At 29.9% G+C, this 487587-nt stretch overlaps 56 protein-coding genes and 5 long non-coding RNA genes across 88 annotated transcripts; 38 read left to right on the forward strand and 23 right to left on the reverse strand.

Annotated features, from left to right (window-relative positions):
* Window positions 1-15645: 15645 nt before the first annotated feature.
* On the reverse strand, window positions 15646-19754 carry LOC130671792 (abl interactor 2). Its single transcript, XM_057475873.1, has 4 exons — window positions 19616-19754; window positions 17522-18480; window positions 16613-16864; window positions 15646-16492 (listed from the first exon to the last, which is right to left on the reverse strand). Exons 2-4 carry the CDS (start codon window positions 18453-18455, stop codon window positions 16329-16331), a joined length of 1350 nt encoding a protein of 449 aa, XP_057331856.1. The 5' UTR covers window positions 18456-18480; window positions 19616-19754; the 3' UTR covers window positions 15646-16328.
* A 1755-nt stretch (window positions 19755-21509) lies between these two features.
* On the forward strand, window positions 21510-23592 carry LOC130673906 (uncharacterized). The gene is made up of 3 exons (XM_057479122.1): window positions 21510-21648; window positions 21715-21831; window positions 22938-23592. Exons 1-3 carry the CDS (start codon window positions 21603-21605, stop codon window positions 23087-23089), a joined length of 315 nt encoding a protein of 104 aa, XP_057335105.1. The 5' UTR covers window positions 21510-21602; the 3' UTR covers window positions 23090-23592.
* LOC130673896 (PRELI domain-containing protein 1, mitochondrial) lies at window positions 23588-26666 on the reverse strand. Its single transcript, XM_057479114.1, has 4 exons — window positions 26477-26666; window positions 25864-26024; window positions 24745-24958; window positions 23588-24328 (listed from the first exon to the last, which is right to left on the reverse strand). The coding sequence occupies exons 2-4, from the start codon at window positions 25953-25955 to the stop codon at window positions 23930-23932; spliced, it is 705 nt and encodes a 234-aa protein (XP_057335097.1). The 5' UTR covers window positions 25956-26024; window positions 26477-26666; the 3' UTR covers window positions 23588-23929.
* Window positions 26667-29447: 2781 nt separating this feature from the next.
* On the forward strand, window positions 29448-32333 carry LOC130670465 (protein disulfide-isomerase A4). Its single transcript, XM_057473875.1, has 6 exons — window positions 29448-29665; window positions 29742-29927; window positions 30812-30950; window positions 31028-31189; window positions 31268-31393; window positions 32061-32333. Exons 1-6 carry the CDS (start codon window positions 29470-29472, stop codon window positions 32212-32214), a joined length of 963 nt encoding a protein of 320 aa, XP_057329858.1. The 5' UTR covers window positions 29448-29469; the 3' UTR covers window positions 32215-32333.
* A 64-nt stretch (window positions 32334-32397) lies between these two features.
* LOC130670475 (ELMO domain-containing protein 2) lies at window positions 32398-35248 on the reverse strand. Its single transcript, XM_057473883.1, has 2 exons — window positions 34448-35248; window positions 32398-33808 (listed from the first exon to the last, which is right to left on the reverse strand). Exons 1-2 carry the CDS (start codon window positions 34961-34963, stop codon window positions 33386-33388), a joined length of 939 nt encoding a protein of 312 aa, XP_057329866.1. The 5' UTR covers window positions 34964-35248; the 3' UTR covers window positions 32398-33385.
* A 3423-nt stretch (window positions 35249-38671) lies between these two features.
* LOC130678517 (neurexin-4) lies at window positions 38672-50482 on the forward strand. Of its 3 annotated transcripts, none has more exons than XM_057485786.1 (10): window positions 38672-39022; window positions 40634-40729; window positions 43807-44003; window positions 44212-44353; window positions 44669-45039; window positions 45106-45453; window positions 46057-46531; window positions 46849-47178; window positions 47250-47555; window positions 48007-50482. In XM_057485786.1, exons 1-10 carry the CDS (start codon window positions 38971-38973, stop codon window positions 49482-49484), a joined length of 3795 nt encoding a protein of 1264 aa, XP_057341769.1. In that variant the 5' UTR covers window positions 38672-38970; the 3' UTR covers window positions 49485-50482. The 3 variants fall into 3 exon arrangements, with proteins under 3 accessions (XP_057341769.1, XP_057341760.1, XP_057341776.1); XM_057485777.1 differs by lacking the exon at window positions 43807-44003 and adding an exon at window positions 42736-42932 and having other exon boundaries at window positions 38673-39022; XM_057485793.1 differs by lacking the exons at window positions 38672-39022; window positions 40634-40729 and adding an exon at window positions 42794-42932.
* Window positions 50483-54136: 3654 nt separating this feature from the next.
* On the forward strand, window positions 54137-59690 carry LOC130678532 (uncharacterized). Its single transcript, XM_057485803.1, has 4 exons — window positions 54137-54334; window positions 54417-54942; window positions 57511-59368; window positions 59429-59690. The coding sequence occupies exons 1-3, from the start codon at window positions 54209-54211 to the stop codon at window positions 58848-58850; spliced, it is 1992 nt and encodes a 663-aa protein (XP_057341786.1). The 5' UTR covers window positions 54137-54208; the 3' UTR covers window positions 58851-59368; window positions 59429-59690.
* Window positions 59691-62360: 2670 nt separating this feature from the next.
* LOC130678540 (uncharacterized) lies at window positions 62361-64318 on the forward strand. Of its 2 annotated transcripts, none has more exons than XR_008991840.1 (3): window positions 62361-62539; window positions 63376-63498; window positions 64061-64318. It is a non-coding gene; the product is annotated as an uncharacterized LOC130678540 (long non-coding RNA). The 2 variants fall into 2 exon arrangements; XR_008991839.1 differs by having other exon boundaries at window positions 62362-62556.
* Window positions 64319-64924: 606 nt separating this feature from the next.
* On the forward strand, window positions 64925-67527 carry LOC130667804 (uncharacterized). Of its 4 annotated transcripts, none has more exons than XR_008989894.1 (4): window positions 64925-65711; window positions 65898-65990; window positions 66227-66350; window positions 67289-67527. It is a non-coding gene; the product is annotated as an uncharacterized LOC130667804 (long non-coding RNA). The 4 variants fall into 4 exon arrangements; XR_008989898.1 differs by having other exon boundaries at window positions 65021-65038; XR_008989897.1 differs by having other exon boundaries at window positions 65341-65359.
* A 6298-nt stretch (window positions 67528-73825) lies between these two features.
* On the reverse strand, window positions 73826-80383 carry LOC130664881 (CTP synthase). The gene is made up of 4 exons (XM_057465062.1): window positions 80233-80383; window positions 79997-80169; window positions 76086-76256; window positions 73826-75559 (listed from the first exon to the last, which is right to left on the reverse strand). Exons 2-4 carry the CDS (start codon window positions 80160-80162, stop codon window positions 74124-74126), a joined length of 1773 nt encoding a protein of 590 aa, XP_057321045.1. The 5' UTR covers window positions 80163-80169; window positions 80233-80383; the 3' UTR covers window positions 73826-74123.
* A 337-nt stretch (window positions 80384-80720) lies between these two features.
* LOC130664899 (ribulose-phosphate 3-epimerase) lies at window positions 80721-82501 on the forward strand. The gene is made up of 5 exons (XM_057465083.1): window positions 80721-80901; window positions 81010-81333; window positions 81446-81553; window positions 82032-82253; window positions 82334-82501. The coding sequence occupies exons 2-5, from the start codon at window positions 81097-81099 to the stop codon at window positions 82439-82441; spliced, it is 675 nt and encodes a 224-aa protein (XP_057321066.1). The 5' UTR covers window positions 80721-80901; window positions 81010-81096; the 3' UTR covers window positions 82442-82501.
* A 1000-nt stretch (window positions 82502-83501) lies between these two features.
* LOC130664889 (putative methyltransferase C9orf114 homolog) lies at window positions 83502-84924 on the reverse strand. The gene has a single exon (XM_057465071.1). It carries the CDS (start codon window positions 84838-84840, stop codon window positions 83737-83739), a length of 1104 nt encoding a protein of 367 aa, XP_057321054.1. The 5' UTR covers window positions 84841-84924; the 3' UTR covers window positions 83502-83736.
* Window positions 84925-88501: 3577 nt separating this feature from the next.
* Window positions 88502-93284, forward strand: LOC130666057 (odorant receptor 22c-like). Its single transcript, XM_057466713.1, has 8 exons — window positions 88502-88912; window positions 88976-89175; window positions 91680-91899; window positions 91959-92065; window positions 92256-92355; window positions 92423-92533; window positions 92852-93007; window positions 93086-93284. The coding sequence occupies exons 1-8, from the start codon at window positions 88613-88615 to the stop codon at window positions 93134-93136; spliced, it is 1245 nt and encodes a 414-aa protein (XP_057322696.1). The 5' UTR covers window positions 88502-88612; the 3' UTR covers window positions 93137-93284.
* A 3256-nt stretch (window positions 93285-96540) lies between these two features.
* Window positions 96541-104404, forward strand: LOC130666078 (uncharacterized). Of its 2 annotated transcripts, XM_057466736.1 has the most exons (8): window positions 96541-96994; window positions 97749-97948; window positions 98027-98249; window positions 99161-99270; window positions 101396-101495; window positions 101588-101701; window positions 101866-102021; window positions 103704-104404. In XM_057466736.1, the coding sequence occupies exons 1-8, from the start codon at window positions 96710-96712 to the stop codon at window positions 103752-103754; spliced, it is 1239 nt and encodes a 412-aa protein (XP_057322719.1). In that variant the 5' UTR covers window positions 96541-96709; the 3' UTR covers window positions 103755-104404. The 2 variants fall into 2 exon arrangements, with proteins under 2 accessions (XP_057322719.1, XP_057322729.1); XM_057466746.1 differs by lacking the exon at window positions 103704-104404 and having other exon boundaries at window positions 101588-101717; window positions 101866-102015.
* An 871-nt stretch (window positions 104405-105275) lies between these two features.
* Window positions 105276-110008, forward strand: LOC130665923 (putative odorant receptor 98b). Its single transcript, XM_057466554.1, has 8 exons — window positions 105276-105768; window positions 105829-106028; window positions 107255-107474; window positions 108246-108352; window positions 108560-108659; window positions 108727-108837; window positions 108919-109074; window positions 109867-110008. Exons 1-8 carry the CDS (start codon window positions 105478-105480, stop codon window positions 109915-109917), a joined length of 1236 nt encoding a protein of 411 aa, XP_057322537.1. The 5' UTR covers window positions 105276-105477; the 3' UTR covers window positions 109918-110008.
* A 5900-nt stretch (window positions 110009-115908) lies between these two features.
* On the forward strand, window positions 115909-119719 carry LOC130668834 (uncharacterized). Its single transcript, XM_057471326.1, has 8 exons — window positions 115909-116330; window positions 116402-116601; window positions 118184-118403; window positions 118462-118568; window positions 118771-118870; window positions 118939-119049; window positions 119117-119272; window positions 119607-119719. Exons 1-8 carry the CDS (start codon window positions 116043-116045, stop codon window positions 119655-119657), a joined length of 1233 nt encoding a protein of 410 aa, XP_057327309.1. The 5' UTR covers window positions 115909-116042; the 3' UTR covers window positions 119658-119719.
* Window positions 119720-122269: 2550 nt separating this feature from the next.
* Window positions 122270-127036, forward strand: LOC130666121 (odorant receptor 47a-like). The gene is made up of 8 exons (XM_057466837.1): window positions 122270-122708; window positions 124129-124325; window positions 124404-124620; window positions 124684-124793; window positions 125983-126082; window positions 126140-126250; window positions 126676-126831; window positions 126896-127036. The coding sequence occupies exons 1-8, from the start codon at window positions 122412-122414 to the stop codon at window positions 126944-126946; spliced, it is 1239 nt and encodes a 412-aa protein (XP_057322820.1). The 5' UTR covers window positions 122270-122411; the 3' UTR covers window positions 126947-127036.
* Window positions 127037-128815: 1779 nt separating this feature from the next.
* On the forward strand, window positions 128816-129491 carry LOC130664855 (trafficking protein particle complex subunit 1). Its single transcript, XM_057465000.1, has 2 exons — window positions 128816-129003; window positions 129114-129491. Exons 1-2 carry the CDS (start codon window positions 128905-128907, stop codon window positions 129450-129452), a joined length of 438 nt encoding a protein of 145 aa, XP_057320983.1. The 5' UTR covers window positions 128816-128904; the 3' UTR covers window positions 129453-129491.
* A 2053-nt stretch (window positions 129492-131544) lies between these two features.
* Window positions 131545-144797, reverse strand: LOC130664603 (E3 ubiquitin-protein ligase RNF19B-like). Its single transcript, XM_057464594.1, has 12 exons — window positions 144414-144797; window positions 143631-143896; window positions 143440-143570; window positions 142831-143020; window positions 141867-142178; window positions 141649-141793; window positions 141404-141540; window positions 139801-139898; window positions 134648-134846; window positions 134184-134545; window positions 133263-133657; window positions 131545-132708 (listed from the first exon to the last, which is right to left on the reverse strand). The coding sequence occupies exons 2-12, from the start codon at window positions 143800-143802 to the stop codon at window positions 132396-132398; spliced, it is 2454 nt and encodes an 817-aa protein (XP_057320577.1). The 5' UTR covers window positions 143803-143896; window positions 144414-144797; the 3' UTR covers window positions 131545-132395.
* LOC130664610 (uncharacterized) lies at window positions 136112-139762 on the forward strand. The gene is made up of 2 exons (XM_057464606.1): window positions 136112-137111; window positions 137725-139762. The coding sequence occupies exons 1-2, from the start codon at window positions 136749-136751 to the stop codon at window positions 138652-138654; spliced, it is 1293 nt and encodes a 430-aa protein (XP_057320589.1). The 5' UTR covers window positions 136112-136748; the 3' UTR covers window positions 138655-139762.
* A 1347-nt stretch (window positions 144798-146144) lies between the features above and the next one.
* Window positions 146145-151454, forward strand: LOC130663352 (odorant receptor 2a-like). 3 transcript variants are annotated; one of them, XM_057462534.1, is made up of 6 exons: window positions 146153-146518; window positions 146672-146859; window positions 146919-147311; window positions 147365-147569; window positions 151092-151247; window positions 151315-151454. In XM_057462534.1, exons 1-6 carry the CDS (start codon window positions 146513-146515, stop codon window positions 151354-151356), a joined length of 990 nt encoding a protein of 329 aa, XP_057318517.1. In that variant the 5' UTR covers window positions 146153-146512; the 3' UTR covers window positions 151357-151454. The 3 variants fall into 3 exon arrangements, with proteins under 3 accessions (XP_057318525.1, XP_057318509.1, XP_057318517.1); XM_057462526.1 differs by having other exon boundaries at window positions 146150-146859; XM_057462542.1 differs by lacking the exon at window positions 151315-151454 and having other exon boundaries at window positions 146145-146859; window positions 151099-151236.
* A 2257-nt stretch (window positions 151455-153711) lies between these two features.
* Window positions 153712-156268, forward strand: LOC130663318 (odorant receptor 2a-like). The gene is made up of 5 exons (XM_057462469.1): window positions 153712-154152; window positions 154229-154621; window positions 154680-154884; window positions 155803-155958; window positions 156029-156268. The coding sequence occupies exons 1-5, from the start codon at window positions 153794-153796 to the stop codon at window positions 156068-156070; spliced, it is 1155 nt and encodes a 384-aa protein (XP_057318452.1). The 5' UTR covers window positions 153712-153793; the 3' UTR covers window positions 156071-156268.
* Window positions 156269-158330: 2062 nt separating this feature from the next.
* On the forward strand, window positions 158331-161224 carry LOC130663332 (odorant receptor 2a-like). Its single transcript, XM_057462506.1, has 5 exons — window positions 158331-158935; window positions 159000-159392; window positions 159450-159654; window positions 160925-161080; window positions 161151-161224. Exons 1-5 carry the CDS (start codon window positions 158577-158579, stop codon window positions 161190-161192), a joined length of 1155 nt encoding a protein of 384 aa, XP_057318489.1. The 5' UTR covers window positions 158331-158576; the 3' UTR covers window positions 161193-161224.
* A 1827-nt stretch (window positions 161225-163051) lies between these two features.
* LOC130663307 (odorant receptor 94b-like) lies at window positions 163052-168362 on the forward strand. Of its 2 annotated transcripts, none has more exons than XR_008989172.1 (5): window positions 163052-163470; window positions 163540-163932; window positions 165019-165223; window positions 168024-168172; window positions 168240-168362. XR_008989172.1 is itself a non-coding variant. In XM_057462453.1 (5 exons), the coding sequence occupies exons 1-5, from the start codon at window positions 163109-163111 to the stop codon at window positions 168279-168281; spliced, it is 1158 nt and encodes a 385-aa protein (XP_057318436.1). In that variant the 5' UTR covers window positions 163052-163108; the 3' UTR covers window positions 168282-168362. The 2 variants fall into 2 exon arrangements, 1 of the variants encoding a protein (XP_057318436.1); XM_057462453.1 differs by having other exon boundaries at window positions 168017-168172.
* Window positions 168363-170399: 2037 nt separating this feature from the next.
* Window positions 170400-173434, forward strand: LOC130663326 (odorant receptor 2a-like). 2 transcript variants are annotated; one of them, XM_057462494.1, is made up of 6 exons: window positions 170400-170838; window positions 170913-171305; window positions 171360-171564; window positions 172576-172731; window positions 172812-172871; window positions 172944-173434. In XM_057462494.1, the coding sequence occupies exons 1-5, from the start codon at window positions 170480-170482 to the stop codon at window positions 172851-172853; spliced, it is 1155 nt and encodes a 384-aa protein (XP_057318477.1). In that variant the 5' UTR covers window positions 170400-170479; the 3' UTR covers window positions 172854-172871; window positions 172944-173434. The 2 variants fall into 2 exon arrangements, with proteins under 2 accessions (XP_057318477.1, XP_057318466.1); XM_057462483.1 differs by lacking the exon at window positions 172944-173434 and having other exon boundaries at window positions 172812-172928.
* Window positions 173435-175489: 2055 nt separating this feature from the next.
* LOC130663286 (odorant receptor 94a-like) lies at window positions 175490-188369 on the forward strand. Its single transcript, XM_057462421.1, has 5 exons — window positions 175490-176413; window positions 176479-176859; window positions 181973-182177; window positions 187764-187919; window positions 187985-188369. The coding sequence occupies exons 1-5, from the start codon at window positions 175911-175913 to the stop codon at window positions 188024-188026; spliced, it is 1287 nt and encodes a 428-aa protein (XP_057318404.1). The 5' UTR covers window positions 175490-175910; the 3' UTR covers window positions 188027-188369.
* Window positions 188370-189376: 1007 nt separating this feature from the next.
* LOC130663292 (odorant receptor 67c-like) lies at window positions 189377-193651 on the forward strand. 2 transcript variants are annotated; one of them, XM_057462443.1, is made up of 5 exons: window positions 189378-190094; window positions 190166-190558; window positions 190623-190830; window positions 193312-193467; window positions 193537-193651. In XM_057462443.1, exons 1-5 carry the CDS (start codon window positions 189736-189738, stop codon window positions 193576-193578), a joined length of 1158 nt encoding a protein of 385 aa, XP_057318426.1. In that variant the 5' UTR covers window positions 189378-189735; the 3' UTR covers window positions 193579-193651. The 2 variants fall into 2 exon arrangements, with proteins under 2 accessions (XP_057318419.1, XP_057318426.1); XM_057462436.1 differs by having other exon boundaries at window positions 189377-190094; window positions 193312-193598.
* A 1578-nt stretch (window positions 193652-195229) lies between these two features.
* LOC130663342 (odorant receptor 2a-like) lies at window positions 195230-198379 on the forward strand. Its single transcript, XM_057462515.1, has 5 exons — window positions 195230-195688; window positions 196252-196638; window positions 196980-197184; window positions 197567-197722; window positions 197787-198379. Exons 1-5 carry the CDS (start codon window positions 195330-195332, stop codon window positions 197826-197828), a joined length of 1149 nt encoding a protein of 382 aa, XP_057318498.1. The 5' UTR covers window positions 195230-195329; the 3' UTR covers window positions 197829-198379.
* A 1675-nt stretch (window positions 198380-200054) lies between these two features.
* On the forward strand, window positions 200055-204553 carry LOC130663389 (magnesium-dependent phosphatase 1-like). Of its 3 annotated transcripts, XR_008989187.1 has the most exons (6): window positions 200115-200866; window positions 201917-201974; window positions 202062-202227; window positions 202316-202409; window positions 202497-202641; window positions 204249-204542. XR_008989187.1 is itself a non-coding variant. In XM_057462578.1 (5 exons), exons 3-5 carry the CDS (start codon window positions 202289-202291, stop codon window positions 204466-204468), a joined length of 486 nt encoding a protein of 161 aa, XP_057318561.1. In that variant the 5' UTR covers window positions 200055-200866; window positions 201917-201974; window positions 202062-202288; the 3' UTR covers window positions 204469-204553. The 3 variants fall into 3 exon arrangements, 1 of the variants encoding a protein (XP_057318561.1); XM_057462578.1 differs by having other exon boundaries at window positions 200055-200866; window positions 202062-202409; window positions 204249-204553; XR_008989186.1 differs by having other exon boundaries at window positions 200122-200866; window positions 202316-202641; window positions 204249-204538.
* A 162-nt stretch (window positions 204554-204715) lies between these two features.
* Window positions 204716-207168, forward strand: LOC130663371 (uncharacterized). Its single transcript, XM_057462555.1, has 5 exons — window positions 204716-205060; window positions 205807-205965; window positions 206056-206201; window positions 206269-206426; window positions 206803-207168. The coding sequence occupies exons 1-5, from the start codon at window positions 204832-204834 to the stop codon at window positions 206939-206941; spliced, it is 831 nt and encodes a 276-aa protein (XP_057318538.1). The 5' UTR covers window positions 204716-204831; the 3' UTR covers window positions 206942-207168.
* A 424-nt stretch (window positions 207169-207592) lies between these two features.
* On the forward strand, window positions 207593-215503 carry LOC130663381 (uncharacterized). The gene is made up of 6 exons (XM_057462566.1): window positions 207593-207925; window positions 210245-210948; window positions 211465-211740; window positions 212760-212948; window positions 214254-214389; window positions 215181-215503. The coding sequence occupies exons 3-6, from the start codon at window positions 211518-211520 to the stop codon at window positions 215317-215319; spliced, it is 687 nt and encodes a 228-aa protein (XP_057318549.1). The 5' UTR covers window positions 207593-207925; window positions 210245-210948; window positions 211465-211517; the 3' UTR covers window positions 215320-215503.
* A 2051-nt stretch (window positions 215504-217554) lies between these two features.
* LOC130678319 (nuclear pore complex protein DDB_G0274915-like) lies at window positions 217555-220472 on the forward strand. Its single transcript, XM_057485496.1, has 5 exons — window positions 217555-217771; window positions 217843-217885; window positions 218481-219445; window positions 219539-219646; window positions 219732-220472. The coding sequence occupies exons 1-5, from the start codon at window positions 217693-217695 to the stop codon at window positions 220157-220159; spliced, it is 1623 nt and encodes a 540-aa protein (XP_057341479.1). The 5' UTR covers window positions 217555-217692; the 3' UTR covers window positions 220160-220472.
* A 157-nt stretch (window positions 220473-220629) lies between these two features.
* Window positions 220630-223247, forward strand: LOC130678321 (stabilizer of axonemal microtubules 2-like). Its single transcript, XM_057485498.1, has 4 exons — window positions 220630-221112; window positions 221403-221655; window positions 221726-221997; window positions 222781-223247. The coding sequence occupies exons 1-4, from the start codon at window positions 220826-220828 to the stop codon at window positions 223025-223027; spliced, it is 1059 nt and encodes a 352-aa protein (XP_057341481.1). The 5' UTR covers window positions 220630-220825; the 3' UTR covers window positions 223028-223247.
* Window positions 223248-223629: 382 nt separating this feature from the next.
* LOC130678318 (signal transducer and activator of transcription 5B) lies at window positions 223630-232686 on the reverse strand. The gene is made up of 5 exons (XM_057485494.1): window positions 232350-232686; window positions 227861-229812; window positions 227046-227201; window positions 226747-226969; window positions 223630-225496 (listed from the first exon to the last, which is right to left on the reverse strand). Exons 2-5 carry the CDS (start codon window positions 229779-229781, stop codon window positions 225325-225327), a joined length of 2472 nt encoding a protein of 823 aa, XP_057341477.1. The 5' UTR covers window positions 229782-229812; window positions 232350-232686; the 3' UTR covers window positions 223630-225324.
* A 193-nt stretch (window positions 232687-232879) lies between these two features.
* On the forward strand, window positions 232880-257363 carry LOC130678324 (uncharacterized). 2 transcript variants are annotated; one of them, XR_008991786.1, is made up of 3 exons: window positions 232880-233015; window positions 236767-236908; window positions 257236-257363. It is a non-coding gene; the product is annotated as an uncharacterized LOC130678324 (long non-coding RNA). The 2 variants fall into 2 exon arrangements; XR_008991787.1 differs by lacking the exon at window positions 257236-257363 and adding an exon at window positions 238900-240236.
* On the forward strand, window positions 248061-249469 carry LOC130678323 (uncharacterized). The gene is made up of 4 exons (XM_057485500.1): window positions 248061-248166; window positions 248231-248480; window positions 248825-249053; window positions 249137-249469. Exons 2-4 carry the CDS (start codon window positions 248263-248265, stop codon window positions 249281-249283), a joined length of 594 nt encoding a protein of 197 aa, XP_057341483.1. The 5' UTR covers window positions 248061-248166; window positions 248231-248262; the 3' UTR covers window positions 249284-249469.
* LOC130678322 (uncharacterized) lies at window positions 254382-255855 on the forward strand. Its single transcript, XM_057485499.1, has 4 exons — window positions 254382-254503; window positions 254568-254871; window positions 255216-255444; window positions 255529-255855. Exons 2-4 carry the CDS (start codon window positions 254600-254602, stop codon window positions 255670-255672), a joined length of 645 nt encoding a protein of 214 aa, XP_057341482.1. The 5' UTR covers window positions 254382-254503; window positions 254568-254599; the 3' UTR covers window positions 255673-255855.
* On the reverse strand, window positions 257115-260601 carry LOC130678320 (major facilitator superfamily domain-containing protein 10). Its single transcript, XM_057485497.1, has 7 exons — window positions 259967-260601; window positions 258825-259087; window positions 258462-258747; window positions 257897-258117; window positions 257743-257833; window positions 257526-257663; window positions 257115-257321 (listed from the first exon to the last, which is right to left on the reverse strand). The coding sequence occupies exons 1-7, from the start codon at window positions 260247-260249 to the stop codon at window positions 257230-257232; spliced, it is 1374 nt and encodes a 457-aa protein (XP_057341480.1). The 5' UTR covers window positions 260250-260601; the 3' UTR covers window positions 257115-257229.
* Window positions 260602-261021: 420 nt separating this feature from the next.
* On the forward strand, window positions 261022-267458 carry LOC130667183 (STAM-binding protein-like). The gene is made up of 7 exons (XM_057468694.1): window positions 261022-261363; window positions 261431-261529; window positions 263710-263931; window positions 263995-264292; window positions 266639-266751; window positions 266873-266972; window positions 267247-267458. The coding sequence occupies exons 1-7, from the start codon at window positions 261257-261259 to the stop codon at window positions 267310-267312; spliced, it is 1005 nt and encodes a 334-aa protein (XP_057324677.1). The 5' UTR covers window positions 261022-261256; the 3' UTR covers window positions 267313-267458.
* On the reverse strand, window positions 264788-266142 carry LOC130667331 (uncharacterized). 2 transcript variants are annotated; one of them, XM_057468944.1, is made up of 5 exons: window positions 265990-266142; window positions 265800-265890; window positions 265281-265366; window positions 265085-265211; window positions 264788-265011 (listed from the first exon to the last, which is right to left on the reverse strand). In XM_057468944.1, the coding sequence occupies exons 1-5, from the start codon at window positions 266035-266037 to the stop codon at window positions 264935-264937; spliced, it is 429 nt and encodes a 142-aa protein (XP_057324927.1). In that variant the 5' UTR covers window positions 266038-266142; the 3' UTR covers window positions 264788-264934. The 2 variants fall into 2 exon arrangements, with proteins under 2 accessions (XP_057324927.1, XP_057324849.1); XM_057468866.1 differs by having other exon boundaries at window positions 265800-265896; window positions 265990-266106.
* Window position 267459: 1 nt separating the features above from the next.
* Window positions 267460-271395, reverse strand: LOC130667261 (congested-like trachea protein). Its single transcript, XM_057468770.1, has 6 exons — window positions 271280-271395; window positions 269081-269357; window positions 268902-269010; window positions 268522-268836; window positions 267896-268069; window positions 267460-267825 (listed from the first exon to the last, which is right to left on the reverse strand). Exons 2-6 carry the CDS (start codon window positions 269174-269176, stop codon window positions 267641-267643), a joined length of 879 nt encoding a protein of 292 aa, XP_057324753.1. The 5' UTR covers window positions 269177-269357; window positions 271280-271395; the 3' UTR covers window positions 267460-267640.
* Window positions 271396-271409: 14 nt separating this feature from the next.
* Window positions 271410-274384, forward strand: LOC130667053 (hydroxysteroid dehydrogenase-like protein 2). Its single transcript, XM_057468486.1, has 6 exons — window positions 271410-271550; window positions 271672-271835; window positions 272456-272875; window positions 273086-273283; window positions 273361-273564; window positions 274019-274384. The coding sequence occupies exons 1-6, from the start codon at window positions 271534-271536 to the stop codon at window positions 274258-274260; spliced, it is 1245 nt and encodes a 414-aa protein (XP_057324469.1). The 5' UTR covers window positions 271410-271533; the 3' UTR covers window positions 274261-274384.
* Window positions 274385-274819: 435 nt separating this feature from the next.
* Window positions 274820-285376, forward strand: LOC130667114 (uncharacterized). Its single transcript, XM_057468621.1, has 5 exons — window positions 274820-275060; window positions 276836-277307; window positions 277870-278149; window positions 278883-279274; window positions 283179-285376. Exons 2-5 carry the CDS (start codon window positions 276911-276913, stop codon window positions 283256-283258), a joined length of 1149 nt encoding a protein of 382 aa, XP_057324604.1. The 5' UTR covers window positions 274820-275060; window positions 276836-276910; the 3' UTR covers window positions 283259-285376.
* An 840-nt stretch (window positions 285377-286216) lies between these two features.
* LOC130666977 (facilitated trehalose transporter Tret1-like) lies at window positions 286217-288332 on the reverse strand. Its single transcript, XM_057468365.1, has 3 exons — window positions 288202-288332; window positions 288043-288113; window positions 286217-287624 (listed from the first exon to the last, which is right to left on the reverse strand). The coding sequence occupies exons 2-3, from the start codon at window positions 288092-288094 to the stop codon at window positions 286255-286257; spliced, it is 1422 nt and encodes a 473-aa protein (XP_057324348.1). The 5' UTR covers window positions 288095-288113; window positions 288202-288332; the 3' UTR covers window positions 286217-286254.
* Window positions 288333-302146: 13814 nt separating this feature from the next.
* Window positions 302147-310258, reverse strand: LOC130670641 (tetraspanin-13). Of its 2 annotated transcripts, XM_057474096.1 has the most exons (7): window positions 309903-310258; window positions 309054-309221; window positions 308800-308898; window positions 308598-308726; window positions 305584-305721; window positions 305341-305468; window positions 302147-304291 (listed from the first exon to the last, which is right to left on the reverse strand). In XM_057474096.1, exons 1-6 carry the CDS (start codon window positions 309960-309962, stop codon window positions 305394-305396), a joined length of 669 nt encoding a protein of 222 aa, XP_057330079.1. In that variant the 5' UTR covers window positions 309963-310258; the 3' UTR covers window positions 302147-304291; window positions 305341-305393. The 2 variants fall into 2 exon arrangements, with proteins under 2 accessions (XP_057330079.1, XP_057330072.1); XM_057474089.1 differs by lacking the exon at window positions 305341-305468.
* Window positions 310259-311958: 1700 nt separating this feature from the next.
* LOC130678284 (peripheral plasma membrane protein CASK) lies at window positions 311959-345382 on the reverse strand. Of its 8 annotated transcripts, none has more exons than XM_057485421.1 (23): window positions 345270-345382; window positions 345057-345133; window positions 340172-340284; window positions 340003-340108; window positions 339860-339937; window positions 338871-339043; window positions 338610-338681; window positions 336862-337037; window positions 335890-336012; window positions 335624-335804; window positions 335435-335556; window positions 334316-334495; window positions 325090-325281; window positions 324501-324665; window positions 324357-324425; window positions 322002-322031; window positions 318451-318688; window positions 317387-317446; window positions 315979-316098; window positions 315792-315908; window positions 315342-315449; window positions 315099-315274; window positions 311959-314791 (listed from the first exon to the last, which is right to left on the reverse strand). In XM_057485421.1, the coding sequence occupies exons 2-23, from the start codon at window positions 345113-345115 to the stop codon at window positions 314612-314614; spliced, it is 2838 nt and encodes a 945-aa protein (XP_057341404.1). In that variant the 5' UTR covers window positions 345116-345133; window positions 345270-345382; the 3' UTR covers window positions 311959-314611. The 8 variants fall into 8 exon arrangements, with proteins under 8 accessions (XP_057341404.1, XP_057341403.1, XP_057341407.1 ...); XM_057485420.1 differs by having other exon boundaries at window positions 345209-345357; XM_057485424.1 differs by lacking the exon at window positions 338610-338681 and having other exon boundaries at window positions 345057-345331.
* LOC130678285 (uncharacterized) lies at window positions 340602-343616 on the forward strand. Its single transcript, XM_057485428.1, has 3 exons — window positions 340602-340981; window positions 341051-341212; window positions 342461-343616. The coding sequence occupies exons 1-3, from the start codon at window positions 340918-340920 to the stop codon at window positions 343486-343488; spliced, it is 1254 nt and encodes a 417-aa protein (XP_057341411.1). The 5' UTR covers window positions 340602-340917; the 3' UTR covers window positions 343489-343616.
* Window positions 345383-347766: 2384 nt separating the features above from the next.
* Window positions 347767-386306, reverse strand: LOC130670098 (uncharacterized). Its single transcript, XM_057473301.1, has 8 exons — window positions 385718-386306; window positions 384836-385662; window positions 349935-350141; window positions 349535-349865; window positions 349121-349312; window positions 348703-349033; window positions 348350-348622; window positions 347767-348275 (listed from the first exon to the last, which is right to left on the reverse strand). The coding sequence occupies exons 4-8, from the start codon at window positions 349829-349831 to the stop codon at window positions 347860-347862; spliced, it is 1509 nt and encodes a 502-aa protein (XP_057329284.1). The 5' UTR covers window positions 349832-349865; window positions 349935-350141; window positions 384836-385662; window positions 385718-386306; the 3' UTR covers window positions 347767-347859.
* LOC130670083 (uncharacterized) lies at window positions 350503-353635 on the forward strand. 3 transcript variants are annotated; one of them, XM_057473265.1, is made up of 8 exons: window positions 350503-350730; window positions 350808-350950; window positions 351091-351294; window positions 351773-352118; window positions 352199-352396; window positions 352659-352992; window positions 353060-353330; window positions 353411-353635. In XM_057473265.1, the coding sequence occupies exons 1-8, from the start codon at window positions 350722-350724 to the stop codon at window positions 353457-353459; spliced, it is 1554 nt and encodes a 517-aa protein (XP_057329248.1). In that variant the 5' UTR covers window positions 350503-350721; the 3' UTR covers window positions 353460-353635. The 3 variants fall into 3 exon arrangements, with proteins under 3 accessions (XP_057329248.1, XP_057329252.1, XP_057329243.1); XM_057473269.1 differs by having other exon boundaries at window positions 353060-353334; window positions 353411-353471; XM_057473260.1 differs by having other exon boundaries at window positions 350504-350730; window positions 353060-353326.
* On the forward strand, window positions 359189-363294 carry LOC130670105 (uncharacterized). Its single transcript, XR_008990310.1, has 2 exons — window positions 359189-359223; window positions 363167-363294. It is a non-coding gene; the product is annotated as an uncharacterized LOC130670105 (long non-coding RNA).
* On the reverse strand, window positions 367396-368148 carry LOC130663267 (putative ankyrin repeat protein RF_0381). The gene is made up of 2 exons (XM_057462398.1): window positions 367956-368148; window positions 367396-367772 (listed from the first exon to the last, which is right to left on the reverse strand). Exons 1-2 carry the CDS (start codon window positions 368146-368148, stop codon window positions 367396-367398), a joined length of 570 nt encoding a protein of 189 aa, XP_057318381.1.
* Window positions 369066-373804, reverse strand: LOC130663277 (uncharacterized). The gene is made up of 3 exons (XM_057462410.1): window positions 373796-373804; window positions 369759-370042; window positions 369066-369670 (listed from the first exon to the last, which is right to left on the reverse strand). Exons 1-3 carry the CDS (start codon window positions 373802-373804, stop codon window positions 369187-369189), a joined length of 777 nt encoding a protein of 258 aa, XP_057318393.1. The 3' UTR covers window positions 369066-369186.
* On the forward strand, window positions 378200-379864 carry LOC130670097 (inosine-5'-monophosphate dehydrogenase-like). The gene is made up of 2 exons (XM_057473285.1): window positions 378200-378529; window positions 378620-379864. The coding sequence occupies exons 1-2, from the start codon at window positions 378200-378202 to the stop codon at window positions 379862-379864; spliced, it is 1575 nt and encodes a 524-aa protein (XP_057329268.1).
* Window positions 386307-392215: 5909 nt separating the features above from the next.
* On the reverse strand, window positions 392216-399139 carry LOC130675393 (uncharacterized). The gene is made up of 3 exons (XR_008991281.1): window positions 399023-399139; window positions 395574-396250; window positions 392216-395413 (listed from the first exon to the last, which is right to left on the reverse strand). It is a non-coding gene; the product is annotated as an uncharacterized LOC130675393 (long non-coding RNA).
* Window positions 399140-400909: 1770 nt separating this feature from the next.
* Window positions 400910-402717, forward strand: LOC130673770 (non-structural maintenance of chromosomes element 3 homolog). Its single transcript, XM_057478963.1, has 4 exons — window positions 400910-401424; window positions 401488-401582; window positions 401655-401780; window positions 402578-402717. Exons 1-4 carry the CDS (start codon window positions 401031-401033, stop codon window positions 402656-402658), a joined length of 696 nt encoding a protein of 231 aa, XP_057334946.1. The 5' UTR covers window positions 400910-401030; the 3' UTR covers window positions 402659-402717.
* On the reverse strand, window positions 402647-404040 carry LOC130673772 (apolipoprotein D). The gene is made up of 4 exons (XM_057478977.1): window positions 403818-404040; window positions 403491-403725; window positions 402938-403109; window positions 402647-402872 (listed from the first exon to the last, which is right to left on the reverse strand). Exons 1-4 carry the CDS (start codon window positions 403956-403958, stop codon window positions 402743-402745), a joined length of 678 nt encoding a protein of 225 aa, XP_057334960.1. The 5' UTR covers window positions 403959-404040; the 3' UTR covers window positions 402647-402742.
* A 188-nt stretch (window positions 404041-404228) lies between these two features.
* LOC130671264 (synaptonemal complex protein 1) lies at window positions 404229-408883 on the reverse strand. The gene is made up of 8 exons (XM_057475047.1): window positions 407853-408883; window positions 407671-407779; window positions 406671-407363; window positions 405890-406116; window positions 405616-405818; window positions 405277-405545; window positions 404475-404663; window positions 404229-404401 (listed from the first exon to the last, which is right to left on the reverse strand). Exons 1-8 carry the CDS (start codon window positions 408740-408742, stop codon window positions 404324-404326), a joined length of 2658 nt encoding a protein of 885 aa, XP_057331030.1. The 5' UTR covers window positions 408743-408883; the 3' UTR covers window positions 404229-404323.
* Window positions 408884-412942: 4059 nt separating this feature from the next.
* Window positions 412943-415397, reverse strand: LOC130671271 (zinc finger protein 260-like). Its single transcript, XM_057475058.1, has 2 exons — window positions 415105-415397; window positions 412943-415034 (listed from the first exon to the last, which is right to left on the reverse strand). Exons 1-2 carry the CDS (start codon window positions 415334-415336, stop codon window positions 413332-413334), a joined length of 1935 nt encoding a protein of 644 aa, XP_057331041.1. The 5' UTR covers window positions 415337-415397; the 3' UTR covers window positions 412943-413331.
* A 653-nt stretch (window positions 415398-416050) lies between these two features.
* On the reverse strand, window positions 416051-417214 carry LOC130669149 (zinc finger protein 782-like). The gene is made up of 3 exons (XM_057471893.1): window positions 416965-417214; window positions 416787-416889; window positions 416051-416718 (listed from the first exon to the last, which is right to left on the reverse strand). Exons 1-3 carry the CDS (start codon window positions 417127-417129, stop codon window positions 416153-416155), a joined length of 834 nt encoding a protein of 277 aa, XP_057327876.1. The 5' UTR covers window positions 417130-417214; the 3' UTR covers window positions 416051-416152.
* A 2530-nt stretch (window positions 417215-419744) lies between these two features.
* LOC130665933 (oocyte zinc finger protein XlCOF6-like) lies at window positions 419745-424691 on the reverse strand. Its single transcript, XM_057466564.1, has 3 exons — window positions 424495-424691; window positions 424270-424419; window positions 419745-422016 (listed from the first exon to the last, which is right to left on the reverse strand). Exons 2-3 carry the CDS (start codon window positions 424355-424357, stop codon window positions 420359-420361), a joined length of 1746 nt encoding a protein of 581 aa, XP_057322547.1. The 5' UTR covers window positions 424358-424419; window positions 424495-424691; the 3' UTR covers window positions 419745-420358.
* Window positions 424692-429258: 4567 nt separating this feature from the next.
* On the reverse strand, window positions 429259-486881 carry LOC130674144 (lachesin-like). Of its 2 annotated transcripts, none has more exons than XM_057479419.1 (8): window positions 486799-486881; window positions 459908-460005; window positions 443125-443332; window positions 438416-438574; window positions 435057-435173; window positions 434344-434481; window positions 433087-433236; window positions 429259-430071 (listed from the first exon to the last, which is right to left on the reverse strand). In XM_057479419.1, the coding sequence occupies exons 1-8, from the start codon at window positions 486863-486865 to the stop codon at window positions 429797-429799; spliced, it is 1212 nt and encodes a 403-aa protein (XP_057335402.1). In that variant the 5' UTR covers window positions 486866-486881; the 3' UTR covers window positions 429259-429796. The 2 variants fall into 2 exon arrangements, with proteins under 2 accessions (XP_057335402.1, XP_057335398.1); XM_057479415.1 differs by having other exon boundaries at window positions 435057-435185.
* Between the last annotated feature and the right edge of the window lie 706 nt (window positions 486882-487587).

The raw sequence follows: 487587 nt of genomic DNA on the forward strand, positions 1-487587 counted from the left end.
AGTTTTACATATATTCGATAGTGATGCGGAAATTTATAAAATTGGTGGTGATAAAATTTTTATGTGAGATTCTCCATAAAAAATAAGATTTGAATAACTTTGTATACAAGCTCAGTTGACAAATAATTTAAATTCTAATAAATTTTGAAATAATTCATTGTTGCAATTGTTATTATTTGCAAAATAAATTTAAAGAATTTTTGGTGGACAAGAATGTTTCATTTACTTTTTTTTATGTAAGTATAAATATATAAATGTACAAATATATAAACGTGATGGTATTTATTGTACAAATAACGTAAGCTTACAAGAGTACAAGCAAGTAAAGTGTATTGTTGGTATTTCCGTTAGAGTGGTTAGTTTGATAATCTGGTTGCTCGGTACTTCTACTCGCAAATATTCTCCATTCTGCATTGCATTGACATAATTTTCCTTTATATATAAATATATACGTATACCTAGCAAGAACGATTTTTCTTACCAGCATGAAATGACAATTTTGGCAAAGTTTACTTATCCTACGGCTACTCTATATATATATATATATATATATATATATATATATATATATATATATATATATATGTATATATATTTAGTTTTATTTATTTATTGTAATATGGAGATTTTTTCTAAATCAATTTTTTTAAATTTCATATTGGTGAGACAACAAACCCCTCGGCACACGAAGGATTCACTCAAAACTTTGCCTAAAAAATTTTTTATGGCAAAATTGTGATAAATTTGTCCAAGATTGATATAAAAAATTGGTAATAATACAGAAGTAAAATTTAATCCACCGTGTAACAGAACATGTGGAAGAAGTTAAATTATAGGTGTTTACAATGTGAGCTTTGGAACTTTGAAAAATAAGTGGAACCCCTCCCCTAGACCTTTACCAAAAAATTTTTAGTCGATGCTCAAAAATCACAAAAAATAATTGACGGCTTAGAGTGACCGTCATGCCCCAGTCTCCCATATCTGTATATATGTATGGTCAGATATGATAAAAATTCATATATATATATATATATATATATACATTAAAATGAATCTACGAAAAGAGACACACGCGCGTTTGTGCGCGAAACATGAATTCGAGTTTTTTATGTACCTGAAGATCGACTTTACATCGAGATGCTCAGGACATGTTTCTGTGTAGAATCTAAAACTCAAAAAATTATTTTCCCTCTACTTCCTTATAATAAAAAAGAGATGGATGATATGTGAATCCCTTTTTTCGAACACCTAATCGGCTAAAGGCAGGATAGAAATGCATACAATTTACACAACAATATACATTAAAATAAATATATATGAAGAGCGGTATGCGAGTGAAACATGAGTTCTAATATTGTATATACAAGGCTTTGAAATGATCAAGTAAAATAACCTTTTGTACCGCGTCTTTGAGAATCCATCGGAATGTGATCAAAGTTCAATAGACATCTAGCATCAGTGCTTTCGCTTTTAGAAAATTATTTTTTTTTTATTTTTGGTTTTTTTACTGAGACTTCTATGTTTGAAACCTTTGTTGTTACTCGATCGCAGTTCATTCGGTAACTTCAAAGTCTTTACTTTATTTAAACTCCCATAGCATTCAAAATTTTAATAAGTTAATTACCAAATAATTAAAAAAAAACTATTAACTTGAAATGAAATTTTTCCCTTGGCCGTAAACTCAGTCCTGTTTTTTTCTATCATGTATATGCTTAGAAATTTTATCTCAAAATTTTTTTTGTCCATTAAACAAAATCCTCAATAATATTCAAAGTATGTAGAATGTATAGGAACTTTGTTCAAACTAAAACTAAAAATATCTATTAGCCCAACGGGTGAACAAGTATACTACAAGTTTTAAGTACAAATAACCACACAAAACACTTAGTACTTTACAGTTTAAAAGTTACTTTTATTTTATTTTATAATCCTCACCAACTAATCAACTTTTTACTCACAATATTTTTCATCACGCTCATTCTTATTATTCTAATCACCTCCAACTTTAATTTAAAAATTCAAAAATTATTTTCTGTTAATGAACATTAAATTTAAAAAATTAAATTATATCAAAAATATTTAAATTCAAAAATAATCATTCATACCTTTTTTTGGACATTTGATTCTCTACAAATTTGTTATCTTTCATTTTTATCATATCTTTGATGTATCAATTTAAATTCCAACTTATTAGTTCATTAAATCCCATATATTTTGAATTTTAATGTCTGTTTCTAAAAAATTAAAGTTCCGCCTAAAATATCAAAATTATTAAAAAAGTCACTTTCATTATTTTTGAAGAAAATTTAATTCTCTACAAAATTTTTCTTATCAAGTTTTCCATACAGTCGACTCTGTCTAAAGGTTCCACGTCGGGACAGGACCGTTCCCTCCCCACCATCAGCACTTCCCCTACAATATATTCCCTCCGCTAAAACGAACACATTGCGCCGTAAACATAACCTCAAAAAAACGTGCATTTAAAGTTAGCGCTCGAAAACTGAATTGTGATTCGTCACTCGAGAAAGCGGGTGGAGGAATATCCGGGAACCTTTAAGACGCGTTTTCATTTGTTTCTCTATTCGCACTCAAGTGGATGAACGGTACTATCTTTGTTGCACTTGTACAGTAAATGGAAACTTTGTCCAAGCTTTTCTCGTAAACAAATGGAAGTTGTCAAAAAATTGAAGTGCACTTCGCTAGTTCATAGAGTAAAGCATCGGGTCTGTGTCTTTATTTAGCGTTTAGGGTTTTTATCTCAGAGAAAAGCTTGGACAAAATTATCTGAATACGGTTCTGGAACCAATGTATCCTGGAACCTGGACAGCGGGAACCTTTAGGCAGAGAACCTTTAGACAGAGTCGACTGTTTTTTTATTAGTTTACCCGTAAATAAAATTTTAAGATCAATGGATAAAAAATTGCGGAAGTTTAATTAAAATTAAAAGTCTTTTTATTATTATAAATTAATTAATATAATAATTATAATTATAATGAAGTGATTGAATCGATTATTAACTCGGCTTAAATTAACAGCCCTGAGTTCACTAAAATATTATTATCTTTATTAAAGTGCTGTTTGTTTGTCACACACTCTGCATTCATGTCCACGACCACGCAAATAATTAACAATCCGGGGCTACCAAATCATGTAATATTGGTTTGTATTTATTAATAAACCTGTGATTAAATATATATATACATATATATAGATAATATAAAGCAACGTCAAACTGTCAGAAGCTTTACAAGAGCTTTCAAACACACGCGGTAACTAAAGTTTATAATTAAAATCAGTTGGTCAATTTTAGTTTTTAATTTTAATTGACATTTTATTTATAATAATAATAAATAATTTTTAATAATAAATACTTAAATAAGATAAGAGTTAAAAGTGATTAGATTGATATTAAAATACGGGAGATTAATGTTGTTATAGAGGCTGCTATTTGAACTTTATCTTCGTCAAAGTAAAGCTTGAGAGCTTATTGCGAAGCTCTCTAGGATTTATTGCGACTTTTTTTTTAACTTTTTTTTTTCATTACATTTAGCATGTAATTAAAGTTTTTGAGGTGAAATTTTTGTAATTATGATAAGTAATATCATAAATGTTATTATTGTTGTTGTTAAGTGGGTAAAATGATCATGATAAGAAAATTTTAGGGGTGGGGAAAAATAGTTGTAGTAAAAATAAAAAAAGGTTATTTGGTATCCAAAATAAAAGTAGATTTCTTATGATTACGTTATTTAAATCGTTTATTTGAGAAACCCCATAAGTCATATTTTTTACGAAATTGGGTTTTTTTCATTTTTGGGTTCTTTGGATGTCCCTCCATAGAAATCAATCAAAATATGCATCAAATCAGCGTTTAAAAAAAAATTAACGGGTTGACAGCAATTTCATTTAATTGAGAAACCCCATAAGTCAATGACTCAAATAAACATATGCAGTTTTAGTTTTACAGAAATCATTTTTTTTTTTTTTATTTAAAATTCGCGCTTTTTTGGGAAATTAATTTCAAATGTTATTTTATCGTTGACTGTTAGGGTAGGGAGGGGCAAAAGGGGGTACTTAAGGAAATACCAAGTTTTCGAGGACTCAAATACGCTAAATCTTTTTTTTTTTTTAATGATATGCAAAGTAAATGTAAGAAATTTTCAGTTACCGTTGAAAAAAAAAATTTTTCATTTCTGCGGGCAAAGTGGGGTACCCCCTAAAAAAGGTAAAAAAAAAAAATTTATGGATTTTAAACGAATTTGATTATGTTGAATTTTTTTTTAAGTAATTTACATGAAGAAAAATTATATTTTACATGTTTATTGGATACAAAAGAAGAAAAAAAATTTTTAATAATTTTTATCATAAAACACACGTCATTAGTATTTTTCAACTGACAATTGATTTTTGAAAAAGTTTACCAAAAAAAATTCAAGGTAACGCTTAATTATATTTACAGAAGTGATTTTGGAATGTTTAAAAACCATTATAAATATAAAATTTTTTTTTATAAAATTTTGGGGGTACCCCGTTTTGCATACCCTACCCCTTCCCCCCCCCCCCCCTCTTCCCCTATATGACTAATTAAAATGTTTAAATTTATTATAATTTTTTGTAATACTGATTGAATAAATGGTATACTTGGGACTGTTTATGCAGTGAATATTTACTGATTTGCAGCACTTTTCACTGATTCATTTTAAGAGAGCACACGGTAAGAAATGCATGGCGTTCAACACCATGCTGGTATAGTTTCAAGACAGATACTAAAACAAATACTGTATAGTACTGGAACTATTGTATTGCTCACTCGTATGCATAGCAGGCACGGCGAAACAGCATGGGCCTGAGACCCATACTACAATGCCGAGGGTACAATGCAACTAGTTTTTCCCGCCATAATTTCTGGCGTGTCAATCAATGTATACTTCCGTATTACCGCCAAAACTATAGATGTAGTTAGACTGCACTGAGACAAGGTTACTAGAATAAGGAGTCCTATCCTAGTAACCTTGCACTGAGAGACAAATTTATTCACCAGGAACAAAAACGCGTACTAGAATTTTTCCCAAAACACCACTACATATTAATAGTATATTTGGATAAATTGGTCATATTTGAAAAATTTAATTATAGTGAAGTAAAATAGTCATCGATAAAAAATATTAATAGTAAGGTAAATTGGTCATGTATTAAATAATAATTAAAATGGGATTAAAATAAAAAAACATGAATATTAATTAGTACTTTATCCCACAAATATCAAACATATGACTATATATATACATATAAATTAACAGTGGTCAAGTAAATAAATTTATAGGACATATTTTTTGTTTAGTAAATGTTCTAGCACGAACAACGAGCACACCAGGACAAAATTTTCGATGGCCTCGTTGGCCCCTATCCTATTTAAACACACCCACATTCACACAAATACAAAACCCCGATCAAGTACAATCGTAAATTTCAATTTATTTGTACGCAAACAAAATAGATGCTTCTGCAAAAGCTAAAACCCCAACGCCCCTATGCAAACACACTTAAACACTCGACTATTAAACGTTAAAAAAAATCTATTTACTTTTTAAATCCTCTCATTTTATTTATTTATTTATTTATTTATTTATTTATTTATTTATTTATTTATTTATTTATTTACTTATTTATTTTTTATTTATTTATTTATCTCTGTTTCGAATCCGTCGAAATTTTTTCGAAATTTTTATTCTAACAAAAAATGATAGATGATAAATATTAAACATAAATGCCTATAAATTATTTAATTGAAGATGTTAAAGATGAATTATTGTAGTGATATATATAAATATATTTATGTAGAAGAAGAATGGCCAAAAAATGGAGAAAATAATTGGCTATAGTGTTGTAGAATTCCACTGCCAGTGACATAAATTTATGACGTATGACTGTGACATATGGGCGTGAGATTTTTACATAAAGCTTATACATATAAATGTATATATATTTATATCTATATATTGGCGATTTTTATTCAATTATAATTAATTGGTTTTTTATATGCGGACTCAAGTTATTAAAATTTATTGAGCCTTTGTAAATTTTAGATGAGACCCGAAAAATGTATGGCCATTTTAAAGTATACAAGAAAGACGGGGCAAAATAGGGCAAGTAAACATTTTTTTTAAATAATAAAGTTGATAAATATTTATCGAGGCTTTGTTAGTTACTTTAGGATTCTATAGAATTTTCGAACAAAATTTAACTGTGAGGTAAAATGAGACGACTTATAAATTTAAAAAATTTTTTTTGGGAATATTTGAAGGAAATGAAAATTTGGGGGTGAAATGGAACAGCTAAAAAATTTGTCAAAAAAAAAAATCTGGACCGGTTGCACAGTAAAAAATATTGTGTAAAATCAACACAGTTTGTGTGTTAAAAACGGTTGACACAAAATTTGTGTTGAAATTTCGACACAAACTTTGTGTAACCCCTTTTTAACACAAAGATTATGTTAAAATATCGCCACAAGAGGGCGCAAAGAATCCACAGTAACACACAAAATGTGTTAATAAAGAGTGTATAACACATTTTTTATGTTACAAAAAGTGACACAAACTTTGTGTTAGTTTAACACAAACCGTTTTCGACACAAATACACAATATTTTTTACTGTGTGACTCTGCGGACCAGTCCCGAAACTTTCCGCTGTTTTCGAGCTCAAGGAGTAATAACTTCCCAAATTTTTGAAATTTTCAATTTTATTAGCGGGAAGTTAAAAATTTTTGAATTTAATTTGAATGTTTTTGTGAATCTTATGAGTAAATTAAAATTTTTGGGGAAAAATGGGAAAGCAAAAAATTTCGTTAACGCAAAAAAAAAAAAGTTTGAATCAATAATTTTTGATTTATCTTAAATTGTTTTAATTTTTTTTTAGCAAAATAAAGAATGCAGGTAAAATAAGACATCGATAAAATTAAATGAAACGTTTTTTTTTTGTTAACGCTCCTATTTTTATAATAAAGTTAAAAAACAATATTTTGCCAAAAATAAAATACCAGAAAATTTTGTAATTGTACTCATACTGAAAAAAATTATTTAAGTCCATAAAATAACTCTAAAATATTTAAATAACAAATTAAAAATTTTAAAAATCATCCTTCAACTTTAAGAGACTCGAAAGTTTTTATTTTAATTTTAAAAACATATCAAGACCTCAAATTATTTTTGTACTCAAAAAAAAAAAAATCAGCCCTTATAACAATATTCAATCTCCAAAAAATAATTAAAATACTTAAAAAAAATGTATCCAATTATTGACAATAGCTTTCAATCATCGGCGTTGATGTTAAAAAAAAATATACGAGGACGTTAAATTTTCGTCAAACGCAATTGGGGTCGCCGGTGATCCGTGAAAAATGTATCTCGCTCCCTTCTTCAATCATATCAACGTGATATTGCTCTCTATACCACTCTCTACTCTTTACTCTTCACTCTCAACTCTATACTCTGCAATATTCAAACTACCCGATGAATTTATATCACACAAGGGGACAATATGATGCTCTGCTGATCGCACTGCAGTATCAACCCACCGTGACGCCTTTTCCTCCCTTTCACTCTGACCCTCTACTTCCAGCCCCCACTCCCGCCCCCGCCAGCAAAAAAAAATAATAACATTCATTTAGTGAGCAGCGTAATTGATTAATTCTGCGTGTAAGTGATATGTAAATTTAAATGTTTTTTTTAAATTTATTTTAATTAAACAAAATTTTTTTTTTTTTTTTATGAGAAATAAAAAAATGTTTGATTTGCTGGAAGTTTATTTTTATATTTATTCAACTCTGACTTTTTAAATTTTACATTTAAAGCTGAATTTTTATTATTTTTTTGTTATTTTTCTACGCATATATAAACAAGAACCATTTATCGTCAGCTGGCGTACGCCCCAACGATTCAACGGCTTTTATCGCGTTCGCGCGTTGAATCACACTCTTTCAACCTCACCCACCCCTGGCCCCAAACCCACAGTTTTCACAAGCCTTTTCTCTATTTTTCTTTGTCCTATTCTCACTTGTGAAACCAAAAAAATAAAATAAAAATTTCTTTTGTCTCTAAATCCATTGGATTTTATTAAGTTTTTTATTTCTCTTCAGATAAAAACGGTGGATAAGTTGAGTTGGTCGTGATAAGAAATAAAATAATATCTTTTGGTTAAATCTGTGAAAAATTTCATGAAAAATGAGTACCCACATCGATACTTATGAATGATTAATATAAATTTCGAAACTTTGATATATATGGCAAAAAGGATTTTTTTTAATTTTAAATGTATGTTGTAGGTACTCATTTGAAAGGGCACTTAAATGTCTACAACTACACAGTATTCATTTTATTTTAAAATTAAAAAAAAATTTTTTTTTTACTCTAGAAATCAAAATTGAAAATTTTGATTGTCATAGCAAAAGTAATAGTGTCATTTTATAGTACTCTCTTAATTTGAATCAGTGGAATTCCACTGGTTTGCCGGCGAAACCTCACTGGTTTACTAGTAAAACTCACTGATCCGAGCAGTGGTCTTGGCGGCCATTTAATCCCACTGGTTACTCAGTGAACTTCACTGGTTACTCAGTGAACTTCACTGGTTACTCAGTGAACTTCACTGGTAAACTCAGTGAATTTGAATGGTGGACGTAGTCACTGATTTAACAGTGAGAATTCCCACTGATTCACCAGTGAGTTTCACTGATTCAACAGTGAGCTGATATAATTTTCATCATAACCCAACTTATACATATAGGGCATGATTATTTACCCAAAATAAATAAATTAAAAACATATTTACGCGAATTCACTTCATTCAACTTCTACTACATCAACTGTATTAAAATTATTCAAAGTAATGTAGAAGAAGGAAACTGCACTTCGAGCTTCCTTCGAAATTTTACAAATATAACGGTCGATCAAATTATAAAAATTATCGAGGCTTGGAGGATAGCTTAAATTAAAAACATAATATAATTTATGTAAAATAGAAAATGCAATAATAGGGTCACAATTTGGCTTAAAATCTATTAATTAATTCAATTGTCATTAACAAACAAACATCAGGTTATGAATAACTTGGTATAACCGGTATAACTAATCATAGGTCGCTGTTGACGACGGACACTCGAGGTACTTAAATTTCGCACTCGATTGAATCAGTGAACCCAATACTTACTGGTTTACCAGTGCACAACTTTGAATCTCACTGATTTTTTTACTCACTGAATGAACCAGTGGATTTTTCACTGATTCAAATTTAGAGAGTACGCGAAATTTCTTGTAAAATAAGTATCAAGACGACCATATCTGTGCAAAATTCATTACATCGTCTGCAAAATGACGAAAACAATTTTCGAAAAACTAAAATTTTAAAACGTAATTTTAGTTCTGAAAAAATGAGTCAAATTTTTCTATTAATAATTTAATAAAACTTTTAAAAGTAACTGATAATAGTTGTATGGGGACAAATATGAAAATCCTGACATTATATTAGAGATCTTTAAAAAAAATTCTCAAGATTTAAATCTTAAAAGAAGAAATTTCCGGATGCAAAAATCTTAGCAGCCATAAACTCACTTCGTATCGTGCTTTTACACCCTCCGGTTTCCTGAATTCCCTTTTTTTTCTTTCTCTCTTCTTTATTCTCTTGCTTGAACTTTAGCCCGTTTAGTTCCTCAAACAGCTGAGTCGATTGATTGGAACATGTCGGAAACGTTTGGCTGCGCACCAGCCGAGCATTCTGATTTATCATCTTCATGATCTGGCTATTAATCCTCCTTCAGAGAGAATTGCACTATTTCCTTTTCAGTCCCCTTCTCTGATAAAGGATCCACGTTAAAAAGGAAAAAAAAGAGTGATCTATTCTACAAATCCTCCAGCTTACGATTACGAAAGATCTTCAAGATTATTTCCGTCTTTTTAATTCAATTAGAGTATTTGACACTTTTTTACATAAAAGTAAGTGTGATGATTAGAAAAAACTGACAGAATCCTTTGTCTTTTTTTTTTTTTTTTTTTTTTTTTTATCTACAAAAGCGATTTTATAACTTTCGGAGTTTATTAAACGCGTGATGGAGAGTGTATTTTATGTCATGAAAAATAATGGATTTTTAAGATTTATAGGTGAGTAAACTATTAATAATGTCTGTGAGTATGTAGCGTGACATGACTAATTATTAAGAAAAAAGAAAAAAAATGGCTATCAAGTGTCCAAGGTTTTGTTTTTTATTTTGGGGATGAGGATTGTCAAAAGTGGAAATAAAAGTGACGGACTGGGAGTTAAAAGTAAAACGTGTAATGGTAACTCTGAGGACTAATGATCGAGATTTCATGAAAAATTTCTTTGTTCGATGACTGTAAGTCGGTTTTCTGACATAAAACTAGTGGCGCGAAGGACCAAAAGTTATTGAAGGAAACTAGGAAATTTATTTAAAGTTAAAAGCAGTGAATGTCACGTATGTAAAATTGACGGATGTAAAATATTCCAACTCTATTTTGTAAAATGATGAAGATTTAGTTTTTGATTGCTTGACAGGAGTTGTAAAAGTGACAGGGTAGGGGGGGGGGTTAAAGTAGGGCATTGAATTATGACTCTGAGGACTGATGATCTAGATTTGATAAATAATTTTTTTTTGTATGATGCACGAGTCGGTTTTCTGGCATAACTCGAGTGGTTCGAAGGTCCAAAAGTTATTGAAACAAACTGGGAGATTTATTTAAAGTTAACGAAAGTGGGCGTAACAAATGTAAAATTAACAGGCTGTAAAATATTCCAATGCTACAATAATGGAAAAAATTAAAGGATCGAAAAAAAACAAAGAGCCGAAACAATCCAACCAGCCGTTTTTTTGTTTCGCTCGATCAAATTTTTGAAAAAATTGAAGGATCACATTTTTTGCTCTGAAAAGCTCATAATCTTTAACAACATAGAAAAAAAATTTTTTCGGAGCTTCGTCTACAATTTTATTGCAGACAGTGCTTAAATTTCCAAAAAAGAAAAAAGTTTTTTTTCAAAACAAAAATTTCAAGAAAAAAAAATTTTTTTTGAAGTTAATGACCGAGAGATCAGTACAATCACGGAATGCAGCGACGTAAACGTGTTAGAAATGATTGGGTGTTGGATTTGTAAATTTCCTTAAGTTATTCCAAAAAAAAATTTTTTCGAAAAATTTTTTTTTTTGAGCGAAACAAAAAAACGGCTGGTTGGATTGATCTGGCTCTTTGTAAGGTTTTTGTGGACATATTGAACTGTAAAATTCACAGTTAACATTATCGATTTCCACAATATTTTCGTTTCAGCGCTTGATTTTCCAAAAAACCACAAAAAGACCTTTTTTTGTTGCATTTTTAAATTCATGTGACGATAGGAAAAATTTTTTTTTCGAAAAAGCAATGGCTAATCGTTGAAGGGAATTTATTAAAGTTTTAAAAACCCACCATTGACTTTCTGTGCAATCATTGGTTTCTGAGATATCGATAATCAAAGACAAAAGGATCCTTTTCCATTTGAAGACCGACATCTCGGCGAGAAGTGGACGTATCAAGGTCCATAAAAAAAGAAATTAAAGGTGTATAATGAAGGTATCCGATCCTTATAGTGGTTAAGCAAAAAAATTTTTTTTCACGCCCGGAGACCAAAAAAAAAATTTGAAAAATTTGAAAATTTTTTTGTCGCTGGTTTTTCTAAGGTTACTCCAAAACCGCTGACGCTAAAAAATTTTGAAGTTCTAATCCAAAAAGTAGGCACTTGAAGCTACAATTTCCTTTTTTTTTATTTCTTGTACGACCATTTTTCTCAAAGTTAGGGCTTGTTGAAAATCGCCCAAAAATTTGGATTTTTTTTTCGATCCTTTAATTTTTTCCATTAGTGTATTATGTAAAATGAAGAGTATTTCGTTTTTAATTTTTTGACAGGGGTTATGAAAGTGACAGGGTATGGGAGGAGGGGGTCAATTATTTGGGCGTGGAATTATGACTTTGAGGATTGATAATCTAAATTTGATAAATAATTTTGTTTGTTTGATGATCGCGTTGGTTTTCTGACAACTCTAGTGGCTCGAAGGGCCAAACATTACTGAAAGAGACTCGTAAATCTATTCAAAGTGAAGGAAGTAAATAAATTTTTTTTTCTCTGTATCTGTATATTTATAAAATTTATCATCAAGCTCTTCTATTACCATTACCATTAAATTCATCACTTGATACCCGAAGCATCAATTGATTCGAATGTCTTCCCGTTACTTGTTTAACGCTTTTAGTTGACGTGTAAAAATAGGGGAAAAAAATAAATATACAATAAAAATAAGTACAATGTGGATTTAGGAATTGAAACACCTTTCCAATGATTCCTTGTCTGTGTTCATTCACTTTGTACGTGATCCTGGCTATACAGTTTAATAGAATACTACTATACATTCTGTCAATGTATATGTATATATGTATGGATATATAGAATCTTATTTTCAGTAGAGTATAGTCTGTAAAGTGTAGAACGTATTGAAGCTCCTCAAAAGCTCTAGCTGATGTCTACGTGCTTGCTTTTGTTTTCCTTGTATACCAGCTCGTACTTTATACTACTGGCTATAGTGTGCAATACAAGATAGATAAAGACAATGTGTGTGCGTGGGTAAAAGTGTAGGTAAGTGTATTTGTGTTTGTTGTGAGAAGCGTAAGAAGCTTCGCTACTTGAAAGCCAACGAAGGAAATTCAATATCGTTTGCTGTGTGAAGCTCAAAATTGAAGATGATGAAAATTGAAATAGTCGTGCTTTTTATGGATTTTATTAGTTATTAAATAACAATTTTAACAATGGGGTCAAAGCAATCATCTGAAAAAATGATTTTTTAAAAACTTTTTCATGAAATTCTTTTGATAAAGACAACATATTAAGAGAATAGTGAAAAGAAATTTTGTTAATTTTGAGTTTGAATTTTTTACTCGGGGCAGGATGGACAGGGTGAATTTTCTATATGACTGCTCTGTAGAATTTTGAATTCTCTTTTGAATGAATACCTACAAGCCTATATTTCAACAATTATCAACCCTTCTTTTGGTATATTTTTTCATAAATGTGATATATGTGCTTCTATATAAATATGTCATGTGGGTACTCATTTCTCATAAAATTTCTTCTACAATCCAAAAAAAAACCGATATGCACTTTTCATCAACCCAATTCCCGAAATCACAAATAATCCAGCTACCAAACATCCAATGGGTCGCGGATTCGAACCTCAACCACTACGATTTATAAAAAAAAAAAAAGTACTCACCTAGTGTTTTTTTTCCTTTGAAACTCCAGCTCTCCTGTTCTCTCTTCTCCTCACCTCCCCAAACATCTTCCGACCTAATAACAATAAAAATTAATTTTATCGACACTGTTGTGGTCTCTAACGGCCGGAGTTATCTCAACACCGCGGACCCGAAAATGTCCATTTTATACCCATATCAAGCTTTTAATTTCCGTTATACAACTGGGGCTTATATACCGGATTAAAGCCGACAGATTACAATCTCACATAAAAAATAAATAAACTTTTTTATATTTATTTTCACAATAGAGATTTTTTGAATCGAAAAGGGTTCAGATTTTTATTTCATAAATAAAATGATGAATTGATTTTTTTTCGAATGAAGAATAAATATCTATATACATACATATATATTATATATATTATATTTATTATTGGAAAGGCAATATTTCTCAATTTGAATATAGTAACACGCCCCTCAATTTAGAGTGCTTTATATACATCCGGGTATCAAGTAAATATCCCTCTACATATATGTATTTAATATATATAGAATGTTATATAGTATAGATTCTAAAGGGGCAGTACATGCTCGGCGTAACATAAATTCATGTCAGCAGGCATCCTGTCAAATTAGGATAACGTTTACATTAAACCAACCTGTACATGTGTTTAATACCCACTATACACGATATATATGTATACATGTATATTATATATGATTATATATGTAGATTAGTCAGAAGAGATCAATATAGATAATGGGATATTGTTTAATGGATGACGTACTTAAATGTAAAGGAACTGATTTTATAATTAAGACTCGGATTTTGGGGATAGAGGAGATTTGGGCGCTAGGGGGTAAGGGGAGATTAATTGACAGTATTTTTGAATTCTGAATGGAATTTCCGGTGGAATGAATAGTCGCATGACTATATTTGAAAGAGGTTGTATATATGTGTCATTCCATCTCAATTCGACGACAATGCGACGGTGACCCTTTTCGATTTTTTTGATTTTTTAATATGTTTTCATACATGTAGAAAGAAGTCTTGAGCTAAATTTTTTGCTCTTTATCTCCACCCCTTCCAGAGTTATCATTTTTGCTTAAAAGGGATATAACTTTGATTATAGTTATGATAATCTCACGTCATGGGGGGTCGTTTTGCTGGATTTTTAACGCTCTTTCCGAAAAAAAATTCAAAATCAGAAACAAAAAATTTTGTAACGCTTTTTCAGCCATTTTTAGTCAAAAAATTATTTTTTCGTTCAATGGGACACATTTAATTTTTTTCAAAAAAATTCCCAATATTCTATGTTGAAAAACAAAATTTTTGAGCCATAACCGAAGATGGGAATCGTATAACTTCTAGTAACAAAAATTAAAAAACATTTTTTTTTAATGTTATTTTGATTTCTTTTTCTTCTAAGATCACATAATATTTTCAGATAGTCTCACAATACATAACAATACTTTTTCTGAGTATTCTCATTGGGAAATATAATATTTGACACGAAAATGTATGAGTAAAGTACTTTTTTGCGATTTATTGCATCTTTTTAAATTAAAATTTAAATGTATCAACTGTACATCGAATTATTCGGATTTATTACTCTAAAATCTACTTTGATATTATCGGAAGTATTTCTCTGATATTACTTTGAAATAATATTTTGAGACTATTTGGAGAAATCACATGATTTTAGATTTTAGAAAATAAATTAAAATCACAGAATAAAAATTGCTACTAATTTTTTTTACTAGACGTTATTCGATGCCCATCTTCGGTTATGGTTCAAAAATTTTGTTTTTCAACATAGAATTTTGGGAATTTTTTTGAAAAAAATTAAAAGTGTCCCATTGAATGAAATATACTATTTCAACATTCATAATCCTTAAAATGCTCAATGGATAAGATCTAAAAAAGTTTTTTAAAAATATCTTCGTAAATACACATTCTATAAAAAAATGAACTCGACCTTTTTTGTCAAGAATTTAATTTCCTACAAAATTGTTCCTATAAGTTTTTCCTTAAATCTGCATATTTCATGAGATATTTAAAAAAAAACGCGATTGTATAAAAAATGAACTTTGATCGTCTTGAGGCACGTGTTCTTTTTACTTAAAAAGAAAAAACCGAATTCCCCATGTATTTCTTCACTAAAAAAAAGCTTTTTATAGGGCGTCTGAGAAAATTTAATTTTTAACGACCACTCTCATGTATACACAAATGTATGAAAATAATGTATAATATACATTTGAAACAGAGGACTGTGACTCCACGTACGAAAGCTAATTTCCAAACCTATCATCCCACAAATAAAAAAATATCAATAAAACATTTATCTTAAATAATTAAAAAAACTCAAATTTCAATTATTCCAACTTTATTAAATAATTACAAAAAGTTGAATTAAATATTTTCAAATATTTTATAAATACTTCCACTAAAAAAGGTACAAATATTAAATATTAATAATTACAATTTTTTTTACTTCAGCTTATAATTATTTAAAAAAAAAATAGTAAAATTACACAGACGCACTAACTTTTTAAAATATTTTTTAGCAAAGTCTACAAGCTCATAATTTGTTATCTCAATTATTAATTTTTTTTTATTACAATGATATACATATATATCAAAATTGCGTACTTAGCAAAAAAAAAAAAATTTACCATTAGCTGAATTATTTGCAACATCAGCATCTTTGATATTTTTGTATAATAAATTTGATGAGATTCCATCGATATTAAATTATGAGACTGAAGTCAGCCGAGACTGAAGTTAGCCGACTGAAGTTAGCCGACATCTAATAATTTTCAGATTTTTTTTTAAACGATAAATTGTAAAAAAAAAATATTTGAAATAATTTCACCTGTAGTTTTTAAAATTTTCTCAATGTGCATATTTTTTTTTTATTTCTTTGTAATTGATCTGTTAAAAAAAAAATCAAAAAATTATTAATAGTCTGCTAACTTCAGGATCATATTAAATTTATATAAATCGACAAGAAAAAAGTAAATTTTTTTTTTTTTATTTATTATTTTTATTCTTAAACACAAGGTTCAACATAATTGCCTGGAAATAGTCCAGTAATACCATCCATGACACCTTCCCACCATCCATCATCATTTTTCTTCAATACATAAATAACGCAACTTTCTTGAAAGCTTAATTCATCTTCTTTATCGGCGTAATAATCATAAATTGCTACCACTGTGATAATTTTTAAAAAATAAAAAAAGTTTAATTAGAGTGATAAATAAATTTTTTTTTTAGGGTAACTGAGTTAGAGGAAGGGGGTGAGTGGGGGAGGGGTTGATGAGTGATAAGTACCTTTCTCGATGTAATTTTTGGGAACCCAGCCAGGAAGATCATCTTCGTCGGGTACGATTGGCATTATGGCGCTAGATTGGGGCGGACGTCCAAACTGCGGGTGCTCCTCTTGTTCTGGTGGTGGTGGTGGTGGCAAGGGAGGACTACTGGCACCGCTACCACGGCTTAATTGGTGTGAGAGACGGTGTGGTAATGTGTGGTGACCTGTAAATTCGCCTAGGTCTCCGCCAACGACCAGTGGTGACGGTGGTGCTAAATTTATGATAATGCCGAGGGTTATTTTTTTTTGTGGTGATAAAGTCGTTTTTTTTTTGGTTTGAGATACGGGACAGTGGAGAGTAGAGAATTTGCTGGAGAATGAGTACCCACAACGATAGTTTTGGATAATTAGATTTTTTTTTTACTTTCAGAGGATTATTTGAAAATAAAAAATTTTGACACGAAAAAAAATTAGACTGCTAATTTTCGTGTGAAGAATAATTTGATTCTAGACGTTAATTTTAACTAAAAAATTCAAAATTTTTTTTTTACAATCATGGGATTTTGAAAAATTTTTTCAAAATTTAAATATAGGCTTGTAGGTACTCAATTCAAAAGAAAATTTATTGGCTATACACTTACGGTATCAAAATTAAAAAATTTTGAGTTTCCAAAAATTAAATAAAATTAAATTTTCAAAAAAATTAATTTCCAACAACTCTATTTAGTAGAATTTAAAAATTCCTCTTGAATGAGTACAAACATCACTAGCTTAAAAAAAAAAAATTTCCAAAATATATTTTTCCAAATTTCCAAATTTTTTTTTCCAACTCCAAACCCCGTGTTGTGGGTACTCATTCCACCGGAAATAACATCCTCTACCCACTCTCAAACTCAAAACCAAAAAAATTATTCCCCTCTTAAACTTACGTGGCATATGAACCTCCTGTATATAAGACCCAGTGACACTAGGCGGTGCAGGAGGTGGTATCTGCGGATGGCTCTGCAACGGATGTACCGTACCGACTTGTGGAGGCGCAGAGTGTACACTATTAACGCTATTATTGAGATTAGAATTATTGTGAGCCAGCGTAGTGGTGTGAGCATGAAGAGGCAGAGTACTGTAACCAGGGCCTCGTTCCCGTCTCGGGTGTCCCAGAGGATAATTGGGCGCATAATGACTTGGTACTTGTGGCGGAGCAACTGCTGGCGGAGTTCTATATTCTCTTGATCCCTTGCTCAGCGTTCCAGTTCTCGCGACTTGCGGCGGAGTCGGAGGTTTTGTTGTCGGAGCTGGACCAACCATCGCTGCAGTGATTCCTGAATTTGTTGAAGTACCACCCAAACTTTGAACACTTCCCTGACTACTACCTCGCTGTTTACTTCTCGGAGTACCTCCGCTTCTCACTCCATGACCAATTTCATCCAAAGTTGTATAGTCGATGCTTTTACGTACATATTTTATTGGTTTTTCCGGATTTGCGGGTGCAATTATTTTGTATTGTCTTGTTGTCATTTTATTTGCAGTAAGAACTCCGATCTCACGACGAGCAACTTTCTCTTTATGTATCATCACCGTCTGGGCGATATGGTTCATCTGACTTTCCATTTCGTTGAGTTGGGAAGTCTGAAGATCCAGCAGCTGGAGAAAATTGTACGCGAGAGTATTGATCTGGTACGCAACGCTGGCAAGTGATTGAGTAGTAAAATTTTTAGTTTCTTCTAATGCTATTCGCTTGTTTTCAGCTTGAAAATAATTTGCTTCGCAGTACTCGGCGACTCGCTCGAGATTTGTGTGACTGTCGGCTAAATTGCTACGACCCTCCGGTATATCTTGACGGAGTAATGCCGCTAATTCAGCCATTTTTATTTACTTTTTATTTTTAGCCCTGTAAGAATTAATAATTCATTAAAAATTTGAATTATGAGCTAGAGCTGTGGTGATTTTTGAGCTTCGGTGATATGAGATGAGGTGTGAGGAAAATTATTACTGGGGTTGAGTTCGGGTAATGATTTGCTGGAGTTTGAGTACCCACATCATAGGGTTTGGAAAAATCAAAAAATTGGAAATTTTTGAAAATTCAAAAAAGATGAAAAATTTTTTTTTTAATAATGAAGACGTTGATAGGGTAGACAGTTTGGCGACGAGTAAAATGAGTACCCACATCAATATGTTTGCGTAAAAAATATAAGATATAAAATATGAGTATATAAATGATTAATTAACGAACTTTAATATGTAATAATATATTTTTTTAAATATATTGATGTGGGTATTCGTTTGAAAGAGAATTTCATCAGTAATTCGAAAAGAGTATTCATTTTTTATAAAATTCATAGAGAGTATTAATTAAAAATTTTAATGACTAAATGGAAATTTGATTTTAAAATATCGATGTGAGTACTCATTTTACTCGTAATTGGATATAGTAGATAAATATCAAATTAATTACAAAATTGAAATTCAACTTCAAAAAGTTGTAAAATTAACAATAAAAAAAAAAATAAAACTCGATCAACCAATGACTGGAATGTATATGAAATTGGACCATATCGATGCGCGCACTCATTTTACTCGTAATTTTATCAAGCTCTCGAATATCAAATTTTTTTTTACAGAAATGTAATAGGTTAAAAAATTTAATTAACGAATAAATGGAATGTGCACACATAAAATCGTACTATATCGATGTGAGTACTCGTTTTACTCGGAATTCTATCAAAAATTCAAATGTAATGATCTTTTTTTTTTTTTTTTCAATTTTATTTTACTCCAAAAGAAACTTTTTTTTGGAGTAAAAAAATATGTACCCGCTCTATATGAGTAAATATTTATAAAACTAGTTATTAAATATTTTTACAATTTATTTATTATAAATACGGGCGTCAAAAAATTAGACAAGATGGAGTCTGATTGTTGATAAAAAAAATTATTTCTAATTTAATGTTCGTAAGCTAAAGTATTATTTAAATGTCATAATTTAGGAATGAAAAATGTAAGATAAATATATATTTATTACTTACGTATTGTATTTGTGAATATATGTAATAAATTATAATTATAGTTGAAACATTGTCACACCTACTCTACTCTTGTATCACTTAAAACACCACTGAGTATATATATATATATGTTATATATAGATATATCGAACAGTATACTATATTATAGAAGTTTTTATGTATATATTGTACATTTACTGTAGAGTTCATTCGATTTCGAGATAAAGCAATTCGAGGATTCGTCGATAGATTCAAAGTTTAAATTTTATGAAATGCGCGGCAGCACTTGACGATTTTTGAATTTCGCGGGGAAAATTCTATACTGTCAACAAATTCAAAATTTTATTATTATTATTTAATAATAATAATAATAATAATAATCGATAATCAATGATAATCCTGAAGTTAGCAGACAATTAACATGAGTGTGAATATAGCAGACATCAGATAAATTTAAAATTATTAATCAATAGAGTAAATAATTGATAAAATAAAATTTTTTAAAAATGCGCATCTAAAAAGTTTTGAAATTAATAAGTACATTTTTTAAAAATATTATTTTGAATTATTCACTCTATTTATTTTTAATTTTACATTTGTCTGATGTCTGCTACATTCATGCCCATCAGTTAACAATTTTTGAATTTTTTTTTTCAACAATTTAATTACAAAAAAAATTGAAAATATACACATGTAGAAAATTAAAAAAACTATAGGTGCAATTTTTTGAAATAATTTTTTTTTTTTAAATGAATGATTCTAAAGTTAGCCGACGTTGAATAATTTTTTCATTCTTTTCAAAACGATAAATTATGAAAAAAAAAAAAAAGTAAAGAAATTGCACCTATAGATTTTTCAATTTCCTACATGTGCATTTTTTTAGTTTTTTTTTTTTGTAGTTGATTTTTTGAAAGAAAATTCAAACATTTTTAATTGTCTGCTAACTTCAGGATCATTCAAATTGAACGTTATTTAAAAAAAAAAATCGAAAATGTAATTAGACGTCGGCTAATTTCAGTATGATAATCTTTGCAAGATTCGTTTAAAATTAAATTTATTAAAATTTAATAAAAAAATATGAATATCTTGTCGTAGAAATTTGAATTTGCTATAAATAGTACAAAAATCATTTTTAAAATATATGTGATAAATAAGCCAGAATTTTTATTTGCAGAAGAAAAATTTTCGATATAATAAACTTACGTGTAAAAATTATGAGTATGAATGTAGCAGACATCTGAAAAATTTAAAATTACTAATAAATAGAGTAAATAATTGGTAAAATAAAATTAAAAAAAAAGCGTATTTAAAAATTAACAAGTGCATTTTTTATAAATATTTTTTTAAAATTATTTACTCAATTTATTTATAATTTTACATTTGTCTGATGGCTGGTACATTCACGCTTATATAAAAATTAAATATATACTATTTTGAATAAAAATTTTGGACCAAATATTGAATTTAAAAAATAACAAGTTGATGAATGTTTTTTTACAAAAGATAAAATTTTGCTAGAATATTAATCTCAAAATTACTTTTGCCATATATTTTATAATACGCCCAAAATACTAATTCGAAGAATCCTAAATTGAAATCATATTTACAGCTTAAGTATCAAATATACGCTAATGGTGTATAGGAAAAAATTTGTTCATAATTAAATTTTCTTTAAAAAACATTTTCATATATTTTACCATAAAATCAATATTTGAAAAGTTGCGCGACCTCAAAGTAAAATTAAAGTTCAATTTATAAAAAACTTTCATTTTTTAAATAAAATCTATTAAAAGATTCAATTAAAAAATAATTGAGTAAATTAAATTGAACTGAATAATGACTAAGATAAAAAAATAAGTTAATTTTTATTACTGACTAGAAATAATAAATGTTATTGATAAGAATGTTTGTTTATTATTGAGCTGAGTGTGTACCAGGTGAAGAGATTAGAAAGTAAAGTACATGAGCTGGTTATATAAGCTTATAAATATTAAAAAACTAGAAAATTATGCTTGGTATATATTTATTTATATACTTATTGAGTATCTCAGACGGTAAAATATATATATTTTGTTTTTATACATATCTATTTTCAAAATTAATACAATAAATTTTTTCAGGTGAAGCCACTGAGTGTCCTAAAGAGTGTCCGGATGAATATAATCCAATTTGTGTACGAGGAATTTCATATGCAAATAAATGTGTATTGTTACAGGCGATTTGTAAAAATAAATTAGGTAATAAACGATTATTGTGGGAGCTGATTATATTTTTTATGAAAATAAATAGTGTAGAGTCATAGATAATTTAATTTCGCGTTGTTTGAGTATAAACATCAATATGTTTGGTCTAGTAGTTTTACTGATAATCAAAATTTTCAAAATCATGATAAAATGAGTCATGATACACCATCATGCGTTATCATACATCAACATTAATATAAGCCAACTCATTTTTTTAAATACGGGTTTTCTGGAGTTATCATGCATGATAATGAGTTATCATGCATGACAATGAGTTATCATGCATGACAATGGATAACCGTGCATGGGAATGTTATCATGCACGAATTACCGTGCATGGTAGTGAGGTATCATGCATTATAATGAGTGATCATGCACAATAATGAGTTATCGTGCATGATAATTAATTACCGCGCATGGTGGTGAGGTATCATGCTGAATAATGAGTGATCATGCACGATAATGAGTTATCGTGCATGATAATGAATTACCGCGCATGGTGGTGAGGTATCATGCTGAATAATGAGTGATCATGCACGATAATGAGTTATCTTACATGATACTGAATAACCGTGCATAGTAATGTTATCATGCATGATAACGAATTACCGTGCATGGTAGTGAGGTATCGTGCATTATGAGAGATTATGCACGATAAAGAGTTATTGTGCATGATACCTCATTATCATGCATGATAATGAGTTATCATGCGTTATCATGACAACTATAAGTTACCATGAAATAGTCCATGATTAATAATAAAAATAATTAGTAATAAAAATATCAATATGCATGATAACCATGAATTATTATGATCTATCATGCATGATAAATCACAATTCTTCATGCATGGTACACGATCACCATTTAAAATGGTTGATGATCATCAGCCTTGATTACTATTATCAATAATTATCATTCATTATGAAACCTGATAGTTAAACTATCACGAATTATATGCTATCATGACATGATAATTATTGATGACCATGAAATTTATCAGAATATATTAATGTGGGTATTCATTTGAAAGGGGTTTTGAAGAGAAACAAAATCCAAACTTCAAAAAAATAAAAAAATAATTTTTTTTTGTTTTGCAGATGAACAAATTCTTTCTGAAATTGAAAAATGTCCCTCGTATGACAGACAAGCAGAAGCCAAAGATAAATCCGTAGAAGCAATTGACAAAAATGGCGTAATTTTTAGATCATTTTTTAAAGATCAAAGTAATAGCGAAGGAGCCGAGGAATAAAAATTAAAAAATTTTATTTGCTATTGCAGTTTTATTTATTTACATAATAATCATTACATGATACAATGACTGCTTTTTTAAAATTATAAGTACCGCCAATCTATAGTAAAATATTTGATTTTTTTTTATTTTATCATTCTAATTAATTATTAATAAGTAGCAGCAATTTTAAATTGTTATAATTATTAAGCCTACATTAATAAACTATGGTAACAATAACTTTACAAAAATGCACTTACTAAATATTTAAATCTAGTCAAAGAAAAATTCTGCTTAATACAGGAATGATTATTTTAGTTTTATTTTTTTCTTTATTTTAAGCATCTGCAGAACACATGTCAATATAATTTTTGGTTCAACCATGTACTACATAAATTTTTAATGTAAATAATTTACAGAATTTTATAGAGCTCAAAATTCTCCGTCGAATGAGTACCAACAACGATGGATTCCGATAAAAAAATTTTTCAAAAATTAAATTCACAATTTCCCAAAAAAAAAACCATGACAATTAAATTGAAGCTTGTGGGTATTCATTTAAAAGGAAATTTTATTCCAAACATGATTTGAAAGTCAAAAGTCAAAATTATAAAATTTTGAATTTTTAAAATTTTTTAATTTTAAGTATTGACTTGTGGGTACTCAAACAAAAGGAAATTTATCGAGCAACAAAATCCTCGAAACGAAAAATAAAAATAATCGATTTATACCAACGAAATATAGACATTTTATCTCCAATAGTAATAAAAAAAATCACGAGTTAAAATTAAATAGAACCCTAGTAATTATAACCTTATAGATCACTTACTTAACTTACGATGAATAAATAGAGCCTTTAATTTATGATTGATTTGGCTGGCAAGCAGCATATACAGGCGCAGCCTTTTTCTTCGCCAAGTCTGTGGCCTTCTTGGCGGCATCTTTCATCTTTTCAGCTTTGTCTTGGAACGAGTGCTGCAAGTCTTCTGCGGCGTGGCTCAATTTTATCATCGATTCATCAAGACTTAATTGCGCGAAATTTTGATTTATGTGAGCAGCAGTCGTGGGAAACATATTTGCCAATACAAAATTAAATCCACCAGTCATCTGATAGCAATTTTTTTTAAACCTATCCAACCCGAAGGCTTGAATCGCTCGACTAAATCCAAATACCGAACTGTCGATCCATGCCGATCTGTGAGCTACCGTCCACTCGGGATTTTCATCAGACACTTTATAAGTTACCTTTTCAATTACACTCTAAAAAAAAAATTAATCTTGTTATTAAATCTTTTTTTTTCTCTTTTCAAAATTATTTTTTAAAATTATCGTCAGCACAATTTAAATGTTTAGAAAATTCTGCGTTGTTTGAATACCCACATGACTATATTTAAATTTCAGAAAAATTTTTGAAAAATGAAAAAAAAAATTTCAAATTTTTTATCAACTCAAAATATATCATTGTGGGTACTCATTTCAAAGAGCATTTACTCATCTGTCAGACTGAAAAGTCAAAACAGAAAAAATTTTTTTTGAAATTTAAACATAGTGATGTGGGTACTCGTTCGAAAGCCCATCGAACGCAGATAAAAATCAAGTAGATCAAGAGAATTTTTAATCAAATTTTTAGCAAATACTTGAACTTTTGTCAGGGTTAAATAATTTTAAATACTCACCATAACTTTAGTGTATCCTAAATTACGTGTGTAAGAAGTAAGTGTTTTTTCTTTCGGGTCAACGACAGTTTCTTCAACTATTTTAACAACATTTTTGCTGATAAATCTTTCTCCCCATTTGGGCACGCGATTTGTTTTAGTCAACAGACGCTTTGAATACAATTTACCGTCTTTTATCTCTCTTGCCACGGTATCTTCAGACAACACATGTGAACTATAATAATAATAAAGTTATAAATAATTAATATTATAATTACAATCACAACTAATTATCAAAAAATAATGATCATCTGAATAATTTTTATATCCTCAGTACTTCCAATTGATGTAACAGCTCAACTATTGCATTTACAAAAAAAATCGTTGATTACTTTTTTATGGAAAATTTAATTTCCTACAATTTGATTTCAGTGCATATTTGTCGTAACTTCAATAATTCATGTGTAATTTAAATTCAAAATAAAAAAAATATCTAATTTCAATAATCATCTTAAAATTCTTAAAATTCATACTCCGATTGATTAAAATAAAAATTCCTGACAAACTGTCAAAAAAATCAACAAATGACAAGAATACTTTTTTGTTGTAAATTTAATTCCCTACAATTTTATTTTAGTGCATATTTACCGTAACTTCAATAATTCGTGTGTAATTTAAATTCAAAATAAAAAAAATATCTAATTTCAATAATCATCTAAAAATTCATACTCCGATTGATTAAAATAAAAATTCCTGACAAACTGTCAAAAAAATCAACAAATGACAAGAATACTTTTTTGTTGTAAATTTAATCCCCTACAATTTTATTCTAGTGCATATTTACCGTAACTTCAATAATTCGTGTGTTATTTAAATTCAAAAAAAAAAATATCTAATTTCAGTAATCATCTAAAAATTCATACTCCGATTGATTAAAATAAAAATTCCCGCCAAATTGTCAAAAAAATCAATATATGACAAGAATACTTTTTTGTTGTAAATTTAATTCTCTACAAAATAATTTCTATCACTTTTTATCGTATCTTCAAAACTAAAGCCATAATTTCTACTTTAAGATCTTAAAGTGAAAAAAAAATTGATTAAATTAATTTATAATTAAAAATAATAATTATAAATTACCTGTGAGGATTTGGATAACGTTTCCAAAATCCTTGAGCGACTTGACTCCAATTAAATTGAAAGATAGTACTCGTCTCATAATACTTAACCATTTTAAATTATTTACTTATTAAACTAATTGATTAATTTTTTATTTCAATTCAATTGGAAAAAATTCAGACCTAAAATTAAATAATTAATAATTAATAATAAAAAAAAGTAAGTGCATTAAAAATTAATTAATAACAAAGAATTAATAATTAACAAACATTTGAAACTCGTCAAATAATTGAATAATTAATGACATAAAATTACCAAATTATTAAATAACAATAATGATAATAAAAATCGAAATATGTTATTAATTATTAACGACAATTAATTACTGATAAAAATCAACTATTAAATAGTCTTGACCTAGTTCAACAATAAATTGCAACAATTTAATTACATAATTGCCGCTCTCATTAAATTAAATAATCAAATGAATAAATATATATTTAATGTTACTTAATTTTTTTCAATAGACAAGTAATTACTAATAATAATAATAATTATTATTATTATTATTATTATTATAATAGAAGTAATGGTCGTAGTAATAAATATTAACCATGAGAAAAGTAAAACTTACCTTTTAAAAAGATCACTCTGTAAAATAGTTCACATAACCTCACAAAGAAAAAAAAAATTCAAAATGAAATTCGAAATTCGGTGTTTTCTGAGGATATTTATGTATAATTTTTAAACATATATGATGATAAGTTTGTAGTGGGTACAGAAATTTCGAGACCGATGGTTAGTTTTCATGGAGTTATTTTTTTTGTTATTGTTATTATTATTTTTAAGAGAGTGGACTTTACACCGAATGTAAATCATGGAAGATAAAAGCTGCGAGCTCTGGTGATTTAATTGTTAACTAGAGTAAGTCGGCTTATAAATTAAATTTATGATTGACATATTTCTTGAGGGTTTTGTAAAGAAATTATGGTAATTAAGGGTATTCTTAGACAGGCTCCCCTCCACACTTTTTAAAAATATGCAATGATTTCCCACTGTCATAACCGTATTAAAATTTAATTAATTAATTAATTAAGAAAAAACCTTAAAAAGTTATTGAAGGAAAGACAGCGTAGTTGCGATTTCCTCGAGATACAAATTTGAAAAAAAATTGCATATATTTGTTATCAATTTGAAGTTAAATGAAATTTAGTAAATAAATTTCAGTAGAATGATCATGTCAATATTATAATTCGAAATGTCAAATGTTGCAAGCTAAAATTTATTTATTAAATCTTGTTTAACTTTAATTGATAACAACTGTAATTAATTTTTTTTTTCAAATTTACATCGGCAATATCGTATCTTCGTTTTATTTTTTTTTAATCAATGCTTTAGGTTTTTTTATTTAATCAATTAATAAAATTTTAATACCGTTGTGAGTTATGACAGTTCAAGGTCATTGAATATTTTCAAAATGTGGAGGGCACTATTTTAGAATACCCTTAAAAATGTTACACACCACGGAGGAATTCTGCGTGTTTGTCACTCTCGCCTTCGGCTACTAGTTTTGCAATGTTTGTTATCTGTAATATTAACTTGGAAATAACTAGGGAATTCAAAAGGAAGTAAATAATCACCTAGGTAGGAATCGCCATGGCCTTGCAAGGCTGACTATAGGCCGAGCCTTGGCCCTATTGTCACTTGCCAAGCTTCGGCAGCTGACCATTGGCCCAAGTCTCGGCCGAGGCTGGGCCCGATAGTTTAATTTTTGTCAAGCCGAGCCTTGGCAGCTAACCATTGGCCAATGCCTTAGCCTAGGTTAAATTTTTATTTAATATTAAAATTAGCAACTTTACATGTATTTATATATATGTATATTAGGGTGATTCATTTCCGCAAAAGTTTTTTTTTTTAAGTCCTCAAGCAAAATCTCAATCTACATCGAAAAAAAAAAAATTCTCACCAAATGTGAGCTCTTAATTCCAATGCTAAGTACTTGCCATATGATTTCAAAGATTTCCCATTTAAAAATACACGTAAATTAAATTACTTTTTTTTTAACTTTCTAATACTCAGCTGCGTTTCATGATATCAAGGCGGTTTTGGTAGCAAATTGTAGGGTATTTGGTGTTCTTCAAAAGTGCCCATAGTTACTTAACTGTAATTCCAGCTGTTTCACTTGTGTCCGTTGCGGAACTCATTTTTCCTATGAAATTGACCTTTATTGGCTTGCAGAATATAAACCAATGAAAGTACATCAAAAATGTTAATAGAAATTTTATAGGAAATTTTATTTCCTTCAAAAAAAGTCCTATGAATCAAGTCGCTAAAGTCCATAGTTTCCGAGTTATAGTAATTTTAATAATTTGAAAAATATAATTTTAAAAAAAATTATAATTGACATTTTATTATTAAAATTATTAAAATGATTATAACTCGGAAACTATAGACTTCAACGACTTGACTCATAGGACTTTTTTTGAAGGGAATAAAATTTCCTATAAAATTCCTATTAACATTTTTGATGTACTTTCATTGGTTTATGTTCTGCAAGCCAATAAAGGTCAATTTCATAGGAAAAATGAGTTCCGCAACGGACACAAGTGAAACAGCTGGAATTACAGCTAAGTAACTATGGGCACTTTTGAAGAACACCAAATACCCTACAATTTGCTACCAAACCCGCCTTGATATCATGAAACGCAGCTGAGTATTAGAAAGTTAAAAAAAAGTAATTTAATTTACGTGTATTTTTAAATGGGAAATCTTTGAAATTAAATGGCAAGTACGTAGCATTGGAATTAAGAGCTCATATTTGGTGAGAAATTTTTTTTTTCAATGTAGATTGAGATTTTGCTTGAGGACTTAAAAAAAAAAAAACTTTTGCGGAAATGAATCACCCTAATGTATATCTAGAGAAGACCAGGGCATGACCGTCCACCGAGTATACGATTAATATCAAAAGTTGAAATTTTTTAAAAAGTAAAATTATTTGATATACAATAATTTTCATTTAATTAGTTATTGCTATGTACAAAACTTAGATTTTTTGCTTCCCGAGGTTTGGCCGAGGCTTGATATTTTGTTTTCCAAGGCTTGAACCATGGCTCGCCCAATGGTCAGCCAAGGCTCGACCCAAGCCTTGCGCTAAGCCGAGGAGCATTGGCTGACGACGGGCCAAGGCTTGGGCCAAGCTTTGGCCAATGGTTCCTTCCAACCAGGGTGGTGAGTATATTATTTTCATTAGACTTGATGCGCCTAAAAGCTTAAATTTTTGTCTTTGTTTGTAGAAATAACGGTGCATAGGATAATTTTTATCATTTATTTTGTCATAAGAAAACAGTACGACTTTTTTCCCGCAAAAAAAAAACAAGAATTTAAACTTTTGGTGCAGGTTTGGTGAAAAGTATTCTTCATCCAATTATTAGATTATCGGTCATCTATTTATTGTATGTTCAAATTACCCTCAGTGACAGAGATCCTCTCGTGCCACGATATAGAAATTTAACTAGGCGCCTCGCAAGTTTTGTGCCGCGGATTAAAACTAAGAATAGCGACCAATTAAATTCTTGGGTAGATAAAAATCTATAAAAATTTAATTTTTGCGGTTTTTATTTTTATTAAATGTACACAATACGTGTCCGCCGGCAAAATAAAGTAAATTGTAATTTAGATGAAATTAAAATGTTGCCGATATTTTTAATTATTTTATTGTCATTTTTTAATAAAAATTGTTACGCCGCGGAACAATCTCTTGCATTTTTTACTGATGAAGAATTAATTCAACATATTACTACTGATCCTGTTATTGTATTATTCAGTAGGTATCTTCAACTTTTTAAAAAAATTCATCAACAACCATATGTTTGTAATTTTTTTCTTTTTTTTTTTTTTAGCCAAAGATGATTGCGAGGAATGTCAAAAATGGGAAGAAGAATTAATCGGTTTGCGCGATGAACTAGTCGACTCATTATCAGCATGGGTTGTTAAAGTATCTGGGAGCTACTTACGTAAATTGTACACACCACACAAAGAGCCGGCGTTGGTATTTTTCAGAAACAGTGTTCCGCTGCTTTACGATGGTAATCATAATTATTCATTTATTAATATATTTACTAATATTTTCATTAAATTCTGCTCAAAATTCCGCGTAAAATGAGTACCCACATCCATATATTCGGAGTCGGATACATATATGTTATATATATAGTCAACGTAGAAATGTATGACAGGTAGATTTGACTGTTTTTTGAATATAAGGTTGTGAGTACTCGTTTGAAAGGAAATTTGCAGAACTATAAGATAGTCAATTCATAAATTTGACAACTGGTCATTTTACCCACATATTAATTTATAACGATCTTATTTTTCATTAATATACAAACGAAATACATGATGAATAAAAATGGATGCTTTTTTCATAACCTACGTAAAATTCTTTTCAAAATGAATACCCACATCAATATATTTAGAGTTAGATATATATATGTCATACATACAGTCAACGTAGAAATGTATGACAGGTAGATTTTATTGTTTTTTGACGATAAGGTTGTGGGTACTCGTTTGAGAGGAAATTAGCAGAACTATAAGATAGTCAATTCATAAATTTGACAACTGATCATTTTACCCACATATTAATTTATAATAACGTTATTTCCCATTAATATACATACTACATGCATGATAAATAAAAATGGATACTTTTGTCATGACCTACATAAAATTATCTTCAAAATGAATACCCACATCAATATTTTTGCAAGTAGTTCATGAATATCTTATATATAACAAATATATATAAACCACATGTTTTAATAATCTGAACATATTCATGTGGGTATTCATTTGAAAGGACATCAAAAACTCTACTGATCTATCAAATCAGAATTTCAAACCCTGTTCATTTACCCCCCCCCCCCCCTCCCTATGAGCATTTTATCTCTACTGACTTTTGATTAACCAGGTCCTCTGGATGACAAGGAAATTTACGACACATTTGTTCATAATAAAGAGCCTATCGTTAAAGAGCTAACTGATGAAACATTCGAGCATTTAACACAAGCCAGCAGTGGTGCGACTACCGGGGACTGGTTCGTTATGTTGTAAGTATTTTTATTAAAATATCACTAAACATTTAAATATCACTTTTTTAAACATATTTATTCATTTTTTTAAATAGCTACACTGACAGTTGCGTCGAATGTCAGAGATTAGGGGCAAGATGGGAAGCAGTCGGCGCTAAAATAAAACGTCGGATTAATACAGCGCGAGTTAATAAGCATACTACTGGTGCAGCAACTGCAAGACGATTTAGTGTCTTTGAAGTTCCGCAATTAATACTGTAATTAAAAAAAAAATTGTTTTTACATTTTAATTAATTTTTTTCTAATTTTCTCGCTGGAAAATTTTTATTTGACAGATTCCGTCAGGGAAAAATGTACAGATACCAGGTCCCGAAATATGATGTCAATGCGATGGTCTCTTTTGCTGAGAATTGGTACAAAAATGCCCAAGGAGAAAAAGTACCGGTACCTCAGAGTCCATTGTAAGTTTTTTTATTTTTAAAAATTTTGTATTTGAGTTTGAGAGTACAGAGGAATGATACTGAAGTTAGCCGACGTCTAATAATTTTTGGTTTTTTTTTTAAGCGAGAAATTATGAAAAATTGCACACATAGTCTTGTAAATTTTCTACATGTGCATATTTTTAGTTTTTTTTTTTCTTCAAATTTAATTGTTCAAAAAAAATTCAAAAAATTTTTAATTGTCTGCTAACTTCAGGATCGTTACAGAAGAGACTTTTGAAGGGAGCTTGTAACTTAGAAAGTATTAATCTGAGAGATTTTTACAACGAATGCTTTGTTATAGCTTGGAAAATTTCCTATCCATCCATGCCTTATGACATTTATTAATCTTTAATACTTCAATAATTACAACAGTTGAAAATTAATAAGTAATGAATTCTTCAGAAAAATATAAATTTTTGTAATTAATTTTGTTTGAAAGCTCATAACTCAAAAACTATTAATCTGAGGCATTTTGACGCTAGTAATTTTTTGTAGCCCGGAAAATTTCCTATCCAAAACTGACCCATGATGCTTATTTATCTCGAATACTTTCTCAGTTACAACCATTCAAAAATTTAATTCTTACATGAGTATACCGATTAGTTATAAAAATACATAAATAATTAATAATTATATTTATTTCTAGCGATGATTTAACTTTAATGATCGCCGATACACTGAGAGAAAACCCATGGATTATGAAATTAGGCAGTATGATAATTTGCATAATCGTTATTGTCTCAGTAGCCTTAAAATTGCGAAATAAAAATGAAGCTGCCGCCAAAAAAAAGGATAAATAATTTTTTTTAATTAAAAAAAGTGATTTCTTTGATCTTCCATTATAATAATGAGTCAGTCAAAGAACCGAATTATTAAATAACTTTTTTTTTTGTAAAAATAAAAAATTATTATTTTTTTTTTTAAATAATAATAATTTTAAGTTTTCATTTTCATTTATTTTATTTTTTTACATTTTATTTATATAAATATTATAAGTTAATGGAATGGCGTTAAAGTGAAATTTTTTTTTAGAAAAACAATAAATAAATAAAAAAATTAGAATAGAATCCAATCCATAGACTAATTAAACTAACCGTCTGATAGACTAAACTTTCAAGAAACTTAGAAAAAATCTATTTCTTTACAAATTTATCTTTAATAAAAACTTCCAAGCATAATTACTTTACGCTTATTTTATAAAATTACCTAGAGCTCCCATTCATACATAGTACAATAACAAAATAAAAGTATTTAGAGAGCTTACAATTCATAAGATACTTAAAAATTGATTTTTTGGGAAATGTAAAAATTTAGAAAATAAATTTATTCTTCTGTGAGCTGAGTAGACAGTGGGTCAAAATAAATATTATTAGTGTACAGTAGAGCTGATTTCCTATGAAATGAGTACCCACATCGATATATTTGAACTAGATTGTATATATATTACATATATATAAGAGTAAAAATATATGAAAAGCAAATATTTAGAATATGTGATTGTGGGTATTCATTTAAAAGGGAATTTGAAACTCTACAAAATAGTCGAGTTAAAAATTTTTTAACCGGCCATTTTACCCCACTTATTAATATCAATTAATGATATTGTCGAAATATATATTTTTATCGTAACGTACACAAAATTTCCTTTAAAATGAGTCCCCACATCGATATTTTTGAACAAAATTTCATTTATCATATTTATATATATATAAAATTATAAATATATAATAACTGTACTTTAAAATTTTTCTAACCCAGGCTTGTTGGTACTCATTTTAAAGGTAATCCAAAAGTCTATAGACCGATCACATAAAAAATTAAATCCATGTCTATTTTACCCCAAAAAATTAACTTTTAACGAACATTATAAATCGCAAGCTTGATTTTTGCGCCACATTCACCATTTAAAAAAATAAATTAAAAAAAGTCTTAATAAATAATAATTAATTTAACTAAATCAGTAATTGTACGTTAAATATTATCAACACTAGGATTAATTCTAAAAACAGTGGCAGGATTTGCAAGAGCACAGCGAATAGTTGTTTCGAATTTTTCCGAAATAGAAGAAAACTCCATCATATTACTGGGCTTTGACTCAATCCAGAACTCGTCGAATTCATAAAACAGGTAACTATAAAATTGATGAAAGGCACGAACACCTGGTAGAGTTTTCGACGAATTGTAGACGTGAGTTTTGGCGCTACCATCTCTGAGCAATCTTAAGGCCATACTTGTTATATTAATACCAACAATTGCGAATGCGTAGCCATAGCGTGGATGCATTGAGTGCAATAACGCGTGTCGAGCTGCAGTTGGATACTCATTAGCGAAAAAAACCAAATTTTCAAGTCCCAAAATTCCCATGCCACGAAAATCCGTCTTTGGATCATCGCCCTAGAAATTTTAACTCAATTTAATTCGATAGGCCTCAAATTTCAGTTTTCTACTTTAGTATTTTACATTCATAAGGCAAAAATCGAGATTTCATAGAAAAAAACCAAAAAACTTCAGAATTTACTAAACCCGCAGATTAGAAAAACGGCCTATTTTGCCCCAAATTCAAAACAAACCCTCCCACTACTTTATTATTCTCTAAAAAAAACTTGTTCCCTAGAAACTTCAAAAAAATTTTAATTTCCTAAAATTAGGCGGCATAAAACCGGCCCATTTTTACCCCAAATTAAAAAAAAAACCCTCCCGCTACTTTATTATTCTCTAAAAAAAAATCTGGTTCCCTAGAAACTTCGAAAAAATTTCAGAAATTTGCTAAGATTAGGCGGCATAAAACCAGCCCATTTTGCCCCAAATTCAAAACAAACCCTCCCACTACTTTATTATTCTCTAAAAAAAAACTCGTTCCCTAGAAACTTCCAAAAAATTTCAAAATTTTCTAAAATTAGGCGCCATAAAACCGGCCCATTTTACCCCAAATTCAAAACAAATTTTCCCGCGATTTCATTTTTCCCTTTCGAAAACTCTTCTACTAAAAAATCTCGACTTTTACCTCTCGAATGGCAAAAAAAAAAAATTTACCTGAAATCCAATGTCCTGCCACTGCTTGGTAACGCGGGCTTCAAGCTGCTCTTCCGGTTTCAAAAGATTCCACAATTTCAACAAAAGCAACTCATGCTCAGGATTATCAGAATCGTACCCGGTTTTCCTGAGCTCCTCGATCCCGGAGATGAGCTGCCTGTACCCCCAGATCAGTTCCACGCATTTACCGAAGGACCGGGCGAAATCGGGATGCGCGGTCGGGTTTATTTTCTTAGCCAAGAGGACGGTTCTGATCGCGTCTTCAAGAATCTTCCTCTCGGACTTGTTATTGATACCGCGTTGCTCGGCCACGGAGTTGAGATTACCGATCATGGTCTTGAGCTCGGGGTTTCGGGACTGGTTGAGAGACCGTTCGACCGCGAGAGTTCGCGCTGCCCCGGATGGTTCCCCATAGCAAATGCGTTGCAACTCGCACATAGAAGTCGTTTGTCTCAGAAACCACTTAATTATTGGCCTGAGGTACCAACAGACTATCGACCAGACATACCGATACATTTTTATTTAAATTGTATAACTTTTGAGTTTCAGAGGATCGGGATCGAGCGACCGGTTTATCTGGGGGTGAGACAAGACACTTTTTTAATGGAGGTCAGGAAGCAAAATTTGGACCCAAGTTACAAAGACACATTTTATAACGAGACTTGTTTTCAGAACAATTTGTTCGGGCGCGAGCAACGTTTGTTTTGATTTGTTTACGTTGGAGATCTTGGAGGTTATTGATTTATTTTTTTTTTCCAAGATAGAGTTGGAGGTTAGGGATGCGCGTGCGTAGATTACAGATTAAGATTGAGATTGGCTTTTGTTTATAAGGTGGAAAAGTCGGTAGGGAGAAAAATGTGAATGAACGAGTCCTGATGATAGGTGGCGATGAAGGTAAATTCTGAGGGAGAGTTTTAAGATTTTTTTATCACCGTGATCGGTGAAAAGTATCGATAACTAAGATGTAGTGATAGCTAGAACTATCCAACTGATTGAAAACTCTGATTGAATCCGATAGAATCTAACTAAATCGGATTTCTATCAGATTTAATCGGAAACAAAAATTCAATCAGAATTGCTCGGGAGCGTTCCAAGTATCCGATTAAATTTCAATTTAATCGGAAAAAAATATTTATCATTTTCCGTTAAAATCCGATTCAAATTTTTTAATCAGATTGAATTGGAAAATAATAAATTTATTTTTCCATTGAATCCGACAGAAATACTTTGATCGAATATTATCGAACAATTACAATTTTTATCAATTATTTTTTGATTGAATCCGATTAATCTCTTAAAATGAATCGGTAAAAAGTACTCCAATCAGTGAATATACTTGGGACTGATTTGCAGTGAATATTCACTAGTTTCGCAGCACTTTTCACTGATTTATTTTAAAAGAGTATAGATTCAATCGGAAAATAATCTTTTTTTTTTATTAACTTTCAATCGGATTCATACGGAAATTTCCGATTAAATCCGGTTAAAACTGATTGGGTCAATCGGAAATTTCCTACTAAATCCGATTAGAATTTTTCAATCTGATTCAAGCGGAGTTTGAACCAGAGAACATAAACGTTTTTTGTAGCTCTGGATGTACTTTACAAGAGAAAATTTATTAGAATACTGAGGGATTTTTCTCATGAAAGAATAAAATGTATCAAGCCTATGACACTAGTGGATAAGAATAGAATCACCAGAACTTTAAAAACTCCCATCTTATCCCCTGTTATTACTAGACCTAAATAGCATAATCGTTTTTCGTATAGCTCTACTCTCTTAAATTTGAAATAGTGAAAATAGTGACTATTCACTGTTTACTAGTGAAAAGTATATCACTAATTCAAATAGTGGTATTCTTTTCACTGGCAATAAGTGACTATTCACTGCCAAATAGTTATTGTCACGTGATTTTCACTAATTCGATTTTAGAGAGTACGTGTGTTCTACAACGAAAAATTCATCAAAATACTAAACTACTTTTTTTCCCACTAGAAAAGATTTTAAATTCCGTAGTCATTATGAACTTATAAACCATTTGTTCATTATTTTGTGTTTTAACTTCTGAAAAAATCATCAGATCTCATTTTCAGTTCAATTTCCCAAATCAGATTTTTGGCTAATCTCTAAAGCTGGTCGTTAAACAGTCTCAGACCATTTGCTGCTGATCTACGAATATTTAAACTCTAGCTCTTTATTTATAGGTATCATCTAATAACTATAATTTTCAAAATTCACGAAACATAAATTTAGAAAAAATCTAATTCCATTTAGAAGTACTTATTCTAAGTACATTAATATTCAATCAAGCTAAAAAAATTGTCAGACTTACCAGCTCCGGCAACCGCAATCTCCAGCGTCAAATTCACGAATTGTCGGAAATTTTTTTCAGTTTTCTTTTTTCTGCAAAAAAAAAATCATCATTAAAATAATTACTTTATTATTAATAACCAATAAATAAGTAAATCAATTAATTATTGCTTTTTTTTTTAACTCACTTATTTTTTTTCCTTCCGAAAACTGAAAACAAAATGGCGTCTTCTTCTTACTCGCACTTTTTTCAAGAAGTTCAATTAAATTTTTGTTAATTATCACAATTATTCATATGTTTATCATTAATTTCACTTCACTACACTCACTCACACTTAGACACTTATTAATAAATCACTAAATTAATGAAAATTTAATTTTAAAAAAACAAAGAGAAATTTTTAAATGAAAAACGAACTAAAAATTTTTTAATGAGACTGAAGTTAGCCGACATCTAATAATTTTTGAATTTTTTTTTAAATGATAAATTATAAAAAAAAAATATTTGAAAAAATTGTACCGATAGTTTTTAAAATTTTCTACATGTGCATTTTTTTAGTTTTCTTTTTCTTAAAATTAAACTTGAAAAAAAAATCCAAAAATTGTTAACTGTCTGCTAACTTCAGAATCATAATTTTTACACTCCCGATCCGAAAAATTTAATTCACAATTAAAAGCATAAAAATCAAGTTTCTATTATTTATTATTATATCACGATACTTTTAATCACTTATTCTAATTATTTAGTAATTAATTTCCGCTTCAAAACAATTACTGACACTTTTAAAATGAATTTAATAAAGAGAAAACTTAGACGCGCACGATATAGAATTGGCTGCTGACGCCATTTTGATTTAACAGCGCGCGCTTTTATTTGAACTCGAGTGATGGCGCTGCAAACGTGGAAAACTAAAATTCAAATTACATTGTATAGATATATACATACTTTCAATAACAAATAAATATATGAAGATTTGTATACTTAAACAATTACATGTGATTTTTATATACATTAATTTCAATAGAGATTGTTTATTTATAGACATTTTGTTATAAAATAATTAAATATTGACAATTAATTCTTTTTCAATATTTAAATCATACAAAGATTAATGTCGGTGATACTGTAGATAATGATTTATACACAATTAAGTGGGTATAAATTTCTTTTGCAGTTTTTAGAAGAACTAACAATTTTTATTTCAAATTCAAATCCATTTTATTTAAAAATCCAAATTTTAAATATTTAATCGCCAAATGAGTGCTTATATTTATGAGTATGAATTTAGCTGACAAATGTCAATTTATAAAATTTGGAAATATGTGAATTAAATATGAGTGTATATGTAGCAGACATAAGACTATTTTCAAATTACATATAAAAAATTTTAAGAATTAAATTGATAAAATAAAAAAAAATGCATGTACTGATTGTAGATTTTTCTGAAAGTCCATTTTTTAATTTTTTTGTTTAAACAATTTCATTTTATTATTTAAAAATTTTAAAAATTGTCAGATGTCCGCCAACTTTACTGTCATGAGTTAAATGTAAATCGAAAAAATTAAGAAAAATACACATTTATATAATTTAAAAATCATTATGTGCATTTTTTTAATTTTTATATTTTGAATTTCTTAACTCGTTTAGTTATAATTTAAAATTTGTCTCATATTTGCTACATTCACAATTATCTCATATATTTCTAACAATTTATATTCGAAATAAAACAAAATTTAATTTTATGTCAAACAAATAAAACTTAATTTTTAATTTATATCTCAATAAAATTCAAAAATTTCAATTTTCCCGCCATTTCTCCTACGCCTCCTAGCGTAAATAAATTCACCTAAATTTCAAATCCCAGCACTTGGAACACGCCTTAATTTTCTCTCTCTCCCTTTCTCTCTTTACTTCTCATGAGTCTGAGTCATTTTAAACAACCGCGTCTACAAAATCCTGAGTTTACAAGCCAGTAACCTCTGCCCTGTCAGCCCTGTCTACTTTTGTGTCACATTGTAACGACTCCTGGTAAAAAAAAACTATAGTTAAATAAAATCCATTTTCTTTATTATTCTTTTTTCGTACGCGTCCCCCAGCCCCAGTATATACTCAGCAGTTCGTGTACAGTACGTAGCTAGTGTACTTCATAAAACAAGTATTCAATTCTAGACAACAAATTTTAAAAAAACACTTTTTTTAAAAATATGTCACAATGAATTTATTATACGTAATTTTATTAACGGCTTTAGCCGTTACCACTGCCTGTAAGTATTTTTTTATAATTAGTTTTATATTATTCATTAATTATAATATAATAGTAAGAAAATTTATGATGATTAGTTTACTCGATCGACATCATCGATATTAATTGAGTAATTTAAATGTATGTGATTGTACACATTTTTTAACCGTGACTCCTTCATGACCAAGCCCATCATGGCGTTTTTAAATTTTTAATTTAATGTCATTACATTACTATAATAATAATAATTATTATTATTATTATTATTGTTTGTATTTTTTATTATTTGATACTAAAGATAGCAATCGATTAAGAATTCTAAAATTTGTATAAATAAAATAAAATTATTTTTACTAATAATTTGAAAATAAAAGAAAATTTTTTTAAATGAGTTCGAATGTAGCAGATAGACAAATTTAAAATTATAAATAAATAGAATGAATAATTTAAAAAATAATATTCATAAAAAATGCACTTATTAATTTTTTTGAATTTTCAAATGCGCGTTTTTTAAAAATTTTATTTTATTAATTATTTACTCTATTTATTAATGATTTTAAATTTGTCTGATGTCATATTCATACTCAGTTTTTAAAAAATATTTTTTATGCATTCAAAATTTTTTTTTTGATAAAAAATAACAAAAAATGTACCATTGTCTGCAATTTCTACTATTGTACTTTTTATTTATTAATTATTATTATTATATTTTTTAAAGTATTTTAAACATAAATTAATGTGTGGAATTTAATTACATGAAAAATTAAGAGTAATTTTATTCGTTTATTGATTTTCTTTCATAAGCTTCAATTTTCTTTTTTTTTCTTAACAATGGCTATGGATCAAACAAAAATTATTATTCTAGCAACCATGCCCCAGATAAAGTTTATAAATACACTTCATCAATTTATCATTATATGTTGCATATTTATTTTCTAATTTTCATAAATTGATTTAATTATTCGAAATTTGAAATTTGAAATATTGTTAATTTTTAATCTTTCATTTATTAAGTTGATTGTAACTCTTTGGGAAGTAGAAATTGGAGGAAAATGCATTGAACTGAATTTGTAGAACATTTAATTCTGGACAAGAAAGGTCTCTTTGGTTTTTTATGTAAAACCAATAGTTCAATTAGAATTTTGATTTAAAAAATGAAAAACCAAAAAAAAATTATTAAACTCGATATGAAATTTTGCTTTACTATCCTTTAAATAGAAATTCTGGATGAACTATTGAAAATAATACAAATATGATCAGGGACGTTTTTGTAGGAAATTTAATTCTCTCCAAAAAAGTTCTCTTTAGTTTTTTTTGTAAAACTAATAGTTCAATTAGAATTTTAATTTAAAACATAAAAAAAAATAATTATTGAATTCCATATGAAATTTTATTTTTACGATCTTTGAAATAGAAATTCTGAGTGAACTATTGAAAATAACACAAATATCATCAGGAACATTTTTGTAGGAAATTTGATTCTCTTCAAAAAAGGTCTCATTCATTTTCTACGTGAATTTAATAGTTCATCTACAATATTGATTTAAACAAGGCTCTAAAAATTTGATTAAAGATTTCAGATAAAAATGATTCATTATTTATAATAATTAATATTTTTACTATTATTTTTCAGATGATTACGAATGTAATACACCATTATTAGATCGAGCTCAACTCCATGCAACTTCTTATATGAAAGATCGTGAACCTCAACAAGCACGACTTTACAGTACGTTTTTTTTTTTTTTTATATACTAAAATAATTATTCCACTACATCCAATTGTAATTTTTTTATTATTATTCTTTGTCATCGTTATTAATTAGTAATTTGAATTTAATTTTCATTTAGTTTAATTTTTTTTATATGTACGAATGATTTATTTGCATCCGTGTTTTTTTGTATTTATTTTTTTACTCTCTAAAAGTGGTTGAATTCTAGAAAAAATAAAGAATTACCAAACACGGAAACCCACTGATTTAAATAATAAATACTACAGTCGTAAAATATAAAAAAATATATAAAAAGCTCATGATTTTGTGATCTCACTTAATTTTTATAAATTATAAAGACGTGTGTAGTATTCAGCGGTAAATTCCCGTTAGTTTGAGTACCCACATGCCGGGTTCATAAATTCAAAAAAAAGTTTCAAAAATAAAATTTCGATTTTTTCACTAAAACTAAAACTCATAATGTGACTACTCAAACAACGCGGAAACAAACGCTCTACTCAGTCCCTCTACTCACTAGCTTCTCTAAAAATTTTCCCAAGAATAACTTGAAAAAAACACGAGAATAAGTCACGATATTTTCTTTAGGTTAAACCGACGTAATTTCTACCTAAAAAAAAAAAAAAAAACATAAAATCACAAATTTATAAAATGTCAACAAGTATTCGATGGTCGTTTAATTGGTCAAACTGGAGCCCTTCGCCTCAGCAATTTCGTCAAGCGATTTCCTTCATCCAACCAGAAGAGAAACAACGTCTTGGACGTTTCGTTTTCCGTAAAGACGTACGCGCCTCCTTGGCCGGCCGGCTGCTAATTAGAAAATTCATTAATGACCACACGGAAATTCCTTACCGCGATATTCGAATTTCACGTGACGAAAACAACAAACCGTGTCTCGAAAATACTGTAAAGACCCCCCTTCTCTTCAACGTTTCCCACCAGGGCTCTTACACTGTCCTTGCCGGGGAAATTAATCTCCCGTCAAAAACTGCCGGTGACTTGAAACTCGGTGTCGATGTTATGAAACTAGAGTACTCTGGTGGTAAAAAATTGTCTGAATTTTTCCGTATAATGGATCGCAATTTTTCGAAACGGGAGTGGGAAGAAATTCGTTACAAAAAATTTAACAAAGAAACGGGAGTGGGGGAAAAAGAGAGGGAACGATTTCAAATCGAAATGTTTTGCCGGCACTGGGCATTGAAGGAAAGTTATGTAAAGGCAATAGGGATTGGGATTGTCGTAGATTTAAGGAGTTTAGATTTTTGTACGAAATCAAAATTAATTGAAAATGAGGTAATTCGAGACACGGTTCTTTTTATTGATGGCAATGAGGCCGATTGGGTTTTTGAAGAGACTATTTTTGATGGCCACTGTGTCGCTGTAGCGATGCCTAAGACACTAAGGGAGGGAACGGGTCTAGTGAGTGGGGGTAAACAATTCCAAGAGCTCAGTTATGAAGATTTGGTCCGTCGAGCCGGAGCTCTATCTGAGGAAGATGATAAATATTGTGACGATTATTTTTTAAAATGTGAAAAACCTTAATCTAAGAGATTTGTAATCAGTGGGTTTCAATAAAGAATTTAAATAAATAAAATTGTAGGTCTTATTTTTCGAATTTTTGAATTTGTGGATTGGGATCAAATTTTTTTGGATTTTTGTCTTGAGTGATGACTAGAGTACTTGATTTCCTGTAGAATGAGTACCCACATGCCCTAGTTTTGGTTTCAAAAAAAAAAAAAAATTTTGAAATTTTGACCAATGCGGAATTGGGGCTTGTGGGTATTCGTTTAACGCAGAATATAAAGCTCTGAGAGATAAGAAGTAAATTGTTGTGAAAATTTGTGGGACGAGAAAATCCACAAATTTATATCTTAGATATGTAACTGCTAGCTTATTGTATTTATTTTAGTTTTTGAGCAGATAAAAAATAAGATAATAAATTTAGTAAGTAATGATTTTGTGAAAAAAAAAAAAAATATGTAGTAGCATGATATTGATTATATTAGGCGAGAAATCATGGACGGCAAGCAGCTCAGATGCCAAGCAGTATTTTATGATCGATCTCGGCCAGGTGATGAATGTGTCATCCATCGTAACGAAGGGTAGAGAAAACCATGGCGAGTATGTCATGGAATACTCAATCAGTTACGGTTTCAATAATCTCGATTACATCCCTTACAAAGATGAGAATGGCAATAACAAGGTAAATCCCTTAGGTCTCCTGAAAAAATAAAAAAAAAACTAACAACTAATATCTGCTCAAAAATAATCTGTATTTTTTAAAGCTTTTGCTTCTGCATGTGGTAATGGTTTAGCTTTGTTTGCACAAATGCACTCGATTAATATAATTTATTATTCTAACGCTTATTTTTAAGGTAACAGTATCCAATAGTGACCGAATACTATACACATTTTAAAATATTCAAATTAAAAACTGTTTTTTTGAGTTATTTCTCGTACTACCTTAATGTGAGGTCAAAAAAAATATGAGGAAGTTGTAGAATATTCAGTTTCCTTTTTATTGAGTACCCACATCACTAAATTTTGAACAAAATTTTTTTTCTTTTAATTTTGAAATTCTTAAATTTTCAAGTTTTTTGAAATAGTATGATATGGGTACTCGTTGAACACGGAATTCAAAGATCTTCTTTGTACTTATGTTCATTTCCTTTGTTTCTAAAGTTGTGATAAAAATAAAATCAAAAATGGTTATTACGAAATACATTTTTTTGTATTTTTGAAATTCAGTTTAATTAAATAGAAAAAATAATTTCTATAACTTTGAGAACTTTTAATTTCCTGTAGAATGAGTACCCACATCAATATGATCTGAAAAAAAAATTTATTTTCAAAAATTATTATCAAAAATTTTGAATTTTCGAACCTCACGAAGTTCAAGCATGTGGGTACTTATTCAACGCAGAATTTCAAGCTCTACAATACTCATTTACTCAATTTTTCTTACCGATTACTTGCATTGAATAAAAAGGTCTTAATTGCGATACTGTTATCGCAACCGCTTGACTAATATTTAATAAATGGTTATGGGGCAAAAAAAATAATAAGGGTATTCACAGGCAAGAGTGCGTGGACACCGAGTGATAATTCGTACAATCAACACTTAACACTGGATTTGGGTGATAGATTTGAGATAAGAAGTATCCAAACTCGTGGGCGTGCTAACACTAGAGAATTTGTTACCGAATTTATTGTTGAGTACTCAGACGACGGTCAAGCTTGGACTAGTTACGAAAGTCAAGATGGTGTTGAAGAGGTAAAAAAAAGTTAATGAATAAATAAAATTTTTTTTATTTATTTTTCAGGACAAAAAAATTTTTTTTTTTATTGCTAACAAACATCACAAACTAAAAACTTGCACATGCACATTAATATGCACGTAACACGGGGAAATATAATTAACATTTTTTTTTTTTTTTTTTATCTGAAACAATTTTTTTTAATTGACATGACTTTTAATCTAGATGTTCAAAGGTAACGTAAATGCTGAGTCTATTAAATTAAATAGATTTGAAGTACCTATAATTGCTCAATGGATTCGTATTAATCCAACAAGATGGCAAGATCGTATTTCCATGCGCCTGGAATTGTTCGGATGCGAGTATGGTAATTATTTCATATTTCTTAATAAGACTACTAATAAGAAATTTAAAAGTATATGGACATTTTAGTACGTCAAATTTCCGTTAGTTTGAGTACCCACAACCCTATTTTATTTTCTACTAAAAATTGACCATTTTCTAAAAATCAAAATTCGAATTTTTTTTACCAAAACCAAAACCCATCATGTTGGTACTCAAACGACGTGAAATTTCACTCTCTACAAAATCCTCACAGTCTCAATTAAAAAAAAAAAATTACCTGCTGCCCATTAACAAAAAAACCCAAAACTATCTTAAAACAAATGATGAATTATTACAGTTTCCGACGTAATGCACTTCAATGGAACCTCATTAATCCGACAGGACTTGGTCCGCGAGCCTATAGAAACCGATCGTCATGCGATGCGGTTCCGGTTTAAGACGAATCATGCCGACGGTGTCCTCGTCTACTCGCGGGGTACACAGGGAGATTTTATTGCCGTCCAACTCCGTGACAATAAGATGTTACTTAACATAGATCTGGGTTCTGGAATAACGACCAGTCTTTCTGTTGGGAGCCTTCTTGACGACAATATGTGGCATGACGTACAAATTTTTCGAAACCGTCGCGACATTTCATTTTCCGTTGATCGTGTTCTAGTCAAAGGAAGAATTAAAGGCGATTTTCATCGTTTAGATTTAAATAGAGCGGTAAGTTTGACACTTAAAAATAAATATTTTATGAAAAAAAATTTTGAAATTTTTTTTTACTTTTAGTTTTATATTGGAGGAGTTCCAAATAAACAAGAAGGTCTAATAGTAACCCAAAATTTCACTGGCTGCATTGAGAATTTTTTGTTGAATAAAACCAATGTGATGCGTGACCTCAAAGAAACTGAAGCCATAGAAGGAATTGGACCAAATACACGTTTCCTAAAAATTCATACGACGTACTCGTGTCCCGAACCTCAAATCGTGCCTGTTACTTTCGTAAAACCGGATAGTTTTGCTAAATTAGGAGGATATGAAGGTTCTACGACACTAAACGTGTCCCTGGCATTCCGGTCTTATGAAGAAAAAGGCCTGATAATGTTTCACAAGTTTATAACAGATGGATTTGTTAAGGTGAGGACTTAATTTTTACTTGATAAGAGCTGAGTCAATTTTTAGACTAAATCATTATAAGGAGGGCGTAGAGTTTTTGATTTGCTGGAGAATGAGTACCCACATCGATAAGTTTTTATTCTAAATTTTTTTTTTGAATCTGATTTAAATTTTGAAATTTTGGTCCAATAGAGAGATAAGACTAGTGGGTACTCATTCGACGCGAGATTTAAAGTAATTTTTACATAACATACTTTTTTTTATTGATAATTATTTTATGATAGATTTTGTAAAATTAAAAAAAAAGGATTTTTACTCATATTTTGAGAGCTGGGTCAATTTTTTTGCGGAATAAGTATGTAGGGAGTGTAGAGTTTGTAATTTACTGTAGAATGAGTACCCACATCAATATTTTTTGGTTAAAAAATTTTTATTTATAAATTTTGAAAATGTAAATTTTAGATTTTTTTAACTAAATTAGAACCCTATCATGTGAGTACTTAAACAACGTATAATTTCAAGCTTTACAATATTCTGATATTTAATTTTTTTTTTATATTTAATTTGCAGCCAGAAATATTTAATTTTGTGATTTTACTAAAAAGTTTTATTTTTATTTTTTAGCTGTTTTTAGAAAATGGGCGTATCAAGACACAAATAAAGACAAAAGGAAACCCAGACGCTGTACTAGATGATTTTGAGGAAAATTTCAATGACGGTAAATGGCATCTAGTCATATTGACCGTTTCAAAAAATAGTGTTGTATTGACCATCGACGGCAGGCCGATGAGAACAAAACGACTGTTAGATATGTCAACTGGACCAACTTATTTAATCGGTGGTGGCCTCCTGGGACAGGGACGTGGTGATGTCGGTTTCGTTGGCTGTATGAGAAGTATTACCATCGACGGTACCACCAGACTCCCGACAAATTGGAAAAAAGAACATTACGATGGTGAGCTAATTTTCGACGCTTGTCAAATGTTGGATCGATGTAATCCAAACCCTTGCAAGCATAACGGTATTTGTACTCAAACTTCCCATGAATTCACTTGCGATTGCGAGCATACTGGTTACATTGGTGCTGTTTGTCACTCACGTAAGTTTATTTAATTTTTACCAAATATACTTTATCTTCACTACTTACTTATTTTAGTCTAAAAACTTATGAAGTGTGTAGATTTTTCGATTTCCTCTTGAAAGAGTACCCACATCACTATGTTTAAAAAAAAAAAATTATTTTCGAAAAAAAATATTTTTAAATCTGAATTTTCAGACTTTCCCAAATATTGTCATGTGGGTACTCATTCAACGCCTCTCCTCTCGCACTCTACAGCCTACGTACCCATTTTTAAAAATAAAATTTCTGTGTAACAAAAAATGCCCAAAAATCCTCACGTACTTGAAATATTTCAGCCAAATATCTACTGTCATGTGAAGCCTACAAAAACTTGAACTCCGGGGTCCAACAAAAAGAGACAAAGATCGACGTAGACGGCAGCGGGCCCTTGGATCCGTTTCCGGTCACCTGTCAATTTTACCCCGACGGTGTAGTCATGACTGTTATAAGACACAGCAATGAATTATCTACACCAGTCGAAGGGTACGAAGAACCCGGAAGTTTTCAGCAAGACATTTCTTACGACGCTGATTTCGATCAAATCGCGGCAGTGATTAATCGATCGCTGTCTTGTCATCAGCATATTAATTATGCTTGCAAACATTCGCGTCTTTTTAATACTCCAGGTAATTATTAATACAAATATAATCAAATAAATAAATAAAATAAAAAATAACAATAATAATTTTTTTTAAAGTAAACTCAAATGATTTATTCCGTCCAAATTCCTGGTGGGTAAGTCGCAACAACCAAAAAATGGATTACTGGGGCGGCGCATTACCTGGCTCACGTAAATGTGAGTGCGGAGTACTGGGAAATTGTATTGATCACACTAAATGGTGCAACTGTGACGCTGGATTTGATAGTTGGAATGAAGACGGAGGTGACATTACGGAAAAAGAACATTTGCCTGTACGACAATTGAGGTTTGGTGACACAGGAACGGCTTTAGATGAAAAAGAGGGCCGGTATACTTTGGGACCACTTATTTGTAGAGATGACGGTAATTTTTTTTTTAATTCTGTCGTTTTTTTACAACCTGGTAATTTTTGAGAGATAAATGAGTCTGTGGATGTTGAAGAGAATAGTAAGACGAGTAATTTGAGTACCCACATCACAGGGTTTTGGGTTGTTCCCAATCTATCGAATTTGAAATTTTTGAAAAAGTTTTTGAATATAGTGAGTACTCAAGTTAACGGAACTCTTCTTTGCTTCAGTGCCTACTTAGTGAAAAAATTCCGCTTCAAATGAGTACCGACACGATATTCTTCCAATTTATAAAAATTCAAAAATTTTTCGAAAAATATTTTCTTATTCAAACATATCGATGTGGGTACTCATTCTCCAGCAAATCCAAAACTCTACCATCCTCACTATATAATTTTGCCATAAAATCCTTCCAGTTTCTAAAAATACAAGATTTTATCATAACGAAATTTAATTTCATCTTTCAGATCTTTTCCAAAATGTCGTGACTTTCCGTAAAGCCGATGCGACTATCGACCTCCCAACTTTCGACATGGGCCACAACGGCGACATCTACTTCGAGTTCAAAACAACAGTAGAAAACGCGGTTATAATCCACAGCATAGGTCCCTCTGACAACATACAAATTTCCATAAATTCCGGCAAACAAATTGTGTTTCAATACAAAGCCGGTGACGGTCCTCTGAGTGTCAGTGTCCAGACCTCCAACCCTCTCAACGACAACAACTGGCACACAGTATCCGTCGAACGTAACCGCAAAGAAGCGAGAATTACCCTTGACGGACTTGCAAATCAGATCCGTGAGCCCGCAGGTCCCGTCCGCGCTCTTCATCTCACCTCTAAATTAGTCGTCGGTGCCACGACCAAATACCGCGACGGTTACGTCGGATGCATCCGCGCTTTGCTGCTCAACGGAAAGCTCCAAGATCTTCGCTCATACGCTAAACGCGGGATTTACGGTATCCACGAGGGCTGCGTCGGTAAATGCGAGAGCAACCCCTGCCTTAATAACGGCACGTGTATCGAACACTACGACAGCTACGACTGTAATTGCCGGTTCTCAGCCTTCAAAGGCCCAATATGTGCTGACGAGATCGGGGTTAACTTATCCCCCAGCTCATTAGTCCGTTACAACTTTACCGGCAGTTGGCGGTCGACTCTGTCGGAAAATATTAGGGTTGGATTCGTTACCGTCGACCCCCGTGGGTTCATCCTGGGCCTGTTTTCAAACACCACCGGTGAATATATGACCATCTCGATCTCCAACAGTGGGAAACTCAGGATAATATTCGACTTCGGGTTTGAACGTCAGGAGTTTATTTACGGAGAGAAAAACTTCCATAGAGGGCAGTATCATGACGTGAGGGTACAGAGGAAGAATTCGGGCGCCACTATGGTAGTGACAGTTGACGGTAACGAGCCGATGGAGCAACACTACAACATAAAAGCTTCAGCAGACGCTCAGTTCAATAACATCGAGTACATGTACATTGGAAGGAATGAGTCGATGAACGAGGGCTTTGTGGGATGCGTGTCCAGGGTACAGTTTGATGACATCTTTCCTCTGAAGCTTTTGTTCCAGCAAAAGGTGCCGGATAACGTTAGATCGATACCTGCGGAAATAACGGAAAACTTCTGTGGAGTTGAGCCGATAACCCATCCTCCGAATATTGTTGAGACGAGACCGCCACCTATTGTAGATCAGGAGAAAGTCAGGGCTGCCTATAATGAGACAGATACGGCTATTTTAGGAAGTATACTGACGGTGATTGTAATTGCGCTTATTATAATGGCGGTGTTGATTGGAAGGTACATGTCGAGGCACAAGGGAGAGTATTTGACGCAAGAGGATAAGGGGGCGGAGCTTGCGTTGGATCCGGACAGCGCGGTCGTTCATTCGGCGACGGGGCATCAGGTGCAGAAGAAGAAGGAGTGGTTCATTTAGGGAGGGGAGGAGTAGAGCTTAAGGCGATTGTGCTTTTATTTTTTGAAAGATGGATGGAATTTTTGGTTTGTTTTTTAGGTGAGAAGAAGACGGTCACGAATTTCGAAGAGCTTTTGTGAAAGCTTTTAAGTCGCAAGCTCAGAGCTTTTGGGTGCATCTAGAGATTGGGGAGGGTTAGAAAAATTTTGATTAAAAGTTGAAGGGGTAAAGTCATTTTTTGAAAGCTCTGAGCTTTTCGTATCGGGTGGAAATTTTCTATAAGCTCAATTATAAAACTGCTGGGTCTAAGTTCATTTCAATTTCGAGTTACGTGGCATAAAATCAGAGCTTGCAGGTTTTGAGTATCATTTTTAAAATCTCAGTTCGCAATAAGCTTGAGCAATTTTGCTGCAAGCTCTAGTTTTTTTTTAAGTCTTGATAAATACTTCACAAAACTATTTACATGCAAGCTCTCTATGAGCTTTTTTTACGACAGCTCCGACCGGAAATCTTTATTTAATAAATATTAGGCTTAAAAACGAAGCTTCGAATAATATTCATCTCATTAAAAGCACGAGCTTGCAACAAACTGATCAAATTTTCTCGCAAGCTCGGGCTTCTTCGTAATCTATTATTGAATTCCCGCCGAAATCAAGGCTTGAAAGCTCCCCTACGAACTTTTTTTGTAAAAAAAAGCTCAGCGAGCTATTTTAAATTGTTTCAAGTCGTACAAATACTCTTTTTTTAAGAGCTCAGAATTTCTATGAGCTTTCAAATCTTGGCCCAATTTTCCACGGCACAGTCCCGAAGATGTAATCTCATATCAAAAAAACTTTCACAAAAGCTCTAACAATATTTCTAGTTTATAATTTAAAAAATAACAAAGGCCTCTTTGTATTTACGTACAAAAAAATTGTTTGAGTTTGATATTATTTTTATTTTTATTTCTTATATTTTTTGTTAACAGTATTAGAAGTAATTTTAACCGTCCAGCGATGATGATTTCGTTTTTATTTCTCTTTCTTTATTTGTTTTTTTTAAATATTTTTTATTTACTTATTTTATGATAATTTTTATATTATTTTTATTTTATAATTTTTATTTCAATTATATATTTAGTGTTGTCTGTAGCATTCCACATTTTTTTAATTCACAGAATCTCGATATTTTATTTAAAAATATTTAAAATTGATTGATTTAATCGATTATATATATTTAAAATGAATTAGATATACCAAACATTTTAGATTTTAAATTAACTAATTGTAATTTTTAATATTGAAAAATAATAAAAATTGTATATAAGCCATTTTTATATTATATACTAAATAAAAAAAAAAAAAAAAAGAAATTGTATCGTTATTTTATACCGATTTTTATTGCTTGAGCCAAATTCCTTACTCATTGTTGCATGCATGATCAAGTATGATCATGCGTGACGATTTTTTCCCGGGATAGTAATTTTATCCGAGTTTTTCTCAGACCCTAAACCTTCAAACGCAAAATTAAGAACGAAACTCGATGCATTACTCTATAACCTAGCTATCTAAAGTTTCCATTTACTGCGCAAGTGCAACAAGAACAGTATCGTTCATCGACTTGAGTGTGACAAAGAAGAAAGTTCAAACCCCTCTTAAAATTATTTATTTTTATGTTAAGGGGCATCCATGACTAATTTACCCTGGTTAATCGGAAAAAGTGCATAAAAATGACAATATCATTTTCCGATTGAATCCAATTAAAAATTTTTTATCGGATTCGATTGGTTTCAATCGGAAAATAATATATTTTTCGGAAATTTTCGATACATTCGTCAATTTCCGATTAAATCTTATTGAAGCGAATCGGATTTCTCAGCCAAGGTATTTAATCCCTCGTGACTTTGAGCCCACCCTGTAAACGGATTTGTTCCATTTGACTGTCACGTTCCCAGAATGAATACATCCTGAAACCAGAGTATACCCACAGTGAATACATAATGAAACCATAGTGTTTCCAGAGTGAAATCAGAGCGCGATTTAGTGGCGAGCACAGAACTACATCCGCTGCTGCTGCCTAGCACAGGTGACTTCCCCTCCTCCATAAATGTAAAACAATTTCTTGGGAGCAAAGATAGATATGGAGGAGGGGAAAATTACCGGTGCTGGGAAGCAGCGGCGGGAGTAGTTCGGTGATCGCCACTAGATCGCGCCCAACTTCTTGTGGTGTCTCTGGTAAGATATGTACTTCAGAATTTTTATATTCCAAACTAACTGACTGAGCTGACACGGACGGGTGCTTCTCCGTCAGATCTTCAATAGTAATATTTACTTTCTTATAAAAATTATGCAGTTTATAAAAATACGATCAAAATAGCACAAAATGATTTTAGGTCGTTATACCATTTTACATATTACAACTATTATTTTCATTTGAAAGCTAAAAATTCAACATAGAATATACTGATTTAAAAATTATAGCTCAAGAATAATTACAAACGCCACTTATAATTCTTAATGCAACTGATTAGTCAGTGAAGTTAACTTGAATCTATGTGATTATACTTATTAATATTATGTGAATTGCATAATTATTTAATATTTGTCTTGTTACTTAATTAGGTAATTACCAACATTAATGCTTGTTAAACAGATAATATTGGTTAGTTAATGATCTTTTTATTTACATTCATTACAAAATGTACAATATGATAAACTAAACGATAATTTAATGCACTCGCAGACAAATGTAGAGCTGTAATTCCTTGAATATCGAAGGTGCTATAGTCACTAAAGTAACATAAGTTCCTTTCTTAAGAAGATATTTCATCATTTTTATTCGATTATATTTAGCTGCTACGTGTAAATAAGGTGTTTAACTATCAGTTCCTCGTTTATTTATGTCAACGCCGCTACGGATGATATGCTTGACAAGAATTGGAGTGACGATTATTTTGTCTTTTCATCTTGATGTCATTATTTATAAGCAATTCAGCGGAATTTTTTCTTTTGTGTCTGAGTGCCAGGCTCAGTAAATTATAACCATTAAAAATCATCAGATTTTTAAATGATTTTCAAATTTTCAGTAGCTGTTTCAATTTTTTTGTATCATCATTGAGAATTGCGGCAGTCAAATTACAATTAATTCCCCTTTTGATATTTTATTTTTTTCAATCACACAATACTCAAGAAATTTAACAAGGTTGTTAGTAATCAAAATTTTAGTTTTCAACACTTTAAATGAAATTTCAGAGCGCTAAGTTGACTGACTTAAACACAATTACACTACTTGCGCTAACTTTAGAACGTTGGAATCAAAAACTCAAAACGCACGTGGACTAAAGTCTTTAAGTTAATTAAACAGAGAATGTGATGCTTACTTGAACAAGAACAAGTTACAAGCGTCTAATGAGTCTTTTTCTGACCCTCACTGACCCTTATCCTCACCACAAATTTACGTCCACTCAGGCCCATTGAAATTTTAAAGATATAATTAGTGGAAATAATGCACGTCTATTTAATGTCTGAGTTAAAATAAATCGACTGTTTTTTTTTTATTTCCCAATAAAATCTCAATACATATCACAGTGAACAGTATATTGTGTGACAACCCGGGTCAAAAATAAAATTTGATTCAGGCTCGCTTCGCCTTATTTTCTTTTGAAGTTATCGATTTGCCGACGATTTTTTGATAAGATCTCGACTTTTTCGACTTAAATTTAATTTTTTTCAACTTTTTTAACTTTTTTCATCTTAGTTTCAACTTATTCGTCTTTATACTTTGAGCACGATAGTCATTCACATTACTTTGGACTTGCTAAACCAAGTCGAAAAAAAGTCATTTATTCGCTTTACTTTCGCCTTAATATATAAAAATTATTTCACCTTAGTTCTGACTTTTTCGACATAATTTAAGTCGAATAAGTCTACATCAAGTCAGTTTCGACTTGATTTAGACTTTTTCGCCTTACATTTTAAATCGAATAAGTCTAAACCAAGTCAATTTCGACTTGATTTCAACTTTTTCGTCTTAAATCATGACTAAGTAAGCCAGTTAAGTCTAAACCAAGGCGAAAACTTAATATATTTCATACCTCCGTAAAAAAAGTCGAGTTTGTCTTGTGAAAAACGGCTCCAAATTTCGACTTGGTAAACCAAGTCTAAATCAAGTTTTATTTTTGACCCGGGAAGATATCTGCGAGGCTGTTAGGAAGGAATCGGTGCTAATATTCCCGTATGATCATCTGAGAAATTGTTAAAATTTAAAATAACATGTATCTTTGTGTGCCAATAAAAATGTGTCGAGTGCTTTCGTGCTATTTGAAGACATAAATATTTTTAATTTAAATTTAAATATCGATTTTGTTGTTATAGTTTCAAACATATATGCATATTTTTTTAATGCATCCTTGACGCTGACCTTGAAAGATGGAATCAGTTGTTAGGAGACTTTAATGGTTAAAAATTGATCGGTACACACATTGCGAACACTCGATTGCCAAAGTGGACAGAACAAATAGTAAAAAGACATAAAGATCCTTTTAGATAACAGCAAATATAAGTATTTTGTCACGATCGATTGTCATAAAAAATGTATTTTTGCAGCAACAACTGTTGTCATAGATACGCTTTGTGTTTTCATATATTTCTAACTATTTGCAAAGCCAGTAGATATTCTGCTAACGCAGTATACTGACGCACTTGGAAAATTTTCCATCAGAACAAGTCTAGAAAAATTATTAATTGAAATTGTATACTGTCAGAATAATGCCGTGTAATAAAATAATAATATTTTATTATTGTTTATTTATTGTTAATGTTACGTGCAGTAAAATCGAAACTTACGCGTCTTCACCAGAAGAAGATTCATCAAAACGTCTTAATAGAAATGCAGTAATTTTTTTCATTAATTTAATTTTGTAGAAATTATTTCTAATTGGCGATTAATTAATATATTATTTATTATTACCAACAGAGAGAAATAGTGGAGAAATGTTTTACAAATAATTCAAATCCAATTATAATAAGTGCTGATTTGATTAATCACGATGACGACGTAAAAAATCTGTCTGATATTACTAATATGAATTCGTCGTTAATTATAATTAACGAGGATTTCAAGCCAACTGACATCAAAGGGCACATTCCTGCTTATCCGACGTATGTCCTTTCGTTTAAATCGTTTCTAAAACTGGCAATGCTTATTGGAGAGTTAAGGAAATCAAAAATCTGGAGTATCAAGTCTCCGTTTTTCGTTCTTGACACTACGAAAGATCCACTTCACATCAATGCTCAAATCGTACTAGAAGTGCTGTTGGAATATAATTTATTATCTGCATATTACTTGTGTTATAACAATGACAGAGATTCGACAATTGTTTACACTTTAAATCCGTTTACAAATTACGCTCCGTCACCGTGGGTCCAGCTTGATACCAGCTACGTATTTATAGATAAAGCTGAAAAAAAATGGACATTCTACAGCCTAGAATATTCGAAAGGTATTTATTTGTTTTCAAAACAATTGTGTTTTATATATTTTTAAATTTATTTAGAGCTATATATTTACATATGTATTTATAACGGGCCTGTGAAGAGTTCGAACTTGCGAATTATTTGAATCGAACTGTTAAATTCGAACTTTGTAAGTTTTCGAATAATGAGAACCTCTTGAATTTATTTGAAAGTTTACGAATAATTGAATAATTTTCATTTCAACGACTAAACATTGTACACGGAAAGAAAAAAATGGGAATTTTTCCAATTTTACATGGGGAAAATTCCTTTGTTGACATTGTAAATTTTACTATGTCAACATGTAAATTGTAACTATGTCACATGGTAAATTTTGCTTTGTTACATAGGAATTATTCCTATATTGAAAATGTAAATTTTCCCATATCAACATTGGAAAAATAACTATGTAATATAGGAACAATTCCAATGTTAACATAGGAAAAATTCCCATGTTGACATGGGAAAAATTCCCATGCTAACATGGGAATTGTTCCTATGTCAACATGGGAAAATTTCCCATGTTGACATGGGAAAAATGCCCATGTCAACATGGGAAAAATTCCCATGTTAACAAAGTAGAAATTTCCATGTATATAAAAGTAAAATATTTGTAAATTGATGTTTTTTTTACGTAAGTTATTAAGTTAATCAAAATTAATTAATTAAATTGATGATTATATAGGGGAAGAGAGGGAGGCAATTTTGCCCCTCCCCCGCCCAAACACTATTCATGTTAATAATTTGGGAGGGGGGGGGATTTTGGCCCCAAATATTTTGAGGCATCCAAAATTTTAGGGGCCCATTTTGCCCCCTCTTCCCCTACTCATTTATATTAATCGAATTTATAAAAACATTTGTTGTTTGGTAGGTGCTACAAAAAAATTTTAATTAAATTACACAAAATTTTTTCGGAAACTTTGAAATTCTATTTTCGTAAATCTTAAAACCTTCATACATCCCTATTTCATCGCTTTAAGGCCTAAATGATAAAAATGACCAAAATATTTGGTATTTTAGTGATTTCAGCTTCTTGCGGACTTTTCCCATGCAACATTGCAATTTTTCCTATGTTGACATGGGAATTTTTCCCATGCCATCATGGATATTTTTACTATGTGAACATAGGAATATTTACCATGTTAACAGAGGAATTTTTTCCTTGTCAACATGGGAAAAATTCCCATGTCAACATAGAAGAAATTACTCCAGTAACATGGGAAAAATTCCTATACTGACATGGTAAAAATACCCATGTCAATAAAGGAATTTCAGCAATGGTAACAAAGCAATTTTACCATTTCTACATGGAAATTTTTCCAATGGCAACATGGAAGATATTCCTATAATATATGGGTAAAATTCCCATAAAATATGGTTATATTCCCATTTTTCCCTAGTAAAATTTCCCATGTTGATAAAGTAAAATTTGCCATGTCAACAAGGGAATTTCTCCTAAGTAAAATTGGAAAAATTCCCATGTTTTTCTTTCCGTGTAATATTTTTTTCAATAATATAAATTTCAGTCCAAGGTAAATAGAGCTCCGACACAAATTTACTAAAAATAATTTTTGCATACGTTGAAAACCAAGCTCTTATTAAATGAAGATTAAATATTTGAAAGCTGATCAGAATTTTTTCGATTCGAATCGAGTAATTTAAACAGTTACGAATCATCCGAAACTTTTAGAATTATTATATTTTATCGAATTATTCGTTTCGAATTCATTATCAAATATTTATATATATATTTAGTTACAGCCCGTACAAAAATGGATTGATCACTCATTGATCACTGACTGATCAATCATCGATCACGGATTGATCAACAACTCATCGTTAATTGATCAATAATTGATCAGTCAGTAATCAACCACAGATCAATAAGGGATCACTTAAAGATCAATAACTGATCACTCTGAGGAGAATTATCTGATAGTGATCAATCAGAGATCAGTTAGAAATCACCCAGTGATCAATCAGCGACAATCTATAGATCACTCGGAGAAATCATAAAAATTGTCCAGTGATGGGATAAAAATTGCTTGATGATTGCTTAAAGATGATCCAGAGATCAATCAGCAATCATCTAGTAAAATTTATTTAAAGTATTCTTGATAATATTTTTTATTACAGCTATTACTTGTATTTATCTATGATATTTATAGTTATATATTCAGTAATGATTCCTTTATAAAGGGCCGATCCTTTCTTGATAATTAAATGGCCACTGTGTGATTTTCATTTAAACACTGGACGATTTTTATGCGATTTCCGAATGATCTATAAGTTGTCGCTGATTGATCACTGGGTGATCTCTAACTGATCTCTGATTGATCACTATCAGATTATTCTCCTCAGAGTGATCAGTTATTGATCTTTAAGTGATCTCTTATTGATCTATGGTTGATTACTGACTGATCAATTATTGATCAATTAACGATGAGTTGTTGATCAATCCGTGATTGATGATTGATCAGTCAGTGATCAATGAGTGATCAATCCATTTTTGTACGGGCTGTAACTAAATATAAATATAATATTTATATATTCAGTTACAGGTAAAAATATATGTCAGGATATAATTTTGAAAAAAACAAAATACTTAGACCGGTATAAAATAAAAACAATATCTATTGGGCGATTTCCAAATATTACTTTAGATAAAAAAGAAAAAATTATGAATAATTATCTGAAAATGATGACGAATAAAAAATCTACATCATTATACACATTAATTCCATACATTAATGCAACATATTCAATCTACTTTTTGGATCAAGAATTTTCCAAAGAAACGATGAATAATGGTTACATAGACGAGTTAGTAAAAAAAAAGTATGATGCCAATGATAAATTGACGCAATTATCGGATACTAACTATCAGCTTATGGATGTTATAACACAGTATACTTTATTTGAATATTCAATACTGACTAGAAAGTCGAATTATTTGACGGCAATCAGCGAAATAACTTTCAATCTACAATTTATTATTCTTACAATAATTTTTCTGTTCTTGATACTAGTGGTGATATTAATTAATAATACCTTCAGGGTTAGTGAGAGTATTATGGACGTGGTGAAAATGTTGGCCAATATGGGAGTTATGTCTCCAATGGACCGTTTGTCTATGAGAATCATTTACTTTTCCGGATTTCTATTTATATTTATAATAATGCCCGAATTTCAGGGTCAAATATCCGCAATGTTGTCAAAACCAATTCGACGTAACGTTGAGTCACTTAAAGATCTTCGTGACAATAAGTATCACGTATATTTCCACGGTCCTTTAGAGAATGATATGATCAATGAAAAATTGTGGGTTACTGATGAGGACAGAAAATATTTGCATTCATCAAATTTTCTAGATCTTGATAAATGCGCCGATGCAGCTCAGGAAAATTCTACTATTGCATGTATTGATACGACTAGGCATCAATTACAACGAGCTTTAAATTTAAAAAATCTATCTGTTTCTAAAGACGTCATATTTAGTAAATATTTCGCATACTGGACAAGGAAGGATTGGCCGCTAAAAGATAGAATCGATAAAATTGCTGCACTATCAGTGGAAACAGGTTTAGCTGACTATTTTTTTGACAAACCGAGCAAAGAATATTCGAAAAAATTGAAGAAGATTAATAAAATTAAAGCAAATGAAAAGTATGAGCAGATTGACTTTGATAATTTGGTGTTCACTTACATGTTCACTGGGGTGATTTTACTGTGGGGTGTATTCATTTTTGCAATCGAACTGCTCTTTCATAAGTATTCAAGACTTTACAGACAAGTTTGGATAAGGCGAGGGTTCGGGAATAAAATGTCATTGAAATCGCAACCGAGAATTGTTTTCTTTCCTGGGCGAATGGTTCTTCTTAATAGCCGTGAGTGATTGTTATCTCGAAACCAAGTATCTAATTAGTAGTAAATTCGTAATTAGTATTCACTGATTGGTTGATGTGGATTATTTTGATAATTGCACTCGTTGAGATTCAAAAAAAGGTGCTATGAGCAAGTTTTGGTGACTAAGTAAATAATAATTTAAACTTTTAAATATCTTAATAAGTATTAATGATACACAAAATTCAACTCCAGATTTTGTCGTGGATTATAATATTATCTAAAAAAAAAAATTGATTCAACTTTTTTCTTAATCAATATTTGAATCTCCAGAAACTCAAAGTTAGATAACGGATTTAAACTTCAAGAAATAAATCCGCTGCTGAAAAGTTGAGTGAAATAAATGTCGTGTTGTTTGTTAATAACAATTATAAATCTGTGATTTTCATGTATTGAGTGGATTGATTAATAAATTAAACCTAATTATAAAGTATTCATTAAAAACAAAACTGATAATTAAAAATTTTTCTTAATTTGGTCGTTCATAGGCAATTAAATAGAAACTTCTCTGTAAGTATTAAAATTATTTTACATCACATATACATATATTAAATTATTATAACATTGCAGGTGATTGAACGCTCTACCCATAGCAAATTTTAGTGCAATTTTTATTTTAAATCAGGAATCTCGAAGCGTTTTAAGATTATCGTCATATATTCATTAAAAAAAATTGAAGCATCTGATTTAGATTCAAAATAATTCGATAAATATTAAAAATTCCCACAAATTGGTGATTTGTTTTTTTGTAAAGCATTTAATTTCCTACACTTAAGTATTCGGACACTTTCTACCTAAAATTGATAATTTGATCTCAAAAACTGTCGAAATAAATTAATTATTATGCCAAAAAAATATTAAAATTTTTACGATTTATTTGCAATTACTATTAATGTACCACTGTAAAGTATTTCATAATTTCAAACTTCTCATCTATAACTCGTTATCAACTTGATTATTTGGACTGCTATATAAATGGAATATGTGACATGTCGTTTTAGAATTAGCATCTTCGATAGTAATCGCAACTACCATCAATTGTTCCTGTTATCATTTTCAATCATAACACTAATTATTACACTGAAAAAAAAAATTTGCTATCATAACAAAAATCAAGACTACGCAGCTATTTGTTATGATAACAAAACTATCTTGGTTAACGCAACGAAGTGACATTTGTTGTGGTAAGTAAAGTGAAGTTGCTGTTGTAATAAATGATATTTGTTGAGGAAAAATTTTTCGAACACCTACAGAATTCTGTGTTTTAATTAGGTGAACAATATCATTAAGAATTTATCACGAGTTTTTTATTTTTGACATAAATTGCGTTTGTAAATTATGGTTAAAATATTAAACGCTATTTATTTTGAAAAATATACCAATATTTCTAAGTATAGCTAAGGGCGCCTTGAAGAAGTGATTTTTTTGACTCAAGAGAATATATCAAGAAGCGATAATATCTTAGGTGAAGTAAAATTTTCCCGAGTTAAGAAATTTTTCTTATCTTAGGAATTTCTTTCTGTTCTAAAACAACTCAGATCTATCTATACCTGGTTCCAGTAAACTTTTTTTTCCATCTATTACATTGCTAAGGTTGATAGTCTGTATTGGACATAGTTGTAAACGTGATGCTTGGCCCAATTTGGACAGACAGTTATTTTCCAGATAACAATTGTGAACAAAGTTTTTTGAGTTTCTTTTTTACTTATTTACTAATTCTTGCAAAATTAGTAATTTTTAATGATATTGTTCACCTAATTACAGCACAAAATTCTATGCATATTCGAAAAATTTTTCCGCAACACATATCATTTGTTACAACAGCAACTTCACTTTACCCTAGTAGAAACGTAATCAAGTATCTGGCCAGTAACTGGCTAGTTTAACTAGACTTAAGCTAGGAACTGGCTAGTATAATATCCAGTAACTGTCTAGTAACTGGCCAGTTTTACTAGATAGCAAATAAAACATGGCGACTCTTGTTGATCTTGAGGTTATTGAGTATTAAATATTGATTTTATTACAATTAAAAAGTATAATAATAATAACAACAACAACAACAATAATAATAATAATAATAATAATAATAATACACGGAAAAGTTATAAAATTTATTTATTAATTTATTATATTATATTTTTAAATATAAAACGAGAAACATTAATAACATAAAAACATAACACAAAATAGGCCAAAAACCCACTGCACTCGATTTAAATAAATTCATTCCATCCATATTAAATTGCAAGTTAATATTGTTTTGACAATGAACAGTTGAGTCAATGGTTTCTGTGAGGTGTTCTTTCATACCAAAGTAAACAAATTCACCTGTCGTAACTTCATCAGCATCTGGCATTTTTTCTATTTCAAATGATACACTGCATTTATTTAGAAATGTTTTTGCACACATTGGCAAATCTGGGATAACTCCTCGTAAAATTTTTAATAATTCGTCTAGATGACAATCTGGAGTATTTGTTTTGATTGCCCACAACCGTAATTCGTTTATTGTGTCGATTTTTTTAACTTCATCCATTTTTTAAAATATATTACCGATTATTTTTATTTTGAAAGACATAATTTTTATTTTTTGTTAATTATTTGTATTGTTTCTTGATGTTTACTAAATATTATTCAACTTACAGGTTAAAGTGAAAAAATAAACATACACATACACTAGTATAAGTAGAACATCAGTGTGACCAATGTTTACGATTCAGTTATAGGTGGCGCAACTTCCAGTTTTTACCTAGTTTCACTAGCCAGTTACTGGATAAGATTGCTGGCCAGTTACTAGATATGAACGCTAGCCAGATACTAGACTTAATCGAGTGAAAAATTGAACATTTCTACTAGGGTACTTACCACAATAAATGTCACTTCGTTGCGTTAACCAAGATAGTTTTGTTATCATAATAAATAGCTGCGTAGTCTTGATTTTTGTTATGATAGCAAATTTTTTTTTTTCAGTGTAATACCACTGAAAAATATTACTACTATTTAAAATACTTGAAATTAAAAATTTAGTATTGTAGATGGTATAATTAAATTCTCTCCGTATAGGTCTTGTTGGTGCTCTTTTTAAAGGTCATCGGATTTTCTATTTACTGATGCACATAAATCAATTTCAGTGTAAAATGGACCGTGTATATAAAAAATTTTTTGAGCTGCCAACTTTTACAAAAATTTATTATATAACCATTTTTACCCTTGTCCACTCTTCTGTGCGTATACTTATATAAAATTTAATTGAAAGTGGCACATTATATGTGATATGACACGGTCATGGCAAAGGCTCTGTAACATCTTTCCTTATAAGGAAATCTTGCAAGACACTGTAGTCCCATTGGCTCCTTTAAATAATAATTTAAAAAACCCCACAACGAAGGATAGGAGTTAAGAAAATGAGAATCTCAGCAGGAGAGTTGAGTCAGTGACACTTAAGCCGACAGAAAACTCGTTTTTATATTTACTGGTAGGGGCATTATATAAAAATTATAGGGTATAGTAATAGTATATGCTAATTAGAGACAAGAGTGAAGAGTGTAGAGACAAGATTAAACTCTACAAATATCAGTTATAGTTGAGCAACTATAGAGTAAAGTGAGAATATTGCTCTTTGGTAGCAAGAACTAATAACGACCAAGTTGATAAATAATTGGAAAGTTATTTTTTAAAATTGTAATTATTTATATGATGTGAGTTGGTTACTGTGATGGCCAGCTGTTAGTAATAAACTCTATTGAGTTTATTAATTATTTAACTATTTGGTGATAAATAATTATTGTGTCCGTTGTAGTTTATTTTCATTATGAGTAATAATCACAATATGGATTTTTAAATTAAAATTTTAACTGGTTTTGACTTATTAGTGATAAAATTTCCTGTTGAATGAGTACTCACATCACCAACTTTCGAAGTGAAACTTACATTTTCGAAATTTTTATTTTTTAAAAATTTTTGTGAATTATTGATAATTATTAAATTTCCTGTGGAACGAGTACCCACAATAGTATATTCAATTAAAATAAAAATTTAACAAATTTCAAATTTTGGAAATTATCAAAATTCGAGTATTTTTAAACCTAGTGATGTGGGTACTCATTGAATGGAGAATTTTACACTGTTTCAAACCTACATTTTTATTTTTTATTTTTTTCGACCTAATTTTTTAAAACAATAAAAATTTCATAAATTCTTATTTTTAAAAATATTTAATTTTGAAAAAATTTCTATAAAAGATAAAAAAATTTTCTGTAACGAGAACCAAAATATTATAGTCAAATAAAATGAAAATTTTGAAAATTTGACGTTTTAAAAACTCTGTCATGTGGATACTTATTTGACGGAAAATTTTAAGCTCTACAAAATCCATATAAATGTTTATATAAGTTTTTCTATTTACACCAAATTTTTAAATATTTAAAGCTCAAGAGTATTTAATTTATTAAAATTTTAATTTACTAAAATATCATTTTTTTTTTCTTTTTCATTTACATGAAACTTGATTAATCTAGGTGAGGATTCAAATTAATTCCTATTGAAAAATGTCGAAAATACTGATTCTATTAATTGCCATTCTGGTTTTCATCTCCATGATGCGAGTCACCGTTGCGCAATGTGCCGAACATGAGGAGCCTGTAAATATTCAAACTCTGCCTTATTGACCTTTCGTTCGTCGTGCTGTGAGGGGATCCTCGCCTTTTTTTGATAATTTTTCGAAAATTAATCATTACTTTCTTAAACCGGTTAAGCAACCAGTGTATCAGTGTCTTATTAATCGATATAAAAAGTTTCTCTAATTTTAGTTGATTTATTTTTTTTATAAATTTATGTTAATACGAAGAAATTGTGAAACCGCGGGAATTCCCTCACTGTACGACTACTCTCGTAAGTAAAATTTGATGTGCAACGTTGCCATATTTTTAAAATACGTTCTCAGCTGATTCAATTAGTTAACAAATATGGAGCCTAGTCATATAAATACTAAATAAATTTTATAGAACATATTTATTTTTAAAAAATGTAAAGAAAAAAAATGAATAATCTGATCTAAATCAGTGAAATCAAAATCGACGTGGCAACATTGCACTAAAATTAACATTGCACTGTGCGACTAACGACGTTCGGCAAACGATACACGACGAACGAAAGGTTATAAATAAATAATTTATGATTTTATAATAATAAAAATAAAATTAGTGCACGCAAGATAGCGACTGCTGTTCAGGAAAATGCGTTTGGATGGAGATAAGACCCATTTCTGGTAACAATGGACGCTACTACGGATGCTCAAGAGTATGGAATTTCTAGTATGCAGTGATTTATACCGCAGTTCATTCATTGATCAGAATTATGATTGATACAAAGCATATTAATTTTTAAAAAGTTTGTTATCTGCACTGACAATATCAAATATTTTGTACTCGATAAAATAATAAAAAATTACAGAACTAATTAATTGACTTGATTTTTCTACCGTGAGTGTTTTTAATAACAAAAAATAAAAATAGCTATTTTCGATACGTAGGATTAAAAAGAGGGTTTGCGGCATGCTTGGATTGGCGACACAAGTCTTGGGTTATGCCGCATTCTCAACGAGAACGAGTACATACATCTTTCTCGCACGAGCGAAGCGAGTGCGAGAGAGATGTAGGTACGAGTTCTCGTTGTGAATGTAACATATCCCTAGACGAGTGTTGACAATACATGCATACCGTATCCCTCTTTTTAATCCTTTGTATCGAACAATATTTTTTATAACGACTGCCTTTAAAGTTTAATCGAGAGGAATTCAATCATTTAAAGAATAAAAAATTATCTTCTAAATATAAACAATTGTACAAGTGTAAATAATAACAATCTATTCATGTTTTATTTTTCAATTGAATTCTATCAATTAGTTTATTAATTTTATTAATTTAAATCTGTGACTGTTTTTAATAATGTGAAAATTTTTATTGAACGATTAATAATATGATAATAATATTATTTTCACAATACAAACACACAAGTTATGATATTCAATAAGAATAAGAAACATATGATCACTATGCAGGTTTCCAATTGTCGTCTTTCTATTTGCGCATGTGCGAATTTCAGGATAAATGCGACAGTAGGAGTATATGGAGAAAAAAGTATCACTATCTTTTTCTAACTCGAGTGAACGACGGTTGCTAGGTAATTTGTATACATTTCCTATAGGCAATTACTTTTCAGCACAGTAAAATCATGCTGAAAAGTCCAACAGCTGATTTTTCGACATCGTTCTATAGTTTCGTCGAGCTATCGAGAGAAAGACCTATTTTACTCGCGCCACACGACGCTCGAATATTGAACTTTAAAGGCAGCAGTTATAAAAAAGTGTTTTTCTTCTAAAAAAATTCAAATCCTTGAACTAATTCATGACAGTTTTTTTTTTTTTTAAACGTTAGTAGTTAAGAAACTAAGTCGAATGTCACCTTTAACGTCAAAATCGGTTCATTATTTCTAAAGATATTGGTGATTAAATATAAAACAAACAACGATTTACTTTATTTCCCGAATAACTCATAATATTATTTATCAAATGTTTCAAAAAAATTTATTTGATGTTAGAGTTCAAAAAACTGCATCAACTGCCTCTTTGAATGTCAAAGTTCATTATTTCTAAAGATATTGCTGATGTAAAATAAAAAAAAAACAACGATTTACTTGAATTTTTTTTTTTTGTTGATTGCTTGAATTTTCGCAATGGAAGGTGCGACATTAGTATTTTCGAGCTTGAAAAGCTCAACAATGTATTAACAATAGTATTTTTGAACTCAAGAGCTCGAAAATAGCGAGAAGTTTTAGGGCTGGCCCGCAGGGTCAGGTGATTTTCAGATTTTTTTAAATATTTCAACGAATTTTTAATTTTTTATCTGTGATATTAATTTAAATTTAAAATTTAACAAAAACAATAGAATAAACATTCAGATAATACAAGGAAAACTTATTTACATAAGAATTCATTGATAATAATAGTTGACCATAAATTTTGTCTGTCTATAATTTCTAGTTGACATTTCAAGTGCACACTCATTATATGTATTTCAATGTATACTGTTTTGTATATATATTATCGCGCAGAAGTCATTATATTTCCTATTGAGTAAGTCTTTCATTTAAATTAAAATGATTATTTTTAAAATTTTTAATATTTTTTCAAAATTTCAAAAATTATTTCCTTAAAAAAAATTATTTTTTGTTTCCTAATCTACTAGATATCCATTTTTTTTGTATATATTTTTTAAAAAATTATTTCTGTGTTCAAAAAAAAAAAAAAAAAAAAAATTTACATGTTTATAAATTTCTAACAAATAAAATATACGATATTTTACTCAACAGATATAAAATTAAATAAGACAATAGCAAAATCATGTCAAAAATAATATTTATAATAATTGGACTACTCGTCGCCATTGAGATGATGGGAGAAATGGTTGCGGCTTGTACCGGAGCTTTAGGCGGGGTAATTATGATTATAATAATAAAAATAAAAAATACATACACTGTAAAAAATTTTCATGTAAAAATAATGGCCCCCGAGAACTTTATACGGCGGTATAGAGTGAAATAACGGTGTAAAAAATCCTCGGTGTAAATTATTCATCTGTGTAATTTTAACACGGTGTAATCTACTGTTTTTACATCACTCTGTGTTACTTGTTATAATTTTGATTAATAAGCAACAACTGATCATCGAAAATCTTCAACTACTTAATCAATAACTATATTAATTTTATTTAGTATTTTAAACATTTCAATATTTTTATGGTAATTTTTCTTCACGTAAAATTATCATAAATTACACTTGACTGTGTCAAAATTTTTTATTTACGCCGCCTAAATTTATCATGATATTTGGTGTAATTTTCACACAAAAATTTTAACACCGAGTCATTTACACTACACCGAGTGTACATACACTGTACAGAATATATGGTGTGAAAATGGTCCCCGAAGACTTTACACAGTCCGCTCGGTGTGAAATTTTGTTGGTGTGAAATATCAAGCGATGTACTTTTAACACGGTGTGAGTGTTTCCTTTTACACCGTTCGGTGTTATTACCTAAAATATTGTCCGATAATAAAATCTTTAGTTAAAAATTATCGAATAACATATAAGTTACAGCATTAGTATATCATTATTTTTATCGATGAAAATTATTTTAAAACAACAATTAAATACCGAGTGTCGAAGTACTCGAGTTTTCAATAAGTAACATACATTTACACCCGTGATGGTGTGAACGTTCTGATCCACACGGTCCAGAATTTGACACCGTGTTTCGTGTAACTTTCACACCGGCAGTGTTGAAAATTTTAACACAAAATCATTACACCACACCACGAACTCAAAATTTTTTACAGTATAAGACATATCATTTTTCTTTTTTTTCTTTTAAGTGTTCGGATCACAAAGAATGTTGTTCAGGATGGTGCTCAACTTGGTCATCAACTTTAAATATTCGTCTATGTGCTTTGAGTGGATAGTTTCAAAATAAATTTATTTGATGTAATGTAAGAGCCTATTATTTACTCACTTTTGGAGTGAGATTAAACCAGTCAATAAAAATTGACAAATGAAGTGAAAAATCTATTTTTTTTTTTTTTTAGTTACCCTGATTAAAAGAAACAATATATTGCTTGTAGTTTGAAATATATATTAAAATAAAATTATAATTTTAAGAATAAAGTCGATCTGAACTTTCTTTCTATTTATTTTTATATATTTATTTATATTTATTTTTTTCTTTTATAAATTTTGGGTTTGGACTTTAAAATAAAAAAATAATAAATACATTTTTTTAAAATACTTATATTATCAATTCAGATTATATGTTATGATTCAAATTAAGAAGAATTTGATAAAATTGAACTGTAAAATCTGTATGAAGATTTCTAGTGTTTCGGGTGCAAGTATGGGCAATCTGCTTCTGAATGCCCAGCACCGCCTGTATAATCACAGTTTCCCAGCTTGCACTCGTGGTTATGAGGGCAATCTTCGTCTGTTGTGCAGCTCTGAAATTAAACAAATATTTACTAACAATATTCCTTTTTTAATCGCTCACTTCTTGGGGGCTAAGTTATTATTTTGTATCTCTGATTATAAAAAGCGTATATTTCTATAGTATGTGTAGAATTCGTAATTCCCCCCGAACAGGTGTGACATCAATATATTTATAAAGAAAAAAACAATTTTGAAAATTTTTAATTTAAAAAAAAATTTTTTTTTTTTATATTTATTTTTATCACTGCTCATTTTTAAATTTCCTCTCGAATGAGTACTCACACAAATATATTTTGATGAAAAAAGATTTCGAAAAATTTTGGCTTTCAAATATTAAAAATTTTGACCATTTGACCGTAAACTTTAAGCTATATGTCCTTTTGGTTTTCAAAACTTTTTTTTGAATTCTCAGCTTAAAATAAGTCCACGAAACAATTTACAATAAAAAAAACTATAAGCCTTTTTGGCTTTAGAGTTTCCTAAAGCCAAAAGGGCGTATAAAAGTATGCTTTTTTTTTGGAATTATAGATATAATTAGTAGAAATTAATATAATTATTAGAAATTATTATGACGAGTCGTTTTAGGTTGATGATTAAAATAAATTAAATAATAAGTTACCGAGACAGCTGATGAGAACAGTAGAACAGCAAAAGTCATGACGAAGAGCAAAAAAATTCCAGACACCTTCATTGCTAGTTTTTTTTATAATCAAGAATTATGAGGATGTGTTTAAAAAACTGATGAGTATGATAGATTTGTGCTGAATTATATACCAGAAGTTCAAGCCAAAAATAAAATGGAGTGGGAGCTAATGACTGTACCGCCTAGTGTATCAATTTTATCAACTCTAAGCACTCGTGACAACAAAAATTTATTTTATTTTTTTACTTTTTTGAAACGAGATTAATAAGTATGTGGGGAGTGTATATTATTGAATTTTATTTTCAATGAGTACCCACATCAATATATTTAATGTAAAAAAAATGTTTTCTTATAGATTATGATTCAGATATTTTGAAATTTTGACATCTTGGAAACTTCATCATGTGGGTACTCCATCGACGCGTTTTTTTACGCTAAAGAAAGTTCATTTATTATTTTTTTTTCAATATTCGCAAGTATTCATTTTGTTTCAAATAAAAAAATAGAAAATATATATAAAAGAATAATTTATCGGTTCTTATATTTTTTTTTATAAGTCATTGAAAGCTATTAATTATTGTTTTTTCTACTGATAAGCTTCAAAGTTACTCAAGTCTAAATTAATCAGAACGTATTAATAGTTGTAATAACATCTGAAAAAGTAATTAAAGTTGTTATTTACAATTTTTTTTACTGCGTAGTTTCACACTTATCATTTTTTTTTTAAATAAACTGATCATTAATTTTTTTTATTTTATGACTTCAAAAATATTTTTAGAATATAAATTTTGGCTAATTTTTTAAAAGTATTATAAATATGAAAATTAATAATTAATTTCATGCTCTATAAAATGAGTACCCACACAACATATTTATTTTCAATGTTTACAAAAATATACAGTCAAAATTTCCCATATTTTTAGTATTTTTCATAGAAAACTAACTTATGGCATCCCGAGTCGAAAGTTAGAGCCTATATAGGCCCCTCTAGCCCGGAATAGATCCGATTTAGAGCCTTGTAGTCCTATAGCTCCGACTTTGAACCCAGAGGTCCGAACATTCACTGAGAGGTCCGATTTTGAACCTTCAAGTCCGACAATATTAGTCCTGAATATTATTATTACAATAAAATAGGGCTCAGAGATCCAAAATCGGACCTAATTTTAATTTTTATCAGGTCCTAGATTGAACCCTCAAGTGCTGAAAACGGAAATTTGTAGCACCTCAGGGACCAAAATCGGACCTAATTTAACATAGAAACAGACTCTATTTTGAGCCTCCAAGTTTGAGCCGAAATAGATCCGACTTTAGAAGGTTCTAAATGGGCTCTAAATTTCGACTCGGGGCAATTTTTCAAAAATTTTAGCGTTTTCTGTCTCAGCTAGTCGAGTAGGTTCCAAAAATACTACAAGTTTAAAAGTCTATATACGACTATATATATTATATATTTGGGTGTGACATAATAAAAATTTTTTTTTTTTTTTTTTAGGTTTCATAATCTCAAAAGTTACTTTGGGACTAACAAAATATAAGCTTAATATATCGAAAGTTTTCTTTTAAGTGCGCTAACGGCAAAATCCAAAATCATTAAATACCAATTTTATCAGAATGTATTTATAATGATTAATTTCTTATCAAATTTAACAAATAGTCGTTTAATTTTTTCTGTAATGCATTTTAAAGAAACTGTCATTATGTTAAAAAAAAAAGGATTTCAAGTTTTGCAACCTCAATATCTCTTAACGCATTTAAATTTTCGGAGTTAAGAATAAAATTATCAATAAATATATACTTTGTTTGAAAATTAAAAGCTTTCTAAAATGAATACCCATTACCCAAAATTATTTTCTCGTACAAATAAATACACAAATAATATATATAGGTACATTTAAAATTTTTTTTTAAATTATAAATTTTCAAATAAAAAAAAAAAAAAAAAAAAAAAAAGAAAACATCAATATTATGAATTGATATTAAATTTTGCTCTAAAATGAGTACCCACATCAGCATACTAATAAAAATAGAAAAAAAAACTTTTTTTGAATCATTTTAAAACATGGTGTTGTGTATATTCATTCGACGCAGAATTCAAAGCTTCGTTACTTCTGTCTATTTATTTTTACATTTTTCGAAAAAATTTTCAATCTTTTTTATATAATTTGAGTTTGGAATTAAAATAAAAAAATTAATTGAGTTATTTCAACATATTTATATCTTTTATTTAAAATATATTATTTATTATCATTCAAGTTATCAGGCTGCAATTGGATATAAAATATATATAAAGATTTTCATCATGCACGCATATGTGGGCATTCTCCAGGCTTAGGCGGATTCACATCCGCCCATCTACACTGACCGCTCGACACGTCACATTCGTGCTTAGGAGGGCATCCTAAAATCTGGCAGTTCTGAAATTTAATAAATTTATTTTAAAAAATTTATATTTTTCTGGCTTACATAATTTTTGGAGACTAGGTTATTATTTTGCATCACTAACTATGTAAAATGTGTGGAATTCATAATTTCCTTTCAAACGAGTATCTACATCAACATATTTATAAACAACAAAAATATTTTGAAAATTAAGATTTAAAAAAAAATTTATCTACATTTCCAATAGATAATCAATTTGCTCTCGAATGAGTACTCACATCAATGAAAAAAGAATTTCAAAAAATTTTGACTTTCAAATTTTTACCATTTCTAAACCTAATCATGTGGGTACTCATTCGACGCGTCATACAGTACCGTACAACACAAGCTAATGAATCTTAATTTTTTTTTATAATTGTAGTAATTATTAGCAATTATTGTAACAGGTCGTTTCAAATCGATGCGAAAAATAAATAAAATAATAACTTACATCGTTTGCTGATGATAACAGCAGGACGGAGAATATCAGTGCAAAGAGCAGAAAAATTCGAGATATCTTCATTTTTAATTTTTTCTTTACGAATCAGGGGTAACTTGAATGTATCCGAAGAAACTGGTGATTATGAAGAATTTGTACCCGGGATTATATACTCGGAATTGAAAGAAAAAAATGTAGTGGGAGGTAATAAATTTGCTGTAAAGTGTCAAAAATTTATCAACGCATAGAACTTACGAAAAAAAAGTTTATTTTTGTATTTTTTGAATCTAGGTTGTTTTTATAAAAAATGAGTACTCAAATCGTACGGATTATTAAATTTCCTTTCGAACGAGTACCCACATCGCTATATTTTAATGAAAACAAATTTTTTAACAATTTGAAAATTTTTTTAATTTTAAAATTTTCATTGTTTTTAAACTTTCTTATGTGGGTACTCATTCGACGCAGAATTTTATGCCTGAAAAAAGTCGGGACTCGATTATTTTTTTTTTGTCAAAACAATTGAAAAATTTGCTTCTAATACAATTGCCTATTTTTTTAACTTCCCGCTAAGAAAATTGCAAATTTTCAAAAAAGGGAAGTTATTGGTTTCGGTCCGATTTTCGAAAATCGAGTTTTCATCAGATGTCGACGTTTTGAGGTCCTAGGAAACTATTCTGACTATTCCCGGGTGGACGTCCGTGTGTGTGTGTGTGTGTGTGTGTGTGTGTGAACTTTTTTTTGTCCGACGATATCTTTGGAACGGATGAACCGATTTGAACGTACTTGGTGGCGATCGAAAGAGCTCACCAAAACTTAGTCTTGATTAGATTTTGGGGTAAATCGGTCATGTAGTTTACAAGTTATAGAAAGAATAAGAATTAAAATTTTTTTTTTATTTTAGTTTTTTATTGATTTCTCAGAAACGACTTATACGATCAACTTCAAAATCTAATCAGCTCTAGAACTCAATAAAACGCGTCGATTGCCGCCTCAACCATCAAAATCGGTTCATTCGTTCGTGAGATATCGTGGGCAAAAGAAATGCCAAAAAACGGTTTTTTGCGAATATCTTTGAAACGACTTAACCAAACAATTTCAAAATTTGATCAGCTCTAGAACTCAATAAAACACGCCGATTGCCGCCTCAACCATTGAAATCAGTCGATTCGTTCGTGAGATATCGTGGGAGAAAGAAATGCTAAAAACGGTTTTTTTCGAAAAGAATGGGATACAATAGTATTTTCGAGCTCGAAGAGCTCGAAAATGTACTCACAACAATGTTTTCGAGCTCAAGGAGCTCGAAAACAGCGGGAAGTTTTGGGGCTGGCCCGCAGGGTCAACCGATAGACAGATTTTTTATATTGGAGCTCTTATCAGTAAATGGATTATAAATAAATTTATTTGTTATTGTCAAATACGCATTTGTCATTACGCAATATCACTCGGTTATTTTTAAAATAAAAATGTGTCTCAATCTTTGGTTGGAAATTCCCACCTATTATTGTTTAATTCCTCCAAAATAAACATAAACACATCGGAACGATACTTTACACTTATAAATTTTTACACTCGTGTTAAAAAGTATCAAATATTTTTTAGATCAATAGAAAACGTCGCGCTTTGACCTTGAAATCCCACTCTATGTTCAGGCGGCTCGCTGTGAAACTGGAGTGAACCCGTAGCACCCGCAGTAGGGGCGTATTAGAAAAAAATTTTTTTTTTTTAATATTCGATGTTAGCGATTCGCTCTCTCACTACTCGAACACACACACAGATGTTTTGAGCTCCCGAAAACTTAAGGGTTAAAATGAGTACCCACAACCCATACTTATTTTCACTTGAAAAAAATAAATAAGCATAACTTGTTGGTACTCATTTTGAAGCTCTTTGAATTTCCAATTAGAATACGGGCATAAAAAATTTATTGGGGTAAAATAGGCCGCAGTATAATAACTTTTTACGAAAAACCGATTTCATTATTTCAATCTTTCTTCCGAATTTTACTACTTATGGCTATTAGGTCTATTTTAAAATAAATATAAAAAACTTTTTTTAATTATTTTAAATTTTATTTATTAACATTCATGAAAATAATTAAAAATTACATTAATAAAAAATAAAAAAATTCCTAGATAGATTTTATTTGCGGAAATATTTCATTAATAGTAAATTGTACAAAATAAAAATTCCTAAGATAAAAGTCTTATTTCAAAAAAATGAGATTTACCTTTTTATCAAAATTTAAACTCAACTCTTATCAAAATTACCAAATTCTTTTCAATCACTCGATTTCCTTTAACACGAGTACCCACAACATGTGGGTATTCAAACAAACGGTGGCACGACCGATGACCCGAAAACAATTGATCCGCCGATAATTGATTCGAAACGCAATTCAGAGGTAATTTATCCTCAGAGTACTTAATTCTGGTGTTAATTGAGTTCACTGGATAATTTGTTCAGTATCATTGTAAGCGTGGGTGTGTTAACATACTATTGTAATTACGCTCACAACCTTTGAAGAAAGAGCACATTACCATTGCACACATTTGTGCTTACATATTTATCTGGTATTTTATTCGGGAATATTAACGTGTGTAACTCATGATATTGTATGCATTATCGTTTGGATCAATTGCCTTTAGACCAACGGTCAGGTAATCACTTAAAAAACCGGAAATCTTCCGCTCTCTTCCTCCCCTCCCTTTACTTTTTTCTTTATCCTCTCTCCTCACTTAACCTGCTTTATTTTACTATTTTTTACGAAATCCTCTTCATCACTCAAATCATTATCACTCAAATTTCGTGGCGAAAGTCTACAGCCCCTCGCCAAATAACTCTTCAACTTTCCAACACTTGCCAAAATAAGTCCCAAAAATGGAGCTGAGGGTTTCATCGGCCTAGACAAATATTCCGGATGATACTGAGTAGCGACATAATAATCATGACCATCCAATTCAATTATCTCCATTCTCTGTCCACTGTCATCTTGACCGACAAATTTCAACCCCGCGGCTTCAAAATCATTTACAAACGCCGGGTTGACCTCGTACCTGTGCCTGTGTCTCTCTTCAACTGCTTCGACATTTCCATAAAGAGCTTTGACCACCGAAGTGCACTCTTTGAATTTAGTTGATCTCTTTCCTAACCTCATGGTCCCTCCCTTCTCACTCCCATTGTACTCTGGCATGTCGATAATAACCTGATGGGTAGTCTCAGGATCAATCTCCGTACTGTTGGCGCCCTCCCATGCCAAAACATTCCTCGCGAATTCAATAACCGCGACTTGTAACCCTAGACAAATTCCTAGCATGGGTTTACCATTAACCCGACACCATTTGCACGCAGATATTTTACCCTCGATCCCGCGCTTACCAAACCCGCCGGGAACTATGACCCCGTCGGACTTGCAAAGCTGCTGCCAGGCCTCGTGATAGAGGACAGGATTCTCTTGTAAGGTCGCGGTTTCAAGATTCGCGGCCTCGATGTATCTAAGATTCAATTTGTAGCCGACCTCGAGGGACGCATGCTGGAGGGCCTTCGTTACGGAGGCATACGCATCCTCGAGCTTCGTGTACTTGCCGACGAGGGCGATGTTAACTGACTTACGGAGGTGGTCGAAGTTGTCTGCTAGGTCTCGCCACTTTCGCATAAAACTGCGGGGACGCTCGGGCCCGATGGGAAGATTCAGTTGGAGACGCGTGATCAGAAATTCTATTACTCCTTGGGACTCCATTAGAAGAGGCACGCGGTAGATGGAACTGAGATCGTGGATGGTGATGACCTGCTCAGGGGCAACGTGACAGAAATTTGAAATTTTGTCTTTTACTGAGGGACCTATTGGCTGCTCGGAACGACAGACTATCAAGTCGGGGGAGAGACCTAGTCCACGAAGCTCGCGGACTGAGGCCTGGGTCGGTTTGGTCTTGGGCTCGCCAGTTGATCGTGGCTGGGGTACTAGTGACACGTGTGCTACGCAAAAGTTTTCTTTTTTTACACGGAACTGGAACTGACGGAAGGCTTCTACGAAAGGCATACCCTCGATGTCACCGATGGTACCGCCTAGTTCGATCACGCAGACCTCGGGAGGATTGTTGTCTTCGGTTACTGGGATCTGGGCGACGCGTTCGACCCATTCTTGGATACAGTCGGTTATGTGAGGCACCACTAGAATCATTCAAAAATTATTAATGAGAATATTGCCTAAGAATTTTTTTAAAAAACGGAAGGAGTGAAAATTCAAAATTTTGTTTGGAAGACTAGTGATGTGGGTACTCGTTTGAGAGAGAATTTTAAACACTTTAAAATGGTGATTTTTATTTTTTAAAATTGAGACATTTTGAATTTTGTAAAATTTTGGTAATTATTTTTTTTTGCGTGGGTACTCAAACAAGAGGAAATTTTCTTTTTTATTCATGCCGTATACTTGTTTTTAGCAAAAATGAAAGTTTATAAATTTTGAAAAATTTTCAATGCTATTTCTTTTTAACATCAAAATATAGTGATGTGGGTACTCAATCAAGAGGAAATTTTATTTGTATTACAGATCACGTCTTCATGTAAGAAAATTTATAAATTGAATATTTAAAAATTTTTTTAATGGAAATATATTGACATGGGCACTTAAATTTGAAGAAATTTAATTTTGTACAGAAGTATAAGACAAATAAATAAAAAAGCTGATAAAAAATACCTTGAACTGTCTTTCCTAAATAATCGCCACGGCGTTCTTTGGTGATAACATGTTGGTAAACTTTTCCAGTCGTTATGTTATTATCGCGGTGTAGTGTGATATCGAGAAAACGTTCATAATTGCCGAGATCTAGGTCAACTTCACCGCCATCGTCCAGTACGAAGACTTCGCCTGCAAAAAATTTATATGATTAATATTAAACTCTACTATTTATTCTATTACTGTCATCAATGTTAGTCTCTTCAGTCTTCAAATCTGTAATTACAATCAATAATTAATAAATAATAACCCAAATTACGTAAATAATTATTATACAAAATTTGAAAATTCATTTTTAAGTAAATTTCCTACTGCCAATTTCTAGTTACGATAACTCGGAACCTATTGGGTTTTCCAAAAAAAATACCAATATGTTTTTTATAGGAAATTGAATTATCTACAAATTTATTTATATGCATTTTTATCATATTTTTAATACTTAGCCAGTAAATTTAATTTTTTGTACTTAATGGATAAAATAAATGAGTCAAAAATTCTGTAAAGATATTTCTTATCTTCGAACTTGAATTCTGCCTAAACTATCAGAGATACGATAAAAATGTTTATCAACAATTTTATAGCTCTTTAAATTCTTCACAGAGAAAGTTCTTATCACTCTTTCTGTAAACTCATTACTTGAGCCGCAACTATAATTTAAAAGGCGGAATTTACAAACTACTAAAAAAATAATGAGTGTGAATGTGGCAGTCATCAGAAAAATTTAAAATTATTAAGAAACAGAGTAAACAATTAATAAAAGAAAATTTGTAGAAAATGCGCATTTTAAAAAATTAATCAGTACATATTTAAAAAATATTATTTTTATTTATTTACTCTATTTATTTATGATTTTATATTTGTCTTATGCCTGCTACATTCACACTCGTAAAAAAAAACTTGAAAGAATGTTCAATGAAACAAAGTTTTAATCAGTATGTTACAAAGTTTATTAAATCTGTTTTGTTTTTCCCGATAAATTGCAAATTTTTGAACTTGAATCAACTCGTCAGTCACATTATTTTTCAGTGATCCGAAATTTTACAGTAATTTTTTCGATAGCACAGTTAAAATTGAATATTTTTTGCAATAAACAATTTACATTTATTTCAATAATGATAATTTTGCGATCAAAGTAAAAAAATCAAATAAATTACTATAAGTTTAACTTTATCCTTGAATAACTTTTAAACCAATAAATTTATAAAAAAATCATAAGAGACCTTTTTTGTTGAGCGTTTAATTTCCTACAAAAATATGTATCTCTCATCTCTTTATATTAACTCGCTTAGGAGAAAAAAAAATTAAATGTAAAACGCGTCATAACCCCATGTTATTTAAATGGGAAATGTATTGACTTTAGGGCACGGTTTAATATAAATATTAAGGGCTTATATGGGTCTGATAATTTTTTTTAGCTCATAAACGAAAAATTTAGGGGGCGTTGCTAAAAAAAAACCAAGTTGGTAAATAACGGACACTCTATTGGACAGTAACACTGAGTAAATGTTACTTTTGTTTCAATTAACATTCTCTTGTGTTAAAAATGGACTGATCGAGCAACAAAAAAATAGTATGTTGAATTAAGAGGGACCTCTAGTATGAAATTTTGAAAAAATCAATTTCTTTTTTCCATATTTCAATCATCAATTATTGTTCTATCAACTTTTTAGACCTATCTGAAAGACTTGATAGTAAGTTGCAGAAAATGGTTAATCATGCTATCAAACTCATCTTTAATATTAAGCAAGACGATCACATCACTCCTTATCGTCGCAAATTAAATTGGCTTACTATGAAATCACACAGACACTATCTTCTGGCATGTTATTTGTTTAAAATATTGGAGACTGATAAACCGAAAATTCTGCGAGATATGTTTAAAGATGAGGATGCCGACATCAGACGGCCTGACAGACATGCAGCCAAAAGCAACAATGTTGCTTTTAAAATACCAAATTTTAGTACTACCACCTTTGAGCATTCGTTTGTTGTGTCTGCAATTCAGTTATGGCAGAAGATACCATCAGATGTATTAAAACACCTATTCTCTTGAAAGTTTTAAAAATAAAGCATTTGAATTCTTTTTAAATCTAGAAATTGATAGTGCTAGCAATAGAAATTTTTAGTAAAAATTCCCTAAAAAGTTTGATACTGTGAGGGCATGTGGTAAATATCTCAATTGTTCCCATGCACATTCTAAAATATACTACTCGATAGCATGTAAATGAAGTGCAATTTCTGCTAACAACGTAGTCAAAATTTAGTTACTGGCTAGATGTCTTTACAGTACCAAATTTTATGGGTAATTTTTACTTAAAAATTCTCTGCGTGTATTAGCTTGTTAAATCCCACTAATATTAATTATATATTCAGTTTATATAGTACTTTACGTGACAATGTATATTAATTTTATATTATTGTCATCTGGCTTCAAGCCTTGGCAAATAAATTCAATGAATAAAATAAATAAAAATAAAAATAGTCTATACCTTCAAAAATAACATAAGAAAATTTAAAGTGCATATCGCGAATAGGTTTTTGAGTTACAGCCATTTGAAAAGCACCTGCTTGTCGGTTCTCGAAAATAAATTTTTTAAAATTACCGCAGTTATAACTCGAAGACAAGTCATCCGATCGATTTGATTCGAATTGCAGTTTCTTTTATATATGTTTATACTATCATGAACCTCCAGTTTTCGGATCGAATAAAAAATGTAATTTTGCCAGGCAAAAAATCATCAAATTTTCGCGGAAAATTTGAAATTTTTTTAAAAAACTCCGTCATTTTGTTGAATTTCATTTTTTTTCTTAGCCCGAGGGTCATGGTACGGAAAATACATTCTAGTTTAATAAATTTTTTAGTTTTTTTTATTTCCGGCACTGTGAAGGTCTGTCACAGCAGTGGGGAAACTTTTTTTTTTTTAGCATTGAGATATTGTGAATAACTCAGTGAGTTTTGAATTTTTTGGTTTGAAAATTTTATCTTGTATTCATTATATATCTACAAATATATCCTTAAATCATTAAAACATTCCATACAGTAGTTTTCTTTAAAAAAATTCCCAAAAATAATCTTTTTTTCAGGTGGTCACCCTGATTAAAAAAAATGATTAAAAATGATTTCACACGTTAAATGTCCATAAGAGACAGGATTAGAAATGATTTGAAGGATTAAAAAGTATTTAAAATGATTAAAAAACAAATCATTTTAAATACTTTTTAATCATTTTTTTTAATCAGGGCACACTAGTGCTTTCTTAACATACAAAAATCTTAAATATCTGACATAAAATTTTTAACACAGACTTTTTCCTTTACACAAATACGATAAATTTTTTACTGTGTTATTAAATTTGCTAAAAAAAGTTCCTTATAAATTTTCTCTTAATTTAATTCCTAGCCCATAATTTTAATTCAACCCAAAGTATCAATGAAATTAAATGGCCGCAAAATCACGTGACTAAAAAAGCGGGACCGCGTGGTCAATTATTTATTGTTGTTGCTGCTATACATTCTTTCTAATAATAAATATAAATATAACATAAACATTTCTACGTCAAAAAATAAACAATTGCCCAAAAAATATATATAAATATGTAACTCATACATATATATTTATATTTATATAATTAAAAATAACCTACTAAAAATAAATATCGATAATCATTGAAACCTTTTTTTTTTTACCGAAACTAAAAAAAAATTTCACACTCGGAAAAAATTCAAAAAACAAAAAATTTCATTTAATTTATTAATTTCAAAAAAAATAATGGGTAATCTGAACAAAATAAAAGAAAATAAATCTACAAATTTTTAATTACAAAAAAAATTCGAGTCAATAATTAAAAAATAATAATAATAAAAATTCTTACCATGTTCATATGGTGAAAATGTACCAGCATCAATATTAATATATGGATCTATTTTAATAGACGTCATAGGTATTCCACATTCTTTCAATATTGTCCCAAATGAACTTGAAATAACTCCTTTCCCAATACCGCTAATTACTCCGCCAGTAACAAGTATGTACTTCATTGTAAATCTTTAAAAAAATAAATGAAAAAAAGAATTTTCAAATTTAAAATTTTAAATAAATGCTTGCTACCTCTATTTGTTTTCACTAATCATTAACTATTTATTATCTATTATTATGTACATTTGCTATTATATTGATTTACAAGCACATGCCAGGCTCGAGAGAGACTGGATGGATTTTTTGCACTGCCGACAGTAAATTTATTAATTCTGTAATTCTTTACGCTCATTGGCTAAAAATTGTCGTTTAATTACTACTTGATACAATAAACTATTTATTTTAACATTTGCGAGTCTTTCGAACGACCCCTGGTGCTGAGAAACTCGATAAATTAAAATGGCGCCATTTTAAAATAAGCGCGGGAAAAATTAAAAATTTGAATTTTTAAATTAAAAAAAAAGTTTTTTTTTCGTTATTATTATTAATAATTATGATAATTAAACAAATTTAATTTCTCGGAATTAAAAATTAAATTATTGTTTAAAGATCGGTGTGAAGAAAAATTTGAAAATTACTCACGCGCGTGCGCGACTTAAAATTTAATGTCAAGTTTATTTTTAAAAATTTTTTATTATTTTTGATGATTTTAAATTTTTATACGTAAATAAAATTTTAAAAAATCTTGAAAATTGTTTTCAGTTTGATTTTGAAATTTTTTTTTCAAATTTTCTTTTTCTTTTGAATCCTAACCTAAAAAATTTATTTTCAAAGTAATTATAAAATTTTTGACTAAAAAGCGTGAGTAGAATTTTAAAAAAATAACAAATTTTACTAAACAAAAAAAAAAATTGTTTTGCCTGAAAAAAATAGAAAAATTTTTAAAAAATTTTCATCTTTATTTTGCAGAGCGGCCACGTGGTCTAGAATAAATTGAAATAATTGCTGGGTCACGCAAACCAAATTTTTAAAAAATAGAAATCGAAAAACGCAAAAATGTCAAAAATTTTGAGCGCTAAAATTGGCCCGTCGATTTTGAACGCCGATTTATCAATTTTGTATGAAGAATCGGTTAAATTGATAGACAATGGTGCTGATTATTTGCATCTTGATGTAATGGATGGTCATTTTGTGCCGAATTTAACTTTTGGTCACCCGGTGGTAAAATGCCTGAGAAAAAAAATAAAAAATGTTTTCTTTGAAACCCATATGATGGTTTCGAAACCCGATCAGGTACGCAAACATTTGATAAATATGACATATATATTTATAAATATATAAATATACTTTCAGCTTCTCAGAAGTTGGAGATAAGGAAAAAAAAAAACTAATGTAATTTTTTTAGTGGATCGAGCCAATGGCTGATGCTGGTGTTGATCAGTACACTTTTCATGTCGAGCCTGTTGAAGATGTTGGGGCTGTTTGTAGGAAAATTAAAGAAGCTGGGATGAAGGTAATGATAAATTAATTAATTGGATTTGACAATTTTTAGAAAAAAAATGGGGGACATTTTGCTATTTGTCTTTAAATGACGATTCTGGGTAAAGTATAAGAGATAGAGTAAAAATGTATGAGAATAAATTTGTAGGGAATTTAATTAAAAATAAAAAAGTAATCAATGATTTTTTCGTAAAATTTGATATTTCATAAGATAATTGAATTTTAAATCCTTGGTTTCGGTAATTGGAGTAGAAATCAAGTATCTGACAAATTTTAATCCTTTGAATGTAAATTCTGGCTAAATTAGTACAGATACGATAAAAATGTACTGGTACAAAGTTGTAGGAAATTTAATTTTCTATAACAAAGGTCTCTGTGACTTTTTTTGTAAATCCAATGGTTTCTTAGTAATTTGAGTTAAAAGTATTGGAGCTGAAGGAAAAAGAGAAAAGATTAATTGTAAGTTTTAATGAATTGAATTTTTTTTCAAGGTTGGTGTGGCATTGAAACCTGGTACGGAAGTGGATGTTGTTACGGAATACATTGAGCTAGCAGATATGGTGTTAATAATGACAGTGGAGCCAGGGTTTGGAGGACAAAAGTTTATGGAGAACCAGATGGTGAAAGTTAAATGGCTGAGAGACAATTATCCTGGTTTGGATATTGAAGTTGATGGTGGAGTAGGTCCTAATACTATTGACATGTGTGCCAAGGTATGGATTAATTAATAATAATAATAATAATAATTGATACTTACTATGAATTTCATTTTTTTTTTTTAATTATCTTTTAGGCCGGAGCAAATATGATCGTTTCCGGTACTGCTGTAATAGGATCTGCAGACCAACGTAAAGTTATGTCGAGTATGAAACAAACAGTAAATGAATACTTAAATAATTGATAACGATAATGGGTATATTTTATATTTTCTGGGAATAAAATTTTATTTTTCAATTTTAAATTCTCTGGTATTTTTTTATAGAATTTTCGGTACTAAGAGTTAGTAGGAAATAAAATTTCCTGAAGAATGAGTACCTACATGATATGGTTTGGGTAAAATGGAAATAGTCGACTTTCGTTTTGGAAAAATTAGAAAATTTTCTTTTAAGGATTGAATACCGTGATATGGGTACTTGATCGACGGGAAATATTAAATTCTATGTTACTAAACTGAATCGTTTATTTGTGAGACCCCATAAGTCAAGAAAACAAAATTTTTCAGGAAACACAAAAAACATTTTTTTGGAAAAACTTGAAATTAAAATAACAAATAAATAATTGAATACAATAATGTTTGCGTCTCTGAAATAGATTCCAACAAGAAAAATTTAATTTTTTCACTGAAACTACTTAAAAAAATTATTTAAAGTTGATTGACTTATGGGGTTTCTTAACCAAACGGAAAAAAAGTTATAAAATCAATGTTTTTTTAAATGTCGCCACTCAAATCATTTATTACACTGATAAAATGAAGTATTCAATATGTATTTGAACTCTGAAACTCAGAAATTACAAAAAATAATAATTAATTTAAACGTTTTAATTAGTCATATAACAGTCAACAATAAAAAAACATTTGAAATTAATTTCTCAAAAAAGCGCGAATTTTAAATAAAAAAAATTATTCCTGTAAAACTAAAACTGCATATGTTTATATGAGTCATTGACTTATGGGGTGTCACAATTAAATGAAATTGCCGTCAACCCGTTGATTTTTTTTTAAACGTTGATTTGATGCATATTTTGATTGATTTCTATGGAGGGACTAATTAAATGACTAATTAAATGGACATCCAAAGAAACCAAAAATGAAAAAAACCTAATTTCGTAAAAAACATGACTTATGGGGTTTCTCAAATAAACGATTCAACTCTAAATACTCGAAAATTTGATTTAAATAACTTAGGTAGACAATTTTACTAAATAATTTTTTTTTTTTTTTATTAATTTTCTTATGAACTTTAGAACAATTTTAATATTAGGGCTGTATAGGGATTGAAATTCTGCGTAAAATGAGTACCAACATCACTAGTGTTAAATCACAAAAACTCAAAATCTAGCTTTGCAAATTTTCAAAAAAAAAAATCACGCAATCAAAATATACTCATGTGGGTACTCATTTTTTGTAGAATTACATTTTCTGCCAAAATAACAACACAAAATTTACAAAATTTCACTTTATTAAAAATAAAAACTTCAATTCTCCTCACTCACAGGGACCATCTTCTTTCTCATCTCCGCCAGACTGATAAAAATTGCCTCCTCAGTCCTAATAGTTCTTGAGCCCTGATTCGGACACGTGTTGACATACTCCCCAAAAAGCAGCCTGGGGTCCTCAATGTCCAGCTTCGGATCTCCCTCGACTGCGGCCTCCAATCCCGCGAGTCCTCCAAACACAATCAGACCTCTCTTGTACTTCAGCGCACCGTCTTGAATCTCATCAACACTTTTCCCCTTATCCGAAGTTCCTACCGTCAGATCGTAGCCTTCCTCATAAGGGCATTTTTCAAAAATTTCCGTAAGACTTCTCGCCAACCTGACTGTGTAGCCCCAGTACAAACCCTCTTCCCTAGGAGTCCTGGGACTCACCACCAAGCCCTTGATCTTCTTGCCCTCCTGCTCTTCCGGAATCCTTACCGTGACCCTCAGGTCAGGGGTCAAAGTTTTGTCAATCTCTACATCCCTCAGCAGGCCACAGTTGACCTGTGACCCTTTCCCCGGCTTCAGAGGCTTGTCCACTACGACTCCCTCCCGGAACTCGCAGTGGTCATTCTGCCTCAGATGATGGGGAGCATCCAGAGGATTCAAAACTCCCGCGTACTGAAGATCTTTATGTAGAGGGAAAAAATATTTCCTCAAATACTGCGGGCACTCTAGATACTGGAGGATCCTGGCCAACTGCAGGCAAGCTCTCCGGTAGGCAAAATTGTCAACACCTTCGACCCTCACCCTTTTCGACTGTCGCTCCTCTTCAGTAATTTCCCCCTGGTCATCAAAGACCACGATTTCGTCGACCTTGTAGACGCAAGCCGCCCTAGCAATTTGCCCTGCCAGGTACGTCCTCAACTCTTGGGACTGGGCGTTGTCTAGGATCGACCCTGGCACGGCAATGGTTAAACTCGGTACTATTTTTTTAACTTTGTTTGAAATTTTCTCTTCTTCCGTAACTTCTTCGACTTTTGGTTCTTTTGTTTGAGATATTTTCTTCATGAGCTTTTCTTCCCGCCATTTTTTTCTATTTTCTTTGTGAATTTTGTTGTGTTCTTTCCAACTTTTTCCCAATGGAACTGCTGCTGCCATTATTGTTTGTTTTTTTGAAAATTTATTGGTTAATTCAGCACGTGGTTCTAAAGTTATCTGACTACTGGGTCTGTGTATGATTTTGTTTGGGCTTCAGTGAATTGGAGTTCGAATTCTAATTTTTAGAGAGCGCCAGTGGGCTGAGAGACATTTTTTTGGAGAGAAAGCGTTTTTATCGGTTATCTCGATGAAAGTGTTGAGTTGAGACACCAGTAGATGGCAGAAGAGGGTTGAAGTAGGAAACGCAAGAAATTTAAATGATGGCGGGACATTTTAATGAGAAGTGACGAGTGGGTGAATAGCATTAGAGATGGAAATCCAATCAAAAAACGATTTTCTGTAAAAAAAATCGCGCCAAGTACACGTTCAACATTGATCACGTATTGCATTAAAAACAATATTTCTACGAAAAAGGCTGAGATCACAAAAACTCCAAGTAACTGGGGTTTTTAGTATTAAAAAAAAAAAATTTGCAAGAACGTAAGGTAAGAGATCCAGCACCCCATCACTGATGTTTTTGTATTTATGTATTTATTTATTTATACTTGATTACAAAAATGAGTACAAATAATAATGACTCTACCCTAATATTAGGGTATATAGCACAGTTTGCTTTAGCAAATTTTTACTTACAAAAGTTTCCTTGAATTTTTCATCAAATTTCCGTCAACTTCGGACTTTTCCGTTTTTGACGACAATTTATATACAATAGGGTGCTTAAAAAAAAAACTTCAATTTTTTTTTTTCGCTCTTACCCCCTAAAACGTTAGTGGTTGCCGAGAAAAAAATCCCCCCAAAAGATGGGCTCTCTAGCTCAACTCTAAGAGGTCGCTATTTTAATTTTAATTTCCCATCTGACTAACATGTAAAAATTTATTTTTCCATTCAAAGTGTAATTACTTGTACGCTGCTCAATATTTTTCAAATTTATACATAGACCTTTAAAACTGAGTCCTCAAGCTTTCCAAAACCCTATGACAAGTCATAATTACCATTATTCAAATGTCAATTGAAGCTATCTGAAAAGTATCGATTTTGTATTTCAAAATGAAATTGTTAATTTTCGATTTTTTTTTGCTAGCTTCAATTGGGGATAATTATGACTTGTCATAGGGTTTTGGAAAGCTTGAGAAATCAACTTTGAAGATTTATGTATAAATTTGAAAAATATTGAGCAGCTTATGAGTAATTACACTTTGAATAAAAAAATAAATTTTTACATGTTAATCATTGGGAAATTGAAATTAAAATAGCGACCTCTTAGAGTTGAGCTAGAGAGCCCATCTTTTGGCAGGATTTTTTTAATTAATTAAAGTTTTTTTTTGACGCACCCTATTATACAACTTGCTATACAATTTGACGTAAATTTACTACCCGAATTAGAATGCAAATTCACTTCAAAAGTTGACTAGAAAAATTTTTTCGTCAATTTCCAGGCAAAGTTTCACATCAATTTATTGTTAATTTGACTTGAAAAATTGTTAAGTATTTTTTTACTCTCAAATTGTAGACATATTCATGTACAAATTTGATTACCTTCTGAAATGGTAAGAATGAACATTACTGACTTCTTTTTTTTTAACTAAAAAGTTACCTTTAAATTAACCGTAAATTTTTCTTTCCAACTTTTGCTGTCAAATTGTCTGCAAATTCGGGCAGCAAATTTCAGGCAATTTCAATGTCAAATTACTTTCTATTTCAAGCTAAAGTGGCTATTAGGGTAGGATTAATCCCGTAAGAACCCGTTTACATGAAAGAAAGATATGCCAGCTGCTCATACAATATATAATTAATAAAATTAATAATTATAGTCCTTATAGACACCTACATTCATAAATTCTGTTACAATTTACTCTCTAAAACGAAATAGTGAAAATCACATGATAATCACTATGTAGCAGTGAATAGTTACTTATTGCCAGTGAAAAGTATGTCACTAATTCAAATAGTGGTACTGTTCACTAGTAAACAGTGAATAGGCACTATTACCACTATTTCAAATTTAAGAGAGTATCCATTTTTTCTAGTCGCATATTAAATATTTATAAAATAGGTTCTTTAAAATACTCAGGCTTTTAGCTGATGTTATTTTTATCGGTACCGAATTCCAGAAGTTAATATACCTGCTACCAGAAACGACTTCCGATAATGATTATTGTGACAAAATGGTACCCATAATGAATTTGTTTTTTGAGGATCTTGTCCCTTATTAAAAGAAACGCTTTAAAACGATTAGAAAAAAAAAAATTTTAAATACTTTTTAATGCTTTTAAATACTTTGAATACTTTTGACTCGCCCTTATTATTAGCATTTAACATTGCAAATCGTTTCTTATAATCAGGGGTCATAATACATTCATATTACTTTTTTAACACAAGACTATTCCCCATAAATCCAGATTGCCCTAAATATAAAGCCTTATAAAATAATGCACTTATTAAATACAGCCTTCTATTTTCTATAGACAACCAGCCTAGCTGTTGTATGTATTTTGATATATGTTCATACTTACTTAGACGCAGTATATATCTAACACAAGCGTTAAAGTTACGCTGTAATTGAGTGCATAACACACTACCCTCGCTCTGGAAACACTTGGTTTTGAATCTGGAAACATTTTGGTTTAGCTCTGGAAAAATTATGGTTTAGCTCTGGAAACATTATGAAAAAAGGGCACAAAACCACCCTGAAAATACTCTGAAACTAGCAAGATTACAAAATGTTTTCCGAATATTTCCAGTGTCTCCAGAATTATTGTAAGGTCGCAAAGGTAGGCATCTCTCTAAAAGCAACAGCACAATAGTCATAAAAAGGAAGTATTAGTTATAACACTAACTGCCTTTTCATTGACACCAAAAAAATTTATCTGTTTAATTGTATATCTATTAAATTTCTACTATTACTATTAAATTCTTTTTTTTAGTATTCTTTGAAAGAAATATGGCGATGTGGGGATAATACTAGTTGTAGAGGAAATTAAAAATGCTTCAGGATCACATTGAAATTCTAAAATTATTTAGTTACACAAGTATTCAGAATTTTGACGAAAATAATTTATTGTTTTCTTATAAATAATTTAAAATTCATTTTAACAATAAGCATTTCTAAAGCTTACCTCTTTTATAACATCTATCAAATAAATAATATTTTATCACCAACACGTAATTTGTTATAAAATATAAACAAGTCAATTAGCAATTTATCAATTATTTATTTTAAAAACAGCAATGATTCCCAGCAGTCAAGAGTGTAACTATAGATAAATAAATAATTGGATTGTTGATTATTTACAGTAGTTTTAGTCGCTTGATAGTAACTTAGCCTGCAACAATCAAAGCTGGTTAAAAAATAACTCAAAAGTCTTTAAACAAGTGAGTGGGGAGCCAGAGAAGAATTAGTTGGTGACTGTACGTCAGTCGGTTCCTTACTGAGCAGCTCCGTCCGCTCGAGCCTCCCCATCGTTGGCTTTCAGTCGGAGTGGGGATGAAGTATCGACCGCTTAACGAAGGGGTTCCGTCACGCAACAACTTTTCCATCATATATTTGTCATTTTTTCCTCGTATTTTATACATTTTCTATTTAATATCGATTAGATAATTTACTTATTATTTATTTCGCAGAAATAATATGTAGAGAAAAAAAATTTACCTCCCTAAAGGTACGACATTTCTTTTTATAACCAGTTATTATCTGTCCCCTCGTCATAGTATCTTTTTATAAAGTAACTTTTATAAATATATATACCAAGAGTTGAATAAAAAAAAAATAAGTATGGAAAATAATATTAGAAATATTGAAGGGGAAGAATTGCCGACATGCGATAAACTATTTAGACTTGAATTATTTGCGTTTAAATTAATCGGGTTGGGTTCACTACAAAGTGCATTTGAAAAAAATAATAAAATTTCCGTAACTTTTTTAGAAATATTTCTATTTTTATGCGGCTTTGGTGTTTTAATTGTTCTCGTATTCAGTGCGTCGTATACTGTGAGTATTTTTTTAAGCATTGACTTGACTCTGGCTTGTGAAATACTGACATTTATATTTTCTACAACAATAACTTTGGGCAAGGTAATTTTTTTTTTTAATTTTCAACTAATTTTTACATAAAAAAATTTTATTTTCATAATTTAGGTATTGAGATTGTGGATCTGTAGGATGGATTTGATCAAAATACTAAGGGAATTTGATAATCTGTGGGAGGAAAGTGCGAGAAAACGACGGGACTTAAAGGAAGAAATTTATAAAATAATCAATGACTCTAAACCAATACGTTATAGTTATTTTATGGTCGCTGGTTTGTTGAGTATGAGTTATGGAATGCGTCCTTACTTGTAAGTTTAAAACGTGGTAAAAAATGAGGATAAACGATAACCCAGACAGCATGAAAGTCAGAATGACTGCTTAACGACGTATTTTTGAAGGAGTCTTCAAGAAGTCTTATAATGACTTCTTAAAGGTGTCATTTTTAAGAACTCTAAATTAAGAGTTCTTGAAGACTTCATAAACAAGACGTCAGTTTTGTGACGTCTAAATGTATTCTTTTTTTAACTTTTTTGAAGTCAAAATGAAGTCAAAATTAGGAACTCCTTAAGACGTCATGGTAAGTTCATTCTGAAGTCTTATTTGCGGAGTCAGAAAAAAGAACTCTTTGAGAACTCTTTGAGAACTTTTAAAGATGTCTTACTGAGTTCGCTAGGTGGCGCATTCGACATCTTGAGAACTTCTTAAAGACTTCTTTAACGTGTTTTTAAGACGTCCAAATCATAAATAGGAACTCATTCAGAACTCATCAAGACGTCATTTTGCTATCTGGGAATATTTTTCTAAACTCCTTAGAGTAACGGTGAGGTGGATAAATTTTAAACGTTTTCAACTTTTGTGTTGTTCATAATAATATAAATAACGAGAAAATCCAATGTTACCGGAAAAAAATCCTGTGCGACTTCACAGATCTGCTCTATTTAATGTTGCTACGGTGAGTCTGCGCTCGCGTATCTCGTTGAGCCGAACTGTGAGAACTTCTGGAGCTCGGGTTGCTTGGCCGAGATGAACGATTAACTTGTGCCGATAAAAAATAGAAAATAATTAGTTATCGCAAAAAAAAAAAAAAATGATATTTACAGTCGACTCTGTCTAAAGGTTCCACGTCGGGACAGGACCATTGCCTAAAGGTTCCCTCCCCACCATCAGCACTTCCCCTACAATATATTCCCCTCGAGCACCGAGGCGCACGCTAAAACGAACATATTGCGCAATAAACATAACCTCAAAAAAACGTGCATTTAAAGTTAGCGCTCGAAAACTGAATTGTGATTCGTCACTCAAGAAAGCGGGTGGGGGAATATCCGGGAACCTTTAAGCAATGTATCCTGGAACCTATAGACAGCGGGAACCTTTAGGCAGAGAACCTTTAGACAGAGTCGACTGTAAAGTTTACATCATTAAAATATCGCATTTTTTCTGAATATTCTCTGATTTGTTTTTTCCGCTAGGATTTTTTCCCTAGGAGTAAAAAATCTACTACTATTCTACAAATTGAGCTATTGAGCGCTGTCAGAGCTTAAAAGAATCATCTTTTTATCTCCAACAAAATATGTGCATAACTGTACACTGGAAGATTAGAACCCGATTGGTTACTGTTCTGCACTCGACTCACCCTTATAGGAAGAAACAATAGGCCCAAGCTTGGCCGAGGCTTGGCGCAAGACTTATGAACTCTGGGGAAAGCTTGAAATCCAAGCTAGGCCCAAATCTGTCTAAGCATCGAAATAACACCGAGCCAAGCTTGAGTGACAGTGTTGTGCCATGACTGCATCTTAGTATTGGCCCAATATCGAGAGCCAGTATTGCGCCAAGACTTTTTCTAAATAAGCACTTATGCTTATTAAACATAATAAAAAAAAAAAAATATTAGTAGACATGTGAGTGATGGTAACATATGGAAATAAATTTGTACACAGAGAAATCAGGTGGATCGATGTAACTAATTTTTTTTTGCCTTTGCTGGGTCTCGAACCTGGTCCTTCATGGCTACTAGGCAAGCGTCTTTGTTCATTAGGCTGTTACTCTATTCACAGAAGCCAGAGGTTTTTAGGTACCATTTGTTATTTAGACTGGTAAACTAAGGCTTGTCACTTGAGTAATGGCTGAACCTTGTCCCAAGACTGGCAAACCAAGGCTTTTCACTTCAGTCTTGGCTGAATCTTGGCCCAAGGCTGGCGAACCGAGGCTCGTCACTTGAACGTGGGTCGGATCTCAGACCAACCTTGGGAGGCCAAGCGTCGGTAGCCCAGTATTGTGCCAAGACCGGCCCCTTCGTCCATATTTTTTTTCCTACAAGGGCAGTACGGTGCTGGAAGAAAATGCTTGATTGTGGTGCATCGCCACACTGATTACTGTTCGAGACCTGACTAAGTCATGTACGCATATCACTCATCTTTCTGTATACGAAAATATTAATATTTGTTATAGATATGGTCAATGGTTTATAAATTTGCGATTTTGACTTCAACAATTTATTATATAATTAAATAATTGTAAGCATTTTGATTTGAAATTTGGTCTGCAGCTGTTGGCTTAAGCGGATGCGGCAAAAGTAGTTTTTTCTTTATAACAAACAGTCGCACAAAGTTTTTTCCGGTAAAATTGGATTTTCTCGATATTTATATTATTCAAACAACTTCACAAAATTTCAAAACGTTTCAAATTTGTCCACCTTAGCATGTATCTGAAATCCTTATTTGACTGGACTACACTATACACTTTACCTCGCTTCTTTATGTGAATTCAATTTTAAAAGAATTCATATTTACATAACGATAATTTATTTCAACAGTCTAATGTTACGTTATTTTCTAAAACAATCTGAAAACAAGACAATGGATCTAACAGAAACGGTTTATCCAATAATTTACCCGATACCATCAGGAACATGGCCAGGTTGGCTCTCATGCGTGACATACGAACAAGGAATAATTTTCTTTGGAATGATATATTGGATTGCTTGTGATACACTATTTATTCTACTTACTTCTCACATTTGCGTCCACTTTATGGTAAAAATTAAAAAAATAAATTTCGTATTAATCTAATTCATTATAAATAAATTCGATAGATCATATCCAACGACTTATACAAGTTACACGATAATTATCATAAAAACAATAACGAAAGCTACAAATTGATAGGAGATCTATCACGACGACATCAGAAAATGTTTGTGTGAGTATTAGAAGCCTTAAGCACCGCGTTGGCCGCACGAGCCTTCGGCTAATGCTGCCAACATTCGCAATATTCCCATTTTAGATGACGCAAACAATTGTTTACATAAATGGTAGACTAGTTATACCTCTAAAGTGGCTATAGACGTATATCGAGAGTGGTCAATAAATAAAATTTTTCATTTTTTCAGATTATGTCAAAAAATCGAAACTCTGTATAGTCCAATCGTCTTACTAACTGTATTATTTAATGGCGTCGATTTATGTTTTTGTATTTTTGCACTGGACAAAGTAATTTATTAACAATAAATATTAAATTGATAATAAATTTGTAATAATTATGTTTATTTATACTAAGGAAATATCTGAAGGTCATTGGGTCAAAGTTGCAAGAAGTATAACACATGCATTGACACTATTTATTCAAATAATTATCTACTGTAATTTTGCGCACATGGCCACTGAACAAGTTGAGAACTTATTTTCCATCGATTTAAGTCTCATTCCGTACGTACGAATGTACGGATTTTCAATATCTCAGAAACTATTCAACCGATTTTTTAAATTTTTGTGGCAATTTTAAAAGCTTCTTGTCTGATAGACTTCAAATTATAGCTAGACAGAGATTTCGATAAATATTATTAATTTTTGTGGGAGTAATCAAAATCCAAGAGCATTTTTCATGATATCGAGGACTCGTACATCCGTACATACTTTAGAAGCAACTCAAATTGTCTGAAATGTTTTTCTTCGGACGATAAGTTTCAATTAATTTTTTTTTTTTTAGACTAAATCAGTAAGCGACGCCATCTATAATTCGTCATGGTTAGATTGCGATACAAAAATGAAGAAAGTAATGGGAATAATTATGATGCGGGCTAACAAGGAGTATAAATTTGCGGCTTATGGTTTATTGATACTCGATCGTGAACAAATGACTCGGGTATAGAAATAACTCATATTTATCGATATTACTAAAAAAAAAAAAAATTTATTAATTTATTTATTGTACGATTATTAGATTGTCAAGACAACGATGAGCTACTTTACACTCCTAAGAAGTTTTTCGTAATAATATCAATTTAACGCAGATCCGATGTGTAGATTTATATTTAAGTATCATTAATAAATAATAATAATGTTAATTAATGTAGTTGTAAGATATTTTTTCTTATGCAAATCAACAAAAGGTATAGCAGTCACTATATGAATTATCTATTTATTTACCTCATTAAATATTATGCGAAATATATATTGTTCATCATACTCACAAAATAAATTATATTGATTACATATATATAATTTTATCAATTAGAAATTTGACAACGGATCGTAGTAGATGATTAAATTCTGCGTAAAAGGAGTACCAACATCGTACACAGTAAAAACTTCTTTGTATTTGTTTACAGAAAAAAGACTGTGTTAAAAATTTTATGTTAGATATTGAACATTTTTGTGTGTTAATTTAAAATAGGGTAGAAGTGCAATTTTTTGCCACTTTAGGGCCAGCTTTGACCACTTATAAGTTTTAAAAAGAGGCAAACAGAATTTTCCGATCGTAAAGCACACTCTAATGCTTCGCATTAAGAGTCGTACAATATAGTATATTACACCCTTAGAGCAGTAAAGTAAGAAATGTCTCTGATCACATGTAATTGTTCACATGTGGTCTGAGGCTTTCTTATTTATTGCCCACTCTCTAATAATGAATCAGTGAAATTCACTGCAAATCAGTGAATATTCACTGGGAACCAGCTGTAAGTATACCACTGGTTGAATTAGTGGTATACTTATAGCTGTATAGAAATAGTGAATATCCACTGATTCGCGAGAATTTCACTAATTCATTTTTAGAGAGCAAGGTGTGTATAGGGGCAAGAAGACGCCCCCCTAAAGGTATTATCAAAAAAAAATTTTTTTTTGTCTTTTCAATGTAAATTTGATATATTTGAGCATTTTTTTCCCTAAGCATGACACCTGGGGCAAAATGGGCCAGCCGAAAAATATGAAAAAATCATTTTTTCATATTTTTATCGTCATATTAAAAAAAAATTTAATTTATTTGGGCTTTTTTAGTCCTACGCATGATACCTGGGGCAAAATGAATCAGCCAAAAATTCTGAAGAAATGTTTTTTTCATATTCTTATCGTCAAACTATAAAAAATTGAATATACTTATCCATTTTTCGGCTGATTCTCTATATGCCTAGGGCAAATGTAGCCACTAAAAATATTCAAAAATAATGAATTTTTTAATTGATAAATTTTTTAAATAAAGCAAAATTATCTATACTCTATCCTGGTCAAAAAATCAAAAACACGTTTTTTGGGTTAAAAATAATGACAAATAAAAATATAGAATTTTTTTTTTATTAAATATCAATTAATACACGGAAAGATTAGAACCTGACTGGTTACTGTTCTGTACGGAGTACCGACTCTGTACGGTGCTGAAAAAAAATGCTCGATTGTGGTGCAGCACCACACTGATTACTGTGCGGGACCTGACTGAGTGATATGCGCACACCACTCAGTCAGGTTCGATCGATCAAATTCGTTTATTTTCTGTCCATTTCGAAAGAATCATTCAAAATTTTGCAAAAAATCGATAAAAATTTTTTTTCTGAGACACGACGGCGCTTCCCCAAAAAATTATTAAAAATTTTTAACTTCCCGCTAAGAAAATTGTAAATTTTCAAAAATTCGGGAAGTTATTGGTTTCGGTCCGATTTACGAAAATCGAATTTCCATCAGATGTCGACGTTTCGAGGTCCTAGGAAGCTATCCTGACTAATTTCACGATGATGTCCGAGTGTATGTATGTGTGTATGTACGTACGTACGTATGTATGTATGTAAATATTCATAACTCTTGAACGGATGAACCGATTTTGATCGTTGAGGTGTCATTCGACGCGGCTTGTTAATGTCTTGAGGCCGTAGAAATTTGAACTTAATCGGTAGGGTGCGTTCAGAGATATTTCAAAAATAAAATTTTTTCAAAAATGTTTTATTTGGATAACTTCCAATTTGCTCGATGGATTGATTCCAAAATCTAATCAGCTCTAAAACTCTATAAGCCGCGTCGAATGCCACCTCAACCATCAAAATCGGTTCATTCGTTCAAGAGAAACCGTTGACGAAAGAATTCAAAAAAAATTTTTTCCTTGGTTTTTTTGAAATTTCTCAAAAACGGCTGAGTAAATCAATTTCAAAATTCGACCAGCTTTAGAACTTGATAAAACGCGTCGATTGCCACCTCAACCATCAAAATCGGTTGATTCGTTCGCGAGATATCGTGGAAGAAAGAAATGCTAAAAAATGGTTTTTTACAAAACAATGGCATACAAAAGTATTTGCGAGCTCGAAAACAGCGGGAAGTTTTGGGGCTGGCCCGCAGGGTCAACTGACAGACCGATTTTTTTTTTTTATTTTCCGATAAGTTATGACCTCTATAATGTTTTTATTATATTTTAGGCCAATATGTGATATGTAGGGCAAAATAGACCACTCGAAAAAAAAATAGTAAAGAAAAAATTTTTTGTATAATTTTTTTTTTCGAGTGGTCCATTGTGCCCTATATATCACATATTGGCCTAAAATATAATAAAAACATTATAGAGGTCATAACTTGACGGAAAATAAAAAAAAATTTTTTTACCTAATTTTTGAGAGGGGCCTTCGTGCCCCAGATTCCCCTACAGGGTTTGAATATTAAAACATTTTTGAAAAAAATTTGGCTATGTGGGTATTTGTTCGATAAAAAATTACAAACTATGTTCAAAATCACGTTAAAATTTGAAAATTATTAAATTACACAAGTGTTTAAAATTTCAACAAAAAAATTTACTATTCATTTAAGAATAATTAAAACTTTATTTATAACAATAAATATTAATAAAGTTCACCTCATTAATAATATCCATCAAATAAATTATATTTTTTTCACCGACACGTAAGTGGTTATAAAATATAAACCTATGAATCAGCAATTTATTAATTATTAATTTTAGAAACAGTAACAATTCCCAGCAGTCAAGAGTCTAATTATAGATAAATAAATGAATGAATTGTCGATGATTTGCGTTAAATGTAGTTAAATGTAGTTAAATGTTTGCTTGATTGTAAGTGAGTCTCCAACAATCAAAGCTGGTTAAAAAAAATTAAGTCTTTCAGTGAATGAGTGGTGAGCCAGAGAAGAATTAGCTGGTGACTGTACGTCAGTCGGTTCCTTACTGAGCAGCTCCGTCCGCTTGAGCCTTCCCATCCCTGGCTTTCAGTCGAAGTGGGGATGAAGTATCGATCACTTAATGACGGGGTTCGTCACGCAACCACTTTTTCATCATACATTTGTCATTTTTCTCGTATTTTATACATTTTTTATTTAATATCGATCAATAAAATATACCGTCTATTGTCTCCAGAGTCGTTTCTCCAACCCTATAATTTAGTTTCTTACCCTTCTGCATTTGTCATATTTTTCTCATACATTATTCATACCCTATTGTGTATCTACTACTTGACTGTCATCCTCGTCCCCTTTTTCTATTACAGTATGTTACAAATTACAATTGACAAAAGTCAACGACATAAGTTATATTCTAACGTTTTATAAATTTCGTTGAAAAATAAATAAGTCCATAATTATGAAAGATAACATTCCATCTTGCATAGAGATATGCGCCATTGAGTCATTCGTTTTTAATTTAGTCGGTTTAAACTCATTAAACACAGCATTTTCACTTGCTAAAGGTCAATTTCTGCCAAAATTAAAATCTTGGGAAAAATTTTTTTTCTACGCTGCTTTTTTTCCCTTCATGTTTTTATTCTTCAGTTTAGTGACTACAATACCCCAGTATATTGGCAAAGATTTTTCATTAACATGTGATAATGTATCGGTACTTTTTACCACTATAATAATAATAACTAAGGTAAGCTATTGTATTTTCAATTTTTCTCTAAACGCTTAATTATGCATTGAGTTAACTGAAAAATTTTTTGGGATTATGGAATTCTGAGGACTGTAATTTGGGTTAAAAGTGTCGTAAAAAATTAAGTGACAGTTTTATTTTAATGTTTACAGCTTGCATTAAAAAACGGTTATTGTAAATTTTTTTTAACATAATTTTTTATAATAAAGTTAAGGAGGTTCAATACCGATTATCTTTCTAGAAGATCTCATGGATTTTCTATTGTATATCTGCAAGATTACAACTCCTACACACCAAAATTTCTTTAATAGAATAAGTTATGAATTGACTTATACTTTTAGGAATTAATACAAATATTTTCATTATAATTGCATTGAATTTAATTGATGATAACACCTGAATCACGATGATCATGCCTGAATCAGTTTGGTCATACCTGAATCATGAATGCTGACTTTTTCCTGAGTACACTAAAGAAAAAAAAAATATTAATACTAATAGAAATCAACTGATTTTCTTACCTCTCACATTTGGTTCCTGAAATTTGACAAAAAAGTAATTTATTAGAAAAATAATTGGAATGACATAAAACTGGACACTCGAAGGTTGAAAATAAAATTTATTTAGTTTCCATCCGTAAATTTTAACTCAAGTTACAGTCATTTTAGCCTAACTAAAAATTTTTGGCGATTTATATTTTATAAGTCTCCCGAATAATTATTATTTGACTAATTACTAAAATATCATTTCATAGTTAATCAGACTGTGGAGTTGTCGACTAGATTTTTTTATAGTATTAAAAAAATTAAACAAACTGTGGGAAGAAAAAATCGTAAATCGTCTTGATCTCAAGTTAGAAATAAATGAAATTGTTAATAATTCAAAGCCCATTCGCTACTGCTACATGATCAGCGGGCTTTCGTTGGGTGCTTGCTATGCGCTGCGTCCACATTTGTAAATAAATTAATGACATAAATGTATATAAATTCCTATTAATTTATGATTAATATATTTTATTTAAATTAAAATTAGACTTTTGCTGAGACATTTTTTGCTGCCCAGTGAAAATTCTTCGATTGATTACTCAGATACCGTATATTCAGCAATAATATATCCAATAAAGCCTCAAACATTGTCTGGTTATTTATTACTATTGACATTGGAACAGGAAATTGCTGGTTTTGGAATATTATATTTTATTATTACTGACATCTTATTTATATTTTTGAGTTCACAGATTTCAGTTAATTTTACGGTTTTTATTTTTTTTAATTAATAATGACAATTCGCTAACTATTGATGTTAGGTAAAAATATATGTCATATACATTTTTTTAGGGAATTTTATCTTCTATACACTGTAAAAAATAACCGGGGTAATTCTAAGCGGTGTAGGTGTTTAAATTTCCGGTGTTAAATTTCAACACCGAAAGCGGTGCGAAAATAACGCCGCCGCCGGTGTAAATATTTTTTACCGGTGTTAAAATATTGTACTTCGGGAATATTTTGACTTACTCGATCACTACAGTTAAACAGTGTGCGTGTGTGTGCATATGTGGTTGAGTGTGTGTGCTTGTGTGTGCATACGCAAGTGTGTTGTGCTGGTATGTTTGAGTATGTGTGTTCGTACGTGTGTGCGCTCGCGTGTTTGAGTCCGTGTGTGTGTGTGAAGATATTTTTTCCGTTTCATAAGCTTCCCAAAGTTAATACTCTAAGCGGACGCAGGTTTACCCCGCTTTTACACCGGTAATTTAATACCGCCGAAGTACGCCTCCTACACCGGTGTTATTTCATTTCAACACCGCGTGAAGTTAAAATGAGTCTATTTTCAAAACCGCTACTTTTTACAGTGTAGAAATGCTCTTTGATGATTACACTCTAAAACCAAGTGTGTAGTCAAAATAAACACACTTGCAAAATAACATTGAAACGCCATAAGCAATCTATAGATTTTTAACACACCGTGAAACGTGTTTTAAGTGACTACAAAAAACTATAGTTTTGTTTATGGTCATTAAACATAGAACACATTTAATGTGTGTTAAAATAATACACATCTTTTATATAATTGAATTTCCTAGAAAAAAGTATCCTATATACATTTGCCGTAAACTCAATAGTTTAGCTGTTATTTTGATTTAAGCTAACATTCATGTGATTTTTGTAGGTATTAGCTAAAGATTTCGAAAATATATATGAAATATCTAAGAATAATAATAGTAATCATCGTACTAAAACATTGGGTAAAACAATACAGCATCATTGTGTGTTATTATCGTGAGTCTATTTAAAAAAAAATCTGGAAAACGGTTGCCTGTAGGCCAATCCCAAAACTTCCCATTGTTTTCGAGCTTTCCGAGCACTACAACGTTATTATTGGTAAACTTTTGAGCTCTTTGAGCTCAAAAAATGCCTGGATCAAAAACATCTACACAGTAAAAAATATTGTGTATTTGTGTCGAAAACGGTTTGTGTTAAAAATTGTAGTGTGTTAAACTGACACAAAGTTTGTGTCACTTTATTTTGTAACATAAAAAATGTGTTATACACTCTTTATTAACACATTTTGTGTGTTACTGTGGAATTCTTTGCGCCCTTTTGTGGCGATATTTTAACATAATCTTTGTATTAAAAAGGGGTTACACAAAGTTTGTGTCGAAATTTCAACACAAATTTCGTGTCAACCGTTTTTAACACACAAACTGTGTTGATTTTACACAATATTTTTACTGTGTACATTTCGCTGAAAAAAGTCATTTTTGTCCGACGATATCTTCGGAACAAATCAACCGATTTGCACGTGTTTTGCGGCAATCAAAAGAGCTCGTTGAGATTTAGATTTGATGAAATTGAGAAACAAATCAATAAAGCGATTCAGGAGTTATGCAACAAAAACCTAAAAAAAAAAATTGTTCAATTTTTACTTTTCATACAACTTGAAAACTATTCGACCAATCGAATTTAAAATCTAATCAGATCTAAGTCTTGATGAGCCCTTTTGATTACCGCCAAGTTTCTTCAAATCGATTGATTCGTTCCAAAGATATCTTCGCACAAAAATATTTACATCCACACGACATACACACACACACACACACACACACACACACACACACACACACACACAGGCACGCACCCGCGGATAGACATCCATCAAAATGATAAGATCTGATAAAAACTCGATTTTCGAAAATCGAGCCGAAACCAATAACTTTACTTTTTTTTGAAAATTTTCAATTTTCATAGTGTGAAGTTAAAAAAAATACGTAAATTTTTCTGCCATTTTCTCAATACAAATTAAATTTTTCTTTATACTACGATAATTTTTTGTTGTTGAATGTGTTAAATATATTTAGATGCATAAAGAATATTAAGGTAGTTTTCGGGTGATGGGCATAGTGTCAGAAAGTTCTAAAATTTTTTATACTTATTAAGGGTATTAAGATACAATTACCATTAAAATTTGAAGTCGATTGACCATCTCTAATTTGAAATATTTATAATCAAAGTTCGTACACGGAAAAATTGAAACCCGACTGGTTCGTGTGCAGCACACGACTGAGTCGTGTGCAAGAAAAAATAAGGGCAAGCACACGACTGGTTCGGGTGCAACACCGTACTCAGTCTGGTGCTGCTCACGACTCATTCTGGTGCAACACCGTAACCACTCGTGTGCTACACTCGAACAGTTACTGTTCGAAATTATAGTGCTGCACACAAACCAGTCGGGTTTCAATTTTTCCGTGTATCATTAACATTGCGAGCAATGAGGAGTGTGCGTTTCAGATCGCGTTCATGATTCTAATAAAAAAACTAACAGTCAGAAACTTTTGAAAAACTAACAGAAAATTAATGAATTTGTCCTGAATTTATTTAAAAAAAAAAAATAAAATATTCACCATCTCATTGTTGAGATATAGCAACACAAAGTTCAATAATAAATGAAAAAATATACATGTCGGTGAATTGAAAAAAAAACAATCTGACAACGCCGTACGCGAGTATACATAGTATTATTTGAGCGGTAAATTTAAACATACACTCAGTACACTATACAGCAACTGGCAGAGCATATGCGACGTTGTCAAATTTTAATTTAAGAAAATGTTCAACAGTATTTGTGCATACGTATATATAAGTAGTGTGTAGGTAAACTTCTCACGGGTACAGTATCAAACAAAAGCAATGTCTCGTTTTAACTACCACCTAACCTACTCTTACCGCGTATATGGCTCATAACTTTTTGACAATATTGTAGCAGGACAACTACCTTAAGATTTGTGAGAATACACTGATAGAAGTATTTCTTATAGCATTTAAAAATATTTTAAATGCTAAGAAATCCTTCTATCAGTGTACTAATTAAAAATATAGATTGATAATAACTTAATTATATTTTTAGATTATGTGAAAAAATCGAATATCTTTTTAGCCCAATCATTTTACTGACCATGTTATTAAATGGAATAGATCTTTGCTGCTGTATATTTTCATTTGAACAAGTTAATAATCATGATTATGCATATATTTATTGATTAGAAAATAAAAAAAAAAAATTTTTTATTTTTAATTTTATTAAATTTATTCACTTCAGGATTTGGCGAGTGGTGATTCCACGGGTTCCATTATTAGAAATGTACCTCATGCAGTTACATTATTTATTCAAATTGTTATTTACTGCAATTATGCCCACATTGCTACTGAGACGGTATTATTTATGCATAGTAATTGTTATGATTATTTTAATTATTATTAAAACTTGAAATAAATAAAACCAAATTATATTACACCGACATCTAAGACAAAAAGGCGGGACATTAAAAAAAAATTTTACAAATATATCACAAAATACATAATTGTTTTTTTTTTCAGACAAAATTATTGAGAGAAGCTATTTATAATTCATCATGGATTAATTATAATAGAGAAATGGTTAAAATAATGATAATAATGATGATTAGAGTGAAAAATGAATACCAATTTACAGCATACGGTATTATTACTCTCGATCGCGAGCAAATGGCTCGAGTAAGTGATTTTGCACGCCTCATAACGCGGAGCGTTTGAAGTAGTGCTCTACTCTCAACACGTCAATGCCAAGCAATTTTCTGGCCTTAAAATTACTCTATTACGTTCATATTCCATCGATAGAATAATATGAGTACGCGTATATCAAGAAAAGACTTAAGAAAACTTATTTTATGTTTTTTAAAGAACATTTGTTCTGCTACTTTAAAGAAAAAACGAGTTTGAAAAAAATTTTACTTGGACGTCCGGATGTCTGTATGTATTAACTCTTTTAGGATGTAGTCCGAATAACTGCCGAAAAAATTATCGTATCGAGAGCGGTTTTTTTTTTATTTTATTCAGAATTTTCTCAAGATGAACCCTTTCAATATTCACTATCGTAGTTTCTATCGTTTTTTAAATATTAAATTAAAAGTGATGACTGATAGCATTTTTGTAGATAAAATCCCGTGTATGTTTTTTTCCTCTGGTGCTACCTCTGACGGATATTTTTGCAAACCTCATATATATAGATATATTCTGTTATGGGTCTTTTACCGGTGCTGCATCCAGACTGCTTTTTTTGCACAGCTCTTTTTTACTTTTCGTTCTATTTTTTTGACGTCAAATGTTGACATAAACAGTAGCGTGATAGTAGCAAAAAATTTTTAACTTCCCGCTAAGAAAATTGTAAATTTTCAAAAATTCGGGAAGTTATTGGTTTCGGTCCGATTTACGAAAATCGAATTTTCACCAGATGTCGATGTTTCGAGGTCCTAGGAAGCTATTCTGACTAATTTCACGATGATGTCCGAGTATATGTATGTATGTATATGTACGTACGTACGTACGTATGTAAATACCTGTATCTTTTGAACGGATGAACCGATTTTGAACTTTAAGGTGTCATTCGACGCGGCTTGTCAATATCTTGAAGCTGTAAGAAAATTGAGCTTGATCGGTAGGGCTTGTTCAGAAATATTCCAAAAATAAAATTTTTTCAAAAATGTTTTTTTTGGATAACTTTTAATGTGCTCGATAGATTGATTCCAAAATGGACTGGGCTCTAGAGCTTTATAAGCCGCGTCGAATGCCACCTCAACCATCAAAATCAGTTCATTCGTTCAAGAGAAACCGTTGTCGAAAGAATTAAAAAAAAAAAATTTTTATTTTTTTTGAAATATCTCAAAAACGACTCGATAAATCGAATTCAAAATTTCATCAGCTCTAGAACATGATAAAATTCGTCGATTACCACCTCAACCGTCTCAATCGGTTTATTCGTTTGAGAGATATCGTTAGAGAAAAAATGGTGAAAAACGTTTTTTTTCGAAAACAACAACATACAAACGTATTTTCGAGCTCGAAAATGTATTCACAATAATTTTTGAGGTTTTTGAGCTCGAAAACAGCGGGAAGTTTTGAGGCTGGCCCGCAGGGTCAACTGACAGACCGATTTTTTTTTGTTTTACTCTATAATTTATAGGAATACAAGTTATTTTGACTTCAAAATTAAAAATATAAAGTTGATGGTAATGATTTAAGATGAGTGGATCGTGATTTTTTGATTTGGTGACAATAGAGCACTACCTCGCGTTCGAGGTGTGCAATAAGCGTTATGAGGCGTGCACTTTTGGATTTTCCAAACTTTTTTAAAAACTGTTTTTATGTTATTAATTAATCATGTTTTTTTTTTTTTACAGATTTTCAACACTACTATTAGTTACTTTACGTTACTGAGAAGTTTTTCGTAACTTGTGAAATTGAAATTATGAAAAAAAAAAAAAATTTATTCAAGTTTTCGTGAATGTGAATATTTTTTACTTAGTTATTGTTTTAGAGTATATATTTATTAATAATATTCATAGTTTAAAAAAAAAAGTTACAAATTATATATTAATTGCACACATTTATGGAATATCATATTTTATGAATAAATAGTTTCAACAATTATTAGCAGAGTAACGAATAAATTGATTTGTGTGTTGACCGGATTGATTGGAAAGGAGGAAGCACAATTTATTAATACCCTGATGGCCACACTTTAAATATAATTGCTCAGCAAGTTCTGCAGTGAAAGATTTCCGGCTACCATAATAACAAGTTTTCAGTAAGCCTCGGCTGGATAATACTTGCGTGCAAGTTGATGCAAATCTACTGCCGTCATCTGAATGTAATTTAACAGAAAAACTTGCCGTCAATTTGAAGTGAAATTTTAAATCAACTTAACGTCATTTTCTGACAGTAACACGTGTAGTCGAATTGAATTCAAGCTACGGACAATTTACTGTCAACTTAAAGGTAACTGTTTGCTCTCCAACACTTTCCTTTTTATTGGCTTCAGAATACGGCAGTAGCTTGAAGTTAACTTGTGGTTAAGGTAGCTATCAGGGTATTTTATAAAATTCAGGTTTAAGAATTTATTAATGATATATATTTTTTTATTAAACTTATGAACATTATTCATTTTAAAAAAAAGAGGAGTGTATAAAAATTAATTCTGCGTAAAATGAGTACCATCATTGCGGAGTTTTAATATTAAAAATTTTTTGAAAAAAAATTTGAAAAAGTTTTTTGTTCAGGATCACATTAAAATTATAAAATTATTTAGTTACACAAGTGTTCAAAATTTTGACGAAAATAATTTATTATTTTCTTATAAATAAGTTAAAATTCATTTATAATAATAACTATTTCTAAAGCTTACCTCGTTTATAAGATCTATCAAATAAATAATATTTTACCACCAACACGTAATTTGTTATAAAATATAAAAAAGTCAATCAGCAATTTATCAATTATTTATTTTAAAAACAGTAACAATTCCCAGCAGTCAAGAGTGTATTTATAGATGAATAAATAATTCGATTGTTGATGATTTACAATTTTAGTCGCTTGATAGTAAGTGAGCCTGCAACAATCAAAGCTGGTTAAAAAATAATCAAAAGTCTTTTAGTGAGTGAGTAGGGAGCCAAAGAAGATTTAGTTGGTGACTGTACGTCAGTCGGTTCCTTACTGAGCAGCTCCGTCCGCTCGAGCCTCCCCATCGTTGGCTTTTAGTCGGAGTGGGGATGAATCGATCACTTAATGATGAGGTTCCGTCACGCAACAACTTTTCCAGCATACATTTGTCATTTTTTCTTCGTATTTTATACATTTTCTATTTAATTTCAATCAATACAATATTCCGTCTATTGTCTCCAGAGCCGTTTTTTTTTCAACCCCATAATTTATTTTCTTACCCTTCTACATTTGTCATATTCTTCTTGAATATTATACATACATATGTATTATCGACTTTATTCTTTTAATAAATACAAAACTTTGCGACAAAGTTGACGTTTTCTTAGTAACTTCTTTTTACCTCTCGACTTTTATCGTCTGTTGAAAAGAATCAATTCCGACAAAAATATATAATATAATTTTTCATCGTTATGAATTTAATGAAAATAATTTTTTAAAATATAATTTATAAAAATGGAAATATCAAGCAATAATGAATTACCACCATGCGAACAATTTTTCAATCCCGAATTATCGTTATTTAAATTAATCGGCTTCGGGATACTTGAAAGAGCGTTTATAAAAAATAACGATAAAATTTATGTTAAAATTTTCGAAATATTTTTGATTTTATCCGGTTTTATGATAATGATTATTTTAGTGTTCAGTGAATTTCGCACGCTAAATAAATATTTTTTCAGTGATTTAACAAAAACGGGTGAAGTTATAGCAATGATATTTGGCTCAACTATAATTTTAACAAAAGTGAGTTTTTATTATCCATCTATTTATTATTTATTGTTGTTAAATAATTATAAAAATTAGTTATTTAGATTTTGGATATCTAGAACAGACTTAATTTTAATATTAAAAGAATTTGATAATTTGTGGGAAATAAATGTCAGAAAACGATTGGATTTGAAAGATAAAGTTATTAAAATAATTGATGCATCTAAACCTATTCGTTATTGTTATTTTATTGCCGGTGGATCGCTAATCACAAGCTACGGAGTGCGTCCTTACTTGTAAGAATAAGTTGTGTGAAGTTAAATTATTCATTAACGATAAAAAAAAATTAATTTTAATTTTTTTACAAAATATGAAATATCTTTATAATTTTTTTTTCTGATGGAAAGTTTATTAGGATATAATTTTTTTTTTATTCAACTCATGCGCGCTATTCACGTTTCATCATGCCTAAAATCCGAACCCTAAATGTAGTAATAAACGTAATTATTTTTCGAGCTCTGTTATTAGCCATTGAGTAGCTAAGATTGTGATGCCGAATGTTTTTAAGGTAGAGTTAAAACTTTGACTTACTGAATTTGAATTTCTGTTCAATTAAATCTACACCACTGTAATTTTGTGATATTCTCAATATTATAATTTTTTTTCACCATGTCGCTAAACAACTATTTAGACTTCGCTTTTTAGGCAATTAATAAAACGTGAATAGTGCACATGAGTTGAATAAAATTATGGGCGCAACATGTAGGTTAAGTCAAAATTATGAATAACTTACTAATTACACGAATAACTATTTTGTGTGTATTTCGATAGACAATTCAATACGCTTTCAGAAGAGTACCAACGCATTGAAACCATTTTGTTTTGAAACTGTTTTAAAGCATATCTGAAATAAATCAAAACAATTTGTGTGCACACGGAGAAAAATGTTGGCTTGAGACCCAGCAATTTTTATTATGCTGTCGACCAAACTTGAAACAGGAAGGGAAGCATCCAAAAAATTATAATGCTCATACGAAAAATTATTATGCTGCATCATAATACTTGCTACGCGCGAGACACTTATCGATAAGATTTAATAATTACTTCCATACATTATAATAATTGTGATGCGGTATAACAATTTTTCATAAGAGCATAATAAACTTTTGGATGTTTCACTTTCTGTTTCAAGTTTGGTCGACAGCATAATAAAAATTGCTAGGGATGAGCCAACATTTTTCTCCGTGCGATTTTTCGACGCCGATTAATGTTCGTCTTTCGTTCGGTATAAGTGATCTGTTATGTCCGATGTGACAACCATACTCAGTCGCCCCTATATCTTTTTACGATTATAATAAACAAGTAAGGCATGTTGGTATTCATTATTAAGAGATTTCAATTTCCTCGCAACTCACGTTTTTAAAAAAACTATATAATCACTAGTTATACATTTAACCCCACCTCTCCATGTAGAGTGACTTAAAAAAAATAATTTTTACGAGATAATAATTTATTTTGACAGCCTAATGTTACGTTATTTTCTAAAACAATCTGAAAATAAGACAATAGATCTAACAGAAACGGTTTATCCAATTATTTACCCGATACCATCAGGGACATGGTCAGGTTGGCTCTCATGCGTGACATACGAACAAGGAATAATTTTTTTTGGTATAATATATTGGATTGCTTGTGACACACTATTTATTCTACTTACTTCTCACATTTGCATTCACTTTATGGTAAAAATTAAAAAAAAAAAATTCCCTTAGTAGAAATAAAATCGAGTTTTTGTCCAGTAATTGGCCAGTTCGATTAGCGATCCAATGAAACATGGCGGCTTTAAAAAAACTCATTTAAAATTTAAGGTTTTGAAGTTTTAAAAATTGTCAGTTGCTCGGAAAAATAAGATTTTTTAAAACAATACTCAGTCAAATTATTGTAACTTTCTCAAAATTACACTAAAAATTCATTTGAAACAGACATATAGACAAATCTAACCCAAAGCTGGCCAGTTACTTCCTGATTAAACAAAACGATTTGTGACGATTAAAAATGTAATCGTCTTTAACAGTCGTAATCTTCATGGTTTTTCACATTTAATCGTCTATAATAGTCCAAAGACGATTTATTATTTTACGATTAAAAACGATTAATGACGATTCAAATTTCAAATCGTCATGAATCGTTTTTAATCCTCATTCAGGACTAGAAATCGCAATATTATTTTACGATTAAAGACGATTCACGACGATTTAAAATTATTAATCGTCTGTAATCGTAAAATAACATATTGCGATTTCTGGTCCTGCATGAAGATTAAAAACGATTTTAAACGATTAAAAATTTAATCATCTTTAATCATCAATCGATGATTCCTGACGATTCAAAACGATTAAAACATTTTTAATCGTCATTAATCGTATTTTCTAATCAGGGCTGGTTTTAAATCGAGTTAAAACTTGATTATTTCTACTAGGTTAATCTAAACTCATTGTAAATAAATTCGATAGATTATATCCAACGATTTAAACAAGTTACACGATAATAACCTTAAAAACAACAACGAGAGCTTTAAATTGATAGGAGACCTATCACGACGACATCAGAAAATGTTTGTGTGAGTATCAGAGCCCTTATATTAAGCACCGCTTGGCCGCACAAGCCTTCGGCTAATGCTGCCAACATTCGCAATTTTCCCATTTTAGATGACGCAAACAATTGTTTATATAAATAGTAGACTAAATATACTCCTATAGAGGCTATAGATGTTATCAAAAGTAGTCAATAAATAAATAGAAATGAATAAAATTTTCTATTTTTTCAGATTATGTCAAAAAATCGAAACTTTGTACAGTCCAATCGTCTTACTAACTGTATTATTCAATGGCGTCGATTTATGTTTTTGTATCTTTACACTAGACAAAGTAATTCATTAAAAATAAATATTTAATTAATAATTAATTTGTAATAAACATTTTTTTCAATATTAAGGAACTATCAGAAGGACATTGGGTGACAGTTGCAAGAAGTGTGACACATGCATTGACATTATTCATTCAAATTCTTATTTACTGTGAATTTTCTCATGTCGCTACACAAGAAGTGATATTTTTAATAAATTGTAGTTTTTTTTTTATTCAACTATCCATCAGATGTTTAACTATTTTTTCTTTTCTTTTAAAGATCAGTAGGGTAGGAGAAGCGATTTATAATTCTTCATGGATCTATTTTGATAAAAAAATCAAGAAAATGTTATTAACAATAATGATGCGTGCTAGTAAAGAGTATAAATTTTCAACATACGGTATATTAATCCTCGATCGTGAACAATTCTCAAACGTGCGTATCATTCAGATTATTAATGATAATCTAAAAATTGAGCCTCGGAGGTTAACCCGTCAGCACTCACGTTATGAGCATTTTGCTCACGCTCGATTTAAAACAATGATAACTTTTTTTTTTCAAGTGGAAAGGGTAGATGAAATTTTTTCTACCTTCGAGTAATTTCATCTATTTTCAAATTATGAACTTTTGAAATGCCTTAATATTATATATGATTTATAAAAGAATATTTTTCTCATGCGCGTCGGAAATTGTGAGCATTCTTCTCATCACGGGATTATAGGTGTAACAAAAAAAAAATTTACTTTCGGTAACAATCGGGCCAGTTCGTGTGCCTTCGTAAGTGAATAGCTGTTCGGCCGCACTCGGTATACTTCGTGACGTTTAAACTTATCCACCGCTACAAGTGCGCCAAAGCGCGCGAGATGTTAGACGCATGCGCATAGAGCGTGAGCAAATCTCTCATCATGAGAGTAAACATTACCGGAAAGTTCACGTGAGTGCTGACGGGTTAAATGAATAATTTATTTGAGCATCAGTGATTTTTTCTACTTAAATGAATCATAGAAATCGATAGAAATTTTTACGCCTCAAACAAGTATCAACAATAAGTCATACTTATTTTTAGTAATTACATTGATATATATAAATACATATGTGTGTTTTCTTTGTTGGACAATCAAAATAAGTATAGAGCTTGTTGGTACTCGTTTGAGATGTTTTTCTAATGACTTAATAACTTAATTGACAAAAAAGTGAATTTTGAAGAAAATAAATTTTTTTTTTCAGATTGTTAAAACAACGATGAGTTATTTTACGATGTTAAGAAGTTTTTCATAATAACGGTTGCTGATACCGAAATAGAAAAAAAAAAGAATTGATATTTTAAATATATATAAAAGTTATTAGTTACTGATTGTCTATAAAAAAATGAAAATTTATTTTAAAAAAACAGTAAATATTTTATTTAACCTCCTTACTTTGACAGAAAAAATGATGTCATTTCAAATAAGTGCCAACAGGTCTGATAACCTCAGCCCATTAATGGCGCTCGACTACCGGCTGATTAATGGCAGCCAGCGATCGGCCAAGCAAGCAAATAAATTTAATTAAGAAAGTATTTTATTATTATTATTCTAGTAACATTCATGATCATTAACGTTTAAACTATTTAAGTGGGGTAAATGATGTGAAAAAAACTGTGTACCTGAAGATCAGAACGTTTTTCACGCAACGAAAATGGAAATAATTTTTATAATTCGAGTCTAAAGGCAACTTAAGGGGTATTTGGGGGTGGCCTGTAATTTCTGGCTGACGTACAAAACATTTCAGAAATCTAGATCCAGTATATTTTTTACCTTTCATTTCGTTTTTTTATTTTCGTTCTGCGAAAAACGTTCCGATCTTCAGGTACAAAAAAAAAACTCGGTGAAAATTCTGCTGGGCTCTGGGCGCGAACTGCCGTCCTTCTGATTGCCGGGTCTGAACGCTGACTGCTTGGCGAACCTACTAATGTTGAGTTGATACTTTTAAATGATCTACACGGAAAGAAATGCATGGCTTTTAACACCATGCTGGTATGGTCTCAAGACAGTAGATACTAAAATAGTATGTGAAATATTCCAAAACAGTATTGTGACGAGTCCCAGAAGTATGGCGTTATTTAGTATACTGTATAGTACTGGAGCTATTGTATTGCTCACACGTATGCATAGCAGGCACGGCGAAACAGCATGGCCCTGAGATTCATATTACAAGGCCGAGGGCACAATGCTACTAGTTTTTCCCGCCATAATTTCTGGCGTGTCAGTCAATGTATACTATCGTAGTACCACCAAAACTATATAGATGTCATTAGACTAGGTTTATCGGCCAGAAGCAATGTGGATACGGCAATGCAGTATGGGCCTGACGGCCATACTGACATTGCAGTGTCTGCGACAACTATTGCCAATGTTACTATTCCCGCAATGGTTGAATCATCTATGCATATAATATTATAACCTATAAAAATCTTCGATACCATACAGTATAGCGTTCACGCCCATACTGGCATATAGTGATATCCGCAAAATATTTCTTACCGTGTACTTATTCATTCTACTACAACCACTGGGTTTTATAAAATATAAAGAGCAATTTAATTAATGTTTTCGATTATTTAGAAAAAAATAATAATTTCGTACTATTTTTATTACAATTACATAATTTTAAAAAATAAAACTTATTAAATTTATTCATCAAGAACCCAGTTAAATTATCTTGCTCTACCACCATTATTAAAAATGACATTTAATATAAAAATTTATGACTTAATAAATTAATTTTTATAAGTAAAGTTATGAAATTGCGGTTATTGATTGCAAATAATAACGAACTATAAAAGATTTTTCTCGCCTCCGGGCGGAAAGTGTCTAACAATTACATGTGATCTGAGACATTTCTTACTTTACTTCTCTAGATGTGTAATATACTATTAATATGTATCCATTTAAATATAGTGGAAACCTAAACATGCAAACCTCTCAATAAGACAATTTATAGATAAATTGAGAAAAATACCCGGGAAAAAATGATTTTGCCTAATTATATATAATTATATATGATTATATATGGTTATATATAGACCTATATATAAGTATATATAGTCTTATATATAATTAGACCTAATTATACCGGGAAAAAAATGATTTCGCCTAATTATATATGATTATATATAGAATATGTATGGTTATATATAGACCTATATATAAGTATATATAGCCTTATATATAATTAGACCTAATTATACCGGGAAAAAAATGATTTTGCCTAATTATATATGATTATATATAAAATATATATGGTTATATATAGACCTATATATAAGTATATATAGCCTTATATATCATTAGATCTAATTATATCCCGGGACAAAATTATTTTGCCTAATTATATATGATTGTATATGGAATATATATAATAGTATATATAATAGTATATACCTATATATAGTTATACATAGGTCTATATATGATTAGATCTGATTAGACCTGACCTATATAGACCCATATATAGTAATTTTTATTATATTTTAGATCTTTAGATCTATATATAATCAAATATAAATTAATTATTTATATATATATTAGGGTGGTCCTTATTTTGGACATTTTTGAATTTTTATGCTCCCAGAGGCTTATGTGGTTCGAAATAAATAAAAAAAAATATCCTCAGAGTTTCAGGTCTCTATCTCAATTTTAACCCGTGCCGCACAGCAATGTAAATTTCCCATTTAAATAACACGGGGTTTTTGGCATTGAACAATTAATTTTTTATTCCGGCTAAAGTACTTGTTCGAAAAATTTAAAACTCTGTAGACTTTATCCTTATATCAGCAGCTGCTCCTCAGAATTTTTATAGATTTTCAGCTACTATAATTTTGGGGGTACAGCATGATCAAAAAAAAGAAAAAAAATATTTTTTATTTCGATCTAAAATTTTTTTTAAATAACATTTCAAATCACTCTGCATGCTTATCAGAAGTTCTTACTTTTTTTCATTCTCGCACCCAATTGGGTGAACAGCATATCTTTGTTGCACTAATACAGTAATCAAGAGCTTTGGACGAGTTTTTCTTATAAACAAACGATTATTTTCAAAAAATTAAAGCGCACTTCGCTAAGTGAGACAATAGTGCGTTAATGTGCAGTAGAGTGTATCTTAAAAGGATTTTTCTAATTTATTACGATCACCTCTCAAAATAGTTTCAATTACAACAGAAAAAATTCCCTTAAAGTTTAAGCTCTTAATTCTAACAGGAAGAGTTACCGCAAAATTATTTTTGTGATTTTTTCAAGAAATATTTTCGTTTATGTTATTTGACTTTGTGTCTTTTTCAAAAATACATAATGCATTCAATTAATATCAGAGATCGGTATATCTATGCCGTATGTCTTAGTTTAACATTTAGTGAATATAATCAATAAATTTCTTTCAATATTTGCTTAAATAAGTTCGTCACCTTTAAGTTTATTATTTGTTTGAAGCATTAAATAATAAACAAAATGTTAGAAGTTTTGTGTATCATAATATCGAAATAATTATTAATTTACAATTTTTTAACTATAATAAATTATTAATAAAATAGATCTCTTTGATAAATAAATATAATAAACTTAAAAAATCACAAAAACAAAATTTGTGGCACGTTGTCCCGTTGGAATTAAGAGCTCAAACTTTAAGGGAATTTTTTTCTGTCGTAATTAAAACCGTTTGTAAGGTGATCGTAATGAATTCAAAAAATCCTTTTAAGAAACACTTTACTGCACACTAATGCAAAGTTCCTGATGACTGTATTAGTGCAACAAAGATATACCGTTCACCCACTTAGGTGCGAGAATGAAAAAAAGTAAGAACATCTGATCAGGATCCAGACTGATTTGATATGCTATTTGAAAAAAATTTTAGCTAAAAATAAAAAAAATAATTTTCTTCTTTTTTTTCATCATGCTGTATCCCCAAAATTATAGTAGCTGAAAATCTGTAAAAATTCTGAGGAGTAGCTGCTGATATAAGGATAAAGTCTACAGAGTTTCAAATTTTTCAAACAATTACTTTAGCCGGAATAAAAAATTAATTGTTCAATGCCAGAAACCCCGTGTTATTTGAATGGGAAACTTACATCGCTGTGCGGCACGGGTTAAAATTGAGATAGAGACCTGAAACTTTGAGGATATTTTTTTTTATTTATTTCGAACCACATAAGCCTCTGGGAGCATTAAAATTCAAAAATGTCCAAAATAAGGACCACCCTAATATATATATATATATATATAAGTTAATATTTTATTTATAGAATATATTTAATTTCTTTAATATATTAGTAAAAATGACTCTAGTAATTTACGTTTGTAAGTACTAATAGTCTAATGACATGATTATATTATCTATCTATAAATACATAATAAAATGTTATATAACAAAAATAAATATATGTAGTAGCACAGTCGTTAATTATACTCTATATTTATATTTTGAGGGAAATATAATTTGTTATGAATAATTGCAAACGTATAATTAAAAAATAAACTTCCCTCTGAATTCTTCAATATTAATCGTACATGAACATACGTAATTGTATATAAATTACACATAATCATATATATGATTAAACCCGCCTAATTTTCGGATCTAATTATATATAAAATATGATATATATATGTATTATACATAATCATATCTAATTATATATGAGTATATATAACTTATATATGATTATATATAATTAGACCTGGCCAATTTTCAGATCTAATTATATATAACGTATTATATATAATCATATATAACCTATATATAATTATATATAAATTATATATAATTAGACCTGGCCAATTTTTAGATCTAATTATATATAAGGTCTTATATATAATTATATATAATTAGGCAAAATCATTTTTTCCCGGGTATAGATAGCCCGAACTGGGAATCGAACCCAGACCAATTCGGTATCGCGCCGAGTGCTCTACCAGTTGAGCTATCCGGCACTATACTATATTCCGTTCAATTTGATCTATAACTTATTGAGCCACACCGTCCATCGTACGGTAATACACCATTTAAATATAGTTTATAATAGTATTTTAGTTGTAAATAACTTTAATTGGAAAATTAAAATGTTTATTAATTAAAAATTAGTTGAATTAAAAAATAAGTAATTATTAATTAAAGAAAACTACAATAATAGGTTATTTGGATAATTAATGACTGATTAGTAGAGTTTTTCGTTTAACAAGAATCAATCGTGGACCACTGATTTATCAACAGTGGCCCAACGTTGAGAACCGATAATCGGCCATTCATAAGTAGCCATTCATTGGCCAGCCATCAGCAGCGTCGTATGACTGATATTTCCTTTACGGGAAGTCATATTCTGATATGAAGCCAGTAATTCCATAACATATACATTCAAAAAATTTAATAAAAACTCACTTCGAATTGACTACGCTATCTTGATAAAAAATTATATGGCTGCTGGTAATTAACCAGGTTTGGGCCATTACTAATTGCCAACACAAAATTTTTGGCCTGCCAAAATTACATTTTTGAGTCGATCGGAAAACTGGAGGTTCATGATACGTAGAAACACTTATAAAAGAAGCTACAATTCAAATCAAATCGATTGGATGACTTGTGTTCGAGTTATAACTGCAGCAATTTCGAAAAATGTATTTTCGAGAACCGATAAGCGGCTGCTCTTCAGATAGCTGTATCTCCAAAAAAACTATTTGAGAAATGCACTTGAAATTTTAGTATGTTAGTTTTGAAGGTATAGACTATCGTAATATGCAAAAAACAAAAAAATTTATTTTTTCAAAATTTCACACTATCGGTCCCAATTAAATATTTTTATGGATAAATAAATGAACGGATTGTCGATGATTTAGAATAATTTTAGTTGCTTGATAGTAAGTGAGCAACAATCAAATCTGGTTAAAAAAAATTAAAACTTTTTTAGTGAGTAAGTGGAAAGCCAGAAAAAATTTAGTTGGTGACTATACGTCGGTCGGTTCCTTACTGAGCAGCTCCGCTGGCTTGAGCCTCCCTATCGCTGTCTTCCAGTCAGAGTGGGGACGAAGTATCGACCACATAATGACAAGGTTCCGTCACGCAACCTTTTTTTCATCATACATTTGTCATTTTTTCATGTATATAATAAATTTTCTATCAAATATTCATCAATAAAATTTATTGTCCATTGTCTCCAGAGTCGCTTTTTTGTACCCTATAATTTAGCTTTTTTACTCTTCTGCATATATCATATTCTTTATATATATTGTAACTATCGCATTCAATATCGACTACTTGACTTAAAATAAATTCAACTCTTATCAGCACGCGTATACGAGTTCTTAAATAAATAGCAAGAATCTCGCTATAAATAATTATTGACTAGAAAAAAATATCTAAAGAGTATCACAATAAATATGCAGAATGAAAAGGAAGAATTGCCATCATGTGAAAAATTATTTAGTCTCGAATTGGTGGCATTAAAATTTGTTGGTTTGAGTTCCCTAAGAAATGGATTTAGAAAAAAGAATATCAATATACCTGTTAAATTTTATGAAATATTTCTATTTATATGTGCTGCTAGTATACTGTCAGGTTTCTTTATAAGTTCTGCATTAACTGTCCATATGTTGTTACAAAGTGACTTAATATTGGCATGTGAAATAGCAACATTTATATTTGCAGGGGCTATAACTGTTAGTAAGGTATGTCATTTATCATTTTGTTTTATACTGCTATTTTATTTTTAATAAATTTAATTATATATAAAAATAAGGTTCTAAGAATATGGAGCTATCGAATCGAATTAATTGAAATTTTGAGAGAATTGAATGAACTATGGGAAGAAATTGTTCAACATCGGTTAAATTTAAAAGAAAAAATTCTTGATATATTAAATGAATCAAGGCCTATTCGATATGGATATTGTTTTATCGCAAGTTCATTGAGTCTGAGTTATGCACTACGTCCTTATTTGTGAGTTTTATTTATTGGATAATAATAATGAACATTTTTTAATTATTTTATTTATATTTTTATAATATGACATAACGCATAACGTTACAAATTACTATTATTAACAGGTGGCAAATGATAAATTTTTTTTTAATATGTAGCTTGATTAAAAATTTCATGCACTTTTGAATGAGTACCTTCAAACCGCATTTATTAACAACATTTTTAACTTCCCGCTAAGAAAATTGTAAATTTTCAAAAATTCGGGAAGTTATTGGTTTCGGTCCGATTTACGAAAATCGAATGTTCATCAGATGTCGACGTTTTGAGATTCTAGGAAGCTATTCTGACTAATTTCACGATTATTTCCGAGTGTATGTATGTATGTATGTACGTACGTATGTACGTATGTAAATACCTGTATCTTTCGAACGGATGAACCGATTTTGAACTTTAAGGTGTCATTCGACGCGGCTTGTCAATATCTTGAAGCTGTAAGAAAATTGAGCTTGATCGGTAGGGCTCGTTCAGAGATATTCCAAAAAAAAAATTTTTTCAAAAGTGTTTTTTTTCGGATAACTTTTAATGTGCTCGATGGATTGATTCCAAAATGGACTGGGCTCTATAAGCCGCGTCGAATGCCACCTCAACCATCAAAATCCGTTCATTCGTTCAAGAGAAACCGTTGTCGAAAGAATTAAAAAAAAAAATTTTTTTTATTTTTCCTGAAATATCTCAAAAACGACTCGATAAATTGAATTCAAAATTTGATCAGCCTTAGAACTTGATAAAACGCGTCGATCGCCGCCTTAATAATTTTAATCGGTTTATTCGTTTGAGAGATATCGTTGGAGAAAAAATGATAAAAAACTATTTTTTTCGAAACGAATGGCATCCAAAAGTATTTTCGAGCTCGAAGAGCTCGAAAATGTATTCACGACAAAGTTTTCGAGCTTAAGGAGCTCGAAAACAGCGAGAAGTTTTAGGGCTGGCCCGCAGGGTCAACCGATAGACAGATTATTTTTATTGAAGCTACTGAAGATCCTTTAAAATTCGATTAAAGTAAGAAAAAAATGATTTTTAAGACCGTGTGGCGCTTGATACATCAAATTGGATATTTATTTTTGAAAGCTGAGACTTTTTCTCCTAATATATCTAATTTTTATGATGAGCATATTATTTGTTTAAACAAAATTTTAAAAAATGTAAACGCTCTATGATTGAAAAATTTAAATTTTGAACTTTTTGAGGATCTTGATACATTTTTAATACAAGCACACCTGGGTCAAAAATTAAACCTGACTCAGACTCGCTTCCTTATATTCTTTTGAAGTTATCGATTTGCCGATAACATCTCGACTTTTTTGACTTAAATTAGATTTTGCCAACTTTTGCAGCTTTTTCCATCTAAGTTTAAACTTATTAGTCTTCACTATACGAGCACAAAAGTAATTCACCTTACTTTTGACTTGCTGAACCAAGTTAAAAGCAAGCAATATTTTTTAATGTGAAATTTGTTTTTCACGTTTCACCTTAGTTTTGAATTTTTCGCCTTAAAATTTAAGTCGAATAAGTCGAAATTGAGAATAATTTATTTTGACAGTCACATGTTATTTTACTTTGTGAAACAATCTGAGAACAAGACAATCGATCTAACAGTAACAACGTATCCATTACTGTACCCCGTAGAAAGAGGAACATGGCTGGGTTACCTCTTATGCGTGACATACGAACAAAGTATCCTTTATTTCGGAGGAATTTATTGGATTGCTTGTGACACACTATTTATTCTACTTACTTCTCACATTTGCGTCCACTTTATGGTAAAAATTTTAAAAAAAGTTCCTATTAATCTAAACTCATCGTAAATAAATTCGATAGATTATATCCAACGATTTCAACAATTTACACGTTAATTACGATAATAATAACAATGAAAGCTTTCAATTGATACAAAACCTATCACGACGACATCAGAAAATGTTTGTGTGAGTATCAGAGGCCTCAAGCACTGTTTGGCCGCACGAGCCTTCGGCTAATGCTGCCAACATGCGCAATATTCCCATTCTAGATAATGCAAACAATTGTTTATATCAATATTAGACTAAATATACTCCTATAGTGGCACTGGATGACACCAAAAGTGGTAAATAAATAAATAGAAACAAATAAAATTTTTTATTTTTTCAGATTATGTCAAAAAATCGAAGCTCTGTACAGTCCAATCATCTTGCTTACGGTAGTATTTAATGGCATCGATTTATGTCTTTGTATTTTCGCGTTGGACAAAGTAATTAAATAATAATTAATATTTAATTAATAATTAATTTGTAATAAATATTTTTTTTTTACATTAAGGATTTATCAGACGGACATTGGGCTAAAGTTGCGTCAAGCGTGACACATGCACTGACATTGTTTGTCCAAATTGTTATTTATTGCGAATTTTCTCATGTTGCTACAGAAGAAGTAACTTGTTAAATTAATTATACATTTTTTTTAAATTATATTTTATCATTTTTTTCTTTATTGTAAGACCAGTAAGGTTGGAGAGGCAATTTATAATTCTTCATGGATCTATTTTGATAAAAGAATGAAGAAAATGTTATTAATAATAATGATGCAAGCTAGTAGAGAGTATAAATTTTCAGTATTCGGTATACTTATTCTCGATCGTGAGCAACTTACACACGTGCGTATTCACTCACTTCATAAATGATAATTTAAAAATTTAACGTTGGAAGTTAATTGAATTATTTATCCAAGCTGTGATTTTTTCGTCATTTAAATGATGTCAATTGAGAAAAAATGTTACGTCTTTTAAAATGACTACCAACAAGCCGTACTTTAATTGTTTGGTCAATTACATTGATAATATGTATATGTCTATAAGTGTTTTTTGTAGGAAAATTAAAATAAGCAGAGCTTGTTGGTACTCGTTTTGGTTTTTTTTTTAATCTTTAGATCATTCTAACAGCAAAAAAATGAATTTTGTAGTAAATAAAAAAAATTTTTTTTTTTTTCAGATTGTTAAAACAACGATGAGTTATTTTACGATGCTAAGAAGTTTTTCATAGATTAAGTTGTCAATAACACAATATTAATATTCTAAAAATGTATAAAAGTAGTTAGTTGATGCTAGTTATTAGAAAAATTGATAATTTATTTAAAAAATACTAAGTAATTATTTTTTCTACCTTCTTACTTTATTAGATAATCAAAGGTCCTTTTAAGTGAGTTCGCTAGGTTATTTTTCCGTAGTGCATTCATTTATATGCATTAAATTTTTAGGACTGTTCTAAAACCGTCGAAAACGTTCTGATAAGTTCTAAAATATTTGAATGTTGAATATCACTTGAAATAAAGTCTTATCGTTCCGACACACAGACGTTCACACATACAATCACATATTGCTAGTTTCAGTGATCTGACAACGTCGCTCTGAGTGTTTATGTATTTTTGTTTATGGTCTCAGTATATACAAATAGTATTGCGCTTTCTTATAATAGTACCTATTATTTAATTAAAAAGATGCCCAAGCAATTACTGCACAAAGGTCAATTTATAAGAAACAAAAATTTATCTAAAAAATTGTCTTTTAATTCTGATATGAAAAAGGCCAAAGAAAAAAAAAGAGTCAACTGAAAAAATATTTATACCGTCATTAAAGTTTTATGTTCTTACTTTATGTTAATTTTTTTATAAAATATATAAGTTTAAAAGAAAAAAAGGATCATATTTATTTATTTATTTAATCGTTTTTTTTTATTTGTATCTAATTTAAATAGTAATTGTAATATTTTAGTTACGCAGCTGAATTTTACTAAAACCGTGAAAGATTTTAATTTCCCGCATTTTATTTTACACTATTTTAGAGAGCGTTGCGCACGGCGTTGCCAGATCACTATAATTTGTAAAGTGAGCAGGTTGGAAATGGATCGAAAATTATTTTTTTAAATTATAATATCTCGATAACAAAACGGTGAGGTGCTACTTATATTTTTTTAACTTATTCTAAAAACATTTTTCAACACTCTCCTACTTTTTTTTCCAATTCTGTCAAGAGAATTTTTTAATATAATAAGAAATAGTTGGAGAGACCGAACATTTTACATACTTTAAATGGGACATGACCCTCGAAATCGCGAACTTTGTCTTCAAATATCTCGCGATCTAAACGGTCAAAAATTATGAAATTTTAGGAATTCATGAATAAAGCTATTCTAAACCTGTGAAAAAAATTTCAGCCGAATCTGTCGAAAAGTGGTTGCATGCTAGAACTACCTTAAAGAAAGTTTTATTGATTTTAAATTTGATTAGCGGTCTATCAGACCGGAGTTACTGTTTAAAGGTTAAATATATTGTAGAATTTTCTAGAATATTTTCACAATTTTTAAAATAATCCAGAGCGTTCTAGACCAATAAAATAATTTTCAACTAATTTAAAACATTTACATATCCATTAGAGTTTTACAGGATGTTATCAAATTTCCGAAACAATCTAGAACATTCTAGAAAAATTAGAATAATTTTTATGTGATTTAAATTAACTAAGTATAATTTGGAGCTTTCCAGATGATTTTCAAAATTTTTGGAGCAATGCAGACCATTCTAGAATGATCGGAATAATTTTTGAATAATTTTGAAAGTTTAAATATACTTTAGAATTTTTAAGATTATTCTCGAAATTTCTAGAACAATCCAGAACATTCTAGACCAATAATAGACACATCGTCGGCGTTAATTTTTTTCAACCCCCATATTTTTTACACCCTTATAGTTGTCAACTTGCAACCACCATAGTGATGGAAGACATTCATTTGTGACATGTAGTTTTGGCTGCAGTGTGACATAGGCACAAACACCTCTTCTCTTTTATATAGATATAAATATTTAGCGGTTGAGAGTATATTGATTATAACAAATTAATAAAACCGGCTGATTGCATTAAAAAATATTTTATTTAACAAATACAACGTAACACAGTAAGAACAATAAGAATAGATCGAGCTAAGGAAATACAGAAACGCGTGTTTTCGTCTCAGTTTCTAACGCTTAACTGTTTTCAATCCTACACGAATAGGATAGAAAATGGAAAATGCAATAGAAATCCGATAATGATCGATCCAGCAACGAACGCTTCCGAATAAATTATCGATCACAGCTCAAATAGCTCAAAAACACTTTTGTCAAAATAACTTTTTGAGCTCGAAGAGCTGTATCTTGTTTGTACTCGTTTGAAAGCATATTGAATTGACTGTCTATCCCTACGTTTAAAAAAAGTTTTTAACCATCACAGCATCTAGAAAGTAAATATGTATAAAAACTATATAATTTACACGAATAACAAACTATAAAATCAATCGACTGCGAAGTTTTTTGTTCTGATTTATCAGCTCTTTCGCGAACTAAAGATGTTTAGAAGTAAACCCAACGACGTCCAGCAGCCAACTGAGCAGCTCCGCTCAATGCCTACTAGTAAGAGAGCCCCCACTCTAGAGCTCTGGCCAGTAGCGTAGCTTCCAGCGTGTCTTTGGCAGCAGTGGGGATAATGACATCCATAAAATATTAACGGAGTATTAACGGCTCTTAAAATATTCATATATTTTCCCCTTGTAAAATATTTTTTCTCTCATATTTAAGATCGATTGTATTATTTATTCATAAATATATGACCGAATAAAAAGTAGATTCTATTTGAAAATTATTTTCAACCCTAACCCTCGTTATCTCTCCCCTAAGTAATTGTCTATAGTTGAAGTCTATAGAAAAAATGACAATTTTATTTTTACTTTAAAATTTCTTTTGAGACAAAGTATAAGTTTGTAAAAATGAATAGTAAAATAGAGACGCATAATAATAATAGGCAGACATGTAAGAGTTTGTGGAATATTGAGCTGATAGTATTGCAATTAATTGGATTAAAATCACTTCGCGAAGCATTTGGTAGAGAAAAATATCATAGCGCTTCATTTGGGGAAAAATTTATGTGCAGCTTAGGGGTAACTGTATTTATTATATATGTTTTTTCTGGGTTCTGGACATTACATTTGGTGGGATATGAAGACATCAGCTACGCGGCTGAGGTAATTACGGTGATACTATCAGCCACTATGTGCATGATAAAGGTAGGAGTGAATAGATTATTTCACGGATGTTGGAATGAGTACAAACATGACGTACACAGAAAAAAAAAAACTAACTTGATAGAAGAAGAATTTACTTGACCCAGGATTATTAGGACGAAAGAAAAAAAAATTTTTTGATAAAGAATATTTTTTTCTTATTATTTATATTCTTGATTAGAAAAAAAAATTCTTCGATTGATAAATTTAAATTCTTGACCCACGTATAATTTTGTTCAATCGAAAAAAAAAAAATTTTGCTCAGAGAAATACAAATTCTTGTTCTAACCGTACTATCGACTTAAAGTAGTAGTGAGTAGTAAGAACTCAGTCTAAAAAAATCAGTCTTTTGGGTTTTAAATACTGCCATTCTACTGTTCAAACCGTTCAAACCATTGATAATAAAGATATCTCTATACCGTTCACAGTATTCATAGTTGAAGTTTTAGGTTCGAATATCTCGGACCTATGCAGCCTAGTGAATAGAAGAAGAAACTCTTAATTCAAAGGAGGCGAGTTCGATCCCGTCTAAGGTTAGTGTTTTTTAAAAATTGAATTGGAACGTCGAAACATTAAGTAACCTTTGAAGTCATATTTTTAATTTTAAAAAAGTACATATGTTAGTTTACTAACAAATATGATAAAGTGCCGCCTTGAATCAAGTCGCTAGTGCCTCAAACCAAGAGAATGAAATACTTGGGACAAGAATATCGCGTTATTGGTTAAAGAATAAAATAATTTCGTTCAAATCATTATAACTTTTGATTATATAATATATTTTCTTCAACTAAGATTGAAATGCTTAAATGAAGAATTTTCTCGTTTTTAATGCAAATGTTTTTTTCGAATTAAAAAAACAGAATGACTCATAACAAGAATTCAATTTTGAAGAAAAACAAATCCTAGATTCAAGTTAAATTTTTTTCTGTGTAGTTATCTATGATAAGCTCCGAGATGTATATATGTAAATTGAAAGTAAAACAATAGTAGTTTATCTACACACGAGCATCTTAGACTCGATTGTACTAGATAAATACATTAGTTTTTGTGACAGATATTTGAAATTTACTACATTTAGTGCCTATAAATGGCAGGTTATAAATCCGCGTTTATTTATTTGGTAAGATTGTTTTGAGTATTTGTTGAAAATTAGAGAGAAGTCGGTAAGTGGACGAATTAAAATGATGATAAATTTTGTCGCAAGATGGCTCGTTAAGTTACTTCGATATTTTTTGGTCGTTTGCTATCGCACATGTAACCAAAAAATATTTTTTGATCCGATGATGACGTCACTATTAGAACGATTAGGTATCTTTTTTACCAGCTGTATCTTATCTAATATTTTTAGCTGCCGGCTATAGGCGCTAAATGTCGTACATTTCAAGTGTCTGTCACAAAAAAATTTTTTAATTAATTTTTAAAGGGTCTAACATTGTCATTTCATCGACGTCAACTATTTGTAATACTTCGAGATTTAAATATATTGTGGAAAGATGCGAGGACACGAAAAAATTTAAGCTTTGAAATAAATGAATTGATTGATAGTTCTAAGCCAGCGCGATATTGCTATATGTTTGCTGCAATTTCAGTTGGCCTCAGCTACGGATTACGTCCGTATTAGTAAGAAATTATTGGCTGTTTTTAAATTATCATTTAATTTATTATTTATTTATTTTAATTGTTTTTTCGGTAAAACAGTTTATTAATGGGTCATTATCTGCATACAAATAACAGTACAATAGATTATTCAGCGACTGTTTATCCCTTACTGTATCCATTTCCTTACCATTCATTCATTTCATACAATTTGTGCCTAATTTATGAGCAATGTGTAAATTATTTTGCCGTTTTCTATTGGATTTCATGTGACACCATTTTTATTCAACTTACCACACATATTTGTATACACCTGCTGGTAATTGGCTCAATAATAATAATAATTTACATAAATAATAATTTAAATATTTATTGGCCCCAGGTGCTGGGTGATGACTTCAATTTTCGGCCGCAAAATGACATAAAAGTTATGAATTACTCAAATAGCGAAAGAGTGATAGCTCTAAGTAAGAAACATCGTCATATTTTAGGGTAAATATTGAAAAAAAAAAAATTCTTCTGGGATTCGATCCCACGACCTTGGGTCCAATAATGAAAATTTAAAAATACGATTTAGTATAAGTTTATAGACGGATTTGAACGTACGAGGGCTCATTTTATTCGGGCTTTCACTCTCCGCCATATGAAAAAGCTATTTTTTAGACAGGGGCGCAATGAGCTGGAAAAATTATGAAAAATTAAAAATTGTTTTTTTTTAAGGAATAAAAATTCAGCATAACGGTTGACCCTGTAATCAACCCCAAAAGCGCCCGCTGTTTTCGAGCTCAGGGAGTGCAAAAATTTTATTATTTGGGAATTTAAATTATGACCCCAAAAAACAGTAATTTCTTCCTTGGGCACCCAACCGCCCCATGCCTCTAGTTGAAAAAAGAAAAAAAAAAATTTGAAAATTTTTTTGTTTCTTCTACAAGAGGACATCATAAATATTAAAAAACGTTTATGTTGTAAGGAGTTACTACCAACAGAAAAAAAGTTAGGGAGTACTCGTTTTAAAAATGCATAGACAGTGTCATCCGCCTCGTGTCGGGGGTTAGAAAAAAATTTTTCCGGACTTTTCGGGATTTTTATACTAGAGGTCATTATATGCGAAGAGCAAAAAACATCTCATCCTTTTATAAGTTTTTTTACATAAGAATTTTTCCTATGTTACATAGGAAAAATTACTATGCAAACATAGGGACAATTTCTATGCTGATGTATGGGAATCATTCCTATGTTGACACAGTAATTTTTACTATACTAACGTAGGAACAATTTCTATGCTGATGTATAGGAATTATTTCTATGTTGACACAGTAATTTTTATTATGTTAACATAGGAACTTTTTTTATAAATTGACGAAAAAGTTCCTATGTATTATAGTATTTTTTCCGATATTTCCATAGGGAATTTCCCTATGCGGCATAGGAAAAATTGCTATGTCCACATGGTAATAGTTACTATGCCTACATAGGAAAAATGACTGTTTTTTTTCTTCGTGTAAAAATAAATACAGTGTCATTCGCCCTAACCGGGCCTATCCAGCTCATGTCAGGGATTCAAAGCAAAAATTATTCTTGGGACTTTTTAGGGTTTTTCCTGTCATAGGACGTCGTAATGAACTTAAAATTTCATAGCAATACGTTACAAACATTTTTTTAATTGAGCTTCTATTTGTAGGATGTGTAAACAAGTAGAAAAACTCTTTAATCCAATTGTTTTCTTTACGATACTGTTCAATGGATTGGATTTGTGCTGCTGTATATTTACACTAGACAAAGTACGAATTTAAAATAAATATTTTCTTTTTTGTAAGAGTCACAAGTCAAATTTTCAGGAATTGTCAGAAGGACATTGGCCAAAGTTCGCCAGAAGCGTCGCCCATGCGATGACGTTATTAATTCAAATAATTATTTATTGCAATTTCGCCCATCGTGCCACTGAATTGGTAACTATAAAGTATAAGTCGCCATGTTTCCTAAACTATCGGTTTAGGATCAAAGTTCATGAGAACTTTTTTTTAGGAAATTTACTCCTCTACATCATCGTTTTTATACAATTTTTACGTATCTTTGATAGTTTAGCCAGAAATCAGCTTCCAAACCTTCGAAACATGATCTCAAAATACTGTAACCCCAAAAAAATTTTTTTAAGTTAATATTAACATTCTAGCTAAACTATCAAAAATATGACAAAATGGTACTGGTAAAATTTTGTAGAAAATTAAATTTACTAAAAACAAGTATTCTGTAACTTTCATCATAAATCTAATAGCTTCTCCGTAATTTCCATTCAAAGTATCAATAACCTCCACTCCGAATTAATTTGTTTTCTTTCTTCATATATTTGATATATTTATTATTTGAAATATAGACAAAAAATATTGCCGACTCAATTTATAATTCCCAATGGATAAATTATGATAAAAAAGTACAGAAACTATTGATGATAACAATGATGCGGGCCAACAAAGAGTACAAATTTATGGCTTACGGTCTTCTGAACCTCGATCGCGAACAAATGACCAGAGTTAGTATATTTTTTTTTTGTAAATAGAAAAAAAATTTTGAAATTAATTTCATTATTATTGCAGATATTCAAGACAACCGGAAGTTACATAGCTCTATTACGAAGTTTTTCATAATCATAATTAAATTTGTAGTTAATAAATAAAAATTTGCCAATAAAAAATTTTATTACTTGTTAATAATTAATAATTATTATATTTGTAATAAATTATTTATAAAAACGGGTTTGTTGATCTTTTACTTAAACGATTGAGGTGTTGACGTAATACTGAGCTAGTAAATTACGAGGGCGTTATATATATGTTTTGTAACGGCTATAGGATAATTACACTCCGAGACAAGGGAACTAAGTGAATAATAAATTACTTACAGCCTTATATTATATTTATAACTACAATTTCCGAGCACGATGTTGTAGAGAATTTTCTCCCCTACAATAAAGGTGTGATTTATTTTTCATGTATACGCTCAGTAATTTATGAGTAATTTCTTATTCTAAATATATTGCACCGAAATTATCACAGAAATTCGTACTAAAAATAAATTTTTCTTTAAATGAAAATTGCGGCAAAACTATTAGAGATATCACAAAATTTATTGAGACCAATTTTATTCTTTACTAAATTTCCTACAAAAAGTTTTTTGTACTTTTTCCTGTAAACCCAATACTTTATGAATAATTACGGTTTAAGGTACTCGGTCTTTAAATTCATATATACAATAATAGATTCTGTGAACAATTTCCGGAGTGAAACAAAAATTCCGGGGAAACTGTCGAAGATACGAAAAAATGGTAATGGTCCAATGAAAATCCAATCCGCCGTATACACAGTAAAAAAGGATCCGTCAAAATCAACACATATCGTGTGTAAAACGACCGTTTTACACTTGTTTATGTGTTATTTTAACATGTTGTGAGTGTTAAAAAAAGTTACATACGCATATGTTAAAAAGTAAAAATTTTCCAAGAATTCTTTTGTGATGGTCGACATTATTCTTAACATATTTTGTGTATTGATTTTACAGTATCCTCTAAAAAGTGTTACTTTCGAATAAAATAACATTTTTGTGTGTTAAAGAATCAATCGATTGCGACAGTTCAAACAAGATAAATACTGTGTGTTTAATTGACACACAAAAGTGTTAAAAATTCAACACACAAAATTTTAACATACGTTTTTTTTACGCTTTGACGATTCGTTTTTTACTGTGTAGCTGAACACGTGGAAAAAGTTTGATTATAGATATTTAAGGTGTAAGCACTTGGAACTTTAAAAAATGTGTGGAGCCCCACTTCTAGACCATAACCGAAAAAATTTATCATAAATGATTTTGTTGCTCATCAAATTTCCTACAAAAAACATCAAGACACTTTTTTTTTAAAACCCATTGATTGGCTCTAAATTTCTATTTCAAAAAACCCGCGATATTTTTTCACCAGCGCGCAAAAAACATCACAAAATTTCATCAAGTTAAAATTAAAATATCTCATAAACTATCAAAGATACCAAAAAATTCATGATCAATACTTTGAATCTTTATTAAATTTCCCACAGAAAACCTAATCACACTTTTCCTCCCAAACCCACTCACCAGCCCCTAATTCAATTAAAAAAAAAAAAAATCATATTTTCCAGCCCTCAATTTTCTTAAAAAATCCACTCAAAACTCTTTCAACCCTAAAAAGACATCCTTACTCCTCAGCAGCCCTCTCTACACTAACTCCCTTGGCAACCCTTCAACAACAATCACTCCACTCCATAAATAGACCTCACAGTTAAAAAAAATCAATCAAATTCCGAGCCACGACAAAATGGCCACTGGCTTCGTCCCATGACATTTCCCACCACAGCCGGTAAAAATAATGTCTTCTATTATTTACCCTTCCTCCGCTTACCTCGATAAGATAAGCTACCAAACTACCTTAAGATTTTCTTTTCCAATTTCTCTCATTCTAATCCTCGTCTATAAATTTTTACCTTCGCGTTTAAATTAAAAAAAACAAAATTCTACTTATTTACTAACAAATGTCAGCTGTCAGAATAAACAGATTCCAATAAGTATTTTAAAAAAAATGACAATACATAATTTATATATTTTCTCTAAAAATGGAGTCTTGTTGTATTACAATGAATGGAACCGATTAAATAAATCGGGAATTACTAAGGAGGAGGTAATTATTTTTTGTATGTTTCTATTTTTTCCCTGATTTAGTTTTGATATTAAATCTTAAATTCTGCGGTTATTAATAATTTTTTTGTTTAATGACTGGTATTTTTACAGGAAGCTAAATTAATGTACGGTATGCTCTTTTCTATAAAATCTTTTGTCAATAAAATATCTCCGCTGGACCCAAAAGAGGGATTTCTTTATTATAAAACAAGCAAATACTCACTCCATTATCTTGAGACTCCATCGGGGCTTAAATTTGTTCTCAATACGGACACAATATCTCAAAATGTGAGGGAACTTCTTCAGCAGCTTTATCGGCAAGTCTATGTTGAGTATGTTGTGAAAAATCCTTTCTGTAAATTAAACGAACCAATCCAAAGTGAGTTATTTAAGACAAAAGTCGATGAGTTAATGAAAAAATCACCTATTTATTTAAATCGATCATTATAATTACTTAGTAAATAAATAAAATCGGAGTTTTAAAAATTTAATTTAAGGTCTTTTTATTTTAATTGATTATGAAAGGATGAGGTTGAATTTATTAATGGCAAAGTTAATTTAATTTAATTTAAGTTTTGATTAATTTGAATTTTCCGCGGATTCGCTGTTTCAAAATTAGTTTGTGGGTTGGTCCTGATTAAGAAATCTAATTTGAAATGATTTGAAAAAACTTATCATTTTATGTTGTATCATTTCACACACGCAAAAAAATAAATAATAAATTTTTTTCCGATTTTCATTCATTTTTATTGTTTGAACAATAAACCCGCATCAAAAAAGGTAATTCATAAATAACACAATATTGAAAGCGAAAATGTATAAAAGTGATTCTCTAAAATATATTGATATGAAAAAAAAAAAAATAGTCACTCATGGTCTTTAAATTTTATTGTTTGAAATGATAAAATACGTCATCTTGCCATGTAGGTATAGTCGCATTAGTGATACTTTGGGTTAATTCTTTCACATACATTGGAACCCCACAAACACAAGTAAAATTTTGTTGTTTCAAACTACTGTTTCTATTACTTGTAACATGATTTGTTTACATATAAACTTAAAATTTCAATATTAAAATTAAAATTATTATAATTTTTTCTATAAAACCACGAAATTACTATTTGAAATGATGTTAAATCGTGACCACATTCTCAATTTTTAGTTATCAATAGGGACAGGATTTTTTGCCTTAACTTCGAAATGAATGGTTCAAATGCTTAATATTACGGTGAAAATATTGGTCTTATAAAAAAACTTTTCGAGCAAAAGTTGTAGGAAATTTATTTTTATAAAAATAATGTCTCTTATGATTTTTTTATACGACCAATATTTTCACCGTAATTTCAAAATTAAGATTTTCATAATTAACAAAAATTTGAATAATTCATTATGAATCTCACTTTTGGAATTACGGTGAAAATACTGGTCGTATAAAAAAATCATAAGAGACATTTTCTCTAGAAAATAAAATTTCCTACAACTTTTATTTGAAAAATTTTTCTATACGGCCAATATTTCCACTGTAATTCCAAAATTTGACACCATGAATTATTAATTGTTATTTTTTTTAAGAAAAAATCCTGGTCCTAGTTATCAATTATTAATTTTTATACTTAATTTTTTGCGTGTAAAATTATAATTTCAAATAATTCAAATTAATAAAAAATTCTCAACTTCGTATTATTATTTTAAATCATACCAGAAATTGCTTATTATTTTCTCATTTAGTTTAATTTTAAATGATTCGAAAGTTAAAATCATTTAAAATGATTTTAAATTGACCAACGAACCAGAAATTCAAATATGATTTTTTCATTCAATCCAATTCAAAATGATTTGACAATTTAAATAATTTTAAATAATTTCAAATCATAAAACAATATTTTGTTACTTTTTAATTAAAAATGATTCCTTTCAAAATTTATGCTCGAAAGTAAAATAGTTTAGACAATTTGAAATAATTCAAAATGGTTAAGAGTTCCGTCATCTCAAATTAGATTTGTTAATCAGAGGGACAAAAGTTTTTTAAAAATATCATTGTGTGTACTTATTTTAGTGGAAATTTTTTCAATTACACGATTCCCATAATCATAAAAAATAAAGAAAAAAAAACTTGTAAAAATTAATAAATTGTAATTTTCTTGAACTTCATTTTTTTACATTTTAAGTAGCACATTTAAGTTTGTGACTTAATTTCCTTTAGTTTAAGTACTCACATCGATATCTTTAATTGAAGTACACTCCCAACGTATTAATTAATCAATAACCACTTACTCGTCGCCGGGCCTTGAGGGTACTCCTTTAACGTGAAATTGCACCATCGACACAAATTAATTCCTCATTTTATAAAAAAAAATTTACAGCAACTAGAAAAACGAAAAACAATCTAATTGAAATAAAAAAAAATTTATTAGATTTTTAATTTCAATCAATTAAAATATATATATATTTTTTTTTTCAATTTATTATCAGTATTATTGATATTACATATTTATTATCATTATTATTTGTAGTCATAGTCATTTTTATTTATTTTTTTTATAAATTATTGTAAATTTTTAATTAATTTTTTTTAAATATTTTGGCATCAAATTTTTGTTTAAAATTATTATCATTAATAATTGATTTTTGTAGTGGACTGACCAATTGCTTATATTTAATTAGTTATAAGCCATTATTATTATTATTATTTTTACATTTTAAGTCGATTATACTTTTTTATTTTTAGTTTATATTAAATATTTCGAAAAGAACTGGGTTTAGGTAAATAGTGACAAGGACTTAATTTAAAGAAAATTTAATTATCTCAAAAAAAGTCTCCTTACATTTTTTTTCAAACTCATTTTTTTAACCGCAATAACCATTCAAACATAAAGTACTCAGATAAAAAAATATAAATTCATTTTCAACAAAATTTTTAATCAAAATAAAAATATCTTCCAAACTATCAAAGATATGAAAAAATTGTAGAGGACTATTTTTATTCCTCATTTAATTTTCCATAGAAAATTTCCTTATGACTTTTTTCTAAGCCCAGTAGTTTACTCACAATTCCTTTTCACCAACGATCACCATTTTTTAAAGTACTCAACACACGCAATAATATATAATTTATATATTTTATTAAACATGTATATATATAAATATATACATCTTTCAAAATTACCCCCTTTTAATAAAAAAAAATTAAAAAAATAATAGTTCTATAAATTCAAAGGACAAAAAAATTTAGAATTTTTTTTTCTAGTCCGGCCTGAAATTTTTTTTCAAAAAATTTTTATTTTCAGTCTTAAATTTATTTTTACTTTCAAAGAAAAAAATTAAAAAAAAATTTATTATCATCATTATTTTCTCCCCTTCCTCTAATCAATAATTCGCTAATTATTGATTAATTTAGGAATTAAAAGTATTAAATTCGTTATCAATGTTCACAACAGTATCACCGAAGTTATCGTTAGATAATAATGGAATTGAATTATTGACATTCGAGATCGATGATGATGATGTTGTTGGTGTTGGTGTTGTTGGTGTGGTTGAATTCGAGGCCGGACTTGGTTCCTCGATAACAGGCAAACGTTTATTTGAATCACTTACGACGGATGTTGTAGATGAGTTATGGAAGAAAATATTACGCAGAGCTGCGACATTTGTTTTATCACGTATTTCGAGTTCTAATGACTCGGCTGACTCGTCATTTGATAAATTTCTGAAAAATTAATTATAACTTTAGATTTTATTTATGGGGGATAAGCTGAGGAATTAATGAGTGATAGAAGGAAATCGGGATATATTTTGATCGAGTCAATTTTTTCGCGGATTTGGAGTGCGACATTTAATTCGTGGATTCGACAAATGTTTTTTTAAAATATAGTTGTGGGTACTTGTTCTGTTGGAAATTTTCTCCGCTACACAAATATCATAATCATTTGAAAAAAAAAAAAAAATAAAGTTTTTTTTAAATTCATAAATTGTAATTTTTTTAAAACGAATAATTTTAATATTTTTGTCAGTACAGATGAGTTTGTGAGCTTATTTCCCCTAGTTTGAATACCCACATCGATATATTTAATCAAAGTTTACTATCAACGTATTGATTAATTAATAAAATCAATTAATAATCACTTACTCGTAATATAGCTTTGTGGGTACTCATTTAACGTGAAATCGTCACGGCTACACGGATCTTATCATCATTTTGTTATAAAAAATTTGTAACGGCAAAAAAAATGATAAATAAGCTAGCTGGGTATTAGAAATTACCTAGATATTTTTTGAGCTTCAATATCATCACAATCTTTATTTCTCTTCTTATTTCTAATTGATCTGTCAGTACGTGTAACAGAGGTGGCTTCATTTTTATCATCAGCTTCAATAAAACTAACATGATCATCAAATCTAACACGTTCAGACCCGCCGTCTTCATTTCCTGTAGCTGCCCCTGTCCCGCTGCTTCCACCGATAGTCCAATTACTAGAATCACTGTGTTGTCTGTCTAATGTAGGTCTTCTACGTGCACGTTTCGCATGACCCGCAGCTATTTCCTCAAGTGAGCTCAGCGAAGCCGCTTGACCAGCAGATTCAATATTAGGTACCGTTGATGAATTTATCGAGTTCGTTGTTTCATTTTCACTATTTTTTATTGACGTTGTGTCCATCTTTAATTACAAATAAAAAACGATTAAAGAAATGACAAAAATAAAAATCGGGAGGTTGACCCTGCGGTCAGTTCCAAGACTTTCCGCTTGGAAAAATAAAAACTTCCCGAATTTTTTGAAAATCTTCAATTTTCTTCGCAGGAAGTAAAAATTTTTCGCTACTTCGAGATTTTATGAACCCGATGATTAATTGGCCGGAATCTCGGGTTCTAATGGTCCAATTTAAATGAAATTTTTTTTGACACTAATTAGAAAGTCACCAGAAGGAACGCAATCATTAATTAAACTTTATTTAATCATTAATGTCCTAAAAAAATCCATTAATTACGTGATTTTATAATTTGCTGATTTTCAAATTTTTGGCGATTAATCGACGATATCTTGAAAACTAAATATTAGTTTTAAATTTTAAGGACGGGAATTTGTTCCCTGGTTCTTTAAGTATCGATTTAAAAAAAATTGTTTAATTTGGATAATTAGGAGCCGAGTTATGGGCAAAAGAAGTCAGAATGCCGTTAATGGTTACCTTGAAATTGAGCACGGAGCCAGCAAGTGCTCGGGTAGAGGCTGCGCCATCATCGGCGGCTATTGAAGCGTTAACTGATTTTTCAGATAAACTTGTTGCTGCGGAGGCCGTTTCGCTGCATAAACTAAACCTTTGAGTCGAAGTAACGTCGGCTTGAACTTCTAGACGCTGACCCCCGGGTAACACACTGGAGGCGATACTTCCAGCTAAGCTGGTACCGGCCAAGGCAACATTACTGGCACTCTCACGGTCATTTTCGCGTCCCAGTTTTTCCAATTGACTGCCGCTACCCAGTGACAATGAGGCTTCGCCAATCGATGGGTTTCCGCCGCGATGACTTGCTACATCTATTGACGCCGCGTCTAATTTAGTTAATTATAAGTTTTATTATTTATGGAATCGAGGTCTCTTATTTATAAGTTTTTTTAAATTCAAGAAAAAATAAATATTTAAATTAAATTTACCTCCAATATTTCTGACACCGAGTGCTCCCATTAATTCATTTTCATCATCGAAATCGAACCGTACACCAGAACCATTTGTTGATACGCCGCAACCCCCACTGCGGCATAATGATACTGGTACAACACCATAAACGTAAAATAATAATATCGGTACTCCGATTCCTACAGCTAAACCGGCTAGAACTGGCGATACTAAAATCTATAAGTAATGAAAATATTTTTTGAATTAATTTTTATAAAATAATAACTTATGAGAGGTCGGTATTTTATGAATCGTGAATGAAATGTTAAATAAAATTCGTGCAATTTTTTATTAAGCTTTAAGATGTCTTAGAAATATTCAAAAATTTTATAAGAAATCTTTTGTAATCTTCCGAAAATTCTAGAAAATTTCAAAATTTTTGCTAACCTTCTAGACGTAATAGAAAAATTTCAAAATTTCCTAAAAGATTTTAATCTCACAGTCCTAGAAAATAAACAATCTTAGGAATTTAATTTTCTAGAAGACGTAGAAAAATTTATTGTCATTTTTTGAACCTCTGAAATGTTTTAGAAAAATTAAAAAATCTCCTAGAATATTTTAACCAAGAAGTCCTAGAAAATAAAAAAAATTGTAGGCATTTTAATTTTCTAGAAGACGTACAAAAATTTCTTGTCGTGTTTTGAACCTCTAAAATATTCTAGAAAAATTTAAAAATCCCCTAGAAGATTCCACCTAAGAAATCTTAGAAACTAAAAAAAATCTTAGGAATTTAATTTTCTAGAAGACCTAGAAAAATTTCTTGTCATTGTTTGAACCTCCGAAATTTCTAGGAAAATTAAAAAATCTTTTAGAATATTTTAACCACGAAGTCTTAGAAAATGAAAAAATCTTAGGAATTTAATCTTCTAGAAGACCTAGAAAAATTTATTGTATTTTTTGAATCTCCGAAATATTCTAGAAAAATTAAAAAATTCCCTAGAAGATTCTACCTAAGAAATCCTAGAAACTAAAAAAAATCTTAGGAATTAAAATTTTCTAGAAGATCTAAAAAAATTTCTTCATTGATTGAACATCCGAAATATTCTAGAAAAATTAAAAAACCTAGAATTTCTTTACTTAGATGTCCCAAAAAATAAAAAATCTTCTAGCGATTGTTTTTTAACTGTCTAGATGTCAAAAAAAAAATTTTACATCTCATAGAAAACGTTTATTCAGCCTTATAGATGTCCTCGAATCTAAACTCGGATCAATATCATCATAATTAAATAACTAATAAAGAAAAGTCATACTCTTGACAGCCACAAGTGCACCTTGATAACTTTATTATCATCTATAACCATTCTCTATCAATATTAATAATAATAATAATAATAATACTACTACTAATAATGATAATGATAATAATAATAATATTAATAATAATAATAATGATAATAATAATAAGGGAGCGGAAAGATATTGATTGAAGGGAGGAGTGCGCGCACACACCTATACCCAGGTTTCCACCCGATTCTCGACTACTACGTCCACCTAAAACTCACTCACTCGTTTGCTCTCTCCCGTGAGTTTCTGGTGCCTGCTCGACCATCTATCATTAAACTATAAAAAAATTTATTTATTTATTTATTCATTCATTCATTCATTCAAATTATTTTTTCAAACTAAACTTACGCTACAGTGAAGATGTCAATAAATAATTTTTAAAAATAAACGAACTGTAGCAATTTATACGGTCACTGGTGTGCCGGATGAGTAATGCGAGGCTGTAAAAAATAAACGGAAGTGAATGTTACCGAGTGACGAGTTTTAGTTGAGTATAAAAACCCAAGATAGGAAATAAATTGAGGGGAAGTAAAAAAGAGGGGAGGGTGGGAGGGGAAAAGGGAGAAAGGAAGAAGAGAGGACTGAGAGAAGAATAGGAAATAATTTAAACGTGGACGCGCCCAGTGTGCTATGATCAGTCAGTGTATTAACACGTTTAATAATAATATTAATAATAATCATAATAATCGTTGATTGAAATTTTCTTTCGAGGTTGAGTTTGAAGTTGGGTTTTAATTTGGATTTGGGTTCGGGTTCGGGTTCGGGTCTGGGTGTTGAAAAGTAAAGAGTTAAAAAATGTCGGACAGCGAAGACACCGATGGCTCGGGAATTGTCGAGTGGCCGGTGACGAAAGAATGGCTGGAGAATGTATTGTCTATTTATCATGATGCCAATGCTGGTAATGATGGCGGAAGGGGGGAAGGGGAGAAGATAACGGGGCCAAAGGTGACGGTCGAGGAGTTCGAGGTGAGCCCTGGATGCACTTTAGGCGAGAGTGTGTTGAGTGACATACTCGCGGTCAGCATGGACTACACGATTAATGGAGATGACAAAGTTAAACTCAGTGTTATTGTTAAATTACTGCCCCAAGATCCTTTCAGTAGGTTTTTCGTCACCGAGGCACAATTTGATTTGAGAGAAATCAAATTTTATACGCAGGTACATAGAGGCAGAAAAAATTTTTTTCTATTTAATTATTTTTGATATCAATCTCATAGATAATTTTCTAGATTATATTTTTTCATGTGATTCTTCTAGAAAATTGTTTAAAATTCATATTTGTTCTAGAATCCTAATAGATAATTTTCTAGATAAATATTCACCAAAAAATATCCTAGATAATTTTCTGTATAATCACAAGAATCTTCTAAATAATTATTCACCATAAAAACCTTCTAGATGATTCTTTAGATGCATGTTTACCAAAAAAATTTGTAAATAATATACTAGATTATTAACCATAAACATCTTCTAGAAAAATTCCTACATGATTACTTGTCTTTAAAATCTTATAGAAAATTCGAAATTAAATTTTTCTTTGAAAAATCTATAATACTTTCCTATATGAAAAATTAACTTAAATTTATTTTCACTATAGATAATTATCTAGAAGATAATTTCTAGAAAATATCTCCTAAAAAAATCTCAATACCTTTTGGACCATCTCCAGATCACTTTTCTCAACTCTCATCCCAAACTACTCGCTCATTCGTCCACAATCTCAAAAAAACATCTCCTAGAAAGTTATAACCAACCTCAATTTAATTTTCAGGTAGTTCCCGACTTGAAAGCCTTCCAACGAAAGCAACTAGCGAACTCTAGCGGCACAGAATTCGAATTACCAATACCCAATTGCATACACGCCCACTATAAATCTGCTGGAGGTACTGAGGACACACCAGAGCCTCCAGAATCATTTTTAATTCTAGAAAATTTACGGACTCGCGGTTACGAAGGAGCTGAATTTTCCCGAGGACTTACTCTAAGACAAGCAGAGGCCGCCCTGAGCGCAATAGCGCGTCTGCACGCCCTCTCACTCAGTCTTAAAGTAAAGGAGGCCAGATCACTCAGCGAAAAATACCAATTTCTATTTCAAACTGCGCGCGCAACTGATTCGTATCAGCAATTGGTAGAGCGGGGACTGCCACAGTTGGCTCGGTTTCTAGAACGCCGCCCGGGGTCTGAGGCCGTTCTAGAAGATCTTCTAGCTTTGCGACCAAAAACAAAAGAAATAATTTCTTCACTTCTCGCTCCTGAAGATCCTCTGGCATTAATAACTCACACTGATTTTTGGTGTAATAATTTATTATTCAAAGATGAAGATGACGAATGCAAGTGCGCCATCTTGGATTGGCAGATGGTAACTTACAGCCGGCCGACCAATGACATCGCCCTACTGCTGGTCAGTTCAGTCCCTACGGAACTCAGGCGACTCCATACTACGGCGCTTCTAGACAAATATTGGCAGACACTCATAGAAACTTGTCTACCTCTAGGAGTTAATATTCTAGATGATTTAAATTATACCAGAGAAGATTTGGATAAAGATTACAGAAGATCGCAACTACTGGCGCTGCTGCTGTGCATTGGATCTGTAGATGTCGCTCTCGGCGATCCGCTTACGGAACAAAGGCTCATAGACCTTCTAGAAGATTTACATAACGACGGGGTGCTCAGTCTAGAAACTGCTAATGTTATGTGATTTTTTTATTAAGATATAAAATATGACTTTGGAATATTTTATAATTTTTTATGGATTTTAATTTTTTGTGAACTTTCTAGAAGTTAATTTTTTTAACTTCTGAATGGAGTTTTTGATATTTTGGAACCGCGATAACAAAAAATTAATTCTTGTGAAGAATACAAAATTTCTGGGAGTTTGAATTTTTTACTTTCTTGATAATTTTAGTTTGTAACTTTCTAAAAGTTTTTCTGTTTTTTTGTAAAATTTTGTATCAAGGTTTTCTATGATGATTTTAAAATAAAATTTTAGTTATTCTGAAAATTAATCTCATAGAAAGTTAAATTCTATAGAATTTTCTACCGTTGTTATTTTTCTTAAACTGAAAAATATTTCTTAAAAAAAAAAATATGAAAATCACAAAAAAATTCTCATAGGAAATTGAATTTTTCAACATTCTAGAACTAATTATCATCTCAATGTCACTAAAATAATAAAAACCAAAATGAACTGCATAAATTAAAAGAAATCTCATAGAAAGCTAAAAAAAATTGTTTTTCTAAAATTATTTTGTAACATCAAATTTTAAAAAATCAAAATAAATTCTGTGTCAAAAATGTATTTAAAAATTTTTCATCTAGACAATTTTCTAGAATTTTTTCAATTTATTTAGAAGAATTATGAAAGTTTGCGATCAAACTCAGAGACCAATAACAAAAAAATTAACAACTTTGAAAACAATTAATGTCTCGAAATCATTAATAGTGAGCCGATGAATTAATAAAAATTAATTAATTACTAATGATTAATTATTAATTATTAACAATAAAAGGCTCTCTAGAGCTTTTTGCGTGCTATGAGCTTCCGAACTTTGAATGAAATAATTAATTGATTAATTAATCAAGTAATAAAGTAAATGAACGATTGTAATGCAAACGCATAAATGCTGCGCTAATAAAAGTAAAAAAAAATTTTAATATTTTTTTTAATAATTAATAAAAGTGTCCAATTAATCATATATTTAAATTTATAATTGTTATTTATATTGTTTATTAATTATAATTTATTATTATTATTATTATTATAATTAATACTATTATTATGACTAATAAATCAATGGATAAATAAATGAATTAATGATTAATGATTAATTTAATAAAAACTTACCGATGCAGTGACGCCACCTAGGATAAATGCGTTTCTTCTGTGTTTATTTGCATTGCAGTAACGAGCGTACAGTTTACGGCCGACCCACACTGGGATTCCTGTTAATTGATTAATATTAAACAGTAGATAAGTATTCGATTTTTTTCGTTTTATAAAAATCAATGTATGAACTTTCAAAATTGTTTTATTATATTGTATGTTTCCTTCAAAATTGGGATTTTCTACCGAGGAGACTAAAAAAAAAATTTTTTTTATTTCTTATGTGTTTAAAATTGGCGCCATATAACAGCTGTCTCTGACAGCGTTGCCAAGGCGTCTATCCTCTATGTCGCCTCAACTTATTAACCACTAAAATAATTTTTTAAACTTCATTTTTCTCATTGTTTTCAACGGTGACGATAACTTTTAAATACATCATTTGACTCTACACTTATTCAATTTTCTTATATCAGTTTTTGAGAGCACAAAGTTGGAAAGGACAGCGGAAAAAATTGATATTACTAGAGATAGTGTTTCTGTCATAAGAGCCCATGTATAAGGATTTTAAAAACACGGTTTTTATTAATCATTTTTTTCTCAATAACTATATGGTAAATCCTCGAATAATTTTAAGAGTAGATGGAACGCAAAGTTGGAATTTTCGATAACCATTAGGAACGCGTGAAGCTCCTTAAAGAAAAACATTGCACCTGTAGTTTTTTAATTTTCTACATGTGCATATTTTCTGTTTTTTTTTTTTATTTATTTATTTTTTTTTTTTTCAATTAAATTGTTAAGAAAAAAATTCGAAAATTGTTAATTGTTTGTTAGCTTGAGGATCATAATTTTGTAGAAATCAATGAATGATAATTTCAAATCGATACAGATTAAAAAATCGATACATCGATCGGATAAAAATCGAATTATAAAATCCTAAAATTGACCGATTGATTCTAAAAATCTATTTCTTAAAATAATAGTATATTGTGTGACAAGGGATGAAACAAGGCGATTTCAGACTAGGGTGAGGTTGGCTAACATCACCCACAGACTGAAATCGTGTTTTATCCTGAGTCACACACTATCTTTTTCATGATTACCTGAATAGGAACTTTAAGATTCAGTGTCAGCAGCCAATAAGAAACAAATTAATTTCAAGCCGATGATCTCTCATTGTTTAGTAATTTTATTTGGTTCATTAAAAGTGTCACTTAAAAAGTGAAATGAGTAAACTGAAGTGACAAGTAAACAAATGAGAGTAATAAGGCTGCAAACGAACATTAAATATAACTGACACCAGGCAGAAACAATTTCTTCCCTTGGGAAGAAACACGCATGTTTCTGCCCGCTGTATGAATGTATTTTTGAATTACAAATTCGCTAGCAGTTGTTGGCAGCATCGGCTTGAAATTAGCTTGTTTCGATGGGCTGTAGAGACACTGAAACTTCAAGTTTCGATGCTGGTATCATGAAAAAAAATTATGATTATCCTCAATAAAAATAATCGATATATCGATGACATAAACGACCAATCGCCTTCAGTATAAAATATAAAATTCCAATCCTCTTTCACTTTCACAATTAATTAAATATATCAATAAACAATAATAATATTTTAAATTACCAATAATCATCGCAGGTACAGCAATACCAGCAACAAGTCCAATACCAACCGGTGCCCCAACAAGTGTCCCCAGCTGCCACAATATTTTTTTTTTCCTCGACCATGGCTTCTTTCCCCAAAATGTGCAACCCGACGGACTAAAATAACATAAAAAAATAAATATAACTTCTTGCCTTTATTTCTATACCCCAAACATTTTTCTCTATCATCAAAATAATCATCATTTCTATATATAAATTAAATACCTTAAATAATGCAAATCGCTTATCTCCTTCATACATAACCAACAAAATTCTGCGCCGCATACTGCGCAGGTCATGTGATTGCAACTCCCGTCCTCCATTTTGACGATCAGAACTTGGCATCGCGGGCACGGTTTTATGTCATCACCTTTTTTATTAATTGATTAATAAATAAATTGTATACTCATTATATATTTTTATAATTAATTTAGTGGACTTACGATGCTGGGAGTCACTTTGACTAAAACTCATTGAGGAGCTGCGGTCATAGTGCTGAGCACGTTGGGCCCGAGCTGCGTCGCAGGTTTGATTTGGGTGCCATCGCGCCTTGCAGTGATAACAAAAGTAATAATCACAACCAGGACGCTCACAGTGTAATTTTGGGCAAGACGCACATCCGCTCGCGATAACCGCAAAACAGCAGTCGGGCGCAGGGCACCACCGCGCGTCCGGTTCGACCGCGAGCACTCGCCGGACCATGAAATCTTCATATTTTTCGAGCTGTACTTGGTCATTTAATATCATTCTTATATCTGTAATTAGTAATTAATTTTTTAAAATTTTTAATTCGCAGAAAATTAAAATAATTTGATTTTTTTTTCCAAATATTTTTTGAGGGGGCAAAAAATAATTATTAATCAAAAAACTGAGTGTAGATTTTTTATTCGGACTCTGGCGTTTTCAAAACACTGGTCAAAATTTGAATTATATCAATTAGTTATTAAATTACAGGTAATGTAAGTTTCAAAAAAAATAGCGGGAAATTTAAATATAAAAATTGGGTTTTTAAGGTTTCAAATTAAAATTTTATGAGTAAAAAAATTTTCTTTATTGAAAATATGTAATTACGTTTATAGAGTAGACTCTGGCGTTTTTAAAACACTCATTAAAGTTCAATTTAACGCAATTAGTTTGCCAGTCATAAGTAATTAAAGTTCAAGTTAAATTCTTGGAAAATAAAAAGAGAAAACGTGAAATTAATTTTAGATTTTTTGTCGGGATACAAAATTTTTTAAAATTACAATTGAAGATAATAAAAAAATAAGACTATGGGGATTTTTTAACACTGGTTTCAAATTCGATAATTAGTTTCGAGTTTTGAAGTTTAGGTGATTGAAGTAAGGTATAGTTAAATTTTTTTTTTTAATTGGAGTAAGAATAGGAGATAAATTTATGATTAAATACCATTAGGATGAAGTGGCTCAGCGCATTCTGGACAAGCAATGTTGACTCGCGATTCCGAAATTTCAACTTTTAAATACTGCTGGAAACAATCGTAGCAACTGCGGTGGTGACATGACTGAATTGATGGAAATACTTCTGCTGGCAATTCTGCCAGACATAATGGACATTCTATTAATCCATTTTCACAGCTCTGTAATTAAAAATAAACTATTCATTAACATACTCTTCGAAATTTAATTAAATATACCGAAATTTCAATATTTAATTTATTTAGAATACTTAAACAGTGATTGCTCGTTATCTATTGAATTTACATGAAAAATTATCAAGATCTTTTATAATTCAAAAATCCATATTTTTACTTTCAGGTCAAAAATGAATTGCTAATTATTTAAATTAACTATAACTCGTTACCTGTTGAATTAACATGAAAAATTATAAGAAACTTTTTTGTAGCCAATTAAATTTCCTAAAAAAAAGGTCCTTATAAATTTTTCTCTAAACTTAATAATTTTCCTGTAATTTTAATTAAAAATTAAAAAAAAAAACGAAAAACTTTAGCACACAGGGAAATTCATCACGAAATTAATCAATTTATTAACTAATTACCTTGCCAGCAGTTGAACTCAATACAGACCCACGACTGGGTGCACGATACAAATCACTGTTTGGTGAAAAATTATTTGAGTTCGTCGTCGATTTACTTTCCCCTCTTTCGACGTCACTCGATCTGTCTTTTCCTTAAAAATTAATTTACAACGTAAGTAATTAATTAAAAATTATAATGAGTTATAAGATACCTTTGCTACGATTATTAGAACTCGATGTCCTGACAATACGGCGGCCTATCAAAGGACTCGAATACAATAAAGTACGAAGTGAAAATCGTGGAAAATATCTCCGTTGTCTTGTTCCATTATTATTATTGTTACTATTATTACAATTGCCAATTGGTTCAATGTCTTTAAGCATTTTTGATCCGTAATTTATCAATTTTACTTCCACTTGATTAATCCAGTGCTTAATTACTTAACAAAATTTATCCACTTCCACTCCAAGTTTTTTTCTGCAAAAAAAAAAAAAGATATAAATTTAAATATCTTGAAGTTTTATGGATTTGAGTAAAAAAGGCTAAAGACTTTTTTTTGAGAAATTTAATCCTCTACAAAAAAGGTATCTTTGACTTTTTACCTAAACCCAATAATAAGCCCGCAATTTTCATTTTAAGTATATGATTCTAATTGTCATGATGAAAATTCCCATGGAAAAAATTTTTTCATCTTAAATTAAAAATTATCAATAAACTACGAAAGATATCAAGAAAATTATCATAAACATTTTTGTTCCTCGTTAAATTATCTACAAAAAAGGTCTTGTCCATTTTAGCCCAACTTTAATATGTAATACTCCAGTCTAGTTTTTATAAAAATTTTTTTTTTTCATTGACAAATAAATTGTGCAACTAAAATAATGACAATCATCAATTATCAGATCATGAAATCATGCAAAATCTAAAAGATTTTTAGAATCATCTTAAAAAAAATTTCAAATTCCGAAAACAAAAATAAAAATAAAATAATTACCAATTGAACCAAAAAACTGACAGCTAAAAAAAATATATATACATGTAGATGACAATAACAATAATTATATATGCATATTTACACAAGAGAAAATTTAAAATTTTTCCACTTGAAAAATTAATAATTATTTACTTAATTTTATAATTTACTATAGTACTAGTAATAATAATAACAATAATAATAATTATTTAGTACGGAAAAAATGATTAAATATAAAAACGTACAGTAAAATAATGTATATAGATAAATATATGTAGTTTAAAAAAATGTAATTTACAAAAAAATACTTTCACAAATTTTAACAATGACGGCTAGCGAAACTGCTCTTACTCATCGTCCGTTTTCATTTTATCGTTTTTTATATTACACATATGTATATATATATTATTTACATAAATTGTAGAAAGTGCTGGAACTATACGTTTCATATAAATTTACTATAGTGCGATCGAGACTCCGTGAATCACAATCAGGAACTGTAGCAAGTTTTAGATCTTCATAATTTATTATCTTTGAGATAATTATTTTAGCTGAAAAGATAATTTTGGGAAGATTAACTATCTGGATGCAGGAAAAATTATCTAGACTGCAAGCGGGTAAGGATGGTAGAGTAATTGTTAACTTGCCTAGTGAGAATTCAAGAAAGTTTTGAATTTTGGTGATAGATGGCGCCGAATGGTCGGTTTTGAACGCTGCCATTGTGGGAAACTTGCAATTTAGGGTGAATCGAATATATGACAATAAAGTTAGCAGACATTTAACAATATTTGGATATTTTTTAACAAAAAAAAAAAATATTTTGAAAAATTGCACGTATAGTTTATTAAATTTTCACAAGTGCATTTTTTTAGAAATATTTTTTTTTTATTATTTTTATTATTTATTTGTTAAAAACAATTATTTAAATTTCAAATGTCTGCGAATATTAATAATCGATAAGAAATTCAAATAAAATAATTTAGACTTCTGAATAATTTTTTAATTTAAAAATCTTCGAATTTAAGTTTAATAATTCGAAAGTAATAATATTACTACATGATAATAATTTTTTCAACAAATCAATTACGAAAAAACAAAAACTAAAAATATGCACATGTAGTAAATTTAAAAAATTTCGGGAGTAATTTTTTCAATTATTTTTTTTTTTATGTTTAAAAAAAAAAGTCTAAAAATTATTAGACGTCGGCTAACTTCAGTATCATCGAAAGCTTTGGGTTCCTTGAAAAAAGGATTAAAATTGAGTTTAATTATTGAAACTAAATAAAAAATTCGGATTTTTTTTTTTTTTTTAAGAAATCATTTATTTCTGATTTATTTAATGTATTTTTATGTAATTATTCATTGAGTAGTCGTAATATCTATTGGAATAATAAATTCAAAAATTTTTGCACAGTGTATTTAAACTGCCTAAGGCTCATCCTAAGATCTCCTCAGTACAAAAATAAAATAAAACATTATCTTGATCCAAAAAATCGGTAACAAATCCAACGGAACCTTTTGGCACAAAATATTTTGGGTTCACTTGTCAATTGGCAATTACTCTTTACCTTGAAGTTGATCCCACAAATTCTCGGTAGATTTTTTGGCCTTCTTCAGATGCATTTCGAGAGCTCTAGAAAATATAACAAACAACAAACAGTAAGTAAATAAATAACACCAACAAAATAACAACGACAGAATAAAAAAAAATTATAAAATGAAATATTTAGTTAATTTTTGCCGATCAATTTCTCGACTTTATACGCGAGTTGTATGTGAGTGTGTATGTCACATCATTTAGACTAACTAACGAGTTGAGAATCGATAGGCTTCATTGTAGTCTTCGTAGAAGTTAACAAGACCCTCGACGACTGAAGACTGAAGACGACGCACTGCGTTCGCGCATCTTACAAATAATCTCATTTATTATTAATCCGAATTGTACAGTACCAGTAACGTCATCCTCTCATTACGCAATTACCCAATTTGCATAGTTATTATAAGTTCCAAGATTATTATAACAATGAAACATTGTATCAACGACAATAACGTCAGCAGACATTCTGGCGTCTCAACCAATTTACTGGAGACTTTAAGCCCTCGGGTGTGTCGTTCGAACAATGCAGGTATTAACATTTAACTTCTTTCTTCTAAGTATCGTGGGCGTATGGAAACCGCAAGGGTGGCGTGGAATAAAAGCAACTATCTATTCCATTTACCAAACTATTATAATAATTCTCAACCACCTTTTCTTGCTGTCTCTTTTGTTGGACATACAGTTCAAAAATATTAAAATCGACAATTTAGCGTTGATTTTTATTCTTCTCATAATCCGGCAAAAAATCGTCTGCATAGTTGGAAATTGTCCTGGCATTAAACATATAATTGTTTCACTAAAAAAGAGTCCCTTCAAACTTGAAGATAGTAAAGAAGAATTTATTTTTTTACGATTTGAAAAAATAGCAAGGTAAGTCCTAAGCACGATTTGAATCCAGTTCACAGAATTTTTAATTTTATTTTTTTCAGAAATATTATTACATACTATCCGATGATATATATAAGTAACCTATCAGTGCAATGTACAGGTTTCATAGCTGCGATGGATCCTCCTTACGCCCTTCCCTACAATGGCTGGTTCCCTTATAATTACACTCGAACATCAAAAACCTACTGGGCGACAGCCGTTTACCAAATGCTTGTAGCATTTACTATGGGAAGCATTAATGCAATATCAGACATGTTGCTGCCATGTATAATGTGTTACATGTGTGGGCACATTCACATTTTGAGATACAGATTTCGAGTTATGACTGAAAAATTGCGAATAATGTCAGATAATAATGAACCGGAAGACGAAATAATTTCCACTGAGCAAAAATTGATAGCCGATTGGGTTAAATTTCACATTGATATTTTAAAGTTCGTATTTTTTTTTCTGAAATAAAAAAAAAATTACAATCAATTTTTTCTAGTTTATTTAAATATACAAATAAAATATTTTCAACCGTAATATTCATGCAATACACTATAAGCTCACTAGTTCTTTGTACGATTGCGTATTTATTGTCGCACATGGAACCAATGACAATGGGATTCGCTGGAAATTTCGGATTTTTGACTGCCATGTTTATACAAATATTGCTGCCTTGTTATTTCGCTGATAAATTAACTTTTGAGGTGAGTATGTGGGGCATTCCACGCCAAATCGACCACTTTTGAGCCTGACCCCTTTAGATTTGGCTGAAAATTTTTTTTCTTTTTCTACCACATCAGAAACGTTTCTCACAATTTTTTAAAATTTTTTCACCCAACCAACAAAAAGTTATAAATTTTTGAAACAAATGGCTTTTTTTATATTAAATGGCTATAACTTTTCAAAATTTGACTGATTCGGTTCGATTTCTGATATCTCTCGAACAAATTAACCGATTAAGATGGTTGAGGTGGCATTCGACGCGGCTTATAAAGTTCTAGAGCTGATTAGATTTTGAAGTCGATCGTTTAAGTCGTTTCTGAGAAATCACTAAAAAACTAAAAAAAAGAATTTTTTGTTTTTTGTAATTCGCCAATATTTGCGAGTCTACTTGATCAAATGATCTAAAATTTTCAGGAAAGTTGAGGGTCAATAAGCTCTTTCGATTGCCACCTCAACCATCCAAATCGATTCATTAGTTAAAAAGTTACAAAGAGTTTACACACACACACACACACACACACACACACACACACACACACACACACACACACACACACACACACACACACACACACACACACACACACACACACACATACACACACACACACACACACACACACACACACACACACATACATACATACAGACACTCGGACATCATTCTGAAAATAGTCAGAATAGCTTCCTAGAACCTCAAAACGTCGACATCTGATGAAAACTCGACTTTCGAAAATCGGGATGAAAACAATAACTTCCCAATTTTTCGAAAATCGTCGATTTTCTTAGCGGGAAGTTAAAAAAAAATAAAAACAATAAATTTAAATGGTAATCATCAAACAAATTTGATTTTTTTTCGAAAAATCAAGTTAAAAAATAGTCGGACGTTTTGAATAATTTTTTTGTATTTTTTTCTGAAAATTGCATTCAAAAACGAAAAAAATTAAAAAAAAAAAGTTTTCGTTCGGTCCATTTTTGAACAAATGCTGGGAATTCTAAAAAAAAAATTCTTTTAACCATAAAACAATGAGTGTAGAAGAATTTTTTTTTGAATGCCCTTCATTTGTCCAAAAATAAACCAAACAAAAACTTGTTGTCTTTATTTTTTTCGTTTTTGAATGCAATTTTCAGAAAAAAATACAAAAAAATTATTCTGAACGTCCGACTATTTTTTAACTTGATTTTTCGAAAAACAAAACAAATTTGGTTGATGATTACCATTTAAATTTATTGTTTTTATTTTTCTTTTTTTTCTAAATTTAAGTTCTCTGAGCACTCAAAAATTTTTAGCATGGTGTTATGAGAAATAAGGCTAGTTGAAAAAAAATTTTTTTTTTTAACTGGAAAAAATAAATATAAATCGAAAAAACATCGCTGTGAAAAAATTTGAGAATTTGAAGAAAATGTCAAAGTTTTATATAATAAAAAAAAATCAAAAATCAAAAGTGGTAAACATCGAAAAATTTTCGATCTTTCCAAAAATCTAACAAAAATCAATGAAGATAGATTGCAACAATTTTTTTGTATTTTTTTTTTGAAAATTACATTTAAAAACCAAAATTTTGAAAAAAAAACCTCCAAATCAGTCGAATTTTGAAAAATTTATAGCCATTTAAAATAAAAAAAGCCATTTGTTTCAAAAATTTATAACTTTTTGTTGGTTGGGTGAAAAAATTTGAAAAAATTATGAGAAACGTTTCTGTTGTGCTAGAAAAAGAAAAAAAATTTTCAGCCAAATCTAAAGGGGTCGGGTTCAAAAGTGGTCGATTTGGCGTGGAATGCCCCATATATATTAGGGTGATCTTAATGAAGGTCACTTTTGAATTGTAATAGTTACGCCCCTTCCCTGACGGACCCAACTTACGGTAAATTACGGGAAATCCACCAAGGGCTCAAACTCATCCAAATAATTAAAAAATTATTCCTGTAAAGTTGTGGCTCGTAACCCTAATCTGTTGAATGTGGGTTGTTTGTATCCAAATATTCTACTGTATAAACAGCCTACATACCTCCGAATTTTGATGAAAATGTTTATTAAAAAGTAACTAAATTAGAAAAGAATAGAATTTTTGTATTCTGTTTCTAATTTGTTATTTAATCATTTTGGCGATGCAGGGATAATCGCAGATATGCGAATGATTGAATTTCTAATCGAGTTAGAATTTTTCCATTTAGAGAAAAAAAAACACTAGTCTTATCAACGACCATACACGCTTCACTGAGACTCGAACCCGGGACCCTACGTACGAAAGACCGACGGTTTAACATTTTTTTTTTTTTTTTTTTAATATAAATATCCTTTATTGCTCAGTACATTTTCGGTGTTTTACAGGTCAAGATAATTATAAAAATTTTTACATGTCATTAATATTTTTATTCAATACTATGTTGAGATCATGGCATTGTGATACGCTTCTCTTCTCTCTTCTGTGCTTTGGATTTGTTGTTGGTTTATTTTTTTTTTTAACGTGTTAATTTTTCTGACTATTTTTGTTTTTATTTTTAATGCTCAGGAAAAATTTGAGTTTTATAAACCCTGGCACGCTGTAAAAAACGAATCGTCAAAGTGTAAAAAAAAACGTGTGTTAAAATTCTGAGTGTTCAATTTTTAACACTTTTGTACGTTTAACGAAGTTTTCATCTTGCTTACACTGTCACAATTGATTGATTTTTTAACACACAAAAATTTTACTTTATTCGAAAGTAACACATTTTATATGTTACTGCCAAATCAACACAAAATATATTAAAAATAATGTCGACCATCACAAAAGAATTCTTGGAAAATTTTTACTTTTAGCTTATACGTGTGTAATTTTTTTTAATACTCACAACATGTTAAAATAACATCTATAAATAAGAGTATAACGTTCGTTTTACACACGATATGTGTTGATTTTGACGAATCTTTTTTTACTGTATTGATAGAGCAAAACTTGCTATGTCAACAAAAAAATTTCCCTTAAGCAAAATTGGGAAAATGCCCGTTTTCTTCTCACCGTATAGATTTTTTTTCTTTCACTTTTTTTTTGAAGTTATTTTACTGAGTTTCCAGTTGTCATAAAAAAAAAGTTTTTTCCCAGGCGGGCAATACGGACCGACCCAAAAAAAGTAGAAAGAATATTTTTTATTTAAAAAAAAATGACTATAATGAAACTGCTTATATTTAATCTCTATCAGTGAAAAAAAGATTTGCAAAACTGTTAGTAAATAAAGATGTCAAAGAAATCAAATTATTTAACATGAATTGTTTGTATAAAATTTAAATATAGCGAAGACGACGTCATATGTATTTTTTATGGTCAACGATACATTGAGTTCACTGAAAATTTCCTAAAATAAAAAATTTTATCAAAATTTTGGAGTGGTCCGTCCCCCCCCCTCCTTTCCCTATGTGTGTATATTAATTTCCGATATACCGTGAGCTAAATTTGAATCCTACACTTGAGGACTAGTGACTACTAATTAAAGACTAATTTTCACTCATATTAATGAACATAAAGTTTTTAGATATATCTACGGGAATTTATGACACAAATTGGTACCACTTAAGTAACAATATTCGTAGATCGATAGTAATCATACTCCGAAAAACTTACCGACCTGTTACGTTGACGAGTGGATTTTTTATAGTTTTATCCCTTGAGTCCTTCACCAAAGTAAGCTTAACATTTATTTAGTTATTTCTATTAATAATATAAATATCACAGATAAATATTTTTCCAGGTCATAAAACTTGCTTATACTATCTACAATGTGCTAGAATGAAATGTTATATATTTATATTTATGAGTATAGTCGAGAAATAAATAAATAAATGAATATAGTTATGGCATTTGTTGAGCAAGTGACGATTAATAAATATGTTGATATAGTCAATTAATTATTGGTCTTAATAATTTTGTTTTTCCAAATCGGTAATTAAAAAGTATCAGTATTCTGTAAAATGGATATAAGGATAAAATAGGCTGGATGTATGCATTTTTAATTGTATAGGTTAGTAGAAGATTAAAAGCGCATTTTAACGAGCCCCAAAAAGACGGAGTTATTTTTTCCGAGTCGCGAAAGGTACAGATATATTTATTTACACATATACATGTATATATTAATAGTATATTGTACAAGTGCAGTAAGTTGTCAATTGCCCATGAGAGCGAAGTTGAGTAATCGACAACACCGCACAAATTGAACATACTTTTTAACTTCCCGTTAAAAAAATCGACGATTTTTGAGAATTTCGGGAAGTTATTGTTTTCACCCCGATTTGCAAAAATCGAGTTTTCATCAGATGTCGACGTTTTGAGGTCCTAGGAAGCTATTCTGACTATTTTCAGAACGATGTCCGTGTGTGTAGCGTGTGCTCAAGGAGCTCGAAAACAGCGGGAAGTTTTGGAGCTGACCCGAAGGGCCAACCGATACCCAGATTATTCTGTAAAAAAAAAAAAAATGATCATCCTCCGAATTTATAGGCTAACTTTTTGTTTCATATTGTTTCGAGTATTTTCAAAAAAATTTTTTCAAAATCGGTACATCTATCGGAATTATGATCTTTGACTATTTTTTCGAGCGCATCGATCCCCTTGTAGGAAAAAAAATATTGACAATGGGGCCGGTCTTGGCACAATACTGGGCTACTCAGGCTCGGCCTCCAAAGGTTGGTCTGAGATCCAACCAACGTTCAAGTGACGAGCCTCGGTTCGCCAGTGTTGGGCCAAGATTCAGCCATTACTCAAGTAATAAGCCTTGGTTGCGAGAGCGGGTGTGTGTGTAAGTGTACGTGTGTGGTTGTGCGTGTGTGTCCGAATATGTGTGTGCATGTGTGTTTGCGTATCAGCTGATAAGTAATGTAATACGCGAGTTTTTACTTCGATTTTATTTAGTGAAGTTATTTTTTATTAGTAATATTTTCAAAACTCCTCTCCTGAGTGAATTTCACTCCGGAGAGATTAAATTAATAAAAAATTATCTACTCCACGAAAACCCCCCTTCGGGGGGAATTTCGCTCCGAGGGGAGTGAATAATTAAAAATTCATTCACTCCGCATTCACTCCACGAATTTTTTACAGTGTATGTTCTTAGCGAGTAATTATTTTTTTTTTATTTCACGTATAAAATAGTAGAAATTTAATAAATATTTTAAAGTTAAATCACATTTTAATATTTGAACCACTAGTAACTAATTATTTTTATTAACATTATGCTATTATATTACATTCAATACCTTAACATTTGAAATTGTTTTTCTATCATAAATTGAAATAGTGTTAACTAGCATTATTTTAAATCACATTCAGCATATTAACGTTTCACATCTCAATGAAATAATGAATTACATTATAAGATTTCTTTTACATTACATTGAATATCACATTCGCCATTTTAACACTTAAGTGCACTACATTGTAATAAATATCATTTGAAAAAATTACGAATAAATATAAAAAAAAGTTATCCATCGCTTACATTACTCATATATATATCATATTTTTCACACAGACAATCCTTGATAACTGAACGCGCAGCACATCACGCGCAAAAATTTCACGTACAAGCATTTGAATTTTAAAATAAGTTTGATGAAAATTAAAATAGCAATATTAAAATTCAATATGTCTTTGAATTTTTAAAACTTGCTTTGAAAATTTGAAAAACAAGTATTAATTTAAAGTACGTTTATTCAAATTCATATTTTTTTTTCTTAACTTTGAAGACCAGCTTGATTACTAAGTTACGTACATTAAATTTTAAGCTCTTTTTATTGGAAATAAAATTCAAATATCTAGTTATGAAAATTCAATCCCTTTTTTATTGTAATTTTCAAATTATTTTTAACAGTGTATGTAAGTGCGTATAAGGCATTCCAGTGACTTAGTGACAAGCGCGAGGATCGATCGACTTTAATGTAGTCTTCGTAGAAGTTTCAAAGACCACCAAAGACTGAGGGCTCCAAGCCGACGCACTTTGACTGCGCAGCTCATAAATAATCTCACTTATTATTAATTCGCTTTCTACAGTACCCGGAAAATTGTCCTCTATTACGCAATTACCCAATTTACATAATTACTATTAGCGGCTATTATTATAATGACGAATGTATTGAATTTGTCTCCACGAAAATTCGAAGTCCTAGACAATGCGCTAGACAATCTGGCGTTTGCAAACGATTAACTGGTGACTCTAGACCTATAGGTTTGTCTTAAGCACAATGGAAGTATTGAAATTTAATTTCTGTCTTCTCAGTATAATGGGGGTTTGGAAACCGCGAGGGTGGCGCGGTATCAAAGCTATTTTCTATTACATTTATCGATCTTTCGTAGTTATTGTTATTCTCAATTCCTTAGTATCCGGCATCTTAGACCTAAGATTGAAAAACGTCGAACTCGACACCTTCGTCGACAATTTATCGTTGACCCTCGCATGGGTCGTCGCCCGGCAGAAAGTCGTCTGTGTGATCGAAAATCGCTGTGGCATCACTCGCATAATTGATTCACTAGAACAAAAACCCTTCAAACTCCGCGACTATCGAGAGGAACTCATTTTCCAGCGATTTAAGAAACTTGCAAGGTAAGTCCTAAGTTCGCAGTTCGAATCCCGTCCAGCTCATTTTTAATTTTTCTTTTTTTTTTCTTTCGTTTTACAGAACTATATTTACTTTTTACCCGTTATTATTTATGAGCGCACTACTGACAGATGCTATAGGCCACATATCTGTCATGAATCCACCCTATGCTCTCCCGTACCCAGGCTGGTATCCCTACAATTACACCCGCACAACTAAAATATACTGGACAACGGCTATCTATCAAGTATACTCAATATTCACCACGGCGACTATTAATTTAATATTAGATTTGTTGCTGCCATGCATAATGTGCTACATGTGCGGGCACATACACATTCTAAGACACAGATTTAAAGTCACAACAGAAAAATTACAAATGATGTTGGAAAACCATGAACCTCAAGACGAAATAATTGCCGCTGAGCGCAAAATGATGGCCGAGTGGGTCGAAAATCACAGTGACATTTTAAAGTTTGTATTTTTTTTTAAATTTTTTTCCAGAACTAAAAAAAAAAGAAATTTTTTTCAGTTTAGTTAAATTCATCAATAACATATTCGAGAGAGTGATATTTGTTCAGTATACTGTGAGCTCACTTCTTCTCTGTACCATCGCATTCTTACTATCGCACACTGAGCCATGGACGCCGAAATTTGCTGGAAATTTAGCATTTTTTGCAACGATGGTTTCTCAAATATTGTTGCCATGTTATTGCGCTGATAAACTGAGTTTTGAAGTAAGTATTTAAAGCAAAAGAGATTTTAGTCATCGAGTATAAAATTACCTCATAAAAATATATTGTTGGAGTAATCAACAATCAATATTTTTTATCGATGAAAAAAAAATGTTTTACGTGTTTATTTTGCCCAATAAAAATAAGAAACTACTCGATTTTATGGAAAATTATAAGTATACACCGTAAAAGTAGCGGTGTTAAAAGTGGACATTTTAACTCCGAGTGGTGTTAAGATACCGGTGTAAATGCGGGGTAAACTGCGTCCGTTCAGAGTATTAACTTTGGGAAGCTTATAAAACGCAAAAAATATCTTCACTCACACACACGGACTCAAATCCGCGAGCACACACGCGCACACTCGCACTCACACACACACACTCAAACACTCGAGCACACCACACACGCACACTGTTTAACTGTAGTGATCGAGTTAGTAAAAATATTCCTTTATAAGTAACATGGGAAAAATTTTTTTTTCGACTTTGATATTTTATAACTCGTTAAGGGATCAGTGAATAGACACGACTATGACATATTTTTTAGAGAATGCTTTATAAGAAATGTCTTATAATTTTTTGATAAATCAGGGCATTCAATTCTCTACAAAAATTTGTTTTGGTCGTTTCAATTTACTGATCCACTAACGAGTTATAAAATTTCAAAATTAAAAAAAAAATTTTTCCCATGTTATGTAAATAGGAAATCTTATTTAGGCAAGAGCAAGCTCTATAATTGAGTGAGAAAGCTTTATTTGTTGGCTAAATTTTTATTTTTTACATACAACACAATTTTCGTATGGAACTGAAAAAGAAAATACCGATTTTATTTAGCACAGCCTAATTTGTATATGCCGTAAACTAGATTCGTACTGTAAGTTTACAAATAAAATTGTAATAATTATGATAACAAATTAATAAGTTTTTAGATATATCTACCACAATATATGACACAAATTGGTATCACTTAAGCAACAATGTCCGCAAATCGGTAGTAATTATTCTCCGACAATCTTATCGACCTGTTATGATAACGAGCAGTTTTTTTATCGTTTTATCCCTTGAATCCTTTACTAAGGTGAGTTCATTATTTATTTAATTATAGTTACTACTATGCATTATATAATGACAAATACATTCTTTAACAGGTTATAAAACTTGCGTACACTATTTACAATGTTCTGCAATGAATTATTAAATGGATTTATATGTACTGTTGGGACCCCGCGAAGAAATAAATATATTTCTGAAAATAGAAATCAAAAATATATAAATTATGTATTTTGAAATATATTAATTCTATATTTCAAAATATAAACATAATAGATCAAAATTTTCCGTTACCAATCTATTTCGTAGATGTAGACAATATATTCGTTATAGTAGAAATGAAATATATCTTCATTATATAGAGATTATAAAAAAATTATAAAAAAAAAAAATGTATTCTATATATGTACTTTAATTTATCGTTTTTTCAGTATACATAAAAACTTAAGCTTTTAAATGACATTTATATTTCAAATTTAAGATAAATGAACTAACCTAATATACAGACCTAATTTAAATATAATTAAAAATTAAATACGAAAGTTTTTCCAAACAATTGTTATTAGAAAGAAAAACATCAATAAAAAAAATCCCCGTGGGCCAGCCCTAAAACTTCACGCTGTTGTCGAGCTCAGGGAGCCTGAAAACAGCGGGAAGTTTTGGGGCTGGCCCGCAGTGCCAACTGTTGCCCAGATTTTTAACTTCCCGCTAAAAGAATCGATGATTTTCGAAAAATTCGGGAAGTTATTGTTTTCACCCCGATTTTCGAAAATCGAGTTTTCATCAGATGTCGACGTTTTGAGGTCTTAGAGGGCTATTCTGACTTTTTTCAGGATGATGCCCGATTCTCTGTATGTGTGTGTGTGTGTGTGTGTGTGCACGGTCTATAACTTTTTAACTAATGAACCGATTTGTATGGTTAAGGCGACAATCCAAAGAGCTTGTTGGCCATTAACTTTCCTGATAATTTCCGATCATTTGATCAAGTAGACTCGAATATAATTGCGAATTACAAAAAAAGAAATTTTTTTTTTTAGTTTTTTATTGGGTTGCGTAACAGTTCAACCAAAGACAAAATAACCACGACAAAATAACCGAATGACAAAATAACCGCCCTTTTATCATGGTTTTTGTGTGTTTTGTCGTCGGTTATTTTGTCTGCGGTTATTTAAGCGTGACACCTTCTATTGATTTCTCAGAAACGAGTCGAACGATCGACTTCAAAATCTAATCAGCTCTAGAACTTTGTGAAACGCGTCGATCGCCGCCTTAATCATCTTAATCGGTTAATTTGTTCGAGAGATATCGTTGGAGAAAGATATGGTGAGAAACGGGTTTTTCCAAATATCTGCGAAACGGCTGAACCGATCGATTTAAAATTTTTATCAGCTCTAGAATTCAAAAAAACGCGCCGATTGCCACCTCAAAACATGTTTTCTTATGAGCTTTCCAAACTCAAACAAATATTGTACATTATAAAATGTTATTTTCTCAACTCTTCGTCGTCGATATCTTTTAAACTAATTGACGAATTTTGATTTTCAATGTATTAATCAGCCCGTTTTATTGAGTTTTCGAGCTAATTAAATTTTTGAAATGATTAGTGCAGTCGTTTTGAAGATATTTGCGCAAAACCTTCTTTTACAATTTTTTCTCCAACGATACTCGGCGAGAAAAATATGGTCAGAATGACTATCCAATGTATCTTCAAATGACGTATCATCAGAATAACAATTCGTACACCTTATTTAAAAATACTCACATGTTAATTTAACCACTCAAACAAGAAAGCAGAAAAATTTTTTTTTCTTATTTAAAAAAAAAAGTCACTATAATAAAATTGCTTATATCTAATCTAAGTGAAAAAAGAGATTTGCAATACTGTTAGTAAATTAAAATGCCCAAAAAACAAATTTATTTGAAATAAATGAATAATTAATAAAAAATTTTATTATAGCGAAGAAGTAACCGTATTTATTTTTGTGGCCAACGATATATTCAGCTCACTGAACAGTTAAATGAAGGATTTGTGAAAAATTTCCATTAAAATCCAACGGTACATTTTGTCACTAAATTTATTTACGTTCACTTGTCAATTGGCAACTACCCTCGGCTTAAAATTGGCCCGGTAAACTTTCGGTAGATTTTTTTTAGCCTTTCTCAGATGCATTTTGAGGGCCCTAGAAAATATCACAAACAACAAACAATAAGACAATAAAGAAAAACAAAATTAAAAAACGTTATGAAAATTCAAATATTTAGAAAACTTTTGACGCAAGTCGTATATAAGTGCGTATAAGGCATCCCAGTGACTTAGTGACTCGAGGATCGATAGACTTCATTGTAGTCTTCGTAGATGTTTCAAAGACCAACAAAGACTGAGGGCTCCAAGCCGACGCACTTTGTCTGCGCAGCTCATAAATAATCTCACTTATTATTAACTCGCTTTCTACAGTACCCGGAAAATTGTCCTCTATTACGCAATTACCCAATTTACATAATTATTATTAGCGGCTATTATTATAATGACGAATGTATTGAATTTGTCTCCACGAAAATTCGAAGTCCTAGACAATGCGCTAGACAATCTGGCGTTTGCAAACGATTAACTGGTGGCTCTAGACCTATAGGTTTGTCTTAAGCACAATGGAAGTATTAAAATTTAATTTCTGTCTTCTCAGTATAATGGGGGTTTGGAAACCGCGAGGGTGGCGCGGTATCAAAGCTATTTTCTATTACATTTATCGATCTTTCGTAGTTATTATTACTCTCAATCTCTTAGTATCCGGTATCTTAGACCTAAAATTGAAAACCGTCAAACTCGACGCTTTCGTCGACAACTTATCGTTGACCCTCGCATGGGTCGTTGTCCGGCAGAAACTCGTCTGTGTGATCGAAAATCGCTGTGGCATCACTCGCATAATTGACTCACTAGAAAAAAATTCCTTCAAACTCCGAGACTATCGAGAGGAACTAATTTTCCAGCGATTTAAGAAACTTGCAAGGTAAGCCCTAAGTTCGCAGTTCGAATCCCGTCCACCTCATTTAAAATTTTTTTTTGTTTCACAGAACTATATTTATTTACTACCCGTTATTATTTATGAGCTCACTACTGGCATATTCTTCAGGCCACATGTCTGTCATGGATCCACCCTATGCTCTCCCTTACCAAGGTTGGTTCCCCTACAATTACACTCGTACAACTCAAATATACTGGGCGACGGCTATCTATCAACTGTACGCAGTATTCACCACGGCGACTATTAATTTAATATTAGATTTGTTGCTGCCATGCATAATGTGCTACATTTGCGGGCACATACACATTCTAAGACACAGATTTGAAGTTATGACAAAAAAATTACATATAATGTCGGAAAATGATGAACCTCAAGACGAAATAATTGCCGCTGAGCGCAAAATGATGGCCGAGTGGGTCGAAAATCACAGTGATATTTTAAAGTTTGTATTTTAAAAAAAATTTTTTTTTCCAGAACAAAAAAAAAAATTTTTTTTTAGTTTAGTTAAATTTATCAATAATATGTTTGAGAGAGTGATATTTGTACAGTATACTGTAAGCTCACTTCTCCTCTGCACCATCGCATTCTTACTGTCGCACACTGAGCCTTGGACGATGAAATTTGCTGGAAATATATCATTTTTGGCAGCGATGTTCTTTCAAATATTGTTGCCGTGTTATTGCGCTGATAAATTGACTCATGAAGTAAGTATTTAAAGTAACGTAGTGTTTAAAGATGCAGAAGAAAACCTGTGTTCGGAATAGCCTACCGTGTGGCACGTTGTCCCTTATTCTATCCCACCTATTTCTGTACACTGTAAACAATTCGCGGAGTGAATGTGGATTAAATCCGGAGTGAATGCGGAGTGAATGAACTTTTAATTATTCACTCCCCTCGGAGTGAAATTCATTCCGGAGGGGAGTTTTAAAAATATTATTAATAAAATGTAACTCCACTATAAGTAAAATCGAAATAAAAATTCGCGTATTACAGTTCTGATCAACCGATACGCACACACACACGCACACACACCCGAACACAGACACGCACATATTCGCACACACCCGAACACACATACGCACATATTCGCACACACGCGCACACCCGAACACACGCACGCACATCCGAACACATGCACGCACATCCGAACACACACACGCACACATTTGCACACTCACACGCACACATTTGCACACTCACACGCGCACTCACGCACGCACACACATCCACAGACACGCGCACACACAGACAGTCGCACTCGCACACACACGCTGTTTAAAAATTTAATATAAATTAATTTAAATGTTAAAACTCCGGAACGGAGTGAATTCGGAGTGAAATAAAATCCGCGTCACTCCGAGATCACTCCGCTAAAAAAAACTCCCAATTCACTCCGCAAGCGGAGTGATTTTTTTTAAAACTCCGGAACTCCGAGTGGCGGAGTGAATCCGGAGTGAATTCGGATTTAATTTCAATCCGGATTCACTCCGGATTTTTTACAGTGTACACTCATCCACGTTGTTAAAGTAAAAGAGATTTGAGTCATCGAGTTCAAAATTACCTCAAAAAAATATATTGTTGAAGTAATCAACAATCAATATTTTTTATCGATGAAAAAAAAATGTTTTACGTGTTTATTTTGCTCAATGAAAATAAGAGACTACGCGATTTTTTCGAAAGTTAAAAATATATTTATCTTGTTTTCTGCATAAACCGATAGAAGATTTAGCCCTTTAAAGTGGCAACCCCCTTGCTACATGCATCTTTATATATTATATATTATATGTGATATAAAAATATAAGATCCATAGGCGCTGGGTGGGAGAAAGAAGGTGCAAATGGAGTAAACCCAAAATTTTATGAAAAAAAAGTGTTTTTAATAATATTTTTTGAACACATATATTTACCGCAAACTAGATTTGTGCTATACGTTTACAAATAAGATTGTAATAATTATGTTAACAACTTAATAAGTTTCTAGATATATCTACAACAATATATGGCACGAATTGGTATCACTTAAGCAACAATGCCCGCAAATCGGTAGTAATTATTCTCCGACAATCTTATCGACCTGTTATAATAACGAGCAGTTTTTTTATCGTTTTATCCCTTGAATCCTTTACTAAAGTGAGTTCATTATTTATTTAATTATAGTTACTACTATGTATTATATAATGACAAATACATTCTTTAACAGGTTATAAAACTTGCGTACACCATTTACAATATTCTACAATGAATTATTTAATGAATCATGTGTACTGTTGAGACTGAAATAAATACATAAGTTTATGATATATGTACTTATATTTAATTATCGGTCTTAATAATTTTATTTTTCAAAGATTATCGGTACTGTTGTTCATTATGAAAGATACATATATTTCTAATATAGCACTGATATAAATATATATTATGAATTATCTAAAACTACTGAAGAACTTTGGTACTCATCTTAAAGGTCATTCGTTATCTTTTGAACTTCCCACTAAGAAAATGAAAGATTTTCGAAAAAGTGAAGTTATTGTTTTCACCCCGAATTGCGAAAATCGAGTTTTTATCAGATGTTGGCGTTTTAAGATCCTATACGGAAAGATTGGAACCCGACTGGTTACTGTTCAGCACCCGACCCACTACGGTGCAGAACAGTAACCAGTCGGGTTCCAATCTTTCCGTGTAGGAAAATATTCTGACTATTTTCAGGATGATGTCCGAGTGTCTGTATGTGTTTATGTGTAAACTCTTTATAACTTTTTAATTAATTATTCGATTTGAATGGCTTTGGTGGCAATCGAAAGAGCTTGCTAGCCATCAACTTTCCTATAAATTTTACGTTAATCAGTTTAATAGACTTAAAGATATATGAAATAAACCAAAAAAAAACAATTTTTTTTTAGTTTTTTCAAAATTTCTGAAAAACGACTCGATCGATCGACTCCAAAATCTAATTAGCTCTAAAACTCGATAAAACGCGTCGAATGCTGAAGAAGCCGTCTCAATCATATGATTCGTTTGAGAGATATCGCGGGAGAAAGAAATGGTAAAAAACAGTTTTTTACACATATCTTTGAAACAACTGAACCAAATAATTCCAAAATCTGATCAGCTCTTGAATTCAATAAAGCGCGTCAATTGCCATGTAACCATGAAAATCGGAGCATTCGTTCAAGAGATATTATCGATTAAAAAATCGACAAAAACGGTTTTTTGCGAATATCTTTAAAACGACAGACTCAATCATTTTTAAAACTTCGTCAGCTTTAGAACCCAATAAAACGCGCTGATCGCCACATTAAACATTAAAAACGCCACGTTAAAATCTTTGTTTTAATCACTCATGTTGATTTCTGCCTCGATACATTTATTTCATTGAACATTATCGAGAATAAAAATTTAAAGAACGCTTATTCATTAAGTATTTTCGATGTCTCGAATTTTTCAAGTTCAATATAAAACATACTGTTTTCAAGCTTGAAAACACCAATGTGTAATTAAAGGTATTGTTAAGTAAAAATATTAGAAGCAATCGACGTTGAATTCAATGACACCTTTTTCACTAAATTTATTTTTGTTCATTTGTCGATTGACAATTATCCTACAGCTAAAAATTGGCCCCGTAAATTTTCGATAGATTTTTTTTAGCCCTCCTCAGATGCATTTCGAAGGCCCTAGAAAATATAGCAAACAACAAACAGTAAATCGATAAATAACATTAAGAAACCACAACACTTATATAAAATAAAATTATAAATACTTGATGTTTAGAAAATTTTTGCCGATCAATCTCTTGATTTTGAACACAAGTTGCATGTAAGCCCATAAGGCATGTCACTGTCTCGGTGACAAGTTCGAGGGTCGACAGATCGAATAGTATCACAGGAGCTCTAAAGACCGTGAAAGACTGAGGACTCCGAGTCGACGTACTTTGTCCGCGCAGCTCATAAATAATCTCATTTATTATTAACTCACCTTGTACAGCACCCGGAAGATTATCTTTTATTATGAAATTACCTAATTTGCATAATTCTTATCAGCTGCAATTATAATAATGACTATAATATTGAAATTTTAGACAAATGCCCCGTAGTCCATCTGACATCGACAAACGATTTACTGGTTATTCTAGACCCTCGCCTCGGGTTTGTATTTTAAACAATGGAAGCATTTAGACTTCACCTCTTTTTCCTCAGTATCCTAGGGGTCTGGAAACCGCAAGGGTGGCATGGTATCAAAGCCTTTTTCTACTCTATTTACGGATCCACTGTAGTAATATTCAACCATATTTTCATATTGTCCGGTATTTTAAACCTCGTCAAGTTCAAACACGTCAGCCTCGACGCTTTCATCGACAACTTTTCAACAATGCTCGCTTTGATTGTCGTCCGTCAGAGGATTATCTGCGTGATCGAGAACCGCAACAGCATCTCGCAAATTATCGAATCAACCGACAAAAGTCCCTTCAAGCTTCGAGATCGCCAAGAAAAACTCATTTTTTCGAAATTCAGCAAACTTGCCAAGTAGGTACCGCGAAATTTCAACTCCTCATTTCGTCCACTGTATTTTTAATTAACTTTTTTTTTTTACAGAAATATATTAATCTATTACCCAATAGTACATATGTGTATAATATTGGTACATACTTTGGGCCACATTTCTGTCATGGATCCGCCTTATGCGCTCCCATTTCAGGGCTGGTTTCCCTACAATTATACCCGGAAAACTAAAATATACTGGGCTACGGCTATCTACCAACTTTACGCGATATTCAGCGAGGGGTCTATTGATTTGATACTAGACCTATTGCTGCCTTGCATATTGTGTTACATGTGCGGGCACATTCACATTCTGAGACACAGATTTCGAGTTATGACTGAAAAATTACAAATAATGTCAGAAAATAATGAACCTCAAGTCAAAATTGATTCAGCGGAGCGGAAATTGATGGCCGAGTGGGTCAAATATCACATTGATATTTTGAGGTTTTTATTTTTATATACACTAATCACAAAAATTAAAGGATATTAAGAAGTCATATTTTAAGACATGATTTCTTAACTATTAAGAAACCATTTCTTAAATAGTAAGAAATATTTGTTAAATAATACAAAGAAATGATTTCTTAAACACTAAAAAATCTTTTTAAATGCTAAGAAATCCTTCTATCAGTGTGATTAACGAAGGACATCGTCGGTAATTTTTCAACCTTAGTGTTCCGAAAAAACCCAGAAAATTTCGAAGTGCTGCGATTTTTAATTTCCCGCTATAAAAATCGACGATTTATTGTTTTTACCCCAATTTTCGAAAATCGAATTTTCACCGGATCTCAACGTTTTGAGGTCTTAGAAAGCTATTCTGACCATTTTCAGAATGATGTCCGAATGAATGTGTGTATGTATGTGTGTGTGCGTGTGTGTAAGCTCTATAACTTTTGAAATAATCATTCGATTCGAATGGTTTCGGGAGCTATTGAAAGTGCTTTCTAGCCATCAACTTTTCTGTAAATTTCACATCAATCGGTCAAATAAACTTGGAAATATATATAAAGTAAACGAAAAAAAAAAATTGTTTTTTAGTTTTTCGAAATTTCTAAAAGTGGACTCGATCGTTTGATTCCAAAATCTAGATAACTCTAAAACTTAATGATACGCGTCGAATGCTACCAGATCCGTCTCAAGTAGATACTTCGTTCAAGAGATATCGCGGGAGAAAGAAATAATAGAAAACGAATTTTTGCGAATATCTTGGAAACTACTATCTGGTCAGCTCTAGAAATCACACAACGCGATCGCGCTTGAGGTGATTAACCAAATGGCTAAATTAAGTCAATTTACATACTCAAAATATCGTATTTTTCTTTTCTGTGGTATTTCATGCGTCGGCGCACAAGCACCCATACGAAAAAAATATATATCCGGATATATCCTTCCCCTAATTTCGGACTTCAGCTCGGGTGTTCAATTCCACCCTCGTCTGAAATGGCCTTGTTTCATTCCTTGTTACGCAATATACTGTTTTTTATTTGTTTTTTTTTTTTAGCATAAAGAAAAAAAAAAATTTTATTTTAGATTAGTTGGATTAGTCAAAAAAATATTTGAGAGAATGATATTTGTGCAATACACTGTAAGTTCACTTCTTCTATGTACGCTTGCGTACTTGCTGTCGCACACGAAATGTACCACGATGACTTTTGCTGCAAATTTTTCATTCTTCATGGCAATGTTTATTCAGATATTGTTGCCGTGTTATTGTGCTGATAAATTGACTTTCGAGGTGAATATTTAATATTTGAGGTAAAAAAAAAAAATATAGATAATTTTTGCACAACTCGAACGCGAATCGGAGGAAATGATCTTATTTTTTGTCACTGCTCTCTTAAATTTGAAACAGTGAAAATATTGACTAATCACTGTTTACTAGTAAACGTATATATCACTAATTCAAATAATGGTATACTTTTCACTATAGCAATAAGTGACTATTCACTGCCAAATAGTGATTGTCATGTAATTTTCACTAATTCGTTTTCAGAGAGTGACTTCGGAATCATGCAGAGATGTATTTCTTTCGAAATTCACTTCTATAGTCCTTTTTGTTTATAATGAATTATAACTAATAAAACCTGCGGTTTTAGATGTAAACAAACACTTTATGCAGCCACTTTTCCTTGACTAGTATTATTGTATTTTACCGAGCAACAGCGCCGGTATAACCACTTTTACTGTACACTGAAATTAGGTCTTATTATTTTCTTTGTTTTATTCATTATTTGAAACTGTTTTTTTTTTCGCTTAAGTAAAAAAGAATTGTCAGTATCGTACTGTCAAGTAATATTTCGTGTTATCTAAACAGATAAAATATTTTTTTAGTATCAAAAGGATTACACTATTCGATAATTTATAGGAGTGCACGCATTTATTGAATATCTTTCAATTTCCTGAATCAACTTTAAAATATTCATAAGAAATGATGTTTGAAAAGTAAAATATGGCAATTTAATTAATAAGGTGTATAGATAATTAATAGATGAGGTATAAAATTACTACACGGAAAGAAATAGATAGTACTAGTCACTGTTCTGCCTCGTAGATCTTATTAATATCCAGAACAGTACTCAGTCCTGTTCTGACGTGAACGGTATTGCTACATTCATATGTGTCTTTACCATTCTTGACACTAGAGACACATATGAATGTAGTAACCGTTCATGTCAGAACAGGACTGAGTAGTATTCTGGATGTTAATAAGATCCACGAGACAAAGTAACTATTTTTATCGCTGTATTGTAAGTGTTCGCATTCTATACCACAACAAGAACAGTGCTGAGGTGTGCATACGATTTTACCATGAACGGCGACTATATTAACAGTAACCAGTCATATGTTTCATGTACTGTGCTACACGAAAAAAAATAGATGGGAATGGTTACACAGTAAAAAATATTGTGTAAAATCAACACAGTTTGTGTGTTAAAAACAGTTGGCACGAAATTTGTGTTGAAATTTCGACACAAACTTTGTGTAACCCCTTTTTAACACAAATATTATGTCAAAATATCGCCACAAGAGGGCGCAAAGAATTCCACAGTAACACACAAAATGTGTTAATAAAGAGTGTATAACACAATTTTTACATGGAAAATAATATGTAGTATCATTTATTACAAGATTGCAGGACCATACTTTCATAAACGAGACCCTTTATTTTAACTTGTAACATTCACACAATCTTTATTTTTGTGTATATGAAAGCTATCCGAGCGAATTTATTGACGATGGAGTCGGATAAGCCACCATTTTGATGTTTACACCCCGCACACACACAACACGTGCTCAAAATTCACTACACCTATTAATTAATTGATAAATTAATTAACAAATTAATCATCAAATTTTGAGCTAACTGTGCTGTTAATTCACCAATAACAATCTTTAATGAATAAATTCGTTAGACTCCGACCAATGTTAGGTTCCATCCCGGATGTGATGGTGGAATCATCAGTGAGGAACCTCCATCACATCCTGCCTCATACCTACCACTGAAGTTACCATAAAATTATAAGTGGGTTAGACCTATTACGCCACCGTCCATCTTACCGTTTTAAATAAAATTAATTATTAAGTAAATTTAATTTTATTGAGTTATTGATAATCGATAAACCAACAACGCCATCTATGTGCACATATTTCCAATAAATCATATCTATTCGCCTCAATTGGCCACTTAGATGTTTAGCGCTCGTTTTTATATGTTACTGTAAGACTTTTTCCGTATTTTATGGAATAATTGGTGAGGTCTCGTATTCAAAAGTATAGTCGATTGCAGTAAATGTTTTGGTAGTTAAAAATATCATATAAATGATAACAGTTACTAAATATGCGTCAAATTTTACCAAGTTAATAAGTTGAATTTACTCATATCTCGCGGTTAATTCTACTGCACACTGCAGTAACAAATACTCCAGGCGAGAGTTAAGAGTACTACAGAAGGAGCAGTTCCCGCTATTTCGCCATTTTTAAGTTAATCTGTTGTGTATACTCGTTTATTACAGCGTCTCATAAATAATCATCTTATTGAAAATTAAATAATTGATTTTCAATATCTCAGTGAAATGGAAGATTTCAATAGCTTTTTTGCCTTTAAAAGTTGGAAAAAAATTGGCTTTCATGTTTTTGGATAAAATTTCTATTTTATCTTTTATGATGTTGTTGATATATATTTTTTTTTTAACACATAAAAAACGAACAATTTAAAAAAAAAATTGATCAATTTGATCCAAAAAAATTTAACATGGCCTCCCTCGCAGATTTAAATCACGGTGGAAACACCGTAAAGTGTAAACACCGTGGATCCACCGTGATTCCACGGTGGCTTTGTGCCATTTTACCACCGTGGTTTCACGGTGTATCCACCGCGTAATCGTCGATTACTGCGAAGAACAGTAACCAGTACTATTTATTTTTTTCCGTGTACAGGGTAATTTTTCTTCAACTAAATCGATTTGTTTATAAGACATCATAAATAGTCAAATTCGAATTCACTTATCATATTAATTAACAATTGAAGTTTTTAGATATATCTACAGGAATATATAACACAAATTGGTACCAGTTGAGCAACAATATCCGAAGATCGGTAGTTGTTATTATACGATATACTTACCAACCTGTTACAATAACAAGTGGATTTTTTATAATTCTATCCCTTGAATCCTTCACCAAAGTAAGCTTATTATTTTATTTATATTCTATTTTTATTTCTAATTATTAATTTAAATGAATTTTTTAAGATCATAAAACTTGCGTACACTATTTACAATTTGCTGGAGTGAAATTACACATATATATGTTTATGAGTATAGACAGGACATAAATAAGTAAATATATTTACTGCAATTGTTGAACCATTGGTGATAAATAAAAATATTGATATACATAATTAATTAATTACTCGTCTCAATAATTTCATTTCTCCAAATTAGCATTCCCGATGAAAAAAGATTTTATACAATTGTATAAAATTATATACAAAAAATGGCCCGATCCAATTGTATCCAATTTATATAGAAATTGTATACAATTCTATACAAATTGTATACAAGTCTATACAAATTGTATACAAGTCTATATAATTATATACACCTTTATACAAATTATATACAATTCTATATAATTGCAATATAGGGGAGGGTGGGGCAGAGCGGCCCCCATGGGGCAGAGCGGCCCCCCTGAAATTTTGACCAAAAAAAAAATTTTTTTTTTTTCGACTAATTACTATAAATCCGATATGTTTGCGCATTTTTACCCCTACGCATGACATTTGGGGCAAAATGGACAAGCCCAAAATTTTGAAAAAGTGATTTTTTCATATTTTTATCGTCAAATTAAAAAAATATGATTATAATTCCACATTTCTAGCCCTACGCATAACACCTGGGGCAATATGGACCAGCCGAAACTTCCGAAAAAATTATTTTTTCATATTTTTCGGCCGTTTCTCTATGTAAGAGGCAAATTTGGTCACTAAAAATTTATAAAAATTAAATTTTTTTTTTAGTTGATAAATTTTTGAAATAAAGTAAAATTATAGAATTGATTTTTTTTTTTATTAAATAACAATTAGTAATTAAGGTAATCGAGAGTGAACGATTTTTTACGCTTTAAAAAATTTTTTTCGAGTAATATAAAACCAAAAATAGTTGTCAAGAGAAAGAAATACATTCTTAATGAAGAAAACAATTTAAAAAAAAAAAAACGAAAAAAAAAAAATTTTTTTATCACTTTTTGGAGGGGGGCCGCTCTGCCCCACAAAAAAAAAAAAAATTTTTTTCAGAATTTTGGCAAAATGTTCATAAATTTGTTCGAAATAGAACAAAAGTAAAGTGATCTTATGGTTGAAAGCCACAAAAAATAATAATTGGCTTAGGGGGGCCGCTCTGCCCCACCCTCCCCTATAGAATTGTATATAATTATATAGAATTGTATACAATTTGTATAGAATTGTATACAAATTGGATACAATTGGATCGGGCCAATTTTTCTATCCAATTATATATAGTCTATATATAATTATATATAGTCCATATATAATTGATATATAATTCTATACAATTGTATAAAATCTTTTTTTATCGGGTTCAAAGATTATCGGTATCGTGCAAAATAGGCATGTGGGAAAAATTGACTGCATGTATGTCCTTGCAATTGTATAAATTTATAGAAAATTGAATGCGCTTTTGAACGAGCACTAACAAGACACGGTTATTTTTTATGAGCCGCGAAATGTACATATATTGTTAGTTGCACGGATATAAATGTATATTTTAAATTATTTGAAACAACTGAAGGGTGTTAGTACTCATCTTAAAAAGCTTTTATTTGTCAATTTTCCTTTTAAATTGGCATGGAATCGAATAGAATCGTTTTTCACTAAATTTATTTGCGTTCACGTGTCAATTGGCAGTTATCCTACAGCTTAAAATTGACTTCGTAAATTCTTGGTGTATTTTTTTTAAACTTTCTCAGATGCATTCCAACAGCCCTAGAAAATATAACAAACAACAAATAGTAAGTTAATAAATAACACCAACAAAATAAAAAAAAATTACTTTTTAGTTAATTTTTGTCGATCAATCTCTCGACTTTGAACGCAAGTCGTATGCAAGTGCATGTAAGACGTCTCAGTGACTCAGTGACAAGCTCGAGGATCGATAGATTGAATTGTAGTCACAGAAGCTTCAAAGACTGCCGAAGACTGAGGACTCCAAGTTGACGGACTTTGCCCGCGCAGCTCATAAATAATCTCATTTATTATTAACTTGCCTTATACAGCACCCGAAAAATTATCCCCTATTAGACAATTACCCAATTTGCATAAGTAGTATCAGCCGCAGTTGTTATAATGTCGAAAGTAATAAATTTGCCTCAACAAGAATTCAATTTTCTAGACAATGTACTAGACAATCTGGCATCCATAAACGATTTACTGGCGACTTTAAACCTGAGAATCCCCAGATTACCCTTTCGAACAATGCAAGTACTGACAATCATCTTCTTTCTTCTCAGTATCACGGGGGTCTGGAAACCACGCGGTTGGCGCGGAATGAAAGCTGTATTTTTTTACATTTACTGTTCCATTGTTATAATTGTCAACTACATTTTTTTAATAACCGGGAGTTTGGACCTCGAGTTCAAGAACATTGATCTCGAAGCTTTCATTGACAACTTTTCGTTGATTCTATCAACGTTCATCGCTCAAAAAAAAATAAACTGCGTGATCGAAAATCGTAAAAAACTAATTCATATCACCGATTCATTCAAAAATAGTTCCTTTAAACTTCGAGATCGTCAAGAAGAGCTCATTTTTTCGCGATTCGAAAAACTTGCACGGTAAGTCCTAAGTTTGCGATTTGAATCCCGTCAACTGCATTTTCAATTAATTTTTATTTTTATTTTGTTTTCAGAAATATATTCATTTACTATTTTTTGATATTTTTTGGGGCACTACTGATATATTCTTCAGATCATCTGTCAGTCATGGATCCACCCTACACTCTACCGTACAACGGCTGGTTCCCCTACAATTACACTCGCTCAAAAAAAATATACTGGGCGACGTGTGTCCAGCAAATATACGCAGTATACAACTCAGCGACTATCGATTTGATACTAGACCTACTGTTGCCTTGCATAATGTGTTACATGTGTGGATACATTCACATTTTGAAACACAGGTTTGGAGTTATGACTGAAAAGTTACAAATAATGTCAGAAAATAATGAATCACAAGAAGAAATTGTTTATGCTGAGCGTAAAATGATGGCCGAGTGGGTTGAATATCACATCGATATTTTACGGTTTGTATTTTTTTTTTTTTTTTTTTTTGAAATAAAAAAAATTTTATTTTTTAGCTTAGTTAGATTTGCCAATGGAATATTTTCACGCGTTATATTTATGCAGTATACTTCAAGCTCGCTACTTCTATGTACAATTGCGTACTTGCTGTCACACACGGACCCGGCATCAATGAGTTTTGCGGGAAATTTGGGATTTTTCTTTGCGATGGTAATTCAAATATTGTTGCCGTGTTATTGCGCAGATAAATTAACTTTCGAGGTAAATATTTGATATATATAGAAAATTTAAAAATATTAGTAAATCAATTTTCATCATACCTGCACCAAACGTTTAAATTCCCGTCCCTCTTAGAAAGAAGAACGTCGTTCTTTTTTATTATCCCGTACGAAAAAAGTATATATCCGGGCAAAATTGAATATATATCTCATGTATGCGACATTATTCAGATTTCCCCGGATATATACTTTTTTTCGTACGGGATAAAAAAACAAATGAAAAAAATTAGTCTATGCACTGTTTTTCCCGCAAACAGAGGCAAAAATGAAAACTTTCAGGTGCAGGTCTGGTGAAAAATCCTATAGATACCAAGGAGGTTTGGAATGTCCTAGTGTCCTCCCTTGGTCCGTAATATACTATTAACAAGGCAATTTGGGCATTGAGTAAAAATTATCATAGCAATATTTATGATGATAATTTGTGGCGAAAAGAAAAATTTGACTTGTCAATTTTCTCCTACTGAAGTACAAAATTAGGGTGGCAGAAAAAATCTAACTTATTTTTATGTTTGAATTTCGCATGGAAATTTTTGAATCCCACTGATTTACAGAATCTTCTAAAAAAATCATATTGCACACCTCAAGCGCGAAAGCGCTGAGGGTGCTTTTATGATCGCTCTAAATTTTTTTTGCTTATTATACATCATTTAATCATTTTAAAAAAAAAAAAATCTTTTTGGCATGTGGTCATTACTAGAAAAAAAAAATTGAAAAATTTTTATCTCGCTATTTAATTTTGATTGAGCGAAAAGAGTTCTCTAAAAAAATTTTCAAATATGTGAAAACTTTATTTTTTATCTCCCTACAATGATTTTCCAAAAAGTAAAATACATAGTTACTTTATAAAAATCACTGAATATTTTTCAATTTTATACTGCTTCAATCCTTTATAAAAATTTTTCAAACAACGTCAACTGGATTAGGTCATAGAATCATGCTCTGTAAAGTTACAGGCAAAATTAAAATGATTGATTACAATAATAAATAAATAAAGTTTTTAGATATATCTACAGGAATATATGACACAAATTGGCACTACTTGAGCAACAATATCCGAAGATCGGTAGTTGTTATCATTCAAAAAACTCACCGCCCTGTTATGATAACAAGCGGCTATTTTGTTATTTTATCCCTTGAATCCTTCATCAAGGTGAGCTCATTATTTATTTAATTATAATTTATGATTATTATTATAGTTAAATAAATAATGACAAATAAATCTTCTAACAGGTCATTAAACTTGCGTACACTATTTACAATGTGCTAGAGTAAATAATTAAATATAAATAGGTATGTCGTTAATATTTTAATAATTTTGTTAAACGAGTGACGATTAATAAATATGTTTATATATTTATTAAGCTATTAGTCTTGAGAACTTTATTCCAAGAAATCACCACTTAAAAACTGAAATATGGAAGAATAGATCCGATGTAAGTTTTTAGTATATTTCATAGAAATCTCCTGACTAGAATTTTTTCCTGATTTGCTTGAAGTACCATGAGGACCTTCTCAGGTTGAAATAAGGTTTGCCTTGATAGGGCATACCTGAGGAGTTCTTTATTAGGACCACATTAGGATATCCTTAATTAAAAAAAAAAGTTATTCGCCATCAGGTAAACCTGACGAGTTCCTTATTATCAGAACTACATTGGAATAGCCTTATTATTACAAGAATCTTATTTATTGTAAGGTAAATCTGACGTGTTCCTTATCAGGACCAGATTAGGATAACCTTATCAATGAAAAAGTTATTCACCATCGGGCTATCTTAATGATTTCCTTATCAAGACTACAGGGTACACGGAAAGATTAAAACCCGAGTGGTTACTGTTCTGTACCCGACTCAGTACGGTGCTGGAAGAAAATGCTCGGTTGTGGTGCAGCACCACACTGATTATTGTGCGAGACCTGACTGAGTCGTGTGCGCATATCACTCGATCAAGTTCCACACAGTAATCAGTGTGGCGCTGCACCACAACCGAGCATTTTCTTCCAGCACCGTACTGAGTCGGGTGCAAAACAGTAATCAGTCGAGTTCCAATCTTTCCGTGATAGCATTCTCGGTTGTTCATCGAGCTAAAAGTTATTTCAAATGTTATTATTAAAATTTCGAAAAAAATTCTTTTTATAACTTGCCCAAAGTACAACGGGGTTATAATTTAATAACCCATTTGACCGTGAAAATTTCCAATCCGTTTTAATATTTTATTTACTTGCTAAAAGTTGATCATGTATAGAACAATAATATATTTATATAAAGAATACGTCAATCATTGCATCATGGATTTTATTAATTCTTCATCAGTTATTATTTGATGTCATAATGAATATACGACTGCCCAATCTCAAAACACAGTAAGTGACGAATTTTTCGAAATCGATTTTTTAGTATTTTCAGCTCCAGTGGAGTCTTGTGAACATGATTCGATACATATTTCAAAAATTTTATTTTTGTCAGTTACTGTGTTTTGAAATTGGGCAGCCGTATACTGTTTACACTTACTTAAAAAAAAAAATCGGTTTATCGGTTGACCCTGCGGGCCAGCCCCAAAACTTCCCGCTGTTTTCGAGCTCCTTGAGCTCGAAAACATCATTGAGGACACATTTTCGAGCTCTTCGAGCTCGAAAATACTTTCGTATGCCATTGTTTTCGAAAAAAACCGTTTTTTAGCATTTCTTTCTCCCACGATATCTCACGAACGAATTAACCGATTTTGATGGTTGAGGCGGTAATCGACGCGTTTTATCAAATTCTAGAGCTGATTCGATTTTGAAGTCGATCGTTCAAGTCGTTTCTGAGAAATCACTAAAAAACTAAAAAAAAAAATTTTTTTTTTTTCGTAATTCGCCAATATTTTCGAGTCTACTTGATCAAATGATCTGAAATTTCCAGGAAAGTTGATGGCCAACAAGCTCTTTCGATTGCCACCTTAATCATCTAAATCGGTTCATTAGTTAAAAAGTTACAAAGAGTTTACACACACACACACACATACATATATACACTTGGACATTATCCTGAAAATAGTCATAAATAGCTTCCTAGGACCTCAAAACGTCGACATCTGATGAAAACTCGACTTTCGAAAATCGGGGTGAAAACGATAACTTCCCGAATTTTTGAAAATTTACAATTTTCTTAGCGGGAAGTTAAAAAAATCGAATTATATGTTTTTTTTTAATAACTCGAAATCTATTTGAGATTAAGAGGTAAAATGTTACCAAATTCATAAAGGTTTTTACTATTCTTGACACTACAGCCACATATGAAGTTAGTAACAGTTCAAGTCAGAACAGGTCTGAGTACTGTTCTGGATGTTAATGAGATCTAGGAGATCTAAGTAACCATGCCTGTCACTAAATAATAAGTTCTCGCATTCTATATAGCAACAAGAGCTGTGCTGAGAGGTTTGTTTATTCTTGAACTATGAACGACGACTATGTTAATGTTACTGGTAACCAGTCATATGTTTCATTATGTACTGTGTAGCCCAGCACTGGTTACTGTTTAAAAAGTGATAGTACGTGTTAAGCAATGACTCATTCCTGTTCTAATATAAATCCGTCATGTCAAAATGTATGTTTTCCTTTATTTTTCGTTGATTACTGCGCAGAACAGTATCCAGTACTATTTATTTTTTCCGTGTATGAAATGTTAGAAAACTTAATTTCAGCAGGACCGGATTTTATTTTCATAAAACTTTATGATATAACTTTATAAAGTATCATAGAATTTTATTAATTTTATGTAGTAAAATGAAATAAAATATTACAAAATTTTATACAATTTCCTTTAACTTTATAAAGTTTTATATAATTTTATAAAAAGATTTTTTCTCGAGTAGTCGAAAATAAATCTCGATTCGAAAATTCTTCATCAAATCAAATAGAGCCTTTACCATGAAATTTATTTGTGATCACTAGTCACTTGCCATAATGACCCAACAGCTTAAAATTATCCCCACAAACTTTCGGTCTATTGTTTTTAGTTTTTCTCAGATGCCATCCGAAGATCCTAGAAAATGTAACGAACAGTAAGTTAATAAATTACACAAATTAATAATAACATAATAAAAAAAATTATAAAAACCAAATCTTGAGAAAATTTTTACCGATCATAATTTCTCGGCTTTGCACGCGAGTAGTATTATGTATGTAAGTGCGTAAAAGGCATCCCAGTTACTCAGTGACAAGCTCGAGAATCGATAGATTGAATTGTACTCTTCGTGGGAGCTTTAAAGACTGAGGGTTCCAAGTCGACGCACTTTGCCTGCGCATCTCATAAATAATTTCATTTATTATTAATTCGCTTTATACATTCGCTTTATGCTCCCGGAAAATTGTCCTCTATTACTCAATTACGCAATTTGCATACATCATCATCATCAACAGACAATTATTGAGATATTCTGGCGTCCCTACTCAATTCATTCTTTACTTTATTCTGTCGTATTTATTTTCACCCCAACAATGGAACAACTAGCATCAAACTTTTTACTCCTAAGTATCGCAGGAATCTGGAAACCCCGCGGCTGGCATGGTGTCAAAGCATTTCTTTACAATATTTACAAATTTAGCATCGTGATTGTTATTCACTTATTTTTAATATCCGGAATTCTTGACCTCGAGTTCCGAAACGTTGAGCTAAACTCGCTAATTGACAACGTATCGTTACTACTGGCCATGGCCGTGGTACGTCAAAAAATAGGCTGCTTTATTCTAAATCGCACCGCAATTAAGGTAATGGTTGACACGTTTGATAAAGTTCCATTCAAACCACGTGATGGCAAAGAAAAAGTCATTTCTATGAGATTCAACAGGTTCGCTAGGTAAGAACAAGTTCACGAATCGAATCCGGTCCACTGCAATTTTTAATTTTATTTTTTTCTTACAGAAAGATATTGGTGTTCCAACCGATGATATTCTCAGGCGCGTTATTATTTTATTCTTCCTCACGTAAGAATATTATTGACCCCCCATACATTTTGCCATACAGAGGGTGGATTCCTTACAGTTACACGTCGCCAGGAGTATACTGGGGAACAACAATATTTCAATTTTATGCAATATACACTGCGACTGCTATTAATATTGCAGTTGACCCGTTGTTGTCAGCAATTATTTGTCAAATGTGCGCGCAAATTAATATTCTGAGACATAGATTTGAGGAAATGGTTAATCAATTAAAAGTTATTGATAATTATGAGTCAGATACCGTATCCGCTGAACGTAAATTGATTGCACAGTGGGTTGAATATCACATTAATGTTTTAAGGTTAGTTTTTATTGAAAAAAAAAAAAAAAATATGTATGCCTATATATTTATATAATATATCTTTAGTAGACTGTTTCAAATAAAGGTAGGGGAGGGTGGGGCAGAGCAGCCCCCATGGGGCAGAGCGGCCCCCCTGAAATTTTGATCAAAAAAAAAATTTTTTTTTTTCGACTAATTACTATAAATCCGATATGTTTGCGCATTTTTGACCCTACGCAAGACATTTGGGGCAAAATGGACAAGCCCAAAATTTTGAAAAAGTGATTTTTTCATATTTTTATCGTCAAATTAAAAAAAAATTATTATAATTCCACATTTCTAGCCCTACGCATAACACCTGGGGCAAAATGGACCAGCCGAAACTTCCGAAAAAATTATTTTTTCATATTTTTCGGCCGTTTCTCTATGTAAGAGGCAAATTTGGTCACTAAAAATTTATAAAAATTAAATTTTTTTTTTTACTTGATAAATTTTTGAAATAAAGTAAAATTATAGAATTGATTTTTTTTTTTATTAAATAACAATTAGTAATTAAGGTAATCGAGAGTGAACGATTTTTTACGCTTTAAAAAATTTTTTTCGAGTAATATAAAACCAAAAATAGTTGTCAAGAGAAAGAAATACATTCTTAATGATGAAATCAATTTAAAAAAAAAAAAAACGAAAAAAAAAATTTTTTTTATCACTTCTTGGAGGGGGGCCGCTCTGCCCCACAAAAAAAAAAATTTTTTTTCAGAATTTTGGCTAAATGTCCATAAATTTGTTCGAAATAGGACAAAAGTAAAGTGATCTTATGGTTGAAAGCCACAAAAAATAATAATTGGCTTAGGGGGGCCGCTCTGCCCCACCCTCCCCTACTATTTTTTTTAAAGAACATTGCCCATAAAACAATTTTTTTCAATTCTTCAGCAAGTCTGCTCTCAAAATCGATAGGTGATAGCGTCTTTTTCTATGTATGTGTCTTGCTGCAAATACTTGTGACCAGATTTAAATTGCAAGCCTAGTGCAAGCCTTACACAAGAAATTCGTTCCAGATTATAAGTCAATTCTGAAGGAAGACTATAGTTGAAAATAGTTACGCATGGCTTGCTCAAGATCTGCTCAAGGCTCAAAATTGACCTTGAACCTTGAGCAAACCTTGATCAAGCCATGCGTAAGTACACGGAGAAAAATGAAGGTGAAAATTCCATGAAATTTTATGTGAAAATCCATAAATTTTTATTATGCTAGCCGACTAAACTTGAAACCGTATGATATTCCAATATTTTATGTTATGCGTGTTGTTACTAATTGTATTGAAGCATAATAAAATATCGTTGCGGCCGACAAAAATTTCTTTCTTGAACATAATACATTTCGTATTGAGCATAATAAAAATTATTAAGTATTTTATAGTTATAATAACTGACACGACAAAAATTGTGTCGCTAGGATGCAATATTCACCGTCTTATGACAATAAAATGTACCACTAGCATAATAAAAATTGTTTTAATTATTTTACTTATACGATCAAAATTATTTAAAAATTAATTGAAAAAAATAATAATTTTCATTTTTGTTTTTTTACTCTTTAAATTAACTTTTATAAAAATTATATTACTAATCTAAAAAATTTATAGAGACTCTTTGTAAAATTTATGACACTAACATAATAAATTTAACGAGACTTTTCTTTACTTTGTAAATTCAATATTGCACGAATCGTGAAATTAATTTTTGAAATATATTGTCAACTAATTACCAATACCAATGCTGCTAAAAAAATATAAAATTAATATAAAATAAAAAATACAGTGTTTTGTGTTGATATTCTCATATGTTTTTATCAATTATCTTTAATAGTCTTATATGTATATACAAAAACGTATAGTATAAATATTAAATGATAGAAACATATATATGAAAATATCAACACAAAACACTGTATTTTTTATTTTATATTAATTTTATATTTTTTTAGCAGCATTGGCATTGGTAGTTAGTTGACAATATATTTCAAAAATTAATTTTACGATTCGTACAATATTGAATTTACAGAGCAAAGAAAAGTCTCGTTAAAATTATTATATTAATATTATAAATTTTACAAAAAGTCTTATAACTACTTATCTAACTTAATGAACATTTATCAGGATATAAAATTAATAAAAATACATCTAATTTTCCATAAAATTAAAATCCATGCGGTTTACATTTATTACACACAATGATACATCAAATAGTTTTTTATTTTATTAAAACAAAAAAAATATAATTTATTGTTATTCGTAAGTGTGTAATTTATTATCAAACGTAAAAATAGTTATGCAAACAAATCTCATTAGCATAATAATATTAAAATCAATAAGAATAAAGATTTTCACAATCACACAACCCCATAAAACTCAACTGAATAATTGACACTTGCTAAATAAAATAGATGCTTCTTGAATTCCCGCGGAGTACTGATCAGAAAAATAACCAAATAAATCCGAACATTCAGAACAAAAGATTATTTTGTTTAAACACCGTTGTAAAAATTACTCAAAGACAAACAAAAATTATTGTCAAAAAATTATAAATAGCTGTATTTCAATGAAATTTTATTAAATGGGTGTAAAGACTGTTATTAATTATTTAAACTTGAATGATTTTCTATAAGTGTTGTTCCTCAACTGAGTAAATATCAGTTTAAATTTAACAAATTTTATTATGCTGGCACGAGAAATTTTGCATTACTGATAAAGTAGAATTTCTACTGATCATATAATGAAACTTATCAACCGACAAAACTAAAAGTTTTAAAATTTTAAGAATTTTTATTATGCTAGCTTTAGAATTTTCAATTGAATCAATGTTCGAGAAATTATACCCAGTAAATAATAACAAAAATTGAAGTAAATATAAATATCATGACAAAATCTGTAAATTTTGTTATTCTATTGTGGCAATTATTATTTTTAGTTCTTATTAATTCTTGTGTGATCAAAAATTATAAAATTTATATAATATAAAACAAAAAAACCATTTTTTCATAGAAAAAATTTTACACAGAAGTTTAGAATGTAACGAATTTATTTCGAATTTAATACTGTTTGAAATAAATATTTTTATGCTGAATATAATTTTTGATACAAAATTATAAAAAATTTACAAATCCATAATTTAAAAACTATAATATATAACACATAAAAATTTTTATTTACATTTTAATTAATAGCATACGTTTATCAAAACTTTACTCTCAATTTATAAAATTTCAAGATTTATTTTGATATTACTTTCAAAGCATAACATATTTTATATTTGTTAGTTATTGAAAATCAAAGACTTCAAAAATCATTATGCTACTCTATAATTTTTTTTGCGTACCTATTACTTTCTACTAATTTTTCATAAAAATTGTCATAATTTATGATTTTCTAAACAGATCTAGTAGAAATCGAGAATCAGACAGTATTTTTTCGTTATTATTGAGCTTCATTTCTCTCCGTGTACCCACTGTGAGTTATACTGTTGCAAGAAATGCGTCAGACATTTTTTCATTGCACCGTGTTCAAGATATCTTTAATATTCTTACGTACGATACCATGAGCAAGACATACACAAATCTCGACATAGGTTTCATGATACATGATCTTGCAAAAGACACACACGTAGAAAAAGACACTAGCAGCTAGGGGTCTTGCTCAAAATAGTTACTCCAGAATCTTGTTCAAACGCGTGTTACTAGGGTTGAAAAATCGAGAAGGTATCTTGAAGCATGGCGCCAGATATAATTTGAGCTCTTAATATTGATATGAAGAAATGGCTGTTTATAATTTTCTATTTTTAATTCAGTAACATGGTGAAAAATTCATAACTTCCAAACAAAGAAAGATACAGAAAATTATATTGGAAGATCTTATAGCACATTTACTGATCTACAAAAAAGGTTTTTTATAATTTTTGCATAAACTGGACCATTCAAAAGATATGCAAGGTCAAAGTTTGCTACAATTCAAAGAACTTATTTTAGCTCATTATTAATTTTGTAATATGTCTACTAATGAAAATACAGAAATTCTCAATATATTTTTCAGTTGAAAATTGAATGATTTAAAAAAAAGGTTTGAGTTAAAATTTTTTCAAATTCCACCATTTCTAAGATATTCACTCCCAAAAATGACACTGTCTGAAAATTATTATATTTCTAAATAATTTTTAATGTCCAATTAAAAGTCAAATAAAAAATAAAATGTTTAGTCCTTTTGAGTTGATAAAAATTAATTTTTGACTATGTTTTTAACAACATGAGTTTCGAAAAATGATAATATGAATTTTATAGCGATAAAAAAATTTTATCATATTAAAAATTATGAATATAATTTTCAGACAGTTTGACTTTTGTGAGCAAATATCTTAGAAATGGTTGAATTCGCAAAAATTTTAACTCAACCCTTTTTTGTCGAGCATTCCCTATACGAAAAAAATATATATCCGGATATATCCCGGACAATCTGCATATAAACGACATATATATAAAAATGTATGTCTCATATATGCAGATTGGCCCGGATATATCCGGATATATATTTTTTTCGTATGGGTCAATTTCCTACAAATAAATGTATTGAGAATTTTTCAATTCTCATTTTGACCTTGAATATCTTTTGAATGGTCCAGTTTATGCAAAAATCATAAAAGACTTTTTTTGTAGATCAGTAAATTTACTATAAAATCTTTCAACATAATTTTTCTGTATCGTTATTTGTTCGGAAGTTATGAACTTTCCACCATGTTACTGGAAATAAATAAAAAATTATAATCAGCCACCTCTTCATGTCAATATTAAGAGCTCAAATTTTAACTGGGGCAATGTTTCAAGATATCTTGTTGATTTTACGTTCTTTAAAAAAAATAATCCCTTTATTTGAAACAGTTTAATCTTTATAAGATTTCTAAGAAATTAAATGCCTTTCAAATGAGTACCTATATGATATACTTATTTTAAGCATACAAATATGCTATAAATATTTATATATACATATAAATTATTTGTAAATTAGAAATAAGTCTGGATTATTGATACTCATTTTGAAGGACACTTAATTTTTTTTTAATTAATAAAAACAATACGTTTAATTTTATAGTTTAGTAAAATATATAAATAAAATATTTTCAAGTGTCATATTTGTACAGTATACAGTAAGTTCACTTGTACTGTGTACATTGTCGTTTTTATTATCTCATACAGAAACAATGACGACAACTTTCGTTGGTTATTTTGGATTTCTAACTGCCATGTATGTTCAAATATTTTTGCCCTGTTATTGCACCCATATGTTGACTACCGAAGTAAGTGTTTATTAGTTATTTACAGCTTTATTTTATCAAAGATACTATAAAAATAGTAGGGGAGGGTGGGGCAGAGCGGCCCCCATGGGGCAGAGCGGCCCCCCTGAAATTTTGACCAAAAAAAAATTTTTTTTTTTTTCGACTAATTACTATAAATCCGATATGTTTACGCATTTTTACCCCTACGCATGACATTTGGGCCAAAATGGACAAGCCCAAAATTTTGAAAAAGTGATTTTTTCATATTTTTATCATCAAATTAAAAAAAAATTGTTATAATTCCACATTTCTAGCCCTACGCATAACACCTGGGGCAAAATGGACCAGCCAAAACTTCCGAAAAAATTATTATTTTCATATTTTTCGGCCGTTTCTCTATGTAAGAGGCAAATTTGGTCACTAAAAATTTATAAAAATTAAATTTTTTTTTTTTAGTTGATAAATTTTTGAAATAAAGTAAAATTATAGAATTGATGTTTTTTTTTATTAAATAACAATTAGTAATTATGGTAATCGAGAGTGAACGATTTTTTACGCTTTAAAAAATTTTTTTCGAGTAATATAAAACCAAATATCGTTGTCAAGAGAAAGAAATACATTCTTAATGATGAAAACAATTTAAAAAAAAAAAAAACGAAAAAAAAAATTTTTTTATCACTTTTTGAAGGGGGGCCGCTCTGCCCCACAAAAAAAAAAAAAAAATTTTCAGAATTTTGGCAAAATGTCCATAAATTTGTTCGAAATAGGACAAAACCCATACGAAAATATTTATAACCGAAAATGTAGTCAAATATGTATCCATGATTATAACTTGGATATATCCTAGATTATATGACATTTTGCCGCAAGATTATAACCGTGAGATATAATTTAGAATCATAATCGAGATTACAATAATCATATTCTAATTTCAAAATTGTAATTTAAATTATAATTTTTCAAATATAATTTTAAATTATAATCCAAATTATAAACCATAGATTATAACTCTAAATTATAATTTAAATTCTAAATTTTCAAATACAATTTTAAAGTCTAATCGAGGTATAAATATATAATTATATATAACTTTATTAAGTTACATATACAATAACAGCCATGAAAAAAATAAAAAAAAAAAATCTCGCCGAGTCATGGGCTCGAACCCAAACTCTTCTGATTCGAAGTCGGATATATTAACAACTGTGCTGAATGAACCACTTGAAAGTAGAAGTTAATTGTATTTATTTGGATACAAATCAACTTTAGAAAATTGAAGACGTCAATAAATGATTGATTTTATTATTTGTATTGTATTCAATTATGTTATTGTTTATAGGGTAAAGAGACCAATAGTGGTATACCCACTAATAGTGGGGCAATAATTCCTTCTTTTGGCAAATTAAAAAAAAAATGAGAAGTTAAAATCTTTTAAACTTCACTAAAACTTTTTTAATTTTATATCTGGGTTTTTTATAACATAATTAATCGTTGGAACTTCAAAATTTTTTAGCTGTCATCCCGCTTTGGGTTTTGTTAGTCTATTTCCAAGAATTAAAAAAAAAGTTTTTCTTTATAACATTTATGAATGCGGTAATAAATCAATAGTATATTACACACCTAGGGAAGTAAAGTAAGAAATGTCTCAAATCACATGTAATTGTTGGCCGAGGCGAAGCCGAGGTCAACAAAAATGTGATCTGAGGCTTTCTTATTTACTTTCCGAGGAGTGTATACTATTTTTCTCCTCGACGGAGGCGGAAAGCGGCAACTTTGTTTTGCACAGCGGGACAAAAGTTGACGCTTTCCGCGCGGAGGCGAGAAAAAAATTTTATAGACTTTGTTTTCTAAATCATTTTGCAGTTTTTATGAATAGGCTTGCGTTGTTTGGTCGTATCTAAATTATTTCACAAAATATTATTATTCAAACACCCGCACAGCTTGATATTCACTCAGAAATTGCGATTCGATAAAATTTTTTAGAACTCAGTTGTATAAAATTTTATATAATTATATAAAATTTTTTCGAGCGAATGTAAAAATATGTATGATTATATTTAAAATAACAGAATTATGTATATTTACATAAAAATATATGATTATATACAGTTATATAAGACTATATATAAATTTGAATAATTATGTATATTTATATATAATTAAAAATAAAAAGTTTAAAATAATAATATATAATCATGTATAATTATACAAAATTATATAATTATATATGATTATATATTATTATATATAATTTTTTCTTCCCGGGAACTTCAAAGATATATTTTAGGTAGTAATTTATTATAATTTTGGTTATAACTTCGGATGTATCTAAGGATATAACTTAAAAGATATATTTTAGGATATAGTTTACTATAATTTCGGTTAGAATTTGCGGATATATCTGGGAATATAACCCTAAAAATATATTTTAAGGTATAATCTATTATAATTCTCGTTATAATTTGCGGATATATGTAAGGATGTAACTCTGAAGATACATTTTGGGGTATAATTTATTATAATTCTCGTTAGAATTTTGGATATATCTAAGGATATAACTCAAAAGATATATTTTGGGATATAGTTTATTATAATTCCAGTTATAATTTGCGGATATATCTGAGAATATAACTCTAGAATTATATTTTTGGATACAGTTTATTATAATTTCGGTTATAATTTCGTATATATCTAAGGGTACACCTTTAAAGATATATTTTAGGGTGTAATTTATTATATTTTTGGTTATAACTTCGGATGTATCTAAGGATATAACTTAGAACATATATTTTAGGATATAGTTGACTATAATTTCGGTTTGAATTTGCGGATATATCTGAGAATATAACTCTAAAAATATATTTTGAGGTATAATCAATTATAATTCTCGTTATAATTTGCGGATATATGTAAGGATGTAACTCTGAAGATACATTTTGGGGTATAATTTATTATAATTCTCGCTAGAATTTTGGATATATCTAAGGATATAACTCAAAAGATATATTTTGGGATATAGTTTATTATAATTCCAGTTATAATTTGCGGATATATCTGAGAATATAACTTTAGAAATATATTTTTGGATATAGTTTATTATAATTTCGGTTATAATTTCGTATATATCTAAGGGTACACCTTTAAAGATATATTTTAGGGTATAATTTATTATAATTCCGGTTATAATTTGCGAATATATTAGCAAATGTAACCTTAAAAATATATTTTGGATTATAATGTATTATAAAGTTGCTTATAAGTTGTGGATATAATTTTGTGGATATATTCCGACAATATATTTCAAATTATAATAATTATAACCGATTATATTTTAGGTTATAAATTTTTTCGTATGGGAAGTAAAGTGATCTTATGGTTGAAAGCCACAAAAAATAATAATTGGCTTAGGGGGGCCGCTCTGCCCCACCCTCCCCTATACATAAAAATAGGTTAAAATTTTCTACATGGTAAAAAACAAGGTACTGACGTCAAACTTCCTAAAAATTTGACAAATTTCCTCCTCAGTAAAACAAACTTTGTTTGAACTAACAAAAAATAGAGGCTGGCCTGCAGAGTCAACCGGTTTCCAGATATTTTCATATGAAAAAACTTATTCAGTTATATCTAAAACAACAGTGTTAGTTCAAACGAATCGATACCTTCACTCAAGAAACTCTCATTTGAAGCAAAGAATATTGTCAAACGTAGGCGGTTGACTCGACCAGATCGCGCATTTGGCTGTATCCAAACGTACGGAGCACTTGAGCCGAACAAATTTGGTTTGACGTCAGGAGTTTTTTTTTGCAGTGTAGGAAATTCAATTTTCTACAAAAAAAATGCTATTGTTAATTTTTTTTTAATAGTAAATAATTTATAAGTTATTAATAAGGTAATGGTCTAGAAGTGGGGCTCCACATATTTTTCAAAGTTCCAAGTGCTTACACCTTAAATGTCTATAATTAAACTTTCTCCACGTGTTCAGCTACACGGCGGATTAAATTTTCTGTATGTGTTTTTTGTCTTTAACACTAGATATCTATCCCAGCCTTGCAATCAGAGTGTACAAAATTGATAAAAATAACATAAAATCATGCAAATTTTCAAAAATAAATTTAATAAATTTTCTAATAAATATAAATAATTAATTTTATTAATACCGTAAGATGGACGGTGGCGATAGAAAGGTCTAACTAAGAGCTACAAAGATTTTTTGAACTCTCGTATAGTGAAAATTGGCATATTTCTGTTATTTCAATACTTTAACGGTGTACAACAGCTCACCTAACATTTTGTTGCAAGTAGTTTGGATGGTATCCGCCTTCCTTTGCTAGTATAGTGTCTGGCTGAAGCCCACAACATAGTTTTACGCCGGCTCGTACTAATAAGAGCTGTAGTCTAAGGCAAGAGTGCGTTGACATAGCCAGGCGGTGATCACTTCTGCCTCCCACCATGCCCAATTTTGTCAGAGTTGGTCGAGTTTAAATAGTGAATTTGACAAAACGAATTTTCCCAAAATTGATTCCGCTAATTTAGTAACCTTGTGGATACCAACAATTAGTATAAATAACTATAAAAACTCTAAAAATTGTAAGACAGCGCTTTTAAGTTGGTATGGAAAAACTGCCCTCGCAGATTTGAATCACGGTGGAAACACCGTGGAAGTGTAAACACCGTGGATCCACCGTGGTTACACGGTGGGTTTGTTCCATTTCACCACCGGGTATACACAGTGTATCCACTGTGATTACGCGGCGTATCCACCGTGATTCCACGGTGGCTTGACCACTGTGTATACACGGTGTTTCCACTGTGATTACGCGGTGTGTCCACCGTGATTCCACGGTGGCTTTGTGCTATTTCACCACCGTGGTTCCACGGTGTATCCACCGCGTAATCACAGTGGAAACACCGTGTATACACAGTGGTCAAGCCACCGTGGAATCACGGTGGATACACCGCGTAATCACAGTGGTAGAATGGAACAAACCCACCGTGTTTCCACCGTGATTCAAATCTGCGAGGGTGAGTCGGCTGACAAAATTGAGTCCCATACAAAAGCATTGAGTGATCACCGCCTGAACATAGCCTTACTGACGAGTCCGTTAACGTACTTAAGACGAAACTACAGAAATTGTGGCAAATAGGCATATACCTTAAATTTTAGTGTTTGACTTAAGAGTCAATACACAGAATGAAATGAAAAATATGTCAAATAATCCAGTGTTGCACGGAACTGAAAATTCATGAATTTAACATCTAAATCAAGCATAATTTATACCATTTGTATACACTTATAACTTATTAAGGCTCAAATAACACCTAAAGGAGCAATTATATCTTCAATCCGCCGACAAATTCTAGAGAATGAAATTGGTTTCAAAGCAATTTGTCTATATTTGGATTTTTGCTTGATATAAACAGGTGGAGCCCCGATTATAGACCATTACCAAAAAATTTTCGTATCATCAATTGAAAACAAAAATTTTCTTAGGGCGAGAAAATTTTAGTTTTCAATTTGTAATGCAAAATATTTATTGCGCTAAAAAAATCTTGACTTTCTGTGTGGTTAAGATTAATTATAATTGAACAATTTATTATATTTTTCAGTGTTTAAATTTGAGTTCTGGAATATTTGAAACAGACTGGTTCAAATTAAGTGCTAATATAAGAAAATCAATCATTATTATTGTAAGCAAATGTTATAAACCAGTTTTGATAACAAGCAGTTTTTTTATTGTTTTATCTCTCGACTCATTCACTAAGGTAAGCTCATTATTTGTATTCATTAATCAAAACTTATCAAAATCAACCAAATTTTTTTTTTTTAGATTATTAAACTTTCATATACTATTTATAACGTACTAGAATAAGTTATAAGATTTGAATGACAAATAAAATTTTAAAAATTATATCCATGACAGACTCAAATTATGATAAATTACAATAATTCGGTAATCCGCCGTAAAAATACCGATTTACTGTAAATCTGCTGTAAAGTCCACCGTAAATCTACGGTAAATCCACCGTAATTTACGGTGGCTCCCACTGAAGTTTTACGGTAGGCTTACCGTAAAATACGGTAAATTAATTGTTTAGATCAATAGAATAATGAAAGCGCTTTAAAAATGAGTACCAATATGATGTACTTATTTTCAATAGTTACAAATATTTATATTTATATATAATATATGTCGTTATAATCGTAGATAATAAGTAAGGGTTGGTGGTACTCATTTTAAAACGTTTTTAGTTTTCTCTCTAAGGTAAGAGACCTAGTACCCGATCAGAGAACTAGTACCCGATCACTCATGTATTTGTATATCTATATTTACTAAATTCTACTAAATATAAATATACAAATACATGAGTACTCACGTGATCGGGTATTAGTTCCCTGATCAGATACTAGGTCTCTTACCTTACTAACACTGAAATTGAAAAAAAAAAATAAATAAATAAAAAATACAGAAAAATTCCATAAATTTTATAAACAAATATATGTAAGTATATTATTTGATATTTATTATATGATTTGATACGATTATTTAATAATTTTTTTACCACACAGAAAAAAATAAACTTTAAAAATCATTGTTTGAAATTATCACCCTGAACCGGGGTGTCAATGTAGAAAATTTTAACATTCCTGACAATAAATTTTATAATGCGTTCCATAAATTTTTAATGTTTAAGTTACGATTTTTAATGTTCGAATATTAATTTTTCCTTCATAGACTATTAATTTGAATATTTATCCTGTAATTATTTACTGATCACTTTATCATTATACTACTTGGCGTTGCTCAATTTATGTATTTCATTATTTTCCGTGCATACCTGCAACGAAAGTTTAAATTTCGCCCTGTTTAGAAGGAAGAAAAAGTCATTCATTTCTTTAATGAGAAAAGCCCTTAGTCGATACAAAAACTAAAACATCTCAACCCGACTCGAGCGTCATCAAATCAAAATGAAACCTTTTTCACAAAATTTAATTGCAATCACTTGTCACTGGGCATAATTACCCTACAGCTTTAAATTGACCCCAAAAACTCTTAGTGAAATATTTTTTAGCCTTTCAAATGCATCCCGAGGACCCTAGAAATTATAATAAAAAACAAACCGGAAATTAATAAATAAGAAAAACAAAATCAAATAAAAATTATAACAATTAAATATTTAGAAAATTTTTGCCGATCAATCTCTCGACTTCGCACGCGAGTCCTGTGTAAATGCGTATAAAGCATCCCTCTAACTTAGTGACAAACCTGAGGATCGATAGATTGAATTGAAATCCTCGTGGAAGCTTCAATGCCCGCGAAATACTGAGGGCTCCAAGTCGACGCACTTTGCCCGCGCATCTCATAAATAATCTCATATATTATTAACCCGCTTTATACAGCTCCCGGAAAATTGTCCTCCATTACTCAATTACGCAATTTGCATAATTATTATCAACCGCAATCATTTTACTGGCAATTCATCCACGGAAATAATATCAGTAGACATATTCGTAGACATTCTGGCGTTTCGGAAAATTAACTGGTGACTCCAGACCCTATCAGGGTTTGTCTTTTAAACAATGCAAGTATTGACATTTAACTTCTTCCTTCTCAGTATCACGGGGGTCTGGAAACCGCGTCAGTGGGGTGGGATAAGAGCTATTTTCTATTACATTTACCAAGCTTTCGTAGTAATTATCAATCTAAATTTCTTACTGTCCAACATTATGGACCTTAAGTTAGAAAACGTCAATCTAGAGGCCTTCGCAGATAACTTGTCATTGATCTTCGCCTTGTCCATCACGCAAAAAAAAATAAACTGCGTAATTGAGAATCGCAATAGCATCATGCACATCATCGACTTGCTCCATAGACGTCCTTTCAAGCTTCGAGATCATCAAGAAGAACTAATTTTCTCCCAATTCGACAAATTTGCCAGGTAAATGCCTCATTCGCGGTTTGAATTCCATCTGGGGAATTTTTTATTTTTGTTTTTTTATTGTTTTACAGATCTGTCTTCACACGCTACGTACTCGCACATACTGGCTTCCTATCGATATATTCCTTAGGCCGTATGACTTTAATGGATCCGCCCCACACTCTTCCTTACAATGGTTGGTTCCCCTACAATTACACTCGCACAACTAAAACCTACTGGGCAACAGCTGTTTTTCAATTCTACGCAGTATTCAGTCTAGGGGTAATCGATTTGCTACTAGACCTGTTACTGCCCTGTTTAATGTGTTACATGTGCGGGCACATTCACATTCTGCGTTACAGGTTTCAAGTTATGATAGAAAAATTGCTAATCATGTCAGAAAATAATGAATCTTATGGTAAAATCGTATCAGCTGAGCGGAAATTGATGGCCGAGTGGGTCAAATATCACATCGATATCATAAAGTTTGTACATGTTTTGTTTTTCAAACAATGAAAAATAAAAAAGAAAAAAAAATCACGTTTTTAGTTTAGTTAAATTTACCAACGAAATATTTGAGGGTGTGATATTTGTGCAGTACACTGTAATTTCACTTCTTCTCTGTACCATTGCGTACTTTCTGTCACATACTAAATCTGGGACGATGATGAGTTTTGCTGGTAGCTTTGCATTTTTGGCTGGAATGGTAATTCAAATATTGTTGCCGTGTTTTTTTGCTGATCAATTGACTGTTGAGGTAAGTGTAATGTATGGGTTGTCGATCAATAGCTCGATGGTTAAGCTATTTTTCATGGATTTTTAAAAAAATAACACAGTCTAACCTCTTTATAAGACTAAGGCCGGTATTCATAGTCAGGATTTACAGCTTAAGATCACCTTACCCATGTTATTTAGCATGGGGAAGATGATCTTAAGCTGTAAGTCCTGACTATAAATATCCGCCTAAGCATATTTTGTTCGATAAAAATATTGACAGGGTGCACGACGAAAAAAATGTCTATCGACCACACTAAATTATGCTCAGTAATCGTTGAAAAAATAGCAAATTTTTATAAATAAAAAAATTCAAATTTATGATCGTTAAAAAACATAAGTACACGGTAAGAAATATTTTGCGGATATCACTATGCCAGTATGGGCGAGAACGCCATACTGTATGGTATCGAAGATTTTTATAGGTTATAAAATTGTATGCATAGATGATTCATCCATTGCGGGAATAGTAACATTGGCGATAGTTTTCGCAGACTCCGCAATGTCAATATGGCCGTCAGGCCCATACTGCTTTGCCGTATCCACATTGCTTCTGGCCGATAAACCTAGTCTAACGAGATCTATATAGTTTTGGTGGTACTACGATAGTATACATTGACTGACACGCCAGAAATTATGGCGGGAAAAACTAGTAGCATTGTGCTCTCGGCATTGTAGTATGGGTCTCAGAGCCATGCTGTTTCGCCGTGCCTGCTATGCATACGTGTCAGCAATACAATAGCTCCAGTACTATACAGCATAGTAAATAACGCCATACTTCTAGGACTCGTTACAATACTGTCTTGGAATATTTCACATACTATTTTAGTATCTGTCTTGAGACCATACCAGCATGGTGTTGTATGCCATGCATTTCTTACTGTGTACAATACCACATTTGAAAAGGTCTAATAAATATTACGTCCCAGTAAACACATTGACGTAAATTTGACATCAGAGTGACGTTACGCTATGTCATCATTTACGTAAGATATAAGTCACGAATGAGTCAGGTGTGACTCATTATTTCCCACTTTTTTACGTAAGATTATGATGTAAAACTAATGACGTATGCATGATGTAAATGTGATGTCTGTGTGACCTTCTATGACGTCAATATGACATATGGGTGATGTCAAAATTATCAATTCGGAAAAAATATTTTGAAAAATAAAAAAATAAAATGAAATACCGAATTTTTGATTTGATTATTACCGCGCGAACGCATTGTGAATTCTGAAACAAGATTAGATAACGTTAAATGATGAAAGAATCCTGGGCGTCTGCTGGGTTCGAACACGGCTCCTCTTGGCTGGTAGTCCTGAACGTTGCTCACTGGTCCACATCACGAGAGTTCAAATCTCGTGCTTAATTGATGTATTTAGAGTAAAATGCCGGAAAAGACAGAGTTAATAAGTTTTCGTGATGGATTTTTACAAAATTTAAAAAACTCCATGAACTTATATGAAATTTTATAGAAGCAATATTTGTCGACCTTGATGATAATTGTATAAAATTTCATTAAGTTTCATCAAATTTTTTAATTTTTTGTTGTGATGTGAAATTTAAAAAATCTTATATAAAATTTTGCGAAACATTAAATAATTTCACAAAATCGTATGAAATTCAATCGATTAAAAAATTGTGATACTAAACTTTAAAATCATAATAGCAAAAGAGTTCAAACTGTCGTTACATTTTCGTTGTCATCCTAAATGATATTTTCGATATATCATTTAAAAAAATAAAGTTAATTTTTTTATGCTCACGCTAATGTTTTAATCTAAAACATCTGAATGATCTATTATCGAGTTTATCGATTACTTTGACCCCAAAAATGTTCGACGTTTAATTGTTATTTTTACACATTTACACATGTTTGAAAATTCATTCTATGATTGTTTTATTTCAATAAATAGATGATAAAAAACTATGACTCGGACATTACATCAGCATTGCGTAAAATACTGACTTGTCACTGATGTAAAGATATGATTTAAGAGTGACATCCACATTACGTATAACCGTGACTTTGCTACTGACATAAATGTATGATTTTAAAATTACGTCATTATGATATACGGATAATGACTTTATTACTACATAACAATGTGATGTAGATTCTATGTCAAACGTACGTAATACATAAGTCATAACTGTGACATCGTACAAGAGTCATGCTTACATCAATATGATGTCACAAGCTTTACATCATATTAAAGTCATGTAGAACGTCAGATTGACATCAAATTTACATCAGATGTCGTGACATTGCTATGACCTACGTATGACGTCAAAATAAGGTCATGTGTTCACTGGGGTATTGTATTGAAAAGAAGTAATGAAGGAAGTTCGACCCCCCCCCCCCCAGTCGCTAATTATTTCTGTGGCTTTTAAGCATCGGGAACAAAAGTTGTTTTGATTTATCTTCAACAAATTCATCATAATTTTGTCATAATTAAAGTTTTTAGATATATCTACGGGAATATATAACACAAAATGGTACAACTTGAGCAACAATATCCGTAGATCGGTAGTAATCATTCTACGAAAATCTTACCAACCTGTCACAATAACGAGCATTTTCTTCATAATTTTATCTCTTGAATCTTTCATGAAGGTGATCATTTTATTTATTTCATTTCTTATATTTATTACCAATAATTATTATCTAAAATAATTTTTTAAGGTCATTAAAGTTGCGTACACTATTTACAATGTGCTGGAATAAAATTAAATATATATGAGTATAGTCAGAAAATAAATAAATAAATTGAGTTACGGCATTTGTTGAACAAATGGTGATAAATAAAAATGTTGATATAAATTGATTAATTATTGGTCTCAATAATCTTATTTCTCCAAACCGGCATTTGAAAATCGAAATAGTGTAAAATGTATATGTGGAGAAAATGGGCCGGGTGTATGCATTTTCAATCGTACAGGCTTATATTTATATTATATAATTATATGCGCTTTTGAACGACACGGGGTTATTTTTTATGGGTCGTGAAATATACTAATATATATATTTTATAAAATATTTGAAGCAGGAGTTGTTGGTGCTCATTTGAAAGGGCTTACAATTCTTAATGAATCTATTGATATAAAAAAAAATTTTCTTTTCATTTTCCAATCATACACACAAGGAAAAAGAGGAAAATCCAAACGTGCATTACTCACTTGCTCATTCAAAAAATAAATAAAAAATATTATGATGATGATAATAATAGTAATAATATTACCATTTTAGACACGCGCATGGTATCGATGAGACACCAGTGCTGCCTTGTCTGCCAGGAGATATTCTGCAAGTTGTTGAGAATGACTGTTGTCGTATTTATTGGAACGTGGCATTCGCAACAACTCGAGAAATTGACCACAACAAACCTGATATTGTGCTCTTCGATAAAACCACTCGTGACATTTATGTCATTGAGTTATCAGCACCGGCTGAGCCTAACATCGCAGTTAAAGAAGAGCACAAACACCAGATATATTACGATCTCCTGTTTGAAATTGGCAAACTCTACTCAGGCTACCGCGTCAAACTTGACGTTCTTGGAGGGATTGAAACAGTCTTTTGTGTCTGCATTAGCTAGAATACCAACTTGTTGGTCGCAAGTTGAGTTTCTAATATCGCGGGTGCAGAAGGCGAATTCGCCTTGGTTTGGACTTACCTGGCTAAATTAGTTACGATTTAAGACGAGCAAATCTAAATCAAGTTTTATTTTTGACCCGGGAATGTTTTTAAATTACTATTCAAATCTTTAAATCAATATTAATGTATGTGCGGCCCTTAGGGGACATAAGTCTCTGGGCCAATAAAATTGTTATAAATAAAAAAATTACCATAAAAACCAACGGAACTTTATTGGCAAAAATTTTATTTGCGTTCACTTGTCGATTGGCAATTACCCCACAGATTAAAATTGGCCCCACAAACTCTTGGTGTATTTTTTTAGCCTTCCTCAAATGGATTCCGTGAGCCCTAGAAAATATAACAACCAACAGACAGTAAATTAAAACAAAATTTTAAAAAATTATACAAACTATATATTTGTAGATAATTTTTGCCAATCAATCTCTTCATTTTGCACGTAAGTTGTATGTAAGCGCGTATGGCACCAGACTGACTCAGTGACAAGCTCGAGAATCGATAGAGTGAATTGTAGTCACAGAAGCTTCAAAGACTGCCGAAGACTGAGGACTCCAAGTTGACGGACTTTGCCCGCGCAGCTCATAAATAATCTCATTTATTATTAATTCGCTTAATACAGCACCCCGGAAAATTTTCTCTCATTAAACAATTACCCAATTTACATAATTATTGTCAGCCGCAATTATTATAATGTCGAATGTTGCGAATTTTCTTCGAAGAAATTTAAATATCCCAGCCAAGGAACTAGACATTTTGGCGTCTCCAAAGAGTTTACTGGCGACTTATACTCTAAGATAATTATTATCAAACTCTTACTGACGATGGAAATACTGACAACTAATTTTTTTGTCTTAAGTTTGGTGGGTCTTTGGAAACCGCGCGGCTGGAGCGGAATCAAAGCAATCCTTTATCATTTTTACTCAGCAATTGTAATATTTGCAAATATTTCATTCTTGATATCTGGAATAATGGATCTTGAATTTACAAATATTGATATTGCTGCATTTATTGATAATATTTCGTTACTGTTGAGTCTGGTGACGATAAGGCAGAAAACAGCATGCGCTATTGGAAATCGCGGGGACATTAAAGAAATAATTGACTCGTTAGGACGGAGTCCTTTCAAGCCACAGGACGAGGAGGAAGTGAACATCGTCAAGCGGTTTGACGACCTTACTGGGTAAGTATTCGTTAAATTGTGCTGGTGAACTTTTGCGATGTGGAACAAAATAGACCGCGGAAACATTTTTTTGCTAACTCACTGTATAGGAAATTAAATGTTCTTTCATATGAGTACCCACACAACATACTTATATTCAATGATTACAAATATTATATATAAATATGTATATATGGTTTTTAAAAATTTCAAATAAGTATATGTTGTTGGTATTCATTCCAAAGGGCATTTAACTTTCTATCATTTGACACTATTAAATGTTTTTGTGTTAATTTCAATATTTTTCAAAAATAGAAACAAAAAAATTTTTTTTACTCAGTCGCATAGAGAATTTTAGACCCTCTCAAAGGAGTACCCACAACCCCTACTTCACGAAAAATTTCCATTCTCATATTCATATATATATACATACATAAATATGTATAAATCAATAAGTATTTATATCTCTGGAACACTGAAAAATAACTGTACCGTGCTCATACTCATTCGAAAGCGCTTCCAATTTCCTACAAATTTGGCTGCTTAAAAAAATTCTATCAGCTCCCTACTCTTCATAATTTCAGATATATTCTCAAGTACTACCCAGTACTATTCACTGTCGCAATAACCTGGTACTCAATGGGGCACATGTTTATAATGGATCCCCCTTATGTTTTGCCATATAGAGGGTGGTTTCCTTATAACTACACAACAACAAGCATCTACTGGCTGACAGCAGTCTATCAACTTTACGCAATTTGCAGTGCGGCATCCATTAATCTAGCCTTCGACCCCTTACTCCCTTGTATTATTTGTCACATGTGCGCTCAGGTTCATATTTTAAGGTACAGATTTGGGGTCATGTTGAAAAAATTAGAAGTCATTTCTGACAATGAGCCGCGGTCTGTTATTGCGTCTGCTGAACGTAAATTGATGGGAGAGTGGGTTGACTACCACATTAGTATTTTAAAGTTTGTATTTTTTTATTCCTAAAAATTAATTTAAAAATTTTTTTTGAGGATGTAAATTTATAGGAAATTTAATGCCCTTTATAATGAGTACCCACACGGTATACTCTCTAAACATGAATTAGTAAATATTCACTTATTTCACTTATTCATGTTTAAAGAGTACTGATTTTTAATAATTACATATGTATATATATTTTTAAAAAATTGAAAATAAGGGTGGATTGTTAGTACTCATTTTAAAAGGCATTCAATTTCCTATCAATATGTACTTAAAAAAATTTTTTTTATCAACTTCATTATTTTGTTCAAAATTTCAAAACTAACAAAATTTTTTTTTCCAGTCTAATTAAATACGTGAATTCAACGTATTCAAAGGTAATATTTGTACAGTACACAGCAAGTTCATTGATTTTATGTACGGTCGCATATGTGCTGTCACATATGGATGCGCTCTCTATGAATTTCGCGGGTAATTTTTTTTATTTCATCGCGATGAATTTCCAAATATTTTTTCAGTGTTTTTGCGCTAATCAAGTAACACTTGAGGTGAGTTTTTATATTTTTTCAAATTTTTCATTTCTTTTGTAAATATAAAATTTGGCGGCCCATTTTACCCCACGGAAATCATGTAATTTTAAAGGTGTCATTGAATAGAGAATCCAAAGAGCTTTCAAACGAGTATCAACATTGTACACATTTCTCAAAAATTAAATATATATATACATATATTTATTTGTATATATATATATTTATAATAAAGAAAAATAGTTATGGCTTGTGGGTACTCATTTTAAAGAGCATAAAATTCTCTTATCAATCGTCATGGTTTAAATTATTTAAAATAAAATACTTCCGGCTAAAAAAGCCAAATCACTAGAACTCAAATCCTGCAAGATCGAATTCTAAACTTCTGAAATAATTGATACAGTTCTTGGACATCACCACCGCTCTCTACGATACAAATTGGTTCAATTTGAGCAACAATGTTCGCAGATCAATGACTATTATTTTATGTGAATCTTTTCGCCCAGTTCTATTTACGAGCAGTTTCTTTATTGTTTTATCTCTCGAATCATTTACTAAGGTAAGTTCTAATAGTAAACAAATATTATCAACAATTATTAATGAATTTATGTGTTTACTTCAAGGTTATAAAATGTGCATACACTGTTTACAACGTTCTGCAATAACTCGTTAGAACTTTGATATTTATTATTATGGCATATAATTTATCGCAGTTAAATTTATGTTATATATATAAATATATTTATTTAATAAAGTAATAACAATAATATATTTCATGGAAACAATCAATTTGGACATAAATAAAATTTGTTTGCTCCAGCAGCCAAAGGCTCTTGCAGCAAACAAATGTTTAAATTTGAATTACAGCTAAACTATCAAAAATATGGAAAAATATACTGTAAGCAGTTTGTTTAATCGTGACAGGAGTGCAGATGATAATACGTGGCACAAAAGTACAAATACAATTCGTCTGTATACTTAACTTTATTGAGTAGAACTTACTTAAACGTAGACAAATAAGTCTACGCTCTTGAATTTCTGTGCCCAATCCTATATGCCAATCTTATGCGCAATAGTTTTATGCCTTGTTGGCCTAATAGGTTTAGTTAATATATTGTAACGAATGTGAAACTGATCTTTGATTTAAGAACATGAGCATATAAGATCGAAAATTATTGAATTGATCACAATGAAAGTTTATAAATTAACAACTAATGATAAATAATAAGATGTAACGATATAATATGTTTAAATATGAAATTTAATAAAATTTTGGAGATAATCGTTTCGTTTTCTTTATTATGTGCAGATAATATTTCCAATTTCATTGGGGAAGGAGAGAAGGCGACTATTCCTAGTCCTTCAAGGAGAAGTTCCTGTTCCCATTCTGAACCAGTTCCCATTCCCATTGAAGATCCATCCAACCAAGAGGAGGTTACACTTTTAATTTTATTTAGGAAAATAGAGCCTCGTACATCAATTAACTTCTTAGCAGAATATTTTTTTATCAATTACACAGGTCCACAAAAAAAAGTGGTGTGTGCTGGGTGTCAGACTATGATTTTCAGGCGTATTTTTTCCCGCTGTACACGAATTTAAAGTCAAACATTCGGCTCAAACTGCAAATATTCGAGAAAAACCCAAAAAACCGATAAAAATCACGATTTAGTAGTTTTTTCTGTATGACAATAGTGTTCTTATAAATTTCATCATTTTCTGGCCCTTTTGTCTTCAAATGACCTTTGCAGTGGATTTCTACTGCGTTTTTTTCCTCTCTTTTGAGTTTCCTGTTGTAGCATCCAACAGTAATCTGCGAACATATTTCACTGTCCCTGAAATCGCCGTTAAAATTTCTTCAGATCTTAGTAAAATCTTTCTCCTTGCTCGTCATTAAAGTCTCCGTTATTCTCCGGAAGTTGGCTGAGATATGAATCATAATAATTATTAGCTCAATTAAATTATAAATATTTTTTAATTTTCTATTATCTTTGCGTTAGCCTACAGGGTTGTTTTTAGGCTATGTGTTTTTTTCCCTGTACGGTAATAAATAGGATGTGTTGGGACCATAGCGGAATCGAACCGAAATTGTAAGTAATTTTAATTTCAATTATGTTCGATTCTTCCAACACAATTTTTATCGGGGCGATAATTTTATTGAGAGGGGGGTAGTGTAACCAATGTAAAACTTATTTTTTTAAATATTTGAATACCTAGAAAACAAATGCCTTCTTCTCTTGTCTTATAGAAACGCGACTAGAGCCATCACGGAAAAATTGGAACCCGACTTGTTACAGTTCTGCAACACACTGAGTCGGGTGCAGAACAGTAACCAGTCGGGTTCCAATTTTTCCGTGTAGTCAGTCACTTAATGACAACTACACAGCATACATCTTGTATTTCAATGAACTATATATCTTTCTTTGCCTTTCTTTTATCTTTGTAATTGTAGTGTTATTATTCCTAATTTAAGTGTGTTGTTATGGTAATATAAGTGATATTAATTTATAAGTTACCAGTTATTACAATATATTTATATTTATCAGATTATAAATTCGTTGGAATAGTATTTTAAACTGAAGATGTTTTCTTATTCTTCTAGGTTGCGAGCTTAATAGTGTCTGGTATCAATATGTTGTCCTATTGCTAAACCCTGCAGCTCTGTGACTATTAATGCAACTCTGATTGTCTTCGTAGATGATTGTAGGTGCGGTCTGCTTTTCTCTCGAGAATTTCAATATCTTTCGAAGCTACGTGCCCTGATAACCAGGGCTTCTCGTACAAAAGTTGGTATTCATTAGTTTGCGACCAACTTGACGACAAGCTGTCGACAACTTTAGCATTTGCAACTTTTGGCTACAAGTTACCACCACTTTCTGAGAAAGTTGACGTCAGTATGGAGCCGCAACTGGAATGCAGGTTTCTTGAGAAAATGCGAGGCAATTTATCATCAACTTATTGAATTTCTAACTTTTGCCACCAACTTTCTCAGAAAGTGTCGATCAACTTTGGAAGTATCAACTTTTGCGGGCAACGTGGTGTCCAGATGCGGCTGTAGTTTCACGTCAGTTTCTCTCCAACTTGGCTATCAGGGTGGTTTCTCTACAAGCTTCACCCAATACGACTATTTCAGCCTCTGTCGATGATACGGAGACGCAATCTTGCTTTTTACAGCCCCAGCTTATTTCGCGACTAAATACCTTGAAAAGGTAACCATTGTTAGATTTCTTGTATTTCCTTAATTCTGCCCAATTGGCATCCGCATATCCTAGTAGCCCCTGATTAAAAGAAATGATTCAAAACGATTCAATTTTACTACTATGTAGATATACATTCCTCCAGCCCAGTACTTCACCTACAAATTCAAATTCAAATTTTTCCCGCCTTTTTTTATCCGCTCCCGATTTTATCAACATGACATCAGATCAGCAAGTATTGAAATAAAACATGGCAACCAGTGTAGCCAGATAGTGAGATATTTTTCCCCCTCCCAGCATTACGCTGTATGCTATTTCAGCACGGGAAGGGGCAAAAATATCCCACGATCTGGCCACACTGCCGAGACGCTGGTTTGGTTTAGTTTGGTTTAGTTGTTTACTAGCGAACGTAACAAACTCATCTATTACAACAAAAAAGTGTCCAAATTGAATGCAAATAAAAAACAGAATGGATCCAAATAGTCCTAAAATAGAGATCTTCGATCTCGGTAATTATTTTTTATTATTCTTATTATCAACCTACGCATACTTGCATACAATATATAACATCTATACTAGACTGATTTTGAAAAATCGACTACTTTTTTTTCAAAAATAATACGGAAAATATTGTTCGAGATTACGAATAAAAAATACTGTCAAAGTTGGACTCATAGTAAATTATAGTATTATTTGACTTTTTCGGCGGAACTATTAGACTTATCTCAAGATGTTATAGGACATTTTTTGTAAATCATTTCATTTCCTACAAACAATCTTTCATCTAGTTTTTGAAATTTTTGACAGTTCTTTAGTTATTTGCGTTTATAAGTAAGTAAATAAAATCGACCAGACAATTTCTTGGAACGAATTAACATTCAAATGCACATAACTAAAGAGCTTTCAGAAATTTATGACAATTTGCGAAAAATAAGTCATAAGAAATGAAGTCATTTACAAAAACGGTTTTATAACATTTCAAGAAATGTCTAATAGTTTCGCCGGAAAAGTTAAATAATACTAAAATTCACTACGAATTGAACTTTGACCTTGAATAACTTTTGAAAAATAAAATTTATCGAAAAATGATAAGAGACATTTTTTGCAGAGCGTTCCCTGATTAAAAAAAATGATTAAAAAGTATTTAAAATGATTTGTTTTTTAATCATTTTAAATACTTCTTAATCCTTCAAATCATTTCTAATCCTGTCTCTTATGGACATTTAACGTGTGAAATCATTTTAAATCATTTTTTTTAATCAGGGTTTAATTTTCAACAAAAATATTTATTGATTTTTTTCGATATACTGATTCCCTGGTGAGTGATAAAATTCCAAACTTTAAAAGAAAATTTTCCCGTGTTATTTAAATGGGAAATCAAAATTGCGATCAGGCGATTGTTAATATTAATATTATGAGCTCATACTTTAATAGTACTTTTTTTTGGCATCTCAAACAACATTTTCCGTATCATTTTTGAAAAAACAAAGTCGATTTTTTTGAATCAGTCTAATATACATATATATTTATATATTATTAATACAAATCAATTTTTTTAGATAACACACTGTGGCCATTTTTGATCGACAGAGACGTGGCTAAACCATTTTCTCAAAAGTTTGTGCCCTTTTTGAAATATTTTCAAATTGATTACTTATTTATTATAATTATTATTATTTAATAAACATGTATATTTATTTATAGCAATAGTGGCTCTATAGTAGACTCAGACGGCAAAGAAATAAAATATTAATAGCAAGTACCGGAAATTTTAGACAATTTGATCAATTTATTGATTAATCTAATATTATAAGAGTTATCGGCCGTGATAGAAAAATCGGTTCATTAAATGAGCCGTAAATCGTAAACGGTAAGTTTTACAAAAAAAGTTCATAGGAAACAAAACATGCGAAATTTTATTCTCTACAATAATGGCCTTGATGACTTTTGCCCTAAAGTGCATAATTTCTGAAATATCGGCCAAAAACGTTTTTTCAAGACGGCACCTGGAGCTCCACTGGAAACTGTCAGCATTTTGTGATTTTATACTCAGTAAGTGATCCTAAACCTTATAAAAAAAAAAAAGTTGGATCGGAAATTAAGTGCGAGGTTGACCAAAAAAAACTCTATTTTTACTAGCCTACAAAGAAGGCTACGAAATTACCATCGCCTCGCGTACTGCCGCAGAATATACAGCAAATCAATTACTTGAATTATTAGAATGGGATAAAAATATTAAGTATAAGCAAATATATGCTGAATGCAAACTTACGCACTTTGTGAGGTAATTATTAATTAAAATTAATTAAAAAATCATAGTTGGAGTTGAATTAGACAAAAAAATAAGCTATTGAATGTAAAAAAAGTGCCTTTTTTGTATAAAATTAAGTCCACTACCAAAAAGTAATCACTTTTTTTTCATAAGCTCAATATTTTGGCTGTAATTTTAAATAAAAAAAAATTAATTCACGAAGCGCACGTATTTAAATTTTAATTTAACTTAAATAGTCCAGCCGAAACTCCGAAATGAGACACTTCTAGAAAGTTGGTGTAAATTTGGTTGAAAGTTTATGATGTCACCCACAAATATCCCAAAAGTAACAAGTCATCACCCCAGGAGATGGTGAAAAAAAATTAAAAACACCCCTAGAAATAGATGTTTCGCAAATATTTCATAAACAAACAATTTGTGCTGCACTGCTTACACTCAAACTGCAGCTAATTCTGCACATCTCTTTCTACTTCAGTATCGTATTTCAAAAATTTGAAAATGTCCAAAATAAGAGCCTCCTTAATAAATATATAAGTTTGTAATATAACCTACCATTGAGGACACGATTGCGCCTACAATTCTTATCGGATCCTAATTGAATTTTCTACACTTATTCGATAGGTCATTCTCTTGATTATGATCGAAGTTGGGTTAAATCGGTCGATTAGTTTGGAAGTTATGGCTGTTTGAAATTTTTACGATTTTTCGAAAAAATCATTTATTACTTACTGCTAAAGTTCATATAACTTCGAAACTAAAACTCTGAGACGATTTCTGTAAAAAGTATCTGAAAGCTTGTTTAATAAGCTTTAATTTTTTACCTTAAACTATATGTTTTGACTATTTTTTACAATAATTTGATAGCCCTGAATGTTTGGACAGAAGACCTTCAACCATATTTACACCTATCTTCGAAAAATGTCTCCTATTTCGGAGTTTCGACTCGAATATGAAATTACGGACCAACCATCGATTTCATGAAAAAAAGTAATGAGTACTTTTTTATTTTTCATTTAATCTCTTCCAAAAAAACTCCGCATCACTTTTCCCCTAAGCCGATAGTTTATTCGTAATTTAAATTCAAAGTGCTACGTCAGATTTTCAATAAAACAGACTGAGCTCTAACTATAACATGACAACGGTGTCAATGATGCCACATTGTAAGCGAGGTACTCTACCCACTTTTAAGTCGGACTTAAAACAATATTCGGTCCTAGACTTTCGACCAATAGACCGGGGACGGTGAATTACAATGAAAGAGAAAAGGTTTTTTAATGTATGAAATAAATATGTTTGTGTTTAAATTATATATTCTGACAATCTTAATATTTAACTATAATGCTTTCAGTTTCCTTTTTTTTTTTTATTATCTAACTTTGTTCACTTTTTTTTTTTATATAATGTCTCGGCGCCGCGAGTTTATGACTCAGAAAGTTTACGGCTTACTAAATGCCCATGTCTATCTCGACAAACAAGAAATCTTTTTGCTCATAAACCCACACATTAAGTTAAAACACAAAAAAAAGAAATCTATATTTTTAAAATTACAAAAATAAATCAGACATAACAGAATTAATAAAAAATAATTTTTTGTTAACAAAGTAATTATGTAATTACAGGATCGAAATACAATCGGGAGTTATTGCTAAAGACATGATTTTGTTTGATGCTGTACCTCTCAATATACGTGAACTAAAGGCACTAGGTGTGCTGTCAATTTTAGTTATAAATGGCCTGAACAAAGATCTTATCAAGTATGGCCTAGAAAAATTTTCATCTCCTCCTGATGATGATGATGATTATTATTATGAAGATGATGATCATGAAGAATTTTGTTGAATTATTCAAATAAAAAATTTATTAATCAATTATTAAAAAAAAGTTTATTTTTTATTGAATAATATTTTCCACTATCATTATTATTATTTTTTGTTAAAAGAATCAACGGCTTTTCTGGTCCTGTTTATAAACTTTTTAGATTAAATTCATCGTATTAATAAATACATGTGGACTAACCTTTGTTAGTACGCACTGTAATAAATACATTTATCGAATAAAATCAAATTATTATTATTATTATTTATTTTATCAGTAAGATAAGGGCCCGCGATAAAATCCGCGGATTCGTGATACAATAATTAAAAATATTTAACACTAAGGAAATAATTATTTTTCTTAATTTAATCAATTAATTAATTAAATATGTTAATGAGACGTGATCATGTTAATTATTTGCAATGGAGTGCATGTGTATCATTAATTTCCGCGATTTTGGGAACAATTTCACTGTCAACTGAAGGTTGGGTCACTGCGTCAGCAAAAGTCGATGGGAGTATCGAAGATGTCCAAGAATCTACAATCAATTACGGATTGTTTACTGGGATATTAATAAGGAGAATATTGGCCAGCCCTAAATCTTATAACATTTATTGTAAGAATTTCAAATCGATTTCTTTTTTTTTTTTTTTTTGTTTTTGTGAATTAATGCGACGACAGTGCTTTGAATTTAAATTATAAGAAAAGTACAGGAAATTTAATGAGGAACGAAAGTGCTTATAATAAATTTTTGACTATCTGCGATAGTTTGAATAATTTTGATTTTGAAGTTAAGGTTTTGCGGTTATTTTATTAGTAGTCTGATTTATTTACAGGTATTTTGAAATTAAATTACTGGTAAAATATTGGATTTACGTAAAAATTTATGTAGACCTTTTGCATAAAAGATTAAATTTTCTATAAATAAGATCCTAATCATTTTTATCATATCTTTAATAAATCGGATTAAATTTGAAAATTAAATATTTACAAATCAATAATTTTGAGCTCCAAATCCCTGTAACACTAAAAATCTAGTACGGAAAATCAAAATAACTCATCAACTATCGATTGTACGAAAAGTTTCTATAAGAAAGTTTTTGCCCTGATTAAAAAAAGCGATTTAAAACGATTTGCAATGTTAAATGCCCATAAGAAGAGGGATTCAAAAGTATTCAAGGTATTCAAAAGCATTAAAAAGTATTTAAAATTTTTTATTTCGAATCGTTTTAAATCGGTTTTTTTAATCAGGGTGTAGCTGATTAAATTTTCTACAACATCATTTCTTATCCTTTTGATTATATCTTCAATACCTCGGACAGAATTTAAATTCAAATAAAAACTCGCCGTAATTTTTTTTAGTAACTTGTATTTTCGACGCCAACATCTGCATCTGGAGCTGCCAGCAGTTTCTTGGGCTCCGTAAACAGGAGGCCATTTTCTTGCTCAAAGGAGATAAACCGCCATTTTCTTGTCCCATATCCACATCCACAAGATCCAGCAATAGTTTTACCTCGAATAGTAATTTTTTTGTTCATTATTTTTACTCAGTCTCAAAATCATTCTTCTCTCGACTACTCCCACTCACTAACTAAATTATTATTATCACAGGTACACAAACTGAATTTTTAAGCGCATCCTTAGCAGCCACTTCAATATTTTTTGTCATACTAACAATTATTATTTTATATTTTTCATTCATATTGATATTAATTAATTGTTTTATGAGCCCAGCAATTACATTTTTTAATATTACGGTAAAAATTTTCATTTAATTATTTATTATAACTATAATTATAATGAGTAATAAATTAAATTTTACAGGGAATTTATTTACTGGCAATATTAGAATTTGTAATAAATTTACTTGCTTTAATTTTTTACGGAAGTTATTACAACAATTGGATAAAAAATAATATCGGAATATTGGATACTCTGGTGGGTGATTATAAATCTGAAGCGAGCCTAGGTTACTCTTACTGGTAAGCAAATGAGGTGTTTGCTGCGGAAGCCAAAGGCTCATGAAGCCAACAGGTTTCTGGAACCGATGGTTAGCGCTGCCAAAAGGTTTCAGAAGCTAAAGACCAACGCGGCAAGTGGGTTTTAGAAGCCAAAAGCTTGTGTGGCCAACGGGTTTAAAAATCCAAAGGCTGGTGCTGCCAACAGGTTTCAGGAACCGAAGGCTCGTGTGGCCAACGGGTCTCAGAAGCCTATTTCTCGTGTGTCCAATGTGATTTCTGGAACCAAAAGCTCATAATGCAGCCAATGGGTTTCAGAAGCCAAAGGCTAGCGCGGCAAATGTAAAGTTATTTCACCCTAGCTATTAGAGAATTGATCGTTTTAATATTTTTTTTTTAGGATTTTTTTTGTGATGTGTCTACTACATCCAGTGGTGGCTGTATTTCTAAAATTAAGGAACAATGTTTTGATAGATAAACGCAAAGAGACAGTAATTGTTGTGGCCAAAGTGAACGATCCGACTACTGTATTGTATTAATATTTTTTATGATACTTAAAATTATAAGTTCAGACAAGCTATTAGAAATACGATAAAATTTTGTGTAATCAATTTTGTTCCTCATTAATTTCCCTACAAAATTCTCGACAAATTTTTACCTAAATCCAATTTCAAACCCTTAACTTCTATAACATACTCAGGTCTCATAAAAAATTCCTAAAAAATTTCCCAATCTAAAAATAAAAATTCCGCCTAAACTATCAAAGTTATGAAAAATTTCGTATCGATAATTTTGTTCTTCATTGCATTTCCCACGAAATTTCTTTGACCGATTTTTACCTATTTAAAATATTTACTGAACTACAGCCCAATCAAATGCAAAACTCAAATTTTCCCTCCACAAAAAATGACCATTCATTATTTCACGTGACACAAAAAAAAATTGTTGGATTTAAGATAACAATTGGTTAGATGATAACAAATTGTCGCTTTAAATTTAATAAAAAATCAACAATTTTTTCTTGTGCCGCTTGGAATATCATATATTCATGTCTTATATATAAAATAATTAGTAGAACACTGCGAAATTATTAAATTCCATAAAGTAGTTCCATCTACTTGCAGACTCAAGAACTAAATTAAAAGCGGCAGGTGATAGTTTTACCTGATTGTCCGCAAACCGAAGGATCCCAAACAGGATTATACATAACGTCCATAGCTCAGTACCTGGTTAGCGTCTCACCCGCACTGACTATGGATATTTTACATAATTACTATTTTTTAATCCCCCTAACACTCAAAACCGACGCTTGCATTTATTTATTTAATTAAAAAAAAAAAAAGTCAAAACCGCGAAACACCGACTCCCCACTCCCATTAAATCTAAACCCAAATTTTGACCCCCACTAAAAAAATTTTTATAAAAAACCTCAGTGTCAAAATATTTTGTCTAGTGTCCAGTGCCCAGTTGAACTAAAACATAATTAACAAGTGCCCGAGGATTTATAAATTAGCAATTGCCAGGTAATTTTTTTTTTTTTTAATTTGAAAATAAAAATTGGTAAAAAAAAATTTGAAATTTATTTTGTCTGGCGATGAATTAAATCGCCGGATAAATAAAAAAACTTGAAACATTTTTTTTTCTTTTTTTTTAATAAGAACCGTTGGAGGAACCGATTTTATGTCCGAGTAAAACGAGGTCGCGATCGTGTAACTGTTTGGATACGATGCATCTGGATATTTATTATTATTTTATCTCATAACAATCTATTACCTCCATTGTCTGATTTATCTAGTTAATTGCAATCCATTAATTTAGTTTTTTAAATTAATTTTTCTACTAAAAAAAATGATACGGTTATCAATACGCTCATAACTTTTAAACAATTGGTCTGAGGTCATTAGCATAAGTAACAAAAAATTTGAAAAATTCAATTACATTTTCAATAATACTCGACAAATATTAATTATCTCAATTCCTTAATAACATATCGGTAGTTAAACTCCAGAAAATAAAATTAATTTTTTGCCTCATTTTTCTATGGCTTGATTAATTAACAATATTCAGGTAATTCGTGAAAATAATTAGATTTCTTATGAGTTGATTGGAAGGAAATTTTATTTCCCAAAATTTTTGTCTGATTAAAAAATCCTCTAGATCCAATAGTTTATTAGGTATATCCGATTTAAATATTGGAAAATTTTTAATTATTGATAATTAGTTTTGTAATTATATTATTGGCCATAACAATTAAACAATTGTTTTTAGATAATTTTTTACAAGGACCAAAGTTATAGAAAATAAAATTATTTTTCCAATGACTCCCATGACGACTGATTATTTTTATTATTTACCAAGAAATTTGCGTTTAAAGTTGAAACCGTCAGAATTGCCGGTTTTTTTAGTATAAAAAAAAAAATTTATTTTTCAAAGTTTTATTAATTATTCATTATTTTAATAGTCAGTTTAATTAATACTGATACAAAACGCGTTGTATAATGAGTGTATTAAAAATATTTAATGAAAACGAATGAAAGTTATGTCATGAGGAAGTGTTACAAGATTTTAAAACCGGTTGTCCGTCTTTAGCTCCGGGACTCTTTTCTATTATTTATTAATCACTAAATAGAATATTATTATCATTATTACTATAATTATTTTTTAAACCCGTCTCAAAAAAAATTCAATAGATTTTTGCCATAATTACAAAATTTTTTTTCACTCCGATCTTACTCCCACTCTTTCAAAGACCCATAACTCGTCAAATATTGAACTTACGTTAAAATTGATAATCATCAATCTAATCGAAAATTAAGTGCCCTACAAAAAAGGATCTCTAGTAAAAATCGATAGAATTGATAGATCAAAAGTTATCATCTCTAGAAAATAAATCGGTTTATAATTTCACATTACGTTATTTTTCATTACTTAAAAATGGCTGTAACTTTTTAAATATCGATTATATTCATTTTTATTAAGAGACTTTTTTTGTAAGGCATACAATTTTCTACATGTTTTATATGGGTCATATTTTGAATGTAAGTGATATTTAAAGAGTTATAAAGAATTTTTATATAAATTTAGTAAAAAAATTTTTTTATTGAGGATAATTATTTTTTTTTTCTTTAATTAATATATATATTTTATATTGTATGCAAATGAAGGCATAGGAAATATTAAATTCATAACTGTAATAAAATATTATATAGTTATATATATTGTAATATATTAAATTACTCAAGTTACTCCAGATATTCAATAGAAAAAAAAAATAAATCGTTCACATAATGCGATTTCATAATTTTTTTTCCATACTATTTATCAATTATGTATAATATACATACTTGAATATATAATAATTTTACATAAATAATTAATTTAATTGAATTAATTAATTATTTCTTTATAATAAATTAAATTCATTTTTACTCCAATTTTTCCTCACACATTAAGTACCGATAACTTGCTCAGTAATAACAATAATTATATATCATAGGAGGTCATTGGAAAGTTTATTCAATTTCCTGCAATTTTGGTCTCAAAAAAAAATTACCTAAAACCAAAAGTTAAATTGTTATCGGTAATTAAAGCAATTATTAATAATTATAGAATTATTCCAATATTTAAATTGGATTTATCTATCAAACTATTAGTTCTAGACGAATTTTTAATGATATGAAATTTGTAGAAAATGAAATTTCCTTTCCAATGACCTCTCATGATGTCTAATTATCTCTTTTAATTATTGAAATATCAATTAAAACAATAAAGTCATGAATAATGAACTTCTATACAAAGCAATTTTTTTGTTTTATAGTTAATTAATTTTTTTTTTCTTTCAGATAATTGCAGATCATTGGTCCAGTAGTACAACAAAAATAATAATAATAAATAAAAAAAAATTTAATTACAAATGTTTAATGCTTATAAAAAATCTCGTTACAAAAATATAAAATAATTAATTGTTTATTAAGTAATTATAAGACTAAGAGTAACTAAAGTGTCTGAAAAAACTAAATTTATAAATAAAAAAATAAAAAATAAAAAACTGGGACTTTACTCCCAGTTAAAACTGAAAAAATCGTGGAAGGGTCAAGAAAATCGATAATAAGCCACTACGGGCTTTATCAAAATTCATACACATGTAGCAACACTTTGGGAAGTATCTACGGCTACCCAACCACCGCGACAACAACAACAACACCAACAACAACTTACTTACCCCCACTACCATATCCGCAACCTCACGCTCAACCCCATCCGGGCGCACATTTGGCCCGGCACCAGCTCCAATTTAACCTCAACGAGGACTACAGACCGATTTATTTTTATGTCGCCCAACCCTACACTATCCCTTACACATTTGCCAAACGCCCTAAGAGTAATAATAATAATAATAACAATACTCTTTCCCTTGGACGGTCAATTAAAAGCCGAGGCCGCGTTAAATTTCCAAAAAAATTAAGCAACGCGGAATTTTCACAAAAAGTTAAACAAGGAGAGTTTTCCAAGAGCCTTAATCAAGTCCAGTTCGTTGACCCTACAGGTAATTAAATTAATAATTCATTTTTTTTATGTGAATAAAAAATTTTTTTTTGAGCCTAAAGAAATTTCTTATACTCGGGTTCTAATTGATGAAATTTAAGAAATTTTCTTTTTACCGATACCCCGGAAGCTGAAACAGAAGATAGCGGAGTCGTATTTTCAAAATGGGTATCATTGGGGGGGGGGGGGGGGGTCAATGGGAAATTTTAGAATTTTTAATGGCGGGAAGTTTTATTTTTTTTGGGAGTGATGGTGATGAGGGGGAGATTACGTGAGGGCTGAAAAGTGTCAGGCAGATTTTTGGGTATTGATAAAAAAAAAAATTATTTAATTTGGATAATTTGAAGCCGAGTAATTAATAAATTGTCCTTGGGTCAGTTTAGAATTTCTCGGAGGTAAAAATATATGTGTAGAGATAAAAAAAAAAAGTTAAAGTGACATTGGCGGGTATCGAACCGCGACCGTCGACTTTCACATGTAACTTGTGACTAATGCTTATTTTATTTATATATTTAAGTCACGAGTTTTCCAAAGACGGAGCTGGTTTGCAGGAAAACTAAAGATCCGAAGATGACGTCTATGTTTAGAAGAGGAACCATCTTTGCGACATTTTTTTTGTCTTTGATTGGTGGTGGGCTCGTTTGCGCGGCCCTCGTCACCCAGCATTGGGTTGAAGCTCGAGCTTGGAGGACTCCGAACCCACAAGAGAGCGCGGGAAAAATTCACTTCGGGCTTTTGAATGGAAAGAAAGAGTTAAATGTCGCCTATGGGTGGCGCACGTATCACATTGCAGGTAATTATTGTATTAAATTAATTGTAATTACTGAGAACAGAGAGGGGGAAGGAGGGGAAAAAATGCTAACGCAGTTTTCGGTTGAGCGCGGATAGCATTATTGTAACATGGTCATTACCCGCGAATAGGTGTACTGTGTTTTTGTAATGTAAAGTAGAAGGTAATTATTTTTTTTTTTTTAAGCAGGTGGTCAGCAATTTTTTTTACTTTTGTATATTTTTATTTAAAATTAAAATTAAGGGTTGAATATGGGGCTTAGACAAAATTCTTCCAGCCTTTTTTTATAGGAAATTCAATTCCCTGTAGACTTGTTTCTGACAAATTTTATAAAATTTTATTTTTAATTTAGTAGGAATTTTGATTTTTAGATCGAAAAATTTTTATGAGATTTCAAACCCAGACTTCAAAAGCAATTTGTAAGTTAAATATTGAATTTAGAAGAAATGTTGTCAAGACCTTTTTTGTAGAAAATTTAATTTCCTACAAAATTATTTAAGTACACATTTTCGAAATTTTCATTACTTTCCTCCGAATTTCCATTTAAAACAAAATTTAACCTTCTGCCACCAATTCATCTCTCCCTCTCTATCATCTCTCCTTCAAATCTCTCAGCACCCAAGCCCTTAATCCAAAAACTGCCCAATACTTTTTTGTTCCTCACTAAATTTTCTACAAAAAGATTCCCTATCACTTTCTCCTCCCGCTCGATACTTTCTCACAATTAAAATAAAATCTAAAAATAATCTGCTGGTTTTAAAATTTTGCAAACAAGTCACGTAAAAAATAAACATATGTACGTTTTCTCCAAGTGACCTTCAGTTAAACTTTCAATTATTCATATCACATAGTCATTGATCATATTGTATATATATAAACATATATTTATAAATAGTGTCCATTAAAATTCTAATCACGACCTCGGAAAAATTTTCTACGGATAAAAAGTAGAGAAATAAATTTTTTTTCTTAGAAATAAATAATTAATTACTCATAATTATAATTTGTAATTATAATTACAGTTGCTCAAATGATTAAATCAGATCAAAATGTAATGGACTGGAGTTTATGGATATCAACTCTAATCACAACCTCACTAGCGTTAATTGCTGCGGCATTATCGGCGCTAATTGCTGTTCTAAATACAGCAACAACACCCAGAATTAAATTATTATCAGTACCTGGTGTCTATATAATCAATACTCTAACATGTAAGTAATATATCAACGCTTATTCAATTTTTTTATCAATTAAAAAAAATTTATTTACTTCCCAGACAAATTCAGTAGCCAATTTTTCTGCTCGCGGACAAAATTCAAACCCTCATAATATTTTAAAAAATACTCGCACAGGAGAAAAAAATTTATTTGAGAGCTTGACCTCTAGAATTTGACCCTGAAGTTAAATATATTTTAGTGGAGACTCATGTGAGTTATCAGCGAAAATTCGGTTAAAAGTCGTTAATTTTTTATTTTTGACATCCCGTGTAAAAAAAATTTGTTCCAAAAAGATTCCAAAAAAGTTCTGCATGTGGAACTTCTAAACATGAGACAGATTAGAACTTCGAATGGAACTTTTTTGGAACGTTAGTCATTTTGATGATAAATAAAAAGTTTTCATGAGTGAATTTAGAGTCAAAAAAGAACGTTCTTAGAAATTTTTGGAATTTTAATGGACATTCCAAAAAAAGTTCCATAATCACCACTTTTGGACTTTTTCGAAAGCTAAAAAAGACGTTCCAAAAACATTCAAAAATGGTTCAAAAATCGTTACTTTACAACTTATTATAGAACTAAAGTAGATGTTCTAAAAACATTCCAAAAAAGTTCCGGAATTACCACTTTTAACTTTTTATGGACTAAAAAAGGCGTTCAAAATCTTTCCAAAATCACTTCTTTTGCATCTTTTGTAGAATAAAGACGTTCCAAAAGCTTCCACAATAGTTCAAAAATCACTACTTTTGTATTTTTAATAGAACTAAAAAAAATTTTCCATAAAAAATTCCAAAAAAGTTCCACGAACGTTCTTTTTTTACTCTGAATTCGCTCATAACAACTTTTTTTTACCATCAAAATTACTAACGTTCCAAAAAAGTTCCATTCGAAGTTCTAATCTGTCTCATGTTTAGAAGTTCCATATGCGGAACTTTTTTGGAATCTTTTTGGAACGAATTTTTTTTACACGGGATATTCTAAAATTTTTTTTGTTATGAAAAAATTTTTTTTATATTTTAGGAAATCAGACGACAACAGATTTAAAAAAAAAATTTTTTTTCTTCATTTTGATCTTTTTTAATTTTTAAAAATTTTGAAAATTTCCGCGGACCGATTTTTTGGTAAAAAGTGACCGATTAATCTAAATAAAAAATTTTTTAGAATCTGAGGATAATCCACAGGGATTAAGCTTTAGAATACATTTTTTTTTCTCTATGATTTTTTTTTTTAAATTATGGATTTGAAATTTTAATACGTGATTTTTTTTTCTTTTTGAATTAATTATTTATTTTTTATTTCTAGTAATTTTCTGTGTAACGAGTGTCAGTACGTGGCTAGCACAATTTTACATTAAGTTATACAACAATGTGTTACCAAAAGAGGATACTGATAACATGTGGACGAGTGAAGGTTCCGCGGAGCTTGGATATTCATTTTGGTATGTTATTTTTTATTTTTTTTATTTGCATTTTTTTGTTACATTGTCTTATAACACTGGCATGTTACGCTCGACGGGTAACAATGAACAAAGGGAAGAGTATAGAAACGAAAAGAAACATTCGTAATTATTAGTGAAAGTTTTGATTTTTTTTTTAAATTTTTTTCGAATAATTAATTTTTTTAAGTTATTTCATGCGTATAGTTTGATAGAGAATTTGACAAGCTTGTACACGAGTACAAACAAGGTACACTTATTTTTTGTAGTTACAAAGATATACATATATTTATAAATATATTAAAAAATATGTATGAATACTTTGAAAAACAACTATGGATTGTGGGTACTCGTTTGAAAGGGCATTCAATTCTTTATCAAAATATTTAGTGCAAAATTAGAAAAAAAAAAATTGTGGGGGTAAAATGGGCTAGTAATTTTTTTAATGTTCTTGAGAGTATAGAAAATTAAATGCCCTTTTAAACGAGTACCAACGAGCCAAGGTTATTTTTAGTATCAAAAACACAAAGACGTTGATATTGATAAATATGAAGTAATGTGTATGAGTGCATTAGTAATTATAAAAAATAAGTATGGCTTGTTGGTACTCGTTTAAAAAGGCATTGAATTCTCTATTGAATCACACTATCGATTAATAAATATTCCAGCTCTGTACAAAAATAACTATGATATTTACGAGCGATGAGCAATAAATGTAAATTAATTTACTGAATTATAGTTTTATAAAATTCTTGGTATTGTTTTAATTATAATAATAATTAATTTGAACTCAGGATGGTAGTGAGTGCCGGGGTTGTTCACCTTATCAGTATCGCTCTGGTTGGCTGGGGATCAGGAAGAGTTAAAGATGACCGCATCGAGCACATACCAGCTCTCGAAGAAAAAACAGCTGCTGCCATAATGCTTTATTAATTATAAATGCTTATAAATATTAAGATATTTAAATGAAAAAAGAATTTAATGTAAAAATATTAAAAAAAAAAAGCCATTTGTTATAAAAAAATTGCTTACAAATTGCCAATTTAAATAAGTATTAAATTAATGTATTTTTTTATAATGTACCTACAAATTTTTTATAAAATAAATAACTTTACAAAATGGACGTCACTCTATTTCTTATTTTTCGCAAAATGGCGAAACTGTTTTTTTCTGACAGCTGACTTGAACTCAAAATTAAAATTATGGCCGAACAATTGAATTAATGTAAGAAATTAATGAACATTTTTTTTTAGAGAATTGAATTTTCTATAAATTTTGTCATTTACATTTTTCCTATAACTTTGATACTTTAGCCATAAATTTAAAATTAAATGTTAGAAAATAATTTTCGTAGAATTTTAATATAAGTTCCAAGGTAATAATAATCAAATTATTAATCGATTTGTAATCAATTTACATGCAATAGATTTTAATTATCTAAAGCAATTTCAAAAGAATTTTTTAAGCCAATCTGAGAGTATTTACCTCATTTAGATCATGAGATAAATAATAATTGATTTGAAAGTTTGAATCTTTCAATTTTCCCGCAGAAATTGAAAATTCAGTGGGTGCATTCTGAAATGCGCTGCGAGCAGCTGTAGCGTAGCGAATTTCAAAATGCACCCTTATTAATAATTCTTATTACTTGCGCGGTAAATTTAAATATTTGAAAAACAAATTATTAGAAATTGGAGAAAACTATAAAATCGTACGTCAAAATGAAATGGCGACAGAATATGATAGAAAAATATTGAAAAAATTAAAAAAAAACACACAAGTGTTTGAAGAAACCTGGGTGGGGAAATAATATGCAGAAGGGTGTTCTAATTGGAGATTTAATTTAAATTTCTCCAAGTGCATTGCAGCTAAAAAAACGTCACTTAACTGCTATTTCCCACCAGACGATGACAGACAATTTCGCTCAGGAACTTGGAAGATATCAGCATCAGCAATTCACAATACTTTACACTAGCACTGAACACTCAGCACTTAACTAAACCATAGACACTTTGCAGAATTTAAATTAAAAAAAGATAAATTCTCCAATCACTGCACAATTTTACACGACTTAACTGCAATGCTGTGTTTTAATTCAAATGTGAAGATGGAACGTTGAATACAGCAACGTGCAGTAGCGCCAATTTGGCGCGAAATTTCAAAATTGAAATTTTATAATTTTATTAATATTTATTTGTGTCAATAATTATATTAATTAGACTACAAAATAAATGTTTATTTTCATTAATAATTTATTAATTATTCTCATCACTTACGCGGTAAATTTTAATATTTGAAAAATAAATTATTGGAAATTGAAGAAAACCAAAAATTGTACGTCAAAATAAAATCGCAACAGAAAATAATTGAAAAATATGAAAAAAATTTAAAAAAAAAAACACGCAAGTGTTTGAACAAACCTTGGTGGGGAAATAATATGCAGAAGGGTTTCCTAATACACTTGGAGATTTAATTAAAATTGCTCCAAGTGCATTGCAGCTAAAAAAAACGTCACTTAACTGCTACTTCCCACCAGACGATGCCGGATGATTTTGCTCAGGAACTTGTAGGTTATCAGCATCAGCAATTCGCAACACTTTACACTAGCACTGAACACTCAACATTTAATGACACCACAGATACTTTGCACAATTTAAATTTTACAAACACTGCACATTTTAATTAAACAATCACTCTGAGTAATAAATTTTATGGATGATTCCGCGAATTAACTGCAATACTGTGTTTCAATTCAAACGTAAAGAAGGATCTCGACTACTACTGTCGTTGTCGATGATACTGACTGCCGCTATTGGACCGCCAGTTGATACAAAGTAATCGATTTTGCGATTCATTCTCCCACCCCCCACTTAAGCAAAAATTTCAACGTTGACTACAGTGACGCGCTGTAGCGCCATCTTGCCGCGAAATTTCAAAATTGAAATTTAATTATTATATTAAAATTTATTTGTGTCAATAATTATAATCATTAGACTAAAAAGTGTACTCGAAATTTTTTATTTTCATCAATAATTTATTAATTATTCTCATTAGTTGCGCAGTGAATTTAGATACATGTATTCAAAAAATAAGTTATTACCCAGTAGCGCCAACTGGCGGCAGTTTTAAATGATGATTTCTTTAGGAAGATGGGAGTGGGGATAGAAGTCAGTGGAAATGGTGGAAATTTATTAGTAAACACAACAGTTGCGCGAAGTTATGTGTAACGTTTGGCACGTGGCCCAATATTATTGAACTGATAATTAATTATTTATGTATTTAATTACATAATTAAACTGAATAATAAAAATGGTTGTATGTAAATATTATCAACAAGGGACTTGTAGATACGGACAAAGTTGTCGATTTGATCATACAAACAATTTTGGTAATTATTATTATCGTTAGTAAAACTGAAATTAAAAAATTTGGTTAACAAATTTTTTTTTTTAATTTTAGGACGTCAAGGAAACGAAAAATATGGTGAAAGTAAGAGTGTTGTGTGAGTAACATCAAAATACTTAATTCACTTTCTAATACTAAGTAGTTTTTTTTAAAGCTGATGTAAAAAAAAATAAAATATGACACTGAGGTTCAATAGGAAATTCAATGCGATTTCAAACGAGTACCAACAAAATGAGGTTATTTTTTAAAAAATATGAAATGTTATATATGTGATATTAAGAATGTAAATTTATGTGTGTTGTTAAAGAAAAATATGTATGGGTTGTGGGTATTCGTTTGAGAGCATCAACTCCTGTTTAAAAGCTACAAGACTTTTTCAAATTTTTTTTGAAGATTGAGAGTAAGAAGATTTTTTTTTGACGAGTTGTTGCATAGATAATTTTAAGAGCTAGCTATCACATTAGTACTAATGCACTGAATTAATTTTCAATATTTATTGAGATATACATATGTTTATATTAATGTATATATATTTGGGCGAATGGAAGATAAGTATGGTTTGTTGGTACTCATTCGAAAGAACTTTGAATTTTCTGTTAACTGTCATTATCTATTTTATCCTAAGCATCAGTAGAGGTGTATGCCTTACGCTTTCAATCTCCATGTTTTACAAATTATTTATTTTTCAATAGACTAGGAGTAGCTGAAGAAGTGTTAACTGCCGAACGAGGTGGACAATGGCCGCTGTCGTGTTTCGGGCCATTCAAAGAGCAACCATCCATCCCAGGGTTCGAAGACGTGTCACCAGAAGAAGTACGCTGGGAAATGTATCAAGCCCAAAAAAACAACACCGTCGAGCAAACAAAGCAGCAGTTCCAACAGTTGTGCCAAGACGCCATTTCCAGGCGCAACGTTCTCAAAAACCCGACTCGCGAAACCGCGGCCATGCTTGAGAAGCTTCAAAAAGGAACGACTGACTCCAACAACAGTTTTTTACGCAGCACTCTTTTTACTCCGCCCGCCAATTCCTCTTCCAGCATCTTCGGCGCTTCCCAATCAAATCCATTTACCACTCGGAATTTTACTCCCACCACAAATTCACTCTTCGCTTCTTCTACCGCGACATCAACGTCATCTATTTTTGGCACAAAACCTTTCGGGATGACCAAGCCCTCGCTTTTTGGCGGCGCTAATACACAGCAGGCGCCATTTGCTGCTCAGTCTGGACAAAATATATTCGGAGCAGCCCCCGCGGGCACCAATACAGCTCCCAGTATTTTTGGTGCAGCAAATACAGCAAATACAGCTAACGCTAATACATTTGGCAATACATTTACGTCAACTGCACCGACAAATTTATTCACAAGCAGCAGCGCCACTCCAGCTCCAGGAATATTTTCAAATACATTAAATACAAGCAGCACATTGGCCAGCAATACATTATTTGGACAGACAAAAAATACAGCAGCATTTGGTGGCGCTCCTGTATTTGGCAGTACCTCGACATTTGGAAATACTGGGTTGTTTAATAAACCTAATACGGGTGTATTCAGTACCAATACAGGTGCTAATACATTTGGTACAAATACAGGCGGAAATACGGCTAATAGTACATTTGGAGGGAATACAGGTGCAAATACATTTGGAACAAATACAGGTAATATTTAGTTTTTTTATTGTTAACTGAGATATTAAATACTAATAATACGTGTAAAAATAATACAAGAAATACATTTCGTAAATGATACAGGTTCTAATACATTTGGAACTAATACAGCCCCTAATGCATTTGGAGCAAATACAGGTTCTAATACATTTGCCAACAATACTGGATCTAATACATTTGCACCGAATACAGGTAATTAATTTCAATGATAATTAATATACAAAATATTGACAATACATATTATTCAATATTAATAATACATTTTAAAATACTACAGGTGCCAATACATTCGGAAATGGACAAAATACATTTTTCAGTAGCTCAGGAAATTCGCCACCAACTACCAATTTCAGTACACCATTTTCACAGCCATTTAATACAGGTTCTAATACATTTGGAATAAATACAAGTGCCGGCGGTGAAGGTGCTGGCGGTAATACGACCACTACTACAGCTAATACAGGAGCTATAAGTAGTAATCCTTTTGCACCGACTGGACAAACTTTTGCTAACAATCCTTTTGGAACTGGAACTGTAGCTGGAACTGGAACTGGAACTGGACCCTTTGGAACATCAGCTAATATTGATACCAGCTGTTATACGCCGATGGACGAACTAACGGAGGAAGAAAAGAATATCTACTCCGCGGATAAATTTTTGTTTAAAAAAGTACCTCTAAGGCCGCCTAGTATTGAAATAAGATAATTATGTATTTCTTTCTTCTTGCAAATGTAAATATTCTGATACTTTTAATGGATATAACTAAGTTTATTTAATAACAATAGGTTCAATTTATTGTGGCTTCAAATTCTCTTCATATTAAATATCTTATATTTATTTTACCACTTAGAATTATTGAAATTAAATTATGTGGGTTGAGTCGTGCGGTAAATTTCTGCTAGTTTGAGTACCCACATCACTATATTAAAAAAAAAATTTTTTTTCAAAAAAAATAAAAAAATTTTGAAAATTTCACATTATCTAAAATGAGTCAAGTGGGTACTCAAACTAGCGGAAATTTACCACTCTGTAATGTACTGCTGTTGATTTTTTTTTACGAAATTAAAGATGTAATAGTAAAATAAAGGAAAGTCATTTTTGAAATAATTTTTTATTACTAATTATTTTCATTAGTCATAAACAAAAAATAAGAAGGGAAACATTAAAATGCTGATGGTATTTGTAGTGTTAGAAACAATCAAAAAAAAAGTTCATGTGAATTCATCGACAAGAGCTGAGTAATTAAAAACAGCGTGAATACAGTAACGATTTAAAGTTTTGAACAAAATGACAGATTAAAATAAATTATTACTTTTATATTTATTTATTATTTCACTAAATTTTAATATTTATTAATATAATAATGAAAAAATGCAAACAAATACGCGAACTTGCACGCGATATTTCAACAGGCCGGTGATTATTGTTCCTTCTGATAATATTCGGTTGTGTAAAAAACCATTAAATGGTACAACAACCACTGGAAGTTCTTATATTTATCATGGAGGTTACAGACCAGTTTGTAATTTTAAACCAAAATCAAATTACGTACGTAGTGAAGCTGTATCGGCTAGTGATACCACACATAAGCTGAGTTACCAGCCATTCCCGATAGAGAGACGAGAAAAATTACCTTGGGCTCAGAAAAAAGTTTACAGGTACTGTAGTTTTTTAGTTATTTGAATTTTGAAAATTTTTTTTGACTCAAAATTATAAGGATGGTGTAGAGAGATAAATTTTCGTTAATTTGAGTACCCACATCGATAGGTTTTAAAAAAATATATTTTATATATATATTTGGAATATAAACATATGAGAATTTGGAGTAATGGAAATGTAGGCTTGTGGGTACTCAAACTAACGGAAATTTGTCGCTTATCATGACAAGCATTTTGATAATAAATTATTTTGATGACCATCAACTGATTTAAGGATTTATTGTTTTCAGACCGCCGGAAACAGGTTTAGAAACATTTACTACTTACTCGCAGAGTTATATTCCGATTGATGGAGTACACAAAGAAAAGCCGATTAAGCCTCTTCAGAATTCAGAATGGCTTGGGAGAAAATATAATTTCAATGGCACGAGTTCTTACAACGAAGCTTTTATTCCGTTACCAATTGAACACGTAGTGCCCCAGATTCCGAGCGGGAATATTGTTTTATCGAATGATCTTATGGAGTCTGAAACGACGAGTAAAGTTACCCGTGTTCCAAACCATCAATAAATCAATTTCCTAATCAAATAGATAATAATTTTTTTTGCGTTAGTTGAGCTATCAAAAATTCAATGTCCAAAAAAGGCTGCCGATAAAACCTCGGGCTAAAAATACTAGATACGAAGGTCCGATGCAAACATTGACGACTAATAGAATTGATTATCAACCCAAAGTGACTTCGAGACCGGAAATTAAAATTCCAAGGGACAATATTCGTAATTCAGATAAACCAATTGAAGGATTAACAACATCAGCAAGTTCTTATTTATATTATGGTCCAATTAATTTAACACAGAGTTTCAAACCGGTTAAAAATTATCAAAAGTAATTATTAAAAAAAAAAAAATCAATTTATCAAAAATTGATAATCGATATATTGAACAAGATGTCGATTTTTTCCATTTAAATTCGCTTTATCAAAAGTTTTAAATCGAAATATTGAGTACAAAATCGAATTATCAAAAGTTGTAAATCGATATATTATATATTTAATCGATATATTGAATACAAAATCGAATCATCAAAAGTTGTAAACCGATATATCGAACATTTAATCAATATCTCGAACATTGAACCGACATACCGAACATTTAATCGATATATCGAATTTGTAATTTATGTATCGAACTTGTAAATGATAAATCTATTTATTGAAAATTTAATCGATAAATCGAACATTAACCGATATATCGAACATTGAATCGACACATCGAACTTGTCATTGATAAATCGATACATATCGAACATTTTAATCGATGCATCGATATATCGAACACTAACCGATATATCGAACGGGTAATTGATAAATCGATATATTGAACATTTAATTGAGAAATCGAACGTTTAACCGAAATATCGAACATTTTATCGATATATCGAATTTATAATTTATTTATCAAATTAGTAATTTATATATCGAACGGGTAATTGATAAGTTGATATATTGAACATTTGATCGATATATTGACTTGTAATTGATATATCAAATTGGTAATTGATAAATTGATGTATTGAACATTCTATCGATATCTCGAACTTAATAATTCGATATATCGAAAGTCAAAAAATATATAATTTTTTTATAATTATTCTTTTTCTTTAAATTAGACCAGTAGGTAAATTTGATGACATTACAATAAATAAGTTATCATACCGACCATGGGATCCAGTAATTAGAGAAAATTATCCATGGGCACAAAAACCAAAGTACAAAAAACCAACGCGACCAATCGACGATAATTCGATCTACAAAATAAGTTTTATTCCTCCTGAATACTATTGTTACCAACAATGTGAGGGTCCTTCATGTCCAAGGCTTCCAACTACTTCACAAAATGTCATGTGTCTAAATTAATAAAACACTCATTTTTTTTTTATTTTCATAAGCATAAAATTTATTTAATTGCACTTCCAAATTGTGCATACAATTTAAACATTAAAAATAAAATTAATAATTAATTATTATTATTATTAAAATATAAATTTATGGCCGTGTCCAAAAAAAGTTATTTGTATATAAAATATTTATCATTTATGCACTGGACATTTATAGTTTTGTTAAACAGGCCGTTTTACCAGAGATCAATATTAAATATATTTTTAAATATATTATAATAATTATAAATTTTGTTATCATTTAACAATAATCTTAATCTAAAAAGAAACATTATCTTATATAGTTTAGACTCTTTTCAAAGGCCAGCAATCTTAAAATAAAAATACATTTAAAAATAGCTAATAATCATAAACTTTAACTTGCACCCTCCTGAAGGCTTATTCATTTTTTGTAAACATGTAAGGGAAAAAATTTATTTTGACCCTGTAGTTCAATAGAGAATTAAAAGCGCTTTCCAATGAGTACCCACAAGCCGAACCTTTTTTCCATAATTACAGATGTATATTTTTATGTTAATATAAAATATATATTTAAATCTGTTAACCCTTCAGCTCTTGAGCTTAAAACCCCACTCCCTGTTTACACGGGTCATTATTAAATTAAATTGAGTCATTCTCAGTCGCAGCAGCAGGATATTAGAAAAAAAAAGGCTTTAATTTTTTATTATTAAAGTTTGCCGCGTAAACAATTCTACGGTACTGGTACTGTATACAAAGTTGAATTAGAATGAGTGGAAAAGAGCACGCAGTGTCACTAATAATCTCACATTGCACGCACACTAATCGAGACTCCCAAACGCTAAAGGGTGAAACTATAAAAAATTAGTAGGACTTGTTGGTACTCTATTGAAAGAGCTTTAAATACTTGACTTTGTTACGCTTAATAATTTTTTTTTAGTTCTTCTTACCACACTTTGATAGAGGATCAAATTCCCTTTCAAACGAGTACCAACAACGTATATTTATTTCCAGCAATTACAAAAACATATATAAGTACATATATATGTATCTTATAAATAAATAAAAATAAATATGGCTTGTTGGTACTCATTTTAAATGGAATTTCATTCTCTAAACAACTACAAGATCAAATTTTAAAAAATGTTTATCCTTACAAACTCTCATGAGTCAAAAAATAATTAATGATATTTTTTTAGTGTTCCAATTTATCACAAATAGTTACGATAGATTTTTTAATAACGAGTTTCTTTTAATCTAAGGCACATGATTGTCAATTAAATCATATTTAAAAAAAAAAAGTTTTTTTTTATGCTAAAAAAAATTACAATACACATTAAATATTAATAGTAATAGATATCATTTATCTACAACTTTGGAACTATAGTAAACATAAAAAAAAAATCCTTCGAAAATTTTCTCTTCCACTCTTTTTTTTTTTTTAGCTATGTCATTATTTTGTAAAATTTGACTAATCAACAATTAGTCAAAATGATAATAAACATATAATTCATTACAGTTCTTTGTTTGAAATCGATAAAAATTTTTATTTTTCTACTTGAAAAGTTATTTTCAAAATTTTTTTATTATTTTTCTTTCGATAAGTTGGTTCCTCAAAATGAGGAATAAAAAATTATTTCAAAAAATATCAATTTAAACGGAAGTTATTGCAATTTTTAAAATGAAAATCTCGAAAAAAAAATTCGATCGTTACCAAATTAAAAATATCGAAAACTATTTTTTTTTTTTTTTTTCCTTCTAAAAAAATTCAAATAAAAATTTAAAAATCAAATTTACAAAAAAGTTATTGGAAAATATTTTTCAGACCCAAAAGAGTTTAAATTAATTTTTGAAAATTTTTTTGCGCAAAAATATTTTTCGAAATTTTTTAACTCAAAATTTTAATTTGCATACTAGTTAAGAGGAAATTAAAAAAAAAACTATTTCAAATGAAAAAAACTTCCACGAAAAATTTCAAGAGTCTCCAATTCAAAAAATGATAATTCTTTCAAAAATTAAAATTTTTTGATACATTTTTTTTTTTTATATAATCTACAAAATCAGCGCAACCTATCGAGATAAAATAAATTTTTAAAAATTTTAATAAACTTCTTTTCCAGCAGGAACTCAATTAATAATTAATTTTTTTTTTCCATATTTTGGTTGTGTAAAATATATACACATATAGTTATATATATATATAGATGTATATATAAATATTAATGGAAAAAAAAATTTAGCAGTAGCCTTATAGTAAAAATAAAGTGTTATAATTAAATAAAAATAATAATAAATAAATTATTGTGGTTTGTACGACTGTATAAATTCATTGAATCCAAATCCATTGAGTTGATCCAGATTAAGATTTTCGTCAATTGATGGCATCTCAGTGTGACCAATTAATTCTGCGTAATCCATGTCACTAGGACGGCCACCAGGATTTGAAGATTGTCCAAGACCCGGAGCGTAACTGTACCAGAAACACAACCCCAATCACTCTGGCAATCCTCTTTACTCATATTTATTATCATTATCATTATTAACCATTTGATTAATTAATTAATTTATTCATTTATTAGTTAATTAACTATTCAATTAATTAATTTTCAAGCCGGAATAGCCGATACAACGACCAAGAAAATAAATTTACCAAAACAACCACAAAATCGCGATCGAGAAAAAAAAAATTATTGAAAAAATTAAAGTTTTTTAAAATCAATAATAAAATTAACGATTGCCAGTTAATTTATAATAGATCGATTGGAGTTGCGTCCTGTTCTATTTTATTTATTTAATTATTTAATTCAAAAAATAAAAAAAAAATAAAATTTGAAAAATTAAATAAAATATGTGGTTGTACCGGCTTGCTCCAGGCCTTTTTTTAAAATACTTATTTGTCAAAATAATTACTATCATTATTTTTAATTTTTTTTTATAAAAAAAAAAAAATTGGACCCGAAGCTTGGATTCTAGTCTAGATTTTTTTTTTTTTAAATAAGTATATCGGCGAGCGATTGAGTTCAATTAAAATATAGAGAGGACTTTTTTTTTAAAAGTTTAACGAGGAATAAAATTGTCAGAGTACAATTTTACGTTATCTTTGATAGTTTAGCTGGAATTTAATATCTAAAGTTTAAAAATTGATAGATTGTGCCTTGATGTCATAATGTACTTGCAATTGTACTTGTTATTGAAATTGCGGCTCAAGTATGCAGTTTACGTTAAAAAGGCTGAGAATATTTTTTATAGAGAATTAAATTTTCTACAAAATTTGTCTTTATAACTTTATCCGTATCTGCAATTCTTAAGCCACAATATAAATTTAAAAATATGCCGCTCTAGACTAGAATTTAAAAAAATTTTATTTTTATTACCCGCTAAAATTATTAATTAATAAAAAAATTATCCTTATATTATAGTTACCGCCTAATAAAAATTTTATCAAAAACCTTGTAAATTTTAGTATAAAAATGACTGTTAATATGATTATTAGAATTACACAGATAGTAAGTTAATTAAAATACTGATTTAATTATTAAAAATACTCAGAATTAAGAGAATACTTTTAGTGAGGAATAAAAAAAACAATTTATCATTCTTATTATTATTGATTTTTTTTTCTTTTTCATTTTTTTTTAAACAAAAAAATATAGAATTTCCGAGTATTTTTAATTAGAGAGTAGAAAATTTTTTTTTTATTTTTACATCCAAGTAACTGACCTGGATGCAACTGACGGAGTGTCACGAACAGAAGGATCAGGACTGTGTGCTTGAAACATATTTGACGGTGTTGCTGGATAACTTCCGTGACCCTGAGTACTACCCATGCCAACGACAGAAGAGTGGGAGGGAGTTTGACCGCCAACGCCTGGTCCACCCCAACCCGGCACGTGGGTCACGAGAAGAGGTTTCACATACCCGTTGTTTGACGTCGGTTGACTCTCTGTAAATTTTATTAGCAATCAATAATTAAAATTCAAATTTAAATTTAATATTTTTCGAGGTCAAAGATTACATACCCGTAAATGGGGTGTAGTAGCGCGCAAATGCTTGATCTTTTGATATGTCGGGGTACAAGTACAGCAAGTGTTGAAGATCTGATACTCTGTCAGCGAGAGAACGGATAGCAAAATCCTTGCTGGTGAATGGTTGCAGCATAAACACTTCGGTTTGATCTGGAAGTTCAAAAGTTTATTTAGAGGCAATAATTTATGATCCTGAAGTTGACAGACAATTAACAATTTATGGATTTTTTTTTTCAATAAATCAATTAGAAAAAAATAAAAAAAAAAGAACTAAAAATATACACACGTAGAAAATTAAAAAAACTATCGGTGCAATTTTTTAAAATAATTTTTTTTTTAATTTGTTGTTTAAAAAAAAATACAAAAATTATTAGACGTCTGTTAACTTCAGTACCATAACAATTTATGATTTTATATTTTGCAAAATTTTTTAGTCACAATTAATATAATAATCGAGTAGTTGATAAAATTCTGCGTAAAAAGAGTACCAACAACCCTATATCTCAATGAGCTGTTGAATTATCATTTTCAAAATGCTAAAATTACTTTTAAAAATTTTTCTTAACACTTTGAAATCATCACGTCCAAACCAAGTGATGTGGGTACTCAAACTAGAGGAAATGACTTCACGAACCCAAATCGAACCCCCAAAATAAAAAAAAATCAATTGCTTGACATGGTTAATCTTATTAATGAGCTGAGTTTAATTTTTTTCAAAATATATCGATGTAGGTACTCAAACTTGATTAAATTTTATTAGAAAATCAGTAACAGAAATTAAAAATCAATAAAAATAATGAAAATCTTACCTCCAACCCAAGCAATAGTGACACCGCCCAACTCGGAATCTGAAAATCTCATCAAGAAAGTCCCACTGGGGCATGTCGCGAGCATTTCTTCTGCCTGCTTCTTCCTCACGAATCCCAAGATGAATCCTTCCGTCCATGGCCCTCTCAAATGCTCTCTTGTGAGCTTCATAACCGCATAAAACCACTCCCAGAATGTAAAGTTTCTCTCAGGCAGCGGCTCTTTGCAGAACTGAGCCCAGCTTAACATCAAATTCGAATAGTCCTGATCCCCTGGGTATCCTCCTCTAAAAGCCTTCTCGGCAAGAAACCTCAAATTGTCCTCCATCAAATGTCTTCCAGTCGCAGACTTAAATTTAACATTCAACGCCTCGGCGACCTGGGACCAGGGGACTTTATCTGGAACCGCAAAGGGAACTCGCCCTGGTTCAGCGAATGCGTTGTCCCAAGTTACCGTCGCCCAAGCATGTGGTTCCTGGTTTCCATGAACGATCACCACCACAGGGAGACTCAGAGTCCATACCTGGAAGACCAGTTCCCCACCTCCAACACTGAACTGAGACTGAAACAACAGCGAGAACTTTTCATCCATCACCGACTCTGTTCCTTTTTTTTCCGCCCGCTTAATTTTCTTGAGCTGCATGTTCCTAAAGCTGACACTCAGCTGCCTGGTGGCCTGATGATACTCCATGGTCCCGGTGTTGTTTAAAATTTCTCCACTGGCTTCGCTTCCCTTGGCCATCTTGTCACTCTTTAGCAGACTATTGGCCTGGGCCTCACTGATGATGCTGACCTTAACCTGGGGTGGGGTCATATGGACGTTCAACTTGCCCCCAACTAGGAGTCGGACGGTGCTAGTGAACCGAGTGTTGGTCTTCATCACCTGGGGCGGCTGCTTCTCGATGATGAACGTGCTGGTGACCAGAGAACTCAGCAGCTGGGTGATGGACGAGTTGAGCTGCGGCAAAATGTCCTGGACACCTGGTGGATCCAGTGCTAGCTTCAACTTCAACCTCTCTGCCTCTTTTATCTGCTGGCGGTTGAGCCAAATTAGTTCTGCTAAACTTTCGCACCATTCCTGGATCGAATCTAGGGTTGAGTTAAAGGGGGCGCCATTTCCCGCGAGCTGCTGGTCGCGTTTCCATCGAATCAGCTCGTCATCGAGGACTTTCGACTGGAGGCTGTTCAATTTGGTGATGGTGTCCTTGAGCTTGTCCGCCAAAGTAAGACGTAGCTGCATTAGATTGGCGACTTTGTGATTGAGAAGCTGTTCCTGTTGCTCCTTTTGCCGACGGATCTTCTTCTCGGCGTCGATACTCTGCTGGTTCTGGGGATGAGTCGCCAACTGCTGGAGATGAGCATTTAATTTCGTGCATTCGTGGTAGCTGATAGCGAAAGCTTCCTGCTCTTGTTCCATCTTACGCAGATCCTCACCGGTCTCTTGAGTTCGCCGTCGAAGAGCCTCAACTTGCTGGGCGATCTCCGTCACCGAGTCCCCAACCATCATGCCAACGCGACCGTGAGCCATACTCATCAATGCGCCGCCTAAATTCTCCACTTGAGCAACCAGCTTCATCTCGGTTCCAAGGCAGTGCCGGATTATACGGAACAGGGTTGTGGGGTTGGTGTTGTACCGCTGCCGGAACATCTTTGCGGCCTCCATGAGCTTGAGTTTGGTGAGAAACAGGTCCTCGGTTTGAAGAGAAGCGGCTTTGGATTCTAGTTCCTGGATCAAGGAACCGATGAGGTTGGAGATGTAGGGCTCATGCTGTGGGTTATCTGGCTCTATATCTGCCCACATTTTTTCTTCGATCCAAGCAGCGAGGAAATGACGAACTTCTATAGGAAAGTGCTCACCATAGACTGAACGAATTTGCTGGAGCGCCTCTTGTGGCAACTGCTGCGCTTTTGCCCACAGCGCCATTTTTTTTAATGTGATTTTCAACGGCTAAAAGCTGAAGAACAAAAAAAATTATAGTGAATTTTTAACAAATTTGAATTTTTGGATCGACCGCTGGTAATTTTTCGATCGGTAAAAAATATTTTATCAACTTCTAGTGACTTTTTAAACAATTTTAGTTTCTAAAAAAATTGCCCTGATAGCCAGAGTTTCTCATCAGAAGTTGGCATTCATTATTTTGCGATCAACTTGACAACTTGGCGACAACTTTACCTTTTGTAACTGTTGGATACAGGTTACCGCCAACTTTCTGAGAAAGTTAACGCCAGCGAGCAGCCGCAAGTTTGAAGGCAGGTTTCTGAGAAAATTGAAGGCAAATTTCCCTCAACTTATGGAATTGCCAACTATTGCCACCAACTTTCTCAAAAAGTCGCTATCAACTTATGGAAATGCCAATTTTTGTGGCCAATTTGGCGACAGGTTGCGGCACTAGTTCGACGCCAGGTTACTGCCAATTTGGCTATCAGGGTAATTATCCATTCCTAGAGAATTTTAATCAAATAAAAAGTTTAAAAAGTTTTTTATCGATTGCTAATAATTTTTCAGTTGGTAAAAATATTCTGTCAATTTCTAATAACTTTCCCATCACTACCCTGATAGCCAAGTTGGCGAGAAATTGGCGGCAAACTAACAGCCGCAACTAATTGCCAAGTTGGCCGCAAAACTTGGTATTTCCAAAGTAGATAGACACTTTCTGAGAAAGTTGGTGGCAAAAGTTGGAAATCCAATAAGTTGACGGAAAGTTGCCTTCAATTATCTCAGAAACCCGCCTTCGAATTACGGCTCTTCACTAGCGCCAACTTTCTTGGAAAGTTGGCGGTAACCAGTAGCCAAAAGTTGCAAAAGCTAGAGTTGTTGAAAACTTGTCGTCAAGTTGGTGGCAAACTAATGAATACCAGCTTTTTGACGAACAACTCGTGCTATCAGGGCTTCTCATCACTACCCAGGAAACCATGGTATCAGCTCAGAAATTGATATGCAACTTTTGGCATCTCGATGACGTAAAGTATAGATAAAAAATTTCAGTTCAACTTTTTAGCTCTCGAATACCGATAACCACCTTAACCGCAAGTTAACTTCAAGCTACGGTAGTATTCTGAAGCCAACTTTACAGCAAAAGTTGGAGAGCAAAAAGTTGCGGTTACCCTGATAGTCATACTTTTAATGTAATTGCTCAACAAGTTCTGCAGTGAAACGTTTTCGGCCAATTAAATGACAAGTTTCTGGCAAGCCTCGGCTGGATAATACTTGCGTGCAAGTTGATGCAAATCAACTGCCGTCATCTGAATGTAATTTGACAGAAAAACTTGCCGTCAATTTGAAGTGAAACTGTCAATCAACTCAACGTCATTATCCGACAGTAACACTTGTATTCAAATTGAATCCAAGTTACAGACAATTTACTGTCAACTTAAAGGTAATTGTTTGCTCTCCAACACTTTCCTTCAAGTTGACTTCAGAATACGACAGTAGCTTGAAGTTAACTTGCGGTTAAGGTGGCTATCAGGGCAAGTTGACCGTAAATCGTCTGTAACTTGAATTCAATTTAAATTCAAATGTTATTGGCAGACAATGACGTTAAGTTGATTGAAAGTTTCACTTCAAATTGATGGCAAGTTTTTACGTCAAATTACATTCAGTTTACAGCTGCAGATTTACATCAACTTGCACGCAAATTTTATCCAGCCAAAGACTTGCCAGAAACTTGTCGTCAAGTTGGCCGAAAATGTTTCACTGCAGAAATTGCTGAGCAAAGATTGGCTATCAGGGTAGTAACTTTGTCAACACTAATTTTTTTTACACTTTTAGTTTTATTTTAAATAATTATCAATACCAAACAAAATTAATTATCAATTTCTAGTAAATTTTAATGAGGCAAAAAATTAAAAAATTAATTTCTAGTGATTTTCCACCTAATAAAACTTTTTTTTCATCAATTCCTCATCCCTCAGTCCTCAAAAATATATATAATCTCCATGTTACACTAAAATACTTGACAATCCTACTGGCAATTACTCTCTGCCAAAGTTGTCTAAGATGGTGGTAAGGGACCAGAGCCCAGATCCAGAACTTAGGACCTAGGACAAAGGTAAGAGAAAGTTCCATCACCAGCCCAAGACCAAGACCTTCAGACGGCCTTGGGTCTCAGTACTTTAAACCTCCTCCATTATTTAAATAACCGATTCCTCGTAAGGAATGTGGATAAAAAAATAAAACGGAAAATTATAGAATCCGACGTGCTCATGACGTATTATAAATAAACGATAACGCATAGCTACATAGATAAGATATTTATATATATCTACATTTACGTACATACATACGTACATACATATACATATATATAACTATATATACATCTATTCATTACTGCATGTCATTTTGCACCAACTATGTAAACATATCTAAATAAATATTAAAAAAAAAAAATATATATATATATATATATTTACATATATATACATACATATATATGTAAATGAATAATACATAAATGAAATAAATATAAATTTAACCTTCATTTTAACTTACCTCAGTATCCCAATGGGGACTCACATTAAACTGGCGGGAGTCTTTTTGTAAATTGTTTTTTTTTAATAATTAATTTCACTTTGCACTCAATTTATTTGTCAGTTTAATTGTTATTTAATAAAATAATTATTAGCTACTTTGTTGGATATATATAGATACATATATATGTATTTATTTAAACAAACGACAAGAAAGGATAGAGATGATAATAATAACTAAGAGCAAGGACAAGGATGGAAGCAACGTAGAGCGTAGCTACGTTTTTTAGTTGCGTCTTGCTCTTGCGTCGCCTAACCCGTTGGTTCTCGGACGAGCTAGCGCGGCGGAGTGCGCGACGATCGAGTAATTCTTAGAATTTTGTACCGTAAGTGTCGTCTTACGGTAGAGGGGAACAAAAGAGAGAGGGTCACGTGGAAATAACGCATACCGGGAACTCTGAAGCGCATGCGCGGTGCCAATGATGGGAGCCAGAGTTATGGAGGGTGAGAAAGATGAGGAAGTGGGGGAGAAGAAAGAGGAAGAGGTACAGTGTGTGGATGACGTATGAATGGATGAATGGCTAGTGTGTACTGGGATTTATTTTATGATTTATTAGTTTTTAAAAGACGACTAATATAACGGGGTTACAAGTTTATGACTCAGGAATTTCGGGTTCAAATTTCGCGGGTAATTTTTTTTTTTAATTATGTATGGAAGTTTAAACTTATGATAAATTTTAATGGATCTTTAAATTTTTATAGATCCATTTTATTATAATATTTTATTTAAGGGTCATTCCACCAAATAAAATTTTTTTTGGAGTGTGACCCCCGCGGATTTTGTTCAAATTTTGTGGAGTGATTCTCTACATCAGAATAAAGATTCCCTGAAGATTTGAACTCTTAATATTAAGTACTTTCGTAGTAATGATTTTTTTTAATTTTAACGATTTTTTCTTTTTTAACTTTTTTATTAATTTTTTTCTATATTAAAAAACATTTTCTATAAAAATACAAGCATTACATTATTTTTGTGAAAAATTCTCAGCTTTTCGATAAAAATATTTATTTTTCATTACAAGTAATGGAAGACCCTCAAAACTTTAATTAAAGTTAAAAAAGTGATTTTTCTGGCCTTGCGACAATTTTTTCTTCAAATTTGATATTTTTTTCTGAAAGATGAGAATTTTTTACAGAAAATATGTCACTTTGGCGATGGGGTTATTTTTTGTTTGAACGTAAAATTTTATTTTCATGAATTAATCTGTAGACGCATCAGTAGATACCGGGTATTTAAAAAGTATACCCTGATAGCCATACATTACTCAGCAAGTTTTGCAGTGAAACATTTTCGGCCAATTGAATGACAAGTTTCTGGCAAGCTTCGGCTGGATAATACTTGCGTGCAAGATGCTGTAAGTCAACTGCCGTCATCTGAATGTAATTTGACAGAAAAACTCGCCGTCAATTTTAACTGAAACTTTCAATCAACTTAACGTCATTGTCTGACAGTAACACTTGTAGTCAAATTGTATTCAAGTTACAGACAATTTACTGTCAACTCAAAGGTAATTGTTTGCTCTCTAACACTTTCCTTTAAGTTGGCTTCAGGATACAGCAGTAGCTTAAAGTTAACTTGCAGTTATGGTGGCTATCTGGGATAACTTACAGTACAACAGCAGCACTCTTTAGATGTACAATCGAGTATTTTATGCGAATTTTTTGGCAATAAATTCAAATGTCAAAACTTGGAAAATGCCTGTGAAAATATTTTAACAGTTAAATACAATCATAAAGTCAATTATTATTATTTTATAATTTATTTATGTTCAAACAAAAAATAAGCCCATCGCCAAAATGACAGATTTTTCGTAAAATATTCTCAGCTTACTGAAAAAAATATCAAATTTGAAATAAAAATTGCCGCAAGTCCAGAAAAATCATTTTTTTTTCACTTTAATTAAACTTTTGAGGGTCTTCCATTATACTTATAATGAAAAATAAATATTTTTATCGAAAAGCTGAGAATTTTTTACAAAACAATGTAATGCTTATATTTTTATAAAAAGTGTTTTTAATATAGAAAAAAATTAATGAAAAAGTTAAAATAGAAAAAATCGTCAAAATTAAAAAAAATCATTGCTACGAAAGTACTTAATATTATGAGCTCAACTCTTTAGGGAATCTTCATTCTGATGTAGAGAATCACTCCATAAAATTTGAACAAAATCCGCGGGATCACACTCCAAAAAAAATTATATTTGGTGGAATAACCCATATATATAATTTATTGTAAATAAATAGTGAAATTCAAAATTGATACATAGAAATTTTTTATACTTTCAATAGAGTAAAAAATTAATTTATTTAATCGAATTTCTATCAAGTATCGAAGTATGAAAATCGATACATCGAATATTAAATTTACAATAAGAAAATCAAAATTTGAATCGATGTATCGAATATTTTAAATGAAATATCGAATTTTTTAGTTAATTAGAAAATTTTTAAATATATAAATCAATACTTTAATCAATAAATTGAAGTTTCAAAACTATTTTCAATTTTCACTCTTCTATACAGAAAATTAATTTCTCTTTAATGAATTAACGTTTAAATAAAAAATTTATTACAAATTTAATTGCCGTGATTTTATAATACGCATAACTTACATATGTATATAGATATTAATTGTAGCAAAAATATAAAAGGTTAATTTTAATTGTCCATATACAAGTAAACTGTACTAAATATTTCTGTACATTTTGTATTTTAAATTCCTGATGAATAGAACAATCAAACAAACAAACGTATATAATATATATATCACAATTAAATTTGTAAAATAAGCAATGAACAAGAACATCCACAGCTTAACAAATTTAAAACTCTTCTACCTGCTGACAAATGGAATTTCCGGGCTCTCTATTGTCTATACTTTTTGTTTACATTTACTTAGACCACCTGTATATATATATATATATATATATATATATATATATATATATATATGCTATATCACATTCTTTATAATTGACAATCTCAGTGACTCTTATCGTGTATAATCTGTACTTACACAACTCAGGTATGATTTCCAGAAATTTAACTACCGATTCTCGGTAAAAAATATTCAAAACTTTATTTTGAAAGGTATAACTTTGCCTACGTCAAATTTCCCCGATGAAAAACTCTGATTGAAATCCAAAATATATACATACATATATATTATTTTCAAATTTTATCTGATAGAAAAATTCCGATCGGATTTAATCAAAAAATAATATTTTATTTATTCTGATTAAATTCGATTGAGTTTTTATCGAATTCAATCAGAATTTTTAATCCGGATCAAGTCTCCTAAGTGGCGCGAAAAAAAAATTGTATAAATTACCAACTGGTTAGTAGATAACTTTAATTGGCAACTTAGATTTAGTAAAAATCGCAAATTTTTTTTGCTGTTCAAGTCAAAAAAAAAATCGGTCTGTCAGTTGACCCTGCGGGCCAGCCCCAAAACTTCCCGCTGTTTTCGAGCTCAAGAACCTCGAAAACATTATTGTGAATACATTTTCGAGCTCGAAAATACGTTTGTATGTTGTTGTTTTCGAAAAAATAACGTTTTTTACCGTTTTTTCTCCAACGATATCTCTCAAACGAATAAACCAATTGAGACGGTTGAGGTGGCAATCGACGCGTTTTATCAAGTTCTAAAGCTGATCAAATTTTGAATTCGATTTATAGTGTCGTTTTTGAGATATTTCAGAAAAAATAAAAAAATTTTTTTTTTTTAATTCTTTCGACAACGGTTTCTTTTGAACGAATGAACCGATTTTGATGGTTGAGGTGGCATTTGACGCGGCTTATAAAGCTCTAGAGCCCAGTCCATTTTGGAATCAATCCATCGAGCACATTAAAAGTTATCCAAAAAAAACATTTTTGAAAAATTTTATTTTTGGAATATCTCTGAACGAGCCCTACCGATCAAGCTCAATTTTCTCACGGCTTCAAGATATTGTCAATCCGCGTCGAATGACACCTTAAAGTTCAAAATCGGTTTATCCGTTCAAAAGATACAGGTATTTACATACGTACGTACGTACATACATACATACATACATACACTCGGACATCATTGTGAAATTAGTCAGAATAGCTTCCTAGGACCTCAAAACGTCGACATCTGATGAAAATTCGATTTTTGCAAATCGGACCGAAACCAATAACTTCCCGAATTTTTGAAAATTTACAATTTTCTTAGCGGGAAGTTAAAAAAATCATATTTATTCTTTTTATTTTGATAAAATATTGAGTGTCATTGCCGTTGTTTATTTTACTTAAACACCAAATAACCTCTTTATAAAAGAAAATTTTAATATTTTTTAGTGGAATAATCAAAAAAGGGCTCAAGTTATGACGTAACATTAATTTATTTACATTTACAGAAAATGGTCTCGCGGTTAAGTTTCAAATGGCGACTAGTAAGAACTGAACTGAGGATCCACTGCTACGAAATAAATTTAGCGCCAGTGTCTGCTTCCTTGAGAATGAAAAAATTGTCGCAGAAATTTGCGGCACCGGGAATCGGTAAGCTAATCAGTGTTCTTATCTCTCCCGCTTGATCACTGAACTTTTATATCACAATCAAGAAATTCAAAATCCATTGATAAAAACCATAAAATATTAAAACGTTTCTACCTACAATAATTAAAAGTAGAAATTAATGATTTTAACAACAGCGAATTATAAAACTTCTTACTTTTTATCTCTCTAATTAAAAATGTGATTTATTAACAAAAAGTAATGTCTACACGGAAAGAAAATTATGGGAAGTTTTGCTATGCATTATGGGAATGGTTCCCATAATGGTATGGGAATGGTACCTATACTACTATAGGGATGGTTCCCATAATAGTATGAGAATAGTTCCCATACCATACTATTATGGGAATGGTTCCCATATTGGTATAAGAATTATTCCTATAATATTATGGGAACTATTCCCATAATGTCATGGGAACCATCCCTATAATATCATAAAATTTTTTTTTTGCACAATAGTGTAGAAATTTCCCAAAATTTGAATTTTCTTGAATGTTTTGTGCTGACGAAAAATTCTTGTTAAAAATTTTAATGTTTTTTAGCCAAATACGATTTTTTTTTCAATGTTTGAATTTTTGTTTTTATGTTTAATAATATTTCTGTGTATTGTAGAAGTGATTACCAAACTTCTTTAAAATAATTTTTTCATGATAATATGGGAACCATTCCCATAATATTATAGGAATGGTTCCTATAATAGTATGGGAATGGTTCCCATAATATTATGGGAATAGTTCCCATACTATTATAGGAACCATTCCCATAATATTATGGGAATGGTTCCTATAATATTATAGAAAGTATTCCTATAAATTAGAGGAACCTTTCCTATAATTATAGGAATCATTCCTATAGTGTTATGGGTATCATTCCCATAATTATAGGAACTATTCTTATAATTATGGGAAACATCCCATAATTATAGGAACCGCTCCCATAATTTATGGTCGTAATTCCTATGATGCTAAAAAATGGAAAAAATTTCACAAAATTATGGGAACCGCTGCCATAATTTTCTTTCCGTGTACCCAGACAACATTCAAGTCGGAATTACTGCTATACGACGTTTTTTTGGAGGCGTCCTTAAGAAGTCATAATGACTTCTTAAAGGTGTCATTTTTAAGAACTCTTAATTAAGAGTTCTTGAAGAGTCTATAAATAAAATGTCAGTTTTCCTGTTTAGGTTCATCCTGTTCAGGATTTTTAATGATTCTTTTAAGTATTCTATTTTAATACTAGTCAAATGTAAAATAGGACTGGACATTTGTGACAATAATTATTATTTTATTGTTTAAGCTTGGAAATTAACGAAAGATTTGTATTTTAGTTTAGTTTTTGAGACTATAGAGTACACTGTAAAAAGAGCGGTGTTAAAAATGGACTCATTTTAACTCCACCCGGTTTTAAAATAAAATTACACCGGTGTAGGAGGAGTAATTAGCCGGTGTTAAAAATACCGGTGTTAAATCGGGTTAACCGGTGTAAAAGCGGGGTAACCGGTGTAAAAGCAGGGTAAACTGCGTCCGCTTGGAGCATTTACTTTAAAGATTATAAAACCCAAAAAATATCAGTTCTTTATGAAAATAAATAAAAAATATCATTTATTAACAAGTATAGTGATCGAGTAAGTAAAAATATTCACAAAGTAAAATATTTTAACACCGGTAACGAATATCTACACCGGTGGCGACGTTATTTTAACACCGATCTAGAATATTTACACCGGTGGCGGTGTTATTTTAACACCGGAGAATTTTTTTTACTACCGACACAAAATATTTACACCGGCGGCGGCGTTATTTTCACACCGCTTTTGGTGTTGAAATTTAACACCGCCAATTTTAACACCTACACCACTTGGACTTACCCCGGTGGTTTTTTACAGTGTATAGTCATTTACGTTTTTTAATTCTCATTTTAAGTATTTTATTTTAAAACTAGTCAAATTTGATGAGTTCTTTTTACAATGTTTTCAGTAATACCAGGGAAAGACGGCCCACCTGGGGCAAGAAGGCCCACCTCAAAAATTAACCACAAATTTTTTTTCTTGTTTTCTTTTGATTATCACAAATTTAGATTATTTACTCATTTTTAGCCCGATACGTGAAACTTGGGGCAAAATGAACCACTCAAAAATTCTAAAAGAAAATGTATTTCATAGTATTATAACCTAGTCATGATTAATTTAATAGAAATATCATTTTTTGGTTAATTATATGGATTTGGATTAAAATAGATTTCAATTCTGTACAAAGTGCTTCTCCAAGTATCTTGCCGAATTCCATTGTACTATAGGGGTGTTAAATAAAATTTTCCGGTGTTAAAATATTTCACTTTGCACGGCGAGAAAAATCTCGTCAAAACAACTGAACATTTTGTTACTACAGCTATACTATCTATAGTCAACTTTTTTTACGATAATCTGTATAGTCATTTTGGCGATCTAAGTATCTTCGCAGCGTAACGTCAAAATGGCAATACTATTGTCATTATCCATGCAGGAGCTGTCAGAGTTGAACGACGGAGCCCTACTTGGCCCAGCACTGGGAAACCCAGCTTGGGCTTACTTATATTGGCCCATGCTTGGGCCATAACTGGGTACTCGAGCTTGGTCATTCTTATGATTAGCCAACTTTAGGCCAGACCTGTCTAATCCAAGTTCGACCATGAGTTATATATGTTATGTGCGTCAATTCATTATGTTTATCAAGAAATATGTACTCTAATCCCAGAGTCTCCAATAATCAACCATTGTTATTTTTAACTGTATCCAAATGTATAAAGTACAATAATAATGAGATACGGCTAGACGCAATATAAAACAGTGCTCTATTTTACTTGGAGTAATTATTTATATTTAAATGCATTGAAAATATTTTGTATTAAAACTATATATCTTGTGTCCTTTAATCAGCTACATGCTACTACCTGATTAAATTAGCAGTATAAATAATAGTCAATAGAAGCGGTAAATTTCCTCCAGGTAATTTTGATAAAATTTGTTTTATCGAAACCTAGTGATGTGAGTAATCAAAATAATGGAAATTTATCTCTTTACTTTACTGTCATACTTTTGAGTCCTTAAAAAATTATCCCAATCTTTTAGAACAAAAAAAATTGTTTATAAATATTAAGTTCATATTGTTTATGTAATGCGATACCAGCATTCGATAAGCTATAACTGTTTTCACCTGAGTTGTCAAAATTCAATCAGCGACTTTAAACAGCTGGGAGGAAGATGTGAAATTAATGGCAAATTTGAACAAGAATTTAAAAATATATTTCATGAAAAAATATGTTATATAAAAAATATATAAACACATTATATAAATAACCAAAATAAATTCGTTTTTTTATCCTGAAAAATATTTATTTAGTCATATTATTATGAAAATTATATGAAATAATATTTTTATCCTGAAAATAAAATTATATTTATTAATTTTGTCAAAATTAACTGATATATTTTTTTTTCTATATATGTAATTATTACTTCTATATATTTTTTAAAAAATATTTTTATATTTTTTTTTTTTTATGAAAGTAAATTACACGATGGCTGATAAATTTTTATGCATATTTTGGATTTCACAACATTTAAATAAATAAAATTTAACTGATTAAATTATCGATGTAAATTTATGAAAATTTCGAAATTTAAGTATAATGGCAACTCTCTGGGATAGTGCTGAGTTCTTTCTGTAAAAGGAAAATTTCAGACAGACCCTGTAAAAAATGAATCATACATGGGCACCCGATAAAAAAAGATTTTGTCTAATCATTTATGATTATATATGTTCATATATATGATCATATATGATTAAAAATAATCATATATGAAGTTATATATAATCATGCATGATTATATACGGGGTCATATAAAATTATATATAATTATATATGACCCCATACATAATTAGATCTGATCATACCTGGCTGTTATAAGCCCATATATAAGTCAACATATGATCGAATCTGATTATATATAATTAGATCTGATCACATCGGATAATATATGAGTCTATATGTATAATTAGACATGATCATACCTGGCTGTTATAACCCTATTTATAATCATACATAAGTCTATATATGATCGGATCTATTTATATATAAGCCTATATATAGTTAGATCTGATCATACCTGGTTGTTATGACCTCATCGATAATCATTAGGGTGCTTCATTTCGGAGCCAGATTTTTTTTTTTCAAGTGCATGTGGAAAAAACCATAGTTCAACACAAAAAAAAAAATTTTCGCTCATTAAAAAGAATTCTATGTCGATTACAGACCTAGCTCATTGAAAAATTCGATTTTCCCATTTAAATAACCGGGGAAAAATTTTTTTTTTAGCTTTAAGTATTTTTAACCTCATTAAGAAATCAATAGATCAAATAGACTAATACATGTTTTTGCAGAAAATTGAACGCTCTACAAAAAAAGTCTCTTATCATTTTTCGATAAATCCATCTGTTTCGAAGTTATTAGAGCTCGAAGTAAAGTTGGAGATCGTTTTACTTTTTCGGTGAAACTATCAGATTTATCACAAAATTTCATAGGGTCTTTTTTTGTTGCCAATTTTATTCTCTACAAATTATTATCAGTAAAGTTTTTTCAAATTCCGCATTGTTTTCTAGTTTTTTTCATTTTAATTTCAAGCTCTGAAAAAAGTGGTTCTGATCGATTTTAAGAGCTCGACATTGAAATAAAAATAACTAGAAAACAATGCGGAATTTGAAAAAACTTTACTGAAAATAATTTGTAGAGTATAAAATTGTCAATAAAAAAGACCTCAACAAAATTTTGTGATAAGTCTGATAGTTTCTCCGGAAAAGTAAAAAGGTCTCCAACTTTACTTCAAGCTCTAATAACTTTCGAATAGATGGATTTATCGAAAAATGATAAGAAACCTTTTTTGTAGAGCGTTCAATTTCCTACAAAAATATGTATAGTCTATTTGATCTATTGATTTGTTAACGAGGTTAAAAATACTTAAAGCTAAAAAAAAATTTTTCCCATGCTATTTAAATGGGAAAATCGAATTTTTCAATGAGCTAGGTCTGTAATCGACATAGAATTTTTTTTCTTGCACAAAACTTTTTTTTTGTGTTGAACTATGGTATTTTCTACATGCACTTGGAAAAAAAACATCTGACTCCGAAATGAAGCACCCTAATAATCATATCCAAGTCTATATATGATCAGATCTGATCATATATGAGTCTATATATAATTAGATATAATCATACCTGGCTGTTATACCCCCAAACATGATCATTTATAAGTCTATACATGATTTGATCTGATCAGACATGATTGATACAAACCCATATATAATTAGAAATAGGCCTATATATAATTAGATCTGATCAGACGTGACTGATATAAACCTATATGTAGTTATATATGTCTATGTATGATTAAATCTGATCAGACTTCATTGATATGAAACCTATAAATATTTAAATATATATATATATATATATATATATATATATATATATATATATATATATATATATATATTAGACTGATTCAAAAAAATCGACTAATTTTTTTTTTTCTCCATTATATCGAAAATATTGTTGGAAATGACGAAAAAAAAATACTGTGAAAGTTTGAGCTCTTAATATTAATATTAACAACTGCCGCAATGCAATTTTCTATTTCCTGTTTAAATAACATGGGAAAATTTATTTTTTAAGCTTTGGAATTTTGTAGCTCACGGTGGGACCAATACTTTTGAATGTTCAAGACATATTCTTATGGGAAATTTGACGCTCTACAAAAAAGGTCTCTTATAATTTTTCGATATTTTTATTTCTTCAAAAGTAATTCGAAGTTAAAATTAGATTGACGATAAATTTTTTGACGCAACCATCAACTTTATCCGAAAATTTTAGAGGACATTTTTTGTAGAGCATTTTATTTCCTACAACTTATCTTAGAGAAAATTTTCGATATTTCTCATAGGTCGTAAGTTATGCGCAATTAAATGAAAATTTAATATAATTAATTTTAATCAACAAAATTTAGATTATTTAAGAAAATTTTCATTTAATTGCAAATAACATACGACTTATGAGAAATATCGAAAATTGTCTCTTAGATAAGTTGTAGGAAATAAAATGCTCTACAAAAAATATCCTCTAAAATTTTCGGATAAAGTTGATGGTTGCGTCAAAAAATTTATCGTCAATCTAATTTTAACTTCGAATTACTTTTGAAGAAATAAAAATATCGAAAAATTATAAGAGACCTTTTTTGTAGAGCGTCAAATTTCCCATGAGACTATGTCTTGAACATTCAAAAGTATTGGTTCCACCGAGAGCTACAAAATTCCAAAGCTTTAAAAATAAATTTTCCCATGTTATTTAAACGGGAAATAGGAAATCGCGATGCGGCAGTTGTTTACATTAATATTAAGAGCTCAAACTTTCACAGTATATTTTTTTCGTCATTTCCAACAATATTTTCAATATAATGAAGAAAAAAAAATTAGTCGATTTTTTTGAATCAGTCTAATATATATATATTAAATAATATGACAATTTTTTAATATCAATTTTATTAAATTTTTATTCTGTCAACTATCAATCGAACTTAAATCTCCAATACTTGAAAAATATTCAAAGGTTTCGGCAACAATTTAAAAGTATAAATCGATATCGATTTATATACGAATATTTATAAGTTTTTAGATAAATAGATTTGATTATATGTATCTAATGAATTCTATTGTATTTTATGTACAAAACCGAATTCATCATTAGGTGCATTATTTACGTAGGATGTATCAATTTGATTATTTGAGTTAAGTAATGCCATAAACGTTTCTTAATTGTAAGTGTATAACAGACTAGAGGATCAGACTACAAACCATCGATAACCAAAGTTAAGCAGCATCGACGTGGGACATTAATTGGACGGATGACCTCGTAATAAAATAATAGTCAATGGTTAATAATTTTTTTTTTTTTTTTTTTTTATTTAATTTTACCGACATTTATATTGATGAAGACAATAAATCCTATACTGTAATAAGAGCGGTGTAAACAATGGACTCCTTTTAACTCCACCCGGTGTAAAAATGAAATTACACCGGTGTAGGAGGAGTAATACACCGTTGTTAAAAATACCGGTGTTAAAGCGGGGTAACCGGTGTAAAATCGGAGTAAAAGCGAGGTAACAGGTGTAAAAGCGGGGTAAATTGCGTCCGCTTGGAGTATTAACTTTGAAGATTATAAAACACAAAAAATGTCAGTTCTTTATGAAAATTAATAAAAAATATCATTTATCAACAAGCATAGTGATCGAGTAAGTAAAAATATTCACAAAGTAAAATATTTTAACACCGGTAAAGAATATCTACACCGGTGGCGGCGTTATTTTCACACCGCTTTCGGGGGTAAATTTAACACCGATAATTTTAACACCTACACCGCTTGGACTTACCCCAGTGATTTTTTACAGTGTAATTAAACTACTTAATTAATAATTTACAGATATTCTAAATGAGATTCTAAAAATGACTATATTCGTTCATGCATGATTATATATAATCAAATATGATCATGTATAAACATATCTGAATATATATAATTAGACCTGGCCAATTTTTGGATCTGATCATATATAGACAATTATGCATGATCATATATGATTAGACAAAATCTTTTTTCATCAAGGCATCCAAACATTTTGAATACAGTCATGCATGGCCATATACAGTTATACAAAACCATGTATGGCCATACATGGCCTTGTATGGTTTATATATGGCCATGCATGACTGTATTAAAAAAGTTTGTATGCCCATGTATGGCCATATATGATCCATGTATGATTCATTTTTCACGGAAAGTAACAACCCGAGTCAAAAAACTAATTCGGATTTAAGTCTCAAAGTTCTCAATGAGGTTTTTGAGAATCAATTTGAATTTCAAGATTGACAACAGTATACAGTATACTATATATAGAAAGTTATCCTAGTTTACTCCTCAAAGTAGTAGTTACAACTAATTTTACCACTTTGAAGACTAAACTGAAATAACGCAATCAAGATTAGAGCCTCAAAATACACGGAAAAAAAAAATATTGCGCTTATCGCTCAACAACGGAGAGCGACAGTTGTATCGTGATTAGCACTAAATTGTTACTTGATTTTCACGATATATATATCGATATGAATGAAACACTAGAAACTTATTCTAATGATCCTACGGATTGTGAATACACTTAAATGTATAGTGATCGTCAGTTAACGTATCCATATCGTACCAAAACGGATCGTGAATATCGCGATCTACTTCTCAAGCACCACCACTCATAACCAAATTGTTTATTTATAAAATTATTAATTATTTAAAGCACATACAATGACGATCAAAAAATACGAATTATATATTTAATGCAAGAATTTCCTTTTTTTGTCGATTAATTTTTTAATTTATCTTTGAAAAAAAATGACTGTAAAATTTACATCAATTAATTACGTATATTCTATTGCTTTACATTTCTTGATATTAAATAATAATTTTTTATTGCACCTATCAGAATTATTAACATGTAATTATTAATTCCAAATAAAAATAAAATTGTAATGAAGTTAAAGTTGAAAACTTATCTATTTTAACTTCAAATTTTTTATGGCTATTTGCGAACAAAACGGATCGTTACTATAGCAAAAAGATCTTATGATTTCGGGATCCGCCTGGATCGCGATAATCACAATCCGATAGACCAAGACTTTCCGTATACAAAGTATAACCAACCGAGGAGAGTGAATATCACAATACCGTTGAGTAGTGAGCGCAATATTTTTTTCTCCGTGTACTCAAAACATACAGGAACAATTTTATCTACATTTGAACCTCAAAAGTCTCATTCGAGGTGCTCTCTCCCCTCCCTTTTCTATCTAAAATTTTTTAAAGTCCGAAATATAACTTTTCATTTGTTAAGGATTTGAAGCAAATTGAAGCTTGAAATCTCTAATTTAAAGATCTTCCAGCAAAATAATTTTTTTAGCCACGGGTTTTGCTTAATCATAAGAAATAGCTCGAGACAAAATTTTTCTAAATTTCTTGGTTTTGTTTTTTGGGTCTACGGGGCCGGGAAAATCCATTGAACCATTTGTCCAGGCCAATTGCTCAAAGTTTTACAAAACAATTAAAGGAGCAAGTTTTGTTCCTTAATTTGTGTAATCATTACAAAAATGAAGAAATTAATTTTTTTCGGATTTTCTTTTATTTTTGCGTTAGTTATTCAGTAAATGTAAGGTAAAGAGAAAAAAAAAATTTTTTTTCCAAAAACGAGAAAAAACAAGAATTTAAAAAATTTTTTTTCTTCGATTTTCGGAAATTTTTTTTTTTTATAAAACTTTGAGCAATCGGCCTGGACAAACGGTTCAATGGATCAATCTGAAAATTTCCAGGGTTTTTTGGGGTACATTAAGCTGTAAAATCACCTGAAAGTACACTGATAGAAAATTTATATTGACTCAAGAAATATTTTCTTGAGCCAAGAATTTATTTCTGAAGAAAACCAGTTGTCTTGCTTCAAGAAATTCTTGTCTTGATTTAGATTTTCTTGGCTCTATAGATTTTGTATCTTCGATGGATAACTCTCGTGTCTTGACCCGAAACTATATTATCTTCAATCGATACTATCGAATTCTTCAAGCAAGACCACTTGTCTTTAACTAAAAATGTCGTATTATTATTTTAAGAACTTTAAATTTTTGGTTCAAGTAATTCCTTGATGGAAGATGTTTTTAAAGTAATGAAAAAAAAATTTTTTTTTTAAATAAATTTCTACTTTAACATATCTGAAGTAAATGAATGTAGTCCTAAAAAATCACTTTAAAACTTTTTATTTTTAAAATAAAAAAAAAAGTTTTTTTTCAAGCTGAGTAAATTGATATCTTGATTTAAAAATCGCGCCATTCTCGAAACGAGTCGGTAATGTCTTAAACCTACATTTTGCCTATCTTAATCCAAGAGCAAGAAATTCTTGAGCGAAATATGTCAGAATTTTGTTTCAAAACAAAAAAGGCTTCATCGAAAAATCAAATTCTCAAACAAAGAATTTTTTTGCTCTATCCGAGAATTTCAATTTTTTGGTTCAAGGACTTATTTCTTGAATTAAAACAATTGAAAATTTTAAAACAAGAACCACATTTTGAAGAAAAAATTTTTCTTGAATCAAGATAGTTTTTCTATCAGTGCAACCTTTTCATCAATATTCGCAAGGTAGCGATGAATTGACTAAAAAACCATAAAATGGCCATTTTTTGTGGGTTTTTCAAATTGATATTAAGGATGGAAAAAAAATTTTTTTTTTTAAATCGAAAATGGAGCTCGTGGGGAATTTATTCAAGTTTCTCAAACTGCCCTTTAAGTTACTGTGCGACCAGTTGCTGGGATATCGATAATCAAAGACAAAAGGATCCTTTTTCATTTGACGGCTGATATCTCAGCAGCAAATTGTCGTACAGAGAAACAAAAAAAAGCAAATTGTAGCTGAATAAATTTTCAAAACGAGTCATAGATGGATTTTTCTGCAAAAAATTTTTCCGGCCCGTCGCTCAAAAAATTATTTTGCTGGAAAATCATTAAACTAGAGATTTCAAGCATCAATTTGCTTTTTTATTTTTCTGATACGATTATTTTTCACGTAAATACAGCCTTCCAAAAATCACTAAAAAATTTATAAAATTTTCTTGCTCGCTTAATTTTTGTGAGGAGTGTAGAATATCAAAAGAATTGAGGGTTTTGAGGCTCAAACTACTTTTTTAATTTTGACTTGGGATAGTTCTCGATTCTCAAATTCTAATATATTTAATGAATGTATTAAAACTTAAAATTTTCCAATATTTGATATTTAAACGAATGAATTTGATCGCTTAAATTATCGACGTGAATTTATAAAAGTTGCGAAATTTAATTAAAAAATTATTCAAATAAATTACTTTGTCTGGTTATAGAATAATTGAGATTTTAAAGTTTATTTGAGTGTCAACGTTTGCGCAAATCACTTCCACATTTGGTTTTTTTTTTTTTTTTTTTTTTTTTTTTTTTTTTTTTTTTATTCGAATTAATTATTAATAATAATTTCTTTTTTTTATTTTTACATCGTCTGGAAGGGGGAATAGGATAATATAACGAGGAGTATAAAAAGCCCGAGTTTTCCTGTTCTGGTATCAATGATTATTCTTCTTTCTTGAATAACTCTGCATTTTATTTGTAAGTACTAATTTAATAAATTTATAATTAATAATAATAATAATTTTAATAATTTGATTGTTAGCTTCCGTATCAGTGTCACGCGACTAAATAAAAATGCAAGCTGGATTTTTATTTGTCCTCTTCGTTGGGGTCCTAGCAAATACTTTGACAGGTACCGATGCCCAAAACCCATCGTCATGTGGCTGCTCTCAAAATAACTATGGTAATAATTGTCAATATTTAACTTCAAATGAAAGAAACAGACTTCTAGATTCATACTTTTTCACTACTGGAAACCGACAAGTAGACTTTGGTACCGTCTGGCTATTGGCGTAAATATTTATTTTTATTTATTTAAACTATATATGTAAAATATCCATTTATCAGCACACTGTCATTATCTTTATAAGTAATCTGTAAAATTAATGTCATACTTTTTTCAAGCAGTATATTTCCGCTAGTTTAAGTACCCACAAGCTCACATTCGCATCCGATTAAAAATAACATATTTTTATATATATAATTTATGATAAATTTTTTTAATCAAAACCTGTTAGAGTGGGTACTCAAATTACCGGAAATTTACCGCTCTACCTCATCCTCATACTTTTTAAACCCTGAAAATTATCCCTAATTCCTCGGAACAAAAAAACTTATTTGTGGTTTTTAAATTAAGATTATACGAGAAGTATCCAGCGTACAAACAACAGTACCAAAGATTTAAGGACATACCAAACTATTGTCTGCTAAATAACAGAGAATTCAGACAAGTATCATCTAATTACACTGCTGCATTCGACGATCTTGTCCGTTCTGTTGTTCTAGGGGATGTTAATAAGGTAGATCTTTGGAGACGTTGGCCATGCCCCCTTGCACCATCAGGATACAGTCAACAGGATAAGAACGTCAGTTTATTAATTTATTAAATAATCACATCAACTTTTTTTTTTTAGTTGAATTAATCGTTAAATCTAAAATAATATTTCAGGTTGTTGAAGACGTTTTCATCTCAGCTGTCAGTTGCAACCAGAACAACTTTGATCAAATTGATGCCAATACCTGGTCCAAAGCCTGGAGACTTATTTGGCGCAATTATGTATCAGGCGCCCGTGAAGCACGAACCATACCACAATAAAATCACGAATAATTTAATCATTTTCTGGAAAAAAAAATTACGTCAGTCGTATATTTAATATTTACATTTTATTTAAAATCCGTCTACAGTAATTAACATATATAAATTACTTCAGTGTACACAGATGTTTTGAATGTAATGTAAGAGTACAGAAAATAAAAATTCAATCCACAATAACTCCAAAAATTCTTTACTTATCATTTACCTGAACTCTTAGTAATCGTAACAAAATGACCGATTTAGACAAAATAATAATATTTAGCTCACACACTGTAAAAAATTTTTGTATTCAGTGTAGTGTAAATATTTCGGTGTAAAAATTTTGGTGTGAAAATTACACCAAATATTGTGTTAAAGTTAGGAGGTGCGAATTAAAAATTTTTACACCGTCAAGTGTGTAATTGTGTAATTTATAATAATTTTGCATGAAAAATAATCATAAAAATATTTAAATGTCAAAATATGGATGGATAATTTAGGGAAGGAGGGGGCAAAGTGGGCCCCTCAAAATTTTCTATACGCCAATAAATTCGGACGGAGAGTAAGCTTATCGAAATTTCTTATATAATGAGGGCTAAAATAAACCACCAAAACTGTTCAATAAATATAATTTATTAAGAAAGTTAAAGATGATAAAATTACGTTTTAAAGTTATATCGCAGCAGATCATTAAAATGATTTTTTATATTATTACACGGAGAAAAAAATATAGTAAATTTTACTGAAAAATAAGAGAATAATCACTGAATTTGGATAGTAATCTTGAAACGCTTATGATTTATATGAAAAATTCATAAACAGATTAGCATATTTTACAAGTCGTTTAGTAAATTTTATTATCCCATTTAGTAAATTTTACTATCCCGTTTAGTAAATTTTACTATATTAGAATGGAAAAAAATTAAATTAAATTTTTAATAGTTTTTCAACTTTTTATTATTATTGATTATTATTATTATTACTGTCATCTGTATTGATGTTGGAGTGCATTTTTGTTTTTTAAAAAATCACTTGATTCGACCGAGATTCGGACTCTCATCTCTCGCGCGCGAGTCCTTTCCAATGTCTGACGGCCCGATGTGTCCTTTGAACAAAAGTTTCAGAACTTGTAATACATCTTTGTATATGCTATCTCCACCAACTTTTAATTTTATCTATATATAGTAGAATTTACTATACAGATAGTAAAAAAATATAATCGTGTTAGCAAAAAATACATTACGTACAGTAATTTTTAATATTCTGTATAGTAACAAATCCTATATTGTATTAGAAAATTTACTTTCTTAAATTTGTATTTATTAACAGTACTTGATAGTAAAATTTACTATACAAATAGTAAAAAAGATAATCGTCTTAGCAAAAAATACATTACGCATAGTAATTTTCAATATCTTATTATGTAATTATTACTAACTAGTAAATTTTACTAAACGATTAGTAATAATTACAATACAGAATGTATTTTTTCATATCTGTTAGTAAATTTTACTATAGTATTGTAATTTTTACTATACTTTTTTCTCCGTGTAGCATACAATTGTTTTATAGTTATTTGCAAATATCACACGTGTGAAGAATAAAAAATATCAAATTCGAAATTTTTTGGAGGGCCCACTTTGCCCCTAATTTTCGATTTTTCAATTTTAATGGACGCAGTATAATGAAGTGAAAATAAGTATCATGGGTCTAAAAAGACGTAAACGCTCCAACGGTCTAAAAAATAAATAGGAATTGCAACATGATGCAGTCTTGGTAAATAAACATGATGAAATCATGTTGCATTCACATGATTTGTCATGTTTCGACTACATGATAATCATGTTGCGGTAACATGAGCAAATCAGGTGGCAGCAACATGATTTGTCATGTTTCGGCTACATGACAATCATGCTACCGCAACATGATTATCATGTAGTCGAAACATGACAAATCATGTGGATGCAACATGATTTCATCATGTTTATTTACCAAGACTGCATCATGTTGCATTTACTATTTATTTTTTTCCGTGTATATATTTATAATTTATAATTTTATTTCAGAGATGAAAATTGGGCTAAGAACGAGTAGTGGCCCTTGCACGTGCGCCGGCAGAATTTAGAAGCATGACCGAAAAAATTATTTTCACCTATTAAATATATCCGTGAAAAATGAATCATACATGGCCATATATGACCAGATATGCCCATACACGGAGAAAAATGTTGACTCAAAACCTAACAATTTTTATTATGCCGTCGACCAAATTTGAAACAGAAAGTGAAGCAACCAAAAATTTATTATGCTCTTATGAAAAATTATTATGCCGCATCACAATTATTATAAAGTATGGGAGTAATTGTTATTAAATCTTATCGATAAATGCCTCACGCGTAGTAAGTATTATGATACTGCATAATAATTTTTCGTATGAGTATAATAATTTTTTGGATGCTTCCCTTCCTGTTTTAAGTTTGGGCGACAGCATAATAAAAATTGGTCGGTTTCGAGCCAATATTTTTCTCCGTGTATATGATCATACATGACCGTGTATGGCCATATATGATCATACATGGCCATGTATGTAAATTGGCCAGGTATGGCCATGTATGACCATACATAGCTCAAGTGGTTCCATTCTTACTTTTGCAATCGATCACAGTCAGTGACTGCTAGTAATAACAATATTAAATCAAAGTGGATACATGTAAGTTCTGGCGTGCCTCCGGGCAGCGTTCTTGGTGTCCATCGCATGAATGACGATATCCAACGTATCGCAAACTGGTCTATATTTAACAAGCTTAAGATAAACAAATCTAAAACTAAGGCAATTATATTCGGTAGTTCAATAAATATATGTAGGCTTAATAACGATAATACTGCCATTCATAACATTCGACTTTAATTTTCGAATGAACTAATTGATATAGTTAATATGTTTAAATACTTAAGTGTTGTTTAAGCGGCTGAGACAGCCGTTCGGCACGCGCGTGGCTCGGGCGATCACCGAAGTTAAGTAGCATCGAGCATGGTTACTATTTGGCTGGGTGACCGCTTAGCCACGCGTTGGGCTCGAACGAAGGTCTCTGATCGTTAGGGGCGGGATGAAGAGCCAGTGATCGGTAAAATGGGAATTTTATCGACCACTGGAGCTTCACCCAAAACCGAAACTGTACTGACTTAGGTTATCTCTGTGGTTTCCCTAGTCACTGCACCCTCTATTACACAAGGGAGGTAGCAGGGCATCACCGTAATGATGCAGTACAGTCATAAGCACAAGTCGGGCCACAGCCCCGCAAAAAATTAAAAAAGAGGCGAGAAAATGGGAGAATTTGAATGTAAAGTCTTGTAAAACACGATGAGTGATACAAGTAAAATTAAAATAATAATAATACTTAAGTGTTGTTTTCGACAGCACACTCTCTTGGAATTGCCAGGTAGCTAGCATTAAAAAACGTTCCGCACATGCCTTGTACAGAATCTGAATGCAGGATAGAAATCTAAGTATTCCGCTAAAACGTAAACTTATAATTGCCCTATAGTCTTACCTATTTTTGATTACTGTGCTTGCGTCTTAACGAACTTAACATCTGAACTTGAAAAATCTCTACGAGTTTCACTAAACAATTGTGTACGATTTGTACTTCGTGTTAAGCGTAGAGAACATATTGGCTGGCTTTTACCGAATCACCGTAGACTCCAACTTGTTGCTTGCGAATTCTATAAGTCTCTATATCTTATGAGACCTGGCCTATTTGGTAGCCAATTAGTACTAAGATCCAATATTGCGTCTCAATGAAATCACACGCAAACAGATACCCTTCAAGATCCGTTTGCGCGCACGACGACTTATCAAAAGTCTTTTATAATTACTGGTTGCAATTTTGGGAATGAACTTCCAATTGGAGTCACATCAGCAACGTTAAATGAGTTCCGTAATATGTAGATGCTTTTAACCATTTGAAATGGCTATCCGAGTCAAAATACAAATTTGGATTTAAGTCTCGAAGTTCTAAATGAGGTTTTTGAGGATCAATTTAGAATTTCAAGATTGACAGCAGTATAGAAAGTCATCCTAGTTTAGTCCTCAAAGTAGTAGTTACGACCAATTTTACCACTTTCAGGACTAAACTGGAATAACACAATCTGGATAAGAGCCTCAAAATACTCAAAACATGAAGGAATAATTGTATCTAAATTTGAACCTCAAAAGTCTCATTCGACGTATTCTCTCCCCTCCCTTTTCTATCTAAAATTTTTCAAAGTCCGAAATATAACTTTTCATCCGTTGAGGATTTTGAGGTCTTAGTTATAATTTAAAATCGATAAATTATTCGCATTTAGATCTCAGAGTTCTCATTGAAGATTTTGAGTGCTAAAGTAGAGTTTCTTTGTGGGCGGCAAATAAAACATCAAAGGAATTGAAGCTTTTGAGGACTAAACTAGAATTTGTTTTTTGACTCGGATAAGGAGGCAATTGACGCGTTTTATTAAGTTCTAGAGCTGATTAGATTTTGAAGTCGATCGTTGAAGTCGTTTCTGAGAAATCAATAAAAAACTAAAAAAAAAAATTTTTTCTCATAATTCGCCAATATTTTTGAGTCTACTTGATCAAATGATCTGAAATTTCCAGGAAAGTTTTTGGCTAACAAGATCTTTAGAATGCCACCTTAACCATCGAAATCGGTTTGTTATAATAACTATAGTTAAAAAGTTACAAAGAGTTAACTTACATACAACTTCCCGAATTTTCTGAAAATCGTCAATTTTCTTAGCGGGAAGTTAAAAAACTTTTACCTCAGAGAATTTTTCTATGGTCAAAGTTAGTTATTTTTGAAAACTTAATTTAATTTTCTTCCGGTTGACTGGTACTTGGACAAGTTTTTTTTTTATTTTTTTATAAATTTTAATAAATGTGACGAAACTCAAAATTTAGCGAAAACATGAGAAACGTTTAATTGTAAATATTTTTAATGAAAACATTTGGAATTTTAAAAAATATGATGCATAACAGTTTATTTAAGTTTGGATGTTTTTACAAATTACGTTCACACTTGAGCTGTTTTTAAAAAAAAATAAGTTATTATGATAATAACTAAATTTTATATTTGTGCAGCATCCAGGGGGGGAACTCAAATTAAAATAATTTGATAACAGGGAGTATAAAAACTTCGAGTTTTCATGTTCTGACATCAATGATCGTTCTTCTTTCTTGAATAATAACTCTGCATTTTATTTGTAAGTACTAATTTAATAAACTTATAATTAATAATAATAATAATTTTGATAATTTGATTGTTAGCTTCCGTATCAGTGTCACGCGACTAAATAAAAATGCACGCTGGATTTTTATTTGTCCTCTTCGTTGGAGTCCTAGCAAGTACTTTGATAAGTACCAATGCTCAAAACTCAGCCCAAAGTGGTAGCTCATCGCAAAGTGGTAGCTCATCGCAAAGTGCAAGCTCATCTCAAAGTGGTAGCAATTCAAATGTCAATAGACCAAATCCATACCGGTTAACTAATGCTGAGAAAGACAGAATTCTAGCTTCAGGATTTTTCCATCAAGGCAGCAAACAAGTAGATCTTGGTACCGTCTTCCTAATTGCGTAAATATTTATTTTTATTTATTTAAAATATATATATAAAATATCCATTTATCAGCACACTGTCATTACCTTTATAAGTAATCTATAAAATTAAAGTCATACTTATTTCAAGCAGTATATTTCCGTTAGTTTGAGTACCTACAAGCCCACATTCGCATCAGATTAAAATTATCATATTTTTATATATATAATTTATGATAAATTTTTTTAATCAAAACCTGTTAGTGTGGGTACTCAAATTAACGGAAATTTACCGCTCTACCTCATCCCCATACTTTTTAGACCCTGAAAATTATCCCTAATTCCTCGGAACAAAAAAACTTATTTATGGTTTTTAAATTAAGATTGTACGAGAACTATCCAGAGTACAAACAACAGTACCTAAGATTCAAGGACATACCAAACTATTGTCTGCTCAATAATAAAGAATTCAGAAAAGTGTCATCTAATTACACTCTTGCATTGAATGATCTTGTCCGCTCTGTTCTTTTGGAGGATATCAGTTCCGTAGATCTCTGGAGAAGATGGCCAGACCCAAATGCAAAATCAGGATACAGTCAACAGGATAGAGACGTACGTTTTTTTATTTACTTAATAATAATATCAACTTTTTCTTTTTTTAATAAATTAATCGTTAAATTTATAATAACATTTCAGGTTGTCCAAGACGTTTTCATCAGTACTCAGAGTTGCAACCAGGACAACTTCAGTCAAGCTGATTTCGATACCTGGAACAAAGCCTGGAACATTATTTGGCGTAATTATGTTGCAGGTGCCCGTCAAGCACAGAATCAGTTATAATAAAATCGCAAATAATTTAATGATTTTCTGGAAAAAAAATATGTCAAGCATATATTTAATATTCATATTCAATTTAACGCATATCTTCAGTAATTGATATGTATCAATCACCGCAAGTTTGTGCAGATGTTCGTATGTAATTAAAGAGTACAGAAAATAAAAATTCAATCTAAACCACAAAAATTTATTAATTCATCATCTACCTCAACTGTTATGAATTTTGAGAGCATTAACATTAAATAATTATAATAAATTTTTTTTCAAATATTAAATGGCCCAAAATCCCCCTATAACTTTATTATATGTTCTCTTTGTTCCGGGTTCAGCCATGCGGATCTTAAATTTCTCATCATTTAAACAATAAAATAAATATAAAATTTTTATTTAAGTTCACATTTGCGTCAGATTAAAACTTTCATATTTTTATAAATTTATTTTATGAAAAAATTTTTTTATCCAGACATAGTGATGTGGGTAATCAAGCTAACAGAAATTGACCTCGTTACAACACCCTTATACTTTTGTGTCCATAAAATTTACTTTTATCAAGTTCTTCATCAAAAATTACCAAAAGTCCATCATACACGGAGAGAAAAAAATAGTTCTGTCCTATACTAGAATGGTAACCATTACTATGTTACATAGTAACGAAGATTGTTGTGAAAATCCCGTGTGAATTTGCTGGAAAAAATTTTGAGAATTGAGGCAAAAATATGAGTGATAGCTCATTCGATGTGGAATTGAATTTTGAGCAAGATATCCCTGATTAGAAAATACGATCCGTGAGGATTGAGAACGATTAAAAATTTAATCCTCATTAATCGTTTTCAATCGTCATAATCCTCATGGTTTTTCACATTTAATCGTCTCTAATCTTCAAATAATGATCAATTATTTTACGATTAAAAACGATTTCTGAGGATTAAAAATTTTTAATCCTCATGAATCGTCTTTGATCGTAAAATAATATACAGCAATTTCTGGTCCTGCATGAAGATTAAAAACGATTAAAAATTTAATCGTTTTTAATCCTCTTTAATCATCGATTGAGGATTCGTGAGGATTCAAAACTATTAAAACAGTTTTAATCCTCACGAATCGTATTTTCTAATCAGGGACATTGCGCCTTGATGGTGGGGATAAAAACCCGAAGCGCAGTCTCGCTAATCCAACTATATGTGGTCCCAGTAAGAGATTAAATCTCGGAAATTGCCCCCAGTATCGAACTATTTATGAACTGCGCATACGCACAGAAAAGTGGGAGAACATTTAGCACATAAAACATCTAGAGTGGGAGTAAAAACCGATGACACCCGAAGTCCAATCTCTTGTTAGGTTGACAACAGCATTCTGGCATAGGAATCAGAACTATTTTTTTCTCTCCGTATCTCCCATAGTTGAATTTTTTCTCCATCAAAATAATTTTAAGTCTTGTTCCTACTTTTATAAATCAAATTTAATAATTTTATTCAAAATATATTTATAATGTACATATAGATATAAATATAAATATAAAAAATATATATAAGAATATTAATCTTATAAATTTCTGTTCTATTACAGAGCTACTCTGTTGACTATCAATGGCGGGAAAATAAGAACAACGGAACCAATCAAATAAGTCGATGTACTGCCGATACTCCAGAATGCTAAAAAAAAAATTAATCATTAAAATTCCTTCGCTAATTAAGACCAAAAATAATTATTTTAATTCCTACACATCAAAATATTTTTTTAATTAATGCTCAGCCGATAAAAAAGTTACTTACCGACTTCTGTTTTACCTTCGATCGGTAAAAAGTTTGTAAATTTTTCAAAACTATGTATTAATTAAAAATAATTAATTAAATTACCTAATGAGGCAATTATTGGACCACAGCTACGCGCTAATGCCCCTAGAGAACGAAAGATACCAGTTATTGTTCCTTTTTGATTTTCTGGTCCTATTTTTGATACCATGGTCATCATACACGTCACAGCCATTGAAGTTGCTAGATATAAATTATAAAATTTAAAACTTGAATCATCAATGATCATAATAATAGTAATTTTAAAAATAAATAAACTAACAAACTGAATAAATAATTATGCCGACATAGAGTGTAATAATACTGGAGGCTATTCCAATAATAATGAATGCGGGTATCACTAGCCAAAGGCCCTAGAAAAAAAAAAAACAAAAATTAAGATAATTAATCAAGTGCCGATAAGATTAATTACTTACAAGTTTGCTGTAGAATTGTGTTTTATCGGCGGGTATCCGTCGTACATACGAGCCCTGAATTACCGCCATTATAATTCCCATTACAAAGAACATGTATCCTTGTTGCATACTCGAGAATCCAAATTGATGGTGAGTTAAAAATGTTATTGTAAATTCTAATCCACTGTAGGTAAATAAATATAAGAAATGACTGTACCCAAGTGTTCGTAAATTATTTAATTCTAAAAAATAAAATTTTTAAATGATTATGTTTTTTTTTTTTCGATGAGGGGGAGGGATAATTTTCTATTTATTTAAAATTAATATATTTATCATAATATTTGAAGCAAAAACTTTTTTTTTAAGTTCGGAAAAAAATCTCGAAAAAAAAAGTTTTTGAAAAATTATAAGAAAAATATTATAAATTATGAATTACAGCAATTTTATAAAAAATAAGTTTTTGGATAAATTTTTGAATAAGGACTCGCTCTTTCGTAATTTTATTATTATTATTTTTTTTTTAATCAAAATTTATAAATTGGAAATAAAAAAAAAATTGATATTAATGAAATTTTAAAAAAATTACCATGAGGTGTAAGACCAGTTACACCATTAAATTGAAACAAATCCAGTGGATTAATATAAATAAATGCGCCGGAAATTCCTCGGGCTAAAGATTTAGCCCGTCTTTTAACTGACAGCGTTTCTTCGAAGCAGTAAATAAAATAAACCAAGTCGACAATTGACAACAAAAATGCAAACAGCGCCGGATAAAAGTACCAGTATCCTGACCCGGTATTTATTCTTGTGAAAGTAACTCCGACTATCGGTCCCAAGATGAATCCTATCGAGAATGCTATTCCCACGAGTGCCTAAAAATCCGGCAATCAGTTAATCAATTAACTAAATGTTCAAATTTATTATTTATGAAAGGTGGCCAGTGTATTACCATGGACTTGCCCCGTGTCTTGGGTGTCGTCACATCGGTAATTATCGCCATCGCTAGACTGATGTTTCCTTTGCTTATACCACCGACAAATCGCGCCAGCACGAAAACCAAAAAATTATTTGAAACTGCCCACAGCAAGTAAGACAATGATATTCCAGACAGGCAAATAATCATCATAGACTTTCTTCCGTAGACATCTGACAGTGCGCCGACAATTGGCATTGAAAGAAACTGCATAAACGAGAACATGGAACCCAAAAAACCTGAAATTTGAAATTTTAATGATTTCAACTAAAACTCATGATTTTGTCTGTCACTACAGTAAAATTATTTCTTCCCATTCCTCTTTTATTCCTTGGATAAAAGAATTTTCCTGCAACTTCAAAATTTGAGAATTTTCTCGTTGTACGAAAATAAAAAATTTTGAATTTTGGTTCCATAAATTTTATTACTTCTCATTGCGGAACAAGAAATTTAAAATGAAAATTAATTTTTTCCTCAAGAATTTTCTCAGCCCGCGAAATACGAAAATTTCATCTCTGAAGTTTCAAAAAAATTTGTTTGGTCTCTTTCATAAATTGTATGCGACCCATCGCGGAACTACAAAATTTCAGTATAAATAAATTCGTTTCTCAAAAATTTTTCAAACCGCGAAGTTCAAAAATTTCGAATTTCGTGCCTAAGGTTTCAAAAAAAATGTTACTCGTTCTTTTTCATAAATTATACTATCCTCCTTTCCAGAACAAATAATTCAAAGAAAAAATAAATTATTTCCTGAAGAATTTTCTCAGCCCGCGAAATTCAAAATTTTTAAATTTCGTCCTTGGAATTTCAAAACAATTTTACTCGTTCTTTTTCAAAAATTTTATTATCCCCCTTTCCAAATATGTAAATAGAAAAAAATATCAATTTTTTCCCCAAAAATTTCTTAAACCGCGAAATTCAAAAAATTCAAATTTCATGCCTAAAGTTTCAAAAAAGTTTTGCTTGTTCTTTTTCATAAATTTTACTATTCCCCTTCTCAGAACAAGTAATTCGAAGAAAAAATACATTTTTTCCTCAAAAAATTTTTTTCAAACTCGCGCCGGGACGTTAACAGCGGAAACCACAAATTATCTCGCGGAAGAAAAAAATATATTTACCGCCAAATAAAACGCTGCTGAATCTATCAGGCGCTTTCAAAATTTCTTGGATGCCCTTGACACTGCTCATGAGCCAAGAATAGAGTCCTTGTTTGTCAGTTTCCTGGTAGTAGTCCATCAGAGCCGGCATTAATGGCAAAATCATCGTGAATGCCAATAAATCGATCACCAACGAGAAGAAAACAATCATCACCGTTTTATTATCATTTTTTTTAACATTTTCACCATCATCACCACCCACTTCATCATCTATTAATTTTTCTATTTTTATATTTCGCTCCATTTTTTATTTTCTCGCCGTGGGCAATTTTTTATTTTATTTTATCACCGAGTTACTGGACGGTAATGATTTACACGCACATTTTTTTTATTTTAAATATTTAAACAATTGTCAGATAAGAGAACAATTACTTAATTAAATCAAGACTATGTTTACATAAAATTTAAATTTAAAAATTCCGCCTTTTTTTTATTTACAAAAAGTTAAAATAATTAACCAACTTAATAAACATGTTAAATAATTATTTTTATTATTTATCTTTAAGAACCAGCCCATCTTCGGTCTGAGGTCCGAGGGAAAGTTAAAAATGTGAGGCAATTTTACCCGTTAGCTGAAGTGAAAGGAATAATCATTTTTTTTTTTTTTTTTCCTGTCATCTTTTCCTGGTATTATTATTATTTTTTTTTTTTTTATGCAACAGCTGATTGAGCGAGTGGTGTATGTAGGAAATGATGATGTGATAAGAATTCTGAGAACAAATAATATATTTTTTTAATTTATCAGCTGGTGGCAACTTCCCAGCGGGAATTTTAGTTAATTTTTTTTACAGGACAATTTTTGAAAAATTGCAGGGCAAAATAAAAATTCATGTAAATATTTTTTTAAAATTAAAAAATCAGTTTTACATAAAAAAAAGTCCAGACACTTATTTTATAATTTAAAATTTTAAACAAACATTTTATTTAATTTTCCCGCCGTAACTTAAAAATTCAAAATGGCTGGCGCCTGCGCGCCATGTGAATAAATGTAACCCAATATTATTTTATAACAACAACTATTGTTGTGTATTTTATATATTTACAAAAGTAATTACATATATATGTAAACAATAAATATGTTTAGTGTATAAAGTGTATATATTTTCATAAATAATATTTAAATTTGTAATTTTAGTTGAAATTTTAAATATAATGTTTTTTTTATAATGAATGATAATTCCTGACGTGTAAATTTATAGTAATTAAATTTTTTATATTTATTTATAATACATATATATAAGTAAACAAATAATGGAGACAATGGGAAAACATTTAATCGGAGATCCTGAAGCCAGGATTAAATATATTGCGGAAAGAGCTGCCACTGTTGAAGTCAAATTTGCCGTACCCCCACTCAAGTAATTATTGTTATTAATTTTTATTTATCATTAATTATCATAAATTAATTAATTAATTTATTTATAGATACTATCGTTCAGGTGTCGAAATGATAAGGATGGCAAATACATATAGAGTTGAAGGCGATTTAGAGGCCGCTTATTTTTTGTACCACAAATTTTTAACGTAAGTCAATTTTTTTATTTGTTTAAATGTCATTAATTTATCAATTAACATACATATAAAAAGTGTAATGATATTTAATAATTTAAGTATTTAAAGAATTTTTTTTTTGTTTTTTTCTATTATTGGAGACGGGATTTGAACTTACGACCGCGCGCGTTGAAGAAAATTTAATTTTTGAATTAAAAAAGTTTTCTTAGATCAATTTTAATAAACGAGGGCTTATTTTAATGAGAATTAATTTTTCTGGACTTGGGAAAAGTATAAAAAAAAAAATTAAGTAGGGTACAATGAGCCGGAGGGTGGTCATCAAAAATTAAATCTTCTTAGACGCCTCATAAAAAAGTTCTTAGTAAAAAATTACGCGGGGAATTTGGTTTTTTCTTTTTAAATAAAAAGAACACGTGCCTCAGGACAATCAAAGTTCATTTTTCGATATAATCGCATTTTTTTTAAAATATCTCATGAAATATGCAGATTATAAGAAAAAATCATAGGAACAGTTTTGTAGGAAATTAATTTCTTGATAAAAAAGGTCATGTTTATTTTTTTTATAAATGTGTATTTACGAAGATATTTTAAAAAAACTTTTTTAGATTTTATCAATTGAGCATTTAAAGTCTGACGAATGTTAAAAATAACGTTTTTTCTTACGTAGTGTCTAAAGATACAGAAAAAAACCGGTGTTCGGAATAGCCTACCGTGTGGCACGTTATTGTGCCGCACGCTTATCCCTTATTCTACCCCACCTATTTATGTACACTTATCCACCTTGTTTTTCTTAAATATAGACAACTTCATAGCTCGTAACATATCAATCATTAATGCTTGTTATAGTTTCTATACACTTAGAAAAATGTATTTTTTCAACATTTGTAATCCTTAAAACGTTCAATTCACCATATCTAAAATAAATTTTTGCACACCCCGAACGCGAAGCGAAGAGGTAGTGCTCTATTCACGGAGAAAAATGTTGGCTCAAAACCTAGCAATTTTTATTATGCTGTCGACCAAACTTGAAACAGAAAGTGAAGTATCCAAAAATTTATTATGCTCTTATGAAAAATTATTATGCCGCATCACAATTATTATAATGTATGGAAGTAATTGTTATTAAATCTTATCGATAAGTGTCTCGTGCGTAGGGTGTTACGACTAAATATTTGACCCTAAATATCTAACGTCAAAATATCTAAGAAATTAGATCTAATCCAAAAATATCTTGTACAATAATAGAATTAAAACCTGATCTAAAACCAAAAACGATGATCGTTGATTAAAATATTTTGTCATTAGATCTTTTGTCGTCAGATATTTTAAACTAGATATTTTGAATTAGTTATTTAGTCATGTAACCATGCGTAGTAAGTATTATGATAGAGCATAATAATTTTTCGCATGAGCATAATAATTTTTTGAATGCTTCCCTTCCTGTTTCAAGTTTGGTCGATAGCATAATAAAAATTGCTAGGTTTCGAGCCAACATTTTTCTCCGTGTTGTCACCAAATCAAAAAATTACGATCCACTCATCTTTTTAAATACCTTCATAAATACACATTTTATAAAAAAAATGAATCTGACCTTTTTTGTCAAGAATTCAATTTCCTACAAAATTGTTCGTATGATTTTTTCCTCTAATCTGCATATTTCATGAGATATTTAAAAAAAAAACGCGATTGTATCAAAAAATGAACTTTGATCGTCTTGAGGCACGTGTTCTTTTTACTAAAAAAGAAAAAACCGAATTTCCCATGTATTTTTTCACTAAAAAGAAGCTTTTTATGAGGCGTCTTAGAAAATTTATTTTTCAACGACCACCCTAATTGGTTGGACATAATTTTTTATTTATTTTATTTTTATTTAACAAGACCCAGCAGCAGATGCCAATGATAGGGCCATACGATATACGAAGATTCTGAATTACAAAAAAAAAATATAACATATAGTAGCTATGATGTACTTAAACTAAGTTACCTCAGAGGCGTTAGATATAATACGTGCTATAATATTAGCAGTTATTGGAGAGCTCGTACATAGAAAGTCATTTCTGATCTAAAGTTTATTTTATTTGGGATTAAAGTCTTAAGCTTTTGAATCACAAGCAGAAGTGGTACAGAATGAGCTTCAAATTATTAATTCTGAATAAAAGAATTAATAATAATTTTTTTTTTTGTTTTTACAGAATTTTTTTAGAAAAAATAAACAAGCATCCGCAATATAATACAATAAAAGCTAAAGATAAAGCGGACAATCAAAAATTGCTTCGTGAAACTCTGCCGGTCGTTGAGCAGTTGAAGGCCCAGTTGAAAGCTAAATTTAAATTAGAAGCAATAAAATATATTGAAGAAGAAAAAGAGCGGCTGAAAAATGATAAAGAGAAACCCGCAGAGTTTGAAAAAAAATGGTAATTATTTTAATAATTAATTAATGGGTAATTTATTTATGAGTAATTTAATTTTTTTTACAGTACTGTGCAATTACCAGACGACTTGGACAAGCTGTCTGAAGACAAGAAAGGTCTGAGAGATATTATTGTCCCGACAAAAATAATCAGAGAATTTTTAACGCTGGCTTACGTCAATACCGTTAGCAATAAAGAGACTTGCGGAATTTTGGCGGGAAAATTACAGTTAAATAGGCTTACTATCACGCACTTGTTGATCCCCAAGCAAAGTGGGTCCTCTGACTCCTGTCTGACGCACAATGAAGAAGAAATTTTTGACTATCAGGACCAACATGATCTAATTACTCTCGGATGGATTCACGTGAGTATTTTTATTTTAAATATTCTGGGCCAAGTATTGGCTTGGGGTCAAAAGTGGTCAGGACCTTTTTTATAGAAAATTTAATTACCTACAATATTGTCTCAGTACGTTTTTACCGTAACTCTGATCCTTTACCCAGAATTTAAATCTTAAGGTTCAAAAATTAACCATCTATTTTTAGTTGGTTTCTTTCCGAAAGTAATTACTTAAAATTAAAGTTCCCGCTCAACCGTGAAAAATTTGACAAAATTACTCATTACCAATTTTGTAGAGAATTAAAGTCTGCACAAAAAAGATCCTTATGACTCAGTACTCAAACTCAATAATTACCGAGATATTGATCGCGATAGTAAAATAATTACTCCGTATTTAAATTTTCTGAATAAGATGATGAATCATATTTTCATTTACATAACATCCATTTGTCTATTGCACAATCTATTGTCCATCAAAATGACAACTGATGAGATCAAGGTCAATATCAATAAAAATTAATTATCTTTTAATTTACCCTTTTATTTTTTTTGTCACATTATTTTTAAAATTTAAAATTACAATTCTTTATACATTTTTTCCGTCGTCGAAAGATCTGGCCAAGTTTTTAATTCACTTACGCCTAGGTCCCAATAGTTATTTAGTAAATTACGTGAACTTGTTGTTGGTCTTGAAGCAGATAAGGAGATTTGCTGAAACTTCGCAATTGTTTGCTCCTTTTTCGGCTGCAATCAATTATCGATAATTAAAACAATTAATTTCATTAGTAATAAAGTGATTAGCAATAATTTTATTAACCTTGAGGGGCACAGTCACTGACAACTCCGTAAACTTGGTCGCCAATGTCTTTTGAATACTTGTAATCGACAACGAAATTGTCAACGGCCTCTCTAACTTTATCCATTTGAACTTTGTTATCTTTCACCTGAAAATTATTAATTGTAATTAATTAATAATTTATCATATTCAATTAGCTGGTCATTTAGTTACTCACGAAACCGGCGTTTTCAAATACGCAGCCAACGAAACAACGGATTTCGTCATTGTCCATATTGCCTTGCATCATACGGCCCATGTTTTCTGTTAATTTAATTTTTTTTGGGTATAAGAATTAAAATTATAGTTGTAATTAAGTGAGGGTATTATTAATTAGCCCTTGAAGTATGAAAAAAAAAAAATTTACTATTTTTTTTATCAGAATTTATAAGGTTTCAAGTCTCGTATTCGAAAGGCCGAATCCGATTTTGATGTCAGTAGAATTTTTGACTTGAAAAATTTTTTTTTCAAATGCAGGGTTCAAATAAAAATTAAAATTGTATTTGATATTGTTAATTAGAATATGAAGTATAAAAAAAAAATTTTTAATAATTTTTTTTATTAGAATTAACTAGATTTCTACGAGTTTTTTTGTTACGGTATCGGCTGGTGTCGATACCGTAACAATTTTTGACCTTAAACATTTTTTATAATAAAATTAATATTAATAAATATTCATATATTTAAAAATATATACCTTCAGATATTTTGTCCATACATTTGGGTGCATTTGCTTCAAATGGTTTCCTAAATGGGCATTCTCGTTTCTGTACCGATTTAGCCTCCGCCTTATTTTTGAAATAAAAAAAAAATTTTTTATTTATTTTTACCCGAATGAAAAGATAATTAACTAATGAATTAATTGATTAATTAGTAAATCAACTTACAGAAATTAAAACGGCCAGCAAAACTCCCAAGAAAATAATTGATTTCATATTACAAATTTTTTCTTTTTACTCGATTGAAAAAAGCGAAGTGCAAATTTATTTGCTGATGTACTGTGACATAAATTGGCGTTCTCTTATATTTATACCGCAAAAATTTGATGTAAAATAAAAAAAACTTAAATTATAGCCGGTATTTATGATGACGTACAATAGGAAGTGCATTCATTTAAATCTCAACAATGATCGACTATTAGTTTAATTATATCATTACGTATAGTTATATATTTTTATTTATTGCACTGTCATGAGTCAAAAAATTTTTAATAATTTTCCATGATTTTATTTTTTTATTTTATACTATTTATTTGCCACAATCACATGGACAATTTTATCATAACTTAAATATTTTGGCGGGAATTTTAATTTAAAGATTAAAAAATTTTGAGTTAATTTATTTTGAAGCTCATTTAAAAAACGGATACTTGAAATTAAAATTATGGCTAAAGTATGGAGTTAACATAGAAAATGAATGAGACCTTTTTTATAGAGAATTCAATTTGCTAAAAATAAGTTTTTCTCACTTTTGGCCAAAAATCAAAATTTAAAGAGTTATTTTATTGTAAATAAATAAATCATTAAATTATTTCAGACTCATCCAACGCAAACGGCATTTCTGTCAAGTGTTGATCTTCATACTCATTGCGCTTATCAATTAATGATGTCCGAAGCAATTGCTATTGTCTGCGCACCTAAATATGACGAGTAAGTCTAAAAAATTACCAGCAAAAATGAATAATGTCATAAAAAAATATTTGTATTGAGAATTTTTATCCAGATCCAAATCTAAACCCAACTTACTAATTATTAAATTATTTATTTTCAGAACCGGGTACTTTATGCTAACAGACCACGGATTAAATTTTATCGCGCGATGCCGCGAGTCTGGGTTTCACCCGCATCCAAATGAAAAAACTCTTTACACGGTAATTATTTTATAATTTATTTAAAAACTTAATCCCCGTCCATTATACCCCAACTTTTTGCAGGCTTCCGGTCTGTTTCCAAATAACCCCTCCCGTTTTAAAATATTTTTTTTGTTCACAAAAAACCTAAACCTAAAATTCACTCACTCACTAAAAAAATTCCATGAAATATAAAAAAATAATCCGATTCAAATTTTCCCGCCTTGATTAAAAATTTTCAAATTTGAAACAAATAATCATAATGATAACAAATAATTAAATTATTTGTTTACAGCATGCGCAGCATTGCAAATTTGAATCAACAGCAGAAATAGAAGTTATAGATTTACGCGCTAAATAATTTATTTATTTATTTATTTATTAGAATTAATTATTAAATCCAAAGCTTTAAAAATATTTTTTTTCATTCCACTAGTAGATAAATATATATATATAAATTTATATATATATATGTATTTGAAATGATAAGACATCACAGCTTAAAAAATGCCTTGAAATTTATTTTATTACAATGTATTTAAAAATACGAGTTAATAAAAAAAATTTTTTATAAAATTTTTCATAGAAAATATAAACCAATTAATATAATTTATATACAATTTATAATTATATATTTATATACTTATATTTGTAAGAAAAGCAAAAAATTACGAGGTAGATAGAGGAGGTTACAAATTTGGTGCAGCAAAATTTAGGATTTTAATCGCGAGCTCAAAGCCCAAAAAGCAGGCGGCGTTGGCGGGAAACGCGCGGAGCATTACGGGAGTTACGCCTTTGTAGAGCCCGCGGATTCCTTCGGTGGCGATCAGTTGTCTGAAGACATCACCGACCCCTTTGTACATTCCTTCAGGTGCTGGAAATTAATTTTATTTATTAATTTATTGAGTGGAGGGCAAAGAGGAAAGAGCTAGAGATGAAATTACCTGTTTGAAGGCGACTTTTTATGACATCTGGAGGCATCCCGACGATCCAGTTGGCGATACCGGCGCATCCGCCGGCGAAAATTGTTGACAGGAGTGAAAGTTTCTTGTCTTCTTTGGCTAGTAATCGTTGAATTAGGTCGTATGTCATAAAATACATTCCACTTGCAGGTACATCTGGAATTTGTTAATTTTTTGTAAGATTCTCTGTCCTGGATGATAGTAATAATTTCTCTGGGACAAATATTTTAGGAAATTCAAATAAAACAAAATCTGAAGCTTCTATAAACTTCAGAAATTCTTGGAAATTATAATAATTTTTTTTAAAGGTCTTAGTGGCAATATCATCAATTCTGGAGCAAATCGAGCAAGTCAAGGAGAATACAGCGAAATATTATATCTATATATACTGTGATTTCAAGATCTTGACTAAGATAGCTACTAGGGTAGAGGTCCTATATGATAACAAAAAAAATTTCTAAAACAAATAGTCTAGGAACTATTTTAAAAAAATTTTCAAAGGCCCAAAAGGTCTCAAATAAATAAAAATAACAATTCTAAGAATCCAGCTAGTCAAAAATCCAACAAAAATTTTTCTAAGACCTTCAGGATCTCCAATCATAACCAACCTCTCAATAAAGTAGCAGCAGTCCCTTTGTAAATACTCCTCATCCCACCCTCCTTGTGCAGCTGCTTGATGCAGTCAACCGGGCCATTATATTTAACATTTTCCTGGCCATGCTGGACTTGGAGCAGACATTTAATCCGTTCTCCAGGTGCCATTATAACCGTCGTGCAAACTCCGCTGAAGGCTCCTGCGTTGAATAGTTGGAGCGCAGTTAGCTGCTGGTCCTTGGAAGTTTGCTGCAGCCGTTTCCCCAGACCAAATCCCAGGAAACTTATCGCAAAAATTGGCGCGACTCCACACAACGGCGCTCCCATTCCTTAAATAGATATTTGATTAACAATTTAACTCATCAATTAATTAATTGATTAATTAATTAATTACCTTTATAAAAACCCCTGAAGCCTTCATTGGTCCAAATTTTCTTGGTACAGTCCCAGGTCCCGGTGTACAAGGGAGCTCCGTTTGCTCCCGTAGCCGTCTGGAGTCTGACCTGATTTTTTTAAAAATTTAATTAAATTAGTAAAATTAATTAATGAATTGATTTTAATAAGTGAACTTACCTTAATTGTATCCAAAGGATGACCAGTTATTACTGTGAAAATTCCACCGACTCCTCCACTCAAAAAATATTTTATTGGACTCACATTTTCAGCCATTTTTTAAAATTACTTTTACTTTATTTATTTATTCTTTATATAATTTGTAATCAAATATAAAAATATATATCAAAATATACTTATACAGTTAATAATACTTTGGACGTCACTTTAATTGTTTGATATAAAAATAATTTACGTGATTGTACTGTTTTTATTTTTCTATTTCTACCAACGTAACCTATAAATTTTTTTAAATACTTTTTATGGTAACTGAATAATTATAGTTATGATACATTTTTTTTACGTACTAAATGATGTTATATAATTAATACCAAGCGTTTATTTAACGAATTAATTAAAAAATTTTAACTAATTGCGTTAATCAAGTTTTTTTTATTAAAAATTCAATTTGTTTTTTTCGCGCGGAAATTTGAATTTATAATAATTTAATTGTTATTATTATTATTTATAATTGATAAGTATTTTATAAACAAAATTAATATGCGTGTGAATTTAGCTGACAATTGTAAATTTTTTTAATTTTAGAATAAACGAACAAAATGTAAGTAGAAAAAAAGGCCATTCGGTAGTCGAAATAAAAGTAGATTTCTCATACAGGGTGGCCACAAAAAAATGATTTAAAAATTCCCTGATATTTCCCGGTTTTCCAGTAAAGTTTTTCACATTTTTACCTGATTTAGAAATTTTATTCGTATCATTAAGATATTCAAAGTTTTTATTATATTTTCATTTTTAATAATTAAATTTGATAATTAAATCATGCGAGAAACCATAAAAATGGCAATAAAATAAATTAATATTGCCTACTTTTGATTATTCAATGTTAAAAATGTATAAGTTAAAATATTGAATAAGAAATTTTATGATTTAAATAAATTCAAAATACACTGGTTACAAAAATTAAGGGATATTAAAAAAATTTTTAATTTTTTAATAATTTTCAACAGCTTGTAACTCGAAGGAAAATGGTCGTAAAATAAAAACAAAAAGGTAAACTGTAGCTTCAAGTGTCTAGTTTTCTGATCTGGGTCTTAAAATTTTTTTTGTCTTTTATTATGCACAGTTCCGGAGCAATCAAAAATCAATCATAATTATCGAAAAGAATTTATTGAAGCTCGAAGACCGTTTTTAAGACGAGCAAAAATTTAATAAATTTCTTTTTTGATAGTTTTCTTAGGATTATTCCGGAACCGCACATAATAAAAAAATGTAAAGATCAGGTCAGAAAACTAGACACTTGAAGCTACGATTTGCTTTTTTTGTTTTTGTCGTATGACCATTTTCCTTGGAGTTACAACCTGTTGATTATCACTTTAAAATTTGAAATTTTTTTAATATCCCTTAATTTTTATAACTAGTGTATAATTAAAATTTTTTAAATTTCGAACTATTACAATTTAATTCCCGGATACTTTTCGAAATTCCTTGACATTTCCATGATATTTCCGGGTTGCATTAAATTCCCTGATAATTCCCGATATTCCCGGTTTTCCCGGTTCGTGGCCACCCTGTCATAATATATTTTTGTTATATTAAACTGTTAAATTTTTAATAATAATAAGCAGCTTCAAAAATTCACAACATGAAGTCTATATAATAATAGTTGAAATAGTTTTTTCGTAATAAATTGGATAGTGCACTATTTATATGTAAATTGAAGCTAAAATAGACCAGATGGTGTAAGATGAAATCAACAAATAGATCTCTCAATAAAGTTAATAGTTACATTTAGACAAAACAGAACGAAAAGAAGTTAGATTTCTATGAAATATGAAATCTACTAAAAAATTTAAAAACGCGTATTTAAATAAACGAAAAATCGGTACGCGCATTTTTTTCAATTTCATTATTTTAATTAATTAATTTATTTATTTAAAATTTATAAACTGTCTTATGTTTGCTACATTCACACTCACAAATTAATTTACTAATTCAATAATTAATTGTCGAATTTAAAAAACTCATAATCACAATTTTAAATTTCGCGGTAAAAATTCAAATCGATAAGAACGCATTACATGTTACCGGCACTTATTTTAAACTATTTAGCATGAAAAAAATATTAAATAACCTCAATTAATTATTAGAGTATCAATAAACAATTATTTTAACTATTTATAACAAACAAAAAATACTAACCCAAGTTTCTAATCTTAAACTGAAAAGTTTTTAGGTCAAAGTTCAAAGTTCATTTGACACAAAAATGAAGTAAAAAAAAAAGTTCTGTATACGACTGTACGTATCAAATACTAAAAGAATTTAAAAAAAAACAGTTCAAGTGACAACAGTTTGTTTACGACCTTTGGAACAAGTAACAAGTAATAATTACTCTGATTATTGTAATTACTCTAAAAACTCAATTTTCCTGAAATTTAAATTTCATATTTTTAAAAATGATTTCTAATACAGGGTAAGTATTTTTTTTTTATTTGCTCAGCTATAATGTCATTGACCTTAGACTTAAAGTATAATTATAAACTATAAATAATTATATTTTAATATGTAATGAGTGATAAAAATAATTAATTTAGTAAATTAGCTGGGCGGACTTTATTTATTACCGGAGCTTCTAGAGGAATTGGAAAAAGTATTGCATTGAAGGCAGCTAAAGATGGTGCTAATATTGTTATCTGTGCAAAAACTGCTGAACCACATCCTAAATTACCTGGTACTATTTATACTGCTGCTAAAGAAGGTAATTATTAATTAATTAGTATATAAATTTTTATGATATTGAAGTCAGCTGACGTCTAATAATTTTTGGATTTTTTTAAAAACGATAAATTAAAAAAAAAAATATTTTAAAAAATTGCACTTGTAGTTTTTTAAATTTTCTACAGGTGCATATTTTTTTTGTATTTATTTTTGTCATTATTTCGTTTAAAAAAAAAAAAACCCCGAAAATTTTTAATTGTCTGATAATTTCAGGATCGTTAATTTTTAAATAAATCAAATGATCGATATTTTATTTTTATCTAAATTACGGACAAACTATTGGAATTATGACTTAAATGTATAGATACAATTTTATAGGAAATTTAATTGGCTACAAAAAAGTATTGATTAATTTTTTATGTAACTTCAATAGTTTAAGAGTAATTACAATTTTAGTTGTGTTTTTTTAGTGGATGTCAAAATGAACTGATTAATATTTTTGGAGTTTAAGTTAATTATCTATTAAATTATTGGAGATAGCGTAAAAGTAATAAGAAATAATTTTGTAGAGAATTAAATTTCCTACAAAAAAAGTCTGATTAACTTTTCACTTAAACTCAATAGTTCAGCCGGAATTTTAATCTTAGTCAATACTTGTAGTTGAAGAAGCTGGAGGTAAGGCTCTTCCTTGCATGGTCGATGTCCGTGACGAAGCTCAAGTCGTCGCGGCCGTAAATGAGGCCGTTAACAAGTTTGGGGGCATCGACATCGTGGTCAACAATGCGAGTGCTATATCATTGACCCCAACTCTGGATACTGACATGAAAAGATACGATTTGATGAACAATATCAACACGCGCGGAACTTTTCTGGTTTCAAAAGCCTGCATACCGTTTTTGAAAAAAAGTCAAAATCCTCACATACTAAATCTAAGCCCTCCTTTAAGTATGAAGCCCAAGTGGTTCCAAAGTAATTTAGCTTACACTCTATCCAAGTACGGGATGTCCATGTGCGCAATGGGAATGGCCGCGGAATTTAAGAAAGATGGCATCGCTGTCAACGCACTGTGGCCTAAAACTGGTAATTGAAATTTTTTTTTCACTACTCGAGGCTTCTAAAGTCGACTAGTAACTCTAATTAACCCACTAATCACAAAAAAAAAAAATTTTCTGCGATAGATTGTCGCTGGGCTCACGTTGGCGGCGCGAGCCGAAGGCTAGCGCTGCCAACGAGTAGCAGCACCATCTGTTAAGTCCTGAAGTAACTATTTTTTTTGTTTTTATGGACTAGCTATTCATACGGCAGCGATTGAAATGCTGACGGGAGGAGAAGGGTTCAATGTAAGCCGTAAAGCCGACATTATTGCCGACGCGGCTTACGTTATTTTTTGTAAGGACAGTAAGTCGATTACTGGAAGGTTCATTGTTGACGAACATATATTGAGAGAAGAAGGAATTACTGATTTTACTCCTTACGCTTGTAATCCAGGTCCGATTTTTTTATTAATTATTTTAAATTAAAATTCTTTTTTTTTTTTTCATTAATTTGCTAAATTTAATTTGCAGAATTCAAAGACAAATTGATGTTAGATTTCTTCTTGGATGAAGAAGATTTCCAAGACTCGGATCACACTGTTTTTGATCCGACAAAAAAACCTAAGGCTAATGAAAATTCTAAAGATTTGAATGTTATTTTCACTGCTATCAGAGCTAATTTGACTGCCGATCTTGTTAAAAAAACTACTGCAATTTATCAATTTAATATAACAGGTAATTATTATTTTAAGCTCTGGTGAATAGTCTTAATTTAAAATTCGGAAAATTTTTCATCTAAAAATGAAGTTTGAGTTCATGTACTTGATGCGATTCCGCGTTGAATGAGTACCCACAAGCCTATATTTCGATCAAATAGTAAATTAATCGATTCAATCATCAATTAGTCGCTACCGAGCACGTTTTTCCTGTGCTATTGTTGTGCAAAAATTTTTTTATAATAAAGTAGTTATGATATTCTTTAAGGTGAGAAAATTACACGTAAAATGAGTACCAGCAACGATAGGTTACGATCAGAAGGTCATAAATTGATTTAATCATTAGTTAAATTAATCATATTTTTAGTTTATTTAAATATAGTGATGTGGGTACTCAAACTAGAGGAAATTGACTCAGAAATTCATTAGTACAACATTTTTTTTTTTAACTATCTGTTACTATATTTTTTCAGGTGATAATCCTGCAACATGGTTCCTAGACTTGAAAACTGGTAACGGGACGTTAGAAAAAGGCAAGCCTTCTCATCCAGCTGACGCAGTGTTGACAATGGAAGCCAACAACTTTTTTGACATGTTCTCTGGGAAACTAAAACCCGCAAGCGCATTCATGATGGGCAAATTAAAGATCGATGGTAACTTACAAGTTGCCATGAAACTGGAGAAATTAATGACCAGTCTAAAATCTAAGTTATAAATCATTTAAAAATATATATATATTTATATCAAAACAAAATATATTTTGTAAAAGGGTTTAACACAATTTTTATAATCAATTTTTTATACATTGTTATCAATAAAAATATATTTAATAAAGTTAATTAGTTTGTTAATTAATTTACATGTCCCATTTTACCCCATAGGTTACAGAGCTCATAGAGAATTAATTCCTCAGTAAAATGAGCCTTCGATCATCAAAATCGGTTTATAAACAACTGAGATATGGTCGCAAATAAAAATCAGTAATTCTGAGCTCCGCAGATCGAATTCGTTTCCGTATTTTCAAATTTTTTTTTTTCTAAAAATTTTTTCCTCTTTAAGGCAGTTGCTTAATTTGAGTACTTCAAGGATACAAATACTGAGTTTGAGCAAAGTTATAATTTTAAATTTGAATTTTTTTAGGCGGAGATGGAGTAGGGGCAAAAAAAAAATTTAACGACTTAATGGAGAGTTAATTTAAATGAGTTTACACAGGATATAAACTAACGTCTGTGTAGTAATTGTAAATGTATGGATGTGTAATGCAAAAGGTTTTCATCATATATATGAGCAAATCGAGTCTTTGACGCTTGCGTCCAAGAAAATTCATATTTATCAGGACCTTGTTTATTCGCGCTCGATTCCTCTTCCTATCACCATCTCTGTAAATAGAAGTCCTGATTTTTTTCTCATTTTTCAAATTTAAAAAATAAATTTTTGGTTTTTTAACCGTGAGTGAAATTTAAAAAAATTTTAAGTGAAATTTTTTCTGTTCCTTATTTTTGGAAATTATTTAAAGTAAGTATTTAAATATTTAAAATTTCATAACTTTCGAGAAGATTTTTTTCGTTAACTGAAAACAAAACAATCGTAATTTTTAATTTTTTTTTAGTATTTTGAATTTAGACCATAAAATATCAAGAAAAGGCAAAAAAAAGTACTTGTTTTATAGGACATTTAAATTCGCTACAAATTTATTTGTGTGAAATTTTATCATATCTCTGATAGTTTATCCAAAATTCAAATTTAAAGATGAAAAAAAAACTCTAATCAACTTGAAATTTAACTAAACGGAGATAAAAAATGGGAATTTGTCCAATTTTGCTTAGGGGAACTTCCTTTTTTGTCGTTGTAAGTTTTACTATGTCAATATACGAATAATAACTATGTCACATAGAAAATTTTGCTTTGTTACATACGAATTATTTCTATATCGACAATGTAAATTTTTCTATACCAACATTGGAAAAATAACGATTCCGATGTTAACATAAGAAAAATTGCTATGCAGACATTGCAAAAGTTCCTTTAATAACGTAGGAAATCCCTCAATGTCAACTGGGAAAATTTTCTGTGTTAACACAGAAATTATTCCTATATTAACAAAGTAGAAATTCCCATTTATGTAAAAATGAAACATTTGTAAACTGATGGTTTTTTACGTAATTAATTAATTGAATTGATGATTATATACTGTCGGAAACGCGATGTAATTGACTTTTACGTACACGTTTATATTAATTGAATTTATAAAAACATTTGTTCATCGGTAGGTGCTACAAAAAATTTTTAATTATATTACACAAAATTTTTTCGAAAACTTTGAAACTAATTTTGTTTACCTTAAAACCTTCACACGTCTCTATTTTATCGCTTTAAGGCCTAAATAATAATAATGATCAAAATATTTGGTATGTTGTTGGTTTTAGTTTCTTGTGGACTTTTCCTATGCAACATAGCAATTTTTTCTATGTTGACATAAAATTTTTTCCTATGACAACATAGTTATTTATACTCCGTCAACGTAGGAATATTTCCTATGGTAACAGAAGAATTTTTTCTTTGCCACCCTAGGAAAAATTGCTATGTCAATATATAAGAAATTACTCTGGTAACATACGAAAAATTCCTATGTTGACATAGTAAAAATACCCATGTCAATATAGGAATTTCAGGAATGTTAACAGAGGAATTTTTCTATGTCTACATGGAAATTTTTCTAATGATAATATAGAAGACATCCCTATACTATGTGGGTTAAATTTCTATGAAATATCGTTATATTCTCATTTTTTTCTAGTAAAATTTCCTATGTTGATAGAGCAAAACTTACTATGTCAACAAAGGAATTTCCCCTAAGCAAAATTGGAAAAATTCCCATTCTTTTCTCTTCGTGTACTATCGATATCCAGCGCTTTGAATCAAAATTCTTGCGAAATTATTAGAGATACGGGAAAAAAGTACTAAAATAATTTTATTCTCCATTAAATTTCCTAGAAAACAAGTCTCTGTGACTTTATACCTAAACTCAGTACTTTACCCGTAATTACAATAAAATCTATATATAAGTGAATTACACCAAAAATTGATACTATCAAAATTTTAAAAAATTTAAATTTAAATTTCGGCCAAACTATCGAAGATACGGGAAAATTATTAACGAGCAATCTTTTAGCTAAATAAATTTTCTATAAAAAAGTCCCTCATTACTTTGTACCTAGTACTATAGTTTAATGAGTTATTAACTCTTCAAAGCGAAAATATGAAAACAAAATTTCGCTCTTTTTTTTCAGAAAATTTAAAAATGAAAACGATAAATCTTTAAGAGGTGAATAAATAAAGAGACAATAGTGTATGAAGAAGGTGACATGAATAAAGATAGTGATGATGATGCTACAGAGAAAACTAAATATAGAATCAAAGAAGAGCCAGGAGATTTTTTTGATTTCGCTTCATTGCAAATACTCTTGAATAGGGTAATAGATGCTAAGTATCAAACAATAGTAGCCTCCAACAAAAATAAATGGTACAATATATTGGGAAGAAAGTCTCATTGGAATGCGAGAAGTAGACCTCATTGTAAACACTGCGAGTGTTTCCACCAGAGCAACGACGAACACGAAATCAGACGTCGCCGTAGGATAAATCGGAGAAACCGACGGCATGACAAATATTTTCAAGATGAAGAGGAAGAAATAGAAGAGATGGAAGGAGACATTCTTCTTGGTTCTCCAGTCAAACATCATAATTTATACAATTTTGATGGTAATTTTTTTTTTCTGATAGAAGGAAAAATATTCTGGTATTTTTTGAAAATTTTTTTGAGTTACATGAATACGATGACTGTGTAGCTGATGCAATTTTCCGTAAAATGAGTACCCATATCAATATCTTTTGATCTGAAGGTTATTGATTTGTTAGTATGGGGGTAAAATGGGTTTTTTAATTTTTTTGATAAGTAAAAATTTTTTTTTAATTTAATGACATAGAATTCTTTACAGTACGTGGAATTCTGAGTAAAATGAGTACCCACATCAAAATATTCTGATGATAAACTTTTTATGTAATTAATTAATTACATAATAATTAATAATTATACTGTGTGTGCACTTGGTCGAAAAATGTTGGTGTGGGTACTCATTTTACTCAGCATAAACTCATCTATCTTGTGGTACTATCAATTGATAAGAGAAGTTAATTTTTTGTTAATCATGTTAATTATTAATCATGTAAATTTTTTATTTCAAAACATAGTGATGTGGGTACTCAAATTAGAGGAAATTAGCTCATGAGTTTAACCGTCATATTGATTTTTCTTTTATCATAGAAGAGAGTGAGAGAGTAACGTCGGAATTAACAGACAGCCGTTTAGCTCAGAGAAATTATAACTTTGCTCATACTGTGGATATTTATGATGAAGAAGACGATACACTGCGTAATTTAGACTCGCCTATTGAACTACAGAGTAATGATAGTGTGACAGATTTATCGGGTTTTGATGGATCAGAACAACCTTCATCTCCACAGCAAAAGCGAGCGCTTAATTATCCCGCCGAGTATCCAGAGTTATACCAAAGTGCCTACTTTACACCTAGCGCTGAAAATTTGTGAGTATTAATTAATTATATTATTTTTTTTTAGATATGCTCAATAAAAAAATTAATTGCTTTTTGAATTTGAAAATAAAAAAGCAGTCAATGCAATTATTGGAAAATTGAAATACTAAAACTAGGTCATGCTATCTAGCGACTGTATATCTATTATTAATTTCGATTTTTAAATTAACGACAAATTTAAAAAAAATTCAATAATTTTTTTACTTTATTATTATACAAATTTTTATTAATTTAAATTAAACGTTTTTGAATATTTCTAAGCTGATTTCCGTTAGTTTGAGTAACCACGATAATATGTTTTTAAAACAAAAAAAATTAATGATTAATTATTGTTATTATTATGAATAAATTATTTTTTTTTGTCAATTACTTGCTATGACAAGATAGAGGATGTCTTCCCGAGTCAAATGAGTACCCACATCAATATGTTTGGGTCAAGTGTAGATATAATGTAATGATTAGGTATTAATTAGTTAATTAATTACATAAAAAATTTACTATCAGAATATAATGTTGTGGGTACTCATTTTAAGCAGAATTTGATGGACTACAAAAAGTTAATTAATAATTTAATGCTCAGAAACTATTGATGTGGGTACACATTTTACAGGAAGTCGCTCCAGCTACACAGCAATCATAGTCACTTTGCCAATAAAAATATTTTTGGACCACGAGAACAACTTTTTAGGAATCACGATATTTTTAATTAATTTATTATTTTCAGAAAAATAATGTATGATGACAAAGATTACATAGCAGTGGATATAGAGGATGAATTAAAAGAATACGATGATTTGGACGAGTACGAGACGTCATTCAATGTAAATAAAAATTTACCAAATGACTCGCAGCCAAAAGAGATGTCGGAGAGATATCACCGTGACCGAAGAAAGCGTAAAAGATACAGAAATGAAGACTACGATGAGATTCAAGTGCTGCCTGATGAAGAAGAAGAAGAAGAAGAAAATCCCGAAGTGCCCGAAGTCTATTTAGATCCCAGCGAAATTTCTCCCAGAGCTAAGAACGCTATCGTCATCACTGCCTGCTTTCTATTAGCTTTGTCAGTTGGCGCCGTCGTTGCTACCCTCCGCATGGCACCTATTATCGACGATATGGGTAATTTTAAATTTCATTCATCACAATTATTATCTAATTTATTAAATACAAGAGTCTTTTGTCTCACTAATAAATCAACTCGTCACTTCTTACTTCAACTTAATATTCTGTCGAAGCTATCACAGATACAACAAAAACATAAGAGTACAATTTTGTGGGAAATTTAATTTTCTATCATAAAAAGTCCTGAGCAACTTTTACCTAAACCCAGAACTTTAGACCCTAGAATTTTTTTAAACCAGCCACTATTTTTTTTTACTCGAAAAATTCAAGTTTATTATTATTGACAATTAAAAATTAATATTCTGACTGAACTATTGAAGATACGTAAAATTTAATAAGGAATAAATATGTTCCTTATAAAATTTTCTATAAAAAATGTTTCCATCAAATTTTACGTAAACCTAGTAGTTATGGCTGTAGAATAATCGTAAGTCAGACATGAGTTCCCATGAAATTAAAATTATAAAAAAAAATTTTAATTGATTATTTATTATTAATAATAATAGTAAATATCGATATGTATGAAATGAAAAGTTATTGGTGGGAGTAAAGTTCAGGGAGGGCGTCAGTTCCATTTTTCTGCCTTTTAAAATTAAAATTACTTTTGACTCTCCAGTAGCTCGCGAGATTTCGAACGCTCAGCTCGCGGTACCGCGGAAAATTTTTTTTCATTTTTTTTTTTCCAGTCTAATTTAATTTACCATTAATCACTTAATTAATTTTCCATTACCTCAATGCTCCTCATTACTATTCAGTAAAAAAAATTTTTCTTTCTAAAAAAAATTTTTTAAACTTTTTAAGTGAATTTTTTTTTTCAATTAAAAATAAAAAAAAATTCATTTTAATGAATTTTTGAAATTACTAATTAAAAATTATTAATTACTGAATGATTCAAGTATTGGAAATTTTCCATACGTTGAAGTTGGCTTGGGTCCAAACTTCCAAAAAATTTTTTAAAAAATTTATTTTTATATTTATATTTAATACCAATATTATAATCAATAGTTATTGTAATTAGTCAAAGTCTAAATGAGTGTTTAGTAAAAAGAAAAGAAGAAAATTTTTTTTTTTTGAGTAAAAAAATAATTTGTTTAAAAAAACAAAAAATTTCGTTAGAGATAAAAATTAAAGAAAGTGATGTTAAAATGTTTAAACGGCAGTAACGATAATTATATAGGCGGTTGTGTATCAATTTAAAGACGTGAGTTTATATTGCCGGAGAATAACGGGGGTGTGCTGGTCTACTTTTAGAATTTCGAGATTTAAACATACGTCAAACCCAATATAACACACGAGTTTTATGCTTTTAAAATCGTTATAACAACGCTATATCACTGTTTTATATGACGTTTGATATCTCAACTTATTTTTTTGATTTTTTACTTTATTTATCAATATTTGCTTGCCATTAATTTGAATTATTAATAAAACCGTCTTTTTCAATCAAAAAAATAAATATCACCAGTAAATTTCCATGGAAATTTCCGTTAGTTTGAGTACCCACATGTCCATGTTTAGTTCTCTTTAATAATTACACGGAGAAATAAAAATGGGAATTTTTCCAATTTTGCTTAGGGGAAATTCCTTTGTTGACATAGCAAGTTTTGCTCTATCAACATAAGAAATTTTACTAGAAAAAATGAGAATATAACGATATTTTATAGAAATTTTATCTACATATTATAGGGATGTCTTCTATGTTACCATTAGAAAAATTTCCATGTAGACATAGAAAAATTTCTCTGTTAACATTCCAGAAATTCCTATATTGACATGGGTATTTTTACTATGTCAGCATAGAAATTTTTCGTATGTTACCAGAGTAATTTCTTATATATTGACATAGGAATTTTTCCTTAGTTAGGCAAAGAAAATATTCCTACGTTGACGTAGTAAAAATAACTATGTTAATATAAATAAAATTTTCATGTCAACATAGAAAAAATTTCTATGTTGCATAGGAAAAATCCACAAGAAACTAAAACCAACAAAATACCAAATATTTTGGTCATTATTATTATTTAGGCCTTAAAACGATGAAATAGAGACGTGTGAAAGTTTTAAGGTATACGAAAATAGAGTTTCAAAGTTTTCGAAAAAATTTTGTGTAATTTAATTAAAATTTTTTTGTAGCACCTACCGATGAACAAATGTTTTCATAAATTCAATTAATATAAACGTGTACGTGAAACTCAATTATATCGTGTTTCCGACAGTATATAATCAATTCGATTAATTAATAACGTAAAAAAACCATCAGTTTACAAATATTTCATTTTTACATATATGGGAATTTCTACTTTGTTAACATAGAGAATTTTCCCAGTTGACATTGAGGGATTTCGTCCGTCATTAAAGGAATTCCAGCAATGTTAACGCAGGAATTTTTGTACTGTCTACATAGAAACTTTTCCTATATTACATAGTTATTTTTCCAATATTAGTCTAGAAAAATTTACATTGTCGAAATAGAAATAATTCGTATGTAACCAAGCAAAATATTCTATATGATATTGTTATAAGTTATAATTGACATATGTTGACATAGTAAAACTTACAACGACAATAAAGGAATTTTTCCCTAAGCAATATTGGAAAACTTCCTATTTTTTCCTCTTCGTGTACATATCATTTTGTATAAAACTCCATCTATTCGCTAAGAATAATTTGAACAAATAAAATATTTTTTTTTCAGTTTTTATTTTCGTAAAATTTTTAAAATTAAAATTAAAAAATGGAAAGAAATTATCCCATGACAACCAGATCAAAATCTGAGAGTGATCGCATTGTTTTTTATGACAATAAAAATTATTATAATGAAAGACTGCCGGATTTTCGAGACGAATTGATATCGCAGGGCTTGTACCCGCCGAGTCCTAACTGTAATCGTGCGAGAAGATCTAATTCAGTTTGCACTCAATCTGATCGGCCTAAAAGATTTCGTACTAATGAAGCCGGTAATCGGAGACGTAATAGTATTCATGGTAGAATAAATCATGGTACTACTCCACTTGGTAATTTTTGTTTATTTTTATTTTCTTTTCGTTCAAAAAAATTATGCTCAAAAAGGTTTGAACTAAAAATAAAATCTCACAGCTCCGTTCGTCATCAAATTTCCTCTAGTTTGAGTACCCACATCAATACGTTCGAAAAAACAAATTTCAAGACCCAAAAATAATTGCTACCATTACTTTTATTAACAAATTAATTTTTTTCGCATTAATTATCATACCAGTTTATAGAGAACACCGAGACGAGTAGAATGAGTACCCACATGACTATATTTAGAATCGATTAATTAATATTAACGATTAAATCGATTAATGGTCACATTTTCGTAACCTAATGTTGTTGGTACTTATTTTACGTGTAATTTCATCCTCATTACAAATATGATATTTATTTTTTGATTTACAAATTCCACAAACCTTTTTTTGCATAATTATTATTATTTTTTATTTTTTTTATGATTAATCATCATTAATCCGGATCTACAGGCGACGGTAGGAGAGCAAGCGTTAAAAGAAAAGTATCAGCGAGACGTACGAACAGTATTAACCGTAAAAATTCCACTCGACAAACAAACAACAACAAAACCTATCACTATCGCTCAGATGCTGAAGTTGTTAATGATGATAATAAAATAAAAGTCGTCGAAAAATCATTAATGGAATTAGAGCAGGCGAGAAAGCAACGACAGATAATTATTATTATTTTGGGAATTTTTGTTATTTTAGTTGTCACCTCAGTGTTAATTGTCATTATTACACTTACCCGTAGATCATTTCGAACCTCAATCGCTACTCCACGGTCTTCACATCATAATTATTCTAGTATGCATCAGACTCTTGTATTTATTTATTTTTTTATTTTCTTTAATTAATCAACTAATTTTTTTCAGTGAGACTACAAAATGAGGAACTCATTAATTCATTGCATCGTCATGCATCAACTATCACTAATTCTACAATCCCGCCATAATAATTTTTTTTCATTGACTGTGAATGCAAGAACGTAATTACGAGTAAAATGAGTACCCACATAACTCTATTTAGACTAGATACAAAATATGTAATTTTTATAGATAATTAATCTATGTAATGAGTAATTAATAAATCTTTGTAACATATCGATGTGGGTACTCAATTCCACAGGAAATTTTTTCAGGATTACAAAAATAATAATTATTGTTTCGACAACTTTTTTTTTTTCTTTATAAAAATTAAAATAAATATATATTAGTTTGTTAGTTAAAAAAGCATTTAGAGTGTGTAATTAATATAATAATTATAATTACTTAGTAAATAAAGTTTGTAAATTGAATTCTAAAATTAAAAAAAAAAAGTCTGTAACTTAAAGCCGGATCATAGAAAACTTAGAGTGTCTATTAATAATACCTCTCTGTCAAATAATGACATATAATGAAATTACAGTCGCACCAAAATACTTTCGAGTTTAAAAATATTTTTGTAAAATATATTTTCTTTTTCAAAGTAATTATTGATAAATAATTATTTTCATACTGTTTGTCTTTAAGTAAACTTGTGACAATCTAGTCAAATAAATTTATAATATCTAAGCAAAATCACGACAATCAATTTACTGTCAATTAATCGAATTACACATATATATATAGAATATATAAATATATACATTTATTTAATTTCTTAAAATAAAGAATATGATTCCCTCTAAAATGAGTACTGACATGACATAGTTAGTGTTTAATGCAACTCCATATATTTATATGTATAAATATATATGTATTGTAAAAAATTCAAAATAAATATGGCATGTGGGTACTCATTTTAAAGGACATTAAAAACTCTATCAGAACATATATATATATGTATTTTTTTTTTTCAATAGTGAGTGAGTAATTAGTAGATACGTAATTATCAATTTATCGGCTGTTAATTATTCCTCAATTTAAGTACATGATAAGTGAAAATATTAATAAAGATTAGACAATGAAACTAGTTTATAAAAAAAAAAAATTATGTGAAAATAGATGTAACAGAAAAATAAAAATAGTGGGAAAAAAAAATAAACATCATTATTATTCTTTTATTTGTATATTGTATAAATGCATTCTTACATACAAAGATTTTTTTATAGTAACAAAGTCGCACCCTGCTTCAAAGGGACTACGCAGTAAAAAATGTATTTACTATTTTTTTTTGTTTTTTCGGTGGTGTGGGAATTTGATGGATTATTTATGGCCTTACTAAATTCGTGAGATAGTTTCCGTCAGTTTGAGTACCCACATCACTATGTTTAGACAAAGTTGTCATTAATCACGAATTAATCATTTTAATAAATTAAAAAATATATCGTTTGGAGTATTAATTTATCTCAGAATCACTTCAACAATACAAATGTGACCCTTATTAAAAAAAAATATCCAAAACCCATTTTACCCCAACTTATCCAGCTTCTGACCAATTTACCCAAACATAGCCTTCCGGGTACTCATTTTACAGGAAATTGAATCAGTATGTCATATATCTAGGCCATTTTTATTAGAAAAATTCCTGGTTCCCACTATTATACCTCTTTACTATCGCAAACTTTCTACCGAATTCTCAAAATTGATAAAGATCATCAATAAAAAAAAAATAATTCGCACCCTGCCTCAAAGGGATCGTAGAGAGTCTTGCAGTAAAATAATAACAAAAAACTTATCTACTATAGAAATAACAATTAATTAATTAGAAATTAAAAATAAATTTTTTTTGCATCAGGGTCACGTTAAAACGTAAAACAATCATAATCGTTTAAGGTTTATAGTCAGTCGATTGCACCCTGCCTCAAAGGGATATAAATATGTATATTTTTTTTTTATATCTTTTAATCAAAGATGTTAAATAAATAAATATAAAAACTTAACGATTAATTATTAATTATTAATTATCATTTAAGTTTGTATCGTCTATCAGTCTCAAAAATAATTACACCCTGCTTTAAAGGGATGAGATATGATGGTCATGCTTGCTCAGCACTTTTTTTTTATCGTTTTTTTAACCCTCGATGCTGAATTTTATAATTTAACATTTGATTTTATTATTATTATTTTTTTCTTTTTTGATATGAATAATTTACGTAAATATTATTATTATTATTTAGTATCAAGTCCACGTGTGGAATTTTATCATGAGCGCGATGTCGCAATTGACGAAAAATAAAATGAAAAAAAATAAATAAAAAATTACTCGAGGCCAAATAATGGAATTAACATGAACAAATAATGGTGTTGGTATAAGTAGGCCTCGATGATTGTTTGCTTTTAATAAAATATAATTTATTATAGTCAACTGAGACTTGTTTAATGTGAGAAAGCCAGTAGTTGATGATATCACCAATTACTTGGTTAATTTTTGATAATTTAATTTATTTGCCGTGGACTTGTTATTTCTTTATTTTTTATTTATTTATTTTTTTTTAAGGACTGAGATTTTATATTACATGAGATTTAATTGGAATTTTTAATTAGAAATTTAATTTTTTATCAGAAATATAATTTTTGAATGGATATTTAATCTAAGAAATTTTTTAGTTAGTTTTTTGAAAAAATTCGAATGAAAAATTTGAGATTTAATTTTCCAATTAAAAATTATTAGATCTAATTTTCTAATTGAAAAATTTCAGATCCAATTTTTTAATTAAAAATATTATATCTAATTTTCTAATAAAAATAAATTATTAGATCTCATTTTTTAATTTAAAAATTCTAGATCTTATGTCAAAATTAAAAAGTATTAGATCTAATTTTCTAATTTATAAACTTCAGGTCCAGTTTTTCAATTAATAATATTTGATCCAATTTTTTAATAGAAAATTTCAGATCTAATTTTCTGATAAAAAATTCCAGATCGAGTTTTTCAATTAAAAATGTTTGATCTAATTTTTTCATCTAAAAAAATTAGATTCAGTTTTAAAATAAAAAATTCAAATTAAAATCACTAATAAAAAATCTCTTAAAAATCAATAGTTTTAATATAAATTTCCTGAATAACCGTTTTAACCTTTTTCCTACAGTTAAGCTCATCTTGAATCTCCCCTAATGACTTACCCTTAGTCTCTGGTACAAACCACTGGATGAAAATAAGTCCCAGAACACACGATGCCGCGAACCACGCAAATGACGCATACATACCACAAGTGTCAGTGACAACTTGGAATATTTTGGAGACAAAAAATGCTAACAGTGAGCCCCAAATATTTGCCATAGATACCGCGACTCCCTTGACGTTGGTCGGAAACAGCTCGCCCAGCATCATGTACGGCAAGGGATTCAGGCCCAAAGCGATTATAAACTCGTACAAAATAACTGAGGCGTCTAATATCCACCCGAGCCCTTTCAAAGGGTAGCCAAGTTCGATTTTCATGACATAAAACGCGCTAGAGATCATCAGAACAATTGCCGCGCAGAAGGTAGTGCTCATTAGCAATGGCCGTCTGCCCAATTTGTCGACCATTACCGCGGCTCCAAGTCCAGCTACCATTTGACAGACGCTCAGGACAATAACCGTGAGACCGGGAGCTAATCCTGATTCACTTGGCTCGACTATTTCTTGGGTGTACGCCTCAATGGCCGCTAATCCGCTGAATTGCAGGATCAATTGAAGTCCGAAGCAGATCGTAAGGGCTTTGCGATTGCCTTCACTGAGAAAGAGGTCCCGGAAGCCTGCCCGGTTGTTCATGTCCATCAGCACGTCTTTGGTCATCTGGTCTAGGTCCTCTTGAAGTCCATTTTTGGTCCTGTACCTTTTAAGGGCCTTGAGAGAGGCCTCAGCTTCTCGATGCTGGTTCTTCATCACCAGAAAATAGGGAGACTCGGGCATCCAAATGAAGCTGCTGAAGAAGACCAAGGGAATTATCAGACAGGAGTAGGCTAGCTCGTGAAAACTGACGAAGGGCCCAATGGCATGGGCATAGAGTTCACCGAAGGTCACCATTAATTTAATAAAAGTTCCGAGGGCCCCGCGGATTCGCTTGTCGGCGATCTCGCCGATGTACATGGGACAGACGACGTAGACGATGCCCGTCCCAAATCCGCTGATAAATCGCGAAGCGTAAAGGTAATAAGCGTTACGGGCGAAGATTATTAAGAGCCAGCCCAATATCAAGGGAAATCCAGCGACTAAAAGACTTCTTTTGCGACCGATCACGTCGACTATAAAAGCTGCTAACAGGTTTCCAGGTACCGAGCCCAGCAAGAAGAATGAGGCGATCCAGGAACTGTCGTCGTTGGTCATTGGAAGATGAGAGTCATCGGATTTTAAGTACGGGAGACTAGGTGAGGTCCAGCCGATGTGACATCCTGCGATCGCCATTGACAGTGTTGCTAAAAATATCAATTTTGGTCACAATTAGCACCAGAATTTTTTTTTAGAAAAATAAATTTGATTTCTGAAAAATTGATAAAATTACCCGTCAAATGAGTACCAACAACAATATATTCCGATCTAGTCACCAATTCATATATTTTATTGTCTCATATTTTATATAACAAGTAATATATTAAATGTGGGTACTCAAACTACCGAAAATTGTATCACGAACACAATTGATCAATCATCAGTGATCATATAAAAACATTTAAAAAATTTAATTTTTATTCCCATACTCATTTTACCCCAGAAATGTCACTATCTTAAAATATATTGATGTGGGTACTCAAACTAACGGAAATTATCTCACAAATACCGTGGTATGATAATTTTTTTTTTTTAAATAAATCTCAAATCACAATTTAAAATTACCTGTAATAGCAGCTAAATACTGAGGCCATTGTTTAGTATCCTGCGTGTTCATCTTCCAAATTTTCTCTCGACTGTTATCACAATAAAAAAAAACATTTATTAAATTACATAATTACAGTAAATAAAAATAATAATTATAATAAAAAATAAAAAACTTACAAAAATGGTAAGAATCAGACACGAATAAATGAAACGTTAACTTTAAGACAGACGTCTACATTAAAAGTAAATTAATCATCAACCCGTGGTTTTATACCCACTGTGATATCACGCGATTCTGCTACTCCCACCGCGGAACTAGTTTTAAATTATTAAGACATTTGTACACAAGCTTATTAGAATTATTATTTATATATATAATTACAATAGATCGCTACCGAATAAATATTATTCGAATAAATTTTTTTTTGGCGCCCATTTGTCGAGGCATATTTTTAAATAATCTATGGCTATTATCTAAGCACCTAATCAAACTTATGATTTTATAAATTTTTCTTTAATAAAAATTATTTTTTTATATAACAACAGACTTTTGTCTATTTGTTTTATGATTAGCTAAATTAATAATTAATCCACTTGTACAAATAAATTATTTAAATTACGAAATTTTATTTTTTATTTTTAGTTTTAAATTTATATATTAAATAATTATAATTTATAGTTATCATTATCTAAGATTTTATTATTCTCTAGAATATTCTGTTTCCTCTAAATAATAAATCAATTATTTTTTATTTTAATTATTTAACTCGTGACAGTAAAAAAAAAAAAAAAAAAAAAATGTAAAACGAGAATTGGCTGAATTGAATCAGTAAAAAAAAAAAAAAAAATATTTCAAATTTTTATTGATTAGAAATTTCTGGATATGACAATTCTATTTTTAGTCGCGGAAGTATTTTTAATGATGGGCACGTATTTTGAAGAGATAATTATCATACTGATAAGATTTTAATAGAAATCAAGAGAAAAATATTGTTTAGTATTTATAGTTTTTATCTTATTGTTAAATAAAATATGTGAATGAGATTAATTGCTAATTTCTGATTCAACTGTGATGTTGTTTGCGAATAATAAGATAAAAATATTTGAACGTAAATATTTAGACGGTCTAATTAATTAATGCTTGTTAAAATATATATAAGCAAAAAAAAGATATCTTAGCACAAGAAATTTTTTGCATTACGAATTGAAAAGAAATTTTTTCTCGTCAAAAAAAGTTTTTGTCTTCAATTTCAAACGCCGGAAATTTCTTGCACCAAGAAATCCTTTTTTTTTTTGTGTATATGTTAAATTTGCGTATACTTATCTTGAGTATATGTCAGCATTTTTTTAAAGTCGGGTTTGAAAGAGCGCTGATAGGTGGCGGTGCAGAGTTTTTTTTTTCGTAGATGGAAAAGTGGAGATTTTTATTTATAGCAAAATCGAATTTCAGTTTTGTAGGAAATTTTTCGGGGAACAAATTTAGTCATAAGAAATTTTTCGATATCTTTAATAGTTTGGCAGTAATTTCAATTTTAAGATTCCAATTCAAAACTTTGGAGAATTTTTATATTTTTTTCAATTATCGAGTATTGAAAATTGAAATCACAGCTTAACTATCAAAGTAATTACAAAATTTGCAATGAATTTTTTTTTAGGAAATTTAATAACGACCAAATTTGTTCCTTATCTCCAATAGTTTGCCAGACATCACTCCCATACTTTACCCGCAATCGCATCCCCAGCACCCATCACCTACTTTACCAACTTCCGTCTCCAAAACCTTCTTGTTACCCATCTTAATTTTAAAACCCATAAATTTTTCACCCATTTCACCGTCGAATAGAAAAAAAAAACTCTACTATAAATAAAAAAATATACAATTTAGCAAAGTGTCCTCGCGATCATTAATTATTTAAATAAATCAGTGAACCGAAAAATAGGTTTCATACTCACACCGCACCCATCAACATATTACGTACTTACACTTCCTGTTACACTGCAACAAACATCTATTTTAAATTTTAAATATCTTCTGCTTATGCTGGAAATCAATAACTTTGACATCGATATAATATCAAAATTCAAATTCAAATCATTTTTTTTTTTTAATTATAATTATAATAATAATAATAATCATAATCATAAAAATAATAATAATAATAATAAATTTTTTTTTCCAACAAATACCCTAACAACTGCCAAGACCCACTTTCAAACGAACAAAGATCTTTTGAAAAACCCGTCTCAAACTGTAACGCCGGTTACTTAAATCTGCTGCAACTTAATACCCCCTCAGGTCGATTCTTTTTTTTTGTAATACATATTTTTTAATATCTATATATATAAACGCCCTTTAAATCTAGGTACTCTTAAACCGTATAACGTACGGATGACAAAGAAAAATATTATTGTAAACAATTATATTAACATTTTTACAAGTTATATATATATTAGACCGATTCAAAAAAATCAAGTTTTTTTTTTTAAAGACACACTCAAAAGTTTCAGTGACATAAAAGAAAACGCCTGTTAAAATTTTAGCCCTTGTGATATTAAGTACTCCCTGATTGCAATTGTCTATTTCCCATTTAAATAACAGGGGGAAATTTTTTTTAAAATGTGGAATTTTATAACTCATCAGTTAATTATTGTACCGGAAAGGTCAATACATATTCTTGTTGGAAATTGAAAGCTCTACAAAAAAGTTCTCAAATAATTTCTCGATAAATTTACTCTTTCAAAAGTTATTCAACGTCAAATTTAAATTCATGGTAAATTTCAATATTATTTAACATTCCTGACAAAAATATCAGTTTTATCACAAAATGTCATATGACTTTTCTTGTAGACCATTTTATTCCCAATAAACTAGCTTTCACCAAGTTTTCGAACTTCGACAATACTCTAGTTATGTTACTCTAGTTATGTGCTTTTAAACGTCAATTTCCGAAGATCGTGTTCCGTCCATTTTTGACCAGTTTTCAAACGAAAAACGATCGATTTTTGACTAAAAGTCGTTTATATATAATTAGCAAAGCACATGAGAAAGAATCATATATTTCTTTGAGTGAAAACCGCGGAATATAATTTTTAATTTTTCCTCAAAATCATTTTACTTAATTTTGAATAAAATTTTCTAAATAAAAATAAATCCTATTAATAGACGACTTAGTGTAAAGAAACATATGGTTTTTTCTCGGATGCTTTGTTAATTATATATAAATGACTGTTAGTCAAAAAATCGATCAATTTCAGTTTTAAGGCTGGTCAGAATTAGTCAAAAAACGAATTTTTTAAAGAAATTGACATTTAAATGCAAATTTCTAAGAAATACTGCCAAATTTTGAAAACTTGGTGGAAGATAATTTTGTGGGAATAAAATGGTCTACAAGAAAAGTCCTATGACATTTTGTGATAAAACTGATATTTTTGTCGGGAATGTTACTAATACGGAAATTTACCATAAATTTAAAATTGACGTTGAATAACTTTTGAAAGACTAAATTTATCGAAAAATTACTTGAGAACTTTTTTGAAGAGCTTTCAATTTCCAACAAGAATATGTATTGACCTTTCCGATACAGTAATTAAATGATGAGTTATGAAATTTTAAATTTTTTTAAAAATTCCCCGTGTTACTTAAATGAGAAATAGATAATTGCAATCAGGGAGTACTTAATATTAATATCAAGAGCTCAAGTTTTAACAGGCGCCTTTTATCTTACTGAAACTTGAGTGTGTCCTTGAAAAAGAAAAAAATACTTGATTTTTTTAATCGGTCTAATATATATATATATCAGTGATTTTATATTTTTTGTAAAAATATTTGATTAAATTTTAGTCGGGGCTGCATTAATTTAAATTTTAACAAGGTTATTAAAACAATTTTTTATTGCACAATTAATTTTTTTTTTTTTAAATGAAGGAAGAAAGAGATTATGGAAAAAATTGAAGATAACTTTGTGTAATACAAAAAAGTGCTTTTGAAATAAAGGATTAAGTGATAATTTATTAAGTTTTGGAAATTCTAAAATTAATTTAAAAAAAGGAAATTTTTAAATTTTAAGGGATTTTTTTAATTATTACTTAAAGTTTTGCTTTGAAATTTTTCTTTTTAGTATATGCATGTATAAATTTATAAACATGAAACATTGTCACGCAGTTGCGACTGCGTAAAAAAAAATCCAGCACTTATCTCTTTTTTCATCTTCAATAAAATTTCAGTGGTCAAAAAATAATTGCAAATTTGCGTGCTTTTGTATAACGATAGAAGTTGTTTTAAATTTTACAAAAATTCGGATAAAAATTTCAAAGAATCCCAAATTATTGAGTTCTTGAAACGAAAATAAAAACATTCAAATCCAAATGCGTGTAAAGTTTTTTTTGTTAACAGACATTTTTACTCAGAAAATCTGTTAAAAATCTCAGTGACATCGATATCATAGAAAAATTTTTTTTTTTTTTAAATTATTTGATTTTCCAAGATTGATAACTGATGGGCAGGTGTGTCTTTTATTTCCTTGGTTTCAGTCTTGGTTTTATTAATTGTATGTATAGGTAAATATATGTAAAAATATATATCTATATATATGTGGGTTACTATTGCGTTGTTTAAATTTAAAGCCAAAGAAAGAACAAAGAGGATGAACGCTTGCCATCTGGGCCCATCGGACATTTACTTGGGTATTTTTATTTTTTTTAACTAAAGTTCCTTTAATGTACTTGGCACTTAGTTGTGCACAACCACTACACTTTGTTACCAACTATTTAGTCCCCAATTTTCAAAGTACTCAAGCCCTTTTAACTTATGTCCAGCTTGAATTTAAAAAAATGCTTCTAAAAACGAACATGATACTGAAGTTAGCCGACGTCTAATAATTTTTAGATTTTTTTAATAATGATAAATTATAAAAAAAAAAAAAATATTTAAAAAAATGCACCAATAGTTTTTTGAGTTTTCGACATGTGCATATTTTTATTTTTGTTTTTTTCGTCTTAGATTTGTTGTTGAAAAAATTCAAAAATTCTTAATTGTCTGTTAACCAAGAATACAAACGGACTCACAAAAACTATTCACGTTATTTTCTATCCAATTGATACAAATTAAAAAAAAAACCCTTAGACCCTTCAACCTATACATCAAAATTAAAAAAAAAGTCAAAATTCTTCAAGAATTTTATTACATTTTCTTTCAGTTTAAACCAACGAAATTTAAATGTTTAAAAAAAATAATTTCATGGACCCATCTTACCCTCATCTTATACTCATTAGTCTTTACCATAAGACCCTAAAATTCCACCTGTGCCCTTGACCAGGTGTCTGTCAGAAATATAATCGCCAGTGTTAAATACAAAAACTAAATAGCGGGTGGTTTTTCTCAGCATGTTTTCTTTATTATTTAAATAATTCATCCAGTGTTATAATGCCTAAGCCATATTGTCAAACAATGACCATGCCCAAGGACATTTTTGAGTCCTCAAAATCTGCATACCAAAAAAATTTCTAAATTTTCACCTAAAAATAGTTATTGTTTGTACTTTAACTGTATATATTCCTCTTATATTTTTTCTCTTCTCCTCTCTTTCTTTTATTTAAAATAAAATGAAATAAAGAACGTCATGTACAAAACCATAGACCATGGGGAAAATAATTTTAGGGGCTCTCTTCCGGGAACTCAATGAGCTAGAGAAAATCCGATGACAATGGGACAAAGAAAATTTTTTTTCTATCCACTACCGTCTGTTATTTTCGATCGAGCATTTCCATTTACATCGTACGTGAACTTGTCATATATACATTTATATATAAAAATTCGTTTTCGTTTTAAGAAACAAAGTTTTAAAAACGGTAGATGTAAACAACTTTTATTTAAATATTAACCCCCTGTTGAAAAACTTGAGCTCCAGATCCAGGTCCAGGTTCTACTCTAAATCTATATCTAATGCAGAGGATAGCAAACAGTTACTAAATAAATGCATTAGGTTTAGTTATATTTATTATGTATATTGTTGATGTGAGTAAGGCTCCATACGACATCAGACATATCCAGAGTGGTCTCCAGCACACGCGTGGACTCGAACCGACAGCAGATGCGCAGCTAAAGAGCTCCGCAGCTGTCCTCCAACAAGTGGTTCTCAATCAGGACCTTTTTTTAGTAACCAGTCCCTTTTTACCCCAAGATCTTTATTCTATATAATAGTCATTCTTTGTCCCTTCAATCTGGATTATTTTTATTTTAAAAACTCCTTTTATTGTTTGAAATTTTTTGGTTATTTTGGGAAATTCGGATGCTGGTTTTTTTTACAGAGAGGGATAGTTTATTGTTGAAGGTTTGATTTAAATGTTGTCATATATTTTTATTAATTTTCTGGGCGGTTTTATTTGTTTTTTTAAATTTGTCTGGCAAAAAAAGTTTGTGGAGGCGGAGTTGATTTTTAAAAAACTATTTTATTTGAATTTTAAAGTTAGCATGTAATTTTTTTTTCTTAAATATTTTGTCTAAAAAAAATTTTTTAAATCTCCACTGAAATAAATTTCAAAAAATTCATTTTTTTTACTGTTTCAAATACTCATTGTTTTCTTCTCCCTCAAAATTTTGAATTTTCTTTACAAAAAAAAAAAAAAAAAAAAAAAAAAATCTCCATTTTCAAATTCAAACTTAAAAAAAAAATATATATATTTTAAAAAAAAACCATTTCTTTGTCTCCACAAAAGACCGGAAACAAAAAACCAACCCAAGATTTATTGCGCAATAAATAAAATTAGATTTACACTTTCTTCTTTTCTTCTCTTACTTTTTTTACAAAAAAAAGTTTCTAAAACGGTTACAAAAATGTCCTCTTGAAAATGCGTTAATTATCCTGAATCCAACGGATTCTTTTCTATTGTGACTCGCGCACGATCTCTTTATCTTTTTTTTTTATTAACTTTATAGATCCAGCATCCATCTTTCATACCCCCACCCCCCACATACTCATACCTGGTGTACCTCTCAGTGAATAAAATAAATAACGAGGGATTAAATGGTGGTTACATGGACATGGACAGCTGATACAACTTTTGGCGGGATCACAGGACGCCTCGTGCCGCCTAGAAAATTACCAAGAGCAAGGGCCCAATCTTCGTATCACCGCATGGATTCTACCTCAGGGTGGGGGTACTGTAGCTGTAGACACAAATAGGAGTGGGGGTACAGTAGGGATTTTGGGGATGAATTTTACAAAGAATATTTTATTTAGTTTTTAAGGTTCGTTACAAATCCCCACTTTTATGCACTAATACAACTCTAAGTTCTGTTATAAATGTATGGATATATATATGGTGGGTATAGTAAACACTAACACATTTTAGTTGACCCGCGACCTAAACTATAGTACTATGCCTTTATTCATGGTGTCCCCCTCGGTGCCCAAAAGGAATAAAGAGCCCCGACACCTGGCTTGTGCCAGCAGTTTCCTCGAGAACGCGCTCGTAAACACATCTCTCTAGTTACCAGTTTATTTTTATTTTTATTTTTTTTTCTTTGTGTTGCCTTTAGATTTTTTTTTTTTTTTAAGTGAATTTTTTTAGTGAAGTGTTTTTATTTATTTGTGTATTTTTGTCACGATTTTTAACTGAGATCGTAATTTTGTGAAAATTTTAATTATTTTTTTAAATTTCAGATTTAAAATTTCAATTTTTTGTCGATTTAAAAAATTCAAATTTTTAAATTTAAACTTTTTGTTTGAATAAAAATTACAAATTTGAAATTTATTATTTTGAATTAAAAGTTTGTAATTTTTTAAGTTTTATATAAAATAGTTAGTAAATAAAAATTATAAAAAAAAAAAAATATGTGACCTCGAAAATAAAAGATAATTTAGTGATTCAGAGATTAGTTCCCTGATTTTAAGTTTAGAGTTTAGACTGACCAAGGTCACTAGGCCACTTATTCCAATAACTTTCTAACCACGTGGTTATGCCTTCAATTTTTTTTTTTGTGTTTAAACCCTTGAAATTAGGGCCTAGTCTGGTGGTTTTATATTTATTATAGTCAGTAAATAACACAGTTTAATTGCATGAAAGATAGGTCGAGATATGTGACAATGTTTGTTTATATTTTTTAATATTGCACTTGTCCCGGCCTATCGTAATGCATATATTACTTCATTAATAAATTCAAATATAAATTTTTTAAATATACATTTATTTAAATTTAAGAAATTAATGGCAGGTGGTGATGAGTGCATTATTTGTAATTTTTAGTATCAAATTGCACTCGTCCCGGCCTGCTTTTATTTTCTATTTCATCGTATACATTTTATATATATATACATTCACAAAATTTTATTTTACAATTAAATTTAAATTATTTTTTAATGAGATGAAATATTTATTTTTTTGTCAGTCTCATTAAAAAAAAAAACTGCATGCTAAATTTTTTTTTCAAAAATTCTTTAATGAGTCGAAAAAAAAATTTTTAATTCATTTTAAATAATAGTCTATTGTGTGTCAAGGAATAAAACGAAACGATTTCAGATGAAAGTGAAGTTGGCTGCAAGAGCCAAAGGCGAGAGCTGATACCGCATTAAATTTGAATTCTGTTATATTTCGCGGCAAATTTTAAATGCCTGTTTTCATAATACAGTTTTAGAATTATAAGAGTGAGGTAAAAGACCTAGTACCTGATCAGGGACTAGTTTTTTTATATGTATGTTTATAAATATAGATATATAAATATACATGGATGGGTATAAGGTCTTTTGTCTTGGATACAAGAAAATTTTAGGTCAATAGTATAAATAAAAATTAAATTTAATTATCCTCCTCAGTCCCGAGGCATTATTTTGTTTGCTATTTGAATAATTTTTTATAAGTATACTTATGGACCTTTTAGGAAACAAACGAACGTATTATATTATTTATAATTTATAGTTTGTAAAGTCATCTATTTTAAAGCTGTAGCAAAAATTATTTTTATGGTTCAGTAAACGGCGGCTAGTTGGCAATGCTGGCAAAATTGACCCCATAGGGGGCGTCAGGATCGAGGAGGTTATAATGCGGTTTTATCAGGATTTTAAATGAAATAATTTTTAGCGGGTATAAAATTAGACGTTTTTTTGTTTTTTTACTTTAATAAAAATGTATAATTTTTTAACCTAAAAATTTATTAGTCTCAAAGGTTTCATTTCAATGGTCTGAAGTTGGCGTATTTTGAATAGAAATTAAAATTCTAGTTTCAATGCAGGCAACATGAAAAAAATTTTCGTTACTTAATTTTAAGAAAAAAATTAAATTTAAAAAATTTTATAAAATAATTTAAATATTTAATTTCGATTAAAAATTTTTTTAAGTAATTTTAAGTAAAGACTCTAATTTATAAAATTTTATAATTAATTTTAGAAAAATAGTCTAATTAAAATTTTTTTTCGTGTAATTTTAAGAAAAACAATCTAATTAATGAAATTTTATGAATAGTTTTAATAAAAAAATTTAATGTTAAGCCAAAAATTGTAATAATTTATCTACTGATAATAATAATAATAAAAAAAATTTGAACAATTGAACAAGTTTTTATTTGTTGTTTAAAAAAAAAAAGAGAATCCTTCCCTTTTAAAAAATCAGAGGTCCCACGGTTTTAAAAACACCTGGTACATATTATTATTTCTCTTTTACTCCTTGTTACCTTGTCCCTTATCCTGTCTGCCTCAACTCCCATTACTCCCTTTACTTAACTTATTAGTCTTCTCTTTCTTAATTCTATTTAAATGTAGAGGAAAGTAAATAAAAGTTTTAGCAAACTGAACCTTTTACTTAACGAATATAATCAAAGAGTACAACAGAGACAGATTTATAAATAAAAACTAAAGCTCAGTCTAAATTCTCAATGAATTAAATCCTCTTTAATATACATAAACTTTATTCCTTTTATGATTAAAAAAAAAAAGGTCACATCTTTTATCATCATTATTATTATTTTTTACCCTTTCAATTCATATGCTAACACAATAACTTATGAATCTTAAGAAAATATTCTTCTTTAACCAGCTGTCAGACCTCTTTTTTAATAACACAAATTTATTATTTAAATAAACTTTTTTTTTTTACCAAAGGGTCTGAATAAATTACGCGAGTTGGCAAATTTTTTAAATTTTTATTTTTGGAGGGAAAATTTAAACAAAGAAACAAAAAATTTAACGCTTAAAATTTTTTTTATAATGTATCAGACATCAGACAAATTTAAAATTATTAATAAATAGAGGAAATATTGAATAAAATAAAATTTTAAATAAATGCATATTTAAAAAATTTTGAAATTCATAAGTGCATTTTTCAAAAACATTATTTTTTTAATTATTTACTCTATTTATTTATAATTTAAAATTTTTCTGATGTCTTCTACATTCACACTCGTTTATTATGATACTGAAAGTACCCGACGTCTAATAATTTTTTTGGTTCTTTTAAAAGCGATATTTTTTAAAAAATAAATATTTCAAAAAATTGCACTTGAATTTCTTTTAATTTTCTACATGTGGATATTTTTATTTTATTTTTTTTTCGTAATTGATTTGATGAAAAAAGAAATCTAAAAATTGTTAATTGTCTGCTAACTTCAGGATCATCGTTTATTTGGATCTAGTGTCTAAGGGATTGAGGTGAAGTTAAACTAAAGAGGAGTTTTTTTGTAGGAAATTTAGTTAACTAAAAATTTATCTCAATGAAATTTCTTCATGTCGAATAATTGACTCGCAATTACAAATCCCCTACAAAACTAAACTGACAAAAAAATCAATTATTTAAAAAACGCGCTAAAATTTGAAATTCAAAGTTAAATATCCATCTGACGTAAAAGATCCACAGGACTTTTTTTATCCGTCAAAAATTTCTTTAAGAATTGATCCTACCACATTTTTTCTATCTCACCAGCTTTCCCCAATTTCTCTTCAAACAACAAAGAACTATATCCTGCTCCGATTTAAATCTTTTTTTAAAATCTCCCCGTTCCAGGTGTCTCATATTTTATATAAATGAAACAATAATAATAATAATAATGATAATAATAATAATAATAATAATAATAATAATAATAATAATAATAATAATCAATAAATAAATAATATATGACATTAAATAAAATAACCTGTTGAAAAAAAATAATAACGACTTTATAAACAAGTTTTTTTTTCTTTATATTTATTATTATTATTATTTCTTTGTTGCGCATAGTTGTGTAATAAAATTTATAGGATTTAATATTATAATAATATATATACTGATGCGTAGTATACGACCCTTTTTTCTTTGTAACCTCGAGTTTGAGAGTTGAGGGGTGACAAAATTTCTTCTTTCCCCTATTGAAATAAAATATATATATGTATATATATATATATATATATAGTGCAGAGAATAACAACGACGTATGTTGGTTGAATTTGACCTGTTTAACGATTTTGTTTCGGGCAGGTGATGATCCACCACTTGGTCGAGAACCATCACATGTTTTATTTCTTTTTTCTTTGTCCCTAGTTTTTTTTTTAAATATATATGTATATATGTATAATTATATAATAACAATTACTAGTATTATTATTATTATAAATTTTTTATGAGGGTTAAAAATTGCAAATTTTTGTTTACGTTTTATTTTTATATATTTTTAGAGTAATATCTTTATAATGGAAATTGGGGATGAAGGAATGAAAATAGGAAAAAAATTTATAAATATGATTTTGTAGGAAATCTAATTCTGGATAAAAAAGTCTTGAGAAGATTTTTTGTAGGTCTCATATTTTAACAGCTATATTTATATTTTTATTTGAGGAATTTTTTTTTAAAGATATTGATCAGATGGAATTTAAATGGTGAGTTAAATATCAAACATACGATAAGAAGTTACTGAAATAAATTTTTATAGAATTTTGACAAAAAAGATTTCTTTGGTTTTTTTGATAAATCCAAAATAATTAACAGGAAATTTTAACTAAAGTTTCGATTAATTTATAAATTACGGAAAAATAGTTGATTTAAATTTTTTTGGGGTAATTTATATTCCAAGTAAACTGTCAATTTTTGTAAGAAATTTATTGATAAACATGACTAATAAAATATGAAAAATACAAACAAATTGCAAAGGACCTGTTTCATAGAGAACTAAATTTCCTACACGTAAAGAAAAAATGGGAATTTTTCCAATTTTGCTCAGGGGAAATTCCTTTGTTGACATAGCAAGTTTTGCTCTATCAACGTAGGAAATTTTACTAGAAAAAAATGAGAATATAATGATATTTTATAGAAATTTTACCCACATATTATAGGGATGTCTTCTATATTATCATTAGAAAAATTTCCATGTAGACATAGAAAAATTCCTCTGTTAACATTCCTAAAATTCCTATATTGACATGGGTATTTTTACTATGTCAGCATAGAAATTTTTCGTATGTTACCAGAGTAATTTCTTCTATATTGACATAGGAATTTTTCCTAGGGTGGCAAAGGAAAAATTCCTCTGTTAACATAGGAAATATTCCTACGTTGACGTAGTAAAAATGACTATGTTGTCATAGGAAAAATTTGTATGTCAACATGAAAAAAATTGCTATGTTGCATAGGAAAAGTCCGTAGGAAACTAAAACTAACAGACTACTAAATATTTTGGTCATTATTATCATTTAGGCCTTAAAGCGATAAAATAGAGATGTGTGAAAGTTTTAAGGTATACGAAAATAGAGTTTCAAAGTTTTCGAAAAAATTTTGTGTAATCTAATTAAAATTTTTTTGTAACACCTACCAATGAACAAATGTTTTTATAAATTCAATTAATATAAACGGGTACGTAAAAGTCAATTACATCGCGTTTCCGACAGTATATAATCATCAATTCAATTAATTAATTACGTAAAAAAACCATCAGTTTACAAATGTTTCATTTTTACATATATGGGAATTTCTACTTCGTTAACTTAGGAATAATTTCTGTGTGACATAGTTACAATTTATGTGTTGACATAGTAAAACTTACAACAACAAAGGAATTTTCCCTATCAGGGGTTATCAAATGTTTTTCGGCCGAGTTTTTTTTGCAAACAAAATCTGTAAATACAAAATACAGACTGTACATCGATGCACTACTGTCTAATCTAGCGATGTTTCTTCAATTATTTGATAATATTCGTTTGTTTAAGAGGAAAACTCGGCCAAAGTTTCCATTTACTGCACAAGTGCAACAAAGATAGTACCGTTCTTGGACTTGAGTGTAACAGAGATAAGTGCGAACTCCTGTTAAGTAAAAAATGGAAAACTTCCCACTTTTTCTCTCCGTATACTAAAAAAATTTTTTTTTTTTTGTGAATTTTAATCGGAAGGGGTCTACACTATACCATAAAAATCAGCGTTGTAACAGACCAATTATTTGCGAAGTTATAAACAATCAAAGTTGGTATTTAAATTTATACCCCCCCCCCAATCCACGTTTTTCAACCTTCAATTTTTTATATTTCGGGTAAAAAATTTTTTAGGTTTATAAAATTTTTGATAGGAGTAGAAGAGACAAATCTATCGGTCTATATATTTCATGTTCTAATGCGATTTTTTTAAACACAAGTTATTCATGTTTTAAATTTAAGGTCAATACTTTATGACCAGATAGTAGATAATTATTTCAGTAAATGTTTACCCTATTACTGATAGATAACGAGTTATAAAAATTAAAAGTTAAATTTAACAATTTATTTATAAATTCAAGGAGTGTCAGTTTTATTTCAATTTTATTCCTCTATTTATTAGAGCGAAACATTTTCAATAATAATAATAATTGTGTCAAAATTTATTGCCAAAGATTTTGTAATTTTTTTTCTCAACTTGAATTTTAAATTTCAAGGCTAAAATTTGAATTAAATATATTTTGATATTTATTTATAGATAATAGATCAAGAATACTCAGTTTGGTATTTATTATTTACAAGGACAAAAGTTCAAAGTTTTTTAAAAATTATGACAAAAAAAAAAGTAATTTCACATTTAATTATTTATTTAATGCATAAAAGTATTGCTGTGATAATTAAAAAATACAATAGTAATTAAAATTTAAAAAAGTAAAAATGAAAATTACAGTAAATTATTTATAAAAAAAATATTAAAATAATTTCAGTGGTTTATTTTAATGGAGTATTATATAATGTACAATTTATAGTAACAATTGATATGAGTAATTTAAGCAAGCATCTGCATAATTAATTATTAAAGCGATAGTGAGTGATAAAAATGTATAGAGTAATTTAAACTAGATTCATTTTTTAAAATTTTTTTTTAAATGGAAATTGTAGGGTGACATTGGGTTTGGGAAAAAAGTTGTGAGAAAATTTTTTGTAGAGAATTTTATGGCCAACAAAAATGGTTCTGATGACTTTTGATGTTCCTTTGATAGTTTGGAAGAAAATTTTTTTTTTTTTTTAATTTTATGGAGAACCAAAATGGTGAGAAATTTCACCCAATCTTTGATAGTTTATGGGTAATTTTTATTTTTAAATAAAAAAATTTTTATGACCTCTGAGAACTGAATACTTTAAATAAAAATTGTGACCTAAATATTAAATTTTCGTCAAAATTTAATTTCCTACAACTGACTTTTTTTACCATTTTTACTATACCTCTAATAATTACCTCAGATAACTCGTAAACTACTGGGTTTAGCAAAAAAGTTCACGAGTACTTTTTTGTAGGAAACTTAATTTTCTACAAAAAAAGTATGATTGATTTTGTGTGTAAACTCAGAAGTTTAAAAGATATTTCAATTTAACGTACTTGCTAAAAAAAATTTAAAAACTATTTCAATTAAAAGTTGTAATTAAGATTATTTTAAAACTAATTACTTTATTTTAGTAACTATTGGGTTTAGAAAAAAATTTTCAGTACTTTTTTATAGGAAATTAAGTTCCCTGCAAATTTATCTCAGTACTTTTTTATCGTATCTTTGATAGTTCAATCAGAAACTCAATTCCAAGCACCATAAATAAGTTTTTCATATTTTTTTAACTTTTCAAACATAAAATTAAAAATATCTACTAAACTATCAAAGATACCTCAAAAACATATTGATGTAAATCTACAGCAAATTAAATTCTCTACAAAAAAGATTTCATTAATTTTTTCCTAAACCCAACAGCTGATCCGTAATGTAAATTGAAAGAAAAAAAAAAAACACTTGAGTAACGTATTTTAATGGGCATTCAAAAAATAACAACAATAATAATAATTTAATTAGAGCACGTTATTATTAAGGGTAGTCATTTAATCATTAGTTAACTTGTCATTAATATTGTGACCTGCTGGAACTTTTATTATTATTTATATTTGTTATTTAATTTATTACAGCGACTTAAGATTTATTTTCAGGCCACCATAAATTTTTAAACTAAACTGTAATAATTCTGATAATTAATAAATAATTAGTAGACGAGTAATTAAATTTTTAATGAAATAGACACACGATTTAGACTCCGCCAAAATATTACTACCTCTCGGTCGCTTAAAACAAAAATATCTCATAAACTATCAAAAATCCCCACAGACTCTTGATTTTTTTTGCAGCCCAAAAAATTTCCAACGACTTTATTCCCATACATTTTTATCATATCTTCCCCTCCACGCCTCTAAATCTTTCAAACTACTCAGTTCATATATATTTACTCATACTTCTCACTCTCTCTATATATATATTTTTATATTTTCATAGATTTATTAGATACATAAATGCTAAGTCCTCAACCTTAATCAGTCAATTAAAAAAAAAAATTTAATTTCCTACATAAACTTCACTTTAAACTCATATATATATATCTATATATATTTATTAATTAATAATTAATGATTAATAGTTATAGTCAATAGTGTAATAAAATATCCGATTATTTTTATTCTTTTTTATGGGCTCAATAAATTTTTTTATCCTCGAACTACTAAAGGCGCATTGAGGCTTTTTTTCATCTGCTTTTAATTTATTATTATCAATTAATTAAATAATTAATAATAATTATTATAATTGTAGGTATTAGTGGCTGACTAGAGCACACACTAAACTAATAGAAAAAAATTTTTTTCATTATGATTATTAATCTCCAATTGATGACTGTTTGATTAAAAAAAAAAAATTATCGGTAGATTTAGGGCTGATTAATTAATTAATTAATTAATATAGATAATTATGACGAGGGAATACGGCTCTCGCAGCTTTTTCATGGGGATCCAGTTGATTACGATAGCGTCTTGCTAGAAATGCTGCTATCACCTGAAGATAATTAATTTATTATTTAATTAATTGATGATTTTTTTTTTATTGGTTTGAGGAGAGATTTTAGTCGTCATGTTTTATTACTTTTGTTTGTAGAGGGTTAAATATTGCTCGGGGGTGAAAGTGAAAAGGAAGTTTTTTGAGGGAAATTTTATGGGGAACAAGAAGGGTTCTGAGGAATTTTATGGTATCTTTCATAGTTAGGGAGGAAATTTGACTTTTAGTTAAAAAAATTCTAAGGGGATTTTTAGGTTGAGTGATCTCGAGTTTAATTATGGGGAAATTTATGGGTTAAGGTGAAAAGTGAAAAGAGATTATTTTGTGGGAAATTTCATGGGGAACAAAAAAGATTATGACGAATTTTATGGTATCTTTGATAGTTAGGGAGGAAATTTGATTTTTAGTAAAAAAATTTTAAGGGGTTTTTTAGGTTGTGTGATTTCGAGTTTAATTATGGGGAAATTTATGGGTTTAGGTGAAAAGTGATAAGAAATTTTTTTGTGGGAAATTTTATAGAGAACAAAAAAAGTCATGATAAATTTTTTTATAATTTTGATAGTTTATGAGAAATTTTGATTTTTAAATAAGAAATTCTATGGAGATTTTTAGGTTGTGTGATTGTGAGGAATTTTATGAATTTGTATAAAAAATGGGAACCTTTTTTATTCAAAATTTTATGACAAACAAATTTTTCTCATATTTTTTAAAAATAACCGATAATTTAAATTTCAATGAAAGAAAAATTATAGAGCTTGAATTCATCCATATTTTTAAATAACATCAGTACTTAAGTTTAAAATAACTCATAAACTATCGAGGATACATAAAAATTCATCAGAATCTTTTTTGTAGCCAATAAAATTTCCTACAAAAACTTTCCAGTAAACTTTTTTCCCAGCACAATATTTAACTCGCAATTTAAATTTAAAATCTCTCGTCAATAACTAAGTTAACGGAGTAGGTGTATTAATGATGAAAGTGTTAAGTGTTAAAAAAAAATGTGTTAACATAATTAAAATAGTATAATGAGTGTAATAAGCACCCACCATCTATTTAAAAATTGGTGCGAGGTGACAGGGGACATTGTAATGGTATTAGACTAGAGAAAAGCACTAGGATTAGCCCGTGGGTCTTTTTGGTTCCTGTATCGCACCGTCAACCATACACCGACAAACTATAATAAATTATTAAATTAAATTTGTTAATTCATTAAAACCATAACCTAACCCACTCCCTTGCCCATTAATTCATTAATTAATAAATAATTAAGCAGATTTTTAATTTATTACCTCTGTGAAGCTAAAGAAGAGACCGATCCCACCGCAGAGTTTGAATGCGTGGTCGATAGTTGACTGCAATTTTTCCATGCACGGCTTGCACTTGCACTGCGATGTCGGGTCTGTCCAACTCTCGGGACAACAAATTTTCTGAACCAAACAAAAAAAATTCATATTTTTTTTTATCCAGAGCTAAATCCAAACCACAGCCGCAAGATTATTAATTTTTTTAAAAACTAAAACTTTTCTCGGGAATTATTAGACCGATTTAAATGAAAAAATTTTTACTTAGCATTCAATCCTCTAGCCCTCAGATCACTCCTATATAAAAGTGAGGCAATATGACCAGTATATTTTTATCAGATTTAATGGAAATCTAACTATTGCATTCGTTCGCATGTTGACACTTTTCAAAAATTTTACCATTTTCTGTCTTATCTGGTCATGCAGGATTCAAAAATACCATTGGTTCAAAAGTATATATATATTATGTATTTATATATATAAGATATGACGCGTCGTTCTCACACGATAACGACCACAATTTTACACCGATCTAATGAAACTTCGTACACTTATTCTTTAGTTAAAGAGCTCGGTTCAATTCAAAGATGAGTTAAATCGGCCAGAAAGTTTAGAAGTTATAATCTTTTGGAATTTTTTTAATTTTTCAAAAAAATCGACTTTTGTTGATTTATCGTCAAATAACTTCTGAACTAAAAAAGTTCATTTTTTTCAGGTGTATGCATCTTATAGTTCATTCAATTATCTTTAATTTGTGCTATATTACTTGTTTTTTTGATCATTTCTTCTAATAGTTTCATGAATTTTATAATTTTTTTTAAATTAGAAATTTTTTTTAATACATAATAGTAATACATAATAGTTGAGTCTCGTTAATTATGTGGTGTAACTCATTGAACGAGCTTTAATTTTCACTACTATACTTTTATAATAGGGGCATGTTCAAAAATTCACTCTGGAAGAGAAATATGCAACTCCTGCGTTCGGAAATATTATCTGGTCAAACCAGAGGAACGATTTGGCATTACCATGCGTTCATAAACTCTAAGGAGAAGGTAAATGTGGTGTCAGGTATTCTTTCGTTCCTCTGGTTTAAAGTGAGCCACGTGACTTTCCAGTTACTAACCATCTGGATGAGTATTTTTTAATCTCCAGAGTGTATTTTTGAACACGTCCCAGATGGTTAGTAAGTGGAAAAACACCTGGTTTGATTAAACCAGAGGAACGAAAAAATACCTGATACTTTAACCAGAGAATATTTCTGAACGCAGAAGTTGCATTTCTCTTCCAGAGTAAATTTCTGAACATGCCCCAGGTATTATTTCATTACTCTGATTTTAATTAAACCGCGTGACTTTCCAGTTACTAATCATCTGAATAAATAATTATCATTCTCCAGTGTTTTTTTTAAACACGCCCTAGCTTTTTCTTAAATAAAAATTATCTGTTTATTTATTGAAATTTAGCTGTTTAATTTGTTTTTATAATTTTCCCTAAATTTGTAGAACTGCTTTAATTAAGTTATTGCCGTGTAACACTTTTTAAATCTTAACATCTCAAATCAAGTGGTTACATCAAATTTTGTTAAATTTATTGTGTCGTTGAGAATTTTTGACCTCGAAATTTATGAAAAATATCGAAAAAAAATGTTTAAATTCAATCCTATCATAAGGGGGGAGAGGGGTCGGAGATACAAAAAAAAGAGGATATTTTTGTGATTTTTTTTTTGCCGAGTACCTTCGTTATGAAAATTATTAGAACTTGTGACATTATTAAGCATCATTCCAAGAATATTCTGCTAAATTTTCATAAAAAAATATTGAAAAATAAGCCTGTGATAGTGGGGAGAGCCGAGTTACCTTAAAAAAAAGTATTCATGCCGTAGGCAGGATAACTCATGACTGTCTCATCTTAAATAAAAAAACCAAAAAGATTTCTGTAGTACATAAGTTTATCTTGGATTTGAACGAAGGAATACACAAAATATTCATTTTTGAATTTTTGGTAAAGGTGCAATCAAAAACTTCTGATTTCTACCAAAAATTGCTCCTTTTGTTTAATTTAAAAATAAGTAGTCATTGAAAAAAAAAAATCTTCCGTTCAAATCCAAGATACTTATGCACTAAAGAAATCTTTTTGGTTTTTTTATTTCAGATGAGGCAGTCATGAGTTATCCTGCCTACGGCATGAATACTTTTTTTTAAGGTAACTCGGCTCTCCCCACTATCACAGGCTTATTTTTCAATATTTTTTGATGAAAATTTAGCAGAATATTCTTGGAATGTTGCTCAATAATGTCACAAATTTTAAGAATTTTAATAAAGAAAGTACTCTGAAAAAAAAAAAATCACAAAAATATCCTCTTTTTATTGTATCTCAGGCCCCTTTCCCCCCTTAAAACTTGTAAATAAACAAATAACAAGAAATCTACTTCCATTTCGGATGCCAAATGGCCTTTTTCAAATTAAAAAATTTGTAAATCTCATTTTATTATTTTTACGATATCTCCGGCTCTAATTATTCAAACTAAATGATTTTTTTTTTGCTCAACAAAAGAGACTAAAAACACGATAGGCTCATTAGTGAAGCTTCAATTATTAATTAACGTGACCAAAAAAATAAATTACTCGCCCAAATAATAAAAATTAATTATTTATAATATTTTTATGGAATATTTAATTAATATGTCAGTTCAGAAATTTTTTTTTTTAATTCTCTCTCCAGGATCTCGTTTCTCCAGACCCAGAGGTGCCAAATTGCATTTTAAATTCACAGATATAAAAAATAAAAATAAATTAAACGCCATTAATGATTTTTTTTGTACTTAATTGATGATCATTAAATAATCACGATAATGATAACGATTTTTTTTGGTTATTTACTTAAAAAAAAAATAATAAAACACTCGGATAAATGCGAAGACACTAAGTGCGATCTGCTGGAACGACAATTTAACCGTTTGTTTATTTTATTTTAAATAAATTTATTGATAATAAAATTACCGTGACAGCTTCACATGACGGGTGGTCTTTGTTAGGTTCAAATCCGCTGGTATCAGTGTCATTAAATCCACAGCAGTCAAAATTCGCCTGGACTTTGGCTTTCAAATCCATTCCGACGTGTTTCCATCCCTTGTAAAAATAATTAATTAATAAAATATTTAATTGATTAATTAATTAATTGTTTAATAAATAAAATACATACTTGTTCAGCTAATTGTTCCTGTTGTTTAGCATTAACAGCAAGACATGCGCAAGCAATGCTGAATTGTACCAAGAACAATAGGAACAAAATTAACATGTACTGATAAATTAATTAAGGAATAATTAATTAATTTATAAATTTATTCGTTTAATTATTAAGTGGCTGTAAATTTTCAAAAGTCAACTAACGAGATGATATATATGATGAGTAAATATTTATATGAGGATTAAATTGTCGAGTTTGTAAAAGGATACGAAAAACAGAAGAACTTGGTGATGTTTTACGGCTCCGATTAGACCCAGTATTGATATTAAGATTAAAATTACTCCGCATGCTAAAATTCCACCAATTATTGGTAAGTTTGTTACCAACGCTGAGGCGCGACCGTAGACTGCGACTCCAATTAATATGAATGCCACCACCTGTAATTATTTATTTTTTTTTAAATTTGCCGCTGAGGAACTGAATCAGAAAGAAATTGAGGGAAAGAAATAAAAATGGGGAAAATTTTCAACTTTGATAGTGAGACGGTAATTTTTTTTTTCGTAATCGGAGTCGGGGTGGGAGTTGGAAATTTTTTATTGGGAATTTTAAAATTCGATTAATGGGGAAATTAAAATTTTATCTGTGATTTTTTATGGGAAATTTAATTCTGTGCAAAAATGATGCTGATTAATTTTTATTTTGATCGACTAATTTGGTTATAAAAAAATTTTGAATTTAAATTGTGAAAAAAATGAATAATAATTATTGTTAAGGAAATTTTTGAGTTTAAATATTTAATTTTCGTCTAAATTATCAAAAACATGAAAATTATATCTCAGTATTTATTTACAGAAAATTTAATTCTCTACACAAAAGGTCCTGATATATTTTTGTTTCGATCTGATAGTTTGGTTGCAATAATAATTTTGAAAAATTGTTATCATTTCTCACTATTAAAATCGTTATTTATATAAATATATATATAAGTATATAATATATGTAGATTAATTTAATCTACAAGTGGAAATGATGCTGTATAAAATTATTCAATTGATGACCATATATATACATATATATATATATATATATGTATATGTAGAAAAAAAAGTTATACTTACAATATATAATATATTTAGGGCCGTGAGGGCATTTTTTGAGCAGGTGAAACCCCCGCACATTTTTTTATTTAAAATTTAAAAAAATATAATGCAATTTTAATTAAAAATTATTTAATTAAAATTCCGACGGTTGTCAAAAAATGTATTGACGTTTCGAGAAGTTTGTTTTACATAAATAAAATAAAATAAAATAAACTAAACTACTTGTTTATTTATTTAACTCGCGGCTAATTGTTTGCGCTCTTGTTATTTATACTTTTTTTTTTATATATATATTTATTTTTATATATTCGCTTTATTATTAAGACAATGAACTGCAATAAACCTTTCACGAACAATGCCAGGTCTTGACTGATACTGATTGACCTGTGAATAAAAAAAAAAATCGATATCTCGAATTAACGAGTTTGTTTTTTCCGCCATTATGGCGCAGGCGCGCGCGGGAAAATTTGAATTTATTTAATTATGGATTTATTATTTTTAGGTATATATCTATGGTTCCGTAATAAATTATCCGAAAACAAAATAACCGCGTCAAAATATCCGAAGACAAAATAATCGTAACAAAATATTCGCGACAAAATAACCGCAAACAAAATAACCGCAGACAAAATAACCACATGACAAAATAACCGCACGATGAAATATCCGCGGGCAAAATAACCACCGGCAAGACGTCCTCACGATAAAATAACCACATGACATGATGTCTGCGCGATAAAATTTCCCGGAAAAATTAAATCAGTTGACGAAGCAACCATGATAAAATAGCTGTACGGTCAAATATCAGTCGCCAAAAAAACGTCAAATCGATATATTTAAATAATTAATTAATAATGATTAATTAGGAATTATCAAGCAAGTTTTGACAAGTTTATTATTATTGAAGTATACAATAATAATTTTAATATATAACAATATTATTAATGATTTGCAAATATAATGATCTTATGACATAAATATTTTAATTCATAAATACATTCAAATCATCGAGTATACATTTTTCATGGTTAAATTACATTTCAACAGTCATTTATGGTTATTGTATGTGCGCAATTACAAAAATACACCCACACACAAGATAGCTGTGAAAAATAGCGCCCTTTTTTCACGAATTTTATATGTGTGCGATTACAAAAATGTACCGACACACAAAAAAGGTATGAAAAATAGCATCCTTTTTTCTCGAATTTTGTGTGTGTGCGATTACGAAAACATACCCGCACACAAAAAAGCTGTGAAAAATAGCGCCGTTTTTTCACGAATTTTGTGTGTGTGTGTGTTTTTATAAAAATATACCCACACATAAAAAAGTGTGACAAATAGTATTAGAATTATGAAAAAACAGCAAATGTTAATTTATTTCAATTTAATTGATTTTTTTCGCATACAATAGACATTTTATAGTGAAAAATGGGTGGAGCCTCACTTGAAGACCATTACCTTATAAATTTTTCTTAAGGGTTTTTTGTCGTGTGGTTATTTTGTCGTGAGGATGTTTTGTTCGCGGATATGTAGTCGTGGCACCATATCTACATATGTGTTTTTTTTTGTCCATTAAATTTATATTTAAGAATAAATCATACGTACTTTGATAAAATTGATCTTCTCTCTATAAATGATTTACAAATTACTCAAAAATTCCCATAAATTTATTAATCGTAAAATTAAAATTACTCATAAACTATTAAAGATGCTGAAAAATTCATCATAATAATTTTTGTTCTTCATGAAATTACGTACAAAAAATTTCTTGACAAATTTTCACTTAAACCCATAAAATTCCCCATAATTAAACTATCTAAAAATTCCACTCTTTCTGAAAATTAAAATTACTCATTACTCATTACCTATTAAAGATTTTAAAAAAATTCTCATAACCACTTTTATTCCCTATAAAATTTTTCACAAAAGAGTAACTTTATACTTTTCCCACTACAGCCTTCCAAACCCAAATAAAAAATTAATTTCTCACTTACCTCAAAAATTCCCGGTTAGAATTGAAAAAATCTCTAAAAATAATCATAATTAAAAAATAAAAAACCAAAAAATCAAATTCATTTTTGGGCTATTTTTATTAATTCAATTAACAACATATTATAATTTTTTTTTTTGCTCGTAATTACACAATTATAATCAACTGTTTTAAATTTTACTTTTACTTTAACTTATTTAGTTTTATTTTATTTATTTTTTAGACCCGTCATCTTTTAATCATCCCCATTTTTTAAAATTCATCTATTTTATTTTATTCAATCATCATAATATTTTTAATAATAATCAAATTTCATTTATTTTTTTAAAGCCCTAGCCCATTTTACTCCACGTGGGCTCCAATGTCGTCGTCGTCTTTAACGTCAGTTAAATTATTTATTTTTTATTCCTCATTTAATTATTTAATTAATTATTTATTTATCTGTCAGTCGTTTATTTAGTTTTCAAATCTCACGATGGACAATGGCCACTACAAATAATAATAAAATCTTACAAAACCATCATTTATTTATTTATTTATTTATTCGCTCAAACACTCGCTCATTCACTCCTCGATTTTTTTTTTCAATTTTTTTTTTTTTAAACAATCACTCAATTAACATAATAAATAATGACTTGCGGTTTTTTTAGAGACTACATGCAAAGGCTTTGGCTTTGGAATTTTTTTTTGTTTTTTTACATGTCGATTTTTTTTCACATGATGGCTTTTTTTTATTTATTTATGCCATATTTTTTATAAATTTTTCTGAGATGTCACACGAGCCTTCGCATTATATTTATTAAATATAAATTATTATGCAAATTAATTAATTATTTTTTTTTTTAAATTAAATCAAGCGTTTTGTTGACTAAATTCAATTATTTTTATTATTCGGCTCCTAATTAAGGAAAATTGATATTCCGTTTTTAATTTGGTACCGTAGGGTCTGGAGAATAAAACCCTGGGATAAAAATTTTAATTGAATAAAAAAAAATTTTTACTTCGTACTCTGGTTTCTTCTTAATAATTTTTTTTTCTATTTTTAAAAATAAATTAATGACATCATCATATTCTCCAGACTTGAGGGTATTTTTGAAAAAAAATTCATTAATATTTTTTAATTATAGTCAGAGAAAAAATATCCAACCCTACTCGGAGTAATTACTATGTCTGTGATTAATTATTTTCAATTGATACCTTAAGTTTAGAAATAAATTATAAAAAAAAAAATTTGATTAGAGTCCGATATGAAATTTATTGCAATTACTCCAAGTTGAGTATTATTTCGAAAATATATTAATAATTAAATCAATTATGCACACGCTAATATAATTAATTTTTTTTTTTAAATTCGAGCTTAAAAAGTTCATTGATTTTTTTTTTTTTTTTTTTTTTCGATTAATTACGACTACGTTTTGAAATATTTATTATTGCAATTAATCAGTTCGCTACCAGACGAATTTATTCCTATTTTTATTTTTAATTTTTTTTTTTTTGGATTTATATTTATATATATATATTTTTTTTTTTTTTTTAATCGTTTGTAACATGAGTTGTACAATATAGAAGAGAGAAAGAGATTTGAGAGGGTACAAGTGGGCATTTTACGTTTCCACCTCGTATCGGGATGACAAAATAATAATTTTTTGTACTAATAATCTATTTTAATAGCTAATTTTATTTTTTATTCAATTCGAAATTGCGTTTTTTATTGGAGCATTGAGGCGATATTTTTATTTATGGCACAACTATTCGGTTTAGACACAAAGTCATTGGACATTTTTTTCAGGAAATTTAATAATCTATAAATTGATATCAGTGTAATTTTTTGATATCATTGATGGCTTCGATAAACAAATTTTCATCAATTATTTTAAATCAAACTTATACTTTGACTTATAATTATTTAAATTGTAAGTAAACTATTGGAGGTAGGGTAAAAATGGATAGGAATACATTTTTAGAGAATTAAATTTCCTATAAAAAAGGTCCTTATTCTCGAATTGATATCTCCAATATTTGACCCACAATTTAAAAGTAAAAAAAAAACTTTTCTTTTGAAGTTTAAACAAAATTTTAATTTCGAATACTTGAAATTGCAATTGCATGTAAATTATCAAATTTACATGAAAAGTCATGAGAAACTTTTTTGTAGAGAATCAAATTTCCTATAAAAAAGGTCCTTTTCCGCGAATTGATATTTCCAATATTTGACTCATAATTTACCTCGAAAGATACCAAAATTTATTGGTAAAAAATTAAATGAAAAATAGTCCCTCAATTAAAATCCAGGCAACAGAATAGAACTCCAGCCCACAATAAAACGCACTGTAAATAGTTAATTTGTAAGATAAAAATGCAAGGTAATGATTAAAAAGTGTCTATTATCTTAAAAATGATTAATTGTTAAATCGGTTGTTTCTGTCTCGTAATTAATTAATTAAATAATTTAATTAGCGATTTAATTAGCGTTTAAGTCGCGTCTAGAGGCTAAAGGTCTAAATTCGGTCCCAGCTCTCTCGTAGCATCTCTTTTATTAAATAATGCGTATAATAGATTGTTTAATTGAGTTAATATTGATGAACACGTGGTCAGCGACCCATTTATTTATTTTTTTTTGTTTTAATTTCATTATTTGATGTACTCTCGATTTATTTATTCCGAATAAATAAAATTAATAATCCTGTGTACCGTTGCAGCTGATCAATGTTGAAGTACGCGAGGGTGATCGTTGTCAGTAGACCCATCTTACGGGCGTCCACTGGGGTGTCTTCTGTATTCGATCTATCGCTCCTTCGAGTTGTGCAATTGTCTCGTCGATATCGTCGTTGACGATTGTCAGGTCGAAAAAGTGTCCGTACGCTTGCTTAAGCATGTCTGATTCTTTTCCGAGTCTCTCTAGACTTCCGTCGTACTGAAAACAAATGATTTTTTTTATTTAATTGCTTAATCGCGAGAAACCGCGAGATAGAGAGAAAAGAGGGCGGCGGGTTAGTAACTCGGCTTGTAGGTGACGTAAAAAATTTGAAGATTTAAAATTTAAAATTTAACCACAATGACCCAACATTTTTTTAAACTAGACACTGAGCTTTGAAAAAAATTTTTTTTATTACAATCCGACAATTAGAAGCCGAGTTACAAAATTTTGAATGTTCAAGTTTCGGAACTTTTTAGAAAAAATTATTATTTTTTTTTTTAATTGAATAATTTTTATCACTTACGTCATTAAGATTTTGTACGATGGGTGCAGCAATAAAAACAACATAAGGAGCAAATTCAGCAGTACGTAATATTTTAAGTGCTTGAGGTTCGACGTCCAAAATCGCCATTTTTCCTTCTTCGTGAATTTTTCTTATTGTATCTAATTTTGTTCCATACATTGCGTCCTCATGTGTTCCTATAATTAATTTAATAAATAATTCATTCATTAATAATAATTATAATTACAATTAAATTTATTTTACCATATTCAAGGTACTCATTTGCGCTGATGTCAGTCATCATTTCATCGTGTGTGACAAAGTAATAATTGCGCCCACTTTCTTCGTCGTTTCGTGGAGGCCTCGTTGTATCTATTATTTATATAATCAATTAATTAATTAATTACGTTTAAGAAAAAATAATTAAATGTGTACCAGTGTAAAAAAAAAATTTAATTTAAAAAATATTCATAATAGTAAACTTCAGAATTATATAAAAATTAAAACTCAGTTTTAAAAATAAAAAAATTCATAATTAGAAAACTAAAAAATCAGTATGTGGATTTTTTAAAAATTATATTTTATTATCGTAATTATTTAATTTTTTTATTGCAACAAAATTATAAAAAATTACTGAGTTAAAATTTTTTTCAAAGTCAAATAAAATTCAAAATTAATTTTTTTTTACACGGCAAGTGATAAAAAAATTATTACGCGGAATTGGATAGGCATATTTGTCTGGATGCCTGGCAATTATTGTATTTTTTATGTGACGACGACCAACACCATGTGCTCCCAATAATACTAGTGTTTTCCGGGGGAATGCTTCATCTATAATTTATTTATTAATTAATTAATTAATTAATTAAATAATTGAAAAAAAAAAAAAAAAAAAACTTACGTGGTACTTTAACGACTTCCTCATATGTAACCAGATCCAGCTGGTCAAATACCGCGTTATGTTTTGCCAGATATTTGTCCTTATATTGTTTTTTCTTGCGGCCAAAAATTGAGCAATTGACTTAAAAAAAAAATAAATAAATAAATAATAATAAATTACACTTCAGTGTCTATAAACTAAATATATACTAATTGTAAAATAATTACATAACTAATAAAAATGAATATATATGTGGGTTTATATATTTTTTCGTATCAAAGCAGTGCAAAAAATAAAAAGTCGAGTAACAAGCAGTGATTTTAATAAAAACACATGCTTCTAGATCGTGTGTCTATTTCATTAAAAATTTAATTACTCGTCTACTAATTATTTATTGATTATCAAAATTATTACAGTTTAGTTTAAAAATTTATGGTGGCCTGAAAATAAATCTTAAGTCGCTGTAATAAATTAATTAACAAATATAAATAATAATAAAAGTTCCAGCAGGTCACAATATTAATGACAAGTTAACTAATGATTAAATGATTACCCTTAATGATAACGTGCTCTAATTAAATTATTATTATTGTTACTATTTTTTGAATGCCCATTAAAATACGTTACTCAAGTGCTTTTTTTTTTTGTTTCAATTTACATTACGGATCAGCTGTTGGGTTTAGGAAAAAAATTAATGAAATCTTTTTTGTAGAGAATTTAATTTGCTGTAGATTTACATTAATATGTTTTTGAGGTATCTTTGATAGTTTACTAGATATTTTTAATTTTATGTTTAAAAAGTTAAAAAAATATGAAAAACTTATTTATGGTACTTGGAATTGAGTTTCCGATTGAACTATCAAAGATACGATAAAAAAGTACGGAGATAAATTTGTAAGAAACTTAATTTCCTATAGAAAAGTACTGAAAATTTTTTTTCTAAACCCAATAGTTAATAAAATAAAGTAATTAGTTTTAAAATTATCTTAATTACAACTTTTAATTGAAATAGTTTTTAAATTTTTTTTAGCAATTACGTTAAATTGAAATATCTTTTAAACTACTGAGTTTACACACAAAATCAATCATACCTTTTTTGTAGAAAATTAAGTTTCCTACAAAAAAGTACTCGTGAACTTTTTCGCTAACCCCAGTAATTTACAATTTATCTTGATTTAAAGTGCGTTAGCAGCAGAAGCCAAAGGCCTGCACGGCGAACGTGCGCACTATACTCAATTTAAATGCAGATATTTGTAAAGTATTTTAGTTTTAGTGCAGTCAAAAAATAATTTGGTATCTAGTAGCGAGTACTGTGTGTTGGCGGCAGGAACCGAAGGCCCGTGCGGCTAATGCACGCACTGTACTCAATTTAAATAGATACTTATTGTGTTTTAAAATGTTTTTTTTGCAGGCAGATTTAGTTTCATACCTGTCACAGAGCTATCACAGCCCTCGGTGTGAGGTGAACATCCACCTTCCCCTTCAGCATCTAGCTCAGACATACATATATTTTTTTTTTACATTTATTTTTGTTAAAATTAGTCGTAAAAGTCACGGTTATTATTTTACACCACATGCCCGAGGATTTAAAAAAACACATTCAATAGACCCACACAATCACAAACAATTTTATAAATTATACAAGTGGATTAGTCGCGTAAGCTATGAAATGATTGGACGTAATTATTTTTTTTTTTTTTATGTATTAAAAGTGCAATTTGTTAAATTAGAAAAAAATAATCGGTTTTTTTACCCAGAGCTGAATGTGAACCGAGGCCGCGAGGTTATTAATTATTTTAAAAACTAAAATATTTCGGAAATTAATGGACCGATTTAAATGAGAAAAATTTTATTTTAGCATCAAATTATCTATCCCTTGGATTACTCATATGTAAAAGTGAGGCAATATGACCAGTATATTTTTTTAACTTAAAAAATTTTTAAATCTTATTTTATTACTTTTACGATATCACCGGCTCTAATTATTCAAACTAAATGATTTTTTTTTGCTCAATCCAAAGAGACTAAAAATACAATAGGCTCATTAGTGAGCTTAAATTATTAATTAACGTGACCAAAAAAATAAATTACTCGCCCAAATAATAAAAATTAATTATTTATAATGTTTTTATGGAATATTTAATTACTATTTCGGTTCAGAATTTTTTTTTTTTAATTCTCTCTCCAGGATCTCGTTTCTTCAGACCCAGAGGTGCCAAATTGCATTTTAAATTCACAGATATAAAAAATAAAAATAAATTAAACGCCATTAATGATTTTTTTTTGTACTTAATTAATGATCATTAAGTAAGCACGATAATGATAACGATTTTTTTTGGTTAATTACTTAAAAAAAAAATAATAAAACACTCGGATAAATGCGAAGACACAAAGTGCGATCTGCTGGAACGACAATTTAACCGTTTGTTTATTTTATTTTAAATAAATTTATTATTAATTATTAATAATTATATATTAACAAAAGTAACAAACCTTGTTCTGGTTTATTTTTTCTCATAGCCATGTTTGAAATTTTCCATTCCTGGAGCTCCGACGAAGGAATAAGACCCGCGGAACCCGCGACATTGTCTTTTCTTGCTTGCCACCACTGATGATCGTCCTTACTGATGATCTGTAGTATGTCACCTGTCTTAAAAGCTATCCCTGCTTGCGCGCATGGTATTAATTCATCTTCAAGTGGGTCGTAGTCAAATTGAGCGCGTACGAATATCTGTTACAATAATAACTCAGTCAGATACCAGCAGCTTATTCCAATTCGCGGATAAAATTAATAAAATATATATTTTTTGGATTTCTATACTACGGCTAAGACATTCAAGCTTTTACCGGCTGGGAAAATAATTTTATTTTTTTTGATAATATTTTAATTGTGATTATTTTTTAAAACACAGATTGTGGGCTTACTATCGGCTTTAAGGGAAAGTTGGTCAGGGCCATTGTTGTAGGAAATTTTATTCTGAACAAATTTATTCATGTACAATTTTATCGATACTTTGATAGTTTGGCTAGAATTTTAATTCAAAGAAATACAAATTGGACGGAATTCAGTCAAGAAAAAATTTAAATCTCGGGGATTAAAAATTCCATTTCTGGGAGAATAATTACAGATACAACGAAAGTTGTATCTGAAATATTTTGGCTGTAATTTTAGTATATCGATATGAAAATTTCGACAGAATTGATTTTTGGAAATTCCTGATATTTAGTGGAAAATTATTGGGAACTATTAATAGGATAAAAATATATGAAAAGAAAAATCATGGTGACCACAGAGTTTTTAAACTGAAATTCCCTGACTTTTCCACGGAGAAAAAAATATAACAAATTTTACTTAAAAATATGAGTTAAAATAACTAAATTGATATTGTAATCTTAAAACGCTATTGGAATTGTGTAATTTTTACTATCTTGAGAATTTAATTTTGAGTTATACAGTAGGACCTTTTATAAGACTACGCGTTATAAGACTCTTCCCCTCAATTTGTTGAAACCCGCTCGGAACGCTTCCCCCATCAACAACGCAATAAAAGTTTTGCGCCGAAACCTCGCTATAAGACTAACGACAATTACGACTAAAATCGAGATAAAATGTACATGCATGAAGATTTCAGATTAAATAATTTATTTTCATAAAGAATACTTATAAATTCCGTGGTATCACAGAGTTGAATCAAGTACATAATAAAACACAAAACGGCGATAGTCTTATAGCGAGGTTTCGGCGCAAACGCTGTTAAGTACAATAATGAGGGGACCTCAATTCCAAGAATTTTTTCCCCTACAGCCCTGAGCTAATCTTATAACGAGGTCCTACTGTATTTAGTAATTTTTATTATTTAAATATGGAATTAAATACAGACTGCATTAGTAAACTTGACTATATATTTAGTAAATTTTACTATTCCGTTTAGTAAATTTTTCTATATTAGAATTGAAACAAATAAAATTCAATTTTTAATAAGTTTTTCACTTATTATTATTATTCATGTCATCTGTATTGGTGTTGGTATCAATTTTTATTTTTAAAAAATCACTTTGTTTTAAATCGAGATTCGAATCCTGATCTTCCGCGCGCGAGTCCTTTCTTATGTCTGACGTTCCGATGTCTCCTTTGGACAAAGATTTCTGAACTTGTAATACATATTTGTCTATGCTATCTCCACCAACTTTTAATTTTATCGATCTGCTTCGGAAAAATTACAAGCTGTTTAATAATTTTTAGTTGTTGCACAATACCTAATACTACGCTATTCATCGGTGACCGGTCAGAATATCCATCATAAAAATATCCAATGCAAAAATATCCATGAAAAATATCCAATGCAATAATATCCATTGAAAAAATTATCCATAAATAAACATATCCAAATGAAAATAATCAATTCTCAAAAATATCAAAAATAGCAATTCTTGGAACTGTTTTTGCCATAATGTTAATGATTATGGATCAATGTTAAGGAACCCGGGAAAAAATGATCAGTACTGACCATGCCTGTTCATGTATGATCAGGTCTGAAATTAGACATGATCAGGCCTGATCATACCTGTCCATGCCTGTTCATGTCTGGTCATATCTTTTCATGTCTGAAGCGTTAAATACGCTCAGGACTGATCATACAAAAATTTTTATTATTTGATATTTAGGCCATTCGGTTGCGAATAATAATTCTTTGCAAAAGTGGTTCATTGATATGTTAACAACAATTTATACATGGATATTTATAATACCATTATTGTAAAAATATAAATTTTTTAATGAATGTTTATATATGCAATAATGATAAAATAATTGTGTTGTAACTGTTAGAAAATAGGGTATTTTTTTATTAATGGCCCATGAAATAGATATAGAACATGTTAATAATATGATATTTTTGATGGATTATTTTAATTTGAATGTATTTAATGTTATAATTAGTGGATACCGATCGGTAAAGCGGTTATGGATATTTTTGAACACGGATTTATTTCAAGTGGTAATTATTACTTATGGATGTTTTTTCTACTAGATATTTTTCATGGTTATTTTTGCATTGGATCTTTTTACATTGGATATTCTACCCTAGAACCTATTCATTTGGTTTACAGAAATTACTAAACAGATTGTAATTTTTGTATACTGTAGGCTATTTAATGCATATTTTTAGTTAATTTTTATATTTTTAGAGAGTAAAAATCGTTGAATCGTATTATCAAATTTCCTGACCAAATGTAGTAATATTAAATCATTGAAAATATTTATTTATTTCAAAATAAAATTCTAAAAGTTAGTTCAATAAATAATCAATCATTGTCGTTAAATGAAATTTTATTTTATTATTTGTCAATGAATTTTTAATTTTAACTGCTTCATTTTTCCACTATTGGAATCAATTTCTACTAATTAAAAAAAAATTAATCGGATTTTTCCAGTCAAAAAAAAAAAAAAAAGAAAGTAAAAATTTTTTCCAGCTTTCTGACAAAATTCCCTGACTTTTCCATCATATTTATTATAATTTCCTGACATTTCTCGGTTTTCCATAAATGTGGCCACCATAAAAATAGTAGAGATTTCCAGTAAAAAATGTCCAGACAAACTTTTTCTAATTTTGACAGTTAAAATTTTTATCCAAACAGAAAATAATAAATAGATAAATAAAAGTGTTGGAATAAAAAACTTTCAAGGTGCTTTGCTCCATCGACTTGATAAATATATATATATACATATATATAATAAATAATGTCACATGCTAAGTAAAACTTAACGGTGACTAAGTGAAGTAATTAATATTAATTAATTAAATTGGATGTGATGGGAAACGATCATCCCTTGATTACTTACGATATATATAGGTATAAAGATATGATAAATATATATAACAAGGGTTTTATAAATATTTGTGTATTGTAGACGAGGTATGCAGGTATATAATAGTAATAATAATAATAATGTGGTATTTGTAATACATAAAAGTAACGCATTAGCTCTGTTTTAAGACTAACTACAGCAGTCCAATCACACCAGATCAAGTGGCGGTACTTACTAATACTGGCAGAGGCCTAATCCTGAACAACTAGATTGTTGAAGAAACAGAAAAAAGGAATATCAATTAATCAATGATTTACTGATTATTTTTTAAAATTTTTATTCACTTTTTTCATAGTTTTTTTAACTACTCTAGACCACCGGTTTAATAATAAACATTCTCTACGGTAATTATCTAAATTAGTTTAATTATAAATTTTTGCTAACCACCGGCTTATAAATCAGTTATAAAAATACTGTAGATTTAGCATGAGTTTGAGATCTTAATTTCAATGGAAACCCGCGCCGCGGAATTTAATTCGCAGGTAGACACTTTCGCTCAATTAGAGAAATTGTCAAAATACAAAAGACTTCTGGGTCTGACCCAGTTGTCGACCCTTTTTCCGCGGTTTTAGTTTTTCGTCTGTAACTTTTAAACTAATAAACCGATTGAATCGAGTTTTGCGGCGATCGAAAGCGGTTACCCAGACCTACTTTCTGCTGAATTTCGATTTAGTTTCATTAAGTACTTTAAAAGTTATACTAAGAATAAAATTACTGGTACAATTACTTTTTTAAGATTACGAAAAAACAACGAAACCTATTGATTGGAAATAACAGTTAATTCGATCATTCATTTGCCATAAAGTTCAGCAAAATCAGTTGATTATTTTAAAAGTTACAGACAAAAAAATAAATCCGCGGGAAAATAACAGCTCGCGTAAAGAATTCCAGATAAAATTAAAACCTGACATATTTCAGACGTCATTTTTTATCCATTACAACAAAGTAAAACCCAAAAATCTTTTGAATTTTGATAATATCAAAAACTCCATTTTCTTAAAAATCGCTATTGTTTTCCATCGCGAATTAAATTTCGAGGAACGAGTTTCTGCTGAATGTAAGCTCTTAAACACCCAGAAAACCTTTCTAGCAAAAATTTACCACCGATTTAGAGAAAAATTATATAAAATAATAAAAATGATGGCCACTCTAATCCTAATGAAACAAAAAAAAAATTGTTTTAAAATAAAATTAAGGTAAAATACCCAGTACTTGAACATCTCTGAAAATAGGAGCAGTACTTGAACAAATTTATGCAAGTTGAATTATTTAAAAATTTTAGCGTTAAAGATAAGAAATTTTTTTTTAATGATATTCAAAGTAAATAGAAAAAATGTTCAGTTACCGTTAAAAAAAAAAAATTTTCATTTTTGCGGGCAAAATGGGGTACCCCCTAAAAAAGGTAATAAACAAAAATTTCTGGATTTTAAATGAATTTGATTTATCAAAATTTTTTTGTAAGTAATTTACATGAAGAAAAATGATATTTTATATGGTTATTGATTACAAAGGAAGAAAAACAAATTTTTAATAGTTTTTATCATAAAACAAAAATCATTAATATTTTTCAACTGACAATCGATTTTTGAAAAAGTTTAACAAAAAAAATTCAAAATAATGCTCAATTATATTTACAAAAGTGATTTTAGAATGTTTAAAAAATATTTAAAAAACAAAATTTTTTTTTATAAAATTTTGGGGGTACCCCGTTTTGCTCCACCTTTCCCTACACCAATCATTATCAAATTACATATAATTAAATTTATAAAATTAAAAAAGTTTGATGAATTTTTATTGATTTTTGAACTGTAATCTGTATCTTATACTTGTTCAAGTATTGGTCTTAGAGTATTCAACTACTGCGGCTAGTCTAAACAGATAGTTCAAGTACTACTTCTTTAGTAAATTTTAAAAACCTTTCAAAAATATGAAAATTTTATAATTTATTAATTTATTTTTTTTAATAGGTTTAAAAATGTCCCTATTTTTATAAGTAACATTTATTTTGTCGATTTAATTAATTTGTATTTGTCAAAATCATGGTTAAATGGATTTCACTTTGAAAACTGTTCAAGTACTGGGTACTTTAGCTTATTCAAGACGCTAATCTTTCTAACGATGCCTCATATATTTTTTAAAAGTAAACGGCTATTTTAATTATAATGAAAATTGAAATAGTGAATGTCGACAGAGCGTGCACTAAAAAACATTAAATTAATAAATTTAATTGTGAGAGTAAAAAATGTGATTTAAAAGGGATTAGACTACAACGAAAAATGTATGAGATTAAAAATAATAATAATAGTAAAAAATAGGGGTATCGACAACTCGTCTGGTGGACTGACTGCTGCCACTACAGTTGTTAACTTGTCGTTGCCGTCTATTAATAAATAAATATATTCATTTATATATATGTATGAAAAAGTAAAAAAAAAAAGTTAAATTTGCAGCCAATACCTCAGTAGCTTAATTTTTTAAATTTTAATATAAATAATTACGCGAACGCAATAAAGATAAATGAATTAATTACCTCGCATGGTGGCGGTGCAATTCTATACGAGGGCAGAATTTTAAATGTCACTGAGCCACGTGCTTCGCGCTGTAAAAAAATAATAAATTTTTATTTGAATTACAAGTCAATCACAAGTTCTACTAGACAAAAGTTATTACTTACGAGCATTTTCTGTAGCGTATTAACCGACTGATTGGCAACCGGGATCCCGTTGATCTCTTTAATTTCATCTAGTACATGAAGGGTTGCTTGCTTGTGAATCATTCCGCCGTGCATTATTCGCGCTACCACACATTTACCATCTTCATTCATTTTTAATGTTATCCCCTGTTAATTTATTTTTTTTATTCATAAATTTAATAGAAGAAAAAAAAAAAAAAAAGTGACTTGGGTTCGAACTCTAAACTTTGAACTTTAATAATTTAAATCTATCCCCTTTATAATAATTTTATTATAAATATAATTTTTTTTGTCGGCTGTTAATTGAACCATGAACTTAACAAATAAATCAATACTCTTATTATTCATTATTCATAATTTTTTTTAAGAATATTCAATTGAAATTTTCATCATTTGAATACGAACCGTAAACTTTATAAATTAGTCAACAATTTATGCTGAACCTTGAACTTAATAAATCAGTAGTAAAATTAAAAAAAAATTTTAAATAACGAGACCGGGATTCGAACCGCGATCCTGAGGGTCACAAATAAAAAATTTCAAAATTGGATGTAAAAATATGAAAATTTACCATGGGCTCGTCGGTATTTTTTTGAAACTGTACAAGTCTAACTCTTGTGACATTTTCGACGTCCATGTCTCCATTTTGACCCTCGATATCGTCAACGCCGTTGAGGTATGGGAATATCGGGGGTGGAGTGACTCGTGTCGCTTCTTCGCCGTACACTTCGTGGCCTGCCACATCGTGAGCTTGTAGTAATGACTGTAAGAAGTTTAAATAAAAAAATATAAAATCTATTATCATTAGCGAGGACGTTAATTACAAATATAAGACGGGGCCGAGGTGGCTGGTAGGTGGCAGCTATTGGGGATGGAATGGCTGCCAGACGGTAGCTATTAACCCAAAAAAGTTTATGTTGAATTAATCCTGACAACTGACACGGAGTCGGAGTAATTCAATGATTTTGAAGGTTGAAAAAAATATATATGAAGATCAATGATGAACCCTTGGCAATAGTCTGAGTTACCGCAATCACGCGACTGCGCTTTAAAAAACACACGCAATTTCTATCCATCCGTTATCTGGGCCAACATTAAACTTATTTATTTTTTTTTTATCTCTTCTCTTAAACGTATTCCCGACGTTTTTGTTTCTTTATTTATTTTACGGGTTTATTATTTTTTCAAATTGAGAGGGCTAATTTTAACAAAATTATCATTTTAGTTTTTATATAAATTTGAATTTTGCTTCAATATAAAACAGGTTCGAATTTTAGAAAATTTTTATAAAATTTTCGTTGGAAAAAATTTCTAATTTTTCAAAAATTAGAAAATTTTTAATTTTCAATATAATCCTAAATTAAAAAAAAATTCATAAATCCTAGAAATTCAAAATTTTTTTTTAGTTCATTTTTTTCAAATTTTTACCAAAGTTTAATCATTCCCTAAACAAAAATTTATTCAAAATCCCAATTAAAAAAAAAATAAAAATGAGGTCCTAAAAAATTTTTCAAAAATCAGCAATTGGTAAATTTAAAAAATTTTGTTTCCAAAAATAAAAAAATTTTTTTTTAACCCTTCATTTAAAATAAAATTACAATAAGTTTCCAAGCTTCTAAACTTTCCTAAAAAAAAAGAAAACTCAATTTCCTCTGAACCCGTGGGCGTAAAAAAATAAAGTACCTGATGCACGTGGCAATCATTGAATCCATTGTGATGGAACTTATACCTAAAGGGACTATGAACCGGACAGTTAACCCTCAGGTGATTGTTGTCAATAAAAAATTGCGTAGGCGGTATATGTGATCCAAAAATAACAGAATCTACAGGTAGAGGTCTTCCAGGTTGCTCTAGCGATCTACAAGACCAATTAATCGGCCTGTCAATCTCATTATGGGGAGATCCAACATTCCTCATCGCCGGGAGCGAGGGCCGGTGCTCAAACAGCTGGGGTACATGATCCACGGACCTGCACCCATGATCATGATTAAAATACTGTCCCTGCTTGTGCCCATTATGGTCCATAAGCCTGCACGGATGGTTTATTGCCCTTTGCTGATACTCCCTCACAAATCCCCCAGCATCCATAGCTCTCGGCTGTTCTGTGCAGACTTCCTGTCTATGATCAATCCGATCCATCTCTCCCGCCGACCTTACGTCTCTCATTTCGCATGATCGCATCGACTCCATGGATCTCATATTGTCCTGGGACCTCATATAGTAATCAATAGGCCTCGTTGGCAGCGAGTCCGTCGACTTGCAGGGTCTTGAAGACCAGCATTTAGCACCCGCATCGCATATCGGTACATTACTGCTCGTATTTATTGACGTCGATGGCATGCTAGGGTAACTCTGTGGTCCCCAATTTCCTCTATACAGATCCATCTTAAGAAATTCTTTAGTAGGTTATTAATATTTATGATTTAAAAACTTTTTTTTTTTCCCTCTTTATTTTATTTCTTTCCAACAAACCAACAACACACTCGCGATTATTTTTTTATCATAAATCACCGACACTCACAACCGATAAAGTTTCATTAAAAATATATTTTCTATACCTATATCTACATATATATATGTATGTATGTATGTATATATATACTTAAATTAATAAATATTAAATGGCTTGTGATGCAACAGAGTTACGAAGAGAGTTACTTTGTAATTATTAGGCTTGTTGTTGGCAATAAAATATTTATTTATCGTTAACTTTATAGATCGTAGTAATAAACAATAAGTTAAAAATATAATTAAAATAATAAATAAAATAATACTGAGTGTGGCAGCAACGAGACACCGACACATAGCGATGCCGCGTTCTCCAGCACTGAGATTATTTCGATGCTGCAGCATCCAGAGCGCAGTCTCATCTCAATGGGGGTACAATTCCCCTCTACATTAACCACCCACCCACCCACGCAATAGAATAATAGAGGAGAGGGGATGGCCTTATCCAACTTACCCACTTTTCGTCTGGACCGCAACACCCACCTAGATCTTATGCGCATATCCTTGTGCCCTATAAATGTCGTAATTTTTTCCTACCAACTTTTTATTTATAATTTTATCTTTTATGTTTTACTTTAGATTTAATGCTGACAAAATTAGGGGAGGGGGGGAGGTATTGATTGAAAATTAAAATTTTTAGTGATATGTTTTATGGGAATTAGTCTCAAGGGCGAATAATTGCGCGTGCGTGAGGACTTTTTCTGGGGCAAGGATAATATTTTTTGGAGCTTTATGTTTTCTCAGTTATTTATGTGAGTGAGAGGGAGGGGGTGGGTGAGGGTAAAGTGAAGGGTTGGGGTTTTTAATTAGCTTTGAGACGAAAGATGAATTTTAATTAGGAGAGATAATTTTTATAAGGGACTGTGAGCTTTAGATTAATTAGTTTTTATGTAAGAAATTATTTACAAGTTTTTCTTTGAGGATTTTTGTTTTGTCGAGGGTTTTATTTGTTTATGGGAAATTATAATTACGAGAGATCACTTAATTTTACTTTTGAAGTAGGGAGTTATATTTTCCTTTTATTTTTATTTAATAACCAATTAATTTTTTTATTGAAAAGAAGAATTATGACCCATTGATAATTAATCCTGTCTATCCTATCCTACAAACTTTTTTTTTAATAAAAAAAAAAAAATTTCATAAATTTTATTGTTGAAAATGAAAATAAAGTGTTCATTTTACCTCATAATTTTATGCGGCCCCTGTCCCGATTGTTAAAAAAAATGGCCCACTTTGATAATTAATTGATTATCTATTGTTGATTTAATTCGAGTTATTAATTTTATTAATGGAAAGTAAATTTTCTGTTCATCTTACTCGGCAATAAATTAAATTAATTTATTTTTCCGATTGAGTTCACGGTTAAATTATTAAGTCTCTGATCAGAAAAATGAATCATCGTGTTCACTTCACCTCACATAGAAAAATAATTAACTTTCGATTCTTCTTTCTATTTGTAAATCATTAATTTTTATCGTTAAAATTTTTTTTATTCTACCATTTATTTTACGGCGTAATTGAGTAATTGATTTTTCCAGTTCACTTTACGGCAGAATAATTCAATTTGAAATGAAAAAAATAAAATATTATCGTAAGCCATTTTAGTTGATAATTAAATAATTAAATTCTTCCTGTTTCTCTCCGATCTATTTTTACAAATTTTCCCTTTTATTTTATTTTAAAAAATTTCCCACTCACTTTATTTTTAAAAAGTTCTCTCTTCATTTATTTTTAAATATCAATTAATTAAAAAAAAAAAAAAAAAAAAACGCATGCCCATATTACCCCAGATAAATTACAAAAATTAAAAAATCCGTAAATTTCTTTTTTTTTTCAATTTCTCATAATTTACTTTTAAAAAATTAATAAAAAAAATACACGTCCAGTTTACCCCACAATTAATAATTTTACCGTATCCATTTTACCCCCACAAATTTTGTAAAATTCGTTTTTTTTAAATTTCACTCAACGTATTATTAAAAATTAATAAAAAAAAATTATGCGTCCAGTTTACCCCACAATCAATAATTTTATCCTGCCTATTTTACCCCCATAATTTTAAAAATAAAAAAAAGTAACAAATTTTGTAAAGTTCATTTTTTTTTTTAAATTTCCCTCAATTTCTTATTAAAAAACTAAAAAAAAAAAAAAATTACACGTCCAGTTTATCCCACAGTCAATATTTTACCCTGCCCATTTTACCCCCATAAATTTAAAAATAAAAGAAAATACAAAAACTATAAAATACATTTTTTAAAATTTTCCTATCAATTTATTAAAAAAAAAACCATGTCCAATTTATTCCACCATCAATAATTTTATCCTGCCCATTTTAGCCCCATCAATTCACAAATAAAAGAAAATATAAAAACTCTATAGTATACATTTATTCAAATTTCCTGATCAATTTATTTAAAAAAAATTAATAAAAAAAAAAAATTCCATGTCCAGTTTACTCCACCATTAATAATTTTATCCTGCCTATTTTTCCCTCATAACTTTAAAGATAAAAAGATTTCCTGAAATTTATTTTAAAAAATGACTACAACCTCCCACCTCTCTTACATGCCCATTTTACCCAGCAATAAATATTAATGAAAATTACCTTAAAATGTTGTCGATGATATTCTTTAATAAACGCGAGATAATATTTATAAACATGAATCGGAAGTGATCGTTTAGTTTCCTCTCCAATCCACCTGGTGAGATCCACACCCGGGGGTTTGTTTAATTTAAAAGACGACCTTAGACTACTCCTATTGTTACTTTTTTGTACATTTACATTAACATTATCATTATCACTATTATTATTATAATTATTATTATTATTATTAACATGAGTGTCATTATGAGAGGATTCAATAGGCGTTGATTCGGTAGAAACGTGTGAAGTCGATGGCTGATTTAGCGAATACCGGGAAGAGTTGAAGGGATGCGTGTGGTACCGGAAGTTTGAGGACGCGGACCGCCAGTCGAATCGGTTGAGCGGAGTGGGAGTTGTCTCCGCAGACCGGGACCGATGGGGATGGTGGTGGTGATGGAGGTGATGAGCATGGTGATCATGACAGAGGGTCAGGTGAGACGCGTGGAGGCAGGTTGACATGAATGCCGAGTGCTGAAGAGTCAGCAGCGGCCTCAGGCACCGACGGCACAGAGGGTACACGTGCTGGTGCGGATTCCATGTGTGGTAGCAGCATCCCGGCGACCTCGAGACTAGTTGGTGGTCCCTGGTCGCAGGGCAATTCATCGTAATCACATTCCATTTATTTTTTAATTCTTATTGTTATTTTACTTTTTTTTAATTTTTTGTTTTTGACATTTTTTCACTTCCGGTCATTTTGAACACTTGGAAATTTTTTAGGTTCTATATTTTTGATAGGTAAAAAATTTAATTTATAAATTTAATCTGTCTGTTCTTTTTTTAATCATTACGCGGGAAAATTTAAAATTTTGAAATTTTAAATTTTTATTGCCGATATCTCAATGAAAAATGCGCGTAGAAAAATGAAAAAGAAAATATTTTAAGGCTTAAAATTTCTAGTTTAAAGAACATATAGAACAAATTTGTTTTTCGGAATAAAATTTTGAAAAAATGAGGGGAAAAAATTGGATAACTGGAGTGGGGATTAATTTCCATAGCTTTGAAGCTTAGGAAGAAAGGAAAATAAATTTTTTTGAAAAAAAAAGATATCGTGACTCCAAAGTTGATACTCTAATTTTTTATTTTCATTTTTTAAATTTTATGTACATTAATCAGTTCGCGAGTTGTTAATAAAAATTTAATGTCCCCCGGAAAAAGATGAACATTTGAAAATTAAACTTTAACTTTCAATACCTTGGCAACAAATGCTTATAAAAAAAGTTTAATTTTGAAGCTTAATGTATGTAGTTTAAAAAAAAAATCTATGAAAAAAAATGTATACCAGTCGTTTTCGACAAACAAACCTAAAAACGGCGACTACTCAAGCGAAAAGTAAATTTTCCATAACTTGTAAACACTGTAAAAAGTTTAAAACAAATCATTTCATAAAAAATAATGATAACAATCTCAAAGTTGGCACTTTAAGCTTTTATTTTAATTTTTTAAAATTTTCCGTACGATAATTAGTTGGCGAGTTATCGGGTAACAACGAAAAAAAGTCCTCTCAAGCTTAAAACTTATCATAACTCAGTACCGAATTATTTCCGAGTTCGTTGGCCTGGACCTGAGATAACAAAAAGTATGAGCTTTTTTATTCAGCTAATGAATTTAGCACAAGATTTTATTCAGAAAATTTATGGGCAACAAAAAAAAGGACCAGAATTTTCTGCAATTGTCTTTTCAATGGAGTCTGGACTCAGGACATAAATAAAGAAAAATCTGAGAGCTTTTAAATGTTTTTTTTTTTATTTATGTCGATACTGTGGAATCTATATGTGCTATTATATAATTGTGATAAGTTATAGGTTTTAAAGGTCGGTCAGTTTATTATCGTTGAGGTCGTGAATCTATTTTTTGTTGGAGACTGTAATCTATGCCGGTGTGGGGAGATTCTATTTAGCTCTGGTAGGAATTTAGGGATTGTATTGGATTGGAAACAGGCACGTGCATGTGGATGTGCACTATGTGTGGTACGAGATGGTTGTGGCCGAATACTGCGCAGTGCCACGGTAATATCTTGCCAGCATTGATATGATACTGTCTCGCACTCGGTGTATCGAGTGCCAGACTCGTATCGGCCTGAGTACGTGTTTCATGGTTCACATAACAATTCAATTTTAATTTTTGTCTATACCATAGTTCGCTAATGCTTTATTTTTTACTCGATTAAATACATCGCAAGACTTGATAACTTTCATTACGGATGATTCATTTTAATTTTTAAATACGAATTTCCGGCTTAGGTTGTAGCAAAAATTTTTTTAAATAAAACGAGTGACTTAGTCGTGTAGACGATTTAATTACGCGTAAAATGAGTACCGACAACAATATATTGTGATAAATTATTTTAATCCGGGGTAAAATGGTTTTTTAGAACATTTTTGGATTTAAATATTTTTTATAGTAAAATGAGTGTCATTTTAGTGTAGATGGTAAAAATTCAAATAAAATGAGTACCAACGACTTATTTTAATTAATAGTTAATTAATTATTAATTATTTTTTTAAAAATATATTTTTTATTTTATTTAGCCTCCTATCGATGTGACTACTCATTTATCTTGGAATTACATAAGCTTTAAAAAAAACCAGTTAAAAAAAAAATAAAATTTTTTCTTCAAAAATTTTTTTAATCTACAAATATCGATGTCGGTACTCAAACTACAGGAAATTGTCTCACAAATTCCATGGTGTCGAAAAAAAATTCTAAATAGTTGATTAAAAAAAAATCTATCAACTAATCATCTCATGAGCTTTGACATAACCATCTAAATAATTTATTTCAGACAGATTAAATTTATCTAAAATAAAAATATATGTATCTAACATCACATAAAATGTCACATTCTCTAGCAGATGTCACGTAGCTTTAAATAATTTAAAAGTTAAATAAACAAGTATCCTGGGAGTTAAACGAGCGGTCGGGAAAGTTAGCCTCCGAGCCGTCGAGTCAATGAATAAATAAATAAATAAATAACTAAGTAAATAAATAAATGAACAAGCTTGTCGTCAATAATAAAACTAACAACTAAAACCAACTACACGTCTCACTTAAACACCGTTCTGCAGTAGACTAGGACTTTAACCATATCCCGGTTGTACATCCACCCCTACTCTCCTTCATGTTTTGCTCCTCCTCCAAACGTCACTTCCGTTTCATTCCTTTCCCCCCTTCCCCGCTTTCCTCATCGTCATTTTATTCCTCCCCGCTTATTCTATCCCGCGACTCACCCCCACCCGTGACTTCAACCCCAGAGTCCGCCGAGTACCGACTACAGACTCCGACCCCCCGTTCATGTTTCACCCTCCCCTTCCCCCTTGCGTCTCAACGCCCACGTATTTTTTTATTTTCGTTTCTTTTTTTTCCCTCTTTGTTTTTTTTTTTATTTTACAAACCGCCTAGAGCGACACTGTGACAACTCACATGTTGTTAACGAGAGAAACTACCCTCTATTCATTGTACATATATATATATATACATATATTAACATTAATGGAGATGTACTAAGCCGAGATGAGATTAAATATCATTTAGTTTTAATTTTAATTTTTCGAGTTGCGCTCACTTGGAATTTTATAACTTTTTTGTTTAATCAATTTTTTTTTCAACACTTGCTACTTGAAACTCTTATCTCAGCCTTTTATCTACTGTTCAATTGACTTTTCACTAGAGCAATAGTCTATCGGCCATTTTTACGCTCCCTCGAAACTTTCGCGGCAACTTTTTGTTTGAATCCACGGCACCGAGTGATGGGCTAATACTAAATTTTTTAATTACTCGGGTTGTAATGAACGAAGTTCCGTAAAAATCTTTTCAGGAAATTTTGGACAACATCTTTGAGTCATAAATGTTTGTTTTTTTAGTAACGGTGGAATTAAAAAAAAATTAATTAATTAATTAATGAAAAATTGAGCGGGAATTTAAAAAAAATTTTTTGAAATCTGGAATTAATTTTAAGGCTTTACAAAAATTATTTCTAGAAATTGAGGCACTGGGATTTTGTTTTCTAGACTTTAGAGTATAGATAAAAATTAAAATTAATTTGAATAAAAAAAAAAAATTGTTGACCTGAAATAATTTTTCATAGAATTTTTATGTCATTTTTCAATTATCACTTATCACACTCATGCTTCTTTTCCAGCCTCGAGCTATTGATCGAAAAAAAAATCCTAGAAATCGAACAATCGCGCTCGAGTAATTAGCAAAAGAACAAACGCACTCTTACTTTGACAGATAATTACTTTGTTAATTACTCCGGTTCTAATTATACCATTCCAATAAACTTTTTGTATTATCGATATCCAATTCGCTGAAGGAGTCAACCCAATTATCTATTTACTCCTATGTACTCATCGTAACAAAAAAAAATTAATTAATCCAATTTTCTAAATTAAAAAAACCACTTCCACCTTATGTCATACATTAATTAACTTTTCTACCTAATGAATGACTCATTAAAAATTTTCTGACTCCAGGGTCTTGTTTTTCAGACACTAAAGTATCCGGTAAAAATTTTTTATTTAATTTCATCATTTGCAGCCCCCGTAATAAAAACAAAACGAACCCAAAATTTGAAAAAATTTTTTTTGCCGCCAAAAATTCAAATAAAATAATACGAGTAGTTAATGAGTAATTATAAGATAATTACCTTAATATGAGGTTGACTGAGCAATTCCTGTAGTTCATGTAAATCACAGAGATCAATATTACGAAATTTTGATAATTCTAGTTCCCGCAATAATTCCTCGACTTCACGCAAGCGAATTGAGGCATCTGTTGGTGGCGGACGAGTTGGCGTTGGTATTTTTGTTTCAATTCTATCGTATAACTGTCAACAAATAATTTAATTGACTAATTAATTAATATAAAGAAAAAAAAAAAAAAAAAAAAATTCGTACCAATAAATTTGTAATTTTTATTAAATCGTAAAATAAATATGAATTATTTAAAAAAATAATGTCATTTAATTTCATTATTAATTAACTATCATTCAATTAAATGTAAATTTATTATTTATTTATTTATATGTTGATTAAATAGGAAATAAAAAATTTTATTAAAATTCTTGTGCATCTGGCGCTTTGAATAATGTTTTTATATTTTATCTACTTGTGTTTATTTGTTTTCTTTTTTATTTTAGAACACTGTCCTCTTGAATAAGATTGGATGCACGTAACATAAGGAATGGTAAATAGTGGAGCGCAAAAGCGCAAGCTCGGAAAAGATCGATTTTCCGCTGATTATTCAAATAATTTTATATTTTAGTTCTTTTTATACTGATTTGTTTATTTTTATGACCTCAAAGTTAATTATTGAGATTGCAGGAGATGATAGTTAGTTTTTTCGGAAAAAAAAAACAATTTTTTTTTGGTAAAAAAGAGGGGTATGGTCGTGTAGTGGGCGTGATTTCGCGTAAAATGAGTACCCACAAGCTCATACTACGAGCAAGTAGTAATTGATAAGTTTAATCAGGGGTAAAATGGTTTTCAAAATATTTTTTGAGTAAAAAATGTTTTCGAGGAAAGTGAGCGAAAGATTTTAGTTGTAGAGAAATTTCCTATAGAATGAGTACCAACAACAGTTTATTTCGTTTATTTTTTTTTTCTTGTTTGCTTGTTTAATTAATTATTTAAGAAATGGTAATTTTGCTTATGGACAAAACATATTGATGTGGGTATTCAAACTAACGGAAATTGTCTCAAAAATTCAGTGGTACCATTCGAAATAGTCTAAAAAAATTTTGTAAAGAAATAAAACTGATATTTACCTCCAATAGCCCGCGTAACCAATAATCATCAACAGCAGCAAGTACTTCAGCACGTGTAAGTCTCGCACTCTCTTGTAAAATCTCAATATCGTCTAAAGAATCGAGTATTTCATCTACAGCATCTAAAAAAAAAAAATAAAATAATAAAAATGAAAAAAAAAAAAAATAAGTAAATAAATTACAACGAACCTTTGGAAATAATATCATCATCACCCACATCTGAAAAACTATCACTTGAATTATCTAAATGCCACTTTGGTGAGTCAATGGCTTTTCTAACAGATTCCTTGAGCTTTCTTCTAGAATTAAATTTTTTCAATTCCTCGATTGTTTCACTTAAATGAATACGTGCAGCACCCTTGTCTCTATCCTAGAAATCAATTAAAAAAATTTTGAGTAAAAAGAAAAATTATTACTTGGAAAAAATAAAAAATGAATTTTTTTTCAATTCTTACTCTAAGCCACTTATGATTAAGAACTTCCTGTATCGTTATTCGATGATTAACATCAACTGTTAACATTCTCTCGATCAAATCTTTCGCCGGCTCGCTTATATAATCCCATATTGGTGATTCCATCTATAATTAATTAATAAATTAAACACTTTCCAATTTCCTCGGCTGATTACAATTTAAAATACCGGCTTACTATTGACTTTTCATGAAAATTTATGAGAACCTTTTTTACAGGAAATTTAATTCTCTACAAAAAAAGTCCCAATAAATTTTTACCTAAATCTAATATTTCAATCAGTATTTTAATTATAAACAAAAAAAATCTACTAGGATTAAATTTTTTTCTCAAATCTCGGTACTGAGTACTTGGAATTAAATTTCTAGATAAAGGATCAATTTCCCATGAAAATTTACAAGAACCTTTTCTATAGGAAATTTGATTCTCTACAAAAAAGTTCACAATAAATTTTTACCTAAATCTATTATTTCAATCAGAATTTCAATTATAAACAAAAAAAAATCTTATAGGATCAAATTTTTTTCTCAAATCCCGTTACTAAGTGTTTGGAATTAAATTTCGAGATGAAGGATCAATTTTCCGGAAAATTTATGAGAACCTTTTTAATAGGAAATTTAATTCTCTACAAAAAAGGTCACAATACATTTTTACCTAAATCTAATATTTCAATCAGCATTTTAATTATAAACAAAAAAAAATTTTCTAGGATCAATTTTTTTTCTCAAATCCCGGTACTGAGTACTGGGAATCAAATTTCTAGATAAAGGATAAATTTTCCGGAAAATCAAAATGATCCTTTTCTTTACAGGAAATTTAATTTTCTACAAAAAAGGTCTTTGCAAATTTTGATCCGAATCTAATATTTTAATTAAAAATAAAATTCAAAACTATTATTGTCAATAAAAAATTTATCAGTCGTATTGAGGGGTTCAAAATGAATATCAATTGCTTACTTGCACACGCCCTCGACATATTGCGTCTCTCAAACGATCACCAGATCCCAAAAACGGTAATGTGCCTGTCAACAAGACGTGCAATAAGACACCAGCAGCCCAAACGTCACCAGGTTTTCCGTACTGACGGCGTTGGATCACCTCCGGGGCCATGAAATGTCTGCATCCTACCCTTCCTAATTTTTTTAAATTTATGAAATGTTATTACAATTACTAATAATAATCATAATTATATATCAAGGGGTAATGAACGGTGTAATAGCAAAAAAATGTGCAGTAATTAACTTTTTAAATTTACTTATTATTCATGTGATGATTTAAAATTTCATAAAATTAAATCGGTTTATCAGGAAAATGATAGATACCTTTTTTGTAGAGAATTAAATTTACTATCAAAAAGTTCCTTATCATTTTTTTTGATAAACCTGATAAATCATTCAGGATTTTAATTTAAAAACTTAAAGGACTCGTAATAATTTTAAAAAATTAAGCGATTTGGAGTCAAGTACTTTAAATTGGAATTGTAATTAAACTATTGAATTTACATGAAAGGTCAACAGGACCTTTTTTAAAGAGAATTAAATTTCCTGTAAAAAAGGTCCTTATCACTTTTCTGATAAACCTGATAGATAATTCAGGATTTTAATTTAAAAACTTAAAGGACTCTTAATAATGTTTTAAAATTGAGTGATTTGGAGTTAAGTACTTTAAATTAAAATTGTAATTAAACTATTGAATTTACATAAAAGGTCAACAGGACCTTTTTTAAAGAGAATTAAATTTCCTATAAAAAAGGTCCTGATGACTTTTCATGTAAATTTAGTAGTTTAATTACAATTTGAATTTAAAATAAAAAATATTTTTTTATAATTAATTATTAGTGTTAATGATTAAATATCATTTCCATGCATTGGTACACAATAAAATGATTATTTTAAAGGTAATTGTAGAGTTTCTCATTTTTTGAGAAATGCAAAAGCTTTTTTTGTTTGCATCGGCAGGAATTTTTTTTTTTCTTTAAATAAAATAAATTTTTTTGATAAATAGACCAATGGAAAATAATATTGAATACTTTAATTAATTCTTTTAAGAATTGAAAAAAATTTTTTTTCATCAATACTCCAGAGTCTGGAGAACTATTCCAGTACCAAAATGTCAAAAGAAAATTTCTACTCTTGAAATTAACTCTAGTTCAAATTTTTTTTTTTTTTTTTTCAGTGAATTTTCAATACTCCAATATTTAATTGATTAATTTCTTTAATTAATTATTATTTTGAATCCAGGATCTTATTCTCCAGACTGTTATCTCTGAAAAAAAAAATTTAATCAAAACCCCCTAATTACAGGTCGAGTAATTAAGGTTTAATTTTTAATGTTCATACGTGCTATGAGTTAATAATAATAATAATATTAATTAATTAATAATTAACTATTAAAATGATTAATAAATTTTTTTTGCTGTGCTATAATAAAAAAGGAAACAAGCAAAAGCAGTAGCAAATAAATATCTGTGACTGCGTTAGTGAAAATAAAAAAATAAATAAATAAAGAATCTAATTAATTAATTAGAGGCATCGTGTAGCATGATCGGATGAATCCTCTGAAAGGTGAAGGTTTAATTCTGGTTGCTTTTCAATCAATTGTTAATAAATTAATAATTAATGCTGGATGTATTTATTTTTAATTTTTTTAATTGAATGTTTTCGATTTGATTTGATTTTTTTTCTTTTTTTGAATTGAACGCTTACCCTCGCTATCGGTCTTCAAGTACAGCTGCCCCTTCGGGCTCAGATACTGTCGATACTCGGTCGTGTAATTCTCTGCATTAATATTAAATCATTTTTTTTGTATACAGATTTTTTGTGTGTAGTTTTTTTTTGTTATTATAAAATAAAAATAAATTATTAATTAATAATAATAATTAAAAAAAAAATTTTTTTAGGCTTTTTGTTAATTACCGGAGTTTACATTGTTATTAATATCATTTTTTGTTTTTGGAAAAAAATTACCTGTGTTATTTGAGGAGGCTGGCAGTTGGGTCGCAACACAAAATCCGCGCAACTTGACGGGCGCAGAATTTTCTTTACCGGCTAGCAATGCACATTGTGGTTTAATATCTCGATGAATAATGTCATTTTCATGACAATACTTTAATGCCTCTAATATTTGTCTCATATAATGACTATAAAAAGATAAACAAAATTTTTTTATTATATTAGAAAATCAAATTTTTTTGTTTATGTGTGAATTTAAATTGGAAGTAAAATATTGAAAATATCAATTCGCGGATTAGGACCTTTCTTATAGGAAATTTAATTCTCTACAAAAAAGGTCTTCGCAACTTTTTCCGTAAATTCAATATTTTAATCACAATTAAAATTTTTAAATTCTCAATTAAAAATGTTTGAATTTAAATTGTAAGTAAAATATTGAAGATTTCAATTTGCGGATAAGGACCTTTTTTATAGGAAATTTAATTCTCTACAAAAAAGGCCTCTATAACTTTGCTCGTAAATACAATATTTTAATCACAATTCAAATTTTTAAATTATCGATTGAAAATGTTTGAATTTAAATTGTAAGTAAAATATTGAAGATATCAATTCGCGGATAAGGACCTTTCTTATAGGAAATTTAATTCTCTACAAAAAAGGTCTTTATGACTTTTCCCGTAAATTTAATATTTTAACCACAATTGAAATTTTAAAATTCGTAATTAAAAATATTTTTAACTATGAACTTTAAAAAAAAAAAAATATATTCAATAGCACCCTTTGCATCTTTTATTCATCTAACACAGATCATATATACGTCATATAAATAAAAATAAAAATAGTTGGACACGAGTGAATAAAGTTTAATCAATAAGTTAACAAATATTAAAAAAAAAAAAAACCGATTGAATAGTCCGATGTCTAGTTCTCGCTCTCTCCCAGACAATTATTTTTTTTTCCTTGTTTGCATTACTCATTACAGTAATTAAAATTAGATAAATTACCTAGCTACAGCCTCACTGTACACGAATCCAGCAGTTGCACGTCTAACAACTTCGAAACAAAGGTCTGAACCATCCATACTAAAATAATAAAATTAATTCGTGATTTAATTAATTAACAATAATAAAAATAATGATCGACTTACTATTCGAACACCATGTAGAGCATCCCTTCGGAACTGTAAGTTTCTAACAATTCCACAATATGTGGATGCTTTAACATGTGACATATTGTTGCCTCTCTTTTCAAATCTAAAAAGAAATTTTTTTTAATTAATAAATTAAAAATTGTAATTAATTTATTTAATTACGTACCAGCGGTGCTTAAACCAGGACTTGATGTAAATTTAGCTACGTCGACTATTTTCACACCAAATATTTGTCCTGTTTGTCTTAATACACATTTTCTTACTAAACTGAATGGTCCCCTGTAAATATTTAAAATTTATAAGGTTTTTAATACTTAAAATTTAAATATAAATTAAACTATTAGAGATATGGTAAAAATATCTCAAAGTAAAATTGTAGAGAATTAAATTTTCTACAAAAAAGTTCCTTATCATTTTTTTTTTATCCTAATAGTTTGATCGGTAATAAATTTTAAAGTAAAAATTTTTTTTTTAAATCGTTTTTTCAAATCTTTATATCCAATACTTCCAATTACAGCTTAATTTTTAGATTTACATAAAAAGTAATAAGCACCTTTTTTATAGAAAATGAAGTTTCCGATAAAAAATGTCCTTATATTTTTTTTTCATAAATCTGCTAGTTCGAGTGATAATAAATAAATTATAAAAAATTTTAACTAAACGTGGGCCAAAATAAATTTTTTATCAAAAAATTTATCAGTACTGATAATTGATAATAACAACAAATATATGTTAGTGATAATATTATTCAAGGTATGGAGAAAATCACGCCTAGGTCGATAGCATTAAATAAAATTGAAAAGTCCCCACGTGCTCTTTGAACGTCAGTACACTTTTTTATATTTATTTATAGAGATATATATATGAGTTTGCTTGGAGAGTTAAAAAGTCTTAAGTTAACGGTTTGTAAAAATGTTTGGCCTTATTTTGCTTATGCTCTTACGTTCTACTTTAACAAGTACACGTACTATCAATGGTGAGTACTTAGAAAGCTTTCGGCTTAAAATTGATTTTTTCTTTTTTATTTTCAACATTTTTTATCTAGCTCTGAATTCGTGTTCAATTAATATTAATTACAAGCATGGAGATTTCGCTAAACCACAGCCGCTGATTTTGACTAGAAATAATTCAACCAGTTTTTTGTATCCGCAACGTAAAGATCGGCTGGATGTTTTTACGATGGATAAAATTATTTTGGCGTGTCCAGGTAAAAAAATTAAACTAACAAAGTTTTCAGAAAGTCCACGAAATTCTGCGTTAAATGAGTATTCACATCAATAAATTTTAATAAAGTCCTTGGTATTTAATTCAACTGTCAATTCATTGTTCTGAAAATTTTATTTTTTAAATATATTGAGTTAATAATTTTTATCGTAGATGGAGAAAAAAAAATAGGAATTTCTCATAAGTGTGAATGTAGCAGACATCAGACAAATTTAAAATTATTCACAAGTAGAGTAAATAATTAAAAAAAAAATATTTCGAAAAAATGCACTTAATAATTTTTAAATTTTTTAAATGCGCATTTTTAAAAATTTTATTTTAATAATGATTTACTCTATTTATTAATAATTTTAAATTTGTCTGATGTCTGCTACATTCTCACTCATAATTTCTCCAATTTTGCTTAAGGGAACTTCCTTTGTTAGCGTTGTAAGTTTTACTATGTCAACAAATAAATTGTAATTATGTCACAACGAAAATTTTGCTTTGTTACGTACGGATTAATTCTGTCGACAATGTAAATTTTTCTATACCAACATTGGAAATAACTGTGTAATATAAGAACAAATAGTTATTTTTACTATGTCAACGTAGGAATACTTCTTATGTTAACAGACGAGTTTTTTCTTTGTCAACCTAGGAAAAATTCCTATGTCAATATAGAAGAAATTACTCAGGAATTTCAGGAATGTTAACAGAGGAATTTTTCTATATCTACATGGAAATTTTTCTAATGGTAATATAGAAGACATCCCTATAATATGTGGGTAAGATTTCTATAAAATATCGTTAGATTCTCGTTTTTTTCTAGCGAAATTTCCTACGTTGATAGAGCAAAACTTGCTGCGTCAACAATGGAATTTCCCTTAAGCAAAATTGGAAAAATTCCCATTCTTTTCTCTCCGTGCAAAATAAATATCATATTATTTAAGACGGCTAAATTCTGCGTAAAATGAGTACCAACATCGATATATTTTGATAAAGTCATTTGTCGCTTTAATTATTAATTAAAATTTTCAAATTAATTTCGTTATTTCATACACATCCAAAAGTATTGTTGTGAGTACTCTTTTTACTCGCCATCGCACTCTCTACACCAATCAACTATTTCATGAACAAATTTCATGAAATTACTTCCTGATGCTTAATATCAATTAACTCTACTAAAAATAAATTACTAAGACAAAAAACTAATTATCACCAAATGTCTTAATTAAATTTTTAATTACAGGTAAAAATAATTATCTCAAGGGCATAGATAATACTACCAGCAGGACGTCAATAGAATTAACATGTATTCATAAAAAATATTTTTTCAATTTCTCAGAATTTAATTTAAAAAATATTTCATGTAATTATTTTCCCAAGCACGTGGCTCGTAAAACGGGATCTAATTGTTATAACAACAATACTCATATAGAAATAGGATTTCTTTTAACAGACGTAAATAATAACGATGAATTTTTGCGTACAATCGAGGTGTGTTTCAATGATACCCGACACTGGACTTATTTCACTCACTACAAGCTGACAAATAAAATCGGCAACTTACAATCGGAATTTCCGCGACCGCGACGGTGGGCCAGCAGCAATTTTTCATCAAATTACAACCTGGAAAAATTCTACAAAGTCTCAACACAAGTTGCGAGCTTTGAACTATTATTGGGCTCAAAAAAATTAGTCAGCAAATTTGTCGCAGTAAATTCGACCCGATTTTTATCAAGGGGCCACATGGTAGCAAAGAGTGACTTTGTCTACGGGAATGAGCAGCGATCGACCTTCTGGTACCTCAATGCTGCTCCTCAGTGGCAGAGTTTCAATGGCGGAAATTGGAACACTTTGGAAAATAATATCAGGACATTTGCTAGCAAACGCGGACTTAATCTTGAAGTGTACACTGGAGTACACGATCAGATGGAAATTGTTATAGAGGAAGATGATAAAAATCAAGTGCCGGTTTTTTTATTTGCCAATGAGACTGTCCGAGTGCTGGAAGTTCCCAGATTTTATTGGAAAATAATTTACCAGCCGGAAATTAGAAAAGGAACAGCTTTCATTGGTTTAAATGATCCGTATAGAAAATCCGTTACTCAGGATATGTTTATTTGCAGAGACGTCTCTGAGGATATGGACATAAAATGGCTCAAGTGGAATAAAAAATCTTTGACTAAGGGTATTTCTTATGTGTGCGATGTCAATGAGTTGAGAAAAGTTGTAGCTTCGATACCTGAATTTCCTGTCGAGGGAATTTTAGTGTAATCACTTTTTTTCTACTTAATTTTTCATCAAGACGATTATTTAATTTTTAATGAAAATATGGTAATTTTTAATCTGTGATAAATTTTTTATAATTTTTTAGTCTCATGTTAAAATAAAAATTTGAAAATCCCGCCAATTATTTAAAAAATTATTTCTTTAATAATTTAAAAATACGAGAATTTTAAAATTAAAACTTCTTTGAAATTAAATAATAATCAAACTTTTAATTATCGATACTCTAAAAGTTTGAAAAAAAAAATACTCCGATTAAATAATTCTACAATTATTTTTAGAAAATTTATTTCCCTGTTTAATTAAATTTAAATACTAAAAATTAAAATTCTCGGTTTCTTTAACATTCGTAATCCTTAAAACACTCAATTCATAAGATCTAAAAAAATTTTTTAAAAAATATCTTCATAAATACACAATTTATAAAAAAAATGAACATGACCTTTTTTATCAAAAATTTAATTTTCTACAAAATTGTTCCTGTGACTTTTTCCTTTAATCTGCATATTTCATGAGATATTTAAAAAAAACCGCAATTGTATCGAAAAATGAACTCTGATCGTCCTGAGGCACGTGTTCTTTTTACTTAAAATGAAAAAATCAAATTCCCCACGTATTTTTTTGCTAAAAAGAAGCTTTTAATGGGGCGACTAAGAAAATTTAATTTTTAACGACAACCCTATTGACTATTAATTACATTCTAACAAATTGTGGCCTTAAATTTAATAAGAAGTCAAAAAAATTTTTTTGTATCGCTTTGTAGGCTATTTTGATGACACGGTGGGTTATATTACATATATAAATTTTTGGAGCAATGATATTTTTTAAACCTACTCTACTTACTATAATATATTACTGCGAAATTATATAAAAAAATCATGATACCGAAGTTAGCCGACATCTAATAATTTTTGGATTTTTTTTAAAACATTTAATTATAAAAAAAAAAATTGTACCTATAGTTATTTAAATTTTCTACACGTGCATATTTTTATTTTTTTTCTGTAATTGATTTGTTGAAACAACAGTCAGAAAATTTTTTGATTGTCTGTCAATTTCAGGATAAAAAAATCCACTATGAGGACAAGTACAATAATTAGATTTCCAAGGAATCAACTTAAAAAATAAAATCCATCCAATAATTATTCCATAGAAACAAAATAACAATCGTCCTCACCCTCATCAGCTCAACTCTTAACCCAATTACCCACCCGCTTTTCAATATCAAAACTCGATCCTCCAATTAAAACCCCGTCTACAATTCAAATCCAATACCTTATCCAAAAACCACAGGCATACAAGCTAATTACCAGACAATTCAACCAATGCACCATCCACCCAATGAACCACCACCAGAACCATCACCATCACCAACATAACCCAATCAGCCTATTGTCTTCCACCCACTCCCACTCCTATAAAACAATCTTATTAAATAATCCTGTTCTCTACCAACTCATCTCATAAACTTATCACCCGCACACACTATATATATACATATATGTATGAATATATAAATACCAAACAATGTATATGATATCAGTATATGTACTCACTTGCCAATAACTTCTCCCAGCTCGTAAACATCATCGAAGAGCACTTCGTCATCCGCCATTGTGACAAGACACACTCACTAAAATTAATACCAGAGTTTAAATTTAATATTCACCCGCCAAACTCATAAACAATTCAAATTATTTATTATTACCCCTACTACTATTTATTATTATTATTTAATTATTATTACTATTATTTAATATTATTATTACTTTACAATCACGTGTCAACTTGTGTGACTAGAACGTCACTTTCAAACCCACATATATTCCCCAATATATATATATATATATATATATATATATATATATAAATATGTATATATATATATATATATTTAGAGCCGTGACACAAGATATCGTACAATTTTCACGTCACCGGTCGCCACATTAATATAACCTCCCAACAAATAACACTTGATATATATTATATATATATATAAACAAATTTATAAATAAATCTAATCACTTAATTAATTAATTAATTAACTAGCCATCAATTAATAAACTTTTAATTAATTCAAATAAAAACAATGATAATAAAATTCACTAGACATTTAAATGGCTTTTAGCCCTTTACTTTAGTTTTCATTTCACTTCCGGTCATATTTATTATGTTTTAAATACATAATATATATATTTATTTTTGTTATTGACTAGAACACGAATTGAATAAGAGGACGACTGATTATTTGTCTAGTTTGTTGGCTACTGAGGAGTGAGGGGTTAATTTATATATATGTATATATATGTATATACATGTATATATGTTGGAATAGTAGGTAGAGACGTTTAAGAATTGCCCGTGCAGGTTACCGAGGCAAAACTGGTGCTCGAGAGGACGAGCGACTGCGTCGAAGCCGCCTCCACGTCTCTGTCTCTGACCTCGAGCTTCCACGGGCGTGGCGATCTCATGCTGGTTAATTAACATATTTTATATATTTATATATTTATTTATTATTATTACTATTATTATATAGTAATTTTTGATTATTTGTTTTCAAAAATTTATTTTTCGCGGAATTTTTTTAAAGGCTGAAGGTGGGAATTAATTTTGAAAGATTTAATTTCATTAGAGATGGAGGGGTGGATTTATTTTTAGGAATGTGGGCGGGGTGTTTTTTCTTTCAACCGATCAACTCTTATCGCTTGTTAATAATAATCAATTATATGAGTTATCATGCGGATAATTAGATGTTATTTTTATAAAATACTTTTTAATATCAAGACTTTTTTATTTGAATTTCGCGGGGTTTTGTTACAACGCTGCGGTAATTTTTTTTATAAGCTAATTAAATATATACATTTTTTAACAATTAATTTTTATTATTAATATGATAGTAATTACGTTATTGTTATAATTATTTTAATTTTATAATTTTCCCGCCAAATTCAAATCCGGAAAACAAAGATTTGTTTATTTGTTAAATATATAACAAACTATAAATTTAAGAAAAAAATTTTTCGAAGAAAAGTTGTAGGAAATTAAATTTGTTACAAAAAAGGTTTCATCGTTTTGATGTAATTTTGATATTTTTAAAGTTATCAATAAAATATATAAAGGCCAAATTATTGTAGAAATTGTTTAATTTTTTTTATTACTTCAAGTTGCAATAACATTGGAGTTATTAAATTAAAAACAAAAATGTACTAAAATCTATTTTGTAGAAAATTTAATGAGCTATTAAATTGCTTATATTCATATTTTTATTAGTATATTCAAATGTTAATTTTGATTACCTTTGAATTGATGTGAAGATTAAAGTTTTTGATGATAATGAAAAATAATGATTAATATGAACTGATAATTCTATAAATAAATATTTACAATTGAAATTCAAATCATGTAATGTAAATATTTCCCGCGCTTTAGTAATTTAAATGCTACGCGGGGGCCATGTGAGGGGGCCAGAGCCATTGTCCAAAAGACATTTGTTCGATGCGAAATCTCCGAGATGCGACAAGTTGTCGAGTAGACAATCTCGTCGAAAAGAAATGTCTATGACTAAACCAAAAGTTTAAAACTTCAAATCTGTAACAGTATAAATTTACGAAACAGAAAATTATCGAAAGAAAATTGTAAAATATAAATCACATCGAAATATGATTTATATAAAATAATTAGTAATAGAATAATAAATACTTGAATTGAAATAAATGAAAACAATCATTGTCATCGAAACATAGAGTATATATAAAGTTTTATTATCTAAAGATCGATTAAGTTCTACATTACCAACTTCCGTGGACAGTCAATAACACCAAAAACTATAATACCGACGACAGTTAATTGTACTCTTTATTGTTAGCAAAAAACGAAATCTGTTTTGAAAACAGATTGCTGTAATTAAAAAATAACTAATTAATTAAACTTGTAAATTAATTGTGTAAGTTTATTTTACATTTATAATTTAAAGATTAACCCTGGTACACTGTAAATAAATTTTTTTTTTGTTTTTTTTTTAGTTGCGATTTCATGTGTTTTAAAATAATATCATATATGAAACTAATTGATTTGTTTAAATAATGAAAAAATTTAATTAGATTTATGGAGAAAATAATTTTTATTATAACAATTTCTATCGCATAAGAAATGATCAATACAAAATTCTGTAGATATTTTTTATTCTCAATAAATCAGATACATAAAAAAATTGAACATTAAAAATTATTATAAAAATGCTTTTAAGTTAACATTTTTCAAGACCAAATGAATTCGTTCTTATAATTAAACATAATTAAAAAATGTAAATTAAATATTAAATTTGAAAACATAGTTAGTTGACTTTAAATAAAAGTAAGTTTAAGCAAGCGGAAAAAATCCTCGCTGGAAGACAGCTGGCTCATCACAAAATGGACAGTGTACATCGATATCTTCATTAACAGCAGCTGCTGCTCTTTCTTCAGAGCAAGGTACACACATTTTTATGTGCAAGCACGGAAAACAAACAATTTTTACTGAGTTAATATTACATAATTCACATGTCATTAATGGAATATTGATTTGTGGATCAACTCTGAAGTTCCCTTGACGAAGCTCTGACGGCAAGTTACAAAAAGGACACAAGAGAGGTCTGTGATTTATTCTTGCTTGCTCCTGAGTGTTATTGGCACACTCAGTGCACATTTGTATGTGAAGACATGGTAAGCAGACAACAGTAACAGGATCATCATAGCAGATTGTACATATCATTTCAATAGCTTCAACCATAGGTTCTACTGTAAATATAAGGATAAAAGTAATTAGTGACTTGATAAATTTAATGCTTACATGTGAAATTTTTAATTCTTACCATTATTTGTTTCATTAACAAGCAGTTGCTGTTCTATTAAAAATTCAGCATTGTGAAGTAAATTGTTAAAATATTCTGTTTGGATTGGCATTACAGCGTTTAAAAATTCCAAAGGTGAAATTCTATTATCATTAACAGCACTCCACTGTTTCCGCAATAAAAGTCGTTGGACACAAAGCGCGCTGATACCAGGAAATTTAATGGTAGCACATGGTTGGCGTACAATTTTGATTACGTCTAATGCTGCTGCATTTATAAATTGGACATAACTTCCTGAAAAATTAAAACCACATACTTTAATATTTATTCTAAATTAGACACATGTAAATTCAACTTTAATTAGTTTTACATACTTAAAAAACTCCAGATTGTTGGGTTTCGATTTCTCAGTCGATATTGTAACTCGCGAGTGAATAAAACGGAAATGTTGTTGACTCCTTTTAGGCTTTGAAATAATGACAGTCTATTTGGGGTGACACCGTCAATCCATTCAGTTTGCAAGTAATTAATAAACGGTTGTAACTGGTGAAGCCAATTCGGTGGAAGAGATTGAGTCAAACTCGTCAATGCTGCAGAAGTATGATTCTCTGGCAAAAGAATAAGTCCCATACATTTTTTTAGAAACTCTTGAACTTCAATGGCATTAGTGTCAAGTTCCAGATTCAAAGCTTTTTGAAAAATAATCTATAAAAATTAAAAAAAAAAATCTCGTAAAATAACAATACTTATGAATGTAAAATTATGAAATATAATATATCTAAGTTTACGTACACGACAATAACTATGATAAGTTCCCAGAATTACGCTATTAGGAAATTCATGCTCAAAGTACAGCTTCAAATCAAAATCAGTAAAGATCGTAAGTGGCGCATTTCTAATATATTGATGATGTATAATATTCAAAACAGCGGCACACACTGCTGGAGTCCTTCGAGACCATAATATGGTAACAATTGGAAATACCTAATAAAAATTACACATAATCCATTTTTAATTTAGGCAGACAACAATTTAAAATAAAGATTCTCCAATGAAAATTAGATGTTTTGATAGTTCAAGCAACAAAAAAATATGTATAATATATATAATATAGAGGTAAATAATTTATATTAATAAAGAGATGAAATCAAATGAAGAAAAGAAGTAGTAATTTGTAGAAATAAGACACGTCATATTTATACATACATGACCATTCACTTCTGCTAAGATGTAAGTGAGTAACTGAGCATTGTTAAATTCCGGCACAACTGAAGCTGTTGAGCTTGTATGAATGACAGTGAAATTTATTGACTGAATGAAATCAGGATCTCCGATAATTAATGCATCATTACCTACGTAGTTTAACTGAATTGAATTCATATTTGTGTATCTTTTTAATGAACCAAACGCTGCACTGTACATAACATTTATCAAATCCGAATATGATTGGGGATCAGGTAGATCCATTCTGTCACGAGCATTTGACATCAGTCTACACACCATTCGGTATGTTTGCTTTCCATCTCGATTAGGATGACTACAATCATATTTAAAATCAGAAAATATAGCTTACGTATATCAATAATTTTTTTTATTTCTAACTTACTGTTCCAAAACAGTATTATAAACTGTTTTTAATGGCAGGAATGAAGCCTGAGCACCACGAATAAGGTCTCGCTGGAATTGCAGGCGATCTTCTTCATCTTCATCACGGCCGTGGCAATGTGCTCTGGTGAGGATGATTGGGTGGTCTAAAAATTTTGTACCCCGAGCTCGACATCGTTGAGTTACAATTGCTCGACATCTTAAGTATCTGCAAAAATATTTCAATAATTTAGTAAATTTTTTTTTTTTCAGCTTTAATTAAATTCGTACAAGATAATAATTGAATTAATGTTTTTATTTTTATTTATTTTTTGGAATTAAATCAAAGAGTATTACCTTAAATCGTCGACCACTCTTTCGACGAAATACGAGAAGCCACCTTCTCTAATTACATTTGACATTTTTTTAATTTGTGTTACTTTGAAGTAACTATGATAAAATTAAAAATTTCTGAGTTTTCAATTATTATATAATTTTTGAATATTAAAAGATTCAGTAGTTATTACTATTCAAACAAAAGGGTTATTACTATTATTGAAAATCGAACCGATCTTAGTGACGCCTCACAATAAAAGAACGCTCTGAGCTAATTTTCAAAATGGTGAATTAAAAAACAATTGACAATCGTTAACCCCCCTATATTATTATAGAAGAATCAAATTTAAAAAATTTGCATTTTCGATATATCGATTGAACGAATCTCGATTCTATTGTTGGAAAGACAGGAAATTTCAATGGTTTGAGTGCTTCTGTAGCGGCTAGATAGAAATTACGAGATTTCAGTGTCAATGAATGAAGTACTGAAGACGTTCCTCATATATTTTATATATTTTAATTTTAAACAAGTTAAAGTTATTTTTATATAAAATTTTAGGTATATTTATTGTGGCTGAAGTATCCATGTGATTTTAAATACTCTACAATGTTCCAATTCGGACCTATTAATCATCAATCATCACCTCCTATATTTGACGATGGTTATTGTTACGTACGTTCTTCCTCATCTGATGGCCTCGTGTAAGCTTTGATTTTGATTTTATTATTAGTGATGTATTTATGAATTGCATTATAGTTATTGTAGGTTATATAAATAAATTATTTATGTCATGATCAACTTAATTTATTCAATGATTATATACATATATATATTTGTATAGGTATGTTAAGTGCCACGAAAAAAAGAAGAGTAATTGTCGAGCTCGAGGATCCACAAACGGAGGACCAGTTACATTAACTAAAGGTCACAATCATGTCAGAAATTATGATACTCAGTTTATTTACAATTTCATGTTTGAGCTCTATAGAACTGTGTCTACGAGCCTTCGTAATTTACGTTTAATTTACGATGATGTAAGCGTGAGGTATGTGAAGAAAATTATTGTGATAATTTTTTACCTTTGTGTATAGATTTATTTACGTTCCCAACAAAGAATTTTATAGTAGTCTACTCAATCAAATTTGGGACTACCCTTTATTTTTAAACTTAATTACAACATTATAGAAAATTTTATGTGAATATATATATATATATCTGATAATAATAATATCTGATTTTATAATGACTACAAACTTATAACAATTAGTTGTTTTACCTTTACATTTTAAGCCCAATATTTTTACGATTGCAATTTTGATTAATTATTGAATCAATATAAAAGTATGAAAGTGTTTGAGTGATTTTAATTTAAAAAAAATAACTACTAATTTAAATTAATTCAAAATAAAAGACTAAAATTTATATTTTAAAATAAATATTTTTTCAACTAATTTTTGTCTTCTGCACAATAAATACTTTGTATAATTGTTAAACCTAAGTTATTTTTTATGTTTTATTTATAGACATGCTCGTGCATCTATATTGGTACCATTTGTTGTAATCGTAAAAACAATGCGAAGCTGGCGCAAAAACAATTGTCCTCCATCTCCAAAGTCGCTTGAAGAATATGTTTTACTATTAAATTCGGCTCGCTGGAAAAATTTTTTTATACCCAACGGCAGCAATATTACTGTTACTCATGTACATGGAACAGACGGATCACAAGCAGTTGTCTTTGTGGACTCTAATCTACTGCTTAATTTTCAAACTGTAGATCTTTATGTAGATGCCACATATAAAGTATGTCCACGTGAGCCAAGTAAAAAAATTTATCAATTTTTCACTATAATGGCCTCTCTTAACGATACGGTAAATGAGTATGATTATATATTTGTATTACGTGAGTGCAATTAATCTCCAGACATTTTTATTTGATTTATATTTTAAAGGTGCTTCCAGTAGCTTGGAGTTTTATGTCAAATAAAAGTAAACCTTGTTATGCTGCAGTAATTAACCATTTCGTTCAGTTAACACCACATTTACGGGTATTATCGATAACGTCTGACTTTGAAATCGGACTTTTAAAAGTATTTAGGGATTTTTACCCTAATGCCATTAGTCATGGTTGCTACTTTCATTATGTTCAGGTAATAATTTATCATATGATATGATCATTACCAGCATTATTACTATTATAATTTTTGTTTTTACGTCAATAATGTTAATTATTCTAATTATTATTGATATTCTTGTTGTTGTTAAATAATAACAGTAATGATAATACATAAATTAAAGTATATATACAAAATCATTAGTTAAAATTAATCATAAAAATTTCTGTTAATATTTATAAATTATGTTACCGTGGTATTGAAGATCATTTTTTTCACGTGTATGATAAAATTTCAGGCACTGATGAAGAAAGCGAAAAAAATTGGATTGCTAGAAAAATTGAGGGAATGGGAAGATGGAAAAGAATATTTTAGAAAGCTGATTGGTTTAGCTTTTCTTCCTGCAAACCAAATTCAACAAGCATTCGATTATTTAAACGATCTGTATGCTGTGTTCCTCCCACACTTTCAAACATTTTTGACTTATTATAAATCCTATTGGATAAATAATATTAAACCTGAAAACTTCACTATTTATAATATTTTAAATAGGACTAATAACTTTGTAGAATCATATAATCGACGTTTAAAAGATAAATTCGGAATTCATCCTCGTATATGGCAATTTACAGGTACGTTATGAACCGATTTTTTTTTTCCGCTATATATAGTTATAACAAATAAATATTCGTATTTCAGAATTGTTGATTAACCACTATACAATAACTAAAAATGAAGTCGAGTCATTGAAAATTTCTCAGCTAGTTCGACGCTCTCAACGACCGCATACTTTATTCAAAAATGATATAATTTTGAAAGCATGGGAATTATATAACTGCAATGCTCTTGATGTTGAACATTTTCTACAATGTATTAGTCATATAGTCCCTGTACTGGAAAATGGAAACTTAATCAATAGTGCTGCTGAAGTTAATAATTATATCAATATCCCGTTAAAAAAATTTAGTAAGTGGGTAAAAATTCATTCGTGACAATTAGTAAAAATATAGAAATAAAAGTATTTCAATTAATTGTACATTTGATTTGTAGTTGCAGTGAATGGAGAATCATATATTGCAATAAACGAAGATCAGCTTGAAAACGGTGGGGATTTGATAATTTATTCATTATAAAAATGTTAACATAAAAGCATTTTTATAATAATTTTTTAATGTTCAATTTTTTTATGTATCTGATTTATTGAGAATAAAAAATATCTACAGAATTTTGTATTGATCATTTCTTATGCGATAGAAATTGTTATAATAAAAATTATTTTCTCCATAAATCTAATTAAATTTTTTCATTATTTAAACAAATCAATTAGTTTCATATATGATATTATTTTAAAACACATGAAATCGCAACTAAAAAAAAAACAAAAAAAAAATTTATTTACAGTGTACCAGGGTTAATCTTTAAATTATAAATGTAAAATAAACTTACACAATTAATTTACAAGTTTAATTAATTAGTTATTTTTTAATTACAGCAATCTGTTTTCAAAACAGATTTCGTTTTTTGCTAACAATAAAGAGTACAATTAACTGTCGTCGGTATTATAGTTTTTGGTGTTATTGACTGTCCACGGAAGTTGGTAATGTAGAACTTAATCGATCTTTAGATAATAAAACTTTATATATACTCTATGTTTCGATGACAATAATTGTTTTCATTTATTTCAATTCAAGTATTTATTATTCTATTACTAATTATTTTACATAAATCATATTTCGATATGATTTATATTTTACAATTTTCTTTCGATAATTTTCTGTTTCGTAAATTTATACTGTTACAGATTTGAAGTTTTAAACTTTTGGTTTAGTCATAGACATTTCTTTTCGACGAGATTGTCTACTCGACAACTTGTCGCATCTCGGAGATTTCGCATCGAACGAATGTCTTTTGGACAATGGCTCTGGCCCCCCCATGTGAGAGATCCGAACGGAAATGTAGCCAACGCAACAATGCAAGCAAGTTTTAAAGCAAACTTGGACCATAACAAAATATCCCTAATGGCCATTTTAGCTTGAAATTGACAGTAATTTGACATTGAAATTGCCTGAAATTGGCTTCCCGAATTTACTGACAATTTGACAGCAAAAGTTATAAAGAAAAATTTGCGCTTAATTTTTGCTCAATTTAGAGGTAACTTTTTACCAGAAAAAAAAAGACTGTAATGTTCATTCTTACCACTTCAGAAGATAACTAAATTTATACTTTAAAATGTCTACAGTTTGAGGGTAAAAAAATACTTAACACAATTTTTCAAGTCAAATTAACAATAAATTGATGTTAAAATTTGCCTGAAAATTGATGTCAAATTGTACAGCAAGTTGTACCCGAATAACACAGTTTGCTTAAGCAAAAGTTCACTTATAAAAGTTTCCTTGAATTTTTTCTCGAATTTCCGTCAACTTCGGGCTTTTCCGTTTTTGACGACAATTTATATACAACTCGTTATACAATTTGACGTAAATTTTCTACCCGAATTAGAATGCAAATTCACTTTAAGAGTTGACTAAAAAAAACTTTTCGTCAATTTTCGGGTAAAGTTTTATATCAATTTATTGTTAATTTGACTTGGAAAATTGTAAAGTATTTTTTTACGCTCAAATTGTAAACATTTTATATTTATGTAGTCTAAATTTGCTTATCTTCTGAAATGGTAAGAATGAACATTACCGACTTTTTTTTTTTCGTAAAAAGTTTTCTCTAAATTGAAGAAAAATTAACCGCAAATTTTTCTTTTCAACTTTTGCCGTGAAATTTTCAGCAAATTCGGGCAGCAGATTTCAGGTAACATCAACATCAAATTACTGTCAATTTCAAGCTAAAGTGGTTATTGGGACTGTCAGTAAATGACGTTAAGTTGATTGAAAGTTTCACTTCAAATTGACGGCAAGATTTTCTGTTAAATTGCATTCAGATGACGGCAGTAGATTAGCATCAACTTGCACGCAAGTATTATCCAGCCAAGGCTTGCCAGAAACTTGTCGTTAAGTTCGCCGTAAATGTTTCACCGCAGAACTTGCTAAGCAGTTATGTATATTTAGAGTGTGACTATCAGGGATTGAGCAAAAATTAACCGTAAATTTTCGTCTTTAGAGAAGTTAGCTTCTGCTGTCAAATTGTCTGCGAATTCGGGCAGCAAATTTCAGACAATTTCCATGTGCAATTACTGTCAATTTCAAGCTAAAGTGGCTATTAGGGTATACAAATTGTCGTCGAAAATGGAAAAGTCCGGAGATGAAGGACATTTGAAGAAAAATTCAAGGAAACTTTTGTAAGTAAACTTCTGCTAAAGCAAATTGTGCTATTAGAGTGCATATTATGTACTATTTGACGTCTAATTGAGCTCAACGTGTTATCAGGGAGAGCTTATATAAGCTAACGAGATTTACCTCACCGACGGTTGAATTTCTGTTCACGTCGTAGCAATATGAATTGTCCATTTGTTGCAAATTGAAATTTAGATACTTCTAAAAAGTTCTAATCGTCATCAATTGTAAAATAATATTATTCAAAATTTCTAATCGTTATGAATCGTTTTTAATCGTAAAATAATATTGCGATTTCTGGTCCTGTATGAGAATTGAAAACGATTCATGACGATTTAAAACGATTAAAAATTAAATCGTTTATAATACTCATTAATCATCAATTGACGATTCGTGACGATTTAAAACGATTAAAAGGTTTTTAATCGTTATTAAGGGTGGGCAGTATTAACCGAATTTTCGAATTTTACTCTTTTAATTACGTTTGGAACAATTACGTCACTCGAATGATGAAAACCTTCCGAAAAAGTTTGTCTTACACATTTTTACGGAAGCTATAAAAACTCTGTAATAACAATTGATTAATGTTTTTAATCAAATAATTAAATACGGATCCGGAAAATAATTTAAGATTACTGCAATCGTGGAATTTATCACGTCTTTTTAATCATTTTGAAGGTAAGTTATTTTTTTTATCACTTATTTTCTTATTTAATTACATACAAACTTTTGCTGCTGTTACTTTTAATATTAATTTACGATCAGATATACCAATATTTTGCATTATTAAAAAGTTATTAATGAATGTAATCTCTAACAAATTCAAATTTATACTATTGACTTTTTTAAAACGGATTATACGTTAATGGGGAGGAATATTAAAGAGAAAAATTAAGAAGAAAAGGAATGTCTTGAGCAGTATTTGCTGAAACAAGCTAAACCCACACGGAAAAAGATATATCCGGGAATATATGCCGGCAAAATAGCATGCATATGAGAATACTAAAGATATAAACCAGATATATACTATTTTGCCGGGATATATATTTTTTCGTGCGGGAATAAAACAAAAAAAATCAGTCTATCGGTTGACCCTGCGGGCCAGCCCAAAACTTCCCGCTATTTCCGCTCCTTGAGCTCAAAAATACTTTTGTATGCTGTTGTTTTTGAAAAAAAAAGTTTTTGTTAAAAAAATTTTTTTTTTCTGACTAATTACTATAAAACCGATATGTTCGCGCATTTTTACCCCTACGCATGACATTTGGGGCAAAATGAACAAGCCCAAAATTTTGAAAAAGTGATTTTTTCATATTATTATTGTCAAATTAAAAAAGAATTATTATAATTCCACATTTCTAGTCCTACGCATAACACCTGGGGCAATATGGACCAGCCGAAACTTCCGAAAAAATTATTTTTTCATATTTTTCGGCCGTTTCTTTATGTAAGAGGAAAATTTGGTCATTAAAAATTTATAAAAATAAAATTTTTTTTTTAGTTGATAAATTTTTGAAATAAAGTAAAACTATAGAATTGTTTTTTTTTTTTTTTTATTCAATAACAATTAGTAATTAAGGTAATCGAGAGTGAACGATTTATTACACCTAAAAAAATTTTTTTTGGGTAACATAAAACCAAAAATAGTTGTCAAGAGAAAGAAATACATTCTTAATGATGAAAACAATTTAAAAAAACAAAAAAACGAAAAAAAAAATTTTTTTTACCATTTTTTGGAGGGGGGCCGCTCTGCCCCACAAAAAATTTTTTTTTTTTCAGAATTTTGGCAAAATGTCCATAAATTTGTTCGAAACAGGACAAGAGTAAAGTGATCTTATGGTTGAAAGCCACAAAAAGTAAAAATTGGCTTAGAGGGGCCGCTCTGCCCCACCCTCCCCTATGTATGTGTGTGTGTGTGTGTGTGTGTGTGTGTGTGTGTGTGTCTGTGTGTGACCGGTCTATAACTTTTTAACTAATGAACTGATTTGGATGTTTAAGGCGGCAATCGAAAGAGCTTGTTGGCCATCAACTTTTCTGAAAATTTCAGATCATTTGATCAAGTAGACTCGAAAATATTGGCGAAGTACGAAAAAAAAAATTTTTTTTTTTTTAGTTTTTTATTGATTTTTCAGAAACGACTGATACGATCAACTTCAAAATCTTATCAGCTCTAGAACTCAATAGAATACGTCAATTGCCGCCTCAACCACCAAAATCGGTAAATTCATTCACGAGATATTGTGGGAGAAAAAAATGCTATAAAACGGTTTTTTCGAAAACAATAGTATACAAAAGTATTTTCGAACTCGAAGAGCTCGGAAATGTATCTACAACAATGTTTTCTAGCTCCTTGAGCTCAAGGAATTCAAAAACAGTGAAAAGTTTTGGGGCTGGCCCGCAGGTCCAACCGATAGACAGATTTTTTGGAATTTTTTTTTTTTGTCATTTCCTTGCATTTGCTGAGTAACCAACGCAAAAATTTAAGAAAAGTCGAAAAAAAATTATTTTTTCATGATGATTATGATTACACAATTAAAGGAACAAAACTTGTTCCTTTAATGATTTTACAAAACTTTGATCGATCCACCCCGAAAAACGGTTCGATAGATCAATTTTAAAATTTACAGGGTTATTGGGGGTACATTAAGCTAAAAAAGTCCCTGGCAACATTATTTTTTTTATCGATATTTGCAGAGTAGCGGTTGATTTACTAAAAAACCAAAAAAAGTCATTTTTTTGTACTTACTTCTAATGGATGTTAAAAATGAAAATAATGATGAAAGGGTCTTATAGGGAATTTATTCAAGTTTTCAACGCCGCCCTCATATGTACTGTGCGATCATTGGTACCTGAAATATCGATGATCAAACCCAAAAGGATCATTTTTTGATTGAAGGCTGATATCTCAGCGACAAGTTGTCGTACGAATCTTAAAGAAATGCAAATTAAAGCCGATTAAACTTGTTAACCAACCTATGCATTGGTTTAGCTGAAACAATTTTTTCGCAGCCCGTGGACTCTCTCAAAGAAAAGAAAAAATTTAGAAAATTTTTGTCTCGCGGTATTTCTCATGTTTGCGCAATATCCGGAGCTCTAAAAATATTTTTATAAAAATGCAACGAAATTAGAGATTTCAATCTATAAAATGCTTTTTTTAAAATCTCGATACGATTATTTTCTACAAAGTTACAACCTTCCAAAAATTTCTAAAATTTTTCTGTTCCTTTAATTTATGGCATGAGTGTATATGATTGTTTATAATATATAATATAACATATTATATATTTTTTTTTGTTGTAAAAATATATGATTTTGTATATTTTAACCATATAGTGTTTTTTCATGCAGGTAATTGGTGCATGTGAATCAATAAAGAATACTTATTCAGGTGAACCGTCTGACTCTTACGCGACCACTTGAATAATTATTGGAAGAGCAATAATTATTCAAGTGACCGCTCAATTAAATATGATATTTCTGTCATATATCTGCGGATAAAACTGCATATATAAACCAGGCATGTTTATTCAATTGACATTTACACTTCAGTTGAGCCAATTAGCACCCTTATCATACACTTAAGTAAGTAATTAAAAATTCATTTTTTTAATATATTTTTATAGTTATCACATAGCCTTGATTAAAACCCGGAGGAAAAAAATGTACACCCGGGATAAACCCGGGCAAAATTGAATATATGTCTCATATATGCGACATATATTCAGATTTGCCTGGATATATACGGTTGCGTAACTATTCACCCGACGACAAAACACCCGCAAACCAATATACCCGCGACAAAATACCCGATGCCAAAATACCCGACGACAAAATACCCGACAACAAAACACCCACAATCTAAAACACCCGTCACACGGTGTGACGCTTTTTGGGACCAAGACAATTCATCCCCGAATATTCATCCCGGACAATTCATCCTCGACAACTTATCCCCGTGACAACTATTCCCCACGACAATTACTCCTACCCTTGCAGATTTGAATCACGGTGGAAACACCGTGGAAGTGTAAACACCGTGGATCCACCGTGGTTACACGGTGGGTTTGTTCCATTTCAACACCGGGTATACACAGTATGTCCACTGTGATTACACGGTGTATCCACTGTGATTACGCGGTGTATCCACCGTGATTCCACGATGGCTTTGTGCTATTTCACCACCGTGGTTCCACGGTGTATCCACCGCGTAATCACAGTGGTAAAATGGAACAAACCCACCGTGTTTCCACCGCCCGGGTCAAAAATAAAACTTGGTTTAGACTTGGTCGTCTTAAATCGTGACTAAGTAAGACCAGTTAAGTCGAAACCAAGGCGAACTCACGCAACTCGCCTTGGTTTCGACTTAACTGGTCTTACTTAGTCACGATTTAAGACGACCAAGTCTAAACCAAGTTTTATTTTTGACCCGGGATCAGAAAAATAGCCTTTTGTTTCAAGCATCTCATACTTGTAGTGCCTTTTTTAAATTTTTTCCTTGTTTTTTTGTCTACGTTTGGGTCATCATTCTCATTCTCACCTTTGTCCTCATCCTCATCATCGTCCTCGACCTCATCCTCGACCTTATCGTGTTGTCCTAGTGTTGCCGCGAGACGAGAACATTTTTCCTCTTGTCTCGTCTCGATTTTTGGATTTGGACTCTCTTCTTGTCTCGTTCGATGTCGAGTGTAGAAATCATATCGCATGTTGGTTGGAAATGTATTCAAAATTTTATATCGAAATGTGTATCAAGAGACACAGTCGTATCTTGCACTAAGTATGCATGAAACATCGTACCGTTTCGATATAATAATTTTGACAAGATGCCCCTCGCGGTTTTCATGATACGGTTTGAACACTGTATTAAAAGAGCATAAACGTAGTCGATAACAAGTAGTTTTACCGTATTTATACGGTATGTTTGTGAAATTTAATTACGGTATTCCTACAGAGCTTATACTGCGTTTATACGGAGCTTATACGGCATTACTACCGTATTAATACGTTATTTTTACCGTAAAAATACGGCATTTGTGCTGTAATAATACCGCATTTCTACCGTAATAATATAACATTGTTACCGTAATAATTCGGTATTTCTACTGAATTTATACGGCATTTCTACCGAGTTCACACAGCAATTCTACTGATTTAATAAGGTGTTTATACGGAATTTATCAAGTACAGGGTAAAAAAAATAATGTATAATTATTAATGATAAATGGCTCTATTTAATTATTTAAATATATATGTATATATATTTATATATTGCTGTACAATGTATTATGTCATTCGTATATTTTCAACCATACGGTAGAGATTCTATAGACTTGTGATTAAAATATTTGATTTTTAAAGTTCAAGTTCAAATTCAGAGATTAAAGTATTTAAGGAAACATTGATGATAAATATTTTTATCTTTATGTAATATAGGATGTACTATATTACCATCAAAAAGGTACCTATCACTCGGTCAAATAACGGAGGAGTACCCGAGCCTGAATAGTCACAAGTTTGGAATATAAAACTTCTGAAATAAGTTTCTTACCAGGGACACTACAAGTCGTAGGCGCTGTCTAGTGGCGAGCACCGAACTATTCTTGCTGCTGCTGCCTAGCACCAGTGACTTCCCTCATCTCCTTATATATCTTTTCTCCCGGAAAATTTTTCTCTCGGTTTGAGCAACTTTTTTTTCTTAGTTGGAGCATACGTAAATTCTTGCGTTAAACAAATAGTAATTATTCCAAGAAATTTTATTATTTTCCAACAAAAAAAGGCAATATTGCTACAATAACCTGGCATGGCTTTCTTCAATAAAATATCTCTTGTAGTAAGAAATAAAAACTTTTAAAACAAGTGAAAATTTTTCGATTAAAGCATAAAAATATGTTAACTTGTGGAAAAAAAAATTGGATTTAATTTTGATTAAAAATTTCAGAATAATTATTTATTTGGTGTAAGAAAATTTTTATTTTCCGATTCATTAAAAAAAATTGTCTTGTATCAAGAATATTTTTCTAGGTTCAAGTTAACTGTATTTTCTGTGTAGAGAAACTAAAATTTAAAAGACCCGTGTAGGTTTTCATAACGTACAAATAAAGAATTTTACGAGCTAAAAAAAACTTTTATGTCAAAATACCCAAACTACATAAACGCTGCAGTGTTTAGACATGTTTAAATTGAAGATGTTTTATAATTTTTAATCATAAAATAATTCTAGTTATTAATATTGATTCTCATCGTATTTCAAAATTAACTAATGTTCTTGCGAATTATTACTACATAAAAAAAATAGTTAACTCGAATCATGAAAAAAATTCCTGATTCAAGAAATTTTGTTTCAACGATTCGGAAAACCAAAATTTTCTTGCGCCAAGTAAATAATTATCTTGAAATTTTGATCTTGAATCAAAATTTTTTTTCCTCAAGTCAACATATTTTTATGTTTAAATTGAAAAATTTTTACTAGTTTCAAGAGTTTTTATTTTTTAATACGAAAGAAATTTTTTTTTTAAAGTGAAAATGAACTGTATTTTTTTATTGAACAATTGAAAGCAGAACATAGTGAAGAGATGAGTCATTTAAGAATGCAAGTAGTAGTAAAACATATTGTATCTGTTATAGAATCTGAAGATTGCTTGTTAATGAAACTGAAAGATATGAAAAGTATTTTTCAGCTTCTAAGAGTAAGACAGCATAATCACCGTATAAAAGTGGCATAACCACCATATTTATGCGGCATAAACATCGTATAAATACGGTGCGAACATTGTATGAATACCGTGTAACCACTGTTTAAATAAGGTATAGCCACCGTATAAATACGGTACAAAAAAAATTCAACGAATCTTACCGATAAACTTGACGAGAATATAAATATATATTGTGATGATAATTATATTGAATTAGGCTTGCTAACTATAGACGTATGGTTGTCATAACAATTTTTTTCTGGACAAAAGTTGATGGCCAATAAGCTCATTCATATAGCCACCTTAACCATCCAAACCGGTTCATTAGTTAAAAAGTTATAGACCGTTCACACACATACACACCCTGATTAAAAAAAGCGATTTAAAACGATTTGCAATGTTAAATGCTTATAAGAAGAGGGATTCAAAAGTATTAAAGGAATTCAAAAGTATTTAAAATTTTTTATTTCGAATCGTTTTAAATCGCTTTTTTAATCAGGGCACACACATACAAACATACAGACACTCGGACATCATTCTGAAAATAGTCAGAATAGGTTCCTAGGACCTCAAAAGTCGGCTTCTGATGAAAACTCGATTTTCGAAAATCGAGGTGAAAACAATAACTTCCCGAATTTTTCGAAAATCATCGACTTTCTTAGCGGGAAGTTAAAAACGCGGGATGGCTGGGGTGATTTTGAGTCTTGAGGACATCTCAAACTGTTTTTTTTTTCAAGCCCGCCATTTTGTTATTTTTCGATAAAATCTCATCATTGTAGTTCTGACTACATTGACATATCTATAGATAAAGTCGAATTAAGAATTTTTGATTTCAGATGTCCTCAAGAGTGAGAATCACCCCGGCCATCAACACGTTTTTATTTGAGTTGCTAACTTTTGGTGATAATAATAATAATAATAAAACACCTTAAGATGTGAATAAAAACAGATTAAAAATTCAAAACTTTTCATTTTTTCTTTCTCAAAAACAAAAAAGCCCCTAAAGACAGGCATGAAAAATGGCGCGAGTTACCAGACAACTACTTTAAGATGCTACAGCCTTAAGACAACTTTTTATCGATTGTAAAAAGTATCAATTGCGATATTATTTTCTAATTCAATTTAATTTAAAATGATTCGAGCGTTCAAACTATTTCAAATAATTCTGAATTATCCGAGGAACCATCAATTGTTATATTATTTTCTAATTCAACTTAATTTGAAATGATTCGAGCGTTCAAAATTATTTCAAATAATTCTGAAATGTTTAAGGAACCAAGTACTTTCTATAGTCAGATCTGTTTTAAAACAAAATAAGGAAAACAAGAAATAAATAGTAGTGAATGAACTAAATGAATAGATAAATGAATAAATAATTAATAAATGAATAAATAAATAAATAAATAGTTAAATACATAGTTGGTTAAGTAGAAGATAAGTGAGAGAGAGGACAAAAGAACACGCCAGGACTAATGCGGAAGGGATGGTACGACCCCCGAAGCATTGGGTCCTAAAACAAATGGAAAGAAAGTCAAGGCCAAGATGATTTTCTGTTGGACTTGATTTTCCCCCAAACAAAATAATTAGGAAACGCCTTTTTCATTTTCTGTGGGACTCCGAATTTTGACTAAGAGAATCAGTGGTGAAAATCGGTCCAAAGTGGACGGTTGTATATAATAGATAACAGTAAATCAGAATAGGCTGGTAGCCCCCGGATGTTTTAAAAATAATTAAAATATATAATAATAGATCAGAATAAGCTGGTAGCCCCCTGATATTTCAAAAGAAAATCATAATTAAAATCAATAATTATCAATCACAGTGGGCAGGTTGCCACTCCACTATTGAAATTTAAGAAGCTACAAAGAAAAGTCAAATTGATAAGCAAATTAATAAAACGGAAAATCCGAGTTGTATGTATGTGTTAAATTAAAGCAGTTCACCAGAGGAAAGCTCGCAGAAAAAGAAAAAGGGCCATACCACTACTTTAGCTGTTTAAGACATAATGTGCAAGCTGTAACCGAGCAAGTCAGAAATTTATATTGTTTGTGATTTTTCTTTCAATATACATAATCCATAACACGAAACAAATTCTTAACGTAAGCTTTCATTCAAAGATTTCTCCGCGCACTGAGAGAACAATTTATTTGAGCCAAATAAGATGTGTTTCAGGCAAATAAATTCCATTTTCGAATGGACCCAATTAGTATTTATTTGAGGCAAAGATATGGTTCATTTGAATGAAATATTGATTTGTTTATAGTTAACAAATCTTTATTTGAAATTTTTTTTCAACCAAGATTTGTTAACTATAAACAAATATCTATTTGAATGAAATAAATGATTTTGTTCAGCCAAGTAAATCTATTTATTTGGTTCAAATAAATTGTTCTCTCAGTGCGATCCCCGGTCTATTCGCAAGACTGAAAATGTTAAGAGACTTTTTTTGTAGAACATTCAATTTCCTTCAAGAATATGTACCTTGACTACAAAAAATTTTTATATCTTTAGAAGTTACAAAAATCCAAAATGGAAACAAAGAATTTGAAAAACGAATCAATGTTTAAGGCACGGTTACAAGGAAACGGCTCGTTTTACATCAATTTACTAAGAGAGATTTTTTGTATACTGTTGAAAATAATTTGAAAATTACAATACAAAAGGAATTGACTTTTCATAACTAGATATTTGAATTGTATTTTCAATAAAAAAAAGCTCCAACTTTAATATACGTACTTGAAATTTATACTTGGTTTTTTAATTTTCAAAGCAAGTATACATATACGTACACATAAGCATACACGGAAAAATTGAAACCCGACTGGTTCGTGTGCAAGAAAAAATGAGGGCAAGCACACGACTGGTTCTGGTGCGCACCCGAACCAGTCGTGTCTAGCACCGTACTCAGTCTGGTGCAGCACCCGAATTGCAGCACCGTAATCAGTCGTGTGCAGAACAATACTGATTCGTGTGTGCACATGAACCAGTCGTGTCTAGTACCGTACTCAGTCTGGTGCTGCCGTTGTTGCCATTCGGGTGGCGCACCAGACTGAGAACGGTGTTAGACACGACTGGTTCGGGTGAAACACCGTACTCAGTCTGGTGCTGCTCACGACTCATTCTGGTGCAACACCGTAACCACTCGTGTGCTACACTCGAACAGTTACCGTTCGAAATTATAGTAATCTACACAGTTACATGATTGACAGTATGATTTTTGCAATTTTCACCAGCAAAATTTAACACTGCCTTTTAGTAGCGTTCACGATTATTATATAAAAGAGGTTTTTATGATAGGAATTAGATAAAAAAAATTGACTTAAACTAACTAATTGTAATTTAGATTGTTTGTCATTGAAATTTATTCATATATGAAAAATTTTTTCATCTAATTCTTATCATAATAACCTCTTTTATATAATAATCGTGAACGCTACTAAAAGGCATTGTTAAATTTTGCTGGTGAAAATTGCAAAAATCATACTGTCAATCATGTAACTGTGTAGATTACAATAATTTCGAACAGTAACTGTTCGAGTGTAGCACACGAGTGGTTGCGGTGTCGCACCAGAATGAGTCGTGAGCAGCACCAGACTGAGTACGGTGTTGCACCCGAACCAGTCGTGTCTAGCACCGTACTCAGTCTGGTGCGCCACCCGAATGGCAACAACGGCAGCACCAGACTGAGTACGGTGCTAGACACGACTGGTTCATGTGCACACACGAATCAGTATTGTTCTGCACACGACTGATTACGGTGCTGCAATTCGGGTGCTGCACCAGACTGAGTACAGTGCTAGACACGACTGGTTCGGGTGCGCACCAGAACTAGTCGTGTGCTTGCCCTCATTTTTTCTTGCACACGACTCAGTCGTGTGCTGCACACGAACCAGTCGGGTTTCAATTTTTCCGTGTAGTCTTGTATATCATAATTCTAAAAGTCCACCGTTTTGTGTTCAATTCAATGCTATTTTTGTAAAAACAGCGACTAATCGCTTGACGTCACTTATATCTAATAAAGTTCACATATTAATTTAGTAAAAAATATTTTTTAAGTTCATAATCTTAAGCTACTGAAAATTACAAACTATGTTGATAGGTAATAACTAATGAGATTCTAGACAAGTATATAGTTGTTGAGATTTACTTTATTAATATAATGTATGAACTCAAAAATGGGATCATAATTTTGTTATCATTACTATATACATATACATATATTTACAAGAAAATTTTATTTTACAATTCAGGCCATGTACTTATGTAATTTACAATAAATAATTTGTAACAGCATTTTTAGGTACAATTGATTATAAATTTCATAGAAAATAAGTCATTTTGTATTATGATTTGCATATAGATTAGAATGTCCGTTATTTTCCAAAATAATTTTTTTTTGTTGTAACGCAGAGATCATTTAGTTATAGTTAATTTATAGGATGTTACTGAAGTGAAGCTTGAACGATTTTTTCTAAATCATTACTTGACAAATAGAAATACAATTCTCTGATAAAAGTATCCGGCAGTTGTAATTCATAAAAAAAATTATAGATCACTTCCTGAGAATCTTTTATGTAATTAACTCTTTTCAGAACTTTTTTTAATTTAAAAAAAAACTGGAAGTGATATATTGGGTAGTATGAAAATTCGAATTCACGTTCTAGTGTATTCTCCAAATCAACAAACTTCAAATAAGGTGCCAAGTATTGCACACTTTTATGCAAAACTTCTATGTATGTGATATTACTACCGTTTAATTTTTTTTTTTTTTTTCATTTTTCCAATTTTTAAAAGACACTTAGCTAAATAATCATCAAATTCTTTCTTATTACTAACAGCTGTAATATTTCGATCACATACGTAAAAACCGGCTGCTATCAATCGTACGTTACAGTGCATAATAACTGAAATACAACGTGGATATTTCGATGCGGATTCCTGCTCGATAGCTAAGTTACCGTTAGAATCCGAAGCATTAACATCAAGACCAACTTCAAGCAGAAACAAAATGATCTCACCATCATCCCTCGTCAGCGAGAGAATGTAATGAAGTAACAGTTGAGATTCAAAGAACGAAAAAAAAACTATTATTATTAACATCACGCGTATCAGCAAATAAAAATAGCCAATGAGACAAGAATTCCCAGTTAGAACTTGAAATAGCTGCATGAAATATCGTTACACTGTAACGATATTCTTTATATGTACAAAAAAGATCAGGTCCATGTTCCATCAATACATCCATGGCATCATCGTTTTTAGCTTCAACAGCACTGATAATAGGAGTGATTCCTTTTATATTCTTAGCATTAATGTTAGCATTGTTATCTAATAATAATTTTATAATTTCCTTTGTTCCTGTCGCCGCGGCAAGGTGCAATGCAGTTTCTCCAGTAATGAAACCATTATTTTCCAACGCGGCATTAACATCTACGCCATTATCTATGAGATACCTGACAATATCATAATTGGCGAATTTTATCGCGCTATGTAATATCGTTTCTTGAGTTCTTGACTAACGTTTGTGTATATCAGCACCTTTTTTTATCAACTTTATAAATATTTTATAAGTTCCGATTTTCGCAGCTACGTGTAGAGGACTTCCGAAATATGGTTGGTAATTACCGTCAATATTGACATTTTCGGTTGTTACATTATCTATGTAATCTTTGTGATGAGATTCTATAGCGCAGATGAAATCACGGAGTTTATCCATACGATTTTTGTAATTATATTTACGTATCCTTGATTTGTGAATTTTTACTTCTCGCATTTTTGATTGTCGTATTCTTAACTTTTGCTTTGTTGATTTACGCATTCTTGATTTTTGTATTTGTGATGCGGACTTGTAACACTTGTTGGTATATACTTCTTTTCACAATAGAGAAATGAATTTTTTTCTCCTGATGAATTCTAAAAAAGACAAAAAATGGATGCAAGTTTAATGAGCCTTTTTATTTTTCTGTGAGCTTTCCTCTGGGGAACTGCTTTAATTTAACACATACATACAACTCAGACTTTCCGTTTTATTAGTTTGCTTATCAATTTAACTTTTCTTTGTAGCTTCTTCAATTTCAATCGTGGAGTGGCAACCTGCCTACTCTGATTGATAACTATTGACTTTAATTATGATTTTCTTTTAAAATATCAAGTGGCTACCAGCCTACTCTGATCTATTATTATATATTTTAATTATTTTTAAAACATCAGGTGGCTACCAGCCTACTCTGATTATGTATTGTACTATTGACTAATATTGAAGCTTTAAAAAAATAATGTTTAATAATTGTAAGTTAATCAATAAAGTCTCTTTTCGTAGAAAAAGAGACCATGTACATTGCCTTCTTGTTGTGCTAAAGGTATGTTTATATAATTTAAATAGTTGCCGCTCGAATAATAAGCTAATTGACAAAGATCAATATCATAAATTGTTAAATTAAACCTAGGATATTTTAAGTAGATTAATTAGAAAAAAAAAACTATGAATAACGACGACTTCCTCATTGAAAAAAATGATCGAAAGAAGGATATTAGACATAAAAATAACCTTATTCATCAATTTTGTTTTCAGTTTTTCGATTATTACTTTCATGTGATTGTGGAGATGGCTTTCTGGGTCCTCTGCGCTTCTCGCCGACATCAATTATTTTGTGAGAAGGGTTTCCATTTTCATCGAAGGTTTCCCCTTGTCGATGTCTGGTCTCCTCAAGATGCTGCTTGAAGGTATGGTGGAACTTGAATTTTGTTTGGCAGTCAGCACAGTGGTATTCATAAGTCTTTGAGTGGGATTTCATGTGACTCTTCAGCATTGCCTGGTTAATGCAATGATACACACACAGTTCACACCTGAAAGGTTTTATCCCTGTGTGCCTATACATGTGGTACTCAAATGGTGTTTCACGTCGGTTACGAACTCACAGTACGAGTTGGGGCATCGAATAATTTTCTTTGAATTAAAGTGAGTCTCTTTCTGATGAGTCCACAACTTAACTTTGGTGTCAAATGGCATTTTACACTTTTTACATTTAACTATTTGTGTGACTCCTCTTTTGTTCACCCGTGGAGTTAACCAGCCCGGCTCCGTTTGGTATGTGTTTTTGTCAATTATTTTCGGGCGAGCTGTACCTTCTCCTTCAATTTCATCTAAATAATCTTCATCACAAAAAGAATCCTGCGGCACATCATCATTGATTGGACTGAGAGAATTCCGTTGTTCAGTCAATTTTAATCGCTTTTTGCGTTCTTCATTTTGTCCTGTCTGTTTTCTTTTAGCAACTTTTTTAGCGCCATCATTTTTCGTATTCGGCAGAGAACGGTTGACATATTTCTCGTTGAGATGACTGTAAAATAAAAAAAAAAATAATTAATTTTTTGTTATTACTAAAAATATACAATATAAATAATTAATAAATAAGAGGCAATATTTACGTGTTGTGTATCAAAAAGTCATATTGTTTGGATGTACTTGGAGACGCACTTGCTGCTAAAGTACTTGTAGGATGAACTGCGATATCAGAATGGAATGGGCCATGTGGCAAATTACTACCCCTGTGATAATCTCCAACATAAGTCGAACTGCTTTGCTGGAGTGCCGGAGGCACAGCAACCGAAGGAGTGCACTCCTTAGAACCAGGTGAATACGGAGGAGAGAGTTGCGCATACCCAAATGGACTTGAAGTGGGTCCATTGTGTGGTCCAGGGTCAAAATCATTCTGTAAAAGTTTCAACTAAAATAAATACACTTATCCAAAAAATTAAAGGAACAAGAAAACTTTATAAATTTTTTAGTGATTTTTGGAAGGTTGTATTTTCGTAAAAAATGATCGTATCGAAAAAATAAAAAAAGTAAATTGAAGCTTGAAATCTCCAATTTAAAGATCTTCCAGCAAAATAATTTTTTGAGCTACGGTTTTTGCGGAATCATAAGAAAAAGGTGGAGACAAAATTTTTCCAAATTTTTTAGGTCTACGGGGCCGGGAAAATTTTTTTCGTAAAAGCCAATTTATGGCTCGTTTAGGAAATTTAGTCAGCTATAATTTGCTTTTTTTTGGTTCTCTGTACGACAGTTTGCTGCTGAGATATCAGCCTTCAAATGAAAAAGGATCCAACAGAATAAAAATTGTTTTTTAATTTTTTTTACTAGAAGTTATTTGATGCCCATCTTGGGTTATGTCAAAAATTTTGTTTTTCAACGTAGAATTTTGGGATTTTTTTTTGAAAAAAATTAAAAGTGTCCCATTGAACGAAAAACTAATTTTTCGACTAAAAATGGCCGAAAAAGCATGACAAAATTTTGTGTTTCTGATTTTGAATTTTTTTTTCAAAAAGAGCGTTAGAAATCAAACAAAATAACCCTCCATCACGTGAGATTATCATAACTACAGTCAAAGTTATATCCTTGTTAAGCAAAAATTATAACCTCGGTAAGGGTACAGAGAAAGAGCTAAAAATTTAGCTGCAGACTTATTTCTACATGTATGAAAACATATTGAAAAATCAAAAAAATCGAAGAGGGTCACCGTCGCAATGTCGTTGAATTGAGATGGAATGACCCATATACATACACCGAATAAAATATGTGCTTAAATATAACAAAGAAAATATATGGTGCTATATATAATACGAATTATATGCTATCATATATTTCATTCCATATAAAAATTTTATATTTTTTGAATATAAAAGGAAATATATCAATACAATATATTATAAGGTAAATGTAAATGTATTATATATAGCTTAATATAAAAAACATATAAGTTACATATTATATGGAATTCATAAATTTACTACTGTATATAATTTTATATTAAACCGGCCAAAATCTCTATATGATTTTTTATCCCTCGCAGATTTGAATCACGGTGGAAACACCGTGGAAGTGTAAACACCGTGGATCCACCGTGGTTATATACACGGTGGGTTTGTTCCATTTCACCACAGGGTATACACCGCGTAATCGCAGTGGTAAAATGGAACAAACCCACCGTGTTTCCACCGCGATTCAAATTTGCGAGGGATAATATACAATATAATATATCATAAATTTTTTTGTTGCAAACATATATGATTTTATATAATAGTTAGATTTTTATAAAATCTACTAAAAATATTAAAGTATGTAAAAATAACTCATAAATTTGTATGTGAACTTTTAAAAAAACGGTAATTAAATAAAAAATAGCTGTTATGCAATATAAATATATACTACAATGTGGGTAAAAACATATTTATATTAATTAAAATATATATATAGATATTGCTTTTTCAAGAGGACATCTTTTTTGTGACTAGTGCATAAAAAATTTATAAAATTTTTAATTAACCTAAATATTTAAATAAATATTTACTTACCTCAGATGTGTAAAAATGATTTATTGTTTAATATATTGAATGTTTAAATTTACAGTTTAAACTGAGTTTTGAAACACGTGTTACGATTGATGAACTTCTAACAGACGGGACAAGAGGAACTGTTCAAAATTTTGAAGACCAAATAAAGCCCTTAATGAAATTCTACCTGGGGTGCCCGAGTAATTACAACTTTTGCTCATACTATACATTTCCTTTACACCTCCATGAACCTGACAATAAAAATTAATTTTTTTTTATTTTAATATAAAACAAATTGGTTGTTCGTCGTTTGTTCTTAAATGTTTGTTTAAAAACTTTTTTGTCATCGTATTGTTTATTTATAAAAAATTATAAAATTATAAAAAATTATAAGGGGTAAAAAAAGCTAAGCTCCTTTTCCGTTCTAAATAAAACCCTAATTATTGATTAATATAATTTATTTTACTATATAATAGTAAATATGAAATTATTATTTGGAAATTTTAGAATTGAAAAAAATACTCGTGTTTATTTTTTCGAAATTTTTTTTGTTTAGTGAGAAAATAATTATCTTCATTATAATTAAAAAATAAGATTGTGAATCATTTATTTTTATTAGTTTATAAATTAATACAAAAATAAAAACTTTCTTCAATTTATTTAAACATTTTTGTAAAACTTCACGAGTATTTTTTTTTTTTTATTTTCAATTCTAGTAGCTGAAATTAGCAGACATCCGATATTCTTATAATGAAAAATTATATAACTTTGGAAACAGACGATTTTTTTTAAATTGGAAAAATTACTCGTGTTTATTTTTCTCCCGATGAAAAATAATTTTGCATAGTTGATTATTTATTAAGCAAGAGACTACCCATTTAAAAATCGGACATATTAATATTCGGTCCTAGTCTTGCGACTAATATACCGGGAATCGGTGAAATCTTTGAATGAAAGCTTACATTAAGAATTTGTTTTGTGTTATTTATGTATATTGAAGGAAAAATTACAAACAAGATAAATTTCTGACTTACTTGGTTACAGGTTCATATTATGTTTTAAACAGCTAAGGTAGTTTACGGCCCTTTTTCTTCTTCTGCGAGCTTGCATCTGGTGAACTGTTTCAATTTAACACATACACACAATTCAGATTTTCCGTTTTATTAATTTGCTTATCAATTTAACTTTTCTTTGTAGCTTCTTAAATTTCAATCGCGGAGTGGCAACCTGCCTACTCTGATTGATAACTATTGATTTTAATTATGATTTGCTTTTAAAATATCAAGTGGCTACCAGCCTACTCTGATCTATTATTAAATATTTCAATTATTTTTAAAACATCAGGTGGCTACCAGCCTACTCTGAATTACTGTTATGTATTTTAATTATTTTTAAAACATCAGGTGGCTACTAGCCTACTCTGATTTACTATTATCTATTATATACAACCGTCCACTCTGGACAAATTTTCACCTTTGACTCTCTTAGTCAAAATTCGGAGTCCCTCAGAAAGTGAAAATGGCGTTTCCTAATTATTTTGGCTGGGGGAAAATCAGGTCCAATAGAAGATCATCTTGGCCTTGAACTTTCTCCCCATTTGTTTTAGGGCCCTATGCTTCGGAGGTCGCACCATCCCCTCCGCATTAGTTCTAGGCTTGTTCTTCTGCCCTCTCTCTATAACTTAACTTCTACTTAACCAACTAAGTTTTTATCTATTTATTTATTTCTTTACTTTATTATTTATTTTTTCATTTATTAATTATTTGTTCATTTATCTGTTCATTTAGTTCGTTTACCACTATTTATTTCTCTTTTTCCTTATTTTATTTTTGTTCTTTTAAAAATAAAATAAATTATACAAATAAAATAAGGAAAAAGTGAAATAAATAGTAGTAAAAGAACTAAATGAATAGATAATGGAAGAAGGTTTTTATTTTTTTCTTAATCTATAACCTAATAAAAATAAATGATTCACCATCTTATTTTTAAATTATAACGAAAATAATCATTTTTTTACTAAACTAGAAAAATTTCGAAAAAATAAACAAGAGTATTTTTTTCAATTCTAAAATGAAATTTTTTTTTTTAAAGTTAAGAATTTTTAATTAAAAAAATGTCAGTAGTCGACTTACTTCAGTCATTTCTAAAAATTTCCAAATAATAATTTCATATTTACTATTATATAGTTAATTAAATTATATTAATCAATAATTTGGGTTTTATGTAGAACGGAAAAGGAGCTAAGCTTTTTACCTCTTGTCTGTCTTACGCGCAATAATAAAAATGAAATTGTTCTAATTAGTTTTTTTAGGTGGAATTAGTTTAGTGGTGGTTTCTTTTACTCAAGTTGTTAACAATAATGTTAAGAATTAATCTTCTCTTGGATTCAAAGTTTTTTTTTAATTTTTACTATTTTTTATGTCAATAAAATGATTTTTTTATTTTTTGCGATAACTATTGCAAAAAATTTTTCTTAGATTAGCTCACGGAAAAAAGAAAACAGGAATAATTATAGTATAAAATGTAAAAACGAGCTCTTCGATCTCAAAACTATATAAATTAAATTGCAAACTCGAATTTTTACATTTTACACAGTATAAATTGTTCTGCAATTGAAGCAGGTATATTCTACATTTTTAAAATGTAAATCAAATACAATAAAATGTAAATATGTTATTGTTCTTCAACAAATGAAATTTTCTTGCTTTGAAAATCATGTCTTCGTCTGTAAAAGTGTCAAAATTATCATTTGCCAGAAATGTAACAATTGAAATGTCGAATTATATTATTTACTAACTTATAGAGTGAAGTTTAAAGTGTGAGCTATAAATTATAGATCATAATGGATACAAGGGAATTATTACATTTTACTCTCTAAACCCTGATTAAAAATATTGATTGAAAAGAATTGAGAAACGGCCCCTCCATGCAAACTGTATATCTATATATACAAACAAAAAAATTGAAATCAATTGAAATTATTGAAAAGAATTCGAATCCCATCATTTTCAATTATTTTCAATCAATATTTTTAATCAGGGAACATACATAAGTGAAATAAGTGAATATTCATTAATTCTGAGTGCCAACCGAACCACTTTTTGAAATTAGTGGTTCGGTTTGCACTTGGAATTAGTGAATATTTACTTATTTTCACTAATTCATGTTTAGAGGGCACACTGTAATTTTTAAAGTATGTACATTAAGTCCATTCGATGCTTTAGCAATCACGAAGTTTTACAATTTAAAATGTAAAAGTTGGATTGCTTAATTTTTTTTATCATAAATTATGATTTTAAAAAATTTTATTGTATCGATGTTCATTTTCCTGTTATAAAATTATTTTAGATATTTGTTAGTTCAGCAAAACAAAAGTATGTGGCTTTTGCTCATCGTTTGTTTGAATGCTTTAAGAAGGTATTCTGGTGTAGAAATAAAAAAAAATCGATTTTTTTTTTTTAATATATTTTCAAAGTTTAACTATGTAAAAATATGTTCACAAGAGGATTTTTCAAAATTGAAATTAATTTTGGAGGTCTAGGTATTTTGCTGACGCGGCATCCAAACTGGCTCGGCTGGAACTAATCGAACAAAAGACATTAGGGATTCTCCGGTCTACCTGAATCCATATTTTTCAGTAAAACCTTTCGTTCCTTTATATATATATATCTACATCAGGCGACCAAACTTTACTTTCAAATGAATCTAAAGTAATAAAACAAAATGAATTTTTAAGTATGCTTTTCAAATAACCGAGCTTATTTCTTTTGACATTTATTATAATGCTATTAAAGCCTATACCTATATGTAGATAAATACCTATAAATGTAGTTTTACTGACCCTTCAGGTCACCATGTAGTAAAGTCCCAAAGGCCAGCTGGAAATACTTCCTTAGAAAGCAATTCACAAATTATCAACAAAGGCGCACTTATATTATGTACAACAAAAAAAAATAAATTTTAACAATGGCTCATTTTAAAACAAAGAAAATAATGGAATAATCCTCAAATAATTATCTTAAATTTACTTTCCTTTTCCTTAAGTGCACATTCGTAAAAATAAATGAATAATTTTAAACGAAATAAATTTAACCGAAAGAATATTCAACAAATAATTTTTATATGAAATAAAGAATAGGCTCGACGTCATTCAATAATAATTTTTAAATAAATAAATAAATTTCGACGAAATAATTTTAGTGAAAGAATATTAGACTCATAGCCAGTCAATAATATTTAAAAAATAAATAAGTAATTTAAACAAATCAGTCATTTCTAGACGAAATTATTTTCGATAATAATTTTTAAATAAATAAAAAATATTTAGACGAAGTAATTTTCAAATAAAAGAATACGTAACCAGCCATTTAACAATAATTTTTAGACAAATAAGTACATCTTAAATATAATAATTTTTAAGATAACATAGTGTTATAAATAAATAAAACTGATTTTTATAAGTAAAATATTGTACATGCGGGTGTATGTATGGGTGCGCACGCACATAGGCTAGCATCGAGCCGTGTCCCTACCACTTTCCCGACTCGATCTACGGGGAAAGGGAAAGGACCCAAGAAAACTACATTCCGAGTAGATGCAGTTTTCCCCCAACAATACACGAAATGGGACAGACCAAAAACACATTCCAGGAGCTGTTGAACCAAAAATCAGTATAATAGTTCCGTTAAGGTCAGTGAAGTCACAGTATCCACACTTAAGTTATACACTATAGTTCCACACTAGTTTTACAAGTGTTCTCACACTTAAGTTTATTTTTGTCTAGTTACGCACTAGGTTCAAAGTATAAGTAATTCAACATAACGTTTTATTTCGAAATTGTTTATAAATAAGTTTGAAAATAAAATAAAAATAAAAAAAACACGAATAACAAATTATAATCAGTGTAACCCACAAATTAAAACGATTAAGCTGTTGTGAATCAGGTACTGTAATTCTTAAATTTATTTTATCGTAAATTATGAAAGAAATTTCCAACCCACAGAAATATTTTAACAAATTGTATTGTATTTGATTCTATATTCTTCTCTAGTTATTGTATACCATGGTTATAACCAAGTTTACTGTACATCCGAATTTATTGTAATAATTTTACTGTAAATTCAAATTGCATGATTAGAGTCGGTGGATAACCACCTAATACTTTTATTATACACAGAAAAAAAGGATTACTTAAACTAAGGACTTTACGCTCTCTCTAACGTTTTTCTTGAATCAAACTTACATTTTATTTTTGGTTAAAACAACAAAAAAATTTGGATTTAGAAGCTAATTTCTTTATTGATTAATTAACTGTCTCGATTCAAGGATAAAGTGATTCACCTTGAGAAACTTTTGTATTTGTTCAGAAACATTTCAGATTTATCTCAAGTATTTTTTTTTTTCATAGTTTAAAGTATTTAGATTTTTCCAGTATTTCTTTGTTGGCTTAAAATAATTTAATTTTCGAGTCAAGTATTTTTTTTTCTTGGTTTAACGTGCTTACAATAGTATAGTCATCCCATAGAAAGTTTAGGATTTCGCCCTACTACAATTAATCTTCCTCTACTACGATATTTGTATTTGCGCATGCGCAAAATGCTATGGTGTCATGGTAATGCCGGGCCATGTTGGCCACCTGTTGGAAATTGAAATAAACATATGCAGAAATTGATATGATCTGATATGATTTGCGATACAATCGTTGTCGATTTTACAATGGCCATAGTAATTTTTGCATGTGTTTATTTCAATTTCCGACATGTAGCCAAGATAGTCTGGCACTACTATGACACTATAGCATTCCAAACAAGAATAATTTCTCCGTGTAGAGGGAGAAAGAATAACGGTGTGGGAAAAAATCCCAAGCTTTTTTCCGAGACGACCCAATCCAAAAATTCCTATAGAATCCACTCAAATGCGACAAAAGCCGCATAGAATCCTATAGACTGTATTGGTTTCGCATTCTATGAGAATTTTTGGATAGGGGGCTGTATTAACTTTTAAAAATATTTATATTGTTTTACATTCAATGGCGTGTTCAGCTGCTTTGAGCTACTAATCGGAACAGAGCCGATTAATACCGAAAGAATCCGATTGTCAATTGAAAAATTACAAGTTATATTAATATTTTACTCTGAAAATTTATTGACGAATAAGGTTATTTTTCCTTATTTTTATGTGTAATATCCAAAAATTTCGATCATTTTTTTCAATGATCAAGTAGTCGTTATTCACATATTTTTTTTTTTTTTCTAATTAATCTACTATAAAATATCTAGGTTTAATTTAACAATTGGCTTATTATTCGAGCAGCAACTGTTTAAATTATATAAATATATGTAATATTCGGAAAATCTCGATCACTTTTGAAATTTTTCGGGCTTGCTCCAAGCAGTGCAGAGCATGAATCCGAATACGCCATTAAAATTAATTCTATTTGAATCAACAATAAATTCTTATTTAATAATTAAAAAAAAAAAATTACAGATCTACTGAGAGAAATCACCAAATAATTAGTGAAAAATTGAATGAACATAATGGAAGATCATGTGGCTGGACAAGGAAAACTTGCTGGAGATATTGAACTCTCAGATGATGGACTATCAGCTGCACAGTTATTTGCTGCCGGTGAAGGACTAACTTACAGTGATTTTATCATTCTGCCTGGCTATATTGATTTTCTTGCTGACGAGGTAGATTTGTTGTCTCCGCTAACCAAAAAAATTACACTGAAAGTACCATTAGTGTCATCGCCGATGGACACTGTTACAGAGTCAGACATGGCTATCGCGATGGCACTGTCTGGTGGAATAGGAATAATTCATCACAACTGCACTCCGGAATACCAGGCTTCTGAGGTTTACAAAGTAAGAAAGAAAAACAATTAAATTATTAATTTTTTTATTTAAGATCGAACACGATGTTAATAAATTGTTTTGATTTGATTTTTTTTTTAGGTAAAAAAATATAAACATGGATTTATCCGAAACCCAGTAGTTCTTTCGCCGAATGATACTGTGAAAGATGTGCTAAACGTTAAAGCCAATAATGGTTTTTGCGGTGTACCTATTACGCAAAATGGTAAAATTGGTGGTGAACTTGTTGGTATCGTGACTTCTCGAGACATTGATTTCTTAGAAGATTCACCTAGTCAGCAAAATTTGAAGCTTGAGACGATAATGACAAAATTGTCAGATCTTATTACTGCAAAGTCAGGTGTGACATTGCAAGAAGCCAATTTAATTCTAGAGAAATCTAAGAAAGGTAAATTGCCTATTGTAAATGAAAAAGGTGAGCTGGTATCCTTGATGGCACGAACGGATTTAAAAAAGAATCGGAGCTACCCAAATGCTAGCAAAGATGGTAACAAACAATTACTGGTTGGCGCGGCTATTGGGACAAGAAGCACTGATCGTGAAAGACTTGCATTATTAGCGGCTGCAGGTGTTGATGTGATTGTTCTTGATTCATCACAGGGTAATTCAATTTTTCAAATAGAAATGATAAAATACATAAAAACAGAGTATCCAGAGCTACAAATAATTGCGGGTAACGTTGTTACGAAGACACAGGCGAAAAATTTAATTGAAGCTGGTGCTGACGGACTTCGTGTCGGTATGGGGTCCGGATCTATTTGCATCACCCAAGAAGTTATGGCTGTTGGACGACCACAGGCTACTGCTGTTTACAAGGTCAGCGAGTATGCTCGTAAATTTCACGTCCCAGTAATTGCAGACGGTGGTATTCAATCTCTTGGACACATCATCAAAGCGCTCAGTCTTGGAGCAAGTACAGTAATGATGGGATCATTATTGGCTGGAACTTCGGAAGCACCTGGTGAATACTTCTTCAGCGACGGTGTCCGCTTAAAAAAATACCGGGGTATGGGATCACTCGAGGCTATGAACAAGAAAGACGCAAAAGGTTCAGCAATGGATCGTTATTTCCACAATGAAATGGACAAGATGAAGGTTGCCCAAGGTGTTAGTGGATCCATCGTTGACAAAGGGAGTGTATTGAAATTCTTACCATATCTGCAGTGTGGTATCAAACACGGATGTCAAGATATCGGGGCTAAATCACTTTCAACTCTCCGGTCATTGACGTACAGCGGAGAACTTAAATTTGAAAGAAGGACACCTTCAGCACAACAAGAAGGCAATGTACATGGTCTCTTTTCCTATGAAAAGAGACTTTATTAATTATCTTACAATTTTTCAACATTATTTTTTTAAAGCTCTAAAATTAGTTCAAAGGGGACGGTTGTACAATAGATAATCAGAGTAGGCTGGTCACCACCTGATGTTTTAAAAATAATTAAAATATACAATAATAAATCAGAGAAGGCAGGTTTCCACTTCACGACTAAAATTTAAAAAGCTACGAACAAAAGTTAAATTGATGAGCAAATTAATAAAACGGAAAGTCTGAGCTGTGTGTATCTGTTAAATTAAAGCAGTTCACCAGAGGAAAGCTCGCAGAAAACGAAAAAGGCTCATACCACTACTTTAGCTGTTTATACATAATGTGCAAGCTGTAACCGAGTAAGTCAGAAATTTATCTTGGTTGTAATTTTTCTTCCAATAGACATCCATAACACGAAACAAATTCTTAAAGTAAGCTTTCATTCAAAGATTTCACCGATCTCTGGTCTATTAGTCGCAAGACTATTAGGACCGAATATTAATATGTCCAATTTTAAAGTCGGTAGAGTCTCTCGCTTAATAAATAAATAATTATACAAAATTATTTTTCATCGGGAGAAAAATAAACACGAGTAATTTGTTAAATTTGATATAGTATATTACACACCTAGGGCAGTAGAGTAAGAAATGTCTCAGATCACATGTAATGTCATCTGAGGCTTTCTTATTTACTGCCCCAGGAGTGTATACTATTTTTCTCTTCGACGGAGGCGAATAGCGGCAACTTCGTTTTGCACAGCGGAACGAAAGTCGACGCTTTCCGCCCAGAGACGAGAAAAAAAATCATCTGTTTCAAAAGTTATATAATTGTTAATTTTAAGAATATCAGATGTCTGCTAATTTCAGTTATTAGAATTGAAAATAAAGAAAAAAAATACTCGTGATTTACAAAAATGTTTAAATAAATGGAAGAACGTTTTTATTTTTGTGTTAATCTATAACTTGAAAATAAATTATTCACCATCTAAATTTTAAATCATAACGAAGATAATTATTTTTTTTTACTAAACTAGAAAAATTTTGAAAAAATAAACACGAGTATTTTTTTCAATTCTAAAATTTTTTTGGTTCATTTAAACCGTGCGAAAATCACTTTACTTTTTCCATTGATTCAATACAAGTGTTATGTCAGAAATTGACATAAATGATGTTTTTGTGGGTATTCGGCCCAATCCGAAGTCTATAGACCGGGAACCCCAGAGATCTTTTATTAAGGTGGATAGGTTTTTTTTTAAATTAATAAAACGATATTTAAATTTTAATTTCTAACTATATTGTCAACTCAATTACAAAATTGTTGAGATTGAGAAATTATTCTCTGATAACACTGTTTGAGATAAGTACTAGATTATTTTCAGTTATACAATTTTTCGGTACGCTATTTAAATCATATCTTAATAATTAATAATAAAAGTATTAGATGGCTAATCAGCCGACTCTAATTTACAAAATTCAAAATTATAATGAAAATAACACATTAGTATTTTAAATTTTACAGTACACGTGCTCGAATTTTAATTTTATTATAATTCTGGGATACTGAAATGAACATTTTTTATTTTTATTTAAAATTAAAATTTTGAATTACACGTGTTTGAAATAATATTTTATAATTCCGATATTACAAAACTGAGAATTTCAAAATTTGATTTAATATTTTAATTATTTTGTTATACCTGTTTTACTGTGTGAATACTTGATGAACTTCAAATTAAGTACTTATACTAGTTTAATTTATACCAACACTTTTCTTTTTCTTTTTCTTCATTGTAAAATAACTTGTTCGCACCTTGATGAATGCAGCCAGAAGAGAGCGAGACTTTACTCGTTACTCAGGCCCAAAATTTTCTTATCTGTGTTATGTCTGACTATTGTTTAATTAATATTTGGTTGCGTGGATTATGGCGTTCAGACTAACCAATGCAATTTTCGGCTTAAATGTTCAATTCAAGCCTTAATTTATTTATTTAGGGATACGTTTCGATATGTACTTTCTTTTAAATCCAATTCTGTTAAAACAGAGTTGTCTCCGTTAGTCGATAGGTAGAGAAACTGGTCATTAATTCAACCGATTTCCAGATTTATCGCATCCTTATTGCCACTTAAAATTTGAGGCTGATTTGAAATTTGTTATTGAGTCAAGAAAGAAAAAAGTCAATTATAAATTTCCTACCTTTATGCTGATACTTTTAAATCTTCTTTATTACTCTGCTGGAAAGCTCCTTCGCTATTGACCCCTGAATTGGCTGCTGATTCTCTCGTACAAAAGCGATCTTCGAGCGAGGGTTGGGTGATAATATATACTAACTTATTTTAATTAATCAAAACACAATAGTTGTTGGCACCTTTTATGTTTACTTTATTTTAAAATCTTAATTACCGATTAAAAAAAAGATTCCTTTATTTTTCTTAATTGAAAATAGAGATGATTCTCTCTAAAGAAATGTATTTTTGTTTTTAATCTGTCACGGAGATCGTGATGGGCGTAGGTACGAATTTCGTATAAAGGTATAAAATAAAAGGGTACTTACAATTGTTATGTCCGACTATTATTTAATTTAATATTTAGTTGCGTGGATTAGGGCGTTCGGACTAACGAATGCAATTTTCGGCTTAAATGTTAATTCAAGCCTTATTTTGTTTTATTTTAGGGATACGTTTTCCAAAATGTAAAATTAGCGAATAATACTAGAGGATCTGGTGTAGGTGATGGTAATTTTAACAACTAAAAATTATACACTTTTTAGAGAAAATAAATTAACTGTTTATTTACACTTTATACAGACAATTATTGTGAGAAATAATTATTATTAGCGAATTCAACTTAAATTATACGCGAGAGCGAATGCAACTTAATACGCACGTATAAAAAGCAACACGTGGCAGTTTGCGGTTAAATTCACGGAAATTACTTTAAGTAATTTATTATTAGCGGATGACAATTTCTTTATATTCAATAAATAGCAGCCTTGATATACTGACTAAGTATTGAATATAATTCAGCACAAGATTTAGTTTGAATAACTCAAGAAAACGTTTAGAAAACAAAGCGATTTTGAATACGAGGTGATCTTTAGAAGAGCACGTTGTTAATGTAAGTTTTCCTTTAATTCTAGGTTGACTAAATCAGAATTAGTTTCATAAGTCGATAGATATAAAATGTGCAAATTTAGTACATACGATTATAAAATTTCTGACTTCCTTATTTCCTCCTAAGTTGAGGCTGATTGAAATTTTGTTAACGAGTTTGAAAGATAGAATAGTCACTTATAACCTTCTTACCTTTACGGTGATAATTTTCGTTGATTAATTTTTTTTTTCTGGGGGACTCCTTCGTAGTAGACCCTTGGACTCCTGAAGCGTGTTCCTTGGATTGGTTGACGATTTCTCTTTCTCTCTCTCTCGTGCAAGCGATGTTCAAGCGAGGAAGGGTGGTCAATATTAACTAACTTATTTTTAATTAATAATACACAAAAACTGTTTTCACTTTGGTTGTCTTTTATTTTAATTTAGAAACTTTAAGTTTTCACATTGATAAAATTCCTTTAATTTTTCTTAATAGGAATTAGAGATGATACTCTTTAAAGGCTTTTATTTTTATGTTTAAACATTTGTTACACTTTAGTATACACTGATATTTTCTTATTCTCTATGTTGTTAATTTTATGCTTTAATGGAACAAAATTCCTTTAATTTTCCTAAACGGAATTAGAGATGATACTCTTTAAAGGCTTTTACTTTTATTTTTAAACATGTATTCACTTTTAGTTACAATATTGATTATTTCAATTTAATTGCACTGAACAATGCTATTAAGCACTTAACTACTGACTCACAACCGATAACACTATTTTTTTGTTGAAATTTACTTTTTCTTTATATTATAAATTTTTCTTCGCTATGCGATTTTATTTTTGCTCTCTTTGAGCGGTATATTTTTTTTTATATGTATATTTTTATATATCACTGCTATAATTTTTTCTTTACTTTTTATTTTTGTTATAAATATATAGTATATATATTTATTTAATTGCTTTGCTAATTTTATTTCTCGAATAAAATTATACGCGATTTGTTTTTTTTTTTTTGGAGGATACTGCTGTACCTGGTATACGACTCTTTGCTGAAAACTTCGAATTCAGCTAATGACCGAAATGCAAGCCTGTGCTCGGTAGAGTGATTTTGGTCTTCGAAATTTTTAACGCTGCAACCATGGGGGTCCGAGTTTGGAAAAGAGGGAGTTTTAGTATCTTGCATAGTATGAGATGTCCCGTTGACGGAACTTAATTTAAGTCAATGCTAATTGTGGGTGTTACCACGCATTAGAATAATTGTTGTAAGAAGTAAGTGGGGAACGAAGAATAAGGGAATAAAAGACAGAAGGAAGAAATCTAGTATGACGTTCTGCATCGCTCAATTGAACCCATCCTGGTTTCTCTTATGAGAAAATGGAATATTTATTCCCTAGGAGTGTTCAACATGAGTTTGAAAAAAGTTTACGAAGTCGGACATAACACAATGGTCAAGGACCGATCCTATGACCTGGGCTCACGTGACCGAATGCTCAATTTATTCTATTTTATATTTAACTCGCGCCTACACAATACTGTTGAAGACAATATTGATAATAACCTAAAGCGATTTCCAATCTATGATGTGACTTATTTAATTTCACAATCAAACGTCGAGTGGTAAATGTAAGATTGTGTACCCCCTACTGTGGGCTGCCGAAAAACCTCGTGAAGCTAGTATCTTATTGTTAAAGTAAAATATATCTCAGAAATAATGGTTTTCAAACGTTTATGTTCACGAGTAATTATTTATTTATGATCAAATATATTCAAAATACGAGAGGGTTACAAATAGTAATCAATGTAAGATAAAATGTTCATGCATATGGTTTAGTCAGTTTTACATATATGAAATAATAAAAATACCAAACAATGGTTACAATGGTTATAAACTTACCCTACATAGGTTTAGGTGAGGTGTCAGGACTTTCAGCAGTAACACAGTTTTACACTACGCGTTCTCGCGGCTAATTAATTTGATTCTAATTTATCGATTTATTTAGTTTATTTGTTGTAATTATTTATGCGTTTCAAAATTTTTGTATGTGAACTGTAAATTGATTGAAAGTCTTCGCGGTTTTTGCCGTAAAATAAAATGTAAATTTGTTTCAAAATCTTCGCGTATTTTCGCGGTAAAATAATTCTCTAAAATCTTCGCATTTCGCGGTAAAATAATTCTTTAAAATCTTCGCTTTTCTCGCGGTAAAATATTCTTTGATTCTTTACGTTTTTCGTGGTACAATTCAATATTAAAATAAAAATGAAAATGAAATTAAATGGATTAAAATAAGATGAAGATAATCGATGCTGTACCGGTGCTAAACGGGTGATATTAGTTTACGACTTACAACGATCAAGGACCAATCGTACGATCTGGACTCACGTGATCGGATGCTATACACTAATGTCGCGTTGCTTATGCTTCTGAAGTTAGTAGAAAATAATATGCCGATTATACGAGTGCTTACGACGATCAAAGACCAACCCAATGATCTGGGCTCACGTGACCGAATCCTCAATCGGGATATCATTCCTCTAGCCACGAACACCGTCAACTGTCCAGAGTTCAGTATGGTTCAGAGTTTGATTCCCAAAAGAACTGATGAGCCAAAGTCGATGGTCTTTTTATATGGTCTTCACCTATGAAAAGTGGTGGTAACTTGTTTCCCATACGAAAAGACTCGGACCCAATTTTCTTTTTAATAATTCCCTCCACGAATTCTTCTGAAAATATATATAAAATATAATTTTTATTTAATACAAAAAAAATTATAAATACCTGCAAATTGGAGTCCATCCATTGTATTGGTAGATTCGCTAAATACATCTCGGGCTGTTTGTTCAGCCTTTTCTATAATTTCGGATAACTGGTTGATTGTCTCATATTGTTCTGCTGCTGTCATAAGTAAGTGATCATCACTGTCACTCATCAGCTTCTTCGCATCTCTGATGTCTCGTAGACGTTCTTGCTCTTCAACAAATTTCGCGACTACATGGGTAGTTCTCGAATGCTCGAAAGAACTTGGTCGTTGATTAAAGAATAAATATATTTGATTTATTCTGTTATGTCCGACTATTAATTATTTAATATTTGGTTTGCGTGGATTAGGCGTTCGGACTAACCAATGCAATTTTCGGCTCAAATGTTTAGTTTAAGCTGTATTTATTTGTTTAGGGATACGTTTCGATGTGGACTTTCTTTTAATTCTAGTTTATATTTAAACAGAGGTATCTTTCTAAATATATGAATATACTATATGTTCATTGTTAAATACAATTGTAAAATTATAGCTTCCTTTTTTCCGCTTAAATTTGAGACTGATTGAAATTTGGTTATTAAGTCGAGAAAGATAAAATAACCACTTATGAATTTCTTACCTTTGCGTTGTTTTTTTTCTTTGATTACTTTTACTCGAATATTCCTTTGCGGTAAATCTCTGGACCCTTGAGTGTGATCTCCAGCTGTTGACCCTTGAATTGGCTGCTATCTCGCTCGTACAATCCGGTCTTTGTGTGAGGATAGGATGTTAATACTAACTAACTTATTTTAATTAATCAAACACAAAAATTGGTTTTCACTTTGGTTTTTCTTTTCAATTTTAATCTTTAGTAAAGATAAAATTCCTTTATGTTTCTTGATAGAAAATAGAGTTGATACTCTTTAAAGGATCGTATCTTTATTTTTGAACATTTACTACACTTTTAATATACACTGAGATTTTTGGTTTTCTATGTTTTAATTTTATGTTCTTTTAGAATAATACTCCTTTAATGTTCCTTATAGGAAATAGAGTTGATACTCTTTTAAAGGATGATATTTTTTTTTTAATTTTATCCATGGATTGTTTTATTTTTGTTTTTATAATAGTAGTAAACTCGATATAATTACACTCAAAATTATAATTGAACTCGGAGCTATTTACTCACAACCAATAACACTGTTAACTTTTATCAACTTTAATTATCTTTCGCGATGCGAATTTTTATTCACTTTTACCGATGTATTTATTTGCGTTTGCGCTATATCTTTTTAGCAATGATAATTTCTTTATTTATTTTTCTTATATGATTTTTAAATATATAGATGTATATATTTATTATTTGACTGTGATATAAAAGCGATGATGATCGGTTTTATTTTTTTTTTATTGAAAATTTGAGAGATTGAGGATACTGCTGTACCTAATTACTGACTCTTTGCTGAGGAGTAACTCAGCTACAAACCGAAAAGCAAACCGGTGCTCGGTAGAGTGATTTTGCTCTTGAAAAATTTTAAGATGCAACCATGAGGTCCGAGTCTGGGGAGGGGGAATTTGCAGCGTCTTACAAAGTATGAGAGGTCCCGTTACAAAGGAATTACGGGTACTTTTACTATTACATCTTTATCTAGAGTATTAATTGCGTACAAATAAGCGATACCGTTATTATTACTCACTAAAGCTTCGCTTACGTAAATACCGTTTTCAAATTCAATACGGGGTATATAACCCTCTTTTAGTATAGTATTTACTCGAACAAACATTGCTGTTTTTGTACGAGCTTTCGAAATGAAATATTCTCCCTCTGTCAATGATATTTGTAAATTATTTAAATGTTTAATTGTGACTGTATTGTCTACTAAATTTATTATTCCGCCGTGCTCTCGTAAAAATTCCATGCCGAGTATGCCCGTATAATCTAAAGGAAATTTGTCTGGTATTACATGGAAATAAGTACCTTTATTGAAAATTTCTATCTTTATTCTACCCAAAGTGATAGCTTCGGACAAGATAAAATGTTCATGCATATGGTTTAGTCAGTCTTACATATATGAAATAACAAAAATACCAAACAATAGTTACAATGGTTATAAACTTACCCTACATAGGTTTAGGTGAGGTGTCAGGACTTTCAGCAGTAACACAGGACACTTTTACACTACGCATTCTCGCGGCTAATTAATGTGATTCTCATTTATCGATTTATTTAGTTTATTTGTTGTAATTATTTATGCGTTTCAAAATCTTCGTATATGAAGTGTAAATTGATTGAAAGTCTTCGCGCTTTTCGCCGTAAAATAAAATGTAAATTTGTTTCAAAATCTTCGCGTATTTTCGCGGTAAAATAATTCTCTAAAATCTTCGCATTTCGCAGTAAAATAATTCTTTAAAATCTTCGCTTTTCTCGCGGTAAAATATTCTTTGATTCTTCACGTTTTTCGTGGTACCATTCAATATTAAAATGAAAATGAAAATGAAATTAAATAGATTAAAATAAGATGAAGATAATCAATGCTGTTCCGGTGCTAAACGGTTGATATTAGTTCACGACTTACAACGATCAAGGACCAATCTTACGATCTGGGCTCACGTGATCGGATGCTATACACTAATGTCGCGTTGATTATGCTTCTGAAGCTAGTAGAAAATAATATGCCGATTATACGAGTGCTTACGACGATCAAGGACCGATCCCAATGATCTGGGCTCACGTGACCGAATCCTCAATAGGGATATCATTCCTCTAGCCACGAACACCGTCAACTGTCCAGAGTTCAGTATGGTTCAGAGTTTGATTCCCAAAAGAACTGATGAGCCAAAGTCGATGGTCTTTTTATATGGTCTTCACCTATGAAAAGTGGTGGTAACTTGTTTTCCATACAAAAAGGCTCGGACCCAATTTTCGTGTTAATAATTTCCTCCACGAATTCTTCTGAAAATATATATAAAATATAATTTTTATTTAATACAAAAAAAATTATAAATACCTGCAAATTGGAGTCCATCCATTGTATTGGTAGATTCGCTAAATACATCTCGGGCTGTTTGTTCAGCCTTTTCTATAATTTCGGATAACTGGTTGATTGCATCATATTGTTCTGCTGCTGTCATAAGTAAGTGATCATCACTGTCACTCATCAGCTTCTTCGCATCTCTCGTAGACGTTCTTGCTCTTCAACAAATTTCGCGTTGTTCACCAATTCTTCTTTAACAAATTCATCGTTGAAATTCACATACAATTCACTCTCATTACAAATCTGACTTTAAGACATTTTAAATAAACTTCTTCACTTACGCACGGACTAAAAAATTTTTTTAGTAACTTAGCTTCCACTATTTTTATTAGGAAGACTAAGCGGTCCTGTGAAGATCTCTTTAGGTAATAAACAGTACTCATCACTATTTTATTTCCATTAGATATCTCATAAAATAATAGTATCTATTGTATGTCATCCCAGATATGATAATAATCTTTACTTTTAGCATGAGAATCATATGCTTTGAAAAAGTTGTTAACGTTTTTTATCTGTTGTAATTGTCTTTCTACTTTTTTGGCGGAATATCGCAGAGTCGAGGTCTGAGTATTTATCTTCTTGCAAGAATATAGCATATTTTGGGTGTAAACCTGATATAAATGACCGGATAGCCGTTTCTTTAGTGAGCCTAGTTTTTCTGTTTTATTTTCTCCGTCAGTGTATTCAATTTCTGATAAGGTATTTTGTAAGTGTTGGCTTACTCTGTAATTAAAGTCTATGACGCTGTCACGATTGGAGATCATGATGGGCATAGGTACGAATTTCTCGTATAAAAATATTGAATAAAAGGGGATTTATATTGATCGAGGTCTAGTTCGTATGCCCGGCCACCGTTAACCAAATGCTCCGTTTATTCTATTTTATATTCAAATCGCGCCTACAAAATATTGTTGAAGACAATATTGATAATAACCTAAAGCGATTTCCAATCTATGATGTGACTGATTTAATGTCACAATCAAGCGTCGAGCGTTGAACGTAAGATTGTGTACCCCCTATTGTTAACTATCTGTCTGAGCGGCTAAACAGGTAGAAAATAAGGAATGAAGGAAGGTGGGCTGCCGAAAAGCCTCGTGAAGCTAGTATCTTATTGATAAAGTCAAATTATCTGAGAAAGAATATTTTCAAATGTTTATGTTTACGAGTAATTATTTATTGAGGATCAAACATACTCAAAATACAAAAGGGTTACAAATAGTAATGTTCAAAATAGTCATTGTAAAATAAAATGTTTCATGCATATGGTTTACAATTAGTTTCAAAATATATTAGAAAATACCAAACAGTGGTTACAATGTTTAAAAGCTTACCCTACACAAGTTTAGGTGAGGTGTCAGGACTTTCAGCAGTAACACAGGACACTTATTCATAACGCGTTCTCGCGGTTATAAAAATGTGATTCTAATCGATTGATTTATTTATTTGGTATAGTATGATTTGTTGTATCGATTTAAATATTTGGGCGTTTCTAAATCTTCGTATATTAAAAATAAAATAAAGAGTCTTCGCGCTTTTCCCGGTAAAATGATATTCAAAATCTTCGCATTTGTCGCGGTAAAATATTCTTTAATTCTTCACGTATTTCGTGGTACAATTCCAAAAAAAAAAAAAAAAATGAAATAAAATGATTAAAATAAGATGAAGATAATCAACGCTACTAGTGCTTCCGAATGATATTAATTCACTACTTACGACGATCAAGGTCCGGTTCGTACGCCCAGCCACCGTTGACCGAATGTTGAATTTAATAAGACGTCAATTATTCTCCTGAGACTAGTAGAAAATGATATACCAATTATTCGAGTGCTTACGTCGATCAAGGTCCAGTTTGTAGGCCCGGCCACCGTTAACCGAATTCTCAATCGAGATCTCAATCTTCTAGCCACGAACACCGTCAAGTGTCCGAAGTTCAGTATGGTTCAGAGTTTGATTCCCAAACGAGCTGATGAGCTAAAGTCCACGGTCCTTTTATATGGTCTTCACGCGAGGGAAGAAAACTTGTGGTGGTAACTTGTTTCCCATACGAAAAGACTCGGACTCGGCTGAAAGTTCTAAGCCCATGCACACGTGTGATCCCTGGGAAATAGATTGAACTATGAAGTAGGCCGATGACTCTGGCGTCACTCTGTCTGTCTTTTGTAACGTCAAAGTCTGGGATAGTTTTTAAAAATTCTTTATAATCGATTTTGTTGCCTGTGACTAAATTTTTTGTTAAATTAAAGTTTGGAGGCGTTTGGTGTGAAGCACCTGCGGGTGGGTTTTTTTCGAAATGTAATCTTAATTTGTGATAGCTGCCTGACAGTTTTCCTCAAATTTATTTTTCATTTCCATTTTTTCTGCTATTAATTGTTGAATTTGCATTTTCAATGCTGTTACAATATTTTTAGTCTCCACAAGGGAAGTTTCCATTGATTCGATAGGCATTTTAATTTATATAAATATTTTCCTTTTAAAAAACAAATTGAAAGACAGAGTCTTCAATTCAAAGTAATCACTGCCGTTGATCTCACTGCTAGTGCTGTCATAGTACACGTTGGTGTTGATAATGATGGTATGCACAGTCGAAGAGAAAAAAAGTTTTCGATTTTCTTGATGATTGTATGGTTCTCGTAGAAAAATATATTTTAATGTATATATTTTGCTGCTCGTATGATTTTTTATGATCTCTTGATGTTTCTTGATTAAATTTTTATTTTATTTTGGAAACTCTCACCTTTATTTTGTTTAAAAAAAAAAATCGTTGATTTTTCTAAAAAAAAAAAATTTATTCAAATTTTATTTTGTTATGTCCGACTATTATTTGTTTAATATTTGGTTGCGTGGATTATGGCGTTCGGACTAACCAATGCAATTTTTGGCTTAAATGTTTAATTCAAGCCTTAATTTATTTATTTAGGGATACGTTTCGATATGGACTTTCTTTTAAATCTAATTCTCTTAAAACAGAGTTTTCTCCGTTAGTCGATAGGTAGAGAAACTGGTCATCAATTCAACCGATTTTCAGATTTATCGCATCCTTATTGCCACTTAAAATTTCAGGCTGATTTGAAATTTGTTATTGAGTTGTCACGATCGGAAAGAGTGAAGGCGACGGGCGAAGGGTTGTTATTAATTAATTATTTAGTAAAACTACTCAAAATATTTATTCTATTACTCAACCAAGGAGCCTAATAGGACCGTCACGTAGCTAGTGTGAGAATGTTTAATATTTGGCAAGTTTTCTGTATACTAAATAAGTCTATTTCGTACCGAGCGGAAGTACGATAGACAATCCCGATAGGATAGGTCAGGGATTTTAAAGCGAGAGGGAAGCAGGTAGGTGAATATGGGCCCTCGAAAAGTCCCTGTTCTTTTACGTCTGTCTCTTTCTGTACCCGTAAACTTATGAATGTTAGAGTGAGAGGTATAAATAAGAGAAAGATGTTTTTAATAAAATAAAGAAAAGAATCTGTATATTCTTATATAAAATTATAATATGCTTTACATTGGGTATATTATGAATTTAACAATATATATATATATATATATATTTTGACTTACCACTCAGGTGAAGGTGGTTTACAAATTTGCGCTGATCACACTCTCTCACAATTCACCAATTTGAATTTTATGATCGCGAAATTGTTTTTATTTAATTCGCCGGAACACTGCACTGTGGCGTCGTGATTTTACCTCAGTGGAATTAACTGCACTATTTGGACTCGGAGCTACTGGGGTGCCAAGCGGATACACTCCCCTATCTACCGAATACGAACGCGAATATTGGAATTTGATTTTAGGATTATGATCTAGGAATCTGAATTCCTAGGCTATAGACCGTCACGAGACCGATGATCCTGATTTGGGTGGGTCGAATCGACCGTGATTTTTGCGAGTTTAAAATTTAGGTATTTGGTCAAGGATCCCGATTGCCTAGGCGGCGGACCGTCACGTGGACAACGATTAAAATTTTAACTCTGATTCGCGGTACTAATCGGACTTAAGCCGTTAGAACTAATCGGTACTTTTGTTAAAATCTGTAGAACTTCGGAGAGATTACTTTTGATCGACTCGAGATCTGGCAGAGTTTAGTTCTGATTAGCGATTGACTGCCTTCGTTAGGTTTTCGGCAGTTTATATACTCTAGTTTTGATGGGAAATTCATAGGTTTCTGATGCAATCGTTGGGTCCATCTCATTATTTTGGACAACAACATGATGAGTAAGTACATAGTTCCGGGAATAGCTTTCTAGAAAGATACTCTCTTATAAATGTAGTGTGAATAGGTGTACGCAGGTAAGTGTGAATGCAAGATGAGTATACGGCTAGATGACGTCGTTGATGTTATGTCCGACTATTAATTATTTAATATTTGGTTTGCGTGGATTAGGCGTTCGGACTAACCAATGCAATTTTCGGCTCAAATGTGTAGTTCAAGCCGTAATTATTTATTTAGGGATACGTTTCGATGTGGACTTTCTTTTATATCCAATTCTATTGCATTAGTACTGTGGTAGGATCATGTTCTATGATACTTGAAATATGAAATTCAAAAATAAAAATGTTAATTTTTTTTTCGTTGCCATTTAGGCAACTTTAGTCATAATGTGACATCTCAAAAATAGGGCTTGCAATAACCATCTGGAAATGGAAACATTTTACACATGAGCCAGATAGCGCCAACAAATAATAAACAAGAGACTTTCTATTTATATGTATATAATATGTGTTAACCGATACATACAGTTATGAAATTATGGCTTCCTTATTTCCGCTTAAGTCAAGGCTGATTGAAATTTGGTTATCGAGTTGAAAAGAAAAAAAATAGCCACTTATAAATTTCGTTCCTTTGCGGTGATAATTCTTCTTCAATTACTTTTATTCTGGGGGGCTCCTTCGTTGTGGGCCCTTGGACCCTTGAAGTGTATTTCTTCGTTGTGGACCCTTGGACTGATTGCCGTCTCTCTCTCTCTCTCTCGTGCAAGCGATGTTCGAGCGAGGGTAGGTTGTTAATACTAACTAACTTATTTTTAATTAATCAAACACAAAAATTGTTTGCACTTTGGTTTTCTTTTTATTTTACTTTGAAAGTATTATTTTTAGCAATGATAAAATGCCTTTATTTTTCTTAAAAGAAATTAGAGATGATACTCTTTAAAGGCTCGTATCTTTATTTTTGAACATTTATTACACTTTTTGTATACACTGAGATTTTCTATTTTCTATGTTTTTAGTTGTATGTTTTACCGGAATAATATTCCTTTAATTTTCCTGAACGGAAGTAGAGGTGATACTCTGTTAAAGGATTGGACTTTTCTGTTTGAACATGTATTCACTTTTCATTACAATATTTAGTATCTCGATTTAATTACACTGGACAATGCTATTAAGCACTAAACCAATAACTCACAATCGACAACACTATTATTTATGGAAGTTTTCTTTTTCTTTGTATTATAATTTTTTTTTTCTTCGCTATGCGATTTCCTTAATTGCTTTCTTTAAGCTGTATATTTTAATATTTATTTTCTTCACTGATATCACTTTTTCTTTACTTCGTTTTCTTTTCTATATTTGTTATAAATATATAGTGTATATATTTATTTTATTTGATTGATAATTTTATTTCCTGAATAAAATTATTTAAGAGATTTTTGGAAGAATACTGCTGTACCTAATTGCGACTCTTCACTGAAGCTAATCAACTGGTAACCGAAATGCAAGCCGGTGCTCGGTAGAGTAATTTGCTCTTCAAAATTTTTAACGCTGCGACCATGGGGGTCCGAGTTTGGAAAAGAGGGGGTTTTCTGGTGAGGTGCATCGTATAAGATGTCCCGTTGACGCAAATCAATTTAAGTCAATGCTAGTTGTGGGTGTTACCACGCATTAGAATAATTGTTGTAAAAAGTAAGTGGGGAACTTAAGAAGGATAAGGGAATGAAAGACAGAAGAAAGAAATCTGGTATGACGTTCTGTATCGCTCAATTGAACCCATCCTGATTTCTCTTATGAGAAAATGGAATATTTATTCCTTAGGAGTGTTCAACATGAGTTTGAAAAAGTTTGCGAAGTCGGACATAACAACCCCAAAGTGGCCACGTTCGTGTGCCTGCCTGACAACCTGAGTCTGCATGGCCTTAGGTACTACAATTAACAAATCGTCTTTACAGATTTTGTACAAAATATTATTTCTAATGACATACCCACTGGTCTAGCTGCACGTTACGGCCTCTATAAGCTTACGAAATTCATTGTCCTTGTTTTGTGCGCTTCTTAAACGTACAATCAGCCCATTTTCACTCTCACTTACATACATAATACTCGGCAATAGATTTCGGTTCTATTTATTCTGTACTTAAGCTCGAAAATACCACAGTTTTCATTGATGCACCACTGAACTCTTGCAAAGTAATCTTCCCAAGTTTTGTCAAGCATCTCTGGAGTTATGGAGTTGCAAAGCTCAAGTATTGCTTCCATTAATTGCTCTACTGTATTGCACTCATATTTCCATAGATTGTTTTTAATACGTCCCCAAACAAAGAAATCCAAAATAGTTAAGTCTGGGAAACGTGGTGGCCATTCAAATCTCTAATTTCTTAAACCGATCCATCGGTTCGGAAATGATCGATTCAAGAGATTGGTTGCAATTCTAGTTCTATGTGCAGGAGCTCCATCATGTTGAAATCAGATATTATCTCCTGTCTGTAAATTTATGATTATTTTAAATAAATATTTTTGTTCATGATAGAAAAAATTAAAAAAAAAAAAAGATTTGTTTATTACAACACTGCAGTTTTTTTTTTTTTTTTTTTTGAGATTTTAAAACAGAAAAAGATAATAAATAATAATATAGCAGACTTACGTCTTGCTCGATATTCTTCACTATTGGGATTATTGTATCTTGCAGTAACATTTCACACATTGCTCCTTCCATATTTCCAACAAAAAACACAGGCCCGATGATTCCATTACCAACAACACCAGCCCTCACATTAACTTTTTGTTGAATTTATCTTTTGCCTTCGTGAATGATATGCGGAGGTTCTTGAGACCATATCCGTTGATTCTGGCGATTAGGGTTTTGACCTAAAGGAAAAGTGCACTCATCCGTGAATAATAAGTGACGTAATAACGTTCGATCTCGGTCAATCATTGTTGGCATTCTTTGACAGAAATTAACTCTTCGTAATTGATTACCGGGGTGGTATTTTTGATGAATACAAATTCTATAAGGCTTAAAAGCAGCCTTTTTAAAAAGTTGCCACACTGTAGTCTTTAAAACACCATACTTTTCTGCAACTTTTCTGGAATTAATTCCAAGAGTATTGTATGGCTCTAATAAAATATCTAACCGGAGGTCTTCAGGAATAGATTTATTCTGCTTATAGCGCCCAACTCGTCCAATTACACTCGTGTTTTTAAATTGTCTCGATGCTCGCAATATTGTGGATGTCCCAGGTTATAATTTCTGATGATGTGAGAGTGTAAGAGAGTGATGCACGGGCTTCGGCTTTTTAAATCTTTGCGCGAGCCAAGATCCTAGAGAAAAATGGGATAAGTTATTAGGACCTTATTCCCAAAAGTGGGAGTTTATCATCGTTCGACGCTGGTACAGTTGCGTCAGCAGAGACGATGTTTCTCTAAGTTACCAGATCTTTCCGAAAAAAAACTAATTTCCATTTTTCTATTCTTTTGATGTTCGTTAATTGCCGTACAATCGTTCTTATGTATTCTTATTTATCGATATTCTTTTAGAGAAATCGTAGGCGATGAACAAGTATTTTAACGAATTAAAAATATCTTATCTATTTGACTATTTTTAGATGCATGCTTATTAATATACGTTTAAAGAAAATAGATTATTATTAGTAATACAATTATTTAAATATATCGATTTGATAGGTCTAAGGTCGGTCTCTTATTATTTAAGATTTGAAATTGGTAGAGTCACCTGACGAGCAGGCTGGGATGTAACAAATGAATGGGAACTTTAAAGTGATTTTAGCACGGTTTAAAAAAACCGAAAAACTTTTTATGTGTCTAGATCTTAGTTTAAGGTATAAACTTATGATTAAAGGAGCGTTACAATAAAAAAAATTATTTTGGAAAACAACGGACATCCTAATCTATCCCTTATTAAAAGAAGCGATTTAAAACGATTTGTAATGTTGAATTCTCATAAGAAGGGTGATTGAAAAGTATCCAAAGCATTAAAAAGTATTTAAAGTTTTTTTTTCTAATCGTTTTGAATCTCTTCTTTTAATAAGGGATATGTAAATCATAATAAGAAATGATCTAATTTCTATGAAATTTATAATCAATTGTACCTAAAAATGCTGTTACAAATTATTTATTGCAAATTACATAAGTACATAGCCCGAATTGTAAAATAAAATTTTCTTGTAAATATATGTATATGTATATAGTAATGATAACAAAATTATGATCCCATTTTTGAGTTCATACATTATATTAATAAAGTAAATCTCAACAACTATATACTTGTCTAGAATCTCATTAGTTATTACCTATCAACATAGTTTGTAATTTTCAGTAGCTTAAGATTATGAACTTAAAAAATATTTTTTACTAAATTAATATGTGAACTTTATTAGATATAAGTGACGTCAAGCGATTAGTCGCTGTTTTTACAAAAATAGCATTGAATTGAAAACAAAACGGTGGAATTTAGAATTATGATATACGAGACTATGATTGAAGAATATTTTATAATAATAATGTTTTTTTTTTATTATTTAGCTTATTTCAGCAAATACTACTCGAGACATTCCTTTTTTTTTAAGCTTTCTGTTCACTATTCCGCTCCATTTACGTAACATTTGTTCTAAAAAGTGAATAGTATAAATTCAACTTTTTTAGAAATTACACCCGGGAAAAAATGATTTTGCCTAATCATATATGATTATATATGTTCATATATATGATCATATATGATTATATATAATCATATATGAAGTTATATATAATTATATATGACCCCATACATAATTAGATCTGATCATACCTGGCTGTTATAAGCCCATATATAAGTCTATAAATAATCAGATCTGATTATATATAAGTCTATATATAATTAGATCTGATCAGATCTGATTATATATAAGTCTATGTATAATTAGATATGATCATACCTGGCTGTTATGACCCCATATATAATCATGTACAAGTCTATATATGATCAGGTCTGATCATATATGAGTCTATATATAATTAGATATAATCATACCTGGCTGTTATAACTCCATATATAACCATATATGAGTCTATATATGATCAGATCTGATCATCTATAAGTCTATGAATAATTAGATATAATTATACCTAGCTGTTATAACCCCATATATGATCATATATAAGTCTATACATGATGAGATCTGATCAGACATGATTGATACAAACCCATATATAATTAGATATAGGCCTATATATAATTAGATCTGATCAGACTTGACTGATATAAACCTATATGTAGTTATATATGTCTATGATTAAATCTGATCAGATTTCATTGATATGAAACCTATAAATATTTAAATATATATATATATATATATATATATATATATATATATATATATATATATATATTATATATATATGACAATTTTTTAATATCAATGTTATTAAATTTTTATTCTGTCAACTATCAATCAAACTTAAATCCCCAATACTTAAAAAATGTTCAAAGGTTTCGGCAGTAATTTAAAAGTATAAAGTATTAATTTGATTATTTGAGTTAAGTAATGCCATAAACGTTTCTTAATTGTAAGTGTATAACAGACTAGAGGATCAGACTACAAACCCTCGATAACCAAAGTTAAGCAACATCGGCGTTGGACATTAATTGGATGGGTGACCTCGTAGTAAAATAATTGTCGATGGTTAATAATTTTTTTTTTTTTTTTTTATTTAATTTTAACCGACATTGATATTGATGAAGGCAATAAATCCTAATTGAACTACTTAATTAATAATTTACAGATATTCTAAATGAGATTCTAAAAATGACTATATTCGTTCATGCATGATTATATATAATCATATATGATCATGTATAAACAGATCAAGTAATGTATGATCAGACCTGGCCAATTTTTGGATCTGATCATATATAGACAATTATGCATGATCATATATGATTAGGCAAAATCATTTTTTCCCGGGGCATTTATTGATAACTTTTTAATAATGCAAAATATTGGTATATCTGATTGTAAATTAAACATTAAAAGTAAGAGCAGAAGTTTGTATGGAATTAAATAAGAAAATAAGTGATAAAAAACAACTTACCTTCAAAATGATTAAAAAGACGTGATAAATTACACGATTGCAGTAATTTTAAATTATTTTCCGGATCCATACTTAATTATTTCTTAAACTATAACTTAAAGGAAAGTGTTATAGAGCTAATAATTACCTTCAAGTTGACAGTAAATTGTCTGTAACTTGACTTCAATTTGACTACAAGTGTTACTGTCAGACAATGACGTTAAGTTGATTGAAAGTTTTACTTTAAATTGACGGCAAGTTTTTCTTTCAAATTAAATTCAGGTGGCGGCAGTTGATTTGCATCAACTTGCACGCAAGTATTATCCAGCCGAGGCTTGCCAGAAACTTGTCGTTAAGTTAGCCAAAAATGTTTCACTGCAGAACTTGCTGAGCACTTACAGTTAAAGTGTGGCTATCATGGTAAATTCCCTAATAGCACAGCTTGCTTTAGCAAAAGTTTACTTACAAAAGTTTCCTTAAATTTTTCGTGCAATGTCCATCAACTTCGGACTTTTCCATTTTTGATGACAATTTACATACAACTTGCTATACAATTTAACGTAAATTTACTAACCGAATTAGATTGCAAATTCACTTCAAAAATTGATTAGAAAAAATGTTTCCCAATTTTCAGACAAATTTTTACCTCAATTAATTGTTAAGTTGACTTGAAAACTTGTAAAGTATTTTTTTACCCTCAAATTGTAGACATTTTTATGTATAAATTTGCTTACCTTCTGAAATGGTAAGAATGGACATTCCCTGATAGCACGAGTTGCTCGTCAAAAAGTTAGTATTCATTAGTTTGCCACCAACTTGACGACAAGTTTTCAACAACTCTAGCTTTTGCAACTTTTGGCTACAGGTTACCGCCAACTTTCTGAGAAAGTTGACGCCAGGGAAGAGCCGCAATTCGAAGGCGGGTTTCTGAGAAAATTGAAGGCAACTTTCCGTCAACTTATGGAATTGCCAACTTTTGCCACCAACTTTCTCAGAAAGTGTCTATCAACTTTGGAAATACCAAGTTTTGCGGCCAACTTGGCAATTAGTTGCGGCTGTTAGTTTGACGCTAGTTTCTCGCCAACTTGGCTATCAGGGTTAATGTCTTTTTTGTTATAGTAAAAAGTTACAATCGGGGACATTAATTTGAGTCGGTTTCTGAATAGGTTCTAACGTAAAAACCAACTAAAACCGACTCAAATTAATGTCCCCGATTGTACATCTAAATTGAGCAAAAATTAACTGCAAACCCTAATAGCCACTTTAGCTTGAAATTGTCTGTAATTTGACATTGAAATTGCCTGAAATTTGCTGCCCGAATTTGCCGACAATTTGACAGCAAAAGTTATACAGAAAAATTTGCGGTTAATTTTTTCTCAATTTAAAAGTAAATTATATTTTACTACAAAAAAAAGTCGGTAATGTTCATTTTTATCATTTCAGAAGGTAAGCAATTTTATACATAAAAATGTCTACAATTTTACGGTAAAAAAATACTCAACAATTCTTCAAGTCAAATTAACAATAAATTGATGTCAAAATTTGCCTGAAAATTAACGAAAAATTTTTTCTAGTCAACTTTTTAAGTGAATTTGCATTCTAATTCGTATAGTAAATTTACGTCAAAGTGTATAACGAGTTGCATACAAATTGTCGTTAAAAACGGAAATATCCGAAGTTGACGGAAATCTGAAGAAAAATTCAAGGAAACTTTTGCTAAAGCAAACTGCTATTAGGGATTTTTTCTTTACAACTTTTGCTGTCAAATTGTCTGCAAATTCGAGCAACAAATTTCGGGCAATTTCGATGTTAAATTACTGTCAATTTCAAGCTAAAATGGCTATTAGGGATATTTTGTTATGATCCAAGCTTGCCTTAAAATTTGCTTGCATTTGTTGCGTTGGCTACATTTCCGTTCGAATCGCTCATGTGGGCTTAAATTTGTTTATATAGATTTGACACATAACCAAAAAATTTGATATCCTTACTAATTATTAATTACTATAATTAATAAATCAATTTTAAAAAAATGTCTCAAAGAGTACGTCGACGTCCGGCGGCATCTCAAGCTCCGGCAGAAAATTTGGACCATCTGTCAAATCGAGTTTTAAAATATTTATTAGAAAAAAGCCGTAAAAAGTACGCAGTAAAAACAACTGACATAAAAAAATACGCATTAGGTAAACATGCCGATCATTTTAGGTCAGTTATCAATAACGTAAAAATTAAGTTACGAAATATATATGGTTACAATTTAATTCATGTCGCGGGAGCTCAATATTTTACATCAAATTTGTTTGTTAATAAATATTTGAAGTCTATGAGTTCTCCCCGCGAGTCAGCAGAACAGACGCTTATTTTTTTGGTACTTGGGTTTATTTTCATGTGCGCTGAAAACAGTGAGCATGCGATTATTGTTGAAGGTAATTAAATAATTAATTAATTTTTATTTTTACTGAAGACTTAATTTAATTTTTTTTCTTTAGACGAGATCTGGGATTTTTTTACAAACATGAACATCATCAGCGAGCACAATAGCTGTCATCCGTACTTTGGAAATGTCAAGGAATTAATTAGCGATGTAATTAAAATTTTAACCAACGATTGTTTATTTATTTTATTTTTTTTTTGTATGATTTTATTTTTTTTATAGAAATTTGTTAAACAATTGTATTTGGCTAAAAGAAAGGACAGAGAAACTGATGCTGTTTGGTATGAATGGGGACCACGCGCTAATGAAGAAGTTGACAGGCGCTCAGTATTAAAATTTGTGTCTAAGGTAATTAGTAATTAACTTTTATCTGAGTAATTTTAGTAAGGGCTGGGATGATATTGAATGGAGGGGCCATATCTCGAGAAAGGTTGGGTTTAGAGAAAATTTTATAAGGACTTTTTTTAAGGAAATTTTATTCTCTATGAAAAATTTTCTTATGAATTTTTATGTAAATTTTATATTTTACATGTAATTGCTATTTTAAATACTTGATATTAGAATTTTAGTCAAATTTGAGTAGACAATTTTTTTTTATATTTTTGAATTTGAATTGTAGGTAAAATATTGGAGATATCGATTCGCGGAGAAGGACCTTTTTTGTAGGAAATTTAATTCTCTACAAAAAAGTTTCTTATAAATTTTCATGTAAATTTGATAATTTACATGTAATTGCAATTTAAATTATTTAGAATAAAAATTTTGATTAAACTTCAACAGAAAATTTTTCTATGGGTCTTTAAAGTTCAATTGTGGGTCAAATATTGGAGATATCGACTCGCGGATCAGGACATTTTTTATAGGAAATTTAATTCTCTACAAAAAAGTTTCATATGACTTTTCATGTAAATTTTATAGTTTACATGTAATTGCAATTTTAAATATTGGGAGGGAAAATTTTGTTGAGACTAAAAGACAATTTTTTTTTTTTCTTCAAATTTGAATTGTAGGTCAAATATTGGAGATATCGATTCGCGGATAAGGACCTTTTTTATGGGAAATTTAATTCTCTACAAAAAAGTTTCTTACGATTTTGTACCAAAGTCAATAATTTATATGCAAATGACAAAAATTTTAATTTACAGATTTACAACCGCCAGATAGAAAATTTTGCCGAGCAGTACAAGGCCATGAAACGTCACGAGCGTTCAGCATTACAAGAATAAAAATAATATTTATTCCTTAAATATAGAATATATTTTTATACATTATAAAGACTGTTAATTAATAATTATAATAATAATAATAAGTTATAAAGGATGACGTTTATTGTAAGCCTTCTTGGCAGCCAAGTACGGAGATATCATCAGCGCATCCCCGTCATATAATTTGCAGTCCTTTTGTTCCATTGGAAAAACGTACTCTAAATTAATATAATACCTAAAACAGTAGTTACATTAATAAATATATCAATAAAATACACAAATATTATTTTGAATACTTACCGAGTTAATTTGTCGCGTAAATAAGAAATTACATTATTGCCAATACTTTTTTTCCGGCTCATTATAAAACTTGACAAGTAACGAGGACTCTTATTTTTTTCTGCGCAATGTAATAATAATGCCCATGATTTGTAATCTGAGTCTAGTACATAAGTGTTGTAAACTTCTTCGTCTATTTTATAAAATTAATAAATTTTTAATTAAAATTATAATAAAAATTTTTTATTTGCAATTAAAATTATAGGCAAAGTATTGGAGTTATCAATTCGCGGATAAGGACCTTTTTTATAGGAAATTTAATTCCCTATAAAAAGTATTGTATGAATTTTATCGTAAGTTCAATAGTTTGATTAGAATTTCAATTAAAAGTACAAATGAGATCAATCTTTACACAGAACCCGAACATGTGATCTTGAAATTTAAATTCTAAGTGAACTATTCATTTTATAAGAAAAATGATAGGGACCTTTTTTATAGGAAATTTAATTCTCTACAAAAAAGGTCCTTATGACTTTTTACATAAACTTGATAGTTTGTAAGTAATTTAAATTACATGGAAATTCAGCGTGGACCCAATGAGCTAGGGAGTCATGTTGCAGTGGAATTTTCCACGTAATGTTTCCAACAATTATTTCATTGAGAGGATCGTCAATAAAATTGTAAGTAAAATTCATAGTAACTTCATTTTGATTTTCCTTTGACAATGAAAATTCAGCTCGCATACATTTGTACGACAACGCTTCCTCAGAACTTGCGTAGTACTGGACTATGTACCATGACCCTAAAAACTAAATTTTATTTTTTTCCTTAAATTAAAATCTAAACCTTTTTCACTTCACTTCACTTAATTATTAATTAATAAGTAATATAATTAAAATACCTGATTAATATCAAAATTTTTAATTTCCCGTACTTGGGGACATTTAAATTTATCATCTTCTACTTTCCACAAAAAAACACAACTTATATTTATAATTACAACTAAACTAATTAAACAATTATATCCACTAATTAAATTCATTTTTTTAGTCTAAAGAAATTTATTAATTATGAATGAAAACTGCAGTTAATTTAAAATAACTCTTGTACTTAAAAATGAAAACAGAAACTGAATATTTAATCAGATAAAATTTATCTGCCGGATGTCCGTTTGAATCTATTTATATTTTTTTTTACTCATCTATTAAAAGCTATTTATTTAAATGAAATTTGTTTAATTAATAACTAAAAATTAATAAAAAAAAATAAATAAATAATAAAAATTTATATTTAAAAAATTTTATTAAGTATTATTTAATTATATAAAAAAAATAGTAATTATTATTTTTATAAAAGACATTGATTCAGTCATTTTGTACTTAATTGATTAATTAATTATTTAATTAATTATTTCCAAGGCGGTTTTATTTTTTCTTGACCACGCCCGGGAGTCCGACATTTATTTTTATCTAGAGTGAAATATTCCTGAAAAATAAATTTATAAATTAAAATTTTACGTTTATTAATCAATTGATTCATTAAATTATTAAATAATTACAGTATTAATTGTAGTACTGATGTCCTCAGTAGATTTTGTCGGATATAATTCTTCAGAAGAATTATTTTTTGAACTATCGGCTTTTAAATAATATTTTTTTGGTACCTCGCGGCATACCAACGGTGAAGATGATTTAATGTTATCAGTAATATTATTGTCTAATGATTGGGTGTGTTGCATGTGCAGTATCTGTAATTTAATTAATAAATAATCTATAATTAATAAGTAAAATTCTATTCTTTTTTTCAAATTGAGAATTTTTTTATTTGCAATTGAAATGAGAGACAAAGTATTAAAGATATCAACTCGCGGATAAGGACATTTTTTATAGGAAATTTAATTTCCTATAGAAAGTTTTCTTATCAATTTTATCATAAGTTCAACGGTTAAGTTAAAATTTTAATTAGAAGTACAAATGAGATCAAAATTTACATAGTATCTGAACTTATGAACTTTAAATTAATATTAAGAGCAGTCTAATAGAGATATCAGTTCGCGGATAAGGACCTTTTTTATAGGAAATTTAATTCTCTATAAAAAAGTATCTCATCAATATTATCATAGATCCAATAGTTTAAGAGATATTTTGATTAGTTTTGTAAATGGGATCAAAATTAACATTTAAATCAAACTTACGGACTTTAAATTACAATTATAAGTTAACTATCGATTTGATGGAAAAATGAACTAGATATTATAGATAGGAAATTTAATTCTCTACAAAAAAAGTCCTTACCATTTTTCACCTCAACCCAATAGTTTACTAATTACAAGCATTTCAAGTGAAAAAAATAAAATTTACCATTTTTATATATTTTTTTAAATCGTCATCACTTTGCCGCGGTTGTAAATCGTCACTCGAATTACAATAAGTGGCGACAGATTCATCATAATCTTTCTCAGTGTAATCCCTCTTCGTTTTTTCCTTTTCCTTTTCTTTATCTTTTTCTTTAGAATTTAATTTTACAGGCTCCAAGTACGTCGTGGTATTGAAATTCGAGCTACTCATTAAATTTAATAAATCAACGGATTTATCATGACGTGGTAATTGGAATGTTTCAGTATTGCCAGCTAAAGAAACAAAATTTTCTAATAAAAAACAATTTTTTAAGAAAAACAAAAAAATTTTTTTTTTAATTACTTGTCAAAATATGTAACGCTTGATGATATTGTTTCTCCATGAGTGAATGTAATTGTTCGGCAAGTCGCGACTTGGCATTATGATACGCAGTCAATTGAGTTTCATAAGCGTGCGCCTTTTTATTAGTCTGGGAAAGTCGAATTTCACACAAACGTTTTTCTTCTTTATGTTTCTCTTCAATTAAATTTATTTCTAACTGATGCCTGTAATAAAAAAAATTAAAGTGTTAAAATATTAATTTTAAGACTAATTCATAAATAAACAAAATACTTACTTGTCAATGATACTTTTGATCTTCCTCGCAGCGCATTCAGCAATGGCCCGTTGCTTAGACTCGAGCTCCAATTGGAAATTTAATTCAGCGGCGTCCAACTGAGCTTCAAATTCCTTCAATTTAGTATTGACCACATCGTCCACTTGTTTCTGATACATTTCACGTAGTTCAGTTTTCTTTAGTTCCTGCTGCGCTATCAAAGCCTTCATTTCTTCTCTCACAAGACTCTAGTATAAAAACAAACATTAAATTTTTTTTTTTTAAATATATGAATGTTATATTCCTGTAGTTGATGTAATTCCACGACAAATGAGTACCCACAAACCTATATTACGGCTAAATAATAAGTATTTTATTTTAAAGGGTAAAATGGTACTTTTGATTTTTTGGTGGAACAAAAAATTTTTTTAAAATGTATGATCGTTATATTCTTGTAGTTGATGTAATTCCGCGTCAAATGAGTACCCACAAGTCTATACTTTACATACATGATCATTCATTAATACAATGGATATTAATTATTTATAAAATATATGACTTTTGTACTTGATCTAAGTATATTGATGTGGGTACTCTTTTAACTCGCCACAACCTCCTCTACGCCACGGTACCATCAATTTTTATTTAAAAAAGTTTTCCATGAGGATCCCATTTTTCCCACCCAAACCTACCGACGTGGGTACTCAAACAAAAGGAAATTTTCTTTTCAACTCAACATTCTAGGCCATTTTTCATCAAACACAAGCCATAAAAAATAATAACTCATTTGAATGTTCATTACCTCAGATTTTTTAGTATCATTAACATCTTCCAGTAGCATCATTTTGTTTTTCTCTAATATGCTGACCCGATTCTCTTCCTCCTTCAACTTTAACAGCAAATTTTCCTTCTCCTGCCTCAGAACCATAAGCTCAGCTTCACAAGTATCCAATGCCTTGTGTACCACAGACATTTCACTGCGTACTTCTGTATTCTTTAGACGTTCTCTGTGCAACTCTTGCTGCAGATTCTTTACCGTCTGTTCCAGCTGCTCGTTCAAAACTTTCGATTTATCAAAATCGCTTTTTAAATCGTCGTAACGTTGATCAGCAGCTTGAACGAGTGATTTATATTTTTCTAACTCACTAGCATGCTCTTCTAGAAGATTCAATTTATCTTTTACTGCACTCTCACATTTTTTTTCTGATTCCCTCAGAAGATTTTCAGTCTGTTTCAATTCTTCGTCTTTATAATTCAACTTTGAATTGAGACTCTCCAATTCTTGCTGGTGCTTGGCCATCAGTTCCTGAACATGAGACTGCAGCTGATTGTGCTCTGACTCCAAATCATCCCACCGGACTCTAAATTTATTCCAGACATCCTGGAACTTTGTAATAATGTCACTTTTGTCTTTATCTACTCGTATTGCTACTGCTATTTTTTCCTGTTGCTCTAGTAACCTTTTTTGTAATTCCTGGATCATTTGTTCGCAATGCTGGAAAAAATAAATATATGACTTTTTATTATTTATCGAACAAAAAATTTTTTTTAAATATATGAATGTCATATTTTAGTAGCTGATATAATTTCACGTAAAATGAGTACCCACAAGTCTATATTCTAAGTACAATATCACTTATCAACTCAACTGATCTTAATAATATATAAAAAATATGACTTTTGTACTTAATCGAAATATATCGATGTGGGTACTCAAACTAACGGAAATTTACCGCTGACTCTCATAGTTTTTCTCTTTTTTAATTTTCCTCTAACCGCAGCCAATAATAATAACAATTTACCTCCCGGCGAAATTTCTCTTCTTCCAATCTGATCCTGAGGATTTCATCTTGACTCTTCGTGGGGTCTGGCGTCCAAAAGTCTGTCAACGACAACAAAGGTTGCGACTTCCTTATAAAAAAAATCCATTTTAAAGAATTATTTCAAAAAATATAAATAAAAAAAAAACAAAAATATGAATTACCAATCATCTTTTTTATTTTTATCAAAAAAAAAATCAGCCCTGTCATGTCCCTCTCCAGACTTGTTATTAAAATCAATTGATTTTTTTGGGGTACTCGTATTGAGTGATTTTTTGGACTCCCAGAGTTTTGTTCTCTCCATTATGGACATCGGGTACTCAAATTTATTTCTAGGTGATTCTATTTTATCTCTTGAAGTATTTAATGATAATAAACCTGGTAAGTTATCATCATTATTATTATTTTTAAAACTTAAAGATGAAAATGATAAATTTTTAATTCCAATTCCATCAACTCCAGTTACAGTTCCAGCTCTAGTTCCCGTGGCTCCATTAGTTTCATTTTTAACTTCAGCTTCATTTGTTACATGAATTCCAGCTTCAGCTCCAGTTCCAGTTCCATTAACTCTATAATTTTTATTAAATTTTATTTCATCATATTTTTTAACTGGAGAATTAGTTGGTGTAGAAATACTGGAAACTGGAGTATGTAAATTATAATAATTTATACGAGTCACTGGAAAACTGGAAGATGATTTAGTATCTGAATTATTTTTTTCATTTAAAAAATCACTGAGCAAAGTATTGGCACTGAAACTTCCAGCGCCAGTTCCAGTTCCAGTTCCAGCTCCAGCTCCAGCTCCGGGAATACGAAGCTCTGCTGGAGCCAGTTCGTAAGCCGATCGATCCAGACTGATATCTTTAACTTCAATTGCACTTATCCGATCTTCCAGAGACTGGACGTGCTCCAGCAATTCTGAGACAACTGTTGAGTTATTTAAATTACGCTGATGCTGGTAGTCCACCAAACTGTCATCAGACTGAGAAGAGGCGACGGTGAATAAATCCGGAGGTATCAGTAGTAAGATATCAGTATCGTCCGATTCACTCATAATAATAATAAGAATAATTATGATTATATCATTATTATTTTTATAGACATATCTGAAACTTAGTTTATTATTTACACTTTGTTTGGTTACAAATTGGATGGTTGTTTGTTTGGAGGTACTTTTTTTTCAGGTTAACGCACATGCGCATTAAAATGCCCGCGCGCGTTGTTTTTTTACCGCGAAAATTTATTTAACTCTAAGTATATATAGTAGGGTGGTCGTTAACAATTAAATTTTCTCAGACGCCCCATAGAAAGCTTCTTTTTGGTGAAAAAATACGTGGGGAGTTTGGTTTTGTTTTTTTTTTTTTTTTAAGTAAATAGAACACGTGCCTCAGGACGATCATTCATTTTTCAAAACGATCGCGGTTTTTTTTCAAATATCTCATGAAATATGCAGATTAACGGAAAAAATTATAGGAATAATCTTGTAGGAAATTAAATTCTTGACAAAAAAGGTCATATTCGTGGTTTTTATAAAATGTGTATTTATGAAGATATTTTTAAAAAACTTTTTCAGGTCTCATCAATTGAGCATTTAAAAGATTACAAATGTTGAAGATAACGTTTTTTCTTACATATAGACAAGTTCGTAATTCGTAACATATCAATCATAAATGCTTGTTATAGTTTCTATGTACTTAAAAATCTTCACTATAACTTTAACATTAGTAATCCTCAAAACTCTCAACTGATAAGATCTAAAAAAGTTTTTTAAAAATATCTTCATATATACACATTTTATAAAAAAAAGTGAATATGACCTTTTTTGTCAAGAATTTAATTTTCTGAAAAATTGTTCCTATGATTTTTTCCTTTAATCTGCATATTTCATGAGATATTTAAAGAAAACCGCGATTGTATCAAAAAATGAACTTGGATCGTCCTGAGGCACCTGTTCGTTTTACTTAAAAAGAAAAAACCAAATTCCCCACTTATTTTTTCACTAAAAAAAAGTTTTAGATGGTGCGTTTGAGAAAATTTAATTTTTAACGACCACCCTAATATATAGTGATGTAAAGTAGAAAAATTTTGTCTAATAATTGTTAGACAATTGACGTCAATTGATCAGCGAAAAATTGACCAATGCGATCTTTTAATAACAGTATAGGAAAATAACTAAAATCAGAATTAGCACCTGTACTTATACAATAATATTCTGTTTTTTACATTAGACAGTTTTTATGAACATAAAATGTACAACAATGTCGTTGTTTTATATTGAGAGCGTTTAACTATTAGTAAAAGTTTAAAATAAGAGAGTTTTGTACGTCACCGAAATGTTGCCAACTTAACTTAATTAATGTTTATTTGAATTGAAGTCTAGTTTGAGTATAAGTAAAAATTGAAAATAGTTCAAATAAAAAAATAGAATATAATTAAAAATGTAGAACAAAGAATGTTTATTTATTTACAAAAAGTTGGAAATTAAAATAAAAGTTAATATATAAGAGTCAAGCTTAACGAAAAGATTGGTTTCAACTAAAAATAAAATATCCCTCGCAGATTTGAATCACGGTGGAAACACGGTGGGTTTGTTCCATTGTACCACTGTGATTACGCGGTGTATCCACCATGGAACCACGGTGGTGAAATAGCACAAAGCCACCGTGGAATCACGGTGGGTACACTGCGTAATCACAGTGGGAACACCGTGTATACACAGTGGTCAAGCCACCGTGAAATCACGGTGGATATACCGCGTAATCACAGTGGATACACTGTGTATATCCGGTGGTAAAATGGAACAAACCCACGGTGTAACCACGGTGGATCCACGGTGTTTACACTTCCACGGTGTTTCCACCGTGATTCAAATCTGCAAGGGTAGTAATGTTTTTGTGTTTACCGTAAGAATGCAATATCTTTCAGTGTATTTTAAAAAAATTGTATATTTAAATCTGTTCTAATATGCAGGGATGGTGTTTGTAAACATGTATAAATTAGGTATAGTCGATTTTGTTATTTTACTCTGAAGATAATACTGACTGTCAATACACTGTGTTATCGTTGGTAATGTAGAATTTTCGTAAAAATGTTTTTGAAATATAGTAGATGAATTAATTTGAATACTGTGATATGGGAAATTACGAATGAATAATTAATTCATTGTAATAATTAAACCAAATTGTTATTAATTAATATTATTATCAATTAAAAATTATTATTATTATTGTAATACTTCCACCATACTTATATGGAAAAATTAGATAATGTTAATAAATTCGATATCAATAAACGTTCTTGACTTGGATTGGTATCTTTCATTTAATGCAATAATTAATTTAATATCTTAAGTTTTATCAATAATTGTAAATATATTCAAACTTCGTGTTAAAGAACATTATATTATATATATATATAGAACAATATATATAATATATTATAAAATAACTGACATAAAAATTTTATTATATTTGAAATTAGATATTTAATTTTTTTATATTAATGGAAAACAACATTTGTTTGGTAAACTTTCAAAACAAATATCAAAATCAATAATGTCGTTACTTAATGAGAAGATTTGTCGTATTACACCTAAATAATAATAAAACAAACGAAATATCGGAGTTAATTGATAAGGCTGCAAAAAACAATGAAATCGAAATCATATTCTATAAATTTAATAACGGGACTCGGGCAGTCACGTAGTGACTGTTTGGTATTATTATCAATATCATTATTATTATTACTCTTATGTTTATTATTATTCAAGTTGTGTTTGTATTAATAATTATTATTTCAATAACATAAACAATGCTTATTCAGTTTTATATTTTATATTATCAATGAGTAATTGTACATATACATTATTTTGTGTTACAAAAAGTAAACAGGAAAAATCAAAGATTAGAATGAAACATTATTTTTTTATTATTTTTAAACTTTTAATATTATTATTTATTTATTTTTTTTTGTTATTGTTATCAGTGTATTGTACGAGTTATTTATTTCATAGTTCTCATAAAAATAATATTATAGTATTGTAATAAAGGGTTGTTATCTATAAATCTATAATATAAAATAACTATGTAATATCTTATATATTTTATAAATATATTATTACAGTAGAAACTCTGTAAGTCGAACCTCGATAAGTCGAAAACCTCCTAAACTCGAAGAAATGTTTCATCCCCTTCCCTCCAAACCCCAAAACCTCCGTTGCTCGAAATGTTTACCCTCTATAAGTCGAAATAATTAGTGAGTCCCTTTTAGGTTTCCTTTTAGGATACCTAAACCCCTACAAGCTATTTCTGTACATTTTTACCCTCCATAACTCGAATACATACACTTGGACCTCTTTATCTCGAATTTAAAATTATAACCGCATGTAAGTATCTTAGTAGGATTATCAGTTTAAATATCACGTCACTAATTCCAAAAAGACATTTTTATACGCCTTTTTGGCTTTATATGGTGACACGACCGATGATCCGAGGACAATTGATCCGCGACAATTGATCCTTGCGACGATTGATCCGTCGATAAAATGCGTGTAACATGAAAAATTACGCCCTTTTTTCACTAATTTGTGTGTGAGTATATTTTTTATATTACACGCACACAAAGTTAGTGAAAAAAGGGCGTAATTTTTCATGTTACACGCATTTTATTGACGGATCAATCGTCGCAAGGATCAATTGTCGCGGATCAATTGTCCTCGGATCATTTGTTACATAACCCTTTATATACTGTAGCCGCCTATGGGCACCCTGGTAGAACTGCGGGTAATGTCAGCCAACGTCGCCCTGGTCTGAAATCGTTTTAAAAATTTAAAACTTAAATTTAAAAATTTTAATTATGAATTATTGTTAATAATTCAAATATAATTGACGGTCGCAAACTAAGTTCGATTTTATGGGAGAAATGTTTCTTCAGAGGGTTGGTACAGTAGATTTTTTTTAATTAATCGTAAAATTCCAATGGAATTTTTATTAATTAATGAAAATATTTAATTTTTTTATTGTATTTTATAAATTATACTTTTTCCAAGTACTTGGATTTTTTAAACTTTTTTTTTCTCATTATTAAAAATTATTTACGATAATGAAGACATACATAAAAATAGGGATATCAAATACTTAAATTAATAGTGAAAAATATGTTTATTAGAAAAAGAAATACTACATGTTTGCATGTAAAAAACAAAACAAAATATTAATATTTTTATTATCGAAAATAAAGTTTATAAGTACGGATGATTCATTTCTTCTTATGATTAAACCAATAGCTTCTTAATATCATAAAAAATAATTTTATAAAAGTGAATATAAAGATTATAACTAATTCGATAATATAAATTATCTATTTAATTACTTATTATCTCTTCAATTGAGTAGTAAAAAAAAATAGAAAAACATTTGATTGATTTACTGAACATGATCGATCAGTATCTTAAGAGTCCGAGTTATGAAAATAACTCAAGTAATTTGAAATCGCGATTAAATTTCAAATAATCACTAATAATAGCACAGGTAAATTTTAAGTCACGTGTTCATTAATGATTTTTTCAAAATCACTTTAATAATCATTTCTTCTTTTATATATTTGGCGTCGTGAAATTTCAAATGAATACTTCAGTCCTTTATTTTAACTATTCCTTAAATTCGGACGATTAATCGCCCAAAAATTAGGATTATGACAGAAATTAAAGTGTTTTTCCAATGACGCTTTTATTCTAAATGATTCTTCGCAATGATAACAAGTATGTAATCCATCGTTCATGTGCTTGTTGATGTGACTTTCATAGTCTCGAGTATCCTTCGTCTTATAAAAACATGCATTGCAGTGATAATTATCTCCCTTGTTATGGGTTTCTTTGTGTTGTTCCAAACTTATAATGTCTGAAAATTTTTTCTGGCAAAATAAACACACGAGCTTCTTATTTATAGCACTTTTTGCATTATGATGATTAATAAATTGAGAATTAGGATCACGATGAGAATTCAAGTGACCTTTTAATAATTTTTTTTTTTTAAATGATTTTCCGCAATGATAGCATGTATACAATTTATCATTAATGTGTTTCTTCATGTGCCTATCAAAGTTATGTAATGTAGGTATCTTATAAAGACATACATTGCAATGATAATTATTTCCTTTTTTATGTGTCCCTTTGTGGCGACACAAACTTTTAACATCCGGAAATTTTTTCTGACAAACTAAACACGTACAGTTTTGTTTTATGTGATTGATCCGATGCTGATGATGATTAATCGATTTTGATTTCGAATCACGATGAAAGTTCAAGTGTTTGACCAATGATGCTTTTATTTTATATGATGCGCCACAATGAAAACAGAAATATCTTTTATTGGTCTCGTGTGTCCTGATGTGCCGGTCCAAATTATACTTAGCAGATGTCGTATAGAGACACACATCGCATTGATAAGTCACTTTTTTATGCTTTGCATCAACAAATTTCAAACTATCAGCATTCGATAATTTTTTCTGGCCGAGTAAATCCCTCGGGTTTTTACCAACACGATTCTCTGGATACTGAAGATTATCAATCAACTGAATCTGGAGGCCATGCTCATAAAACAAGTGTTTTTCTAATGAAGCTTTGAATTTATGTGACCTACCGCAATGGTAACATATATATAATTCATAATTCAAGTGCTTGTTGGTGTGCCTTTCTAAGTTTCGAGTATATTTTGTCTTATAAAGACAGACGTTACAGTGAAAATGATTTCCTTTTTTATAGGATTTCTTGTGTAGTGTCAAATTGCGTTTACCGAAAATTTTTTTTTTGCAGAACGGACATTCCTCTGTCAATCGTTTGGAAGATTTCGAACGTCGGTAGCGATTAGAATTTCGAAACTTGGACTTGTGATGAGATTTCAAATGTTTCTTTATTAATGATTTGTTTACAAATGAGTCACCACATTCATAGCAAATCAACAGTCCAGGACTGATGTGTTGGTTCATGTGGTTTTTGAAAGTCCAGAAAAATTTTGTTGTATAAAGACAGATATCGCAGTGATAATTATCACCTGTCTTATGGGTCTCCAAGTGAAGCATCAAAGTTTTTTTATTAGTAAATATTTTTCTGCAAAATAAACACTCGAGTTCTTTTTCGGTTGAGCAATAAATTAACTTTTTGTCTTCTGATTGATGACCGTGATGATGGACATGACGATTTATGTCATGCGGGTTTTCAGTTGCTAATTTACGAGTCTGATCTTTGTTGCAAACAGTCGGGTTGCAATCTTGGGTTTTAAATTCACACTCTTCAGTTTTTATAATCTTTATGTCCGTATGACTAGACAGTACATGCTGTCTATGTTGCTCTAAATATAAATACTTAGATATAATTACTGTTCAAAATATATTTAAATGACAATTAGAAAATATAATCACCTGCTGAACTAAACGAACTCAAACAATCCTGACAAATATATTCGACCCTTTGTATTTCGTAACGATATTCATCCCATTTTCGTGTAACAGGTGGATCCTCTTCGAGTGTTGATAAATGAACATCTCTAATTGAAGTAACAATGACACTTTTTTCAGGAATCTCAATTTTTTTGAGTTCATCTAAGGAAATGTTTAAAAGATTTGACAAAAAAGTCAAATTTTCTTGCGACATTTCAATTATTTTAACCTTCAAATTAATTTTACGAAGATAGTGAATTAAAAATGTAAACAATCAGACATTTTTGTAGTTTTCAGCGCAGTCTACATGCAGATTTCATATTAATCATTTTTCAAATTAAAATTTAAGACAGAAAATTTAAAATTTTGTTATTTTTAGTGAAATATTTTTTAAAAATTTATTTTAGTTTTCTTCTTTGACATAAAAACTTAAGTACTTGTAATTGTAACGTAAAGGAGGAAGGAAAATTGGGCAAGGGGTAAAATAGGCATGTAAATTAATAACAAGGGGCAAAATGGGCCTTGAAAATTTTTAAAAGTGGTAATGCGGGCTAGAGTTGAGCAAGACGAAATTTAAATAAAAATTTATTCAAATATTTGAATAAAAATTAAATCAGAATTTAATTTAATTATTTTTTTTCAATTGAAATAAATTTTAGCAGAAAAAATTTACCCTATCCAAAAATTCCCATAGAATCCACTCAACTGCGACAAAAACCACATAGAAACCAACACAGTCTATAGGATTCTATGCGGTTTTTGTCGCAGTTGAGTGGATTCTATGGGAATTTTTGGATAGGGTACTTGACTTGAATGAAGATCTTGAATAAAATTTTGAAAACAAGTTCATATAATAAATTATTTATTAATATTTTTAAAAAATAAAAAGTAAAATTATTTTATCTTTAATAGATTATTTATTATCAGCTACAATATTAATTATAAAATTATTAAAATTATATACTTAAATACCAAAGAAAAATATCAAAAATGAATACTAAAGCCTGTAACTCTTGTGATAAAATGAATGCTATTTACGTTCTCCAATGTGCTTTTTTTCAAAATGATTCTTAGCGTTATTTGCTTGAGATACTGAATAAGAACATTCAGTACAATAATAACGTCTTCCTTTTTTGTGTACTTTTTTATGAAGCATCAAACTATAACGGTCTGAAAATTTTTCAGGACAAAATAAACACTCAAGTGTATAAATTTTATTTTTCTCGCTCGTATGAACACGAAGATGACATTTTAAATCACAGAGTCGTACGCTCTCATAAGCGCAATTCGGGCATTTGTAAGGCCGGTAACTAGAGTGGATACGCAAGTGATACTTCAAATGGTATTTAATCTTAAAAGTATGGTTACAATGCGGACATTGGTAAGGGCGCTCATCAGAATGAGAGGTCAAATGCATTTTTAGAGCACTCATTGTTTTACTTGTGTGTGTACAATGTGGACATGGGTGTTTGTAGATTTTTTTTTCCTCTAGAGGATTCTGGAAATTTAACTTTTTATTGGCTTCCTTGTTAAATCCATCAGATTTCAGACACTTTCTATTTTTATGATTGATCAGCACATGTTCATTATACTTTTCTGCAATTAATTGATAATTAATATGATGATGTAATTTATTTAAAAATTTATGATGGGTAAATTCTCACCTGCTGATATGAATAATTTATGACACTCATGGCAAACATATTCAATGCAACAAATTTTATGGGATTTGTTATTTACTGCTAAATGATTGCGATCATCAGTGTTCTGCGAAATTTTTTGTTTTAATTAAATTAATTCATTTAATTAAATTAATTCATTCAATTGAGTCAATTTAATTACCAATTTTGGTGGTTGGGTTTCATTACTTTTATTTCGTAATTTACTAAATTTTATTATTGCAGTAATTAAATTACTATCACTAGAATTGTTGATCTTTTTAACTACAGATTGATCAAAATAATTAATGTTAAGAATTGACCCGGAATTTAATAGTAATTGCAACATTTTTTAATTACGATTATTTAAGTATCAACATCACAATGACAGTTAATTATTTAGCGCCACCTTTACTTTTTATTTTACAGTAAATTATAATTGGATTAGCGGAAGTTTGCGTTTCGGATATTTTCGGTTTCTTGCCCCCACCATCAAGGCGCAAGCCTTTGATATTTAAATGGTGGAGGTAAAAAACGAAAATATCTGAAATGCAGTCTCGCTAATCCAACTATAAAATTATATAAATAAATTATAACAATTAAATAGGGGTGTGCGAATATCATTCGAATCGAATATTCGACTAATTCGAATAGTTCAAATGATTGTTTTGTGCTCTTAAATTAATCGATTTCGATGGAAGTTGTCTTGTTCCCCTCGCGGTTTTGGAAATACCGAAATAATACCGGAATTATACGGTATAAATACTGCATAAATATGGTATTATTCAAGTTATTTTGGCCAGTTTTTTTGCCGCATTACTACCAAAAATTTACGAAAAAAATTCAAAATATTTACGGTAATAAAACAGAAAAAATACGGTATTTTAACAGCATTAAAACCGTAATTATACAGCATATTTTCGGCATTTTTGCAGCATTAAACCGTTCTACCCGGAACAAAAATTATATATTATTATATAAAATTTTATTTAATTATATATAATTATATATAACATTATAAAGTTATATGTACAATAACTGTCATGAAAAAAAAAAAAAAAAAAAAAACCCCGCCAACTCGTGGGCTCGATCCCGAGTGCTACTGACTTAAAACCTGATCCATCAACCATTATGCCAAATCGCTTATTCGAAAGTTGATACTTATTGTATTTATATCTATACAAACAAACTTAAGAAAATTGAAAACCTCAATTTTCCCGGATTCTTATTTTCACTTACATTCTTTTGTTTCAATAAGAAATGTGTGAACTAATAGAATAAAATATAAAATTTTACACTTTGCACATTTTCGATGATTTTAACCGCAGAAGCAAATATAAAATAAAACCAAATTTTTTACAATTTTTCATTATATCAGGATAAATCTGGCAAAATCGCAGGATATCTACGGTATAATTACCAAAAAAATACGATTTTATTATTATAAAATTATCGCATTATTGCGGTATTTATATAGCATTTTTTCGGTAAAAGTTCGGCATTTTTATGGTAATTTTACTATAATAATCTGGTAACTCTACAGTATAAGTACAGCAAAAAAACTGGCCAATATAACCATATTATTACCAAATTATTACGGTAAATTTACGGCATGTGTATAAATGCCGAAAATTTACGGCATTTTTACGGCATTCGCAAAACCGCGAGGGTCGGGTGTATTTGACTCAATTTGAATATTTTTTTCACAGAATTCATTACTAAAATAATAAAACTATTGTAAAAAAAAGTGTCATCCGGTCATATACGAGATGAAAAGGTAAATTTCGTATTTTTATTCGAAAATTCTACATAAATTAAATAAAACATGTTACACGGCAAAATTTTTTAAAATTTTCCATGTCAGATAGTCTGCAAGCCCGGGAAAAAAATTCATATCTGGCCATGTATAATTAGATATGACCATATAAGTTTATATATGATCATATAAGAGATCTAGATCTCTTAGAAATTCGATTTTTGAAAATCCGTCCGAAACCAATAACTTTCCGAATTTTTAGAAATTTACAATTTTCTTAGCGGGAAGTCAAAAATGTTGATAATTACGACGAATGCGAATTCTTCTTTAATTTAATTAGTTTATTATTTGGTTTGAATTCAGATTATTCGAAAAATTCGAACTATTCGAATTATTCGATTCGAAATTTGAATCGAATAATTTGATTCGATTCGAGACGAATAATTCGTAAATTCGAATATTCGCACACCTCTACAATTAAAGTCTGATTTAATTATCACAGCTATTTATTTAGCTTTAGTAATGGCTGAAAATTAAGTGATAAATAAGGAGACAATTTAAAGAATTTAATTTTAAAAATAAACTTTTTTATTTTATTTATAAATTAATTTTAGCGAAGAAACAGAAGTACAAAAAAAAAACAATTTGACAAGTACAATTTGGTGTTAAAAAAAACACCGTCCATAAAGCACACCTGCGCTTTCGTGCTTGAGGTGTGCAATATGACAGAAAATAAATATATAAACATAAAAACTAGGGGTGTGCGAATCGGGTTCAAATCGAATAATTCGAAAACTTTCGAACTGGCCGAAAGTTTTTTAGTTATCCGAAAGCTTTTGAATTATTCGTAACTTTTGAAATTAGTCGATTCAAATCGACAAAATTCTGATCAGTTTTTAAATGTTGAATTTTTATTTAGTGGCAAGCTTTTCTATTATATTGTATAAATTATAATTATTGCAAGTACTTGGATTTACAAAATTTTTTTCCTAATTCAAAATTATTTACAGGAATTCAATGCGAAGACAAACATACAAATAGGAAAATTAAATAATAAAATTAATAGTAATAGAATATGTTTATTAGAAAAAAAAAATACATGTGTGTAAGTAAAAATCAAAATAAAATCTTAGTTATATTTTTATTATCTTCTAAAATGAAATTTCTGAATACGGATTATTTATTTCTACTTATGATTAAACCAATAGCTTCTTAATAATATCATGAAAAATAATTTTATTAAAATAAATATAAAGATTATAACTAATTACGTCGATAAATAATTAATCAGATACTTATTCATTATATATTTGATTAATTGTTATTATTTCTCCATTCGAATAAGAAAAAAATAGAAAAACTTTAGATTGATTTACTGAACATGAAAGTCCGAGTTATAAAAATAACTTAAGTAATTTGAAATCGCGTTTTAATTTCAAATAATTACTAATAATAGTTTAGGTAAACTTGTAGTCATGTGTTCGTTAATGTTTTTTTAAAAATCACATTAATAATTACTTTTTCCTGTATATATTTGTTGTCGTGAAGTTTCAAATCAATACTTCAGTCCTTTATTTCAACGATCCCTTAAATCCGGATGATTAATCGCCCGAAAATTCGGATTATGACAAAAATTTAATTGTTTTTCCAATGACGCTTTTATTCTAAATGATTTTCCGCAATAATAACAAGTATGTAATTCATCGTTTATGTGCTTGTTGGTGTGACTTTCAAAGTCCGAGTATCCTTCGTCTTATAAAGACATGCATTGCAGTGATAATTATTTGCCTTTTTATGGGTTTCTTTGTGTTGTTCCAAAGTTTTAATGTCTGGAAATTTGTTTCTGGGAAACTAAACACACGAGCTTCTTATTTACAAGACTTCTTGCATTATGATGATTAATAAATTGATACTTGGGATCACGATGAAAATTCAAGTGAAATTCTATTGATTTTTTTTTCTTAAATGATTTTCCGCAATGATAGCATGTATATGAGTTATCATTGAAGTGCTTCTTCGTGTGTTTATAAAAATAATTTAAAACAGTTGTTGTATAAAGACACAAATTGCAATAATATGTACTTCCTTTTTTATGGGTTTTTCTGTGTTGTTCCAAACTTTCAATGTCTGGAAATTTTATCTGGCAAAATAAACACACGAGATTTTTATTCCTAAAACTTATTGCATTATGATGATTAATAAATTGAGAATTGGGATCACGATGAGAATTCAAGTGATCTTCTAATGATGCTTTGATTTTATATGAATTACCGCAATGGTAACAAACACATAGTTCATCATTCATGTGCTTGTTACTGTGACTTACAAAGTTTCGAGTACTTTTTGTCTTATAAAGACAGACATTACAGTAAAAATGATTTTTTTTTTTATGGGTTTTTTTGTGTAGTTCTAAATTGTGTTTACTTAAAAATTTTTTTTTGCAGAACGGACATTCCTCTGTCAATCTTTTAGAAGATTTCGAACGTCGGTAGCGATTAGAATTTCGAAACTTGGACTTGTGATGAGATTTCAAATGTTTCTTTATTAATGATTTGTTTACAAATGAGTCACCACATTCATAGCAAATGAACAGTCCAGCATTGATGTGCTGGTTCATGTGGTTTTTGAAAGTCCACAAAAATTTTGTTGTATAAAGACAGACATTGCAGTAATAATTATCATCTTTTTTATGGGTCTCCAAGTGAAGCATCAAAGTTTTTTTACTAGTAAATATTTTTCTGCAAAATAAACACTCGAGTTCTTTTTCGGTTGAGCAAGAAATTGACTTTTTGTTTTCTGATTGATGACGGTGATGATGAATATGACGATTTATATCATGCGAGTTTCCAGTTTGATCTGATTCAGTAATTGGGTTTACTGGTTCAGTGTTTTTTTCATGCGCAGTTCCCGCATTAGAATTGTCAACAACTTCATCAACTTGTACCTGCAAGTTTGATGGGCCACTAGCTCCATCATTCAGAACAACAAAATCATTCTTGTCATCCTTAGAATTGTCATTATTAACAACCGGAACTAGATTTACTTCACTACAATCATTGTCTGTTGAATAATTCTCTTGATCCTTGACAACCAATTCTTCAATTACATCATTTGCTTGATCTTCATCTTTATTCTGAGAATTGTTTTCATTTATCAATTTATTGATCGTCTCAAGATTATTTTGCAATTCTTCTAGCTTTACTTTATTTTTATCATTATCATTATTAGAACCAGTTCTACCAGTAGTACTAATAGTAGCAGTAGAAGTTGTCAAAAAACATTCGGCCATGTTTGTTAATGCTTGCATATTTTGCATTGCAATACGATTCAAAATAAAACATTCGCCCCAAATTTTCATTCTTTGCTGTGCCGAAATAACTGGTAGGCCATTATTATTTAAATGGCATTGATTTGTAAGCGCAAACAACGAATTAAGAACATTATTTCCTGAATGTTTTTTAGCCACTGCTTCGTAAACAACTAAAACAAATAGAAATAAAAATCAGTTTTTTAAAAGTGTGAGTAAAAATATCCAACACCCGATCATTTTTTTTTCATACCAGCATCGAAGCTTAAAGTTTCAGTGTCTCCACAGCCAGTCGAAAGAAGCGAATTTTAGTCCAACACCGCGAATTGATTTACGCAAACGCGTAAATTGTGAACCTTCGCGGATTTGAAATTACTGTAAAATCACAGTGAAATAACTTTCACCGTAAGTTTACGGTATGTTTACGGTGATTTAATAGTGAATTCACTGTCATTTTGGGTTATTTGGTCATTGTGATTTAGTAGTGATTTCACTGTGAGTTTACAGTAATTTTACGGTTGATTTATCGTAGTGTTTTGGGGTGGTCGCACCGTCTATTTACCACAGGTGTATGGTGATCTGACAGTGGTAACTCTGTGGGTTCATAATGGGTTCACAATAAATTTATATTAGTTTTACCATGATTTTGTTGCAATTCTATGGTGATCTGGTAGTGGTAATGGAGTGAGTTCGAAACGTTTCTACAGTAAATTAATGGTGATTTCACCAAGATTTCACAGTAAATTTATGGTGATTTGAATATATTTTTATGGTGATTTGACAGTCGTCAAATCGTAGCTGTAGAGTTGTATAGTGGCAATTCCTTTTTTTATAAAGTAATCCATATTTCGTAATTATTATTATTATTTTCACTGCTAATTTACTGTATATTTACTGTGAATTTAACAAAAATTCACTGTCAATTAACTGTACACGGAGAAAAAAATATAGTAAAAATTACAATATTGTAGTAAAATTTACTAACAGATTTAAATAAATACATTCTGTATTTTAATTATTACAAAACATTTAGTAAAATTTACTGGTTGGCTATTATTACATAAGAAGATATTAAAAATTATTATACGTAATGTATTTTTTTCTAACAAGATTATATTTTTTCACTATCTGTATAGTAAATTCTACTATGTATAGATGAAATTAAAAGTTGGTGGAAATAGCATATACAACTATGTATTACAAGTTCAGAAACTTTTGTTCAAAGAAGACATCGGGCCGTCAGACATAGGAAAGGACTCGCACGCGGGAGATCAGGGTTCGAATCTCGGTTAAAACAAGTGATTTTTTAAAAATAAAAATCGACACCAACTCCAATACAGATGACATAAATAACAATAATTATCAAAATGATAGCACTGATAATAAAAAGTTAATAGCTAGTAAAAATTTAATTTTATTTAATTCCATTCTAATATAGTAAAATTTACTGAACGGGATAGTAAAATTATTCTCATATTTCTTAGTAAAATTTACAGCATTTTTTTCTCCGTGTATATTCACTGTGAATTTACTGTAAGTTCACTGTAAATTCACTGTGAATTTGCTATGGTACCACTCCAAACTCACAGCAATACCACTGTGAGATTACTATAAAATTATTATAAATCGATGGTAAAACTGCTGTAAGGTAACTATGAAACGACTGTGATAACATAATAAGATTACTGTGAAACCACTATCGAACCACTGTGAGATAACCATAAAATTATAGTGACCAAATGGCACAAAATTATGGTGATTTCACCGTAATTTTATCGTGGTCTCACAATGCTTTTACTATAATCTCATCGGAATTTCAGCATAATTTCATAGCGATTCCGAAACCGCGAGGGAATTCCTTCAGTCAACGGGCAGAAACAAATTTCTTTCGTCCCTTGGGAAGAAACTCATAAAATTTCTGCCCGCTGACTGAAAGCTTTTGCAATTAAAACTGATACTGTCATTTGTCTAATAGTAATTTTAGACCATTGTTTTTATTTACGTAAACGACAATTCTAACTGTGGTTCATTTTTATAAAAATTAGTGTCAATAATAAATAGTATTTATAGTTTCTGCTTTAAGATAAATTGAAAATGACAATTTAATAGTTGATGACACCATTGATCTTAAATGAACTTGTTTCTGGCTGCTGACACTGAAACTTTGAGTTCCAATGCAGGTAATCATGAAAAATATTGCGTGTAACTCAGGAAGAAACAGATTTCAGACTGCGGGTGATGTCAGCCAACTTTACCCTGGTCTGAAATCGTTTTATTTCATCCCTTGTCACACAACATACTATTTAATTTATATACATTTTTAAAAATAAACCGCCTGTTGCAGTATCATGATAAACAAAATTATCAGTACTTTTATGATATTTTAAGTAGATAATAAATAAATATTATATTTTAAAAATACATACGAACAACTTCTTCATCCTGATTCTCTACATGTGACGCGTTAGCTTCACTGTCACTAGTTATGTCCACTATTTCCGGTGGAGTGCTCATTTTGTCGCTTATTTAAATTTTTTATGGTATTGTTGATAAATACAACAATTAAAAATTGATTCCTACAATTAAATTACAAGTTACAGACAACGCGTTCATATTTTTACGACCAATGATTTATAACATAACCTAATTACCTGATTATTTATAATAGTCATCAAACAGTCATTGATTTAATATATTTTGCTTATTAATTAAATTGGATATTATTTATACTTTTTATTTCAACCATTCAATTGCTCAAATTATGTCCGTTTTTTACGAAAATGACGTCAGTAAAACTAAAAATTTCTTGGCGGTTTTTTTTTTCAATCCCAGTAGAAAGTGGCGGGGCCATTCACGAGAGATACAATTTTAAAGCAAACTTTGCATTTACTATACATTTCAAAAACATTTTTACGAAAATTCTACATTACCAACGACATCACAGTATATCGACAGTCAGTATTATCTTCAGAGTAAAATAACAAAATCGACTACACCTAATTTATACATGTTTACAACACCATCCCTGCATGTTAGAACAGATTTAAATATTCAATTTTTTTAAAATACACCGAAAGATATTGCATTCTTACGGTAAACACAAACACATTACTATTTTATTTTTAGTTGAAACCAATCTTTTCGTTAAGCTTGACTCTTATATATTAACTTTTATTTTAATTTCCAACTTTTTGTAAATAAATAAACATTCTTTGCTCTACATTTTTAATTGTATTCTCTTTTTTTATTTTAATTATTTCCAATTTTTACTTTCACTCAAACTAGACTTCAATTCAAATAAACATTAATTAAGTTAAGTTGGCAACATTTCGGTGACGTACAAAACTCTCTTATTTTAAACTTATACTACTTACTTCTCTCTTATTTTACTTTTACCTAATAGTTAAACGCTCTCAATATAAAACAACGACATTGTTGTAAATTTTATGTTCATAAAAACTGTCTAATGTAAAAAACAGAATATTATTGTATAAGTACAGGTGCTAATTCTGATTTTAGTTATTTTCCTACTGTTATTAAAAGAGGTTTTAGGGCGACAGCACGGCACTCCGTACACATAAATTTGCGCATGCGCGTTTTTGAATTTTTCGTAACGCGCGGGCTATCGCCAAGATGGCGGCATAACCGCTTTAGGGCCAGGCGTCTCAAATTGTCATTCGTATTTAATTGACTTTCATTCTGTTAAAACTTTTTCCACCGATCAAAATACTATCTAAATAATTAAAATAACTATCGATTATCGCTCTGAGATAATAATTACAATTGTCAATCGAAATTAATACCCATAAATATCATTTTTTGTCTCAAGTCGTGCTTCCGTTATCTGGCAAATTTCGTCATTGTTTTTTTTTTTTTTTCTTTAAATCAGACAAACTCAACAATTAATTAATTACTCAATTTATTTTGATCAGTATCTTAAATACTTGAGTCATTAATTTTTATAAAATTCCTCTACTTTGTTGAACATTCAACTTTTTTTTTAAGTCGGGGTTTAATAAAACATCTTGAGATTGTCTGGCCGAAAAAAAGTTACAATTGATTACTTTAATACAGTGTATTTTAAATTAATTTAATCATAAATTAATAATTGCAATAATAATAAAGTTTTTTCGGTTAAAATTTTTTTCCAATTCTAAGCAAATGTGCCGCCATCTTGATTTTCATTCGAATTTTTTATTTAAAACTTTCTAATGAGTGAAATAATTTTTTAGTGAGTGAGTGAATAATAATTATGTGACTTAAAATTTAATTAATTTAGTTAGTCGTATTCATTTAAATAATTTCTGGAGATCTAGGATTGGATCTGGTGAGTTTTTAAATAAAAATTTTTTAATTTAATTTTATATTTCATTTAAAAAATGTCTTACTTGAGTTTGGAAATTTCCATAATTCAAAATTTTAATTATTTTTTTTAAAACGAAATAAAAAATATAAAATTTATTTATATCTCAAGCTGATAAAACTTTTTTTTCTAATGATATAGATTTAGTGTCTTATTGATCCTTGAGTTTGAATTTTGAATAAAATTTACCTAAACCAGCAAATTCGTAATTTGAAAAAAAGAAAATTTACTGATTGTTTTGAACTAAAATAAAATCTGACTCAAAATTACCTAAAAACTAGTCTGATATTTTTTCCTTTAATTTATGGCTCCCGGAAACAAACAAAGATATAATTTTGACATTTAATTTATTTACAAATAATTTAATCATACAAATAAAATCCACTAGACATAAACACTCTATTAGTATTATTATTATTTACATGAAGAAGGACACACTTAATTAATTATTTACTTAAAATAAATAATTAATTACTCAAACATTGATAACTTATTTACAACTCCCTGAGGCTTAGTCTATCAATTCAAACCATATATTGTTACAATCAAAATCACAATAATTATAATTGTTATTATAATACATTCCATCACTTATATAATTAACGTACAAATCATCCAAAACAACATGCGTTCACATAATAATTTTTTTTAATTAGCAAACATATATTTATACAAATGTACACAAGCATATATGTACATATATAGGAGAGTAGGGCCAATTGTATTTTTTTTATAAATGTTTATCTAACGTAAAAGACAGTACCCGATCAGGGAACTAATACTCCATCACTCCATATATTAGTATATCTATTAGGGTGTTCGTTAAAAATTAAATTGTCTCAGACGCCCCATAAAAAGCTTCTTTTTAGTGAGAAAATAAGTGAGGAATTTGGTTTTTTTTTTTTAAGTAAAGAGAGCACGTGCCTGAAGAAGATCAAAAAATTTTCACTAGGGAAAGTTCAGTTTTCGATACAGTCGCGTTTTTTTTTAAATATCTCATGAAATATGCAGATTAAAGGAAAAAATCATAGGAACAATTTTGTAGGAAATTAAATTCTTGACAAAAAAGGTCATATTTGTTGTTTTTATAAAATGTGTATTTATGAAGATATTTTACAAAAACTTTTTTAGATCTTAGCAGTTGAGAGTTTTGAGGATTACAAATGTTCAAGATAACGTTTTTTCTTAGATATAGACAAGTTCGTAATTCGTAACATATCAATCATAAATGCTTGTTATAGTTTCTATATACTTGAAAATCTTCACTATATCTTTAACATTCGTAATCCTAAGTAAAACTCTCAACTGATAAGATCTAAAAAAGCTTTTTTAAAATATCTTCGTAAATACACATTTTATGAAAAAAATGAAAATGATTTTTTTTGTCAAGAATTTAATTTCCTACAAAATTGTTCCTATGATTTTTTCCTTTAATCTGCATATTTCATGAGATATTTGAAAAAACCACGATTGTTTCGAAAAATGAACTTTGATCGTCCTGAGGCACGTGTTCTTTTTACTGAAAAAGAAAAAATCAAAATCCCCACGTATTTTTTCACTAAAAAGAAGCTGTTTATAGCACATCTGAGAAAATTTAATTTTTAACGACCACCCTAATATCTATATTTAGTAAAATTTAGTAAATATAAATATATGAATACAAGAGTGATCGGGTACTAGTTCCCTGATCGGGTTCTGGGTCTCTTACCTTATAGTCTTTATAGAGAAAAGTATTGAGTAAATGGGGCACCCCAAGTAGTGTGGCCATATTAACATTTCGACGAAAAAAAATTTTTTTAGTTTACTATTTAATTTAAAATCGCCTAATAGTAAAAAAATCAAAAACTTTCAAATTCTTTTATCACCAAATCGTTTACAAGAAAAAAAAAAACAAAAATATGCACATGTAGAAAATTAAAAATACTGTAAGTGCAATTTTTTCAAATCTTTTTTTTTGCAATTTATCGTTTTGAACAAATCCAAAAATTATAAGACGTCGGCTAACTTCAGTATCATAAAACAATTGGGTAAAAAAAATTTTATATAAATATTCAAGCCGTAACTAGTCATTGAAATTCATTTTCATAATTTACGAAAAAAATCCAATAGAATAATAATTTTCTGTTAAAAGATGCTGCCGCATTTTACCCTACTTCTCTCTATATATTTATAAATATTTCGCATTATTTGCTTATATGTATATGCAAATAATGCGAAATTAAAATATATTCGTTTGTAGTCAAAGTATTTGTATATTTTCAAATTATTCAAAAAAATCTGCGAAATTGTAACAAATTTTCCACAATTTTAATGAAAATTTACTTTTCTAATTCCGAAACGCATATTCGATTTCCAAACAAATAATTTAAAAACCAACAAATAATCGAAATTTTTAAAAGTTATTCGATTCATACTATTCACACACTCCATATATATACATATATATTAATTTTTCTTTGTCTTGTTCTTAGTATTTAAATAAATGGTTTTAATTTATTTACATAGCGCGAGAAATTAGAGCAGCTGTCTATAGATATTGAATGTAACATATAACTCAAGCTTAATACTTTTTTTTTTCTATCATATTTATTATTTATAACTGTCTATTACTGTGGCGGATGAGCGCAAGTTCCTTGTCGTGAAATCGAGAGTGTATTGACTGTAATGAACGTGTGATAATATCAATATGCTGTATAGTGATACTAATCTCAGAAAAAAAATACGGACATAGCTGCTCTATCCCTCGACTTAAATAATTCTTTACATCATCATTTTATTATAGATTATAGTTGCTCAATTATATAGATGTATAAATTTATATTACAAATCGCTCTATCGAACGTTATATCTAGCACAAAATAATTATATTATTAATGGTAGCTTTTAAATTATTTTTATTTTAGTTTTTTATCCAAATATTTACTCTCTTTAAAAATAAATTTTTTTAATTAAAGTAATTCATTAACTATTGAGTTTATGTAAAAATTTAGAAGAACTTATTTTACAGGAAATTTAATTTCCTATAAATTTATTTATATACATTTTTTATAAATTTTTAATATTCAAGCTGTCATTTTAATTTTAAATTTAAAAAGTCGTGAACTATTTTTAAAACTAATTAATTAAAAACGCGCGGGGCGGGGGTGGGGGAATTTAAAAGCTACCAATTAAAAATAAAATAAGAGAAAAAGAATTGAATATTTTTATTTTATTCAGCATTTTGGAAGACAGGGTATTTATATAATAAATAATAAAAATATATATTTTTATATTTATATTGATAAAAATAAATGAGATTTTTGTCGTTAAAAAGTCGACTGTTGTTAATCGAATAAACTCAATGTCGTTTTATTTTCGCGAGTAGAAATAGTCGGTACTAAAAGACGTTAAAGTTTAATTAAACTGATGCTCTGTTGACATAAAATGCTATTGGCATTAACTTACACAAGTTTAATGATGTCCGTGGATGTGTAAGTGTGTGAGTATTTTAGCTGGGGGTGTAGTGATGGGTGATGGGTGATGGGTGTTGGGTGAAAGACAGATTGTAGTATCTAGATTCGAGACAGCAGACAAACCGTCTAGTGGAGAACCTACGACAAGGTGGTTGTTGTAAATCTTGGTAAAATAGTTAAAAGCATGACGACGACAGTAAGCGCATCAAGATAACCGCAGCATTGTAAACCACAGGCTGATGTAGACGATTTTGAATTGCTTAAATTTTCTTCGTTATCACTTTCCTCTTCCAGCTCTTCCATCATTTCTTTAAACATTAATTCGTCTTTGCTCTTTTTATTGTTATCAATATTCCATTTTTTAGAATCACGACGTGAATTTGTATTACGTGACGTTGATGGTTTTCCTATTTCTGAAAATAATTTAACGATTCATTTTCATTATTTTTAGTCAATTTATTCTTATGTTTTTTTTTTAATCCATAGCCAAAGAGATTCCAAACAATCCGGAAAAAAAAATTTAACTCTCTGTAGATTTAAAAATTTGGAATCGATCTCTAAAGACTAATGATCTTGAATCTTTCATTATTTTAAATCCATGTTGATTTCAAAAAATCTCAACTGATCTCAACAGATTTTCCGATAATTCACAAATACATCAATGGAGATTTATATAAATAGATTTAAATTTATGAAGATTTACCAATTTTTTTAAGTCATATTGAAAATTATAAAGGAAAAATTTCAAAAAATCGACCAAAATTAGTTTATACCATTCGATTCAGTATTTCGCGAGATGAATTTATGTTGTATCAAAAAAAAATTTTTTTTTTTTTTAATTGTTGATAAATTCCAATAATTTTCAAAACGCATTTTCTTATGAAAAAAAAATTTTTTTTAACTGTCATTACCCGTAATTGTTTAGGTAATTGTTCAAACAAAATTATCCATTAGGTCATTTTATTAACTTATTATTTTTTTTATTTTTTAATTAACAAAAAGTGATTTTTACTTTTTTTAAATTTTAAATTCGAAAAAATTTTTTTGGAAGTTACCAATTTTTTTTTATGTTTGATATATTATTTACCAAAAGAATAAAAAAAAAAATTTCTAAAAATATTGATATGCGACCGAGTTACAGCCTTTCGTTTTTCGCGCTTCAATAATTTTTATCTCAGCAACTATTCGTCGTACAGACTTCGGTCAAAATTTATTTTTTTCGTTATTAAATCCCAAACATAATGATACTAATTTGTCTCGATAACTTCTCAATAGTTTCTGAGATATTCAATTTTACATCTAATTTTTTTATAAAAAAAAACTTTGCGCACATCGAATTTAAATCAACTTTTTGTTTTAAATTTTTTCTAACATTTAAAAAAAAATTTTTTCCAAAATCGGTTAATAAAAGCGCATTTTTTGATCTTGCACCGTTTTTTCGTCCACATCGACTGGACTAATAGGGCTACAAAGATCAACGAAGATCTCCAATGATTTCCGTAAATTTCCACAAATCTTTGTAGATCCCTTACAAAAACAAAAAAAAACTGCAATGACAGCTAAAAGATCTGCCTTGATCTCCGTAGATCTTTTTTTTTAGACTCTGACGTATCAATTAAAAACAAAATTGATCGATTGATAAAAACAAATTTCAACATTTTAGTTAATGGATAAATCTAGTAAATTATAATTTACACTTTTAAATATTTAATCTTAATTTAGACTGACATATTGATGTCACTGTATAATTGATTATAGCAAATTTACGTGAACATGACAGCAGTATTCTATACATAGATATATAATATTTCAACAGCGTAATAGATTTATACTTTTGAATTTAAGACAAAAGATATAAATGACAAAAGTAAAATTAATTTTCCATTGTAATAGATCTTGAGCTTATAATGGACTAGTGCAGTCCTCAGGAAGTAATAATGAGATCCATTGAGAAAATAATTAAATTTATCATTATTATTATTTCTTTTATTTTTGGCAATTAAAATAGTTAATTATTTAATGACGTTAATTGAAAGCCATGGATTCATTTGGGATCGTTTGACTATCAACAACAAGAAATATAAAAAAATATTATTAAAAAAGAATATTAAAACGGTTGTATGACAAAATTGATATTGGAAAATTACAAGGGCTGTCATCGGACAGAAGTCGCGTTGGTTTTTCTCCCATCGATTTACTCTATATATGTTTCACCTGCTGAAACATTCTCTAAATTAAATGACCTCGGCAACCAGTAAATGAACACAACTTTACTTTCATCTCAGAATTTTTTTTTTTTTATTTTAAAAATCATCAAATTAAATTAAAAAAAAAATCGTTTCGGAAATTTTTGTTTCTTGATAAATTTGATTCATTTTTAACTTCCCGCTCAGAAAATCTATGATTTTCGAAAAATTCGGGAAGTTATTGTTTTCAATCTGATTTTCGAAAATCGAATTTTCATCAGATGTCAACGTTTTGAGGTCCTAGGAAGCTATTCTGACTATTTTCAGGATGATGCCCGATTCTGTGTGTGTGTGTTTGTGTGTGTGTGTATGTAAACTCTCCATATCTTTTTAATGAATTGACCGATTGAGATAGTTAAGGTGGCAATTAAAAGAGTTTGTCGGCCGTCAACTTTCCTGAAAATTTAAGATCGATCGATAAGATAGACTCTAAGATATTGAAGAAATACAAAAAAAAAAATTTTTTTTTTTAGTTTCTTTCAAATTTTTCAGAAACGGCTTCATCGATCGATTTCAAAATCTAATCAGCTTTAGAACACAATAACGCGCGTCGATTGCCATCTCAACCGATCTCAATCGGTTAATGCGTTCAAGAGATATCGTTGGTGAAAGAAATGGAGGAAAACGGTTTTTTTCATTTATCTTTGAAGTGACTTATCCGATCAATTTCAAAATCCAATCAGCTGTAGAACTTAATAAAACACGTCGATTCCCGCCTCAACCATCAAAATCGATTAATTCGTTCGCGAGATATCGTGGGAGAAAGAAATGCTAAAAAACGGTTTTTTTGAAAACAATGGCATACAAGAGTATTTTCGAGCTCGAAGAGCCCGAAAATATATTCACAGTAATGTTTTCAAGCTCCGTGAGCTCGAAAACAGCGGGATTTTTTTGTGTCTATTTTACCCCTACACGGGGACAATTTTTTGTAAAATTTACCTTACAGTTTAGAACAAACCTGGGCCAAAAACAAAATAAATACGGAAAGAATAAAAATTGATTCCTTTTGTTTTATTTTTGATTTAAAAATTACTCGACATTGGGTTTTTTTTACCCTATAATTGAACACTATCTAGAAACGAAAGAGTAATTATTCATCCAGGCTCAGTTTTACTCACAATTAACGAGTAAAATTTATTAGATAATTCTCCTTGTGTAGTTCTGCTAAAAATAAATACTCACTATAAATTTTAATTCTGCCGTCATTTTCTCCTAATGAATTGGTTGCAATACAGCGAAATGAACCAAAATCTTGAATCCGTACATTTTTAATAATCAGTTTCATCGTCGTTTCATAACCGTCTGCAGTTACTTCCGATTTGTAATTATTATCTGTAGGAATGAAAAAATTTTTTTTAAATTAAAAAATGTAAATCTTGTAATTTCATATTTAACGATATATTTTTTTTTTTATTTAAATACTATAAAAATGAGGTTAATTTATCACGTAATTTTATAGCGTAATTACAAAAGTACGTTCTCGTTAAAAACGTAATTTTGTGGTACGTCAACTGAGTCTTAGACTGCTAAACGGGATGTAACGATAGTTAACTTTGAATTATAAATAATATTAAATTCAAACTCAAAGCTTCGATTTTAAATTATTATAAATATATGAGTATTTTATTTTTTATACTCGTTATTTATACAAATAAATACTATTTTGATAACTCTAATATTTTTATTTTTTTTTAATAAAAATAACTCGTTAACTATCAAAGTTACAAAAAAATTTATATAAACTTTTTTATAGAAAATTTAATTATCTACAAAAAAGTATTCTTAAGTTTTTTTCATAAGTTTCACAGTTTAACTGTAATTTAAATTTAAAGTAATGATTTTATAAATTTAATAAAAAATTTTTATAGATAATAAATTTTTCTAAAAATTTAGTCTCATAAATTTTTTTCGTATTCTTAATAATAATCGCGTAATTTAAATTTAAATAACCGAATCTATAAATAAAAAAATATAAACCCATTTGTGCGGACGGTACAGAGTAATAAAGATAAAATAAAAAGTTGTTGATGATAAATGTCTTTTTTTAACAACTTCATAAACTACTTCATTAAACGTCGGTTACTGCAAGTTTATTCGCAGATATTATATCAGCTTCAGTTTCTGCTCCTGCGGTAGCGTTTAGAGTTACCCGGTGGCAATGCGCAATGTGAGCATAAGGAAAATTATTCATTTTACTTAACTTTATATAAAGCAAAAGCTTGACAAGTCTACAGCTATACTACATATATTTAACAAATAGCCCTTTCCTCTACTTCTCCACCCCTTCCCCTTCTCACTTTACCGCCCGCTGTATCTTTTACCCCTTACCCCTCGCGGTTCGTAATAAAGCGGCTTACAAAGTTGTACCCAAAGACTTAATTACAAACGAAAGTATTTATTAAATGTTGACAATATTATACGAAGTTTGTTAAAACTTACCGTTGACTATTGTTTCGTTGTTAGGTCGCGTCCAGTAGACAATAGGCCGCGGATAAGCCTCACTGTGGCATTCAAGAACTAGCATTTGGCCTTCGTAAGCTCCTATTAGTTGGTTTTCAATCCAAATCATTGGCGCAACTATTTTATTTAATATTATTATTATTATTTTTTTTATTAGAACGAATAAATAATTCATGTTTTGTTAAATTATACAATAGCGTTAATATTAAATGCTGGAGTTGAATAATTAATATTTAAATACCGAGTCAAGTGTTCTTTATTTTATTTATTTATTTTTTTTTTTTTATGAACAATAGAATCTCATGAGAAAGGTTTGAGTATTTAACGGAATAAAAGTCAGTTTTTTTTTGTAGTAAATTTAAATTACAATATTTTTTTTCCGATATATCAAAGTCTATAATAATCGATAGCGAAAAAGGAATCAAAATATGCACTCAGATTTTTTTTTGTACAAAGGGAGCCACGGGGCAAAATGGGAAAGTTAAAAAAAAATCCATTATGCCCCATTTTTATAATAAAGTGAAATTGATATAAAAAAAATGTATGACGAAATATGAAGTTTAATAAATCGATTTATCGAAATTGGGTTGAATTTTCGTTTTAATAGAAAAATTTATAAAATAAATTTAATAATTTAAAAAACAATAAAAATTAATGGTTCAAAGTTGAACGAGCAATTTATATATACTTACAATGAACGATGAGGACTATTCGTTTACTAACAGATGGTGGTACACCATTGGAAGCAATACATAGGTACGGACCCATGTGCTGACGAGTTACTCGTGTCAATGTTAGTTCCGGACCCTCTAGAACAGGTACTGCAATATTTATACCCGCGTATATATATATTTATATTATAAATTATTTAATTACTATTCCCATTTTAATCCACTGTAAAAAATTTTCTGAGTAAATGCAAATTAAATCTAGAATTCACGTAAAAAAAAAAAAAAATTACAGTTTTATATACACAGAAAAAAATTTTTTTTAGGGTGAGAAGAAATTTTATTGGGGTAAAAATCAAATAGTTATTTTACACAACTAGGACAGTAAAGTAAAAAATGTCTTAAATCACATGTAATTGTTGGCCGAGGTGAAGCCGAAGTCAACAAAGATGTGATCTGAGGCATTTCTTACTTTACTGCCCTTGGTGTGTAATATACTATTCATGATACCAACATCGAAACTTAAAGTTTCAGTGGCTCTACAGCCCGTCGAAACAAGCTGATTTCAAGCCGATGCTGCAAACAACTGCTAGCGAAGTCGTAATTCAAAAATACCTTCATACAGCGGGCAGAAGGTTATTTGCATGTTTAGGTTTCCACTATATTTAAAATGGTGTATTACCGTATGATGGACGGTGTGGCTCAATAAGTTATAGATCAAATTGAACGGAATATAGTATAGTGCCGGATAGCTCAACTGGTAGAGCACTCGGCGCGATACCGAATTGGTCTGGGTTCGATTCCCAGTTCGGGCTATCTATATTTTTCTCAATTTATCTATAAATTGTTTTATTGAGAAGGTTATTTGCATGTTTGCATGTTTAGGTTTCCACTATATTTAAAATGGTGGACAACAACCTTCTTCACTTGGGAGGAAACACAATGTTTCTGCCCGGTGTTAGTTATATTTAATGCTCATTTGCAGCCTTATTACTCTCATTTGTTTACTTGTCACTTCAGTTTACTCATTTCATTTTTTAAATGACTGTTTTGATTGACCAAATAAAATTACTAAAAAATGAGTGAAAATAATATTTTTGTCTTATTTGCTATTTAATAAGTGACTGTAATCTACAGATTTCTCCTTTTCTAACAGTTCTCCGCATCATCAGCTTGAAATTAACTTGTTTCTTACTGGCTGCTGAAACTGAATCTTGAAGTTCCGATGCAGGTAATCATGAAAAATATAGTGTGTCCCCCATGGAAAAAATTTATATGTTAAATATATTAAAAATATATTTCTACATATAAATCATATATAAACGTAATATAACAAAAATATATGTCAAATATACTGAAAATATAAGCGAATATATGCTACATATAAAAAAAATATAAATAGAATATATATGGAATATATAACTTTTGGCCGATTTTCGTATATATAAAATATATGTTCAATATAATGAAGTTATATGTATAATATATTTTTTATGGATAATCACAAAGGCAGTAAAAGCTTAAAGAAATATATACAAAATATATTGGCTTTATATTTAAAATATAATTGATAGAATATATTGTGAATATATGTAAAATATATTTAGTTTATAAGGAAAATATAATAATTAAATATAACCAAAATATATGTGACGTATATTTGAATTATATTAAAAATATAAGTAGGTACTTCTAAAAGGAATAAATGCAGATTATAGTAGGTGCATATATAAAATGTGAAGAATGATATATAAACTAAATATATTAAAAATATATACAAAATATAAGCCGAACATATGATTGAAATGTATAAAGAATATATTCCGAGAAAAATGATTCCAAAATGACTAGGCGGACCTATGATGGAGTTTTCTTTGGAAAATTTGGGCCTGAAAAGTTAGGGGAGGTAACCTGCAGGGGTGCCTAGAAAAACCGGTCCAAATTAATTTGTCACACGGGTTTTTGTAGGAGTTTTTTTTTAGGAGAAATTTAACCTGAAAGAAATAATTGAGGTCAGCAGCGGAGGTTTCTGAGGGGAAAACTCCAAAATCACCGTGAAGACCGTCATTAAAGTCTTCGTAACAAAAATTTGGGCCTGAAAAATATAGGAGTAGTAACTTGCCAGGGTGCCTTCAAAAAAAGTTCCAAAAGTGTCATATGAGCCTTTGTGGGAGTCTTTCTAGACAAAATTTAGGCCTGGAAAAAATATCACTGATTACCTGGCTCCTATGAAAATTTTCGACTTTTTTGTCCAGGCACTTTTGTTGGTTACCATCCCTATTTTTTTCAGGCACAAATTTCTTCTAGAAAAACTCCTACAAAAACCCGTGACAAATTTGGATCGGTTTTTCTAGGCACCCCTGCAGGTTACCTCCCCTAACTTTTCAGGCCCAAATTTTCCAAAGAAAACTCCATCATAGGTCCGCCTAGTCATTTTGGAATCATTTTTCTCGGAATATATTCTTTATACATTTCAATCATATGTTCGGCTTATATTTTGTATATATTTTTAATATATTTAGTTTATATATCATTCTTCACATTTTATATATGCACCTACTATAATCTGCATTTATTCCTTTTAGAAGTACCTACTTATATTTTTAATATAATTCAAATATACGTCACATATATTTTGGTTATATTTAATTATTATATTTTCCTTATAAACTAAATATATTTTACATATATTCACAATATATTCTATCAATTATATTTTAAATATAAAGCCAATATATTTTGTATATATTTCTTTAAGCTTTTACTGCCTTTGTGATTATCCATAAAAAATATATTATACATATAACTTCATTATATTGAACATATATTTTATATATACGAAAATCGGCCAAAAGTTATATATTCCATATATATTCTATTTATATTTTTTTTATATGTAGCATATATTCGCTTATATTTTCAGTATATTTGACATATATTTTTGTTATATTACGTTTATATATGATTTATATGTAGAAATATATTTTTAATATATTCAACATATAAATTTTTTCCATGGGGGGTGACTCAGGATAAAACACGATTTCAGACTGCGGGTGATGTCAGCCCTCGCCTACGGCTCGGGCAGCCAACTTCACTCTAGTCTAAAATCGTCTTATTTCATCCCTTGTCACACAATATACTATTTTTAATAAATACAGTTTAAAAATTACTTTTTACTCGATAATTTAGTGAAATCCTTAAATTATTATTTGAAACTGTAGTTTTTCTTGTTCTATTTTTTCCGTATATGAGGAATGATTTTTTTCTATTAAATTCAGAAACTCTCAGTGACGGTTTGACTTAAGATTGAAATAAAATTTCCTATTCACTCCCCATTTTTTACAGTGTAAATATAAATAAATAAATCTGTAGTAATGTACCTTCATGCCAATTGGATAGAGTAATCATTCCACCGGCTTCTCTGCGCCACGTAACCGTTGGTTCGGGAGTACCCGTTGCAGCGCACCTCAATGTTACATTACTATTTTCTCGAACCACCATATCCGTGCTCGTCGGGTAGTCCAATATATCCGGGGGTACTTAAAATTAAATATATCATCAATACGTTGATTGAATAAATGAATTATTTATTAACAGGAATTTTTAATTTGTTTTTAATTCTATTCCCGTATATTTGGATTACTGAAATAATTTCTTGCTCTACTGTTGTATAATTAATTGTTTTGTTTATTATCTATTCACAAGAATTTATAGTGAAACTAAAATATTTAATGGTTGATGGGTAGATGTAGATGTATTGATGTTGATGGATGTGTTGATGATTTGTGGATGAGTAGAGATAAAACGATTTAAATTTCATGCTAACACAATTCTCAATAATAAATACTCGATAACAGAGTAGTATTTTTATTGTTGCTGGTATTTTATTTTATGTATATTTGAAATCCTGTCAATCCTCTCACAGAACTTTAACATATATATAGTATTATATACGCCTGGAGCAATTAATTTTCTATGATATACCGAGTGTAAACACTTTTCATTTTCGACTGTTATTGAATATTCAATCGATACTCAATAAACAATAAACTGGATTTTTAAATTTTTAAGGGATTTTTTTAAAAATGTTACAAAAAAAAAAAAAATGAAATAAACATCCACGCTCGAATGCTCGAGTTTCCACACAAATATTTTATATAATTTCTCCAGAGCCGGTTTTATTTATTTATGTATGGATTTATATTTTTTTTTTCTTTTTTAAATATTCCTCTAAGCTTATTTTTGAATTATGGATACACTAGTGAAAAGAGATATAAATTTATAAGAAGCATTTTTATAGATCATTTAATTTTTTACAAAAAAAGTCTAATTAAATTTCTACGTAGAATGAGGCTTTAAAATTAATTTTAATAAAATAGAGTGACTGAACCAGTACATAAATACTGAACCAGTGCATAAACGGTTATTCGTATTTTTTAATACATGCAACAAAATTAGAATTAAAGTTCTAAAAGTTGTCAACCAAACATTTGAAGTATTTCCTTATGTAATCGTGATTAAAATATAAATAATTTGGGTAAAAATTGAATAATGTTAATTTACTGGTCGCGCTCATTCATTTGACCAATCACCTATAGGGGAGCGACGGACAAAACGGAATACTTGAGGAAATACTAAATTTTCGGGTACTCAAATACGTTAAACATTTTTTTTTATGATGTTCAAAGTGAATATAGAAGAAGTTTTCAGCTGCCATTAAAAAAAAATTTTTCATTTTTTGCGGGAAAAATGGAGTACCCCCTTAAAAAAGTGAAAAAAAAAAAAAAAAAAAACTGCTGAAAATTCAATAAATTTGATTTCATTAAATTTTCTTATAAGTAATTCACATAAAGAAAAATTACATTTCACAAAATCATTGCACGCAGAGAAATTTTGAGTAAAAATTATCCAAAAAGTTTGATACTGACGATAATTTGAGGACATGTAGTAAATATCCAAATTTCTTCCTTGCACATCGTAAAATATACTACTCGATAGCAAGTAAATGAAGTGTGATTTCTACTAACAACATAGTAAAAATTTAGTTGCTAGATGTCCTTACAGTACCAAACTTTATGGGTAATTTTTACTCAAAAATTCTCTGCCTGTTGATGCAAAGGAAAAAAAAATTTTTTATCATAAAACAAGTCATTATCATTTTTCGACTGAAACTTTTGATTTGTGAAAAAGTTTTATAAAAAAAATTCAAAATAATGGTCAGTTATATTTACAAAAGTGATTTTTGAATGTTTAAAAAACAAACTTTTTTTGTACTGCCGTGCTTAGTAAAAGTTCGCTTACTGCCTTCCTATCTTATCAATGCTTTGGTAACATGTTAATTTAACATTAATTAAATAGAAAAGCAGTAAGTGAAGTCACTGCCCTCTTCCTAAGCACGGCAGTTAGAATTTTGGGGGTACTCCATTTTGCCCATCCCCTATATTTATATTTTTTGTAATTTTTAGAAATTTTGATTACAATTGTTTTTCAATTAAAATTTCGGAAAAAAGAATAAAAATAATGAAAAATTAATTAAAACCTTTTTTGTATAGGAAATTTAATTTCCTACAAAAAAGGTCTGATTAAGTTTTTACATGAAATGAACCCTTAGTTTTACAAAAATTAATTTGGCTTAAAAATTTTATTATTTTGTTTCTCTTATAAATGTAAGTAATTAATTTCTGTAAAAAACATATATTTTAGTACAAGTACTAAATAAAATTAAAAGTAAAAAATTTTCTATACTAAAAGCGGACTCATAAAGCGTAATAAAAATATATAAAATAAAAGTTTAATGTAATGAATGGCGCACTTAAAAAAATGGGAGTTGTAAATGTAGTGGCGGTATTAAAATAATCTAAATTAGTCGAGGAATATTGAAGAATGGGCGATGGGCGATGGGTTTTATGGATGTATGGGAAAGTTATCACGATTGCAATTCGATTTTGGTAGTAAATACACTAGCATAGCTAGTAGGCATATCACAATGTGTACAGTGACAGTGTGTACGTTATCGCATGGGTGCCATTCATTCATCTCGAATTGGACCATGTCACACCGGCTTTAATGTCAACTATGATAAAAAAAAAAAAAAAATAAAAAGTAATTGTCTTTTGTGTTGTCTTTTTTTAGATTAATCGTGTACCACATTGAAAACAGCCCTACCGTTATTTATTACACATTATGGAGACTATTTTTATTTTTTTAATTAAATTTTTTGCCGATGAATAAATTGGTCAGAATTATTTTTTTTAATTTAAAACAAAATAGGGACGTGATAACACGGACGTGTTTTATTCGTTCTGAAAGTATGCAATCGGCCAATAGGGCTTTATAATACTCGGAGAAAAAAATATAGCAACTTTTACTCAATAATATGAGTTAAATTACTAAATTCAAATTGTAATCTTAAAACGCTATCGAAATTGTGTAACTTTTACTTTCTTGAGAATTTGATTTTTATTTATATTTAGTCATTTTTATTATTTAAATATTGATTTAAATATAAACTGCATTAGTAAACTTGACTATATATTTAGTAAATTTTACTAATTAAAATGGAAATAAATAAAATTAAATTTTAATAGTTTTTCAACTTTTTATTATTATTTTTATTATTATTTATGTCATCTGTGTGGGTGTTGGTGTCTATTTTTATTTTTAAAAAATCACTTGTTTTAACTGAGATTCGAACCCTGATCTTCTCCGCGCGAGTTCTTTCTTATGTTTGACGTTCCGATGTCTCCTTTGGACAAAGGTTTCTGAACTTGTAATACATATTTGTATATGCTATCCCCATTAACTTTTAATTTTATCGATCTGCTTCGGAAGAATTACAAGCCATTTGGTAATTTTTAGTTGCTGTACAACACTTAATACCACATTATTCATGTGATTTACAGAAATTACTAAACAGATTGTAATTTTTGTATACTGTAGGGTATTCAATGCATATTTTTAGTTAATTTCTATATTTTTAGAGAGTAAAAATCGTTGAATCGTATTATAAAATGTAGTACTAAACATTTAGTAATAATTTAATATTTTCTTCATAAAATTTACTATTCGATTAATAAAGAATACAAATAAATTAGTAATAAAAGTAATAATATAGAAATTTTTCAGATGAACATATAGTATAAATTACTGTTTTGTCATTTTTACTGTACATTTAGTAATAAATAGCAAAAGTAATGCACTCATTGATTTGTATTAGTATTTCTTACTTAAATATATTAAATATTAAAATATTTTCGAGACTTGTTATCTCCGTGTATTATTATTATTATTATATATTCTTTGCATACATTTGCATCAAATAGTATAGAGTGTAGTAAAGGCGAGAAAGTAGGTCTCTATAACGCACGTCTCTATCTACGAGTTAACTTTTAACGCAAGATTTTTACCCGTTGATAAGAGGGCTGGCAGGATAGGACTAGAGTCGAAGGGAGTAGACATATTAGTTACACTTTTACTTAAATAATTACTTAGTAGCTGGGGAAAAATGCTTATTTTTTATCATTTTCTTATGGTTAAATTTTTTTTTATTTGTAGGGTAAGATTGACTTTAAATAATTCTTGTTTCATTTGAAAATATATTTTTAGACGAAAAAATTTTTTTAAAGTTAATTACAAGATTTTTTAAGAATTAAGTAAAACGGGGCTTTGGAATATTAACTTTGTAGAAAATATTAATAAGTATTTTTTTTAAATTTAAAAGATAGAATTTAAAGTAACGGAGGTAAAATGGGTTGCGTACAAAAAAAATTTGATTTACCGAAAAGGTTTATTTGTAAAAGTTTTTAGAAAGTTCCTAGCGATAAAAAGAAATTGTTAATGTTACTGAGGACTATTTGTACGGCTTTCAGAATGATTAATATGAATAATAGATCAGTCGTGGACTAACAGAGTAAGGCATTATAATGTAGGGATGTGTATGGCGTTGACCTGATTACAAGACAAAGTAATACGAGGATGAGGGTTTAATTAAATTAAAAAGGTGTCAAGTGTGCCGGCAGATAATTTGGCTATTAAAAATTCATGAATTAAATATATGTAATAATAATAATACTAGTAATTATAAACTTACCGACAACTTCTAAAAATCCAGTGTTACTAGACATTGGGTCAGTGTTAACTTGGCACATGTACCAGCCGCGATCGGTCTCTCGCGTGTCTTTAATGTGGAGGGACCATGTGCGGTGACCACTGTGCGTTACGGCAATACGGTGATTCTTTGTGATAACGTGACTTGCAATCGTTAAGATGGTCTGCGTGTCGACGCGAAGCCACGCCACCTGCAAAAGTGCCAGACAGATTTTATGTGTTTATATATTTATACATTAACTGACAGCAAATAAAACGTTTTGGCTAATATAATGCTTACGCTTTTCGTATTACCCTTGCAATTTACTTCGCGAATTCAATCTTTCATTTTTTATTTATTACTTGCAAGAAAATTTGTTTCTTAAATTAATTTTTTTTTTTTTTTTTATTAAAAGTCTGTAATTTTATTTTACTATGAGGTAAGATGAGTCATAGATATTTTTAAGTGAAAAAAATCTCTGATGCCAGTTTTGGGATACAAAAATTCTGAGATAGGTTTCTTACCAGGGACACTGCGTGCGACTGAGTCACTGGGGGTGACTTCCCCTTCCACTATTTATAATTTTCCACTACGATTTTTTTTTTTGGTATTAAGATATTAAGATCACAAGCTCAAGTTTGCAATTCCATTATTTTCCTTTTTATTAAGAATCAGAGAAAGAATTTCAATTTTTTTAAATTTGAATACGCAAGTGCTTGTTTTTAAAAATTTTATTAACTTTTTTTCTCGCATGAAAATACCATATATGAAAAATCTATAATAAATATGGGACCATATAAGTGGCCGAAAACGATATATATTTTCTTATATCTGTACCCATATGGAAGCCGTATACTACTTATACAACTTATTATATATACATATAATATCGTAAGTTTTAATTTAATTAATTATATATATAAGTTTATAAGTTGATACATATATTTATAATCATATATGTAAACTTATAAGTTAGTACACGGTAAGAAATATTTTGCGGATATCACTATGCCAGTATGGGCGTGAACGCCATACTGTATGGTATCGAAGATTTTTATAGGTTATAAAATTGTATGAATAGATGAATCGACCATTGCAGGAATAGTAATATTGGTGGTAGTTGTCGCAGACGCCGCAATGTCAGTGTGGCCGTCAGGCCCATACTGCGTTGCCGTATCCACAATGATTCTGGCCGATAAACCTAGTCTAACGACATCTATATAGTTTTGGTGGTAATACGATAGTATACATTGATTGACACGCCAGAAATTATGGCGGGAAAAACTAGTAGCATTGTGCCCTCGGCATTGTAGTATGGGTCTCAGGACCATGCTGTTTCGCCGTGCCTGCTATGCATACGCGTGAGCAATACACTAGCTCCAGTACTATACAGTATAGTAAATAACGACATACTTCTGGCATTCGTTACAATACTGTCTTGGAATATTTCACATACTATTTTAGTATCTGTCTTGAGACCATACCAGCATGGTGTTGAAAGCCGTGCATTTCTTACCGTGCACAAATATATATTAGATATATTGATAATTGGGTATTGATAATTATATATGTAAATTTGTAAGCTAGTACACATATATATTCTGAACCCGGTGGTTGAATCTTACAAGAGAGAGAAGGAGAGATAAAAGAATAGATTTTATTTATTCTTATATATATGGGGAGACTTATATGGTTCTATATATCGAAAAATATATAAAAATATATAAAGTTAAATACACGTTATACCTATCGTACCATATATTAATGGACTATACATCTATTCTTATTTGTTTCCGTATATAAATAACATTCATCTTTTAATACATTAAAACTTATCAAGTTTTCAAATATATAAATAATATATTGAAGTTATACGGTACTATTTAAAATCATATAAGAGAAAACATATGTGTAGAAATATAATAAAATCGGCCAAAATCTATATATAATTCTATGTAAGATTTCATGTATTGTCACATATATATTTATATCTGTAATATATATTTTTTAATAGGGGAGAGTGAGGCAAAATGGGCTGACATTTATATTTCATATAAGCCTTCATTTCTTAAGGGGCCCATTTTGCCCCACTCTCTCCTATATGTTTATTATATATGATATTTTCATGCGGGTTTAAATATGGGGTAAGATAGATCATATAAAAATTTCTATAGTTTGAACTTTAACTCGGAATTATAATTATTTTTTTTTCGCCACAATATCTCACATTATTTAATAAATAGTAAAATAAAAATGCTGACGCATTCTCTAGATATTTAAAAAACGACAAATCGTAAAAATACTCGGTCGCAGAATATAATAATAACAAAAATGATAAAAGCAACAATAATAGCTGGTATATATCTGTTTGTGTCACGCGCGCGTGCGACCACGTAATTTCAACAAAAGTTCAATTCTTCACGTCCGACAATTGTCACAACCCTCCCGGTTTTTATATGAAAAAAACTAAAAAAAAAAGTTAAAGTAATTGTTTGGTACGTCGTTCGTTGTCGTCTTGCGCAGCTTGTTACGCGGAAAAGTTGTGGCGACCAAAGTCTTTGAGACGAAAGAAAATAAAAAAAACATAAAAAATAGAGTAAAATACGGAATCTGTTGGCTGGCCAAGACGGAGTAAAGTAAAAGGGGTAGAGAATTTTTTTAAAAGCCGACATAAAATGAGAGAACCTGGTGTAAAAATTTAAACTAAAGAGTATAAAAGATAATGCTGGTGAAAATATTTTTAAAAATATTGTTGATGTTAATGGTGAGGAGAATAAATAGCAAATGGAACAAGAGAAAATTGAGAACGTGAAAATTATTGTGTGCGATGAGAAGCTAAAGGGGTGTGAGAAAACTAAGGGAATGAGGGGAAGTAGAGGAAGTAGGTGTTAAATTGTTTGCTTGCATACTTTGGGTTGCGCAATGAGGAAAACATTGTGTAAAAGGGTTTAGAATCGTGTTTCTTTGTGGTTTAACATGAATTGAGTTGAGTAATTATTCAGTCATTGCCGAATACGAAACCACCTTTCTCGAGTTTCAGTTTACACACTACACAGTTACTACTGCTTTAAAACTTTTCATTTTTAATGTAACGCAATACTTGTAAACTTTATTTTTATTTTATTTTCACAATTAAGATAAATATTTATTTTAAATAATTTAATTACCACTCATTCAAAGTTATAAATTAACTTTGGATGAAAATTCTAGCGAAACTAATAGAGCTACAGCTAAAATGAATAGAGATACAATTTTGTAAACAATTTAATTCTCTACGAAAAAATATTTTTTTTTATTATTTACGTAAACTCAATAGTTGAGCTGTTATTTTAATTAAAAGTAAACCGGAAAAAAAAAATTTATATTTATATATTTATTTAGACAATAAAATTGTAAATAAAAAAATTTATTGATGGCTTTTGATTAAAATAAAAGTTATAAAAATTATGACAGATCTTACGCGGGCATTAATAACAGGGCAGCCAATCAAGGTGATTCTTGGTTAACGGTGTGAGTACGCCCGACCACCAATTGACAAAATGTCATCAGAATTAATTATAATTATTTCAATTAAACGAGCAAAGCTATGTCTAGTATGCTCATACAACATACAGCAGACTTGGAAACTCTCCTTCGGGGCTGACTATAATGTGTAGTGTATAAATGCCGTGAATTGATAGAACAAGCACAGCTAGAGTCAGATCCAGACTCCGAGTAGAGCTAGAGAAGTTAATTTTAGGTGTTATCATAGACTAGTGATAAGCAATTTTGATTATCTCAAAGTTGTACAATTTCAAAATTTGCCGTCAAAGTTAAACCATCCAATGCATTATTAATCAAACGATATTCCAATAAAAATTATTATTGTTGTTGTTATTATTATTTTTGAATAATAATAATAATAGCAGTATAATATTATAAATCTTTTACATTGATTTGAACTTGAATTAGAAAAATTTTTTAAATACATACTGCAAAAAATCCGGAGTAAATACGGATTTCATTTAAATCCGAATTTCCTCTAATACGAAGTTTTAATGTCAATATAAACAAAAAATTGTTATATTTTCTGTACTAATGGAAGTCAAAATTTCAAAATAGTTGCACTATTCAGGCTGACCATTTTACTCCAATACTTTTTTTGAAAACTGCAAATAAACAATTATTTAAAAAGTAGTGTTTTATTTAACCCCACTCATCCTAATATATATATTAGGGTGTCAAAAAAAAAAAAAAAAATTTTTTTTAACTTCCCGCTAAGAAAATTGTAAATTTTCAAAAATTCGGGAAGTTATTGGTTTCGGTCCGATTTACGAAAATCGAATTTCCATCAGATGTCGACGTTTCGAGGTCCTAGGAAGCTATCCTGACTAATTTCACGATGATGTCCGAGTGTATGTATGTGTGTACGTACGTACGTACGTATGTATGTATGTAAATATTCATAACTCTTGAACGGATGAACCGATTTTCGACGCGGCTTGTTAATGTCTTGAAGCCGTAAAAATTTGAACTTAATCGGTAGGGTGCGTTCAGGAATATTTCAAAAATAAAATTTTTTCGAATATGTTTTATTTGGATAACTTTTAATTTGCTTGATGGATTTATTCCAAAATCTAATCAGCTCTAAAACTCTATAAGCCGCGTTGAATGCCACCTCAACCATCAAAATCGGTTCATTCGTTCAAGAGAAACCGTTGACGAAAGAATTCAAAAAAAATTTTTTTTTTGGTTTTTTCGAAATTTCTCAAAAATGACTCGATAAATCGATTTCAAAATTTGATCAGCTTTATAACTTGATAAAACACGTCGATTGCCGCCTCAACCATCAAAATCGGTTAATTCGTTCGCGAGATATCGTGGGAGAAAGAAATGATAAAAAATGGTATTTTACAAAACAATGGCATACAAAAGTATTTGCGAGCTCGAAGAGCTCGAAAATGTATTCACAATAATGTTTTCGAGCTCAACGAGCTCGAAAACAGCGGAAAGTTTTGGGGCTGGCCCGCAGGGTCAACTGACAGACCGATTTTTTTTCTCGGAAATAGGTTCAAAAGTTTCATTTAGATATAACAGCCCGCCTGTGAGAATTATGACTCTTAATATTAACATTAGGAGATTCCGCATCGCACTTTTCTATTTTGAATAAAAATAACATAAAAGAATTTTTTTTGCGTCTTCTGATTTTTATAACTAGTTAACGATACGTCGTAGAAAAAATCTGCAGACCTAATTTTGTAGGGAATGGAATGCTTTACAGAAAAAGTCTCTCATCATTTTTTGATAAATCTGTTCAAAAGCACCTAGAGCTTGAAGTCAAATTTAAAGTAAATTTTGAGATCTTTTTACATATCCGGCGAAACTATCGCACTTGTTACAAAAATGTTATTGTTTTAACTCTTCGTCGTCGATTTCTGTTAAACTAATCGACGGATTTTGATGTTTAATGTAGCAATCAGCATTTCTTTCTCTGACGATTTCTCTTGAACGAATAAGCCGAGAAATTTAAAAAAAAAAAACAAAAAACAAATTTTTTTTTGTAATTCTCAATTATCTTCGAGTCTACTTGATCAAATGATCTGAAATTTTTAGGAAAGTTGACGGTCAACAACCTCTTTTGATTGCCGCAAGAATGATTTGAATCGGTAAATTAGTTTAAAAGTTATAAACGATCCACATGCACACACATACACACACACACACACACACACACACACACACACACACACACACACACACACACACACACAGACACACACACACAGACACTCGGAAATCATTCAGAATGATGTCTGAGATCATCTGATGAAAATTCGATTTTCGACAATTGGGGTAAAAACAATAACTTTCTGAATTTTTGAAAATTTATAATTTTCTTAGCGGGAAGTTAAAAAAATTAGTTTTTTTGAAACACCCTTATATATCTAAGATAATTAATATTTATGTATTTATGAGTGATTAAAATTTTTTAATAACTTGAATAAATTCAGGTTAAAATAAAAGTAAAATTTTAAACAACGTATAATTATACAATCATGACTATATCACTATCCTGGTATATCTTTTTCTTGATACAAAGCTATGGTAATTATATCGTGCATCGTTAAAACGAGCTTTTCCGTCAGTCGCATCGTTTCTTACTTAAAACACATTCACACACACACATTTTCTATCGCACAAGCGCTTTACTCTCAGTCAATGTCTTTGTCTATGACTTTGTTTCTGTCTGGATGAAAGAATAAAAGGGCTGTCGTGTGTACGCTTGTCAAGGATGGATGGCAAAGAAGTAGATTAACAACCCGTTTTTATTATTCATTTAAAGTTATAAAAACTCTTTCGATAAAATAATAAAAATAAAATAAAAAGGGACCAGAGAGAGAATTCTACTGTCACTATCTTTAATCTTGCAAAATGTTCTCCCGTTATTTAGCGGTCGTATAATTAATTATGCAAAGTTTTATACATTTTAAATAAATTTGTTCTATTTAAATTTTATTCTATTAATATTTCATTCCATCATTCAGTGGGTACGAGTTTTCAGAAAAGCATGAACGAAAATACTCGAGGCTCTGTAGTTGGTTTATTAGCTTATCTTAGATCAATATCAATTTATTTTACCTTTAGATATTTATAAATTATTTACCGTACCTCTAATTAAATTTTAATAAGACTATTATTATTGTTATTTTTGTTAAAAATTTATTTAATTGCCCGTGACATTTATTTCATTCAAATTATTTTATACTTTAATAGGGGGTCAATTTTTTATTTCTCGAATTAAATGTCAGAGCGACATTTGTGTAATTTATTCTATTTTCTACTCGTTTGATTTTTTTTTAACTAGTCAAAGAAAGTTTTTTTTTAATTTTTTTTCCATTACAAATACATGAGTTCTGCGTTAATATTCATAAATGTAGGGGAGGGAGGGGCACAACGGGGTACTGAAGGAAATACCAAGTTTTCGAGGACTCAAATACGCTAAATCTTTTTTTTTTTTTTAATGATATTCAAAGTAAATAGAAAAAATTTTCAATTACCGTTAAAAAAAAATTTTTTCATTTTTTCGGGCAAAATGGGGTACTCCCTAAAAAAGGTAAAAAAAAAAAAATTTCGGGATTTTAAATAAATTTGATTGAGTTAAATTTTTTTGTAAGTAATTTACATGAAAAAAATTATATTTTATATGATTGCTGGATACAAAGGAAGACAAACAAATTCTTCATAGTTTTTATCATAAAACAAAAGTCATTAATATTTTTTTGACTGACAATCGATTTTCGAAAAAGTTTTTGAACAAAAAAAATTCAAAATAATGCTCAATTATATTTACAAAAGTGATTTTGTAATCTTTTAAAAATTAAAGGTTTTTTTTATAAAATTTTGGGGGTATCCCGTTAAGCCTGCCCCTTTCCCCTAAATATTTAATGACCAAATAAAAATCTACAAATACTTTTAACTTCCCGCTTTTCAAAAAATTCGGGAAGTTATTGTTTTCACCCGTATTTTCGAAAATCGAGTTTTCATTAGATGTAGACGTTTTGAGGTCCTAGGAAGCTATTCAGACTATTTTCCGAGTGATATCCGCGCTTGTGTGTGTACGTGTGTGAACTTTCTATAACTTTTGAACTAATTAACCGATTTTAATGCATGCAGCGTTCGAAAGAGCTTGTCAGCTATCATCTTTCCTGGGAATTCCAATCATTCGATCGAATAGACTGAGATAATTAAAAAAACGAATAAAAAAATTTTTATTTTAGTTTTTTGGAAATCTATCAATGAATCGATTTCAAAATCAATCATCTTTACACTGTAAAAAATCACCGGGGTAAGTCCAAGCGGTGTAGGTGTTAAAATTAGCGGTGTTAAATTTACCCCCAAATGCGGTGTGAAAATAATGCCACCGCCGGTGTAAATATTCTGTACCGGTGTTAAAATAACGCCGCCGCCGGTGTAAATATTCTAGATCGGTGTTTAAATAACGCAGTCGCCGATGTAGATATTCATTACCGGTGTTCAAATATTTTACTTTGTGAATATTTTTACTTACTCGATCACTATACTTGTTAATAAATGATATTTTTTATTAATTTTCATAAAGAACTGACATTTTTGTGTTTTATAATCTTTAAAGTTAATACTCCAAGCGGACGCAGTTTACCCCGCTTTTACACTGATTACCCCGACTTTACACTGGTTTTACTCCGCTTTTACACCGGTTACCTCGCTTTAACACCGGTATTTTTAACACCGGTGAATTACTTCTCCTACACCGGTGTAATTTCATTTTTACACCGGGCGGAGTTAAAATGAGTCCATATTTAACACCGCCCTTTTTACAGTGTAGAGTTTAATAAACCGCGTCGATTCTCGGCTCAAAAATAAAACTTGATTCAGGCTCGCTTTACCTTATTTTAAGTTATTCACCTTTTATTTAATTTTTTTCAACTTTTTGAACTATTATGAGGTTGTGATCTAATTCAATGCTCTTGTCACTTTATTTAAATTACTTACATTTATTTTTGTTAAAATCTATGCGTTACTCTAAAAAAATCGCATACAGAAAAAAAGGATTTGCTGACCCAAATAAAAATTTTTTACGCTAAGAAATCCTTTTTTTTGGTGTGTACAGGAAAATTCAAAGTTGTATTTTTAAAATTTTTGAAATTTTCGTAGTTCACGGCAGGACATACCTTTTCTTGAGTTTGAGAAGCTCCAAAAAATAAATTTGTTTTCCAGATTTTTTTAGGAATGTCATATTTATTGTGATTCATCATAAATATAAAGGGCGTGAATTTCATAAAATTTAAATGTAAATAAAAAATTTTTCGTGACATCAAGAGACGAATTGCCGAGTTTCCATTAAATTATAAATTGCATAGTAGAATTTTAAAATAAATAAATAAATAAAAAATTACAACACAATAAATATATAATGTAAAGTCGAGTGGAAAAAACTAAAGCAAATAAATTATCAGTTGTCACATATGACGTAACCTATTAATTAAACTGGAATAACAAAATAAGTTATTATATAAATGAGAAATAACTGAAATATTAAAAACTAAACGATGATGATAAATCAATAAATTAATTTGTCGAATTGTAAATAATCTTGAGTGGTTTAATATTGTCATTTTTAAATTTCCGGACAGCAATTGCTGGAGTCCGTCCATCCATATTTACAGTGACAGGCAACTTGGTTGAGGCGAATGAGCGTTGCATATGTAACGAGACGAGCGATTTAATATATATATATATATATATATAAAGTGAGATATAAAGAGGTAATTATTATCGTGATGCATATCGATAAATGTGCTTTTAACTCTAGTTATTCGCTCACTCGTTCACAAACTCGCCCACTCGGTTTGCTAGTATGGATACTGGAATAATATTTCCTCTCGCTCGCGAGAGCATGCACACTTATACAGCTTTAATAACGCTAGATATATAGCGTAGAGGTTCATTGGAAATCGATCTCTTGTACAACAACCTCATGTGATATGCTTCGCCCCAATCAAATTTCAATTAATGTACTTGTATAATTATCATTAGAAAATTAATATTGTGATACCAGCTATTTAATTTAGCATTTTTTTTCAATAACAAATACTATTACAAGAACATAAATTCATTACGCAACGCTATTTTTTAGTACCCCCCACCCCCCTTTATACAATGAAAAGAATTTGCGGAGTGAACGCGGATGACTTTTCATTTATTTACTCCCCTTCTTCAAAGTGAAATTCACTCCAAATGGGAGTTATCGCGGAGTGGATGATTATTTATTTATTTAATTTCCTCGGAGTGAATTTCACTCCGAAGAAAAGTTTCGGAAAATATTACTAATACATAGTGAGCTTAGGTCTTTGATATTTTGACATTTAGTACGGAAATAATTATAAGCTCCCTTTCCATATAGGGGAGGGTGGGGCAAAGCGGCCCCTCTGAAATTTTGATCAAAAAAAAAATTTTTTTTTTTTCGACTAATTACTATAAATCCGATATGTTTGCGCATTTTTACCCCTACGCATGACATTTGGGGCAAAATGAACAAGCCCCAAATTTTGAAAAAGTGATTTTTTCATATTTTTATCGTTAAATTAAAAAAAAATTATTATAATTACACATTTCTAGCCCTACGCATAACACCTGGGGCAAAATGGACCAGTCGAAACTTCCGAAAAAATTATTTTTTCATATTTTTCGGCCGTTTCTCTATGTAACAGGCAAATTTGGTCACTAAAAATTTATAAAAATAAATTTTTTTTTTTTAGTTGGTAAATTTTTGAAATAAAGTAAAACTATAGAATTGTTTTTTTTTTTTTAATTAAATAACAATTAGTAATTAAGTTAATCGAGAGTGAACGATTTATTACACTTTAAAAAATTTTTTTCGAGTAATATAAAACTGAAAATAGTTGTCAAGAGAAAGAAATACATTCTTAATGATGAAAACAATTTAAAAAAAAAAAAAACGAAAAAAAAAATTTTTTATCATTTTTTGGAGGGGGGCCGCTCTGCCCCACAAAAAATTTTTTTTTTTCAGAATTTTGGCAAAATGTCCATAAATTTGTTCGAAATAGGACAAAAGTAAAATGATCTTATGGTTGAAAGCCACAAAAAGTAATAAAAATCTGTCTATCGGTTGCCCATACGAAAATATTTATAACCGAAAATGTAGTCAAATATGTATCCATGATTATAACTTGGATATATCCTAGATTATATGACATTTTGCCGCAAGATTATAACCGTGAGATATAATTTAGAATTATAATCGAGATTACAATAATCATATTCTAATTTCAAAATTGTAATTTAAATTATAATTTTTCAAATATAATTTTAAATTATAATCCAAATTATAAACCATAGATTATAACTCTAAATTATAATTTAAATTCTAAATTTTCAAATACAATTTTAAAGTCTAATCGAGGTATAAATATATAATTATATATAACTTTATTAAGTTACATATACAATAACAGCCATGAAAAAAATAAAAAAAAAAAATCTCGCCGAGTCATGGGCTCGAACCCAAACTCTTCTGATTCGAAGTCGGATATATTAACAACTGTGCTGAATGAACCACTTGAAAGTAGAAGTTAATTGTATTTATTTGGATACAAATCAACTTTAGAAAATTGAAGACATCAATAAATGATTGATTCTATTATTTGTATTGTATTCAATTATGTTATTGTTTATAGGGTAAAGAGACCAATAGTGGTATACCCACTAATAGCGGGGCAATAATTCCTTCTTTTGGCAAATTAAAAAAAAAATGAGAAGTTAAAATCTTTTAAACTTCACTAAAACTTTTTTAATTTTATATCTGAGTTTTTTATAACATAATTAATCGTTAGAACTTCAAAATTTTTTAGCTGTCATCCCGCTTTGGGTTTTGTTAGTCTATTTCCAAGAATTAAAAAAAAAGTTTTTCTTTATAACATTTATGAATGCGGTAATAAATCAATAGTATATTACACATCTAGGGAAGTAAAGTAAGAAATGTCTCAAATCACATGTAATTGTTGGCCGAGGCGAAGCCGAGGTCAACAAAAATGTGATCTGAGGCTTTCTTATTTACTTTCCGAGGAGTGTATACTATTTTTCTCCTCGACGGAGGCGGAAAGCGGCAACTTTGTTTTGCACAGCGGGACAAAAGTTGACGCTTTCCGCCCGGAGGCGAGATAAAAATTTTATAGACTTTGTTTTCTAAATCATTTTGCAGTTTTTATGAATAGGCTTACGTTGTTTGGTTGTATCTAAATTATTTCACAAAATATTATGATTCAAACACCCGCACAGCTTGATATTCACTCAGAAATTGCGATTCGATAAAATTTTTTAGAACTCAGTTGTATAAAATTTTATATAATTATATAAAATTTTTTCGAGCGAATGTAAAAATATGTATGATTATATTTAAAATAACAGAATTATGTATATTTATATAAAAATATATGATTATATACAGTTATATAAGACTTTATATAAATTTGAATAATTATGTATATTTATATATAATTAAAAATAAAAAGTTTAAAATAATGAGATATAATCATGTATAATTATACAAAATTATATAATTACATATGATTATATATTATTATATATAATTTTTTCTTCCCGGGAACTTCAAAGATATATTTTAGGGTGTAATTTATTATAATTTTGGTTATAACTTCGGATGTATCTAAGGATATAACTTAAAAGATATATTTTAGGATATAGTTTACTATAATTTCGGTTAGAATTTGCGGATATATCTGGGAATATAACCCTAAAAATATATTTTAAGGTATAATCTATTATAATTCTCGTTATAATTTGCGGATATATGTAAGGATGTAACTCTGAAGATACATTTTGGGGTATAATTTATTATAATTCTCGTTAGAATTTTGGATATATCTAAGGATATAACTCAAAAGATATATTTTGGGATATAGTTTATTATAATTCCAGTTATAATTTGCGGATATATCTGAGAATATAACTCTAGAAATATATTTTTGGATACAGTTTATTATAATTTCGGTTATAATTTCGTATATATCTAAGGGTACACCTTTAAAGATATATTTTAGGGTGTAATTTATTATATTTTTGGTTATAACTTCGGATGTATCTAAGGATATAACTTAAAACATATATTTTAGGATATAGTTGACTATAATTTCGGTTAGAATTTGCGGATATATCTGAGAATATAACTCTAAAAATATATTTTGAGGTATAATCAATTATAATTCTCGTTATAATTTGCGGATATATATAAGGATGTAACTCTGAAGATACATTTTGGGGTATAATTTATTATAATTCTCGCTAGAATTTTGGATATATCTAAGGATATAACTCAAAAGATATATTTTGGGATATAGTTTATTATAATTCCAGTTATAATTTGCGGATATATCTGAGAATATAACTTTAGAAATATATTTTTGGATATAGTTTATTATAATTTCGGTTATAATTTCGTATATATCTAAGGGTACTACTTTAAAGATATATTTTAGGGTATAATTTACTATAATTCCGGTTATAATTTGCGAATATATCAGCGAATGTAACCTTAAAAATATATTTTGGATTATAATGTATTATAAAGTTGCTTATAAGTTGTGGATATAATTTTGTGGATATATTCCGACAATATATTTCAAATTATAATAATTATAACCGATTATATTTTAGGTTATAAATTTTTTCGTATGGGTGACCCTGCGGGCCAGCCCCAAAACTTCCCGCTGTTTTCGAGCTCCTCGAGCTCGAAAACATTGTTGTGGATATATTTCGAGCTCTACGAGCTCGAAAATACTTTAGTGTGCCATTGTTTTAAAAAAAAACCGATTTTAGCACTTCTTTCTCCCACGATATCTCAGGAATGAATGGACCGATTTTGATGGTTGCGGCGGCAATCGGCGTATTTTATTGAGTTCTAGAGCTGATAAAATTTTAAAATTGTTTGGTTTAGTTGTTTCGAAGATATTCGCAAAAAACTGTTTTTTACCATTTCTTTCTCCCGCGATAACTCTCGAACGAATTATCTGATTTTGATGATTGAGGCGGCAATCGACGTGTTTTATTGAGTTCTAGAGCTGATTAGATTTTGAAGTTGATCGTATAAGTCGTTTCTGAGAAATCAATAAAAAACTAAAATAAAAAAAAAATTTTAATTCTTATTCTTTGTATAATTTGTAAAATACAGGACCAATTTACCCCAAAATCGAATCAAGACTAAGTTTTGGTGAGCTCTTTTGATCGCCACCAAGTACGTTCAAATCGGTTCATCCGTTCCAAAGATATCGTCGGACAAAACAAAGTTCACACACACACACACACACACACACACACACACACACACACACACACACACACACACACACACACACACACACACACACACGGACGTCCACCCGGGGATAGTCAGAATAGTTTCCTAGGACCTCAAAACGTCGACATCTGATGAAAACTCGATTTTCGAAAATCGGACCGAAACCAATAACTTCCCTTTTTTGAAAATTTGCAATTTTTTTAGCGGGAAGTTAATAATTGGCTTAGGGGGGCCGCTCTGCCCCACCCTCCCCTATTCATGCGAAATGATTTTAAAAAATTATAAGCTGCTGATAATAAAACTTTCACAAATAAAATTCCACTGAGTCTCAAACTGTCGTATGACTCACATCAATTATACAACGAGATAACATTTCATATTGTAGCGAAATATAAAATTTTCCCATAAAAACTATGTCACTATAACTCTTCAATAATTTAATATAATCACTATGTATTATATACATGAAATTATAACTTAGTGAGTTACTAAAACATTTTATAAATTAAAAACATAACATTTTAAGTTTAATTATTCATATGTCAATCAATTATTTAATGAAATAATTATGTATCTCATTAACAGCTGTTTCTATTAAATATTAATTTATTTAAGTATTAAAACTTAGGACCGGAGTGAATGTGGATTGAAATGACATCCGCGTCACTGTGAAATCACTCCGCCTATGAAAAAATCCCTATTCACTCCTTATGCGGAGTGATTTTTTTTAAACTTCGGAACTCCGAGTGAGGGAGTGAATTCGGATTGAAATAACATCCGTATTCACTCCCGACTTTTTCAGTATAACATAAGAAAATTGACTTTTTTTGAGAAAAATATTTCTTCAATATTATATTGAAAGTAAGTAAATTATCTGAAATTTCAGATTAGTCTTAGATTTATTCAGTTTTTATAACATATAATCACTGTCACCAAACTAGGACGCGGGAGATTAAAATTAAAAAAAAAAAATTTATACAGAGAAAAAAAGATTTTTTGGCGCAAGAAATATTTTGCATTATGAATTTAAAATGATTACTTTCTCAGGACGAGAAAAGATTTATTTCGACAAAATCAAAGATAATTCTTGTTTCCGCTTTATAATGAAAAAATTTTCTTGTGGCGGGTGAAAAATTTTCGCGCCAAAAAACTCTTTTTTCTGTATACGAAAAGTCGAAATTCATTCGTGTTACATGACATTTTTTTTTTTTCAACTCCCTTTTCTCTGTAACAAATCACGAATCCCCTTCCTTCAAGAAAATTTTTATGTAATTTATAGATGGCCATTAAGTGGGGTAAAGTGGTGATAAAAACTTGCGAAATTTTTTTTACTAAAATTTTTACAATTAATCCATCTTACCCCAGTTTAAAAACAAATAATTTGACATGTCAAATTTTTAAAATTTTCTTATATCCACTGACCCAAGAGTTAAACAAAAAAAAAATACTATTTTTTAATTTAACAAATCGCGGAAAAGCTTCTTATTTTATAAATTTTCAAATTACCCACTTATCTTATTTAAGTTTTAAAAATAAATGTTATATTTTTTCATTCTTTTATTAACCGCTACTAAATTATAATTTACCATTTAAGTCATGCTAATGCGAGCTAATAAATATTTTACAATCTGTTTTTTTTTTTTTTTTTTTCGTATATTTGAAAATTAAATTTACTCCCTCATCAATTAATTACCAAACAACGGAAACTCTTGTATATATTTTAATTACATAATTTTGAAAGTTGTAAGTAAATGAGAAACAGTTTAAAGTAATTAGAATTTCTTAACTCTTGCAGTTCTCTATCTTTGATACCATTCGCTCTAGATTGTTACCTGTAATGTTTTTTTTTTTTTTTTTACAGACATGAGTTTGTTAAACTTGTGATTGCAATTGTTTTTATTTGAAAATTAAAAAATATGGGGTCGATTTTTTTTTCTGTCGATTGGCGGTTGCCGAAATTAGGGATGGGGGCGGAAGTTGCGAAGACTGGGGTGAAAAATAAAAGTGAGGATTTTATCATTCCAATTAGGTTTTATTAAAAAAAAAAAAAAAAAAAAAAAAATTAATAATAATAATAAAATAAACGATGATTTTAAAGTTTTATTTTTTTCGTCTCCTTCATCTCTTCCGTACGCGCAAACTAATTTCGGTGGCTTAATAAAATTATATTATTTCCTTAGACTCTGATGGAAGTTTACGAATGTCTTGATAAAAATTTACTTACATTTAAATTATAATATTTTTTTATATTTAATAATTATTATTTTTTTTCGCTACACGCAAATAAATAAATTATAAAAATTAATAATTGATAACTTAAAATTTAGAATGTGGTCACAATTTAATATCATTTCAAACAGTAATTTCTTGGTTTTATAAAATAAATTATAATAGTCTTAATTTAAATATTAAAATTTAAAGTTTATCTGTAAATAAATCATGTTACAAGTAATAGAAATTACTGTTTGGTAGATAAAAAAATTAAATTATAATGATATAACGTTTCTGCATCAATATTCGCTGTTCGGAACATAAAAGTTGATATTAAAAAAGTAAAAAAACATTCAGTATGACAAATAAAATTTTCAATGTCGAGCAAATGATTTTATATACAGCGTTATAGAATTATTACTTTCTTCAAGTTGTAGAAAATATATCTTAAGCGCATCAGTTTTTATAGTTTGAAACAATCAAATTTTACTTGTGTTTGTGGGCTTCTAACGTGTGTGAAAGAATTAACCTAAAGTATTAAAAATGCAACTATACCTACATGGCAAGATGACGTATTTTATCATTTCAAACAATGAAAATGAATGAAAATCCGAATAAAATTTATGATTGTTTTTTTTGCGTTTAACAATTGTTAATTTTAAGACAGAAAACATTTTTATCAAGCATTTAAAATTAATAAAAAATAAATTATCGATAAATTACCTTATAAGGACCTAGATTTTCTACTATACAAGTAAAAATAGCCTCTCTTCCAACAGAAATGGTGAGATTGTTGAGTGGTTTTCCAAATCTCGGTAAATCTGAAATAATAATTTATTAATTATTTTAATTATAATTTCAAAAATTATAATTATCAGTCAGAAAAGTTAATTTTTTTTTTTTTTTTTGTGCTGGTGGTAGAAGTACAAGTGTAGAGGGCAACCAAAAAGTTTTCGAAATAAATGTACATATACATAGTAAAATAACTCTGTGAATTCACGGGAGTTTGGATAAGCGGGTCGAGGCAGGATTACGGCAACTCTTCATTTGCCGAGTCTCTAACACCGACTTGAAACTATTTTATTTATTTATTTTTTTTTTTTTTTCGTTATTTCTTTCACTCATTTTAATTTATATTTATTTATACCTTAGTAATGTATGAGTTTTCTTTAAAAACTTTCATTGCAAATTAATCTTTTTAAAAAAACTGAATTTTATTACACCCGCAGTGTACTATTCGATAGATAAAAAATTTTTTACACGAATTAAAAAAAAAAGTCCAATAGTTCGTTTAGAAATTTTCAGTTTCCTTTTGTACTTTTTATCCTAGTAAATTTAAAACACAGCCCTCTCGTGATGACCTTTGACACCTGAAAAAAAAAATCTGGTATTCACGGTCCGCTAGTCCGACCGCAATTACGTTGGCCGGGGTGACAAAAAAACCGTATGCTAAAATCAATGATGAAGAATTGAATAAAAAAAAAGAAAAAAAAAAAGGAAACGAAATTTAAACAATTGACTGCGCTTTTTTTTATTGAAGACCCATAGTATCGATTTTTAATAACGCGGGTATCGAATGAACAAATATTGAACAAGATTTGAAAGATTCTTTGACATCCGTGACATAATGTGGAAGAAATATCCTACTCAGTACGAATGATGTAGATTCGGCTGTCTATCTCACAGAGAACCAAGAGCTCTGAAGTCTGAAAAGAGATGAGACTCTCAACTTAGTTCCACTTGAGTTGATCATACTACGAGTTGTTCAAGATCCTGAGTTGAGCAAAATAGAACGAATCACAAGGCTGGGCACGTTCGCATATTACCCATCCCTCTGACTCACTTCCCAGCCCTCCCCTTGCTCACTTTATACAGCTTCCATTGAAGCCCATAACGTTTCAAACAAATAAACCGTATCAACTTTATTTGTAATCGTGAAATTTCAATACCCACTTTTTATTTAAAAGACAAAAAAGACCTCGACAAGGATTCGAACTCACCACCACTGATTAGAGTTCATTAAAAAAAATATATGTTTCGAACTTTAAATGCTTGTATTTAAAAAATTAATTAACCAATTTATATGATTGATATCTTGTTTGATTCAGTATTTAATTATTCGTCCCTCAGTCCAACAATGAATGAAAAAAAGGATAAAACCTAATAATAAAAATGTATCGAAATTAGAACTTAACTTTATCGAATCTTGGTAACGAAGCAGTCGATTTGAATAATCAAAAATTTATATTGTTTAGCACCGTGTTGTGGTTTGAATAATCTGTTTTAACCAGGTGAGAATAAAATGGGTCGTCTGGAAAGTTTGGTATGATGTAATCATTAATGATAGATGTAAATTTCGTATTATTTTGTAAAATAAAAACACGTATACAATGACGATTGTATAGTGACGTAAATAAGAATATCTTGTATATGCATTGAATACTGAATTATTCAGTGTATTAAGGGTGTGTTTGTCGTAGTGGTTGAATGGGTTGATGGAACTAGTCTGTAATAATGTCCAATCGTCCATTCGATACAGATGTTCTGAGATTATAGATGCGATCAATATCAACCGATTGAGACTTTGAGTTAACTTGTATGGGAATTCAAGTCGGCTTGAGACATGATTTGATCGCCGAACCATCACCAAAACCCGATTATCCTCATACTCCTTAGTCTTGGATGAGGACATGAGGTAACAACATCAAAGCCACCGGTCCCCAATGTCTCAATCATCTGACTTAGCATTTGTAATCGTCTTAAATTATTGCCTTCATTATATGTTAAACTGTTTTATAAGGATGGAGAAGAAGGAGGAGATGGGTAAGAGGGTTTAGGGGGTAAATTTATTATCTAGTATACTATTTTACTGGTATCTTGGGTGTTATAATTTTAATTCGTTGGAACCTTAAATCACTGATTAATCTTTCGTGTGTGTAAGGAAGGGTGGATTACCGGTTAACACGCATCTAAACTTGTCGTCACCTCGGCTCATCAATTTCGGGTGATAGCTAAACAGGCAATCGGGTAATACGTGACTTAATAAACTTATTTTGGTTGCTCCATGTCTGTTTCTCATAAATTTTTTTAATTACTATACACACGGAGAAAACGACTCTCAAAAATATTGAAATATTTAATATATTTAAGTAAGAAATACTAATGCAAATCAATGATTGCATTACTTTTGCTATTTATTACTAAATGTATAGTAAAAATCACAAAACAGTAATTAATACTATATGTTTATCTGAAAAATTTTTATATTATTACTTTTATTACGAATTTATTTGTGTTCTTAAAAAATTACAATCTGTTTAGTAATTTCTGTAAACCAGATGAATAGCGTCGTATTAGGTAGTGTACAACAACTAGAAATTATTACACGGCTTATCATTTTTCCAAAGCAGATCGATAAAATCAAAAGTTGATGGGGATAGCACATTTTTTCACGGAAAAAAATTAATCGTGAATGCAACATGATGCAGTCTTGGTAAATAAACATGATGAAATCATGTTGCATTCACATGATAATCATGTTGCGGTAACATGAGAAGATCATGTTGCATTCACATGATTATCTCATGTTACCGCAACATGAATATCATGTGAATGCAACATGACAAATCATGTGAATGCAACATGATTTTTCTCATGTTACCGCAACATGATTATCATGTGAATGCAACATGACAAATCATGTGAATGCCACATGATTTTCTCATGTTACCGCAACATGACTATCATGTGAATGCAACATGACAAATCATGTGAATGCAACATGATTTCATCATGTTTATTTACCAAGACTGCATCATGTTGCATTCACGATTAATTTTTTTCCGTGTTCTCCGTGTAGAGTTCACTTTTAAATAAAATTCTGAAAAAATTCATATAAATTTATAGATACCTTTTTTGTAGAGTATTAAATTTACTACAAATACGATCTTATGGTACTTTATTGTTAAGCTAATATTTTACCTTGTAATTAATATTCAGATTTATGGTTAAATAGGTCAAGTAAATATTAATTTTTAAAATCATTTCAATTTATATTTATAATTAATCTTATCAATTTAGTTAATTTTTGCCAAACTGTCCCATTTTTCTTAATAATAAAGTTAAATATTGACACTTTATGAAGTGATTTTTTTTTTTTTAATAGAAAATAAAAAAAAAATTGGTTTCTGATGAGTGATTTTGTGGACTGAACATGAGTAAATATAAATGGGCGGCCACTCATGACCCAATTTAAACTATTTCTCGTTACGTTAACCGTCGGGAGCACGGCAACTAGCATTTATATATGGTATGAGAAGTTTAAGTTGAAGTAGTAGGATGACTAATACAAATTCAAACACTGAAAATTAGAATGATTAAAACTTGTTAAATCAACGAGGGAGATTCAGGATGTGATTTAAAATTCAAATATAATTTTTTTTTTTTTTTTATTAATAATAAACTCTCTCAACTATTTCAGTATCTACAACTCAATAAAATATTTCTAATACAATTAACCGTCGTTTTTATGGTCTCTGTTAATTATTATTATTATTATTTAGAAGGTCTGAGTGTGTGAAATAAAATTAAGTTATAAAATACTCGAGTGAGTTGATCATGAATTCTCTTTGCTTTTGACTCTGTTGAGATTTAATATTTTTTACTCTTTCCTCTTTCCGCGACGACATAGCAAAATGTCCTTCTGTCACAGACGGATACATGTAATGATATATGTATCAAATTTTATTTAACACTTATGTCGATCCCAAAGGACGTGATTAAATTTTTGTCTTTGTCGACTAAACGAATTTGATACAAGACGGAGCGTAATTTGATAGATGTGACACTGAGGTGCACAGGTGTGTTGTTATTGGTTAAAGGAAAAAATATATTTACGAGATGACACCGACAATTGATTAGATATCTTTTTACTTATCATTTTTTCAAAAATAATTAGATGGGATAAAAATAATTACAAGTTTTTGTTTCAATTTAATTTCATAGGAAAAGAAATAGAAATGAAGGAAAATTTGTAAGAATATTTTTTTTAGGAAATTTAATTTCCTAAAAAAAAGGTCTGATTACACTTTAATGCACAATGAGCCTATCGCCCTTAAAATTTATTTTTAAATAGTGTAGTTATAATTTTGGTAATTTTTTGAAATTTTGATGACAGGTTTCTTATAATTAAAATTTTGAGAAAAATAATGAAAATAAATAAAAATTGACAAGAATATTATTGATAGAAAATTTAATTTCCTACAAAAAAGGTCTGATTACAATTTCATGTACAACGAGCCCTTCGCCCTTAAAATCAATTTTCAAATAGTGTACTTATAATTTTGGTAATTTTTTGAAATTTTGATGACAGCTTCCTTTTAATTAAAATTTTGGGAAAAATAATGAAAATAAATAAAAATTGACAAGAACATTTTTGATAGGAAATTAAATTTTTTACAAAAAAGGTTTGATTACAAATCTTCCTTAACCGTCAAAGTGAATTTTGAAAAATATAAATTATTTCGCAACATCAACGCTTTGCTCTCTTGGTACAAAAAAAATCCACTTAAATTGTTATCACATAAAAATTTATCTGAGCACTCAACGTGATTTAATGAAAGTACACATACACATACAAGTAATCATACATATACGAATAATTAAACGATATTATTAACACGCAAGTATTAAATAAAAAATATATAAAGACATAAAGTTTAAATAAATCAAGGCAGTGAATTAATAGATATAAGAGAGGTATTATCTAGCTCATTAATGGTAACTCGGTAATTTAAATCCACCCTCATGGCACTCTGTCTCAATCCTCAACCCTTCTGTTTCGCCAGGCCACGCTCACTTGGTTCCCTCTTGGCTCCTTCCAGCCCTCCCACTGTACTGTCTAATCTGTATACCATCAAGTCGAAATCTAGTTCCAGAGTTGCTTAAGCGACAACTATCTTGACACATTCAATTTATATAAACTTTATTTCTCACTAAGAAGATTACTTCATTTCTATAACTAAAACTTGTCTAGTTACTAGTCACCAAATTCCAATTTCCAATTTCAAACGTTCATACTTTCCCGTCTTAAGCCGATTAATTAATTACTCCAGCTTAATTGTTCACTTTTAATCACTCACTTTGTAAATTAATCATATTTGAACAGATTTTGGGGCAAATTGGTCAGTATAATTATTGATAAATTAGTTTATAGTCAAGTTAATTTTTAATCAAAATGAACACTTGAATAGAGAAAAAAAAAATATTGTCTCAAATTGACCCATCACTATTAATTGTCTATAAAATAAATTAAAGTAACGCACGCAAGTTAAATACATATATTATAAAGTATGAGGCAAGTACTTGGAGTGTAAAATATGTTGTCAGAGCATGTGAAACGATACAATCATTTTTAAAAAACTTTTTTTTTGTGCCTAACCCAGGATCGGAGGACTAAAGGCTTGACTGAAATTGCCTGTGGTAATTTTTTTATTTTTTTTTTTTAACGGTAGCCAATTACTAATAGTCCGATGTACAATTAGATTTATTGGTGTTTTATAATTTGACGACGGAATGGTACAATGCCAGGAGGATTTACGAGGACGTTGCACTATTTTTTCCTGGACTACGAGTTCTGTGTGCGATGCCAAGCCTATATAAGCCCCACGTGTAAGAGTTTGAAAGAGGATGGGTTATAACTATCATGAGATTTAAAACCACGAATCCAATATTCTGCACTTCTTTTTTATCATTTAAATTTTTTTTTGAGATCAATTGGGTTTAGAACGAAAATGCATTTCAATGTAATCAAGATTAAAATCTTAATTTATGGAAAATTAATGAAAAGTCATAAGTATATTTTTGATAGGAGATTTTATTTCCTTTAAAAAAGGGTCTGATTAAATTTTCACATACAATGCCTTCAGACCTTACAATCAATTTTTAAAATAAAGGAAAATTGATGATAAATTTTTTTTTATGGAAAATTAAATTCTTTACCAAAAAAGTTTAATCAAGTATTCAGGTAAATTATCCTTCAGAGTTTCAAATAAATTTTTGAAAAATATATATTTTGTTATGCCTCCATTCATTACACGCAGAGAATTTTATAGTATTTTTTACATAAAAAATTTATAGAAAAATTACTATGTCATAGTAACATGAAGACAGTATGGAATTATTGTACAAATTACCGATAACGTAGGAGTTTTTAAAATACATCGAACAGAATTTACAAGGTGCAATGTAATTTTGACAAAGCAACAGATTAAATTTTATCCAAGAAATTAAAATTTCTTAATCTGTTGCTTTGTCAAAATTACAATGCACCTCCCGTGTAAAAAAAATCGTTAAAAAAAGGTTAAAAAAGTGTTTACTATTCTAAACTTCGAAACGTGACACAACGACGAACGTTTTTTAAACTTTTGAAAATTTCGGGGAAAAATCAATAAATGTCCTAATATTATAAAGATATGATAAAACGAAAAATGGTCAGAAATAGTTCGAAATCCGTTTATTCTGATCCAATTGTGTACCGAAAAATGTTAATTTGTAGTATTAAGTGAATTGTTTATTTCTGTGCATTTTTAGAAGTTTGAAAATTGTTTGAAAAAAGGTCGTCATTGTGTCAAGTTTTGAAGTTTTGAATAGTCAACACTTTTTTAACATTCTTTCAACAATTTTTTTTACACGGGCTTGTAAATTCTGTTCGATGTATTTTAAAAAAATTCCTACGTTATCGGTAATTTGTACAATAATTCCATACGGTCCTCATGTTACTATGACTATAGTAATTTTTCTATAAATTTTTTATGTAAAAATACTGTAAAATTCTCTGCGTGTAGTTTCACGGTCACTTCCAAAAGTGGAGACATGTTCTTACGCTCGCTATCAGTCGCCATGACTATCCGGGTCGAAATATCTAGCCTCAATCTAGCCTCACTGAGTAAAAAAAGCATTTTGAACCTCAAATAATGTTCATAGAGCCTCAATGACCCTCAAAGAGCCTCAAATAATACTAATCGAATTTAAATTATACAGTCGAGTAGTAGGTTCATATGAGGCCCTTGAGGCTTTTTAAAAATCTTTGAGAATAATTTGAGGCTCATTGAGGCTTTTTGAACATAATTTGAAGCTCAAAATGCTTTTTTTACTCAGTGAGCCTGGATTGAGGCTTACTTGGGTTCGATGAGGCTAGATTGAGGCTAGATATTCCAACCCGGGTACTTATTGTTTAACTTTTCTCAGAGCGTAATAATATCAGTTGTATAGCATCACTTGCAATCGCTGACTGCCGGGCATCACGAATGTTTGCCCGCGGACATTAAATCCGCGACTTTATAATAATTTATTTACTTATTTAATTTTTTCAGTACCATTGTAAGCGTGAGTGTGTTAACGTACTATTGTAACTACACACACAAAACTTTTGAAAAAGAGAGCACATTACCGATTTACAACGTCGCGGATTTAACGTCTGCGGATGAAACGTTAGGGAACCTAAATGTATTACAAATATATTACAAGTAAATTGATTTAAATGTCTTACAACTATAATAACAATAGTGCTAATTATAGAAACTAAGGAATTATACTTTTATTCTACTTAAACCAAAGTTATTCTTAATTATAAATTCTGTAATTATTCTTAATTCTTTCAGCCCTTCTTTCTGACTAACTACCGGCAGTCGCTTCTTAAACATTTCATTTAAACAATACATTTAAAAGTGAAGTTTTCAGTGTTATTTGTCAATAAATAAAAAAAACTCTACTCAAATTAAGAATTCGAGTGTCGTTATTATTCAAGAAAATCCCAAAAACTCTTAAGGCATAACAATTTATATTTTTAGTATTTTTGTAAAACTTTGATTACAGCTGTCTTTAAATTAAAATTTTGAAAAGAGGAATGATAATAAAGGAAAATTGATCTTGGCCTTTTTTACAAAAAATGAAATTTTCTATAAAATATACCTCATAACATTTAACCATAAAACGAATAGTTTGCTCCCAAAAGTATTTTCAAATGAAAAATATTATCAAGTCAGACCAGTTCTGGCACTTGCTCTACTTTCTCAAGCTCTAAAATTTAAATGATTAAAAATAAAAATTGCTCCCATAAAAGGGCCATTACATGTTATACTGTCGTTTTTATAGTTTCTGTAGCAGTAAAATGTGGTATTTTCCCTCTACTCCGAGTTGGTAGCGCGAGGTACGACAGTAGTCTCTTGTTTAGTTTTACTGTGGGTTATAGCGACACGATGATCGCGGGTGGTTTAACCTCTACTCGCACGAAATGTCCCAACAAATGTTTAATCCGAAGTGTAACTCGACCAAATAATACACACACACACACTCCCTATTCCCAACTCATGCATCATATTTGCCTACATCCGAATCAACCGAGTTGAGCCCACACCCTGGGTCTAGTCCTTCCATTCCATAGCACTCCATTTTGATTTATCAGATGTAACGTGACCTCAACCCAACGATTTTAAATTCAAACCAACCGGTTCCATGTCACCCTCCTCAACCCAAATAATTCTATGGGTAATTAGATTTTTTTTTCTTAGCTCCAGAGAGTAAAATGCAATAAATTAATTAAATTAAATTTAAATGGTTTATAAATTAGCTTAGCCCTAAGGTTTATTCCAACGACATTTTAAATATTTACTGAGATTGGCAAGTGAGCCAACTATCGATTTATAACAACTCACTCTTTATAAACTCGCTGTATAACCAGAACAGAATAGAACAGAACCCATACAAGAAGATCGCGCTGTCGAGGCAAAGTAACATTGAGTGTAACATTTATATCGGAAATCGAAATCAATAAGTAATACATCAGAGTTGAGAGCAGTTAATTTTTTTTCTCGATCGTGTATGCACATGTATTTAAACTTTATAAAGAATTGAGGAATTGCTTTTTATATTTTTTAATATATATATATGTCTAGGGATAGATGGGTGAAATAAAAATAAACGAGGTGATTATATCTTTGTAGGGAGATTAAACGCCGTCATCGACGTGAATAAGTGCCGATATATATTTTCTACGAGTATTTTTTAATGACAAGGAAATTAAAAAATAAACGATTTAATTTTTTTTTTTTTAGGGATGTAAATATTTTTTAGATAAGATTCTTGTTATAAAGTTTGTTTGGCGTCACGCGAGCTGAGCTATTTTGCAAGAAAGTAATTGAAGATGTTTTGTGGGAATGAATTAAATGAGTTTGGACGTTAGTTATGTAAACGAATTCAAAGTTTAAATAGAAAAAATTGTTTATTTATTTTAGTTCTTAGTGCCTCAAATTATTTTTATTTTTTTGTTAACGTTTTAATCTTTTTTAAATTACCATCAACGAATTACGCCCGAATTTTATTTAAAAATAGTAATTTCATAAAATTATTACTTGAGAATTTAATTTCTTTAAATTTCGCGAAAAAGTTTTTTAAATAACAAAAATATTTGTGCCCCATTATACCTCATATTGAAAAAATTAATTTTCAATAAAATTATTGCTCACTAATTTTTTAACATGAAAATAAAAAACAATTTTCATAATAATTTCAATTCGATTCATCTTGTCCCAATAAAACATATTTTATCTAAAACAGCTGGGTCATTTGTCTGCGGCAAACCAACTGCACAAGTGCATTCAGATAAAATTCGACCCTAGATTCAATTCAAGTGGAGTTTTGATCGCGCATCTGTACTATATATATATACATAAGAATATATGATATTGCTGATCCTGCTGACTGTTCACATCACGTTTTTTATATTTAATATTTAATATTCCATCACTTTTATTTGGCTAAGAGCAAGCTGACCGGTCTAGCTCTGCAATCAACGTCTACCCTTAAGTAAAATTAATTTCATATATTTTTTTTTCGAACCCTTTGTCAAGATGTTATTACAGAAGGCTATCAGGGAAGTAATAAAAAAAAAATTAAACTATCAACTGCCTGACGTAATTAGCTCAGAAAATTGCTTCTTCTCGTCATAAAACATCTTTCAATCTACAATAAATTATGTTTTGATGATATATAAATACTATACGCGGTCTACGACCTAAATAATATCACACACTAATAGAAGGATTTATTAGCTTTTAAAAAGATTTCTTAGTATTTAAGAAATCATGTTTTAAAGAAATTTCCAGTAATACTGTCCATTTTATTACCTTATACACTGTAAAAAAATTTTCGGATTAAACGGTGTAAATTAAAAATTTTTATACCGCTAAACGTGTAAATGTATAATTCACGATAATTTTGCGTTAAGAAAATTGATCATAAAAATATTGAAATGTTAAAAATACTATTTAATATCTAAATAAAATTAATGTAGCTATTGATTGAGTAGTTAAAAATATTCAATGGTCGTTTATTGCTCATTAATCAAAATTACAACGAGTAACACGGAATGGTGTAAAAAAAAGTAGATTACATCGTGTTAAAATTACATGGATGAAAAATTTACACTGAGAGAATTTTACGCCGTTATTTGACACTACACGGCCGTGTAAAGTTCTCCGGGTCCATTTTTACACCGAAATTTTTTACGGTGTATTTTTATTTATATAAACGTAGCTAACGTTGAAAAAAGTTACTATGTAATTTATCAAAATATACACGGTGGTCTGTTCGTTATGAAATTTGGACCAGTTGGATTCAGTTATTGAAGTAGTCTTTTGAATACTAAATAACTAAATCCATTCGGATTTCAGTCGTTTAATTTTATTGGATTGATTGATTCCCGGATCAAAAATAAAACTTAATTTAGACTTGGTTTACCAAGTCGAAATTTGGAGCCGTTTTTCACAAGACAAACTCGACATTTTTTTACGGAGATATGAAGTACATTGAGTTTTCGCCTTGGTTTAGACTTAACTGGCTTACTTAGTCACGATTTAAGACGAAATAGTTGAAATCAAATCGAAATCGACTTGATTTATACTCGTTCGACTTAAATTTTAAGGCGAAAAAGTCTAAATCAAGTCAATATTGACTTAATGTAGACTTAAATTATAAGGCGAAAAAGTCAAAACTACGGTGAAATAATTTTTATATATTAAGGCGAAAGTAAGGCAAATAAATGACTTTTTTTCGACTTGGTTCAGCAAGTCAAAATTAAGGTGAATGACCATCGTGCTCGAAGTAAAAATGAATAAGTTCAAACTAAGATCAAAAAATACAAATTAGTTGAAACTACACGGAAAGAAAATTATGGCAGCGGTTCCCATAATTTTGTGAAATTTTTTCCTATACCATCATAGGAATTACGACCATAAATTATGGGAGCGATTCCTATAATTATAGGAATGTTTCCCATAATTATAGGAATAGTTCCTATAATTTATAGGAATACTTTCTATAATATTATGGGAATCATTCCTATAATTATAGGAATGGTTCCTATAATTTATAGGAATACTTTCTATAATATTATGGGAATCATTCCTATAATTTATGGGAATGGTTCCTATAATTTATAGGAACCATTCCTATAAATTATAGGAATCATTCCCATAATATTATGGGAATGGTTCCTATAATAGTATGGGAACTATTCCCATAATATTATACATTGAAAAAAAAATCGTATTTGGCAAAAAAATATTAAAATTTTTAGCAAGAATTTTTTGTCAGCACAAAACATTCAAGAAAATTCAAATTTCGGGAAATTTCTACACTATTGTGCAAAAAAAAAAATTAATGATATTATAGGGATGGTTCCCATAACATTATGGGAATAGTTCCCATAATATTATAGGAATAGTTCCTATACCAATATGGGAACCATTCCCATAATATTATGGGAATCATTCCCATAATATTATGGGAATCATTCCCATAATGGTATGGGAACCATTCCCATATCATTATGGGAACCATTCCCATAATGGTATGGGAACTATTCTCATACTATTATGGGAATGGTTCCCATAATATATGGGAACCATCCCTATCGTAGTATAGGTACTATTTCCATACCATTATGGGAACCATTCCCATAATGCATAGCAAAACTTCCCATAATTTTCTTTTCGTGTAAGATGAAAAAGTTCATATGGTTGAAAAAAATTTAATAAATTTAATTTAAGTCGAAAAAGTCGAGATTTCATCGAAAAATCGTCGGCAAATCGATAACTTCAAAAGAAAATAAGGTGAAGCGAGCCTGAATCAAGTTTAATTTTTGACCCGGGTTATTGAATAACTGTATCTGCAGTTCTGATGAGCGACCTCAACACATAGGTAGTAATTGGTAAGCAAAGACCTCAGCTTTATAGTAGAGTACACCGGTCTTTTATCACCTGCTGGAGAAGCTACTGGCTATCTATGACCTGCGCTACCATGGGTGAGGTTTTTTCTAAGATCAGACGAATTGACGGAGGTTAAGTTGTTACGCAGTAAAAGCTCTGTGTACGCACCCTCTATGAAATATAAACAATAAAATAAAATAAATAAAATAATTTTTAAGACCACTAAAAAAAAAAAGGATCGTAAAAACAATTTCCTAAACAGCGAAACGTGATGACATAAAATTTTCATTGGAACAACCTTGCGTGTCAGAAATTACTCGTATCCGGTATAATATGCTCAGTATACTACGTACTATACCCATACTATTAGACTGAAAATCGATTTTCATTCGCTTATATTAGACCCGAGTAATCGTCGAAGCATTAGCGCTCGCGATCGCTAATTCAAAGTCAAACAATCTCCCAAATAAGCACGAATATTATTTTTATATCTATTGTTATAACTTCCTTGAATCCTTATTCTTTTATCTGTCAATAAAATAATAAAAAGCTTAAGGCATTATTAAAATAGAAATGAAAGGCATAAGGCATTGAATTGAAAACTGCCTGTTGAATTATATTTTTACTGACTCGGCTTTTGTATTAATAATAGTAGTAGTATAAGTCGATGGTTATGAGAAAGTATAAGAGAATAATAAATTAGTTTTTTAAAATCCGCATATCTTAGTCTGACCGGTTCCTTTTACTTTAAAACTCAATTATTTTAAATAACTGAGGAGTAACTTTATTTTTTATTAAAACTAGTATTTGGATCATACTTTTTGTGTAATTTCTAGAAACATGAATACCAACAACCCTAAGTTTTGAAATCAAAAATTTTTTTCGAAAAAATTTTTGTAATCGAATTATAGGCATGTGGGTACTCAAACCGTAGGAAATTGGATAATTTAAAAAATAGTCACCCATTAAAAAAAGAAAAAAAATTTTTATTTTTTGAATTTAACATTTAATGGAAAACGAGTTGAACTATACTTTTGCTCAGCTTTTGTAGTAATAATAGCAGTAGTATAAGTCAATGGTTATGAGAAAGAATTCGAGAATAATGGATTAGTCTGCAAAATCCTTATATCTTATCCGGGGTGGTGTCTTTAACGTCCTTTGATTTTCTTTAGAATCCCTCCGGCGAGAGTAGATTGTCTTTTCCGTAGAAAATAATTTAACTGAGTAGTATAAGAGAGGATGGGTGAGAGCGTTATCTCTACCGGTGCAGTTTTCACGCGGTGCTATTGACGTTGCAAACTACTTTCTACTCTCCTGCTATGTCTTTTACTTCTTATACTTCTTCAACTTCTTATACTTGTTCTACTTCCACTTGTTGTCTAGTCTATCGTTATCCTTTTTCTTATAGCGTGCGACACCTGGCTCAATTGCATTCTCAAACTTCCGAGGATATTTTCAAAGACCCGATTATTATCCGCGTCGCGTGTGTATATTCACCGACGGTTAAAATCACCTCGGGCTAAAATAATATATAATATATAAACTTGAACCGAGTCATAACAGTTTGAATGTTTATTTAATACCCGATTCAAAATTTCATTATTTTTATTTATTCCTGTTCATCATCATTGTTTCCCTCTTCGACACAAACGAAAATTATTTATTAAATGTTAAATTGTTCTTTTTTAAATTTAATACGATCCTTGAATTTATTTTTAATTAAATAGTTTATTTAAATGAGTCTTCAGTCTAATTAGTAATTCAATATCTTCACCAGTACCAACGCACTCCTATTGCAATATAGCGACAGGTTAAAAGAAACAACAAACTTTCTTGTTCATACTGAAAAAAGTTTAAAAATTGCTTGAATAATAGAACAATAGTATAATGTCTGAGTTTAAACAATTAAGTAAAATTGCAAGAGGTCGAAAAAATTTAATTACTTCTATTTTACATTACATATAAAATTCTGTTATATATCTATTAGGGTGAGCCAAAAAAACCAACCTATCGAATTTATGTCTTGAAAAGGACCTATATATCGAGAAAAAAATTCTCCCACTGGGCAAAATTTTTAGCTCAATTTTAAAAGGTGTCGGTGGCCATTTGAAATTTTCCATTTAAATAACATGCAAAAAAATTTTTTTTGATTAAAAATATTATAACTTTTGAACCGTGTGAGATAAAAATTCGGCTCAAAAATATTCTTGTATGGTATTAAATTTCTTTAAAAAAAGTCCTGGGAGTCGAATTTGTGAACTTGATATTTCATATACTAACAGGCCATCAAAGTCTAGAGTAAACAGAATCATACAAATTTAAGGCTTTATTATCATAAAAATATCAATACGAGAAAATTTGTTCTACATGTAGTGCAATGAAATCACCAACAATATCCACGTTGTAACAAATAATATTTTGTTATCGATCACAATAAAAGAAAAATATTTGGGAAATCCAAATAAAGCCTTAAATTTGTATGATTCTGTTTACTCTAGACTTTGATAGTCTGTTAGTATACGAAATATCAAGTTTACAAATTCGACTCCTAGGACTTTCTTTTAAGAAATTTAATGCCCTACAAGAATATTCTAGAGCCGAATTTTTGTCTCACATGGTTCAAAAGTTATAATATTTTTAATCAAAAAAATTTTTTTGCATGTTATTTAAATGAGAAATTTCAAATGGCTACCGATACCTTTTAAAATTGAGCTAAAAATTTTGCCCAATGGAAGAATTTTTTCTCGATATATAGGTCCTTTTTAAGACGTAAATTCGATAGGTTGGTTTTTTTGGCTCACTCTAATATCTATATAATAACATTAAGAACAAATTATTGCCTTCATTTCTTCACTTTTTTTAGTATTTTTTAAAAATTTGTATTTTTTAAAACTCGTCTTTTCCAATTAACGTTTGAATGTTTGAAACGACTCGCATGTCCAAAACAGTAGTAAGGATTTATATTATGGTATGATAATAATGTATTTCTTTTTGATGTCAAAAGAAAGAAATGCAGCGATGAAAGAGTTAGAGCGTAAGAGGAAGAAAAAAGACGATTAGCAAAGTAAAATACGTCTATTAAACTTCTAGACTATGACGATGCACCTTTATTACTGGATTATGATAGTAATCATCCTTCCGATTCTAACCTATTTGATCCTCCTAGATGGGTCAGTACATTAGAAAAAGAAAATATTGAATTAAATAACAGTGATGTACCAACTCCATTACAACTATGGGAGCAACGTAACTCTTATCAATAGTTTGCCTTTCATTAAAGCCGAAACAAACGAAACGGAAATTCAGGTTCCGCAATGATAATAGAGAAATATTTAAGATTATAGGCAAACAAAAACTACATGGATTAAGAGACGAGCGGGACTATTTCTTGAAGATATTGTTAATATCACAAGACGAGAGGATACGACGTGAATAGTGATTTGATTACTATTAGACGCTCTGTGTAATGATTAGTTTTAAAATAGTCAGACGTTCATTAAAGTGATTAATTTTAAGCTATCAGACGCTCTTTATAGTGATTAGTTTTAAAATAGTTAGACAGTAATTGAAGTGATTAGTGATAAGTTATCAGACGCTCATTGAAGTGCTTTATTTTACATTTATAAACATGTTATAAAATTGATTAGCATTTATTTTAAGTACTCTCTAAAAACGAATTAGTGAAAATCACTATTTGGCAGTGAATAGTCACTTATTGCTAGAGCAAAGTATACCACTATTTGAATTACTGATATACTTTTCACTAGCAAATAGTGAATAGTCACTAATTTCACTATTTCATATTTAAGAGAGTACGCTATAAAATTATTATTTTTAATTTCCAGAAATTCTTCATCTGTGCCTTCCGTACTTGGACCTGCAGAAAGAACTGCGGTTGGTTCTCCTGTTCCAAAAATATTATGGATACCCTCAACGCGGATGTGTACGGTAAGTGCAGCTAGTTTAATTCGCAGTAAATCGATATTGTGTATCAATTCAGTTAATATAAAATAGTCAGAGAGGCTTCTAACGTCGATCACTGGGTAAACTGTTAGGGGCTCTGTGGGTTACTAGTAAAAGAGATTTTTATGAGTTAATTATACGTTGTTTATAATAATTAAATAAAAAAGTTTATTTAATGATTATTAAATTAAGAATGCATGTAGTAAAAAATATCTCTAATTTTCCAACGCGTTATTTGCTTTTTTTTCTTCATTTTATTGGGGCGCTCAATCTTCCCACCTCCTCTAAGAGAAATTATTCGTGGAAACATTGATAATAAAATTTTTTGTCATTATGTTATATAGGATATACTATATTACACCACTTAAAAAGGTACCTATCGCTTTGTTGAATAACGGAGGAGTACTCGGGCCAGAATTGTTTCCAAGTTTGGAATATAATAGTTCTAAAATATGTTCGTTAACGGCCACCACATGAGGCTGGGCGTGATCTAGTGGCGAGCACCGAACTATTCCCGCTGCTGCTGCCTAGCACCGGTGACTTTCCCCTCCATATCTATCTTTTCTCCCAAGAAAGTTTTCTCTTGGTTCAAGTAACTTTTGTTCTTGGTTGGAGCATACAAACAGTCTTGTGTTGAAAGAATAGTACTTATCCCGAGAAATTTTATTTTCTTCAAACAAAAAAATGCAATATTGCTAAAAAAAACTAACATATCTTTCTTTAAAAAAATATTGGTTATATTAAGAAATAAAAACTCTTGAAACAAGTAAAAATTTGTTGGTTTAAGCATAAAAATATGTTGACTAGAGGAAATAAAATTTTGATTCAAGATAATTATTTGAAGTGAAGTGAGAATTGACGCCTTTGTTTGGTGTAGAGCCGAGCACTCAGTTCTTTTGAACCATTGTACTCGGCCATACTAGGTCAATTCTCGTTAAATTAAGGTTGAATTGGCAGATTTATGGATTTCGAGAATCGCAGAAATCTGCCCATGCCAACCTCCAATAGGTTAGGCCGAGTACCATCACAGATCCCCAAGATGTCTTTCCTTACATCCTCTAAGGTCCTGCATTGGCTCAGCAAGTGAAGAGGAGTTTCGTCCTCTGAATTGCATCTGGGGCATACCGAGTCATCGTTGATGCCCATGAACTTCAGATGCCTCCCGGTAAACCAGTGCCCTGTAACGAACCCGACAATAATCCTCAGTTTGGATCTATCGAGCTCTACTAGGCTGGTACCTAGCGACTTCGATGGTCCTTCAACTAGTGCCCTTGTATGTCGCATGCCTCCGGCCTCAAGCCACAAGTCCAAGAACCTGTCACAGGTCTATTGAGCCAAGTGGTTTCTAATAAAGCACAAAAGCACCGGAATTGAACAGACTGGCTCGGGGCCCGTTTTGCAGGCCCCTGCCCTTGCTAATTCATTTGCTATGTCATTCCCTTTTATACCGCTATGACCCGATACCCAAATGAGATTGACATAGTTGGCGCTCGCTAGTTTGTTAGCGAGTGTAATACAGTCCTGTACAAGCTTTGAAGTCACCACGACAGATGTGAGTGCTTTGAGAGCTGCACGGCTGCCACTGCATATGTATATGTGTTTGTTCCTGTGATCTAGCTCTAAAATATGCTTTACACAGGCCCATATCGCATATGCCTCTGCCTGAAAAATAGAGGCAGTGTGTCCCAGCCTGAGAGATATCTCAGTTTTGGGTCCGCCGCTATAAATTCCCGCTCCTGCTCCCTCTACCCTTTTGGACCCGTCTGTAAACCAGACTAGCCCTTGGGAGGATAGGATTTCATCGCTCTCTACTTTCCATTCCTACCTGTTTGGAAAGAGGACTTTGTAGTTGTATCTGAAATGGTAGCTACGAGAGCCATAGTCCCCTCCTTGGGCCAGAACCTCTTCGAGATCTCTGTTCCGTAGGATGGACGCATGTCCCGTCCTAGCCTTCGACCACAGTCCAACAAAATGCAGTCTCAATGCCGTAGATAATTATTTACTTGGTACAAGAAAATTTTGATTTTCCGAATTGTTAAAAAAAAAAATTTCTTGTACCAAGAATAATTTTCTTGTTTCTAGTTAACTGTATTTTCTATGTAGAGAAACTAAAATTTAAAAAAACGCGTTGAAGTTTTCATAACGTACAAGTGAAGGATCGTTTGAGCTAAAAAAAAACCTTTTATGGCAAAATACCTAGACTACACATGAACTCTGTTTAAATTGAAGCAATTTTATAATTTTTATATTATAAAATAATTCCAGTTATTAATATTGATTTTAAATTTATTTAAATTTAAATGTATTTTAGAATTATCTGATATTTTTGTGAATCATAACTACATACATAAGTAAGGCTAAGATGTTACGCTATATAGAGGCTCTGTACACGCACTCTCTACTATTCTTAATCTTCACGAATATTTTTATATAAAAAATTTTTTAAATGGGGTAAAATGGGTTGGATATATATTAACTTTTTAAATTGGAATTTTTTTTTAATTTAGTAGATAATTTTATAATTTAATAAAAAGTTAACTTTTTCAATGGGGAAAAATGAATCGTTTAAGTACAGAATTTTAAAACTATTAAAAAAAAAATTTTTTTTAAATAAGATAAAATTAAAAAAAATAAGATTAAAAAAATATAAGAGTAAAATTTAATTATTTAAAAATAAAAAATAGTTGGTTTTAAAAGAGTTAGTGTTAGCATTTACTGAGGTATGTTTTTGTAACGGTCATTAAAAGAAACCGATAAATAACAACCGGGTATTTTAAAGAAAATAAACCAGCAGTAATAGAAAAGTAAAGAAAACATATCCGCTGATCGTACAAAGATACCATTAAAATTGTTCTTTTTACGAGTAGTAGGGGATTCTTATATAAATAAATAAATAAATATATGTATATATATATATATATAGAAGTAAAGTGGACATAAAATTCACAGTACCCAAGACAGTAGGCTGATGTTTAGGTTAAGAACCGCTTGAAGCATCTATCTTTCAAACAACCCGTACCGCTTTGCGTATGTAGTGAGTTTTCGTTTCCCTCTCCTTCCTCTTCCGCGTTTGCTGGACCAACTAACCTCAGTTAAGCCGGGGTAGAATGAATGAGATGTAAACAACCTTTGCTGTAGCACAATCGCTTACTATCGCGCAACACATTTTTTAACTTTTTTTTTCCTGCGTTGTTTATACGGAGCTTTTGTCTTTCCCTTTGTATGCGTGGAATTTGCAATATAGTCTTTTTCTACATATATTTTTTTGTACCGCTTCTTTCTACTGCTAAGCATGAACTCTGAAGTTGTACAATTTACGGAATGTTTAACTTTTTAAAAGTTATTATTATCTCTTTCTTTTTTTTCTGTACTCAAAATTCAAGTAATTACGAAATCCTGAAGGAAATAAGACCCTGGCTATTTTTATTTTTTATGACATTTATACATTTATTAGAAACGAAATAAAATGAACTGGTTATTAATTAAAAAAAATTTTTTTTTTCCAAAATTTGTGTTAGAATCTTATCACTGATGTAATTTCGCGTAGAATGAGTACCCACAATATTAGGTTTGGATACAAAAAAGTTTTTCAAAAATTGTCAGGTTAAAACTTTTGAAAAAATTTTTTTTTAAATATGGACATGTTGGTACTCAAACGACAGGAAATCGGTTGGAGTAAAGGATCCAGCATTTAAAATAAGAAAAAAAAGCTATTGAAAAGCTTTCAAGCAATTAACGCACTCTGATAATCAATATCACACCAAGTTTCATGCTCACCAAAAAAAAAAAGGAAGTACTCTCATAAAAAAAGTAATTCGCCGGGCGATGAATGAATAAAAGCATGTTTTTCCAACACGTCAATCACTCTAGTACACTAGACTAAAGATCGATAGCTGCCAGAGTACGCGTGACGTGAAAATATAAAATTATTCCACAGCCTCTTCCTCATCCTATTCCTATACACGACGACAATGTTTTCTCTTTCCCAACATCCATTTTATTTTAATTTTAATTTTTTTTTTTCCCTCCTCTATTATTTTTATTCACATTTTAATTTCTCGTCTCTTCATAACCAGGCGTCGAGATTAAACATCACAATTGTCGTCTTCTTTGCTTTTTTATATTTTTACGGACGTAAAAAATGAGCGCAATTGATAATTTTATTTGCATAATTAATTTTTATAAATTATTAAATTAAAATAAAATAAACATTTATTAAGATGAATAATTATTTTTAATAATTAGAGCACTTGTATACTTTTTTTTTTTTGTAAAACAAGAAATGCGTGAGAGATAAACGTGTGAAATTATCCTTAAATATTCGGTTGGTTAATATTATTGTGTTGAGTTGGAAACCGGGTTTGAACCGATTTGCTGTATAAACATACCACTGAGTGTTGTCCAAGGACCAGTGGCTCATGTTTGCGAATTAGACCCAGTCAGACGTTAAATCACTCACAAACAATGGGAAAGATAGTAATTAATTGAAACCTATGTATATATGTATATAGATATATTATATACTTAACATTGTATTTAATTGTATTGTTTTGTTTTGTCAAGTAACGAGAAGTATGTATAATATTTAACAATCTAATCAAGCTAATTGACAAATTAATTGTTTTTTTTATAGGTACACGCAAAAAAATGAATTATCAAAATTAATAATTGATAACTAAAATTTTATAACGTGGTCACAATTTAATATCATTTCAAACAGTAATTTAGTAGTTTTATAGAATAAATTATAATAATTTTAATTTGAATATTGAAATTTACAGTTTATATGTAAATAAATCATGTTACAAATAATAGAAATTACTGTTTGGTAGATAAAAAAATTAAATTATAATGATATAACGTTTGTGCTTCAACATTCGCCGTTTGGAACATTAAAGTTTATAGTAAAAAAGTAAAAAAACATTTAGTGTGATAAATAAAATTTTCAATGTCGAGCAAATGATTTTACACACAACGTTATATAATTATTACTTTCTTCAAATTGTAGAAAGTATATCTTAAGCGCATCAGTTTTTATAGTTTGAAACAATCAAATTTTACTTGTGTTTGTGGGCTTCCAATGTATGTAAAAGAATTAACCTAAAGTATTATTAATCCGACTATACCTACATGGCAAGATGACGTATTTATCATTTCAAACAATAAAATTTAAAGACCAAGAGTGACAATTTTTTTTTTTATATCAATATATTTTAGAGAATCACTCTTATACTTTTTCGCTTTCAATATAATATTATTTAAGAATTACCTTCTTTGATGCGGGTTTATTGTTCAAACAATAAAAATGAATGAATATCCGGATAAAATTTATTATTTATTTTTTTGCGTGTAGTAATTTTTTAATTTATCGTGCCAGAAAATTATTTAGTAAAAATCAATGCTGGTATCTTGTTTCTGAGGTGATTACGCGTAAAAAGAGTACCAACGATGATGGGTTTCGAAAAAAAATTTTTTAACAAATAAATCTTGAGAAAAAATTTTTCTTTTTTTAAAGATACTCACCTGAGTATTCAAACGATAGGAAATTAGTTAGTTTAGAGAGTACGGTGAAAAAAAAAATTTTTTAGTAATTGTTTTTTTTTGTAATTTGAAAAAAAAATGGCACTAATTATTTGTAAATATTTTTGATTACTTTTTATACGGTTCGATTTACTTGAGTAAATAAAAAATAATGAGTTATTGATGATAGTATTTGATTAAAAATTTATAATTAATTCTATGGAAGTTTGTTATTTATTTGATGTACATTTACAGAATGAATCCAATGAATCGTGATTACGAATATTGAAATAATAAAATATATGTTTCTAACTTTATATATATTCTGTACTTGTGATTCATAGACATCAATGAGTTCATATTTCTCATTAAAAATGTAACTTCCCTTTTATGTCAATAATCACAAAGCTCTTGCTCCCTTTTCAAGACAAAGGAAATGAATGGGAGTAAAAAATAAAGTAAAATAAAATAAAATAAAATAATAAAAGTGAATTATATTATTTTAAATTATTTACCAAAACAATTTAATGTAAGCATTGTTGTTTTATAATTTATAGCAGTTAGACAAATGATGTTATTCGTTTTAAAATTTATCTTTGACGTTAAAGACGACAAACGTGATATCTGTCCAAAGCGTTCCAATGTCGCAGTGCTGACGTTAATGAGAATTAAAGCTCAGTAATTGGATCAAATTTACATCACCATCACTCATTATATTTTTATTCAAAATTATTATTTTTTTTTATTAATTTCACATGATTATGAAATAAATTCATCCTTTAAATTTAAATTATAATTAATCTATCAAGTCATTCAAAAAATTTTAAAGATATTTTTTGTAGAAAAATAAATTTGCTACAAAAAAGGTCTCTATATATTTTTATGTAAGCCCACTCCTTTATCCAAAATTTCAATTTAAATATTTGGGAATTTTCAATCCATCAAGTTTTGATAAAAACAAGCAACCGCAGTCACTACGTGACTGCCCGAGTATCACTACAAAATTTATTAAATATAATTTATATTTAATTGGTTATTAAATTCTTACCAATAAACTCTCAGTTACTTTTTTTATTTTAATTATTATCAAAGTTTAATACGAAATATTTCATAATTCATTCCCAAGTTTATTGATTTAGATAATTTTATAATCATAAAATTCTTAAAAAAAAAATATTTACACAGTTTAATTATTCTTATTAGTCGTCTAATATATTTTATTTATAAAAAATATCAACTAGAATTAGAGATATAAAAAAAATTTTTAAGTTGATAGGGTTTACCATAACGCTGTTGTCAAACTTGGGTAATCCTACCTTGGCCCAAGTCTGGGTAATTATTGTAACGGCCAAGGCAGGGACACCCAGTCCTGGCCCAAGCATGGGTTGCCATTGAATGGCCAAGGTTCGGTTACCCGGTCTTGGCCCAAGTCTGGGTAATCATTTTAATGGCCAAGGATAGGTCACCCAGTCTTGGCCCAAGTCTGGCTTGCCATTGGATGGCCAGGACTGAGTACCCAATCTTGAGCCAAGCATGGGCCAATAGAGATGAGCCAAAGCTAGGTTCCCCAGTGCTGGGCCAAGGAGGGCCCCGTTGTTCAACTCTTGCAGCTCCTGCATGGAATGGGAACTGTTACCATACTGATAGTTATTGTTCCCGTACTTATGGGAACTAATACCAGAAAGTATGGGCCTATATCCCATAATTCTAAGTAATCATTACCATAACGGTATGGGATGATATTTCATAAATGTACTAGGAACGGTTACCATAAATTTCTCTCTGTGTATATATAACTATTTATAAAACGTTAAGATATTGAGCTAACAATTGTATAAAGATATCGGAAACTATGAAAATTCACAAATTTAACTCAAGACCTTTACAACGATACCAAATTTAATAACATCATAACTGATCAACTAATTCTATTACGAAGGTATGGCGGGAACTGAATTTTTCTTATTTTCTTAATGATATATATTCTAGGTCTAGAGATTTAAATTATACTTCTAATTACATTATCACGTTTATCAAAAATTTAACATAAACTTTTTTGTAGAAAATTTAATTTCCTAATAGAAAAGTTTGCATATATTTTTTCATAGACTGAATAGTTTTCAAGTTATTTAAATTTAAAAACCCTACACGGAAAAAAATATATTAGGTGGTGCAACATGAACCAGTCTAGGTGGGTCACCATTAAAAATCATGTTGATGCAACATGAATGTCATCTTACCGCAACATGATTTTTCATGGTGACCCACCTAGACTGGTTCATGTTGCACCACCTAATATATTTTTTTCCGTGTATAAATAAAACATCAAATACAATCAAAATAATAATAATCTATATTGTAAAGAGTATATTAAGGAAAATTTTGTTCCCGTCATATCTATATAATAAAGTAAGTTAATGTTATTAAATTTGGTATCATTAGAAACGTCTTGATTTGAATTTGTGCCTTTTCATATTTTAAATTCTTTTTTATTGTTAAGTTTCAAGATAAATCAACTTACACAGTAAAAAATATTGTGTATCTGTGTTAAAAACGGTCCGTGTTAAAATTTTTGTGTTGATTATTTTGTGTCAAATCAACACAATTCTTTGTGTTACTTTAAAATTTTTAATCGATTTACTCTTCTACACTTTAAAAGTGTTACTTAGTATAAGAATCGATATTATCAACATTTATTAAGTGTTACTTTAAAATCAACACAAAAAAAGTGTTGAAATTTTAACATAAATTTTGTGTTGAAAATTAACACAAATATTGTGTGGACCGTTTCTAACACACAGATTGTGTTGATTTTAACACAATATTTTTTACTGTGTATTTATATCATTCAAATTACATTATATCCCGTGTAAAAAATTGATGATCATAATTATTTTCTCGAATAATATTTTAATTCTATTGTCACTAAGTTGGAATAAATATATAAAACTGTTATATATATATATATATATATATATATATATATATATATATATATATATATATATATATATATATATATATATATATATATATATATGATTGAAAGAAAATGAAAAAAATTTAGTCTATGCCATTTCTTCTATGGTTATGAAAACTTAACAGATTTAATTTGACATCAATGATAAAAAAATATATTAGATGACTAACACCAAAAAATTTGATCATGTGTAGATTTTTTTTTTAAGAATCCCATGATGATACAATCATTAAAATCAATCAATTTGCGAGTCAATAATGAAATTGGTCTTATTAAATTTTAATGATAACAGAAATAAACAAAAGATTCTAGAGTATAGATTTCAATAAACAGTTAAATTCAAATCATATTCAATAAATATATTTGTAGTAATACTCGGGCAGTCATAGAGTGACTGCAGGTTGCTCGTAATAATAATAATAATAATAATAATGAAATAATATCATATTAAAATTAAACGATTGTCACAAATTCCGACACAATAATTGCTAACGTCATTCCAATAATTTCCGTTGCTGACACAAATCATAACAAACAAACAAACAAACAAAAAAATCAAAACCGACAAAAAAATTAATTTTTTATTTTTTTCTGCACTTGAAGTACCATCAGATTTCTAGTAATTACTTCACCAGCTAGTATATCCATTCTAGTGTTTAGCGTTAAAATAAAAAAAGGGAAAAAAAGAATAATAGATAAAAGATTGGAAATTAAGAGGGAAATGAAGGCTGTTAAATCGGATCGAAAGAGTACTTGGCGTGAACAGGGACTATTATCTTTGAGATTGGTGACTGCACTCGTCGGCATACACGGGTCTTGAACTACTCCGCAAAGTGAATTTATCGCTGGCAGAAACTCGCGCTCTAGAACTCACTCACTCACTTCCTCACATCCTCCCTCACTCACTCACTCCCTAGAGAGTCAGGGGTTAAGTTTCCGCAAGTAATATGTCTATGAATATATTTTTTTTTAACTTCCTAGCATTCGTTAGTCCGCAAAAAAAAAAAATAAAATAAAATACAATAGTAACCTCTTGTTATTTTTATTTAAAAAAAAAATAAAAAAACCGTATTTTTAAAATGGAAATAAAGCGGATGCTTCGCAGTGGGTGGTTTTGTTTAAGTTATCACGCTAAGGTTCATCGTACCTGGCTGGTTTTTTTTTTATAAATAATTAATTAACCTGACATTGGAAACAATAGATTAAGCTTTTGTTCGATAGCTTTGTATTTTATCTAAACCCGTTTTCGTACGTGCCCTTTTTAAACTCACTTACTACCACAATTTATATATATTTTATTTTGTTTTACTTATTTATATGCCGACTTATTTTGCGCGACAAGTGAGTAATAGACCAAGCTAGTTAACTAGATCTGATCTTTATCATATTCACAGTTTCTCATTAATTTTTACTAATTGAGTCACTTCTTTCTTAGTTTTATAAAAACATCTAAATATTGGTAATTTTTTATTTATTATTTTTAAATTACGGGTAAACTACTGGGTTTAGATAAAAAATCACTATGACTTTTGTTGTAGAGAATTTAATTTCCTATAAAATTAGTTCAGTTAATTTTTTTCGTATCTTCAATAATTTAGGCAGTATTTTAATTTAAACAAAAAAAAATATAGCAATTTATATAATTAGTACTTAAAATTTAAATATCAGGTAAACTATCAATTTTATATAAAAATCAACAGATACCTTTTTTGTAGAGAATTTAATTTCCTATAAAAAGTGTTCAGACAAATTATTTGATAAAATCAATAGGTAATGAGTTATGATAATTTAAAAATAGTGAACTAATTAAAATGTAAATTAGTAATTAAAAATATATGAAGAATAAATTAAAAGTAAACAAAAAATAAATAATTAAATTCTTTTACCTGCAGCTGGATCAGTAAAAGCGTTTACAGAAGCAAGTACACAGATAATTAACGCAAGTACAAACATTGTTACGTTACAGATTGACGCGCGAACATCAACTAAGTCCTGGTATATTATTCTGACTAGTCAAGGGTCGCTGTTCTCCCGCCAAACTGTGCGTCTGCGCGCTAAAAATTTCATCCCCGGTAAGGAAAAGTAACCAAATTGTTAATTATTAATTTTATTTTTCTATGAGTCCTTTAATTTTTAATTTTCGTTTTTAGTCGGAAGTAAAAAAAGTTTTTTTTGTTTTTAAATTAACTTTTAATAATTAAATTATTTTTAAAAATCCAGTTAAATAAGTTATGGTGTTGTGCGGTCTAATCAATCATTTTGTATGTCCATACATCATTTTTATAATTAAATTTAAAAGATGAGATTATTATGAGAGAATATGTCAAAGTCGATTGTTTGAGGGTGACAAATGTCAGGTGCTTTTCAATCACGATCAATTACTCATTTTGTCCAACAAAAATATTTGACATCTTTATAAATATATTTTTTTAGGGTCACGGGATTAATTTAGTCGCTAGGAGAATTATTTTTTTTAGATAATTTGGATAGTAGATTTGGTAATTTTTTTTAGTCAATATCTATTAGGGTGGTCGTTAAAAATTAAATTTTCCCAGACGCCCCATAAAAAGCTTCTTTTTAGTGTAAAAATACGTGGGGAATTTGGTTTTGTCTTTTTAAGTAAAAAGAACATGTGTCCCAGGACGATCAAAGTTCATTTTTCGATACAATCGCGG

This window comes from Microplitis mediator, chromosome 1 (genome assembly GCF_029852145.1).
Source record: "Microplitis mediator isolate UGA2020A chromosome 1, iyMicMedi2.1, whole genome shotgun sequence".
Lineage (NCBI taxonomy): Eukaryota > Metazoa > Arthropoda > Insecta > Hymenoptera > Braconidae > Microplitis > Microplitis mediator.

Excerpts from the sequence above, each read along its gene's own strand:
- LOC130671792 (XM_057475873.1), bottom strand. The coding sequence starts at position 18,455 with ATGGCTGAATTAGCGGCATTACTCCGTCAAGATATACCGGAGGGTCGT. Across the intron at positions 16,865-17,521 it reads ACAGGAGGTTCATATGCCAC|CACCACCGTCACCACTGGTC; the intron begins GTAAGTTTAAGA and ends TCATAAATTTAG. Across the intron at positions 16,493-16,612 it reads CAAAAATTACATCGAGAAAG|TGGTAGCAATTTATGATTAT; the intron begins GTACTTATCACT and ends AAATTATCACAG.
- LOC130673906 (XM_057479122.1), top strand. The coding sequence starts at position 21,603 with ATGCTTGGTATATATTTATTTATATACTTATTGAGTATCTCAGACG. Across the intron at positions 21,649-21,714 it reads CTTATTGAGTATCTCAGACG|GTGAAGCCACTGAGTGTCCT; the intron begins GTAAAATATATA and ends AAATTTTTTCAG. Across the intron at positions 21,832-22,937 it reads GATTTGTAAAAATAAATTAG|ATGAACAAATTCTTTCTGAA; the intron begins GTAATAAACGAT and ends TTTGTTTTGCAG.
- LOC130673896 (XM_057479114.1), bottom strand. The coding sequence starts at position 25,955 with ATGGTTAAGTATTATGAGACGAGTACTATCTTTCAATTTAATTGGAGT. Across the intron at positions 24,959-25,863 it reads CGTTATCCAAATCCTCACAG|TTCACATGTGTTGTCTGAAG; the intron begins GTAATTTATAAT and ends TTATTATTATAG. Across the intron at positions 24,329-24,744 it reads TAGGATACACTAAAGTTATG|AGTGTAATTGAAAAGGTAAC; the intron begins GTGAGTATTTAA and ends TTTTTTTTTTAG.
- LOC130670465 (XM_057473875.1), top strand. The coding sequence starts at position 29,470 with ATGTACACAATACGTGTCCGCCGGCAAAATAAAGTAAATTGTAATTTA. Across the intron at positions 29,666-29,741 it reads TCCTGTTATTGTATTATTCA|CCAAAGATGATTGCGAGGAA; the intron begins GTAGGTATCTTC and ends TTTTTTTTTTAG. Across the intron at positions 31,190-31,267 it reads GAAGTTCCGCAATTAATACT|ATTCCGTCAGGGAAAAATGT; the intron begins GTAATTAAAAAA and ends TTTATTTGACAG.
- LOC130670475 (XM_057473883.1), bottom strand. The coding sequence starts at position 34,963 with ATGTATCGGTATGTCTGGTCGATAGTCTGTTGGTACCTCAGGCCAATA. Across the intron at positions 33,809-34,447 it reads GGCAGGACATTGGATTTCAG|GGCGATGATCCAAAGACGGA; the intron begins GTAAATTTTTTT and ends TAAAATTTCTAG.
- LOC130678517 (XM_057485786.1), top strand. The coding sequence starts at position 38,971 with ATGAATTTATTATACGTAATTTTATTAACGGCTTTAGCCGTTACCACT. Across the intron at positions 46,532-46,848 it reads TGGTGCTGTTTGTCACTCAC|CCAAATATCTACTGTCATGT; the intron begins GTAAGTTTATTT and ends GAAATATTTCAG. Across the intron at positions 47,179-47,249 it reads GCGTCTTTTTAATACTCCAG|TAAACTCAAATGATTTATTC; the intron begins GTAATTATTAAT and ends TTTTTTTTAAAG.
- LOC130678532 (XM_057485803.1), top strand. The coding sequence starts at position 54,209 with ATGCCGTGTAATAAAATAATAATATTTTATTATTGTTTATTTATTGTT. Across the intron at positions 54,335-54,416 it reads AACGTCTTAATAGAAATGCA|AGAGAAATAGTGGAGAAATG; the intron begins GTAATTTTTTTC and ends TATTACCAACAG. Across the intron at positions 54,943-57,510 it reads CAGCCTAGAATATTCGAAAG|TTACAGGTAAAAATATATGT; the intron begins GTATTTATTTGT and ends TTATATATTCAG.
- LOC130664881 (XM_057465062.1), bottom strand. The coding sequence starts at position 80,162 with ATGAAGTACATACTTGTTACTGGCGGAGTAATTAGCGGTATTGGGAAA. Across the intron at positions 76,257-79,996 it reads ATTTTCACCATATGAACATG|GCGAAGTCTTCGTACTGGAC; the intron begins GTAAGAATTTTT and ends AATTTTTTGCAG. Across the intron at positions 75,560-76,085 it reads TTTAGGAAAGACAGTTCAAG|TGGTGCCTCACATAACCGAC; the intron begins GTATTTTTTATC and ends GAATGATTCTAG.
- LOC130664899 (XM_057465083.1), top strand. The coding sequence starts at position 81,097 with ATGTCAAAAATTTTGAGCGCTAAAATTGGCCCGTCGATTTTGAACGCC. Across the intron at positions 81,334-81,445 it reads TGGTTTCGAAACCCGATCAG|TGGATCGAGCCAATGGCTGA; the intron begins GTACGCAAACAT and ends TAATTTTTTTAG. Across the intron at positions 81,554-82,031 it reads TTAAAGAAGCTGGGATGAAG|GTTGGTGTGGCATTGAAACC; the intron begins GTAATGATAAAT and ends TTTTTTTTCAAG.
- LOC130664889 (XM_057465071.1), bottom strand. The coding sequence starts at position 84,840 with ATGGCAGCAGCAGTTCCATTGGGAAAAAGTTGGAAAGAACACAACAAA.
- LOC130666057 (XM_057466713.1), top strand. The coding sequence starts at position 88,613 with ATGGAAAATAATATTAGAAATATTGAAGGGGAAGAATTGCCGACATGC. Across the intron at positions 92,066-92,255 it reads CGACATCAGAAAATGTTTGT|ATTATGTCAAAAAATCGAAA; the intron begins GTGAGTATTAGA and ends TCATTTTTTCAG. Across the intron at positions 92,356-92,422 it reads GTATTTTTGCACTGGACAAA|GAAATATCTGAAGGTCATTG; the intron begins GTAATTTATTAA and ends ATTTATACTAAG.
- LOC130666078 (XM_057466736.1), top strand. The coding sequence starts at position 96,710 with ATGAAAGATAACATTCCATCTTGCATAGAGATATGCGCCATTGAGTCA. Across the intron at positions 101,702-101,865 it reads CCCACATTGCTACTGAGACG|ACAAAATTATTGAGAGAAGC; the intron begins GTATTATTTATG and ends TTTTTTTTTCAG. Across the intron at positions 102,022-103,703 it reads ATCGCGAGCAAATGGCTCGA|ATTTTCAACACTACTATTAG; the intron begins GTAAGTGATTTT and ends TTTTTTTTACAG.
- LOC130665923 (XM_057466554.1), top strand. The coding sequence starts at position 105,478 with ATGGAAATATCAAGCAATAATGAATTACCACCATGCGAACAATTTTTC. Across the intron at positions 107,475-108,245 it reads ACATTTGCATTCACTTTATG|ATTATATCCAACGATTTAAA; the intron begins GTAAAAATTAAA and ends TAAATTCGATAG. Across the intron at positions 108,838-108,918 it reads CTCATGTCGCTACACAAGAA|ATCAGTAGGGTAGGAGAAGC; the intron begins GTGATATTTTTA and ends TTTCTTTTAAAG.
- LOC130668834 (XM_057471326.1), top strand. The coding sequence starts at position 116,043 with ATGCAGAATGAAAAGGAAGAATTGCCATCATGTGAAAAATTATTTAGT. Across the intron at positions 116,331-116,401 it reads GGGCTATAACTGTTAGTAAG|GTTCTAAGAATATGGAGCTA; the intron begins GTATGTCATTTA and ends TATAAAAATAAG. Across the intron at positions 119,050-119,116 it reads CTCATGTTGCTACAGAAGAA|ACCAGTAAGGTTGGAGAGGC; the intron begins GTAACTTGTTAA and ends CTTTATTGTAAG.
- LOC130666121 (XM_057466837.1), top strand. The coding sequence starts at position 122,412 with ATGAATAGTAAAATAGAGACGCATAATAATAATAGGCAGACATGTAAG. Across the intron at positions 122,709-124,128 it reads CCACTATGTGCATGATAAAG|GGTCTAACATTGTCATTTCA; the intron begins GTAGGAGTGAAT and ends TAATTTTTAAAG. Across the intron at positions 126,251-126,675 it reads CCCATCGTGCCACTGAATTG|ACAAAAAATATTGCCGACTC; the intron begins GTAACTATAAAG and ends TTTGAAATATAG.
- LOC130664855 (XM_057465000.1), top strand. The coding sequence starts at position 128,905 with ATGACAATACATAATTTATATATTTTCTCTAAAAATGGAGTCTTGTTG. Across the intron at positions 129,004-129,113 it reads CGGGAATTACTAAGGAGGAG|GAAGCTAAATTAATGTACGG; the intron begins GTAATTATTTTT and ends GTATTTTTACAG.
- LOC130664610 (XM_057464606.1), top strand. The coding sequence starts at position 136,749 with ATGTCGGACAGCGAAGACACCGATGGCTCGGGAATTGTCGAGTGGCCG. Across the intron at positions 137,112-137,724 it reads AAATCAAATTTTATACGCAG|GTAGTTCCCGACTTGAAAGC; the intron begins GTACATAGAGGC and ends TTTAATTTTCAG.
- LOC130664603 (XM_057464594.1), bottom strand. The coding sequence starts at position 143,802 with ATGCTTAAAGACATTGAACCAATTGGCAATTGTAATAATAGTAACAAT. Across the intron at positions 141,794-141,866 it reads TCAAAGTGACTCCCAGCATC|GTGATGACATAAAACCGTGC; the intron begins GTAAGTCCACTA and ends TTAATAAAAAAG. Across the intron at positions 134,847-139,800 it reads TAGGTGGCGTCACTGCATCG|ATTTTAGTATCGCCAGTTCT; the intron begins GTAAGTTTTTAT and ends CATTACTTATAG.
- LOC130663352 (XM_057462526.1), top strand. The coding sequence starts at position 146,513 with ATGCAGGTATTAACATTTAACTTCTTTCTTCTAAGTATCGTGGGCGTA. Across the intron at positions 147,570-151,091 it reads CTGATAAATTAACTTTTGAG|TTTTTAGATATATCTACGGG; the intron begins GTGAGTATGTGG and ends ATGAACATAAAG. Across the intron at positions 151,248-151,314 it reads CCCTTGAGTCCTTCACCAAA|GTCATAAAACTTGCTTATAC; the intron begins GTAAGCTTAACA and ends ATATTTTTCCAG.
- LOC130663318 (XM_057462469.1), top strand. The coding sequence starts at position 153,794 with ATGGAAGTATTGAAATTTAATTTCTGTCTTCTCAGTATAATGGGGGTT. Across the intron at positions 154,153-154,228 it reads CGATTTAAGAAACTTGCAAG|AACTATATTTACTTTTTACC; the intron begins GTAAGTCCTAAG and ends TTCGTTTTACAG. Across the intron at positions 155,959-156,028 it reads CCCTTGAATCCTTTACTAAG|GTTATAAAACTTGCGTACAC; the intron begins GTGAGTTCATTA and ends ATTCTTTAACAG.
- LOC130663332 (XM_057462506.1), top strand. The coding sequence starts at position 158,577 with ATGGAAGTATTAAAATTTAATTTCTGTCTTCTCAGTATAATGGGGGTT. Across the intron at positions 159,393-159,449 it reads AATCACAGTGATATTTTAAA|TTTAGTTAAATTTATCAATA; the intron begins GTTTGTATTTTA and ends ATTTTTTTTTAG. Across the intron at positions 161,081-161,150 it reads CCCTTGAATCCTTTACTAAA|GTTATAAAACTTGCGTACAC; the intron begins GTGAGTTCATTA and ends ATTCTTTAACAG.
- LOC130663307 (XM_057462453.1), top strand. The coding sequence starts at position 163,109 with ATGGAAGCATTTAGACTTCACCTCTTTTTCCTCAGTATCCTAGGGGTC. Across the intron at positions 163,933-165,018 it reads TATCACATTGATATTTTGAG|ATTAGTTGGATTAGTCAAAA; the intron begins GTTTTTATTTTT and ends ATTTTATTTTAG. Across the intron at positions 168,173-168,239 it reads CCCTTGAATCCTTCACCAAA|ATCATAAAACTTGCGTACAC; the intron begins GTAAGCTTATTA and ends GAATTTTTTAAG.
- LOC130663326 (XM_057462494.1), top strand. The coding sequence starts at position 170,480 with ATGCAAGTACTGACAATCATCTTCTTTCTTCTCAGTATCACGGGGGTC. Across the intron at positions 171,306-171,359 it reads TATCACATCGATATTTTACG|CTTAGTTAGATTTGCCAATG; the intron begins GTTTGTATTTTT and ends TTTATTTTTTAG. Across the intron at positions 171,565-172,575 it reads CAGATAAATTAACTTTCGAG|TTTTTAGATATATCTACAGG; the intron begins GTAAATATTTGA and ends AAATAAATAAAG.
- LOC130663286 (XM_057462421.1), top strand. The coding sequence starts at position 175,911 with ATGCTCCCGGAAAATTGTCCTCTATTACTCAATTACGCAATTTGCATA. Across the intron at positions 176,414-176,478 it reads AGATTCAACAGGTTCGCTAG|AAAGATATTGGTGTTCCAAC; the intron begins GTAAGAACAAGT and ends TTTTTCTTACAG. Across the intron at positions 176,860-181,972 it reads TATCACATTAATGTTTTAAG|TTTAGTAAAATATATAAATA; the intron begins GTTAGTTTTTAT and ends TTAATTTTATAG.
- LOC130663292 (XM_057462436.1), top strand. The coding sequence starts at position 189,736 with ATGCAAGTATTGACATTTAACTTCTTCCTTCTCAGTATCACGGGGGTC. Across the intron at positions 190,559-190,622 it reads TATCACATCGATATCATAAA|TTTAGTTAAATTTACCAACG; the intron begins GTTTGTACATGT and ends TCACGTTTTTAG. Across the intron at positions 190,831-193,311 it reads CTGATCAATTGACTGTTGAG|TTTTTAGATATATCTACGGG; the intron begins GTAAGTGTAATG and ends TCATAATTAAAG.
- LOC130663342 (XM_057462515.1), top strand. The coding sequence starts at position 195,330 with ATGGAAATACTGACAACTAATTTTTTTGTCTTAAGTTTGGTGGGTCTT. Across the intron at positions 197,185-197,566 it reads CTAATCAAGTAACACTTGAG|TTCTTGGACATCACCACCGC; the intron begins GTGAGTTTTTAT and ends TAATTGATACAG. Across the intron at positions 197,723-197,786 it reads CTCTCGAATCATTTACTAAG|GTTATAAAATGTGCATACAC; the intron begins GTAAGTTCTAAT and ends GTTTACTTCAAG.
- LOC130663389 (XM_057462578.1), top strand. The coding sequence starts at position 202,289 with ATGGCCTTGATGACTTTTGCCCTAAAGTGCATAATTTCTGAAATATCG. Across the intron at positions 202,410-202,496 it reads ATTTTGTGATTTTATACTCA|CCTACAAAGAAGGCTACGAA; the intron begins GTAAGTGATCCT and ends TATTTTTACTAG. Across the intron at positions 202,642-204,248 it reads AAACTTACGCACTTTGTGAG|GATCGAAATACAATCGGGAG; the intron begins GTAATTATTAAT and ends ATGTAATTACAG.
- LOC130663371 (XM_057462555.1), top strand. The coding sequence starts at position 204,832 with ATGTTAATGAGACGTGATCATGTTAATTATTTGCAATGGAGTGCATGT. Across the intron at positions 206,202-206,268 it reads TTACATTTTTTAATATTACG|GGAATTTATTTACTGGCAAT; the intron begins GTAAAAATTTTC and ends TAAATTTTACAG. Across the intron at positions 206,427-206,802 it reads AGCCTAGGTTACTCTTACTG|GATTTTTTTTGTGATGTGTC; the intron begins GTAAGCAAATGA and ends TTTTTTTTTTAG.
- LOC130663381 (XM_057462566.1), top strand. The coding sequence starts at position 211,518 with ATGACGTCTATGTTTAGAAGAGGAACCATCTTTGCGACATTTTTTTTG. Across the intron at positions 211,741-212,759 it reads GCGCACGTATCACATTGCAG|TTGCTCAAATGATTAAATCA; the intron begins GTAATTATTGTA and ends TTATAATTACAG. Across the intron at positions 214,390-215,180 it reads GAGCTTGGATATTCATTTTG|GATGGTAGTGAGTGCCGGGG; the intron begins GTATGTTATTTT and ends ATTTGAACTCAG.
- LOC130678319 (XM_057485496.1), top strand. The coding sequence starts at position 217,693 with ATGGTTGTATGTAAATATTATCAACAAGGGACTTGTAGATACGGACAA. Across the intron at positions 217,772-217,842 it reads TGATCATACAAACAATTTTG|GACGTCAAGGAAACGAAAAA; the intron begins GTAATTATTATT and ends TTTTAATTTTAG. Across the intron at positions 219,446-219,538 it reads TACATTTGGAACAAATACAG|GTTCTAATACATTTGGAACT; the intron begins GTAATATTTAGT and ends TAAATGATACAG.
- LOC130678321 (XM_057485498.1), top strand. The coding sequence starts at position 220,826 with ATGCAAACAAATACGCGAACTTGCACGCGATATTTCAACAGGCCGGTG. Across the intron at positions 221,113-221,402 it reads GCTCAGAAAAAAGTTTACAG|ACCGCCGGAAACAGGTTTAG; the intron begins GTACTGTAGTTT and ends TATTGTTTTCAG. Across the intron at positions 221,656-221,725 it reads AGTCTGAAACGACGAGTAAA|TTGAGCTATCAAAAATTCAA; the intron begins GTTACCCGTGTT and ends TTTTTGCGTTAG.
- LOC130678318 (XM_057485494.1), bottom strand. The coding sequence starts at position 229,781 with ATGGCGCTGTGGGCAAAAGCGCAGCAGTTGCCACAAGAGGCGCTCCAG. Across the intron at positions 227,202-227,860 it reads CACTATTGCTTGGGTTGGAG|ATCAAACCGAAGTGTTTATG; the intron begins GTAAGATTTTCA and ends TTGAACTTCCAG. Across the intron at positions 226,970-227,045 it reads CTACTACACCCCATTTACGG|AGAGTCAACCGACGTCAAAC; the intron begins GTATGTAATCTT and ends TAAAATTTACAG.
- LOC130678323 (XM_057485500.1), top strand. The coding sequence starts at position 248,263 with ATGCAAGCTGGATTTTTATTTGTCCTCTTCGTTGGGGTCCTAGCAAAT. Across the intron at positions 248,481-248,824 it reads GGTACCGTCTGGCTATTGGC|ATTATACGAGAAGTATCCAG; the intron begins GTAAATATTTAT and ends TTTTAAATTAAG. Across the intron at positions 249,054-249,136 it reads ACAGTCAACAGGATAAGAAC|GTTGTTGAAGACGTTTTCAT; the intron begins GTCAGTTTATTA and ends ATAATATTTCAG.
- LOC130678322 (XM_057485499.1), top strand. The coding sequence starts at position 254,600 with ATGCACGCTGGATTTTTATTTGTCCTCTTCGTTGGAGTCCTAGCAAGT. Across the intron at positions 254,872-255,215 it reads GGTACCGTCTTCCTAATTGC|ATTGTACGAGAACTATCCAG; the intron begins GTAAATATTTAT and ends TTTTAAATTAAG. Across the intron at positions 255,445-255,528 it reads ACAGTCAACAGGATAGAGAC|GTTGTCCAAGACGTTTTCAT; the intron begins GTACGTTTTTTT and ends ATAACATTTCAG.
- LOC130678320 (XM_057485497.1), bottom strand. The coding sequence starts at position 260,249 with ATGGAGCGAAATATAAAAATAGAAAAATTAATAGATGATGAAGTGGGT. Across the intron at positions 258,118-258,461 it reads AACTGGTCTTACACCTCATG|AATTAAATAATTTACGAACA; the intron begins GTAATTTTTTTA and ends TTTATTTTTTAG. Across the intron at positions 257,664-257,742 it reads CATAATTATTTATTCAGTTT|CAACTTCAATGGCTGTGACG; the intron begins GTTAGTTTATTT and ends ATTTATATCTAG.
- LOC130667183 (XM_057468694.1), top strand. The coding sequence starts at position 261,257 with ATGGAGACAATGGGAAAACATTTAATCGGAGATCCTGAAGCCAGGATT. Across the intron at positions 261,530-263,709 it reads TTGTACCACAAATTTTTAAC|AATTTTTTTAGAAAAAATAA; the intron begins GTAAGTCAATTT and ends TTGTTTTTACAG. Across the intron at positions 264,293-266,638 it reads TTACTCTCGGATGGATTCAC|ACTCATCCAACGCAAACGGC; the intron begins GTGAGTATTTTT and ends AAATTATTTCAG.
- LOC130667331 (XM_057468866.1), bottom strand. The coding sequence starts at position 266,037 with ATGAAATCAATTATTTTCTTGGGAGTTTTGCTGGCCGTTTTAATTTCT. Across the intron at positions 265,897-265,989 it reads TGCTGGCCGTTTTAATTTCT|AATAAGGCGGAGGCTAAATC; the intron begins GTAAGTTGATTT and ends TTTTATTTCAAA. Across the intron at positions 265,012-265,084 it reads CAGTGACTGTGCCCCTCAAG|CCGAAAAAGGAGCAAACAAT; the intron begins GTTAATAAAATT and ends AATTGATTGCAG.
- LOC130667261 (XM_057468770.1), bottom strand. The coding sequence starts at position 269,176 with ATGGCTGAAAATGTGAGTCCAATAAAATATTTTTTGAGTGGAGGAGTC. Across the intron at positions 268,070-268,521 it reads TGCTGCTACTTTATTGAGAG|ATGTACCTGCAAGTGGAATG; the intron begins GTTGGTTATGAT and ends AACAAATTCCAG. Across the intron at positions 267,826-267,895 it reads AAAAAGTCGCCTTCAAACAG|CACCTGAAGGAATGTACAAA; the intron begins GTAATTTCATCT and ends ATTAATTTCCAG.
- LOC130667053 (XM_057468486.1), top strand. Across the intron at positions 271,836-272,455 it reads TTATACTGCTGCTAAAGAAG|TTGAAGAAGCTGGAGGTAAG; the intron begins GTAATTATTAAT and ends CAATACTTGTAG. Across the intron at positions 273,284-273,360 it reads TCCTTACGCTTGTAATCCAG|AATTCAAAGACAAATTGATG; the intron begins GTCCGATTTTTT and ends TTTAATTTGCAG.
- LOC130667114 (XM_057468621.1), top strand. The coding sequence starts at position 276,911 with ATGAATAAAGATAGTGATGATGATGCTACAGAGAAAACTAAATATAGA. Across the intron at positions 277,308-277,869 it reads TAATTTATACAATTTTGATG|AAGAGAGTGAGAGAGTAACG; the intron begins GTAATTTTTTTT and ends CTTTTATCATAG. Across the intron at positions 279,275-283,178 it reads ACCTATTATCGACGATATGG|TGAGACTACAAAATGAGGAA; the intron begins GTAATTTTAAAT and ends AATTTTTTTCAG.
- LOC130666977 (XM_057468365.1), bottom strand. The coding sequence starts at position 288,094 with ATGAACACGCAGGATACTAAACAATGGCCTCAGTATTTAGCTGCTATT. Across the intron at positions 287,625-288,042 it reads GTATTTAGCTGCTATTACAG|CAACACTGTCAATGGCGATC; the intron begins GTAATTTTAAAT and ends TGATATTTTTAG.
- LOC130670641 (XM_057474089.1), bottom strand. The coding sequence starts at position 309,962 with ATGTGCGGGGGTTTCACCTGCTCAAAAAATGCCCTCACGGCCCTAAAT. Across the intron at positions 309,222-309,902 it reads CCCTAAATATATTATATATT|GTGGTGGCATTCATATTAAT; the intron begins GTAAGTATAACT and ends AAATAATTACAG. Across the intron at positions 304,292-305,583 it reads TCTTCTTTAGCTTCACAGAG|GTGATAGCAGCATTTCTAGC; the intron begins GTAATAAATTAA and ends AATTATCTTCAG.
- LOC130678285 (XM_057485428.1), top strand. The coding sequence starts at position 340,918 with ATGTTTGGCCTTATTTTGCTTATGCTCTTACGTTCTACTTTAACAAGT. Across the intron at positions 340,982-341,050 it reads AAGTACACGTACTATCAATG|CTCTGAATTCGTGTTCAATT; the intron begins GTGAGTACTTAG and ends TTTTTTATCTAG. Across the intron at positions 341,213-342,460 it reads AATTATTTTGGCGTGTCCAG|GTAAAAATAATTATCTCAAG; the intron begins GTAAAAAAATTA and ends TTTTAATTACAG.
- LOC130678284 (XM_057485421.1), bottom strand. The coding sequence starts at position 345,115 with ATGGCGGATGACGAAGTGCTCTTCGATGATGTTTACGAGCTGGGAGAA. Across the intron at positions 339,938-340,002 it reads CTCTACATGGTGTTCGAATA|TATGGATGGTTCAGACCTTT; the intron begins GTAAGTCGATCA and ends TTATTATTTTAG. Across the intron at positions 315,909-315,978 it reads GGAAGTCGTTAAAGTACCAC|ATGAAGCATTCCCCCGGAAA; the intron begins GTAAGTTTTTTT and ends AATAAATTATAG.
- LOC130670098 (XM_057473301.1), bottom strand. The coding sequence starts at position 349,831 with ATGGTGTGTAGACTGATGTCAAATGCTCGTGACAGAATGGATCTACCT. Across the intron at positions 349,034-349,120 it reads CTTATCATAGTTATTGTCGT|ATTATTTTTCAAAAAGCTTT; the intron begins GTACGTAAACTT and ends TAATTTTTATAG. Across the intron at positions 348,276-348,349 it reads TGTTAATGAAACAAATAATG|TAGAACCTATGGTTGAAGCT; the intron begins GTAAGAATTAAA and ends TTATATTTACAG.
- LOC130670083 (XM_057473260.1), top strand. Across the intron at positions 351,295-351,772 it reads TACGATGATGTAAGCGTGAG|ACATGCTCGTGCATCTATAT; the intron begins GTATGTGAAGAA and ends TTTTATTTATAG. Across the intron at positions 352,119-352,198 it reads TGGCCTCTCTTAACGATACG|GTGCTTCCAGTAGCTTGGAG; the intron begins GTAAATGAGTAT and ends TATATTTTAAAG.
- LOC130663267 (XM_057462398.1), bottom strand. The coding sequence starts at position 368,148 with ATGCGTAAATCAACAAAGCAAAAGTTAAGAATACGACAATCAAAAATG. Across the intron at positions 367,773-367,955 it reads CGAAAATGTCAATATTGACG|ATAATGGCGTAGATGTTAAT; the intron begins GTAATTACCAAC and ends GGTATCTCATAG.
- LOC130663277 (XM_057462410.1), bottom strand. Across the intron at positions 369,671-369,758 it reads GACTTTTTGATACACAACAC|TCATCTCAACGAGAAATATG; the intron begins GTAAATATTGCC and ends TTTATTTTACAG.
- LOC130670097 (XM_057473285.1), top strand. The coding sequence starts at position 378,200 with ATGGAAGATCATGTGGCTGGACAAGGAAAACTTGCTGGAGATATTGAA. Across the intron at positions 378,530-378,619 it reads AGGCTTCTGAGGTTTACAAA|GTAAAAAAATATAAACATGG; the intron begins GTAAGAAAGAAA and ends TTTTTTTTTTAG.
- LOC130673770 (XM_057478963.1), top strand. The coding sequence starts at position 401,031 with ATGTCTCAAAGAGTACGTCGACGTCCGGCGGCATCTCAAGCTCCGGCA. Across the intron at positions 401,425-401,487 it reads GCATGCGATTATTGTTGAAG|ACGAGATCTGGGATTTTTTT; the intron begins GTAATTAAATAA and ends TTTTTTCTTTAG. Across the intron at positions 401,781-402,577 it reads TATTAAAATTTGTGTCTAAG|ATTTACAACCGCCAGATAGA; the intron begins GTAATTAGTAAT and ends TTTAATTTACAG.
- LOC130673772 (XM_057478977.1), bottom strand. The coding sequence starts at position 403,958 with ATGAATTTAATTAGTGGATATAATTGTTTAATTAGTTTAGTTGTAATT. Across the intron at positions 403,726-403,817 it reads AAAATTTTGATATTAATCAG|TTTTTAGGGTCATGGTACAT; the intron begins GTATTTTAATTA and ends AATAAAATTTAG. Across the intron at positions 403,110-403,490 it reads GGTCCACGCTGAATTTCCAT|ACGAAGAAGTTTACAACACT; the intron begins GTAATTTAAATT and ends TTTATAAAATAG.
- LOC130671264 (XM_057475047.1), bottom strand. The coding sequence starts at position 408,742 with ATGAGTGAATCGGACGATACTGATATCTTACTACTGATACCTCCGGAT. Across the intron at positions 405,546-405,615 it reads AGCGTTACATATTTTGACAA|CTGGCAATACTGAAACATTC; the intron begins GTAATTAAAAAA and ends TTGTTTCTTTAG. Across the intron at positions 404,664-405,276 it reads TAAAAAAATATATAAAAATG|ATACTGCACATGCAACACAC; the intron begins GTAAATTTTATT and ends ATTAAATTACAG.
- LOC130671271 (XM_057475058.1), bottom strand. The coding sequence starts at position 415,336 with ATGTCGCAAGAAAATTTGACTTTTTTGTCAAATCTTTTAAACATTTCC. Across the intron at positions 415,035-415,104 it reads GAGTTCGTTTAGTTCAGCAG|AGCAACATAGACAGCATGTA; the intron begins GTGATTATATTT and ends ATTTATATTTAG.
- LOC130669149 (XM_057471893.1), bottom strand. The coding sequence starts at position 417,129 with ATGTTGCAATTACTATTAAATTCCGGGTCAATTCTTAACATTAATTAT. Across the intron at positions 416,890-416,964 it reads AAACCCAACCACCAAAATTG|AACACTGATGATCGCAATCA; the intron begins GTAATTAAATTG and ends AAAATTTCGCAG. Across the intron at positions 416,719-416,786 it reads TAAATTATTCATATCAGCAG|AAAAGTATAATGAACATGTG; the intron begins GTGAGAATTTAC and ends AATTAATTGCAG.
- LOC130665933 (XM_057466564.1), bottom strand. The coding sequence starts at position 424,357 with ATGAGCACTCCACCGGAAATAGTGGACATAACTAGTGACAGTGAAGCT. Across the intron at positions 422,017-424,269 it reads TCAGGATGAAGAAGTTGTTC|TTGTTTACGAAGCAGTGGCT; the intron begins GTATGTATTTTT and ends TATTTGTTTTAG.
- LOC130674144 (XM_057479415.1), bottom strand. The coding sequence starts at position 486,865 with ATGTTTGTACTTGCGTTAATTATCTGTGTACTTGCTTCTGTAAACGCT. Across the intron at positions 434,482-435,056 it reads AATAGTCCTCATCGTTCATT|TTGCGCCAATGATTTGGATT; the intron begins GTAAGTATATAT and ends TAAATAAAATAG. Across the intron at positions 433,237-434,343 it reads CAACGAAACAATAGTCAACG|ATAATAATTACAAATCGGAA; the intron begins GTAAGTTTTAAC and ends TCATTCCTACAG.